General features: G+C 37.3%; 5 protein-coding genes across 55 annotated transcripts; 4 read left to right on the forward strand and 1 right to left on the reverse strand.

Annotated features, from left to right (window-relative positions):
- Positions 1-14477: 14477 nt before the first annotated feature.
- LOC139122555 (ankyrin-3-like) lies at positions 14478-207982 on the forward strand. Of its 50 annotated transcripts, XM_070688048.1 has the most exons (71): positions 14498-14705; positions 85693-85737; positions 86286-86387; positions 109931-110029; positions 119583-119681; positions 122296-122394; positions 127048-127233; positions 127955-128053; positions 130443-130541; positions 132579-132776; positions 134048-134245; positions 134714-134812; positions 135235-135531; positions 136001-136099; positions 136438-136536; positions 137567-137764; positions 139560-139757; positions 140185-140382; positions 140744-140822; positions 141368-141457; positions 144371-144492; positions 146308-148157; positions 148346-148570; positions 151981-152082; positions 153677-153837; positions 154484-154695; positions 155112-155316; positions 155774-155870; positions 156250-156478; positions 157025-157276; positions 158257-158367; positions 163468-163488; positions 165070-165087; positions 166633-166680; positions 167703-167729; positions 168472-168519; positions 170004-170082; positions 170467-170673; positions 171144-171305; positions 171838-171926; positions 172305-172397; positions 172930-172989; positions 173845-173880; positions 174356-174415; positions 176392-176436; positions 176820-176903; positions 177228-177269; positions 177419-177475; positions 177597-177632; positions 177750-177812; positions 177913-177951; positions 178203-178253; positions 179054-179107; positions 179538-179597; positions 179818-179883; positions 190179-190220; positions 190687-190749; positions 191603-191665; positions 192713-192844; positions 193456-193521; positions 194110-194436; positions 194650-194700; positions 194817-194861; positions 195104-197493; positions 197616-197666; positions 198381-198458; positions 199611-199740; positions 200220-200438; positions 203183-203453; positions 205041-205102; positions 205976-207982. In XM_070688048.1, the coding sequence occupies exons 1-64, from the start codon at positions 14676-14678 to the stop codon at positions 196718-196720; spliced, it is 10128 nt and encodes a 3375-aa protein (XP_070544149.1). In that variant the 5' UTR covers positions 14498-14675; the 3' UTR covers positions 196721-197493; positions 197616-197666; positions 198381-198458; positions 199611-199740; positions 200220-200438; positions 203183-203453; positions 205041-205102; positions 205976-207982. The 50 variants fall into 50 exon arrangements, with proteins under 50 accessions (XP_070544155.1, XP_070544172.1, XP_070544185.1 ...); XM_070688054.1 differs by lacking the exon at positions 85693-85737 and having other exon boundaries at positions 14478-14705; XM_070688047.1 differs by lacking the exons at positions 14498-14705; positions 85693-85737 and adding an exon at positions 67156-67424.
- On the forward strand, positions 179909-189590 carry LOC139122410 (fap1 adhesin-like). The gene is made up of 2 exons (XM_070687787.1): positions 179909-179917; positions 180043-189590. Exons 1-2 carry the CDS (start codon positions 179909-179911, stop codon positions 189442-189444), a joined length of 9411 nt encoding a protein of 3136 aa, XP_070543888.1. The 3' UTR covers positions 189445-189590.
- A 13279-nt stretch (positions 207983-221261) lies between the features above and the next one.
- Positions 221262-270315, forward strand: LOC139122560 (phosphoinositide 3-kinase adapter protein 1-like). Of its 2 annotated transcripts, XM_070688101.1 has the most exons (16): positions 221262-221664; positions 230662-231102; positions 245945-246084; positions 246626-246773; positions 248612-248884; positions 249474-249670; positions 250714-250858; positions 251652-251810; positions 254604-254882; positions 255803-255987; positions 258790-258985; positions 260965-260993; positions 263504-263561; positions 263968-264038; positions 265645-266099; positions 266808-270315. In XM_070688101.1, exons 1-16 carry the CDS (start codon positions 221646-221648, stop codon positions 267142-267144), a joined length of 3132 nt encoding a protein of 1043 aa, XP_070544202.1. In that variant the 5' UTR covers positions 221262-221645; the 3' UTR covers positions 267145-270315. The 2 variants fall into 2 exon arrangements, with proteins under 2 accessions (XP_070544202.1, XP_070544203.1); XM_070688102.1 differs by lacking the exons at positions 263504-263561; positions 263968-264038.
- Positions 270316-275307: 4992 nt separating this feature from the next.
- Positions 275308-405390, reverse strand: LOC139122561 (rap guanine nucleotide exchange factor 6-like). The gene is made up of 33 exons (XM_070688103.1): positions 403937-405390; positions 341278-341405; positions 339346-339429; positions 314671-314746; positions 313074-313208; positions 310442-310495; positions 307447-307488; positions 302245-302484; positions 301668-301740; positions 301057-301193; positions 299965-300050; positions 299280-299502; positions 298580-298744; positions 297686-297793; positions 297116-297187; positions 296517-296648; positions 295795-295903; positions 294194-294449; positions 293225-293438; positions 292684-292920; positions 291749-291925; positions 291261-291360; positions 290276-290491; positions 287867-288012; positions 287224-287385; positions 285824-285932; positions 284934-285098; positions 281301-281597; positions 280604-280753; positions 279354-279536; positions 278888-279004; positions 277369-277413; positions 275308-276754 (listed from the first exon to the last, which is right to left on the reverse strand). The coding sequence occupies exons 1-33, from the start codon at positions 404036-404038 to the stop codon at positions 276687-276689; spliced, it is 4608 nt and encodes a 1535-aa protein (XP_070544204.1). The 5' UTR covers positions 404039-405390; the 3' UTR covers positions 275308-276686.
- A 23345-nt stretch (positions 405391-428735) lies between these two features.
- On the forward strand, positions 428736-489048 carry LOC139123408 (RYamide receptor-like). The gene is made up of 4 exons (XM_070689551.1): positions 428736-429147; positions 445423-445821; positions 473755-473967; positions 488395-489048. Exons 1-4 carry the CDS (start codon positions 428794-428796, stop codon positions 488569-488571), a joined length of 1143 nt encoding a protein of 380 aa, XP_070545652.1. The 5' UTR covers positions 428736-428793; the 3' UTR covers positions 488572-489048.
- The last annotated feature ends 87668 nt before the right edge of the window (positions 489049-576716 follow it).

Genomic DNA, 576716 nt, shown 5'->3' on the forward strand with positions numbered 1-576716 from the left:
TACTTGTCACAAATTTAAACAGGTATTGTAGGCCTATACGAGGTTCCAAACCAATAGAAAATTCACAGAGGGTGATGCAGATCGTACTGTTGGAAATGTTCGTGAAAGTTGTATTGTTTGTCAACCCAGAGTTATTTTTATCACCCGACGACGCTGACAAACACACGTTTTGTATCTCAGTAAATCACAACACCGAAAACAAGCGAAAAATGTAGAAATCTTATTTCTGATTACAACAGTGTTATTCGCGATGGCATTCTGACGGCGAGTTCTGTCTTCAAAAGTTATTATATTGTTGCTACCTCTGCTATAGGTTTGCAAAAAACCGCCATAACTTCCCATCTCCTCTATATTTAGATCCTAGCGCCCTCAACAAATTAAAGGGCCAGTATCGTAACTTTTGTTGATTTATTTCACTATTTTTGTTTTTAATGTCAACTGCAGTTTCTTGTTCAAACAGCATGTTGAGATACACATTCTACGGCTTGACAATTCAGCCTGCATATGTGTAGACTTCACCGTTATTGTTGACAAGTGAATTCTTCACCGGACAAGAATTCATTGGCAATATTATGTGAACAGTGCATTTTACACGTAGAGATGCCGTGTAATGGCAAGCTCGATAGTGGATGTTGTGAAACACGTTTTGGTAAGTAGAACAAGAACTGGTAGTTTACATGAAAAAGAAAAAATAGTGATAAAATATTCAAGATGATTTGGGTTGCTGCAGATGTAGAGGATGACTAGTTATTTATAGTAATCTCTTACCTTATAGCAAAACGGCCATTTATGCAATGGAATGAAAAACGGGAAACGTCGTTCGCTATGTTTTTGCAACAAGATAAAAACAACTACCATCTGTATAGAATACGAAATTGTCATGGCAAAAGATAAACCAGAGATACATTGTTATAAATGTATTAAAATACTACCAACATGCAAGAACTGGCACTTGAGAACACTGTTACACCTTTCTTACAACCACTATAACCCTCCGTTACTGTTACCAATAAAAAAAAACGTATCGCAAATTATAACAGGTATATTTTAACTAGACAAACTATTGTGTATGGATACCGCGAGTGAAAAAACTTTCAAAGCATGTGGCCAAGGAGTGAGATTGGCAACTCGAATAAGGAAATCTAAGTGAAAACAACTCGCATAAAAATAACTTTTGATTTATCGTAGGTGTATGGCGCAGCCTGCAAGTCCATAGAGTTGACCTGTTCAGAAAAAAATACTCGATTAGGAAACATCCGAGCAGTTTTATTCTGATCTTGTGCCATGAATGTTCAAGTTTCACATGTACCTGCCAGTCTAATATTCATCAAGTAACAGGAGATGAACGCCGGTAATATAAAACGTTACTGTGGGTAGATAAATACAATATTAACGACCCCTTGTGGATTATTGCATTTTATTCACAGAAATGTGTGTTTACAACCGTTCTTCGTAATTGCAATTTCGTTTCCACTTAATTTTCAATGATTACGACTGTTACGACTTCCCGCATAATGCATCGAACAAAAAGTATTATAATTCATTCAACAGTATGGAATAATCGGCCTGCAATATTTTCTATTACCATTGGCACCATTTTTTTCACACCGGGCATCAATTGAATTCCCTGGAAGATTACTAATTAATTGATATATCGACACGTATCTTTCTGAATTGATTTGCCATTGTCTCTGAGGACAATTTCACCAACCTCTTCTTTCCTCTCGTTGACGTACATCCCTTTATCCCTTGCCGATTTCATCCCCGCACATGCGCAAACTATCCAACATGGTTTCTATTCATAAAACGGCCCCGGACAAGTAGCCCCGAATCTAAAGCCACTTTCTTCAATCATATGTCAGCCCTTTCGACTTTTTTTGAGAAGCATTCTTATCATAGCCTGTCAAATCGTATACTTGTACCGAAATTCCTGCAGATGAAACAGTATTGGTCGATAATGGGGCGCACAATGGCAAGATCGCGTACGCATCCGAGATTGTACGAAAGAAATTTTAGCGTGAACTTCGATTTTGAGTCCGAGGGTAGAAATCGGCAACTGCAGAACCGAAATCGGCAGCTGTAGCAGTTCTATGTTCCAAGTAAATTACATCGATTGATGCACTTCCCCAAATTTATAATACATTTTCAACTAATTTAGACACATAAAATTGACCACCGGATAGATCATTACGAAGAAATTTTAGCGTGAAGTTGGATTTTGAGTCGAGGGTCGAAATCGGCAACTGCAGAACCGAAATCGGCAGCTGTGGCAGTTCTAAGCTTATAATATGTTCCAAGTAAAGTACACCGATTGATGCACTTCCCCAAACTTATAATAAATTTTCACATAATTGAGAACCTCAAAAGTGACCAACGGGTAGATTATACGAGAGAAACTTTAGCGTGAACTTTAATTTTGCGTCGAGGGTCGAAATCGGCAACAGAACCGAAATCGGCAGCTATAGCTGCCGATCTTGTCCCAATGAAGCCCTGTTGGATAGTCAGCGCATGCGCGGGGGACGAAATCGGCAAGGGATAAAATCGGCACGGCACCGGTATACCCTGAGCTGGTCAGAAGCGCCCTCAAGAGAGAAGAACGGGTCGATTGGTACAATTTGTTTGTTATTCGGTTTGTCAAAATTTGGGGACATTGGCGATTAGAAGTTTACTTTAACTGCATGACAGTCAATGATCTCAGTAGGAATTTCAAAGCTACAATTTCCTCTGCTCATATTTACGAAAATAAGATTGTATGAGATCGCTTCGACCTTCTGGGCTTTATCGCGGTATGGTGTCACTGTGAAAAACAAAAGTTAAGCCAAAATTTTGAATTTTTCATGCCTGTCAGTTTGATTGCTGGCAGAAATTAGATTGGCATTGGTGCTTATGTGCTCTATTTTCTGCAACTTACGACGTAGTATACATCCACAGGATGACATGAATGAAGTAGATAACGAACGTGTATACTCTGCAAACAACTGAACCAAACCCCGCACTTCATCGAACAGATATAAACTTGAACCACGGTCCCGCTTGATAGAGGGACCGTGGTTAAAGGAACTAGAAAAGTGACATTTTGCCATAAATAAAACTTCGTCTTGAGAATGAACGCACACGGTCAACAGCCTATACATGCCGGGACTACATGACTGTGCAAATGCTACCGGGCTGTGACAAACTGCAGGAATTTGTCAGAAATGTTGACCATTATCGTTGTTGCCTAAACAAACCTATTCGACAACACTAGATCGTCCTCAGATTAAACTTTTCGTTGCATAGTGTTTTGTTTTGGTTGTAATCGACTGTCGCGGTCAATAAACTTTACTGGGCTAACGTTCGAGGACACGACCCCTGTTTCTTCGGATCTGATAAACTACATTGTTCGGCCGCAAAGGATGTGACTAATATTAAATGACCAAACATCAACACGTGGCTGTATTGAGTAACTTGAGAATGGACACGTGAACTTGTTGATACTTTGTTAGTCACTAAGCTACGGTGACGCCATCAACACAAATTACACTTGTCAAGCGCGATCAGACTGTCAAAGTCGTAGACTTTTTTACATATTAAAGGGCCTACAACGACGGTATACAGCAGCGTAGAACGCTCTTATAGAAAGTCATTGTCCGATTGTGCGAATTATTATCGTGGCAGGTAATGAAACATCTAAAGTAGCATTGCCTTTCTTTCTTCCATAGACACTTTGGTTTGTTCTTGTCTTTCCACGCGTTATGTATCTTGGTGATGATTCGAATGTAATCCTTTTTAACTTGTATCTACGTGCTGATGCCATTATAAACCCTCTACACAATCTTTTAGTTATTATAGTTTGTGCGATTAATTTATAATATCGTTGAATACTTGTACAGAGGTCAATTCATGAGGAAAAAATCACCCTTCTATATTTACTGTGGTTTTTATTTGATAATTTATCAGAATGTAAACTCTTAAAAGGATGCTTGTCAGAACTTGTGCCAATCAGCACGCAATCGGGCTGGCTCTTGAACGCGTACGCGCGTCCCGGATTCAGCGTGCCTCTCCTTTTTTTCCCCCTCTCCTTGCGGGTGCTTGAGTGTGTATTGCGCCTCCATCGACAATGAGTGAATATGACTTCGAAGCAGCGAATTGGACATCCAAACTTCTTAGTCTAAGTCATAATACTGAAAATATATTTTTGCTTCTTTGAAATGATCAATTAAATGGGATAGTTCTTACACATGAAGCTAATGCTTCAGCCGCAAGGACTAAACGAAATAAGAACTTTCGTTAACCTGAAGGGGTCGTGGCGCCCTTTCATTAGCGTTAACTTCATATTCCATTCGCTTCCAGTTACGCACACTTCGACCAGTTGCCTATTTTTAAGGGCTGATAGTGGTAACATTTAAAGGGATACGGTCGTCGGAACTGCCCTCAAAGGTCGTATGGGTCCCATACGACCAATGTAAACAATTTCTGTCATAATCTACATTGTATAATTTGAAATATTGCAGCTATGATGATGAGGTGTATCTAGATATCGTGCACAAAATACTAGTACATTGTTTGTAAACAAGAAACCCGCACAGGCGCAGTTCCGACAACGGTTTCTCTTTAATAACTTCACTTTCTATTCTGCAGATTCTACAAAAGAAGTGGATTTCTTACTCTTCTCTATTAAGTATATGGTAAATGCAGAGAACTAGCTCCGTCTGAGATTGTGAAAAGTATGTTAATAATATTTAAACGTTGACAAGTTAATTTTTCGTCGGGATTTAGTTGTCAACAATAATATTAGGCCTCGCACACACAAGTTTAATACTACATGTACTCGTTTCGACATTATTTGGTGACTGAAACAAGAATTTTTTTGTGAAATAGAGCAAAAACACCGGAAAAGTGCACAAAGTCACATAAGCTTACAATATTGAGTTCCAAGTGAAGAGTATGTCTAGTTTTTGTTTTATTTTATGTAGAGTAAGTTTTTTTGGTGTGTGTGTTTTCCTCTGGTTTTATGAGTATGTTCTCGCATTAAAGAATAAATAATAATATTAGATTTAAAATTTAAAATAAACCCTCGATATAAATGCTCTTTACATGCATTCGAAAAACAATAAAGTTCAAGTTTCCTAACCATAACCAGCATAATTACTCTGAGTTGTGAGCTAATATGGAAATTAAGAATAGATCTCTGATCAGCTTGATGGAATTACCAAATAAGTTCGTACATATATTGTTTTTGGTCCGTGAACCAATATTGGTTATCAGGCGAGTCAGTTCTTTGAGTTCTCAAACATAAATAACTCTCCCTCCGCGGTATTGTTACAGCCATAAGTTTTGGCTACAATACAAAGACTATGGAGAAGTTCAACACAGTGGTTGTAAATATTTTATTGTGTAAAACTCTTCATTCGCTTGTTGGTATGGAAAAAGAGTTTCACTATTTATCACGCCAAACGACAATCAAAGACGATCCCGTACGCGCCAAGATATGCTTTTGTATTGCATACATTTCACCATAGCATGACGCTAGCGCCTATACGAAAACTTTGCTCTGTCAAGCGACAAAACTAAAGATGGACTGTAATATATTCATCGATATCCTCCATCATTATAAAAAATATGGTGAATCGGTAACCAGGACAAGACCACACAAATCTAGTTATCAGATCTCTAAACTAATACCCCCGTACTTGTTTTTAATAGTCAAATGCGATACACGTATGAGATGGCATTGGTACAAGAACGCTTACTGTAAGAATATGCTCAAGGGCACCACAAGAAAAAATTCGGAAACAAAATTGATATCACACCATTGAGGGCGCTCAAACTATAGACGAAACAATCGTTGTCTGAAGCGTAGCTCATCTAAATCGCTGAACATAACGGTTTCCGTAATTTGTCTTCATCAGCGTTTCCATAACGTTTATTTTGACCCTTTCAATAACTCTCCTGATCTTCCGTTTTGATCAAATTTCACTTACATTCCTGGACACTTAAGCGTGATATAATTAATTGAAAAGTTTAACCTAATATCCTTTCGCATTACGAAAACTCATGACTTACTGATATTTTGTTTGAAAACAAAATCGATTCTTTATTCATCGAAAGTTTTACATTACCTGTATATGGAAAAGGCTTTGCTCATCGACTTCAACTCTTGTTATTGTTCCTGTACAATGTCATGGTTTTCTGACGATTATTACATACATACTCGATATTATACCGTATTACAATCTGAAAATACCAATACTTGTAACAGCTAGATGTAACTTCGGTGCAAATCACTCTCTATCGTATAAGACAGCAATTACCCTAGCTGTAGGTCCATATCTGTGATGGTTACAGTGGTTTTCTGATGTTGTGAATTTGACTTCAACGACTTCTCACCGTACCACCACACGATGTGATGGTACGCGAAAATTACAACACCCGTAGAAAACCATCTGCACATAGTATGGACCTACAGCTACAATATTAGGGACCGTTCAGTTTTTACGGCCTGGGGGGGCGGCAAAATCTTGTCGCCGGTGTTCAAAAAATATAGACCCCCTGCATTTTTCGTGAAAAAAGATGACCCCCCCCTTTGTCAGATGAAAAATTTGATGACCCCCCCCCCCCCCCCCCCCCCCCGCTGAAAAATACACAAACCCATATGTCAAATTTACCCGCATGGTTTGGATTGGAACTCCGGTACGCGACACACTTTATTCGTGTAGCAGAGATGCCAGTGCACAAACTTCTCAGCCACATCCATTGAAACGTCTGTTAATTAGGACGACTGTAAGGCAATTTTAACTTCATTTCCATAGACAACTTATGTCCATGGACATTGTATAAAGTAAACTTTATTGGAGTGGTTCGCCAAAGGCAGCCCTCCGATTAAGAGGGTCATGGGCCATTACGTAAAGTCAACTTTATTCTAGTGGGCCACCAAAGGTGGCCCGCCGGTAAAGAGGGTCGATCATGGCTATTGCATAAAGTAAACTTTACTGGACAGGGCTGCTGAAGGCGTGCGGCCATTAAGATTGCCGTGGGGTATTACATAAAGTCAATTTACTGTAGTGGGCCGCCGCACCGGCCCGCCGGTAAAGAGGGTTGATCATGGCCATCGCATGAAGTAAACCTAATTGGAGTGGGCCGCCAAAGGCGTCTGCCCGTTAAGAGGGTCATGGGTAATACATAATGTATATTATTGTAGTGGGCCGCCAAAGGCGGCCCGCGGCTAAAGAGGGTCGATCATGGCCATGGCATAAAGTGAACTTTATTGTTGGTATTATGTTTTTGAAAATGTGGTGACCCCCCTTTCCTATCAGCGAAAAAGCGATGACCCCCCTTTGCGGATTCCAAAATTACGATGACCCCCCCCCCCCTTGGATTTTGCCGGCCCCCCTCCGGCCGTAAAAACTGAACGGTCCCTTAACCCGTCCGTATATACAACTGCAATCACCAGGGTTCCGAAATCGTAAGACCAGGGATAATACATTCGTGTTTTCTAAAGTGATTATTACATTGCTGAAGAACCTCGAAAACGGAATATAAATATGATGCGAGTGATATCATTCATTTCATCGGATTCATTCTCCCTGTGTGCGTAATATCGCTTCTTTAGCCCCTAATTTGATGTGAGTCACCTGTGACGACAAAACGACTATTTTAAGATTTAATTCAATTCAAATGCATTAGAAGGCTAGGTCGCAAATAGCATTTTAGTGATATATTGTATCAGATGAACAATATTCATAGCAGAGCGAGGGATGTGCGATTGTTTAAAAAAAAACCGCTCTTAGTCCTAGCCTCGGGGTACGCCTGTAAGTGATGACGTAATGTTAACCAGCATAATCACATGCAGGATACTGCACAGAAGCCAATGCAGCGCGCAGGCGCCAGGCAGGAAACTGTTTTAGATGATCACTACCTGTCCCGGGGGCCGGGATGAGCACAGCACAGCCTTTCACTAATTTGTCTTCGGATAACAATTTTCACGTCTCTGCAGAACAGAGATGTAACATCATATCCCGACAGTTACTTTTGAAAGCAGGTTATTGATCCATTCGGCTTATCCGTCTTGCATGGCCTGTTTTTAAATCCGAGACGTTTGCAGACAAAACCTGTCAACGCACGCGAATCTACTCCCACATGATAGATCACTTTCTCTCTCACCAGCATATGATTAACCGGTCGCTAAGGGCACAGTGAAGGTTTGTCTTCGTATTGAAATATATATCCCGCTATCAAAACCACTACATCAAGTCCATTTACCTGCCCTTCAAGAACTTCAGTCACATAAAGAAAGTGTTCGGGATCATAAGTTCAATAAAGACCGGGAGACAAATTTCATGTCTCGTGTATAATAAAGCGTTTTATTTCTTTCGGCCTGCAAGCTTTCGTTTTGTATCCTGCTCGCGAGTATGCGGAAATTTAAGTGAATGAAAAACAATATCCGTTCAACTAGAGACAGGCATGATTGTTCAACTTTTGGTAGGTAGGTCGTTTTTTCCTTAATTTGTTTTTCAAAGTTCCTTTGCAAAATATCTTTTGTTCTGATACCCCCTCACATTTAGTAGTTATTTGTTCCAAATATATATATTTTAACATGTTTCTGGTTTCTTTATATGTATTTCATTTTCTTATAGAGAACCTGAAGCATCCATGAGGTTTTATTGATGTTTATCAGACGGATTCATATCTAGATAATATTGCACATAACATGTTATCTCAACCAGCAGAATGTAGTTGAAGTGGTGGCATTCGGTCAACATATGAGAGAGAGAGAGAGAGAGAGAGAGAGAGAGAGAGAGAGAGCGGACAGACAGACAGACAGACAACAGACAGACACACAGAGACAGAGAGAAGACAGACAGAGACACAGAGAGAGAGAATTCGTGAGTTGAAAAAAGGATCTATTGCTTATTAAATTTAATGAGATCATTACATGTATCCATGTTTTCTCTTTAATTTTTTATCGGATTTTCGGAGCACACTCCGACAACTGACCTTATTTCCTGGACACCTGCTAACACAAAGATGAAACGGTTGTTTAGCAACTGCTGCATAGTTTCCTTATGGAAACAAATACATTTATATGATGACGTCAATGTATGCGCGAGTCGTTTTATCATTGGTTATATTTTCCCCCTAGTTATCAATTTGATTTATGTGGAGAAAATTGAATTATTCTCAGAATTGTAAAATTTATGACACATGCAGAATTGGTTGTAAATTTTTTTCAATGCTGTCGAAAAATACCTGGAAAATTGCTTGAAGATTATTTCTTTATGAATCAGTTTTAAGGGAAACAACTTGGGCCGCAGGTGGTCAGTTCTCGATTGTTAAAATGCTTCACGTGGTGTCGATTTCAGGGGTCACTGATGAACTCGACACTTTGTAAAACGTCTATGCCAACGATGTCATGCAACCATTTAGCGTTATTTTGGAAACTGTTATACATTGACGTGATAAGATTTTATTATCGCTTTTTAAGGAGCAAATGTGTATCAGGGATGGACCATAACATGATAAGGGGTGGTCAGTTTTTAGCTATGCTGCTTTTGAAAGAAAATAAACATATCATTCGCACAACCGAAAAATAAGATACGAAATTATGAAATGAAATTATGCACTGTCTGTCCCCCAGCCAATGTATCAACTGTATGGCCAAAATATTGTGTTCAAAATGTAACCACCTCAGTGATTGGATGATGCATCCCTGACAGTAGATTGCCAATTCATTCCTTTCCTTGATTACTATTTGCTAATTAAGACTGATGTGGCGTCCAATTTCACATTTCGTCTATTCAAGGTCTTGTCTTATCATTGCGCAAATCAAGAAAGAAATGTCCCATCGGAATTATTGAATAAACTTGCTTGACTCTTGAATTTCAATTAGGCCAACTGGTTTGCTGGAAGTTGGATTCTTCGAGATAGTCCGAAAAAAAAAGGTCCCCGAAACGCATCATCAGCTCGAAGTTCATGAAATTTTGAAGTATGCTACCTGTTTATCTGTACAGTTTGTCATGTTGTTCGTTAGACGAAACCGAAACTTGAATTCCTGCACGCTCTACAGAGGTCCAAAGTGGGAAGAGAATTCCAGTCTATCTTGTTTTAGAGTAAAAGTATTCAGTGTAAGCTAAGTTCGTGCACCTCAAACTTCTATGCATTCATATTCCCTCTTGAATGTATAGGAAGACTTGTTGGCAGAGAACTCTTCGCGATCGGAAACTTGTGAGTCTCAGCAGACATCCGCGTGACAAACAGTTCATCTTAGAGAGATGTTTGCGTGTGCAAAATAAATGATCATCGAGTATTCTCGATATATTTCTATTTCAGTAACAGTGCTGATCAATAATTTAAATTCTTATCTTTAATGCATCTTAATTAGAGTTCGCCTGTGCGTGAGTGACATATAATCGTTTGAAGTTTGCCAGCGATGCTGTGATCACCGAAAGAGGGCGCTTCATTCCGACAACCACTTGTTGATTGCAGCAAGTTAAAAGTTCAAAAAAAAGATTGCAGCAAGTTAAAGTTTACATGCATCTGAATATTTCGAAGACAGAAAACTTATTGAGGGCGCTATATCTGATCTAACTTTTACAAGCTAGCTCCATTTATCATCAGAATGTGTACGTGTGAACATGTGCAATAAAAAGCTTATCTTTTCATATTGCTGCCTGTGTCAAAACATTCGTGAGCGCTTAACTCAAGCTATCTGTTTTTTAACAATCGGACACGTTGCCATACATCCGACAATGTCATCATCACTTCTTGAACCCATCCAGTGGTGTTTACAGTGAAAAGATGGCAGGATTTTCATTCTATGATCATTTCGTGGAAATGCAATCACGTGATGACTAAGGGGGTCATGGTACGCTCGAGGAGCACTAAAATCCAAGCCTAGACTGACAGACAAATATTGGAACAAGGTGAACACATGTTTGGAGTGATCATTTGAAATATCATGTTTTTACAATATGTTAGGGGCTCTCTGTCCCTCCTAAATGGAAACAGCATCTGTTAACTATCAGAACAACCGTAAGCTTATCTACTAAAAGGAAAACGTATTGAGGAACGACTATGGGGTTTCTTGACGTCACTATTCTGCATTCCTGTTTGCAAACTATGAAACGTTTCGCACTTTTATATTGGAATCAGTGTTCACCGCATCCAAGATAAAATGCTTCAGACTCGGGAGTGAAGCATGATTGAAATAAATATATGGGTACATTGGTCCTGATGCTGTATATTGTTGAGCGACACTGTATTGCTGTTCCAGCCACTATCGAATCGTGTACGGATCAATGAAATTATCAGCATGACATGTCAGGAAGAATTGACAAGAACCTGAGGCCAAACATCTTTGATAGGGTAGAATGCCATTTGTCTGACACCTTACAGTATAGTTATGTCAATCTCGACGACTGCGTCTGCGCACTAAGTCCACCGTGACTGTGCCATTACAAGAGTTAATTTGCACTGGATAATTGATAATTATAAATTCTTATATATCGTGTAGACTTTGTATAATTTGAAAGTGGTTGTATCGGAATGACATGATCTTTCCAGCATGGGCCTCAGACTGCGATGTCGCTAAAACGGTGGCACAATGTAAAGCATAAATTTAGTAGCGCCGAGAGGGAATGAACTGAAAAGGGGACCCCGCCTAAATTTTTACACTTTTCCTCAGGGATGATACGGGTGTTCTGTATTCGTTTTGAAATAAAAACAGTATGAAAAAAGATAATCGTTGTCAAAAAATGTAAATTAATTTATTTCATAGGACGTTCGTTTGAAATACAGACGTTTTCCGGGGGATAATTTCAAAATGTTTTGTAGGCTGACTGTATACAGATTTTACTTCACTTTATACATGTTTTTTATTATGTTTTCCACATTCTTTCTGGCAATTTCATAAACACAATTATTTTTTAAACTTCACCATGAATCTTTCAAAAACAATAAAGCTATATTCATCACACAGCATGGTTTGAACTTCTCAATGCTCTTTCTCTGACAATGGTCCCCGTGAAGGGGTCCCATAAATGCCTGGAATGGCTTTAAGTGGACATGTCAAGAGCCTGGTGATTTGTTCAAGCACGACTCGGAACAAGGTATGAAAATTTATCATAATTATATCGAGAAAGGGAATTATATTGTGCACAACAAAGACTGCAATATGAGTTGCAAGTCATTTATCAGGCTTAGATGAGTTCGTGCTACATCTTAATTCACGTGACCTCAATAGCCAATGAGACTATTGCTTCATATTTTACAAATGATGACCGACTGTAAGTAGCGTAAGTCATCATGTGAATTGTTGAAGATTAGCGGATCATTAGAATCAGATTTAAAGTGAAGTGCTGACGCGTTACTAGGATTTGTGAGCAATTTCCAAGAAATATAACCAGATAATGTGTATACTTTTGTGCATAATGCACCATGCAACTTTTGCGAAACATTCAACGTCTCAGCGATTGTGGTTTGAATGTATGAAAGAAGTTTGAATTTAATCTTGTAGCTATGTGTTTTCACTTCATAATTAAGTTAAATATTCATATCAAGTAAATTAAATCCTATACGCCAGCCACTGAATGATGAGGTGTCTAATAAAGTATAAAAATCATAGAAAAGATTGTTCTTGATCGCGACCGCTGAACTTACATTATTTTTTATTGTCATGGCAACTAAATAATAATTGATGAACCATTGGATCTCGGGAAGGGTAATTGGAGTGAGAACATTCAACATTTTTCTTCTTACACAATCATATTTTAAAAGGGAGGAGCATGCATATGTGACCATAATCTAACTTTCTTTCTCTGTCCAGTCACGTAACTATATTTTTTTCACAAAAGCTACAAGGGCAAGTTTTTCTCTCACAATCGTTTCACCCCATTCAGAGACCTAATGGTTGATCCCGTACATAGATAAGACCTGTGACCTCGTTTTCAAAACAAATAGCCCAAAATCTTGTATATACATCTGTATTTGCATCAATCATAGTTTGATGCAGACAAATAATTCTATATTTTAGTGTCGAACATTTGCAATAGTGTTTACATTCATACATACAGCAAGAAGACTTATTACAAAATTGATCTATTGGAAACATTTGTCGCGCTTTGACATTAGCGTGGTATATTTATATTTAATATACTGTAGACAGGAGTCCCCTGAGTCCTGCCTTGATTACCTTGTGTCGTTCATGGTCCAAAAAACCCCCAGAAATACAAGTTTGAGAAAAATAACAAATAGAGGCACAACTTGTGAGTTTATTCCATGTCACATTATCATTACACGAAAATTTCAGATGGACAGAAATTGAGGTCAGGTTTTTTGTTGCTTTTTGTAATTTGTTAATTTTTTAGAAACATGATATGATCTAATTCGATAATTAGGAGGTGACGATGATTGTATTGGAAAAGTATATCATGATAAACAGAGACAAACACATAATAAGACATAATAAGACTGCAATTTGAGGACAAGAAGGTAGCTTTGACATCAAAATTATGACTGTCGATATTATACACTAATATTTTTGATAATGGAGACAGTGGGCGTGACATACAATAAAGGTTGACAATATCCAAGTCATATTAAGATAAATATGTTGTCTAGTAAAATATTTATAAACATCCCCACTAGTCAATACAGAATTATATCGAAATAACAGACAAGTGTAAATGGAGCGCGTCAGAATAAGCTCATAAGAGGGGATAAGAGGCCGCTGTCGCGTAGCGTTGTCTCTTACAGACACTTTTGGAAAACCCAAGAGGTCTGGAAGGATCTAGAAGCTTCAGGAGGTACCGTTTGTGATGTGATGCAGTGCGCCATTAAACTAATAAAAAGACTTAAGCACCGGAATTTGATGGTGTACATGATAACTTTAAGTCAAAAGACTTCTGCAGGATGGCCGAAAGTACGTATAATAGTATTTGCAATATCTGTCAAAATACAATACTTATAAGTTAAATGCATAGGCTATGAACTCTTTCCAGACACTTGGAGTCCTTCCGACGTGCAATACTACATTCGTCGATATTATGACATGCATTGGGAATCCAAATTGACTAAAAAGATACACGTAAGGCATATAATTATCATTTTTCCCTATAAACCGTCTTTCATGTTGGGCCTCCCGCCCAGACAGACTATTACTGAATTTTATATTAAGATAGCGGAGGATAGTCATACAAATGAGAAGCTGTACTTGCAAACTTTAAAATAATCATCAACACAGCACAGTCATCAACTTGTTCATCTGAATAATGATATTTCAAACAGTACAAAGCGGGATATAATGATACGTTTTATTGAAGGAAACTTGAAGTTTCCGAGATCAAAATAATGATCACATTTTCAAGGAAACTGAGGCGCCGTAAAGTACACACTGCAGCCGCCTTTCCTCGCCTCGCCTCGGCGGCGTACGTGAGAGAAATAAAGTCCCTCTGCCCCCTGCCGCCCCTATATCAATTAAGGAGTGGTACGCTCCTCGCGTTATTCGCGCCGACACACAAAGCGTACGCGGAGATTCACATTCGGACCCTGCTTATTTCCTCGCTTTTCAGTGCCGATCGCCCGACCCGTGCATCGTCGTTGGATTCGAGGCGAAAAGTTATTCCCACGGACCCGTAGCTGCGATCAGAAGATCGATAGACAGGCCAAATTCGGAGTAGTTTCATCGGACAGGTAGAAAGATGAGTACGTCTGGTGAAGGCGGCGGCCAGGTATGTTTTCAGTCGGTCCATCAATTTTGACCCGATGACAGTGTAAAATACCGTTTTAATTATCCAGGTATCGCTAATACTAGACGGCGATCTTGGCGCCTATACGAAGGACCTTAGCGTTTGTTACCCAACCAGTAGAAGTATACCCCAGTGATAAGCCATTTTCTCTCCAAAATCAATCGAACTTGTGCAGGGAGGGGTGCAGCTTTCCCATGAATAGGTGAAAACATCATGGCGGCCATTTTGCTAAGTGAAATTAGGTATTCAATGCTCGTAGCGCACAGTCGACAAAAATAACTACCTTTATTGGAAAGGGTGATTCGTCTGCCAACTTTTTCGTCACATATCCTTACTACGAGTGCTCGAGAAATGACAGCTAAATTACCCCGCTTACGATCATTAGCAAAGGTCGAGTAACTGTCACTCATGATGACCTGAATGAAACGATTGCTGTCTGAGAACCAAGTCACGCCGGGTTTTAGGCTTGTTTCTTTTGCATCACGGCACGGTCGCACTCTTGCGACTAGCCACTCCCTAAATCGCCAAAATGATCGGGAAGGATTTGTATTGTAGATTGTTGCATCTACCAACAATCGTTAATGAGCGTGTTCTATGTTATATCCTACAACCTGCTGATACTTTCTCATCCACTGCTCACAAAGCGTTCAGTGTTGTGCAGTGTTGTACACGTATACATGGGGTTGGCCATTAGGAGTGGGATGGGCCGCGTCTCATGCACCAAAAACTCGTAACGAAAGTGGTCATGTTTTCGCTCCTTGTCAGAAATCGCTAGCGAATACAAGCACAATTTGTAGTCACAGTCAATCACCAAAACACGCTCTATAGGGGCCCTGGGTCTGTTTGTCCGGAAACTAACAAAAGGCGAGGTCAAATTATGAATGAAAATTGGCACCGCGCGACAGAGCTTCAGTTTGTGAACTTAGTCAATGATTTCTGTGTAATTTAGCACAGCCTGGTGACCTCTGCCCTGCGATAAGGGCATATTGGTGTAACCCGACCCCAACAGAGGTTGTTAATGACCTAAATATTAGGATTTGAAATGTTTCTGTTTCCTGCTGGGGTAGTTAGGGCGTAAATTACTGTCACCAACCACTAACACTTTCCTGTATTTGTGTGTGCTGTAACAATATGGAGCAATACACTGTACTCTGTACAACGTGTATTGTAGGACTTTTTTGGCACTGGACTGACTCATTGATAAATAAGTCAGTAAATCAAACCAAGCTTGTGAAATATGTTCCCCTGAAACAATATCTTATGGCCACAATCTCAGCCCAGACAAGGTATCAAGATAGCAAGATAATTGCACAGATATCATTGTCTATCGACTTGTACAGAACTACATCTATATGCTAATGGAAAAGTTGCATTAAATGTGTGTACTCTGCATGATAAATGGAAAGTTTGCCACACTGAATTACAAAACGAAAGCCAGAATGGTCATGTTCTCATAATGATATGGGTTGTACATGATGAAAGCCCAGGATTTTGTTGCTGTCTTCTATAGTCCTGTTAAGTTGAAATTCATTTGTTAATCTTGGGCAAAAATGGTGAGAAATATTGCTGGTCACTTTATTCTAGGAACAAAATTTCATAATATATGATCGCGTGTGCATAATTCATGAGGTGGGTGTTCACTGCATTAAATAGTTTTAACACAGATTTGCTTGGCAAAGTATCATACATGCTGATGTTACGTGATACAGGGTTTTGTGCAACTAAAAAGCTTGGCAAACACTTCGACAACCATCTGTGCCAGACAGGCAACCACATGCATCTATGTCATATAGTTACAAACACGTAATTTATAACCACATCTCATCTTTGCTAAATTAGAAGTTATATTTGTCATGCTCAGAAATACACCTATGTCTTGAATACATGTCTGTAGATAAATTTGACAATGCATGTATTGTTATCGGAAATTAATGTTTTTTCATTTTATACCATCTGTTGTTGATGGAATGCCGTTATTATATTAAACCATACGATATGGATAAAAATATCAAAAGTATACGGCTGACTTTTATGTTGGATGACTTATAAAAATTCGCTTTGCAGATGTAACTTGTATATTTGGAAAATTGCTGTAGTTTTGTGTCAATTATGCAGTCTTGGTAATCAGTTTGCTACTCACATTTTAATACTGCACAAACACAAATATGATTCTGAATTTTCTCAAAAGATTAATGAAAAAAAATCTTGAATCAATGTTTCACCGTTGTCAGTTAAATTGTAATCAAACTAACCAGATATTGGTAGTAATTCATAATCCTGAAGGCAGCAAAGATACGGATTCTTGTGCTGACTCATACGATTATAGAAATAAAGAATTATGGGGTCAGATATTTTTCTCTGAAAAATAATTTCGTTGTGTTTGAACAATTAATTGGATGTCTGGAAGATGTTCTTAGAGCTGTTATTTGTACATGCCTTCTCTTCCTGATTTTGAAAGCTAGCAATTTGTAAAGAGAGGAAATTTATGCTGAATTTTTGCGATGGATAATTTAAGAATGTAAATGCCACCTGAGTCATGATGAATAATTCAGTTCAAAGCAGGTTTCCGTTGGGATTTGATACCTATTGAGTTTACCTGATAGGCCCAGATGAGAACGTCATTAGAATTTGAAACAGGTCTTCCTGAAAATTCCTGCCAGTGCCCTCTGGTGTATTATAATATTTATAAGCTTGTGTAATTTTTTTTTACAGTCCGCTGGCACTGTCCCCCCTCCCATCCTCTATTCCCTGTAGGATTTGTTACATATGTGGAACGGTTGATTGTTGATTGGGTCACTGAGAGAAATATTTATAGCATTACCAATATTTAATGATTTTGTGATTGTTTTGTGTCAAAGTGAGGTTCAGTGAAGTGGTCACAGTGATTTTTGTGCGAGATGGAAAGGAGAGCCACTTTCTGCGGATACATATTTAGGTCCCATTACTGAGAGATATTTTAAACAGCAATCTGCCTTTTGGCGATGTGATGATTTCTGGTAATACGAGCATGGATAGGGAGAGCTTTCTGTTCCTGGTGCAAATGGTTTAATCCCCCTGTGGAATTTCATGAGGAAAGCTGTTTTTATGCTGGTACAATTTGTATCGAATCCTGTATGTGTATATGATAATTGTAGATGGTAATTGTAGATCCCCAAAAGTCTCTGAGATGAATCTCAAAAATTTCAGGGAAGAAATAAAAATTTATGGCGCATATGGCTTCTCGGTAATTTTCAATGGCAACAGCTGTATCTGTTGAAACCCGCTAATGTGAAAGATAGCTCACTTGGTGTTCTATCCGTCATTATAATGTTTGACATCTTTTGTTATTGTGGAATCATAATTTATAATTTTGGAACTGACATTTGTTATTGTAAAATCATAATTTATTTTGAATATGTCTTCGTGATTGTGAAATCATTGTCAATGCTGAGGGTTTACCTCATACACAGGGAGTGGCATTTGTTTACTATAATCATATAGATGTACCCGGAACAATCAACATCTCTGGTTGAGCGGCCAAGCCATCACATGAAATACTGTTACAATGCCCACCCTGGAAGTTGAATGGCCAACAGCTGCAACCTGAAATAATTCAGGCACCCGATGAATAAATCTCTTCATGCCCTGTTACATTTTTTTAACACAAAACCTTGGCAGGTTTGTCAAGGTATGCCAGTGAAATCATCTATCTTGAGAACCAAGGCAGAGTGGGTTGTATTGTTTAGCTGCAGAGGTTAGTTATCATTTTGGAAGTGATTTGTCAAGACGTTTTGTAACCGAGAGGGATTTGGAAGAGTTGTGTTGATGGCCTGTCAACTGACAATATGTCATCTTCAGAACCTGTACCATGTCATCTGCAGGCAAATTAAACTGTACACTGGAATGAGTATGGTTGTGCCATCAGTGGATAGACTAGGATAGGGATGGTGACAAGGGGTGGAGTGGAGTGTTGTTTGTTTTATGTAAACAATTCAACTATTTATGTCCTTGCCGTTTGTGAAGGTCACCTCAAAATCAGGTATGGTGAGACACGGTATGCATTATTCATAAGGTCAGACAATGGCCAAACAGTCGTCACAAAATCACCTTGATGTTCTGATTCTTTGCAATCTTCACCCAGGAATAAACACACTTCTCTGCATATTTAACTTTGAACCCATGGTTGTCAATCAAATTCCTTCTGCACGTCCACTCTTTTGATGTTTCCTAATCATGTGTTCGGTCTGGAAGTGTGATATTTGCATTGCATCTCAGATATTTGAAATAATATGTGCAAATGCTGTCCAAGTATACTCATTGAAAGCAATTGAACAAAGTTCCCATGTACAAAAAATAATTTTTTCCTCTCCATGGTGATGCTCGGGGACATTTCGTCTCTAAGACAAAAGTGAAAGCAGTGTGTGGAGTCTTTTAGTTTCCCACTGACAAGGTCAAACCATTTAACAAAATGTCAAGCATGCATGAGCTTTGAGTACACAAATATGCAATTAACTTGGTTTTTGTGTGTGCCCATTACATGTAAAAATCTAGGGTTTAACATCTGAAAGAGACAAGCCAGTAAGTTTAATATGTCATTTATTTCATACCTGTGATTTATGAGAACTGTATGCTACGTTGATTGTCACTCAGATAGTAGGATGTAGCCGAGTGGTTTTGATCATTCACTTATCTGGATGAGTAGATTTGAAGTTCAAGGAACAAAATAGAAATTTCAACATTGTAAAACCTTGCATAATTAAAGCAAACATACGCATCATAAAGCTTAATATTAATGCAAGGAAATGCTACTGAATTGATTATGCACAATGTATAGTCACTGCACAACTTGTTAAGAGTAGTCACAACTTTCTGTGAACAAATGAAGAAACGAAAAAAATTTTTTATGGACTTCACATATTTTCTTTGTTATCAAACCATCAGTTTGATGTATACTGGTACCTTGATCTTTATTTCTGCAGTTCAAAACATACAATTTGAAAATGATTGTTATCGTGAAGAAATTACTTAAGACACTTTTTCGTTCATAGGGATTAAATTATATTTCGGAATAAGAAATTTGTGTTTGGGAATAAGACTTGGAAGATTACAAAAGGGCTCCATCTTTCCTATGGAAAACAGAAGTTAGAAGTTGCCCAGATAAATGAAGTTTCCACAAGACTGAAACCTGAAAATCCATTCACTGTGTTGACCGGATCAGTATTATTGATATCTCACTAGTCTTGATCTTTGCCTGGCTACAGAAGCATGGGGGAGTGACACGAATGATAAACTCCACTGATCTTTCACCTCCATGACATGGCTACCACACTGAAGTGACGTAATTCTACGTGACATCAGGGACCTATCAGTTTTAAAAATTTCCCCCTCATATGTTTTCAGTTACTGACACTTGCTCTTCAAAATATCCCACCTGTTCTCAGACTTCCGCGGGGAAAACAAAGAACTTGTAAGCCTGTTTTGCATAGTGACTTGGTTATGAAAAACTAATGATTTCTAACATGATTTGAGTAGACCCTTATGTAGTAGGGCCGATCTGAGAGTCCTTACCAACCCTGCACACAACGCCCACACACTTGGTTTTTACTACAACCTCTTTTTAGTGCATTCAAACAGTCATATCTTACCAGAGAAGGGCTGTTATCCTTGGTGAATGTTGCTCCCACTTGCCAAAAAGTTAGCTTTTATTCATTGAATCTACAAAATAATATGGCAACTATGAAAGAACCATTGCCGAGTTATAACCTTTATACCATTAAATAAGGAACTTTCATGTTTCTCTCTTTATTTTCGGTAGCTGTTTTTTTGTGAAGAAGAATAATGCATTCGAAACTAATTCATAATAGGTAGGCCATCGATAATCCTGCCACTGCCACCAAAGGTTTCAAGTCAAGCAACTATGCTTTATCATTCTGACCCCATCACCTCTATTTCCTCATTTTGTTTGTTAAATCTTTTCCATTGAAAATAGTTGTTTTGTGAAGACATAGGTTGGATGTATCGCATTTGCAAAATGAGAAACCCTCCAATTTCTTGAACAAACTCAGAGAAAGAGTTTAAACAGAGACTAAACTTTTCACGTTTGCATGACATTCACTATAAATTTAAGAAATTTCTGAATTTGCTTTGGTTGTCTTTATGGCATGAAAAAGATTTTTCATTTATAAATTGATGAGGGAGACATAGAAAGCAAACTTGATCAACATATCTGATGTACATTGAATTTGAAGCCAACAATTTCCTAATTCAATTAAAAACCAAGACATTCAGTTAATAACAAGAGACAGTTGTGCAGATATTTTACATGAATCTGATCTCTCATTTGTCATGTGTGACTTCTCAAATACTATTTGAGGATATGATAACTTGCAGACTAGAAAATCTTACATGATATTATTAAAAATGAGAAACCAAGATTATGGTGTGAAGGCTGCATATGAAGGGTTTCAGTGCATTTCTTGCTACAGAGGTCCAAAATGGTGTTAGAAAAACCAAAATATTATAGAGTTCTATTGTAAATGATTGTAACAAGGATAAAGTGCCTGTTTTGACGAATTGTTATCCTTGGTCAGAAAATATTATATGAATAGGGCCGTTCACAGTTTACGTCACTGTTCTCTAATTAATATGCAAAAATAAATATTTGTCCGCATTTTCAGATAACACTTTTGAAAATTACGCATGCAAGAACGACGAAAATACATCTCAGTGGGTGACTGCTAGTGTAACAATGAATACTAAAAAACATATTCACGACTCTGAGTATTAGCTGCAAAAACGGCCATGTATGCAACATTGATAAAATTTGTCCGCATTTCAAGCTGCGTGTGCGATGTCGCGCGCGTACAGCTATATTTAGAAACAAAGCTGTAACCGTGAACAGCGCTATATCATTTGAAATTTTTGAATGTGTAGAAGGTTCCTTCCCCTGAATTCTTTGCGGCATGCTGGGTTGTTGATATCACTGTATTTAGATTGCATGATGTCATTGGTTAGTAGCTTTATTTTGCTGATGGCCTCTAGGTGTATGCAAGTTGATATACCTGAAAGCATTGATACCATGAACTCTGTGCACAGCCTTGATGTTTTAAAGTCATTTGCATCCATGAATAGAAATAGAGATTTGCTGGGACCAATTACTAAAAGCCAATGCTGTACAATCACGGGGATTTGCAAATAAATTGACTGGTTTAGAGAAAATGTTCGTATTAAAGTCTTTTTAAATGACAAAGGGGTTTGTTATTGGAGTGAATTTGTAGTCTTGTAAATGTGTTATAACTCAAAGCCAAATGTCATCATTTTGCAAACGTGGCTGACTGCTGTTTCATTTAATGTTTGCCAGTTGGGTCAAAAGTCACTCAGGGTTTTGACAGCTGAAAAGGAAAGAGTGTGTGAAGGGTTGTATTTATGTGCATGTTGTACAAATGTGTTTTTTCCATGAATTGTAACTTGTGTCATAGAACCAAAAATACACGATTCTGAGAATGATATACATTTTAAAAATCCGAATTTGTACTCCAATTTATAGATGATATCTGAAATCGTAGTTTATAATTAACTATGAAGGCTGTTTCAAACAAAGACTATTTCAAATAGTGTTTGGGGAAACAGGTGTACATCTGCGTTTTCCTATCATAAAATTTCAAAATTTTTCAAACAGATGTAAGTGATACAACCAGCTGAGAAGTGTTTTCAACAAATGTGTTTTTGTTATCCTCTCCTGTACTGATTATTTCATGCTTTGAAAATCCTTCATAAATATGTAAAAATTAAGTGGAATAATCGGTCAAAACCATGGGTAACTTTGTTATACGTATGTCTGCATAAATATTAAGATAGTGCGAATTCAGCCCTCCCTGGCTTGCCTAATGTGCTGTACCAACCGCATACCATGTCCTCTTTTCGCGTTGTCGTTTGCCATAGATGTAACTTGAACATTTGCCTTGGTCTTCTCAAGCTCCCTAAACGCTGTTGAACTATCCTGGGCATTGTTGTCTCTGAGGTCACGCCATTGTGGCGATGGAAATGTGGGCAAGAAATTTACATATCCTGTGATTTTCTGAAAAGGCAGAAAGACGGAATAGTGTAATTTCCTTTTAAAGGAGGGGGGTTGACATCCACGGACGCTTGCATTCACTCTCACTAAAAGCCTTTTTTACATTTAGATAGGTCACCGTCATGATAGATGTTTATTGGTTCAGGGAAAGAACTGAAGGGCTGGTTTCCGAAATTTTTGCCTACTTCAATTGCCTTTTTTTCATGGGTCTGAATTACTCAAGTGCATGCAGTCTGAGCTGTACATGAATAAACGGCCAATAGATTTATCATAGAGACAGACTGGACGAGAACATTTTTCAGAATACAGGAGACAGTAATGACAAGTTTTGTACACCATAGCTACCAATTGATGCAATTTGGAGGGTCATGAATTTTACCAGTAGATCTGTACCGATCACCTCTAAACAGTTAGCTGATGTACGTGTATGTAGGCCTAACCTTACCAGAAAATTTACAGGCGTAACCGTTGCTTTATTGAGCTAGTGGCAATTATTCTTTTGGCTTTTGACTGAAATCATGGACCACACATTGATGTATGTATTTGGAGCTAGCTACATATGTAGCTGTATACAGCAATTAACAGTGTCATATTTGCATCATATTTGTTCCATTTTTGATCAACTTATAATTGCTGATGAAATTGGGTAACTGAACATGGCCACTTAGCTCTCTGCCCAAGCTGTATAACTATGAGATAATGATAGCTCAGTCCCTCTGGGCATAGCGAAGTAAAACGGTTGATAAATGTTCTAATATAACTTAGGAATATGAGCTTTCACAAATTCATCACACCAAAACTGTCCCTTTAGTAAGTGATATGTGAATTCCTTGAAGAATCCAGACATTGTAAATAATTGAAGTGGTAAATCTGGCACCCAAACAATCCTCCCCTATCTTGTATTTGCTTATTTGGTGAATGGATCAGACACTGGCTTTTCCACAGTTTTGTATTGTAGTGCCTTGTTTGAAAAGATTATGCAATCTGGATAGGTGAGGTGTTTGATAAGTACATGTTGTAGCTTCTGCTTCAGTACACAGGCACTCCTATTGTGAATTCATTACCAGCGAGAGGTGACCCTAAATTGAGTGTGCATGTTTTGTCACAAAACAGTGGTTTTTCAAAAAAATTAATCACCCTGTTGTAATATTAAGAAAATTTTGTGAAATGTTAAACTTTTAATATTGTCTGTTGCACACCTAACTTGGAAAAGCTATTTGATCCATAAACTCCAAATGCTAAAATCTCTAAAAGCCATTTTTATTTTGCTATTTTGATTTTTGGCAGTGGATATCTATACTTTCATCTGTACACAGTCGTGTATTACAATTCCAAATCATCGAAAGCATTGCTACAGTTTTAAATCTTCAGATTGTAAAAGAAAAATGGGCAGTCTTGTCTTAGGGTATACATGTATTTACCAATGTCGATCATCAGATAAAATGTTTTGTCAAGTATCACACGATTGGCTATTGCCACGGTAATTATGTTAATTGTGAGCATTGTGATGTAAATAAGCAAAGTAGCTATTTCATACTTGTTTACATGTAGCCACTTCAGGTGAGGTTGGAGAGCAGACTTCCTTTTTAAGTCATTTATTTCCAAATAGAAATCACAGAGAGGGGACTGGCCCGATGGCCATCTTACTCCACATGAATGGGCCAGACTGAATGTTTTCCAGGTCACCTATTGGCTAGACTACAAAAAGCCCATCACACAATGCCGTGATTGTGTGTACACGGTTTAAGAGGTGCACAATTCCAAAGTTCAGGCCTTCAAGCAAACCTTACAGAATCTCAGCAGCATTGATATCGTAAGATGTGTCGTAGCTAGTTTATTGCTTGTTTGAAGTGTGTGGGTATTTTGCACTTTGTGACTTTTTTGAGTGATTTAATGGTCGTGTTTGCGTGGAAAATTCACTTGAGTTGTCGTGTGTCTTCTTCTGTCATAGGAGTGACCCCAGTTGACCTTTTAGGGAGTGACATCAATAGGTTGGAAGGCAAGACTGTAATGTGAGTGTAGTGTGAGTAGTGTGATCCTTCACACAGTAGCCGTAAAACTATAAAAATATCAGCATATCCATGCAGACAAAGATTCAAAAATTAATTATTGAAATATCATAAAATCAAAATTTCATACTAAATAAATAAGGACATTAGTCACTGTGAGTGTGAGGCTTCTATCAAATTTATCTGAGTGCATGTATTTTTCTCCTGTCATGACCTTCAGAAGCTTGTATAGTTTTGATGTCATGTGTTCAGAAATGTGATTACAATCTACCATAAAGGTCAGAAAGACACCACATGACCTATTCAAAACAGGTAACAGTTGGTCATGCATTGAATTCTAATAAATTTGAAGTGAGGTAGTCAAATTCTGTTCTTGTGTGGCCTTCAGCATGATACAGTAACATTTGAACACACACCAGTGATATTATCCTGCAGTGCCTTCAGGACAGACTTATGGAAATTGATTTGTTGTGGCATGTGGTTGTGATATGCCAACATTTTGAGATTGTTCAGAAATTGCTGGTCTAGACTTGAAATGCTCGGTGACGATATAAGAAATTTTAACACACCATGGTTTGTGGCAGATAGCAAATCACACATTTGTGTCTAAAAGGGCTGCACTGCCATATCTTAGTGTTAGCTGTCTACTACACGATTGCAATAGATTTATAATCTTCCCATTGCCATTCCACAAGTAGTTTAAAACATGAATCTGTCCTGAAAAGCGGGAAAAACAATAAAATGACTGACAAGACATCAGGTGACTGTATATATACCTATATCAAAAGCTGCTCCTGTGCACAATTTATGATACCGTTACGCAAGATTACAATATGTGAATAAATTGACCGGGGTTTCTATGGGACAGAAATTTTGCCAGCAAAATTCAAAGGAAACCAGATGGTGATATTTTGGTGTCGTATCTATAAATTACACTTGCAATATGCAGGGATCATTCTAAATAGTATGGTTTTCTCATTAGTGAGCTTTGTTGGTTAAAGAAAATTTAATTGTGTTCAGAGCAAATATTTGAAGCCCGTGATATTTTGCCCTTGAGATTTTATTATTTACAGGATAGAAGTTGGGGTTGTTTTGGGTAGTTCTGTTCAAGAATCGACCTGAGAATGATGCAATGGGAAAAGATGTCAGAATGAATATTACAGCTGGATATATTTGAAGTGAAATCCAATGGTTTTTGGATCATTGATCAGATGCATTAGCCAATTCCTGATGAGATACCTCAAATGGGCTTGTCACGGTATCCTCGATATATATTATCATAAATAATTGATCGCAAGGTTTTCCAGGTCAGGGAGTAGAACGCTAAACCATTCAACTAGAAACTGTCACACTATTTGAGTGATGTATCCATTTTAACAGGCTGCCAGGCTCCTCCATTTTCCTACGAGTGTGAACGTTCCATCTTCTTCACTGTGAGAATTTATGACAATTCAGTCGCTGTTATGGTAATATGTTAATTGTGTCATGAATATGCAAATTACCATTGCCTTATTTAGGTTCTGGCGGTTATGCCGGAGATTCTACCTACCTGCTTATTACGTTCAATAATGTATGAGAAATTAATGGGAGCAGTGTGAGGTTGCAAGATCAAACATGATGCATATTTTGCTGAAATTAACTGGTATGCTTCTTTTTGTCATACTGTGAGTTAATTAACTGATGTATAAGGTTTTAGAAAACTTAAATAATGTAAAGGGTATTGTAAATTTTTGAATATTCTTTTAATTGCAGTTTCAAGTATGCTACATGACACATTAGATTTACATATAGCTTGCCATTCCAGCATTTTTTACCTGCATTTTATACTTTAACCTTACACTTTTTTGTGTTTAAAACTGATGAGATAGATCGCATGTAAACCAGGGCGACAGGTGACGATGCGTTTTATTTTATCCTGTGTATTTTGTTTAAAAAATGCAGTCTTTTTGGCCAGTGAAATAATTTCAGAAAAAGAATTGTAATGAAGCAAGAGAGACACTTTTAAATAGGATGGCAAGTACATGTATGGTACTGACAAACTCTAGTTCTCGTGGTTTCTGTTGTTTAGGTCAAGAAGCCAGTCATCACAGTGTCTGTATTGTACAATATACACGCGGAGTGTGAACAGTATTGAATACAGGGGTGATATGCTGACGAATGCATTCTTCATAGAACATAAGCATAGTATCAGTATCTCCCACAGCATTTAATAGCCGCCAAGAATTCGAAAACAAACTAGGAATAGGGGATCGGTTATCAAAATATTTATACAAATAGTACATGAACTCCTCAAACGTTCCTTAAAGCGAAAGCTGTTGACCTACTTGGCACAATTCATTCATTTTATCAGTCATCAACAAGAATGAAAAAGGGAGTCAGTCTTAGAAATTTCCTTTCAGAAAGTGATCATTGATTTTCAATAATATGGTTATAGCTTATGGCAAAATTGAAAACGTCTCTTAAAACTACAAGGACCCATTTTATATTGTGGCTTGTCGTACATTGAAGGCATATATAAATGGAAATTATTTCAACAATAAATAATATTCAAATTATTTTCAATATGTTATTGTTTGGTTGTTGTTCAGTGATCACAAAGACCTTTAGAGAAAAGAAGGTCAGCTCAAATTTTTGTGGTTATTCTGCAAAATTTCTTCAAAAGACCATGCGTGTGTCATCAAAACCTATCCTCACAGTTTATATAATATACGCCCGTCCCATTTGTGAGAGGTGTTCAGACAGCCCTGTGAAGAAACAAACTTGTTTGTTTGCATGTGAAGGAATTTTGTCTCTTTATTCAAGGTGAGTCAATGTAAACAACAAAGATGTTTGTGCCATAACACATCCGTGTAAAATTGTAAAACCCTTCCAAGCATGTCACAAATACGTACCAATTATAACAATGATTTGTAGTTTTAATTATGGTAATTTGGTTACATAGCTTAATTAACAGTGATTGTGAAGCCAACCACTTGAATTTATTCATGCTCGTAAATTGAACAGAGTTGTATCAGTGTATACAGTGCTGGGGTTCCTTGACCAAGTCATCCTCTTTTGAAACGTGTGTGTTTTGCATTTTTTGTTTAATTATTTTTGTATGACATCACTTAATTGGCATGTAAGTTTTGCCAAACTTGCAAGTATGTTTGTTGATCTTAACTGCAGTCATTCAGCACTTGAGACATTGTAACACATTTATTGTGACAACTTCAGTAATTTGTTAGACATTGTCTGTTGAAATACTTCAGGATTTCACATTGATTATGTGAGTGGAATGAAGGATTTGTAAAAATTTATAACGTTAACGGGTATTGAATACAAAGAGATATTGAGCCAGTTTATTGACATCTCACATAACATTGCAGATTTATCTGTTGGCTGCAGTCTCACCATGGTGTGAAGCCTCATACAAAATTATAGTGACATGGAAGTACATTCATCAACTTGTCAGAATTTCTATCAGCAGATTGGCTCCCCAAATTAATGATCAGTAGAATCCTAACTTGCATCCTTATACTTTGCTGGCTGTCATTTAGGGTTGCCGAGAAGCATTTAACTTTGAAATTACATTACATTAAAACCCAGATTTTGTGTCAGATTGATTGCAAGCCAAATTAAATCAACATGATAGTGTAGCAGCTACTGGTGTAATCCATTTATCAATCAAGGAGAACATCACAACTCACACTGTTGATTTACTTGCAGTAATACGAGAGCTTTCAAATACTTTGTTAGTCATCATGTATCAATTATACTCCAATCAAAGTTATAAAAATACCCTTCAAGATTCCTGTTGATAACAAATGGTAACCAAAGTAAAATAGTTTTCCCTAGATGAGAGCAGTGCACTGCAACACAACTCCATAAAATGTATGCCTGCTTAGCCTACTGAAAGTCTTAAAAGTAATTGTCCTATAAATAATTTGTTGTAATTTTCAACATTGACAGTGTAAGTGCAACATAATATTCTAACTGAACTTAAAAAAGCTATGATATCTCTGTACAATCTTAGTTAGGTTAATCATCCTACTCATGTACAGTATGATCAAAGAGGTAATTTTCTGAGCCTGAAAGTGAATATTAATGAACACATTAGCATATTATCGCCACATACAGCATTGCCTTTGTAACATTGTGACACTTTTTTGCAGTTCATGTAAATTGTTACATTTTCTCTATTGTGATGAATAGAAGCTACAATACAATTGTGAAAAATTATTTTGTGGAGTACAATTTTGTCTTTTTTGTACCTTACAATTCATTATCTATGCAAAGACAGCATTAAATATTCTTAAATTTAGTCGACAAAAGTGCTTTGCAAGATGATATTAAAATATATAAGACTATAAAATCTGTGATGTTTAGAAATGTGAACGAATTTAAGAAGTTTAATTCTCTTTAATTGGTATGATTTTGTGATACACAAGGATTGAACATTTAATCATGGGATAGTTACGCTAGCTGTCTGGGGCTTTTCCACAGGTCGGTTGATGACCCAACCAACCGGCAGACAGGGATTCACTGGCTTCAGTTATTGCAGCTAGCTCATTGGATCACCGCTGCTGTTAATTTTGCAAATGAATACAGTGTAAATAGTTGATGTTCTCTGGGGAAAATACTTTGCCGCTAGTGTAAACAACATCAGAACAAATATAAAATGACCATGAGGTAACTCTATACCTGCATTCTTTAGTAGCTATTTTCGGCATTCTTGCATACTGATGAATACAGAAATTTTTAGTCTGAGTTTTATTTTTAGCAAACATGGCGCAGTCTTCAATTTTACCAAGTTTTAGTTACATGTAATCAGATGATGAATTGTAATATATATTGATACACTTGAGTACATGGAAATCAAATATTATTATAGAAATTATGCAAATATTTAGGTTGCAATACCTACTACAGAAGTTTACCAATGACTCAGTATAGATGACTGTGGTACGGTTGCATGAATTTGTCAATATTTCTTCTATTCTGGAGAATTGTGCATGTGGACACTGTAGCTAGCATCCGAAGAATAATAACTAGACCCTCTTCACTATGAAAACAATATTTTCTTATAGGGCATCCCTTGCATTATGGAGCAACATGGACCCCCAGGACAGTATTAACTTATAAAATTTAGTGTGGCGACAGTGTTCTTTATACGAACTGCCATACAAGGTTCCATAGTCAGAAACGGATTCAGAATCATTCTGAGTTCACGTTACTAATTTCTACATCCTAATATTTTCATGTCCCATGATACTTCATCCAGTTTTGTCTTCTGCCTGTAAAGGGTTTAAGTCAAAAAAATATTATAGAAGGAAACAGTATTTATTGCTATATATTCTTCCTTCATCCTTACTTTATATCCTGATCATGTGATTAATTTGAAATTAAAAACAATTTGTTACAAATAATTTCCAGAGACAATTCATCGTTTCTTTTATCATATTGTGTGGCACCTGCCATAGAATAATATATTTATAGGTTTTCAAGGATGAAATACTGAGTCTCACATAAGCGTCTTTCAATGTCAAATATATGTATCTTTTATTGAAGGCTTATGGTCTAGTGTACTCAAAAAAATTAATTTCTTCCGGTCAAGTTTGCTGTTTTTAACCTAAGTGAGAGTTGTATGACTCAAAGATCTCTTTTTCCTCCAAGATTTATTGCTATTAGTCACCCCAGTTGTTGAATCACTGGGCTCCGGAAAATTTTCACTTTCAAGTTGAGATGAATTGATACAGACCCATCACTTCACATGACAATGATGAAGGAGCTGTACAGCCAGGCCTTGGCCATCAGCTTATAATTGATTATAATTAGCCACTATCATCTACAAAAATAACCAGAATAACATTACCACTCAGCAATTAATCATTCAAAATTTGTTACATTCGCCCAAAAATAATTTGATTTTGACATTAAACAAATTGAAAAACAAATAGCAATTAAGTATGATTTAAGATAGGGATAAACATTTATGTTTATGTATTTCTCTTTATGTGTGTGTGTGTGTGTGTGTGTGTGTGTGTGTGTAAAGAGAGAGAGAGAGAGAGAGAGAGAGAGAGAGAGAGAGAGAGATGGATGATAGAATTATTCAACATAATGATATTTGCTATCTTAGTATTCACAATAAGACGAAGTAATTTAAAATCTAGTGGCAATTATTTCTTGTAACGCACCATTGCATAACCTCATCTATGTCTTTTACGTCATTGAGTTCATTTATCTTCATTGATTCTGAATGTTGCTAATTTGGTTTTCATGTTTATTTAAGTTGATATCCATTGCAGGGGTGGCCCTGAGAAACATGCATAATTGATTAATTGGCTGTGATGGCCCACTGTGTCTGGGTTTTCATTGGAGGTTGATGGCTCCTTAGCTTTTGTTTTGGTTCAAAATAGTCTGGCAATCTCCCCCTGTTTTGGCACTCATTCAAATTTGAAAGTGTCATCTCTATGCCCTATCATCATTCCATCAATGATTACTTTGCTCCATTCAGGGTACACTGCCCCCTGGTGCCCCTTTTACAACACTTGTTTGTTTGAAAGCTTTATTGATTGAGTGGAAGGATACAGCATGGCTATTTTGCTGCATCAGAACAGATTTTTATGATTTGAAGTGCAGCTTTGATGGTAATACTTTCAGTGGAAAAAAAAATTGTAGCTGTAACAGTACAGTTTCAAGTGTAATTTATCCTATTAAAAATATTGTTGTTTGTATATGCTTTGGAGAAATTAACTCTATGTTGTTGACTAAAATGATACATGATCATCCTTGCCTACACAATTGTAGTGAAGAAAGGAGAGCATATGAATATTTGTCACCAGATATTCTTGATGGTTGTTCGGCTTGACCTTCAGTGGAGGGATATCGCTGACCTCTACCCCGAGATATCGTAACATTGTTTACATATATATTTCGCATCAGATCTCAATAACTAGGTGAAACCCTGGTTCCCCGATAGCATCGTCTTGATGTGGTATGTGGTCTTTATGCTTGCTTTTGACCACACCCTAATCTCTGTAAGGGTCTGACATTGTACCATGGCCACCAAAGGTTCCATGTTTTGTTTTGTCACATGCATTCACCAGTCAAGTCTTGTGAAATTCAATCTGCCAGTAACATTCTAATGGTCCATTGTCATGACCATGATCAGAACTGTGTGTGACTATCAAGGACAGCTCAGTGTGAAATTTCTAATATTATTGCTAAATAACACAATGATGTAATCACTACTTATGAACTCTGAATGTGTTAATAATTCATTGTAATCATTGCTTATTTTATGCAAATCAAAGTTTCCATTTATGTAGATGAACACACAAATTGGTAATTGCTGTATTGCAAATTCAAGATTTTCGGTTCAATACTCCTATCAAGTGAAGTTTAGGTATTTTATAATTTCTCTCTTTTTCTTTATTTTAAAATAACTGAAAAAATGATGTCCAACTTTTGCAAGGAAAGCCAAGAAAATATCAGATACTTTGATGTGGCCACAAATTTTCAATATTTTTGATCTCGGATTTAATATCAGCCAATCCATCATCAATATCCTACTTTGAAATCACAGTAAAAGAACAAATTCAAATGCAAAAGGGCCTCATATCTCTCAGAAAATCAGTCAGTTATTCTCCCCTGGCAGACTTCAAAGTAGTTTTTCCTTCAATATGACACATTTTTACATTTTTTGTTGTTGTATTATTATCCACACTGTGTAATCTAGCAAATTAACAGTGAGTTAGGGATGACAGGAAGCAATATTTCATCATTCTATAAAAGGTGCCTCTGAGGTACCTGGGGGCACCTCTCTACCTTTTGTACATCTCATCAATATGGCACCCAGTATCTCTTCAAGTACTCCCCATGTCGGCAAAACAACTGATTTTCTGAGTAAACACAACCCTAAACAGCTGCTCCTGTTTTTAAGGGGGAATCTCCCATAATTCATTCGGCCTGTGCTGTTTTTTTGATATTTGTTTATTGCATGACAGAGTTTTGTCGGCAAACTAGTAAAATATTAATAAAACCTGAAAATTTGGTTTTCTATCTATAGCGATATGACCTTAGAACTCTACAGTATATTAACTTGTTTTCAAAATGCTAGATGTACCACTGTACATGTCGTTGCATTTATTGGTTGCTACAGAGGTATATTATTTGAAGTGTAAATAATTTGCTGCTTTAGTTGCACTGAAAAGATAAGAAAACCCGAACTTGCAAAACGTTACAAAACAAAAAAGCTCCAATAATTCATACTTGTTTTATTTGATGTTATCATATATTTCCAACTTTTATTTATCCTTGCTTAAATAATATTCGACAAGAATGGGTAGAACCGATTCTGAAACTTGTACTGAATCGTCTTTTACAGTACTGTTGCATAGGTATGCTTGAACATTTTAATTAAAGATGACATAACCAGGTGTATGACAAGATTTTTCTTGCATGCCTGTACATGTAGTGAGATATGCTATTAGATTGTAAATTGAAATTTGTAGACTGAATGCAGTATTTATGAAATAGTTTTAATTTACTGTGTTTCACAGGCAACAAAAACTGTATTAACCATCGCAAGAAAAATTAAACACCTTGATCTTGAAGCTCGAGACTGTTCTTAATGAAAGTTTGAAGGGTAGTTTAAAAAATTGTCAAAATGGCGTCTTCTTTGATCATATAATTTTATATGATTTGGAGAAGAAAATTGTATTGTTGTCTCAAAGAATCCATGCTACGGAAATATGGAAGATCTGAGATGGTCTACCTGGATCCATACAGAGCCACACTTAACTCTTCACACATGTTAATCTAATTCTGATTGTAACTTTGCTAGGAATTATCACTTTGTCCTCTAGACTTGTTACACACCTGTCCAATTTATCTCTAAATTATGGATATTCTTTGATAAAAGTTGATAAAGAGGTTTTGTCTGGTGCCATCTCTCAGTACAATGAAGCCTTAGTGTAGCTATTGAGTGCAATCAGAATGAAAGAACTTCATCTTGATAAAAGACTTACCATTCTTTAATGACGAGAGAGTTTGATAGTATGATGAAGATAAAATATCCAATGCCCTTCAAATAAAACCATGGGTCATGTTGGGACGACCTTGATCATGTGACTTGTAGATTATCTTTCAAGATGTTATCAATATTTAGAAGCCACAGTGAACAAAGCACAATGTGAAAATAGAGAAGGACATATTGTATTGTCATTGATACTTATGCAGGTCTGCAACACAGAAATTGGAAAAATATCAGAAAATCTGAGAATTTTTGTTCAAAAATATTGAAACATTTTTGGCAAGGGTAACATAAATGACTGTACATTTCATTGTACTGAGTAAAAATGATTCTTTCTGTCTGTATTTGTGCTGAGATTTGTAATAATGCCACAAGTCCTTTATTGTTTGAATGTTAAAAAAAGGGAAGTCGATGTAGAAGACAATAGAGACAGATAGAAGAGGAGAAGTCAAAAGCATTTTGTACAAAAGCAGAATTTTAAAAGCCTAGCACTCTACAACAACCATCTGTAAGACAGAATCACATTTTATAGTCTGATTTTATCACAGTTTTGAGAATGACATAATTTAATGCACAGTGATGGCATGTTTGTAGACATGACTCACATTGTTGCTAACTTGAATATTTATCATTTGAACAAATTTCAACTGAAGTACAATAAAAGCAGAAACATAACCAACAATCAGCTCGGCATATCATGTGGGCTGTTGTTTGCCCTGCCTTGCCTCAATATGATACTCTTTTCAACCAGAATTATCAAAATGTACTGACAGTCCTCGTAGACACCTGTATGATCAGGACAGCATACTAATTTGCTCATACCAAGCTTGACATCACAAATTGTACAAGAATAAAACTCTTTATGAGGATATCTTCTCATACAGTTTTTTGCTAAAAACACCACTCTGAAATTAAAAACCCTTTGAATATAATATAAAAATGATAGTATTATGAATTAAATTTTATGCACTTTATCAGCGTCTTTTGCCAAATTATTGTTTATTTTATTTTGCTTAAAATGTTAGTATTCAATTGTAATATTTAGCTTTTAAAATATATTAAAAAATTGGAAGTAAATTATGAAATTATTCTGTTGTGAGCTTTACAATGGTCAAAACCATGAACATGGCTACAGAGAAAGCTGTTACTTTATTCATTTGCATAATGAGTGCAAATGACCTTGACTTGATGTTGTTTGATGACAGATATTGATGAAGCATTGCTCCAGTAATTACTTCTGTATAATCATAAATGTGTCTGTAAGTGCTGTTGGGTTAGGCTATTTACAAATTGTACAAATTCCTTCATATACACATGTGAAAAATAATCGAATATTGTTTGTGTAGAATGCTGATTCGGGCTCTTATATTATGAAATATCATATTAACAGTAGAGCAATTACATGAGATCCTATCTGGTGATTTGATAAAATTTCCCGGCATTTTATCTGATGATTTTTTGATAATAGTTCCTAGGGATTGTTGGGTAGTTAAATATTTATTGACTAGAACTAGGTCATTTGCTGAGCATGAAGTCAATCGATCAGCTTTTTCTCAAAAAGCCAACTTTGCAATATGTTCTGAACTTACTCTGTATGCTGCAAGCAGCATCTGTCCCTTTTCAATTTGCTCTGCCGTCCTGCTGAGAATTAGTTTCATTAGAAATATTAATTCAGGCTTGTGATCGATTGTAAGGAGTCTCACTTCTTTTGAAATTTAATATCCATTGATGACACTTTCAAAAAGAAAATTGCTTGATGGAGAATGCGCCTCTTGTGTTATCGCTCATCCATTTGAGATGAAACTAAATTAAATTGTTGAATTTAAAAGGGTCTTTACATGTTATATTGTGTATTCATTTCACATTAATGAAGTGTGCTTGCTTTTAAGAGCTGTGTTTGCAAATTGTTTTATTTTCACTCAGACTTTTTCAAAAATATTGATGGATTTATGAAAAGTATGATGCAATGCAGATATCTAGCATGTTAAATGGAAATGCACCCTCTATATTATGATCATCATGATCATGTTTTATTGCTTTACTCTCCAATTCATGAGGGACAACAGTGTTTTTAATGAGTTGTGATATGTAACCATGGTTAACCATGGTTACAAGCAGATTCACCATGGTTACAATAAGGGTTATCCATGGTTACGTCACAACTAAGTTGCCTCAGTTCCTCTTCAAAAATGCCCCTTTGATTTGGTTAGTTGCTGTTAAGCTCAAGATTGAAAAACAAATGTTGAGAGTATCCCAGTTTGTGCTACAGCCACTTGTTAGCACTACCCTGATGAAATTGAAAGATACTATCCTGCTGTGATAGAAGTGGTCACGTCGTAAATCTATGATGAGTGGTTGACAAAACCTTGCAGGCAATTGGAAACAGCCATATTGATGAGTGGTAGGTTGTGATGATGGGTAGCACGTAATTTGTTGGTCAAATATTGATCTTTATAACTGGAAGACAAGATGTGTATTGTTGTTACATACATATTCCAAATGTCAAGTTCATCCACAAAGTCACCGCTTGGTCAATATTGCATGAACGTTAAATGCAAATAGGAAAATCTGTCAGTGTTGCATTTTTTCAGTGTTCATACATTAACATTTATTATCTTAAAACCTACAGTTGACTGAACTAATGTTTTTGCATTGAATCTCGGATTAACAAAAAAAATTGAGGTTTTGTTGCATGCTATATGTTTTGGTAATTCAGTACTTAATAAAGGGAACTTGAATCAATATAGCATTGGCTTGCAGAGGTCAGTTTGACCTGAATTTGTTCAACGACGGTATTTATTCGTTTTAATACTGAAAATCAAATCAACATTTGACAAATAATCAATCAGTGCTCGGCAGTTGTCAGGGCTGGAAGCAATTATCAGTTCAGAGTGCTAAATTGCAACTATAACTACTGGGAGCTTTCCTCGTCCTCTGAGAAACTCTCCCTTCATAGAGTGTGTGCTTTTAGTGTTTAGAATGTAACAGTCATAATGCCGCGGGTTTGATATGTAGTAATGAGGCGATTTTGACAGGGGCATTTGTACTTTCAGCAGATGTTGTTCTGTCTAGTACTGCACTTTTCATTTGGCCTCAGGGGACGGACAGGCAATTGTGGTTGCCGAGTTGTAACTGAATGCTTACACAAAGTATGTACAGTGTGATAGCTTCAAATGAGTTTTGATGGATCGTCGTTGCTGTAACTATGTGTTTTTTGAGTCGAGAGGCAATATAAAGTTCATCTTTGGTGTCTGTCGTTCAGACTTTATTTCAGTGTTTTTGAGTTGGAAGGTGATATGAAATGAATTTTCAAAATTTGAAGTTCGGTTAATGAGGATACTTGTCACCATTGAGTTTACTTGTAACAGCAACATCAAGTTAATCACACAGGTGGTTTCAAATACTAGTTTGATGTAAGTCTGCATGCAAAACTACTAGATCGGTGCAAATCTGCATATCTATCAAGCTGAAAAACAGAAATGGTCTGAAAGAGAGGTTATTTATTAGCTGAGAAGTGAGCATTGTTTGTAGTTTCTTTTCTCCAATGATTGGTTTCTTACCAGCAAGCTAAATGGTCTGTCATTTACGTTATTCAAGTAGAAAGCGTGTTATGTACAACAGCAGGAATCTAGTCTTAATAGAAGGTGTTGTCACATGACCACCACAAGATCCTGTCCGTCAGAATTGTGGAGAAATTGAATTTAGCTTCCCATCCTTGTTCCGGAGTCAACTGGTCACCTGACTCCCTTGATCAATGACCAGGCTCCGGATGCATGGAAAATGTGTGATTCATGTAATTCCAATGAGCTGTGACGGAAGATCACAGCATGGAGGGCCGGGATAGGGAGATTGAACATCACTAAATAAATACATAAAAGGACATTTTGTATCATATCATGAAAATGTCTAGACAAATTCATTATTAATATCTGTGTAGTTCACATTGTTAAGTGCACTGGATGAAATATTATGTAATTTTTATCGTAGTCTTGATACGTCCGTACACTAAAATGTATTTTTTACGTCAATAGATGTATGTCCTGTATCAGGGTGTGGACAATTGCAAGCTTTTCGTCTGCTCAGAAAAATTGCAAAGTTGGCTTTTTTCCAAAAAAATGAGCAAATTCTAGTGACTTGTTTTTTTTTTCTGTATGAGAGACATTGCAGAACACATAGGCCATCAGTTCATTCTTCTAAATCTCCAAATGTTTTTGTGATATTCCTGTTTTTTTTCTCGGAATTTTGATGAAGAAATTAAAAATAACAGTTTGTCTATCACGATGTGTTTTCTGTCCAAATATAATAAAATATTTTTATATAACTATTCTTCTATCTCTTCATCAGAATTTTGTTTAAGATACAGGCTAATCTTTTACTGATTTTATCGACACATTATTTTATACTTTATCAAATTTACCTGGCCTTGTCCATTTTTATTGAGCTCCCGAGACGCAAAACAGTCTGCAGCAATCTCTCCTCCATAATGTATGCACCAGAAGTCTGTGTCAGGAATATGAAATGAGCTAAGTTTCTTAGATAATTCATGCATGTGAGCAGAGATGTGACATATGGCCAGGGCCCATATCTTATTCCATGCTTTACTAGATGACAAATTCTTCTCAGACAACATTGAATACTTGTAACATTAAGAATACAAGTAACATTCATCATACGTACTTTCAACAATAGTTTCCAGACTAATCATGTTTTTAAATTTTGGGAAATGTTCATTTTGAATATTTTTGTTGAATTTGGCATTAAATTTTGATCGTAGTTTTCGCAGTCAGAATTAAGAAAATTTTAAAATGTCAGTCAGCTGTAATAAATTATGTAGGAGACATTTTGTTATTCAGCAAGCACACCAGTGTAGCAGGAATTCTTGATTAAATGTCACTCTGGACAAAATTTAAGTCTATAGGAAGGTGATGTGTTGTTTAGGACCTCGTCTGAGACAATGGCCCCTTTTATTTTTTTAATGAGGGAAAATTCTTGCCGTCTTATTGTTAGAATTATTAAAGACATGACTAATTATAATGTGCGTATTGATTGAGCTGGTGGAGTTTTTGTTGCAGATCTGATGGTTTATTTGTGATGAAAATTGAGGTGTTTTCATTGCGATAATTCTGCTTTCCTGGAATAGATGTACAGCGCCAGTCTTAACATGTATAATACATGGGATATAATTGCTTTGGGAATTTGAATTTATAAGTTGAAAATGAACAAGTAAAGTGAAGTTGGCATGTGGATTCGTCTTTTAGTTCTATAAAAAATTGACACTTATGATGTAGTTTGTGTACCTGGTTTGAATGTAATGTGTACAGCCTCATGCCATCCAAAAATGGCATTGGCATACAGGTACATTGTACCTAGGTCTCAAAATAGGACAGTCTGGGGCTTGTATCAATGAAGCTTTTGTACGTGCAGGGGTCCCATATGAATACCATGTTTGCCCAAAACCATCAACTCAGCCCGAAGGAAAGTCGGAATGCTGAGAGTGTCAGAAGTCAGAGTGTACTCTGGAATACTTCCCCACAATGGGGAGAGTACAAGGGTGTCCAGTGTGTAAATGACCCCTTGATGACCTTTCAGACATTCACATCAGAATCGGTTCAGTGTTCTGAGCCATGAAAGAGTGGAATAATATATAGCTGGAACAACACGGGGAGGAACAATATGCGATTGTTTACTGTTTATACGACTCCAGATAAAAAGGAATTTTGTGTGTGTTTGGCTGAAAGAAAAAATTTAGGACTGACAAATTCTTGAGTTGAAGAGGTGAAAATGCTAGTTGTTTGCCCCATTTTAGAAATGAAGAATAACATTTAATTGCACTATGTGTATCTTGTTGTTCATATTACTGCTCGTATATTTGTGGTACAATCGATAAAATTCAACTGGTATGAAAATCCTTGTCCATTTGTACCAGTACTTTTGAACAGATAGAAAGTCTAATAGTCTTTTTTTCCATGCCTTTGGATCTAAAGTCATTCCGATTTTTTTTATTCAGTAAAATATAGAATTAAGCTTATCTGTTAACACAACCTTGAAGTTGTTCCATTGTTTAGTTTGTGAAAAAAAATAAAACAATAAATGACCTTCCAGAGAACAAAAGCATAAAGCGCTGACAAAGAAGTATTCTTAAACAGGGTAAGCTGTTTTTAGTTTCAAAGAACCTCTGAAGGACTCGTATTCAATTTTGTTAACCGATTTGCTATTTTCTTTTAGAAGAAGATGTGAAGTTAGAAAGCAGCCTCAGGTTTACAATGGGTTTATTTAACCTTTTGAGCACCTTAGTCAATTTTTTCGCCTTTATAAGATTTTGCCCAGGCAACTTTTTCATCTTTTTGTCAAAATTTTGATAAAAAAAACTGTAGCCAATGAAATGTGATGTCTGTTTGGTCCAAAATTATCAAAAAGATACAGAAAAATTCATAAAAATTGGTAAAATGTTGCACAAAAATTTTTAATGGGAAAAAAATTACAGCATTCAGTGGGTTAAAAAATCATCAAAAGTTACAGCCATTGGCTCTTTAACCCTTTCACCACCATGGTTTGTCCCAAATCTATTGTTTTCTATGGTAAAGTTAGACCTGTATACAAGGAACTGGGGGTGAAAAGGGTGTCCAGGGCAGGTAGGACTCATACTGTATTGTTTGTAAACGGGATATAAGTCTCATATTTCATTAAATTACATAGATTGGCTTTATGCAATTTTATGATCGGTTTACAGTTATGATGATGCAAATGTCAGAGGTTGACAATGAAAAAGTTACAAGTTACGCACTTTATCAGGTCAAAGTCTAGTGACGTCGTGACAAATGAATAATGAACAATTTGACTGCCTGAAGCAGAAGCTCATTCAGATTCAATATGCATGGGTCAGTCGAAATCCAACCACAGTGTTACCACAAAAAATTCTGAAAGAGTGAGTGAGCATAAGGGGATTATAATCGCCTTGTTGGGTAACATATTGCATTTATGCAAAGTAGTGCAAGCTGTTGGTGCTATATATGGAATCTACCCCAGTCAATATTTGACATTGAGATTGTAATGTACATGAAATTATCAAACGTAAATGAGGGGAAGATTTCCTGTTAATGTTAAAATTTATGTCTAAGAATGATTTGATCATTGTTTATCATAATCAACAAATGTCTGAGCTTCTCATATTTTGAAATGTACTCCAGTGTACTGTTTCCATCACAAGAAAGTTTCATTGACCTCTGCGTCAACTGTCGTACGGTGCATTGGCACCTAGTAGAGGGCCATCATTACCGGTATATATTACAAACAATTGTGCCGGACAAACACCCACATATATCTCAATTTTTATGAGCAATTTTGATGAGTTCTATTCAGTGATGTCCCTGTACTCTTGCAATAGGATATCTCATATCATTTTAGATGCTAGGGAAAATGCAAAATGTTAGTGGTATTCATTACTGAAGGCGCTGACCCTAGCAGTTTACCACGAACACACAGGTGCGCATAATGTTCATTACCTTGGTAAAATTTTGCAGTAGAAGTGTGCATTGATCAAGTGCTGTCACTGGATTCAGTCTTCAAGAATAAATATGACTACCTTTACTGATAGAGGGCGCTTTCTGGTACTCAAGACTGTACTATGATATTGAGGCCTTATATTTTATGTATGCAAGATCGTATATCATATCAATGTGTGAACTCCACTTGCATTTACTTAATGCATGACCTCTACTTATGCTGATGATCTGGTCAAAGGAATCAACTAGCACTTCAAAAAATATCTGTTTTGTAAATTTGTGAATTTTCAATTCTGCCGAACTGGAAAAAGTCTGGCTTCATTATTTATAGACATGGTTGCTGATAGCGAAATAATAGCGGTATTCATTTACCAATGGTAAATTATTGTTCTTGTACGGACAAAATGGTGCCATTGTCCGAGAAAGGATGAAAATATTCTGTTTTAACTTTTGAGGAGGGTTTTATTAGAAGGGTTTGTAACAGCTTTTGTTTGTGGTCATCAATAATCAGGTCATGTAAATGTTCATATGCCAGCTTCAGGGCCTCTATCTATGTATGATATATGCAAGTTGAATGACCATCTGTGAAAGGGGTTTCTTCAGCCAAAAAGGGAGAGTACAAAAACAAAACATCTTATCCAGAAGTAACCTAAATATTATGACCTTTTCATATTAGAATGTGCAATACATGTGTGTATGTTGTATTCATCTGCATAAATGCCATCTGTACCCCTGTTTTTGTTTTTGACTACATGTATGTGGAAAGCTGTCATCAGCCAATTGTGTTGAAAAAAAGGAACGGTATGTCCTAATTATGTATGACCCAGGAATTTTAAATTCTATCTGAACCAATAACCTCCAAATGCATCAACAGCTGTTGATAAGAAAAGATCTATTTGAGTATCTGGCACAACTTCAAAATAGATCTTTTTGAGTCACATAAGAAATATTCAGATGGTATCTTTAAACAGATGGATTTTTGTTTCCACTGTGTGTCATCATTCATGCTATCTTCACAGCCAACGTGTATCGTGGATTCTTTGAATTCACCTGTTTACCTGCAGACTTTCATCATGGGCTATCTGTTATCTGCTTTTGCATCGAACATTAGCATTAACATTCCCATGCAATTCTCATTACCATGGAATGTTGCTTTGGTTTTCTTGAAACATGCTCCTAATTTCCTCATAAAACCCCTAAAGACAAAATTATTCTAATATATCTTGTGTATCCTGATTATAAAGGTGTATTTGAAGCGCCGTGTACAATTCAGGCATTTGATATGTAGAGCTAGGTGATTAATGTAGACAGTGATAGTGTTTCCTTTGTGGTGAACAGACTTTTGTGTTTGTGTTGATCGTGTTGATGTTTCTGGCCTGCAGTGTGTTTCCTTGTTGTATCATTGTTGATTGCAAAGAAGATTAACAGTCTCAAGGGCAGGAGACAGTGCATTGAAGAAATGTTGAAAACATTACAGGGATTGATTTCAGTGTTGAATTTCTGGTACAATCATTCTACTGTAGCTTTTATGTGTCTACTGTATGTCTCATTTGGATTTTGCTGATGTAGCCTTAAATGTGCCACACCCACTTTACACTACCCATGATGCATCGTATAGTATGATAGAGCCTTGCAAGGTCCAGCGCCCTCTCTGGCACAACTTCAAAATAGATCTTTTTGTGTTAGTCAACTGAGGGCAGTATTTCCAAGACATTTCTTTCCATGATTTGATTTGCATTTATACCTCAAGCAATTATTCCATAACAGACAATGTGCATGATGGATTTTCAACAAAATATTTATTTGGTAGGCACTAGCTCAAAATCACGTACTGCCACTTATGTAGATGTATACATGTAATTTTCCGTCAAAAACAGTCCTAAGTTAATTACTTCACACATTTTCAATTCTCAGTTTTTACCAGGGCAGAATATTGTCATTAATTTTGAAAACTGATCAGTCTAAACCTGTGTGATCAGATAATCATATATCACATTCCTAGAGTTCTGATAATTTCATGATGGAATCAGGGAGTTTAATTTCAGTTTAGATTCTTACATGTGTTCAGTATGTCTGCAATGAATTATTTTGTGTAACTCATACAGTTGGGTGTCTCTTCAGACGGTTCCATGTTTACACATTTGTTCTCAGACTCTGCAAATATTCAGATAAAATATTGACGTGTTATTGCACTGTTAATGCCTACAACCCACTTATCATATCAGTAATGGCTGACAACTAACCAGTAGCAGACACCTCGGGGTGCTCTCTCTTCTAAAATTAAATTATTCCACATTCACTGGTGTAAATTGTATGTTTAATGATGATGGCCCTAGAAACATCTTCAGAAACCTGAATCTGTCCATTTGTAATGTGACCCAAAGACAGTACATCATCTGGTGATGCTTTGCATGGTGTTGTCTGGCCTTACAGTGTATTGTGTGATAATGGATTCTCCATTGCAGCTTATCTGCTGCCTCAAGTATCAAGCAATGAAATAAAATTATACACGTATGGTGATGGAAAACACTGTTCCCAATAATTTTTTAACGTCATATAAAATTTACCTATTCTGCCTCAATAAAGTGTGTGCCTCAGTACAGTAATCGTACTCTTAGATAAGTACGTCAGAATAATAGATAAGGCAAGAGGCGATTATCCCAGACTGCTGCATTTGAAACGTGATGAGAGTACGTGTACTGTTGGGTGATATTAACGAATCTTGGGATGCCCCAGCCAGATGATGCAGAGGTGCTCGGAGCTTTTTATAACATTAATGCAGTTAATGTGTCTGCCAGAGGATAGTCATGCTGAACACGTTGACGTGACTGGCTGGCGCACGGAAGGGTGAAATTGCTGCTGTGAAATTTACGATGCTGACCTTAATTGTCCCCTTGTGCATGCTCAGTTCGACCTCTTGCATTTGTAATTTGCATTTTCTGAGATCATTTATATTCTGGATGTGAAGCAATCCCAATCCAGCAGTCACACTGATGACCGTCTGCATTTTTGCAATGCTAAGGAGATAATAATGATGCTGATTTAAATTTTGAAATGTTTCATATTGATGTATGAGGTATTCCTGCATGAGATATTTTTTAAATTGTGAAATTATTTGAGCTGAAGAAAAGCATGTGATGTTAGGAGAAGAAATGCTGTCGTTACCAAAAAAATTGTAATTTTTCAATTTTTCTTGTAAATTGTCGTTATATCAACAAATATGGCAAAAATTGCATCGTCAAACATGTAAATGAAAGTAGGAATTGACACAGGGTAAAGGGATCACAAAATTTTCAGGCTTGCCAGTATAAACATTCCTTGCTTGATGACTCAAGAAATGGAATTTAAGACGCAAATTGCATCTACGTAAACCTGATGGTTCATTTCAAAACCCACCAGTAAATGTTAAAGGTATTTCTATTGAATGAGAACAGTACAAAGAGCAGAGACTTTCCATCTGTGTACTTTAGACAGCCAGTACATTTGCAATATAGTCATGAACATGCAACATAATGCTGTAATCCCTCTTGTCAGATGTGGTTTTCTGTGAATGATATTCAGGTGTAACCTTTGACCCTCAGGTCAAACCAGGTCATGACAGACACGGTTTCATGCTGTACTGCTTTTCACCAATCTTGTTTGACTGTTTGCGGTTTTTGAAGTCACATTACAGCTGTCTTCATTTTGTTTAAAAAAGTGAAACACATTTCTATCTTTTCCATCAAATTAATACAATCGTTACGTTTCTATAGAAGTACCAATTTAGATATGGCATTTTTTGAACTTACTAAAATGTTTTATGATTTGAATTTTTAAAGTGCTCACTATAGAGTTCATATCTTCAGCTTTCTGCATCTAACAAGATCATTTAGAAATTTACAGCAAATTTACACTGTAGGGATACCCTAAATATTTATCCTGGGACTTACAACTGAGTTGATTTCATACCCAGTAGAAGTTGTACCATAAAATATGAAAGTGAAAGTAAATGTATGTATAGTAAAATGTTTGGTTTATGATAAAAGGTCTATAATATAATTTTGTAAGCTGTTTTTTTGTGTAACTCAATGCTGTGCAGAATTCTCCAGATGAAAATTTACAGGGAGTGGCAGATAGAAAGTGTATATGCATTATTCGTAAAGGAGGAATTATGCGATATTGTTTTAAGGTTTATTAGTACAGCACAGGACCTGTGAACCCCAGACAGCCAATCAGCATTTCTCATAATGCCACAACTGTCAAGAAATCACTCGTACACATTTTGAAAAATGTCGATGAAGGAGGACAATAATGTGGTACGGTGATTTGTTGCCGTTGGGGCTGTTGCATGCGCACCTGATCAGAATTGAATATTTCAGCCGGGTGTCGAGACGATAGAGTTGCAGCAGACATTGTTGGGCACGGAAAGTACAGTGAAATGATTCGTGTAGATTTTGATACTGATACGCACAATAGAAAAAAAAAAGATGCAGATTATGTGTAGGTGTAATTTAATTGTATATGTCGCGACGAATAGTACATTATGAGAACATGGATTGCTTGTCACTGATATTGAAATATAATGTCTCTTGTATTAGCACCGACCTGACAGACAGACCCAATTAAGTTTCATGATTACCATAGCAACTGATCAGCCTGAAATGAGCCTTTAAATTTGGCTTGAAAAGCTATAATTGTGTTGGGAAGTCGGATAATCTGCAAAGGCCTATAACCCTGGTCATGTGATGTTAATACTTAGGATGCAGAGCTGCATACTTTTTTGTGGGTTGTCATGGCAACTGTCTCTTCTGGCCGTCGGGCGAGGGGGAGTGATTTCTTTCTTGAATTAGAGCCTCGTTGCCGTCATCTTCCAGCCTGCCTCCCCCTTCAGCCTCAGAACTGTTGCCGTTTTGTGTGTACCCCTGAAGTGTTCCCATCCGCATCAGGGGCCGAGTAGTGAGTGTGGAATTGAATCTCAGGGTCGGTGGCTTCCCTGTTCCTTGTTTTGTACGGCTTACAAGTGTTGATTGTGACGGCTGGGAGTCTGATAAAAACGCCACAATGACGCATTTTCTGACCGCTTATCAGCTTGATAATGAGTCTCCACCCATGTCTTCTAAGGTGAGTTGGATAATTCTCATGTTTCACAACCAACAAGACGTCTTTCACCACCTCATCAAACATTTATATCAGATAAAAAAATAAGGGCACCTTAAACATCAAGAGTGTAGTTTTTATGCTCATAATGTTATCTGGGATTCTATTATTAGCTATATATTACAAGTTAAAGTAGAAACAGCTAAATCTCTGTGAATTTATAAAAATATCCATAACCTGCGTGAAAACAATATATTCAATCATGGATTCAGGGAATTTTCTGTTTGTAATATTTACATACTTGTGATGACAAAAACAATATTTTTTCAATAGCGACTTAGTCTAAATAGTGATATTATGATAAATATTATTTTTGATGTCAAAGTTTTTTATCGTACAATATTATGTGTATGCTTTGAAGACAAATCTGTGTTACAAATGCACACCTGTAATGCAGTGCAAGATACATTTCAGTGAGTTTTGAAATAAGACGTTGACTAGACAAGGCCTGAGGCAGATCCCCAAGGGCACTTATTTGAAATCTGAGTTCCTCCTCCCCTATGTGAGTGTTTTAGAATGATCCATCTTGTGAATTCAATCAGAATGTTCCATTCTGACTCTTCAATTAGGGGTGGGAAAAATTATACCTCATTCGAGGCCAACCTTGTGTTGCCTATGAAGATCAGGTGTCCCGGATGAAATTACAGTTACTTGTTTTGGATTTCAAGAAATCACTGGGTCTGATCAGAGTAACTATTAAGTGAAGTGTGGTATTGGTTGACCCTGTGACATCATTAGGGATGAATTGCCCTGTCGTCTATCTACATTTGCCTCGCTGATTTGCCATGGTGAAGTCCCATGGATTGAAGTGTGCAGCAAAGACGGAGAAAATCGACAAGAAGGAACAGAGTTGTCTCAGAATTTATTATAAGTGTGCGTGATTATCAGAAGCAAGCACAAAATGTCATGTTAGATGTTCCAGGATAGGCTTGATAACGAGAAAATTTCCAGAAATTCTTGAATTAGGTAGATGTGCCTCCGGGACAGATATTGGCACTCTCAAACTTTTACAATATTCTTTTGGTCTCCCATGTGTGGGGGCTCCATCTGAAGCTCATGAGGTAAATTTAACTTTCAGCGGATTTATAGTTTCGTGAAAATCAGGAATTTTATTTTCCCTAAAGAGATAACACAGGAATGGTAACAATTTTGAAATTTAAATATCGTTAAATATTGTTTACTTTAGGAAAAAAGTGAGCAAAAGTTTAATTCTTTTTAATTTTGAGGCGCAAACTTCCTCAACTTGGAGAGGTTTGAAATGTCACAGGGTCAATATATTCATTAAAGCACTACAAACAAGATGATTAAACAGTGTCTAATGATTGGCTGTAATAACTTCAGATGTTGTGCATTAGGTTCAGTTTTCAGACAGCAAAATAATGAAAATGGAAAAGTGTTAGCCTGGAGCATGGAAACAGATACATCCCAGCCAATAGCATGAAATGAAAACTCATTTCAATGATAACTTGTCTAATTAGAACCGAAAGAGACATTTTGATATTTAATTTAATTGCCAAGAAAATTCATTAAAAATCAATGAAATCTCATTTCAATGATAACTTGTCTAATTAGAACCGAAAGAGACATTCTGATATTCTGGAGTGTGTTATCTTAGTTAAAATGCGTAAATTACTTTAAATAGGATTTTTAGTTTCATGATCTACATGTCTAGCCGTGTCAAATTTATTTGGTAAGATCATTTGAATGACTTCCATGAAACATTGTAGAGTCAAGTTCATGTCAGTTTCATTGATTTGTGTGCATGTTGATTACATTAAGACAGTGGACAACCATTTCTAAAAGTTCATTTTCTAAAAGGAAAGAGATTATTGTAACAAAATGGATTACGGTATATTTTCAGTTCACATCTATATTTAGAAAGAGAGAATAGAGCGTGCTATTATGGTAAGTTCGGTAAAATGTCAGGTGTTACGTCAGCAAATAATGACAGGATTGTTGAAATCGTATGCGTGAACAGGCAACTGTCTGCCAAGGCAAAATGGTCTAAGGCTACGGTAATTTTAAATTTTACATCACAAGGAAATTGCCAAGAAAATTCATTAAAAATCAACAATTTGATATTTTTTCCGTTGCGCAAGCTGACTGGTATTGATATTATAGATATAATAATTGGCTTTCCTTGTGCAAACAGTTATTCAAGAGCTTAATAATTGAACACGTTAGCAAATTTTTTGTCTTGAATTTGATATATTAGTGCACAAAGTGTGATATCAGTGCAGTTTGCACAGAAACAGGGTTGAGCACAAAATTGAAATGGACTGTGTAATGTAATAATAATGTATTTTATTTGTTTTTCTGGGGAAAGCACTTAAGAAAATGATATTTATTGCATAGTATACTGCTCAGACCAGTAGATAACAAGATAAATCATTTAGCCATAACTACAGACAGGTATCCAAAATTACGGTGGTTACCTCTTGACAAGACCTGTTCAGTTTTCATACTGAAAAAACATGTAAAAACTGTTGAACTGTCATTCTGAATTTGTCAGGGATGGGCACACGCCAATGGTTAATTTGTGCTGTTGCAATAGACCTGTGTTCAAAACTCTACCTTACACGCCATGGCGGAAATCCCCCATCACCCAAAAAAAAAAAAAAAAAAAAAAAAAAAAAAAAAAAAAAAAAAAAAAAAAAAAAAAAAAAAAAGAGAAAACAAAAGGGGAAATATATTCTTCTTCAACTCAGGTATGCAGTATTCACACTCCAAAAATGGCATTGAATTATGTCAAAGTCACCTCTGGTATAATATTTGAAGTTTTTCTCAAAAGATGCCACGTACTGTTTTCTGTCATTGATATGTAAATATGTAATAAATATGTAAATTTGACCAAACGTGTTTTATAGATTCAGCATACTGAGTAATAGAGAGATTCCAGTCAGACATCGATCAAAGTGTCAGTAATGAATATTGGCTTTCTGCATGCATTATTGTGTGTGTTACATAAAATAAATATTTGCCACTTAGTAGTTTCCTTGGTGATGCAATATAGTTCTTGAAAAAGTCATAATCCAATACTAGCAACAATGGTAAAAGTGTCCATATGATAAGAAATTGAAGCGACTTTTACAGTACTGTATTAAATCATGGAATTATGATTGGGAAATTTTTTTGGCTTGGCTTTTGGATTCAATAGAACCTCTTATTAATGTACAAATGACTTGAGTAGCTTTCCAGATATTGATGATTATTCTCCATGGTAACACTGCCTCCTTGATTTACTAGACTTTCCAAGTGTAATCCTTACAGAAAGGGTCAAAGGTGAAAGGTTAGTGCATGATTTATTGAGTCGGTAAAATCGGGTTGCAATGAGGTTGCCGTGTTTGTCAGAATTGAAAGGCATAATTTATTCCTACAAGGGTGTACATGGCAATATCAGGGAGATCTAGATGTTACTGATAGTTTCTTTTTTTGTGCTGAAGTGATGTTTCGATCACAATTTGTATTTCTCATTACTGAAGTCGTCTGGTCTTAAATCGCGAAAAGCATGCATATGATTATTTGAAATGGCCAGGATAGCTGAGTGATTGTGCCTTGAAAGCTGATCATATTATTCGTTATTTGTGTTGACTGCAAAGCAACATGGCTCCATGCCTGTTTAATGCTACAGTCTAAGTACGACTTTATTGCTTGCTGTCTACATCTTCACATTTCTCATCTTTTCCAGCTAGCCAGTGTTTCACGTTTCCATTCTATCTTTTCCATGTCTTTCCTCCATTCTAACTATTCCAATGACCATACTTTGTCTGGTACTCTTTGACCTTTTCATCCCACAGTTCTTATCCCATTCACCCTCATCATCCCACTTCTCTTCCTTTTATCATCATCATCATCATCATCATCATCATCATCATCATCATCATCTGACATCATCATCTTCATCGTTGCCACCACCAAAATCTTTGTCACTATAATTCTACCAACAGCATCACCGCCTTCGCTGTACCATGCTTAACAATGATGACATCACCATCACTATGATCACCTTCACTATTTGATACCACTGGGGTTGTATCAATGTTTGTCTTCGGAACTGTAAAGGTCTCTCAACTGCATCAAATTTTCCATCACCACTGAAAAGAGCAAATGTTTCTGACCATTGGCACTGACCTCATTTACCTCTATTTCCAACATCACACAATCCACACAGTGCTTGCTGTCCCAGCCTTGAAGGCGTTCCAGAGTTCATTACGGAAGAAGACATGTCTAGAAGCAGACCATATCAGGGCTGTACATCCATCATGCATTAGGAAAACACAGTCCTGGAGTAATGGATCTGGCTAATAGACTCCAATCATACAGGCTGGGAGATATATGGACAATTACATCACAAGGCTGTATTTTACCCCTTTTACTAGCCAGTTGTCAAGGGTGCTTTGTGCCGAGCGTGGGCCCCGGAATCTCTTCCGAGAAATCTTAGACTTCCAGGAGGTGAAATAAGGCTTGACATTTTACTGATCAGGGAAAAGATGCATTTGGATAATTGTGTTTGTCAAGTGATGTTTCTCTGCCGCATGCTGAGTTGTGTTACGTGATATTACGCAGGTATTTTCTCTTGGTTGTTGCACAAAAGTGGTATGAGTCGTCAAACACTCAGAAAGAACTCTTTTGAGCACTGTGTTATGAGGATGATGAAAAACTTGGCTAATCGAGAGCATTTTGAAGAGGGTAAAAAAAATCAGAAGTATTCTGAATTTGTATCATCTTCAGATACTGAAAAAAGGGTTACAGATAATTGTATGGTTGTTGGCCTCAGCAGCCTTCACAGAGTAGTGATAGGGACAGGTGTTGATACATGCTCATTCATTTACATGTAATGATAGCTAGAGCTATGCCCAAAATACATGTCTTGTGACATTTTAGCACTGTGGTTCAGAATATAACCCCTGGGTTGTAGTCTCTCATTTGTCTTTTTGTGATCTCATCCTTCCTACGGTCATAATTACTGATTAGTTATCTACATCAGACATTTCCATTATCCCACCCCTGTCGTCATCAAATTTTGGGATGGTCCTATCGTTTCATGCCAAAATTGGACCCCAGTACAACATGAAAGGTAAAAGGATCAAAATTTTCATCAAGAACAATGATTTCAAACCTTAGAATTTTCACAACCTGTGCCACTCATGGAATAATCCTCAATGCAATATGGGTAATGGGCTGGCATGGTGAGAATATGAGGTCAAAGGTTAATCTCTGGCTGTCTGTATGTGTTATATGTTTTGTCATATGAAGCAATATACACGTAGCTTGTAGGCTTTGAACAAGCTACATTCTCACCTGTTTTCTGACTCCTGGCCTGCTGCTGATGTTTCCATGGTAATCACACATCCATGCCTCATAGGCAGATATGTCGTCGAAACTTTTCCATCACACAACAGCATCCTCCCTGCTATGCCACTCTCCTGCAAAACTCGTTTGCTTAGGATATGCATGCAGCCCTGTCCACTTGTCTGTTATGAATTCCCAGGAGGTCGTCTCTCAATGACGCTCAGGATTAGAAAACATGGCAGCCTGTGTTTTATGTTATCATGTAACCTCATTTATATCCAAATATCCAAATTCCCTGTTCTTCCTGTCAATTTATGGTGCAGTAACATTTTTTTGTGTCTTGTACTTTCTTACTTTTGACTTGATCAAGACATGAGTAATAATTTCAAAGGTTAATATCCTTAAGAAACTGTACAATGTGAATATATAAAATAGACAATAATTTGCACAAATGTTGTTTAAAAAGATGTTTTAGGTGTCAGTTTTATTTGGCCTTGAGGTTTCATCAGTACAGTTTCATGTGTTGCCTGTGTAGAGTTCATGAAATATTGTGCAGCGTGTCCAGAAAAAATGCCACGCCCACCCATATCATGTAAAATTATCACGTATATTATCAGTCGCCATTTTGAAGTTGTAATGCAAGACTGTTGCTTTTTTTTGCTACCTTCATGTTTTGTTTGTACCCATATTTTTAATACCTGCAGGGATTATATCAACCTGTGTTTATCATTGCTTAAAATGTTGCGTGCAGTAAAATTTCAGCTGGTCTTGAAATTAGCATGATTAATCATGAACCCCCAAAGTGCAGTGCTTTGTAGCAGTACAATCTATGGAGTCTGTACATGTATATGAACAGACCTGGCAGTGTCGGGTGTTCCAGTTGATGTGTATCTGGTACATTTTCTAGTCGCAGAGCATACTTTTGTGTTCATAGTAATATTTTATGGGGTATTTGTATAACAATGATAAAAAGAATTTGATTAAAGCTTTCGTTTCCCATTTTACTGCATTCCTAATTTCAACTCTTTCAGTCGTAATGTGATCTATCTACCACCCCTATTTCACAGTATGCAGGCCTAACCTTATCACAGAAAGCAATTGGATTAAACCAAACCTTGATATTTGAAAGGTGAAATAAAAAACGTGTTAATATTTGTTACATCATAATTAGTTGTTACTTGCAAGTTCACAGCCATAGTTAAAATCTACCAACAGGAAATAGTGTTTTAGAGCATGTAATGTTTCTTTTGCATAATTGACTGAAATGTAGAGACTGTCAAAAGAGCAGCCCAAGCCTTTATCGATTCTATATATACCTTGTAATTTGCATATTGTCATGTGACATGGAAAAGAAAATGGAATGAGTGAAAGTGATACCCAGACAAACAAAATTTGATACGATAAAAGATCACGATACGTGCAATTTCTCTTCTCTCTGCATCTCATTCAAGCAAAGGCAGCAATTTAAAAGGATTTTAGTCAGTCAGTCGGAAATTGATCTGCAGTACCCATCATTTTATCACAATCTCAGAAATGTATCTGTGCACGATAATATTCACCCTGACCTCTTTGAAATGTTTCTTGGTGCTTTTTGTCCTTTAATGACTTTTGAACTTTTGACTAATATTCCAAAGAGATTATCTGATTCAGATGAAGGAACTGCGTGCCAGTCATCTTTTATATGACCGTATTTTAATTCACATTCCAGAAAGCATGCCACAAGGCCATGAACTTAACCTTTGAACTCAAATAGTTAAGAATCAACAAACTCTTCCTTTCACTATTGCAACAGCGAAAGTAATGCTATCCTGTCAACTTTCATAATTGTTTTCAACAAAATTTCAACTATTCCTGTAGCTTTCATTCCATATCTGTGTACCTTTTCATCAGCTTTGAAAAGGGAAATAGTAGTTGTATCCAATGTCAGAGGTTATCAGAATTTTGTTGATGAGGAAGTCTTTGCTTGGAACACTCATGTATTAAATACGACATGTCACATGCCCCTCCCCTTATTGGTTACAGTGTTCTTAATGGTCAACATCCATTTCATAGTCTAAAATCCAGTAAATTTTGTCATCTTCTCAAATGACATTATATGCATAAATTTAGTTTAACTTGAACTTGAAGAGGTTATTTGTATGCCATATTGATTTTTCAAAGGCACATTTTGTTTCTGAATTTTGTATTTCTGAGTGACAGTATCATGACTTTTGACTGGATTTAATCCTTTTATTGGCCAGCTTCAACTTGGTAATGTCTTCTCAGCTGTGCAAACCTCTCACCGTGCATCCCAGATTCTGTGACCTGACTTATCACGCACGGAAAACCAGGAAAGTAGGCAGCTTAGTCAAATGAGGTGTAATAGTCATGACTGTATATCATCCTGTCTAATTTGTTACTTAACATGATGTGACGTGAATAGAGAATTCGACTGCCACTGGCACGAACTCTGTACAATTGCATTATGGGTGTGACCTTTTACCTTAGGTATGATAGCTGGTTTATTATCATGAGATACTGCTGTACAGTGATCTAATATTAAAATATTGAATTCTGGGAAATGATGTTCGATTTTTAACTTTTGATCTTATTTAGCTTTATTCTTGTATTAATGGTATTTTCCACCAAAGGTAAAGGGACTGCTCTTTCAGTAATGTCCAGTGTGTTGAAATTTAGAAAATTTTACAATATTGACACATTTTGAAATTTTACGGTGACCTTTTAGATGACTGAATGTAATAACATTTACTGTGTTGTGTATTTTTTATGCATGGTTAATAAGGATGGTTGATCTAAAAATGGAAAGGTGTGTATTTTGTAAGTTTAACCTTTCTGCCCCATTGCGTATGTGTGGGTTGGACTGTAGTCAGGAGAATATCTGCACTGAACTGAAATTTATAAGCAAATTTGGTCTACAACCCTTTTTGTTCCAAATTTTGGTAGAACTTCATTGTTTTCTATGGCAAAGTTGGACCTCTGCAAAGTGATTTAGGGGTGAGAGGGGTATACCTGACACAGCAATGCATGCAACTCGGTACATCATCAAACTGTCAGGACAAAGTCAGCCTCAGGCATGTTGTTTTCCATTTTCCGTGAATGATAAGCGTTCTGAAACACTTTTTCACCGTGAGTGTATGTTTTATCAGATAGCTCTGTTTGACATCAGACACTGAGCTGCCTTCACTCTGGTTACACTTTAACACGCATCAGTTCATTGTGTGGGTGTGTTTGTCATCTTCATTGCGTCTGTATGACTAGAGTAGTAATTTGTCAGAGGTGCTAAAGCTTGCTAAAAATTAAACATCTCTGAAGCTACTTTTCCAGTGGACATATTTCCATGGCTCATGTAGTGACTACTCTATGAAACACTTTAGTGATCCTTAATGGATGCTGGGAGCTGTGGCTGTCATGGCAACAGATGAGAAGGTTTGGCACAGAGCAACAGAGAAGAGCATCACAGTTTTCAAAGAGGAGGAAATGGGGGAGGGGGGACAGCTAATTATGGAAACCTATATATTCAAAGCTGCAGTACATTTGTGAGGTTTCTGTCTCATAGTGCCCTCTGATATTTTTCCTCATTTTCAAACTGTAGCTGATCGCACAAATCACTACCAACTCCAAATGCATTCTAGAGACTCGCCTCATTCATTCTAGAGAAAATTTATGGCTGTAAACTTCTTGAAATTGAAGACTCAAAACATACAAATACTCTGAAGTGAAGTCTCTACAATATGGATTTTATTACATCCATTTTAGTGTTCAACATTGTTCAGAATATCTAACAGGGTTACCTATGATAGAAACAAACTCACAAATTTTATATTTCTGTTGATAAATAAATTTTTAGCATCAAAATGAGGTGATGTTTTTGACAAAACAAAGTGATGGTGCTATGTTTGCTGCAAGGGAAGTGAAGGAAGGGAAGAGTAAAATAAGTATATAGTCCAGAGCCTCTTTTATTAAAAAAGAATGGAATAAAGAAAAATGCACCAAAAGGAAATATAGAAATATGATGAATTCATAAATTTCATGTTTCAGTGTGTTTCTTTTTCCATAAAATTTTATAATATGTTACAGAAGGCGTAAGGACAGCCATTCATGAAAATTGAAGAACAGCATTGTGTAGAATGTGATGTTATGTACATTTTACTGCACTTTGGTGGACATTACAGTAACTGCATTTGTTGAGTCAAAGCAAGCTATTTCTGTCCAGAATATTCCCATCAGTGCATGTATGACCCGGTTATGCATGATGTAGAAACATGTGAGTTAAGCCCAGCTGTTCAGTAAGTCAAATTCCAGATGTCCTCATAGTGTTTATTGAGATGATGGTACCATGTACTTGACCTGTTCAGAAACTTGGAATTCAACGGTGCAGCCAGGAATCCAAATGCGAAAAAATACTCTCTGTTCAATATTAATGTAAAAAGTTTTGTTTTCATTTTGAAGCTGTTTATATAGTCATGTGTCATGCCAATGTGCAAATATTTTTTGTTTTTAATTTACACGTGGGGGAGGCAATGTTTTGGAGGTGTCAAGTTTGCAAGGTTATGACACAGTTCTTGACCTTGAAATTCTTGTAAAACTAACAAAATTTGGATAGTGTTACCAATGATGGATCTGTACATTTTGCAGGGTGTAAACTTAGCAACTATGAAATCCCTGATGTGTAACTGACTTCAGACTCAACTTGATGGCTTTCAAAGTATCACCTTTCATGCTTCCATGCCTGATGACTTTGACCTTATCGAAGCAACAAGCAACTGTCACAAACAAAACTTTAGTTTATATCTGACATGCGTGGACAGCTGTTACAGAGGACTTTGTTCAAAGTACTGGATATCCTGATAAAACCATCAATTTCTTCACATCTTTTTCATGTACTTGGTCTTGGTACTGTTGTTCTTTCCTTTAACAGGTTTGATTTTGTAAGACCATTCAGTCCCCCCCCCTCCCAACCCCCACTTTAGTAGCAGTGGTAGCTTGACACATAGCCGGAAGACAGGTTAATGAGTGACAATACTTGGCAAATGTCTGATGCGTGATTTCCCAAATAAATTATACATTTATGTACACAATATCAATGAGCATTGTTTAAGTATGCAATTCATTTGCTAAAATTATGTGTTATTTGTGAAACAAACATGTATAAAATGAACATCAAGATAATTTCCTAGCTTCACCAGCATTCAGTTATACTTGTAGGAAATATTTATCAACATTTTCATTTTCAAGAGAAGTATACTTCGCATCGTGCAGTTGTTTAAAGCTTCTATCTCCCATGACATTCCTTTGTCATCTCTTGAAGTTCTCTTGTCATTTCAGAGCTTTCATATGTTACACCACCATCACTTACGATTATCAGAGTTGTGGAAAAAACAAAGTCTTGAGAGATGTTGCACATACCACAATGTGTAGTTGTTCATCCATAAAATGTTATAGATTTGGCATCGAGATTGGCATCCCCAATGTCATTCATCCATCGGCATGTAAAGTAGGTTCTCTGTCAGGATTGGGAAACCGATGTCTGTAGATCAGGAACTTCAGACGACACCATTTTATGGAAGGAGATTTAAAGAAAGATAAGACGGATTATCCATCACCTTGGGAGAAATGGAAGAGATTAGCTCAAAGCCTGGTGGTGAATGGCATGTTCGGATTTCATATCTATTTCATTGGTATCAGACTGCCTGGTTACAGCTGTGTCCAGGCTTAGATGAAATCTGAATGTACCAGTTAAGAATAGAAAAAATGTAGATTTACTAGAGTCCTCCCTCTTGATAAGATGTGTCTGAAAATCTGCGGTGTCAGATGATGTAAACCTTCATGTTTTGTCTTTGGGTAGCTGTCAGTGTTGCATTTTTGTGCTCAGGAGAATAGAAAAGATAAAATGCAAATTTTGAATCCTTGAGCTGTGTTTTACTTCACCTTGAAAAAGAAGAATAAAAACAAAATATTCGGCAAAATACAGTGTCATTAGTCTTAAAATGACAGCATTTCTGGCTTTGTATCTTTCCATTAAATCATTAAATACATATTGAATGTTTCAACAAAATTTGTTCTTGTGCACCTGAAATATTGTGAGTTAAACATTCCTTGACAGATTAAATTATTCTACCTGTGGAATCATATACAATAAGTATAGTAAAACATACCCCCTAGGATAATGTTGAATTGTAATATGGCTGAGTTGAACCCAGTAATCTTCAGTCCAGCCTCACTTCTGGCTAATGTATTGTCTATAAAGGTGTGGTCAGACCTGTCTGGTTTTGAGTGGCAAGTGGGTTTGAAGGCGATGAAAGAATAGAATTGGATACCCTGTTTACCGAATAGGAAGTAGGCTAGGCAATTAAAGGTGGCAAGCCAAGTGTTGCAAAATTCAAAAAACACATTTGTGTGTTCTAAGTTTTCATGTTTGTGTTCTAAAAATTTATGTTTATGTTCATAAAAACCATGTTTATGTTCTTAAAATGTATGTTTATATTCTTAAATTGTATGTTTATGTTCATAAAAAGCATGTTAATGTTCTTAAAATGTATGTTTATATTCTTAAATTGTATGTTCATGTTCATAAAAACCATGTTTATGTTCTTAAAATGTATGTTTATATTCTTAAATTGTATGTTTATGTTCATAAAAATCATGTTTATGTTCTTAAAATGTATATTCATGTTCATAAAAACCATATTCATGTTCTTAAAATGTATGTTTATATTCTTAAATTGTACGTTTATGTTCATAAAAACCATGTTTATGTTCTTAAATTGTATGTTCATGTTCATAAAAGCCATGTTCCTGTTCTTAAAATGTATGTTTGTATTCTTAAATTGTACATTTATGTTCATAAAAATCATGTTTATGTTCTTAAATTATATGTTCATGTTCATAAAAACCATGTTCATGTTCTTAAAATGTATGTTTATATTCTTAAATTGTACATTTATGTTCATAAAAAGCATGTTAATGTTCTTAAAATGTATGTTTATATTCTTAAATTGTATGTTTATGTTCATAAAAATCATGTTTATGTTCTTAAAATGTATATTCATGTTCATAAAAACCATGTTCATGTTCTTAAAATGTATGTTTATATTCTTAAATTGTACATTTATGTTCATAAAAACCATGTTTATGTTCTTAAATTCTATGTTTATATTCTTAAATTGTATGTTTATGTTCATTAAAACCATGCTGTTATTCAAACTTTCATGCTTATGTTCATGAAGGTCATTTGTTTGTTCATTGAACAAATTTATGTTCATTAAAACACTGCTTATGTCCATATCTCCCTGTTAACACTGAGGGCGCTCTGGAGTTAGCAGCACGGGACAGCTATGGCGGCGGACCAAACAGTTACACCGCATACAGCTGGAAAAGTGGGCTTTACGTGTGTTTAAAAGCAAAGCTTAGCACATCGTGGATCTAGACAAGTAGAGCGTGCTAGAAAATGAAGATCGATCACAAGTTTGTACTAAATATCGGCTGTTCTCGGCGGAGAAACTGCACGCTCTCATTCGGAGGCGCAACCAGCGGTTTAATTAACGTTGTAAATGTCTACGCACTTTCGAAGTCCAAAGTCAAAGACTCAGGGCTGTGTGGTTACTAAATATCAGCTGTTCTCGGCAGAGAAACTGCACGCACACCTACAGTCACCTATGGTCGGTCTATTCCGCTCAGCGTCTATGACCCCATAGACGTGTGTACATCTCCTTCTCAGGCATATGTACACACGTCTATGAGGGCATAGACGCCGAGTGGAATATTCCGACCAAAGGTGACTGTGCTGCACGCTCTCTGACTCGGGGCAAAACCAGCGGTTTGCCTATGGCATTTTGGCAGTCCAAAGTCAAAGACTTAGGGTTGTTGTGGCTGTGGGAGGCACTCTGATTAAAATCTGATGTAGAGAATGCTCCTTTACTAGTGAGAAGAGGACCGAACAAAACCAGACCTAAGGGACCGTTCAGTTTTTACGGCCGGGGGGACTGGCAAAATCCAGGGGGTGGGGTCATCATAATTTTGGAATCCGCGAAAGGGGGGGGGTCATCACTTTTTCACTGGTAGGAAAGGGGGGGTCACACATTTTCAAAAACATAATACCTACAATAAAGTTCACTTTATGCCGTGGCCATGATCGACCCTCTTTACCGGCGGGCCGCCTTCGGCGGCCCACTACAATAACTATACTTTATGTATACCCATGACCCTCTTAACGGGCAGACGCCTTTGGCGGCCCACTCCAATTAGGTTTACTTCATGCAATGGCCATGATCGACCTCTGTACTGGTGGGCCGCCGCATGCGGCCCACTACAATAAATTGACTTCATTGTAATACCCCTTGACCATCTTAACGGCCGGACGCCTTCAGCGGCCCTGTTCAGTAAAGTTTACTTCGTGCAATGGCCATGATCGACCCTCTTTTTACCAGCGGGCCACCTTTGGTGGCCCACTAGAATAAAGTTGACTTTACGTAATGGCCCATGACCCTCTTAACCGGAGGGCTGCCTTTGGCGAACCACTCCAATAAAGTGTACTTTATACAATGTCCATGGACATGAGTTGTCTATGGAAATGAAGTTAAAAATTGCCTTACAGTCGTCCTAATTAACAGACGTTTCAATGGATGTGGCTGAGAAGTTTGTGCACTGGCATCTCTGCTACACGAATAAAGTGCGCCGCGTACGGAGTTCAAATCCAAACCGTGCGGGTAAATTTGACATATGGGTTTTGGTTATTTTTTAGCGGGGGAGGGGGGGGTCATCAATTTTTTTCGTCTGACAAAGGGGGGTCATCATTTTTTTGCGAAAAATGCAGGGGGTCTATATTTTTTTGAACACCGGCGACAAGATTTTGCCGGCCCCCAGGCCGTAAAAACTGAACGGTCCCTAATTGTGATAACGTAAAAGACCGTACACAGCATGCATCGTACGCAGAGCTATAGTCATGACCGGTCTTCCCGTCTTCACGACATGCGACCAGTCCGGACCTGCGTCCTGAGAGTTTCAAAAATGAGCGACCCGCGACTTTTAGATGCAGTGAAATATGACCTGCGAGTTGTCAAATGGAAAACGTATCTTTGATAGGCTATCTGCATCGGGCAGTTGAAGGTATTTGGTCGATCTTTTACGTTAGGGGAGAACCATTTGATTTCTGGGGGGGGGTTGGAGGAAGTGGGTAAGGGAGCAAAGTTTTTTTTTCCTGTCAGAGTGACAGCAATTTTTTTTCTACTGTCAGACCCGCATCAATTTTTTTTTTCGAATGGAGTAGCAGTGCAATTTTTTTTGGTCATCAAGTTTGTAATGCGTTGTATATACAATGTAAGGGAGTCAACATTATTTACGGCCTGAAACTCCGAAATTTTGAGTGACCACCCCTCGCCACCCATGATGAATTTGAATAACCTCCCTCTCTAACTCTGAAATTTTGACTGTTAAATACCAATACATGTAATTGTAAAATTTACAAAATACAGCAACAGTAGAGACCTTTCAAATCCTGATGTACCCTGCTAGACTATCATCAGTTATCTCATGATCGTTCAAAAAAGGTGAACCCATCAAAATGAAATTCAATGTCACAATAAAATAAAGATATAAAAGCTTACGCAGTATCTAACCATATAGTATATTGTTTAATTTGGATGGTATAATGACAGGGTATCACTAGGATACCTGACCGGGCAGAATTTGAAAGTACAGGGGGAGAGCACGCGAGAGGCTTAGGGGACAGTGTCACAGGGGCTTTCCCCTATCTTGCATGAAAATTTTAAGATATTGATGTGTGCAATGGTGCAGTCTGGTGCAATCTGAGAGGTGTTTTTAATCTTTTTACTTAGTGAAACTGTTAGAATACCCCAAGGGGGAGAGCACGAGAGGGGGACCCCCTCTCGTATTGGAAATTTTGAGAAATGGATGTGTGCAATGGTGCAATCTCAGATGTGTTTCAATTTATTCGCACAAAAAAATTGAGTAACCCCGCCACATTTTGAGTAATGCCCCCTGAAGTTTTCAAGTTTTTTAGTGACCCCTGACCCCCTCACATTCCTCCGAATACATGGCGAGACACCGGTGAATCGATAGTGCTTTGACCCGGTGTGTGATCCGGTGTGTGGTGTCATATTATAATCAACATGACCAAGCATCGATTTAAGTTCTCAGGGAAGATGTTATCTTTTTGGTCAGAGAAACAAGGCTCTCACATTCTATTTCATTATATTGTTGTTCCTCAATTTTTCATTGTTAACTTGTTCATCTTTCTAACATATTTATATTGAGAGAATTAATATATTGGTTTTAACACTAGTTTATTGACTCCTGTCTTGTGTTTTAAATTTTAACAATTTACAGAAGTCAAATAGTCCCCTTTAGATAGTGCCAATGCCATTGAGATATTGCAACAGAATCCTGAAATGTGATTTCTTGGGTCAGGAAAGGGAAGGAAAACATTGAGTGCACTGAGGTGTAAAGTAGACCTATGTAGTGCATGCTTATATCATAAGTGCTGGGGAAAAAAAACATAAGCTTGTGGTAAAAACATTTGCGCCGCCGGCAAAGAATACATGAGAATAAGGTTCCCAAATTTTGCGAATTTCTGATGCATTGTGACAATTTTTTTTTTCACTTCTGTCAGTTATGACAATTTTTTTTTTCTCAGGCCATGACAGGATCAATTTTTTTTTCTTCTATCTCACCTGGTGACAAATTTTTTTCTCAAAATCCTCCATGCCCCCCCAAGAAATCAAATGGTTCTCCCCTTATCGTATTAAGGTATTTTGTTGTGCGGTCCTCCCCTCACTTGTGACAGACCCATCTCTACATCGGGTCAGAGTGCCTCCCACAGCCCTGAGTCTTTGACTTTGGACTTCGAAAGTGCGTAGACATTTATAACGTTAAACCGCTGGTTGCACCTCCGAATGAGAGCCTGCAGTTTCTCCGCCGAGAACAGCTGATATTTAGTACAAACTTGTGATCGATCTCCGTTTTCGAGCACGCTCTACTTGTCTAGATCCACGATGTGCTAAGCTTTGCTTTTAAACACACGTAAAGCCCACTTTTCCCGCTGTATGCGATGTAACTGTTTGGTCCGCCGCCATAGCTGTCCCGTGCTGCTAACTCCAGAGCGCCCTCAGTGTTAACAGGGAGATATGGACATAAGCAGTGTTTTAATGAACATAAAATTTGTTCAATGAACAAACAAATGACCTTCATGAACATAAGCATGAAAGTTTGAATAACAGCATGGTTTTAATGAACATAAACATACAATTTAAGAATATAAACATAGAATTTAAGAACATAAACATGGTTTTTATGAACATAAATGTACAATTTAAGAATATAAACATACATTTTAAGAACATGAACATGGTTTTTATGAACATGAATATACATTTTAAGAACATAAACATGATTTTTATGAACATAAACATACAATTTAAGAATATAAACATACATTTTAAGAACATAAGCATGGTTTTTATGAACATAAACATACATTTTTTGAACACAAACATGAAAACTTAGAACACAAAAATGTGTTTTTTGAATTTTGCAACATTTGGCTTGCCATAAATTAAAGGTGAAAACAGTTCACTGGCTTTCAAAAACAAACTTGTGTGTTTACTCACAGACAGTGTGCAGGGAAAAGGAGCTAAGTGATATTATAATAGAGTGGGCAGACATCAATTCTGTGGAAATTTGAGTAAGGTTAACAATTTAAAGAATGGCTGTATGGAGCCGGACATAGGTGAACACTCTACGTGTGGTGTAAGTGTTTAACTGGCTGGGATATACAAAATGGATTGTGAAGTGCACGTGTGAAGGTTGAAAAGTATAAAATTTTGAGACTGGTGCAAAATGTGTGATAATTAATCTTCATTCTTGTGGTAAAATGGTATGCCCATTATGGTGTAATATTTGATATTTGATTTGTTGTTTGAACATATTCAGCTTATTCATCTATCACCTGTTATTTCATCCCAAAGTGAGATGCTTTTCAGTACATGAGTTTTCAAAACTTTGCATAAACAAAAAAAAAACCATTATCAGAAATGAATACCTATGGAATAACAAGTTTAAAGGTCACAGCCAATATAAATATTTCATTGACTGTGGTAAATATGGTTTCCTTGAGTTAGCCTCCCACTGAGTTGCTTCCTGTACCTTCTGAGAATTTGTCGACTTTGTTTGCCCAGTAGCAAACTGGATACAAAGGTTTGTTGGACTACTGCAGTGGAACAAAATGCCCAACTTTTGATAACAATTTGGTTGCTTAAAAAAAAATTTTTTTTGCTTTCCATTCAATTGTTAAAATGATAGAAACAGTCGAGTTTGGATTAGTCTGACGAATGCAAAAATATCTTTTGTACCCAGAAACCTGTGCAATGAAATATGCAACAGGTAGATTTCTTGTTCAGAAATTCTGGCTTTCCTAAGAAAGTGAGCCAGACAATCGTAATGATATATTGCTTCTGTTTTTTCTGCAATTATTTGTCATAAGAAGGTTATTGTTTTACTGGGTTTATGTATTTTAAAGCATTGAATCCACATTTCTTTGTGAATCATTAAGTTGGTTTTTGTGTATGCCGACATTTTTGGCATGATGTAGTTCACCCATAGACACGCTTTATCCTTTTAAAGGTGTGATTTTATTAGTTTCATAAATATAAAAGAAGAATTTTGATTAAGTAAAGATTTAAATGTATTCACCTACTGTATAGAAGTCTGAAACTTGTTTAAAAGTAGACAAATTGTAATATTTTTCATGCATATTACATGTAATATTTGCTTGACAAGAATTATGCAATATGTTGACTGAAAACAGAACTAAACTTATAAATAAGGTTGTGATTGCTCTTTTGCAAGTGTCTCAAATATTACATCCTAAAGATGTTAACATTTTTAAATGCTAACATCTTCATTACATTGGAGGGATTCTATGGGTTTGTCAAAGCTTGAAGTCTATGATGGTTGAATTTTAGTCACAAAGACTGATTCTGTCATCTGACCAAAACAAGATCACTTGAATGAGAGTCAGATTCTGATTCGTGCTGTTTTTAACTTTCAGTTTCAGGAGGCAAAAACACACACTCCACTGACTTTCATGTTAATCCATCCATTCACTCACGACTCCCAGCCTTCAGGGGGCCCCCTATATCACTGATAGGAAAATTAATTCAAAAAAATTTATATCCTCAATTGTTAAACAGCTGTGATGTTTGGTCTAAGGGAAATTAACCATTAAATTACTGCATGGTTGTGTATTAAATTGGGTTAATGAATGGAATAGTAGCCTAATTTTAACCGGAAAAGCAGGCATGTTGTCATGCAACTCGTCATATTGTACAACAAAGACGATAAAACCCAAAGATGCAAGCGGCATAAATTATGCAAATTGGATGACTACTGGGAGCCACGTCCGGAAAGTTGGCTGGAATTTTCGTCTGTTATTTTCTTTCTGTATGTGCGCATTGCTATCAACTGTGTACAAGAGTAATTGAAAAGGAAGAGGTTTTTTATATTTATAGAAAATACACAGTGGTAATTGCCTTTCTCTGATTGAAAACACACTCCAAGGGGTAAAGGATTGCATGCAATTTGACGTCGCCTTTCCCTTTTCATGGTGTAATGAGAGCGATTATGTGCTCAAATAAACTACACAATATAACTGGTTCTTCCAATGTCACACGGTTTTTGTTAGGTTGTTCTTTCATGCTTTTATAGGAATCTACAGAAATCTTCTTTGTGTCACATAAAAAAAAATCAATATAGTAGATGGAAGATAAAACTTCAGTTGATCAGAAAGAATGAAATCCCTGGTTTGGCATTGAATCAGGATTGCGGGCAATTATCATGCAGTATTTTATTCTGGAGTGTTTGATGCAAACATGTTCGTTATCTCTCACGTGAGAGTTTATGAGTAAAATTTCCATCAGCTACATTTTTGCTGAGATCAGCACAAAAAAATTTTACAGAGCAAAATATTTTCCTTTCAATTTGAGAAAAGACAAATCTGTAAATTGATAATCAGTTTTGACATGTGGTGTTGCGTACATTATAACAAAAATGTATAAAAATTACATAAATATTTTGACAGAAATTGGAATATTGGCAAGAGTTGTGATAAAATGTAAAAAATGACTGCAGGCTGTGTCGATTGACTGTGATTGAACACAGACATCTAGGTAATGCACCTGGCAGGGTATCTGATGCTGCCATCTTTTAATATTCTTAATGGATGTTTCTGCAGATGTGGCAACCTTCTGTCCATCGTGCATAACCCAGCTGATCAAATTTCTAGAACATAGTGCACTGGCGTGTATAAGTATGAGAGTTAATGCACCATGACAAGTGTGATTGACGACTCTAGGACAAAAGAAATATCTGGAGTATGAGGAAAACATGAAAATATAAAAGTCTGCTTTTTTAAAGGTTTTCTCTCTGTGTTAAAGTATTGATACACGGTTACCATGGGAGACACGAGGGTTGTACCAGAATATGGCTGTGAAAAGGTGGATTGCAAAGTCAGTTTGCCCAGTGGGTTCACCCGAGGACACAATCAATATTGCTGGCTACCTCACCTCAGATGACCCTTTCCTGGTGCAGTTCCCAAAATCATTTTACAGTGTTGGTTTTTTTTTTCAAGTTGTATAAAAGCTCACGGCGTGTAAAGGCAGAATTTTTACAGGTGAAAACTTGTAGGCTTATAATGCATTGATTGTGCGTATGACTGAGTGTGTAGTGTTGGCTGCCTGCTTTTTTATTTGAGTAAATACAATTCAAGCTTTAGTTGGATGGGGTCATAGGGTCAGAGATGCCAATTTCCATAGCACAGCCTCCCACACAAATCCTAAAATACTCTGACATTTATTCACTTCTTTTGAAAAGAATCACACACCGTGCATTTGAAAGTATGGGCTGTATTTCTTGCAAAGCAAATATGTCATGCACTTCCACTCTCATATTTGTGTGGTTTAGCATGTTTATGTGGATTTGTCCGAGCTTTGACCTGTTTTGTTTGTTTGATGTGTGTTTCTACCAGTCTGCACCTGTTTATGCAGCCCTCTGAACAATGATGTAATGGTTGCACGTCAGTCCATACTGACTTGCCCTCAGAGTGACCTCAAAATAACGACAAATAGTGAAGCTGTTGCTGTCCGTGCCAGACGATTATTCTATTGATACGGTATTTATTCGTAGTAAATTGTCAATGTTATATCAGGTACTGTCGATAAAATTGTATCAGTTCACCCGGCAAAATAGATTTTTTTTCTTTTGTGGCTCCATCCAGTGAATGCTTTACAGCGATGCCTCCCTGATATTTTAATGAGGGGAACATGATTTGCTGCTCGTCAACCAATGAGAGACGATGTTACAAGTTGGCTTGGGTTTGACTGAAACACGATCTCAGCCTCTGGAATACTATGACAGTACTCACATATTTTATATGGTGCTGGCTATTTTTATGCAACCAGAAATTCTCCTCGACTACACTCAGAGTAATGGTCCCTTGCCTAGCGGAGGTCTGAACTTGGTGGTTTAATCTCCGCGGCAGCGATTACGGAATTTTAGCACGGTGCTGAGTTGTAAAAGTGGGCAAGCTACGAGCAGAAAATGACTAAAGATTCCCCCACCAAAGTGATAGCTCGAGCTCATATTGATGACTTTGATACGGAGAAGGAAATCCTTGAAGAAGATAGGGTATGAAATTTATCTTTTCTCTAATTTGTTGCACATTAACAGAGTTTCTGTAAATTCGGCATATGATGTTCGATGGATGGATTGCTTATTTTTGGTCAAAGCTGTGATTATTGTCACTGTCTGTGCCGGTGTTTGACGTCATCTGTGTCTCCAATATGCTGGAGATGATAGTACAGATATATGGTGTCTTGAAAAAACAAACTTGCCATGATGGATTCCGATGTGATGGGTTCTTCGACCACGAAGGTTAGCGTACTCAGCTGTTTCAGGCCTAAGCGTTTGCAGTGTCAAGGAGTGTGCACAGGGAGACAGCTTGATTGGTAAAATGGCAATGTGCTATTTTTGGCCAGTTGTTGTACTTTTGCTGATATTGCACACTGGACTAGCAGTTAATAGAGGCTTCACCATCCACCACACATGTTGTGGCAGACGGAATTAAAAAATGGTCTTGGCCGCATCCTCTGAAGTGTATATGATACATTTCCTGCAGGGATTTTGTCTGGTTATGGTGACGAGGTCTGCAATCATGCAACATGGTCCATTTATTGTATAGAGTTGACACACACAAAGACACACACGTACACACATGCCATACCAGATAGACAGACACTGGGGTACGACCCTCATGGTTGTACAAAAATCATAAACAAGTACAACAATCTGTCAATTTTCTCACAGGGGAATGTTGGCAACTGTCAGAGGTATTCCCTGCGGTGGCCAGACAGCCTTGGGCAATAATGTCTTTCAAAATGGAGTCAGGCTTGTCATAAATGCGGCCATTGATTCACCCACTGTCTGTTGTTTGGTCATCGTGCCAGGCTATATACTTCCAATTCCATTGGACTGATATCACATTTTATATATAGCTCATCCAGTGGGAGATTACATGCATCTTGTGATGTTGTACTTTTAGCAGACAGAGGCCATTATGAAGGTCAGGCGGGATTTGAAAGATAGCAAAGCGCAATGCTCCGATTACAACGCTTATGAAATATAACTGCACAAACGTGGACAAGTCATAAATTTTACTGTTATGGGGGAGTTTGTGACTAAGACCCCAATCAATGCTGTAATGTTGGTTTCACCTCGATGTGTACCTTAGATATTAACAGATGGCTTCACTCTAAACCAGGGCTAACAACTTTAAGATTTTGTTTCAGCTTTGTTTATTTTTCCGATGTCTGCTCAAATTGTTATTTTTTTAACTCAATCTTGGAAAAATTAAATGAGAAAATGATTTCATTGTTTTTGTAAGCTACTTTTGTATTGTCCTGTAAATGTTGACCTTTTTTTGCTCCCCAGCTTTGTGATAATAAATGCATCCTCATAATTTTCCAGATATTCACTTTTTTGCACGTAAAACAGAAAGTTTACAATGTCACCAAGAAACTTGTCAGCAAAATATCTACATCATTTCAAACTCGTGCGCATGCCAGGGCCATGAATATTTCTTGGTTTTAATGTGAAGGGGTGTCCTTCATAGGAATTAGAATTCAATGAACCCCATCTCACACTTCACAAAATTGTGTAATGTAAATTTGCATCGCCTGTCTGCATAAAACTCCTTATGCCTTTCATCCCCAATTCCATGTCCATAGAACAAACCATACCATACGAAATAATGAGCTCAAACCACATCATGGGGGTGTTATAGCTAAATTTGACATGCATGTATGGCATTGATTCAGAGTTCCTGCTGGTACGTTACTGATACACTTTCCCTGTGTGGATAAACTTTGAGGGTCAGCAATGTTATAAGGACAATTTGTGTTCACCCGTGATAAGGTGTTGTCAATGCCTCTCAAACCTCTGTGTATTTTTATCTCAAAACCAGAAAGCTGTAATGTTTGCCCAGTAAATGTTTATATAAACTAATATATATAAAGGGCGATTCGATTTTTTGATGTGAGTTTTGAGGGACTGGTTCAATGCACAATATGTCACAGTGGAACTCAAAAACTATGTGTAAATTTGTCCACCTCATTCAACATCACCTATTGGTAAATTTGTCTTTTTTTTTAAATTTCCCCACTGTCTCGGAATTGTTCCATGATTTACTATTCCCATCACAGTGCCGGGAGTATTTTCATTGCGTTATCAGTTCTCTCCGGAATGTTAATTGTTTCCTGGCTTAGAACAATTGAATATAGCTGATAATTGATCACTGTAATCTGTTATGATATATACAGGATTCTATTGCAAATTATAGAAACTTGACGTATTTCATGGTGATACATTTTCACGTAGATATATTTGATTTCAAAAGATGATGCAGTATGGGCAGAGATTTTGGAGAATGTTTCTTTGATATTATCTGTTTACAGAAAATGAGAAGACAAAATACTATGATTGATGTCTATAAATGAACATTTGAAAATGAAACAATAATATGGACCACAATGTAAAATACAGCCTTTGCTGTGATTTGCATGTGGACAAGTCAAAGCTCTCTTGATTATGGATAATGTGCAATGCAGAAATATGCTTTTTGTCAGATTTTAATGATGGGGATCTCAAGGCCACATGCACCTTGACATGTTCATACTTTGCTCATGGAAAATTTAAAAAAAGTATTATTATATTGGATGAAGGCAGCAGATTATCTAAATTCTCTGTATCAGTTCAGTAAAAGGGAAGGTGATTAATTTTCAAAAATAATCAAGATGATCGAAATTGAAATTTTATCTGTGGATTTTGCAATGAGTCCAGACAAGCTGCAGACAAGCAAAGAATTGTAGGATTTTCCAGGCCCAAGGTCTGTCAGAAAGCTAGCCTGCTTTGCATTGTTACAATGCAGCCGGACATTTTCCATGCTTAACACATTATTTATTTGTGATAACACGCAGGCGTAAGAGAAGGTCAAGTAGTTCTTGGTGTATCTTGAAGATGGACGTTGCATTCCGAGAGAAATTCCACATCATGGGTTAAAAAGAGTCTGACGTTAACCTAATTCAGTTGATGTTGAATGTGTGCCAGACAAAAGTGTTGGCACCCCTACTTGTGGTTGTCTTGAGTTGGAGACTTCCGGACTAATCTGCCCTTTTAATAGAATTGTGGGATTTGTTAATCCAGTCCAGATTGCATCATGTGGGTGGATATTTCAATCAAACAAAAAAAAAAGTAACATGTGCATGGTCTTGTGGTAGTCAAGGTACCATATGAGAATGATTTAGAGTGTAAATGTTGTTAGCAGTCAGATTCCTGAGTTGACAGACATGCTGCGGCAATTAAAGTCACTTGAATGAATACGAAGATGGAGAAATTCGGGTCATGGAAAAGTAGAAATCCTCTCAATAATAGTCAAAGCAATGGCCGCATACATCGTGTGGTAGTGTGTGACTGATCTCATCTTCAACTCTGACCATAAACAAGTTTATCTCAGCCATCTTATTCGTACTGTCACCCATCTACCAGTAGATCTTCCAAATACCTCCTATGTTTTGATTGTACCCATTCTGCCCCTCCCATTTTTTTTACACCACTATCTCCCCATATGTTTTGTCAGAATTGCATAAAGTTGAGAGTCAAATTAACCTGTAATCCCATAATACAAAACCAGAATTAATAATCAAGATGATGAGACGACTCTTTACAAATTTTTTAAAAATGTCTCAAAACCTTTCTTTTTTTAGTCCCTTGGATAACGTAGCACATGATTAGATTATAGTAGTTGTATTGCTTGTAACTCTGATGTATTTTCCAGCAGTTTCATTTTGTTTGTAAACTTCTCTTTCCTTCTTCTATTGTCCAAATCATTTCAAAATGCCTAGTGTTCAATCCAGTAACACAGCCTGTGTTTAATACATAGTCCAGTGTTATGATTGAAAGCTGAATTTTAGTCCAGACTGGAATTCATTTGCTGACAATAACATTGGAAATTGTACATAATGCGTGGGCAAGGCTAACATTTTTCAGTTCAATGTACTTTCGGGAGATGAATAAATAAATTTAAGAATGAAGATGATGATAAAAAGTGTATGGAAAGTTACAAATATTTTTGTCTCGGTCCTCTTTGGCCTGTTTTTAGGCACTCATTCCATCATAAAAGATTTCAGTCATGTCCAGACAAAGAAGACAATATATAAAGGCATCGACAATTTACCCATTTTAGTTCTCCATGATATTCCCAGGGCCTTTGTTTCTGATCTTATCTCCGTGATTCATTTGTCCAGCCATCAATCCATCTCTTCCATGTTCATAGCTGTCACTCGCACTCACAGCCATTGTTTACTGCTTTCAAACAATGCCTGTATGCTCCCATCTCATGAACGCTGATTTATTTCTAATTGTTTGACGCTTTGACGAGTTTTTGATGCATATTTCATCCTTCCAAAGCATCTGTGTGGTGCCGGACGTCATTTCATAATCATAAAGCTATATTCTTAATGGTCATTTGAAAGCAGCAACCTTCTAATTATTTTGTCATTTTGTACTGGAAACTGGGATATGTCATTTTGAAAAATGATCTGCAATACATGTATACATATGCATACATATAAAGGACATTGGTGGTAATAAGTTTACTTCCTACCATAAATGCCAGTAACTTTTTAAAACAATTTATATATTCACTTAGTTTGTGGATGTCTTAGGGGTGAATGCAGTAGCTATGTTCAGTTTTGTATATAATTTTGAAATTATACTATTTGCATTACAGAGTCTGTACGTACTTGTCTATCTCGATGCAGCTGGCATTGTGGAATTTACCCTAATGGTCAGATTTAGTGGAATTTGGTAACTTGTTCGGGAAGGATAACAACTCCCCACAATTGAAATTTTTGTTTTACCCAGATGGTCTCCTATCAGCCAGTTTTGTCACTGAAACGCTGAAAATATACACTTGCATCAGAGTTTTCAGAGCAAATTGCTGACCTTTCTTCGCAATATTTGAAAAAATTAAATCACCATAAAAATCGAACAAACCAGCAAGATGCACACCAAATGAAACTGAGACTGAAAGTTTATGACCTGCAATTTTTTATCTCAGAGACATAGTTGAAGTCGGCTTTTGACAAGTTATTTTTAGAATGTGACCTTTTAATATCTTGGGCTGTAGTAGGGATAAATGTTGAATAAATTTATTTTATATTTTTGCAGACAAGCAAAGCAGTATTTTACTTGCTAAGGAAAGAAAAAATGCAACAGAATATTTTTGTTAGAGCTGGGTTGAACAAACTTTGTGAAATTTGATAATGAATTACTGGACATGTCGTCATGGTACAATAGAAAACATGACTGGGCATAAAGTATTGTAAAATGAAGGAACATTCTTTCAATAATTAACGGCTTTGGTAATCATTGCACGGGAGATTGTTTGTTTGGAACATTCCAAGGGCTCTTAAATTGCAGTTTAATAAAGTGATCCAGAGGTGGTAGAGCCATTGGAATTTGCTCAGTGTTTCCCTTTCCGTAATTTTACATTTTGTTTCGAAAACATCGAACATATCTTCGGTTTGAAATTACATCTTGGAAGGCATGGTAATGACTGTTTTCAAATATCAGTGATACCAGTGAAATATTTTTGTTGAAATAACGGCATATCAGTTTTGTTGCTCAGGGTAAATTTATCCATATGTTAGATCAATGATGAAGTATAATGATATACTCTATCAGTAATCTAGTATAATTTTTGTTTTGCTGGGCAAATATACCTTGTAATATGAGTACACGAAGTTTTGTTAGCTTCTTCAAAAGTAATGTTTGCTGATTGTCACGGATCCTTGTTCATTGAAATGAAGTGGTGTGGTTTCAAGTACTACTGAACTCTTTGTAAGAGGGAAATTAGGTAAATATTGACTGTACATGTTCCACTGAGTTTTCAGAGTGAGATCTTTCCAGGGCAAGGGTCTGTTATGTGGTATACACTGCAGAAAGTGTAAATTCATCCGGGTTTCACTGTGTTTGAATAAACCCTCTTTTATGGAAAGTTTATTCGGAGATTGCTTGGATCTATAGAGAGACGATCGTGTTCTTGCCATAGGTTTGTAATCTGTTATCATAAAATGTGTAGCTGTGTGAATTTACTGCCCCAGTGTTTCTGGTTTAAGACGATAAAGCATTGCATCATGGGTAGAGCCAGACTCAACAAGTTTTCATGCCATTTCTTGATCATCTGTGTCCGCTGTTTAGAATGGAGAATTCCAAACAAGTGAGAAATCATCAATAAAAGTATATTCCTTGTTGAACCCTTCCTTTCCTGACATACTTCCAGGATGACATCAACGACAGTATATGGCATTGCTAAGTGAGCAGGGCATTATCCTAGTATGGGAACTGATGGTCTGGCCACACAGACAGTGCTGTCACAACGCTGATAAGAAGGGACCTAGGTTTAGGCGATGTCAAAATTCTTATGTCGTTGAGAGTTGGAAACCAGACTTGAGAGTGCAGAGTGGCATTTGCTAATATTGCTCACGTTGAGTGTGATAATGTTGATTCCTTTCCCATGTGAAAATGAACCCGAACTTGAACTCTTTCTTTCCTGACATACTTCCAAGATTAATCGCATCATTTTGCATGATAGCCCCCTTTTTTCATCCGACATGTACAGCAAGGCCTACCTTGTTTACCCAAAATACTACACTTTGTCACCAATAAAAGTAGAGAAAAATAGTTGAAATGACACTCAACATCAAACAGAGTTGATTAATGTGAGTTGAATCATGGTACACGTACTATTTTCTATGTCATCACTCAGTCTGGGAACATGTTGCACCTGAAATGAGGACAGAGTTCAAAGGTCATCTGGTTTCACATCTAACACTTTTAGTTGAATTCAAATGTTTGTTCACACAGACAAGTGTACTGAAACTGTCAGATCATCATTATTTTTGCCTTTCTTTTGTACATTTTACCGTTCTGTGCACTCATGTGATTGCCACGGTGTATAGATCTGATCTTCACTGCTTGAAGTTCTCTCTAAGGTGAATGTAGGTCAGACACAACTGAGACCAAACTTAAACCAGTCTAGCGGTGACATTTTAATCTTGGAGAAGTCGAACAGTAAAAAGCAAGCAATGATATATGACACCGGTTTGTGTGCAGTGCTTATCTCTGTCTACCATAGTAGCTGCTGCTACGTTTTATACTTCATTTTACAACGTTGTTAAGCTACTGTATTTGATAAAGCAGTTTCGATCTGGTCAGTTGTTCTCGTCAGATTCTGGACGTCGGAAAATGGCTGTTGTGTACTTCATTACTATGAATTTTGTCAGTTCATAACAACCAAAGGAAAAGTGTCTCACTCAGGGCTGAATTTCTCCAAGATTGCAATACTTCTGCATTTTGGCCATGTCGTAGAAAACTTGACTCAATTGCTGTCCTTACTTTGAAATTACGAATTCAAACAAAGCAATAATTCACTGTGCAGTGACCTGTCGGACTTTACGAGCTCTGAAAGATTGGACGAAAGATGACTTGTTTCCATCTTTGTTTTAATAACCATGCCAAGATCTGTTAGTATAGTTAATCCTAAACTTATCTCAAAAGAATGAAGGCATCTGTACTTCAACAGTATTGTGTTAACTTAGCGTCAGGCAGTTTTGATTTCCAACCACTCATATAACCCCAGTTGAACAAACATGCTTGATACAAGATATTTGAAAAGCACCTTTAACATTTATCCAGCCTTTGAAGCAGTATGCTCCCGACATTTTTCAAGTGTTAGGCTCAAGACAGTCACCTCTGAGGCCAGCGAGGGCAGAAGTTGTCACGTACATGTTGTTTTACGCTATGCTGTGCAAAAGGTCTCAAAATATGCCTCCCTGCTTAGTTTAAAGTAAAAAATGCACAGGGCAAACTAAAATGTTAGTGTAACATATTTCACAGCTGTTGTTTAACAATTCTCAGCAAATTCTAAAAAATAAAGAAGGTGAAATGTCTGACAAATTGATTTCAAATTGAACGTATTATGATGTTTTCTTTTGGTTTTTTTTGCATTCAAATATTAACAGGATAGATTGTAAGACTGCCTCTTATATTTCTAGATTTTTGTATCCAGATGAAACTGATGATAGCAGTGTTGGGAAATCTAGAAGGGCTTCTTTTTGTTACAAGAGTTCTGGATCTCCTTGTAATGTTTGGCTTGTATTAGTTTTTCCGTGTGTATGATATTTGTCCCTCTCATAACTTCTACAATAAGGACTTTTTTCACTTCTGTATGGGGGAGAAAGAAAGAAAGAAAGAAAGAAAGAAAGAGAGACAGAGAGACAGACAGAGAGACAGACAGACAGAGAGACAGAGACAGACAGACAGAGACAGAGAGATTAATTAAAGAATACAAATTAACACTATTTTAGGATTCATCTCAAGATATTTCTCTATTTGTGTTTTAAAAAATTCAAGACAGCATTTCCAATACCAGATTTTTCCACAGGGACTTTTTTGACGCCTTCGAAAACTTATTTGATTTTTGAAACTCCAAACTTGATATCTCTCGGTGACATAGATTTATGATACTTTTTACTTCAATGATATATCTGTTTTCTTGAACAAAAGACAAGCTGTGTAATGAAATTACATCTTTTTAAATTGTTTTGACTCCACCAAGGTGATATTGAATCAACTACACAACAGAGGGTGGTCAGAAAAAATGTCGTTTCCCCGACAGAAAATGAAACCATAACAGCCTGTGTAGATTACTGGCCACCATGGCAGACAAAAACACTGGTTAAATATTTAACCACAAAAATTTTTGGTAGTGCCTTCTGTGGAAGCTGAGATGGAGATAAGTGCAGGGAGTATATTTAAAGGGTTTGGAGTGGTATTTGGGCTCAAAGATTTATTTTATGCTGCGAAAGCCTTTTCTCTGAATGTTGAAGAAATTGTTATTTCCTGGTATTAAGATGAGCCAATGTGAGGGTGGATTTTGGTTTCTGTAGGACATAGTATAATAATAGCATGGAGGGTGGGTGTAAGGGTAAATTATGGTGTTTGTGGCAGAGAAGCAGCTGTTGAGAATAGGTGTGGCAAGATACACAAGATTGCTTTATAGCTCTACAGTCTTGGCTGGATTGTTCACAAGAACAAAAAGAAGAAGTTATAGCTGGAAGTATCTCTCAGTTGAATTCGAATTATCAGGTGCATAATGTTAGTCAGGTGATTTGTGAAAGAGACAAGTTTGTATTAAAAGCAAAAGCGAAAGAGTTTTGGAAATTGTAATTTTCATAAATTCTTTATTTGAATTTTCTTAGGAACAGTAAGTGTCAGGGAAAGATAAGTTGAATTACTTGAATATGTGTGCATAATGGTTGATGTTGGCTGTGTCTTTACCATAGGCTACTTATGAAGTGGGCATCTTATTGAAGTTTTGACAAAATTTCAAGAGACCACAGGAGGAGGGCGTCTATTTGCAGTGTTTGTTACAACATTGCAACGGAGCATAAACATTTTTGAATGCCATCATGTATCTGACATGGTTATAATCTGACACAGCATACATATATCGCTGTTCCAGTTTCCTCAAACTTCTCATCTTTCTGATGCATTTTTTTGATCAGTATCAACCTTTTCACCCCTATTTTGCTGTTGAGGGGCCGAAGTTGGCTCAGCAAACAAAGGGATTTTATATGGTGAAAAATATATGTGCTGTTCGCATTCCCTTGCTCTGAAGACGTGCGGAAATTTCTTACAAGCAATGTCTGGTTGATCTGCATATGCTGTGCTGTCAAATCTATACCCACACTGGATATCATCTTCTGAAAAGAATCTATCATTCATGCTTGTAGAATTATGGCTGTCTGATTACATGAATTATTGGCTTACAATATGCATTATTAATGGGATTACTGTCGTACCACAGTTCATCAACAATGTAATGATAGAATGTTTTTCTCTGAGAAGATTGTGAATGCAGTTTGGCCTGTATAGTCAATATTAAAATTGGATTTTTCACAATACTGTTATTCAGTATGAAAACATAAATGGAAAACATTCTGTATGGAAGAAAAATACATTATTGCCAAGCACAATAAGAAATAATTAACAATTTTTCTTCAATGGTTTTGGTTTTAACATTGTCTGTGCCACACCCTGCCCTGCTGTTTTATCAACATTCATAATAAACTTCAAGTACAATCCTCACATAGTTTGTTTCTCAGAGGTTAATTTGGTGTCAGCCATTGACCCCAAATGACCTCAAAAAACCAAAAACATGCCTGTGTTCAAAACATACAAACAAATATAGTGAAATGTTCTCAAAAGAAGTTTCTGTGAATGTTTTGGTTTGGGTGTCGATATTTCAACTATTATATAAAATTGCTGCCACAGGCTGTTGTAGTGATGTTGCAAAGAAATGATCAAATCTAGCTCAGGTGGATATATGTATGCGGCCCTTATAGCACATAAATTTTACCAGCTTTTAAAAAATCCATAGAAACTCATTAATTTGGTTGTAATCAAGATATTACGTACGAAATGCATTGTTTCAAGAACTTTTTTTTTCATTAAACATTGTAGATTTTTCTCACTTAAAAAAATTCCTCTTGCATACATTTCTTCAAACCCTTGACTTTACTGTCAATTGACGTATTTATAAACTGACTGATAATATTCTGTTCCAAATTGAAAAATAGATTTTTAACAAGTAATTGGATAGAGACTATTTAAAGTAAAGATATTTTCCATGCTTTATCAGTAAGTACTTGCTTGCGAGTCCTATAGGTATTTAACTTTTATGGAAAAGGTTGCAGCTTTGAGCCTGTAAAGTTTGGCTTCAGTTCAAATTAAAGCAACGGCATTCTTTGAATGCTGATAAGATTCCGCTGTAGAAGTTTGATGTCTTTGTCCATTTCTTGACTTGCACAGAAAATCAGAAAAAAGTCAGCAGTGTTATTTTATGTCCATATATACATGACTGTCTATCTCTCTTCACGATTGCCATGTGAAAGTGAATTTTAATGACATCGTGAAATGTCGCACAGCATTTTAATATCGCAGTTGTTGTGAAATTTCAAACATGTCATGAAATTCATAGAGACGTTGCACCTGGGATTTTAAGAGCCATACTGGGCATGTACAGCGTAGGAAATGAAGATTCCTGCACAGAAACAGCTCTGAATAATAGATCAGCCTGCGTGAGAGTGCAAATCAAATGTACGAACCATCAAAAGCGGTATTGATTTTTGCAGTCGTAGTGTAGTTGAGACAGACATTCACAAAGGGACTACACAATAGAACCCATGATTGTACAAATACTCTGTCTGTAGATTTGCAGGTAGTCTGGTCAATAACCTGAATGGGACAATAGCCGTCCCTTTTGACAATATTTCCATTGTTTATTATTCAAGAAAACAGGTTCATTTCGTTCTTCTTTCGATAAGCATATTGAAATAGATTATATGGAATTTTATATAAACTGGAAAATACTGCTCATTGTAAACAATATGCAATGTTCTGTTGACTAGTAAATTCAGACTAAAATACATAATATTATTATTGGATATAATACACATACACACTATATAGACCAGATAAAGACCTGACATTTCAGTACAGTTTGTAGAGTAGAACAAGAAACTATGTATTACAAACGGAACAAAATGGAGATTTAATATGTAATCTGATTGTTAAAAACACGACTGGTTCTCTTTGACTTTGGAAGCAAGATAAACTTAGTTTTTTCTACAAATATATGCATCACTTTGTATATTTACTCTTAATTATAAATAATAAAGAACGGTAGATCATTCAAAACTATCACCAAATGATGCAACAATTTATTGTTCTCAGTAAATTGCTAAATTGTTATTGTTATAAAAAGGTTATTTCATGATTATTTTGTAATATTTACAGAATTAAATATATAAATGCACTTTAATAGATAATATTAAACAATTATTTTGATGCTTTACATTATTGCTTATATGCAGAGCTGAAAAAGATATAAGAAAAACCACCTTTATGGATACAAATCAAACAGAATTGTGGGTAATTTATCATGCTGTGTAAAAAAATTGCAGTTCTTTAAACCATAAGCCATGTCTGTTGTTACGGTCATTGTCGCTGATTAGGCATTTGTGAAAATGAGCAAAACACAGCAGTGTAAAGTCACCTTGGAACCTGGAGATTGGCATGAGAGCAATGTCCCTCGGTGAAACGTGAAACCGAGACCCAGTCAAAGGGTGTTCCTTTGCCATCTTGAAATCGTAGACACCACTCATGGTGAAAATTTATCGCTGTCTTGAAAATTTAGTGGAGTTGTAAATACAGTGACAAGACTTGTGCCTGTTATGTGATTTGTGTGGTTGATACACAAGTGTCAAAAACTAAAGTTCAGAATGGAAGTGTGTAACAGTTCCAATGCTTGGTGTCAAATTTGGTGTCAATTTATTTTTATCGCAATGATTACATTTTATGTGCATGTAAACATTTGAGAAACTAGCAAAAACCGCGGGCAAAAAAATGGGTTTTTTTAAATGAAAAAGCTATGACTTCCCTTGATGCATTTGCAAGGAATAGTTATGGTGTAGATTTGTGGTGCACTACAGTACATGCTTTGGTTGGTCAAAAAAATCCAAAACTGTAAAATACTTGAGTATGTCTTAATTAGAGTATGCCCAGTATGATTGTAGACAGAGACCAGAATAACTAGAAGAGACATGTATTCTGTTTGTGTACTAAGCTAATGTTGCATCTCTGTCAAGGAATTACATGGGTTACATTCACATCAGACTTTCTGTGGTGGCGTCTCATTACTGTGACTTCCTAAGGCTTCATGACGGAACATGCCAAATCTGATAAAGGAATTAATCGGATTTCTATTCAAATGATATATCAGTGGGGACATCGTTTTAACAGTTCAACATCCTGCATACATTGTAAATTTACTTTCCTTCTCCTTCTAAAATGAATCTCCCAAAATAATTATTCATTCAAATTATATTAACAAGTATTGTCTGAGAATGCAAATCAGGGGAAGCTTTAACGAGCTATTATCAATTGAAAGTGTTCATTGGCCTAAATTATGCATTGCAGATTTTCTCCTGAAAATTTAAAATAATTTGGTCTTTTTTCTGAGACACTGAAGAACTGTAATAAGTACTTTTACCAACTGAGGCATTGTTGTAAACTATGTTTGTGGTGTGGAAAAGAGTTCAAAATTAGTTATACGTGTCAAATCTTGACAGTGTCTACGTGTCAAAAACTGTATTGACGTAAGTCTCCAGACAACCAACCAATACATGGTAGAGTTTCAATGGAACAGTCTCTAGTGAGAATAACCTAAAATGTATTTGTGATAAAATGTCAGAGATTTTACATTGGTTTCCACTCTCCCTGTCCTTATGGACGTTTATCATTATTTTTTATCTGTGTAAATACTGTGGTTTATACAAAGGATGAACTGCAATTACTGGAAGTGTCCAGACAAACAAAGTAGACAAATTTATAATCCAATAATTATCTTGGGAAAAATGTTTACTAGACTTTGAGTGGCTGCTTCGATAAGCTACTGTGCGTAGCAGACGCCAAGGTTGCAGACAAGTCTGGGTTCTTCCTGCAAACATAATGCGTTATTGAAGGACTAGGAACTTATTGGTCATTGACACACAGTGGGAAATACTATACTGTACAGGGCAGCCTTCCAGCTGTGTAAAACAACAAAATTAAGGTGAATTTGTGATAAAAATGGAGAGGGAGGAAAAAGATAATAAACAGGAGAAAAGATGTTATATTATTGAATGCATAAAGAGTAATTTCAGAGGGCATGCAAGGTGACTGAGTTGAAGAGGAAACTCGGAGAGCGGGAAGGGTTTTACTGTTCGCTATCTTCAGAACCACAGTGTATTGAGTACAGCTGCATGAATATTGTATGGGCTGACTTGTAAGATAAGAATTTTACATATGTTGTGGATGAACCTTGAGTGTTTGACAACATAGAAATCAAGCATTTTTTTTGATAACATAGAAAAAATGTAGTAAATATCAGAATATCACACACTAGACTAAACAAAAGGGTTCTTATCGTTTATTACAGCATGTGCTGTTTGCATATCTTGTTTAAATCCCAGCAACTAGGTGAGACTTATCTAGCAAAGAGGCCTTTCCCAGGTATTTCTTGTGGACAGAAATGTGTGAGTCAGTGAGTGATATGTCTCCAGTGAGATGATATTTTGCTTGAAAAGGCCTTGGTTTTGATATAAGAGAACCACTATGGTATTGAACTTTGAACATGGTAAATGCATTCTGGTTAAATGCAGTATGGGGGAGGGATGGGGGGGGGGGGGGGGGGGGGGGGGGGGGGGGGCAGGGGAGGAGCAGAGGGAACATTCCTTGCTCAGCACTAACGCTGCACCTTTTCCATACCTATGTGTATATTGGCTTCATTCCAGGGACGCACAGTTGGATTGGGATTTCTCAAGTCAGCATATCAGATTTGTTTGACAGTGAGCTATCGAACATTCAATGCTCAGTGACATTGGGTGATCCAGGAACATGGAACAGTATAATACACCTTACATATTGACTCTGGATAACAGGGTCACACTGAAAAAGTCAAATCCAAAAGAGCCTTTGAAATTTTGTTCCTAATAGTATGCAAAGCATTTCAATACCCAAGCATCTATGTGTATTGCAAATATTCACTCCTAGCATCAGCATTACTTGGATATCAGTGTTCAAAAGTGACCCTTCCCATGTTTCAAAAATAACATGGTTTATCATCAGTGACTGACATTTAGGTCTATTTTGTACTTTGATGTATTGTAGCACGTTGGCCATCAGTCTGTCTCATAAAATTTCACTCAGCATTTCAAAAATTTTTAATTTTCAATATAACATCAAGATTAATGATCAAAGCTAGAAAAACAATTTTACAGAAATAAATAGTTTTGTTTAATCTGCATAAATTTAAATATATCAGGATAAACTTTGCTATTTTTTGGAGCTATTTTTATCCAGAGGAAATTCTGTGGAATGTTGTAATGCGGGTAACAGGGAAATAAAATGTGTGACTTTAGCACTTCTGTATCAGAAGAGTGAGAAAGAGCAGGTTATTTAAAAGGTCAAAAGTCATGTTGCCTCATGGGAGGAACCCCTTGAATAATAGTACGCTAATTTCCAAGTGATACTCTCAAAAGTCTATATTCATGTACATTTTGGCATTTGCTCGTATAGAAATTGCTTAGAGGCCATATCAAGGTATGACTGCTTGATTATTCGCAGCCGTGCATATGACGACACTCAAAACGGTAGTGGTCTTCCCTATGTTTGATATTTGCATGCAAGGTATGAAGATGGCAATAAAACAGATGATGCCAACTAAGATGATTGCTTTTGTTTCTCCCAGAAAATTATTTATGGCTCATATTGAAGCAGTTCATGGCTCATCCATCTTTGACGTTCATTGTAGATGATTCCTTTCATAACACCTTTTAGATTTGCAAACGTGTGCCTCGAAAAACACCTGTATTGAAAGGACATTGGTTATGAACCCTGCTTCAATAAAATATCTTTTCATGAATATCTTTAATTGATCATTCATCATCTATCTCTCTGTCATGTCATTTATTGCTTTTTCTGTTGGAATTCACATGGGCGAGGCTGTTGTCGTTTAATGTGTGGAGATGATTGTGATGCTGTTTTCAATAACGTTGGTGAAGCATGTATTTAGTGTTTGAGAAACAGTCTAACCACCCACCCCCTTATATTGCATGTAATATTATTAGAAATAGCATTGGGCTTACCATCACATTTGCCATATTTCATGCTTCTTCAATTTAATATGAACAACATATTGGTGTAATTTATCCATGAAAAGTGCAATGTCCTAATTTTAAGCTACCCCCTCCTTTTGAGGAAACGAAACTTGAACCTACTGTCCTACAAACTGATGAAAAGGTGCCCTCAAACAATATTGTCCATGTGACTGTTCGTCAGTCACACCCACCCACATTGTACAATAAATTTTGATTACAGTAGATGTATTTGTCTGTAGGAGATTTTATGACTCTTGGTATTGTTGTATATTTTGCTTTTCAAAGTCAGACACATCAGCATTGTTTAACATTCAGCCAGTGACATGTCGTCTTCATCATTGCAAGTCAAGACTGTCAGATTTTTGGGAAAATGTACGGCAATACTTTTTTGTAAATTTGGTTATTGAGAAAATTCGGGCAACTGTTTTGTGTGTTAGCTGAGCTGCTCCCAGGATCTGGTCAGCATGTCAGAAAACATGCCAAATTTACGGCTGGGCAAAATGACTTTAATGTATGTACTGCCAGAGTACATGTGAGCAGGTGTTGAAGAATTGAAATAACCGTAATTGTTATATCAAACAGGTAGTAGTATTCATTGAAGTAAGTAAAGTGGGCACCACTCGGTGACCCCTACTGCTTAAAAAATAATTGATGAAGATGATCAGTGTTGTATAACTGTGAGACCAATGGTTAATTATACAAATGTCACCTCACAAAGTTTCCCAAGGAGATGAAAAGCAGTGGAATAGACCCACTCAACAAATGTTGATTTTGTAAGATTGAACACACACAAAATGGAGTAACCCTGGTGTCTCAAGTTTCACTGAATGTTGATAGTGATTAAAAACTACATTAGGAAATTAATCTGCTTTCTTTAGGTCTGAGTGTTCAAGTAATCACGGTTTTAACTCCAGATGGTTTAGCTGTAACTCGGCTGTCTGGGCAGGACTGTGCTGAAACTGAAAGGATTTTTCAGTTGAGCTCTTTTAATTTAGTGTGTGGGTAGTCAGGGCAACAAGGTGTGAAATCAGTCACTGTGTGCCGCCAGGGAAATAACGTTTTCACCTCAAATTGACTTCAGTAGTCGTGAACAACTTATCAGATGTTTGAACCGGTTTTTCGGTAAAAGGCATTAATTTAAAGCCCAGGTTTTGACATGAAACGGTTGGTTTAACATTTCAGAAAATGATTTAAAAAGTCAGGGAAGAACTGCTGATGAATGGTCATGTTCTGCTTTGCTCAGAGGATGTAAATTTTTTGTTGGTTCCTGACAGTTCACTTTAATAGGAGAAGTTTAATGAATAAATTTACATATAACCTTTGACCCTTTGCCTGCTGGCTCCATTTGATGGCTCAGATGAGTTTTGTTGTTGCTGCAGATATTTCCACTGTATGTTCCATATGCCCTGATATATGAATTCATTTTCAAACGTACTCTGTTTGACCTCAGTTTTCATGAAAACATTACAGAAGTAATGTTGAAAACAGGTGCACTATTTCAGTGCAGCTCAGGAGGGAGTAATGATGCGTGTACTTACATGTAGCAATGTGGTAAGAGAACACCAAAAAGTACATGATTGCCTGCCCCACCTAGTACACCAGGGGAGGGGTCGTTGAGGTCACAAAGGTCGTGACCCAGGCAATAATGTCTGCTGCAGTCAGTGCAATGACAGGGCAGGGCAAGACCATGTCATACAGTTGTTATGCCAAGAAGTTCCATGACACAATTGTTACATTTAAACGTAGTTATTTTTTCTCACACAATCCTTTCCCCATCTTGGGTTAAGTGTACTTTAATATTTATCCGGAAATTCTTTTGCGTTCCACTGCCTTGCAAATACCAGCCAAGCAAAGTGAGTTATTGAAGGAGGAGAGAGAATGGCTTAGAAATGAATAGCAAAGTTCTGCAAACATGTTGAATCACTGACATGTAATCATGTATACCATGTGCATGTCGGAATTCAAAAGTACGTACATGTATATATGTCTTAATGCCCAACGGCTGTAATCTTTGATGGTTTTCAGAATTTTAATCAAACTGAGTAAAAATAAGGAAGAATTTAGGAAGAATTTCTTCTGTCAGGACTGTATGTATGAACTTAGCTTGTATTTGATGCGGTTGTTCCAGAATGTAATTTATACTCATAGATTAGTTCATTTGTCAATACAGTAGATTTCATAAGTGAACATTTTTTGTGTACAGGCAGATTACTATGTATTTTTCTGTTATTATTTATTACATAAATATGGTGTATGAGTTGGACTATACAGTAGCCAATACACTGAACAACCATAACAAAAATACTGAAAATTGTCCAAATTTACAGTTTCAAAGGTTGAAAACCTGTAAAAATATCAAGTTTCACAATACAATATATATAAATTCATACCAAGTTTAAAGATTTTTGTCCAAAATTATTTGTGCATATTAAGCAAGAAGATTAAGTCAGCAAAAGTTTGATTTTCTTGCATTCCATTTCTTGTACATTCCTTTTTTTGGGGGTAGAAAGAGATAATGTGGCAAACTAAAACATGATAGGTGTCTTTATCGGAAACGTATTCCCATTTCTCTTTAGAATGAGCCTTATACCGACCCCAATGCAGACCAACCCAGCGTTCTTGTAAGTCCAATACTTCAAAACAAGCATGGTGGTAAAAACATATCCCTTCAAGTGACTCCCTGAACTCAAAGTCTCAACACCCATTCCCTTAAGGAAAAATGCATACACTCTCGCATGAAACGTGTACTTTCCCCCTTTTTTTATGTACAGCATGCCTCAACTTAAACTGACAGTTTCTCTTTGAGTGCAGTGTGACTTATTTCACTTTCAGGGTGGTGTAAAATCAAATTGCACATAGTGCACATCTTGTGTTTTAAGTATATCACAATATTTTTTCAAAACTTGGTACAAAAGTGTTGTAATGGATGTATAGTTTCTGGTGTATTTTACAGACTGATTTTTTGGTCAGTAGATAATTGGGTCAAACAGTGTGATATATTTTATTTTTATAGTAAATAATAATAAAACTATTCTTTTCCTTGAGAGCAATGTACTTGTAATTTCACTTTGACAATTGAAACACCTCACTCACCAAACTGGAATGCTTGCACACTGTCATCTGTTTTCATTTATCTTACTGTGTTTTTTTCTGTTTTCTGTATTTGCAGACGGATGGAAATGCTAGTTTCCTGCGAGCTGCTAGAGCTGGCAACCTGGAGAAGGTTCTGGATTACTTGAAAGGAAGTACCGACATCAATACCAGTAATGCTGTAAGTATTCCATGGCAGGCGTCTTTTACTTACATCTTTTACTCATCGTTGTAGGCTCCACAAACCTGTCTATTCCAACAGCAGTATGCATTCCCTTGAGATGGCTTTGATGAGTTATAATAATGCAGACTTATGCGGGAATATTTTGACTCGTTCATTGGCAAAACACCAATTGTTACAAAACTTTCTTGTGGTACAATGAACTTCTTGGACAATTTCTGAAAAACTAATGTTTTAAATATCTTTTTTATGTGTGCAAGCTCTTGTGAAACCATTGTCAAAAATTAAAAACAAAATATGATGGTTCAACAAGAAATGTTTCACCTTTTAGAATTTAAATTAGAAAGGCAGCCATTCTAAATTTCAACTACGGTAAATTTCCAGCAACTTTGCGTCATAAATCTTGTAATAAAATTTGCTCAGTGTCCACAAAATGGTTTCTCTTGATTTGATCAAAGTTTCTAACAGCGTACCATTACCCTGAGCACTAGTTGAAGAATTTAATTTTCAATGCACGGGTCTTTTTCAAAAGCCAGACAGTCTATCAAATGGAATCTAGTTTGGCCGTTTGCCAGTTCAGATCCAGTCTGTGTCGTCAGTGGATAATTTAAAGTCTGGTATTAGACAAGCCTTGTTGGGAATACAAAAATACCAACGTTCTATGTCGCATTTTGCATATATTCTGCTGCAGGAAATTTTGAATGTTAAAATAAAAAAATTTGGGAGAAAAGTATATTTTTCAGCTTAAATTTTAAGTAACCAGTTTCGTGTAAAATTATATGATCTTAGAAATTCATAATAGCCATTGCAGTCTATGATCACCATGTTTGAAAATATAAATTGTGCAAATTTTTCTGGTTATTAAATAATTTCTTATAAACTACAAGTAGCCCAACAAGCCCATAGAATTTAGCATGTAAAGTATTGTGTGGTTGGTGGTATGAAGGAAGTATATTGCAGTCAACTGTTTGTTATTAGGGCAGCTTGATACAGCTGGATATCAATGTCACTGATTTCTTACAAATGCCTGTGTGTTAATTTCAACTTGGGATTTCTGCAATAAGTGGCAATTCAGTTTTAATATCCTGTGTATTTCAATGGGCCGCTCTCTGGCAACACGACACCATAGCAATGGGAGAATGAGGCCATCACACTAATTGTCTGGGCGCTCATGTGTGTGAGAGATGCGCTTTTGAAACTTCATCCGCAGATGTATGTCTCGCATGATATTTGTCTGTCAGTTCTGCACAGTCCCGGTACAGTGCCCTCTTGTGACTTCTTTGTGTGATATTCCTAGGTTATGATTGTCATTAAAAAGAGCTAATCTTGCATCCATCAATATCTCTTGAGAAGGGATTGGCTATGATTATGAAACAACAAGTACATGGGAAAACCGTGCACCTGTCTGCCAGAACAGGAAATTGTAATGTGTTTGGACTATGATTAATAAAACTATGTGATTCCTTATTAAAAATACATAACGTATTTGCCATAAGTATTGCCGATTCACCTTCATTGCAATGACATCTTTCTACAAGTTTTTCACAATATTCTCACAAGTCAACCAGTAATGTTTCCTCATTACAACTTTTGTGCTTTTTCCAAACCACACCCTAATATTACATAAATATGTCCCTTCAAATTTCAATTGAATCAATCAATCAATCAATCAATCAATCAATCAATCAAAATTCTAATCAAATTCAAATCCAGAATGCTTCAAAAATCATCTTCAAATAACTTGCTATCAATTTTGTCTGTAGTTCCTGTCACCAAGGCTATCAGAGCTGAAAGTTTGGTCCTTTTTCATTTCTTTCTCATGACCTTTGACTTTTGAGTCTGCTAGGGAGTCCTTACACTGTATAAACCTGTCATCAGCCGGTTAGATAGCTGCAGATTCCTCGAAATTTCCACATGAATCCACTTTTGCTATCTTTCGTATGGCCAATCTTATCCCTATGGATGTTAATCACAACGTGTGTTCAGAGCCCCTCCCAACCTCCCACAAGCATCTGTGGTCTGTTACAGTTGTTGTGCGTGACCCAGATTGACCCATCAGCTGTTTAATCTGTAATGGTCTGTATTGGGTGTTAAATAACATCTGACCCAGTTTTGGAGGAGCTGTTTACGCATTTTTTATCTTTAATTGTTTACACTTTATTGGCCTGAATTGTGACGAATTTGTAAATATTTTCCTCTGCTGACAAACACTATGAGGGAATATAGGCTGTTATCATCTTTAGCTCGGCCGTTTCTCCCCACCCTATGCTTTATCTTTCCAGCGCATGGTAGACAAATGCTTGGTTTTGATAGGATTGTGTGTGGGTGGTTCGATGTTCTGCAAGTTGAAATTGATGGCATAGAGTGGAAGAAAGTGAAATGAAATGTGCCTCTGTTGATTTAAGAGTATTAGAGATGTTGACCCAGATTTGCACACACCCTCAAAGCTGACACGATCAGAAAGCATGTGGGTTTGATGGCCTAATACACCTCACATGAACCAAATGGTATATTCCATAATATCCTGTCCACCCCCAAATCCCTGTAAACAGGTCCAAACTTACCATGGATGACAATGGCCATGGGCCACACCATGGTGATGAAAGGGTAATAGCCTACAAATTATTTCAACAACACAGTTCATGCACATCCTCAAATAATGTTTTTTGTTGTGGTGTGAGAAAAACCTGGCAAAAGAATTTATGAATTATTACAATCCAATTTTTCATTAGAAAAGCGTAATTATTAATTTTCTGTATTTAGCTTGACTATGTCCAATATAGTATATGTCATCTAACCCACTTTGATCAATGGCAAAGACATTGGTTTTCTCTTGAATTTAGGATTTTATCTTTCACATGAATGTACACGGCTGATAAAGAAATTTCAATAAATTCCTTTATTGACTTAAGAAGTCAGAGATTGTAGGATTTTTACATATAATTGGTGCTGAGCAGACTCAAAGAAACTTCAAGGCATTCCTGAATTGACTCTGAATATACAAGGAACTCTTGGCAATTAACTGTCTACACAGAGAATCATTTCCACATTTTTGGTCAAGAGTAGTCATACAATTCCAGGAGAGACAAAATTGTTAAGAATGACAAGACAGAGGTTATCCTGTTTGTTGATTAATGGAATTTGTTCTATGTGCAGCCAGATAGATATCAAAATGTCTGTGATTCACTCCGTCATGTGAAAACACTGATGAGACAGTCTTTTAAGTCAGTCAAGATGTAATGATATCATCACTTCCGACTAGGTCAGTAAGTGAAAGATGGATGAACTCATTTTCTTCCAAACATGTGACAGAATTCAGTACTGGAAATTAAAAAGTGATCTTTCTGAAATACCAAGGATTTCTGTGTGATTGGAAACTGATGTGTCAGAGGGAAAGGATGGAGTCTCTAGGAGGAAAAAAGAAAAACAATTAAAGAAGCAGAGGTTTTGATTTTATGATAGAGTGGTAACGGTGAGCCCTCTAACTTCAGTTAGAATTTCTGAACTCTTGGTCAATTGATGGATTTCTGTTTTTAGTCAGCCCTGTATCAATGCATGCCATATGTTGATATTTTCTCAGTCACAGAGATTTTTTTGACTTTATGACATGTCATTTTGGCTTTCAAGAGCATTTTTTGGCATATGTCGGCTTTGTCATGCTGAGTGAAAGAGAGAGACAAACTATATCAGATACCAAAATCAGGGGTAGAGATATGGAAATAAATGCCAGTAGGAATGAGAGAAACAGTTGCCGACAAATGGGAAAAAAAAGGAGAGTTTGAAGACAGGCTTGCACAGAATTTATAAAGAAAATAAACTTGAACTTCCGAGAGAAATATCTAATACTATGAAAGCATTTAGTGAATACATAGCAACCTAGCATTAAACATTGCTCCGTGGTGACTATAATAGCGTGGATGAGCAGCACTTCTTGTCCAAAGCTGATGGTTGATGAAAAAAAGAAAGTATCTCATGTTATCAAAGGGAACTGTGAGGGCAGTATATCACAAAATCAAAAGAACCCTGGCCAACTCTTATTACCTGGGTTTATGCATGCTGCAAGTTATGCAAAGTGTAACGTCATCCCACACACATGAATGACGTTAATAATTACTTTGTTTTTCGAAGTGTAAGATTCCTGCATGTAAATTAAGCTATCACCTGTGATGTGGTAATTGCAACAGTAGAGACAAACGGAACAACTAGGATGTTAAGTGTGTAAGGAGGTATGTAAGAGTACCTCAAACCTCAAACTGGGACCAGGAACTGGGACTCCCAGATGTTGCAAAATGCAATCTCGGACCGGTCCCAGATTAAGTCTGGGACCGGTCCCAGATTACGTCTGGGACCGGTCCCAGATCTAATCTGGGACCGGTCCCAGACTCAATCTGGGACTGAACTGCCAATCACCATATAAGGGCAAAGTGAAAAACCCAGGCCTAGTCGGGCCTAGCCGGGCCCTCTGGGTTGGCAATCTAAAATTTAGCGCGAATTCAAACACGTTGGAAATTCCCGCAGAGACTGAGTCTCACAAAGCTACATTGTGCCTCAGTTGACCCTGTCGCAAGCATTTTGCGTACCCTCGATTGATGATTACTTTTTTGCAACCGAACACACAATATATTTTGTGCAGGTTCGATTTTGCCTCTTGCTATTATTTGTCTTATTGAAATTCGTGCGGCGAAATAGCCACTTGTAATTTACATCGATCACAGCCTGCCATGCCTCTGCAAGCGCGGGGTTGATTACCGTAAAAACCCTATCAATTCGACCAGAAAAAAATAATTACGATTTGAAATCGTCGAATATGACATCGTGTGCCGGCCCTTGAAATATATTGCAACCCCGTGACAGGCAGATTAGATAATGTAAGAGCGTTTAATGCATTAACATTTTGTAAAAATAATAAAAATTGACATCACCGATCATAAGAAACGTGGTGTTGCAGATAGTATTTTTTAAGAGAAGTCTCTGACGGCCATTGTCTGTAAGTATGGTCTGACTTCGCAAAGTTGGGAAACCAACATTTGAAGATTTAGGCCTACTTCAACCAATACTTTTGGATTTGTTCTACTCTTATTATAATTTCTTGAAAGTAGATGTTCATTTTCGATGTCTGTGTAGCGTCTATATTGAAGTCATATCCAAAAGACTATAATCAGTTCGCGACAGCGTAAACCAACGCCCCCCCTCTCTCTCTCTCTCTGTCTCTCTCTCTCTCTCTCTTCCCCTGGCATTTCGATGTTTTATTTTGTCGACATTTAAATATCAGTTTGAAGTTTCAGGTCACTGCTCAATGCAATAGTTGACGTCAATTTCACGTGTCGGGCATGGTCTCTGTCGTCACTCTAATCGTTAGTTTTTTCCTGTTATATTCGATATCAGACTCAAAACAACGTGAACAACGCTGATAATATATTGCATCTTTCGTATCGAAAACCGGTTAAGTTCGTAACTGGTGACATGTCACGGCCTGGAGAAAGTTAATCACCATCGATCGAATGTCCGTGACGCTTTTGCTTTTCGCTTTTGCTTTTGAAATGCACAGGGAACTTCGCGGTATGGCAATTATATGAATTTTACCGCGAAGAAAGTCTGTGACTTTTAAACTGGCCGTACAACCAACAATAAACATGGCGGAGCAATGATACCGACTTCAGAGACTTTGCAATTTTTTTTCATTGCGAGCGCAGGTGAGACCAAGTCGTCGAATTTTTTTCCCGCTATTTGGCTTTGAATTTTCAATTGCTCTCATGTGATAATTACAGCTACATGTAAAATCAAGAAAGGGTTTCTCTGTAAATTATGGAAGACCGGTCACGACATGCGACATGCGAGTTTTTTTTTTAACTGCGACCTGGGAGTTCTTAAACTGCGACATGCGAGTTGCAAAAGCGATATGGCGTTTGCATACATGTCATTTCGTTCTCCTCCTAACGATGGATTACAGAGGTAGAGACCAGCTTATTTCTGCATACTTCTACAATGGATACACCCTGGGAGAAATAGCGGCCACGTTAGGACTCCGACATGTAGGGAAGACCGGTCACGACCTGCGACATACGACCTGCGTCTTTAAGCTGTGATCTGCGACCTAACCCTAACCCTAACCCCTAACGCTAACTAACCCTTAATAAGTTATGCCGTTACAATTTTTCCCTCCCTTGGCCTAATCTCCAGGGTTGAGAGCGAAGTAAGGCTTTTTACAAGAGAAAACGTAACCCCTAACCCTAACCCCTACCCTAACCCTAACCCTAACCCTAGCCGCAGATCACAGTTTTAAAAACTCGCATGTCGCATGTCGTGACCGGTCTTCCATAGTAAATCAATAAGCCTTTTGAATATGAAAAAATTGGACATCTGAACCTCAACACGCAGTTTGAAATTGCTCTCCGAATCAGGACAGGGACATCAGTGAGGCCGGATTTCACGTAGTAGCTATGGAAACCGATGGTTCATTCATTGTAAGAAAGCATGCGATGTACTGCTCCTGCTCGAGCTCCCTTGGCCCGTCACGGTGGACTTTCGCCGTCTCGCCCTAACACCGTCTATTACCTAACAATGCCAACAACGTAATAGTGTTCAGTCTTCAAATTTGGATATATTAATCTACCAATCATGAGCTATGGCCAGTAGTTGGTAAAAATGCACGTTTCACATTGTTGAAGCTATCGTGCTATGGGGAGTTGTATGCCATTGTACATTATAGAACCCAAACGTGTAAGGCAAACCTGCATGACTAAACACTGTAAAAGTCTGCACGTTAGACATTTTAGACACGTTAGGTGTGTACACGTTAGGTTTGCACGATACACAATAGGTCAGCATGATTGGCATGGTGGATTTTGACCGATGTTGAAAACCTAAAATGACATACACGTTAGACATTTTAGACACGTTAGGTCCGTACACGTTAGGTTTGCACGATACACGATAGGTTTGCACGATTGGCATGATAAATTTTGACTCATGTGGAGAACCTAAAATGACATGCACGTTAGACATTTTAGACACGTTAGGTGTGTACACGTTAGGTTTGCACGATACACGATAGGTTTGCACGATTGGCATGATAGATTTTGACCCATGTTTAGAACCTAAAATGACATGCACGTTTGACATTTTAGACACGTTAGGTCCGTACACGTAAGGTCTGCACGATACAGGATAGGTTTGCACGATTGGCATGATAGATTTTGAATCATGTGGAGAACCTAAAATGACATGCACGTTACACATTTTAGACACGTTAGGTGTGTACACGTTAGGTTTGCACGATACACGATAGGTTTGCACGATTGGCATGATAGATTTTGACCCATGTTTAGAACCTAAAATGACATGCACGTTAGACATTTTAGACACGTTAGGTCCGTACACGTAAGGTCTGCACGATACACGATAGGTTTGCATGATTGGCATGATAGAAATTGGAGTCATGTGGAGAACCTAAAATGACATGCACGTTAGACATTTTAGACACGTTAGGTCAGTACAGGTTAGGTTTGCACGATACACGATAGGTTTGCATGATTGGCATGATAGATTTTGACTCGTGTGGAGAACCTAAAATGACATGCACGTTAGACATTTTGGACACGTTAGGTGCGTACACATTAGGTCTGCACGATACAAGATAGGTTTGCACGATTGGCATGATAGAGGTAGACCTTACCGTGTTTGTAGGCCATCACGTGAATCTTGAGAAATATCGTATAACGTGCCGACCTAAGATTCACGAAGCTAACGTGTCTAAAATGTCTAACGTGTATGTCATTTTAGGTTGTCCACGAGTCAAAATCTATCATGGCAATCATGCAAAGCTATCGTGTATCGTGCAAACCTAACGAGTACGGATCTAACGTGTCTAAAATGTCTAACAAGTATGTCATTTTAGGGTCTCCAGATAAGTTGAATGGTACAGTCATGATATACACGTTAGACATTTTAGACACGTTAGGTCCGTACACGATAGGTTTGCACGATACACGATAGGTTTGCACGATTGGCATGATAGATTTTGACCCATGTCGAGAACCTAAAATGACATGCACGTTAGACATTTTAGACACGTTAGGTCCGTACACGTTAGGTTTGCACGATACACGATAGGTTTGCACGATTGGCATGATAGATTTTGACCCATGTCGAGAACCTAAAATGACATACACGTTAGACATTTTAGACACGTTAGGTGCGTACACGTTAGGTTTGCACGATACAGGATAGGTTTGCACGATTGGCATGATAGATTTTGACCCATTTCGAGAACCTAAAATGACATACACGTTAGACATTTTAGACACGTTAGGTGCGTACACGTTAGGTTTGCACGATACAGGATAGGTTTGCATGATTGGCATGATAGATTTTGACCCATGTCGAGAACCTAAAATGACATGCAGGTTAGACATTTTAGACACGTTAGGTGCGTACACGTTAGGTCGGCATGTTACACGATAGGTTTGCACGATTGGCATGATAGGTTTGCACGATACACGATAGGTTTGCAGGCCATCACGTGAATCTTGAGACATATCGTATAACGTGCCGACCTAAGATTTACCACAGTCCCTCCTTGTGGAGGGACCGTGGATTTACGGAGCTAACGTGTCCAAAATGTCTAACGTGTATGTCATTTTAGGTTGTCAAAGAGTCAAAATCTATCATGCCAATCGTGCAAATTTATCGTGTAACGTGCTGACCCAACGTGTACGGACCTAACGTGTCTAAAATGTCTAATGTGTATGTCCAGATAAGTCGAATGGTACCATATGTCAATCGTGCAGACATGATATACACGTTAGACACTTTAGACACCATAGGTGCATCCATGTTTGGCGTGCACGATACACGATAGGTTTGCATGATTGGCATGATAGAATAGGACTTATTTGTACGCCCTAAAATGCAATACATGTTAGACATAGGTTCTTTAACGTTAGGTCTGCACGATACACGATAGGTTTGCACGTTTGGCATTTTAGGCATGTTAGTTCCAACCTGGCATACACGTTAGACATTTTAGAAACGATTGGTGCGGATATGTTGGGTCTGCACGATACACGATAGGTTTGCAAGTTTGGCTTTTTTGGTCACGTTAGTTCAGCTGTTAGTTCCGACCTAACATGTCAAACATGCACTACTAAAATGTAAAAATGTCTAAAATGAAAAAATCCCGACTTCTGGCCATGGATGCCAATCATCAACCGTCGAACACATGAAAAACAATGGTCGCGGCCACGGATTCAAGGACGTTCACACAAGGAGACACTGTCAATGAGTGGCGCGCAGAATCGTTTTTACTACTTTTGAGAACTTCTAAATTAACTTGTAATCTGTATACCTTCGCACATGGAACCGATATTGTATGCCTATCACCGTTGAAGTTTATGTCTTTATTGTAAGAGTTGTTTTTTATCCAAAACACATTTCCAGAAGAGTCCCACAGAGCAGTCAAACGAAAGGATAATTGCTTCAAACGAATGAAATTGCACAACGAAAGAATAAAAATCAACAGCACATCGTGGACAATAGCGCTCGGGAATGGGACTATTCTATTCTAGTGACGGGGACGGAAAGCACAGAACTATAAAGCTATTGGAAAAACGTTCTGTTTTTCTCGCGATTTTAGCTACTGTAACGACCCTTTATTCTTAAAGTTACTTACCTTTCCATAATAGAATTAAACTAGGTCTAGGGGCTTATGCACACAGTGTACACGGATGTACAGCATAATGTTTTAAAAAGTCCTCTGCTGGGGACAAACAGGGGTTTACACTCTAACGGATACAGTAAAACAATGGTCACAGCCATAGGTTCAAGGACATTCACGGGTTGACACGATGACAAAGACAGTCGTAAAATGGCTTAGACTAGTTTTAAGAACATACAATATCTTGGCTTAGACTAGTTTTAAAAACATACAATATCTGGTCATCTTTGTACCGCTGTGCATCGAAACGACAAGTGTAGGACTATAGCTTCAAACTTTTATGGGAGAGATATCACGACTGAGATCGACAGTAGCGGCACAACAAACTATTCCGAATTGTGCGTACGTGTTTAATGCTACATCTCTGTAGGTGATTCCGGTTTCTCAATCAAATCCAAAGTCCGACATCGACAAAATTGACATAAAAATGTGATGTCCGAAAAGTTTTGTTTTATTCAACTAACTGATCATCTCCTTTGACATCCCCTAAGCTAAATGTAAACAGTAGTCCGGAAAGACAGTGACATCGATGTCTCCCGGGCCCCCACGCATATATGGCCATGCTCAAATATTTCTTCACCATTTCGCAGAACATCTTGTCAACTGGGCGCATATGCCACGTCTTTGTACGTTGGTCAAAACTAATGGCAGTAAAGGTCAGAATATAACATTGTTCAAAGTAAGATTGAATACGGAAGACGAAAATGCTTTCATCGATTGACAAAAATGAGAAGGAACGAGTCAGTAAATATCGAACTATAAAGGGGAGAACGAGACTTCCACGATTTAACAACTGGGAACAGTATTTCGATTGACAGACTTCACAACCAGAGAGAGCATTTTATCCAGCTTCAAAAATAAGTCACCGCCTTTCCTTTAATAACACCCCATTTGCGTTTCCATCTACTCTGTCCGCAATTGGTATGATTGGCCTCCGGGTTTCGCCTGCCGCACTGACTGATACATGGTTATTTCTTCAGCTATTTTTTCATTGTTTCGCATAAGATACAGCATCTCTTTTCGTGCACAAGGCAAGTTAACGTTTAGAAGGAACCAGTCACAGGAGGTTAGGATATTATATAGGTGAAATTTTAATGGAATATTGAAGATGAAAAGACTTATTGGTCGACAAAAATTGCCATATACCGAGAATCGAGATTGTCTATGATTGGGAACAAAAATATTCGATTGATTCATTAACACAACCAGAAAGAGCATTTCCTTCAGCTTGAAAAAAATAAGTCGTCGTCTTTCCTTGACACTGTCCCCATTTGCGTTTGAAAATATTAGTCTGTTCCCAGTCGGTAAGAACGCACGGGGAAGCGTCGGCAGTACTTGCCGACATGTAACATAACGATTTTTCTTCAGCAATTTTTTTAGCGTTTCGCAAACTTGTCCTTTTAGTGCACGGGGCACATCTGTCTACGCGTTTTAGGAACAAGCAACATATTGTTTAGAACATAATATCTGTCAAATTAGGAAGGAATATTGATTCACACACAGAAAGAGTCTATATTCGTAACGCTGTTGTTTTCGATGTCTTGAAATGTCGTTCATTCAACTGAAGGAATTTTTTGAAAGCTATGTCATTCAGTCGAATTAATAGGGATTGAGAAAGTCAGTTTCCGTCGGATAGGGGCAAAATAAAATTATGTTTTGAGAAAAACATTTGGTGGTCATACAAGGGTGGTCAAATTGATACGGTTTTAACGGTAATTCTTGTACAAACAGACTTCGCATCGCGACGATTCACGTGTGCTCGACCACAGTCGTTCGAGAGCTATTCAGCTCTGGGACTCTTCGCCCCATAGACGAATGTACATAAGCGAGAAACAACCCAAGTCTGGAAACAGAATGGCTATAAGGGAGCCGTCATTATTTACGGCCTGGGGGGGGTGGGTGGAGGAATTGCTTTCGAAACTCCAAAATTTTGAGTAACCCCCCCTGCTAACCATGACGTGTTTGAGTAACCCCCCCCCCCCTCTCTGCTACAGTTCATCTATCATGTAACCGTCGATCGTTCCCTAGCATTCTCAAAATTCATACCTGGTACTTAATTTGCTTCAAAAACGCTCGTTTTGTGTGATTTTCGGCCGAATTCGACGGGCACATCGCCAAAACATAAGCGTGAGCAACATTCCGGTCACCTCACAGTGAACCTTGGGCACCTCCACTTTACTGACGTTAGCGCCGCGTACCCATGAGGGGTGACTGGAAGGTTGTTCACGCCTTATGTTTTGGCGAGGTGTCTTCTGAACTCGGCCTAAAATCACACAAATATTCATACCTGATACTTTATCTGCTTACAAAATGCTTATTTTCAAGTGATTTTCGGCTGAGGTCGAGAGACACCTCGCCAAAACATAAGCGTGAGTAACATTCCAGTCACCCCTCATGGGTTGGCGGCGCCAACGTCAGTAAAGTGGAGGTGCCCAAGAGGTGACCGGAATGTTGCTCACGCTTATGCGAAACGATGTGCGAAAGAGAATACCTTGTTAACTTCGATTTCCCAGCTGATTTCCCCTAAGCTGAAGAGTATTCCCCTTTTTTGTTCGTTTTATTCACAATGGTTTCCGCATCTTGTATGGTGGAAGCCAACATGCCTTTCCCCCCACATTACACTAACTGAAGCTAAAGAGAAATTTCAAACTTGCGTATGATTCCGTTGATATCCGTGTATTGCTAGCAGGTAACTTCGAAATTTTCAGGAAGTACGTCCAAACATAAGACTAATTAAGATACTAGTAACTAAAACCCGGTAACCCAGACTTTCCCAGTACACATTTTCTTTACATTAAAAATATGTCTTTTTTCTCCTTTCTGACTTTCTGGAAACAACGACACTGCCCTATCCTTTCACCTCTCACATATTGTCTGCGTTGACACCTGTCAACTTTGCTAGGCCAAAGAAAAGTTCTGTGATTTTAAATAAAACCTATATCTTATGTTGCAAAAAATGACTTCACCCTGATAACACGTCCAGTCATCAACATTTATCTAATCGTATCAAAACGGACGAACTACGAGCAGAAGTGCGAGCAAAGTACGAGTGACGTTTGAAATGTAGGAGTGATGTAATATCAGTATTTTTCGATAACTGCCTGTGTTCAGCATGTTCTGTCGTACTTTTGTACTGTGTATATTTCTGCAAAAAAACCCAAACAACGCAATAGTTAGTTTCGTATGTTGCATTACAACCAGTCGAGGTCGACCGGCATCAACAAAATGCTCCCAAACTTATTGTATCCAAAGCCCCGTGAGGTCTGCCGCCGGTCATTTCGCTTGAATACAATCTCATAAAGCGAGCCGACGTCAGATATTCGATATGTGTCAATTCTTTGCTCTCGTTTTGACTGTTTGAGTTTCTAATCAGAGTGATATCGGCATGTTATCACAGAGCGGCACAAAGGCTAACACCCTTCCTATTGTTTTGACACGCCGAAAAACAGCTGTAAGAAAATTTTTGACACCTCTTTGATTGATCATTATTCACGATGGGTCCTGTAATGAGGATGTTACTTTTGTTTTCACCGCTGGACATATTTGGAACAGGTTAAATCGTACTATATTCGAAAAAGAACAGTTTCAACCGTCTGATTTCATTTGATTTTAACATAGGCCTAATCGTAGACATACGTCAGAATCGGGCCTTATATTATTGTTTTCGGTCGTACTTCGGAAGAGAAACTGTCCCGATATTCAGATTTCCTGTGTTCGTAGGAGTGTAGCACACCCATGAACAGTGGAAGATAGGTAAAACAACTCCAATAAACTTAATTGGAAACGTACGTAAATTGACATAATTTTCGACCGTCTTCACATCAAAATCGAAAAGGGTTTGAATGTCGGGCTATGGGGCTTTGTCAAACATATGTTGTAAACTTTATTGGAAAAGTACGTAAATTACATCATTTTCGTCTGCATGTCTTGACCTCAAAACAGAAAAAAAATGAGAAATATATTTCTAAAAAAAAATTTAAATCCTTTCGATCGTGCGGGGGAAAAGAAATTGTGTGGCTGCAATCATTAGTATCATAAATTAATGTGTGGTCGTAAATATAAATAATTCGAAAATGAACAAATACGTTTTTTTTCAACATTCCGATCGACTGCGACCGTACCATGGTAGGTCCATGACCGTACCAACTCTTCCTCACGTCTTTTACCATCTTTGGCGACAAATGGTGTTTCTTTCCTCCAAGGAATTCAACATGATCCTATGCGTTAGGCCAAAGGCAAGTGTAGTTGGTTAGTTTTGAGACGGTTACTTACCTCGTGTACAAAAAGATACCGGTTTTTCAACATTTTTTATAATTCTATGGGTGCTCATACAAGTTGCGGAGATCAAAAATTTTACCTCTTTCGGTGACGACAAACTTCGACGCACTGTTAATGTTCATATCATGTTCATATTTAAAAGAACATATTAACATAGTTTACGATTGCGTGCAAGACGATATCATGTTACTTGTCGTTCGGCAATCATTTTCAACGCGAAAGTGGTCGTTTTTACGTAAATTGCCTCCGAAAGCAGTTTTAGAGCTACATCTCAACACGTGTTAGCAGGTCCATCCAAACTTAACTGTTCAAAAACGAACGCGGACAAAATTATTTCAGAGAAAGGTTTATTCACCCCCGCCATACAAAATTGTTTCAGAGAAAGCATTCTCGCAAGCCAGAGCCTACATGTATTTCCGCTCCAAGAAGCTGCACAAAAATAGCGCAAGTATCAGTAACCGTAAACAGGCTTGTGGTTTACGACGACGAGAGAAAGCGGTTTGTTCACCCCCGCCATACAAAATTATTTCAGAGAAAGGATTGTTCACCCCCGCCATACAATGGACAATTCGGTACGTTGATTGGTTCTTTTACGCAACGCTACTGATGACGTACTGATATTGTATTGTTATTATGGTGATAAGCGGTTGCGTATCACGTTCACGGTGAATGAAGTCCGATGTTGTCGTTTGGATTTACAATCAGTTGACATATGTGTAATAAAGATCTTAGAGTGTAATTAATTAAAAAAAAGAGACTGATCAGACGATATGCGGTACTAGTTTCACCAAGGGCCCGACCAGTGTCCCCCACAGTCTAAGCCTACCATACCGTACAACGTTCTAATTTTACGTCAATGGGTAACTAGTGATATCGCGGTACGTTAGGCTTGCCGCTGGGCTGCTGGTGCCGGGGCTGGTGCATATTCACCATATAGAATTTCGATATCACACAAGCTTTTAGATAACTAGCATTAATAAATCAAACAGTAAATGAAACATCGGCCGCTGGTACATACTGCTGAGAGCCTTCGGCATGAAATTGACTCTTCCCTGAAAATACGCCCCGTTGCATGCTGTTATTTCACGGTGCTGCTAATATCGCGGATTAAAATTAGAAAGGGACAGGTCCAAGTTTACGTATGAGACAAGGCTTTCTCCAAGTCTGTGGGATTGACTATGTCATGATAAAAATGAGATAAAAATGAGTAATTTTCAATGAATTTTGTCCCGTGTTTATGTGTGCGTAGAGTCGCTGCGTCTATGATATCACTACTAATAGCCCATAGGGCAAACATACGGACGACACACAAAGATCGAACGCAAACAGGTTTTATCAAGAATCTTTATTGAGTAAAAGAAAAGCCAAGCTACTAGTCTATAGTGGGCTAGCCCAGTCCCAGATTGAGTCTGGGACCGGTCCCAGATTAGATCTGGGACCGGTCCCAGATTACGTCTGGGACCGGTCCCAGACTTAATCTGGGACCGGTCCCAGACTTAATCTGGGACCGGTCCCAGATTGCATTTTGCGACATCTGGGAGTCCCAGTTTCCGGTCCCAGTTTGAGGTTTGAGGTACTCTTACATACCTGGTGTAAGGGGTCCATTGACAAAAAATTATTAGCTATGTCTCAGGAAATTTAGAAGTATTAGAATGCAGGTTTGGTTGAGAATCTGTATTTGAAATGGACATGTCAATACTGGATTCACCACAGTTGTAGAAATACATTATTTTTAAAATAATAATTCTCTAAAATGTTTCTTTCAGTTGGCAAGTTGAGAATGTATTAATCAACATTGTAGTTGCAGTTTTGTACTAAGGTTTTATATCTGGCCATTTTTTTAGTTTTGTCGGTGTAACTTTTCAGGGTGGTGGGTGAGCTTGAAAATGTTACGCTAATTTTTGTGTCATTTTACCAGTGTCCCATGTTACAACCAACTGCAGGAAGAAACCACAGCAGTAATACCTAAGTTTCAAAACAGTTGTTGAAGTTCCGACTTCTCATATCGGCTACAGAGTGATGTAATGCTAGATAGCCATTCTAAAAACTTCTGTATTCTCATTACTGGATCCGCGTTGGGTAATAAATCTATTGACTGATACGATTACTACAGAAAGACACATTTTATTGATGAGAAAGAGACAATTAACTTGACATTATAGTGTTATGTATTTCATGATCTGAAATAAATGATAAGCAGTACAAGTATTTAATGTTGTAAATTCACAGGAGTTATTGAAACTTTTTTGATTTGCAACTACTGTGTAGCTATGACTAGTGTGATGTGCAATATTGTTTGGCTTGGAAAGTTAGGCAGATCATCCTTATCCAAAGCCTGCATATCCATGCATTGCAGACAGCTGAGTTAGGCAAATCGATAGTAGTATTCTGTAACAGGGTTCTCCAGAAGAGGATTTTGATGCGTGGGCCACAACTCATTTTCCTTTAGCAATCTATTCATATGTTAATGACTGCACTCAAGAATATATATTTACAACAAAAGAATATACAAATTATATGCTGTTATGTTGAATTGGTCTACTTCTATTTTTCCAAGCTATGGAGAACACCGTGCTTTTAGATTTTAAGGTTATTGGAACAGGTAGGCTGTGTTAGAACCACCAGGTCACAGCAGGTGGCTGTTTAGAAATCAGGCCTGGATTCAGAGTTATTAGAGTTAGGTGGATATTGATCAGCCCTGCCAGGCACTGTGTACATAGATCTGGGAACAAATGATATATACTCAGGTGTTATCAGCTGTCATAGCATTTACAGATGAGGAATAGCAGACAATTCCCTTTTGGGTAGAGTTTGATGTCGATGAGTTGTGAGGTATGAGATCAGGAAATTGCCTGCTCAGTTAATCGTATTTAATGTTCCAAGCACATGCCAGGTGCCTTGAAAAGACGGAGTGTGAATAATAATGTTGATGATTAAAAAGATAGATGTTTATTCTCAAGGAAAATTTCAAATGAAATGCGTTTATGATTTGTTTGCAGAATTTTACAGAGCACCTGAGAGAAATTTATCATGTTGTAATATGTCTTTTGTTAATAAGAATGATGGCTGCAATGAAGGTAGACAGATAACATTAATCAGTGTTCTCCGTGGTATGGTAAAATACAAGCGTGGTAATTTACATAACAATACACAATTTGCATATTTTTTATGTGTGAAAATGTATTCAATTGTATGCTATAAAAACATGAGAATAGATTGCTGAAAAAAGAGGGGTGGCCCACCTGTCAGAATTCCCTTGTGGAGAACCCTTATTCATAGAAAGGAAAAAAACGATGACAAAGGACATGAAGGAGGAGGTAGTAGTTATGATGATCACAAGAAATGATAGAAATTGTGCAATGAACGTAGAAGACAGTGGTTGAAAGACAGAGAACAGCTGGATGGTGGTTATCAAAATGTTGGAAAACGGAAAATATGTTGAACTACAGGGTATTGTTATATAGAAAAGATGAAAGGTGTGATAAAGGTATGATGAAGAAAAATTAGTATTGAAGATGCATCAGACTTGTCATAGAATATTATAATTAATGCAAATAAGTGACAAATTAAATTTGTGTGAGGGTGTTGAGTGTAATGTAACTGACAATATTTGGTATAGGACTGACAGGAGTCCAGAAAATTGCATGAAACCATTTCCTTGCTTGATATTTACTCTACTTGTAAAGGAAAAGGAAAATGGCAGATGGAGAATGCTTCCCCAGAGCTGACCTGAGAGATATATGTTCCTCAAGATTTGATACTCCCACTGGGTTGTCAGCCTGTTCATTGCAAACCCTGTGTATCAAAGTGGTGTTCCTTAGGCATGATGGGAGTCCTGCCCTGGAACAGAAATGCAGAGTCGTCGTGGAATGTTAATTTGAATGGGTCAGAAGGTCAACTTAGGAATAAACCATTCCTTTAGAGGTGACGTTGACTGAAGATAGGGAGTGAGCAATTCTGGATATAATAAGAAATAGTGTTTAAAAACACTTTTTATGCTGTGAATGGAAATAAATGAACGTAGTGTCATTTTTGTTGAGTAGTCTTTAATCAGTTTATTTCCATTTTAATAGAACATTCCTCACCAAATCCAACGTAGCTCAACCCATCATAACATGTTTTGAGTCAGAGTGAAGTATTGCTGTCCAGTGGTTTTGCTAATTGGAAATTCCATGAGCCCCTAGTACACAAACTAATCTAATGATAGCCTTGTGTGAGTGTGATACCGCCCTCCTATTAATCTTGGCAAATGTCTGCAACCAGAGAACACCGCATATCAAGATTCAAATGTTATTGTCTTCTTCCTGATATGTGGGCAAATATTGTGGAGAGTGTGTTTTCCATCAGCCAGACAAAGGCACCTTGTGTCTTTGATTTATTAATCAAGGTTATTTCAGGAGAAAATATAATAAATATGTTGTATTATGGAACAAAGTTACCATTTGTAATGCTGTAAGTCGTCAATTTAGCACTGTAGCATTTCTTTAGGTATTAAGGTATTCGAATTATGACAGTTAAAAGCATGTTTCCGTTTTAGATATTTTTCATTATGATATCATCACAGGAAATATATAATTAATTTGCCATTAAAAGTGTAGACAGGGGGCAATGTCATTGTACAGTTCTTTTATACTCACATTTAAGATGGAAAATTCGTTTTTGCAAACTGTAAGAGAGGTAGAAAATTGTCCAGAGGTACTAGGTAGCTAGAATTATTACCTTCAGGTGTATGGTATAGAAGAGTACAGACAAGTGAAGTCATGAGTTAAAATTGATATGCACATTCTAGCTCTTTATCTATTACAAAGACACTAAACTTGTTGTGTAATTTTATATGGTAATGTTCTGTGAAGTGAATTTCAATTTTCAAAATAAAAACAATCAACGTAGAAAAGATAAATAATACCATGATTAAGGTAGTATGCTCCTCGAAAGTGAAAGCCTTAAACATTCGCTCAAAATTTCCTCGAGGAATATTTCGACCAGTGTCTTTCAAAGTCAAGAATAAAAATCAGGGGTCACAATGCATATTTTGATGCTAGAGAAACGAGTTACCCAAGATTTACCGATATATGAAATTCAGAATGGCCGCCTTCCCTGTGTTAACTCTATGGAGCATGATAAAATTTTGGATTTTTCGAAAAACTAAGACGGAAAATGTTTTCTTACACCAAGAGCTTAAAATGAACCCCGATAAGTGGTAGATCTGAAAAAATTTGTAAAAATTTGAGAGTCCAAATGTTTGTCCCTGAGGCACATTCTACCTGAAGTATTAATTGAACTGTATACCTTCGCCAGGGTTACATTTTCAATCAAATTTTGCGGGCTTTGTGAAAGCAGGTAAAAGAAAATAATTGATACTTTAATTTCTATAAAATATAAAATTTCAATGGTAGTGCATTTCTTGAACAAATAATAAGTTCTAAAATGTTAAGAGATATCTGTGTCAGAACACATGAACTGTCAGGCCACATTAAAACAACCCTTTCTTTGCTATGCTTTGGCCCAAATCCATTGTTGTAAATGGTGAGTGTGGACCTATTTACAGAGAATTGGGGTGAACAGGTTTAAAAAGTTGTGCTACATTATCAAAGGAAAAAACCCTCCTGAACTTTCACAGTTACAAGGCTTGTGCTAATGTATTTGTGTAAGGAAATCTCTTATGGTGTTCAGTTTCAGTAATTTCAAATTTCGTATTTTGTTGCACCAAGACAGAGGCTGCAGGCAAGACTCTTCAATAATCAGTTGAATAACTTGTAAGTGTTCTCCCACCGTCGCGTCCAGCCAGAAACCTGTAATGAACTGTCTTTGACAAAACTTGTGTGGGTGTGAATGCATGTTTGGTGATTTTGCACAATTTTGCATAAATGATAGAAAATTTATGAACTTTGGTATCAAATGTAGATCATAGTTAGGTAACGATAAAATTCTAGTGATGATAAATGCACAAATATTCGTTGGAAGAGCTGGAATTTTAATGTCATGTACAGGTGAAGTTGTTGACGAATTGTGCTGAAGTCGAAATATCTAGCCTGGGGTATGAAAGTCCTAGGTACGTGTGCCTAGATGACAGGAAATTGGAAGAGTTTGAAACACTGATTTGCGAATTAATTCCTCAGAAATGTGTATCAAACTACAGACAGATGCTCCAGGGATAGTCCTCTTCTAATATCTCTGTCCCTGGTCAGCTGATGTCTTCTCTCACTGTTCAGTTTTTTCAGCCTCACACAGCTTCCCAATTTTACCTTTTCTTGTTCTGTTAGTCAAGACTGACCCAACAAAATGTTCGTATTTTCATTGACACATTATTTCCTAGACATCTACAGTAAATTTAGTGTAACCTGGATTCTTATTGTGACATTTTTACCCTGCAAAACTACCAAATTCCTCAATACAGTCACACCCCCTGGTAGTGAAGTATTCATCCAAGCTCCAGAAAGTGTGACTTTTGTCAAAATTTTCAGTCTGTGTGTCAGCTACATTTTTCTGGGAGTATGTTGAAATACCCAGTATTTTGCTTTTCGACATGATGCAAGCATGTGAAATGCATCCTTATTGTTGAAGCCTGAATTAGTGACCGGCCTGAAAATCTGTCATCAACAGTTTGAAAAGAATACCTAACACTGACAGATGTGAAGGCTGTGTTGGCAAGCTGAATACTGTATACATTTCCACATGCTGTAGAGAGCAGAGCAAGAAACTGATATATATAAAAGGCATCAAAAATGGACAACTATTGTTATAAGGCTCTAGTTACTGAGTGTTCAAGCCTAACATACACCTCAAGACCCTGTTTCTCTCTCTGAACAGGTTCATCATTGCTATTGAAAACAATGAAATTGAACCACAGTGCTGAAAGGCTTTAATATATCGAAATTTTGTAAAATGATCGATAAACCATGACTTAAAATAATAATATCTGTAACTTTTTTAAATATATTTATATTTATCATTTTTGTTCCATAATGCTAGGAATTTTCTTTGTCTTCTCACTAACATGTTTTGAAATACAAGTGCAGTGTATTACATTTTCCAACCCCGTGCATTTTGTTCAACATTCAACAATATTGTTGACAAATTTATTTTCATCCTGGACTTAAATTCAGTTTTCAACAATAAAATTTGACATGATACACGTAAATTTGTGGTGACAAGGTCAATGCTAGCCATTTCCAATGAGTTTTGAATCAGAAGAAAATACTCTCTTAAATAACACAACAAGAAAGCTTCAGCTATTGAGGCTATCAAGTCTGCAGATATCAAAATTTTCATTCATATGCCTGTCACTCATTCAGGAAACCTGATTGACATTGGCAGAGAACGAACAGCAAGCAATGTTACCAATCAGTGTACCTCATTAACCGCTGTGAAAAATAAATAAACTCGGACCTTCAATCATGGAGTGATCCATTCACAGTTTTGTACAAGCGCAATGCTCATTTTCGTTTTAGCATTGAGGGTAATTAATAACATTAAGGGACTGCAAATGCAATTAAGATGTCGTTTGTCTCAGTGCACTTTATGAAATATTGTATCAATTATTGAATTACAGATAAAATCAATGACATGATTTTTGTCCAGTTTAAACAGGCAGGTCTGGAATGAAATTGTACACAGATGTAGGACACAAGTCTGGGTGTACATTTTCATTTGCATAATGGAATTTATCTGGCTATGCTTTTTTTTCACTAATTAGCATAATTAATTCACCTTTTGCAGAAGGGTTATAAATAATCATGTGACCTGAATGCACTCTTTTTGGATTTCATGACTCTTGTCTGTCATAACTTGTGCTGTGGCTGTGGCTTTCAGAACACTGGGTATCTTTGTCAATCCTGAAATGGTACCCCAAAGCAGGATGGGTAAATTGGCAGAGGGAATGAGCAAACCCCTGAATTTGCCTTTGAATTTTTAATAGCGCCTATCAGAGTGGGTCGGTCCATTCTCAGGGAAGGGGGGATGCAACTCCTGATATTATTGCAGATGGGCCTCCTACACTCATAGTGGTGGCGTGTGAGTACTGCATGTGTACATAAAAACCTGAATCGTGTACTGTGTACGTATCGGAGATGGAACGGTAGTGTAGGCTGGATTGTGTTTATCAGTGCAGGCAGCGGTGAAACTCCCAGCAGTGGTACTTCCTGGACAGTCTTTTGTTAAACTGAGGATATCGCATTTAGAAGACAACTTTTTTCTCCTCCAAACAAAACTTGGAATATATATTGCAGAAGAAAAGCATGGGTGTTACCTGGCACCCAAGCAAACAAGTAGGGGATAAAACATGATCAGCGAAGTCCGAGGGAGGTCGTAAAAATTTACAGAGAAGCCACATAGATGGTGATCTTGGGAATGCCCGAGCAGGAAAGTGAAATTGGCTGAAATATACATAAGACTACAACCTGGGGATTGGACTATTTGTATATGTTAGCGCCAACTAATTTTAGATTTCCACATGGATTTGTAGCAGTATATGCCATGATATGATGGAGAAGGATAATGCCTCGGTGTCTAGTTTTGTCCTTGATGATATCTTCATGTGTTTGGATGCATCCTTTAAGCTCCTTGAAGAAATCAGCATGGATGATTTTTCAGAAGACGTCAATGAAACACAGGTCCTAGAGTTCTCTGTTACTATATGTGTGTGTGTGTTATAGTATGCGTGCAAGATGTGGGTGTGTGTATGTGTTTCCCGTTTAATTGGGTCAGATATCTACTTTCCAGTTCTGCAGAGGTGAAGTGCGTTGTATCACAGTGGTGTGAAGTTGACACAAAAGTATAGCATTGCCCTGAAATGTTTGCTTAATTCCCATGCATTATGACAAGCAGCCTTGACAACTGCAGGAGTCGGCCACCTCATCCCAGGTCCTCAACCAACCATTCCAGTTTTTACTCACAATCTTCTATAAGCACCACCCAATCGCACTAGCCAGCCCATGTCATCCACATTTCACAGGCTTGAAGGGTCATCCCACAGTAGTTCAAGAACAACAGCTCACGGTGTTTTTCTGAAAAGGATGGAAATTGATTGCCAAGGAGTTTCCGAGACCCCCATCAGCTAGAGGTCACAGTCAAGCATGCAATTGAGGTCATGTTACCAATATATGACTTAGATCTGATAAAATAAACACCGCTCCATGTTTTCAGCAGGAATTTTTTTAATGGTCCACAGGGACAGTGGTTTTAAGTATGAAACCCCTGTCTTTTGATTCATTTGTCATATCATTGATTTTATGATTGTAATTTTAAAAATTGGAGCAGGATACTTCAATTCCTATTGTTGGCATAGAATCCTTGGTACGTGGTTTCCCTCCACTGATTTTAAACTTGGATCAAAATAACAAAGACACACCGCATCTGAGCTGTAAATTTGTTATTGATCTGTGAGTTTTTAACAGTCATTATGAAATTGTTGCAGTATAACAATCACCAAACATTGATTTTCTTATGTCAGCTGTTTGCGTACATGTAAGTGCACTTTTTTGTGTATTGAAAATGGAATATTCCTTCAAAGAAATAAAAAGTCGTTTGTCTTTATTTTGTTCCTTCACAGAATGGACTCAATGCATTGCATCTTAGTTCCAAGGAAGGCCATATCAATATCGTTGCAGAGTTATTGAAACGAGGTGCAAATGTGGATGCCGCAACAAAGGTAGGGAAATGTGAAGTTTTTGTCGTTCTGCCTGCACTGAATTTTATCAGTGCAGTACAGCAATATGGTAACATAAAGATGTACGGAAGTGTAAAACAACTTTCTATGCTGTCACCATTTCTAACATTCTGAATGGCAAAGACCATCAGACACAGCATGTTGTATGTGATGGAATTTTTACTTTGAAAGTTTGTATTTTTTCACGTTTTTCAAGAAATAATATCTGACTTGTTCTTGCAAAATGTGAATAATGTGTGAAACAAAATATTGCCTTCAGGAAATAACAAACAAAGGTTGAAATCTGGATCATCTTGAAATATTTATCACATCAAAATAAGGGTAGTAGGTTGCGTATGTTTGAGCTGTGTTTTGTTTGTGTGGATGAATTTTTTGCCAAGAATTACTGACTTGTTGTCAATATTTGAACCAGAAATTTTCATGGTTCTCTGTATTTGCCTCTTATAATCTTATCAAGATTTACTGGTATAAAAAAACTTTCATGTAATTGGATTGCCTTCGTAGCTGCATTCAGATTGACATTAAGAAAACGGGTAATATTTACAAAAATTTGTTTAGGCAGATTTTTGACATTCTTCACGCAAACAACACCAAATCTGTTCAAATTATGTCTTTAAGAAGCATTGATATTAAGGCTGACTTCAAAACACTTCAATTATAATCATGTTAAAAAAGCTTAATATCAAGCATATTGGCTGTCTTGTCGTGCTGTAGGTAACTATTTTATCATTGTAAACTTAGTACCTACAGCCTCTCTTTAATGTCAAGTTTTATAGTCAGCACTTCAATATATGAAAAGTGATACCTTTCTTACTGGATAGGCATTGGCTTGAAGTCACTGATTTTTAGTTCACATAACATTTTATCATAATGTGTCATCACCAATGAGCCATGCTTAAGCACTGTGATATTTAAGGTTAGGATACTTTCCACTCAAGAAAACATCCTGTGGTTTCTTTCATAGTCAGAATTATTTCAGGAAAAATGATCAAGAAGTGATATTTGTGTAATTTTGAAAAAAGGAATGAGAATGAAAAAAACATCAGTGTTTGTCTCAATGTGCCACATTAAGGTGTTAAATAAAAATATGCAGGGTTAGCAGTCCTTTGTGAAGCGACATTTAGGTTTAATTAGCTCTCAACAAATACAGGGTTGTTCCTCACCTGACCTGTGGGTCATGTTCTCTTCAAGTGACGGTATGTTGAAAATTTGGCATGCAGAATTTCGCTTTGACATCAGTAGAGGCTATGCAACAGTCTATATTCAGAGAAGCAAATTCTAAAGCATTGCATAATCTGCAATACATGATTGGCTGTTGCCATGGTAAATAACTTTAATATATGTTAATTTTATGCAAATAATAAATATATGCAAAGCTATTGGAACATGTACACATTTCAGGCCAGTAATAAACTATAAAGATAGACTGATTTCAGAATATTCCCAACTCTCACAAATAAATCTTCAATAATTTCTTGATGATGCACTTTATGCAGGAAAAAGTTAGATGAAAAAGGCTGGTTATTAATTGGCATCAGAATGAGCCCCAAGATGGACAGGTGTTGGGCAGGTGTTATGCATTAAATATATGGACATACTTTTCACATGACAGGAGAGACGATTAACAGATGAGAATGCAGTAATTCATAGCTTCCAGTCTGTGATATTAAGGGAAGTCTTGTTCCGAAACAACCAGGCGTCTGTCTTCAAATGGCATTGCTTATTTAGAGTGTTTGATGTTGATGGCTGTCATAAAATGCTCTTGCTATTTTTAACTTCTCATGAAATAATGTCCATACTGTCGTCACCTTGGTAACATGGCAACGAAAGTTGAAGTAGTGAGTGTTTCTTTTGGAAATATAAAACCTTGAACTTTTTCTGTACACAATTTGTGATGATTATCCAATTTCTGAGCAGTAAGGTCTGCACAATTGTCCAAAGTCTCCAGGAGTAGTGTAGTACTTTGGGCAGGGTCATTTGAATAATACATTTTCAAATTTTAAAATAAAGGAACATTTATTGAATAATGGTGACTGCTTTACAGTCTGTTTGAATGATGACACTGCAAAAAGTTCTCACCAAATTCCTTCACCAATCGAAGTGACATCTCTCATCTGGCAACAAATAGCAAAACTCCATTTATGTGGCTATTATTCAAAATATTCTCACGTAAACTATTTCACTAAAGACAGTCGTTTGCAGCTGTGGTGAATGGTACATTTTAAAGAAAATGAATTCCACAAAAAGTCATGTGCACAACACAAACCAACCGTGACTTGTCAGCTGTATCGTGAATTTATAATATCAAAATATTAAATTATCCAAAATGCTGCCACTTCAGAAAAGCAGAAAGATGTGGTTAATATTTAATTAATACTTTTTATTATAAACTCTACCATATTTTGAATGCCCTGGTAAGTTTCTGTGGGCGAAGTTAGACCTCTGTAATCAGAATGGGGGGATAGGTGAAAGGATGAAATGGTTGTAAAAGCTGTACTTGATAAAAATGAGATCTCTGTATTCAAAATTAGGGGTGAAAGGATGAAATTGGTAAAAAGGCATACTTGATAAGAGATGGACCTCTGTATTCTGAGCACAAAAGATGCAGTTGATAAAAATTAGGTCAAATATAGCTTAGGTTTACTACACATACTGCTGCACTCTGAGCTCTGGATGAACTTTGGAAGTCAGTACCTGAAAATGTCATGCTGTTCTTTCAAAATATTCATTAGCGTTTCATTTGAAATAATGTTTACATTCAACCTCAGTTCAGAACATGTATTCTCAGCCTGCCGCAAGTAAAAATTTTAGACCCTCTATCTTCTTGGAAAAAATGGTCTGCATCAAGGGAGGTTTTATAAGATATCTGAAAATTGATGGCACTTATACATTGTCACGCAGGATTTGTTGTGTTGAAAGTGATAATGTCAGAGCTTTACGAAGGATTTGAGTAACCTGACTGGGCATACGATTCGCATTGTTTATGGGTGATATTTTGTGATTTTCTTCAACCCCAAAGGACAGAGCCCCGATCGGGTTGCGGCTTCCAGATGGAGAAAAGGCAGAATAATACCCTTGAGATTGAAACCTAGTACAGACATAAAGCAGATTTTCAATTTTGTAAAAGGTTCCAATTGTTCACAAAATTTATGCAATTATTCACGGTGAACTCACATGGTCTGTTGTGTTTACTTTTACATTCAATGGAGCCTGAGGACTTTGATACTCATGGAAATATAGAAGTGTTGTTTAGGGTCATCAAGTTTGAATTTTAAAGCTTGAAAATGAAGGAACTTAGAAAAAATCTCCGTGAATGTTGTTGAGGAAGCCTGCTAGACTGTAAACAGTGTTTTTAAGAGGCACTTCTAGTCTGAATGTTGGAATATTTCCTCTGTATTGCTTGAAACCAATGTTGAATCATCGTGTCTTTCAAATTATGGAATTGGCAACTTTTTTGTCTTGATGAGTCCAAGGACGGATTGTTTTTAAAACATATTCTCCTACTGTGAAGTGACTCAAGCTTGGAATTTTCTGCCTTTTATTTATTTAAAGTATTATTTATAAAAGTTGTCACAAGTTCAAGAGGAAGGATATAATTTTGTGTGATTAATATTGCAAAGAATACAAACCATTTACCCAGAACCCTGAAAGCAGCAGTTGCAGTTGCAATTGCATGTCTTTCAGAGAAAACAAGTGGAAAGAATAAAATTCAGCCAATAAACTGAAATTGAATTGAGGGAGATCGTAATGTACACCGTCAACCCCTAATTTTTGGTGTCCACCCCTAATTTTTGCCATAGAAAACAATAGGTAATGCCAAAATTTAGATGTGTGGTTTTGCCATTGATGGTAAAAAATGACCCTAATCCTAAAAAAACCATTTCCATTGAAATAAATCACAAGCTGTCTGAATAGCTAGCCATGGATATTGCATGTTAATTTTAACTCGTGTATTAAAAAATAAAAAGAAAGAATCAATAACTTCTCAACATCTTTTGGTTAATGTGTTCTGTGTTCTGAATATGCGATGTGAAATTGTAAAAGAAGTTTACATTATAGTTTTATTTTATTGATTGTATTGTAGCAGTTTTGTAATAGACTTCATGTGCAAATATCTACTGTAATCTTCACTGTACGTTTATCGTAATATAAAGCTGATAATGCAATGGATATCATCAATGAACCAGTGTTTTCACATTGAAATGTAGCTTGAATAGATCTCGACATTGACCTTTCAGTATATCTAATCGTCGAAATTTGTTCTCTGCTGGCTGCTTAAATCATTTCCCAATCCCTTCGGTAAATATTTGTTACCATGGTAACGTTGATGTTAAATTTCATTGACGGCAGAAATGGAATTACTGACTCTGAACACAAAGCCATTACCATAATGTGTCTTTCTAGAGAATTGCCCCTTTTGTGTTGTGATGAGTATATTGTGATCCCAAGCCAAGCAGATGTGTCAGTCTTTTCAATCTTATGCAGTCAGACCCAGCTAGCTTTGACGTAACTGTGAACTTTGACCTCATCATTGGATATTTGGTCAGACATTTTACCTCAATAAATTGCTTATACATTTTATATATATATATATATATATATATATATATATTATATATATATATATATATATATATATATATATATATATATTATATATATATATATATATGTATATATACATATATATATATATAGAGAGAGAGAGAGAGAGAGAGAGAGAGAGAGAGAGAGAGAGAGAGAGAGAGAGAGAGAGAGGTGGGGAGAGAAAGAGACCAAAGTATACATTTCCAAATGTTGTTGTTGGAAATTACAATGCTCAATGCCAAAAGCAGAGCATTACATATAATAGCACAAATAACTTCAAGTACAAAGTAGTAATATTTGTTACAGATATTGTTACTTTGTACCTGAACTTATTTTTGTTATAATTTTGTTGAACCTTGTTGACTTTTGCATTTGATTGTAAGTTTACGAAACGATTGAGGACAAAATTTTTTTTTGGTTTTTTGTCATGCAAAAGTATATAAAACAATTTTAATAGCAACTTTATCCAAAGTTAATGAAGGTTTGATGACATTATAACTTTGACAAAAATGAATAAATAGTGTAAAACAATTACAGCTTTAATCATCATCTTTGTATCAAATATTTCATTTTCACTACAATCTTTGTATCAAATATTTCATTTTCACTACAATATCACATGAATGTAACTGTTTCTGTAAATACAAGCAGTTGATGTATGTGGTTGTAAGCATGGAAGGGCTTCGTGTTTTCTTTGCATTACTGAGGGTCAAAGGTCATAAGTTGCGGTCTACCACGTGTGACCTTAAGCAGCCCAGGTCATGAAACAGGCTTGTTCACACAGGATAAAATAAATAACTGGATTTCCGTTACTTGAAATTTTGAGCTTTTTAAGAGTTGGATAAGGTTGATAAGTGTTGATGTCTTCAGGAAAATTAGGTGCAAGTCAGTGATAAAGAATCTGGTGTAAACAAAAAGGTTTCAAAGGATATGCTAAGTTCAAAAACAGGGTATTAAAATCACTGTAATATATTTGGGTCAAGTTCAGTACAGTAGAGTGTACACCACAATTTGTGTTCAAAACTGACAATAGCGGGTGAAATAGTCTGACAAAGTCCCAGGACTTGCCGCGTTCTCTGCCGGGATTGTTCAATGTGGAATCATAATTGATTACATGGCACTAATCCAGCTGAGTGAGAATTAAACTTCAGAAGAAAGTACAAACATTGACCTGTCAGAGAAGTTTGAATTCCGGGAAAAGTGCTTTTCTGGATGACTGCCATTAAAACTCGTCTGTGCTCTCATGGTCCTGAGTTCAAACCTTGCCAAGAAAGTTTGAATCTAAATGTGCTTTTAACGGATGCATTAGTTGTATTAGTAAATCATTGAAGTGGATGGGTACATCAGACTGGTGCTTGGTTAATGTAAAAGTCATGTCAGTGTGTATTTTATCAACACCTGCCATGATGTTGGCAAGAATTTTGGAAAATATTTCCTCTGGTGTGATCCTGAAAATTGTAACTCAGTAAAACTACAGTTGGAGAAAAAAGTTCAAAGTCTTGAAATTCTGTCACTGCATAGTTGTGAACAGATTCTGTACAGAACTGTCAACATTTCACTTCAGCTGACATTAATTTCATTTGTGGCTTTTGGAGGTTTTCTGAATTTTCTAGGTTTGTTTTGTTAAGTGATGTTCATGAATACTTTTCTTAGTGGCAGTGTTTCTTGGAAATGTTTGAGACATGGCTAGATTTTGAGGTGACAATTTTGTCAAGCAAGATGTGTATTAGGTCCTGGAGTTCAGACTTTCGAAAACAATTCTAAATCGATTCTTTTTTCTCAAGACCACAACCAGTTTTACCTTGGAGAAAATCTCATCCACTGAACCAAGTATATCTTGTGTCACACACGAGTGTTTCTCTGCCTGTAATTCTGAAACCAATTGGTGTACAAGATAGCTAAATAGTGAGATGTAGACGTTTTACCACCATACCCTGTTTTACTCTTGACAAGGGGTGTACGAGTGTTTAGGGGCTTCATGTCAGTAATGTTGTGAAAAGATCAATAGCTTTAAAAAGCGTGACAATATGACAAAAATGACTTTTGAAAATTACATTTTTAGGGATTCAAAAAGCCCAATCATGATAAGCCTGTGTGGTTTGGACAAAGACTCTAGTTTGGAGAAGTTGTAGAGGTTTAAGCCAAATCTCTCAAAAAAACTTTTTTCCCCTCAACAATGAAGTTATGATTCTGTCATTGCATACATCTGGATCCCGTGTGACCTCTCTGAACTCATTACCTTTTTAGATCCATGTTGTTTTTGGTTTGTAACGGTTTTTGCGGACATACAAAGTGAAATATAGGTAACAGTACCAAGGAGACATAGACTGCAAACTTGGCATTGAATTATCTTATTATTTCAGTTTGGTAAAACTTGAAAAAGTTCAGGATCTCTGATCATTGACAAGTAGGCTACGTTTATAAATGAGGTAAACGGTGGAGCCCAAGGCCAGCACAAATGAGACGTATACTGCTTTCATTTGCCCATGGACACAGCTGCCGTCCAGAGCATGCTTGGAATTATTATTAACTTAGAATGGACGTACAATCATGTGTAAATATCTTAGACATTTAAAGGGACAAAGTCTGCCATTTTTCACGAATTTTATTTGATGCAAGATACTACTTATATTGCTTGACATGTTGAAAGATACTGAATGAATGGGTGACCATGCATTGTTCGACCCCTGTTTTAGACACGATACATGAAACCATCACGAAAATGAATTAATGGTCATGACCATTAATTCATTTTCGCCATGGTTTCATTTAATTTGTCTAAAACCGGGGTGGAATATATGCATGGTCACCCATTCATTCAGTATCTTTCAACATGTCAAGCAATATAAGTAGTATCTCGTATCAAACAAAATTCATGAAAAATGGCAAACTTTGTCCCTTTAAAGGTAGTATGCGCCTTGAAAGTGAAATACTTAAACTTTTGCTCAAACTTTCCTGAATGAACTGTCAACCATTCTCTGACCAAATTGAGAAGGAAAATCAGTGGTCAATATGCAAAATTTGGAACTAGAGAAATAAATTAGAAACATTTACCAATATTTGAAATCCAAAATGGCCATAATCCCTCTGTTAACTCTGTAGAGAAAAATACAATATTCGATTTTCCAAAATACTAAGACAATGAAAATTTTTCTCACTCCAAGAGGTTTAAAATGAGCCCCCACAAGTTGTCAACCAGAAAAGTATTGTGAAAATTTGAGAGTATGAATATCTGTCCCTGAGGCAGTACAACCTTAAATGATTTTACATGGCACTCCAGAGTTTTGACATTATCAGACTTATGAGCAGTGAACTACTGGTATGTCCACGTACAGTTGAAACTCTACAGACTGTTGCTTCCTCATATGGAATTCATTTGCATGCCGTCTTCCAGGGATGTTTTTACGAGATCTGGCTGCGCCAACGCCAACCTAGTCAGTAACAGTCAGACAGGATTTATGACCAAATCCTGTTTAACCATGATTTATTTCCCTTGGTCTTCTAGACATTAAACACAAATGTTTTCAATGCTTTCTTCCGACTTACCCTGATATAAACCTGCATTATCATAAAATATTGTGTCACACAGGGATATATCTCTGTAATTCTGCTGTTTTTGACCGGTACAAGAAGGGTTGAATTAACTGCTCAGTGCTGTCTCTTGTAACCGACAAACAAACGAGCTTCAGTGCCTATTTTAAGGAATTTACTGATATAAACGGAATCTTTGAAGAAATGCTTTTGTCTTTACAAACAGTCATTACAGTCGTAGCTAGGCGTACGTCTGATTGGAGTGTACTTTATCCTCTATGTGTAGATATGATAGATACCATTCAGTTTTGCTGGTGTTACTTTTCAGAAGTTTAGAAATTTCTTATGTCATGTGTTATGTGTGGTAGTGATGATGAGGATGATATGTGTGTGTGTCTGTGTGTGTGTGTGTGAGAGAGAGAGAGAGAGAGAGAGAGAGAGAGAGAGAGAGAGAGAGAGAGAGAGAGAGAGAGAGAGAGAGAGAGAGAGAGAGAGAGAACACAAAAGTAAGCATTTATATCATGATCAATGAATATACCCAAGTTTTAAATTTCAATTTCAAATAAGACTGCAAGTTTTCACAGCTACAGCATTTTATAATAAAGATCACACTGCCATTTAAATGAAGTATATCATTTCCTTACAAAACTGAGGAATAATTTGAAAAGCCTAATACCAATACTACCGGTAGTTTCTTCTTTCTTGTAATTGCATCTATATCTCAAAATTTTCAAAATGACTTTTTATCTCCAAATCTGAGTGGTATATTAGTGATACCATCAGATTAAACTATAATAATACATGCATTACTGGCAATCATATGGCTGGCTAGCTATGTGCATATCGATGTTGATACAAGGCTGTATCGATAGTTTTTATCTTCAATATTACTCAAAGGAACAAAAAAAGGGATTGTACATGCATGCATACAATGACTTGTATACAATTATACAAATTGTATCTAATCATTGAATCCATTTTGCTTCTATTATAAGAAAACTTAAGAAATGGATAATGAATGTGTAATTTGTAATGATGTTGATCCATTTGATGATTTTAGAATGTTTTATAACATATGTCTATATAATTAGCCTGATGGAAAAACGTCTGATAAAAGCCTTGCTGAATGTTGACCCAGCAGATTATGCATTAATTGATGTGTATAATGTATAATTCCTGACTGGGTATACTGGTATTTTGTGTGAAAAGTGTAAATATAGGTAAATTATTATGCTAAAATTCTATGTAAGAATTTCAGTTTTATCACATGAATGACTGATAAGGCAGATAATGTGTAAATCCTTGGTTATTGTTTGTATTTAATTTCCAAAAAAGACAATCTATTTGTAACTAATGTCACATGTAATTATCTAGGTATAATATCTAAATGTAGAATCCATTTCTCATTGAATTACAGAAAGGCAACACAGCTCTGCATATTGCATCTCTGGCTGGTCAGAAAGACATCGTCAAGATATTGGTAGAACATGGAGCCAATGTCAACGTTCAATCACTGGTAAGCTAATTAACTCCTACTTTCTTTACCCCCTTCCCCTCCCCATCCTCCTCTAATAAAACAAAAAGATGAGGACACCGCCTCCTCTTACCATTTTTGTCATTTCTTCATATAAATAATTCATCTATCCTGTAAATTAATAACAATGTACTGAAGTCTGATGATAAAAGTTAAGCTGCTCACCCCAATCTCCATGTCGACAGGTCCATACTTACCTGTTGAAAACAATAGGTTTGGACCAAACCATGGTTGTGAATAGACTCTGTCACAGCCCCTCAGAGGCTATACACTAGTGTGGATGGCCTGGCTCAGTGCAAGCCAGCATAGCTGGCTCAACGAGCTGGCACCAGCTGACTGAACCAGGCGATACCAGCCTCAGTGTAAAGCCAGCAAGGGCTTTGACGGAGTCTAGGTTTTGAAAGGATTACAGTAAAATCCATCAATATGTCCATGTTACTTTAAGATGCTAAAGCAATAATTTTGCAGTGCATTGTGGGTGTGCAAAATCTCCCCCACCTCAAAAAAGGGGATTATACTACAATTAATCAGTCATGGATAAAGTATTATGTCATTATTGTGCAACCAAAGGATTGTTTCACTCGTGATGCCTGAATGGCAATACAAGAAATGAATTGAATTATATCTTTAAGCATTTCACTGATAGATACTGCGAAATTTGAAACCTCGATACTATATAACAAAAAATCCTGATTCTGTACAAGGGTTGCATTTTGGACCGATTACCATGTTACATGTTTGCAACAGACTGTCAGAATAATTGAAACCAAATGTCGTAAGGCGGTAGTTGAAAAAAGATAAACAAACGATGCTTGTACAGTTTGTATGCATACTTTATAATTGATATAAAGTTTTATCGCACAGGAATGCTCGCTGTCAGCCCGGGGCGAGATATTATATCGGGAACATTTAGGGCTTGATGAGAACATTTTGCGTGCTGTTTAGATATTTGAGAGGCTACAGTAAGGCGAATGCAATCAATTGAGAAATGTTACTTTCCAATTTATTGTCTGTGCTACTACTGAAGTGAATTTCATTTTCTAATTTCACTGGATGATGACAAAGCATAATACCAATCATTTTAAAATGTGCTCACCATGCACACTTGTACGCTTACCCAGCAAAATTCAATAAAGACATACGAACTGATTAGCGTCAGCCTCTGTAGATTCAATTTGAACATGGGTTATACTGGCCCCATTACTGATTATCGTTGCATCGTTTTCTCCGCTCTGAATGATCATCTGATGTTCAAGAAACCATGTGGTTTGGAGATAAAACTTGTACATATATCAGATCTGATATATCCTAGTACCTCTTGGGAGCTTTTGTCACCTCTGGAATTTCCAAGATCTGTTTCAATTTCCAGAGTTGAATTGAGCTCATAATGTATTTCTGCAACAATTTCTTGGACTTGGCAAATCCTAGGCATGTCTTTAACCTTGACAACACCAGTTAGGTGGCACTACTAGGAGAAAACTCACGCTTGTGGAAAGAAAATAAATTGCGTTTTTTGAAAAAGTGGGAAATGTGCTGGAGGAACTTCCTTCCTTTTACGTCATCAACTTGATGAAATCGACACGGTGAATTAATGACAATTCATACTTTTTTTGCTTGCCCATTTTTCAAGCGCTGTTGGACCATGTAGTGGTTATTTCTAGAATGATCCTATACATATACAGTACATGAACGCTGGAACTTTGAGACAAACAAACCTGACTCAAAAATTGATTTACTCAGAATGACTGAGATATGTTGTTTGTGTACGTTCCCAGCAAAAGAGTCTTGACTTTGTCTTTCTCTTCCTTGTAGATATTTTTCTTGTAATTTATTTATAAATAAATACTATTTTTGTAATGATTTGTGATTTCCAAATTTACCAAAGTTTACAGCAGTAGACATTATCATTTGAACTTAATGACAAAGGACTCGTTAGCAGACAGAAATTGAAAAAACTGTCAGGGATAGAAAAATAAACTAACTTTATCTCTATTTTTGAGTTCTTTTTCAAAGAATTTGTGATGTTTGAGTCAGTTGAATTAGATATATTCACTGACAGATATTTTTCTGTAACACCATGCATTCCACTGTTTAGCTAAATGTTCCACTAGTATCGTTGTACTTGCAGTGATCTCAAAAGTTTGGCGGTATAGTATAGGGCAACTAGGAACACAGGAATATACGGTTGCCCCAAATCCATCTCTAGACTCAAATACAAACACTGATTTAGTGTTAATAAAATACACGGAACTAAAATGACATTTGCAGGAAAGTGGTCTGGTTTTTGTTAACCTACAACGTTGAAAATAAACTGTGAGTTAAAACTCTTCCAATAGGTGATGAACAGCACCAACACTTTCCTGAAATTTAACTCCACTGGTTAACCTCATCTTACCATAACCCTTTCCACCCCATTCCCTAATGTAGTGGTCCAACTATAATTGAGAAAATGTTCAGGACCAAACCAAACAAAAGTAGTAGGAAGACGGGGTGGAAGAGGTGCCTCTGCTCATATTAAAGACAGTATGGAATTTTTCATCAGTCTTCGAAAGTGATGATTGTTTAATAACAATATCTATTTTCTTTTCATTTTCAGAATGGTTTTACCCCATTGTATATGGCCGCTCAAGAAAACCATGAGTCTGTTGTTAGATTTCTGCTTGCCAATGGAGCCAACCAGACCCTAGCTACTGAGGTGAGAAATTAAGAAGTATTTTGCTTCATGAAGGTCCAAATTTTACAGATGCTTGGAACAAGAATGTTTCTTAGGATTTTTTGGCGTTTCATACAAATTCTCAAAATCCTGAAATTGGGCTTTGGAGACTCTTGAATATAGAGAAGTTCTAGACAAAAAAACTGCTGGAAATAACCGAGTTTTGTTGAAAAAATGTACGAAAATGGTGTAGTTATGGGTCTGATCATTTTGTTTTCTCGTTCTGTGTGATCGTGTTTTCCAATGACTCTCCAACTTGCCCAGGAAACCCTGATATATGATACAAAAATATGGTTCCCCTCATTGCCTGTAGTGAATAAAGTGGAATTTTACGTTGAGTATTTACAGTAAGCTGCGGCACTTCTTGATTCACTTTAACACAAAGATATCAGACTGCCGGTGCCTACTGAAAATTCCATCAAAATTTGAACACGCTGCACGGTATCCGTCAACTTCCACGTCAACACTCCAGGGATAAAAGTTACTTTGCTGAAAAAAACACGCAGGCTTGAACTGACTTAACTCCCCTCTGGCGACTGCGGCCTACTTTAAAATCAATTGTATATTGCAAGGGGCCTCTACAAATATACAGTGTTAAACTAGAGTTTTGAAGAGAAAGTCTTTCTCATTCTGTATCAGTGCGTGGGAATCTTTCAGTAGTGGGCGTATAACCCTTGAAATGTAATCATCCGTGATGAGATGATAATGTGTGTAAACAGCTAAGGTGCAAATGCTCTCATTTTGACATCTCTTAACAGCGTCTTTTGAATTTGTAATGCTGTTATAAATGATGCCAAGTCCTTTAATTATTCATATCAAGAGGAGTAAAACATTTGATCCAGTCATTTTTTGTTGCACCATACATGATCAGTAACATGCAGAATGTATATGCACAGATACATGTACAGTATGTAAGAACACTGAATTCATCTTCAATCTGCAATGTGGCAGTGTGAGTCCACACTGGAGAATTCTTGTCGGCAACGTATGTTATCCATGTACGGGCTATAATAATAAGTTGAATGCTTGGCATGTATGGGTGATTAACAAATTGTGCCTGATACATAGATAGTATATAACTTTTAAATTAAATATTGACATTACTCATCAAACCGTCTTGTTGTCTCAAGAAAATTTAAACGGTACGATTAGTATAAAGGGTACAGTGACAGTGAGGGCTTAACTCTGAAAATAAAGTTTTATGAAATTCCTAAATTTACTCAGAGTTAAAGGCAGGGGGAGCCTATAAATACCCCCTATCTCCCTGAGCATTCATAATCCAACATGAGTGGCACATGGTAGCAGCGTCAACGAATGCTCCCGAAAATTTTGATCCTTCAAGAACCATGGTGTAAATTAAAGCACTGTCCCAACATATTACGTTTTATGAATACTTGTGGAATCACCTTGTTGGCGAAATTCTCTCATTTTTTCCATTTTAAGTTGCTTTTTGATGCCAAAACTGCTTCGATGCTGTGTTGAAGCGTCCAAAGAACAATTGATGAAAGCGTTCAAACAGCTGCCAATCACGAGGGGACGCGCAAAGGTGCAAACGATCAAACATTTGTTGTGTACATCGGATCGATTACGATGTCAACAATGAATAAACGATTCTTACTATCTACTGAGCAAAATGCTCGACCAACGGTTGTATGGACAAAACCGGCGACATGCGGACCCATTTTGGACCGAGCACGAAAAACTACTTTTCTGACTACTTTCAGCCGAAATCAACTCGATTCCGATATGTGCCTACACAAAAAACTAAACCGCTCACAGAAGGCGAAAAATTGCTCTCGTGACTTCCAAAACCATTGTTTGCTGGCGATGCACGGTCAAAGGCAAATGCAGTGGCCGGCCATTGGATACCTTCATGCACCGTCCCTCCACCCACGTGGGTGGAGGGACGGTGGTTCATGCAACGATTATACAGGTGCCCATAAGCTACATTATTTCCTGTCGGGTCGGGGCGATGAAACTAAATCGCGATCCATTCATATCAGTTGGAGTTGTCCAAAAAGAGACACTTGCCATAGACTATAGCATCAAATGTTGACCGTTCAGACTGAAACACGATGAAAGGTCTGAAGATCGCCGTGATGTCGTTCTTCTCTGTACGTTTTTCTGAGCTTGTTTTTTACTAAATTGCTCTAATATTATCTGACGTTTGTTTGAAATCTTTATCAACTTTTCTTTCCCAACCAGGGCACAACATTACCTTTTTTACTTTCATAGTAACCTAGGATTCATTTAATTCGCTGATTAATAGACTCTTCTGTTCTTCCTCGATTGTCTGTAACTGACTTTTCTATCCCGATATCGATATTGCGTTCGCACTCACGTGTCTTGAAACTTACGTCATTCCCTGAAATAGTTTTCGGACAAACTCAAGACATTTGACAAGTCCTAACGAATAGTCGGCAAAATTTACAGAAATTAGCAACAATAATTACATGTATGGTAATTTTACTGTCTTTAGCCTAAGCGGTTCGCTTGGCAGAAGCAGTATATAACGATCTGAGTTCCCATTTTTACCCTACAGTGTGAGTGTAGTATTCGAACAACTCAGATCATAATCTTACGCTGTTCCGAGTAGCCTGGGCATTTTTTATAATAAACAATAAATTTAGCCTATCAAAATTACTCGTTTTTACATTGCTTGGATATCGATATTTTTTCTATATTTTTTGACTTTTGATTTGAAGTCTTTTGATTCTCCATTGGCGGCAGCACATGTACGGTTACAACCGTCATGTGATCACCGGAGTGTGCTTGTAAAGTTGTCGGGAAGTTGTTCGGAAGAAAAGGCATTTTGTAGTTAGCGGCTGCATCTCGGGATTTTTGAAGATAACAACCCATTATACATTTCCTACATCTTTGAAAGGGGGATTACGGTAATCTTTCCTGTGATGAAAATTTTGTGAACGTCTTTGCAATGTGTTTCCACGATGAGTGTAAACTGATTCTCTGTTAGTAATAAATAAAATAAATTTTTTACTATAACCCAAACGGTAAAATCGTCAGAAATGGTCCAGTGGCCGTGATAAAATAGACTCGGGAGCAAAAATCATTGCGAGGAAGATAGTAAGAAATTCACATTGCGATATTTGCTGTCGTATTTCTCAACAGGAATAACGCATTTTTACGCATTGTGAATAAGAAGAGCAAGGTGTTCGGCAGTCAATTGCTTCTATCATAATAATCTTGATCGCAGCTATTAGGCGAGAAGACAGCGGGCTCTTATAATCTTGCAAAATTATTGATATTAGGCCTATGTCTTTGTGTTGAAAATTTTCGATCGAAGGCAGCAACAACTCAACTTCAACAGCCGTGGTATATTGGGAATCGTGTTTATCACTGGACGCAGAACTACCTTGATATCAACATTACGTTCTGTACCAATGTACGCCCCTGAAAGTTATAGAGTCAGCTGTGGCATCGGCAGTTACACATTGGTCGTAATCTTTTCTTATTCTGCCCGTCTTTTGTACCGTCTAGAAATTTCAAAGCTAGAAATTTTTACCGTGACATATAACACAGTGACCTTGCACACTAATGATCATTCCACTGTTTCTGTTGGGGTTTGTTGGTTGCCCCGTGGCCCCGGTAAAATCTTTTCCATAAGATACACAGTTGAATTTTTTAAAGGTAAATTTAGTACATTCCCAGTTTGTTGGGTAAGTTTGTCTAGAGTGAAAGGTTGAGTTGACACTGATAGAGAAGACGTCGGGCCGGCACAGTTGACTGAGTGAGGTCCGGTCGGTTTGGCGTTCAGTCCAGAAACCTGCAAAGTTCTGTATCATGATCGTTCGGCATTTGGGTGTTTTAACTCAATTTTTTTTTGGACAAAGTAATTCAGTAATAATGTACGCCAGATTCCTTGTGTTGTTTTGCCACCGTCATACGCGTATACGGACGGCTTGAGATTAAAAACGGTAAAAATATTCAGTGCTCGTAAATGCGTGCAAAGTTTATTTAGTGACTGTTTACGCAGTATAGTCATCAATACGACTAGGATTTGCCACCACGTAACGACTGTAATCCTGCATCAATAGTCCATACGAAAATTTTGTGCTGAATCGAAGGAGGTAAAAATTACGGTAGGAAACGTCGGTCCATTTTCCGTCAAAGTTGTTGATCTGCAACATCTTCAATGTGCACAAACTACATGAGTGGCTGTTATAGGTCTACACGTCCCACGTGCTTTCCACTGTTCCTTGTTACGAGCTATGTTCAAAGTGCGGAGTTATAGACATTGTTGAAGTACCGGGTACATTGATTGTGTTCGAAACCTCTACCTGTTTGCTCCTCGTGTTTTTTGTGTGTCCTGAAGTCGACTGGCTCTATGCTCTCTGTTGCGTACACACATAGCTGTCAGGATTAAGATTTTCTGGGTAAATAGATACACTCAATAGTTTATTCCGCCTCTGATGCAAAGATACACACTGTTTTACATGTGCCACTCCTAGGCCCTGGGATCGATTGCCATACCTTTAAGGCTACTGAAAATTTTAGATGCGCACTTCGCACGGAACAAATGCTGAAACTAAGATTCATAATCACAGCTGATATCCCTTAGAAATTGAATTATTTTCTCAAAATCTTACTTGGATATATTTTTCTACTTCTCTACAGGATGGCTTCACACCACTAGCTGTAGCTCTTCAGCAAGGACATGACAAAGTAGTAGCGCTGCTGTTAGAGAACGACCGCGCCGGCAAAGTCCGACTTCCCGCACTGCACATCGCTGCACGCAAGGACGACACAAAGGCAGCTGCCTTGTTGCTTCAGAATGACCATAACCCTGATGTCAATTCCAAGGTAAAACTTTCAGGTTCTTGTCTTTTTTGAATTTTACAATTTTCAAAAACATAGGATCTTCATCAAAGTTTAGAAGCAGAGGAGCAGGTAATCTGATACTATTTTTGCTTCAAATATACAGGTACCATTTAGGTTTTCACATATTCTTTTAGCTTTACGTCATCTGTTTTTGTGGTAAAATAATATCAACATATTTATCCACGTAAGTGCCATGTCAAATTTAATAAGTGTTGCACATTGTCAATTTGCAAAAGGTTTTGAATTTCTCCATGGATTGGCTTTGCCATGCATGGCACTGATATTCCAATAGACACGATCAAATCTTAACTGAAAGTCCAAAATCTCAGAACCAAAAGTCAGTATGTTCAGAAACGTCTTGTCAGTTGCTGCAAGTTTTTTGTCATGTGTTTTGTGCAAAAGGCAGCGTTATATGTAACACATAATTGTTTGCCTTTCACGTTGTAAAAAATTCTTTTTGAACCAAAAGCCATGAATTTATTGTCTTATTGATAGCAAAGGATTGTACCATTCAACTTTGAATATTTGTGCAGTGAATCTGCTGGGTATGAAAGCTAAAATTCTTGAGTATTGTGCACAGAAAAGAGTCACATGTCCATAGGACAACTGTGAAATTAGAACACTCAAATGATATACTTTAGTTTCACAAAGTGAGTTGTAACTGAACCCTGATTTGTTTGGTTTCAACACTTTCTATTCACAGAGTGGATTCACACCTTTACACATTGCTGCACACTATGGAAACACCAATGTAGCTACACTGCTGCTGCAAAGAGGAGCCGCCGCAGACTTCTCTGCCAGGGTAAGGTCACGTCCCCTCTTTGGGTCAAGGGTCATAGGTCATGCAAGGCCATGCAAGTTGCCCAGTGTGTCCTGTTTAATTAGAGTGGACAATGAACTTGGAATCTTGAAAGCTAAACAAGTATGATGTTTGTGATGTGAATCTTGTTGATAATTTACAACATAAAATGGCAGTGTAGCGCGAAGACTAGTTCAAATATGACCACAGTGCAATATGGTTGTAAAAGGTTCAGTTTTTATGAGGCAGGGTATATATTATTTATTATAAGTAATGATGGCAGGTGTGTCAATATTTAATGTAGTTTGTTAATCATTGAGTATTACAAGACATTAGTGACCTCAGCACTAATGCTAAATTCTAGGGATGTCATATATCACACAACAGTGAAAGCCAACAGCTGAACTTGACACATGAAATGTGACACCAAACGATTACTTTGGCATTGCAGTTATGTGTGTTAGATTCCTTTTGGTATTGTGAGGAAAAAACTCTACATCGATGTACACTTTGATTATGTTGTGTTTCCTAATCAAATTTGATGATGAAATTTCTAGCAAATGGTTTTTTGTCTAATTGAATGAAACACGTGAAGCATTCACTTTAATATTGCCATCTGCAAACTTTCAACTTTGTCTCAGTATGCAATGGGAATTTACCAAACTTTACACATTGAAGAGTTACCAAATCCCCTAGAACTTTCAAGTTAAATACAAATTAAAACTTTTGCACATTTTTTCTCGATCACTTGTATGGAATAGTTGCCGATCAAGCAAAAGAAATTCAACAGCGTAAAGCTTTAAAAATCAATGTTAGATCTTTCATCCTTGGATGGGTTAGGGGAGAACCATTTGATTTCTGGGGGGGATATGGAGGATTTTGAGAAAAAAAAATTGTCACCAGGTGCAGTAGAAGAAAAAAAAAATTGATCCTGTCATGGCCTGAGAAAAAAAAAATTGTCATAACAGACAGAAGTGAAAAAAAAATTGTCACAATGCACCAGAAATGAGCAAAATTTGGAAACCTTATTCTCATGTATTCTTTGCCGGCGCGCCGCCATAGGCGGCGCAAATGTTTTTACCACAAGCAATTCTTATGTTTTTTTCCCAGCACTTATGATATAAGCATTTACTACATAGGTCTACTTTACACCTCAGTGCACTCAATGTTTTCCTTCCCTTTTCTGACCCAAGAAATCATATTTCAGGATTTCTGTTGCAATATCTCAATGGCATAGGCACTATCTAAAGGGGACTATTTGACTTCTGTAAATTGTGAAAATTTAAAACACAAGACAGGAGTCAATAAACTAGTGTTAAAACTAATATATTATTCTCTCAATATAAATATTGAGGAACAACAAATATAATGAAATACAATGTATGAGCCTAGTTTCTCTGACCACAAAAGATAACATATCATATTCAGGCCTTTCATTAGAAGCTGGCAGCTGGAGAAATGACAGAAGAAGGGGACAGATTTTCCGTTCCTGTATATTCATTTCTCTTCAGTCTCTGGCAAACAGAACTGTTTTTCACAAAATGTATTGTCATTGTTTGGTTGTTGAATGTTGTGACTCAAACACTGATCATGCAAATGTAAAAAAATATCAGTGTTCAATGTCATTTTCAAACAGTTTTATCGAGTGCAAAATAAACTGAAACTCCTCTCAGATTGCACCATTAAACACATCAATTTGTCAAATTTCCAATACGAGAGGGGGAACCCCCCTCTCGTGCTCTCCCCCTTGGGGTGTTCTAAGAGTTTCACTTATTAAAAAAAATTAAAAACACCTCTCAGATTGCTCCAGACTGTACCATTGCACACATCAATATCTTAAAAATTTCGGAGTTTCAGGCCGTAAATAATCACGACTCCCTTATATACAACGCATTACAAACTTGATGACCAATGAAAAAAAAATTTGCACTGCCACTCCATTTGAAAAAAAAAAATTGATGCAGGTCTGACAGTGGAAAAAAAAATTGCTGTCACTCTGACAGGAAAAAAAAATTTGCTCCCATACCCACTTCCTCCATACCCCCCCCCCAAAATCAAATGGTTCTCCCTATAGGAATCAGCATTGATTCAGACAATACTGCATATGCCCATTTCATTATTTGATAACATCATTCCCACTGATCAAATGGTTTGACCCATACCTGTGGTGTCTCAAGTTGACCGAGGTTTGCCCCATTCTTCTGTGAGGTAGGAGTCAAGGGTGACCATCTTCACCGTGGAAACATTCATTGAAATGTTTCAGTTATATCAGGTAGAGTCATTATTGATGAAAAAATAATTGATTAGCAAAATGAATAAATACACATGTGAATTATTTTCTAGATAAACAGAATTCTTATTGATAATTTTGTAATGGTTTGGTATTTCACAGAGTGGAATCACACCCCTGCATGTGTCCGCTAAATGGGGTCGTGTCAATATGGTGACCCTGCTGCTTGATAGAGGAGCCAAGATAGATGGAAGAACCCGAGTAAGTATTACAGAGTCATCCTGGTCTGGAATCTTACAGGGTCAACTACAGTGGAGTTACTAAACTGTTTGTGAAGATCCTAAAACACTGACACAGAGTGCTAATGGACATAAACAGAGAGATTTTGACTGATTTGAGCTTATAGTGGTGTGTGGTGTCTCAGACTTTGTGCTCCTTCTTGCAATGACGCAGTGGGGTCCAACGCTTGCATTGATGATGTGTGTGCCAAAAGAGGCATAAATCTGATGAGATTGTACAGAAAGTAGATCATTTCAACGATTCAAAATTCAATGAAATGAAAGGACACAAAGTGTTAATAATATAGGTACACACTTGGAAGATTGCGTTCATAAGTTCCTTGTCCTTACATTTGTGAGAATTTCATGTGGGTATGAAATATCTCATAGTACCAAGTGAGATGTTTTGTCCTTGGAAATGTTTGAAAACTAGGTGCAATTATAGTTGCTATATCATGCAACAAGTGAAGTCAGTTGGTGACATTTGGTTATTGTGTGAAGTTAATGGCAGATTTGGAAATTCACGGTAGGTTTTTGAACGGAAGGTAGGGTGTTAATCTTCAGTTATGTCATTATGAAATGTGTCCTAGTTTATCAAGGTCTGATTTTCAGAGCACTGTCACGACCCATATACAAAAATGCTTCAGTTTGCCATGGTGAGAAAGATGAATATTGCCATATTGCAAAATACACATGTACATGTAATTTGCTGATAAAACTGTTTGAGGAAGTTCTTTTGCTTGTTTATAGTGAAGTTACACAGCAATAAAAAAGGCTAAAGACTGCCTGTGGTTTTACAGTTATGTACATAGTGACTCAGGTCATGGATTTTATGGTCAGAAATACCCAACCATAGTGACCCAGTGGGTAAGAGAAGTGAAATATAGACTCAGCTGTGAAATGAAATGGATACATTTGACTTCTGAAACGAATCACATTACTGTAATTTACGAAGTAATATCGAGCTATTAATGAGAGGAAAGACTGTAATGGTGCGTGTAGGCGGCCAAGTAATTCTATAGCAGCATAGCTAGTTTACTTGTAATAGGTTGCCAAGGGGAAAATGCATTTTCTACAGCCATGAACCTGGCCTTTCATTGTAACACTAACACTATGTGTCAAGTGTATATCAGCTCAGTAAGGCTACTGTAATGGGTTATTTATGTCTACGTGGGCTGTTACAGTATTACAGTAAGAGTGCAGTATTCAAGATTGGAGGTTAAAAGGACAGTTTTGAAGGACACAACTTACATGTAGTCATCGACTCCATCAAGTCCCATGCCTTTTATTTCACATTTTGTAATCCAGTTCATCCTTAGGATTCAACAAAGAGAATTAAGGCAGTCTTTATCAGACAGCGAAACTGGAATTTATAGGCTTTCCGAAAGTTGGAGAAATCGCAAAAACAAATCATGTTCTGTTTATTGTTGTGTGCCATTATTTCATAATTGATGATGACTTTGGGTCAAACTTCAATGGACTGTTTTGAGCAGGCAGGGATCATATCAGTAAAAATAGTGAATTCTTTGAATAAATATCATGGAAGTTCATGATCCGAGCGGGAAAAAATGGGTGACACACAAGTAATATTCATGATGTCAGTCCGACCAGCAGTTTTATGTTTGGTTTGCAAGTTGTTGTGAAATGAGAGATCCCCACATACCAATGACAGGTGCAGTGCAGTGACTTCAGTGACCATTGAAGTAGGTTAAATACTCTTTACCCTGACACAGACACTGCCATCGCTGACAGACTGATGAAATTTCACTCTTTGAGTAAAAAAAAATCTCTGCACTATTTTGCCTGAATCTGAAGATATTTAAAAAGAGTGGTAGTTGTGAACTCAAAGTTATAAAGTTATGAAATCCCTTGTATTGATTATTTTTGATACAGCATGCATCAATTTCATTGTAGAAAAACCCATAATATGTCAAAGTTCCATTTCCACTCAAAAAATATAAAAAATTTCTATTTTTTCCCATTCTCAAAAATACTTTTTGCTCCTTCTCAACCATTACAGGATGGACTGACTCCTCTGCACTGTGCAGCAAGAAGTGGCCATGACCAAGTAGTGGATCTGCTACTTGAGAGAGGGGCACCGATCCTGGCAAAGACCAAGAATGGCCTGGCTCCATTGCACATGGCCGCACAAGGTGATCATGTGGACAGCGCCCGCCTGCTATTGTATCATAAAGCACCCGTTGATGATGTAACTGTGGTAAGTGAGAGCAACATATCATTTAATTAGGGCTTGTAGCTGTAACTTGAGATGAATTTTTTCACTATTTTTTGTATGTCATTCGCAAAGTCTTGTTCTTCTCCTCAAAGCACATTGGAATACCAGCTATTGAGCTTGTCAAGACAGCGTCTGTATGTGTAAAAAGCACTGCTATGGTTTACATTTGAATTTCAGTCCGGACCAGAATTCACTTGTCAACAATAACAATGCAGTCTACACATGTACAGGCTGAGTTGCCAAGCTGAATACTGTGTATATCAACATGATTTGAGGAGTAGAACAGACGTTGTGGATGTTATACCGTAGCACAGAATCAATGATGGCTATGAGAAGCTTTAGGCATTCAACAGAGAACATGCAAAGTCTATATCAAAAGAAATTATTTGGTTCAAACATCTGTAAGTTAGTAACCTTTTCAGGAGTTTTATGTTCACAAACTTTGTTGGATCAATCTTGTCCAAGAAGTGCGATATATAGTTCCCTGTAAAACTGCTTGATTGCCATGTCCATAGATGGCAAAGCATGGTACCAGAACATCCGGACAGTCAAATTTTGTATGGTACATTGAGTCTTTGTATAGACAGGGTACATCTCCTTGACCTCAACACTTAAAATATGGATAAGAAGGGATTACTGTTTTGTAGGAGAAAAAGTGATAGGAAGCTACCTACTTTAATACGGTGATTCAGTGTTCCGTCAATCAGTATAGCTCTGAGTGGGCTTCATCCTTGGTCAATCCAGGGTTGTATTTGGAAACCTGCTGGTTACCAGGAGTGTGATTGCTTTGTTTATCTGCATCACTTCCAGGATTAGCAAACTAAAGAAAGCAGTTTTTTCAAGGGGATAAATGCCAAAACACTTGTCCATCTTTCTGTCCTACATACGTACAAACATTTTAAAATACAGTCTTCAATCCCTCATTCGTGCATTGACATTTTAATCTGTTATTTTCCATCTTAAAGTTGCATAAAGTTGATAGATTTGTGTAAGATTGATCTGATAAAGAGGCCAAACCTTTGATATAAACTGCAATTTAAAATTTTCTTACATCAGATAATTTGTCCATCAGATTGTTCTTCTAGCAGAAATGAACAGTCTAGAATTGACATAAATGACTAACATTATCTTAATCTTTAGAAATTAGTCGTAAAATGGTGGACACAATTCCCACCATCTGCTGACCAACGTCAGACAGATAGCACTTTTGCTTCTCAGAGACCAATCATAGCCACTGCCATTTATTCTTTCAGGACTATTTGACTGCACTTCATGTCGCTGCACATTGCGGCCATCACCGAGTGGCCAAACTGTTACTGGATAGAAAAGCCAACCCTGATGCCAGGGCACTGAATGGCTTCACACCGCTTCATGTTGCATGCAAAAAGAACCGCATCAAGGTTATTGAACTCCTACTCAAATATGGCGCATCCATTCACACCGTGACTGAGGTAAGCAAGTTGGTCATCTCTCCAAAATTCCTCCCTCATTGCTTTCCGTAATTATCAATAAACCTTGGTATTTGAAGGAAAGAAAATGCTGTTCAATCAGAGTGTGTCGTCTGTGAAACAGTTGCAGTGTAAAATATGTTAAGTACAATAAGTAATATTTAACCTTTTCTTGGCCAAATTTTGGTATAATCTTTACTTTTTCTTTGGAAAGTTGAAGTTCTGCAGAGGGAAATGAGATGAAAAGGCCCAAGTATTCTTCAGGTTTTCATAACTTGTACAATAAATTGAACAAAATGATAGTACCCTCAAGAAAGAAATAACAAAAAGAGAAAACAGTTGTAAAGGTTATCACGGTTAGTTTCTGTTTGATGCTGTTATCATCATCTGAACAAGAGATAGTCCAGGGTATTGCTCATCCCTCACCTCTGCAGTACACATTTTTATGACTCATTTGTCATTCTCTTGCAGTCTGGCCTGACACCATTGCACGTTGCAGCATTCATGGGCCACGTACAGATCGTATTGCAGCTACTGCAACATGGAGCATCCCCAGATACTGCTAATGTGGTAAGTAATAGTCTCAATTATTCAAAATGTCACCTTTGACCCTTGACATACCACTTAGGGAAATTAAGAAAGGTTGAGTTTGTTTTACATTGTTCTTTGATCAAAATATCAAACTTCAAAGACTTTTAGTTAGTAATCTATACTGACTTTAAGTTTTGGGCACAGTTTTCTCAATTCATGTCACTCCCTGTACACTTCACCCTTTTACCTGTGAACTTCGACCTCATATTGTCCAATGACATAATTTAGAGACAAATATTCCTGCACAGGCTCCAAGTGTTAAGTGAATTGTTTTGATGGTGCATTTCATTAGTTTGTCACCAGAGGGAGCTGTTAATCATGAGAGTGAAAATGGGATTTCACTTACTCTCCAAAAAGAAAGTGATGCCATTTCATTAAAATATATGCTTTATAATTCACAGCGTGGTGAGACTGCACTACATCTTGCAGCCAGAGCCAATCAGATCGACATCATCCGTATCCTGCTGCGTAATGGTGCTGCAGTTGACGCCAGAGCCCGCGAGAACCAAACCCCGTTGCACATTGCCTCGCGTCTTGGCAACGTTGAGATTGTCCTGTTGTTGTTGCAACATGGCGCATCACCAGACGCCCAGACCAAGGACATGTACACGGCCCTTCACATCGCTGCTAAGGAGGGACAAGAAGACGTAGCCTCCGTGCTCTTGGAACATGGAGCGTCCCTCTCAACAACCACCAAGGTCAGAACCCACACACCCCTTTCATACAAGTTAATGTAAATGGACTAATCCGCCCGAGAGCTCTCTGGCAAAAGTGACCATTAGCATGTTGGCTGTTGAACCATTAAATGAATTAGAATCTTGCAAACTATGAATTCAAACTGGACTATGAAATTGTCTCAATGACAGGAAGATATACTTATCAACAACATGAAATTAGCCAGAGATATCAAAATTCCTCTCAAATTTAAAATAACTCATGTTGATTTAGGATGTATTTCTTTCCCTGCTGCTTTACTAATTCTTCAGGGTTAGCATCCAGGCATCTGTGAAAGTTTATGAGTTTCCTTATCTCTATGAAAGAGTGGATGTGTTGTCTTATCCTTTACATTGATAAATGCATAAATTATTATGCATGAACCAAGATTAGACAGATATCTGCTGTAAAGAATTGACTCATACCTGATGTTTCTATGTTTGCAATTTACAGAAAGGATTCACTCCTCTTCATGTGGCAGCCAAGTATGGAAGCTTGGAAGTGGCGTCTCTCTTGCTCAAGAAGTACGCATCTCCTGATGCAGCTGGCCACGTAAGTGACAAATTCATCCCTTTGCATACTGGAAGTCTCCAGGTTTCTGTTTTCTATCAAAAACTCTTTAGGAATCCTTCGTTACCTTTGAAATGGGAAAACGTCTTTGTCATTACCTTGTTCAACTTCAGAAAATGAATGATGAAACGTTGGAGATGAAGACTGAGTCAGATAACTGATGTGTGTTACATTTTTTTTCAGGAAAAAATTGACCACAGTGTTGCTGTGAATATCATCATCTTGAAAAAGCGCCCTCAATAGTTCAAGTTTGTGATTTGTTGTTGTAGGTCACTCATTACTGACTTGGTTTGTTTTGTGTTTCTGTTTGCTTGATACAGAATGGTTTGACACCACTGCATGTTGCAGCCCACTATGACAACGTGAATGTTGCAATGTTGCTGTTGGAACAAGGAGCATCGCCACACTCCGCAGCCAAGGTAAAAATCTCTGCCTCAGTGAAAACCTCCCTCATTTCACAAGCCTCTGACATCTCCTTATTTCCTCTGTAGACAGGCCCTATCGTGAAATCCAATGGGATTGTCCATTCTACAAGAACAAAGGGTTGACACTTTGATTAAGTATCCATTAATCAGCTCTGTGAAACATTGTTTGTATTTTTCTCGCCGATGATTTCTTTAATCATTGATTGATTAAATTTACTTTCTCTGAATGGGATACTTTTAAATTACTACATGTATACTGTTTCTGTGGAAGTTTGTTTTAGTCATACAACCAAAAGTAAAAGGCTGGTTTTCATAAATTTCAAATATTCACAGCGAATAAACTTCACACTTTAGAAATCAAAAATTTCATCATAATGCTGGTGCACTCATCTGCCAATAATTTATTTCCTGCCAAATTTTGAACCTTTGCCACGAAACATGATCCTTGTGAGAAGAAACTATGAGCTTGTCACATTAAGGACATCATATTTCCTGTATGGTTTTACGCGAACATATTGAGAAAGCAAGAAAATTGAAACTGTCAACTGTCATGTTAAAGCCATATCACTTTCCAATTCCATGAAGACATCAGCAGGAGATGTCATCTATGATAACAACCAGTCACTGATACTTAGCTGATTTCCTTGTTTCAGTGAGAAAATTTTTAAAAAATGTTGTATGTTTGCATCTTGCCAACTCCTTTTTAAAAGGGAGGGTGAATACTACTTGCAACTGAAGACTATTTTCAGTGAGATGTGATTACCAGTAATTAGTATTCTGATGAAGAAATGAAAGAGGACATCCTTTTATCTTCTGTTGAAAAATCCATTGAATTTTAACACCCTTGCAGTCTTTGTTTGACTTCCTGCCATCCCTCTCAACAAATGATAATGGTTTAGCCCAGCATAATTCAGAACTTTCGTTTCCATAAAACTTTCAAGAAAGATTCTCCATTTCCATCTTTTAAGTTGCTTGTTCCACTGACATTTGTAAATTCACCTCCTCTCCCCCTCGTCCCTTGCAGAACGGATTCACCCCACTGCACATTGCAGCCAAGAAGAACCAGATGGAGATTGCCACCACCTTACTGGAGTATGGTGCTGAACCCAACGCAACAACCAAACATGGCATCAGTCCTGTTCATCTGGCTGCCCAAGAAGGACACACAGACATGTTGACATTGTTGCTCGCACGAGGTGCTAAATCAGACATTACAGCCAAGGTAAACTGAGCTCTGAAATTCATTAAAAAAGAATATTTTTGTTCCATTTGCTGTTCATTTGATTTTCAGTCGTGACAAGCATTTCCACTCCACTCATAATAAATGAAATACATCTGATAAAGCGACTAATGATATCCATTAATAAGATATTTTTATACACAAGATTATGTATGTCATAAGCAAAAGCCTTGTGACGTATGAAGTACAACTTGTATCCAATGTACTGTCTTGCAACCCACAGAAGCCGTATTTCTAGATATGCACCTTAATCAAGAAAACCAGTGGTTCATATATGTAGTTACAAATGCAGCAACAGCAGACAATTTCAAAAACACAAACAGAGAAAACACATTAATTGAACTTAAAAAAGAAGCATATATTGCACGATCAGCTTCCTGCTATTTGGTTACTGCCATTTTGGCAAGGGAAGAAAACACTGTACGATGTTGTAAAGTTTTATGTTTTTGTAAAAGATCTTTCTGACGCTGCATAGAATGGCGATTTATTCATCATCAGAGATGCTGAAGACAGAATTTTTCATTTTAATGTCACACTGTTGCATCAATGGAATGTGAATGAGTTTGAAAATTGATTCCCAACTGAATGATTTTGAAAACATTTATAATGACATCCACTCTCATCTCACAAGAAACTGTTCCAACGAGGGTTGAGGAGATATCCTATTTTATAGTTTCAGTTCATGCCAGAAGTGAAAGTGCTCACTGGATTTTTATTGAAAAAACCATAAATATTTCATTGCACAAGATCAGCTGTCACTGGCATCGTCTTTTAATAACTAGATCATCATCTCCGTGGACATATCTAGAGTTACTGAGTTTGTCTTTCCATTTAAGCAGTAATTGTCTTTACCATGGTGTGCATGGGCAAAGATTGCACCTCATAAAAATGGATATGATCCCCAGCAGTTGAGTTACATGTGCTCAATATGTATCATGTTGTTTGTCATTGTAGCAAGAATTGATCAAAATGTTCCACAATGTTACGCAACTTTAAACAAACTCTAAATTGTTATGTCAAGGATTGCAATGCTCTCTTGATCAGATGTTTCAGAGCTACTAGCAACAATTATTTTTATTGAAACAGATAACAACAAATTTTGACATTGTCACAAAAATTGACTTCAGTGTGATACATTTAAAACAAAAAATCTGATCCAAATGTTCAATATTTAAAAAGGAGCTTTGTGTTGCATTTATCAACTGACTAATGCCACTTGCTGACCTACCAGTCACCTTCTCATGCAAATGTTACCAAACTTTTTCTTGATAATCGATGAAACTTAAACCATCAGCAGCCCATCAAAATTACAGTGAGAAATTAATTGCAGAAATTATTGAACTTCCTCAAAGTATTGAATAATCTCAGAGTCAGCTGATCTTCATCTTTTATGCCTGATTTCAAAAGTGTTAGGAACAGGAAATATTTCTTTGAGGGGTATAAGTAAACGTTAACAAATACACATTTGGAAATCATGCCTTGGTGCCCATGATAACTTTCATGCAAATTTCTTGAACATAAATCTTGGAAAAAAGGTCGTAAAATGGAAGGGGAATGGATTATGTTTGTGGAAGTGTCTGTTTTTAGCTGGAGCTTTGTGAGGTTTCAGGAATGCATGCCAAGTGGTGCTCATTTTGACTTCCATCTTTTTACATGAAGCTGTATGCTGGAAAAGTATCAAATTTGATACATCTCTAATAAGGAGAATACAAAAGAAAGATTCAAGAATTAAGAATAAATAATAACTCACTGTTTTGTCTTTTGTTTGTAATTTCAGAATGGCCTGACACCCTTGCATCTGGCCGCCCAAGAGGATCGCGTCAACTGCGCCGCCATCCTACTGAACAATGGCGCCTACATAGATGCCCCCACCAAGGCCGGATACACTCCGTTACATGTTGCATGTCACTATGGCAACATCAAGACCGCCACCTTCCTTCTCCAACAAGGTGCCAAGGTGGACGCCAAGACAAAGGTATGTAACAATCAATCGTCTCTCCAGTAGTTTTAATTCAATTATGCCCTCGTACCAAAAAGTGTGATCACGTAAGAAAACCAAAGTCAATGAAAGTGTCAAATATAATATTTTACCCATGCCCAGAGTTTCATACTTGCCAAAAATATTGAGCAAATTAGAAATTTTGCTAAACTAAAAATGTTGATCATGTATGTTTTATGTAGCTTACTTGTATAAAGTTCACAGCACAATAATTGTATGGTGGGATTGGGGAAATTTGTGTTTTCTACATCGTATATACTAGATATTGGATATTTGAGCACAATTGTAAATCTGTCATGTTGTTTCACTTCCCGATCTCCAATAGTGCAAAATTGGATTACAAAATATCTCTGGTTGTAGTTTAATGATGTACTTACAAGAAAAAAATTGTTTCTTGACCTAGGCTGGGTTGACACCATTGCACCAAGCAGCTCAGCAGGGACACGTAGCACTGATCAATCTGCTGTTACAAAACGGTGCTGATCCCAACGAAGTCACCAACAATGGATACACAGCCCTGGCCATCGCCAAGAGACTGGGCTACATCTCGGTTGTCAACACACTTGTCACCGTGACAACCGTTACCACAGTTACCACACAGGTATGTAAAGTAATGTGGGTTCAGAGCAAGCAAGTTCATGGAAAGAGGGGTGTTGAAAAGAAGAATGTTGAGTTGGAGGTGATGGTCACCCTCACAGTGGTGGTCACAGAAATTTATCAAACTACCTACCTTGGAAACTTCAATGAAATAAACTCAACTGTCCTATCCATACATGAAATAAACGTTTTACTCATAATGTTCATTGCAACAGAAATCTTGTTACGATATGAAAACGTCCAGTTTGAACACTTTTTATCATGATCAGCCCAGTATGCTCATGTCATCAATATTTCAATCTGTTCTACAAATGTTTCACATCTTTTAACAACCCACCTTGGTTGTATCATTGGATCATTTGCAGGTTGAGAAGGACGAGAAACTGAAAGTGCTGGTTCCCGAGACCATGCAAGAAACATTCATGTCCGATTCTGAAGATGAAGGTGTGTATTCTGAGTCTGTACAATAACATGACATTTTGAAAAAAGTCTGATTTTGCCCCCGCTGCAATGTATTTGTTTTGACATCCTCACACCGATATACCTATAGCAGACTGACCAGTTCATTTTCACTATTCAAACAAAAATTTCAGTCAAATTTTTGAATTTGGCCGTGTGTGAACCAAAACATATCCATTTGTCCAAACCTTCACTATTCTGATTTTTAAGTTCCTCTTTTAATTTTCATATTTAATAATCATAGTATTCACTTAGAGGTTTATTGCACAATGTTAACATTTATGATAAAAATACACTATATCCCCATTAACATTTCAAAACTTTTCTGTTTTAGTAGTCATAAATGCATGATTGATTATTTTTTAAGATTAATATCTGAAGGTCAACTTACATCTATGAATTTAATTTACTCTTTTCACGGTTTAATTGGTTTCTGTTTGCATGTGCACAGTAATATTAATAACATAATTATTTTATTATTTTTATTATGTTTTACCTGCCACTCAACCTTACAATTGTGTCATACAAAGAAATGGATTCGATCATCTTCCTGCCCACCTCCCCAATATGGTTGCCCTCCTTTAGGGGCTATGACACAGCTGAAACCACACAGACGTTTCGTAAGTGCTCTGCCATATTGGCCAGGGTCCCCCCCTGAAACATGCACAGGCTGTTCCACATTTCAATTGTTGACTTCCTATGATTTCTCAAATTACCTGTAAATCATACCAGTAACACATCTTCTCTCACAAAACAACTTTCATATATAATTTATGCTCTTTAACCTGTTCACCCCAATTCCCTGTGAACCGTTCCACAATCACCAATGATAATAATGGGTTGGGCCAAACCATGGCAGTTAGGTAGCGGTAAAGGCTATTTTTGCACCAATTCTTTTCTCAGAGTTAATGTCAAGTTTCAAGTGTTAGAATCAAGATATTTAGTTCAAATTTTCAGGATAACTCCCTTAGTTAATACTTTCTCCAAAGAATATAAAAATTGTATATTTGTAGCCATGATTTTGAAATATGACACCAATCAATATTAAAATTTAATTTTTCATATTTTTTACATATTTGAATTTAATAATAATTGGATAGTATTAATATTACCAAATTAGTTATAAATATGTTGACACTTTTAATTGTAAGATTTGTATAGCAGGGTTTATAAATAAAATTTGTTTTTATGATTTTACATGGGTTTACATATCAAAAAATTATTAAAAATTCTTTCAAATTTCAAAATGTGATTTTTCAAAAAGTACTTCAAATACAGGAAAATTGTGCCATACAAATCTTATCTGTAACCTTGTTAATAGGCTGTAAAAATTCCATGTCCATATCTCATTTCAAAGGTTGGATTAAATTGGTATAAAATTATGTAAGAAAACTGTTATTCTGTCAAAAATGTTGAAAACAAGCCATATTTGCACCCCTCTTTTGAAGTCACAGAGCAGTCTTTTTGGTTAATCTCACTTTTGACACCTCTTTGACACTCAAAGAATCTAAAAATGCATTTACAATAGCAGTCACGCATTCTGAATGCAAGCACTGCCTTGTCAAACTTTCCTGAAAAACAGTTAAAAATGACTTTCCCTTTTCAAACTTTTTTTTAAAAGCAAGTTAATACACTAGGACTCCCCAACTTCCTTTTATTTGGTCAGTTTTACAGAAGTTTCAACGGCTATAACTCTGCAATGCCTTTGACCCCAAATGTCTAGTTTTTTTATTCCACAGAGAATGTTGACTACTTTTATGTTTTAATAGTTTTATTGAAGTTTATAACTCACGCTCTAGCCTTTACCGCTACCTTAAGGGGTTTAGGTAACTCAACCTGAGGGTCCTTTCTTAACATGAGACAGTTGCATGATGTCATAACCCACCCCTCGTACGAGAGAGTTCCATCCAAGATACCACTTTTAATACCCAATAGGTCAAACCCGGTAATTCAAATAGACCGCGGTACAAAACAAACCCACATGCACAAACGTGCATAGAAGTACATGTATTTCCATACGCATTTAAGCATGTGTTGGTTTATTTGTACCGCCATCACGTGATCTCTCGGGTGTACTGAGTCTGTAGAATACATCATGTCTTTTTATTCTGGAGTAGAACCATTGGGATTTGAATTCATACTCAAAAGTAAAGCTTATTTGAAAATGCCAAATTACAAGGTCAAAGTGCAAAGTCATGGCTAGCCTCAGAATGGCCAGTATCTTCATTTGCCATAACAAATAGTTAAGTTTATAACTACCACTGTGTTTGAAATTCTTAGTTGATCACAATAGTTTCAAATGCCAATGTGGACAAGCTTTACCTTTGACCATAATTGAAGAGATTTGAACAGTAGCTAAGCACAGTAATCAAATTTCAAACTTTTTTGAAATTTTAGTGACAGGATGCTTGGTCTGGACTCTTCAAACTCATCAAATTTTATGTGGTTGCCACCTTGTCTCCTTCCCTTGCACCCTACACGCTTTTGGTCTAACCCCAATTGTTGTCCGTAGTTTGGCATGACATATTTATCATGAATGGCTGTTAAAAGGTCAGCGTTGGAATTAAAACACAGAGAATGGGTCAATTTCAAGTACAGCTATGTCCGATAGTAAATTGGGAACAGCCCATCAAGTGTGCCTGTTTTGTAAAGGAGGACCCTGGCTAAAGTAAACACTTTGGAGAGCTAGTTTTGGAGAATTCACAAAGTGCGTTGTAAAGACCCTCCATTGTAGCTAGGCTGCATTTGATACAGCTTGGAGATTGCCCACCATTTCATATGAAGACATTTTCCACCGTTACTAACAATGAAACACGTTACATGACTGACATGACTCACCCCCATTTATCAATACATAGGTCCAACCATATCCCTGTGAAACAATGGGGTTGTACCAAAAGCTTGGTGGTGGTAGGGGGCAAACAAAAAATAATCACAACATGTCACTTGCTGGGGAGTTTCTGCTGGACAGTAGAACTGACCCAGAATACTAACCTGATCAGTCTTCACATTCACATCATCAAAATGATCATGGATAGTTTGTTGCTCCCATGTCAGCGGTCACATTCACCTGGAGCAAAGTTCAAAGTAGTGGCTGCAAACATTTCAGTGTGTTTGAGAATTCACCAAATACATGTGCAAAAAAGCTGAGAGATTTAGATATCCACCAAAATGTCTTTCTGTGTGTATTTGCCATTGGTTATTTTTATTTTGGTGCATGATAACTTCATGTTTGTTGTAGTTGATTTTATTTCATCTTTATATCATACTTGCACTTGTAATAGTTTTAAATAGTTCTAGCGTCATCATTGCCTCATTATTGGCAACATGCTGCAACAGCTGTTTTTGCAAAGCAGCGCAAGTTCAGCTAGATGTCAACATGCCAGTTTTCTGTCACCATCCAAGACAACTCCACATCATCATTGGCAACCTGAACATCCAAGCTTGGTTGTAGTAGAAACCCTGGACCTCATTTCTGTGTTTTGGATCCTGATGTCTCTTCACTTCTGTTGTTTACTTTCTACCATGTCTAGGTGAGGACACTATGACCGGAGATATGCCTAGTCTGACTGTCGACGAAATGAAAAACATGGCCGACGACTCTATGCCCGTGCTTCATTCAATGACCATTGATGAAATCTGGCTGAAAGACCAGGTATGGTTCACAGTGTTAGATAGCCCTTCATTAAAGGTCTGGTGAAATGGTCCCGTTCGTGTGACTGAATATCTTCCAGGGGGTCAATACTATTACACTCGCAACAGAATTGCAACCTAAAAGTACGCGCAAGTGTTAATTTTTTTGATATTTCTATGCGCGGCTTTCATGGGGTCATTTTGCAACACTCAGGTCACGCCCATAGCGGGGATAATGGTTGGCCGTCTGTGACATCACTGGTGTGTTCATTTACATCGAATAGCGGTCCAACGCCGCCTTATCTCTGCCTGGTATCCGTTAACAAAACACTGTTCGCGCTGCCCATTTGCCACGTTCGCCAATGCGAATCGAAATCCGAAGTGGCGAAAAAAAAATCGATCTAATTCGCCACAGCGACGACACTGATTTTTGTTTAAAAAATATGGTAAAATAAAGAAAAACACGTGGGTTTTTTAGTCTTTGTTTTGTTAATCTGCGCTTCTCTCTCGGCGATTCCCAAAACTGTGTCTACTTCCGTATATCATTGCGTTCTTTCCGTCGTACGTATTTGCAATCGAGCCAAGTCTCGCGAGAGATTTGACGTCATTTAGTCTAGTGGTGTACAGCATGCATAAATAGCTCTCGCGAGAAGTGAAACTTACACACACGCAATCGAGCCCTCGCGATAAATTTGATGTCATTTTGTCTAGTATACAGCGGGCATAGGAACGCTCGCTCGCGAGAATTAAAACTTTTGCTATACATAGCAGACATACGCATTTTAATCGAGGCAACAAGGTTCGAGTGTTGCAGTGATTTACATTGCGGTCTAGATGTTCTGTGTTGTGCATTTTAATCACGGTCTTCAACATTCCATGTTGCGGTCGATTTGCATCGCGGTCCTCGTGGTCCGGTATTCCCGTTGTTCTTCAATTTAATTGCCGTCCCAACGACGCGTTCCGTGTTGCTGTCGATTTGTATCATGGAGGACTCTACCTCCACGATTTGTATCGCGATCTCAATGTTCCGTGTTGTTGTTGTTCGTTTTAATGGTAGTCTCAACATTCAGTGTTGCTGTTCATGCTGTTGATTTGCATTGCGGTCCCAACCTTCTGTGTAGCAAGTAGCGAGGCAGGCTCAGCCGAGGGACCGTGGCCGATCGTACGAACCAGCAGAGACAAGCACATTATGGTTCAAACACTCAACACTTGACGGGAACTTGAAAAAGTTTACAGTTGAGCCGTTCATGTTCTTGCCGCTGTGACAGCCACCCATAGTGAAGGAGGACACTGTCCTGATCATGTAAGCGGAAACTCTAGAAGTTACCCCCCGTAGGGAGCTTACGTAGGTGTGGATTACTTTTCTTCCCGTTATGGGATACGGCGTCAGGCAAACTTCGGAAAGCCGAAAAAAGTCGACTGGAGAGGCTCGGGGGACACGCCCACATTGCATTTTTCTTTTGCCATATTTCATAATCACGCGCGCTAAACGAAAAAAGAAATGAATGTAACTGTTTATAGACCATCAACTGTATTTCTGTGATTTTGCAACATGGGCATTTCACCAGACCTTAAACCCCTTCACTACCTTGAACTCCGGAAATCTCAAGTTCCAAATTGAATTACTACATACTTGAAGTGTAGGAAAATTCTTGATTGTACTTTTGTATTTGATCACACTATCTAAAGGTAAATAAATAACATTGGCGTTAATATTCAAGAGGTTAATAAATTAAAGGGAAAAAGTTCGGCCTAACAGAAAGCTTTTGCTAGTGTGTAGAAAGTTAAATTGCACGTGCATTTGATGAATAATTATATGATGGGATTGTCTTCACAGACACGTCTCACAGTGTACTCAAACCGTGATGAGTCACCGTCCTCCTCACAAAAGGGATCCATGCCAAGTTACTACCGATCTGCAGCCTACACTTCATACTCCAAGACAGGCAGTGTGGAACCAGAAATCATCAAGGCAGAGAAAGCTGCTACTCAGCAGAGTGCTGCTCCCAGCATGGCCGAGAAAGACATGGTCACTAGAACCACGGAGGTGACGATCATCGTCAGTCTTAGGAGGGTCGTCTATGATCAGGATGGCGAACCCATGAAGAAGCCAGATGGCTCCATTGTACATGTCGGAGACCCCTACATGGATGAAGATGGCAAGGAAGTCGAGGGTATGGTGTACGGCCCTGACGGCAAGCCAATTGAATACACAGTATACATAACCATGACCAAAGTTACCAGGATCCTGATCCGAGACAACTACGGTGAGCCAAAGGAAACTCCCGACGGAAGACCAATGTACGCCGGCGATCCTGTCGTTGATGAGGAAGGGAAAGTGACTGAAGGAATGGTGTATAGTGCAGATGGTGAAGAAGTAACATATGATGATTATCTTGCCAGCTCGGTTGAGACAAGAGAACCTCTGGAAGGTCCTGATGGCGAACCACTGAAGACTGCTGATGGCAGACATATTCGCCCCGGTGATCCATTAATCGATGAAGACGGCAAAGTCGTCAAGGAAATGGTGTATGGGCTCGATGGCAAACCTGTGAAATACACCGTCTTCTACACAACTGTCATCGTAACCAGATATATCGTCAGAGACCAGGATGGCCTGCCAGTTCACCACGCTGACGGCAGACCAATCGTAGCAGGCAACCCTGTCGAGGAGGCGGGCGTGATCAGCGAAAAGTTGGTTTACAACCTAGAAGGTAAACCCGTACCCGTTGATGAATTCTATACAGCGACTACTGTGGCCAGACCTACCATCAATGGACCCGATGGTGAACCCATGAAGACAGCTGATGGGCGGGTCATCCACCCTGGCGACCCGGTTACTGATGAAGATGGCAAAATCGTTGATGGCATGGTGTATGGGCGTGATGGCAGACCAGTCAAGTATACAGAGTATTACATCACTGTAACCATAACAAGAAAAGTCATCATTGGTCCGGATGGCAAGCCAGCCAAGACCCCAGATGGCCGACCAATGTACGCAGGAGACCCTGTCGTTGAAAAAGACGGCACTGTTGTGAAAGGAATGGTGTATGGAGAAGACGGCAAACCAGTGACATATGAAGTTTACTACTCCATTCACGGTGTGTCAAGAACCCCTGTCTTGGGTCAGGATGGTGAACCCAAGATGACTCCAGATGGTAGGATTATGTATGCTGGCGATCCGGTCGTTGACGAAAATGGGAAAGTCCTTTCAGGTCTTGTGTATGGTTATGATGGCCGCCCAGTTCCGTATAGCGAGTTCTATTCTAGGAGGACGACAACGACCACCACAACCACAACAACAACGACCATTCTGAGGCAGTCGGTGAAGGACCGAGAGGGACTCCCGATGAAAACGCCCAACGGACAGTACATCTACGCAGGCGATCCGTACATGGATGATGACTGCCAGTACGTACCTGGCATGGTGTACGGCTACGACGGCAGACCAGTCACTTATAGTACATTCTACGCTGAGACCATGACCACCAGAACAATCGTAGAACCGGTGATAGGACCTGATGGAAAGCCTATGAGAAGGCCAGATGGGAAGGTCATCTATGTTGGAGACTCTGTGGTCGACGAAAATGGAACGATTGTTCCAGGAATGATCTATGGTGCAGATGGCAGACCCATACCCTACACACAAGATAATGTCGCTCTTACATCCATTCCAGTTCATGCAGGGTGAGTACTTTATTGTAACTATTACTGGGTCATAGTTAACATCTTCTACCCCTCTTTTCAGTGCATAGTTTCATCCACAACCTTAGAAAAAAGTAGGACAAAACAAAATTGTAAAAGAAATTAGCACATGCAACCGTTACATTCGCCATATTTCTAAATCTTTTTTTATCTCCATGTCATTTCCACAGCTTCCTCATTAGTTTCATGGTTGATGCCCGGGGTGGTGCTATGCGGGGTTGCCGTCTTCCTGGACTACGTATCATCGTCCCGCCAGGGAAGGCAACCGGGCCCACTCGCATCACCTGCCGACTCATCAAGAGGCAGAAACTGATCAACCCACCTCCGCTGATGGAAGGCGAAGCTCTTGCCAGCCGTGTCCTCGAGGTCGGACCCTCTGGTGCACAGTTCCTAGGGTATGTGGTGTCCCCTCGTGCTAATTTTTCACATATGCCATGCTGCAATTGTGATCACATGACCAGGTAGCTGAGTCGCATATCTGACACTGGTAGCAGAATGAATATCGTCATTTGAGGAGTTTTGCCACCTCTGTTGGAAAAAATTTACACTTATTAGTTCTTCGGTACCATTGCTAATCATCAAGGTGCATCCTCCTGCAGTGAATAAAATATATGGAATACATGATATGAAACCAATGAAACCAGACCAATGTCATGAGGTGGATCATTGTATTGAGATCGTCCTCACAGTGCTGCCTATGTCAAGTGCATCGCAGTGTCACAACAAATACATTCATCTATATGATGTTACATTTCCCAATATTTTATGCATCATTCCAACTTCCGAGAATAACAGAAAATTTCATCCGTCCTCAGGGCCTCTCACTGTGGTGGCATGTTTGTGAAGCATGACTTAATATTTCTGTCTTTCATCCTTCCATAACTAATGTGCAAACCTAATTTCAATTTCAGAAAGACTGCATATCTCTCCCAGCAGACGATTCTAATTATATCCCCCCTCGACCCTTACAATCCCGCCCAACATCCACTACAGTCCCCGTTGAACTAAACTTCACTATTTTCATTAATTTTGTGCCTGTTAGACTCACGTTATCAACAGCTTTTGATAACTTGAAGTCTGGTATCTTGCTATATCTCATAAATTTCATATATACTGTGTTTATATCCTCTCATTAAATTTAAGTGTTCATTCAATTCCCATTTATCTAAGCTATCTTTAATATTTAATGATAGGTGTTTTTATGAAATTGTTTTCAATAAGCAAACCATGATATGCCATCACTTGAATACTATCATTTTCATTATACAAAACTGAAAAAACATATTATTCCTTCAAATACAATACACACACACAGTTCTTCATAAAGACATATCCGGCCATGTTCCCACAGATACGCCTGCTAGTTTCATATTTCCTTTCATGCATGTCACATATACAGATAAATGTTACAGCTGAGGTGAGGGTAATGTGGATAAATGGATCAAGAGCTGTGTTAACATTGCTGCTCTATCATGTATCACTGCGTTGGGAGACCAAGGGCAATTTACGCAAAAAAATCGGGTACCCTAGTAACATCGCTTGGTGAAATGTCCTAAACGATACATTACATGACATACCTACAGAACTATGTATTCATACGTGCATACTCCTCTCACTACATACATACCAACCTTAATCCACAATAACATGCACATTGTCATGTAGACATACATGACTCTATCATTCATCAACAGTTTCATCAAAAGTTTGTAAAAGCCGTAAATGATACTGTACTCTAGTTCACAAACCATGTGTCTGCATTGCCCAGCTTTAGCAAAAATTCTGAATAAACATGCACATACACCTTTCCTGCAATTCATATTGCATGCATGCATACACACAATACACACACATATATGAATACATACATTTATTGATGACACACCAAGTCATAATCAGAACTACGTTTTCATAATCCTGTCAAATTACAACTTCAAATGCACCAGCACATTAAAACACCATAAACTGTCATTCTAACTACACTACATAGTAAATAAAACTTTCTGATTAATCCTTATAAATCACTGATTCTCATAAGCATTTCTCTCCTAACAATTAACTTCTTACAGCTTGGAAAGTCTGGATGCGTATCGTAACATTACTATTTCTTAATGATATTTTCATCATTGCTGTTATTTCTTGCTTGCATCCTGTTCTCACCCTTTCACCTCTTGGCTATGATCGGTGCTTCCAAGATAAAACTAAATCATCCAATGTAAGGGTATCCTCCTACAAATGTAATTTGCTCATCAAAAAACAAAGTGCGCATCGTAGAATCTATGTGTTCTTTACAAAGTTCCCTTTTCATGATCGTAACATTTCATTGAATTTTGTGTGCTGTAATGGGAATCTCTTTGCATAGTTTGGTGCTGTTATCTCAGTAGAAAGCTAGTTCAAAAGCTGTTCATGCGCATACCGCTATGCAGAGATCCAGCTTTGCTCTGGGAAGCATAAGGCTGTACTAAAATCTATTAGAGAAATAATGATTAAACTCCCATGAGAACTTGAAAAAATATCCCAGCAACACCTTCAGAAATCTACCAAGGTTGTGATACCAATTTCCTCTCCAAAAAGGTAAAGAAGTTTGAAATCGTCATAATGCCCACAATAATATTAATTAGTGACAATATTGCACTTCTATAATAAAAACACTTATGATAGTGGTAAACATATATGTCTTTTATCACAATCTATTTTTTTATCATCGATTTCAAGCATTTCATCAAAATCTTTCACGTGTATGTGATGTCTTAGTTAAAGACTGTAAGTCAGTAAAAGTTAATTATTGCTGTTCAGTTATTTACAGCTTACCTAGTTCCTCATGAGCGCAGAATTGTTTCAAAGTTCCCGTACTGTTCACTAATATTTCAGAATTGTTGCAAAAACTTTTGTACAGTGTTCTAGTGTGTTAAAATAAAATGCTAATCCAGGTATAATACTTGAAAGAGAAAGTGCTATGTTCCCCCATCAATATTGCTGTTGATAAAAAAATTATCAGGAGTTGTCCTCAATACAAAAAAAACCGTCAGAACACGCAAGTTTTCCCTTGCCTCAAAAGTTAGTTAAGAGATTTTGAATGAACATGTTCGTATTAAATGAAAAATGTGGACAATTTGCAAAAAATGTTGCCACAGCCAATGTGAATGACCACTCCTAAACAAAGCAGTAAAGATCACACTACAAGTTCAGGTAAAACTGTTGGCATCAAAGTCTACAAATAAAACAAGACTAATATCTCTCAATGAAATGTTTGGTACTATTACCGTTAAAAAGCAAACATGATCATAGCCGTATACTTTTGAAATCTTTTAACAAAATTTAGCATTGGACAGCCAAGTGTTGATGTAGCTCATTTGATGTAAGTGGAAGTTCTGCTTGAACCGACTGAGTCTTTCTGTTTCCTTCTCTACTTTGAGTCAACTATACTACCATATTACTTAAAATGTACCACAATTACAGTATATGTAATGGGTATACAATTTTTATACAAAAATACCATAATGGTATTAGAAGTTGTATGTAAATACTGCTACATTTGTAGGCAAACTGTGAACATTGTACATAAAATGTACAACTATTGTATCCAAAATATGCAACAATGTAAATAAAGCATTTAATCAAAGGGTCATTTTCAGTCTTAGTTTCGTGATCAAAATTTTTGCCTACATCAGTCTAACTTGTTCAGTGCTTGGCTGTCCAATCATTAATGTAAAGGATGAGAACAGGGTAATATACGCTGCCTAACATATTCTAAATAACTCATCCCACATTCTGTCTGTCTGTCCACCTCACTGACTTGCAATAGGGGGTTAGGCAACAAGATTTATTACTATCCCCCTCTCAATGAAGGAGAGGCCCTGGTCAGCAGGATTGTTGAACTTGGCCCAGCACAAGAAAAATTCTTGGGGTATGTAAGCGTATCTTGCTCCGTGCAAGACATCACCCCTTGCCCTTATGCAAGTGCAAAGGTCGTTGCTGTGTTGTGTAAGCCAATGCCAGGTCATTTTTTCCTGAGAAAGTATCATTATTTTGCTATCAGCATTGTTACTATTATTATTTCCTTCAAATCTGACCTTCCCTTTGAGCCTTTCCACCCCTGACTGCCTCACCGATTGGTATGACCCAATAATATTTATGTGTGGGTCGTTCTACATTACTTGAGATGCGGGTGAGGAAAGGTTGCAAAGTGGGTGCGGATTGCTTATTTGGAAGTCAATATTATATATTTAGGTGTTGTTTTTGAGTTATTTCAGTTCAAGTTTTTCAAGTTACATTTATGAGTCATCGCTGTCATCTGCACTAATGTTATTGTTAAAGGTGCACTCACTTTGCTAAGCATGGGGGAAATGTACATGTACCTTTCACTACCCGTTTTCCTGTAAATGGAACTGACCAGTCATGTGAGAATGTGAGGTCTTTCCACATTTTCCGGAGAAAGTGTGGATAGCGGGTTTAACGGTGTATAACTTCTAACAAGCGTATTATTTTTTTTTTCGGTGTTGTGTGTTTTATGCAAATGGCTGTGAATGCATGAAGTGAATGCCTGCACTTTGTATCTGAACATCTTGGTAAAATTGAAATGTTTGCAATTTGTGATAACATTTAATTTAACCTTTGCATTCCTGTTGCATTTGTCTAGGGTTTTTTGTACACGTCTTGCAGAAGCTGGCCGTTGGCTGTTGTTTGTTCATATGTACTTTAAAATTTCTTGCAAAGCTTATTGCGAGGGTAAAGGGGACTCTGATGTGATATGAGAATGTTTGTTTAATGTGATATGTTTTGTGTCCTATCTTTCATAATATCAATTTGAGAGGGAAGTTGTAACTTTTTTGGTGTTAATTTGGTTGTTTGAATAAAAGGTGGTGCCTGCGGTACATGAAATGTTTATTCAATATTTTTCTCCCCACAGAGTGAGATCAGTCATTTAAAAACGATAGCCCAATATGTAGAATGTCTTGATTAATTTGTTTCTTGTAAATACAATGAGTAGAACAACATCTGGAGTGATTTTTTACTGTATCATCTAATGACCAAAATAACATCACAATGTGTCAACTTTGCCATTTTCATATTTGATCAAGTTCAGTGACAGGCAGTCCCAGCTATCGTGCCCTTTCAATATAGACAAGCAAAAACTTGAGATGTGCATGTCTTGTTCTGAGAAAATGATCAATTGTTATTATATTCAGACACTTTGTTGAGCAAGTTTCAAGATTTATATGTCTAAAAACACATGATGTTTCAAGTTTGGGTTCAAGAACTCTGCAAAAGATAAAGTTGATCAGTCTAAAAAAGTTAAAGTTTAATATTGTTAAAAAGCTGATCACACCTCCAATGTTATAATATAGCAAGCAATGGTTTTTAGACATTTTCAAAATACATTTGCAACAGAATGCTTATAGTTGTGAATATTGTGTGTAAGCTTGAAAATCACCAATTGGCATGATAAGTTTTTTCTGTCTCCTCACTCAACACACTTGCCTTTGTTTTTCCACCAACAGTCCAGTCATCATAGAAATTCCACACTTTGCCGCGCTGCGCGATAAAGAAAGAGAAATCGTGGTCCTGCGCAGTGACACTGGCGAGACTTGGAAGGAACATGCAATTGAAACAACCGATGATTTAGTTCATGATGCCCTGAACGGTACTCTGGATGGTGACGGTAAGTCATACCAAAATTACAACCAAGAAATTGTAGCTTGGATACAGAGATATGTGTCTTGTACAATTTTTTAGCAGTATTCTTGAATTCACCATTATACTTCTTTACACAGAAACGAATACATGAACCTACCTTAAAGGTATACAGTCACCTGTAATCTAAATATGCCCATATATGGTCAAAGGGGTGTTCCTTGGTATTCAAAATGCCTGTGTGAGGGCGCTGTTTTTAAAAAGTGACCACCCGCTTAAAATCTGTGATTAGTTAGATTTTCTCTTTCCATGGTAACTGTGGCGAAATTTGAACAGGTGACAGTATACCTTTAAATCTAAGTATAAACAAATATTAAAAAGCACTTGGTTAAGGTAAGCCATGACACAATCAAGGGTATGTTCAGGAATCTGTTACTAATTATTTCTTTCAGTATATGCATACTAACGCAAGCAATTCTCTGGACTGGATTTTTGAGCTTTCTTTTACCATAGTTCCTCTGAAATCTGTCATCATCCCTACGTCTTCGGTTTTACAGTGCTCTAGAAAAGACCCACAAGACAGTGAGACGCCCTTCCCATTGCAATAGATTCATTGCAAACAGTGCAAGAATGTACATTTTATTCGATTTTGAAATTTACTTTTTTCCAAACAGAAATTGAATCTTGCGATGATCTGATGGAGAAGCGTATCTGCAGGATATTAACTAAGGATTTCCCACAATACCTTGCAATCATTTCCCGTGTCCGACAAGAGACAAACACAATTGGACCATCAGGAGGCATGCTGAGCTCCACAGTAGTGCCTCAGGTCCAGGCAGTATTCCCCGAAGGAACTCTGACCAAGAAAATTAAAGTAGGCCTTCAGGTAAGTCAGTGTCCACATCACCGATGTAGTTTGATTTTGTCAGTCAGTGTGGTTGTCAATAGAACAGCCACTTCTAGTAAACCTGTGTTTCTTTTAGACTGATATTCATTTGTATACACAAGAGACTCAAGATGGGGTTTTCCTGATTTGTATGCAGTCCAAAACCGATGGCTCCGTAGCTTTTTAATATAAAACTTTTGATACAAAATCTGTTCACTGTAGCACCAGTTCATGAATTCAGGGAAACTCTTTCACAGACAATGTTGGTACAACTTCATGGATTTCTTTGACGAAGTCAAACTGACACCGCAGGAAGTTATTTGGCAAATGGAAGAATTTCTCTGACATCTTCATTTGAGCGTCTGTTTCAGCCAGCCTTATAAACTAATCTCTGTCTTCATATCTTGTTGTGACAGGCACAACCAGTGCCACATGACCTGGTCAAGAGAATCCTGGGCAACCGTGTGATGGTAAGTCCCATCGTGACGATTGAACCCAGACGGCGGAAGTTCCACAAGGCTATCACAGTGACCATTCCAGTACCTTCAGCCAACACACAGGGTGTGATGAACGGCTATGGTGGCGATACGCCAACCCTCAGATTACTCTGCAGTATCACAGGTATGAGGTAGCACTTTGTGATGTGTACTCCTGTTTATGCATCTGCTGCAGAAGTAGAACATGTATGTAACTATGGATAGTTGTATCAATCAGGCTTATTTTACATAAGGTATGGCCCAATTTGTTTTCCAGATCACAAGTTGTAAGAAACTTTACATTTCGTTTGTATCACAATATAGTGTATGCTATTGAGGAGAGCTCCAAAATTTGTGCTGATAAAACATAACAGTAGATAGATCCAACAACTGTAACCTTGAACTTGTCAAAGTGGTAGTCATGATGTGTCACTCAAATTTTATCACATTCTGTAGAATCAGTCAATGTCATATCTAGAAATGGTTACGTTTGCTGCATTGAGTTCAAACTTGTAAATACTTTGACAGAACATCTGTCTAAACATGATAACCCAAGATAACACTTTCTGATAAAATGGTTTTGTTTATTTGTTTGTTGACAGGTGGCACAGCACCTGCACAGTGGGAAGACATCACCGGAACCACACCACTGACATTTGTCAACGATTGTGTATCTTTCACAACAACAGTTTCAGCAAGGTATGTACAACAAACACCTGTAATGAACATAAACACCTGTAGGAATGCTTTTATATTCTGTAAAAATATTATTTGCCAGTCATTCTTCAGAATGTACAGCGTGTGATTGATGAATATTTACCATTCGTAATTGTATGATTTGCATATTTGTTACCCATATATGAACTTAAACATCAATGAATCTATGAATCTGACATATGCTTGGAAATATACTAGTCATATATATATATATATATATATATATATATATATATATATATATATATATATATATATATATATATATATATATATATATATATTATATATATATATATATATATATATATATATATATATATATTCAAGATGGTAACTATTCTCTCCCCTCTGCCCCAAGGTTTTGGCTAATGGATTGTCGGGAAATCAACCAAGCAAGTAACTTTGCCAGGGAGCTCTACCAAGAAGTCATTGCTGTACCGTTCATGGCCAAGTTTGTTGTCTTTGCAAAAACACACGACCCCATCGAAGCCAGACTACGCGTCTTCTGCATGACAGACGACAAGATGGACAAAACTCTAGAAGTTCAGGAACACTTTAATGAAATCGCACGCAGTCGTGATGTTGAAGTAAGCAGTTTACTACAGTACTATTGATACACACACATGCATGGACACACATGTATACAAACCCACATTCTATGTAAAGCTGCCACTAAACAGAATCCTTGTGAGGTACAGGTATAAAGCTTCAATGTAAAGAGATGTATACGTACAGACAGAGAGAGTTTCTGTCTTTTATCTAGTAGTGTTTACCATTGTATGCAAATAATTCTCATGCTCTCAAAGTTCTTGCTCGCTACAGTTTTATTTGCTGACCCAATCCCTTTGTTCATTGAATTTTATTAAAAAGGTATGTGTAAGATCAAGATACAAGATTGTTTTGCTGTGATTTCTCTGCATTACTCAAAGGTTTGAAACATGCAACTATATTTGACAAACTTCTAATCCAGCAAATTAATGAAAAAAGTCATGTGACTGTATTCTGTAAATGTGACATTGAAATGTGAGAACCATGACCAGAAAAGAAATAAAATGGTTTTGAAGTTGATAAACATAAAATAAGGCATCTTTCCATAAGTGCGTACTAATGCCAAACTTTCACATTGTCTTTAGGTTTTAGACGGCAAACCACAATACATAGAACTGGCTGGCAACCTAGTGCCGGTGCAGAAGTCTGGAGAACAGCTCCACCTCAATTTCCACGCCTTCCGCGAAAACCGCTTGCCATTCTTTGTACGAGTGCGGGACCAGACGCAGGAACCGTGCGGTCGGCTGTCATTCATGAGAGAACCAAAAGTCCAACGGGGGTTACCACCGCAGAAGGCAATGTGTAATTTAAACATAACAATTCCAGAGTATGTCAAGGTAAGGATCATTTGCCAAGAAGTGAAGCAGTTGCTTCAAGATTGTGAACATGTACTTGAAGACGTTAAAGTACATCATTCAAAACTATTATGCAACATACTGTCAAATCACCTCTAAGGTTGTAAAAACAGTTTCACATCAACGGAAGCAAAATAACCAATCACGAGTGATCACTTTAGATTCAAAGTGAGCAGTCCAGTTTGAGAAAAACTGCCTTTGGTGGCAATTATTTTGAAACAAAACAGCAAATTAATTAATTTGTTCACCTTATATTTGAAAAGATAATTTCAATACATGGAGAAGTGGATATGAAACAAGCAACTATATGCAAGACAAAGAAAAATTCAAACCAACATACGTAACTGGAAAGAGAGTTTGTGACAAAGATGCTTTGTAATGGACTTCATAGTCCAAACAACCAATGCCTGTCACCTTTATCTTTATTATTTGTGTTCATATTTGTATTTTTTAATCATGTACATGGCCATCATATTCTGTAAATTTTAAATTCTTTTTTCTATCCACTGGTTACTAATGTATATAAAATTCATGTGGTTATCATGGGTTTTCATGGATATTTTCTTTTTCCATCCTACAAAACATTGGTTGATTATAATTACTTGTGTCTGTGGTCATATTCGCTTTAAAAGTTCAGAATAGTTTTAAAATGTGCATTTTTATTTCAGTTTGTGTTTGTCTATGGTAAATGATTCTGTTTTGAGCTTTGCAGCTTAGCATGGCAACAAAGCTAAGCACTGGAAAGCTAATTTAGAGCTTATTTTGTAAACTATCCTATTTAAAGATATCTGTCACTTTTAAATTAAGAAACATGCTTTGCTTTTTCTTTTTTTTCCCCCCTCCTCAATTTTCTGTTCTCGCTGTCCACTCGGCGTGCTATGTTGTAAATTCTTGAATCTTTGATGTGTGCTCCTACTGCACTACTGTGCCGTACTGTGCTGTGTGCTGTGCTGTGACCGTAGTACTACTGTTTGGTCGGCCGGCCTAACAGTCCCAATGATTTTTCTCTCCTAACCACCTATCATTTGACGGAAAAGGTCAAAAAAGAAGACGAAACCAGTAGCGACGACGAGGTAACTTCTGAACGCTTTGTGCTAACTTGGTTGGCGGCGAGGGGCTTCACAACTCTGTTTTGGTTTGAGACAGGCATTTTTCTGTGTAGTTTTTCACCACCCACACTGGCTAGTGGTATACAATAAGCACTGTTAGAGGTCATTGCCTTTAGACAATCCACTCCACTGAGAACAGAAAAATATGTTCATCAGGCCAATTGTTATTCACAGCCCCACCACCAACTGAGAAACAATCTGAAAAAAAAATATGACAACCTCACTAATAGGAGTTAACCTTTTCACTGTAAAGGGTTTTGGTCCCTTCCATTATTCACTGGACCCACATAATTGAAAATATAAATTAGCAATAGGATTGTGGTTGATTTGTTAGTTGTAGGATGCAACATACAGAGTAATAGGGTTATAGGTTTGAAGACTAAAAAGGTGTTGATGTAAGTAAAGAACAACTGAGCCACATTGTCAGCTGGGAGCCATCTCTTTAGTTCTGATATCAAAATTGAAGTGAAGTGAAAGCTCTTCTGTCTGGTTAATTTTTCTCTTCCTCAACTGCATATAAGACCAGACTCTTTGATTTGTACATAAAATAATTCAAGTTAGTGTTAGCTTGATTCTTGTCACGTCAAGCCGCATCATTGCCATGTAAAGAAAGTCAACATTTCTGAGATAAATCTAGCTGCCCACTATACCAAACTACCATCTTTTTGTTCCAAAATGAGATCAGAATATATCTACCATTCAGTGTCCTCAACATAAAACTGACACAAGGAAGTTGTCTCTAAAATAATAACATTTTATGATTCTACGGCGATGACGTAAAACATATTTTCCTAAAGTTTGAAATTGACTCGGAGATTGAGACGCCATACAGCTACAGAATTTCCTCAAAAAGTGATTTCTTTACCTTCCTGTGTTACTGTGACCAAATTTATAGGGTGTTTGTTTCCCGATAAACTATGCAAATCTATATCTACCTCTATTTGTTTGGAAATCTGGTTTGTACAGGCATTAAGAATACACTCCATTGTGAGGAATGGTGTTGGTTGAGTCCCCCTTGAACACACATGCATTAAGTTGTATGATAACCCTGATTTGCCACTAGCCAGTGTTGTGAAGATTTGCCTGTTGGAATCAAAACAGAGCACAGTGAAGAGATCCAAGCTGAGGACCAGTGCCGCCCTAATATTGCAAATGTACCATAGCAGTTTTGGAGAAGTCTACTCATTGCTGACAATCTGTCTGTTGCATGAAAAAAAAAACCACACAATAAATGACAAATGTCCAATGTGCCAAAAGTTTCATAAATTACACATTTGCATGAGGTATGGAAATTAATGGTTGCACATTGTGGGTTGGGGAGGAAAAGGGATTTTGGTTCCCCCAGCACAAAAGTGAACAGGTGCTAGCTTATTAAGTACTAAGGATTGACAAACCATGGTGTATTTTAACAAAATCAAAACTAATTCGAATCCAAAATTATTGTTTGTTAGTCCCCGCGGACGAAGTCCGGCGGGGACTTATAGATTGGGTCCCGTCCGTGCGTCCGTCCGTCCGTCCGTCCGTCCGTCCGTCCGTCGTCATCACAGTTTCTCAGACACTGCTGAACCAATTTCGTTCAAACTTGGCACAAAGGCATAGCACTATGACCTACAGATGCACGTAGATTTATTTTGTGATACGATCCAATATGGCCGCGAGGCGGCCATTTTGTTGCGATTTTTCATGTCTTTGGACCATAACTCAAACATCTTGAACAGATTCTGTTCAAACTTGGCACAAAGGCATAAAACTATGGCTTTTATATCCATGTAAAATATATCACGATACGATCCAATATGGGCGCGAGGCGGCCATTTTGTTGCGATTTTTCGTCTTTGGACCATAACTCAGACATCCTTGAACATATTCTGTTCAACCTTGGCACAAAGGCATAACACTATGGCCTACATGTGCATGTCAAATTATTTTGCGATACGATCCAACATGGCCGCGAGGCGGCCATTTTGTTTGCGATTTTTTCATGTCTTTGAACCATAACTCAAATATCCTTGAACCGATTCTGTTCAACTTTGCACAAAGGCATAACACTATGGCCTACATATGCTTGTCAAATTATATTGCGATACGATCCAATATGGGCGTGAGGCGGCCATTTTGTTGGGATCTTTCATGTTTTTGGATCATAACTCAGACATCCTTGAACAGATTCTGTTAAAACTTGGCACAAAGGCATAACACTATGGCCTTCATGTGCATGTAAAATTATTTTGCGATACGATCCAATATGGGCGTGAGGCAGCCATTTTGTTGCGATTTTTCATGTCTTTGGACCATAACTCAGACATCCTTGAACCGATTCTGTTCAAATTTGGCACAAAAGCAAAACATTATGCCCTTCATATGAACGCCACTTTATTTCATGATATGATCCAATATGGCCGACAGGCGTCCATTTTTTTGCGATTTTCTCATGTGAACCATAACTCAAACATCCTTGAACTGATTTTGTTCAAACTTGGCACAAAGGCAAAGCACTATGGCATACATATGCATGTATCAATTAACCTTGCGATAGGATCCAATATGGCTGCAGAACTGCCATTTTGTTGGAATTTTGCATGTCTTTGAAGCATAATTCAAAGGTCATTAAACCCATTTTGTCCAAACTTGGCACAAAGATCAAGCACTATGGCACACATACATGTATACATGTCAATTTACTTCGTGACATGTTCCAATATGGCTGCCAGATTGTCATTTTTGGATTTTTTCATGTCTTTGAGGCTTAATCATATGCAAATATTCCTTATCCAATGTTGTTGAGACTTGGTACAAAGATAAAGTACTATGGCATACTTATGCATGTCTACTAATTTTGTGCTACGATCCAAATGGTCAATAGACAGCCATTTGATTTCAATTTTATAAACATAGGTCACTGTCCTTCAATGGACTGATTTTGTTTAAAAACGTGATATGGCTGCATTCTTGTGCACATTAATTTGTTTCATTATATGATCCAAAATGGCTGATTACAACAACATACCCGATCCCATACCATTTCGAAAATTCCACCAAACCATGTGTATAGTATGTGCTGTCATGACACTAGAGGCAGTGAGGGCATCGTTATGTGTGATGTAATCAAAAGTTCCTTTAGTGGTCAACACCGGCAGAGATGAGTCTTTTATTGAACGTTCCTCAGATTACTTTATTATGCAAGTCACAGGCCTGATGCACCCGTTGCATCAATGTCATTCCACAGCTACCTAGACACCAAAGATTATAACAAAATGGACAAGCGGGGACTGTGTCATCACCGATGACTTGTTCAAATTATACTTGGCAAATTAACTGACTGATCTACTATAATCTCAAATTTAAAGATGAAAACATTTTCTTAGAAAACATTTTGGCAGGTATTTGATGTATTATTTTGAACATCTAGTACATTTCAAGGAATATGCATGAAAGAATACAATTATGCATGACAGGAATCTTAGCTTAGTAGCTTCTGCACAGTTTAATCCATTTCACACCAGAAATCAGTCAAGGTCAATAGTTACATGGAGAAAAGGGGAAAAATCACTTGCAAGGCCGAGTAGATGGAAAAAGACAAAGAGACAAACATTTACAGATAGAAATAGGGACACATTGAGGAAGAATGCTCACGTTAGTTACACATTACAGTTTGAGCTTGAACACAACTATATCGAGTCACCAAGAAAAAATTGACACGTATGAAAAATTGACAAAAGCCTGAAGTTTTGGCTACCACGAAGGTATATTCTGTCACTGAATAGAACACACATTCACTTGTCACTAGTCTAGATGCACTTTTGACAAATTCTTTTTCCCATCACATTAAAAAAAAGTAAATCTGAATAATAAGCTACAGTTCATTCTGGAAGGGGCACTCTGTGCATTTTACTGTTATGGCTGCATATTAAAGTGAGTAAGAGTCCTGAATATTCATGACCGTGCTGCTTGCATGTTGTAGACTATACTACGGTGTCACCAATCAGAAGGCTTCTCCCAAAGTGCTATGGAAACAAGTAGTCCACAAATCATAGCGTATTAATTCTCAATAACAATTTATTAACAAGTCTGCAGTGTAGAATTGTAGAATTACGTTTACACCATCAGTTTACAAATTTTGCCATCTTACCACATCATTTCCCACCAACTACTAATTTGTAACATCATCCAATAGAAATAGTCATTATCAGGGTATTGGCACTTCCAATATTCATATATTCACTCGCGGTTCTAGCTTTACGCAATTAAAATTTGTGCTTAAACATATGAGGGATCACCTTCTAATAATATGTCAATGTGTGTCCTCCATCGTTCAATCCACCAATGATACCACAGATATTGTATCCCACCTACCCAACAAATAAATATGATAAACCTCATTTATTGCCCAGTCAATATATGCTATCACTCAATTCTATTGGCTGCAAATGCAAGTAGGTTGCAAATGCCTCTAACCACATGCCAATATGTGAAATGCTGACCACATGGCTTGCCATGCCCCATGCCATCTGCTCTTTTGTTCATTTTAACAAGTCTCGCCATTTTGACCTGTGTTTTGTTTTCATATCAAAAAAAGAAAATCGAAAAAAAGACATGCTTTAGAAACATGAGACATTGCCTTTTAGCGTGTGCGACTGCTGGTTGTGTGCTGCGAATTTGCAAAATTTGTGTCGTAGTCTTTGCTGTGATTTGCACACTAGTGAAGTATTTTCATACTCAACGCACACAAACTTGTATTTTTATCCATGTGTGGTACAACCATTGTGTGTGCAATTGAGTGTATTATAGTTGTACACGTCATGTGCTCTTGCCATGCATAAATACATAAGAGCAACAAAAACTAGACGTATGTATACACAATGTTCAACACACATGCAGATACAAAACCTCACACTTTACCCTTAGACGTGCAGTGATTTCATAAGACATGTGAGTCAATTTCTGTTTGACGCTTTGTTGGTTTGTTTTGTCTACGGCTATACTGATTTTGCTCATTTTCGCTGCGCTGGTTTGCTTTTTGTCTGTCTCACGAGCGTTCTTGTTTCTTTGCCATGGCTACTGCAGGAGGAGATGGAGAAGGGAGAGGTAGGGATGGAAAATAGTAGTTGACCGTCATCTGTACTTCTTAATTCATTTTCCCAGTCAGTCTTTCACAATTTCACCCTCTTCATCCCCATCCATCTGAAAATGGATCATTCCATTCACATTATTTGGGCATCACAGTCTTCCAAAAGGAGGTGCTTTGAGCAAGCTTGTAATGTATTGAAAAGTATTCACTAGCTCTGAAGATGTCGGCTATCAAAAACTAACATTGTTTGTCTTAAAAAATAGAGTGGCAGCCTTTTTCCCAGGGATAAGTTTCAGACAAAGCCCTCATGAAGTGTTATTGTGTGAAGAAGCAAACAGACATTGTAATGAAAGACATGTAGAGATCTGAACTGTCAGACATTTGACACATCAAAATTTTACTTCCTAATTAAAGTTTACTAAAGATATCTCACTATGAAAGTAAAACCACTCCCTTAGCCATCCAGGGCATTGCTGTTTTACCATGTTGTCCTACATTTTTCAGTATATTGATGTTAAACATAGCAAGGTATTGTGCATTGGTTTAGAATGCAGAGTGCATATGTCGGGATGTTGTGTTAAAAGTTTACTGTGTAATGTTCACATGTGAGTCAGTGAGTCAGGTTGAGTGATTCTGTTCGTGGCATTTGTGTTGAGTTGCACCATAGAGAACCAGCTTCAGAATTATGCCGTAGATATCAAGCTCCACTAAACAACCGAGTTGTTCAACCAAGCCTCGGCAACCCAAATAGTAACCTCAGAATACCATCAAAATTATCATGAAACTTACAATATTAGACGCCTATACTGGGCTTGAAACTTGAAAAATTGAATATTCTATTTTGCAGATTTAATGTTAGTTGTCTGTTTAACGTTATTAAAAGTAATCTACTTGTAGTTTTAGAGCTTCGAATCTGATAGTTCCTTTTCCACCAACTGTCTAGATACTATAGATGTGAGTAGGGTAGCTCCTATCTAAAGTAAAGGGACACATACTATGTGGGACACTTTTAAGTCTTAAAATTTTTCCAAATGCATGAAATGTATCAGGCATTTTCTTTCAAAACTGTTAACATGTATTGTATCATTAGAAGTGCATCCCAATTTTAGATGTCCATTGCAGAGGTGAACTTATGTATAAGATATGCAATATTTTGTGCATGAGAAGTGACTCACAGTAGTCAGGGATGTCCTTGTTCCTCTTCATGAGCTGTCAAGAGTGCTTTATGAACTATCAAGTCAGAGAGCTATGGAAGAGAAAGTTTTCTCTTCCGTGAATGGTCTGTCTCTGAAAATGTAAGCATTATTGAATTATAAATAGATTATGAAAAATTTGTCATACAGATGATAACAAGTTTGAATAATTAAATATTTCATTTTTTAGGGGAAACATTTGAAGATATTTTACCTATTGTGAGTCACCTCAACTGACAAAATATATAGAAACTCTGAAGTTCTGAAACTGAATCAGTTTAATACCCTAGGATAGAAGTATAGAAAACAATCCCCATCTTCCTTCTAGTTCTTCACACTTTCCTCCTCTTTCAAACTAACATCTTGTCTTTTCTTTTCTGTCTTGCTATGCTTTCCCATTCCCAGAGGGAAGTGCTGGAGCAGGTATAACAAAGCTATAGTAACAAAACTCTTTTACTGTAATTGATATTTTACATGCTATCAGCTGGATTCACTGAAGTAGCATTCTGCCCTGTAGATCAACTTTTGATGCAGATAGCGACAGAAATAGAATTGATAAAGGAGTAAAGTTTGTACAAAGAAAATTAGTCAATAATTCTTACTAAGAGATACATGTAGTAAACTTGCAAACAAAATTCCTACCTGAAAGGCGGCATGATATTTCTTCTTGTTTTTGATGACAGGAGACCAATAACCTCCTCATGCCGGTATGCTTACTACTTTTAGCAATCCACAGACAGTGCATGAAAGCAGCTTTCCAAGATGTACCATACTCTATTCAGCCCTTGCAGTAAACCAATGCTGGTTCACTTGTCCTTCTTTCCCATTGTGTAGTAGTTTTCACCACATACATTTTCTTGTCCAATTTTGACACTTCTGTGTGAATAAACATTGTCTTCCAGGTTGTATTTGATGGGTTTAATGAATATGCGTTGTGTTTCAAGATTGCTTTCTTGAAAAGCTACCCTTTTGGAAAAAGAAAGAATTATTAAATACTAAAATATCATTACAGTAATTTTTGCTGAGTTTGAAACTTCAAGTTGCAGGGAGGGTGAACCAGACATTGTGCCAGGGATCCCCTGAACTCTGCAAGCTCCATTATCACATACTAAATCCAGGAATTATCCCTTGTTGTACAGCAGTGAAATCCCTAACCCTAATCATGAAAATGTATCATACATAAAACATCTCTAATATAGCTTATCAATTACCATATCAAAACTTATATTTGTCCATCATGGTCAATCACAAGATTATAAGCATATTTATATTTTGTGTTAAAATGATGTTGTGGTTATGAACATGCATGTCAGTCGGTACAATGAATGTGTCTCATGTGGTAATTTTCATGTCATTGTGATGTCCAAGTACATTGTTCGCATTCCATGTCACATCAATGCCCTGCATGCAGGTTAGTATAGTACACACACTCACATTTGCTCACAAACAAACATAAACGAGTTATGCATAAGTCAGTCTTATAGATATCCTACCAGCTGCCACGTCTCTGCTTTTCACATCTATAATTAGAGTTTTTGGTAAGAAATAGGAAGAGAGGTACACTGTGGAAATTTACAGAAAGATTTATCAGTTCACCTGTTGATGGCAAAATAGGCTTGAATGAAAACCAAACGTAGAGAAAGGATTTTGTCTAAATTCACCAATTTTGCTTGCATATTCTTTCATCTTATTTTACTGCAAAATTTTTTTTGAAATAATTTATAATCTTCCAATTATTATCCTGGATTGGATTTGTAGCTAAGTAGTCATTTTCGTGTTTGCTTGATGTCTAACAAAAATGTATACAAATGGCAGCATAGATGAAGTTAAAATGAATTCGTCCCACCAGTGCAATATTGTTTGCTTGCAAAATCATGTGTATTGCCCTGATGTGATGAAATGTAATGTCTTTCATTCTGTCTATCTGTCTATTCTGTCTATCCATTCTGTTTGTCTACAACTTTGTAGACTGACATGTATATACTCACTCCAATTGATGAGGATATGGTCATAGAGGTAAGCATCACGCGCAGTCAACGTCTTCGTAAACTTTTTGTGATAAAATTCATTGTGTCCAGAAGGTCTGTTCAATACTGTGTACTTGTGTTATTTTTGTATTGGTGGTGATCAAGTTGAACGCAAGGAATCTGATACATACAACTAAAATCTGATTTTTCCAAATCTTTTTGTTGACCCTCTAAGGATGAGAAATTATGGCTGGAGGTTTGTTACAAAGAATTATAGTACTTTTGTTGTAGCGTTAACGTAAAAGAATTTCGTTCCTTTGATCAAGATTTAGTTTCTTTAGGTACAGCAATGGCATGTTTTGTATGGACATTCAAATATCAGTAGTGCTAAAAGCTATAACCCAAATTATTTTTAAAGGAGGAATGTTTGTATTTTAACAAATTATAGGGGAAAAAAATGCAATTTTAATGCCCGTTAAATTTTTTTTATTCATATGCCAGCAAGCAAGAAGCAGCCATATTATCAGTTTTCGATGGAGAACCTTTTTAAGAATCCAGTGCCTGCAAATTGATTTTGCTGCAAAGGACTCCTTGTTGCCATTTTATCTAAATTACTGATCATGTGTGAACAGACTTCCAATCTGCCGGCTAATTTCGTTAACAGTATCAGAGTAAAGTCTGCGGACATACCTGATTAACTCCCTGCATGAATTTAATGGATCATGCTTTCTGCAATTTGTCAACATGAAAAAAAAGTCTACAAAATTGAAATATTTGCAGTTTTTCTCCCACCCAAAACCATTCAAGTTAGATTTTGATGCGGCAGAGTATGAACTTTTCTTTGTTGACAGTCATTCTATGTATCAATGAAAGGCTTGACTTTTTTGGTTTTATGCAAATTGCTTTTGCCATATATTAATCAGCAACATGCCCGTATCAATTTGTGAAATGACAGCAGCACTTAAAATCATCTCAGAAGTCCATTACGGATATTACAAAAGAGATAGAAAGATAAATTCTAGTTACTAAAAATGTAGTATTGTCTCTTGTACATCGTCTGCGGTTCTACAGAAGGAATTTCAAAAGTTCAGAGACGAGGTGAGAAAGATGTGCCTGTGGTTGCCCATCCCTTTAATCCTTCAATATTCTCGGATATTCTTTTAGTCATCTTCACAGTTCATTTTGCATGGGCCTTTTAGCATAGTACTTAGTCACAGCTTATCCAAAGTGTGTAAAAAGACACTTGATCCATTGTGAACCCTTTCCCAGGTAAGCGAGAAATTTTCAGTTTATTTTCACATCACTGACAAAGCAGTGGCAGTCAGTATGCCGTGGCGATAATCCATACGAAGACAAAACATGTTTGCAGAAAGTGAGTGGGTTTTTGGTGCATTGCAAGATGCTCTTAGTATTAAATTGAAAATGAGGAAAAAATATTTTCGTATTTGTGCAATTCAGACATTTTGAAGAAACGCCATTTTGGTCCTGGTTACTTTTCACAATTCATGCTAAATGTGTCCGAGTAAGCATGATAACCATCTTTTTGTCAAAAATAACAAAATTCAGAAAATGCAAATGGCTCACTGCATATTGACTGTCATTGAATTTCACCCTGGTCGATCACACATCTACCCTACCGACCGCATGCCAACAGGTTTGTATATTCATACATGTCGATAGGTGTCAATCTTAACAATCCTTACCCTTTACTCTAATTCCAGCGCTTTTTTCCAGATTTGCTGTAATTTCAATTAACATGCTGCCATTTCCTAAATTGGCCTTTCTGTTTCTATCTTTCTTTTCTTCCCCAATATTTCTATGCTGCCCTGCTATCCGACAGGAAAAGAAACAGGACATTCAAAAAATAGATATAAAAATTGTGGATAAGGTATGAATGGAAAGAGCTTTTCAGAAATAGAACATACCGAAAATGTTTATGTAGCAACTGTATATCAGTTATTGATAAAAAATTGTCAGTCATCTGTACTGTGATAAGCATGTCTGTAATGTAACAGTGTATCTCGTGTAAATTTCTGCTGGTACTATGTAACCCCACCCCCACCCATGAGTTATAAAAATAGCTTAGGATTAAATCTCCAAACATTTTAGCAATGTAGGTGATACGTATTCTCAGGAATATCATGTTCACTGTCTCCTGCAGTATTTTTCTGCAAGTCTTTACTGAGAAAAACAGGAATGTCAGGTGACAATCCCGCTGTCCCTACAGACAAGATACGACTTTGACATATCAAGAGTAAATGGGACCCTACAAAAACATTCAAGTAGTTGCTGAGGATGGAGATGTGTGTGATGACGTGAGAAATCACAAGGAATAAACTCCATATTTTCACTTGGTGGTGGTCTGGGTTATCTGCTTGTACTATACAAGTGTGCATGGCTGGATTTCATATGCTGGTTGTATCATGAGTGTTGCTTCAATACTGTGACATTGCAGTTGTCTTTGCTTCATGGAGGTCAGTTCTAAAAGCATTGCAGTGGATAGAATAGACTACAGGTGTATCTTCATCCGTATCTGATTTTGTCATGGAATATAACATATCACTTGAAGGAATTGGTTTCAGTATGGCTTAATGCAACATGACAAAGACTAGACTTCTTTCATGTGGAGTCTCTTCTTCTGCGACTATTTCCTTAGATCTTCATAACATGTGAAGATGGTGTAGCTTCCTGTAATGGCGACTTCTCATAGCTCCCTATGTAATAAGCCAATAACTCTGGCGTGTGGAGCCTCTCTTCATGCGGTGAAATCATTGAATAAAGAGTCTAAGCTCTGTTGTGTCAGCAACTAGGATTATCACAATGCAATGGTGGATCTACCCACATTTTTCCCCGAAAGTCTACTCAACAACTGACATAAGTCAGCATAAATAGAGTCACACCTTTGAGTAACTCTTCCGTTCATTGAAACAACCTTTGTTTTATTCACAACCAAGACATAAACATAACATATATCATGCACAGAACATCATCGCACAGTAACACACTAACAAAAAGTAGTCTGCATTTGGAATCATGACTTCTGAACATACATATAAAGTGTTCCATTGTTAATGTCATAATACTTATATGTAGATATAAACCTTGTGACATTGTTTGTAAGAGTATATGCAGATGTTGTGTGTAGATTAGTGAAACGTTTTCTGTGGTTGTGCAAGTGTTTTTTTTCAAATGTCATATTTATGTATGTGAATTGCATCTTAATATCTCAGGTCAGGTAAGTTCTGCTCATTCTTTCATCTCATGGAGGCGGAAGAGAAATTTCTATCACATCACATTGCCATTATTTAGGTGGGAGAGCTACACCAGAAGATATAATTTGAGTCTTATTGCATTTTTCTACATCATTCACAGACCAGCCATATCCACAAAATGAACTTTGCCTCCATTAGACTTCGACAAAAGTACACCTTCTTACAAGACCCAGTTCTCAGTAAGTTACCTTCACATTCTTCATGAATGTTGTCAAGTGAAGCAAAATTAGGTATTTAAGAAGAGTTATACTTGCATTAGATACTTGCATTATGACATGTATTATCGTTACAAACTCTACAACCATCAAAGTCTGACCAAATCGTTCAAGAGGGAAACTTCAGTGTCTATTTACTTACAGGTTATGAAAAGTTGTACCTGTATTTTATGCAGAGCAAACTAAAGTGAAAAGTTATTTCCATTCAACTTCTGTGCCATGGGAGCTTGTTCTGTTCTTGTCATGTGAATAAAATTAGGTTCCTGCAGGTTCCTGTTTGCTCCCTTTTTAACTTTACATACATGGAATATAGAACAGCGCTGATACTATTTGTCCTCATTTGTCCAGGCCCTACAAGTGCCCATGAGCGAGCTGAAATCCGCCTGTGGCACCTCGCGGAGAAACTTGACAAGGACTGGCCGAAACTAGGCAGGGAGCTGGGACTGAATAACAGAGAAATTGAAATCATCAAGAGCGAAAATGACGAAAGTGAAACTGAGCAAGCATTTGTAGCCCTGCACCTGTGGGCTGAAAGAGCTGGCAAGAACGCAACAGGTGAGAAAAATGCACTTTTCACACCAGCTGTACACTCAGCTGTACATGAAAAGGAATTCAGAGAGGCAAGCAAAGGTTTATTATAAAACAGTATTTAAGTAACATCTTCTGCAGTATCATAGCATATCAAAAAAATTACATTTACATTTTAAATTTTCAGCAGTGAACAGAAGGCAATTTGAAAATGAAACTCATGTTAATCCTTGCATTGTTAAACCACTGAATACTCTTTATCAGTCTTCAAAATATAACAGGCGTCAATTTTATGCCATAAGCAGGGATAAAGAAATATACTGACCTGTATGTTAAAAGTTGCTTCTTTTTAAGACAGTGTCTCTCTAACCATTGATATATTTTGTCTTTATTAAGTCTTTCAATTCACTGATGGGACTGACAGTCACAGCTTTTGAATTATATGATCACATGTGTTTCATTCGGTAATCCTCTCAAATTTCCAATGTTTATTACAGGAGAAAAGCTCGAAGAAGCCCTCATCAAGGCAGGAAAAGATGACCTTGCAAGGGAGTTGCTCGGAAAATCATACACCATTGAAGTTGAAGATGAAGAACACTCACTTGATTATTACAAAGACATAGAAAAGGCTATGCACAAGGCACGCATGGACCATTCAGGTAACAGCCTTTGTGATTGCAAAACAAGCAATTTATGACTAGATCAGAAAGTAGTGAAATGCAAATGATTTCATTCAAGATATTGATGACAGAAGTCATTCAGGGGTGTGGTCACTTTTGAAGAGGCTTATAACTGCAAATCCATAAAGCATATTTAGATATTAGTGTTATGCTTTTTACACATATCATACCGTATTTACGTGCTTTTGCTTGTATGCATAAGCTACACATCTGAAGCCAGCATTTCTGCATTTGAAAATGGAAAGTCGGCACTGCCGTCAAGAAAGTTGTAAGTGCAAACAATGCAGGTGACATGTGTGGGTATTTCATAATGTTGGGTGGAGTGGATCAAGAAACTGAAAAAAGAAATTGGTTCAAGGAACAAATTAAATGATTAACTTTCTAAAAGCTCAAATTTTTTGCCTTATAAGTGTCACATCAACTTGAATTAATTAACTTGGTTCGTAAATGATTACAAGAATCTCTTCCCCATTCACTATTAATTCATGACCTTTATGAACTTGTTCTGCAGCTGACGATGAAGATTTCTCCTATGTCAAGTCACCTAAGAAACCGCCTAGGGCAACCCATGATGAAACCCTTGATGGTACCCTGGATGGGGTAGGTATTGGATGTGAGCACTGAAGGAGAGTGGTGGGCAGGATGAGTGTACTTGTGGAAAACAGTGCAGGATGATGATGTATTTGCTGGCTTTAACGTTCAATGTTGTATACAATGTGTATTGTGTATTCAGTGGCGTGTGTACTGTCTTTGCTTCGCTGTCTTATATGTCTGTGCAAAGTTCTTGTCTTTGCTCTCGGACTGAATTCACAGAAATCACCCTCTCTGCACCATCTAATAAAACAAAAAAAACCGGCATCAGCTTCTTGGAATAATCCTCTTGTTTCTGTCCATTGCCATCTTCATCATGGACTCTCTCCCTTTTTCTTGTTGTCCATTCCATTTCCCCCCACCTTCCATATGTCAACTAACAACCAGGAACCTGCCCTTGACCAGCTGGAAAAACTGGACAGCGGTGAATTTGAAGATAACATGGATTTTAGAGGTCAAAGTGTCACCATTGCCAAAGAGGTAAAATGAAATTCTGAGATCGTCAAACAGATGAACTTGTTGATGCCATTTCTTCAAACAGTATTTTTTTTGCAAGTTCATCCCATATCTAAATATGTTATTTTGTATATCCTATCTGCATGACAAAGATCAACTTTGTTTGCCAATGAAATTGTAAGTTTTATGTTGTCCAGTTCAAATAGTTTCACCGTTTATTTTGCCCAAATAGTACCATGAATACTAAATTTTATTTCAGTTTTCCAGCAAATGCCTACTACCAAAGCCACTGCCTTCAGCCAATCCATCTGTAACTTTTAATTTCATACAGGCATGAAAATGTACTTTTTTTTTATTAACATTTATTTTAATAATTGGCATAGCAGGATAAACCTTTTTATAGCTAAGCTCATTAACTAACTTTACCATGCATTTGCATAATTGTAATGAACAAGGAAGAACACTAATAATTCCTTCATCAGCAGGAATATTCCGAGTATCCCATGAGACCCTCTCTCCTCAACTTTTTCTCTATTAACCTTGCTTGCATGTATAGGAACATGTTGAACTTCAAGAGGAGAGCAGAGAAGTAACTCAACAGGAAAGACGAACTGAGGTATCTCGCGTAAAACGCCATTCTTCCTTGCCACAAAATCTCTGCATGACATATTTATCTGTTACATAAACGTGCCCACCTGTATATACTGTTATGGAATATTCATTTTGTTCTATGAATTGGCAACTAAATATCCAATTATGTCTGTACTTGTTTAGTGGATTCTAAGTTTACAGTCACATGTCCACAATAGTCCTTTTATAATTTCCTATTTTATTTGTAGCATTACTCAGTCAGCACCTTTTTGCTCCACAGCAAAACTGGTGTAGTGTTTATCTACATCAGCCAACAGCCGTGCACCTATCTGTTTTGTTGTAGAGATAGTGTTAGCATGTGATGAGAACTTTGAATTCCACTAGTCCTCCTTTATGTGTAACATAGACCAGCTGTTTATGTCATGCTTTAGTGTCAGTAGTTGTCTGCATAATTGGCACTGTCACACCACAATGTTAATGTTTCTTTGTATGACATTATGTCCAACCCACCCACACAAGAAGTGCATCTTATTACTGTGGCCTTGATAGATTGGTAAACCACAAAGCAATATAATCACTGTATGGTCGCAGGATGGATGGTTCCTCATTTGATGGTGCACAGGATCCTGGCATCTATCATTTTATGATTTTCTGTCAAAAAAGGCAACCGCTACCTTGCTGGTGAAGTTTAAGTCTCAATCTTCCCTTCGATCTTTTGAAGTGTTCCAACTAAAATCTATGGTCACAACACATTATGCATTATGCATAAATTTCTCTTCAAGACGTGAACTATTCGTTGCCTTTTGCAGCCCAGACAAAAAAGAATTTCCTTAATTCCAGCAAGGCAACATCATTGATCCCTCACGTTTCTTGTTTTCAGGTGCATAAGGAAGTAATTACAAAAGAAGTCACACAGGTATTGCCCCTCCCTCTCCCCCTCCCCAGCTACAGTATTGTCATTTTGAGTAGCTTGTCATAGAGGTGTCCACACCATATACATTTGAAGCCATTTCATTAGGGTTCCTGACAATTTTTTTCTGTCATGCCATCACCAAAGAAAAGCATCTTGTCAAATTCAAAAGTGTAAATGGTGCGCATTATGATACCCAGTTACTTTTGTTTTTTTTGTTGAGTGTACCCTAAAATGAAAAAGAAATTTTGCTGGTATCTCTTTCTTCCTGCAAGCACAATTGTTTGAATCATTTCTCTGTTGCAAGTCAAATGTGCTGTCTTCAGAAACCTTCAGTCCATCATCCTGAATATTACCGTATAACTCTATGTGTCTTTTTCATGAGCCCGTATCCCACTTTAGGATCTACTTTTCTCTTCAGTTTCCTTGCCTGACACACACAATGTCCTCTCCTCTCTTTTTTTTCAATGTCACTGTCTAGATTGTTCGAACGCACTATCAAACGACAGAGGAAAGTCCACTTCCAGAGACTAAAGTAGAGGTACAATATGCATTGCATGGGGGAAAAATTCCCTGTCACAGCCGTGGTGCATGAAAAAGTATTGTTCTGTGCAAGGAGACCTTACCCTGTTCCCTGGCTGCCCTTTGTTCCCATAGTTCTGTTGTTATGATCCTTTTGTGATACCTTTTCAATCTTTCCTGTTGTTCCCCTGAGACCAACTTCTGCAATACCGTGTAAACAAATCCTGTGTGATGTAGAATTGCTCAGCTTGAGAATATTACAGTCGTACTTTTCAGATCATTACTGAGACCAGCACATCTGTTTCTCCTCAAGAATGCAACAGTTAATCCATAACTGTTTCCTATTAAAGTAGACAAGAACTTTCCAAAGTAAAGATCTGAAAAGTGAAAACAAAAACAAGAAATTTAAAATTTTTACCATGGAGACACGGAGTGAATAAAAGTTTTCTTGAAACACTACAAGTGCTGTAAATGTTGGAACTGATAACGAGAACCTGAATTTATGTTACACTAAAACATGAAGGTGGAAACCTAGGGCAGAACAGCATGTTTGTGTTTGCTGATATCTACAGCCGTCATTCTTCACAAGCCAGTTGTTTTGATGAAATCTTACAATGATGGTACTTATCAGTATTAAACTTCCTAAATGGTTTTGTGTACTCAGAAATGTGTCCTAAGCAATATGTGTGAAGTGCCATTAAATCAGTGTTTTTACCAGAGAGTGTCTTTGAAATTAACCACTTTTGCTAAGGCATGTCTGTGTGCCTGTTTCAAGTTTCTTCTTATCGGACATATGTCCCTCTCGGAACCACTGATAGTATTCCTCAAGTATTCCATCCTTACAACATTTCTGCAAAATGTTCTCTGAGCTGTTCTCTGGGACATGCTAATGAATGAACAATCTTGGAACTAGGCCATTTTGTAATTTTTTACAGCAGTTTTCTTTCAACATGAAGCACTACATCACTGCAGGCAGCTCCATACTGTTGCTTGTAAATTTTGAGTTTTAATGCTAATTAAGCCATGTGCCTTTGTGTATGGTTTTGTATTCATGCTGGCTGTTATGAACCATAAATGTGTATGTGAAAGTGTCGCAGTATTTCCCTTGCGAGATATCCTTTGTTATATTTGAGAAGATAATGTATGGGCTTATTATTAAAATTTTCTTTTTAAAGAAAAAATCCACATTATCAGGACACTGAATCACGTTATGTTACCAAAAGTATATGTAAGACTTAACTGTGCAATCAATGTCATTGTTGATTATTGATAACCATGTAGCTCAAACAACTTTTTCTAGTTGTATGCCACAGACAGTGTTTACTGTTACACACTATAGCTTTCTTGGAGTAGTCAAAATGCCTCACTGTCTGTGACCTTTACCCTTGAATTCTTTGTATATTCTGGAACAAACCCTCCGGGAGATTTAGGGTAGATACAAAGTTACTTTATGTGGCTTGATATCTGTTTTATAATAAATGCCAGTTTTAATGGCATGTGCATTCATTCACATGTTCCAAATATGCCAGGAAAGTACTAAAGTCAAGTCAGATTCCTTCTGATTAATTATCCATTTCCTATAGCGTGTGTTCACAAATTGAGTTTATCTTGGAAGTGGCAGGGAAAACAAGTTTCAGAAAAGAAATATTTACCCAAAAGAAAGATATTAGATAATAATCATCATTCTGGCCACTTTTGACTTAATGCTTAAAAAAATATATGAGTTAACTACTAGTTGGTAATCTATATGTTCTATTTAATCACTTTGATGACACACAAATAATAGATAAGTGTGTCATATGCCCAAAACCTTCCAGTCTGATGTTGATGCTAAGTAGGCTTGGATCCCTAAGTACCTGGTAACACTGGACGGCTGTTTCACTCTAATCATCAAGAAATGCACAACTGCCTTCAGTTGTTGTTGGCTTAAGTTGCAAGGATGCAATATTGCCAGTTACATTCAAGCCTGACAAATAACAATTTTGAACTTCACAGGTGTCGGAATCTGTCACTGAACCTGGGGATGCAGCTCCAGAAGAGGTACATGAATTCTGTACTACCATCATCTGTTTTGCAACCATTTTACGTGTGTAGTTTTCTTTCTTCGTACATAGTTGTGACCCACCAAGGCATACAGTGAGGGAAGGTTCATGTGATATTGTTGCAATGGGAACACAATTAAATCACTTGAAAGCTTGATTTTTGCCTGTCATAAAGGCAGATATGAAAGAAACAGCAGGCATTTGTCTCTATTATTAACAACATGTATTTAGTGACTTCTGGATTTAAGAATGTTTCAAAAATTTAGTTGATCCATTTTTTCCGTGACTGTAACACAGATGTCACAAACTTGTTTTCAAGTGACTTAATATCAGTTCAAATGGTAAAGACTCTATATTTGATGGAAAAAGATTACCTTACAGGAACCACAAGAAAAAGAACAAGAAGAAGAAGAACATGATGAACGTCGATTAACAGAGTCATGGGAAGTAGTTCAAGGATCTGAGGTAATTGGCAAACCTCAAACCGTTGGTTCTACTCTGGGGCTGTCTTTTATAGCTCCTTTTTAAATTAAAAGGGGCAGCCAACCATGTGAACACAGATGAATTTTGACATTTCTTCATGAATACAGTCAAAAATCAAATAGGGTAATTTTTCTTTAAAGGCTGTTTCACACTTTACTATCAAGCATTCAATTTGTTAAGATGCTTGAGTATTTCAAGAAGAGACAGAAAGAATGAACTTGATGATGTCCAGATTTGTTTTGTTTGGCACATTTGACCATTTGCATCCATCATCCTACCTGACGTTTCCCTGTCGGTCATCCCTAGGAACCTAAGGAAGAGATTCTTGGAGCCATGGCAGCTCCACAGGTAATGACTTCCTGCCACTTTCCATGATTACTTCCACAGTTTTTATTTCTTTCCTTCTTTCTCCCTGGTTTTGACTTTTTGATTTCCTTTGAAGTTGTTTCTAGATGCATGATCTGACATCCTCTTTAAACTGTCACCTTTTTATCTAGGAGGTAGAAGAACAGGAGGATGAAGAATGGGAAATAGTTGATGCAGCAGGGGCAGAGGTAATAATTGTTAAAGCATAATGTTGTGACATTGTATGATTCTAGCAGTCAGTGCCAGCTTCCTAGAGACCCGCCTCCTCTTCTGCTTACTCTTACCTGTGCTATTCTCAACTTTTCTTAGGAAATGGATGTAGACATCATGGAAAAAATGGAAGAGGTAAATGTAACTCCCTTGCTCATCAGTCTTTACTGCAGCAATTCCCCCTTTTCTTGCTTCAGCTTTAATCCCTTTTCAATGCTCACTTCTCTTCACTCTTCTTCAACCTCACCATAGGAAACCCCAGAAAAAGAAAAAGTAGTCAGCTTTGAAGACCAACATATTGAAACTAGACAACAGGTACATGGCAAATAATTGTCTGTTGCTTCCTTTTTTGTTTTTAGGATCTCTGTCAACATCAATAAACATTACTTTTCCCACCTTTTTTATTCCTAATCAGGTTCGTCAAGAAATAGTTATAACTGAAAGTTACCATAAGGTACATATATTTGAGTACTTACTAAATGTAAAGCTGTCATTGATGTTACTTTGCTTGTTTGTAAGTAGTTACTCTGTTGAACTTTGTACAGTGAAAAGGTTTTGTAATATCTAACCTGTTCCAGATGCTTTGTCAGTGATATAGATGGTCTTTGTTGTTGTACATGAATGTTACTTACCATATAACATGTAGTTCACATCTTTTAAAACATTCTCAGCTTAATTCATAGCACTTAAATTCATGTTATTCAGGAATACAGAGAGGAAGTAGAAACACCAGGCGAGCCAGATATAACATCTGAGGTACCAAAACCTGAAGTTACTTCTGTCTGTTAATGTCATATTTTTATTTTTAGTCCTTTGTGCAGGTGTCTCGTGTGTTTATGATGTACCTCTGAAATAATGCATGGCTTTTGTAAATTTTAGATTTATTTTGTATTGTAAAGTTAGCGAGATTGATGGAAATATTTTATTTTCATATGCTCGATAATTTTCCCTTTTTTTCCTCTGCAGTCTGCCAACCAGCATAATAATCGCTTTTTTATTTAGTACATATTGGCTATTGCATTGACAGCGAATGCCAAAGCTTATTAAGATGTATGTTTGCACAATATTACCAAGTTGTAGGGTTTTATTAATGTGGTCCATGCTTGTAAAGGTAGATTTGGTTTTTTTTCAAGTATTTTATTCGCCAAAAATATATTAGTGCACTTCAGACAAGTGTATAAGTGTATTTTGCATGTTTTTCTGCTGGTATTTCTTTCGTGTTTGCATAATGCAACTGCACGTATCTACAAGTCATCAGTAAATATTGCATGGCTATTAATCTTTGGAAGAGGCAGTAGAGATTATGCTCTCAATTGCTGATGGCAGGTTGCTTAGCTATTTTTTTGGCCAGTGCAGATAGATTTCTCTACCTTGCGTTTGCCCTTTACCATACTTGTTTAGCAGTATGCCTGAAATAGTGGTATTAGTAAGATGAGCATTTTGTTGTGTGTTACAAATGTATATCCATATTCACTGTAGTTCTACTCCGGACCACAATGCAATTGGATGCAGGCTCATTCTTAGTGTGATTTTTATGTGCAATAATCTCTCTACAGGATGTAACACCAGAAAAAGAACAAGCAGCAGATGATTTTCTTGGACCTTCAGAGGTATTTTTCAACAGCTGTAGTTGTCATGTTTGGGTTCATTCATACTTTTATTTCAGCTTTTGGTTGGAATGTTTACACTACTGTCATATTTTTATACACACGGTTTGTACATCAAGCATGTCAAAAAAATCTGAACCTCAAACAAGGAAAGTTCTACAGTTTGTTAACCAGGAGTTACCTCCTTAAACATTAATTATACAAAAAATTACTTTTTTTCCAGGATATTTCAGAAATTCTTTTAAATACTTTTGTTACATCCTTCCACCTCATAACAGTATGCCAATGTACACCATGTCATATGCACAAAAACATCATTGCTTTTAGTCTTAGGCATGTAGCAACCATAGTAATTTTCAGAGCTGAATACATTTATGTTGAGCACATTTTCCTTTACAAAAGTGAGCACATTTTACTAACTCTAATTATGTAGGTTCCTGTGGAGATTGCTATCAGTAAAGAGAGTCCAACCACTCCTGAAGCAGTCAGCGAGGTATGCTTCAGCTTTAACTTGCATAACTGATCAATTTACTTATCAGCATACTACAAATACATGTAAAAAACCGAAGAGCATGCTAGCATCTGGCCTTAATTGCTATAATGTATTTTCATGCCATTTTCATCTTTTGAAGTACATCAAAATAAGTTATGCTGCTTGCTAAGCACATTTCGACATCTTTCAAAGCATATTGTTTACCCATTTGAATTTCCAGGGACGAGCTGAAATTGCCATTGGACCATATGCAACAACTTCACGAGCGGCAGATTATTCTCCAGAGGTATGATTTCTAGCTAATATTTGTAATGTGCTTGGTAAGTTTTGTGAAATTTGTGGATTTGTTTCCTATGTATTTGAATTTTTCCCCTTTCTCTACAGGAATAATTTAGTGACGTTCCCCTTTAAAATGGCTAACACTCATTCTCCCTGCTATATATAGGTTGAAATTTCTCCAGAGCAAGAATTGTCACCACCTGGGCCTGGAGACAAGTCTGTAGAGCATGACACTCTAGTTGAATCTCATCTTCTTTCAGAGGAAAGCAAAGTCTCTGAGCAAACCATTGCAATCACACAAACTCAGTCAGTCAAAACAACTGTGATTGACAGTATTAGCTTTGAGAAAGCCAAAGAGCCAGTCAAAGAAACAATTTCAATAGAGTACAAGATACAAACTGATAGTCTTGAATCTCCAATTGAATTTGACAAAACATCAGATCTAATACACGAACAACCAACAACCCAAACAATAGAATTAGATAAATATGAAACATTAGAACAACCTACAGCACAACCACTTGAATCCGATCAATATGAAGGTGACTTTACCATTGAGCATAAACATGAACCTGCTCATCTGCCAGAACCAGAAATCTACCAAGCTGTGACCACTACTGCCAAAAAGACAACTGATGTGCAAGTATCTCCGTTTGTAGAAGTTACTGGGGAAGAGAATGAACATCTTCAAATCAGTGCTGCAATGACTGAGGAGCCTAAGTTGCAGATCATAGATGATGAAAGAGACATTGATAAAGAATTTGTCTGTGTTACTGAAACATCTGAGCCAGCTGATTTTGTAAGTCCAGTAATCATCACTGAAGAAGATGAGAGCAAATACTTAGTCAGTGATACAACATTAGTTGAGTCAGTGGAAACTGCTCACATTGAAGAGCAAGCTCTTGGTCCACTTGAATTGAAAGCAGATAAAACAGAAGAAATTATAGTAAGTCATAAGCAGATTATGGATCAAGATACACAGATTAGAACTGAGCGAACAACCACAGAATATGTACTAGTATCTAAAACTGAACAAATAGGTGAAGATGTCATCAAAGAAATTCCTCCTGAATCATTAGAAACAGAGAGAGAAGCTAAAATGGAATCTCAAGAAGAAGAACAAATGGTATGTAGGGATGCATCTGTCATGAAGATATCAGAAGCTATATTTATTCAGGAGAAACCAGCCACATTTGATCAAAGGACAGAAATTCTTTTCAAAGAACAAAGTGAAGTATCTGATGATTATGTTGGGAAGTCCTTAGAGTACCAATATACTGATATATCCAAATTAGATGAACCATGTATGTCAGCTGAAAGTGAAAAACCTGTTGCAGAGGTGTTCCCTTCAGATGACACACAAGAAGAATCGACTGAACTCAAAGCAGATGATTTTATGATTGTTGACAAACAAGATCCAGAAGACAAAGAGGCTCTACCAACAGAACTTACTGAAGTTCATGAACAAACACAAGAACATGTACAAGAAAAAACTCTAGAAACTGTGATATCTGAAAGTGAACAGTCTCTTGAAGAGCTGCAACAAAAGGTCTCTGCTGAGGAGAGACCCACAGAATCTGAACAAGAGGCCGAATCAGAACAAGCTGAAATGTATGAGGATATTTCTGAGAAGGCTATTGAAATTCCTGACACTGATATGAAGAAGTCTCCAGATACAGAAGTATCAGCTTCTCCTGAAATAAGACAAGAAACAGAGATATGCGAGAGTGAAATTCCTGATGCAGAGATCTCTGAAGAGGATGCCAGACAATATACACCAACAGAATCTGAGCAAACGGCTGACACTGAAGAATTAGAACAAAAAGACATTTCTGAAGAAATCACTGACAAACAGACAGAAACTGTAGAAATTGACATACCAGAAGAAAAGCATGCTGACATTGAAGAGGTCTCCCAACAAGTGATCATTCAACAAAAACAACAAGAACCTCGGCCAGAGATAACAACTCAAGCTGTAGAACAAACAGATGTATCAGTCACAGAAAAGGCTCAAGAAGCAGAGGCTGATATACCAGATGAAAAAGATGAATCTGTATCTTCTGATATTGGAGAAGCTGTTATATCCTCTCCACATGAAGAGATCTTTGAAGAAGAACCATCAGGGTTTAAGCCTATTGATGAAGTACAAGAGGTAACAGAAGAATCACCAAAGGAATCTCCTGTTTCTGAAGTACAAACTCTTCCAGAAATAACACAAGATGTAGATATATGCGAAAGTGAAGTGCCTATCACAGAGATCTCTGAAGAGGTAACTGATCAAGATAGACCAACAGAACTTGAGGAAAAGGTTGATATTTCACCTTTAGAAGAAAAAATGACTGAAGAAACAGAAAAAGCAGAGACTGACGAACAAGTAGACCAGGAGACCCCTCTAGCTTCACCAATTGAGGAGCTCTCCCAAGAAATGGTTGCTGGAGAAAAACTACTAGAGACTGACCTAGAAATGACTACCCCATTGTTAGAACAACAAGAGGTTTTTGAGGAAACCCCAGACAAAACAAAAGAAACAGCAGAGAGTGAGTCAATGGAATGTACTGACGAAATAATATCAGAACCTGAGCAACTATTTTCCCCAACATTAGAACAACGAGATATTTCAGACAAGCCAGTAGAAACAGTAGAGGATGCAATTGGAAAATCTGTCGATGTAGTTTTATCATCAGAACTTGAAGGAGTGCTCTCAGATGTAAAAACAGATGTTGAAATGCAAAAGCTAACTGAAGAATCACACGATACAGAACTAGAGACTTCTGAAGTTATGCAACAAATACAGGTCTGTGACAGTGAAAAGACTGCTGAAGACATGGTCCAAGAGATTGAAACAGATGAGAGACTGATGGAAACCACACCAGGGGCAGACTCTGGAATGTTAGAGCAACAAGAAGTTTCTGAAGAAATAGTTGGTGAACCTATTGACAGCTCAGAGACTGATAAAATGACAAGGTCAGAAGTCTCTAAGCTGGACAGGATCTCCCAAGAAAAGATTACTGAAGAAAAGCCACAAGAGCCTGAAGTAACTACTCTAAATGTAGAACAACAGGATACTTCTGAGGAATACACCACAGAAACAGAACAGAAAGATACATCAGTAGAAAGAGAGCAAGCTATTTCTGTTGCCATTGAAGAACCTGTTGATATTTTATCTGAAAAGGTTCAAGAGACAGTTCCCTCCGACAGAAAATCAGATGTTGAATCCCAAGATGCGACAGAACCTATAGAGAAAGAAGAACCAATTTCACCTGAATTTTCACCAGAGACAGCAATTTGTGACCTTGAAATTCCTTTCGAAAAGACCGAAGAGGTTACAGCAGAGGAGAGACAACAAGAACCTGATGAAGATATTGAAACTCAGTCTTTTGAACAATACCCCTCTGGGGTAATTACTGAAAGACCAGTTGAAAAAGCTGAGACTGAGTCACTAGAAGAGAAAGAGCCTTCTGATCTTGATGAAATCTCCCAAGACATTGTTTCAGAAGAAACCTTACAACAACCAAAACCTGAACAGGAGGCTGACACCACATCTTTGGAACAGAAAGTTATTTTAGAGGATATCACTGACATACCAGCCGATCCTACTTTCAAAGAAGAACCCACTGTGTCTAGTGAAACTGATGAGATGTCTGATAAAGTCATAACTGAAGAAAAACAAAAGAAATTGCAACCAGAGGTTACTACCTTAGCATTAGAACAGCAAGATCTTTCTGAGGAAGTTGCAGAAAAACCAGCAGAAGCATTTGCAACTGAGCCTGTTGATGCTGTTTTAGCTGATAAAATATTTGAGGAAGGTCTGTCAGATGTACAACCAGATGTCAAGGTGCAACAAGTGACGGATGAATCTGCAGATAAACCTTTGGTTACTGAAGGACAAGATATTCCTAAGGTTGCACAGGAGGCACAGATTTGTGTTAGTGAAGTGCCTATGGAAGACATTTCTGAAAAGATTACTACAGAAGACAAATTATCTGAAGAAGCCACTGATGAGCTATCAGTAACAATCACGACTGACTCAGCAGCAGAGAAAGAACCCTTACTATCTGCTGATGTTGATGAGGTCTCCCAAGAATTGGGTACAAAACCACAAGAACTGCAGCCAGAGATAAGCACTTCAGAATTAGGAAAATCAGAAATTACTGAGGTAGCCATTCACAAACAAGATGAAACAGCTGAGCCTGAAGCCTTTGAATCTGCTCATGCTGATGAGATTTCCCAAGTATTGGTTACAGAAGAAAAACCTCAAGAACCTGATCAAGATTTAACTACTTCACCTTTGGAAGAACTGGAAACTTCTTTAGAGGTCACAGACAAACCAGCAGACCCTGATTTCAAAGAAGAGGAATCTGTTGCAGTTGCCTTGTCTGCTGATATAGGTGAGGCCCCTGAAGATGCATTTACTGAGGAAAAACCACATGAACTACAACCAGAGATGACATGTACCACTTCAGAACAACAAGATATTTCTAAGGAAGTCGAACCAGTAGAGACTGAGATGGAAGAGGCTGCAGAAGAAAAAACTCGAGAATATGAGTCAGACATAGTTACTTCATCTTCAGAAAAAGCAACAGAATCTGACATCAGAGAAGAACCTTCAGTGTCTGCTGAAGCTGCTATGTCTATGGAAACACAAAAAGAATTGCCACAAGATATGACTACTGCAACTTCAGAACAACAAGACATTTCAGAGAATGTCATCGACAAACCAACAGAAATGGTTGATACTGACATTACATTAGATGTTGAATCAGTTGAATCTGCTCATGATGATGAAATTTCCCAAGAAGTGGTTACAGAAGAAAAAACTCAAGAATCTGAGCAAGACATAACTACTTCATCTTTGGACAAACTTGACATTTCTGAAGAGGCAGACAAACCAGCAGAATCTGAAATCAAAGAAGAAGAACCTGCTGTGTCTGCTGAAGCTGCTGTCTCTATGGAAACACCAAAAAAATTGCCACAAGATATGACTACTGCAACTTCAGAACAACAAGACATTTCAGAGAATGTCATTGACAAACCAACAGAAATGGTTGATACTGACATTACATTAGATGTTGAATCAGTTGAATCTGCTCATGATGATGAAATTTCCCAAGAAGTGGTTACAGAAGAAAAAACTCAAGAATCTGAGCAAGACATAACTACTTCATCTTTGGACAAACTTGACATTTCTGAAGAGGCAGACAAACCAGCAGAATCTGAAATCAAAGAAGAAGAACCTGCTGTGTCTGCTGAAGCTGCTGTCTCTATGGAAACACCAAAAAAAATGCCACAAGATATGACTTCTGCAACTTCAGAACAACAAGACATCTCAGAGGATGTCATCGACAAACCAACAGAAATGGTTGATACTGACATTACATTAGATGTTGAATCAGTTGAATCTGCTCATGATGATGAAATTTCTCAAGAAGTGGTTACAGAAGAAAAACCTCAAGAATCTGAGCAAGACATGAATACTTCATCTTTACAAAAACTTGACATTTCTGAAGAGGCAGACCAATCAACAGAATCTGAAATCAAAGAAGAAGAACCTGCTGTGTCTGCTGAAGCTGCTGTCTGTATAGAAACACCTAAAGAATTGCCACAAGATATGACTACTGCAACTTCAGAACAACAAGACATTTTTGAGGATGTTATTGACAAACCAACAGAAAACGTTGATACTGACATTACATTAGATGTTGAATCAGTTGAATCGGCTCATGATGATGAAATTTCCCAAGAATTGGCTACAGAAGAAAAACCTCAAGAATCTGAACAAGACATGAGTACTTCATCTTTGGATAAACTTGAAATTTCTGAAGAGGCAGACAAACCAGCACAATCTGACATCAAAGAAGAAGAAGCTGCTGTGTCTGCTCATATTGATGAAGGGGGACCTACTGAGGAAAAAACACAGGAACTGCAACCAGAGATGACTATTGTATCTTCAGAAGAACAAGACATTTCAGAGGATGTCATCGACAAACCACCAGAAGAGGTTGATACTGACATTACATTAGATGTTGAACCAGTTGAATCTGCCCATGATGTTGAAATTTCCCAAGAAATGGCTACAGAAGAAAAACCTCAAGAATCTGAGCAAGACATAACTTCTTCATCTTTACAAAAACTTGACATTTCTGAAGAGGCAGACCAATCAACAGAATCTGAGATCAAAGAAGAAGAACCTGATGTTGACATTGCTTCTGTAGAAGCCACCCATAAACCCATAGAAAAAGCAGAGACTGATTCAGTAGCACTGAAACAGCCCTCTGTATCTACTGATGTTGGAGAGATGACCCAGGCAGTGGTTTCTGAAGAAACAGTAGATGAACCTGGAAGGGAACCAACTACTTCAGTGTCAGAACATGTAGAAATTCGAGAGGAAGTTATTGATGAACAAGTTGAAATGGATAAGAGTGATGCCACATTAGCACAAGAGGCCTTTGTCTCTGCTCATGTTGATGAAATGTCAAGAGGGACAGTTACTGAAGAAAAGTCAGAAGGAGCTGAGCTGCAGGTAACTACTATACCTTTAGATGAACTGGAAATTTCTGAAGAAGACACTGACCTTACAGAAGAAAAACCCTGTACGTATGCTGATATTGATGTGGTCTGCCAAGATGAGGATAGTGAGGGGAAAACACAAGAATCTGAGCTTCAGATAACCACTCTATCTTCAGAAGAACATGAAATTTCTGAGGAAGTTACTGACAAACCAACAGATACTGACTTCAAACTAGAACAGGAACCCTCTCTTTCTGCAGATATTGATCAAGTCTCCCAAGAACTTGCTATTACAGCTTCGCAACCTTTTTCTGAGGAAAGCTCAGAAATCACAGAAAAAGCAACAGAAGTAGCAGAGAAGGATACACAAGAAATAGAACCATCTCTATCTACTGCTGTTGGAGAACCTATTGATGCTGTTTTATCTAAAGAGTGCTTAGAGGAAGGTCCCACAGATGTTGATTTCGAAACACAAAAATTGATAGAAGAATCTGTAGAAGAATCTCCAGACACAGAAGAACAAGATATTATTGAGGTGACACAAGAAACAAAAGAGAGTTCTGTAAACATTTTAGAAGAACAAGCAAAAGAACTTCAGCAAGAAACAGTAGAGCCTGGCAAACCAGTGGATGAAGAACTATTTATATCCTCTGATGTCACAGAAATGTCCCATGAAGTTACCGCTGAAGAAAAAACAATAGAACCTGAGCAAGAAGCTGATACAGTATCATTAGAGGAAGATTTGTCAGTGGACATTTCTGACAAAGCAACAGACCCATTTGAAGGCGAGGTTTCCGATGAAAGGAAAACAACACCATCGTCTGATATTGCACAAATAGATGGTGAAGTTGTCGTTGAAGGTAAAGCAACAAAACCGGAGCAAGAGGCTGACACTTCAGCTTTTGTCGTAGAGGTGTCTGAGGAATATACTCTCAAAACAAAAGAGACATCTGAGATTGATGTAGAAGTTGAAAAAGAACAATCTTTAGACGCTGATTTTGAAGAGGAATTCATTCTAAAATCAGAAGAGATATCTGAGACTGATGTGCAGGTTAAAAAAGAACAATCTTTAGAAGTTGATGTTAAAGACATTTGTAGTGCAGCTATGACTGAAGAAAAATTGAAAGTGTTGGATCAAGACACTTCTGATGAGATTGCAGACATACCAGTAGTAACTGCTGAGACTTATGTAGCTGCAGATGATGAAGACATAAGTCTTGAAGTTGTAAGTGAAAAACTTGCAAAAGAACCTGAACAAGAACAAGCAACAGAAACTGAAAAAGAGGATGATACTGCAACATTAGAAGGTGACGTTTTGGAGGAAGTTGCTGACAAACCAACAAAAGCCACAGAAACTGACATACTAGTGGAAGAAGAGCTTCCTGTTTCTGCTGATGTTGAAAAGACTGGACAAGATTTCCCTGATGAAGATGCTAAAGAACCATCACAAGAGGCTGAAACTGAAGCTGTTGAACAAGCTATTTCTGAAGAAGTTTCTTACACAGGACCAGCGACATTGCAGATGGATATAGCAAGTGAAAAGGAACCATCTATTTCTTCTGATGTTAAAGAGATTACAGAAGATGTTGCAACTGAAGAGGCAAAAGAGTGTGATAAGGAGTTTGATTCTGCAGTTTTAGAACAAGATATTTCTCAGAAAGTGGCTGACAAAGTAGTTGAAACAGAGGACATTGATGTAACACTTGAGGAAAAACCATTTGTATCTCCTGTTGTAGAAGTGATCACTTCAGAAGTTGTGCCTGAAGAAGTGGCAAAAATCGCTGAACAAGAGGCTGAGAGTGTAGCATTACAAACAGAGATTATGGATCAAGATGCTGTCAAATTGCAAGAAACAGTAGAGCCTGACATAGCTGAAGGAAATGAGTTGTCAGCATCCCTTGATATGGAAGAGTTCACGCAAGATTTACACACTGAATACAAAGATTCACAACCTGAGAAAGAGGTTGACACTCCTGTTAAAGATGAAGTGTCTGAAGCAACATGTGATCAACCCACAGAGTCTGTAGAGACTGACATACCACTTGAAGAAGATTTATCTGTATCTGTAGATATTAAAGAAATTTCCCGAGAAGTTCTTACTGAAGAGAGATCAGCAGAACATGAACATGAGGCTGATGAAGAGAGATCAGCAGAACATGAACATGAGGCTGATACTGGAGATTCAGAACCAAGAGATATCTCTGATAAAATCACCAAGGAATCTGCTCAATTAATTGTTGAAGCAGACAAGTGTTCTGAAAAGGAACAAGAGGGTCAAGAGAAAGAGGCACTACAGGAAGAACCTCAAAGTGCTGCAGTTGTTGAAACCCTAACGCCTGTTGATAGTGGTCCAGATACAGTAAAAGTTGCTGCATCTGAGGAAAAAGTAGTGACTGAATCACAGCCCTGTGGTGAGCTGGAACAGTCGATTGAAAGACAGAGACAGGAAACAGACTTTGAGGTTAAAAAGCTTGAGGTTACTGTTGCTGTAGCACAGCAACCTGTAATCAAGAATGAATTTGAAGATGGGGATGACATTGAAATTGCCGAATCTGCTGACGAAACCCTTCATGTCCAATCAACTGATGAAATTGTAGAAGTTGAATTACCAGAAACAGATGGTGGCCTTCATATTGATTCATCAACTGTTAAAGAAAAACCTGAAGTGTTTGAACTTGAAGATGTCATGGATATTCTGGAAAATGGTTCTGGAGATGAGCAGGAAGAAGACGTTGTAGAGACACTAGTAAGAGAAATGGAGTATGAAAGGGTGCCTAAAACAAAAGAAATTGACACATTAGAGCAGCATCCTTCAATTGAACAAAGTGATGAGCATCCAGAAAAAGAACAAAGTCCTTCAGAAATACAGAAATATTCTTTCATAAGGGCTGACCTTGAGTCAGGAGATATGACAAAAGAGCAAGTTGATCATGATCTTGATGTGAGACATGAATTAGTTTGCAGTTGTCAGAGTAAAAAAGTTGTAGAGGATGAGATCACAAAGAGTGTGTTGCCTACAGAGGACAGTGATGAAGAGGTAAAGTACCTTGGAGTGTGTTGACATTTAGAACTTCTGCTCTTTCCCCCCGCAGATGAATGATGCATGGTGAGAGTGACCAAAGGATAGCGCATCACCTATTCTTTTTTATTTTCTACAGGGAAATTATCTCCCATGTCCTTTGTTAACAAACAAATCACCCGCTCATTGAAATGATGCTGTTGGTTTCCTGCATATTATGCACCCCAGCATGGTTAGAAAATATTTCTGTTAACAACTTTGCGACTAACAACAGGTAAAGCTGGGTGCTTTTATGAACCATAGAACCACTTTAATTTAGTCATTTTTTTCACAATAAGCCACTAGGACTTTGAAGTGTGTCTTTCTCTGGCAGAGAAATGACACAAACTCAATATGATTTCTATACCAGAGAGTATCTCTGTTTTGCTTGTCTTATGGGCAATATTGTAATAATACAAATTTTCTTCAACAGGAGTGGCAATCATGCAGTATTTTCATTTCTACCTTGCTAGATTTATGTAAGAAAAAATGCACTTTTCAAATTTATTTCCTCGTGCTTTTAGCATTTCCGTTTGTTGATGTCATGACTTGTGGATCACAGTCCACAAGTGCTTGCACCCATCTGCAGGTTATAACAGCCAGTGTGGGTTGAAACCCTTCCATGAAGGCGCATGGCTTAAAAATGTTCCCGTACTCTCGTTTTTTCTGCTGTGTGGTGTTATTTCAGTATTGAGAAATGTAGTTTTGTCAAGTCATCCTTTATTTTTCATTCACAGACTATCGAATCACCATTCAAGAAACGTATTGTTCATCGTGAGGTACATTATACTGAAAAGCATTCCTTGCAATATACAAATGATTGATATGTATTTGTGTTTAATCACTGCCAGTGAAGTATCTTTTCTGATAATGTCTGCCCATCTTACTGTAGGGATCCATCAAAATATACAGATAAACATATTCCTAAATAAGAGTTAGGCATTGACTTGGAAACTCTACCAATTTAGCAGTGCTGAATGTCTTCTAATATATAGTTATAAATGTGCACTTTCACAAGTTAGCAACAGGGAAAGATGGACTAAAACTTGTATTAGTTCCAAACATCAGGCATTTATACAGATATGATCTCTCACAACAGCAAGACTCTCTTCATGAAGGAATTTTATTCTCCTACTCACAGTTGTGTGGTAAAGAATATTCTTAATTGATGCAACAGCCTCATAACTTTAAACATTTCATGTTACATATAGCATTTTGTCTTTTCTGAATGAAAACACTCTACAGGTTGTATGTCCAGTTCACTGTCATGATCATGGAAGTCCTAAACTTTCTGCAGCACATAAAAAGGTATAATGTCAGTATCATGTGCATGTTCTTCTTGACTTTTGCCTTCTTTCACCATGTATCCTGCTTATATCAGCTTTAAACTTGGAATGCTTCAGAAATACAAAAAGACCAAAATTGCATGTCTAGAGGGCATTTTCTGCCCATATTTGTGCGGCATTTTCTGCATGATATTGACTTTTTTGTCAACATATCGAGAATTCCAACATTCCCATCATTTTTTGTCATCGTCCACCCATGAATTTTTCATTCTCTGCACACATTTGTAAGAACTTTAATCTGCGCACTTGTACTTTCGCGCCTGGACTATTGTAACTCTCTTTTAGCTGGTTGTCCCAAATATTTACTCCAAAAGTTGCAGAGAGTGCAAAATGCTGCTGCACGACTAGTGTATAAGGTCAAGAAATCGGACTCCGTCCAACCTCTTTTGTGTTCGCTACATTGGTTACCAATTACATCTCGCATACAATACAAACTTTCAGTAATCTGTTTCAATTCATTTATTGGATCTGGGCCGCAATACCTTACAGACCTTCTTCAACAGTACTGTCCCTCAAGACAGTTGCGTTCTTCCTTTGATACTCGTGTACTCAAAGTACCTCGTGCTGTCACGAAAAGCTTCGGCGAAAGATCATTTTCCTATACTGGTCCTACAACTTGGAATAGTTTACCTGCAAATCTCCGTCATACTCAATCTTTAGCATCATTTCGTTCTACTCTTAAAACACACCTTTTTAAATCTCACACCTGATGAGAGTTCTTTTGTAGCCATGCGCCTAGAGCTCTGCGAGATTAGGCGCACAATAAATATCCTTTATTAAAATTATTATTAACTGTGAGTACTTGCGGTTTTCAGGCGAATCAGCACTCGCCTTCAGTTACTTGTGAGGTCTGCGAGGAGTTAGAACGACAGATCAAGGTAATTCAAGCACGGAAAACTGAAAATGTGTTAAACAACTTTCAAATACATCGTATCATTTCATAATTACAATCATGGCTTGAATTTTTTTTTGATTAACTACATTGCATCCTCATGCTTGTGAGCTTGTTAAAATTTTTTAAAACTAAAACCATGTTCCATTTTCCCCTTGAATCCATAACGTTAATGCCCTTAGTATATTAGTTATGCGAAAATAGATTGTAAATGTAATTGATTCCAACCTATGTATTGTAATACTTCTAAGTTTGATACTGTAATATTGAATAACACTGTGAATAGGATATGACTTTTAATAATGTCGAATGCCTTGAATGTGACTTTTTTGACAGCTTGTATGAATCATGAATCTTGTCGATAATTATACAGTAATAAACTGGTGATTGGAATCCCTATGACTTAGGTTGCCATCAACCCCTTAACATTACAGAATGTTACATAATTCTAACATGTTTGCATTCCCTTTCAGGTAGTTATTTATACTAATGTGATAAGACAGTGCAAGTTGTTTTTTCCAAATCATGTAGGGATCATGTTTTCATGCAGATTACCGTCAATCAAAACTCATCTTTTCTCTAAGCCTTGTTGCGTACTCACTTTCCATTGTAGCGTCACCCTTGTGCTTTGCAACTGAATGCTATATGCTGTTTTCTTAGCTTAATACAGAATGATAGTGTTGATGTGTGATTTAAACAATGTGAAGTTTATGTATGATAATATGGCTTGACCATATATTGATTGATGTCATCAAATACTGTTTGAGTGAAATGGACTGAACTTGTTCTCAGTGTATCCAGAATTTGCACTCAATTCACTGGAGCAAGTAATCATTCAAGGAAATTCATATTTTGGAATGTCTGTGATGAAGTTTTGCAGTGAACTTCACAAAAGTGGGGAAAATGTGCAAATAACACTGAAACATCAATGGAGCAAGTTATGTGATATCTTTTACAAGCCTGATGTGCTGCCATTCCAGAAAGAAAAACAGGTAGTTTTCATTGCTGTTCTCCTCACTAATTTTAATGATAGGATCTGCTTGAGGAACTGGTCAAAGGATTAAATATTGACCAACCAGGAGAGGAACAGACCACAGGCCTCGAAGGAGAACAGATAGCTGCTGTTGAGGCATACAACACTTCACCTTTGCTTCAAGAAGTGGAGGTATACCTTTTCTTAACATGGATTCAGTTAACACTAGCAAAATCACTTTACAGCTATGAACATATGCAAATTAAACCGCTGTCAAAGTAATGTGTGTGTTGGTGGCTGGCTAGCAAATCACAGGATGAAGTGTGTACACAAGCGAAAATGACACTTAATTTAAAAAGGAATAGATGTCCTTGGATGGCAGTGGGGAGTTTAACATTTAATAATTAACTTAACATTCCATCAGCTTTTTCATTTTTACCAGGTTGACACAAGCTTAATAATAAATAAAAATAATATATTGCAAACATAAGTTTGTTAGTAATTTGTGCTTTTGATTTTCTGCCTCAATCTTATTTGAGAAATACAACGCATCATTGTTTTTGCTTTTATCATATGCACTTGTGTCAGATGAAGGTCTACAGATGAGACCATGTCTTAACAGTATATTGTTATTAAAAGCTTCATAAATGCAACTCACTAGTGTGCTTTTGCAACTTCAGGTATGTTCACTTGATAGGGCTTTCATGGTTAATAGCAAGGGGATTCAAATGACTTAAGCCATTACATACACATGGTACTAACACAAAATGTAGAAAATCTATCATGACACTTCTGTCTTTCAGGAACCTCTCTATGAAGCTACTGTTGTCCCTGAACCACCAACTAGTGCTTACATATTCTCAGATGAGGTATCAATAGTTCCGTATTCAGTATCTGTGCACGAGTGTCAGACATGCACGCGTGTATGTGGTTCACAAAATATCAGCCTGCCTCTCCCTCCCCGCCTTGGCTCTATTTCTGAAGTTGACATGGTATCATTTATCAGAACATGTCAATAGCTAACTCACATTTCGCCATTCTGCCACAGATTCGTATTTTCCACTAACTAAGAGTACTCCCTTTAAGATTCTCATTTCAACATATACATTTATTCCTCAAAGGAGACTTCAGGACGAGCATTTATTTCATCAAAATTATCATTACAGATCATCCAGAAGTAAGGAACCAATGCAAGAGTCACCATTTCATGTGGATATTTTTGTAATTGAATTTCATGTCAAAATATTGCCATGTTAGCAATCATTACATTAACCTCTGATGCATTCACAGGTTTTGTCATCGCAACAACTAATATTTCACTCTTCATGTTTCCTCCCCATGTTGTGCTGTATTGTAGTTTTGTAAAGTGTAAGTACACAATATTGTTATTATATATCTCATTCTCTTTGAATGTGGAGGATGTGCTTGCGTATCTCAAAGATGTATTTGTTCAATAGGAGCCAAGGGAAGAGCTACAAGAACCAGAACCAGAACTGCAAGCTGAACCTGAAGCAGAGCTTGAGAAAGAACCAGAACAAGAAGTTGAACCTGAACCAGAACAGGAAGTAGAAGCACAACCAGAGGAGGAAGTGGAAGTAGAACTTGAAAAGGAGCCAGAACCTGAACCACTGGAAGCAGAGCCTGCGCCAGAAGTAGAGCCTGAACCAGAACGAGAGCCTACGCCAGAACCAGAACCAGAACGGGAACCAACACCGGAGCCAGAACCAGAAGTTGAAGCAGAGCCAGAGCAGGAACCAACACCAGAGCCAGTACCTGATGTTGAGGTATTTTCTTCCATTCACAGGAACAGTAGTTTGTGTACAGCCCATCAGTAGAGTATGGTAACCTTATATTATCAGTAATATTTTTCATTTATGTATTTTTCTAGATGTTCATCACATTAAGCCTTAAAGTCAGAACAGTTTTTAAGTGTTTTATAATTTGTTCCCATGTTTTAATGTTGCGAAGATGATATATGAAACAACATTTTTCTGCAGGAACATGAAGACGCTCCAGTGGAACAACAAATGGAGACCGAAGGTGCAGAGGTATGAGTAAATATAGTCTGGTTGGTTTTTTCCATTTCCTTTCAGTAGTGTTTTCAAATGACTAAACCCTTGATATGTTTTGTTGCATTGTATCTCATTCCCTTGTTCCTTAACAGGAAAGCAAGGAGGAGGCTGTTGAGCCAGAACTTGTTGCATTGGAGGTATGCTCACTTGTGTAGTATCACAAAAATTACATTAAATCAGCCCTACTTTATTCACCCATCTTCTGTCATCACTGAGTCAAAACAACCTCATTTCATTCAATTCTATAACTTGGATTTTGCATGGAAGATAGCTTTTATCTTAGGTCCATGTATTTTTAAACATAACGTAGTCTTTCTCTTCCAAGCTGTACTTTTATTCTGTCCTCTTTGACTTTCTTTGCTTCCAAACATCTTGTCAGGAACAAGTTGAGGAAGTGTCCATTGAACCCCAAGAAGAAAGACCTCCCAGTCCAGAGCCTCCTGAGGAACCGGAAATCATTGATGATCAAAAAGATATGAAAGCTGATGATGCTACAGCAGAAGAGGAAACTCATGAAGAAGAGGAACCTGAGAGAGCTGCTGAAAGCCCTGAGCCTGTTGTAGTTATTGAGCAGTCAAGGGAAGAGCATGTACAGGTTTCTGAGACGATAGTGGAAAAACCAACAGAGGAAGTGCCTGTACAAACTTCTACATACACAGAAAGGACAGAAGTAACACAAGTTGTTACAGAAAGAAGGGTAGAAACACATGTGCTAAGCACGCCAACTATAGAAGTAGACAAAGCCTCTGATATTGTTCTTTCTGAAGAAGAGAGGGAGGCAACAACACCAGAAGTTGTCGAGGAACCAGTTGATGATGAAGTTGAGGTAAGTAAGGATTCAATATCAGCTGAAGATGAAGTGTCTGTTGGAATTGAAGAGCCACCAGCATTAGAACCTTCTCCTGAGGTGCCACAAATGCCTGAAACCCAGGAAGATACTGAAACTAGCAAAGATGAAGAGACTGTTGTACAGGTTGATGGACCAGTCGAGGTAGATGAGCCTGAAGTTGAGCAGTATGAGGAAACAAAACCAGAAGTGGTAGAACCAGAACTTGCCGCCGAGTCTGTTGCACCTGTTGAGGCAAAAGTACCAGAAGATCGAGAACCTGATGCACCAACAGAAGAAGAGGCTGCAATTGAACCACCATCCGAACAGGATAAAGCACAGTATGTCTCAGTCGAGCCCATAATTGCGTCAACATCCATCTCTGCTGTTGAGGCGGTCCTTCCAGAACCAGGTGAGCCAGAAGCTCCTACAGAAGAAGAAGCTGCCATTGAAGCACCTGTAGCAGAACCAGCCTTTTCAGCAGAACCTCTCATAGCATTTGAAACTTCAAGAACACTTGAAGCATCAGCTCCTGAACCCTCTGAGCCAGAGGCTCCAACTGAAGAAGAAATGGCTATTGAACAACCAGTAACATCAGAGCCTCTGTTAACATTTGAATCAGCTACTGCTGTGGAAGCAGTAGCACCAGAGCCTTCAGAAGAACCGGATGCCCCTACTCAAGAAGAGGTGTCCATAGAACAACCTGTTCCAGAACCTGAAATGGAAGAAGCAGTAGAACCTCTCATATCTGTGGAAAGAGCTGGTGTCATTGAGGCATCTGTTCCAGAACCAAGTGATGAACCTGATCAACCAACTGAAGCAGAAATTGCTATTGAATCACCTGTTGTTCAACATGAACAAATGTTCGAGATGACAACAGAGCCTTTAATTTCTGTTGAGGCCGATATGCCAGCTGAGGCAGAAATACCCAAACCAGAAGAACCAGATATACCTACACATGAAGAAGATTTGGTTCAAGAATCTCATGAGGAACATGTGGTTTCTGAGGAAGTTGTTGAAGTTAAAACAGAATTGCATGAAGAGGGTGAAATTGTTGTAGAGAGCTCTTCTAGGGAAGAAGTAATTACAGTTGAATCAGTTACTGTTGTCAAAAGTGTTTCTGTTATTGAATCTGATTCACTTAGGAGGAAGAAGTGGCAGTTGAATTAGAAGGGGAAAAGGAAATTTCAGCTGAACCTGTTGAAATTGAGGACACAGAACCAGAGCAAGAAGAACAAACAAATGAGATACTCCCTGAAGAAGTTCAAGAGGAGCTTGTGCAAGAAGATGCAGAGCCAAAAGAAGAACTGTCGGCAGAATCGTCACAAATACTAGTTGAACCTCTCATTGCTGTTGAAGCTGTTTCAGCTGTAGAAGCTTCAGTGCCAGACCGCACTGAAGAACCTGATTCCCCAACTGAAGAAGAAATAGCCATTGAACCACCTGTGTCACAACATATTGTTCATGAAGAACCAATCATTGCATTTGAAACTAAGGGTATTGTAGAAGCATCTGTCCCTGAACCATCAGATGAACCAGAGCCACCAACTCAAGAGGAAGCAGCCATTCCTGAGCCAGAGAAAGAGGCTGGTTTGTCTGCAGAGCCTGTAGCTGCATTTGAAGAGCAGCCGCCTGAAGAAATAATCAAAGATGATGTTGATGGAAGAACTCCTGAGGCATCAGCTGAGCCAGAGGGGCCATCAGAGGAAGAAGCAGGCATTGAGGAGCCTGTTGTTGGAGTTGATGATGTGGTAGATGCCCCAGAAGAACCAGAACATGTTGAAGGTACTGAAACACCAGAAACTATTGAAGATAAAAAGAGCCTGTCAGAGGAAGAACCTGGCGAACAAGCTGAACCAGAGGAAGAGGTTCCTCAGGAGGCTCAAGTACCAGCAGATGAACCCAACATGCCAGAGGAAGGGGAAACAACAAGTGCCCAAGAGGTACTTGGTTTACCTGTCATTTGTTGAATTTCTGCAATTTTGTTTTGCCCTTTCCTTGGTTTTTCATCAAGATTTCCCTAAGCTGGAAACTAACCACATGACCTCTTATCACACACTTACAGGAGGCAGAATCTACTGATGTTCCTGCTGAGCATGAGGTTTCTTCCTCAGAGGTACAAAAGGCAGTTTTGCACTTTGTGCTGAACCAAAGCAAATTCTTACTTCGTGTGCTCTACAGCATGAATGTAGGCTCTGTATCTGTTCCTGTCCCCTTTCTTTGCAGTTACTGCACTTTTCTTTTGAGTTGGCATTGTCTTTTATGGTAAATGCATGTCAAACCTAACACAATTGGCTGTTTGAAGTTTATGCATTGTAGTGTAGAGCTTTGGAGGCAAAGATAATAATAATAATTATGAGTGTCTTTCTTTTCTTGACAAATCTTTTCAGTTCACATGATTTCCTATCTTCTACATTTCTTTTAAAACTTTTGCCAATGTGTGCTCTTTAATTGTCTTGTAGGATTCCAGTAAACAAATTGGTTGTACTGCTGCATGTGTTTAATTATTTATCACATTTACTCTGTTTATCTTATGCATCTCATGCTTTCCTTATTATATGCAATCTGAATGAGCATGTAATTATGTTTCCAGAACTTCAAGCACTAATTTATTTTCATTTGCATCTCATGTAACTCCTGCAGGAAGCGCAGTCTGAAATAACAGACATGCATGAAGTACTTTATCTCACAACCCATTGACACTTGTTGCTAAGATATTCCATAATGTAATTTTGGTATTTAGTTTTTCCCCTTGGCGTAACCTTTTTTGGAAGTGATAAAACAGGAATATGGCCTCACCCCACCTAATTAATGATGTATTTCTTTATAGGGCTTTACAGAAACTATAGTTAGAAGAGAGATAAAGTACAGTCAGAAAATTCACTTTGTTTCTGCAGAAGGCGAAGAGGTCAGGAACTGGAACTATGTGGGCACACTGTTGTCCAAACTTTTGCTGTGCAATCTGTTGTTGTTGTTATTATTACAGGAAAAGCTATCGCTGATTGAAATTTGATTTTTTTTTTGAAAATAAATGGTTGCCATCTCATAGATAATAATACTCATATCTTCAGCCATTTTTTATTTTACTTATCTCTGTGTTGAAAACATGTTCATGCACTGCCATTGCCATTTCATTGCCATCTTCAAAATCACTTGTTTTATTTTCAGGACAGTCTTATAAACAAATGCTGTTTTTTTTCATTTGTAACCTTGTGAACAATCCCTTCCTGGGTGTTCCACATTTCTCCTGTGTATTGCATGACTTAAAAATGTAACATTTTGCGAAAGCGCTAAAGCTGCTTTTGCCATCTTTCCCCCAAATCTTTCTGCCGAAGCCTATCTCCTAACACCTTGCTGTACACTGTTAATATTGTATCAGTGTTTGAATGTCAGTAGTGTTTTGTACATTTTTGTGTGTTGTCCAGTGTTACATTGTAAGTGTTCTTACCCACTAGCCAGCGTTCTTATCACGTTGAAAGTGAAGAGTGAAGTTGTGTGTGAGTGAGAAGCTGCGATGTAGCTCATGTGAAATCCTGCACTGTTGAAACCTTGAATAACTGTATTTGTAGATTAATGTTGCCACCGAGATGACAATAATCAATGGTAATCGAAATGTTTGGAGAATTTTTTGACCTACAAAATGTCCTGCTGCCATGACAATTTTTCATTCTGAAAAAATCACAAGAAAGGGAATCTAGCATTCTCCAATGAAAAAATATTGCACAAACCTCCTCATTAACAAATTGTGCCCCAATTACAAAATTTCTTCCCTCCTGAATTCAAACCCTTTGGTTTTCTGTAAGCTCACTGCATATCTCTCACATTTTTTTCGGACAAAAATAAATGTTTGTTATTTGCAAATTTATTTTCCATAAAACTAGTAAGAAATTATGACAAGATAAATTGCAAATGACCAGTTTTAAAGGTATTTATGAATTTAAAAGTCAAAGTGCTTTAAAGACTTGAAAGCAAAAACCTTACCTTGTGAAATTCATCAATACTAGGGCAATTTGCATGTGACAGTATGTCTAAGTTTTAGCACTGAAATGTGTGTTTTCAGGTCGAGCCAGCATTGGAAGAAAGAGACATTGTCAAGACATCAGAATCATTTGAAGATGATGTAGAAACAGAAAGGACGCAGGAGGATTTTGACAACTTAGCTGCCTTGATGAATGAAATGCAAGATGATGGTAAGACTCGAAACCGTATGGTTGTCAGTTCAGGCTTCTGAGTTTTGCAGAATCTTTCAAATTGAAGATTGCACAAAATCTACCCACCTGTATCTTTCTGTTAATAAGATCTAGGTTACAAACTTTTAAGGCTATGGCAACCGGTATCCAACATCATACTTAAATTTCAACTGGCAATCAGATTTTTTGAATAAACTTTTTTTTTTGTATCTTAATCAGTCACAAGTATCTTGCCATCATGGAATCATTTGAAGCAATGTGTAACCTAAATCAGGCAAAGAAATTGATACTGTAAAAAATCACCTTTTCGCAGTATCAATTGTCATATTTCACCTTTTTCCTTACACCTTTACACCAGATTTGGGTCCAATTTCTTGGTCAGATACAGAAAAAAGTTCAAATACAGCAATGAAAAGTTTTTCAATTTTGTAAAAATCGATGAAATGTCTTGTTTATAATTATTGTTTATTTTTGAACAGACACAGAACCACAACAATCTGATGAATTTGCCGGAAGTCCAGTACACGAAGCTATTGACCATGAAACAATTGACTATGATCGCCCAGAAGAGGAAGATGACCAAATCAGCCCTGAAGACGAAAGAGAAATGGAAGACTTACTTAACAGAGATTTCACTGTTGCGACTGAAGCTGCTCCTCCAGAAGAAAGCCAGGAGCCAGAAACAAGTGAATATACAGGTATGGCAATGAAGACCAAGGGTCTCAGTTTGTCATTGTTTGACGATATTAGCCCAGTTCATTGACACAACTTTCAGCTGGACCACTAGCTATATAATAAAACAATTGCCTCCCTGTCCCTGACTACATCTCTGATTTTATATCTCAAATAGGAAATGATTACATTTAAGTGACTGTATTTATGAAAAATAATGTCACAAATATAACAATATTAAAATTATTCTATCTATCAAAGAGAGTGAAACAATAAATTTTCATACATTTTATGTCAATCAACCAACGCATCTTATTTTGTAGTGGTTCAAATTTCCTTCTTTGTACAATTGATAAACAGTCAAACTTTCACTCCAGTGAAATACACCATTCATCTTTTACAGAGTATGTCAATGATTTCAAGCTGCTTTCATAATTGTTTTGCACCTTCAATATACAGCCTATATGTTCTTGGTATATAGATTAAATAAGACTAGCATCCAATTGGATGTCATGAGTTAAAAATAAGATTATCAATAATAGACGTACATGAATAAATATGTAAGACACTCTGCTTATGAACAGGAGAAAAACAGCAAGTTACAAACAGAGTGCAAATCCAGATGTGTCTGAATTAAGTCAAGAGGGTATCCCCTGGAACTCTGTGATTTTCTACATATTCTTTCTCCATTATTCTTTTCTGTTGGTTTACCACAATTAAGTAAAGCACTGACATGAATCACATTGAATAAGTAGCTGAGCAGTTTATCTAATGCAACTCACTGACCATCCTTCAAAGACACACTTGACTCATGAACACTGCATCCCAGTCTAAATGTACTATTCATTCTTCAGTACCACAATGCACCTTCCTATAGTCATATTACCATACTGTAAGCTGTTCAGATTTATTTTGCACGACCTTGTTCTCTAGTTATCCTGAAACACTCTGTAGAACTTTAGACCATACTATGATTTGTCACCTACACAACAGTATTCATTTCACTGTGAGGCTACTACACTGTGAGGTCACGAGAAGGAGGGATTCTGTTTTCAAAGTAAAATATTGTGCAACAAAAAATACTTTTTGAATACAGTTCACAGTGTCAAATGACAATGATATACTTTGTCTACAGAATCCTTATCTCTCACCATTTACTTAAATCTGTGCTGCACCATTTTATTTTATGTTTTCTTATCACAATAACTAACATTACTATTCACAGAGGGAGTATATTCCACTCAAACTACAGCAGTAAAGTCAAGTTCATGGGGAGACCCCCCAGATGGAGTCGATTCCTTTGATCCATTTGAGAAATATTTAAAAGGTGACCATATCTTCAGGCAGAGCCAACTCTCACAATAGTGTAACCCCCGCCCGGCCACCCGCACGCAACACTCTCTAACTTTCGATTCTCTACCTCCAGGACAGTCTCTGTTGCTCAATGTTTGTGTCGTTTAATCTTCATGTATTTTCATATTATCAGCTGTTGATTACACAATGAAACTGTTACAATCTCACTCAGTGCACTTATGTTCTGACAAGAAAGAAACGAAAAAACAATAGTTTATTTATATCTCAAGAAATTATACATAATAATTGTGTCGTTTAATCTTCATGTATTTTCATATTATCAGCTGTTGATTGCATGATGAAACTGTTACAATCTCACTCAGTGCACTTATCTTCTGACAAAGAAGAAAAGAAAAAACAATAGTTAATTTATATCTCAAGAAATTATACATTAATAATTTTGTGTAATTAGAAATCATCAATTTCTGAACATTTTGTTGAGCTTTTCTTAAATTTGTAGCATGAGGCTAATTTAAATAAAATGTACCGTGAAATCACCTTTTCTTCCCCCTTGAACTTTGACCCAACATCAAGAGAATCCATCGTATGCTCAATTTCCTAAATGCATTCATTTATCCAAAGTGTATATATGGGAATTCATTGAATATGCAAATTAAGCAATTATCAATGAGGAATACTTGATCGCGCATTTTCTGAAGGAATCATAACATTTTACAGCAGCTTTTGACTACCTATGTAGCTCAACTTTCGTAGATGTCTTCTGGCATGGCAATTATAACAACAAATCTTCATACATCTACAGAATTCCCTATCTGTCAAACAAATGTCAGTCCTATCACACAAGTAGAACTTCCCTGAATGCGCGACTCTGCATGAAAAATGTTGATGCATGATTCTAGTAGTTTTCCATCATTGTTATTACTATTTTGATGATTAATTATATTTTTCCAAGGATAAGTAAAGCTACTAGATTTCACTTCAATGAACAGCCTTAGTAAATATTGAAACAGCCTTACATGAATACTTGTTGGTGCCACTTATCTCAATGATATCGCCTTATGATTGTTTCCATTTGACCTATGATAAAAAGATACAAACTATTATATCAAGAAGTGTCTTTATAATAGATTGATTCTTCCTGATTTGTTCTCCCCTTGTCTTTAGTAAATGTTTTCTGTACAAAATACAAAAGCACCTTCAAGTTTTGTTTGCTTGAATTTGTAAACATCTTTACATTTTTTGTGGAAACAAGATTATTGTGTTTCACAAAATCTTTCTCACTTTCTTCCCGCAAGAAAACAAATATACAGATTTCTCTTCATGTGGAGAATTTGAAACATCAGAGAAATCTACCAAATAAATTTTTAAAGACCTTACAATTATACACCAGTGTTGGGTCAGAAAAGTTTCAACTGCAAGTTTATTAACATGCAGGAATATTAAATGTTAATTCCAGAGGAGCATGTTGACATCACTGAAGAACCAGGCAAAAGGACCACGACGACAGTGATCAAGAAGACAACTGTAATGTCAGGCAGTGGTGACATTGACTTTGGTGAACTTGGCAGTGATGACGAAGTCGAGGAACGTGTCAATGAAGATGGAACAGTCACAAAAGTAATCCGACGTGTACGCCAGATCAGTGGTGGAGACAGTGACCAAGACTTGATGGCCGCTGGTTATGGTGGCGACGAAGATGGCATGGAGTTTGAAGACTCCAGTAGACGGTAAGAAAGCAGTGGATAAAATAATCAAAGCACAGAAAAAGTATGTAAAGAGAAGAGTAAAATCGACAGAAGAGTTTATTCAAAAACTTCTTCCTGTAAAAGCAGACATCCTTAATGTTCAAAATTGCTTACTGGATTGTCAAAAGGACATATGAGATAAACATTTATCTACATAACATTTCCATCATCATAAAAAATATTATGTCTGTAAAAACCAATTGACAATACCAAGTCACTTCATTCACTACAAGTGTATATCAAATTTCAATGTATAGTTTTTGAAAGGAAAGGAAAATGCTGTCATAGATTTTATAGATTTTCAATCAAAATATCTGAAAACATTATTGGCTGTTATCATGGTAGGAGTATGGTTGGTGTCAGAAATCTTTGAAATTTCCATACTTATCAAATTCAAACCTGTGACAATTAAGATACAAAGATATTAATCAGAGTCCTGCACATTGATTAGATATTTGTCAGTCTCATGAATTTTATGTTCGTATCATTTCAATTCTGTCATACTCTCGTGTCTTAGTTCATGTAACTCATATCAGTCATTTTAGATGTACCTAACACAGACTCTGTAAATACCCCAGAGCTCCCCTATACCCACTTCATCCATACTGTCCAATAAGGTGGCATTAAGTCCTTATATGACAATCTTATACATATGCAAATTTATGCAAATTCAGATATTATGCAAAACAGGAAAACAAGCAAGACTTGCAAGTCACTTGGCTTAAAAAATGTCATGTTGATGTATTCACAAAGCCATCATATATAACACAAATGCAAAAACTTAAAATCTGTAAACAAGCATAAAGCAGTATCAAGATGAAATATTGGGTTCCCGGACTTGGTGACTGAAGATAAAGGAACCAGTAAACTTCTACTTTACATGAAGTTCTTCTAGCCCCTTGCTTTCTTTACTCTTGTTTAATACACTATTTCATAGTCCTTTTGTATAAGCATCCTTTTCAATTTCAACAGTATATTGACTAACAAAAAGCACTTCTCCTTGCATGTATTATCTCATTTATTTGCTTATCTTACTTCATTTTCAATAATTTTGTAATGTTGGGGTAACTCACAACAGTGTACATATGAAAATGGTAAAATTTTTCAAGACTCTATCAGCCTCACCTATAGAATGATGTTACTTATAAACTCCCTTTTCTTTATTAGACCAGTTTGTAACAGCACACAACATCAAACTAGGTTATGTGTTTAGCATGTATCATTGAAGCATTTAAATTTGTTGACAATATCCCTTGAAAGCAGCTCAAACCAGCTATAGGGGCTCATATTTCAAAGTCACTCTCCATTACATAAGAAAATTACAGACTTTGTTCAGGAAATTGCATAAGGATCTTGTCCCATACTAAGAGCACCCATAACAGTGTTGTGAGTTGCCCAAGAATTCTGTCTTACTTTGCACTAATTTCCCTTTTTGAAAAGTCATTTAACTGCCACAAATTCTAGATTTTTGTTCTTGTTAACACGTGAATGTTTTATTTCTCACCTTTAAAGCAAACTTATTTTGTTTTGTAATTTTTTTCCCATATTAACCCCAATCTGTTGCTGCAGTCCACAAGAGACCGATGTCTAGTCTAGTTAAACACGGATGCTACCTTGGTTCTTTAGTAATTGTAAGTCACCAAACACAGTGTCAAACATATGATTGCCAACAGGTTTTTCTTCTGATATGTAATTGATAACGCATATTGATGCTTGTGTGTGGTTTTCCATCCAATGTCAAACACATTATCACAATCTTTTCAGAAGGCACATAATGAATGGTGTGTTAGCTTATTATTGGGTGCATGAATATACCTTTCACTGTATGATACCAATAAATTAATACTCAAAGTAAACTCTTAGGAACGATTCTGTAAAATGATAAAGACAACAATACTCACTTTTGGTATCGGCTTTGTTTTTAAATTTGTCTATCAAGGTACTAGGTGAAGGTATGAAAATTTAATTGTGATGTATGTTTTGCAGTGTGTGTATCTGTTGAACATTCCATATCACTGTTGGTAATTGGTCCTTATTTGGTGTAATTTTAATCTTTTTGATAGCAAACACCGTATGTACTTTTTATTTTGTGTGTGTGTGTGTGTGTGTATTGATGTGCCACGGTCAAGTACCCATAGTGGTGCAAGATTGATGTGACAATAGTCAAAATTTCTACATGCCATTTGCCTGAAAAGGCAGAAACCGATTGAGAAGTTTTGCCTATCACCAGTCCCTAGCAGTGTACAGCATCTTGGAAACTTGTAGCCCATTAGTTGGCTGAATATCATTGAAATTGATGAATCGTGTCAAAACAGCAAATCGATCACACAATCACCTGATTTCAGACTCCTTAAGTTGCTGAGAATAATTGTAATGGGCTATGACCTTCCAAGCAGCTGTACATGGCCCTCTCCAGTTGTGATTTGTGCAAAGAGATTAGTCATCAACATCAAACTTACAATTGCCCAACCCATTTCTCTCTCTCTCTCTCCCAACGCCAACAGAGTTGTAGTACACAAAAGGGTTACCAAGAAAACTATAATCAAAGATGGAGAAGAAGTTGAAGTCGAAGAAACCACAGACACAAAAGTTGAAGAAGATGGAAAAGAAGTGGAAGATACCAGCGAACTAAGGGAAGATTTGCAGCAAATGATTGACAAATTTTTGGATGAAGAAAAGCCCTCGTCTGAAGCACAGGACTAAAAAATGACCAATTTTCATTACTTGTTGCAAACTAACCTTGTTACTGCAGATCAATCACATGAACTGGTATGTTTGGAAGTTGTCACTAAGTTTATTTACTCCAGTTATTAAAATTCATTGTAGTCTGTCAAGTCCGGTGTATTTTTAGTACATGCGTACTGATATCGTTCAAACTGATATTGTGCATAAAAAGCTAAGATTTTGGTAAATTTTATATAGACATTGCATCTTTGACTGTTTTCAGGACAGCCAATATTGCACCTGCTTGACACTTTGTTTTAATGGAGTGGATGAGTTAAACCTGTACAATGTACAATTTGACTAGTGTACGTTAGTGTTATCTTCAATGTCAAACTTCTAGAGTGTTTGAGCACTGCCTTAGTATTATAGAATTAGCAAGTTTTATCATGTACGTAGCAGAACATTTATTAAAGGAGAGCCTATCCAGACACATTTAGGTAAAAATTACACACTTTTTACTAGGCTAGCTTTTTGTTATTTGAATTGAGGCTGACGAGAAATCAATGTAGGGGTCTGTGTTTTCTGTCAGCTTCCAAAACAAACCATGATCTTTTTAATACAATTGGTTATCCCCGAGATTTTCTTTCTTACGGAGTATTCCAGTATTTTTAATCAAGTTCAAATCAATATTTGTTCGATTTTTTGACAACTTATATAAGGACAACCAGCTTCCAAGGGTCAGACATTTTGAATGATGCCAGATTAAGATTTTGGCAACAAATCTGACCAAAGATTTAACTGACTGAACATCTTATGAACAGATGCAACAAATTTTGTCCGTTTTGACCAATAGTCAGGACTCAACATGTACCGTGTATCATTATAATCTTGTGTTCTGAACAGTGAAATTTCAAAAGATTGTGTGTTTACCAAGCACCTCCTTTAAAGAAAGTTGCTGCACTGATGTGTCTCTATGCTAATGTTAAATTAATGTCCCCAGCGATTGGGTGTAAAATTTCGTAATTTGTTCTTTCCTTCATTTTGAAAGTGTGACTGAAAAATCAATAAAGTAGCTGATAGTAAGATATGTTTCTTAAACAGTGATAGTTCTAGTCAAGTGAGAATGTTATCCTGGGTGACAGCTTCAGACAATTATATATCTCATGGATAGTTGATTTTTAATGGTTAAATATTAAAAAAGTCAATAACCAAGCTTTCTTCTGATCCATAAACAGAATCTGTAGTCTAAGTGTCGAATCTCTGAAACATTAGTATGTTAATCCTTGCCAGCAGAAGTAATTAGTTCTTTGTGAATTTTGTGTGTTGGCTTTTGTTTATTACTTTTTGTTTTAATATCACCAACATATGGGATATATGTAAACCTTTTCAGTGGCCTAGCTACTGAAGTTATTAACAGTATGTATATCAGCTATGTTTTTTGTTTTCTGTTATGTAGTCACAATTCGCCAGACAAAAGTTTTCCCAAGTGTATTTGATTTTATAACAAGGACTGTCAAAACATGGGAAGGTTTCAAAAACCCCACCAGATTAATAACAAAACAATAACATCCTCTGTAAATCCCCTTTACAAAAAAAAAAGCTAATTAAAATGAGAAATTTTCTTGAATTTCAAAATCTTGAGCTTGTATGTGTAGAGAAATGAATTTCCCAGCTTACGATCAGTCCTTTTTTGTAAGAGCTTTCATCCATTAGGATAGGTCAGCCTTAGTGTTAGTTTCCAATTGAGTATCATCTTGTATGTGTAGATTTTTACGTGTTTTAATGTTTCATCATACAATAACTGGCTTGGAAAAGGTTCAAATAAAGCTGTGCTACAATAAATATCACACACAGGGCTCCGTGTTGTCTGTTTAAAGTCATTAAAAGGTACGCATGAAGAACACTGAGTGTGGTCTCCAATGTACAGCAGTTCAGGTTTGCAGCTGATTGTAGACTAATTATTCGCAGCAACTTAAGGAGTCTGAAACTAAGGCCATGGTGTGACTGATTGGCTGTTTGGAAATTATTCGTCAGTGTCAATGATAGTCAGCCAACCAATAAGCTACAAGCTTCTGAGACGCTGCACATTGCTAGACCTGTTTTCTGATACCTTCATGGACAATAAAGAGAAAAATGGGCTCTTCTAGGATAATGTTGCATTGCAATATGGCATACTGTGATCCCAGTATTGAACTCATTCAGTTTATTGTCCGATTGCAATTATTCTACCAGGCAATCACACTCAACAGGACTTCTGTAGATCAATGTGATTTTCAAAAGATGTCAAATTGGCAGCTTGATTTTGTTTATTGTTTGTAAAGGCTGTAGAATCCTTAAATTGCACTGAACCTGACAATTCAAAATTATCCTTTTGCTGTGCTACTGTTCAGTTCAATCTGTGAATTCTGGTAAAATAGTTGCATGCTGTCCGAACTCCTTAAAAAAATGTCAAACATTTGAACAAAAAAAATTATCTGTATATCTCATTTACATAAGATGATATGCACCTTGAAATTTAAAGACTTAAAGGTTTGTTCAAATTTTCCACAGTGAAACCTTTAACTATTCTCTATCAAAATAGAGAATCAAAGTCAAAGGTCATAGTGCAAAATTTTGAACTGGAGGAACAAAAAACCCAATGTTCACACAATAGATTCAAGATGGCTGACATCTCTATGGGGAAAAATTAAATTTTCTATTTTCACAAAAAGTAAGCCCGTGAAAACTTTATTTACTCTATGGCAAAATGAACCCTCACAAATGGTAGACACAAATATGTATTGTAAAAGCTTGAGAGTCAAAATGTCTGTCCCTAGGTGCACTCTACCTTAAAATCTTGAGGGTAAAATTGATATAAGTTGTATCATTTCCAACCAAATTTCTTCCATTCTTGTGTCTAATGATGGATGCTTATAATGTTGATAAATGAAATTAATTTATGCAAAGTATATAGATGAGCATTGTCTAAGTATGTAAACCAACTGACAATCATTATCAAAGGAGAATTTTATCTTCTTAGCAGACATGGATACACCCGTTGTGAAACAAAGGGGAAGTTCTCAATACCAGGTTCTTGTGTTTGTTGTAGTTGACATTGCATATTTACATGGTGGTAGCCCATTGTTTTCCTTTGATTTTTTTATCATATGGGCCGATTTGCTTTTAGATAAAGCTGATAAATAACCTACCGCTTTACAGTGATGATCATCTCGAATTTTTCAAGCAGAGTTATCCATGAAATTAGCTCGTAAAAAATCTTTAAATGTTTTAACATTCATCCAAAATATCGACTCGATTCCAGCATTTTTTTACCCCCACAATTCCACGTATTCGAGGTGTCAGCCGGCCAAATACGTCAAGTGCAAAGTCCACAATACTGATGTACCAAAATGCAAACAAGCAAGTTTCAAAACCGTCGAGTGTATTGATCAGCGCAAAATTTTCAAACCACGGTTTCTGAACCAAATAAATCTTGGTTAGTCATGTTGTTTTGTTAACCATTGGCCAAAAGTAAGAGAGATGGTATGTACTGGTGACCGGTTAATGTACAAAAGTATCCCACAAACATACAACAACAGCTAACAAAACGCAATAAACAAAAAGGAAATCATCGGAAACAATCTACTTAAAACAACAAAACCAACAACGAGAAGAGATAAAAACTAGCAATATCAAAAGGTATGAATAGTTTGAAAGTGACAGTTACACCAAATATCAAACAAGTCTACACCTTGTGAAGTGGCACTTCCCCCACCCTGATACATGTGTTTTCTGAAGGACATCGTTTGGACGATCGTGTAGTTTGGCCCTACAGAATGTTACACAAGCTAGTGTTTTACCTGTAAATTAAATAGCATAACAGCACGATTGGAACTATGTGGACCTAATACTTTTGATAAATTCGAACAATTACAAGATCCCATTACATGCATGCACTAAAGCTGAAAGTTGCAATATTACAAATTTACCAAAAGACAAGTGAATTGCTTAAAAGAGAAAAATAGATGAACTTAAATTTACTGATTAAATCAACATTACAGTCTACAATATTCAATTCTCCCAGTTCCAATGGGTCGGGTAAAAGTTCCTGTTGAAAAATGAATGATGAAAGTTTTCAGCTCTGAAGCAGGCACCGTCATAGAGGCGTCATCAAATCGGTTAGTGTTCAAGTCATTATTCCAAGTGAGCTATTATATCAACTATATCCAGTAAAGATCCAACAGCTAACACCAAACATATTTGTCTGTCAATTTTCATTTTACAATTGATTGTCGTTATACAGCATGAGTTACTTTAATGTTCGTTTTTGCACAAAGTTGTAAATATACAAGAAGCACGAATTTGACTTCCACGCAACGCAGAAAGAGACAAGATAGTAAGGATAAGGTTCAGTTGCGAAATAGACTGTCTCAATGGCAACAAAGATCAGATTTGACACGTTCGAAGATAATCTGTAAAATAAATGGGCGATCAAGTACGTGAATTTAAGATATTCATTGCGACCTGTGACTATACAATGTCAAATCCCCTTTGCTGTTACATTTCACGTAATCTTTATTTCTTCTATCCTGTATAGTACAGTTTCTTTTTCTACTGAAAACCTTTACAAAATCCGTGTGTTAAAGGTGCTATGACGTCATATATGTTTGTAATGATACGCAGTACTGCAGACGCGGTAAAATTTGGTCCGGTTTTGTTCGTCATAGATAAATTTGTATAGTGTGAAGAGGAGAGTCAATCAAACTACAACTATTGAAGTCTTCCGTGGAATAAGGGAGCACACAAAGAACACGATAAAATGGTAGGGATAGTGATCTTTATTCAACCAACGTTTCGGCAGTGCACAGACTGCCTTCTTCAGGGTTAAAATAATGAAAATAAAGAAGACACAACGAAGATGTTACAGCAAGTAAAATCGATGTGGGGAAATACAGGGGAAAATGATAAAACAAAATTACTGGCACAGAACTTCGACTTTACCTTGATTTGTAGTCCTATCGGTGTGATGTCATTGTTGAGGCAGGCAATAATATTCTTTACATGGATTTCACTTTCGATCTTCTTTCTGTGATATGTTTAGTTTGTTGAAGTAGTTCCGTTGTGTTTTTGAGAATTCCATTAGTTTAGTTGTAGGATATCCATCTGTATGGATGCCTGGAACTTAGTCAACAATTTTAAATTGTATGATTCGAAGAAGTGAGTGAGTCCCACTACAGATAAATTTGCACACTATATTGTATACCAAAGACCCTCGATTTGTACTCGAGGGTCTGTGATTTACACACTGTGTTCTGTCTGCAAGGACAATAGTTTGTATTTCATAATAATTAGGGGGAAAGAGTAATAATTTCACTTTTCATGGTACAAGTAGTCTACAGGTAACTGTTAAATAATTTCCCTGACAAACCTTGCTGTATCTCTAATACGTAAGTAATAGGAATTGTTCATTGCCCTCAGTGAGCTCGATTTACAATAAGACAAGCCTCAGAATTGTCAAGCAAGATGTTCATGTGACAGATAATTATACTTTTGTTCAGATTTAGTTAAATGACTTCAGGGAATGAAATCATACTCCGAATCATTTTTATCTCCCAGAATATTTCTGAACGCTGAAACTGCTTTTTGACGGGACGGATACTTATGAAAATTAAGTGACGGCCCTCTGAGCTGTTTGAAAAATACATGACCCCTTTGCAGTTTTCAAATTTAAGCTGACCCCCCTGGATTTTGCCGGCCCACCCCCCGGCCGTAATAACTGAACGCTCCCTTTGGCCCAATAAAATATATGTATGTTTCCGGTAACCCAAAACTACCCTGATTAAAAGAACTTCTATAACTATGAAAATTAGATGTATTAAAAATACATCATAAGGTTGTGTTGTAACTACATCGTAAAAAACGGATATTAAGAGGACATATTACTAATCATTATGAAATACAAACTCCACGGTGTTCTGATTAACATTCAAAGCGATATGAAACTTGGAGCACATTTTTACAGTCGTTTTTACACTTATCGTTCCACCAGACACAGTCGGGAATAATTGGATCTGACGCATCATCCTCATCCTCATTTTCGCGTGATCCCTGAGGCTGAGGATAAGGATGACACAGAGTTTAGGCTCGTTCGACCCTAAACCTTTTATATTCTCATTTTAAATATTAACGGCAACGCATGATTTTGCTGAATTGTTTTTGATGGGTCACGCTGAATGAAAAAATATAAAAATTAAAGTCACCGGCCGACCTTCCCTATTTTCCGAGGGTTTGTTAACGGAAACACATTTTTTCTGACGCTCAGTGTAACCGTAAAAAACACAAATAAAATAATAGAATCAGAATCTAAATTTCTTAGAGAGTAACCTGTTGCCCCTGAGTGCATATATGAGGAGGGCTCACAAATTTAAACGAAGACCGCAGATAACTTTGATGTGGTGAACGTCATCTACAAAACGTAAACCTTGCCATATCTTCCGTCTAAATCGGTCGATTCTTGTCGGGTTTGCTTAATCAATCAATCAATCAATCAATCAATCAATCAATCAAATTATTTATAAACACCAGTATCCTATGTAACCATAGTTCAGTGGCGCTGAACAGTTAATAAGTAAATAAATAAGTTTTAAGATTCCTTCTAAAGCTAGTGGCTGAGGGCTTCTGTCTTAATTAACTAGTGTAGAGCACAGTTGAAAGTTCATTACTCGAGAAAAAACGAAATTTTGATGTCAAACGTAGATTGTGTAATTATATCATACCAACATATAAGCTTATTGATGGCGCAGTTGGAACAGGCATGAGCCCAAAGGTATAGAACGTCATGCCAGAATTTCAATGTACTGTTATGATATAATAGCAACAAATCACCTCCGCAACAGGTCGGTTTAGACCAGTTCACTATATATATAATGCACTATCGCTCTATAAAACTGACCCTCCTCCCTCCCTTAAGGAAAAAAAAATTCGTGTCGCCGCACCATTTTTTAAAGAAAGGCCTGACCAGAAACATTTCTTTTTTTTTGGCCTAAGTCGTGATCTTGTCAAAAGCTCGTGGTACACCGTCGCTGGGTATGGTTTATCGCTCAAACGTAAATATAATACGTCCGGTGACAATTTATTTATTGCTGCCGGTGGTGGGCGATCTTGCGATCTTAATGGACACTATCCGTTTCCTTTCCCCAGTGTATCTTCACGGCTATGCAAGATTTGCTGTCACGACTTCAACCTTAAGCCCCACACACTCCGCCCCCAAATCCTCGGGGCTATTTTGCGGACAAAGCGACACGTGCGGAAGGTGGGGACAAAGCTATTAAACGAGGATCTGTGACGTAGAGGGACTTGCACTTTGCGCCATAGCACGCACTCAAAGCAAATAGTAAAACGTCAATGTATGACGTCAGTGTCTTTTAAAGTAACTGCAATGCAACCATGCAGATCTTGTGACATGCAGTTGTGAATTTGTCCAATGTGTGAGTGAGTACTCAAGGACCTTTCCCCGGTCACGATGTGTGCTTCGCTCGCACTGCGAAGCGTAGAGAGTAATCGAGGAAAGGTCCTAGGCTGAGTTGGCGTTGGATTGGAAAACTTTTACTTTTGATCTTCAAATGAAGCTGTTTGTCTTGTTGTTTGTGGTTTTGAAAAAAATAAACTTAGGCCTAATTTGGACGGAGAAATATAAAGTGAGTGCGATACATAGAATTAAATTTATCTGATTGGAAGAGAAATCACGAGAGAGAGAGAGAGAGAGAGAGAGAGAGAGAGAGAGAGAGAGAGAGAGAGAGAGAGAGAGATGGGGGAGGTTATAGGGGTAGGTACAACCATATATAGACATCAGAGAAACCCTATACTGTGTATGGTACGACATACATAACAGTTAGCAAGTAGGAGGAATTGCGGCTGATCGTTACCTTTTGGCGATCCCTGGAATCACCTTTGTTCTAGTCTGTAAGAGGATTATAGCCTTTCGTTTTCCATAGAAATTGTAATTTAGTGGGTGTAATTGCTGATGAGAAAATCTGGCACCAACGCAGGTCTTTAAAGGGATACAGTAGTGTGTGTTACCGGCGTTACCTCCTGTGGTGGGAGGCCGTATAACGCCGGTAACACACAGCCCTGCCATGCAGAGCTAGGTGGGACCCATACACCAATGTAACCACTGTATCCAAGGTACGATGGTGATTGATAAATGTTAAAAGATGAAAGTGTAATGTTTTTATACTTGTTTGTTTATAGTTTATATTTTGTTTTCATTGTTCATTTTTGTCTTTCATCTTTTCTGTATGAAATGAACCTGTAATAACCTTCCACTGTAGGGGTGATTATGACATCTGGAATTATCCTGGATCCAAATTTCTCATTAATTCTTGTGTGTCTTACATGGAAAAGTTGCAAAAATCGGTCCGCAATGAAAAAATTAACCTCAGCTTTGTTTTCTGGATCAAATTTTACTACAAATTGATATTAAATATGACAAAATTATGTTCACTGCCTTTTTAAACTGTCTCACAACATATCCTGGGTTGGTGTAGGTCATTTAAGGTCACAAACAGAGAAAATTACCTAAGATATACAAATTTGGGTGTTTCCTAACACTTTGAGCAGAAAATTTATCTAATAACATCCCTCATGACTTTTAGGCCAACACTAAATTACAAAGCTATCAGACAAGTAATTTTGAGAACACGTTTTCTTGACCAACAATGACAAAATTTTCTTTAAAAAAATACAAATTTGTATACTTCAGGACGATTTCCATATATCTAACTATTGTCATCCCTGAACATCTGTATACCAAATATAAAAGCTGTCTGTCCAGCGGTTTTAAAAAGAAAATATCTCTTAAGGTTTTTTGACCAAAAATGACAAAAATTAATCCCAAAACAGTACTTTTTCAAATTTTGTCGTAATTTCAACAAATAAGAAGAGTACTACCCTTGCAAATGTCCAACCTAAATTTGAGAGCAATTGGGCTGGCGGTTTCAGAGAAGAAGAATTTATACTTAAAATGAGAAAAAAAGCCAAAATTTCAACAAAAATACAAAATTCAAGATATCTTCACGAAATTCATAAAACTGTATAAGGTTTACCTAAGAAACTTGCAAACAAATTTTCAAAGCAATCAAAACAACAGTTCTTGCGTTATTAATTCTTGACCAGTTTCACATTTTTAAGTTCATTTGCATAATTTTGGCAATGCAAACTTCATTTGAACAAAATCCCATCTATAGCCCAGGATGCATCCACACACCAAATACCAAGCTAAAGAGTGCAGTGGTTCGTGAGTTTTTGATGTTGACGGACATACTATACTACATACATACATACATACATACATACATACATACATACATACATACATACATACATACATACATACATACATACATACATACATACATACATACATACATACATACATACATACAGACGCCACTGACTTCAGCCTATACGATAACCTCACATTTTATACCAAATGTGAGCTAAAAAGCAGAAATGAAGTGAAAAAATAATGCAGCGATAGTTACCGTCAGTCATAACTTTCATTTTCAGCGCTTCTAGCCACCAATTTTCATGACAATTTTCGTTACATTTTAGACAGACCCTTACTACTACAATTAATATCATAGTTCATGCTTTTACTATTGTTTAACGTGTACCCAACAGTTTTTTTAAATTGTATAATACTTACGCGTTGTGCTGAATATCATTGTTGTTCCCAACTTCCTAAAGCATGCCTGACTACTCCCTGTCCTGCCTGTCCACATAGCCTGCATCGGATGTCTGATGCCCACCTGTTGTTCTTGACAATTATGGGCATGGACCAGGCTTATCATAACTTATCAAAAGACTTTGCTATAGATCAAGGGGTTCCTTCACCGATCCCTTATATTGAATATTGCCATGACGTTTATATATTCAATTTCAAACAACTTCAACACATAGCACATCGTTTACCACACAATTAGACAAGGGTTAGACAAAGGTACAATAATTTGCCATCAAGTGGTTCGAATTAACAGTCTTTACAATGTATTCATTCAAATTTGTCTTCAAAGCATATTATGGGATACAAACGTTAATTTCCAAATAGTAGTACGCAATGGTCGTACACCGACTTAGATCCAATTTATCACATAATCCCAAACATTTCTGTAGCATATACATAAACAGAAGCTGCACTGCCAGCTGGGTGTGTTCTTTGAATCAACTTCGCTGACCAAGGGTGTTTATTCGGGCAGGGATCCTCCCTCAAAACAAGAGACTATTGCAACACCGACCTAATCTTTGGCAACAAATTTACACGAAATTTATCTTATTTTGAGCGCGATTATGGATTTATCACAACGTCGACAATCTGAATATATTTTTGAATGTTTTTAGAACACGATTTCTGAATTTGATTTTATCGTGATGGGAACTTAACACATTAGTTTGTCAGTAGGAGTCGTATATACATTCGAAAATTAGCACTGATTAAAAAATATATCAGATTTACAGATTGCCCAAATTCGTTTTCTTTCGCTTTCTATTGCTTTGGTATTCAGTTAAGTTGGTTATCGTTTTTGAGTCAGGCGAGGACAGTGAAACGTGAAAGTCATACTCGTCGACAGATTACAACACAACACAACATCGGAGTGTTGATTTGGGAAAACTGGGTTCACTCACATTCCTTACAAGAACAGGCTGCAAAAGAATACCAGTGGGATAGAGCAACCATGACATGAACAATAAAGCATTTAAACAATCTCGACCGTACATGTGTATCATTATTGATTTTACAAGCAGTTTCATCCAAAATTCATATCTTTGTTTTATGTGTGTATGTGTTTGTGTGTGTTGCTATTACTTTTGCGGTGAAAGTAAGGTTTCGTAACACCAACACATAGTTTAGAATATATTATATATACTTCGATATCTTGATTTCAAGGAAATCATAATTATATCACAGGCTCGTACCCGGAAACACCCCCTTCCCCAAAACGGACAGGAACCAGCTAGAGAAAGCTACAGTACAATTGTCTGTATACGTAATGAGAATTCATAATAACCCGGGTTGGTTTGTCGATTAATCATAGACCAGCGGCATGTTAGATGGAATTTTGATAAAATATTTTACAAATGATAATGCATAATACAATTTATGGCGTTGATATGATCAGATATCGGGCATAGCCGTATACAGACAACAGGAAAGCAAGATTTCCTTGTTGCTCCCAAGTTTGATTAAAGATTCGATGTAGAAATAGCAACGTTCCCATCTTTGCTTGTTCCTTGCTATTCTCGTTAGATTTGAGGCAAGTCTCCACACGCGCGTACTCCCCCTATCCAAGTCTCCGCTGTTAACGAGAACAGAAAGGAACAAGCAAACTTGGAAATGTCGCCATCTTTAAATGTGATTTTCGTGCGAACCTGTTCCGTCTTTGATCAGAATTCAAAAGTTCCTCTAGAAAGGCAATTGTTATCGAATACATGTAGGCGTACGTATTTAAATAACAAAAAGATTCAGCAATTAATGTTTTAATTTGGATAAAGCTTAAGGTCAGTCTTACAGAGAGAATGTGATCAACCCACAGGCGCGTGGTATGTTCAGTGTAATGTAAAGTCCTTTCTGCGTATATCACATTGGCAACGCTAAACGCCTTTGGGTCAAATAGATTTTACAACCTCCGTATTCGCCCTGCAATGCCAGTTGAACGCGGGGGGGGGGGGACGATTTGTCTTGCAAAGCGACGGTGATGTTAGACATCTTTCCAATGTTGGACAGGTTTAATGGTGTACAAACATTAAAATTATCAGAATCTTTGGTAACTTTCAAATCGTCAGAAACATATTTGAACATTTGAGGAACTTCGTACTTCTAAACCCTATGTTGAGAATTTTATGCAAAAACTTTTTTCCCAGTCACCATTGTTTGTATACTAGTAATAGAGAGTTCTTCGTACCACCGCGTAAACCATAGGTTCTCGATTTTTCCTGCTCTCGTGGGCGTTATTCTTATTGCAACATCAAGGCTAATGTAGATAGAGTGGACCCAACGCCTGTGCCTTGTATGGAGTAGCTATAAATACGCCGTTGCTCATTTGTTCTTGAACGCCAACTCTGTCCCAAGTTTATTAGCCGCCACTCCTTTTGGCCGCGTTCTTGGTACACCCCTACAGGAAACAGAGGAAAGGGTGCGAGTTTTAACTGCACTCACGCACAAGTCTACATCAGGCACGTGCACGAAGTTTACTTAGAGACAAATTGATGATCTCATAAGATTAAACAGTATTGGTACTATATACAATTATCTCCATCACATCTACCCAACATCTAAGGGAAATTAGGTCCTAGACTGAGCACCGTGCCCAGACACATTTTTCGATTTCAGACAAAATAAATTGTATACAAAGCTATAGGCCTATGACCAAAAAAAAAAGATTTTAATTTTGAAATCATAAACGTTCCTTTTTGGAAGAATGGTATACCATCTGCCCCAGAATACGGCGTATAGATTCCACAACTCACTAGATATGTTAGAGCTTGTAAACCCATAGGATCAAAGAACACTTTCGAGTGAAACACTGCCTATTTGCACAAAAGCTGGTGAGGCAAGGATTCTCGGAAAAAGTAGATTGGTGAAATCATTTTTAGGGATACCGTCATCGGAACTGTGCTCAAAGGTCGTATAGGACCCACGGTACGATGTTGATTTATGAAAGTTAAAACATGTCTGTCATAATCTACATCATATAATTTAAGTGTACGTTGCAGCTATGGTGATGAGGTGCATTTAGATATTGTGCACGAAGTACATTGTTTGTACACAAGAAACTCGCACAGGCGCAGTTCCAACAACCGTTTCCCTCTAAGGAGTTCTATGGTAGATATGATGTGGTATCGAAATTTAAACATGATAGATCTGTTTCTCAAATGATGAATGACGTCATACCTGGCTTTGACCCACGACAATCATTTGGTGGCTTTACCCGATTACACATCAAATTTCTCACTTTTGGCCAATCTTGACATGTGTACCCACAGGGACAGGGGTCGATCCCTTGGGGTGGTGGAGGAGTGGCGATCTTTGTGTAACGGTTTATTTTATTATATTTTACTTTATTAATTATTACTGTAGTATTTAAAATAAAGATTTCGACTCCAAACCGTCTGACTGCTTTCTTTATTAACCCTCGTCCTTGAATCTTTCCTCCTTGCAACCTGTGTACACACCACTTTAATTGCTACGCCGCAAATATTGCCAACTTGCTAATCGACTGTCCGTATCAGCCGATTAACTGACACCACATGTAGCCGTTCCACTGTAGTAAAATAAGACTTAGGGCCATAGAAGCCTATCTGGCGTACCACATTGCTAACTAGCTCCTAAACTAGCTCCTTATGTCTCCCCGAAAATGAAAACATGACAGAAATAGTACGGAAAGCATACCATACCGTAAACACGCTGTTATTATTTAGATTTCTTCAATCAGCTACATTAGTTACCATTATAAAATTTTCTCCTTTTACTATGCAGAAATTACTAGCATTGACACGAAGCATGGTGGAGTCGTCTTTGTGTTCTGTCATACGATTATGCATATATATATATATATATATATATATATATATATATATATATATATATATATATATATATATATATATATATATATATATATGTATATATGTCTCGCGGGAAATTACAGTGCTCGATGCTAAAAGCAGTGCGTTATCAAATGACATGAATTACTTCAAGTACGAAGTAATAATATATCAGATATTACTTTGTACTTGAAGTAATTGTAATTTGTGTTATTATGTGTGTGTGTGTGTGTGTGTGTGTGTGTGTATGTGTGTGTGTGCATATATTATCAGACAGTAGTTTTGACACAAGGTTAGACGAATGAATGTTTTAGCGGGTGATGGAATCTCAATGTTTTAAATAGAGTGAATGCTTGTCCATTTCGTTTAAAGCTTTCAAAAAGACTAAGACAACGATGTTGGGAAGAGGTCGGCTCGCCTCCTGATCAACATTCGGTAATCGTCGAAAATCGGAATACAATGAGCTGATGTCTGCTACCCAAACGCATTCTCGCGAGATACATGTATCTGAAACTCATTTCCTCGCTTTGAAAGTTGCACAGATCAGGGCACGGGGCATTCCACAGCTGTATGCTAGATGTTTTCGTGTGTATCGCTATTGGGTGACAGTTCCGCAGATTATGATAAATTTAATTTTCTCCCGCTCACCACTTCTGACTTCTATTTCTATGAGAAAGACTTAAGTTATGAAAAGTATCGAGGAGCTTTCGGTACTGACAAAAAGATCGAAAACAGTCAACAAAACAGTCGGCGGTGGGGTGGTGTAAACACGCGAGGCACTAGAAAGACGGGTATATTAAAGTCACAAGTTCCTTCAATTTAGTTAAAACCTGGATTTTTTTTCTTATTAGTCTGTCCTCGGACGCTACGTGTAACAGAGGATAGTGTGACAGAGTATTTAATGAATGCATCGTGCTCGAAAAGATTCTGATCACTTCTTTGGGAAAAATTCTGGACGCCGCACTGTTCTTTGTAATGAAAATTGAAATAACATTTTTAGCCTAGGTTTTCCTGCTTAAGGTAGGGTTTGTCACAATTGTTGTTATGAAAGCATCAATCCAGACAGCTTACAGACAGCTAAGGCTTAGCTTGTAAATTTGTAACGGGCAAGACTGACAAAGTAGGCTGTTATTTCTCTGTATGTTTTCCATTTTAAAAGAGACTTAGGGTGTGGTCAGCACGAAATACGACGTTTCCTCGTGTTTTTATTGAGGCAATCGATTGAAGCTTTAAGGCCTATTGTAACCGCATCGACAATCAAAGGCAAACTTAGAGTCTAGCTCTCAAACTGTTTCCCTGAATGTAAATTACCGTCACCTACATACTCTGCTAATGTGATTCTTTTGTATGAATGTTTGGTGAAAGACATGGAAAATAATATACGAACGGAGAATTGCTGCTTTGTATGCACGGTCCCTTGGTGGAGGGACTGTGTTTGTATGGTAAGGTGCTTCAGAGTCAAGACTTCGGAGCCGCTCCGAAGATACCCGAACCGCTCGTGCTCTGATTGCAGACTGAAGTTCTGGCATATATCCCATAAGCCTCAGCGAAGAGCCCAACTCGACCTGAGTGCTGAACCCGGAAACTGGCTGCAAATCGCGAGTTCAACTGCCTGTTACTTCCTCATCGTCCTACATGTACGCCGACTTTTGCGAACACGATGAATGATGACAGGTATTACTTATTTTAACAATTTCAAGGACGCCTCCGTAAAGACGGAAAGCAGAAGGACAGACTGAGGACCAGTCAAAGTTTAGCACTTCAATAAGTTCAATACCAGCAGACGCACAAGTGACCACCGACTACGAAGACCCTACTGTCTGTGTCTTTACCCCGCCCATTTGTGCATTGCATTGCTATCTAGCTACCAGTTTACAAGCGGAAGGAAATTTTCTGTTGTCGACGTTTTACGTCTTACACCGCCGAAAGATGGACCTCAAAACAGCAGGTTAGTAAGGGAATATGTACTGAAAATTTCTCATCGTAGTTTTTTTAACCCATCGCTGCAGAACGCTTTAGTTCATACCCCATATCCGAAGTAAAGTAACAGACGACACAACAACAGTACTCGTACGGGGGGTTGCTTTATACGACTGTGGAATTGGACGTTTGCTTGCTTCCCAAGAACCAGGAGTTACACTTGGAATGCATTACATGCAGAGTGCACGGTTTGGAGAGAGTAAATTAGTCACTAACAACAAGGCCAGGTAGGGACCTATACACCAATAGAGAATGTTGTCAGACGCGTGCCGAGCGATTCACTGGCTCACGGTAACCAAGATATGATCAGTGTTTGTCCGCGTCAAAATCGTGAATAAAAAAAAATTTTATGCCTCGTCATGAGTATAGAATCAACAATTAGCCGAATTAATTGCTTAGTTTCTCTGACAGCATTACTTTTGGTAGGAAACTCTGCCTGGACGTTTCATAAAGTGCCAGTTCCACTTGTCTTGATTTTAGGGTAATTAGACGAGAGCAGCTCCAAAGATCGCAGACCTGTAATTATTAACCGAACGTGTTGATATAGGTGCACTTGTTTCTCCATTTAAACATTTCAACTCTGGGGGTGCAGTTACGTTACAAAGGGGCTTCGGTCTCTTCTGCGGAACTTAGTAAAGAAATGCAGCTAAACACATAATATATAGTTGAGACTGATCTACAAGTGATCAACTTCTCACTCTACCACATGTTGTTTTTCTCGGTTTTAGCATACTAGTCATGCTAAACGTCCAGCTATGGACTTCTTACCACAGTCCCCTGGCCACAGTCTGACCACTATGTTGAAAAGAACCAGTTTTCAAGGTATCTGACAAATTCAGTGACCACATACTAATGAAAAACAAACAAATAAACAACAAACAAAAACCAAAACACCTGCCAAAAGCAAAACAAAACAAAAAACCCAAACAAACAAACAAACAAAAGTATATTCCTAGTTTGTTTCATCCATGATTAATGACTTCATTTCACTACTACCTTGTTGACCTGGGAGACCAGCCTGTCATTTGCCAATTCAAACCAGTCTTTTGCTAAATGTAAACTTATCAATCAATGTCCATCCACTCTCTTCACAACATTTAGATTTGGGTAGTGAATTTGGTTGTGGTTGTAAGTGGCTGAGGTGGTAGATTGGGTGGGTGGATGATGTTCCTCAGTACCTGTTCAGACGTGTAGGTGTTGCTCCCATTTTACACTCATGTAGGTCCATCCACTCCATCAAAATGAATGGAATTTACCAAAGTCTTGTGATGAAAGTGTGCAGAACACTTGTAGACAGATTTAAGTTTTTTAAGTTTTCAACTGCTGAAAAATATTAAGTTTCCATACTTCTAATGTCATAAAAATCTACAGATTGACTTCAAAGTTTGTTTCAAAGTTTCCATGCAGAAAGACCAAACATAATTTAAACCTTTCATTCAAGGTACATATTATTTACTTTTCGGTGAATCTAGGACAATAATTGGTCATTTAAAGTCTCTTAATACATCAAGAAAACCCTGATATTTTCATGTTAATTATTGAGATTATTTAAAATCTTGTCATAAAATAAATAGAAGGGGGGGAGTTGGGAGATTATGTTTTTCTTGGAAGTAGAGCATATTTAAAGTGAAAATAAAAAACAAAAAACGAGGATAACGAAGATGTACATTTCCTTTTTCAAACCATTCTACCTCAATACAAGGAAGTAACATTGAGCTGTGATGTAACCTGTGATGTCTGTGATTAGTCAGATCTTTAGATAGACAAGCAAGAAGACTGCACTGTACCAATATTTGGCAGTGGAAAGGCAATAGTCAGTATAAAAATGGGAAAATATGTAATTTTATATTATTCAGATTTGTATACCTATTTCCTTGGAAGTTTGACCTAGTACTAATAATTATTAATCTTAGTTTACATAAGAATGCTTGGCCCTTCCTCTGTACCTGTATCTGGGCTGTAAAAGTTTTATTGTATACCTTATGGAAAGGTAAATATTATGGTGTCAAGTTTTGAACATAAAAAATTACTACCATTAGTGTCACTTTTTCGCAGAAAAGCAAATAAAAACCACCCCCAAACACATAAATAGATAGAGAACTGGACGTGTTTATCCCAATACTGGCGTGATATGTTAAAAAAGTACACAAATGTGAGGGTGCTGTTTTCGATATATGTAATATTTATACAGATTATACTTATTTATATATATGAAATACATGAAGAAACAACATACAGGTATATAGTGTGATAGACTTTGAGGATACATAAATACTCAATTATTTTTATATATACAATATGCATCTTTTTTAAACAACATTTATAATTCAGAGATATGAGATCAACACAAACTTACTTTCATGTTTAGTCTGAAAGTGACCACACTATGAAGAAGTGACAGTCTGTATACTTGAATGACCATTAAGATATATTTGACAGAAATCCTAAAACTAATTGTGGATCTCAAATTTGCCATCATAGTAATTGGGTGTATCATCTTTAAAAATATAGCTATCTGTACTTTTCGGTTTTTCAGTGTAATTTTTGAAGCTGGATGTCGGGATCAGCTCCTGTGCATGTAGATTACCATTATTTTGGGTTCTGTATACTGAATTGAAGATTTTGTTACCCTTTGAGTGCCAAAGTCGATTTCTGTCACTGTCGATTTCTGTTTCTATATGGCTTTGCCTTTCCATTGTATACCCCAGGCAAGTTTTTTCAGATTTTTGACAAAATTTTGATAAAAAATGTTAGCCAATGAGATGTGATCCACTTATCCCAAAATTACCAAAAAAATACAGCAAAATTAAAAAAAAAGTGGTAAAATGTTGTACTAAAATTTTGGCGGGAAAAAGGGTTAATGAGCGCCCATTTGATATCTTAATTGCTTTGGGTACCAATTCAATGTAGCTGGCTGTTCAGACCACTGAACAGCAGTGCAATGGTAATTTGCTCAATTAAAACGCATCGCAAAGCTGGTTGTTTGTTTGTGTGTGTTTTATATCCACTTAATTTGTAGTGGTTCAACCATAGACCCCAAAAAACGGATTTTTAGGGTCTATGGTTCAAAAGGACAATCTGCACCCAGCTTTATTGAATGAGGGTAAAGGTCACCGTTTTGTATGTAGAATTATTGGCTTTGCCTTTCCTTAATTCACGAACTCAGGAAACTTTACAAGAGTGTGTACTAGGTTCTCAGACAGTGATGTTTGACAAAACCAATAAGGTATTAATCTACCTTGCATGAATCAATTAAGGAGGAGGTGGAATCCATAATAAAAGGATTAAAGACTCCTTTACACAATTGTTGGCATTTTACTGTGTAATTATTGGACTGATTTACATCCAAACAAATGTCGACTGAATGCAAGAATTCAGACCAGCTGTGGTTCAAGAAAGAAGAATGGGTATTTCCAGAATTTGTGGGGATTGAGTGAATACACTTTATATATTGCCATGTTGTTTGAAGCTTACATTTAATTTGCAGTCCAATGATAACCATAGCTCAGCATACTTTTAGTTTGCAACCATAGTAGACACCGGGAGTAGACACTGGCTGATGAATTATGTCACCCCATTTCTCAGTTCAATGCTATAGGCCTGATAACAATTTGGTATACCTTACAAGTGACCACCCTGGAATTCAAATCATGTGTAATATAAGACAGCCATTGTTTGTACATGGCGGAAGTATTGTTTAGAAAACACACAATTATTGTTTCAGTGAAAAGTGGAAGACTGCTTAATTTGACATTATATGATTATTTCTGTACAACTTCAGTGTTTCTTAGCCCAATCATGAACCCAGTCCCATGCACTTGTATTCTGGTCTTTCAAAGTATATGAAATTTTTTATCGGAGACCTGATTTTTGGTAGGGACATGTAAACATTTCTGAATTCTGAAAACAGGAAGTGTGCACTGCCCGTATATCTTTCAGTTATTTCAGTGTATTGTACATAGAAATTATATTTTACTCTTCAGTGAAGTCATGTTTTGCATTTAGCCCATCTGTTGTCTAGCTCTCTATATCCAAATATCAACCATCCTGTTGCATTGTTTATAATATTTGTTACTACTTCTCAAAATTGCTGATCAGCTGGGCTGTAAAACGTGTTTTGAGTACTTTTCCAGCTTCTTTTCCAGGAAAAAAAGCAACTACTTCCAATTTCTCCAGAAATTTACTCCTAAAAATAGTTTGCCTCGGCAAATATGCAGTTGGCAGAGCTGAATATCTGAAACCAAAATCAAATTTTAACTCTTTTAGTGCCAAAGTCAATTTTTTTCACATTTCTAAAATATAACGAAGAGAATTTTTTTCATGTCTGGACATTTTTTTTTCAGAATTTCCCCAAAATTTTGATCAAAAACTGAAGCCAATGGAAAGTTATGTCCATTTGATCCAAAATTATCTAAAAATTTACAGAAAAATTCACACAATTTGGAATCTGATACACAACAATTTTGGTGGGAAAAAATACAGCACTCAAAGGGGTTAATAGGAGGCTATGAAACAATGACAAAAACTATCACTATTTAAAAGTGACTGCACAAAAGTATCTGTTTTTAAAAGAAAGTACCTAGAATATTTGAAACTACAACGTTTTTATCAATCCTACCCCATGTACAATATTGCTATATCAATGTCAGGAATTGTATCTCAAGGAGATCAGCAAGAAACAATCTAGAGTTTTGAAATAAAATTGCTACAATTGTTGAATTTTTTTGGCCAATAATACATTCTGAAAACCCTGTATATCAAAGTTTACCTAACACTTCCGAATTCCTTGTAAACATATATCAAACTTGGCCATAGACATAGGCATAGAGATGCATCAACCCCCTATACTTCCATGGTTTAGTCCGGTCCCAATGCTTTCTATGGACAAGGTGGACTTCTAAACAGGGAAATGGGGGTAAAAGGCATATAAATCTGAAACATCATAAATGCTAGTATTGCAGAATATTTTAGTGTACAAATGTTGTAAAAAGTCATTGAATAGCTAGTTTGATGGATCTTTCATGACTTTAATTCAGAACAATGAGCAATAAATCATGTCTGTTTGTCATTTATTTCCCCGTTTGTGTAGACTAAAACTTCTTTTCTAAATTCAGCTCTGAAGTCTATTTCCTTCAAACTTTGAAAAAATTATAAAAAAGAAAAGACAATCGTTTCATACTTCTTTCTGCAAGTTTTCCTCAGTTTAATCAGTTTGCCACCCGACTTTTAGTTTTAAACAGATTTCTCATCTCAGCAAGTCAAAGAATTTCTTGGGATTTCTTCAAGTTATCCCTGTGCTGATGCATAGTACATGTACAGTTTTCTTGAGCAAATACAACAACATAGTTTAGTCAGCCATGAGCTGAATTGGTTGAGATGAGACTCCATTTTCATGAATCATGAAAATAGCATTGTACTTGAAGCTCCACACCTTGAAGGAAATTGCTATACAAGTAGACAGGAATCTGGTGGAGAATTAACCCTTTCACCACCATGGTTTGTCCCAAATCCATTGTTTTCTATGGTAAAGTTGGACCTGTACACAGGGAACTAGGGGTGAAAGGGTTAAAGGGCCAGTAGCTGTAATTTTTGATAACTTTTTTCACTATTTTACAGGACCAGTAATGCTAACTTTTGATGACTTTTTTCACAAATTTTGTTTTTAATATTAACCATAATTTCTTGTTCCACTCTCAAAGCGTGTTGAGATACACAGTATTCAGCTTGTCAACTCAGCCTGTACTCGTGTGGACAGCATTGTTATTCAAATTGACAATTGAATTCTAGTCTAGACGAGAATTCAAATATAAACAATAACAATGCATTTTACAATTGTGAATGCTATGTTGACAAGCTAAATAGTGGGTGTTTTAACATTCTTATGGGAGTAGAATAAGAAATTACAATTGACATACGAAGTAAAAATGATAAAAAGATCATTAAAAGTTAGCATTTCTGGCCCTTTGATATTGAATGTCAATTGCAAGTTCTTGTTCTAAAATGCCCTAAGGCACGCTGCAACACCTACTACTGTATGTAGCCTGTCAATAGAGCATTTGTATGTGTACAATGCAAACTGTTTTATTTTTATGTTTGAATTCTCTGACCAGAATTCACTTCATCATCATCATATTTATTCAGTACTATAGGCCACCGGCCTTAATGTACAATTTTCATATTGAAAAGTTACAGTCACTTGAGGTTTCAGACAAAGTTACATTTCTAGTTTCCATTGCCAAGCAGACGCTGACATTGTTTAGAAGCATGGAATACATATTTTGCTAGATTTTCCAAGATGCTCTCATTTTCTGATTGTAATAATCGACTAAATTTCCATTTTATAGCAGGTGTGTAGTAAAATTGAGGAATGAAACGGGCTCTGAGATTTTCATATTGAGTACAGACCAAGACAAAGTGAAATTCGTCTTCTATACAATTACAATTAAATGGACACAATCTATCATGAAGTGGAATTCCAAGTTCTCTTCCTTTTTGAACTAGAAGATTATGGGATGATACCCGAAGACGGGCTAAAGCCTTGCGATATACAGTAGTCTGAATACATTTAAGATATTTCTCACATTTAAAAGCATTTTTAAAATTTACATATGTACGGAGACTACAGCTACTCTCTATCTCTGATTGCCATTCTTGCATTGCGATATCACAACACCTTTCTTTAAACTGTTGAAGTAAATAAGTACAATCGATTGTTTACTGATTTATCCAGAAGTCACCAAAACCATATTTATACAACAAATGTTTTACATATAAAGCCCAACAGTTTACACTTTTTTCTGCTCGATCATACTGGTACTTGTAACAATCATAGACAATTTCAGGGCATTCAGGGTGAAGACATCTTATCCAATAACGTAAAATTTCCATATCAAGGTAAGTTTTAATGGGATATCTTCCCAATTCTCCTCTTACAGCAGAGTTTGTTGTGTTCACATTTACACCTAACAGAAATTTGCAGAATTTATGCTGGATTTTTTCAACATCGACACAATCTCGTGTCCCCCAAATAGCACCACCATAAAGAAGGATAGGAAGTATCTTACAATCAAATATGTGAAATGCAATGTTGGGATGAAGCCCATCAAATCTGTATAAAGTGCTCTCAAGATTGTACAAAGCCTTCCTGGCTTGATCTGCAATGTATTTTTGTGCCTGATACCAGACACCTGAACTTGAAAGAATGACCCCTAATAGTTATACTTTGAAACTACTTCAATTTCTTTACATCCCCAGTACCATTTCTCGGTCTTTTTTAGGCGACCTCCTTTTCGAAACACAATTATTTTGCTTTTACCAAGGTTTAATGTCAATCTCCAACGTTTACAATAATCATAAAGACGGTTAAGGAGTCGCTGCAAACCATTAGGGGTGCTACTAAAAAAAAATTTTGTTAAATTTTGTTAAATTTGTTCTGCTAGACTATCTTGAAGTGTGTTGGCCGGCAACTGGTGGTTTCTTTTGCCGAAATACGATAACATGCTCGTTAAAATGGCATGTAAAGATCACGATGCTCGTTCGTCTCAGTCCTCTGCTCAAGATGGCTTCCTAACGTGTGCGTATACGTGTACAGTGATGACTCTGGTGGTACGTGTTGAGCGCGAGCTTCGAAGTTGGAAAGTTGTGGGTATACTACTCCTCCTTTTGTTGTTATCCGGTGACGTTGAGTTAAACCCCGGTCCAAGGAAGTCGACGAGAGGGGCCCAACAGAGAAGCATCACCGAAGCCCTGAAAATAAATCAAGTGACGTTACTAGTACACCAGTCTCCGGTGAGTTGAGCGATGATAGTGACGGCAGCCATGTTGCGTCCGACAACACTGCAAACGGTAGTACTGCCTGTACACTGAGCGATGTAATGGCTGAAATAAGAGGTTTGAGGAAAGAAATATCTACTCAAATAAAAACAGTAGATGACAGAGTACGAAAGTTAACAGGTGAAGTTATAGAATTGCGTGGTGGAGTGCGAGAAAATAGCGAAGCCATGGCTAAATTGTCAGAAGAAAACGAAGGGTTACGTAACAGGCTTGGTAAAATGGAATATGAATTGGATAAAACTCAGGCACAAATGAAACGAAACAATTTGATTATTTACGGAGTTGAGCAAGCTGGGGAAGAACCTTGGTCGCTTACTGAGCAGATTTTGACAGACTTTATTAAAGAAAAGCTGCAAATCGAAGAGGCTCCGGACTTTGAACGTGTACATCGCCTCATATACGCCCGCAGCCACCCGCAACCAATTATAGCGAAGTTTTCCAGCTTCAAGCAGCGAGAGAAAATTCTACGAGCGGCATACAGACTTAAAGGATCTGATTATCGCATTGGAGAAGATTACACTCCACGGGTGAGGGAAATACGAAGGAAACTAAGCAAGTACGCAGAAGAAGCTCGTACAGAAGGGAAATCAGTAAAATTTGTATATGATAAACTGAAAGTAAATGGTGTAATATATGTATACGATGAGTTTACCAAAAAGGTCCGTCCTTTACACCCTGTTGACGAAACACAAAGCAGAGCCGACTAGGGTTTTGGCCACGGCCAGAGTAATGTATCCAGGGTTTTCAGTAGCACAACTTCAGAAGAAAGTATTAAAGCTGACTTTGCTAATTTGAAATTTCTAGTTTGGAATGTAAATGGCTTGCTGGAAAAACTTGGTAATGCTGATTTTCGTGAATATATCCAACAATTAGATTTCATATGTCTGACAGAAACATGGCTTTCAAAGCAAGATAAGATTTCTTTCGATGGTTATAAAAATATTCAGGCTCCTGGAGTAAAGAAAAGAATTCACTTGTCAACAAAAGGGAACTTTGGGTTCATTATTCTGCAGGTGAATTAATGAACCTTTACAACCAAAATAATGAAAATTGTTTATTGATTATCAGAGTATATTGGATTATTTTTCCCTTTGATATGAACGTTTTTTTTCTCTCTCTCATCACTTTACAGTGCGGCGGTATCATCTGAGCATAATGTACGTGGATGATGGTGGTCCTTGGTGTGAATTTCTATGTGAGCAGTTTAAATCAGCCTATGATATTGACTTGTTTTGGGAAAACATTAAAGATCTCCCTCTCCCAGATAGTCCAGCCAGGAATGTTGAGAACTCAAAAGCGCAGATGATCATCGTCACTCCAGGGTACATCGACGTGGCCAATCCAATAATAGATGATCTTCTCAGCAATCCTATCGCGTTTTTATGCGGGGTTGAGGAAGACTCGCCGGAGGCGGAGGAACTTCAGCGCAAAGTTGAGTCATTTAAAACATGGGAGGCAATATCGGCCACCAATGACATGAGGGATATCGTATCCCAAACATTTATGATTATTGATGGAATAGCTGATGTAGATGATCAACCAAATTATGTGACCATCAATGATGAAGATGAAGGTGAGTACTGATAACAGCCATCTTTGATTAAAATTTTGATTTTATTACAGCAAGAATTAGTGTCTATGATACATTTTATCAACTGTACCCTCCTTCCCTGTTGACATGTAGATGCCCATATTGCCCAAGAAAACACTACCATGTTAAAACTAAATTTTCAAAGTGCAAGGGCTTTGGGTTTGTGACATGCAGCTAGCAGCCTACTGCTACAAAATGTACAATCCAAGTTCAGAATGAGATGTATTCATAGAAAAAAATGTTAAAGTCTGTCCATCAGAAGATCTCCAGTGCATTCCAGTGCATATGTATACATATCAAATCTCCCAGTATTCTGAATGAGTTTGCATCAATGAAGACAAGATTTTTCCCAACATAGCGGCGGTACATATAGCTATGTTTGGGTAAATATATGTCTTTGATGATGTCATATTAGTGAGGAATATTAGGAAATTATATGTTTATCACGTACGATGTATTTTCATTCTGAATAAAAAAGCACTTTTCTCTCAATATAATGTGGACCTTTGTTGTGTAAGTGCAGCGTAGAAGTTCAAGCAGATTCTTGTCACGGATTCACACTTCCAATCAAAATGCAGAAGTGGCATTACCAACACTATAACGAAAACGGCATTAACCCACCAGTAGAAAATAGTTCCAACCATATTACCCTTCTGATGTCAGAATTAAGGGAATATGGAAATCCTGTAAACTACCAGGTATACTATTGTGTGATTTCACACTGATTTCACACGGGGGAATAACAGGGTCTGTGTATGTAGAGGGGGGGGGAAAAAAAAAAAAAAAAAAAAAAAAAAAAAAATATATATATATATATATATATATATATATATATATATATATATATATATATATATATATATATATATATATATATATATATATATATATATATAATTACTAGAAGATTGCAAGATGTGTGAAACCTAAGAAACAATTACCATATAATAATTACTTTGTACTTGAAACTGGTAATTGATAAATTTGGTATTTTTCCCCATCTATCATCTTAAAAACTTGAAAATTAAAAATGTTTAAGTACATGTAGATATTGTTAAAGATAATAATATTATTGCTAAAACAAGAAAAGCGATGGTCATATATCCTGGTAAAAGATAATTCTAGCAGCTCTGGTAAAAGAGTCAGCTGGGATCATATCACTGGACAATGATGATAAAGAAAATTTACATTTTTCAGTTGATGTTAAGGTAGTATGCACCTCGAAAGTGAAAGACTTAAACTTTTGCTCAAAATTTTGTGAATATGAAACCTAACAAATGAACAATAGTGAAACAAATTACCCAACAGTTAGCAGTTAGCAATATTTGAAATTCAAAATAGCTGCCATTCCTGTGTTAACTGTATGGGGAAAAATGAAATTTTGGGTTTTTGAAAAACAGTAAAAGTTTTTCTTTCTCCAAGAGCTTTAAAATTAGCCCCACTAGTAGTAGATCAGAAATGAATTGTAGAAAATTTGAGAGTCCGACCATTTGTCCCTGAGGGACATTGTACCTTTAAATTGGTGTTGGAATTACAACATTGCAGAGATCACTTGAATAGTTGGTCGAAGGTATATTGTGATTATGGTTTGTATCTGAATTGAATAATGTATAACTGAAATTACAAGCTGATGCATATGCGCACTTACAGCACTAGTTCTAAATAATATCAAAATTCTATCATTATTATGTAAAAAATAAATATTTGTCCTAAATATTTGTCTCAAATTTTTGCCAGATATCAGAAATTTTGAAATTCAAAATGACTGCCAACGTTGTGTTAACTTTGAGAGTCCAAATATCTGCCCCCAGCATGCATTCTAATTAATCCACAAGTACAAAGTTGACTTCCCTATATTGAAATTTCAGGAACTGATACAATGATACATTTTTTGATATTTAATTTTGCAATTTACAACATATTTTAATCTTTTCACCAACATGATATGGCCCAAAGCCATGATTATCAATCGTGATTGATATGGACCTGTTTACAGGGACTGTAGTGAAATTTTTGCCTGACAGACGAAAAGCTACCACATATATCTCTCAATGCAGTCATTCACTCGCAAAGTCCAATTTCACTGCGCTCCAATACATTGCCTTCAGCTTACATCCGAGACCCTATAATAGTCAAACAGATATATCAAGTGTCAGGCTTAAACATGTTAAATGGTTACATAGGAAAATAAACATGACCTTTTATTGTCAACAAATTGTACTGGTGCCTCAGACTCAATCATGCAGTGCATGCAGAGATAGCTTTACTGAGGATTTTCACTAGGTTTCAGGAATGGAGTTTTTAAGAAATATTTAATGTTCACGGAAACAACTGCAAGCTAACGACGTAATTTTTAGCTCACATTTGGTTTAACCAATGTGAGTTTATCATATAGGCTGAAGTCGATGGCGTCTGTATGTATGTGTGTATGTATGTATGTATGTATGTATGTATGTATGTACAGTATGTCCGTCAACATCAAAAACACGCAAACCGCTGCACGTTTCAGCTTGGTATTTGGTGTGTGGATGCATCCTGGGCTATAGATGGGATTTTGTTCAAATGAAGTCTGCATTGCCAAAATTATGCAAATGAGCTTACAAAATGTGAAAATGGTTAAGAATTAATAACTCAAGAACCGCTTTTTTGATTGCTTTGAAAATTTGTGTGCAAGTACCTTAGGTGAACCTTATACAGTTTTATGAATATTGTGAAGATATCCTTAATTTTGTATTTTTGCTGAATTTTTTGGTGATTTTTCTCATTTTCAGTAAAAATTCTTCTTCTCTGAAACCGCCAGCCCAATCGCTCTCAAATTTGGGTTGTCTCTTTGCAAGGGTGTTACTCTTCTAATTTGTTGAAATTATGACAAAATTGGGAAATTACTATTTTTGTGCAATTTTGTCATTTTTGGTCAAAAAATCTTAGACAGTATTTCCTTTTTAAAACCCCTGGACAGACAGCTTTTATATTTGGTACCCAGACATACAGAGATGACAATAGTTAGATATGTGGAAATTGTCCTGAAATATAAAAAATTGTATTTTTAAGACAATATTATCATTTTTGGTCAAGAAAACTTTGTCTCAACATTATTTGTTTGATAGCTTTGTAATTTGGTGTAAAGTCCCTTGTTTGATAGCCTTGTAATCTGGTATAAAGTCCCTAAAGTGGTTATTAGATAAATTTTCTGCTCAAAGTGTTGGGAAACCCCAAAATTTGTATATTTTTTGTACTTTTCCCAGTTTGTGACCTTAAATGACCTACACCAACCCAGGATATGTTGTGAGACAATTTTGAAGGCTGTGAACATAATTTTGTCATATTTGGTACCAATTTGTAGGAAAATTTGATCCAGAAAGCAAAGCTGAGGTGATTTTTTTCATTTTGGAACAATTTTTGCAACTTTTCTATGTAAGACATACAAGAACTGATGAGAAATTTGGATCCAGGATAATTCCAGATGTTGTAATCACTGCCCACAGTGGAAGGCATTTCACTATCTGTAACTAACTTAAGTGCTGTTTACATTAGACTGATAACACTCATGGCATTAATTAAAAATCTCCAAGGTTGTAAATGTACTTCCTGTCATTTGGTCTTATGTAATACCAAGGGGTGGAACATTTGATATTCAGGAGGGGGTAGGGTCTAGAAGATCGATGATACAGCATTACTTTTTTACCAGATCCCTTGTGCATTTTTTGCCCACTCCCACCTTTTCTTTTTATCAAGCCTTCTCTGTTTTTTGTTGTTGACATTTGCTTATTTAGGATCTGCTTCTCCCATTGCTATAGAAGTTGATATGCATGTTCCTAAAGATGACCTCCAGTACCTAAGTTGGAGACCTTATTTGCTTTTGTCATTCTTGTTTTTCCTGGTTTAAATATTTCTCGAATGGACCAATTCAAACCGAATGTGAGCACATAGTGTCCTTGACGGTATTTTTGGTTTATCAAATTATGTTTTAAGCAACTACAATAGAGGTTGTAAATGTGAAATTTTTATTCAGAGCCATAATCTTTCTATTAAAGCCGCAATTGCCAATCCCAGGTTCTCGCATTAGTGGAATTCTCCTCCCAGTCAAAGACTTGGCCAGTACGGTGTTTGATTTCTATAACATCAATTAGACAAACCGATCTCAACCTTTTGTCACCTTTTGCTAATCCTGCAAACAGAGTTTATACAAGAGTTTGATTGACGGTCGGTTCAAATCGCCAATGATCATTGATTCCCCACCACCAATGCTCAAATTTCTTAAAAAATTGTCTTCAAGCGGTGTTAGAATTTGAATATAACCACAGAGTTCAATCAGCAGCAACTTCGCGCTGACCGCTAGGCAGTCTATCTGCAATTTTGCGGCTGGAAAAACTAAAAAGTGGCATTATCTTAGGCTTGTGCCAACGTGTTGCCGCGTTTGGTGTGCACTTACACAGTGAACACCGCCATAGCCGCGCTTTTAAAGGGAGGCTGACCATCTTTAAGAAAACAGGCATTTTAATTCCTAGTTTGTTTTCAAACATGTACATAGTTGCGAATAGAAACATCATTACTACTTGTTTAATAAGTGTTATCTCTGATTATATTACCATGCCCTGCCCATCGCATTTTGATTGGTCGAGCTGAACAACGTGACTGACCACAAATACACAGTAATGGTTCGTTTACATGCCCGTAAATATGAATAATAAGATTAACAACTCAAAGTATCGTAACTTTACAGATCAAACATAAATCATAATCAATCACAAAATAAAATGGAGCACTTGTAGGTCAAGTTGAGATACTTTTTTTTTGAAAACATTTCCGGATTTGCCAATTTTTTACAGCGCACGTGACAGTGCGTCGCGTATTGCTCAGTTTCTGGGGCCCAGTTGTCGTTCGCTCCTGAAATTTTTGGAAATTTTGACGGTTTTCTGGGGTTCGCTGATAATATAATGGAAATAACAGACTCCGCTCTGACCATTAACGTTTATTTATCAGTGGGCGCGGGCTCGAGGAAAGCCAAATTAACGGGCTCGGCAAGCCTCGCCCGTTAATTTTTGGCTTTCCTCTCGCCCTTGCCCACAAATAAACGTTAATGGTCAGTGCGTTGCCTGTTATCTCTATAATCTTTCTCACCTAAGGAGAGGTTAGGTCAAACCAAGGCACCACCAAGTCACTTTCACGATTTGTGAAACTCACATATTTTGTTAAGGTTACGATGTCACTGCCTGATGACTGATTTCCATGTCAGCTATCAAACTCACTCACATAAAATTCATCAACCGGCAAAGAGTTGAGAAATACTGTATATAATGATATTTTGGGATGCTATTAAATTTGACCCCAGTACGATATGTTTGTATCCATATAAGTGAGTATCAGTGACTCTATTTCCTTCCTATTCAAAACTTGATACGAACGGTCTGATGGTTGTCCCTGAATATATGATGTATTTTGGAGGTCTGCCAAAATCATCAAATTTGCACACACTACTTTTCATCCTCTTTTAAAGGGACAAAGTCGGCTATATTTCATGAATTTTGTTTGACACGAGATACTACTTATATTGTTTGACATGTTGAAAGATACTGAATGAATTGGTGACCATGCAAATATTCGACCACGGTTTTAGACATGATACATAAAACCATGGCGAAAATGAATTAATGGTCATCCATTATTTTCTGTGTATGTACAATTTTGTATTCGAAAAGCTTTGAGGAGGGGAGTCATACAATAAGAGCCTCATCTCTCTTGAATTTCTGATAAACAATTGCATAATCACCAGGAAGTGTCTATCTTAATTATCAAGTGAAAAGCATGAATCACAAAACCGTGCAAGTCTCTCTTCTAAGAATTTTTGAGAGGTCCATAATTATGACATCAGTGACTTATAAATAGACCCCATCATTATACCATATATTTTCTACAGATGTCAAAAGCAGTAACTTCTCTATTTTGTTTTGCAAACTGGAAGAAAAATGAAAATTAGATTGTCCATGATTTTAGGTCAATGAATGTACAGAACTCGATATCAGTTGCTTGTAAGCTAATACAACGTGACATAATTATTATTATTTTTTAAGATGGTTGATGTGTATCAAGTACCTACTATGCATCACTTTCATCAACGTTTCAGTATGTTCAGCTTGGTTGTTAACAATATGAAGCGTGTGTAAAATATACATTGCATATGTCAGCAGGATATTTCTTTCCCCTCATTCAGTTTCTTAGTATTTATCGTGTAAAGCAAAGTGTTCTAAAAAATTCTGTGGTATATTGTTTCATCCAAATGAAAATTTTCAGGATGGTTTTGTGTCAAATTGTCTTTTATTCTGAAGCCGTCAGCTTTGACCATCACATGTCCTTGGTACATGCATTGTTGTCTTATTAGAGAGATACCGGTATGCTATCAGTAATGCGGAGCCTATTAAATCAATATTGATATCTGTTGTTCATCAACTGTTTTGACATTGGGAACATCTTTTATACCACTCAGGCTGGGTTGCGTTGACCATTGATGCAATCATCAATTAGGATGCCGTTTCTTCAAATTAGCAAAAGAATTTGTAGAATGAGAACTCATTTCTCATTTTCAGTGAAAACATTGAGCGTCAAAATGCTGGTTGCATTGAAATTTCATACGCACATTCCAAAGGATGACCTTTTTCAGATTTGAACAATGGATAATGAAATTTGCATTACTTTGGGCAGTGTCCTCTGTCTTCCTCATCTGTCCTATTTCACCATCTTCTGAATAATCAAGAGCAGTGCCCTTTCCACCTGAACGTTTTATCACCTGTCTATCACAGTTTAACCCTTTTGCCACCGTGGTTTGAACCAATCTCATTGTTTTCTATGAAAAATTTGGACCTCTAGACAGGGAAATTGGGGTGAAGGGGCTAAACTATCGATAAGTGTAGATTTAAATGTGAATCCAACATTTGATAATCTGTCGCTTTTGTGATATGCTATACTGTATAGGAACATATTATTTGAACTTTGACCTAAGACTTTGTACTGACCTATTATGATCACTCTGGGGTCTATGATATTGTATTTTTCAATTCACACGTGTACAGGGGTGACATGCAGATTTGATATTCTGATTAGCATGAAAATGAATTTCCCTTAAAGGCAATAGCCATAACAAAGCAGGGTTTGAGAAGGGAAATCCCCGACAGAATCCCGTGTAAAATATGACATCACCGATTCTGTGCTAAATCATGCAGACCTGCAGTCCTTTGGTTGCAAATGTGACTAGATGTTATAAGCTTCCTGGTTTTTATTTCCTGATTTCCAGCTTTGTGTTATAAAATTCAGCCCCATTTTCACAAGTCTGCCGACTGTAAACAGGAAAGTTACCTGTTTTTTTCCTAAGTACGGTAATTGTAAAATTACCCAGTAATTGAGATTGCCCTCGAGAAACATCTTCAATGCTACTTTGACAATTGTCGACATACATTGTATCTTGATTGTGGTTTAATCTCTCGCAATTAGAAGACAGAACTTTCAAGCATGCTGAATTTATGAGGAAGCTGCAAGTCAAACTATGTGGTACTTGTATATTGTCCATAAGTTTTAGAAATTAGAGTATACAGAATGTAGCCAGTTCAGTGAGTGATCTAAATTCAGTCTCTTTTTGAAATGGCTTGAAATGGCTGATTTTTTGAGATATAATATCATGGACTTAAAAAAGACTTTTGACTTAAAATCCAATTCATATAATGACAAGAGTATTATACTGCTATACATATGAGATCTATGACTAGTATGAGTGTTGACCGAGAAACACTGCTTTCCTCAATTCTGTTGTATTGTTATTTTCCACTCAGTAAGTGAAAAGTTTTATCAGTCTTTGATGCGAAGCTTTAAGCAACCTGCCTACCTGGATGGTATGTAAACATTTCAAGATCTGATTGGTCGATACCTGAATTGCATGATTGACAATAGTCTGAATGTTTGCAGTGTTGTAGCCATGACGAGCCCTTTATGTCCACAAATAGGAACCTGTTGTCCATCAGTCTCACATTCTGTGGGTCCCCTCACACGCACTTAAAATTGTGAGTTGAATGTGTTTGGTGTTGTCTGCAAGCACTGATGATGTCTTTTGTTTTGCATTGTTATTTTGAGGCTTACACATTTACATACTTTTGGAGCTGTGATTAGAAGTAATTAAAATGTTACACTTGGTATTATAACTGTTTGTAGTAGGACTGAGCTCTGATTATTGGCAGCTACGGTACACTGCTACAATTAATGAAATTCAAGCATAATGGTCCCGGTAACTAGAATTTTGTTTCTTGGAACTAACGAATTTGTTACAAACATGATACAAAATGTGAATGCCATCTAATGCATATAGTCCACAAAATGTGCAAAATGTCCCCAAATTAACGGTAGTCAGACACAGTGTCCCAATAAGGTTTAAAGCATCCTGGCTGTAATGCTGTATTTGTTGAGCATAATTGGCTAAATATGTGTGTTTTTCAAACATGTATGACTCCAAAAATCGAGTCCCTTCTGCTGTATATTCTTACCTGTTAAATTGTCGCATGATATATTCACATCATTTAATATGAAAATGAAAAAAAGTTTGTTAGGGGGCATAAAATAGAGACAGAGACATATTACATAACATTTATTCACAGAAAAAGTAACTGCACAGAGTGGAGAAGTGAATTTAAGAATGAATGCATAAGCAGTGCATATTTAAATTTCAAAATCCATGAATGCAACCGTGCACTGTATCTCAAAAATGACAGACTTGAACTTCCTGGAGCAAACTTTGAACCATTCTTCTTCAAATCAAGCGGGGTCACCGTACAAATGTTGGGTCCAGAACACCAGTTAAGTTACCCAATATTGAGTTTAAATTATAAATGACCACCATTCCTGTGTTATCTCTATCCAGAGAAATAACATTCCTGATTTTCACAAAACTATTAAAGTCGGTAAAAACTCTATTTACTCCAGGAGGTTAAAAATAAGCTCCCACAAGCGGTAGGCCAAAAGAATATTGTAAAAGTTTTAGAGTCCAAATATCTGTCCTCGAGGTGCATAAACCGCTTGCGTGGCTGTGATCACTGACAAAATAACTCAGTATTCAACGTGTCTCAGATTTACATGTAGCCATTTTTTGTGCTCTGCCAAACCATGTATACGTGCAGTATTTTCCATGTGATTATGGGAAGAACTTGACTGAAATTTTGAGAGCCACTCCTGTGTACCTGTCCTGCATATACATGTACACTAAATCACTGTAAGCCATATAGACGATATGTAATCTGGTTTTGTTTGCATAAAACATTCAGAATTGCCTGTTTTCCAGAAGTGAAACAGAGATATACTTGTATGTAACTCATTAGCAATAGGATACAAAAATAATTTTTTTTAATCACTAGGATGCACATCTATCAAGTTACGTAGAACAATTCAATGTTTTTGCATACTGTGGAAATTTAGAAAGTAGTCAGAATTTTACTTGTAATATTTTCCTTTGGATTTTGGATGAACTTCTTTCTAGATAATTTTAAGACAACTCACAAATAACCTTCAGGGCCTGTTGGGAAAACTTATATGTCTCAGTACTGTTCATGATTTTAAGCCGTATGTCCTAATGGTTTTTGTGATCTGCAGCAGAAATAGTTCTTGTTTTAAAATGTGCACAAGTAGCTTAAAATATTCAGGGGCAGCCAATCAGCCTATTTCAAGAAATGGTGACCAATTGAAGGTGTGTGTCAGTATGTTTAAGAGTCAATACAGAGGGGAGAATACAAAAAGCCTTTCGCAACGGTCCTCTCATCATGATTTGAAAAGCCTCCCCTCCTGCCTACATATTTCCCCTTCCCCTCTCCTCAGTGCTCCAAACTCGCCAGTGCCCCTCCCCCACTACAAGTACTCCCCAATACTTTCTTCCCATAGTGCTAGTGAAAGTTTCCCTGCCCTCTTACTAACACATATAAATTTTGTCCTTCCTGCTGGAGTGTGTGTAAAATAAAAAAAATTCCAGCACCTGGCATAAAAGAGATGCCCGCTTCCTCAACCACTGGTAGAATGAAATAAATGCCCTCCAGTGACCATGGCCACTTTGGAACACCTTTTTACATGAACAACCCCTGAGTATGGCCTACACAGTTGCAGACTAAGTCAATGATATAATCCAGACTCTGGGTTACGAGATTAATATACTCATTTTACAGTTCAAAGCCACCAGTATTCATTTTTGACCACCAAATAAAATATTGATAGCCTTTCCTGACAACTGAGGTATATCTACTCTGTACGATTGGAAATTTTCTTGAGTATTGATTGTCTTTGGAAGTAGATAGAGTTTAAGTCAATCAAAGAATGTTATTGTGTTTAAATAATGTTATTTCAGACAGCAGTTTTGAAAATTGACAATCTATGAACCGTATATTGATAGCCATCCACCTAGTAAAATTAATGGTTTGAACAACACATTACATCCAACTATAGTAACTCTGTGACATTTCCCAATTCACAAGGAGGAAAGTTTAATAAAAAATTATTTGATAACAGTCCCAGGACACGTTCATTTTGGCAACCAATACACATGTAGAACCTGCCAACCTGCGTGACCACTACACTACACTTTTTATTTTGAATACTGCGCTTTGTGTTTGTCTGTCATGATGATATTGGCCCCATAAATAATAGGATTTCAGACAACAATGTCGGCCAAGCTAGCATGTCAAATTTGTCACAAACATTTCACTATATGCACGTGCACACACACGCAGACACACACACACACACACACACACACACACACACACACACACACACACACACACACACACACACACACATATATATATATATATATATATATATATATATATATATATATATATATATATACGGTAAAAATGATAACAAGTAGAACACAGGACTTAGGCGTTACTGAGAGTTTCACGCTACAAGTGCTCTCTGTAGCGATCATCAGACGAATGGTTGAACTTATCTTATCTTCGAATGTTTCCGTTGCTTTGCTTCTGTTGTTCCGCGCGTGGTTCTGAAAGTTATATATATATATATATATATATATATATATATATATATATATATATATATATATATATAATATATATATATATATATATATATATATATATATATATATATATATATATATATATATATATATATATATTTTTTTTTTTTTTTTTTTTTTTTTTTTCCCTGAGGAGAACACTTTCAAAGTGAAAGGGCTAGTTTGTGAAGAGATGATTGCTTTAGCTTTTCTGTAATATTCAATGACACTGCCCTGCTTTTATGTTGACCATATGACCATGCTGATTACTTTCACTAAGCATACACTTATTGTCAGAAATTCATGCTCAAATGATCATTTGTGTTCAAAGTCAGGTAGCTTTTTAATGTTGATACATTTGTGATAAACAATGATTGCGTTCTTACACAACCAAACTTGTGTTTTGAACACTCAAAATCAAACATTACACAGGAGAAATCTACAGAGATTACAGGCAAAAATAAAATTTTAAAGGGAGGCAGTCATCGGAACTGTGCTTATAGGTTGCTAGGGACCCCTACGACCGATGTAAACACTGTATCCAAGGTACATTGATGACTGATAAAAGTTAAAACATGTTTGTCATAATGTACGTCATAAAATTTAAATGTTGCTGCTATATCTTGACATGATGTATCTATATATAGTGCATGAAATACATTGTTTGTAAACAAGAAAGTCACACACGCACAGTTCTGACGACCGCTTCCTTTTAATAGTAGTAGACACATATTCTGTTACTTTAAGGGGAAATCAGCATTTTATATAATAAGAGATGGTCAGTAACTGAATGCATACATAATCCAAATGCATGAATATTGAAAAATACATTGTACTACTGGAAATATATACTCTGCTTTCTATTTTTTCATGTCAGACTCAATCAAAAGCACAGGTGAGGTAGATGTGGTTTACTAATATCAAAATTATTAAAGGCGTAGATTTCTAACTTAGAAAATTCAGTAAATTTTCGATCGAATACTTTATATCCATATTTCAAGACACTTACTATGAAGTACTGTTAGAATTTGTCTGTTAAAAAAGTATGAAACTATGAAGTTTGGTGAATAAATAGGTGCAACAGTGTACAGAAAGCAATGTTATTCTCAAGAACGTGCGATTAGTTGTTATACTAAAGATAGTGAACATGGCACCAGAGTTGTATTTCCAGCACCATTATAAATTGAAACTCTGGTTGCAAGACACCATTCTGGATGCAGTACATACCTGTGTTGAGTTGGTGGCTAGAATCAATACTCATAGTAAATCATACTGTCACTAGCTTTTGATAGTTTTTGTCATTGCAAGGACATTTATGTATAACTTAAGTGCTTGAAAAATTTGCTTTTTGAGGTATTGACAGATACGTCTGATTTTGCAGATAAAGTGGTGAATGTGAGTATATATGTTCATATAATGTCACTACATAACAGTGTTAAGTGTTTTTGAAACTCCTGTACTTACACTTATCATAGGTTTGATGGGTTTACTGTAAACATAACAGAATTGAGTGTTTATTTAGCCAATCATATGAGCTGAAATGAAATCTTTCAAGCAGCACTTCAGGTTTTTGCCATTATTGTGTCATTCGGTAATTTACTTCATCTATGTTTTCATGTGGCAAACTGCATTTTCTGTCCTCTGTGGTGGAGATAGGGTATCAGACTAAAATTGTACTGTGCATGCATACATTGTGTGTCAAATTAGCAGTCTGCTGAGGAAGTGGTTGGACATAAATGTGAAATGAGTGGGCGTCCAGCCCCCGCAAATTGAAATTGACGAGTGTTTAGGAGAACTGATGAAAAACACTGAAGTGGAACTCATTGTCTGGGATGATGCGCTGTTTTGATAAAATATTATTTGATGAGTGCCTCAGCATCTGATAACCCATGCAAACGTTTCTGTGACTTTACCTGTAGTTATCAGTGTATAAGTCCCTATGCTGCTGTATGTATTGATTGAAGTGAGTGGTGTCAGCTTTAGTGAGTTAATTGGCTGTCAAACATCATGACATCTATCGATGAATCATGACATCACCGTCTAGGTTGGGTTAAACTTTTAAGTTAGAGATGAGGATGTAAGTTTTGAACACCTGCAGTATATAATTTCTCAAAAAATAAAGAAATCTTATTTTTCACAGCTACTTTATTAAGACAACTTTAAAAATTTTAATGTAAGTCTGTAGAGATGACATTTTGTGATTATACCTGAGTGTGTGTAAGATTTGTGGAGGACTTGCAAATTTGGATTTTAGCCTTGTAACCATTTTCACACATTTTAAGCTTGTGTTTTAAACTATACGGGAGCAACCGTGTCATTGATGCGATTTTTGTATTCGGTTTAGAGTTTTAAAAGATCATATATACTCAGCCAGTACATCAATATATATGTGTGGTTACACTGTACAAATTGTGGTTACTAATCTTTGACGAGCAACACTGGGCTGTAGTTTGCTGCTTTGATGTCTGAATGCCAAATAACACCACGAGGAAATAAGTACATGCAAACAGACAGTGAAGAGTATCGATTGTGTTGATTTCCTGAATGTACAAATTGACTCTGGGCGGAAAAAGTACAACAACCCAAGAGGTCGCTAAAGATGGTGACAAGTGGGACAAAAGTGAAACAAACATTCCATCATGTTGATTAGCTCCTGAGGTGTGATTGAAATCACAAATATCAGGGTGCAAATAAATTGGCATAATGAAAATGGAATACTGAAAATTGCTTGTATACGTACAAGAAATGTGTTCACAAGTCTAATACATGTAGAGTCACTGCAGACTTGATATGGCGCTTTACCATTAATTTGTACAAAAGGGGGTAAAGAAAGAAAGAGAATTCCAATTCTTTGCAATATAGGTTCTCAGATTATACTTTTTGAGTTTTTTTTCAAATCAGTTGTACGATATAGGAGCCATATGCCAGTTCATGTATGTACGGCTGTGAAATAACTGGACAAACAATAAAAATGCTGAGTCAGCATGTATCATAGCTTTTTCTGACGGGCGCAAATGTTTCTTTGAAAAGAAAGGTTAAAATAAATAATTGAAACGAATTTCTTTTGAGGGTTTGTTGGCAATTCTCAGTGTAACCTGATATGAACAGTCAATATTGCTTGTCTTCTGGGATTCATACGATGTACACCCTTAGGGCGAAAAAAGAACAGGAACTGTGTTTCTTGTCCTTGTGTGTGACAATCTAGACTATTAAACTGCTTCAGCTTTTTTTTTCATGTTCACTTTGAAAACTTGTATGGGACAAATGAGAGTTTGTCATGCATGGCAGAAAATGTAACATTTGTTGTCTGTAAGATCTATAATGCACACAATTTATAGTTCTAAACAGTAAAATTATCACTTTCATCACGCAAGATATCATAAATACCATTGCATATAAACATTTCATTGGGTTTGTGTGTCATGTTTATAGGATCTTCTGAGCTGAAAATAGTTAATGAAAAAATAAATAAATGGATAATAGATAAATGAATGAATGAATGAATGAATAAATGAATGAATAAATGAATGAATGAATGAATGAATGAATAAAAGAATGAATAAATGAATGAATGAATGAATGAATGAATGAATTTGAATGCATAAATACACAAATAGAGAAAATAAAAAAATCTAACTCCCTATATCACTTTAGTAAGAGACTAGGGATGAGAAATAAACCTATAATATGATGATGTTTTAAAGATACTGAATGTACCCTGATCTTGAGTAAAATTCCAACTGACCTTAAATTTTTTTGCGTTTGTTTGTTGAAATTGATCAGAAGACTCAGGTCCAGAAGGCCAAGATACATACATGGTGATGAAAGAAACTGGATTGAAGCAAAGCAGCAAACCGAACGATCTGGTGAAACAACTGGAGAAAAATGGCATGGTTATACAGCCAAACAAAGCTGTGTGTGGGGTATGCATTGCTACTTCTCTACAACAAAATACCAACTTTGCAAACGAATGACAGATTTTTACAGGAATTCCCATCACTCATCCTCTCAAAATTTTTTTGGTGAATTAACTTCCATTTAACATGTTTTTCAGTACAAAATGTTAGCTGCACAAGCCTTTCGCAGTGTTTACAATAATGCAGTATTATTGTTAAAATACAAGTTCAAGTCTGGATTGCAATTCAGTTGCCAAAAGTAATACCAGACATTATACACATACAGGCTTGTTAATTGACAAGGTAAAAACAAGGCATTTCAAAATGATTTTTGGAGAACAAAGAAAAACTGTAATTTTCACAAACAGAACACAAACCGGAAAATACACAAAAATTACGGTTGATGGTACTATAATTGATAAATACAGTATATACTAATATATTTTTGTGAATCAGCACTGACAAACATATACGAGAAATATACTTGAAGGTATGTTTTGTGTTCTGAGTGAATTTTTCTTCATGTACAATTTTTAATGATAATTGTGTTTTTCAATGTTTCATTTAGTCCCCAGAGATGGTGCTCATCATTTTCAAGGCTGCAAATTTCACAGACCAATCATCGAGGTACATTGTCAAATTCAAAGGCACCAGGGAAGTCGATATCGACGGAATCCGGCTAAATGACTATGCGCTCACTGTGCGGTTGCCCCAAGGTAAAGTGATGGCTTGTGATTTTGGAACCTCCTATACTTTTCAAATAAACATTCTGGTTATCTGTAAACTGAACTGGTAAGCTGACTCCAGTGAGCATTTGCAAACCTAGTATTCAGCTGTGAAAAACACTTGTTCTGCACTCTGATGTTAAGAATTCCCCTAGTTCATTTGTCTATAATGGCATATGAACATGACACATAAATATTGCGCTGACTTGCAGAAAATTGCGTATTTCAATATTTAATGAGAAGCAGACAAGTAAAAAAATATCAAAAGCCAGTCAAAATGTCAATGTTTGATTGGCATATTAACACAGAACAATAGTATTACATCAAAATGTCGGAGCAGATATTTTTAGTCTGTGTGTCATGAAAAAAATTTAACATTGATATATTTGTTGTTTTGGTTGTCAGTTTGAACTTCCTGTTTTGAAATCAATAAATTATGTTGCAATCTAGTGGCTTTTTTGAGGATTTTGATAATGATTGTTAAGATACAATGCGTTACATTGTCTGTTTTGTGATAGCCTATTGTTTTCATGAGTACATTATTTATCACCAAAAATGTACATGTCAGCCGAAAATTCTTTCTGTCATGAATCAACAAATTTTGTAATACCACAATAGGGCTGAGCACACATACCTTCATAGAGTAAGATGGAGTATGCTGTTTTAATTGAACACATTTTCAAGACAGCTGCTGTTGATCTCTATCATACATCTCAAATGAAATTTTGATGGCTTTGTAATTTGAAAATTTTAAAATGATTTTATTAACTTAATAACTTGATCGTTTGGAAAGTAAAAAAAATATTGAAGCTGGGACCCGGATGTGTGATGACGCACTTGTAACCATACAGGAATGCAATGGCCAGTACATGTGTGTCACAGAAAAGTCTCATCTTCATGTAGAATTGACACATATGTGTCAGTGAGCACTTTATAGCTGCCTTCAGCAGCTGACTGTGTAAACTATAAAATTTGAATTGCTTGTGTAATTGGAATTATTATAAGAAAGATCAAATTTCAAAAATTGCTGCATTATTAACTTATAGTGTGAAATTAGCCATTCCAAACCTGTATTCATGTTATACTGTTAAAACATTTGTTACAGAGTTTTGAAACAGTATTTTTGATCAATTAATTGGTGTAATGAATGAGTGTTACATTTTTCAGTTACTAAATGCGATTGAGGCCAAAACTTAGTTTTAGACCATCTTTTTAATATGCAATAATTTGGCGTCAACTTCCTGTTTTGTCAACCTTTACGCATTTTAATTTAACAGAAATGTGATGCAAACAAGCGTAGAAAGTACTGATTAAATATTGGAACTTGCAAATCATACATTTTGAAAGATGAATATTACAATGGACAATCTACCTTACGCACATCAGAAAGTACTGGAAAGTTATTTTGTCAATTTAGAATTGACAGTGTCCCTGCAAATATAGCCTGATCCCCTTGGAGAGAAGTTGAATATCTCAATTCCTGGAAATCACACATGTAGAATGATATTCTAGTTTTGGTTGTGTTTCATACTCAATATGATTTTTTTATTGCACAGTGCATGTTTACTTTCCTCAGCATTTGTCATCATACAGTCATTTGAAGGCTACACTCTTGTGGTTCCATAACTTCCGTTTCTGGAAGAGTAAAAGTGTGATACCCGAACAGTCTTGGCAACATAGCCCCACTGAGTGCCATAGATATTCCCTTGTTTTCAGGTTGCCCTCTAGCGTAATTGCAGTAATTGCTTTTGTTTTTATCACAATTTTCCTTCCACATATGATATCAACTTTTACCAGCGTTAGGCTTCCTGTATTTTTACCCCATCTAGACTTGCCTTCAGGTGAGGTGACTGTCAGTGTCTTTAAAGCTGGTTCACTCAGTATTCTTGGAGAGTGCAAATTTGAATTCCAAGACCAACTTGATGTTATAGTAAATCTGCTGACGGAGGCACTCAACCCAAAAGAGCTACTTTGTCAAGCGCTACAGGTCTCATCGGGTAACATCGCAGAACTTGATGCCATCTTGACCGCAAATTATAAGAAACAGACTGCAATCAACGACATGGATAGATTATCTCCAATAAGACATGAAGTGGAGGCGGGTATGTGTGAAATTAAGTACCTTGTTTTAAAACACAATTCATGTCGGAATGCCAGATGAATTTGTGTTCATTACAATTCTGTCTTGGTCATCAAGTTGTTCAGATACATTTTAAAAAAATCATCATGCAGAAGCAAAATTTCTTCATAGAATCTGTACAGAAGGAGATGCAATACCAGATAAGATGTAAAAGAAAATGTAGAAAGGAATACACCAGGCTTCAGCGTAGCTGCATGATATATATATATATATATAATATATATATATATATATATATATATATATATATATATATATATATATATATATATATATATATATATATATATATATATATATATATATATATATATATATACAGATGTCCTCATGGGAAATTACAGTGCTCGATGCTAAAGCAGAGTGTTATAAAATAATACAAATTACTTCAAATACAAAGTAATGATATCTGTTACTTAAGTTTCATGAATCCTACAATTATCAGACTTCTGTCTGAAGATTGCTGGATTCATTTTCTCATTTTTGGTCTAAGTATCTTCCTCTGCGAAAGTAGTTGACTGATAGTGTACAACTTCATTTCTCATACTCAGCGGCTACAACCAGGGAAACTCCGACGCTGATCCATTTCGCCGCCAAATTCGGTCTTGAAGAGTTGACCTCATTGCTGGTCAATTCCCCCGGCTCCCTAATGGCCTTTGAAATTGTCAACTGCAATGGAGATTATCCTAATGACATCGCCAGGAATGAAGGTTATCATGGCCTTGCTGATTTCCTGGAAAATTTTGTGGTGAGTAAAGTCACTTTTTCAAGGGATGAAGTTTTAAGCTTGTAATAAAATGTTTCCTATCATGAAATGTAGTGACAATACATTTACCTCAAACAACAAACAATTTTAGGTACCAATTTCCTGCCATAAAGCTCTTTTTGAATTAATATGTCATAAGTTACCACCAGAGGGATGCTGCAAGTAGCCTTTATACTGATATCAGTGTTTCATATCATTTTTTTATGTTGAATATTTTGAAAGGCATCCAGTATTATTTTTTTTTAAATATTGCAAATTATGTTGACCTTTAAAAGTGCAAATGAAATCCATAATAGTAAATTTCAACTTGTGTTGACTGCTATAGTAGTAGATTTTACTTGAAGAACAAAGGTGAATATTGATCAAGAATTCCTTACAAACATAATGTTTTATCAGTGCTAAGCTGCAGGCAAAATGTTATAACATTATTTGTTTATTTGGTTGGACCATAAGAGGTACATTCACATGTATTAATAGCACATGTGGAAGCTGCCACAGACAGCCCCAAATGGTTTTTTTAGCGTGTATCAAGTCTGTACTGTAAATTTTTCCTGCCATATACAACCATAGACCCTCAAGGGTCTATGGTTGTGCCCATTGCCGGTGCTATGCTTGAAAAAGTAATGCTTTTCGCCCATCCAGTGCATTGCACCTGCTTTATGTATTGTTGCACTGCTCTGACTGCAGAATTACCAGTGATAGTATTTGTAAAAGAAATAGAAATTTATCAAGATAAATGCAAAATCATAATGTGTGCCTCGGAATGCAAATTGCAACATTGTTAGAAGTAGCCAAAAGGTTAAAATACTTGTGCAATGTACCCAGCAGTGATGTTTGAGGCATATCCTGGGATCGCTTTCAATACTATGTAATATAGGATCAGTGTAGATTTTAAAAAGATAACCAACAAGAGTATCTTAAAACATTACAAATAGTACACAATTATTGACAATGAAATGCATAGCAGCACTACTATTGGTATGTGCACATCTCAAGAGTACTGGTTTGTTGCTTGTTTCCTCCAGGAATGTGGCGCTCTGATGGAAGACATCAACTCCAGTATGATGTTATACCGTGAAGTGTATGACCAGATCAATCCAGAAGGCAGGGAAGAAGCCGAGGCAGGTGATGATGAGCTGTACATGGTCATGACGGCAGGTGCCCCATACTGTGAGTGCATGTTCATATCAAAAGTGAATCAATACACTTTAAAGGGCCAGTATGTTTTGTTTCGCGCGTCTTTTTATGTCAATAGCAAATTATTGTTCTAATCCCCAAAGCATGTTGAAACACCTACAATTACATGTAAGCCTGTCAACACAGTGTCTACTCATGTAAAATGCACTGTTATTGTTTACATGTGAATTCTAATCCGGACCAGAATTGAAACTTTTTAACAATGCAGTCTACACATGTGGCTGAGTTGACAAGCTGAATAGTGTGTATCTCAGCAAGCTTTGGGGAGTGCATATCAAACAAGAAACTGTAGTTAGCATAAAAAAACCCCAAATTTATCAAAAGTTATAGCAACTGGCCCTTATAAAGTGATCAAAATGTTACTTTGTACATATTTACATATAGATAGAAAAATACTTAGTTTGTTCTGGCATAGCAAATAAGGTGTGAGCCAAATTTGACATCTTGGTGTAATATGTGAAAGTTGCAACATGAAGAAAGCCTACTCAGTGTTAACGTATTCATGTTGTGCTGATTTTAAAGGTATACAGTCACCGGTAATCTAAATATGCCCATATATGGTCAAAGGGGTATTCCTTGGTATTCAAAATGCCCATGTGAGGGCGCTGTTTTTAAAAAGCGGCCACCTGCTTAAAATCTGTGATTGGTTAGATTTTCTCTTTCCATGGTAACTGTGGCAAAATTGGAGCAGGTGACAGTATACCTTTAAGTGAACATTTCAGAAGAATTTAACTGAATGTCACTTTCTTTATTATTTATTTGACAGATAACATCATGCATCAGTTCAAACACTACAAAGAAGGTATGTACGACATGCCGTTCCCGGTGCCCATCTCAGCAGATCTGACTGGTCGGTTGTTTGCCATGCCCCAGGATGACCCAATTTACACCATTAACGATGACAAACTTAAAGAAGTAATTCAAGGTGAGAGACATTGAACCTGAGACAACAATGCTTTGCTAAAAATGATTGACAGGTAGATACTAGCACTTTCCAAGTGTTGGCTCAAATACATATGATACTGTCGGTCACTTTTCACCCAAGTTTTGTTAGTCCCCATGGACACCGTCCGGGGGACTTATAGGTTTGGTCATGTCCGTGCGTGCGTGCGTGCGTGCGTGCGTGCGTGCGTCCGTCCGTGCGTGCGTCCGTCCGTCCGTTCACGCAGATATCTCAGAGATACCTGGAGCGATTTCATTCAAACTTGGTACAAGGATTATCACCTATGCCATACATATGCACGTTGATTTGTTTTACGATCCGATTCAATTTCGCCGTCTGGCAGCCATTTTGTTTCCTGTATTTGATGTCGATGCGTATGTTCATGCAAATTTTTCAGTGATGCTAAGAGCAATTCCATTCAAACTTAGTACATAGATTACTCTATATGTTATACATGTGCACATCAATTTTTGTTTTGATCTGGTCTAAAATGGCTGCATGGCGGCCATTTTGTTTCCTATATTTTACGACTGTGCGTTCGTTCACGTAAATTTCTCAGCGATGCCGGGCGCGATTGCATTGAAAGTTGGTACCTATATTAATCCTTATCACATATATATGCACGCTAATTTTTGTAATGATTCGATCATAAATGGCTGTGTGACGGCCGTTTTCTTTCCTGTATTTGATATCCATCCACAGGGTCCCCAGGTATGATCCACAGGCATTCCAGGATGAAATTAATATTAATGCTGTGTCCATGCACAGGGGCTCATGAATGCAGATATCTGAGATATTCCTGTGCCAATTCTTTTTAAACTTGGTACAAGGATACTACACTGTGGCATACATATGCAGGTCCATTTATATTGGTGTGGCATGCATAATTAGGTCTAATTTGCATAATTCGAGATTAGAGCGCTGTTTCTGGTACAACTGTACCAAATCTGATGAAACTTTGTGCAGATGGTTTAAGTTCACACGGACACCATCTGGGGGACTTATAAGTTTGGTCATTTCCGTACGTGGGTCCGTGCGTGCGTGTGTGCATACGTGTGTCCATCCGTTCACGCAGATATCTCAGGGATGCCTGGAGCGATTTCATTCAAACGTGTTACAAGGATTACTTCATATGTCATACAGATGCATGTTGATTTGTTTTGTGATACGATCCAATATGGCTGCCGTGTGGCCATTTTATTACGATTTTTTCATGTATATAGCCATTACTCAGGCATGTTTCAACCGATTTTATTCAAAGTTGGTACAAGGACATTGACCAATGACATAGATATGCACACCAATTTGTTTTGTGATACAATCCAATATGGCCGCCTGGCGGCCATTTTGTTTTGATTTTTTTTCATGTACAGAGCCATAACTCAGGCATATCTCAACTGATTGTATTCAAACTTGTTACAAGGACATTGACCTATGTCTTACATATGCACGTCAATTTGTTTTGTGATACGATCCAATATGGCCGCTAGGCAGCCATTTTATTACGATTTTTTCATGTACAGAGCTATAACTCAGACATGTTTCAACAGATTTTATTCAAAGTTGGTACAAGGACATTGACCAATGTCATAGCTATGCACATCAATTTGTTTTGTGATACGATCCAATATGGCCACCGTGCGGCCATTTTGTTACGATTTTTTCATGTACAGAGCCATAACTCAGACATATACTCAACCGATATATTGAAAGTTGGTACAAGGACATTGACCTATGTCATATATATGCACATTGATTTGTTTTGTGATACGATCCAATAAGGCCACCATGTGGCCATTTCATTATGATTTTTTCATGTCCTGAACTACAGCTCAGACATGTATCAAGCGAATTTATTCAGAAATATTTTTATCACTGACCTTATGAAGAAGACTCTATCCTCTCTGAGGACCTGCAATCAAAGTACCCATTAACAAGTGGGGACTGTGTCATCAACGATGACTTGTTTATATGTAGGTCACCCCAACTTATTTAAATGAAGAATGTATCAAGGATAAATAGTGAAATGATGTGAATCTCATTGAACTGTTGCTATGAGCCTTGAATAATTTTGTCCCTCAAATATGTACAAAATGAATATAAAGCGATTTTTGTTTGGTTTTGTAAGTAATCAAAATGTGCATCTTCTATTTTGTCAGCGGAAGAATTTTTACAACAGTCAATTTTTGGTTATTTTCATTGTTACAAGTACTAGTGGTTTTACTCAGTACTGCCAGGCTTAGAATATTGCATTTCTTTCAATCTTCCAATGTAAATTGCTTGTCTCAGTAATAAAAACCAAGGTTGTAGACGTACAATTACAGATTGCGAAGTACAGATATCGATTGAATATTTGACACATTTGATGTCAAAATTTAACAGATGTTATAACATTTCAAATTAAGGAAGTATGTGCCAAGAAAGTGAAGTTTTGCTCTAACTTTCTTCAATGAAACTTTCAACTAATTCTCTTTTAAACTAAATCAAGACTAAAAATCAGGAGGCACTGTGCAGTTTGGTACAAGAGAAACAATTACCTAACATTTACCGATATTTGAAATTCAAAATGGCCGTCATCCCTATGTAATAACTCTATGGGGAAAAGTAAAATTTTTGATTTCGAAGAATGTGAAAATTTTTCTTATTCCGAGAGTTTTAAAATGAACCCTCACAAGCAGTAGATTAGAAAAGAATGGAAAAAGATTGTGAGTCCAGATATCTTTTCCAGAGGCGCATAATTAACATAATGTAATCGATCAACTTTATTCACAACAGAGGGGACAGTAGAGACAATCTACGATGACTTGCCTGCGCCACGACTTGCCAAGTCATCCACAGCCTTCGAGGGTTATCATCCTAGCTTTGACGACGAAGAGGTTTATCAGAATCCAGACGCTATACTTCCCTTGCCCTTTGCTCCATCTTCAGTTACTCAGAGAATACCATCTCATCCGCGACCAGAACGCCAGCGACCAGGATCACTCAAGGATGATCACAGTCAATCTCCTGCAGAGGCAGCTACGCCAAGCACCATGCCAGCAGCAAGACCTCTTGGTAAGTGTGTTGACCCTTGAAAATTGAAATTTCTACTCAATTTTTCCCTTACATGTCAATAATGAAGTCCAATCCTTACATAAAAACATGTTCTACACCACTTTGTCGTACTTAAAAACATATTCCAGACATCAATTATTTGAATCCCTCATTGTCAAAATCCAAAGAAAGCTTTTGTGTGATTGGATTTCAAATTTCAGCACACATATAGCCACCCCTCCCATCGCAATGTTGACATGAAAACTCCATTTAACATTTCATTGCAATGTAGTGCCTTTTTAATAGATATGTAAAATAGTCAAGGAAATTATCTTAATGATGTTTATAATGATGTTTATATAATTTGTTTAATGTTAATGCTGTGACTAGATACACAATCTTTGTTCTTCTATAATTTGTAATATTGTGTCTTCAATCGGGTTTAAACTCACAACCTACAGTATCCGGTCACCTCGTGGAGAAGCAACAGACAGAACCGCTCAGCCAAATCCCAACTCTCAAAAAAGAATGGTTCAATAACTGAGCTAAGGTGTTACATTTTTTTGACTGCGACCCCTTCATATACATATCCATATACATCATATGCATGTAAATATGTATATGGAACAATTTCACAAATTGCTGTTTTGAGTCTTGTGTGTTGATTTATATTGTATGTGCATATGTTAATTAGGTGATATTGGGACTCATAGCTGCCCGCCCTGATCCACCAGCTGGCATTAGTGCTGCCCAGATAGACCTGATTAACATTCAAACTGTAGAATATTGATTTGAATATATTTGCATATGTTTATTAGGTGATGGGACACATATAGCTGCTCGTGCTGGTCCACCAGCTGGCATTAGTGCTGCCCAGTTGGAGCTGATTAACATTCAAACTGTAGAATATTGATTTGAATATATTTGCATATGTTTATTAGGTGATGGGACACATATAGCTGCTCGTGCTGGTCCACCAGCTGGCATTAGTGCTGCCCAGTTGGAGCTGATTAACATTCAAACTCAAGTGAAGGAAGGAAAATTGACAATAGATGAAGCTTTGAAGCTGTTTAATGAATTCAAACTTGACAAGCAAGAGAATTTCTACTCGTATCAAACACAGACAGTAAGTATTTACAAGAGTTTCATTGGCTTTCAGAATTCCTTTAGGCTAACTGGTAATCTTTGATACAGTCAGAGTATTCCTCATGATGAATTTCAGGGATTGGCTACAAGTTTGCGTTTTCAAACAAGCTAGTCATGTACAGTAAACCCAACAAAAAATGCATTTTCACAACAAAAGGTGTGCAAATCATATTGTTTTGTTTTGTAAATTGACCAGCCCTTTGTTTTTCCCAGCTGTTGAGAAGACTGAGTTGATATCAACTCAATTTTTGCAAGAATCTTTTCAAAGTGTTGATAGTTTATACATTGCACTTCAGCCCCTAGTTGTATAATGCTTTTTGGAGTGTCGACCCTTATCCTGCCAAGTTCATATGTCACCGTAAGGTCAAGTTGACTACAACCAGTGAGACATAACATGTACCATAATCTTCCATTTTAAGATAGACTTGAACATATGAGGGCCTGAAACATAGGTTCTGAAAATATGATTTTTATTGATAAACCTGCTTCAACATACATGTATCAAGCCAAGTGAGTGAAAATACTTCAGATTTTTGCTCAATACAACTTTTTACTGACTTGGTAGATATAGACAGGTAAGTGATATTATGTGGCAGGAAAAGGGTTAAAACAGTCAACTACCCATTGATTGTTAATGGTAACCTAAGGGTCTGCTTCTACTCACTAACACCCCTCATAATCATTGAAATTGGCAAATTTTGTTGATATATGTTTTTCACAACTCCATGCCTCACACAGTGGATAACAATTATCATGGAGACGATCCAGTTTGTACATGTCTACATAGAGACAGACTTATCCTTGCAAGCTTTCTGCTGTGACGCCACACAAAATACTTGCCCTGCCATTCTGATATATTAAATAGAGCTTATGATCTGGCTCGTATCCTTCACACTTTTGCTTTTAAAGGGGAGATACATTTGGCAGTTGGGAATCTTGATTTCTTATAAATTGAAAATAACAAATTTACCCTGAGCTGTTTGATTTGTTAAATGATAAATGACATGACATAAATCATTATCACACATAATTTTGAAGGAAAGAACTCCATGTGTACGTAATTTAAGTTCCATTGGTGTTTTGAATAACCACCAATACCATCTCACTCATTGACCGCTTCAAACTTGTAATTTGCTTAAAAAAAATTTGTGTTCATTTCCTACCGACATTAAAATTTCTCTTCTCTTGAACTTAACATCTTCCCTCTCTATGGGCAAGGGTCTCACTAACGTAAGTTTTTTATCTACTGTAGTTATAACCTTTCCATTAATTCCACTAAATTCACATCATCACAAACGTACATGTACATTGTATAATGATAATATTCTGTTATAGTTGGCGGTTTATCGCATAAGCAGTGATAAATTAGCATGAAAATTCAGGCAACACAAGAAAAGTGTCTTGTTTTACATGCTGCTAGCCTGGATTGTACTTTATTTTTCATTTTTTTCATAAAGTGGACCCTATGTAAGTTGTACTGCAATCAAAAGTTGACGCAAAATTTTTAAAATAATTTTAGCTTCACAGAAATCATTTAATCATTTGCCCATGGATTGCAAAATAATTTTTTTTTTTTATATCTTTGATGACATTATCAGGGTCCACTGATCTTTTGTCACTGTATGTTGAGTTCAAATCTTTGAACCAAACATAAAAGCAAGCTATTTAAGCGATAAAGCACACCCAGCGATGGCATACCATGAGATTTGACCAGTTCACGACATATATGCACGAGCGATAGTGAGCGCATATTTGAAGTGAACTGGATAAAATGGAGTTGTATACCGTCACTTGGTGTGATTTATTGCTATTATATCATAACAGTATATTGAAATTCTGACTTGGAACATCAAAAACAGATTTGTGCTCAAGCTTAGGGCTCGCATGTATGCCAGCCGTGGTATATCACCATATCTCTTTGAGTCTTGACCAATCAGATCGCTGAATTTACGCCATCAATATACTGGTATGATATAATGCATGTTATATCAGTAATTATATCATACCAGTATATTGATAGCACATATACAGCAATCTAATTGGTTGAGAATTGAACATAACTATGTTATATTTATGATATAGCACAGTTGGGACACACATTAGCTCTCAGCTAGAGAAAAGTCCTTTTTTAACTTTTTTACAACGGAATTCAAATACTGGTATACTGTTATGATATAATAGCGATGAACCAGTTTTGCCCATGCATATACCGTATGTCATGAACTGGCTTGGTGTGATTTTTGCTTAAACATACACTGCAAGCGTCTTCTCTTGGCTTTAAAGACCAGCATGCAAATTTTTTCCAGACCTGTTACTGGGAGGCTTATCCTGCAAACTAGAATGTTTGCTGTATACCAAATTGAAGACAATGATTTTATAGTCCTATTTTTTTCACCTTTCAGCTTGCATGGAACCTTATCAATACATAATCATATACAGCACTATTGCAAACCACTTTACATATATGGCCATTTCCATGATTAATTTCTATACAGCAGCATACTTCATCTGCTTATCAGCACTTCCACATATGGACATACCTATCCACTATACACTACAGATATCATATGAAAAAAATTATCAACATAAAATCTATACACGGAATAGCTGCATAAGGCTGGAATATTCATGTTTTTAGCTGATGTATACACTGAAACTTTAAAAAGCAATTTGCAAGCATGTTCTTATAAAAGTACTACTTGATATTGCCAAAACAATGAAAGTGCTACAGAGGAATGAGAATTTGTCTTGGATTGACACTCTTTGTTTTTCCCGTCTCCAGGAGTTCATCTATGCTGCCAAGACAAGCTTGAAGAAAAAGAAAGAAGAGATTGAGTCCCTGACTGCAGCAGCTACAGCACGGCCTCTACCCTCACCTCCGGAGGATCAAGTGGAGAAGAAAGCAAGCTGGAATAATCTTCACCGGAAGATGACCTGCAAGCCGGGACAGCATGGAAAACAAGGCAGGGGAAGAGCAGGTAAATATGCTGTAACCATGGCAGCAATTTGTTTATTTCCATTACTTCCCCAAAGTTTGTTCCCGGTACTTTAAAGGGCCTGACAGTAGCTGTTGGTGATTTTTTCACCACCAGTATTTTCGTTTTTCATGTCAACTGCAGTTTCTTGTTCTGCTCCCTAAAGTATGTTGAGATACACAGTATTCAGTTTGTCAACTCTGTACTCTGTACATATGTATAAACTGCCTTATTATTGTTGACATGTGAATTCTGTTTTTAGCCCCCACACCGTCCGGGGGGACTTATAGGTTTGGTCATGTCCGTGCGTGCGTGCGTGCGTGCGTGCGTCCGTCCGTGCGTCCGTCCGTTGACGCAGATATCTCAGAGATGCCTGGAGCGATTTCATTCAAACTTGGTACAAGGATTACTTCATATGTCATACAGATGCACGTCAATTTGTTTTGTGATACGATCCAATATGGCCGCCAGGCGGCCATTTTATTACGATTTTTTCATGTACAGAGCCATAACTCAGGCATGTTCCAACCGATTTTATTCAAAGTTGGTACAAGGACATTGACCAATGTCATAGATATGCACGTCAATTTGTTTTGTGATACGATCCAAAATGGCCGCTGTGCGGCCATTTTATTACGATTTTTTCATGTACAGAGCCATAACTCAGGCATATCTCAACCGATTTTATTCAAAGTTGGTACAAGGACATTGACCTATGTCATACATATGCATGTCAATCTGTTTTGTGATACGATCCAATATGGCCGCCAGGCGGCCATTTTATTACGGTTTTTTTCATGTACAGAGCCATTACTCATGCATGTTCCAACCGATTTTATTCAAAGTTGGTACAAGGATATTGACCTATGTCGTACATATGCACGTCAATTTGTTTTGTGATACGAGCCAATATGGCCGCCAGGCGGCCATTTTATTACGATTTTTTCATGTACAGAGCCATAACTCAGGCATATCTCAACCGATTTTATTCTAAGTTGGTACAAGGACATTGACCTATGTCATACATATGCACGTCAATCTGTTTTGTGATACGATCCAATATGGCCGCCAGGTGGCCATTTTATTATGATTTTTTCATGTACAGAGCCATTTCTCAGGCATATCCGCATGTTTAAATCGATTTTATTCAAAGTTGGTACAAGGACATCGACCAATGTCATAGCTATGCACATCAATTTGTTTTGTGATGCGATCCAATATGGCCACTGTGCGACCATTTTGTTACGATTTTTTCATGTCCTGAACCATAACTCAGACATGTATCATGCGAATTCATTCAAAAGTATTTTTATCACAGACCAATGTAGAGGACTCTATCCTCTCTGAGGACCTGTAATCAAAATACCCATTAACAAGTGGGGACTGTGTCATCAACGATGACTTGTTTTCTGAATTTCTGGTCAGTATTTGTCATTGCTAACACTGACCATCACCGCCTGAAATATATACGTAGGACTATCTCTCTGATCAAGTTGACAGTTTATGTACCCTGTAGAATTCATCACAAATCCAGTATGATCAGAATTAGCGGAATAGATTTCTTTCATTTTACTTCAAAAGTAATTTGTGTAAATTTAGTGAAAGGCTATTTTGTGAATGTTGTTCAACCCTTTCACCATCATGGTTTCATCCAAAACCCATTGTAATCAATCATGAGTGTGGATCTGTTCATCAGGAATTAGGTGTGAGCAGGATCAATATCAAGTAAACAGTTTATTGAAAGTAAACATTGTCCAGTCTGCATTAAATATTATCATATATTTCATATTTTCCTAATTAATTTATCACGAGAGGATATCGTGCAATCTTCTAATACACATATGAGACAACAGCATACCAAGAGACTAGTATATGAATGCAACTTTGATTATAATGTAAGGTTTTGAATAACAACAAAATTTACTATCATAATCGTAATATGATTTTTGTTGAATTAATTGATTTCATTTCTTGTGTTGTAGCACCAGCACCCAGGCCGCCATCTGTTGAGGTATGCAAATTTTCTCTCTCTCTTTAACGGATCTGTCTTACTGGGGAACTCATAAGAATGTAAATTTTCAAGTCAATGTCCAGTGATGTTGGGTGTCTTGGATCATAAATTATCGTCATTCTTGAAATTTAGAACCAAGTTTGATTAATTCTCTTGGAGAGTGAGAGGTGAATGTTGATAGACAAGGTAGCTGTTGATGATACTCATACGGGCAGGAGTTCCTTTAGGCCCCATCCCTGGAAATCACTTTAATAGCTGACTTTCCTTGGAAAAAGCACATCAAATACAACTTTTGAAGGGGTTTAGAATTAGAGTTAGGGTTAGTTTTGGGGTTAGCATGCTTAAAAATGTTGTATATCCTACCTAAGAAAAAAATTTGGGATGGGAGCCTTAACAAACTCTTTCCATGATGTGTAAGAGATACGACTTTTCAACTTCGAATGTACTGTTTATATTAATATTAATATTAATATTAATATTTGTATTATACCTGAGTAAACTTCATTTTTAGGCAAAACTGCTGGGCTACTGTATGACAATGCAACACTATCCTAGGGGGTTCATTTTGTCACGAAAGGTACCCGCAGACAAGTAATAATGATTAACACCACGAGAAAGATACGCCTATTATTGTTTAGCAATACCTATACTCTTGCCAGTAGTTACAGTATCAATTTGCTGTTCCAAGAACAAAGAAATAAAGGATATGTATAATATTATTTATACAGTTTGCAATTTGTATACATTTCCTTGGGATGTTTATAGTCATTTTATTCATGTTTTGTTCGTATATACACCAGTTAAATGTGACCATCAGAGCATCTTGGGCTTCGTGTGTCATCTTGTATCATGAACCGCCAAAGCTGTAGGCTACTAGATGGGTGTGGCAATTGCAGATGCTGCGTAGTTTAGAAAAATGTCTCCAAGGCTTTTAAATTAGCTAGCAAACTTGGTACATGCCAATACCAACCTTGTCACAAGTTCTGAAGTGGTCCAAACTATTAAACTTTGGAAGAATCATGCCGTGTAAGAGCTCCCTCTACAGGTTGAACCCCCTCAGTTGGAAGGGGTTGTCTAGCTCAAGTCTTTTCAGAATTCAGATAATCGGATATGGCTGGAGTGGTTCAGTGTTGATAAGCAGACCTAGGTTTCAGTTCTTGAAAGTGCTAACTATCAGGTGCAGCCGACTAGTAAATTTGGTCAATTTTACAAAATTATCACAAACTCTGTTTCATAAAGCTGATATATATACTGTATTACATATTTTTAACCTTGACAGGATAGTGTGGAGGGGAAGCTCTCCGTAGCTGCCCTCCCACCAGCATATCACATGCCCTCCCACTGAATCATAATGCCCACTGCCCTCCAGTGTCTGTGGTGTACCTGCTCCCCAGTCTCCATAACAGTTCAAATTCCTCACTGTGCTCTCCCCATTACTTACAACCACTTTATCTTCCATGTACCGGTAGTTCTAACAACCACAGCATTCCTTTCCTTTACTGATTATCCGGTACCCACTTAACTAAAATTTCTTTCCTTCCTACAGTAGAAATTGGCTTTTATCCCTGCCCACTGATTAATTTTAAATTGCCCACCTGCTGAAAAATTTGCATGAACACGTTTTTGCACAAACTGCTTTATTGGCTGCACCTGATCTTTTGTGCAGTGTGGTCAACAAACATTATTTTATACAAATAAAAAACCCTGCTGGGATGTTGTCAAACGTATGTCACATATTATAATTTCAAAGCTACTATATTAAGGACTGTTGAAATGGCTGAGCAATTCCTGTGATATCCTCAATAATATGCTAGTTCTAAGCTACTTGGGGTATATTTTTAAGAATTTGATGGAATAGGGAGTACTGGTAGTGTGTACAAATTGAGTGCAATGTTCTGGCGTTATTGATGCAGATCTAATTTCTAAAAATTATCAAGTAGATTATGTCAGCTTAGAGACTTTAATCTGCAAGTGTCTATCAAGTTTTGTCCGTGAAAACAGAGTTCTTGTCTGTTGTCTAGATTAGCCTGGATGCTTTGTTTTAAAAGTTTGTACATGTCCCTTTCTTTGTAGTGTTACCTATGTATGATGTTTAACCCTTACCCCACCGTCGTTTGGCCCAAACCCATTGTTATCAGTGGTGATTGTAGACCAGTTTACAGGTAGCTGGGGGTGAACAGGTTTCAGTGAACTTCTACTTGATCTAAAATGAGGTCTTGAAAACATGCATTGCAGTCCTCAGCAACGTCTTCATGTGCAGACCCATTTTGACAAACACTATAATGTGTGACCAGTCACATGTACATATCAGATCTACAATCAATTTTCAAACCAGCGTGAATAATATAGGGAATTAAAAATTTAAGTTGTAAGTGAAGTTCAGGGTTATAGCTTCCTTGAAAGTAATGTTACCACACAGTCCCGCCACCCACCATGTGCGGAGGACAGTGTGGAGGGACTGTGGTTGTCAGAAGTAAAAATGAACTTTTGCTGATGTTTTCATGTCTCAGATTCCGCCGAGGCCATTTATTAGAGCTGACAGACTCAGTACAAGCAGCACTACTAGCAGTGAGTATCAAAATAATATTGAAGTCAGTTCTCTTCAACCAAACAACGACATTCTCCTCTACATTTTTCTTCTTATTTTTTACGAAAACATGTGCCTGGTTTTAGAAGTTATAAACTTAGGCTGTTCTTCCAAGTTCTGAAAATGTTCTGTTTTTCCTGTAATAGCTGTTCATTTTACAAACAGAAAAGAGCGGGAGCTGTCAGCAATCATGATTGATGACTATTTAAAGACAGTTCAGATGATGAGGTAAAGCTTATTGCAGTGGATATTGCTAGCTCATTGACATCAGAAACTAAAGTTTGCCGATTGATTTAAAGGATATGAAAGCAAAACAGTCATGACAGACAAGAGTTGTTATAAAAGTTTACCGATCCTTGAAGAGTCTTTACGTCTCTTCTGTCACAGGTATCTCATCACGGCATAGTCGTGGTTCCAGCATCAGAAGTGTGGACAGTAGCTATTTCAGCCTTGGTGAGGTGGGTAGACATTGCCCCTCTTGTTTATCCACATAGGTGTTGCGGTGGGTATGTATGTGGCCCCCCCCTCTTTGTCATGCAGCTTTGGTCAAGTGTGTAATTTTTCCCTGCCCTGAATATCAGCTCTTGTGAGGTGGCTAACTTTATACCCCCTGGTTTGAATTGTCGGTAATTTCTGAAAATTACCCCCTCCCCAGGTTTCATTTTGAGTGAAAGAAATCCATTCTGATAGCAAATCGTTGTCTCGTCCGTGTGGTTGCAAGCTTTGATAAAGTCTGAGATTTCATGCCTTGTTTACCACAGTGGTTTGGCCCAAAGCCATTGTTATCAATATTGAGTATGAACTTGGGGAATGGAAGGAGGGGGGGGGGGTTGGATTGATGAGGTTAAATATCATATACATTATGTGTATGAATTAATACTAGCTGTCTGTCAATGTTACTAACACATGACTTAACATGGTCGAGATAAGTGCTTGTGGCTATCTAGCTCTCATATGCTGTGCTATGGATCTTACTCACAATCATGCTATGTGAGTATTTAAGGTAAAACATTACCTCCAAGCAGAAAGCTTTAAACTTTTGCTCAAACTTTTCTCAAGGAAACTTTAAACTATCTTTTTTCTTCATCAAAATAAAGATCAGGAGTCACTGAGCAAAGTTGTCTTTAAAAAAACCAAGTACATCTAAAATTTACTGCTGCAGCTGTTTGATTCTTAAAGGTATACAGTCACCTGGTGTCTAAATATGCCCATATATGGTCAAGGGGGCGTTCCTTGTTATTCAAAATGTCCATATGAGGGCGCTGTTTTTAAAAAGTGGCCACAACAGGTGACAATATACCTTTAAAATGGCCGCTATCCCTGTGTAAATTTTTGATTTTCACAGAGAAAAGATAGTGCAAACTTGATCTGCTTCACATTCTTTAAAATGAGTTGACACTGAGCACTAACCAGATCTGACAGTGTTGTAAAAATCCCATATACACTGTACATTCAGTTCAAATCCTAGCCTATGGGTATGGTTGAGATGGCCCAAAAGTAATAAGAAAAACATCATTTTCAATTTTGCAGGCCAGCGCCAGTTTTCTTAATCAAAGCACAGCTAAATCAAATTTTATTAATACACTCTATTAATACATTCTATTAATACACTCAATGTCAATATACCTTACAGCTAGCCTATTACTCTGTCTTTCTTCACATCATTCTGTATTGGCATAATAGTGAAACATTGAAATAGGAATTACCTTGTAGGTTATGTGTGGCAGTGGCCATGAGTAATTAGTATTTAGTGACTTGCATAATTAAGATAATTTTGCACAATTCAAGAAACTGAGAAACCAGCGTAGCTAGCAAATGAAAAAATTCTTTAATGGATACATGCTGTCTTGCATGATTGCTGTTTGTTCTAACTGTCGCAAGAGTGGCTTGCAAGATTTACATGGCATAATTCATAATTCATAATGGGGAGCTGTGTTTCGTGAAAAGCATGCACCAACTTTAACAGAGCTTGGTAGTAATACATGCAATGATTCTGTGAGGATATTGCCACCAGTAACATGCAGGAATAAGGGCTTGAAATCACTGTGTTTTCACATTTTCCAGGAAGAACAGCCAAGAAATAAACCTAGGGGTCAAATGAAAGGAAGACGTCGGAAAAGACACGATCCAGATGCTCAGGTGAATCAGGAGAACAGGCTGTCTCAGCATCTGAACTTTGCGGAAGACTACATGCAGAAGGAGATACCCCCAATTCCAGATAGGACCAGAGCTGGTTTCACTCACATCTATGATGCAAAGTCTGGTGTGAGAATTGTAAGGGAACCTCCGCCGCCACCACCGGAAGTACCAGAGGAAGCTGAGGACACCAGTCTACCGCCGTTCTCACCACCACCAGTGCCATCAAGAGTACCCTCACATCCTGGGTTTGCTGATGGCCCCCTTCCTCCCCCTCCTCAGAGTGAGACTGAACATGAGTTTGATATTGAGTACGATCTGCAAGGGGCACTAGATCCAGGTTTTGAACCGGATCTTGGAACAGCAACACATCATAAAACAAGGCAAGTGTAGAACATTATTGTAGATTGCAGCCGGCCACATACCGGTAGTTGAATAGGTCTCTTTCATTAGTTTATGACATTGCCATTCCTATAATTATCAACTGTCTCATAGCTACTCTGAAGACCAGGGTCCGTATGCTCCTGGAAAGTCCTTGAATTTTATTGCCTGGAAAGTCCTGGAAAAGTCCTTGAAAATGAAATCAATTCCTTGAAAATGAAATCAATTCATTGAAAATGCTGGAAAATTGATAATCACCCACAATTTTCAAGAAAGACAAGATGATCAGTTGTGATATCGTAATGTATAAAACTGATTTCTTGTGAAAATGACATCTGGAAAATGGTTGTTTGGACCCTCAAAAATCGTTGAAAATTGCCGAAAAAGTCCTTAAAAGTCCTTGAATTTTTGATGACTTTGATGATGTGTGTATGGACCTTTGGAAGTCATCTGGATCAACTATCAATACTAAATTCTTACCTTTCATCCTATTACTACTATTTAGATGGGTGAATATTTTGTCTCTTTGAAGATCTGAAAGTAAACATGCCTCAGTATAGAAGCATTAATTGTCCCATCCATTTCTCATGACATATTGCCAACATGCGTAGCTGTCGCAGTACACATACATGAACATAGATATATTTAACCCTATATTGACATACAATTTAGCCATTAAAAGCATTTCATGGTTGTTTCTATTCCTACAGGCCACCTGGACCTCCAATGCTTGCGGTCAATCAAGAACTTGCTAATATGTTTAAAGGAAACAAACCTCCAATCAAGGAAGATAGCTCTCCGCAACTGGACACTGCATCACAACCTACATCAGTAGATCAGGGAGACGCAATGCAACCGTATCAAGATGTCGCATTTCCAACAATGACCAGTTCGTCCAGACCAGATCAGTTCCAACAAAGACCAGTTCGTCAAAAACCTGATGTGAAACCCCAACAACAACCAAAACCCCAACAACAATCGAAACCCCAACAACAACCAAAACCCCAACCAAGACCAAGGAGACCACCTCGACAGCCTCAATATTAAGAGTAACAAGAAACATGCATAGAAACTTTTGAGACTGGAAAACATTTTGTACTGTGAAAGTGACAGCATACATTACAGTATGAGCACAAGTTATGCTCTTTTTTGCAATATTTGTTGGGGTGATTACAGGTAACTTTACTGTGATAGGCCAAAACATAAGAGCTCACAAAAACCTAGTGTATAAAGGTAGTAATTGCTGAAATGCTAGCAACAAGGGTCCAGAATAAGCAGTGTAATCTTAACATAATAAATTATCTAATGTAAGAAATTGTTTACTCAATAATTGCTTTCAATTTTCCTGGAATGAGAATGGTTGCTTTTATCATTTTCAATCTCTAGGTTGGAGTCTGATACGGATTGTTACTCTTTCAGTGACTCAAGTAATCATGCCTTGCATAAATTTTGAATAGTAATGACATTGAGATATCACCTGACTGTTTTCAGCCAATCACTGATCGTCCTGTATAACCCGTTACCTGGTAGTGATGAATTTTAGGCAGTCAGTTTCCACTTTTATACCCCTGTTTCACAGATTCTAATATACTAAATTGTAACCTGTATGAAAGGAATTCTGCTGCAGACATGAAATATATCAGATTGTGCATCTAAATGTTATTCTTGTATCTCTGCAAAAATCAGACATTGTCATGTACAACAGTGGATCCAGTTAAATCAAGCAATTTTGTGATTCAAGTAAATTTAATAACCATTTTGGGAGATTATATATCCCAGATATGTAGTCCAGATGTTTTTTTTAGCATTGCATCTTTGTGGACTGGTCAAATCCTTGGTCCATGTACAGTCACATCAGTTCCTTTTCCTCTTGGAGGACAGTTCACTCATTTTTTAGCCTCACATTTAATTTATTCTGTTCACACGTATCTCTGTAAATCTATGAAAGATACATTAGATAGACCAAGATAGTGTGACTCTTCGGATGAAACTGTTTATAATGTTGTTCAATGTTAAGGTTTTTTATAATGAAGGGTTTCAATGAGTCTAATTCTTGCCAGGAAGAAATTTAATAATTTTACTCTTTTTTTAAAGATCAGAGTGTTGGTAAGTCAAAGTTTATTAATTTCTACAAGGGCAAAATGGAAGCCAATGTAATACATTAGAATCTAATGTCTGCATCGTCCTGAAACAACTTTTTGCCATGAATCAAAATAGATGGTGTGAAAAAGTTTCAAAATTCATTGATTTTTATTTAGACTGTTCGGAAAAATTTGTAAGCAAGCTAATTTACAACAATATTTAAGTAGACTGTTTTAACACTGGTTACGGATTAACATTTTTCCCCTTTCTTCATCTGTTTACCATTTGTTCAGCTTTTCTATTTTTAAACAAAAATGTTGGGTATAATCTAAGAATGGATCTTCAAACACTGGTCAGATCTGATATATAATCCACTGACAAGATAAACCGTTCTTTAAAAGTAGTTGTATAATCCAGTCTGTATTCAAATATGTCTTCAGATATCAGACAATCCTCATGTGCAAATGTACGCCGCCATTGACACCATATTAACCAATCAGAAATTGCAACTCTTGTCATGTGACATGAGGAGTCCAATCAAATTTAATTCTGGTAATGTGACCACAGGGAAATTCAACCAGTGGACCATGTAATAGGTACTTTGACTTGTTTTCCAATATGCAACTTGCAGATTAAAAGTTTTGAAAGCATTTACCAACCAAAAACCAGTTTTGGAAATATTTACTAACAAGTAAGCAGGATTATCTGATGATAAGTATGAGTTTTTACCCAAAAAAAAAGAGCAATTGAATCAGACTTATAATGGTAATGATCATCAAAACCAGGGAACAGTAGCATAATTTCTCAGTCTGATAATTCACTAACTATGTTACGTAGCATGCTAACCAAAAAAAACCTTGCACATTGTACAGGATTTGTATTTTTTTCACGCTGAAAAAGAATTATGCCTCTGGAAGTAACATTTCAGAAAATATACCCCTCCATACCGGTATTTGTTAAGAGCTCAATTCATGTACGTTTTAACCCTTTCATTGCCAGTTTCCCCCAAAACTATTGTTATCAATGATGATTGAGGACCTGTTTACCGGGACTTTGGGGTGAAAAGGTTAAGATCTTTGAAAGTACATGTTAGCTACAGTTAACTGTAGTTGGGCATAATAATTTACACATTTTGTGCTCTCCATTTTTTAGTAATGTTGCACACTTGTACCTGTACACACTTGTGGAATTCAGACTAGATGTCTAGCCATTCCAGGGCCTTTGCCAACCATTTACACAAATGTACAAAAAAGTCACTGGCAAAGTTGTCTAGTAGTGCCTTTTTAAGCGGTTGAGTGATTGTTAGTGAGTTACAAGAAATGAAAGTATTGAGGGAAATGAAAGAGAAAGAAAGTACACTGTATAATCTGCTACACCATGAGGGAGGCCGCCAAATGAGTTGTATAGGTAAACGTGTACCTTAAACTTGAGTTGGTTTAGACAGTTTAAAAAATAATAGAAAAGATTGCTCTGTATTTTTCCTAATTCCTAGAGGAATTAAAATTTTGTAAATAACAGTGCAGCTTTGTATGTAGTAAAACGAAACTGTATTGTTGTTACGAATGCAGGCCAGCAGTGGGAAGAAACTCAGAACAGACCCATTCCTTAATAATGTGTAGAAGGATAAATCTATCAAACTGTAGTTTTTAAAGTGATGTCATCAACCAATGATGTATGAGAATTATTTTACTTGAACTAGAGTACGATTGTCCCCATATTCGGGTTTTTAATGGCTTAGATATTTGAAGAAAGGCAAGGATTTCCATGTGATGTCTCGTGATTAATTTTGCACAACTCTTGCACGTGGCTGCATTGTCAAATTGACACGTCAAAAAACAAAGGCAGAGGTGCCTAATAGCTCTTTCCTCTAGAGGGCGCTCTACACTTAACATAGTCGTGGGGTGATTGCAGGAAATGTTAAGCCCTAAACCAGATTATGAGTTAAGTTTCGTATCCATTCCAAATATGTGATCAGTTTTGAGAAAATATGATCAAGAGATAGGGAGAACTTGAATTGTGAGTTGCTAAGAAGATACACATTGTGGTATCAGTATATTGCTATGATTTTTAAGGTACAATTTTGACATTGTATAAATTTTTCTCTTGTACCCAAGAATAAAATGATCAGAAATTCCAGGATGGCTGTCTGTGGTTTCATATCAGGACTATATACTCTTCTAGACATTAGCTGCATGTCTACTGTTAAGGAAGACCGTTGCTTAATTCTGTTGGTAGCTACACTACATATATAATAAGATGGTCTTTAGGCCAGGAAGAAAAAATAAATTGTTCATCGGAATCGCCGCTTCTACTTTGGCATATTTGGAATTTTTTTTTTTTGATCGCGGCAAATTCTTACTTCCGCATTACAAATATGTTTAGTACTGCCGCTGGTGGCGCCCTACACTTTGTCGGGTTTTCGCAGGCACGGGATTTTTAATGAGACTTCCTACGTGTTTGTACGGACTTAGTTGACCGCCAACACGTTGTTGTGACGTCTGAATTTGGCGAATCACGACGCAAAGTGGGTCGATTTGGTTAGGTTAGTACATGTCACATCATGAGTATTAATTTGATCGCCAACATTCGACGTGATGGCCAACAGTTAGTTCTAAAGATGCTATTCAGTGTTTGTCCTGATATTACGTTCGGCGATTTGTTCAACAAGATCGTGACAGCAGATGGACGGAGCATCCGATTGAATGAAGATTGCATCGAAAGTATAAAAAATTACGGCAATGACAAAACACATGGTTGCGTCGATGTTAAAGTACGATCTGAATGATGACTATATAACTTCACTCCGATCACAGTACAGTGTTGTTAGACCATTGTGTTAACTCTGTAGAGACAGTGCAGACTGTGGTAAAGAGGTCAAAACATGGGGCCAAATTAAAATGAAAAAACTCAGATGCTAGGTCCCACCAGGACAATATTAAAGGACAATACTGAATTGTTGGATTTCAGTGATTTGCTGTACATTTCAGTTTTATTCTGAGAGAATGTTGAAATATTCAGAATATGTTGTGCAAACACTAACTGTGAATGTAATGGCCTATGTTATTGTTGGGAAATATAGTCTTGAATTCAGTTACCAGTATCAGTGTTTCTTGTCTGAGATATTTCTGGTAAAAAGGGAAACAATTATCTTGCCTTTTCTTCATCTGTGCAAAAATGCCAGAGAACCGCGTTTACCTTAGGCCTAAAAAAAATAAAAAAAATTTTTTCGCTCGCCGCTCCTGGAACTTGGTCCAAAAAATCCGACAAACAAGATTTTTTTTTTCTCTGGCCTTAAGGTAGTATGCACTTTGAAAGTGAAAGACTGAAACTTTTGCTTAAACTTTCCTAAATGAATCTGTCAACCATTCTCAGGGGTCACCATGCAAAGTTTGGAACTAGCGAAACAAATTACTCAACATTTTGCGATATTTGAAATTCAAAATGGCCGCAATCCCTGTGTTTATCTATTCGGGAAAAATAAAATTTTTGATATTTGAAATACTGTGATGGTGAAAGTTTGTTTCTTCAACAGCTTTAAAATGAGCCCCAACAAGTGGTAGATTAGGAAAGAATTGTAGAAATTTCATACTCAGAATATTTGTCCCTGAGGTACGTTTCTACCTGACAGGAAAACGGTTGTTGGAACTGCACCTGTGCAAGTTTCTTGTTTACAAACAATGCATTTCATTATCATAGCTACAACATTTACATTATACGATGTAGATTATAACAGACATGTTTCAACTTTTATCAATCAACATAATACCATACTATATAGATACAGTGTTTACATTAGTTCTATTAGTCCCATACAACCTTTGAGTCAGTTCTGACGACTGTGTCCCTTTCAGGAAGGATGCAGTTTGGGCCTAAACATAGATATTTGCTTTCTCTCTCACAACACTTTGCTTGTCTGCTGCTTCCATGGACTTATTTTGCAGCAGTCAGTGTGAGTGAAATATTCACCATCTTGTTAATAAAGCTGGTTGGATTGTGGGCAAATAGAGAAGTTTTTAATGGATACAAAACTGAACATTTGAGAATTCAAGGATTTTTGTGAAGCCTCTGACATGTATATCCAGAACTGCTGATCACATTGGCCTGAAAGCAGACAAATGATACAGAAGAGTAATGGCTGCATGTGATTGGATGACATGATTTGCATAATCAATGATTATTTGCATATTGAATTATGTCATTCAATGATACAAAATGACTAAGAAATGAAACAATCAAATTTGAGGAAATTTTCACAAAAAGTCACATATTGTATCATGCTGTCAAAAGATAGCAGTTTCATTTTCATTATTTGGTCACTTTTTTGCAATTTGGTGAATATCAACTTTGTTCCTTCTCGTTTCATTCTATTTGTTGGACTATCATGCATACATGCATGCATGTGTCTTGTGTGTGGTAAAGGATTGGGTAACATGGAAGAGAAAAATTGAGTTGACACAAATACTATGTCACTTATAACCAGTAATAGTCCTAAAGAGGGAGGGATTGCTCAGCTTGAGGTCCCTCAAGAAAAACCCTTTCAACACCATTGTTTGATCCAATCCAACTATTATTCAATGCTAATTGGGACCCTGTCTACAGTGAATTGGGGTGAACAGGCTCATTTTTATCCGAAGAGTTTTTTTTAATTCCTAGAGGAATTAAGATTTTAATAATAATGCATCTTTGTATGTATTGAAATGAACTGTATTGTTGTTTTGATGGCATGCCAGCAGTGGGAAGAAACTCGGAACAGACCCATTCGTTAATAATGTCTAGAAGGATAAATTTATCAAACTAGTTTTTAAGTGATGTCATCAACCAATGATGTATGAGAATTATTTTACTTGACCTAAAGTACGATTGTCCGCATATTGGGGTTTTTAATTGCTTAGATATTTGAAGAAATGCAAGAATTTTATTTCCATGTGATGTCTCATGATTAATTTTGCACAACTCTTGTACATCCCTGCATTGTCAAATTGACAGTTGAAAAACAAAGGCAGAGGTGCCTAATAGCTCTTCCCTCTAGACGGCGCTCTACACTTCACATAGTCATGGGGCGATTGCAGGAAATTTTAAGCACTAAAACCAGATGAGTTAAGTTTTGTACCCATTCCGAATATGTGATCAGTTTTGAGAAAATATGATCAAGAGATAGGGAGAACTTGAATTGTGAGTTGCTAAGAAGATACACATTGTGGTATCATATGTTGCTATGATTTTTAAGGTACAATTTTGACATTGTATAAATTTTTCTCTCTTGTACCCAAGAATAAAATGATCAAAAATTCCAGGATGGCTGTCTGTGGTTTCATATTAGGACTATATTCTCTTCTAGATAGGGTGAGAGTCAATTCCAGATATGTCAGCTAATCTACTGTTACGGAGACCTTTGCTTAATTCTGTTTGTAGCTACACTACATATAATAATAAGATGGTCTTTAAGGCCTAAGGTACTATGCACTTTCAAGTGAAAGATTTAAATTTTTGCTAAAACATTTCTAAATGAAACTTTAAACCATTCTCAGGGGTCATCATGCAAGTTTGGAACTAGCAAAACAAATTACTCAACATTTTGCGATATTTGAAATTCAAAATGGCTGCAATCCCTGTGCTTATCTATGGGGTAAAAATAAAATTTTTGATATTCGAAAAACTTAGATGGTGAAAGTTTGTCTTTCTTCAGGAGCTTTAAAATGAGCCCCCACAAGTGGTAGATTAGAAAAGAATTGTAGAAATTTCAGAGTCAGAATATTTGTCCCTGAGGCATGTTGCTACCTGAAAGGGAACGGTTGTTTGAACTGCACCTGTGTGAGTTTCTTGTTTACAAACAGTGTATTTCATGCACATTATCTAGATGAACCTCATTATCGTAGCTGAAACATTAACATCATATGATGTAGATTATGACAGACATGTTTCAACTTTCATCAATCACCATGGTACCTTGGATACAGTGTTTACATTAGTCCTATGAGTCAAATAGGACCTTTGAGCGAGTTCCGATGAATAGCTTGGGGATAGATAGTTGCTCTCTGTAACAAGTCTTGTCTGCTGCTTGAATGGACTTATTTTGCAGCATGCAGTGTGAGTGAAATATTCACCATCTTGTTAATATAGATGGTTGTATTGTGGGCAAATAGAGAAGTTTTTAGTGGATACAAAACTGAACATTTGAGAATTCAATGATTTTTGTGAGGCCTCTGACATGTATACCCAGAACTGCTGATCAAATTGGTCTGAATGAAACAAATGAAACAGAAGAGTAACAGCTGCATGTGATTGGTTGATATGATTTGCATAATCAATGATTATTTGCATAATCAATTATGTCATTCAATGATACAAAGTGACAAAGAAGTGAAACAAATTTGAGGACATTTCACAAAAAGTTACATATTGTATCATGCTGTCAAAATATAGCAGTTTATTATTTGGTCACTTTTTTGCAATTTGGTAAAAATCAACTTTGTTTCTTCTCGTTTCATTCTATTTGCTGGACTATCAAGGCATACATGTATCTTGTGTGTGGTAAAGGGTTGGGTAAAATGGAAGAGAAAGATTGACAGTTGACTACGATAATACGTTGACACAAATACTATTTCACTTATAACTGGTAATAGTCCTATAGAGGGAGGGAGTGCTTAGCTTGAGGCCCCTCAAGGAAAACCCTTTCAACCCTTTTAACACCATGGTTTGGTCCAATCCTAATATTATCAGTGCTAAATGTGGCCTTGTTTACAGGGAATTGGGGGTAAACTGGTTCATTTTTATCCAAAGGGTTTGTGTCCACTTACTCGTCCCTCATCTAGTTAGCATTGTAACTATTGACAATTTTGTAGGCTTTTTCTGTGTAGCATATCAACACTTCCTAGTCTTACATCTTAAAGCTTGTTGAATAATCAGATTTTGGCTTGTAAATAAGACGAATTCATTTTAACCACTCAGGTATGTCTACAGTAAATGCATCAACAATGCTTTTATATCCCATGTGAACATGATATGTTTGGCAACAGATGATTAGGTATTTCAACATGCTTCAAGTTGATACACAGAACAAACACCAAACAACAGTATCAATAGTAAAAAAATCACCCAGTATTTCACAACATCAAACAATACAAATTTCATCGTGAAGAGACCTGTTGTTTTATTCATTATTTAACGAGCATGCAGACAACAGAATCTAGGAGTTATGTACATAAAAAGCAACACATGAATACACCTAGGATAAACACATCAATGGTCTGTCTCCACAATAATTACTAAAATATATAAATTACAATATTCCGTGAAAAAATACATCAGAATGATAAACTTATGTCAATTAAATATGCCCCATACTAAAAATGAAAAAAAAAAATTCAAATTTAGACCTCAGCTATTATCTCCTTCCAATGGGGAATCTACATCGGTCCATAATTACATTGATGAATAAATTTATGGAGACAGAAACGGAAAACACAAAATGAATATTTTTGAAAAAATATTGCTTTTGACGCTGAATATGGCAGTAACGTTGGTTTGAAAAAATAACTTACAAAATTTCAGTTGAAAAAAAAATTCTATTGACCTGGTTTTATACAGTTAAGTTCATTGACAGTGAATTTTAGGGTGATTAGGTTATCGCAAAAATTTTCCTTTAAAACTTTGAACATGATTCCAGTACATTACTTTACGGGAATTGTACAGTCACAAAATTTTTATTTACATTTATAATACAAGTCTTGATGACAAAGCCCCCTTTTTTAGTTTTCAAATTGTGGAGATTGGTACTTCGCAGGATTTAGAAGTGTAAAATCGAAGAGTCTGAAGTTGAGTCAGGCACCCCCTGATACAGTCAAGAGGTCATTCCGAGGGCATGTATATTGTATATCACATAAAGATATTGATTTACGAACCAGTTTTACAAACTGAAGAAAGTCTATACAAAGAAAGTCAAAGGAATACAAAGTTGTCTTGCTCCAAGACATGAAATACAACCTTTAAAAGACATTTTCTTGGTAGTTAAATACTGTACTCCACTCGTCTGTATAACATCTGAACACTCAAAACATCTCTTAGCACATAAATAACAAATTATCAGGAATAGCGTAGAAGGCCATTGTGAAGGAATTGTCCAATGACATTTTTGTTTGCATACGCAGAACAAAAGCACCCTATGTTGGTTTGACATTATGATAATTTATGAGTAACCAATCACAGTCCAGGATGTTGGTCATCTGACACATCAAAAAGGATCTGGGACAGCACAAATATCCAGAACCTTTCTGTTCAGCCAAAGGCAGAGCTCAGGAGTTCTCACACTGATCATGTGATGAAGACATCCAATCAATAAATACCAAATATGAGCTAAAAAGCGGGAACATATATGCCAGTTGATTTTCCCGCCAAAGTTGACTTTATACAGCTTTTCCAAATCTGAAGCAATCACAGAGGACCAATAACAAGGTTTCTTTCATCTTGTAGATGACATCAAAAGACCATTAGATATTCCAATGGATACATTATTTACAATTTTTACAAGTAAGTCCCACCGGATGCTGGCTGTTAACCACCGATACCTGTTCACCATCTGAAAAAGACAGGAAATACAACAAATATATGTGAATTTGTGTTCATCATTTCGACATCTCCTTCCAAATCATTTTGGAATATTTGTTCTGAAAATCAACTTTAGATTCTTGGCCTTCTTCTTTGTGAGTGTTGAAAATATAGCATGTGCATGGTAGTTTACATGGTGAACAATACTCAATGTGTTTGCCCTCAAACACCCTCCACTGAATGAATGTAAGGTTGTAAAACTTGACAAACTGCTTTAACACGTTGTTTGATGTTCAAGCTGTTGAAAAGTTTTTGGATAACACACATTTCTGAATGAAATGTAGAAAGTAATCAAGTAGCATTTATGTAAAAAGTTCTACAGAGTAACTTGGATGTCAAGCTGATGTAATCAGATAATATGTTGAACTCCATGAAATAAAACTAATTGACAAGGTCTAGGGTTGCCAATATTATGCCGTACTACACAAGTTGGTTTCCCGGGTCCCCTTTGGTTCAGATACAAGACAACTACTGTAAACTGAAATATCGTCTCTGTTTCATGAAAACAAATTCCTTGCCTGTTTGAAGGCCACAACATCGGTACTTGAAGCTTTGAATGCAGAAAAGTGAAGCGTTGAAGCTTACCTTCATCCAAGTAATCTTGAGGCTGATTATTATCATCTGTTGAACCTAAAGAGATCAAATAATAGCCTTAAGTGTCAGCACCTTTTCAGGAGAAGTAAACATTCATCTACAAAAAATGTTCCGCGACAAAATGAGTTGAAAAATGCTTGATATTATGATTTGCTGTATCAATTTAGTAATTTTGAATTGAGGTCTGTGTGTGATGATTTGAAGGAACAGTGGCACCATTAATAATGGAGATGTAATTATCAAGGGTGACTGGTAACTGGTCTGTTTCTGAAAGAATTGGTTGATCCGAACAAGGCAAACTTGATTTTCCTTTTTTCCCAGACATTGAACCACATACATGAAACAGTTTGAATGTGAAAACCCTTTGTCGATGACAAAATTTAATGCTACTTTTATATCTATCAGTACTGTGCTTCACACATTTTGTTCATATCTTGTGCAAGTCTGGCTACTGTTCATGAAAATTTCAAGGACATATTTTCTGTAAATTTTTATCAAGTGCTATCACCAATTGAATTCTATGTTCTGTACTCAGAACATAACTTTACACTTAAATGGCCATTTGAATGCTGTTTCCAAATAATTTTGCTTTTACATTATTTTTTCCTGTTTTTGAAAATATGATGATACAGTATAAGGCAAAAACATAGCTGAGCAGCTTTGATTTGATTTGTTTACAAAATATGATTTGTAAATTTTTGAGTAGGGACAACTTTTAAAATGATATAAAGTAAAAGTGACACGCCACTTTAACAGTTTGTTTGTTTTTATTTTCTTTTGCTGTTCATGTTCTGGATACAGTGATCGGTCATTGCGTACCTTGTTCATCAGTTCAACAAACACAGGTTCAAATACAGAAATGAAAAATACGATCACTTCAGCCAATAAAAGATGACGAAACAGGAAAAAGAAAACAAAAACAAACAAACACCAGTCACATGACAAACACATAGAGAGAATTTGATGGAGATGCCTCTATGGTTTTCAAGAACACAATTGATTCTACTACATGAGGTAATATAATTTTTTACGATTTGTGCAAAATAAAAATTTTACATGTTCGGGATATGGTTGGGGAAAGTAATCAGTGAGGTGGATAAATGAATTCATGCTTGATAAACAATAAAATAATAACAAGCAATGCAAAAACTGATTTCGTATATAATGTCATATCCAATTACGCTTAATATCCTAAATTGATTATTATATGGTTTTAGTAGTTCATCCACAGCCATAATATATTTACCATCGTTGTTAGATCTTTATTTGATTCCACTTTTGTCAAATTTCCAAAATTTATGAATTTCCATTCAGTTTGACCTCAAAACTGTTCTCAGTGAATACTTAATGTTGTTGAGTACAACTGTCAGACGCTAATGTTGCTATTTTGTGAAGATTTGTTGGGGTTGGAGAAGATGGTAGGTGGTCAAGGAAACCTGGGGCGCCCTCTAGTGTTGATAAAAAGTAGAATAAGACAAGTGGGTTAGTGAACCTGATAACCCTGACGCACCTCCTACATAATGCATGATATTCTTACGTGATCGGGCTGCAGTGGCCACGTGGTAGTCAGGCGGCTTTGGAGGCCGTCTATCTTGAACTGATTGTTGTGATTTGTATGGACTGTTGGCTGTAATTGGGAGAAACGGATTACAAGTTTGTGAGTGACCAAGACTGGACGTTGCTGTATCACAAAGGATGACATGCCTGCCGATGTGAGTGGATTAGTGACTGACCATTTAACCTTACAAGTGATGACCTATGAACTTTGACCTTGACCCTTCACCCTAACCAAAGTGTGCTGTTTTTTTTTCTCAAACTGAAAAGTGAGGCATCATGCATAGCAAAATAATTGAACATTCACATACTCTACGAGCAAAACGTAAAAACAAAACAAACCAAGAGAAAAGTGAGAAAGCAAGCTGATGACAAACGACATGCAATGGCGCAACAGAACGACACAAATGAAGCCCACCTACCTAGGCTGGCAGTAGCGGTATTGTAATCTGGGGGAGTCTGAGGATTCCCGGCAGGAGGTGTCGGAGGGGTTATCTTGTTACTTTGGTGGTGTTGCTGGTGGTAGTGAGGAAGGGGCCTTGGCGGAAGATTGGCCACCACTGGTTTGTTGTGATTAAAAGCTGGCGGGGGTGACAAATGGCGAGCTGTGGAGGAAAAATATGACAAGCGCCCTCTATACAATTGCCACAAATGACACAAAAAGCGAAAGCTCTATTGACTACGAAAGCATTTCTATTTGGCGAATGAGTCTTTTTTATGAAAATGATAGTAACGCTGGATGTACAATGCTTCAATGAGATGATTTCCAAAATATTCAACAAGTTTCCTGGCTTTGTTTAATGATGATGCAATGATTAATACACATTTTTGCCAAGTATTCACCAGGAAAGTAGGATAAGCTTGAATGAGCCACCAAACCCAAATACTAACTTTAAGAGCTATTGACTGGACAATATCATATTTTTTTTATGTAACTCGTTTCACAGTACTGAAACAAATAACTGACAACATAAACCTTTTCACTGCTGAAATTTGATATGGCCCCATTGTCTTATGTGACAAATGTGGGTCTCCACATTAATGAAAGGGGTGAAAGGATGAAATTCTGTCACCTGTTGATCTATTGTCAGTCAAATGGTCAGTATCGGTTGGCAATCATCCATAATTCAGTGTCTGATACACACACATGACAGTTACTTTCACATATAGACACCAAAGTGTTATTTATAACTGACCTTTGCAATTTAAAAATTTAGAAGTTTTCAATGGTAGCAATTTAAATTTTGGAAATTTTCAGTTGTGTACACAGTAAATTTTTTTTTTCAGTAACAAAAACATGCAAAAACAAACACATTTCATGGAAATTCTATTGTGGTTTCCTTGTTTCTTTGCATACAACTTTCAGCAAATGTGAGCCACAAACGTGCCAGGTTCAGTTTGGATTTAACAATAACAAAATCAGTCAGTATAAGATCAGCACAAAATCTGCTCGTTGGGTGTCGCTTTTTCAGGAATTGTAGACTTTCAGTTTTTGAAAACAAATAACTGGAAAATGGTGAAAGAACACAGGCATACACTATATGACAAAACATAGTAAAGGTCACAGCTGAGTCACTATTTTCATCAGCATTCAAAACAAAATACCAATCTACTGGGACTACACCAAACTTACAGTAGGCGGAGTTTTGGGGGTTGAGATTGTCGCCCTTACCTCGTAGGAGATGATGTCTACTTTCTCTGATTGGAGGAGACGCTGATCCAACCGATGAAATACTTTTGCTGTCATAGCTTGACGCTGCACTGTGTGCCGAGTCCAGACTTGTCGTGTCATATGAACTTGTGTATGACGACCTGGCTGAGCCTGTAAAACAAGAAAATTCATCATTGTATCACCTATATGACCATGAGAAATATCAGGACATTTTCTCTGGAAGTAGGTTTTACAAGCTACAAGTGACCTTGCGAAACATTCTTCAAATCTGATTTCACAACTGTTTAGTTTCATTTCACATCTTCAAATACAACAAATTTGACAAAAAAATATGTGAAGTGTGGTTATTGGTCACTGGAAGATCACATGACTGACTGTTTGATTAATTTGATTTTCTTGATGATCAGTGAAATTAACTAGGTGGTTTTTGTATATTAATCAATCCATTGTGATTTCATGCAAACATTAGATTTGTGATGGAAAGAGGTAATTTAAATGGACGCCGTGTTAAATCCGATGTAATGTTGGAGTGGATAGTGCCCGCATTTTCTGCACAGATACAAAATAGATAGGCTCGTCTGGTAATATTAAAATGTACATGAACTTGGGCATTTGTCAAAATATAATATGAGTCATCTGTAGATGAAATAGTTCAAACAAGTTGGGTTGGGTGCTTTTAGTCTGAAGGTCTACCAACCTCCTGGAATGTGTGCTTTGATGCGGTCTGCTGAGTGTGTATCTGAACTTCCAATACTACTACCAGCACTGCCCACTCCACTTTCGCTGGTATCCGTGTGCGACCGTTGTAAGCTGGGTGGCCTGCGTAGGTGATGTCGCCTGACCTCGGGTGGGGAGTTGGTTGGTGATGAGGAGGGCGAAGTGTTGGCACTTTTGGAGGGTCGGAAGATGTTCAGGCTTCCCTTGCTTTTCATCCGCTTTTGTCCTTCCTCGGAGAGGGCGAGCAGTTTCCTGAGATGTTTGGGTGAGGTGGCGCCTATGGAGTGGAAATCATAGCATGTCACTTGATGACACTACCAGTACAACCATTTGCATCCAAACAGTGACAAAGGACTGATTTGAAAAGCAATGAAATCAATGTTTCATGTTGGTTTTACTCTCTTACACTTTGTCATGAGAGTCTGTATGGTTACACTCATAATGATCGACATGGTGAGAGAGATACACTGTATCTTGTAACTGTATACAATGTACGGTGACAGAGAAACATTGTATCCAGTAACAGTATACACTGTATGGTGATGGTGATACATTGTATCTAGAAACAGCATGCAATATACTTGTGATGGAGTGTATCTGGTAACAGTATACAATGTATGGTGATGGAGATACACTGTATCTAGTAACAGTATACATTTATAGTGATGGTGACACATTGTAACTAAAAACATCATACAATATATAGTGATGGAGATACTCTGTATTTGGTAGCAGTTTACAATAGGGTACACTGTATAAGTAACAGTTAACAATGTGTACTTGACCCTGGCATCACTCAAAGTGTAACAACTTGCAGATTTTTATGACACACTGATCAGTACTTTTTGCATTGTTTGGGTAAACATGGTTACAGAAACATTAGAAATGAGGAAATTTCTGGTATACATTATCAACCCTATGAACCCTGACCCACTGGTGATCTAAGATATAAATGGGGGATTTATATCCAATGAGTAGTCAAAGAGTAAATCCAGAGTGATACAGATTCACCAGTCTCTCTTTTTCACATTGTACTAGCTAGAATTGCTGCAGGTGCATTGTTACGTTTGAGTGGACCGAGTACAAACATGCATTGTAGTTATTATGGTATACAAACATGCATTGTGGGTACTTCTACCTGTGTATTTAAGGAAGAATGCGCCTCCTATAGATACTATAGAAAGATATTCGGACTATCAATTTTATACAGTAGTTTTCTGGTCTACCACTTGCTGTGGGCTCATTTTGAAGCTACTAGAGTAAATGATTTTCTCTTTTCATATTTTTGTGAAAATCAAAAAGTATATTTTTGCCGCATAGAGTTATCACAGGAATTGTGGCCATTTTGAATTTCAACTGTCAGTAAATTTTCGGTAGTTCGTTTCCTTGGTATAAAATTTGTATGTTGACCCAGAATTTTTACTCTCAACTTTGAAAGATGGATGGTTTACAGAATCCTTCAAGAATGTTTGAGGTAAATGTAGAAATCTTTCAATTTCAAGGGGCATACTACCTTAAATCCCATCTGTTACGGGAATTATGTTATGGAAGGTGCTCTTTGTGGAAAATCATGCATGGGATGTAACAATAATACTACATTTGGCATATCCCAGGAATTATTATACTGGTTTGGCAAAAGTCAGTAACCATTTACTTGTATTATATATCACAAAATCTATTTTGACAAGCATTCTAAAGATATATTGTATAAGATATAGGAGAGATTTTAAGTTTTTCTCCCTAGATCAGATTTTAATCATTATAGTTAGGTATTGCTGTGAACAAGGCATTAATTGCTGCTTTGATAACACACAGGTAATGCTGTACATGGATGAAGCACAAATACATGGGGTAATACGTTCAATGGCAAACATAAGCACTGCTATGAAGACACTGGAACATTTGTCATTTATGTTATTGTGTGTCACTCGTTTTCTTCAAATTTGTGTGATGTGATAGTGTGAGGGAGCGTTGTTGTAGCGTTGTGTTTTTGTAAATGTGTATTGCAGAAGTGTTATTGTTATAACCAAATCATTATATGGTAAAAATCATGACACAGCATGGACCCTTCTTCATTTATACAAGCCATTCTGTAGCTCTGTAACTTTTTGGTTTTATTTCCTACAACCCATCTCAACCAAACAGTGTACAAACATTAAAACAGCAATGAAATTATTAACATCGATCAACATTATCTTAGGTACAGTGTGTCATAAAAGACTTCATTTGGTTACACTTCGAGTGAGCCAAAGCCAAGTACACAATGTACACACTGTTAGTATGCACAGTGCATCTGTATTGCTATAGTGATCACTGTCAATGCAACCAGATCAAGAATTTTAAGATACAATGTAACAAAGATATTGACCAAGTTTAACTTCATTGCTGTTCTCTTCAGTGCTTTTCCACTATTTAGATGAAAAGTATTTTATTTGTGACAAGGTCCGAATAAACAATTACGAATAGGTTTTGGATCATTGATATCAAAAATACCCTTCTGTCTTTTATCAAATATTAATGTTTGTTTAAATTGTCTTGTCTACAGTTCACAAGTGTGTCTCTTCAGTTGTTCATTGCTGTATGGTGTTGTGATGTTGTTATGTGGTGTGGTACGGGAGATGGTGGCGGACATGGCATTAAGTGGTCATTGGAAGATAGTGGTTAAATGTAGTTGGTAAATCCCGGGAGTTGACATAAGATAGGTTCATAAGTGGATCGATAGAAACAGTGACAGACAGATAGACAGACACAGGCAGTGACAGACAAACAGATGTAGTCCTGCACACAGTGAGACACCATTAGACAGACAGGCTGAGACAACTCATGTGAGACGGAAACAAAGGTATAATAATGTCAGTGAGTAAGGCACCAAACGTGAGACACTGAAGCAGAAGTATGAACATTGAAAATGACAAGTATCTTGGCATTACAGTACACACTAATAAATGAGAGACACACTTTTTGAACACAGCAATATGATACACATAGACACAGTTGTTTTGTATGCAGCAGACAGGCTGACTGTAGACAAATGAATGATGAGTCAAGATACGCACAGAAACAATGGGCTGAGACATTTGAAAAAAAAGATATGAATTGTAGCTTGTAGAGATGGAATGAAAAAATGACAAAAACTGGTGACAGGCATGATGACACAGTAAGGGGCAATGGAAAATTAAAACAAATGCATGGCAAATGAAAGTATCTGTGTTGGGGGGAGGGGGTTTGGCTCTATTTTGATTTTTGTACATGGACTTCTCTCCAAAACTTTTGTTTGGGGGAAGGGGTGGGTAGTTTGAGATCAACACAACGTTTCATGCGCCATGCACACGTTTCCGTCATCCATGGTCCCTTAGCAGTAAAAAAATTACAAGCTACTCATGGACAAGAGCATGATATACAGAGATGACACACATTGACAAACAAACACAAACACCACACACAAAAAAAGCTACAATACATTGACAAACAAAGATGAAAACGCGCATAAAGGCCCAAATAATATCACCAGGGAAAGATTGTGCATTTATCAAAGACAAGAACAGAGAAAGCAGTGCCTATACATCGGAGAGATTACGGAAAACAAGGGAGAAAGAGTCAGGAGAAACCTCACCAAATCTTGTTTTAGGTTCATCCGGAAACACCATTCTCTTTGTCTGTGTGACGGTACTGCTGGGTTTTGTTTGTGTTAGTGATGTTGTACTTTCAGTTAAATTTGGCAGCGTGTTTCTCCTAAGGGAGGCAGTTGACATGTTTGATGAACTTGGCTGAGGTTTATCTGTATCAGAAAAATATTAATGTGGAAGACATAAATATTAATTTATGATGTTGTGATTTTTCGGTTACAGCGACACCTCTCCCAGTGGGCAAGCTCTGTTGCATATTACGCATTCCAAACTATTTCTTTGCAAAATCTTCATACTTGTTTTTAATGACAGTCTTTGAAAAATTGACGGCAAACACTGAATACTTTTGACTCTCTTTTCATTCACATGAATGGACCGATAATTTTGTTAAAGGCTTGTGTATGGATCTTTTTTTTAATTCAAAAGAGTTTTGGCTCGCTTAGTTTGAACACACGAAAAATTGCAGCGGCCCTATGAAATATTTCTGTTCACACATTTAGAATGAGATCTTGCAAGACACATAATTTGAATTTTTTTTTTCAATTTTCAACTTTTGTGACATGAGACACCACTTTCTTGTTTAGCTATTTTTATCTATGTCAACAGAACTTGCCCATCGGAAGAAATGTTGCAGTTGCTAGGGTGCAAACTTCAAAGAGCAACAGAATCTTACTGTGTGTCCTCCGTACACGATCTGACCGTACTGCCACTTTCTCTCCAACTCTGATCGTCTTTCCATCATTTCTGGTTAAAGTAAGTCTACCATCTACATAGAAAAAGTCCAGGATATTTAGCTTTTCTACAAATAATACAAAAACAACAGACAGTTCTAAGCGCTACTAAGAAAAATAATTTTTGATATCCCGAACAAACAAACCTGATGTGGCAGTGCCTTCACAGTTCACAGAGAGTTTCATCAGTTCCTTCTCATCTTTTATGACTTGGGCATTTTTGATATACTCTCTGACCTTTCTCACCATTTGACCCTTAAAATGGAAGAAACAGGAAAAATAAGTTTAATTGAATTACCAGACTGCACCACATCTGTATTACCTCATTATGTGATTTTTATTCTCTAGGAAATACTCTTGTCATGATTCCATTTTAAAGTGTGCTTGTCTCAAATGATATTTGACATCACTAGCCTGGTTGACCTTTACCCTTCACTCATTTCCTTCTGAGATGAACTCTGATCTCTAACATTTAACCTTTGAACCCTGTTATAGTGAGTATGGAACTTGAAATGGGTTAATACTAATAGTGCAAAAAGGTGTAATACAGTCACATTTACATATGACTTATGAGGTGTAAAATGTGAGAAAAATTGAAAGGCTTCCTTCTGGAGTTTTTTGTAGGTAATGACTGCCATAACTCAATCCTTTGACAATCAAAACCTACTGCAGGGACTTGGGAGACCCTGTAAAACAATGGAAGGTATTCTATCATTTGAATCTCTTTAATTTTCATTGGAAACACCATGGACCTTTCCAATCTATTTGCTATCACTCATTTTATTCCTGTAATTATCTCATCTTTGTAGCTTACATTTATTTGTATTGTAATACTTAGTGTAACCCCTTTGTACATGGGCGGGTGGCCTTGGAACGCAATAAAACTATTCATATTCTTATTCTATCACTCATTTTGGTGTGATCTCACTTTGTACAATGATAAGATCTCCTAAAGAACATTCAGGGTGATAGAGTGGAGCCTACTGTTGATTGCTATTTCTCACATTCCTGGCCGCTGGGAGTGCGGGATCGACAGTGTGGGAAAAATCGATCCCACACTCTCAGAAACCGTCCCACACTCTGCAGTAAATATAACACGAGCTCTGATTGGATGATAAACAGTCTGTTTTGTTCCACGCGCAAAATGTTATCCAATGGCACGACGAGTAACACACAGACCAGAACTACAAAGTAAGCAGGTCAAAGTACAGTGGCAGACGACAGACTTGTCACGATTTTGGATAATGTTGTACATGTCCAATGTGAATTTACCGCATTTTGTGGTCATGTGAGAAAAAGAATCTCACACACCAAGGACCTGGGATCAGATTTCTCACACTCGTTGGGGATATTTTGTCTCACACTCGCCTGCGGCTATTAATCTCATCATGCCAGCTATAGATACAGTTACTGCTACTGGGACATCCTATGACTAGATATAGCAAGGAACAAATTTGAATAATATTTCTACAAATGTAACGGTTTGCATCACAAGGATAACCCAACACATAGACTCTATGTAGCATTTAATGTTTTGAAAGATTACCTCTTCCCATATTTTCTTTGGATTTGGCAGCGTTGAGTTTCTCCTCCCATAATTCTTCTTCCGCTGTGCGGCAACTGTGGGTCCAGCCACAGCCCCCAGAACTGCAAATGCTACACTTGGCCCACCGACTGTCGACGTATGGTCAAACATGTTTTTCGGATCCTGGGCAATAGAAATTTGGGGAAGAGAGAGAGAGTTGTCAGGTTTAATGATAAATGTTAAAATCATTTGAGAAAGCCAAGTCTAAGTCAGTAATTAAAAGAATGTTATATATATATGCATATTAGCTGCATATAATTTCTTTTATTGAGACCATCTTGATGTTAAGGTAGTAAGCTCTTAGAAAGTGAAAGACTGAAACTTTTGCTCCAACTTTCCTCAATGAAACTTTCAATCATTCTCTTACCAAATCAACAATAAAAATCAGGGGTCACCTGAACTGGAGAAAATAATAGCCTAACTTATACCAATACTCTATTTAAAATTCAAAATGGCCCCATTGGTTTGAATTGGTTTAAATGTTTGGTTTGGAGTCCTCGAAATACTTCTTTTTGACCGCCAAACCACACAAACTGCATGATTGTCCCCAGTGAACACTGTTAAATCCACACAAAATTCATGTTTCACAAGTGTTATCACTTACAAAGTATGATGATCCCATTCTACAGATGTAGCGCACTTCCTTTGCGATCATCCGAAGTTTTTCAAAGTTGATAAGGCCTTCGACGACAGAGTCATTGCCTAGATGTATAAATGTTAAATCTTTCTTGACTACTGGAAAAATGGAATCTGAAGAAAAGATGGAGAAAAACATAAGTCAGTTGTAAATTAAAATGGAATGTGGTAGTTGCTATTTTGAATTTCAAACTTCAATATACATAAGCTACTTGTTTTTAAATAAAACATTTAGCATTTTTCTTTCGGTGTAAAATGCTTAGGTTTCTTTGCACAAGGTAGGGTTTCACCCTTCCACCCCTTTCCCTGCATATGGGTTAGCCCCCACATTGAAGACAATGAGAATGTACCAAAGTCTGGTGGTGCATGGGTTATAACACAACACTATGGCAGGGCTCGAAAATTCTCGCCGCCCGACGCCCGTGACAAGTGAATTTTGAGTCCGGGCAAGTGAAAATAACATTCTCCCAGCCCGACGGACAAGTGAATTTCAATGAGGCCACTGTACGTACGCGCTGCCACTCTCTCTCTAGTTCTTTGAGTGTACCGCTTTCGATATGGCCGGCCGATAAAATAGCTCTGTTTTGCTTGGTTACAAAATGGCAAAATATTGACGACGTCTTTGCACGCTTATGTTTTTTCTTCTCATGAAATCATGTCACGATGCCTCCTCAACAGAAAACTATAGCTTACAATAGAATGTTGTAAGGTGTTGAAACAATTTACCCTCCTTCCTACAAAGTTACAATGTGTTGAAACACTTTACTCTCCTTTCTACAAAGTTACAAATTCCCTGGTACGTGAAGCAAACATTGTTGCTGTTCGATACTGCAATCACGGTCCCTCTCAGTCCCTCATGGACGGACCGTGCTACAATACAATATGCATGGACGACACTGAGGCTGGGTTTTGCTTTGCCCCTGTGAGTCCCGCGTACCATCGTCCTTTTTAGTCCAAGTTTTACCTACTTTGCTTGAATCAAAATTTGGTCTGCAATTACTCAGTTTGATAGTAAAAACCATTATTTCAAAAGAAACTTTCACAAACAGAGTCAGAATACAAGGGAAAAGGAGAAAAACTTGAGGTTTTCTGAAAGGTCAAATCTGGGTCATCTTATGTGATGTCACGAATAAAGACCCCTTAAGTACACAATTATGGTTCAAAAGAAACCACCTAGGGAGGTCTAATAGGTACAATCTTATAAAAAGTAATTTCTTGGTGCTTTCCAAACTTAATGGCATTTAGCTTGACTGTCAGTTGTGAATTAAATTTTATTAACAGTTATGGCAAAGGGAAATTGTCAACAGTAGTTGCAGTAAGCATATCCATTTCAAATCATCACATTAATATTTCTGCAGATTCCTCCAGTTTAATGATGTAATAGTGAACATCACCAGACATTTCTTGATGATATCAAAATATCAAATGAAAATGTTCCTGGGCTACAATGTTATCATTATCACTAAAACTATTTTTACTGTTTAAAACATTGGGAAATGAATTGAACAATATCATTGTGTCTTATTTTAAAGGATTTTGACCTGACTCTTTTTGTCTCATTAAGACCTACTATGGGTCACTGTGTCCCCATGCTAGCAAAAGCTGGCTGAAACACTGTGCATGTATACGTTACATAAGATATTATTTTTGATACACAGAATAAGGACACAAATTTATCAGTAAGTTACAGCTACTGTTTCTTTACAATGACATGAATAAAACCATACACATTTACTCCTTAAATCATCTGAAATTCAGGGCAAGTGAATTTTTCTTCCGGACAAGTGAAATTGAAAATTCACTTGCCCTATGGCAAGTGAATTTTAAAAAAATTTTTCGAGCCCTGCTATGGTTTGGTCAAAACCCATTGTTATCATTGGTGACTGTGGATGTATTTACAGGGAATTAATGGTGAACAGGTTAATACCAAAATGACTAAACTGATATTGACATTAACCCTTTCACCCCCAGTTCCCTGTGTACAGGTCCAATTTTACCATGGAAAACAATGGATTTGGGACAAACCATGGTGGTGAAAGGGTTAAAACCAACCTATATAAACTTTGAAAATTCTAATAGAATCATAGGGTTGTTCTCAATTGACATAATTTTTTGCTCATTAATATGCAAAGCTAAATATTTGTCTGTATTTTTGAATACACTATTGGAAATTATACATGCAAGAATGATACGAATACAACATATCAAGCGACTACTGATGTTATAATGATTACTGAGAGACAAATAATGGCTCAGACTACAAGCCGCAACCAAAGCCATACAATACATGCAACACTGACAACATTTGTCCACATTTCAAGCAGCAGTTTCTTATGTCGCCCACTAACCAACCAGTTACCATGACAATGCTATTCACTCACCACCGGTGGCTGTACATTTTCTGAGTTGACGAGATTTCTGTACTTGGACATATTCCTTGACGGATCCATGAAATCCTGGAGATCCGCAAACATCTTGGAATACTTGCTGGGAAGCTTATCCCATGAGGTTCGCAACCTAGCAACAGCACAGTGAGATAAGCCACTGAGGATTGCAAACATTGAGTTAAAGTTCTTACAATCCTTACAGTGTCCTGCAGAAAACAAAGAAGATAAGTAATGTTTTGAGTAGAGTAAATTTTAGCTTTCCTTGGTGCTTGATACATCGGTCCAGATTTGTTATGACATGGAGTGTTTGGTGTCTTTTGACTCTGAAAAGCCTTTGAAACTACACTTGTGTACAGCTAAAATTTGATTTTTCTCATAATAATATATAAAATTATCATTCGGCATTCTGTGATTTTCAAAATCATTTCACTATTCGTATAATAAACAACAATAAATTTCCCTTTTTTTCAGTGCGGTAAATATTCGACTAAAAGCTAGTGACTTCAGGATGCATCAGTCCTTTTAAAATATTAGCTAGGTGTATACTTTGGAACGCATATCAGAAACCTAATCAAACTGTTTGTTTGGGCCACTGGATAATTAAAATGTGCGCGTAACAAAGAAAACTCACTGTTTCTAGGGGGAGGGGTTCTAGCTCTATTTTGATAATCATGCACAGAATTGCACTACGAGCCACAGTTTATGCCATAGTGACAGCGTACATTCGTTATACTAAATCACTGTTCAGATTTTGTCTTGAAATTCTTCTTGTAAAAAAAATCTGTCAGCAGTTTAAACTTTCAACAATCTCTCTCAGTGAGATTCAAATGATAATTTCATCATTTGATCTTCGCAGTGCTAAACTTTTGTTCAGGTCTTTGATATTGAACACAATGAGTTTATTTTTTCAACGTGCATGTTTTAAAAATCCACAGTCTCTTGGCAAGGTTGACATGATGCAAACAATGCACTTACTGGCAATTTTGATGAATTGTTTTATAATTCTCATTCTTTTCACTATATTTGGTTCACTGGTGATCTCCGTGACGACCCAAAACATCTCTTGATCCACAAGCTGAAAACAGAAGCGAGTAAACAGTTTGAAGAGGACAGCAATGTGATGGTACACTGACATAATCACTGCTTTTGATTAAATTATCACAGGTTCACATGTTCTTATGCTCCACTGCAGGGAGTTGTAGAAACTTTCTGATAAGCCTATCTAATTAGGTTTTTCAGTTCTTTTAGTCCAATTCTATCATATCAAACTGCTTTAAACGAGTCCCCTTCTAATTATATTAGAAGACAGACAAGTTCGCATACATGTAACTACCTAAAAATATTTGTTCACACATTCATATCAATCCAACTATACAACACCATATCTTCCACAAGCAACAGCAAAATACATATCACCAAACTTTGTTTTAAAAAAAAAGAGAAACAATAGCATTGTAATGTACCTCTTCAAATTCTTTAAGTTTTTGTGTTCCATATTTTGACCTAATCTTCCAGAGATCTTCTACGTACTCGGTTGGTTCAATGGCTTGGAAAAGTTCAAAATCTCTTAAAGTTAAATGTATTGCAACTTCCACACTGTTGAGTTGTAAGAAACTCACTTGGCCTTCTTTTAAAAGTTCCTGAAAACAAAGAAACAATTTGTGGCAAAAAAACTAGTCAGGGAAAACCATGATAACAAGAATGGTGAACAATGGAGTGACTACAATATCGGTTTTGGCAGAATTGCAGAATTCTGATATCATGACGAGCTGCATTACAACTGAACATTAATATTTTTCTCTGCCCAGATTTTTCTTCTGAAAGCCTGTGTAATGATAAAATACTTGGATTATGGTATGGGTGTATTACAATCAAATGCTATCTTAGGGGGTATGTGTCCATTTATTTATATTCAAAAGCCCCCTAAAGACAAGTAGATTAATACTATATTGACAGCTTGGCCAATTTTTTAGCTAGATTCTTTATTTGGATGAAATTCTTGAATAAAGAAGGGCCTCACTTTAAGAACTCTGAAACAAGCACAGGAAACAAGTATTCAATACAATTTAAAATTTACTTGTCTATAGAATCTTGCCGTTTTATTTCCTTGATTTGACTTCAATAAAACATCCCAAACTTTTGCCTTAAATACAAATTGTCTATCTCTGGACCTTTGAAAGGGATTTATATTCAAATCCTCATACCTTGTAAACTCAACAAAAATATCTGAAGTCAATATGGCTATACAGATAAACTGATATTCACCTACTGAGTAAAATTTTACCATCATGCATTGGGTAAAATAAAAGAGTTATTGACCTGATTGTAAAATAAAACATTTATTGACCTGTTTGTAAAATAAAACAATTATTGACCTGCTTAGCATATCAATACTCACCACAGCAATTTCATCGGTAACCAGCTGCTCTGTTGTCATGTTATTTTTCAAGTAATACCTCCCGTGGAGACTGATTCTTTCAGCGAGGTTATTGAGATGATCCGGCAGCCTCTTCTGTTTGACCAAACTTTCCAACGCCACCGAGACCTCGCAAAGGGAATATTTTCCATAATCTTGATTATCGGTCAAACCAAATTCCCTCATTGCTAGCATTACCACTTCCCTCGCCGTGGTTTCCTGAGTAAAAGTCATTAAGATAATTAATTATTACATATTATAATTTGAAATGAAGTTAGTAAGATTTCTTATATAAATGTTTATCTACTTTTGGCTTTGTGTTGATAAAACGTGTTCTTCCTTACCAGTAGTATTGATAAAATTTTCCTGTTTCTATTGCAGTAACTTTCGATATATTTTCTAGTGTCTGTAAAATGATAGTTCTTGTCCTAATCTCAATATTTTGTGATGTACTGGTATACTACTTTACTAACAACGAAATATACTAACATACACACACACACATAAATAAGACAAGTCCTACCTTATGTACAAGAAAATATTTACAAGTTTGATCAGATTTGTAAACTTTGATGACACTGTCCGGGAAGTCAGGACGACCATTGTACGACTCATAGTTCTGTGGAGCAGTGAGGTCAGGATTACTGTTACTAAGGAAACTGCTTGGCAGACTGGAGACGCTTGTCCTCTTTCCTGGCATGTTGGAATCATCCTGAGTTCTGTTCAGCTGTGAGTCACTGTTGATAGCATGAGAAAACAAAGGGAATTACTATTAGTTATCTGACCTGTGGTGGCGCAAATATATATCAAACATACATCTGTTCTATAACTACTGAAAACACTTTGATTTTTTTTGTATGTTTAATCACAGTCCCTCTATCCACTGTGGTTTAATTGATTGTCCGTCGCATGTTGTGCCCAGAGCAAGGACAATTAATATGGCAGTAAACTGTACACATTTGACATATCTATCTTGTAAGAGACTGCAATGACAGGGTTCTTCGGGAATTGCAAAATAGAAAGAACAAGGGTAGGCTGTATCTTGTGTGCAGTCATGTACACTGTTTTTGTCAACATCTAAGTTGCCTTATGTTAGACAGGGCAGCTGATAAAACAACCGTGTGAAAGCATTGACAAGGGTTGGTGCATATGCTGTCTGTGAAATTTTCCGGTTATAGTGTTCTTAAATGTTGTCTTTGAGCATTTACTCCTGGCAGTCAGTATTTGAAAGAGACATATTTGGAAACACAGTGAGGTTTGTATTATGCATATGATCATCAAAGTTATGCTAATATACGCTGTAAATGTTAGTAAATTTATGAAGATTGGCAAAAACAGAGAATGGTACATAAGTCAATAGTTACCTAGGGAGTCTTGAGGGCAAAGTATAGATACCCAGAGGGTCTTGGAAACCCTCTAAGTTCTCAATGTTTGTGTGCAGGATACCTCACTCGTGTCACTTTAGTTGAAAAATACTAAATATATGGCTTACCTGCCATGCATGTTTTTGTTTGGCAGAATACTGAGCTTGGCCATAGCTCTGCGTATCCTTGCCTTGTGACCCAGGGTTGCAAAGCCCTTCTTGTCTTTTTCTTTCCCTTTAATTGTCGGCGATGCCGGTGGTACGCTTAGCGTGGCTGCTATGTCCGGAATGGAAAGGCGACCCCTGGGATTGGACTGCAACCTGGCAAGTTCTCGGCTCATCCTCCGGTCTGGGTTCTCAGGTGTGCTCAACATTTCTTTGAATGCTGCAAAATTGACAGAAAACAATAAATGAGAATTTCGGCTGGGAATTCTCTCTATAACTTCACTTGGAATACTATCCGAAAGCACAAAAAAATCAGGGGTCACTAAGCAAATTTTGATACCAGTATTACTAATTACCATAAATCTACCAATATTTGAAATTAAACTCTATATTTGAAATTCAATTCTATAAAGTAATCTTAAATTTCCAATTTTCAGAAAACTAAGTCGATGAAACTTTTATTTACTCCAAGAGCTTTAAAGGGATCCCTTGTAAGTGGTAGTCTAAAAGAGTTTTGTAAAAGTTTGAAACTTTGAATATCTGTCGCAAAGCCATATTCTACCTTTGGCATGTAGTTTACCACTTATAATAATGACATTGTATTTTAATATTATGCAAAATTTAAGAACCATTTTTCATGCACATTTTCTGATATTGTATCTGTTTTTTTTCTGTTGATTGACATTAGACTATCTACAGCATCATTTCTTAGGTTCATAGTTTTGAAGTTTTCTCCTAAAATATCAACAGGTTTCGGAGACGATTGACTGCAGGATGAATACCTCAAAGGGGCATAGGTATGAAGGACTTGCTAACTAACCCTTGAACTCTTGATTCAATCAAAAATCTAGTATGGAATATCTCTATATTTGCTGAAAACACTCATTTTCTGTGTTAAAATCTTGTCCTTTATTACATGCCTCAAGAGTAAACTTTTTTTTAGGTCAAATTTTACCTGTTGCCCTTGCGATTTTCGTTATCTCAATATTTGTTTTAGGGGCATCAGTCCCACGCCATGGTTCAAATCAAACCAGAATGAACTAAAAACCCTGAGATGTAAAATGTTAATAATAATTTGCTAAATGAGGCAATTTGCAGCACACAGGAATACCATACAACTTCAAGGACAGTTCTCTATATTAAAACTGATTAGCTTCAATTATCACTAGTTCTAAAGTTAAACACTTTGACATTTACTTGATGGAACTAATGGAATACTTTAATGATGTATAATTGAGGGAATCACTCTAACAGTTTGCAGACTCTTTTTTTCACCTCCATCTCAAGAGAAACTAGACCTCCCAGAAAGAGATAAATTTAAATACTGTATTCCTTTAAGGACTAACTCATTAGAAGTAGCTATTGTACATCATCGCCAGCAACTAAAATAGAACTTAAGCTGTAGGCAGCATTTTCAGGGGCCAAGCAGTTGCTATGGTTACAAGAATCAGCTAGGGGAAAATACTGTGGTATTTAAGCTGTAAGTGATATTCAAGCTGTGGTAATAAAAATGTTGCTAGATGTTTTGTAAAACTACTTTCTTTTTGAGGAAAACTGGCACTTACCTAACATATTTGTTTTCAGGGTGATACTGAGGTGAGTTGTACCTCTGAGTATTTCCAGAGCTTTGGCGTGAGACATTCTCTCAAAATTGTGACCATTGACTTCTAAAATCTGAAATAGAAAAAAGCCAAAAACCTGAGCAATATACAGCATTAAAGGCCTTTCTATGCATTCACAGGATTTTTAGTTACACTTAGTAGAAGAGTTGGTAGAAAATCTATTGGAAGGTAACGTTGTCTGGAACATCTATATTTTAATGGTAAAATGTCACTTTTGCAGACACCTTCAAATAGATCATTTTGTCAAATATTTTGAATTGTTGGTATGATTTTGTTATTTGTTAAAACTAAATATGCATCTGTCATCATGTATGTACATATTGTACAATTCTTTCTCACTCTTCACTTTTCTATTGACTTGGAGTTTTATACAGTCTGCCAAACTGTCTATTAAATTAACTCCATGGTCTTCACAGAATGTGTTGCTTGTACAAATGGACACATGATAGGGACTCTCCTATTTTTAATAGAGGAATACCGTGATTTTCTTTAGGGTGGTGGCTTAACACAGTCCCATGCATCCCTAGTATTTTACTGTAGTCCCAAGAAACCTATCACTGCAGCCGGATTAGGGAAAGCAGAAATGTTACAATGGTTCAAAACTCATGGATCTAAGTTCCAAACCCTTGGGATGCACACTGGGGGCGGTGACCTTCACAACTTACTTGATCTCCCCTTCTGAGCCCAACTTCTTGTGCTTTGGATCCTTTTTCTACTTTGGAGATAAAAATACCACAACCTCTTTCACGCCCTCCTAATACTGAGAAATGAAGTACTGAGTCTCTGGTAGACCTTGCCTGTGAAACAAAATGAAGGGATATGTTATGAAAGGCAAGGTTATTTATGAAGGCCAGGTCATAGGTTAAAGGTGGATACAAATTGCAGAGCATGATTCTGAAACATCCTTGCTTTTGAAGAGAATTTAAGGCAAGTGGGGAGAATGTTGAGAAACCAATTTCTGGTATAAGCTGCAGTCCTAAGTTAATTGACGAACACACTCAAAAGTCACATAAAATAATCTTGCTGGACTTGTATTAAAATTTATTTCCATGATTTCAAGTGATACATTGCCAAAACCTGCTGTTGCAATGATGTACACTGCAGCAAAAGCACTTGTTCAGGAGCAGAGGTGGCACTGCAAACCAGTGAGGATACATCACCAAACTCTGTGATTACATCATCAATAAATGTGGTGAAATCTTCACCAAAAAGTGGTGACATCACCAGCACATGCACAAGTATACAGTGTGACACAGCAACTTACCAATGTGAGGGTCCTCTGCTTTGCTTTGGCAGCACATGCTATGTGAAGTAACCTGAGTTGTCCTGTCATACTCTGTAAACCAAAACAAAGAAATTTTTTAGTTGAATGCAAAGCAAAAGGAGAAAAGATCATGCAGGCAGTAACACAGTCTCCCACTACTACTTCAATGAGAAAGTCAAACGTCTCATGTTGTTTTGCTTCTCTACTTTTGTACCAGTGATTATGACATATCTTGACCCTAGATATGACTATCAAATCACCAATACTTTTTTGTAAATTGGCATGTTTGGCTTGGCCACACGCAGAAACTGTATAATGTGTGTCTCATCATTTTATACCTTAGATTGGTTATGTACAACTAAGCATTTGGATGCAGCAAGTTACAGCAATATGCTGGTTTTTGTGACCACGTGCATTAAATCTCACAGGGTTTGCTTGGAGCAAGTTATAGCATGACCTGTTTGTGCTATACTGGGTTATAGTCTGGGGATTGGGACCAGGTTACATCATGTGCTGTCTTGCTGACTGACGGACATTTTGCAATGAAAATTACTTTTTCTTCAACCTCACCTGTTTGTCCAGCAGGTCTTCAAACTGTTCTAAAAACTCCACCATGGCTGGGTCGCTCTCAAAATCATTGTAATGATTGTTGACCCAGAGCAACACTACCCTCGTTACCTGAAAGCAGAATAGGGTTTTGTTAGAGCAGAATGTGCTGAGGGGAAAGATATGAAGGCTTTAAAACATTGATAACACTCTGATGGTCAGTTGCTTGTGTGGACAAAACTGTGTAACAAATGAAATTTTTATGTATTTATTTTGTTGTAAAAGCTGAAATTTTAAATTTCAGATTTTGAGAGATTTTAAGTAATTTGTTTTTTTCAGTACCAAAATTTACCCCAGTGACTTTTATTATTAATTATGGAAGAGAATGGTTTAATGTTTCTTGCTGGAAAGCTTGCAATGAGCAAAAATCTAAGATTTTTAGTTTTTGAGGCATGTATTAAACCTTTGGTTGAGATGACAGCTAAAGGAGAAAACAGTCTTGTAACTTCAACTCAATACTCCCTTGCTCATTATGTGTAACCACAGACAAAGTGCCTGTCATCATGGTATGAGGTATCTATTATCTATAATACTGTTTTGAGAAATTTCTACTAGCCATGATATTCTGCACTAAAAAGTACTACAGACATTTCAATAAATGTTCACATACTTATTCAACTTGGAATTTACCTAAGACAATTCTTCAATGCTGAAAAGCGGAATATTACCGAAGCCAGCAATTATTTCTCTGATGGAACCTTTGAACCAGAGTACAGATATTGAAGGACAAACTTCTCATTAAACTGTTATTATCAGCCAGTACAGAAGACCACCATGAGCAGTCCACAGCATAATTAAACAATATCGCACAGACAAGAAAAGTTATTTATGAATGTCTAAATACACTGTTTGTCTTACCCTATCTCTAACACTAGAATTTCTGAACCACTTCAGCAAGTTTGACGTGAGTTCTGTGGAGTTTCTCAGGAATGTTCTACATGTCATGATGAAATCTTCGACGTACGTTGGGTCAACTGTGGAGTGGTCTTCTACTAAATGTTGCATAAGTCTCACTGGAGTGCCCTGTGAAAATCAGAAACTGAATCTAATAAGCAACTTCAAATCACTTCAAAGTTTTCAAATCTGTACCGTGCATTCGCAGTTGCGTACATGTCTGAACCAAGATGCAAATTTGAGCAAAAATGAGTTGGAATGGTGCAGCACCACTCTTCTACAAACAGACAGACAGACAGATAGACAAACAGATACACAAACAAACAAACATAAAATAGAAAGAAAGAAAAACCAGTGATAGAGTAACTTGCAAGAGATGTTGATATCACAATTTAATTTTGGATATGTTGATCTCGCTTTCTACTTCTTAATAATTTCTTTACAGACACAATGGCATCATATCCCAGCTTATGCTTAGGCTGAACATGAAGGAAAAAACTATAACCCCGCTGTTTTTTATTTCTCACTTTTGGATTGAACCATGTTAAAACAGACACACACAGACAAGACATGTTGCTGTTACTTTGTAGACAAGTGCAGAAAATTTCAAAATTCTTTACAAAATTTAATATCTCCTCTCTGGAGAAAGTTCGGCATCACACACCTTTATCACAACGTGTCCTTTTCGATTGCCACCATCCAGCACCCGGTGCTCTGTTATCAAGACGACCTCTCCTTCCTCCTTAATTTTCCGCGTGTTCTCCTCGCCTTGGTGGAGGATCTTGTAGTAGTCGCTCTGTGCGATGCAGACAAATTGGCAGTCGTCCACCTTCGTCTTCATGGTCCCCCGGTGGGTTTGCTTGGTCAGGCTTGGAGCACACCCAAAACTGTACATGTTCAAGTTTTAGAAAGCTTCAGTGTTTCAGAAAAGGCACATGTACCATGAAACTCCAGCACATGGTTTTTTCTGATGCATTTTGAAAAAATGTCCACAGGCTTGGTATGTTCTTACTTATGTTTACAACAATCAAAATGGTCTCTCGATCTCTTTGTTTTTGAAAATAGGACACAACACTGCATGCAAGGACAAAACTGCAATAAAAAAATGCTATCTTCTGATACCTCTGGTTGAGGACTTGATGTCTTCATTTGCAGCAACAGTCTGTTTTGTTAAGGGGTAATATATTTCCCACACTGACAAAATAGGGAACAAAAGACCCGACTTCAACAATTGAAGTTTTATGACAGAAAAACAGACAAAGCAATCAAATGGTTGATAAATCTTATCAGCGACAACGTGAGCTGAAGCAAGGTTACACATAGGAAAGGCTGCACGCTTTCACACTTACCTGTCACCCAAGTGTAAATGTTCAATTGTGCTGTCTGGTCTGACAACCTCCACGTGTCCGTTCAGAATGACCGACCACGAGTCAAGCTGTTGTGATTGCACAAAAGAAACACACAAATATATAATATGACGTCTTCCATACCCGCTTTCTCATTAACATGTCCAATTCATGACGTTCAAACAAAATACCAATGAGGTTAGACCAGGAAGCGTTGATCATGTAAGTTATCAGTGGAAATAGCAAAATACATCAGGTTTCATCTTAATGATACATCTCTGAGCTGAAGGTAACTTAAAAATGTAAAAAGATTTTAATCACACCAATCAAAACTCCTAGGTATGTGTAGTTTGACATGGAAACTCAAAGGTATGTTACGCAGCCTTAAGCAGTCCTAAAAATGTCTCCTCAAGATAATCACACTTTCCCTTATAAATCAAAGTCCCTTTCTCTTAGCGAGTCCTGTATAAGATATTAGCACATGGAAAATGTTCAGAGATTCATAACTTTTGTAACCCCACTTCCCTGCAATAATCAGTCTATTACTATATAAACCCGATTAGTAAAGTTGGGAATGTATAAAACATGGTGGTATAAGGTTCAACATCTTCACCCCTAATTCCCAATCAACAGGTCCACAATAACCATTGATGAGAACAGGTTTGGGCAAAACTATGATGATGACGGGGTTAAACTAAGAGTTACTCAAAGAGTTAAGGAAATTTGTTCATAAGCACACAATAAACCCAAATAAATCATAGAGAGTAGAGAAATAATAAATGCATGTACTAGTGTTTCTCCTAAAGTGCTTCAAAATAACGTCATAAACAGTCAGGCATGCAACTAATATTCCTGCGTTGAATTTAATTTGTTAACAATAAAAAAACCAAACTGATTTGAGCAGTTTTGCCTATGTGGAGCTTATCAAGACATTTTGCATTTATACATGTCTTTCTGTTTGTTTCATCTGTGACAGTTGAAAGAAAATACTTGATAAACCAATATTATTTGATGATATGTAAGTAATCTGGTCATAGACAGAATAGAGAGAAAATTAACTAATATCATATCAGAGATTGGTGCAATTTGACGTACCTCCTCGTTGTCTTTCATGACCACTGTACCAGCCTTTTCGACAACAGCAAAGACCATGACGGCGCACAGCGCCCTCCTGACTGCCAGCGTCATGTTGGCAAATGCCGGTAAATGGCGAATAAAATCAAGCAGAATTTCTACAAGAGACAGAGACAGACAGAAGTGAGAAAAACACAAAAAATACAAAGTAATCAATTGTGACACTGTACAAAGATTGCAGACAGTATATTAAAATGATTGTACATGTTACAAGTCAGAGTAACTTCAAAGCAGATGGGTTCAAAATGGTTCTGTTCCTAACTAAAAAGGACGTGCAGTGTCCTACACACTCAGTACACCTAAGAGATTACATGTTGCCAGTTCAAACAAACCAATCTGTACAAAGGTGTGTGGAAAAACATGGATTTTGGTGCATGTTTGTGCAAATGAGTTTGTTTGTAGTGTGGTCCATTTGAATTCTGGGTTTAGCCTATTGAAGTAGTCTGGTTTAGATAGAGATGAGCTGAGATGACAGAGTTGATGTGTATGGGGAGGAGAGTTTGGAAGAGGAGGGTGGGGAGAAAGGAGGGAGGGACGGAGGGTGAATTAATTCTTTTAAAATATAAACTTACCAATGTCATCTTCTGTACGATCTACTGGATCCTTTTCTAAACAGTCTCTAACGATATCGCGGACAGAAAGGGACTGAAATTACAACAGCAAAAGCATATCATTAGTATGTAACATATGTAAGTTAAAAAGTTTATGAGATTCAAAATGTATGAAACTTAAAGGCATGGTTCAGGTGTCAGATTGTCTTGCCAGGAAATTTACTTACTAGCTTACAATTTCAATGGAAAACAAAAGGCTATGACACCTTCATAATCCTCTTACAGACTAGAACAAACTTGATCCCTGGGATCGATTCCCCTACCTTTAACACTTGGAGATGTGCTAAACACAACCAGTTTGAACTCCAAAAGACAATAGAAAACTTTGGCGTCTACTTTTGAGTTGTGCAAAATACCTTCTTCAAAATACCTTCTTCAGACAGATGCGTTTATGAATCAACAATAGCCAATAATATTGCATCATACATACACAAATTATAAGATTACTACATTTGTGCACCACTGACTGTGATTGGCACAGTGAACGATGGCACTGACAAATCAACATGACTGACCAATACCAGCTCTTCTTACATACCTCTGATGACTCTTGATCCTGGTCTTCCTCATCGGAGTCCACTGTGCTCTCTACAAGTCCTGTCAAGTCTACATCTATACTATCTATTGGTTGGAATAGGTCAGAATAACTGCTGGAATCACTACTGGGACGAGAGCTTTTATCACTAATACTGGCTGCACTCGGCACGCGTATGTGCAATCCATGTTCTTGTTCAGCTCTCTTGATAAGGCTCTGGACGTTTTGAAGTTCCAAAGGAACCTGGTGGATCAACAGATGCAAATGTTACGTCCCGCAAGTCTGTTATTTGAACAATAAACATATTTTAACAATAGATATTAACATAATAATATGATGAAGAACTGATATAAAATTAATGGGATGCATGAGTAATCAAGGTGATTACGTTGTGTAATGCTGTGCAGTACAAGGATATAATTCTGAAGAGCACTGGGTCCATGATAAGCTGTGTAACCATTCAACAGTATCCTAGGGGTATGTTTCTAGTTACAGTAGTATTCAAAGCCCCCTAAGTCAAGCAGGTTGATAGACTAAGGAAGAATGGACCCAGTTTTCTCCATGTACATCTATGAGGATGTATTGATGTACTAGTATCTTGTGATCTATGCTGACATGTATGGAAGTGTGCTGGTGTTGAATCAGGCTGTTACTGTAAGGCATAATGTGCTGGGTGTTTTTTCTGACTTGTTGTCCATGCTGCGCTGAAACCATGCTGCAGTCATGCAAATATTTCTACAATGACCCATAAAACATTATATCAGACATCTAATGAATCTTGATAAGCAGGGAAATCTACTTCATTGAGAAGTGCAGTTTTATGTTGAGATGGTGCTTAAGACTAAAAAGACGTTATTTTGTATCTCAAGTGCACAGTGTTGCATAAAGATGGCTTGTTACATAGTCAACCAGAGAGGGCGCTGTGATGCAGTAGTACATTGTATAACACTGTCACGGCCTTGTATTTCATGCAACATCCAACAAGATTCACTGCTGTGATGTGTCATGTTCTGTTATGTTACTGCATGTTCTGTATGAAACACCTCATTGTAGAGGCAGAGATGTATATTTCAAATCTGGATTAAGTTATCACACATACTCAAGAAAAAAGAGTTTCATATATCACAGTGATACTTTATATCATGTACTAATAACATATCTAATCATGGTGCAAGTCACTCATTATAGTATTTAATGATAGTGCTGACATCTGGAAGTGCTACTCAAGTTTTTAAGATGCTGATTTCTAAAATTCTGTGATGCAATTTGTTGATGAACTTTTCTCACTCAGGTGTAGTGTTATGTAAGATGACTGTGAAAAACATTCTCCTATGAAATGTGCAGTGTTCCAGTAGTACGTGTCTTGGAACTGGTGGTTTTAACCCTTTCACCCCCAGTTCCCTGTATACAGGTCCAACTTTACCATAGAAAACAATGGATTTGGGACAAACCATGGTGGTGAAAGGGTTAAACTTCTGTTCATGTTTCAGACGTGAAAACTTGATGATAAAGAATAAGAATCAGGAGTCATCGTGCAAATGCGGGTACTATGGAAACAAATTACCCACAATTTATCAAAATTTAGAAATTCAAAATGGCTGCTATCCCTGCACTGACTGTACCGGGAAAAATTGAATTTTGGATTTTCACAAAACAAGATGGTGAGAACTTTGTTCACTCTACAAACTTGAAATAAGGTCAATACAAGCATACCTGTGGAGTATTATAAATTATTAACTATTTGAGAGTCTGAATATTTGTCCTAGAGGAGAAATCAACCTTAATGGCAAGACTCTTCCAACCTAGATACAGTATATGTAACTTTATCAAGTATACACTGCTGACACTGAAACAGCTTAAGGTCTCAGGAAAGAGTTGTTTCTGGTCAACATGTGCATCACCTGAAAGCCTTTGTGTCAACTTTTTTTCCCATTTCTATGTGGTACGCAGAGTTCGACAATGAAGAAATGGAAAAGTTAAAGTCGCAAGATGCTATGCTTTTTTACTCAAATTACCTCGTTGCCAAAGATTGAAACGACAACTTAGAATTCAATACAACACATGAAAATTACTAGCTACATGTAACTGTATGTTTGGAAAGCAGACTGACTGACTGGAACAATATATTAAACTTGAAAATTAAAAAAATTTGAATTTGAGGAAGAAATGATCAGAAATAATACTTTTTTGGCCTAATAGTCAGAACTAGCACAATTTGTACAATCAACAAGCTGCACACAGTGCATGAGGTTCTTTTATACCACCTGCTATTTCAAGAAACTGATTACACATAAATTACAAAGTCAGAAACACACTGGTTTCTGCATGAACTCTGGATTTTTTTGAGCTACAAATTGTTTTCTTTAATAGAGCGTTGCAGTAACCTTGGAGACGGCGTGAATCAAATGTACCAGATTAAAACGGCATTGTCTGAGCTGAAAGTTTACATCATTTCATGTGTGCCTGCAGCCAGGGTACTGAAGAGACTAAGAATTTAGCCACCGCGGGAGGCAGACTTCATGCAGTACCCTGAGTCAATGGCTGAAATGTCAACTCAGCAACGCTGAGTGAATTACCTTGAGAAGAGACGTAATAAAGCAGGGATTTGTTTTTTAAACTCTGCACTTGAATACAGAATACAACAATACTATCACTGTCAGCACTATGTTTGATGGCTTTTTCAAACACCAGGGGGCAGTGATATCACACAGAGCGTCCATTATTTTGTTGAATATGCCCATAATTTGATAATTTTAGATCTTTAATTATCTAATTGGAGAGGTTTTGGATTGGAGAGGTTTTGGCAAGGCAGACTGCAATTTTTAGATACATGGATTCCTCAATAAATGACGCAGATAATTATGTTTTGGCATGATTTTCTTTCAGTTCTACATTTCAATTCCCAGAACTGAAAAGACAAACTTCTATAAATACATTTTTACTTCCCTTTTAAACAACTGTCACAATCAGTACATTTAAGTAAACAATCTCCACAGTGTATCATGTGAGGCTGTTGAAATTTCGACACACCTGAGTGATAAGAAAGTTGTTCATTTGTGAAGCGATTATACCAGAGTCAAACAGGTGTTTTGGACAGTAATGACCACAATGATGTCAAATTATAATTTTGTCAGGAAGTGAATGCCATACAAAACCAATCCATGAGATCACTCAAAGTTATTACTATTCTGTGTTTTCTTTGTACAATGTTCACCACCAAAATAAAACAACAGAAAAACAAACACAGGTGTCGAACTTAATGTTGACAAATGCATATATGAGATTGAATCTTGATATTTCAAAACTTGTTTTGGAATCACAATCCTGTAATAGACATTCACGTTTTCAGTTGATGGCTGTCCAATAAATTTTCTCGCCACTAAAATTTTTCACCATTTTTCAAATCTCACAATTTCAAACACCTGAGTTGACCTGTTCACCCCCATTACTTGTGAACAGCTCCACTATCACAATGATAACTATTCATTTGGGCCAAACCACGGTGGTGAAAGGGTTAAACAACAGCAAAGGTAAGAAAGAAAGAGAAAGACTACCAAAGTATTTTTTCATTTTAGAAAGATGGATAGAATAGAGAGTGCAATAAACTTTTACTTTTTACAAAAATGTGGATAGAGCATGGACAATATCATGCAGAAATTCAAACCGTGCACCTAGAAATGACTGTTTGTAACGCATATATAGGTAAGGAGGGAAAGATTATGAGAATCACACAAGATACTTACACAATATACATTTCATTCCACAGAACAATAGATGTGAGACAAAAGAACATTTTAATAACAAATATTATTAAAGTAGAAATGGTTCAGTATTTTTTCCTTGTGAAGGGTAAAACACAAACTTTGAAAGAGTCACGGTACTTGTCATTTGCCTGAAAGAACAGAATTGTTGCCTTTGATAACTTGTTGTATTGATGGAAAAAAATTTTTTTTTTTTTTTAATACAGCCAGTAGGTGGGGGTGAGTTGGGGTTTTTGCATGGATTTTGCGCCAGGTTTTTATCTCAGATGGAATTCTTTTGAACTGCTGAGAACTGTATATATATATATATATATATATATATATATATATATATATATATATATATATATATATATATATATATATATATATATATATATATATATATATATATATATATATATATATATATATATATATATATACACACATATGTATCATTGAAACCGTAGGACAGTATTTGTCAGATATCTGGCTTGTTTCTAATGAGATGTAATTTCAACAGACTAATGGACAAGTAACATGACTGCCTCAGGGATAGGAAAACTTTTACAGACTAGACAGAGGGGAATTCAACAATGTCAGAATTTATTGTGTATGAATTAAACAAGTAGAAAGAAAAGTAGTGTTGAGAAGCACATACATAAATACCTAGATGAAAAAGATAGGAAAACTGACAAAGAAGTTAAAATTGAAAGTACACCTGTAACAGTATAGCTATACTTAAAACCAGTATTCTAGAGATCAGATGCAGATTGCTTGCAGGGTTGGGTAAAAAATCTTATCTCATAATTTGAACGTATCGATATTTATGTTTGAAATATACAATCTCTGACATTGTACATATAGTGAGTTCTTTGGAGCTTTGTACACAGGTATTGTTCATTTCATTAAGTCAATAACTTGAATTAGTTTTTGTTTTTTCTTGTGTAATGGTTAAGTTGAAAATTTACATGTTGTTAATGATGTAATAGTATTATTTCTCAGAAGTTATAGGTACAAGGATGTAATTTTTAGATAGTATGGCTGTAAAACAAAAGGTACACATACCGGTAATTGATTTGTTGTATATTAATCTTTCAGACCATTGTGTGAATATGTGAGTGTCAAAAGTAATTTAATCTGGCAGACATAATAATCAAGATTAAGAGAATTCCAGGCACTGTGTTGTTATGAAATATCCCTGTTGTTAAGAGAATGTGTAGTTATACGGTTGCATACTTTATTGTGATGATTTACCGCTTTCTTAAAATATACTCCAATCTTGTACTATCAGTGCAGCCAACGTTACCTTAGCAAATGCAGGGGAATAATAAACCATGCTGGATTCTATGGGTGGAGCGTTTTCAAAAGCAAACGGGGTTCCATAAAAGGCTTATATGCAAAAATTTAAAGCTTCTAATTCAGTGAAGACACCGATGTTTGTGGAGGTTACAAAACTTACAAGTTTCAGCTTGTTTGCTCTCCTCCTGTAAGGTGACAGGATCTGTTGTGACAAAGCAGGGGGTGTTTTGATGAGAATTCCTTGTGGCCCAGGGTAAACATGAGTGAAGTTAGGCAAGATGGCTATGAGGATAGGGGGGTGGGGCCTAATGTGTTGAATAGTTAGGCAAAAAGTGCTGTATGTGTTCTACTGTGCCTGGAAGGTAACAACAGATCAAAAATACTGGGGTAGAGAGAGAATGGTTTGATGGAATAGCTTGCAAAAAATGCTGTTGTCAGGGGAGAATGTGGCAGATTCTAAAGTGATTGTTGGGCAATAAATTTTGAAATGGGATTTGTTTTGATATGTTGAGAAACACCACCTGAACTTTCACATTTGAATTGCAAGAACTATTCTAAATTATGAAAGCAAGAATTATTCCAAATTAGGATTTAGAAAACACCAGTTGACTGGTATGATATCTGGAAGGACACTTCTTTGAATAGACAGAAGTTTCATTTGGGCATAATTTTTTTATTACATGGATGAACAATTGATAATTGAAAATTTCATCTAGCTGTTCACAGAAAAGGGGAGAAAATATATGTTTCCATTAGTAAATATATAGTATTATTGATTTGAAGACAGTAAAATCCATAAAAAATCCTATGATCAATGATCAGTAACACTGTAGTCCATTTGTAATCGATAACAAAATGTAGAGTTGCTCAAGTAGTGATTTGTCTGTGCTGTGTGATACAATATTTGTCAAGGAATTATGTCCTATTTGTTGTTTATTTAGTTTATCTTTAACAAAACAGGGTAAAAAAAGAGAAGAATGGCAACTTCAGGAAAAAATGTTTCTATGGCAATTTTCATGTCCAAGATTGCTTAATCAAGACACACTGGAGAGGTCTTCAAAAGAGAACAGATATGATTTTCCTTCTGGTGATTTTTCGATGTTAATATCCTTGGTAAATAACCAGTCATTCATTTCTGTTGGAAGTCTTAAATACCCAACATAGAAAGAAGTAATTAAACAGAAAATATATTACTATCTTACAGTGATTAACTACGACAAGCAGAGAAGATGAATGAAGCCGTAATATATCAGATTTATGATCTGTGATGACATCAGTGTTGTGTCTTGTCTATCTATATGTTGCTACACTTGCTCTTGAATACAAAGATGTATTTCTCACTGTACAAAGAATATGAACAAATATAATATACAGTGTGAGAATGTTTGCTTAAGGTTGGGATGTGCACATGATTTGGGAACTGAGGTAGCACTTCCATAGGTTTAAAATTCATGAAATGACGGGGAACTCCTGTGGTATCGTCTCGCTTCCTATTCTCCATACTATAAACTCTAGTCAACAAAGTTGAATGGAAGTCCATGGTAGAAATGTGATGTGTATGCTTTGCTGAGATAACGCACGTTTGAAAATTTCAAATCTCTATCGATGCAACTGTATAAGACAAGCAAGACAAACTTCCACACGTTGTTATAATCCATGCACTGCTTTCTTAAAGATGCAACATTTTTGACAAGGTGCATCTATTTCTCTAACTCTAGAAGAGTTACTGTACTGAAGTAATTCACACTGACAAAATTTTTAGCTTTCCTTTTCAATTTGAAATTTGTTGACAAAAATTTGTCTCTGTGTGATTTGATCATGAATATGTCTTGTTTACAGTTCATTAAAATTGGGACTATAGGTGTATTGAGGTTTTCTGGAAATGTCACATTTAGTTTACGTCTATATCATATCCTGAAAACCGACACAGTCAAAACATCTTAAATTGCAAAACTGTGAAAAGGACACCTTTTAACGCACAACTTCTACCCCACTTGTGGTATAGTTTATAGAAAATGCAACTGATATGTTACACGGTATTGTGGATGAATGCTTTTGAGAAATTTCTCTTGAGACGGTCAAAGACTCTTCCTATCATAGGCTTTGTTCAGCCATGCAACATGTAAACTTATGTCCCCTGCTAGGGGGACAAACTACATGATATAGAAATGCATTGTGGGTAAAAAGTTGACTTCTCACCACAGCAACAGTTTGAGACAGTTTGAGACAGTGATCTGACAGATACTCTTAATACTATTGTAATTGCTCTCATGGAAAAAAGTTCTGTTTGTTCATGAAAGTAGCTAAACTCAATCATCATTTCGCCTTTTTAGACATTTCTGGCATTAACCCTTTGAGTGCAAAAGTCAATTTTGTCGCCTTTATAAAGTATACTCCAGTCAATTTTTTTCAGATTTTTTCCAAAATTTTGATAAAAAACTGTAGCCAACAAAACATGATATCTATTTGGTCCAAAATTATCAAAAAAATTACAGAAATATTCATAATAATTGCTAAAATGTTGCACTAAAATGTTGATTGCAAAAATTACAGCACTCAAAACTTGGGTTAAATTCCTGTATGACATAAAAACCTTACTTTTGCTCCTGTAATCTTATATTTTACCTGTAGGATGGTGTCTAAGACTTTTATGACTTACTTAGGTGGCACAATCGTATGTAAGGTACCGACAATTGGAGGAGACAGATTGTCCTCAATGGTAGGAAATATCAGATCCCTCTTGAGATTGAACATATCAATTCCTTTATTCCCACGACATTAGATCTATCAGAAGTATTGTACATGTTTGGTGAGGGTATATATGGTTTTGTTGTGTGTGTGTATGAATGAACACAGCATCCACTTCAAGTCATGGGTAGAAACAGATACTGTTCTCACCAATTTCACTGAACAAAAGACATGCCGGGTTTCACATTTTCTCTCTCATTGAGGGGGAGGGGAGTGAACTTGAAGATAACGATATGAAGCAGCGTGAATGGCTGAAGGTGAAGTTGGTATACACACATGCCACCACACCACAAAGATATTTAACATAACACTCAAAGACTACTCGACTTAAAAACAGATGACTTGCACATAGAACCCGGACAAATTCCACAATGACCATAAATTCGAATTTTGAAAGTTGCAGTTACCTTCTCGTCTCCGAGAGACTGGGTACGTTCCAGTCGGATGACAGGGCGTCTCTGCTAATGAATATTCATGAACCAAAAGTCAGCGCTACAACACTGATAATACAAACTGAGGTCACTCTGACTAACCTTAAGAAAAGCTATACATTGTTCTCATCTTGACAATATTTATGTCTGTTTTTTGACTTCTAACTTCCAATTTCTGAGATAAATGAAATGGACCCACATTTGTTTTTGTACGTACAAAGTTTCACAAATATTGGTGGCAAGAATATTACTGCTAAGTACTGGCAAAGGCTTTGGATTCTTTCACTTCTTTATGGTCAGTCACTTGACTTCCAAAGATATCACTTTTCTCAAAGGGCATCATTTTGAAACGGCACTATATTAATCAAAATATTTACATCAAAGACAGGAAAGGGTACTGATTATTTTTGAAGCAAAACAAACAAACCATGATGGCTGTTTCATGGAAAATGATTGACACCACAGCCCTGAGGGACCGTGGAGGGACTGTAGTGACACATCATAGAGAGTACACATTTTGCAAAATCGGAAGAGTTACTTGAATTGAAAAAATATTATCATTATTATTAAATTATTTTATTATTAGAAAGAGCTGATTGAAAGGTCTTTGCCAATTTTCTTCAGACATAAATATTTTCAAGTGAGAAAAACTTCTATTTTGTGATGGGCACTACCATTAACATGTGGAATAAATGTTTACCATACAAATTACCCATGATTCCTGATAAAATTACCCATGATTCCTACTGACTGTGAAATTGCTGCAAACATGTATGACTGGTGTTGGTACATATCGTGTCTTTTATTGTGAGAATCTAGTTCCTCAACCATTTGCAAAAGGCACACTTTTGAACACTGAGGTGTGCTGTCTGTAGAAAATGTAGTGAGTGTGATTTTTTATCATCCCAATAATGCACTGCTTAACATGTTTTTATTTATGATGATAAACCTGTGAAATACTATGAATGAGTGCTTAATCTAACATGAAACTGATTTGCTTTAAAAAATGTTCAATATATAAATCTTCTTTCCCCAACCTGAGATAAAATATACATCCTAAACATGTTGTACTAATGCCAATTATATCAACCAGTCTAAGTGCATGGCTTTCTGGAAGTGACAAGGTTATTAATAACACAGATACAGCAAAACAACCTTTAGAGGGCAAATTGATTGAGTTCTATGCATGGGCAGCTGTCAGCAATGGCCAGTCATTGAGTATTATCTCAGAGTGGGATTCCATTAATATGGTGAGCAATCTTGAGCAAATAGTATTCATCGTGACATTCTAATGATGTACACAGTCAAAACCATGAAGTAATTATCTTTTAATTTTGCTTTGAAGGAAAATTTGCTCAAAGCTAGATTGAGATGAGAAAGGCATTGATTGAATTAAGTAAAAGACGCTCATAAACGGAGATTGGAATTGGCCAAAAAGAGCCTTGGTTACGACTTCCATGATTATGAAGCTTTGCAAAGCTGAGATCCACGGCATCAGCAGGTTGAGACACAATTATGTCAATGTTGAATTTGTAAATACTACCGCAACATGTGCCGCCTTAAACTGAAAGAAATTTTGCTCAAACTTTCTTCAAGGAAACTTAAAACCACCCTTTCAAAATCAAGAATGAAAATCATGGTTTTACCATGCAAATTTGGTACTACACACACAAACAAATCGCCTAAAAATTTACTGATACATGAAATTCAAAATGGCTGCTATCGCTTTGTCCACTCTATGGGGAAAAATTAAATTTTTCATTACATGAAAACAAGACAGTATACTTCATTTACTCCACAAAAGCAGCAGATAAGTAAAGAACTGTAAATATTTGACTCTCTGAATATCTGTCCCTGAGGCACATTCTAGCTAAATTTGATGACTCGGTTGGGAAAACACCGGCTAACATATAATATACACACATTACCTATATGACCTGTATGGACACAAATCTTAGACAAACATATATTTATTTATTTAGAAGTTTGAATTTCAGAAATGTCACCTTGTTACCCTATAAGTGATATATGAAGGTAAAAATGAATCTGACAAATAAATGTGGGTGTGATACCGGGTATTATAAAATGTGGGATAGTTGACCCATGACCTTTGAACTATTATTAAAGTTATTAGTAGGGTGAGCGTGACCTTTCATTGATGTGATGTGTTGAGGATTTTACACAGTTGTATATCTGATGGCTTGACTGAATGTTGTTTGTTCAACCATGAAAACCCAATATTTTATGATATGCAAATAAAACTTGGACAAAAATCCCCTTGATGTACAAGACAAGCTGTGATTACATGTTTGTGTTTACACTCAACCAGCTCTTCTTTCAAATCTCAAATTTGTGTTTTGCAGAATTGTCAGACATAATCAACTCCATACTGTTTTCATATGTGGTTTTTCTTTATGTGATTTGTGATGCAAAAAATTTTGTTTGAAATTATACAAAAGAGCATCTGTGGAATTCTGTGAAGCACAACTAGGGATACTGTCTTAACATTGTAAACTGTACATTGATACAAAACCACTATGAGTTCCTTTCAGAAATGTTGGTAGTGGGCAAATATTGTATGCCGCATATCTGCTGCAAGTCAACCTACCTCGTCATCGCCTAATGACTGCGTCCGGGCTATTTTCACTTCTTCCTGTTCGAGGGCGAGAAGTTTTTCGAGGTTCATTGTCGTACAAGATTGCCTCTGACCGGGTCTCATCAATTGCACATCAGGATAATCAATCTGCAACAAAATGAAAATGGCCAAAATTATCGACACAAATAACAGAATCGTTGACAAAAAGTCCATAACTAAGGGCCAAATGTTGCCAACTTAAACTTGTCCTTTGATCTAGTGATGTATCTGATATTAGTTCTGTTAAACCTGGAGAGGTAATGTAATTGTAAATATTCTAAATAAATATAAGAATTCCGGTTGAATCAAAGGGATGTATGCATATTTTACGGCAAAATTCCTCACTGCAAAGGCCTGTCTATGCTTCACGTTGTATGATCTATATGAAGTTTGTTTAGATCTTCAAACGAAAAGCCTGAGACACCTCTTTCTCATCTTGTGAAGATTATGAGTACATCAGTTGACTGTTACCATGGCTACATCTTACCCTAGAGCAAAACTGCTGGGAGCATCTGTAATTCTGTAACATGATCATCTGTTTATCCTTTGGGATCGCATGTACCTTACAATGCCAAACGAAGCCAATACACACACACACACTCTCTCTCACTCTCTCTCTCACACTCTCTCTCTCTCTCCCCCCTTCGCTTCCTTCCCCCCCCCCAACATCTCTCTCCCTTGCAGCTTCATGTAGTTGCTTTAAACACATGTAACACATTAAAGAGGCTATTTACATATACTAGAATGAACATCTCAGATGTACTCGAATAAAATTGGATAGCTACTGTACATGTATGCTATGAACATGAACAACAACACTGAAGTGCTAACAAGTCCAGTGTACCACTTCTCTATTTCAAATGCACTCACAATTGTTCACCCCTCCTAAATGATCGGGAAGTATCTCTCTCTCTCTCTCTCTCTCTCTCTCTCTCTCTCTCTCTCTCTCTCTCTCTCTCTCTCTCTCTCTCTCTCTCCCTCCCTCCCTCCCTCCCTCCCTCTCGTGTAAACGTGTGTTGTTATCATCAAGAACGACTACATGATTTCCTCATGATGCCAAAAAAAATAAATTGTGCTGTTCCGATAACATGGTTTTCAAAAATGGGTAGGTAGGTCGGCAGGAATTTATGTTTTACCAAAATATTTTTATTTTTAAATATGCATTTTTCAGGGGTTCTGGGCAGTCAAACACTGGCCACAACATTTCAAGAAAAATGTATCATACATATAAAAGGAAAATGAAAACAAAAAGACATCCTCGTTCAAGCAAAAATCAAATGCCAAGTAACGAACACTTGATTTTACGGGTTTTTCTTTCTTTTTTTATTTCCCTCTTTAAATAGCTCTAAAAAGTTTACGGTTGGCAGGTAAAAGATAGGGCACTATCAGAAACTTGTCATAGTCATCATCATCTTCATATTACACATCATTGACACATAACACAAATCTAAGCGATGTCTCCTTGTCAGTACACATCCCACATGGTTGTTAATGATACACTGATGATCCATGTTGGAATCAAAACAAACAAACAACACCTCAATCAGTCAACAAGGCATTGTGTACTTACCACTAACATTTCAGAGGGCTCCAGAATCAAGCATTCACTTCCTCTTCTGCCGCTTCCTGAAGTGCGTTTTCCAAAACTGCAAACGGAGAGAGAGTAAACAGAAAGCTGTCAAAATTGAGAAAGTTGATATTTTAAAGCATGACACACAGTTAACTGACTGATCAGAAGCATTAGTTGCCACCGATCCATTTCCCTAAAGACCGAATGTCCTGGACGAAGAAACACGGCGTCGTATCTCTTATGATCTTGAGATGCATAGCTAAAGTGTATCTAAAATACCGTACTCCATTTGAAAATGCCACCACTAAGTGTGTATATAACATCAGCAAGTAGAACCACGCAACGATTCAAGAAGTCCTTCCATGCTCGCTTCATTCTGCGTACTTAAATAATTGATGGTTTGAGCAATGCCGCTGAAAATAGTGTGTTAAACCAAGTGTATTGATAGAAGATTCTGACTGAACATTGTCTTTAGATATGATTACCAGATATCAGTTTTACAATCCATGTTTACTGCTGTACAACAGCAAAACTGAACACTACGATGATGAGCCGAAAAGCGAAAATACCCCAAAATACCCAAGATATATTTAGAAGTACCCATCGATGGAAGGGCATTCTGTTGTTAATGAAGTGAGCATAGAGCCTCTTGAGAAAGGTTGCCTAGTTTCCTGAAAAAAAAAATTGAGTATTACAGAGTCTATTTTTAACGACTAGGTTTATCTCTCTGATCTGACAGTAGGTTCCGCTCATGGTCTAGAGGAGTGCTTAAAACGGCAACGAGTGCAACAACATCTGCTTTTGACAGCCATAGAGAATGGACTGAAACTAGTAAAGAGGCTTCAACCCAGTTCTGATATATACCTGTATGTGCACTTGGAGCAGGGATTTTCAACAATGAAAATACTTGCGTCTGTCGCTGTGACTGATTGCAAAATATTTTAACAACATCAACTGTGACTTTTAATGTTTTCATTACTTTTGTTATAGCAAAAAAGAAAATTTTATTTTTCTTCTCCTCCCTAGAGAAAATTGTTTTTATGTACATGTACTTATATCCTTCCCAATACAATGAGTTATGTACAATAAGATATAATGCATGATTCCACACAAAGGGATTTTTGAGGGGTGTTTTTCGAGCAACCGATTTATAAGTTATTAATAACCACACAAAAGAATACATTTTCACGACAACAGAATATGTAAATCATACATTGTTATGTAAATTAGTCACCCCATTGATTTTAGAGGAAGTGGTGAGCACTGGTTATGGTTGTATTGTAATCTGAAAATCAGCTTCAGCGATTGCATACGATATTAAACGCATACAGGCTGTACTGGGAAGTTGAAAACAATGACTGCCACATCGGGAGTAGACAGAAAAACCATTAACAGAACAAAAATACTGGAGTGTACACAAAAAGTTGTACTGTATGTCATGGAGATTTAAAGAATATCCTAGGGTCAGTGTAGAAAAATCGTACATTACGCTAAATCATCAGAAAGCAAACTTACCTGATGAATATCCTGCAAATTTTGAGATGAAACTTTCAAATTGCTTACTGATTTTTGAAATATTACAGAAAAAATGTGATTGGAACTATCTATGGATCAACTTATAGCTTTACTGTTTTATAGTCCTAACATTACGTCTGCTTCTGATTATACATCTTACATTTTATAAATCTACTGACGCAACACAACTGTGTTTTATATCTTGTGAGTCAGAAGAGCTCATTTATTCTTCTCACCGTGAAAACTTTGCTGGGCATGAAAGATGCAATCTTTTGATAGGTCTGCAGAGCACGGTTAACAAATAGCTCAATTGTGCAACACCACAGTGTTTTTTTTTTCTCATGATATCTTTATAATGTTTTGAATTTTCGTCTTTTCCCTGGAGTTTCTATTATTAAAGTTTTTTGGGCACATGTGCAGTAAGATATTTTACAATCCTATTCAGTGTCCTTCAATATCTAGAAAAGGAAAAACTAATTTGATGAATAAAATTCAGTGACCTTTGACCTAAAATATTTACAAAAAGATAAACAGAATTCAGCGTTGTTGTGAAGTCATTTACAAGAGCACGCAAGTTTTTCGAAAATATATTTGTGTTGATATTACCCATAATCAATAACAGAGACTTGCATCTATCTTCAATATATCATGTACATCAAGCGAAGCTATCTTTACAATTCATGTTGTTTTAACTGCAGAAATGTAATGTCGATCTTGCCTAAAACGCTTGTATTTTACAATATTTTCCCTCCTTTTATACTTTGACTTGAAAATGGGTAGTTTTCTTGAGTGATAAAAGTAGGAAAATATGTATAAATTATGATTACCGGTATTACGCTATCAGATACATTTATGAATTGGAAATGCCAAAAGCAACTTGTTAAAATTTGTAAGGAAAGAAATGTGGCCTGAATGAACTGTAGAAAGTTATACATGCATTATGCAGATTATTTCATGGCATAAAGAGAATTACCTACCGAGTCACAGTGCCTTTTCTATCCAAACAAAGCTTTTTGCATCTCAACGTGAATTCCATGAAAAATTTTGACAGAAAATGATGAAGTGCCATGCAAAAATGGCCTGAATCATAGAAATTGCTGCAAGTACCGGTCGTGGAAATTTATCACAAATCTGCCAGGGGGATCAAACCCCCCCTCCTCTCCCAAATCAGTACTGAGGCCAATTACTATCAGAGCACTGACGTAAACAAGCAGGCTATTTTGGCTCTGTATGTACAAAAATACAGAAACCCTCCAGCGAAAAATTACACCCAAACGTCATACAGAGATCCATGCTGTCTCTTGGCAAATGTAAACCTTGCCTGTGTAATTTGCAGAGCACACATGACAGATCAAATAATAGCTCACAATGGAGAAACGAGAAGGTAATTTCCCTGAAGGAACGAAGTCAAACAATTATCATCACTGATTGAGCCTGTTCTCTAATCCCAGATGGAGGAATACTCAGTATCTCCCTTGTTTACGTAAATTGAAGATAAAACTCAATACATCGAGCAAGGAACTTTAATACTGAATTATCTTTACACAAGGAAAGTAAAAGAAATAGCGAGGTACAGAATTGCAGTGTTTGACAGTTACAAGACCCTGTATTTTCAAGACCCTGTATCTTCTATTGTATCTACACACGCATGCAGTTTGCCTTTTTGAGTTCTTTTCAAGAACGTGCATGCTCAATTCTAATTATTAAAGCACTTTATAAGATATGTCACTGAATTTTGTCTCATTGCATTTGTGAATAAATCACTGAAACATTTTTGTTTGAAGTCAGCTTCAAATGCATCTTAAAAATCCCAAAATAAATCAAAATCACATAAAACTGTCTTGTCAGGAGATAAACAAGTATACAAAGAAAATTAGATATATTAATAATAAACAAGCCAACAGCTATTATTATTTTGCCACAAGCAATTTTTCAATGGTCGAAATCATAGGTCTTTTTTATTTCCTTTAGACAACACCTTTAATATGATGATGATTGATTCAAGATCCAAAATGATGAGAATAAAGTATCAAACAGCACAAAGGATGACCTCTAAAATTGTAAGTATTGTCACATTACTCAAGCTCATTATATAATCATGCTTACATTTTTGTTAGTTATATGGGTAAGAAGGAATGAAAGATCATCAATATCATTATCATCATCACCATCATCATTATCATCACTACCCTCATCATCATTATAGTTATCACCATCATCATCATCATCATCATCATCACCACCACCACCATCGCCATCACGAAGTAGGCACGTTTCAAATAAATACACTTATTCTCATCACTGGAATGATCTAAAGCTATCCATTCACATTATCACAGTTATATAAGAGTTGCAAAGCTTCTAAATTGTTTTCTCAACAATACAACTCACATCAATCTAGCAGTCTCCTGTCAAGAACAAGTGGAATATTGTTCCCTGCAAAAATTGGAATATGCCTTGTATCCTTAGCACTATGATGCCACTTGGTAAATATCAGTTGTAGTGATCTATGCACAGAGTGTATGTCTGGTTCATAGTTTTTATCTAGCATTGTAGGAATCATTTTGATGGGGCATTTTATGTAAATGCGAGAAGATACCTTGTATTGTGAGCACTCTGATGCTACCTGGTTAAGATAGGTTGCAGTGATCTATGCATGGAGTGTATGTTTTGTTCATGTGGCCTTAAAGGAGTCATTTTGGTCAGACATTTCATGCGAAGACAGTAGATATCTTGTTGTAATAATTGTAATATTCTATGCATAAAGAGTATGTCTGGTTCATATTTTGTACCTAATCCTTTTTTATCGATGGCAGTCAGTTGTTGATGTACAAAAGAGCATGTATATTACATGTTGTGTTATGTGTACACTAAATGTATGCAGATTTTAGGGTTGCTATATTTTCTTTTTGTAAATCCTGCTAGACTTTATACCATAAAAATAAATTTCATCTGGAAGCTCCCTATTGTTACTACAGCCTCAATACTATAAAACGGTATCTACAGCTATGTGCAAACACGCTGCACCTGTGAATAGTACACTCTATAAGTATTTCAGGTTGGCTTTGCATTAATATAGCTGGATTCTATTGTAAACACCACAGGTATGTCTGCAATGTCTCCTGCAACTTGGCTTGAATTGTGAAATATGAGGGAAGGCTGAAGACTGATGAAACTGAAGGAAACTGGACCATCCTTCCTTACGAAAAATAAAAATAGGTTTTCATGGACAGCCATTCCGTAGATGATAAATATAGGAACACCTAGGATCATGTTTACATGTGACAGTGTTGTGTGTGGGCAAAGTATTCATCCATATAGCCATATTAACCTTTTTAGTTCAACATTCACCAGTTTTTCCTAATTCTTATGTAATCTTTTTGATAGTTTTGGACCAAATGGCTATAATTTTTCATTGGCTACATACAGCTTTCAATCCAAATTTTTTACAAAATCTGAAAAATCAAATTGTCTAAAAACAAATTCTCTGGGTTGTTCTTATACAGGCAGTGAGGCAATGAAAATCGGCTTTGGCATTTAAAGGGTTAATTGTGGTGTATTTTGTAATAAAAAAGAGAGAGAGAGAGAGAGAGAGAGAGAGAGAGAGAGAGAGAGAGAGAGAGAGAGGGGGGAGCAAAGAGATAGGCAAAGAGACAAAACAGATGGGTATATGGACATACACACAGGCATATACATAATGTAATTTTAAAAGGATAAAATTGAAAGGCTGGGATAGATTCTTGTACAATCTTTTCTGTGAAGCTGACCTCTTAACTTGAGCGACTTTTAAATATTTGCATGAGTAATTTCAAAAAGAAACAGCCACTTTAAAATGCTTAATGGACAAATTATTCAAAAGGTCTGATTGATGAGCAGGAATTGTACCTTGAAGCAAGTCAATGTTACTATGGTAATAGCTTTTTTTTTATGTCCAGACCTGTCACTCTATCACTCTACAAAAACAATGTTTGCATATAAAATTAATTCATTTCCTAACAAATTTAAACAATGTATGTTCTAAAACAAAATGAAACATTTTTTGTACAATTCAGGGTAAAAATAAACCAGTTGTATGAAAATCTGGGTAATTATTGTGTATAGTCTTGTAGGTCACTTATTTTGGCATGCATGTCTTTATTCTGGACCATTCTACTACAGATTTGTGAATTCTCAGGAAAAAACAAATCCACAAGAACCAGTATGCATTAGGAAAACTCAACATGTAATATAACACTATACGAGTTACATGAATCGTCATACTTTCATTCTTTGTGATTTGAGTAGTTTGTCTATGATGTGAAATATCAATAGTCTGTTGTGCAAAAAGCTTGGACAGGAAGATTTCGTAAGACTGAAGGATTTCCTTTTTTTAGGGAAAATTCTTAACCTTTTGCAGGAATACTTAACATTCAAATGTCAGGAGACAAGAGGTGTAAAAACAGCTGACTGTAGAATATCAAAGTTGAACTGAAATAAAAAGTGTTGAAACGATGAGTAACTACCCAAGGGGATTCGTGGCTGTGTGGTGTGATGGGAGTTGGGACAAACACTAGCCAATGTATTCAAGACCACATAGAAACGATATATCCGTAATATATGTTGTTAGGAGTACTTTACCCCTGTAGCAGATGTTTTCCCTTGGTGGCGTCACAAAACTAATCGTTAAAGTGATGAAAGAACACCTCCGGTATGAAAAAGAATTCACAGCATATTTGTTTTCAAAGGTAACGTTTACAAAATATACAGTTCAGCATTGAGCTATTCAAAAGTACGCCATAAATCTTTCCTTTTCCGAAAAAAAAATTCAAAGGCTCCTTTTTTTTCTTCTGCCACCTTAAAACAAACAGGTTCAACGACCTCTCTTGAGTTTTACTCTGTGGTTACTTTTTTTGAGACTGCCAAGGTCATGGGTTAAAGGTTAAGGGTGAGGGAAGCAGCATCAATAAATCTGACAAAAGTGTGAGGTCAGGTGAGCCAAGGTGAGTTCCGTATTCAAGCCGACAACCGGAAAAGGGTTGGGTCCGTCACAGGATGGGTTTTATGTATGTTGTAATGTAGACAGGGTACTATACACTGTGATCTGGCAAACTTAAAGCAACTCAGAAGAATACAATGACACCAAACAAAATTGAAGAAATCAACAAGAGACTTATTCTTGGGCTTTCTGTGCTGCTGTGTTTAGGTTTTATAGCACCCTGACCTGTACTTTGGTAACAATGATAAAATGTTTGGTGTCTCGTAACTCATTTTTATGTCAGACCCAAAGGTGCACATTGTCACTAACTTCCACCTAGAGACTCTTTGGTTAATTTGGTTTCAATTTATTTCGTGCAAAAATGGGACAGATTTCTGGAAAAAATGATTACAAGTTTCCATGGCCATACCTATAAGCAGAATGATATGGCAACTTTTCATGATTGACTATTGATGCTTTGAAACCAATGGCAGACTAGGAGACATATGAGTTGTTTCCTGGTGAGTGACGACGGAATGTCCTGACTAGTAATTGAATTATTGTAATGTTGACTGTAGGTCTCTACAAGTGTAATACATATAGGCAAGCCTTACTCAAGTAGGTGAACAGCTTGTATGCTAGACTGCACTGTAAAAGACTATAACATTGTCACTACATATACACAGGGGATATGTATAGCCGATTGGTTTATACGAGTGGCGGACCCTTGGACTATCATTATGGGGAACATAACAACAACCATCACTATCACCTGAGTCTCAGAAAAAAAACATGATTCGTCATTTCTATGCTGTCCTGAAACCTGAGGTATGACTGTATGTGTGTCATTGTCAAAACTGGATCTGGTGAACAAATTCACACTTGTTCCCTATGTTGGCATTTCACACCTGTTTGCGCAGTCATGGGCCGACACACTTTTTTAGTTAAAAGATTTTTGGCAAACAGGCATAAGCCATACTTTGCAATATTTTGAGTATATTTATGGGCAATTTGGTTTGCCAGTAAAAAATATATTGAGTTATAAACTTGTAAATATAAGAACCTGAAGTAAAACATCTAACTAAATGCATGACAAAATGCTTTGTCATTTGCTTTGTTTTGTCTTACCTGTCCGTAAACAGTGTACTCATGGACTTGGACCGATAGAACATGCCTGTCATGTTGAACCGCGGCCGCAGCAGTGGAGGTGGTTTACGAATATACCGAAAAGTTGGCTCCATTCTCATGGTTGCCGCTGGACTTCCCAGCACAACTGAGGATGACTTTCAACACTAGGAACACAACACAGACATTTCGCTTGACATACGTAGCTAGCCAACGCAGAAAAAAAAAGAAGTAGATCTCCTAGACTGTTGTTTTGCCAAGACTAGGCAGGTTGGCATGACCCTATCCCATTGTTGTCACTCACACCCATAGCCATTGATATTCAATAGGGTATCTCCACCTCTTGTTGGACCAATTGTAAACAGTTTTCAAAGGCAGCGCATAATACAAAAAGACGGGTCTTCCTCTCAGGGCCACAATGCACGCTTTGCTCCGTGCCGTGACGTCACCTTCACCCAAAAACAATGCACCCACACACGTCAAGAAATAACTCACTTATTCAACCTGGTCTACCCATGAGATTATGGTACTGCCTATAACAGTTGTCAAACAAGAAAGTTTTTCAGCAGGACGGTGCATACAACAAAGAACACAGGGATAATATTATGCAAGTTGACAGTGGTATGTGGGGCAAAGAAAAATACGTTCTAATTTTGTTCACCCTTGAGTAATTTGTTCAGCAGTGGTTACTTAGCCAGAAATACCAACACAGTCACACAATTGGTCGGTTGTATCTCGAATTCTCTGAACAAAAAAGTACACGGTATGACGTATGTGATTTACAACCTATTGCCTTTTCTTAAACCTAAAAGCTGCTGTTTAAGCCTTGAACAACTTCAAATAATCTTTAGATGTACGCACATGGACAGCAGAACTCAACACAGAAAGCCAAACCAATCCTGTAAAAGACCGAAGAACATAGATTTTGACAGCTTCATCACTCATTTAAACCTTACATTTCAGTCTGCAGATTGGACTTGGCATTTATATTAGAGTGGTAAATTGTGATGTTTAACCAAATCTAATTTTGCAAGGCGGTATAAAAACGACAGATTCCATTACAATTTTGCATTTATGAGGAAATGTTTCTTTTTCTCTCTTAGTAAAACAGAAGGCCCCTAAAGACTTTGAGAGACACAGCAGCTGACAACAGATGGTGTTTTAACACTGAAGTGAGAATAGAGAAGTCAGAACTTTCTACACCTTTTGCATGGCATTCAATTGTATATTGATTGGTTTTGCAGCTGTTGCGTTAGCTTCAGCATCTGCCAAAGTTGCTTAAAACCTTGCACTCATTGCGATGCTATGCTGACTGAGTTGCCATGGCAATTCTTTCAAAGCTGCCACAAGGCATTACGAGTTATACCATAAGATAATTACAGAGAAGCTGGGGCTCTTAAAAAGCTTGTTGAATTCTTGGAATGTTTTGCATGTCTCTGGTGGCAATAGTGTTGTTCTCTGATGACGACAATTCAGCTATGTTTTGAGTCAGCTAGAAAACACTCGCTCTTTAAATCTCCATGCTCCCACAAGCAATAAAAAACACTAAATGATTATTATCTTGTCTCTTAAACGCCATCCTCCCTAATCCTTGGATACAGCTCCATCTTTATCAAAGAAAACAACAGGATTATTCCATAATACGACGGGAAAAGAGGATAGCACTGCCTTGTTTTCATTTCCCCTGGAGTCGTCTTTCCTGTAACTATCACATCAGTAACTTTTCGGATGCTCTGAAACCTCAAATTGACCGGGTAACTTTTCAACATAGGTAACAGCACATAAACCCTTTGAAAATTATCACAAAACTCTGCTGTGTATCAAGCACTTGTGTTTCTTTGAGAATGCCAAGGAAATCCAAACCTACAATCTTCCGCGCAAAGACCTTTTGCATTTTCTTTGAAAAACAAATTTTACCACATAATACATAACTAACTATGCATCACTATTTTTATTCACAGACCGAATTACTGATGTATATCTGAAGCAGTTTCACTTTTTTCAAATTTCTAAGAAAAAAGAACTTGACACTGATAAGTTTCTATTATTGTGTATAACCACTGGTGAAGATGTATGTGAAATTTCATTACTTTGTAGTGTTTTCACAAAAGACATCCTGATAATAAAGCCTTCGCTTTTCACTGTGAATTTTACGCTCTCTATAGAGAGCAAGAACTGGCTAAAATGGCTGAAATGGCCCATTGTATATGCCGCGGAGTATGTTCTATGGTAACTGAAGATTCAATTTGTTTAGAATATTACAACATAAAGAAGAACAAACAAACAAACAAACATCTAAAAAATACACAGTTATAGATAACCATTCTTCTCAATTTGTTGTAGGGTACTAGGATTGATCATGATTTCAGGTTTGTTTATATACCTGCATGCACGCAACATTGGACAACACTGCCTAAAATTCGGACAAATTTTGTTGTTGTATGTGCAGCTGTTGTTGCAGCTTGTAGTCTGAGCTATAAAATCATATGAATTAGTGTGATTTAGTGGCCTTTGTAAAACTAGCAGGTTTCAATTTTGTCGTGTATGCGGACAAATATTATTTATGAATATCAACGAGACAAAAAATGACGTCATTTGCGATCAGCGTTATTCTGGCATCGTCTACACAAATGCTGCTAAGCAGTACCAGCTGTCTTCAACAGATGACCTTCCTACTTTCGTTTTTCACTCTTCTTTTAGAAAGAGATTTGTTGGACAACTAAACACATATGGTAATTGGTCAATTGTGATTGTGAAGACTTTGACATGGTGATAAAGTTTGTGAATGCCAGGAGTATTTCTATTTGTTTATTTAATCGTCACAACATTCACTGTTTAGACAATAAAAAGGCTGTAGTAGATGTTCACAACAGCACCTGGTGAATTGGTTGAGCAATGAGTCATGCGGATGAGGGATTTACAGGCGCCATTGACAACCAACAAATGTCTATGGCAATGTTTTGGCCAGATGTATCCTGGGATACTTGGCAATGGAAAGTCAACAGCCCTGGAGGCCGTGTGTGTTTTTGTCTTCCAATTGTTCACTGACAAAAACTTGCTCTTGTTCAACTTAAGTCTTCAAAATTCCTTGAGGTGTTTGTGTCATCGCTGTGTTTCCAGCGTAACAATCACTTGCACTGGCCACATTGCTGCCACGTACAGTGGGCATGTCCTATAGTGAGGAGGGAGTCTTTATGTGAAAATGCGCCGGGGGGGGGGGGGGGGGGGGGGGGGGGAGTTAATTGGTACGGCTGCAAAGTATCTTTGCAAATGCCAATTATCTTTCCACTGAAAAATATTAGATTCAGAGATAAATATACAGTAGAAATTGAACCATACAAACTCCGCAAGTTTCATGATTGTCCACACCTCTAAGAATCACAACCCAAAAGCCCTTTCTACTGCATATTTCAAATTTACAGATATCAGTAAATCAATGAGGATCTATCACAAAGGCAAAGCAGGTGACCTTGGTGATTTGTTCCAAGAATACCTCCCGCATGTGTTTCGTTTCAAAAGGTAAGAGAATGGATAATGATTCCTACAAATGTAGCAAGGTGAACAATGTAATTAGGCTTTGTAAGGAATCTGACAGTTGGCAACAACATAAAATACAATGCCCCTGAGCAAATTAATTAATTTGTACTTCACATTACTCAAATTACCAAAGAAGAGCGAACGAAAGCGTGTGGATGATAGGCTTAAAAGTCAACAGATCTTTCTAAATTCTATGTTTGACTAAAAAAACAATAAATTATTCTAAAATGCACTGTTGGTAATTTCATCATAATTTGAACATATCTAAGGGAGATCATCCTAAAAGATCTACAAACAGAGCATCTCTTTCACATCATATTTTTCTTCCTTTTAAGTGGAGTAAAAAGTTCGATCACTAGCTATCAGTATCAGAAAAGGATGCTCAGAATTTTTTCAACCGCTAAGATTTGACGTTTCAGGTGGGCGGGTTGACGAACTGTGCATATTTTCCCCATAATGCCACAATTTCTACACTTTCTAGCGATGTGAATATTTTTTGCAAGGGCAGCACAGCTGGCAAAGTGTATCAGTGTTCAATTGGCTGTTTTCTCCACCAATTTTTGCCCGACATACTTTTGACAATTCAATGGTGCATCCCTACATGCGAAAATGAGATGAAGCTTTCACAATAACATTTTGAAATTGGAAGCTGCATGTTGACATCACAAAGTGAATTTATCTATGACTGCCACACTTGAAAATTCATGATGTGGGATGCTCTGTGAAAATACCACTTCAGGAGTTTTAAATTAACAAACCAGGGCAAATGTAGGCATGAAATTATAATTACCACAATCTTTCAAAGAGTATTCATCAAAATGTCATAATATAATTGGATCATAATATTATCTAGCAAGATAAAGAAGGGTATGCACACACAGTATACTTTGACAAACAAAGCTTTCTCATCCAATTTGAAACAAATAATAGCAGAGATAAATTATGAAATAGTATGGAAGACTACATTGAGTTATTGCATTTTACTTTAAAATCAATTGTCATTAGATATAAATGAACAGATTACATTAGAGGATCATTAATATGATATGAACTAATTTCAATTAATCCCAGCTTCTCATCTGATGCTGACTTTATTACCAGATCTCCCATTAATCAGACAAATCCTGCAAAGTGATGTTGGCCTTTGCATACAGCAACAATGACGTGAAGGTGGGTATAGCATTCTCAGAACAAGATTGATGAAGATTAAAAGAGCTAGCACTGATCAACTCTGAATTACCCTTGCTCACTTGCCCAAGTTCAAGATGATGTCTGGTAATACTTGGCTGGAAATAGTGATTTTATTGCCGGGTCAACTGTACCCTGTATCAATCAATGTTGGGAATCTCTGACATTGATGCAAATTGTCGGTTATTATGTTAGCCTTTTAACCCAAGCGTCCACATGCAGTGAACATTAGTCACTGTAGCACATAAAGCTGTCTTCAAAGGCTCTTCTTTTAAACTCTCAACGTTTAATTCAGGAAATTGATGGTGCACATGAGAAAAACTGAGCAAAATCTTTATTTTAAGAACAGTTCGGTTTAAGGTTGTCCAGCACCTCAATGTCATCTTTCGGCTTTTATCCATCAAAGGCCGAAAGATGATATTGAGGTGCTAGACAAGGTTTAGGGTCTTCTATAGCTTTCGTAAGCAACTGGGCCCCCCTAAGAATTTGTTGATTTGAAAAATTGTTCAGTGTTTACTGCTGAAATTCAAGTAATCGTGAAAACGTAAAAAGAAACTAATTTGTGACTTTTGTGATCCTCAAGGTAAAATGCATGTTACAGACAGATATTCTTTAATTATATTATTTTGATGTACCACTTGTGGAGGCTAATCTTGAAGCTTATGGAGCAAATAACATTTTTGCCTGCTCAATTTTGAGAAGATTTGGAATTTTATCCCCTTAGAGATTATTATCCCCCTAGATATAACACAAGGACAGCCATTTTTAGTTCCAAATATTAGTATATATCGGGTTATTTGTTTCTCTGATACCAAAATTTGCAAGGTGACCCCAGATTTTTATTTTTGATTTTGAAAGAGAATGGTTGAAGCGTTGCTGAGGAAAGCTTGAGCAAAAATTTTGATCCAGTTCTACGCCACTTTTCCTTGGAAAAGATGCTATATCCATTGACATCCACAATCAATAGAAAATAAATTTTGATCTGAAATATCCTACGTACACGGGTGCTTTAAAAAACCAGAAATTAATACAGGAATTGATATGCAAGACTGCATAACCAGACGAGGGTTTCTGCATAGATCACCTCTTCAGATACCGTGAAAAAATATATAACCAGCAGGCTATACATCAATTAAGCACATGACAGATTGTCTGCTGAGAGATCTCCTGGGTCAAGTTACCGGCAAAGGAGAGCAAATCTAGGAAATAGAGTTATGTTGACAGTATTGACAGCAGTGGTTGATAGATGGCTGGCTTTGCCCTCACTCTGTCATCATTTAGGGTTCTCCTTAAACAATTTCATAACCTGCGACAAGATTTCATCTGCCTCCTGTTGTTTCAATCAATTTTCCTCTGAGTTAATTATGATAGCCGTTCAGAATCGTTTTTACTTCCAGTGTGAAGACTTAAATTTCAACAAAAAAGTAACAGCTCTAAGCTATAGGTATGTGTGGACGATCGCAAATCTTGTCACTTCTGTGAAACGGATGCAATGCACACATACTTGAAAGAGATTGTACGGGAGTTTTGTGCATTTAGTCTGCTGTCAGAAACTCAAATTGAAGAGTAACGGGCACGGAAATTTATTTCGCTGTTTAAACATGGACATGACCAAAGAAAATCACATATAGGTCTATTGCAAATAAATGCCGAGGTGAAAACGTCAATGGCGCAGAATAGTGCATTGAAATTGTTAGGTTTAATTTCACAGATGCCTTCGGCCAGGCATACATGCAACAAAAATAAGATGGTTCCTCAAATACAGACAGATTTACTTTCACAGAATAACAATTTCATAATACAAGCTTGTATGGATCAAATTCCTTCATGTCATGGAAATATTGTGTGTTACTTTTAAAAGTTTAAAAAATCCATCATACATTTGCTTTAGTAAATATTTCTTACATGTTGTGAAAAAGGCAGTTTGTGATTTCCACAAAAATTTAAACCAGTATCTGCATGTTTACCGTGATCGATTGCACCCGATTGTGCTGAAAATCCTCATGCGGCAAATCCTGAAACAGTATTGATTTTCTCTCAGGACAAGTATTACATCGTTTGCCACAGATAATGGCTTACTGCTAAAGGATCTTAGCAGTAAAAGGTTGGACTTTAAAAACATGTTTATGACATAACAGCTGAGCAGACATTTCATTCATTGTTCAGAATATTACGTCACCAACAAACCGTTAAATTCACATCTACAATCTTTTCTTACCTGGCACTATAAGAAGTAGATAAACAAAACTACATCTTTTAAAGGACACAAATAAATATATTCATATAAAAAATAAAGTCATAAATTCTGATAATGATTCAACCTTGTACACAATTTTGCCTTATCAGAAATAAAACTGTTGATATTGATAATGCTTGACTGTTAAAATTTTGTACAATATAATTTTATAGACTGGTGGCAGACAATAGTACATACATTTGTCCCAATATCATACACTTATAAATGCTGAAAATCACAATATGCCACTGAATGATTTGAGAATGATGAGTATCATGTTTCACTTACCCTTGACTGAGCAAGTTCAGAACTGTTACATGCTTCCCTCATTTGGCAGAGTGAAATTCAATGTCAAATGCAGGCATGTCAAAGGAGAAACTATCAGACTTCAATGTTCATAAAGTGGGGCAATACATTTTCTCAGAAAATGTGACTTCAAAAGAATGCCCCTTGGGTGAAAATAAAGTATGATACAAACTGAATTCATAACATTTGACCTCTTTTTCTGATGAACTGAGTATGACTCTTCAATGTACGCGGATCTAAAGATGACTACTGAAAAATTGGAGCAGATGTAATACTCTAAGATATACAAACCATCATTGACATTGAATGATACAAGATATGCACTTACTTAAAATTTCTAAATCCTAGCCTCTGGCAACATTCTGTTTATACACGTTGAAATTTGTAAGAGTGAACCTGAACGAACCTGGGTTGTCAATTATGCTATTATTGAAGGAAACTTACAGATGGCCATAGCTCTGATTGCTTCATCCATCACTCATCCGAGCCGCAATCCAGGGAGATATAAATCCAGGCGATTTAACCAACCAATATAGCAAAATAGGAGTGCTCACTCTACGCACGTAATTCAACATTGGGATTTGTCATCTTACGAACGCACTTCAGAACAGCTTTCAGTGACGACTGCGATTAATAAGCATGTGCCGCCTCCTCAAAAGGTTATGTTCTCAACTTCTAGTCCTACCGTACCTCAACATATTCATGGCCGAAACGTTTTACAGGCTATTTCTCCCCTGGGAGCCATGATCATACCGTGCTGTCTGCTCGGGCTGACGCTGCCATTCAACTGCACATGATCTTTATTTGTCTGATCGGACACCTGTGGTTTGTGAAACTGACACAGTTCTCTTAATATGCAAATTAACAAGATTGTTAACAAATGTCCATCAGGTGTGTCGCGGCCGTTATTACTTGACAGAGAAATGACTAATGATTGCGATGTGGCAGTATTCATCAAAGCCATCAAATGTATCAATTTTTTTTTCCTTTTGAGAGGCACTACCTAATTTACTTGTAAATTGGATGTTGGAGACGGGTCTAGGTGCCGTATGAGATTGCATGATTTTTTGATAAACTCGATGATGAATCTGATGTCTTTAACTGTTATCTAACTCAACCTATTTGAGCTTCACTTCCGACCGAACAAACTGCAGTGGCTGGCAACAGATTCAGATAGTGTAAGTGACATCTTGTGGCTAAAACCCATTTATGCAAACAAACATTTGAAAAACCATTTATGCAAACAGGCATTGCAGGGGAGGGGAAACAAGAATACATATTTGATATGAGGTAATTGATACTAATTGGATACAAAGTAATTCTATTTTTCAGCCATAAAACAAATACAAATACAGTCTGTTATTTTATGTGACCTTTTCATTGGACAACTCTTTGTTTAAAATTTACAGCTGAAACACTGCAGGTTGAAACAGTGTCTCAGTGCTCACCCTACAAAGCTATCAATCTACATATCTCTGCCACTTCTGAAAAAGTATAAAACAGCTACTCCAAACAGAGGATTTGTGAATACGTTATGATATCTACTTGAATGCGGTAAATGTTTTAATGCCATCATACTAAATAGGTTGTAATTTTGCAGCTGGCATCATATTCATTTTGGAAAAGTGTCTGCCACATGTAAATATAAATTAGTATACATTTAGACATCAAAGCAAAAAAGGTCTAGGGCTACATCATGTACACTCTTGTAACTTGATAATTTCCCAGTTGACGTACCATACAATCTGATTATTAATGTTGTACAGAAATGAAGAACTAATCAAAGACTCATACAAATGCAAACCTCTGGAGAATCAATGTGACACGCATTGGACATGGAAAGACAATCTGATAAGAATCCACAAGCACACATTTTTAAAAATTTCTAGTCAGATAAAAATAATAATTTTAGTTAAAATTGATTGATGATGAGCAAAAATTAGAATTTTGATACCATTATGTATAAACAATCAATCAAATACTTCTGTTAGATTTTAAATAAAAAATTCAAAAGTGAACATCAGTAATGACTATGAATGTTTTAATGACTCATGACGGCACTGACAAAACATTTGCAAAAATGATAAGGTTTATTTATTTATAATAAATTTGATGACTGTCCTTAGTCAGGTGTAAAACAAACATGACATTATGGATTGCGATGTCATCTGTACTATGTAACTAATGCACAGTGAATCAACACTGAGTTGGTAAAATTTCTGTCATTGGTTGACAACATTTAATGAAGCTGAATGATAAACTCTGAGGCAATTTATCACTTGGTAAGTAAAATAAACATAGGGCCAAAGTCCCTGAAGCTACTATAGACATGGATACAAACTTAAGTATTTCCTGACTGTATGAAATTATCTCACTAAGGTCATCCTAGGGACCTGTAAACCAAATATTAAAACTGTCTGACCAGCGGTTTTGAAAAAACAAGCGACTCAACAGTTGACAGAGCTCTGCTGTGTTATGTAGAGAACAACCTTTTCTGACACATGTATTGATGAAGAAGGTGGATATCTTTGATAGCTCATTTCAGGATGGCCTGACCAAAATTGGAAAAAAAATTCCGTAAAAATACAGATTTGCATATTTCATCACAATTTTAACAAATCTAACTTGGGTTATCCCTAGGGACCTGTATGCCAAATAACAAAGCTGTCTGACCAGTGGTTATGAAGAAGAAGATTTTTTACCAAAAACGCCTTTTTTTGAGCTAATTTGCATATTTTCAACAATATCAAAAATTATAATAAAAAGAGTTTCTCAAAATCATACATTTTATCCACACAACAAATATCAAATAAGTAAGTACTGCAGTTCTCAAGATATTTGAGTAGACGGACACCTCACAAACGGACATACATACATACATATACATACATACATACATACATACATACATACATACATACATACATACATACATATTGACAGTGCACACCGGACAGATTGTGACCCCATCCCAATAGCTTCTACAGACTATATTAGTCTATAGTAGCTAATAAACGAGAGTTAATTACATTCTAATTAAAGTAAACAAGACTTGCTTAAATCAAGATTTTTATCATAAAAAAACAGCATATCTGTCAGGTTATAAAGAATCTTAAGCTGGTTATCTTTTTATCAGTATTTTCATCCTATTAACCAAGCACATTTCAACTTTCAAATTAACATTGTAAGTAAGTTCTGTTGAATAAGTAGAGACTGTAGTACTCAGAGAAAGCACACTGAAGAGACAAATGTTTGAAACTTAAGAAGTTCAAGGTCATCAAAAGCATCATGTAGCACTTTCATTGCACTGTTTACATAGATTGCATAATTGCTATAAATAGCACATGAGGAATCTTACAGCCCACCTTTACCATAAAAACCCTATCACTTTGACCACTCTTTTAATTGACCACTCTATTTTGTTCCTCAAAAAGTAATTTTATTTTATCCTTACCAAGTCAACCATAAATGGAAATTAGAACTTTCTTTATCTCTATTTATTTGACCACCCTATCATGACAAACTATTTTGAGCAATTTCTTTTAGATAACATACAGGGCACAATAAATGACGGTTCAGAATATGTCAAAGTTGGGATTCAGGAGATGGTAAGCATTTCACTATGAACTGTCAAAAAAAATTGAACTTTCTGATAATTCTACACTAAAATTATTTTGGCTTTGATGATTTCCTAATTAATTCAATTATTTAAAATCATATTAATAATTTTTTTCTGGGTGAATTGATAGGGTTTATACAGTACAAGAATTACACACAATGTAAGTCAAGTTTTGATCAAAAATGACAAAAAAATTCCTTAAAAATACAGATTTGCATATTTCATCACAATTTGAACAAATCTAAGTTTGGTGGTCCCTAGGGACCTGTATACCAAATAACAAAGCTGTCTGCCCAGCGGTTATGAAGAAGAAGATTTTTTACCAAAAACGCCTTTTTTGGCATTAATTTGCCTATTTTCAACAATATCAAAAAATTAAAAAAAATAGTTTCTCAAAATCATATTTTTCATCTACACAACAAATATCAAATCAGTAAGTACTGCGGTTCTCAAGATATTTGAGTGGACGGACGCCTCACAAACGGACATACATACATACATACATACATACATACATACATACATACAGACTGACGACGGACGCCGGACGGATACCCATCCCAATAGCTTCTATAGACTATAGTCTATAGTAGCTAAAAACGTTTTCTGATTTGAAGATGAGCAGCCGTTTTGGTTTTTTTTTGGTTTTTTTTTTGTTTTTTGTTTTTGTTTTTTTATTTTTTTTATTTTATTTTATTTTTTTTAAACAATTCTCCATTGTGGATTGGAAAGTGGATGAACATAGAACAAATCAATATCCTGTAAACCCTTTCACGGATATTCCTTATCCAGGATATATCTTAGTTGAGAGCATTCTTTGACAATGGTGACCATATTTCCTGTCATTTTATGAGATACAGGAAGGAAGGATTCAGAAAAAAAAAATTATTCAAACTTTTTGTCGTTTCGACTTTTTACCATGTATTGATATATCGAAGCGATCTTATTAGTAGACAACTGCAAAGGTCCACAGGTCACCAGTTAATTTACCTACCTATACGCTCCCAAACCCAAGCAAAAATACAGCTTGGTATTGAAAAGTTGAACAATACCATCTATGACCATTGACACTCTTAAGAAAATGTTGCTAAACATCAGATGCAGAAAAACAAAATGTTTGCAATATCGAAGCAATATTTGATGATGGTTGTCACTTGTAAATCATCACTAATTCGATAAATTTACTTTCACTTTGCTATTCCAAGATAAAACTAATTGTTGAGGAAAAGAACCTAGAACTAATTAGCATGCTGATGGAAAAATGCTTGCTTGTGATTAGGATAAATGGTCCAGTTTGGATGATATAATGTTATACATGCTTCTCAATCAATCTTGCACATTATCAAAACCTTCTTACAACATTAGGGCAATTTTTGGGCTGGGGTTTGGAATGACATGAAATCAGAAACAAAGCAATGCAAAATTGAAAGGAAACTATTTTAATCATCATCAAATTTTCCATATGAAAAGTTTTCTGTAAAAATTGGTACATTTTTTATGATAATCAACTTTTATAAAAATTTTGACTGAAGGAGAGAAGTGCTCTTGCTTGTATAGAAGATTAAAATTTTATACATGATCAAAATTCATTTGATTTTAAATCATGATCAAATTTCATTAGATTTCACATCACAATCAAATTTCATTGTATGTTACATCATAATCCGTTTCATTTAATTTTACGTTGTTCATATTCACTGTAAACTTGTATACTTCAGAAAAGTACAAATTCTCTTGAAGGCAGTGGTACTGGTACACAATTGCTAAAACTTGCCACAAGGAAACTTTTAACCATTTCCTTTCACAATCAGGAATAAATATCAGGGATCACCATGGAAACTTTGGTACTAGAGAAACAAATAACAAAACATAACAGACATTTAAAATTAAAAATGGCCGCCATGTCTGTGTTAACTCTAATGAGAAATATGAAATTTTTGATTATCACAAAAATTTTTGTTCACGCCACAAGCTTCGAAATGAGCCCCAACGATTGGTAGATCAAAAGGTGTTGTAAAAGTTTTAGAGTCCGAACATCTCTCCCAGAGGCGTATTCTACCTTAAAATGAGAGAGAAACTGAAAAAAAAGAAAGTATCCAGGTACTTGTTTCATACCTGCTGTCTGAAATTCTGCTCACAAAATGTCCTTGAAACTCACTTATTCCATTGTCATTCCATGAAAGTGGGAAAGACTTATTCTCTAATGCAGACCATGTCATTGGTATGTGGCATGCGCAAGGAAGACTACCTTGTCCATTTTAAATATGGGATCTCAGTTGTACATGGAACTAACCCCAATCACTAATATTTCATACAGATCTCCGTTTCATTAATCTACGAGCACCGTCACATTGCGATTCATCCTTAATGATATATTATGATCATTAACATGCAGAGAACCTGAGAAACGCTTCTGACATTTCATTACACGATAGAGAATGCAAACAGCCGTGGGCCTCAATGCAATTACTGCACTGATGATATTTTTGCCATAAATGAAGTATTTAATTTTCCATTCTTTCAAGGGGACCATCTGTACGGTTCAAACTGATTGGATGTCTCTGTGGATGTAACATTGTGTCTACGGAAAGAAATAGCTCTACAAATAGTCTCCACTGTTCAAACCTACAAGTTTCCTCAGAAGGAAAATACCCACGCAAGGAACAAATGCAACAGATACAATGTAACGATTAAGTTGGACAATTTGGGTTGTTGTAAAATTAAGTTCAAACAGTATTTCATGTAAAAGATAAAAAGCCAATTTGAAAAATATATCTTCAGAAGTCTTTTGAAATTTGATTTCTTTGCTTTCCACCATTGTCAATTTTTCAACCTCGTATGCACTATTTTACTATAAATGAAAAATAGTTGGGAGATTGTAATTGCTTGAGAATAGAAGAATTATGACAGACGACTCTTGCAAAAGTCATTAATCATCTCGTGAAAGTGCTTGAGCATTTCAATTGTTGCAGCTGTGGAAAGCGTTTTACTTGTTTGCAGAGCAAAAATTTTAATTTCATGAACTTTGGAATTTAAAGTGTGTAGCCCATGTCTTCGTCATTGGACATACCAACAATATTCTATTACCAAAAAAAATATTAAACACATTTCTTCAATGCTGTGCAAGATTTCAGTACACCGCTCAATAGAAATGTCTGAAATGACAGAGGTGACATCCCTTCGCATTATTTATGATATTATTGTCTCAATCTAATTTCTTTGAAAGGCAGTAACTGATATTCAATAATATTGTAACACAATTATTTTATACCATGAGCTGATAAAAGTTCACCGCATACAATACCATAATAATCCACAATTACCTTGGAGCTTCTTGTCCTCATGTCAAAAAAGGCCATCAATTATGATGCACAGATCAAAAAATGTTATCAATTATGGCAGACTATCCAGGTCAAAGGTCAGGAATAATTTGTCAACTAGCGGCAAATTCACACAATGAAATATTACACTGCCGTTCACCCATGAGAATAAGGCATTGAATATGTGAAATGCGATAAACCTGAATACAACACTTAACTGTCACATGCTGAAATGAATTCGTGCTTTGAAAAAAAATGAATGGAAAAGCCTGCGTAATTACCTGCATTTGTTATCGTACAGTGTCAGCAGAAAGAAAATGCTGGTCCTTCATGATTCCCTTTTTGATTCCCAAGGAATGAGAATTCAAATTATCAATTCCGTGATGCCCATCACACCGTACTTATATTAGCATCGTCCCCTGCATGCAGTTTCTCCTTGGATGCACTTAATGTGAAATTTCACGGCCGTGAAAGACACACTGTCGTTTCATTGACGCAGGCAGGAAGTGTGCAGAATAAGAAACAAGTGTGTTCAAGGAACACGTGGAGTGTGTCCAAAGTCATTTCCATGGAAACAACAAATTTACATTTCAGTTATGTCACTGTTTGTACAATCAATTTTGAGATCTAGCAGGGCAAAAACTAAACAATGCCATGAGAATTGCATTTCTGCAACTTCATTCCTAGAGAAAGAGAAAATTCAACTTTCATACCTCATGTAAAAAGTGTGATTTATGAGCATCATTTTCTACCATGTGAAAACAGAGACAGACAAAATTTTACAAGTCCGATTCTGTCTGAATTTAAGGTATAATGCGCCTCAGGGACAGATATCTGGACTCTAAAACTTTTACATTACCTTTTAGGTGCACCACTTGTGGGGTAATTTTTAAGCTCATGGAGTACATAAATATTTACTGGGTATTTTTGTGAAAATTGAAAATGTAATTTTTCATTCATAGAGTTAACACAGAGTACAGCCATTTTGGACTTCAAACCTCTGTAAATCTTATGTGATTTGTTTCCCTGTACAAAAATTTGCATAGTGACCCCCCCTGATTTTTATTCCTGATTTTGAAGAGAATGGTTTAAAGTTTGTGCAAAAGTTGATGTCTCCTAGGTTCAAGGCATGTACCACCTTAATAAGTGCCAGACTATTCATCAAAAGTTTGAACTTGCAGGTCAGAAAGATAAGAAATTTTGCAGATTTGCTTGAAGATGGGTATCTATAGGGAGGTACTCAAAGACAAGCCTTTCTTTCTCATATAATATGAACCAAACAGTTTGAGGACCTTAATCTTGTGATCTCAAAATGATTATGTGGTTGAAATATCAGTTTGCTTTGCACTTAGATTTAAGTCCTGTGCTTAGAAAATTCCCCTTAGCATGAAACATGCCAGTCCAATGCAAGAAAATAGTATAGCAGTCGCTCTTCAAAATGTTTATTAAAATCTTCCCCAATGCCTCCTCCACACACAGATGATGAACAAAGGAATAAGACTTTGCAGAGATATATGTATAAAGAAACCTTTCATTTCATTTTTGACTTTAGATTGCTGGTTTACTTCTGAAAAAATTCAGTGCATTTTTTCTAGGTAAATTTTGGACATTTTTCTATAAAATAGCAGATCTCAGACTTTGTTACAAACACTGTAGTTTACTCCGTCAGTTTTGAATGGCTCTAAAAATAACATATGTCATAATAAAGCACTAAATTTTACACTTTGTGCGGCTTGAATATTTCTACAAACATCAGATCTCATCTGAGACTATAAATACATGTACAGTTTGCACAAACAACCCTCAATGATGACACACTCAATGATGTCTTATCACCTTATGTGTGAACGAAAACAATAATTATAGATCCAAAATCCTGCAATCACGGGGTACTACACTAAGACATTCAGGAAGCACTAGGTGTCACAAAAACAAAACACTCGTACAACACAGAATAATAAGTACAGCAAAAACACACACAGCTTTAAACGAAGCGTATAAATCCTGTATCAAATCCACCACTGTATATTTCCACATGTTTTCACTTGAATATAGCTTCTTAAAATCACACACACTGCTTCAAGGGTTCTGAGCTACTAGTTCTTCAACTCAAAACACAAGTATTGCCATTTCTGCTCAACTCTCCCAGTCAATATTCAATGTGTGTGGGATGATGGGAAAAACATGGGCACAATCCATTAATATTTTAATTCTTTAGTATTAAATATTTTACGACATTTATAAATACGTAACTCTTTCACAGATTTGACAGATTCAGATCACTGCTGTGGCTAAACCTTCATGTACGTGGTTTGCAAGCAGGAGTAATACCACAAGTTTATGTGCAAAAAAAATTTGCAACAGTTAATCAAATGTTTCGCAATAATCTTACAAATATGGGACTACATATATACAAACCAACTCTGTGTATGTTTTTGTACACATTGCATATGTCAGTATGTCAGGTTTTTTTCTTATATGAAACTTTTCCTTTTTCTGAGAATATGAGAAAAACTGAAATTTAATATTGGCATGCTTTTATAACTAAGCTCCCCGAGTGTTCTGCGTGTCTGGTGGAATATTCTTGATCATACGTCAGAACAAAAGAAAAAACGTCGAAAGTGCACAGGCAAACGAAAGCATGTTTGCAAAGATTTCTGAGAAAATGAAGCCACAGAGTAATTTACAGGGTATTCTCAGAAGATGTTTTAAAATCGGAGGACAACAGCCCATCACTTTATCTTTTGAAATCAAGAATACGAAAACTGCATCGTTCATTTTTTTTCTCGGTCACTATGGAAACATTACACCAGGAACTTCACACTACTTTTGTTACCATAGAAACCAGCTATTATCGATCTATTTCTTTCCTTACCTGCTCCTCGGTAAGTACATAGATCCATCGATGAAGACTGATCCTGTCAGCAGAATAAACCAGGAGGAACTCAGATCGTCACGACTGAAAAATCACAGGGGGTTAAAAAACATGAGTATTTGTCAGTCGATGCAGGATATGAAGAATCATTCGCTTCAATGAAGAACTGATTTTTCTGGTTAGCTACAATCCAAATTCACTAATTTGAGACCATCCATCAGGGAAACAGTCAAGATAGTTGTACTGATTGCAGAACAAAACTACTTTTTCAGCGATGGAAATTTCTAATCAAGTATTTATGTATTTGCATACCAAATGAGGCAGATGACACTATGACATTTCTGAAATTGAGACAGACAGCGCCCCCTAGTGTCTCACTATGAAAATTTAACCTGAGAAGGTGCAGTTTGCCGCGTGCAGTGTCTGTGAGTGATGGCGTTTTGCTACAGTGAGCTTTTGAAATATAGGTATGTCAGAGTTTGTCAGCTGGAACAGAGTGGACTTGCCAAGATGAATTGGCTGACTTTTGTGCCTTTTTAACTGAAGATTGTCTACACATCCACTTTGATACAGTTCTGTGAACAGTGACATACAGCTAATATGCATATATCCCTGATTTCCACTAAGTCTCCTATGCAGGTTAATTACAGCTTTTGAACTTTAACAGTTTATTTATATACCCTTTTGCAGCTAAAACCTTCTCCAACATATTTAATTTTTCAATAGTTTTTTCACTGAATCTCATAATTAATTTTAGCTAAGTTAATGACGAAAAAGTGTACTTGGTCTGATTTTTGAGAAGATTAGAGAAATTTGATCAAATTTTACAGCTCTTGCCCTAAAGGACGTTGAAATATTTCAATACTAGGCATACATTTGAACAAACAAATGAAATTTCAACCCTGTAAGATGATTACGGGAACTTTGAGACAAACAAATTCACTTTATTTTTTTTTCATTAAAAAAATGGCACAAACTGCTAAATCGTATGTGAAAACACCATAGTCCATACACGTGTATAGAGGGACTGCGGAAAAAACCAGTGCATAACATAGCATTTAACCCCAGTCGCCATCTTACAGTCGTACATCTATGAATCTATGAATGTGGAAGATTTGAGGAAAGCAACAGCACACTACACATGAAACAGCCATGAAATACATGTATATGTTTAGGAAAAAAACAGTTATGAGAAATGACTTAATATTACGAAGAAGTTTGCATCAAACAGCTCTTGCACATCACAAACAAAAGATTTACTGAGAACATTAATAACGGTGGACTGAGGAGGCATAACAGTAAACTTGACGAGTAGAAGGATGTACTTGCTAAACGTCATTTACCTAAAGGGCCCTAGTTAAGGGTTATCTAAGAAACTATGAATGATACCAAATATGGACAACCGAAGTTGAGGACATTTGATAACGTTTATTAAAGGTTGAATTCACCTCGGGGATAGATAGTCAGACTCTCAAACTTTTAAAATATTCTTTTGGACTGCCACTTGTGGGGGATCATTTTGAAGCAAACAGAGTAAATAAAGTTTCCATCGATTTAGTTTTGTGAAAATCAGGAATTTTATTTTCCACCACATAAGGAACTCAGAAATGGCAACCATATTGAATATCACAAATCTGTAAACGTTGGGTAATTTATTTCTCTCGTATCAACATTGCATGATAACATCTGATTTTTGATTTTGGAAGAGAATGGTTGAAAGCTTGATGGAGGAAAGTTTGAGCAAGTGTTTAAGTCTTTCATTTTTGAGGTGTGCACTACCTTAACTGGGTTTACTGTCCCTATTGCACTGGGAACACAAAATCATTGCTACTGCAAAATATGTTCCTGAAACCAACATATACTGGCAAAGCCCCACTATTGGACTGGTGTCAATACTGCCCTCATGAGGTGGAATCGGGTAAGGCAACTTACCAGTAGAGAATATCGTTGGCATCATGGAATTCGTATCGTATACTTTTACATATCGCCCTCAGTGCCGGCTCTCTCAGTGAATTCAATGCTTCCATGCCATGCAGCTGAGAATAGATATACTGCAAGTCCTATGGGAAGAACAAAAAGGAAAATTTGAAGAAACGCATTTCATGACTGCCTCCTGTCAAAACTCTTGCTTTCACTTCTTCTTCCAATGTGAGCAAAGATACCAACAGTATGGTCTAAGCAACTGTAGTTTTTATATCTTCCAATATTTTTTCAGGACAAGGCCAAATAAAAACATGTGTTTCCGGTAGCCTGACCTGCCCTATTAAAAACCCACTGACCTTTAAACTTTTTTCATGAAAAATAATGCATGATTTAGAAAAATTGTTTTCCCAACTGATCTACTCTGTTTCCTGGGGACATCCTTACTGAAAATGAAATACACAAAATTATTTTACACCTGACAATGATTTGCTGTACATAACTAAAAATATTTATTTACTGGCCATCAGCAAACTTAATAATCTAATATTAAAATGGTATATCATTGCAAAGGCATCTGATGAGTCACTGGCCTGAATATATCTCTCCTAGACTCCTACAAGAGAATATTAATTTGGCCAGTAAAATACTCAAATCTGTATATCAATCTGTTTTATACCAACATGGGAAAGAGCACGTGAATGTAGAACAAAGATAAACAGACAAAATGAAAAGATTTCTTGTTTATTCCTCATTTAGATAACTGCAGCAATGTACATATGTGTATGTGTCTGTGATGCAATGTAAAAAAAAGTCACCGTCATGCTACTTTGAGAGAAGGAATCTACTCAAGAATTTGACAAAGTGAATAACGCCTTGTCTATCAAAGTCACAGATAAGTGAATGGGTGTCTTGAAAGCACAATGTATATACAACAATGGAAGCAGACAATGAAAAGAAAGTAGCTTCATTCCAAGAATAATTTGTATTATTTTCAGGCACTGTCATCTTTTACTGGTAGTTTGAAAACTTGATCTACTTGAGATCTATTATAAAGTTTCTGAAAAAAATAAGAACGAAAACATTGGTTTGAGCCATTTTAAGGCCTGGGAAAAATTTTAACACTACATGTAAATGGTTTGAGAAGAAAAGAAAGTCAAATACATGTGTGAAAGTTTGGCCTTAACTCTTTGAGCGCCAAAGTCAATTTTTGTCACCTTTATAAAATATACTCTAGTAAATTTTTTAAGATTTTGCCAAAATTTTGATTAAAAAACTGTAGCAAATAAAATATGTCTATTTAGTCCAAAATTATCAAAAAAATACAGAAAAATTCGCAAAAACTGATAAAATGTTGTACTGAAATTTTGGTGGGAAAAAATTACGGCACTCAAAGGGTTAATTTTAGGATAAAATTAGTCGTGATCTGAACCTGGTACACTAGCCTAGACTGGAAGATACCCTGTTTAAAAGGCCTTTCAGTCTATATTGATATAAAAAATTTTATCAAGAAATACTGGCAGATAGACAGTCTCTGCAGGAAATGAGGTTTCACTGGCAGAAAAATGAAAACAGACCTACTTCACAGCTTGTGAAGTTGTTATTGCAAGCGAAATATATGAAGTATACACTCCCTCTGCTGCCCTGAACTTTATGACATCGGGGAATGGTGTGCAGATGTTTCATACATCAAACATATGCTCCACAGCAATGGCAATTATCCTCCATAATTGATACATACGGCTACTCAATGAATTGTTACAAATTTCCATCAAAGTCAAATGAGGAGGAACTTGAATAGAATTTACTATTCCCACATTCCTATTTTAAAAAAGCAGGTGAGATTAAAGAAGTCTGTTCAACTCCTCAGATGGGGTATATTTTTTCATAATAACAGATGTAATTATGCCAGCATTACATCGTAAATCACAGAAACTCTAATTTACGTTAAGGTTTCCAGGGTACTGGGCCCACACACTCAAAGTCACACACTCAAAGTCACACACTCAAAGTCACATAAAATTCACAGATTTTCCATGGACTATTTCAGAAATTTTCCAGGATCTTTTTAAGTCCTAAAAGATCATTTTCCAAATATCTATTTCAACATATATCCTTTTTTATATCGTTTTACATATCATTTGTACAATATCATGACTGATTATCTTGTTTTTTGGAAAATTGTGGGTTAATTATCAATTTTCCAGGAATTTCCAGGACTCTTTTTTGTTTTCCAGGACTTTTCCATGAGGATTTAAAATTCAAGGACTTTCCAGGAGCATAGTTTGATATTTGAGTTTGAATTTTTGACAATGTCATTCTAAAATAATATTTGCCAAAAAAGGGCAATATCAAAGCAATCATTTTCTGAGACGATTACGATATAAAATGTACGTCAATAGCACTCACTCAAAAAGTTTAACTACGTATGGTTCCATCAGTCAATTAAAAAGTTAATACATCATTATTGTACACATAGATTTAAGAGGCTGCTTTAATTAGAAGCAATGGCCACTAAGTGGACTGGTTTATTGAATTTGTTAACTTGCTAATTGGCTTGCATAAGTCTTTTTTCGAGTAAATTTCAAAGATGAGCAGATTGACATGAACGGGAAAGTGCAGACTGACTTTTCAGAACCCAATTTACGACTGTGATTGTGGTAGTCCTATTATTCTCAAAGAGCCCAATAGAAGAAACCCGGAATTCAAATGGACCACAGTACAAACAACTCATGTGTGCAAACCAGCACAGAAGTACCAGTATGTGTATTGCGAATGTACCCATGTGGGTTTGTTTGTACCGCTACCATGTGATCTCTTGGGTGAACTGAGTCTGTAGAACACATTGTGTCCTTTTTATTCCGGAGTAGAACCATTTACACGTACCATGGGTGTAGATATGGCAATAGGGTAAATGATATGATCATCTTTCCAATTCTAATTCAACAACACTGGCAATAGTAACAATGGAAGATATTGTGGTGTAAAAAATAAAGTATTGACTTTCTCATCAGATATTGTCATTTTTCCTATGAGAAGACTTGAATGCATTCACAAACTTCAAGACAGTATTGCTCTGTGTTCAGCAGGCTTTCCCTATTTCAACAATACACAGCGCCCTCAGTGGTCACAACCACAAGAAGGCCACCATGCAGTCCGAGTTGGAAAATGTATTAATTACATACTAATCACCAGGCCTGTGAAAAGAGGATAACTCCTGGTAACAAAAAGAGTATGAAGGCAAAAAGGGAGTTCTCCCTTGTTAGTGCACCTCAAAAATCCTCTTCTCTCATTATATAACAAAAAAGTCTGCGGCTTATTGGAATATTAACGATGGCAAAATGGAATAAGATGTTGAAGAAAATAACATTCTGGCCCTTGACAAAGAAGCTGAACAATGCAAAGATTATGTCGTGAAAATAGCTTCACATTTAAGACAGCTTACATGATTTTCTCCCCTTTTCATACCGATGTAAGTGGATTTTTCTCGGCAAAGAAGATTTCCACGAATACCGATAGATCTTGCCATCTCATTTCTTGTGCTGATTAAGTTTCCAATTCCCAGGCTGATGAACTGCATATCGAGGGACGTGATCTGCCTCGAGGTGAAATTGCACTTTCCAAGTTCCAGGATTTGAAACGTGCGTGTAAAGAGGATGTGCGTGGGTTTTGTTTTTCAACGAAAGAAGCAAACATAACACTGCATGGTGGAAAATGGTAAAATGGATCGTTGTGACCATAATTGTGTTTTTACACCGTGCCTGTTTTACCATTTTGATTGATAGTTCACACCTCACACTAATGGAACAAAACACTGGAGGTTGATGGGAGTTTTCTTGTTATGTGAGAGCTTCACATCACACATAGTAATGACGGCAAGAACGGTTGAAATATCGCAGTGTATGTAACAAACTGTCTCTCTCAACAAGAAATGTTCTGACATTCATGACATTTTGGGATCATTCAATTTTATCATGCACTGAACTTGCACATCTAAATACGAAAATGAGGTTGTTTAGGGTTATAATTGACTTTACATTTCCATAATCAATCTTGATAGGATGTGTACATATGGCCTGAATTGCAGACTCAGACGAATGGCATGTCTGGAACAAATGTGAAATTTCCACTTACGCTAATAGCTAGCCATCATTTTTCACGGTTGACTTGTCTTTGGAAATGAATAATGCTCTAAATATAATTTGCAGAGCACTGTTACCACGACAAAGAGGCTCTTAACTGATTAGGCTTCTCTTCACAAAACCCTTAAAAGACCTTTTAATTTTTTTTCCATGATGTGTTGGAAAGAAAACTGTACCTGACCAAAATGTAATATATTTCAGCATGCACTACCAGGGGTGTTACGAGTTTGGATTTTAACGAGAAATTATCAAAACCAGAGTCCCCCCAAATTAGTCCCCCCTCCCGTGTCTGGAGGGACTGTGTCAAAAAAAAAAAAAAAAAGCCTTTTGCAGGACGATAAGGTTTCAATGTGTGGATAGAGGAAGCACGGTTTACAGTAAAAGACAAGATGACCATGTTTATTATTCCAAGGAAATACATTATTGTCTGCATGTGTGGAATATGAAACTTAAGAAACCACTGACTGATAATGAAATGATAATGATAATGATAATGATAGTGAAATTCAGGTTTCATAAAGCATGGAGTATAATATACTTTATGAAATCAAAATTAATTTAATCTTGTTAAGTTAAAATCTGAACGAATATGATGAACAAAAGGAAAAAGATCATTTTTAAGAGCTGGCTATTCTCCAAAGCATACACTCCTCAACTTCCTAGTTTTCCGGACCTGCATGTCAGAGGTCACTGCCAGGGAAATTGGTTTTCATATAATGAGACACTATAACTGTAGTGCCGGAAAACCTAATTACCCTATGCACTTTGGGATCATGACCTTTGACATTAACGAATTCATACCCCTTTGGGTACTGTTTATAGAATGATCATTGCTAGGGTAGTTACAATCAGGTACGCAAAACTTCAACGTCTTCATATTCTAGTAGTGTTTACAGTGCGATACTCGCTTTCATCATTGTGGCTGTTTTTCATTCTTTATTCTCAGTCATGGATCAACCAAAAAATAACAATTCCAAGTACCTTCATTGCTCCTATCTCAATAAGTAGCTATAAATAATAATAGATCAACCGAATATCTCCACAGAACATCTTAGATATTGTTATGTGTACATGCTCATATTTAGACAATTGGAATACGTTCCTTGATACAGAGTACATCAGAAGATATGAAATTGTCAGACGTACACTTGCAAAATTTCCTAATTGTATTTTTCCATTGAACAGGACATAAAATTGTGCTGGTTTTTTTGTGATACCTGGTGACCTCTCTTGCAGGGTGTATTTCAAAATTCGTCACCGCAAGTCAGTAGTTACAGTGTTCACCCAGTGATCTGAAACCTTGAACACATAATTTATTGACAGGATGCCGAGTACTGCACAACCAGGGATATTCTTGGACATAAAACATGGCTATAAAATTGAATCTATCCTTTACGGACCTAGATTAAGAGCTTTGCAGATGTCCTCCTTCCATAAAACAAGAAATATTGATCAGTAAAATTAAAACGACAGAACTGTATGTAGGTGTACCGTGCATATAAATTAGAAATTAAAATATGTTAACTAGGTATTATCAATGGTGAATTTCAATGTGTAAATCTGGCATGCTTGTGATGAATTTCCTTTTCTGTTGTGAGTGGAGACTGGCTCAACTGGGAGAGAAAACTACTTTGCTAAGTTTCCAGTCAATGCAAAACTTCAAATGGATAGCATTTGGAAAAAATCAGATCTTTGTGAAGCCGGCTAGTTGGCTACCATGGAGACATGCTGCCTTCTGAAAATGCTGAACTTCAAAAAAGGTCGAGCTGCTTGTTCTGGGAAAAAAGTCTTAATGATGTAAGCAGGACACAGATAGGTGAACGGATTAGAGATGAGAGCCTTGGCGATTACACCCTGGAATATCCCGTCCAATCCCAGCCTCAGTGGAAATTTCCCAGTCTTGATTATTTTATTCCTTTGACATTTTCAAACTGATGGAATCGGCAAACATCAACAGCGGGTTCTGATGAACGAGAGGCTCAAATAATGACAATTTCTCCTTAAGTAAATTTTCAATGTGGACAAGCAAAATATCAATTGGAATTTAAACAGGTATGGCCTGATTGCTGTCACACAGAAGAATGTCTTTAAACATATTTACCTCGCGTCCCTGAGGAAGGTATATGGAACTTGGTAATCACACTGTAAATTGGTGAGATTTTAGAACATATCTGGGATTTCAACTTGACTGCCCATCATTCAGTATTTCCAGGGATTGCACAGGTTTACACAGATGTGTAACTCTGTCATTTTGTGTGAGTATGATCCCATGGGATATGACGGTTCGTTGACATTGCAGGCTTCCAGAATGTCCATGTATACGAGACATTTCTGCATGTCATGAAAACTTACAGAGAGAAATCTTCTTCCAGAATGTTTTTGAGAGCCTTTTATAACAGATGACCCTAATGAGAGCACGGATTGTTAAATCCAAATTACCTGAGAGGATTGTTGATCAGTGACCTTGTTTGACCTTCAGCTGGGTCTTCCAGCATAATAATTTTAATGACTCCATTCCACTGGCCTGCATACCTTTCCTTTAATTGAAGCAGCCAGCCAGCTAAAACATTCCCATCAATTCTTAATCTTAAGACGTTCTGTCTCTCTCCTGGCAACCTTAATTTGCAAGTGCGTGTGAAGGACGTGGGAATACAATACTGATAGTTAGAACCAAGGATAAGTTGCAGAGTACGACATAGTTTGGCTTTAACAATGGAGACAAGACGTTTCTGTGTTTCTCCTGTTCTTTTCAAACTATGCAAAAACAGAGTCACAAATTTCGACAAATACAATGTCACCGGAAAATTGTTGTCGACCTTTGTTGTCTGATATTTTTCAAGACAATTTTTTGTCAATCTCTATTTCAAATCAAAGCAAAGATCAAAATTGTTAAATGTTGTTTCTTTTGGTCTCTTTTGGTGAGACCAGTCCCTATGCTCACATACTCACTGAATTTCAAGACAAGTGGAAGAACAAATACTAGGTGTCAGCAAAAAACAATTGGTTCAAAAGTTCAAGACTTTCAAATCACATGATTTTAAAAAATGAAACCTTGCTATTGACATCCCTGTAAGAAATGATTTACAGTAACTGAGAGAAACCTGTCGTCAAAGATTTCAAACGCAAAGAATAGCACCTGTTGCTTTAGTGTATAGCATGTATTTCAGTGAGACAGATTATTGGAAATTAAGATCAAATGGTGTGAAGGGACAACCTAGGTGAAGAGACAGTTGTTTAAAATGGTAACGCTTTTCAAGGTCTGCCATTGAAGTAAGTGAACTGTAACAGGTCAGGTTAATTTGTAGAAATTGGAGACGGTAAAGAGTGTAATTCAGTCATGTTCTCAATTAGCAAAGTGATTGATTATGTGTGGTGACCGCAAATCTTAATACATGCTGCCTTTCGTAAATGTTGGAATTTTGTTTCCATTTAAATCATTTTTTGTTTGTCAGGAAAGCGTTTATCCAGTGAAACCTGGGCAACTTGTTATGGGAGTATATCTACCCTCTTGTCAAGGTCAATACAGCTGGCAGTTGACCTGGACGGATGACTGGGTCAGGTCCAACATCACCACTCCCCGTGCCCGCAAACAATATAAATGGGTTGTCTGTCTGTGGAAAGGATGGCCATCAGGAAAGTCGTAAATAAATTGTGGATTCTTTCCTCAGTTGACCGAACAGCTCCAGTTAAAAAGGGAGGGAAGCGCCATGAAAAGTGACAATGGAGATGCCATTTTAACAATGGTCACTGCATACCATTGGCTTTCCTTTTCTACTTTGCAAAACAAACACATCACGGACGGTAATATTTTACCATCCTTCTCACATCTTTTTGACATTCCAGACGAATACATGAACCAAATCACACCATCTCATCAGTCTGTCTTGCAAGCTTTATGCTTAATCCAGACACTATACTCTAGGGTGCAGATTCTCCAATACAGACCTCCGGAGTCCAAGATGAAAATTAAATATTGATGGAGAGAAAAAGATGACGGTGATGATGCAATGCTGGAGCGCATATTAATCACAGCCCTTCAACAGAATATCAGCTTTCTTTCCAGAGTTGGCATATTTTGTGAATGCTGGTGTCGCCTCATTACTGTCAGATATTCATCTTTCTGGTATTGTCACCAAGAAAGAAAAACAGACTGAAGGAGCTAACATAGAAATTTTAATCTTAACAACTGGAGAAATTGAAACTCAAGGAGATGATTGGGAGGACGAGATTTATATACTAGCTGACAGCAGCCCCACCAATTTGAGGTGCTTCAGTTTGGTGACAAAAAGTCATTCAAGTTTTGCTTTGTGTTTGTTTCCAGATTGTACTACTGAAGTGATTTCACTGGGAACATACAGTACAAAAGAATACTTTGAATATACTGAGGTATACTCAAAGTATGAACGACCAAAACCGCTTCATCGCCATTCTTGTGAATGGTTAGATGTACTCAGGTACTGAGAATGCGCAGATAAAACAGTCTCATTAAGCAACACATTCCTGCCATGAGCTGGCATATCCTGAGTTTCCGGGAACATGCCAGTTAAGGAATGCTTCGAAGCACTGCAAACACATGACAGAACGCTAGTTTCACTGCCTGGTTTATCAATCAAATATTTTCAGATTTCAGATCAGCCAGAAAAACATGCTCTGAAATACTAACATACTTGCAATGATAGAAGTATTCTGTGTTCGCTACTTTCATGACACAGAAGTGCTACCATTCTTACTGAGTAACCGATTCCAAATGAGGAGATCATATCAAACTGAACTTCCCGGAATCACAGCCTTGTTCTAATCCACAATAATGAGGCCTGATCCCTTAGATTCCTTCGGAATGGTACGGATATCTCCCGCTGGATTCCATCCAAAGCTCATTGATGAATCATTTTCTTGATAACAACACACAAACACACCAATTTCCTCTTTGTACCTTGATATTGCCAGACATCTAAACTATACACACATACACAGCCAGATTTTATCTTGCATTTCACATTTGTGGGGGTTTAATCTCACAACTTTTTTTCTCAAATTGTCAGCATATGTAGAAGGTACTGTAAATGTCATTGCCTTCAGCATGCTGACATTTACAGCCAGGAATTCAGCCATCGCTATCTTAGATATAATTTCTAACTCCTTCCTGAAAGCTGGAAAACAGATCTGCTGTATCCTGCATTAAGAGGAGATGGGTTACATCTTGTATATCTGTATAATGTTGTTGGAAAATTGCCTTTGTCCGTTGAATTTAAAATGGAGGATGGGAGGTTTGAACTTGGATTTACAAATCAAAGCTGTACTTGTTCAGAGGCAAGGATTTGGCAAATAAATACAGATTTTATTGTTTCATCCAAATCTTTTTCTTCAAAATTGTTTGGCTAACATGCATGTACCTGTATACTTTCTCAATGGTGAAGCCAAATTGGTATAAAGGCAATACGGTAGATAATAAAGCTTCAGCTTTCAGTTTAAAAAGTGTATATACTGTCTGAAATAAAATTTTACATGTATTATTAACCCCTTTACTATCAGACAGTATCACTTCCTAATCTGCCAAGTCGGTAAAAAGTGGTATTGAGATAAAACCATATGTATTTTCACCTATTTCAGTATTTGGCTTACTATGTTATAGCAGCTTTAGTCTGCGAAAAAGAAATGTTTACAGTATCTCTGTTTTCAGAAACGACCTACAAATGTTCAATTTTTTGTTGAAATGCAACATACTGTATGCTTGAAAAGTTTACTTCTATAGTGTCTTGGTAGTATAATGGTCAGAAATATAATTATGGAAATGATAATAAAGACATCACAAAAATTAATTCACAGATACTTTACATGTACACAGGGCATGTATTCATTATCCTACAAGTACAAGCTGAGGAATTTTCTCTGTTTTAAACCATGTGCTCACTTGAGCACTAGCAAAAAAACATGTGGGCATATGCTTTGACCTACTAGTTTTGGGTTATGAGGTCATTAAGGTCATGTTGATCCAAAGTGGAACATCTCCCAGAAACTGACATGTGGCCGGCTACACAGCTGTGCCCAGGAATCCGTCTGCCTCCAGGGCATAGCTATCAATAATGAACTCGATTACTACAAACATCCATTCCATCCAAGAATTTTAATGAAATGATAGCCTCCCTCTTTGCAGATGAAGAATCGGAGGAAATTATTTCAGTTATGCCATTTAACTGACATTAAAAACATCCTAAGCTTTTTTCTTTATGCATACAGTATGTGTGCGATCAATGTTTGTTTATCAATGGTAATAACTAGTACACCACAGATAGAGTTTCAGTCACTTTTGCCCAGGGGGTTTGTTGCTGAACACACTTTTAGGTCATTTTGAGTTAAATTTCATAGGAATGATCAAATTGATCAGTAACCACTAAAGTGCTGCCAGAAAAAGTTGACATAACTTTCCTGACAGTGACGTCTCGTTTCCGGAGGATTTTCACTTCAAAGGAGTATGATATTGATTCAGAAATGAAATAATCACTTTCATCTTCAATATTACTGCAAGTAATAGCAAAGCAGTACCAAATATCTATATCGGGCTGTATATTGCTTTTGCAATTATGTCTCTGCAAGCAGATTATTAGGGAATAAAGTTTGCCGTATAAGACTAGATTAAGCTGTGCTCTTACAACTAGGTACGTGATGAACAAGGGGGTATTTTCCACCACAGTCTAAGCTTGGCTTTTGTACATGGTTTCATTGTAAACTATTGACTACATATTTCACCAAATCATTTACGCATATTTATCAACACTAAGAGGCACGAACTACCAAAGAACTGCTCTCATTGATGATATTGATGGCTGGTCTAAACATTTTAACCGAGTATTTGAACCCTGGTGCACTTCATTGGAATGTTAGAGTTTTTAGTTTTTCACTGTTTTCATGGCCGCAGCAAAGATAACTCATTTTTCTGCTGGTGGAATTATTAGATCCTCACAAAAAGTTCACCGACACGCATTCAGGATATTGCGTTAGAAGTTTAAATGGAGGTAGCTTTAGGCTTGCTTTACAGGTCTTTGGATAAGCATAAGCTTTGAACATAAGACTAAACCTATAATCCTGAAAAGCCAGTATTTCAACATCCTTGAATTCTGGCTACCGTCATATTCCCTGCCTGATAGACTTTTACCACTCCCTTTAAATCTCCTCAGCTCTGATTTAGTCTGGTTGTGCATGCATGATGGCTTACATATGCCACGTAAAAGCCAGTGACCTTGTATCCCTGTAAATATACCTACATGTACAAGAAGGGAGTAGTTTTTTTTCTTCAAGAATTACCTCATAAGTCTCCAGTACAAGTGCGATAACATGTTCACCATTTGTCAGCGATCTGATAACATGTGTGACTCTTTTTAAAGTATCAGCTTTCAGTGGCCAGTGACTACTGTAGTCCTTGTTATACACGGAAGGAACCACGAAACAAAACCCGACTACAATGGATGCACTTGTTGTAAAACGCTTTCACTGATGTCCCGTTGTCCAATGACAAGAAAAACGACTTGATTTTTTTTTTAAATCTTAAAACTTGAGCAAAATGTTTCTAGAGTGTGCTGTCACACAACACTTAAAATAGTTCTTCCCTCTTGTCGAGTCCAATGGTACTCTTATAGTCAACAACTGGACTGTGGAATGGGGACGATGGATATAAAAGGCATTGTTTGGGTGCCGGGCTAATGTGAAACTCCAGCTTTTGTGAAAACTCTATTCCGTAATCAGTGCTTAGTATCCAGGCTGTGTTATTACAGAGTGCACAAATACCAGAACATGTACGGCTTCTAGCTTTCTGAGTGATGCTTGACAAGTTAAATGAAAACGATTTTACAAATCAAGAAGAAAGGGACTCACCGTTCCATGATATCAGAGTTGAACTTGAATACAGCAAAAAATATTTCCTCAGATTCAAATATAGATCAACAGCAGATAGCAATGATGGATATGATAGTTCCGTTTACAGTCCGCCTGCTTATGCAGACTTTGACTCCGATGAGCTACCAGCTGAATGTTGATCCTGCTTTGTAATGCGACTTTTGTGCAGCACTACATAAGCTGTACACGCATGGCTTCTACCAATATGAGGCTGTCCATCTGCCTACCAGGCATGGCTATGCCCACATTAAACAAAGCACTCCCAGGGGGGCCCACAGAAGCCTGTCATACAACATTCCAACTACACAACTCACGCCACCAGTTCAATACCACTTTCTATTTTAACTGCCAACAATAATGGACAATGATGAAAAAACCTTACAAACCCCGAGTCTATTTGTTTTATGAAGGACTATGGGCAGTGGTGTGAAAACAAAGCCAATTTATTTACTATTGTTTAACACTGTTTTGTTTACAGTACAGGTACAATACTACTGTCCCCCTTCACTAACTAGACATCCCTCCCAAAATGGTTCATCCCAATCTACCGGGGTACTCTCTCTTGCTGTAAATCTCTGTGCCCATTGCTTTCCATTGTAATGTTGTATACAATAGGAATCAACATTTTTTCCAACTTTTTTTTTTTTTCAGAGGAGACATTATAGACTGCCTCTTTTCAAAGATCACCAAAATCCATCGTAATCAAAGTTTTGAAAATTCAGTCCTACTGCCCTGGATGATCAGTGAACCCTATTAAACAAGGCAGTGTTTACTACCGTAACACTAATTGGCGCCACACGGATTACGTAAGAACAGTTTTGGCTGTACACTTCATGCTCAAAAAAGTTCTCCTTATTTGCATCAGAATGGTTTTCCTTTTGTTCAATACACTTTTTTCTGTTGTTCACTGGCGCTCACAAGGCATGGTGACTATTGTTTTGTCAGAGTTGTTTACATTTCCACATCAGTCATGACCTAATTTACAGTTAACTTTCCCTGGACACATAAACAACGCATAAATCATAGATGGTCATTCTCAGATTCCATTGTTTAACTTTGACCAGCATGCCCAATAACAACAGTACCGCCAGCTATTAAAATCACTGCACAAGCTAAACATATGTTTACAAACACTTCAGAATATGGTTATCCAAATCAGTGACAGGTGGTACCGTGATCAAGCCTGCAGTAAGGCAAGCACTGGCATTTCTATTCAAAAATGCACTGATATTTTTAGTGGCAGTCACACATGTTTATAACTGGTGGCCGTCCCTCGGCAATCATACTCTACTCAATACTGTACAACAATGCCACTGGTCATATATCATAATTTTTATGACAGTAAAACCAGCTACCATTTTAAAACAACTGTTTGCATTCCAATTATTTGCCCTGAACCGGCCACCATCGTAAACCGCGGGCTTCACAGCAACAGCTACATGCGTTGATTTTTGCGTAGGTTCATGGAGCGGAAATAAACTCTGGCTAATGAAAATGTGAACAGGTATGCCTTCTGGGCCCATGTGACTTACCATTAATGCAAATCATTTTATTTAACCTAGGAAATTTTTACATTTTACAGGTAGCGTGTGTATTTCCAAAGCCACCTGACATGAACTGAAAGATTAAAAAAAATTCAAAAACCAAAAAGTCTTCATTGAACAGAAGTTACTGCCATTCCTGTCAATAAGTACTACAATGATCACTTACAGTACCGGTATGTAAGGTATTATGGTGACTTTCCAGTTCAGAGTTGGCCATAACACAAAATATTTCAAAGTATTTATATTTGGCAATCTTTGTGGTGGCATGGTGCAGACTTTTTTGTAGGCTTCATCTTTTTCTTGCACGACAGATTTGAATCATCTTACACAAGCAAGAAGTGAGCATATAAAAATTCTTTCCATCAACTCTGAAGCATTAAAGGTGCAACTGAGAGCTGCCATGCCATTTATTATATTGGGTGTTGCCATGGCAACATCCTATGCTGTTGCCACAGCAACAGGCTATATTGTCACCATGGAGACAAGCGATATATGTTGCTGACTTGCATTTGAAATAAATGATTTGCTACAAGGGCAATGATGGCGAGCTGACAGTCAATTTGTTTTTATTCTGTAGATCAATTGGAGTCTATAAAGCTGAGACTAGTCACTGATAGCCCTCTGTATTACCAGTATAAGTTGATATATATGCATGAAACCCTACAGGGATCTTTTGATATTGTATGTACCACATACATTCTCATGGAAGGTACATATGTGCATACTTAGATATACCAATTAGCCACTTAAAATTAGTAGAAAATGATGTCTTAACAATAATAGTGACAGAATGCTGCTAATATTATTGGTTGGAAATCACTGGGACAAATATGCTGTCAACCTCAATAATGGTGAAGTGGTTATCATCATACACCACTCTTTAACTTCAGCCAAAGTACTGATGTAGTCAGAGAGTAAACATTATGATTTTTCTCTGTAGATCAATGATAGTGATATTGTGTATCACAGTAGTGTGTGTCACACAAATCTTCTGGGTACCCTGATATTTTATGCTGATTTGAAGTCTTGACACATACATACATACATACATACATACATACATACATACATACATACATACATACATACATACATATACATACATACATACATACATACATACATACATACTAGTACATACATACATACATACATACATACACATACATACATACATACATATATACATACATACATACTAGTGCATACATACATACATACATACATACATACATACATACATACATACATACATACATACATGTACATACATACACGTACATACACAACATACATACATACATACCTAGATAGATACTTACATACAGACATACAGACAGACACATACAAACACACAAACATACATACATAATAGTACATACATACATACATACATACATACATACATGTACATACACAACACACATACATACATATATAGATAGATACATACATACAGACATACAGACAGACATACATACAAACATACATACATACATAATAGTACATACATACAGACATACAGACAGACATACAAACAGACATACCTACATACATACAGACACAGACAGACAGACGTATACAATGGAAACTGGACAGCTACTACTCCTACAGCTTTATTTGCCATATTGATACCGGTATACAGCTAATGGAAGTTAAAAAGATCAGAGATGTGTGACCTTTGTTTTACTCCTGACTGGTCAAACATCCTACATCAAAATATTGTAGGAACTAAACTACGACATTCATAAGGTGACACATTCCCTACTAATTGCAGACATATGACAAGGCTGTCATTACTCAGAAGACATGTATTTTCTGTGATGACTCCCCTTGGACTAGCAATGTCATGGCTGATAAATCTCTCCTGAGGGCTCTCAATTAATTTTTCAATTATCTTCAGTACTTCACAGCATTTCCGTGAGTTAAAACCTCTGTGACATTTTTTTTCTTGTTATTTCCCCTCTTGGATCAAACTGATGGAACTTTCTGTAAATCCTTCCTTAGGTAATCCATCAATTAATGAAATTGAGTCACGGATATTCTACAAGTAAATGTCAGAATCTGCAAAAACTGTACTTTGATCAGGTTGTAGCAGTTCTTTCTCTTTGGATTGGTTTACAGACAAGATGCGACTCAGAATTACACATCCCAAAACTTACGTTTTATACTACAGTTAAAGACCTTGTGAGATGCATTGAGTTTCCTCTCCATGGATTACCATACAGACAAGATGCCATTTGGAGAATTACACATCCAAACCACACTACAGTTAAAGTCGTTTTGAGATGCTTTTAGTTGATTGGGCAAGTCAGTTTGGTGGATTTGCAAAACGACTGACATCAGGGACAACTATTTCTTGGCTAATTACGTCTCTGACCAGACAATAAAATTGCTGATCACATACTGCAGCTGTGATTGATTAGTAATGGATTGCTAGATGGTTAGCTATGCATTATGCTTGATTTACTACTGAGTTGACCGCAGAATGTAGGTGACTGGCAGACTACTAGAACTGAAGTGTTGATTACTGGTTGGAGACCAACTGCAAAGAAAGGCTGCACAGGATAGGACTCCGGCGAAGATAAAATAGCAAAAGCTTTGAGCTAGGTGCCACCTTAGACTGTAAAAGTGTGTTTTCATTTTCTCAGAAAACTGTTGATGAATACCAGTTCTGATAATGTTCTGATAGTATGCACCTCAAAAGCAAAAGACAAACTTTTATTGAAACTTTCCTCAATGAAACTTTAAACCATTCTCTAACCAAATCAAGAAAAAAAAACAAAACCAGCAGTCGCTTAGCAAATTTGATACTTTATAGAGACACAAATTACCTGACATATAATGATATACCGACATATTTGAAATTCAAAAGGTATACTGACATATTTGACATATATGTTAACTCTTAGTATCGAGAACAGTAAAATTTTTGATTTTCGAAAAACTAAGATGGTGTTTCTTACACCAAGAGCTTTAAAATGAATCCCCACAAGGGTAGATTAGAAAGGAGTTATAAAACTTCGAGTCCAAATATCAGTCCCCAAGGCACATTTTACCTTTTGGAGGCGATAGTCTTGGATTATTGAATGCTTTCAACATTTTACTGTATATTTCAACTGAATCTGCTGAACAAGGTTCATCACACACTTTACCAATATTCCCATGATGCCATGCATCTGGCTACTCAGCAGCCTGGTCTTACAGTGAAGGAAGATGGCATGGTGGAAGAATGAATGAATGAATGGATACATGCAGTTGTGTGTATGTGGCTGCATGAATATGTAATATGAAGGGCTGATTGACTGCATGGAAGGATGGATGGATGTCAAGGTGTGTGGAGGAAAGACAGTCAAATGAAAATAAGATAGTTGGTTGGACATATGAACTGATTGTGGGGTCGGTATAAATGGAAATTACGTTAGTTGATCACAAATATCATGATCATTTAGCTCTCACAAGCCAGCTGAGCTTCATTCCTGTCAAGGGTGGTACTCAATAACGAGACGCCTCACATTGTTGCTGCCAAGAGGCTAGTGGTTTACGACCTGACGTCATTTCAGAGCCAGGCAAGTTGAAGCAACGTGGTTGCATCCTCATAGGACTGTTGGGCACTGTTGACTTTTTTTTTAAGGAACCAAACACATAGACGGACATTGATGGTGTGAGCAACATACAATAACTGCAAGTAAGGTTCTGTTGGCTGGTTGTAGGCTGCATGAATACAATGATACAATGTGTTATTGCTGATAAAGAAAATACATATTTTACAAACAGGAGCATGTGATGGATGCATGGATGGTATCTGATAGATAGGTGTTTTACAAACATGAGCATGTGATAGATGCATGGGATATCACCAGATATATGGAATGACAATGAGTTGAAACTTTTCCCCACAGAGAAAAACACTTCTCTTTTTCAAGGTATGTGCTTATCTGGAATTACAGTTCAAGAACATTGTCCATGAAGAGAAGACAGAGATTACAGCCCGGCAAGGGCAAACGGGAAAACCAAAGTACAGTGTCTGAAGGACAGATTCCAAATCAACACCATAATCACATCAAAGCAGGCAGTTGGAATTTCCTTTTTTCCATTCCATGTTTTTTGAACATTCCGATTTGCAATTTTAAGAATATATATACACACAGTGGTAGATGAAGTACAAGAACAAAGCTTCCGATAATCTGTTCATGAGCAGACACACTTGAAGGATTTATGTTGAGTCACGTTGTTTCAGCTTGAAATATCCGCACAAACATTCCCGACATACTTCCGTAGGACACGTAAAAATATGGAAGATGGCATGGGCACAGAATGTACACACACAGAAAGTGGGCTCACCCGCTGAGGACACGATGTCAACCATCTGACCTACTTCACTTCCATAAAGCTTTGCCAACGACAACACTCATTTTCAACAAAGTTTAATATATAATCTGTCCCTAACAACTACTTCTGAGGTAAATCTACTCTTTGTATCAAACAAACTAATAACTTTCACTCTCACTGAACAGCTATTGAAAAAGTACATATTTGATTACAATTCAATATTTGATAAAAAAAGTTAATAAAAGATGTGAACAGGATTACCGGTAGTTGCTGTTTTATAATCAGCTCCAGATGTATATACAAAATACGGGCACAACGCAGCTATTCATAATTCCACTGAAATTCGTGAGAATGGGATTAGCTCTATTGAAAATGGATATCCATATCATATCCATATGTGGCATATTATGACCCAGGAAACTCTGTATGATGTTATCCGGGAGCATGCAGAATGAATCCACTATTATGTTCATTTGACTAAAAACACGGAAATATCATGTCACCGGAGAATATTGGGTCTTCTAGATTTTCATCCTTTATTCCTACTGCACGAAAACAAACTGTTCATTCATTTATTTTTAAAGCTCTGTCTTTGAAATGGTGTTCAAATTTCTATTCTAAAGAAGATAGTTTGAACATAACTCTAACACCATTAGTTCCCTGCACTGTACATACATGTATACCGGTGGGTATATTTGCTTTGACTCCCTACAACAAAACTTTCACATAAACTGGAGTTTTTGTGATACCAACGTTGGACTGCGGCAATGATACAGGAACAGAGGGGAGCAACAAAAGAAGGTTGAAGTTTGAAACACATGGCGCCTCAGACTTCATCCACTGAAGTGGAGTGTGTCCAGAAGTCCACCCTAGAAATCCCATGGTTCACCCCTTTGCTATGATACTACGAGGCAGGCCAAGAGCGACTTTCCCTAAAACAAGACCACAGGGCTCAGTCTCTTTACCCACCTGTTGAATTTTTAATTAATGAAAATTGAGGACTGTCATTATCACTGCCCATACGTATGATGTCACGTCATGAATGCAAAGTTGGTTGAAAACAGCAAAATGAGACACATATCTCTGGAGTGTTCCTGTTTTGTAGTTTGCGCCAGTCAAGGCAAGCCATGGTATTATCCTGATCCTATGACTCTTTTAATTAGTGTCATACACTTTTTATAGTCAGCTTTACATGTCAGCTTTACTATGGCATAAGCGTGGCACTTTGAGACTGATGGAGTGTAACACGCCCCATTTCATTTTGAACGGTCCTCGTATATTCCATCTTGGGGGATGATGTTTCCATCCAGTGGTAACATAACTACATCACCGCATGAAATTCCTGTACTGACTTATTTGGTATTCATGTCCAAACCCTCCACATGTACCTATATTGTTTCAAGAAATTAGTTTCTCTCTAAATTGGGAATACTTGTACTTTGAACATGTCCATGGTATTACCAGATTATCAGCCTTTTATCACAAGTCTCACTAGTATAAGTAACGCTGCAGCCATGAATCAAGATCAACTTTGTCTCTGTTCTCAGAGATTGAAAGGACACTACGAATTCCATGTAAATTGACCCAAATTTGTCACTTTTGATGTGATAATCTCCTTAGCGGGGATCTGGTTTCAACACTGCGGCATATGTGATGACATCTTATCAATTTAAACTGGATGACGACAATGAAAGAAATGAAAGGAAACTCTGTCCTATTACTGTACGTCATGAGATTACATGTGCACAACTCAATCATGATGTGCCTGTGATTGTGGTATACTCACACTTCTAAAACAACGGCCATCTTTCTCACCTGTTTTGAACTTTATTAATCTACACTCCTAACCCTTTCCCCATCCATCCCCACTTCCTACCCATCAATCCAAGTTCCACTTTTTCTCTCATTCCCTCTCTGACCATCCCCAAACCAGTTAATGTTGTACATGTTATAGCTTCAGTTCAACATTCCCATGTACATCCTGGCAAAGTTGAAAATATGAACTTATTTTTTATCCTCTTTCAGGTCAGAGTCCATACAAATGAGGAGTAATAGGTTAAGGAAAAGAGAGTCTGCAGGCCTAAGAGTGTTAAAAATGTTGTACTTTGGAGCAGAAAATTTAAAACTTTTGCTCAAACTTTAAGCAAGGAAAATCTAAACTAGATTGCTATTATAATCAACAGTATAAATCTGGGGGCCACCATGCAAATTTTTATTAGGAAAAAATTTATGAAATTTATCGGTATTTGAAATTCAAAATAACTGCTATACACTCCATTAACTCTATCACGAGAATATCAAATTTTCATTTTTCACAAAAAACAAGATGGGGGAACCTTCATTTGCTTCAAAGGATCACACAAGTAGCAGATCTTCCAAGAAGTGTATTTGAAAAAATCTAATCGTCCAAAACCTGACCCTGAGGTGTGCTAAACCATAAACTGATTCAAAAAGTTGACCAGAACGAACAAATATATTGAAAAAGAACGTGTGTTGAAGAGATAATCTGACCAACAAGTCATCAATATTTCTCATCAGTACGCATCAGATGTTGTATGTAGTGTTTCAACTTTAATGCCTTTAGCTTCAATAATTCACATACAGCTGTAGGTATATTAAAGTCTTAAAAGGTATAACATATATGCACTACATGTTGCAATTATTTAGATGTCTGTATGTCGCATGGGAGACTGTCCTGCTTTGATCGAAGCATATCAGGGCTATTTAAGAATTAGAACTTCAGTCAAAGCTGTCTCACAACTGTTCTCCAGTGAGTGTATTTTAAATTGACAGCGGCGACATAAGAAGATATTATCAAACATGCCTTTAAAAGGGACTGAAACATTTCCCACAGAAATACAGCAAGTTACCTAACACTTCAGCCAAATCTCAGAGCATGTACCGGTAGGTACTCCTGATCTGAAGTATACAATTCTAGAACATCTATGAAGTTTCGATATACACTTCCCCCAAAACTCAGTTTGGGAGTAGTGTATATCATAAACCTGGAGAGGTTTTAGACCGTGAAACATACAGGAATATTAAATAAACATGATGCAATACGCCACACTTGGATTTCCTGGCATTTTCACATTTTGTACGACAGTTGCTCAGAGAGACAAAGTTTTTCACTAAAATATTCGCATTGAATAAACTGATCCCATACACTGTAGATGGCGTGCACTTGTTTTTTGAAAACATCGACAGGTAGTGCATTAGAAATTTGATAGCAAACCTGTCAGTACAACATTGAACAACTACCTTAACTGACAGCACTGATGTCAAAAGTACAGCACAGAAACTCTTAAAAAGAGCAGATGTGAAAGTAACATGAACTATATGAACTTGACCTTTGTATCTAATCAACATCTGACAAAAACCCGAGATTTGAAAATTCACTTCTCATGTATTCAAATGACATTCCCCCCCGACTTGACTTTTCACCGGCCTAAATATTACATTAGCCAGTCAAACATGTTGTTTAATAATTTAGGCTGAGTTGCTTTTCACAATCTAGTTTTTATATAGTACTTCCAACATCTGTGAATTATTAACGGTGACCTTTCATCTTGTTGACCTTGAAGATCACTTCACTGTTGGATAATCTGAATCAACTAGGCTATACCTGACCTACTTTAATATGTCCTTGTAGTAGAACTTACATAGTTCTAAAAGCTGTGTAACTTTAAATGTATTTTTCATTCACTTTGTAAGTATTTTTCCTGTTTGTCGATGCTATTGATGTATTTCTCTGTTTGTAAAATGCAATTTCTTGATCTCCCGAATTCATGTCCAACTGCATAGTGTTCAACTTATCAGCATGATCTGTGCATGACAAAATTTCATTGTTGACAAAAGAATTTCTTCCTGACCATAATTCATCTAATGTCAACGATAACACTGCATCTTGTACTCAATACATGAACATAGTGTTTGTATAAGCCTCATATTGTCTATATCAGTATACTTGAGGGATAAGAAAAAGCAAATTTAAGGTTTCTTTTGAACAAATATGATAAAATTTTTCTACTGTCTCTTTAGTAAGACACTTGTGAAATGCAGCAACTAGACATCCTCATCAAATTTTTTGTTATACAATGCAGTTTCATCTGCTATTTGATGAAAACGACACAGGAACTCTTGACATTTTACCTAAACGTGAAGAGAGATTTGATGATAAATTGTTACAGCCATGGACAAGTGAACAACACCTGGTCAAATTCATGAATTCAAATGCAAATATCTGCTCTGGTTTCTGATACCTCATGGAAGTAAAGTTCTCTGAAGCTGGTTTTCACAGGTCTTACGATCTACTGGCATTTGAATGAACTAGGTTGATCTCCATCAACATTATACCTCCTTCAGCATCTAACATTCATTTTTCAACTCATTTCATAGAATGAGTGTTCAAATTCACTGCACAAAACAATGAGATTCAACCAATCTCTGATGGTGCAAGTGGTTGACATTAGTACTGTAATTCTTTCTTCAATTCCTTCATTATGAAATGTAAAAATATCAGGGTATTGTTACAAAATACTGGGCGTGTGGCAACTGTGTGCTCCATGAACATATTACATTCTAAAATTAACCCCCGCAGATTTTGAAATAAAAAAGCTTACTCATGCTGGCTGCTGTGTCTCAGTGTACCTGTATAGCTGTCTGTGTCAGCTATACTTTGGAAGAAAATATCACTCAAAATTTGCGAGATACATGTACATTGTACAGTATAAAAGATTCAGCCCAACCACACAGACATGTACAAATGCTCTTTTCTAATGGTTTTGCAGTCAACATTCCCGACGAGACAAGCGAAAAAAAGTACCCCAGGGCTACACTCTCATAAACCTTAGCAAAATCTCTCATTAAGATTACGATACAAGTATTGTGACATTTCAAAGTAACGATACCGGAGGGGTATTAGCATCATCAGCAAAATGTCACAGGGAAATTTCCAAAATTTATTACTCGGATGGAAATTTTTGTTTTGTTAAAGTACAACTACGGATGTTATATCTTTCTCTTCCCTACAATCTGATCAGATCTGAAGGACTGTGGGCAAGGCTTCCTTGCAAAGTATATGTTTAGTTCGCTGGTGTGAAGTATTCGGGTTTTATGAAACACATCTTTAATACTAATAGAAGACATTTGACTGGGACAGTCCATTTCATTATTTACCTGGACACATGCATCCTCTATACCCAGAATGCATCTCTTCTGCGCACTTGATTCCCATGACAGCTATGTTTAGTTCAATCGATGATTGGTCCTTTAACCCTTTTCCCACCGTGGTTTGGCTTAAAATCCATTGTTATCAATGGTTGTTGTGGGTCTGTTTGCATGGAATTAGGGGTGAACAGGTATGTCAGATACTTTCCAAAGAAACTGAGTGAGTGAATTTGAAGGGTTGATGGAGGAACTGACAATGATAACGACAAAGGCTTCTGCTCTACAATGTAGAAGATGATAATCCATTGTGTACAGATGCCATGGGCAAAAAATTTATGGACAAAGGAACAAGATCAACTTTGTCAATTTTGTATTGGTAGAGAAGTGAGGTATACTGCTTATCATTTTGGAAAATGTGGTTGATTCCAAAGATGAGCTTACAGACAGTACTTATAAGATAATGCTGTATTCCACCATTCAATAGTTGTGCCTTGGTTCTTGGAGAATCAGATGATTTTTGAATCTTATCTGTTGCATTTCTGGAGGGAATCAGAATAGGAAAGTTGCCACACCACAGAGCCCTAGAACAGCTTCAATGCTGTCTCTAGTGGTTACCAGAAAATCAGCCCAGATTACATATAGCTTTCTTTCCTTTCCATGTTACAATATGACAGAAAGTAAAAAGATCCAAGAAATTTACGACAACATTTCTGTGATACCCCCTGGGAGATTTCTCTGACATTTCCTCCACATTTTCCCTCTATATCAATTGAATTCATCTCATTTTCATAAGAGCTTTCAGAAACTTTTGACAAAATCGCCAAAGTCAGTGGGCACAAATGTCTAAAAAAGTTCCATGTATATTTTGTGACATATATGATTCAAGAAGGATATATCTGAAAAATAAAAATAATAGTACTGTCAACTGAATCTGAGTGCTCATACGATAATTATGATATGTCCAGGTTTTATATTGCATTAAGTGGCAGATTACAGCATATCAGTTGAAACAGATTTTCACATTTGCAAGCAATGGCAACGCACAGTCATCAAACAAAGGACTGTAGAAATATTTTTTTATCGGAGAGCTTTACTATACATTATTGAAAGCAAATTTTTGCAAGCTTTTCAAGATAAGCTTCTATGATTTGTCAAATTTAAAAGATACCATTTTTCAGCCTTTGAGTTAATATCTGAAAGGGTTTTTATTCTGTCTCAGCGTAATAGTGACTGATGACGTCAAGGAACACAGATGGAAATACCATAGTGGCTTGTTGTGGTGTACTTTGCTTTGACAGCATGCGATATGAACTGCATATGTTCATACAGATGTTTGAAAACACACACATGTACTCACAGAGAGTGTAGTTATTAAAACCACAGGGCATCTAAAAACATGGCTGGTATACATGTACATGTGAAATCACAAAAACCAATACATTGTGAAAATTGTGCAAAATTGTTGTTCAGATAAGTATTTTACTTGGTATATTGGACAGGCTGGATAAAGTACTGTAAAAAGCTCTATCAAAAATTAATGAACACCCCTCAAAGGAAAATTTGTTGCATGTGAATGAAAGATCTTACATGTTGTTTGAGTTGATACAGACCTATGTTGTTGGACCACATACCTGGTAATTTGTAACATTATCTCAACTACATTACCTGATGTTTTTACTTTTGACAATGAAAGAATCAAAGAAAGAATGATTAAGTCAAACATAACAAAACTCAACCCTTTACAGACTTTACTTGTTTCTGCAACATTGAGACTACCAAAGTATAGCTCAATCACACATACTTTCACTCTCACTGCAAAGGGTTGTGGATATGATTTCTATTCAGTATAATTATGTGGTTTACTAGTAATACACCCACAATCAGAGGGAGCTTTGAGTGATGTGCAAGAAATTTCGTCTTCACAAAGCTATTATTCAAGCTGGCATGAATTTCTCCATTGAGACTGATTTTAAGGTAGAATACGCCTTGGGGACAGATATTTGGACTCTCAAACTTTTCAAATTCTTTTCTGACCTACCACTTATTAGGGCTAATTTTGAAGGTGTTGGAGAAAGAAAAACTTTCACAGTCTTAGTTTTTTGAAAATCAAAATTTTACTTTTCTCCGTAGAGTTACTGTAACACTTGGATGGTGGCCATTTCAAATTTGAAATATCAGTAAATCTTGTGTAATTTGTTTCTCTAGTACCAAAATTTGCACGGTGACCCCCGATTTTTATTCTTGATTTTGAAAGCGAATGGTTGAAAGATTCATTGAGGAAAGTTTGAGCAAAAGTTTAAGTCTTTCACTTTCGAGGTGCATACTACCTTAAATTTGATGACTCTTTCAAAAGTAGCAGTTTCAGAACACTGGAGTAAAGGATGAATGGATAATGACAACAAATTGACTGTGAGCCATAGAGGGCGACCTTTAACCCCTGAATAAGAGCGCCACTGTAATTTGTACAGTCTTTGCTGTACATGTGCTCTTTGAAAAAAACTTCCTGGTAAATGCCATAAGCAACAATTTGTCACAGAATTGTAATTTTCAAAAAACACACAGAGCACGGACCATTTCATGTACAAAATTGAAAGATTTAATTACTTCAATAGAAAAATCCAATCTATTTCATGTAAGCTATGAGTTGGGGTTACACTTGAGTGAAACTTTCAGTTCTTGAAAAGGCAAATCTTATTTACAGGGGTAGCATGCCATGCTAGGATGGTTTTAAAATTGACAACATGGTTATAAAATAGACTGCTAAATTACAGTGTACAACCGAAACACTCCTTCTTTCTATGTAAACAGTACAGATTGTGTATAATATATCTGTTGGCAGTTTTGATGAACTGTAACCTTTGCGAAGAGCTGTCTCCTACAGGTAAAAACTGTAAAGCTTTAATACAGAGACAGATACTGTATGAAAGCAGAAAATTCCACTGGGACACGCTTCCACTGCCTTGTGACTGATGAAGTGTCGGAACATCATCTTTTCACTCAGCAAGACACCAACGAAAGTCAGAAGGACAGCGGAAATTATTTATTTGCCATCTTTGATTTTTAAATGTCATTTAACATTTTTGTTATGAAATGTTATGATTCACATGGGACATTGCATATTCTGGCAACACAGGAAATGGTCAAACAAATGAAATATTTAATGTCTTCAAGGTTAATATTCCCTTGGGAGAACAGATTTCAGACAAATTAAATGAATTATTCAATAGTCAGTCGCCTATTTTTCCTTTTCAATCTTTGTTCGATTCTTGGCTAATAACACTTTTTCTTTCCACCCAGAATTTTACCGTAAGTGCATGGCGTCCTTCTTTTAGATTTTGCCGACTTCAAAGAATTATGTGAGAAAAAGCACTTAAAAATACAATAGATCAAACAAAATGTGACAGTATCGATTTCTTTTTATTCAAATGCTTGTTGCAATTCTGATAACATGTATGCACCCAATGGAATTATGCTGGGATACCATAGCTGTCATTTCAAATGGAGTTTGAAATCCAGCAAGAATTACTAACATTAAATTGCAAAGATCTGGTCTCCCATTCACACAAATAAAATCTACAAGTAACAGTTTTAATTAATTCTATCTTTGTGAACATGATAATCACAGCTAGAGCGGCTTCATTTATAAATACCGGAATTGTTGTGGTTTGGACCAATCACAGGTCCTGTTACATCCAGCATCTAGGGAAGGCAGGCTCATGATGAATGCATCATGGGAATTCAAAACGCTCTCATTCATCACTGCTACAAAGTTGCATTTTTTTACATTGCGATCTTCACCATTTTGTACCGCATCAAAATTCATGAAGTACAAGCCCCCTGTGTGTTGGAGAACATGGGCATTAAAAGCACCCTCAAGAACAATTTCCCAGCAATTAGTCAAAAAGGCGGATATTTTCTGACAGCACTGCACAGACATAAATATGTAAGACTTGCAATAGAGTGAAAGCACTGAAGAAAGTTCACATATGTTGTGAAAGATATCCACAAATTTGATAAAGCGTTGAAGTTTTTCACAGTCCTTCCTTGATACCCAAGTCACGTAAAGTTCACTATGTCAGCGGTAATGGCCTTATCATGTAGCTTTCTGACAAGACGACCACAGTATGTCTAAGATCTGCCTGGTATCTCTATTTACAAAACCTGCTTGTTCAAAAGCCAATCATGCACGTCACGGAAACACAGTAACAGTTCATTTGCTACACTTCAGTTTACTGTGTTTAAACTGATGACAAAACCTCTTAAAACTGTCTCTTTTCTACTGCAAATCAGTATTTTAGTCTCTACAGGAACAGTCAACTTGGAAAATCTAATCCCTTCCTGCCAAAGATGTATATCGTTGAAACACTAGCCTAGAATCCTATTAGTCCGCTTGCCTCCGTACCTCCGCCCCACGGGAGTGGGGCGGAGGTGCGGAGGCAAGCGGACGAATAGGATTCTAGGCTATTGAAACACTCGCCTTTGCTCAAGACACCAACAGAGAAACTTCAGAATTTCAAGTTCAAAATTCATGTAAAGTTTAATTACAAATTGCAAAATCAGATAATATAGAGGTACACTGTTAATGGACTCTGGATTGATGACACAACAAATCATAGTTAACTTGTTGTTTAGGCATTATAAAGATTCTTTATCATGAACTGAACAATAGCTTTCACTTTTGATAGTATTTTCATTATCTCTGTTTAGTTAAACCTGTATTTCCATATTATCCTCTGTTACGTTGTAAAATGTGGTACAACACATACAGGACCATATCAGTATTGCCAACAATATGCTTGTTATTATTGACAAGTAAATTTTAGTTGGGTCTAAAATTTAACTGCCGACAATGTATGCAATATTGGATATTACATATGCATGATAAAGCCTGCGTTGACAAGTTGAGCACAATAGGTATTTTGACAATATTTCAGGAAAACAACAAGAAACTATATTTCACAAACAACAAATATGCTTGAAAATGAGTCAAAAGTTACAGCTGAGGCCGCACAGTATCTGGACAGCTTTTGACGTCTCACTTGGACATTTATTAATTCTGAAGTATAGAACTCCATGACCTTGGTGAAAAGAAGCAGGGGTGAAGCCAACTGCAAGAATTATTCCCTCCTGTACCTGGATTTTTTTTAACATTTCAAATGGACATTCCGTAGTTCTGAAAAAATGAAGACCACCAATGATAAGAAAATGGGTAGGTTAACCTACGGCCTGAGCAAATGTTATTTTGAAAAAAATGAATTTTAAAAATTGTCTTCTGTGTAACCCCTCTCTTTTAATATTCAAAAATGTGGTTGAAAGTTGATGTTTCTCTCTACACTTTACCACCAAAAGTATAATTACTGGTATACTTTTTGTGACTGAATAGACTGTTTCAATGACACACTATTAAACTCTATGTGTCCATCACAGAAGTGTCAGGCATTCAAACGTGACTGTCTTGTCAAACACATAAAATACACTCTTTCTGAATTGAAAAGAGACCGCATGATGTCAAACGATAAACTGCAAGGATTAATTTGTCTTCAACTTTGATGGCTTCTTGTAAATCGATTCCTTTGGTCCGCCTTCCATGTAGCCTTAGGAATTAAAAGCCCTTTAAAAACTGACCATCAATAATGTGTGTGATCTCAGGGTCAGGATGGTACTTAATGTTGTGTCTGACTGATCTTTTTATAAAACAATCAATCTTTTATTTGGGCAACCATTATGCCAGTACGTGCCTCGAAATTAAGAGTCTCAAAGAGAGTCTATGGTTTCCTTATTGTCATATCTACTTGGCATAGATCCTACAGTGGTATTAGACTTTCAACATGATAAAGAACCTCAAACAAAAACCTGAAAGTTATACATTTAACACACAAATAATTTTAAAAGGTTTTACAGGTAGCCCATTCTGTTATTGATTAGTACTGTGAATGTATCTACAAGGAAGTATCAAAGATTTGAAGTGTCAGCGATGATTTTAAATCATACCAAGAAAATTTGCAAAGGCAGCCTGACGGTCATCTAAACAACTGATAATGATTTCTACACAACAACACATCTGTTCTTGTTTAGCATGTGTCCTAGCCACAATGATAGAAGGACTGGACAGATACATCATGCGTTTGAAAAATCCATGAACTGCTATAATGCATTTTTGATACAGAGTTTTTTTTACCATTTAAATCTTGGTTTGTAAAATTTGTAAAATTCTAGTCATATTAACCCCCTTCAAAAAAAAAACCCAAATGTGAGAAGTCTAATTTAAAATGAAAACAGCCAGATTGACACTGCCAGCAGTGGCGGCACATTTGAAGTAAATGGTTTCAGTGAGATTTTCAGTATTCATGCTTTTCTTCCCTCATATGTTCATGCAATCAACTGGTACCGATTAAAATGCACAAAAAAACAAGTAATGCAAAATCCTGGCTCTTGACCGGGGTACATTCAAGGCATTATTAAGATTAATATCGGGTGAAATTAAGTACTGAGAGCTAAAGGCATTTGCTGTTGACCTTTGACCCACCATGTCATGTTAAAACCTCTAGAGGGCAGATGCCCCTGTAGCTGAGTACACCAACTGAATTACGTAGACGCTGGACGATGATCAGCCCGCACAGATGCAAATACACAGTGATTTATATGTTTTTCCAGAGGATGAATTTAGCCACAGATTCTTTTTATTGCTTCCCTGGGGTTTGCCTCTCTGGTCGATTAGATTTTCTTTGCTTTTTTTGCCCTCTTGGTTAAACTCTGCGTGCATTAGCAGAACCATTTGGGTAGAATGCCGTGAAAATCAACTGTCACATTTACGGCATGTGTGCGTCTCGGCTAATGATTTAAAAATATATTTGAATTGCTATGCACATACAATAAATCATTCAAGTTGTGATATAGTATCACTGCTGCTTACGCAAAACCTACACTTTCCCCGATTCAAAAGCAAGCCACTGAAAATTGTCCCAGCACACAGTGATGAATAAGAGCATACTGTATATTGATCATTATCATGGTTTGTAAGTAGGTTCCTCCCCAGTCTTCGTTACATGCTTGGGGAATAATAAGTAGAATTCCTAACGACCCATATCACATTAAAAAAAACATTCAAATAAGCTTGATAGTTTGTTATTTACAAGATTACATTCTGTGTTTAATACTGGCAGTAAATTCCTAGATATTCCCACATAATTCACATATTTTAAGAGAAATAGCCAACATATTAAACTTCTCTGAGTGGCGTGAAATTATCATACCTACATCTCTCCTGAACAGCCTAGGAGGATCAAGTGCAACATGCGCATTACAAATTCATAGCACTACAAACTGTAACCCAATCACCTCATTGAATTTTCAGGCAATATGCCACAAATCTTATCTACCTCACATAACTTTCTGTGTGTAATTTTTTTTTACTGAAATCCAGTTTCTTCATATGATCTTCCTTGCAATCAGCTGCTGTCTACAAAATCACCTACTGGATGTCTTCCCTCCGGAATATATGTCCCGTGTGACCGTGCAAGTTGATGAAATCTGGGTTAACAAGATTAAGGTAGCTCTTACAAACGGAAATTGCTCAAACTCCCCTATGAATTTGATCTGCAGTGGCGCTTCGCAAGTCATGGCAAAAAGTACGGCTAATTACATGAGCAAGAAAATAACAAAACAAAATTAACTGGAAATTCTCAGTGTCCTTTTGGTTTTTGCAGATTCACATTTAATAACAGTTGATACAGTAATAACATGAACTCTACAGTGAAAGCTACAGATGTATTGTACTTGCTGATAATTTTTTTCTCTGTCAGCAAGCGACATGTACCGCACACCAGTGGATTTGAGGTATATCCTCACGAACATGTAAGAAAGACCTTACGGAATACCGGTGTCCCAAATGGACAGGTACATACAGGTGTCCCTGATACAGTATACAACATGGGTAAAATTCTATGAAACGGATGTTTGGGCCTGAAACGGGGTATAAGTAATAGACGGCTATTCTGATAAGGAAAGGTATCTGCAAGGGACATGTTTTGGTGTAACATTTTGCAGCATATTTCCTACAAGCCTTTGCAGTTGCTGGCACTGCTAGGTGGCCTGGGCATGCTGTACAGGTATGCCAGAGAAACCTTTTAGACGATGAAATATAATTCCACTGCATCGAAGAAAGTGACCAACTTTCACGAATCCCTTGTGTTATTCTCCTTAACTTCCAATTAAGTCAAATAACTTGAACATGATAATCTATGGACTTGGCTCTCTGAGTCTTAAGTCCATTTCATGGGGGAATTAAGTAAAAGGTAGAAAAATCCATCAACACGGGGTATTTTGTCTCCATAGAAACTACTTGTATTTCTTTCAATTGGTTTTTGCTGATTGGCATGCACACAGAAGAGAGTTAACCTTGGCACAAATTTCAGCTAATCCTCACATTTTATTTTGCACGCAATTTCAGTACAGAGAAATAAACCTATGCTCACCGCGCGATCACCTTCACTGTGCGAGTCAATCGCGACGTACATCATCAAATAAAACCCCATCATTTCCCAGTCTGTAAACATCATGTCACTTTTTAATTACAAAGATTCCAAACAGTGCCTATGCATCGCGCTGGATGTAATAAAGTTTCTGTTTGTCATCTGACGGGAATTCCATGGTCTCTTCCGCAAACAGAATGGAACGCAGAGTCACGTACTCCCGGCTATCACTGAAACACCTTTACCAACTTCATTCACCCTCAAAACAAACTAATAACAGACTGGTCATGTATCATCAAACATACCCCAGATGACAATAACACATATTTACAGAGGAATATCAGTGTAATAGGCAATATATATTTTCAACCAATGACAATTTAATGTTAACTCGGCTGTATCGATTGCAATACCTTGGATATTAGGCACATACGCGACCAGAGCAACGAATACCCAAAGCAGTTCAGTGAGGTTATCAATCTTCACTTCGAAATTGCCTGCAATAATATCTTTGGTTTCCGTCCATAAATTATAATCTAAATCTTCTCGACTTTCAAGTTTTTTTCCCAAAGATTCTCCTTCAGGACGTTATGTATGCACGGCCCCTGACATAATTTCAAGCTATTTGAACCTGTCGGTATGCCAGACTCATAAAACTTACAAATTACTCTACTTAAAAGAAAAATTTTAACAACACTGTTTCAGAAAGGAATTTTGTTGGCTGGCTGATTACATTTTTTCTGAATTTCATTTTAACTCACAATTCTCTGAAAAGACAACAACTGTTGATCTCAGCTTGTATGAGAACTAAGTTTAATATTTTTCATCAGTTTTTTCAAAAAAAAAGTGATTCATATAATTTGAGTATACTGCAGCTCAGAGTCAAACCGATATGTCATTGGGAAATTACAAAAGTACTTTCAGACCATACATAAAAGATTCATAGATACAGACCTCTCCAAATTAGTCTCTGTAAATTTGTTTTCAATACTTCTCAAATGAAAGAAGGAAAGCTACGCACGTTGTATTGTCTATATCTGTCAATCATTGCAGTCTTACAATATAATTTTCTACAATTTGCATGTAAGTAGGGGAGCCCTCTATTTACAATAACTGCAATATTTAGACATGATTCAACGAACTCTTTTTCAAGCTGACAGAATGGATTGAGGTGATGGGGGTTCTACATGAATTATCCAGTGTATCCAGGGCAAGGTTAGAGAGGTCAGAGAGCTTTGATTCCACTGAGATGTCCAATAAAACTACATTATCAAGATCTCATTTCAGTCAGGAAAACCACAAGAGAGAACACCACAGTGCTTATTTTTTCCTTCTGTTATAAATTTACAAGCAACTAGTGGCTGATTTCACATTATAGATATGAAACTTGAATATGAAGAACAAACACTAACAAATTTTATCGCAGAAATCATTTTAATTGTTATCATAAATCTTATGAAAACACTGCTTCAAATTTGTATGATATTTCTGACACCAAAGATGGAAAAATCAGATTGTGAATTGGATTACTGAATCAAGATAACCATATCAAAATTGAAATCGGATTTTGTATTTATGAAAAACACATTTCATTAAAATGGTTTGAACAGAATAGTATTGCCACATCACACCATACAATCAATTTGGTTACCATAGAAACATTTAAATACATTATATGTGTTTTGAAAATGGTAATTTCTCCTATATCCATACTTTTGTGCAAAATAAACCGATTTTACAGTGCAATACATACCATCCGTAAATTTCTGTTTCTTGATGTGTACTGTCTAATAACTCTATTGATAACAGCAATGCCGTTCCGAGGTCTGCCAGAAGTGACGTTTGAAGTCACAAAACTGATTATGTGAGCAATACTCAGAACTTAATTTCTCACCTCCTACATCAAAACATTAATAAAACTCCTATGTTCTACGGTAGTCATCTTTCTATTTCTAGTATTACATGATCCGTTGCTTTTCATTCTTGTCACGGAATTTACCGCCATGGCACAAGAATGCCAAACACTTGCAAACAGTTAGATACCTGCACAACATTTAACTACCATCTTAATTCAACTTAAATGCCTGCAGGTTGTGTGTCACATCGCTAGGAATTACATTTGACCCCATTACCTACCTGACCCTCCCCGTACTTCTTTGTACAAGTGTCCATAGACCCCTGGAGTTCCAGGGTTTATGATATGTCCAACCACCCCTTTTGACAATAATGGATGGTCCCAAAGTCTCTATGTTGGAACCTGAAGGGTAACTTAACAAATCCAATTACTCAGGGAGACATGAACTGACAACTAATTTTGGTGAAAACAGCTTCTTTTCCTCCGATAAAACTGTTTGCCGTCTGTCTTACACGTTCCATATTGACCAATACTGCTACAAGGCACCGGCTCAAGAAAACCAAACTTGGGCATGAGTATCTGATAAATTCTCAGCCAGATCAAGTTCCTTGCAACCATACTTAGCAAATCTTATCACTCAATTACATTGGCATTGTGTTACCATCTCAAATTCACACCTACAGTATGACAGAACTGAGACCTTTGATAATAGTGGATGTTTTACACGTATCTTTCAATAGACGTGGTGTATTGATATTGTAGAGGTACTGTACATAGCAAATCTCTCAATCGCATAAGACAGTAATCAGTTTACATGATGATGTCACATGATGTCACATTTATGAACCATACATCATCATGATCCTACAGATGTGTATATTCTTCACACAAGTGTGGATACTGAAAGTCAAATGTTCATTGGTTGATGCTGACCAATCACATCACATGTACTCTAGCTATAACCAATGCAAAAGTCCCTGAAAAATAATTTGACCTTTGACCTTTCAAGATGCTGCAATTCCAGAATAAATTTTTAATCCTTTCATTTTAAATTCTTTTTTTCTGACAGACTTCTGCTGTTTACTAAAATATAATATGGACATAATTATGAATTGCATTTTTGGGCACGAATGTTAACAACCTGAAAATATTGATTTGAGAGTACTCCCAAAGAACGATCGGTCAAAAAGTTGATAAATTTTTTTTCAGAAGAGGCATTATGCTGATGCCAGTGTTATTTCAAACACGAAAGAATCAAAATTCCCCAGGGTATTTCTCTGTATAAGCTGATTGAAAGCGAAAAATTGAAAAAAAATCACTTCAAATAAGGGATTTCTATTTGTACAGCTGGTATTATCAAATCCGATATCATGAAATTCCTAAGCTCAGAAAAGACATTCCTCCCAGGGGATGGATGGCAAAATATGATTATGGAAATTACACAATAACTTAATACAATATGAGTAATTGCTATTTCACATAACGTGGTACTTCAAAAGCCTGAATCTAAAAATAGCCCTGAAGAACGAGAAGATTTGCCTGTATGAATACAAAATCTTCTGCACCAGCTTTTTATGATAATCAGAGCTAGGAAAATTACCTGGTTGTTCATAGCCCATGCTGTTAGTATTAAAAGTTACGATTTTTTTGTAATATGCTACATGCTGTCATGAATTACTGCTGGAAGGAATAATCATATTACAAGTATTACAATTCCAGCTGCCAATCCTTTCATTTTATATTCTTTTTTTCTGACAGATTTCTGCTGTCAGATAAAACCTTAGTTATGTCTGTCAATTTCAGTCTAAAATATTCCCAACTATATTGTTTTGTCCTAACGTCCAATGTCTCCTTTTGTTTACGTTCAAGTTTTTGTTGTAACACAAACAAAGAGGCCAGGTTAAATTTATTCAGCGGCTGCCTGGCGAAAAGTGAGCATGTAAAGAACATTTTCCAATTTGAACGACAACATGATTCATAAATACAAATTTCACATTTCCTTCAAAAAATCAATACAGATACATAAAAGTCAGACGCTTTTATTGATTATTGCTGTATCACAGATTCAAATAAACATTTCATTTTGGAATATCCAGATATCATTAAAACACTGCAGGATACTCAGTTCAGATGTTTTTCGATGACGGTGAATAAATTGAAAGATTCAGATACTCAGAGCTCAAACCTTACATGTAAAAGGCGAGTCATTGTTACAGAAGTACTCCAGCAAAACAATTCATTTCCACAGGGTATGGAAAGTGAGCTGGGTGTAAATTCCTCTTCAGCTGAAAATGTACAGTAAATGGTTTCTTCTGAATTCAGTGCACGGGTGGTTTGAAGACACCTGACACTCTCACTTTGAGGGTGGCAACCACGTACACACGGTGTCTAATTTCCACGACGACGGTTTTTCGAGAGGCTGGTTACATGCAAGGTGAAGTGGGCTTGAGAGAGCCGCGCTACCATAACAACTCATCTTTCGCAGCAAAAGCAACCATGGCAACGCTAAAGGGTGGTTACCTCGCCCCTGGCGCATAGCACCCAGCATATGCAAATTGCCTTTAAGTGCATCATGGTTGCAGCCAAAAGAGTGTAGGGCAATCAACAGCAAAACACAAACACATCTTTTGAAAATTGAGATTTGACAAGTAAACTGTTTTTATTTAAGTGCCTACATTAGATTCTGCTGTTACTAAGTGTTAGCATAGACAGTAGTTTCTCTGCTGTATTTTATCAGTTTACTTATATATAGACATGCCCTTTGACCTCAACCAAATTTCTAGTCGACTGACCAGGTGAGTTGTTTGTTTGAGAAACCATTTCTCTGATGCATATTACACAACTAGATTACGAGAACAAGATTTGACAAACAATGTGTCTGTGGTTAAAAACAGCAAAGGTCACAAACGAATGGTAAAGAAAAAAAATGGGAACTTGAAGTCACCGCTGATAATCTCAGCTTCAGCCAGTATTTGAACATTGGAATTCACAACTTGTCACTGTCAGTGTGATACAGAGACTTGCATAGAGAATCGGGGACATCCATCACTTTTACAAATCTATTCCCCCAACATCAAATCATCAGTCAGCGCATATTCAAAGATGGATGCAGAAAGAGACGAACAATTTCCAGAAAATATTTTCACGGCAAAGACTTTGTTTGTGTGGAGAATTGCTCTTTTTCATAGGCTCCTAAATACCAACCGTGTATCACATACCACTGCATTATTACAAGGAATATTTCCGATGCATGGTTTCATTAATTTTTTTTTCCTGGCTAGGGATGGATTTGTGATTCTGCTCACGTCTGCTGCTTGTGTGCCACGATCAACACAGTTTATTAACTCTGCAAAACCACGGGAATGTTGAATTATCAGCGTATCTAGAGACTGTATAGGGCATTTAAGAGGCGAGCTTAAGCCTTTGGTATCACAGACACACATACGCACATGTATGCAGAGGGATATCTTGAATACTAACTTCACAAGGCAATGTTACAGTTTGTATGCTGTCACGTCACGTAATGGGTTGGAAACTTTTTTGTCCTATGACAGTCTGCTGAAAAGTTAGTTTTCATTCTCTGGCGGAAGTAAGCAACCACTTCTGACTGCTGATATTGTCTAACATCTTGTCATTTTGTAACTTCAAAATCTATTTCTGACATTCACACAGTCTGAATAAATTTGTCAACTGCAAAAGTTTTCTGAAAATGTCACTTTGTGTTGTGAAATTTTGTTCCAGCCTGTGACCAGTACATGTTCATTAGAATTAAGAAACCTATGACTGCCAAACGCATACATGTTTTAAAGACACAATTTAAAAACAATATTTTCTTTACAAAATAAAATGCCGAATCATCTGATTTTAAAAATTTCATTTGGATATTGACATACTACCAACATGGCTGCATATTATTTCAGCCCGAAGACTTCTTTTGAAGTCAAAGTAATTTCCCTGATTTCGTTTCCTGAACCAAACTATTTTATTGCAGAAGGATGGCGCATTGTGCCACTGTTTTCAAACTGTTTGTCGGCAGAACATACCAAAATATGGCAAAATGATGCACTCCCAGAATGCACCTCTCAGTATAAATTCATGTCCTTTCATTGCATTGCAAGAACAACCACTACTTATGCAGGCATGAATTGAAACCAGTAAACAGCAGTAGCTGCTGACTGAAAAACCTCACTACATATCTGTAAGTACAGCTAATATGTACATGTAGCTCTACCCACAGTTTTGATCTAATCCTATCATTTTTGAACAGTGTTGAAAAACTGAAACATGAATGGAAATGAGGATTAATTTTTTTTTAAATTTAACTTGAGGATACGCCACAAGAGACAGCCAAACTCTAAATGGCTCAGACAATTTTCTATTAACATCTTAGATTCATGCGATTGTTTTCCTTAATGCACCCTTTTCAAGATGAACATCGGTAGTAGATTTCCATTTCAGATAATTATCTGGAGAACTGATCTGATATTTTGTAGACAGCAGGGGTGAGGTATGGCCAATGTGAGTGTGATCATCACAAGTGGATATAAACAACCTTTTCTAACACTGTGTGAAAATCAAAATGTCATGTGGGTAATAAATATACATACAGAATATCACTGAAAACACCCACTGACTAATTCACTCCGGGTGAATTCTTCTAGTTTGACGTCAGATGAAGTAACAGCAATCATTAGAAATGAACCGAGGTAATTTTAACAATTTGCAGCCCACACTCCTTACCTATTTTGACAATACAGATACCATCCAACTTATCTGTCTATTTAACTCCTTTTTCACCGTCAATTACATGTACATCCAATCAACACTGATTAATTAATTGAAGCTAAATTTCAAAAAGCAAAAATTTAGCGTTTGTTCAATGAAGTGGGAAATGAACAAACAAAAATAATTTTTTACATTTTTACGACTTTTCATATGCAAACACTGCAATTTCTTACTGTATTCCAAAAGCTTACTGATATAGCCTGTTTTTTTGGCATTTTTTTGGCTTCTAAAAATACAACCTACAGTATCCATATCGTTGCTGAGTATGCATATTATACAGGATGGGTTGATGAACCACATAATTAATATTCATACATCTACCTCACATTTTATGGATGAAAACACAAACTGATGGAATTTTATAGACACAAATTTTCTGCAGTTTTTGTTTTTAACTCGGAAATGCCAACAGAAATGGTAATTAAGCCAAAAAATATAAAAAGCCAACATACAATTAACATTATTGTGTGTCCCAGTGGTGCATTTTGACAAAGAGAAAAGTGACACTGCTTCGAAGTTGGGGATAATGTCCACTTCAAGAATTCCTTCATCTTGCTAGGCAAAAGCTTTCAATAAAACACAATTACTTTTCCAGCCCTTCTCATCAGCTTGATGGAGTGGCTTAGTCCCTGGCCTCGATATCGTGATGTAGAATGACGCAGCAGTGTAGTGACAGGCACGCAATAACCAGCACCCGATTAAACGGCCATCTGACTTCATACATTTAATGTGACATTTGCCGGTGAATTGGGCGGTAAATCCTTTGGTGCTGACAAGCTTTCAAGGATTAGATTGCTAGGTTGCACTAGATGTGTGTACATGACATTTAAATATCCATGTACGATGTGTACGTATGGTGTGCTTATATACATGTATGTATAAATGTAAACAAACAAATAAATATATGAAAAAAAATACAAGCATTACATACAAACATTGCATTAAGCAAATATCGATTATGTATCCTATATTTGTGTACAAATGTAATATATATATATATATATATATATATATATATATATATATATATATATATACATATATATATATATATATGCATTAAGCAAATATCGATTATGTATCCTATATTTGTGTACAAATGTAATATATATATATATATATATATATATATATATATATATATATTACACATAACAATATACATGTAGATGTGTTAATTTTATAATATACATACATGGCATTTAAACATCTATGTATGATATTGTGTATCCTGTATTTGTGTTCACATATAAGTAGACAAATAAATAAATAAATAAATAAATAAACAAATATACCACATAATGTCATTATTTTAGCAATTCCCTACTACATGTATTTGTACATTTTACGTGCTTATACATCTGGTTTGGACCTATATAAATAACCATTCCACCATCATCTCTGTACTCAAGGGATTAAAACTGCGGTGGCATTTTGTGGTTTGGTACATGTATGACCTGTGATCTGAGTAAATACAATTGAAAGACTGATGTCATAGGATGCTCCAGCAGGGCACAGAGCACTTGCATGTACGTCACTGAATACCTTGGAAATTAGTTCAGAATACACATGCCTGCACTTCTGGCGTAGGATTAAACCCTTCTGGTGCATTTTGTTTTGTAGTATTTGTTATCTCAATATGACTCTAATTTGATTAAAAACATCTTTTCTGCAGAGACTGCATGCATTAACCTGTAATTTCTTTACATGCTGAACCTGCTAGGCTTTACAGTTCATGGCTACGCGAGTGGACTACCCTACCCCCTAAAATGTCTCTGACGCCATTTACGTGTGTTCTAAATATGGCCCTGCCATCTGTTGCAGGCAGGCAGAATAGATTATGATGGAAATGAAAATCGTATGGATGGCTTTGTGTGCACGACGTGACATGACAGCTCTCAAACTCCGAAGAGCCTCATCATCAAATCGGACTTCAGAAAGGTCATCCAGCCGCCTTTCAGTGTGGCAAACACCATCCTTCAGTGCAACTTTCCGATAAACAAGACAGAATGAGACAGCTGGTTAATGCATAGAAAGTAAAGACACACCAGAGAAACCTATGATATATGCTCTGAGTATTTTTAAGTATAATACTGATGCATTTTATGTATTTTCTTTTATCAATCTACCAATTGATGATTGCCAAGTTATGAACAGCAAAAGTAATATAGCCATTCACCATAGCAGCTACAGTATGGCATCACATTATAAGATCATGTATCATAGTATGCTACATTTTGCAAAACGCTGTGACACTCCATTTTTTCATTTTCATTTACGGTGTATTTACTCATTATTTTTTGTGTTACATTTTATATATTTGTTTGTTTATTTATCTATCTATTTATTTTTTATTGCATGACCCTTTTACGCATTTCACTTGTCAGCATCATTCCACTGAATGGTTAAACTTTACATTTGACAACAACAGGAATTCATAAACAAGGAGTGAAAACAGAATACACACTATACAATAGGACAGAATTTGTGTCTATGCACAGATGTCAATCTCTCAGTGTGCAAGACAAACTATTTGTAGGTCAGGATTGTGAATATTCAACATTTTGTGTCATCGTTGAGCAGTTCTTAATCTCATACAACAACCTGCACATTCAAGTTCATGGGCAACTCTCTCATGAACGAAAAACAAAATTCTAACATTTCTTTTTACAAACAAATAAACAAACAAACAACCAACCAACCAAGGATGGTTTAAAGCCATCAAAATGCTGATCGACACCAATTTCAATTCCATGTACTTATCAGTGAAAGGTTACAAACTACAGATTACTGCCATTTCGATCACAAAATATTCATAACGTATTTCAGTTCAAGGAGGACATTAACCTTTTTTGTACTTTCACTTCTTCAGAAATTGTGTGTAGTTTGCCGAAGTAAGAGAAATAGCTCTGTCAGACAATATACGATTCAAGCATTACCTTGGACGCACTTTATGAGAAATAATAAATATTCACAAAAAAATTAAATAGCTTGAAATTTTATCAGCTCAGGTTGGGTGTATCCAGGCATCTCTTGGGGGCATAGATAATTTATTCCTGTGGTGTACATGTAAATCTCTTCTATCGTGCAACTGAAGAAGCAGATAGAATCTATGTACTGGAAAGTTTATCAAGAAACGCATCAGTTGATGTATTGGTGAGACCATAGACTCTCGAGAGTCTATGGTGAGACAGGATAATAAATGTAGGGTTCAGTGAACTGAGCGTGTGGTATCAGTGTAGCTATGAATTGAACATAGATCAACTAAACGCAAACATCACTTCTATCTGTTTGCTAAAGTCCTGGCTCACCCTTATCTGACACCCCCTTTTTTCAAAACCACTGCCTTGTGCACTAGACCAGTTGTAAACTTGAGAAAACAATGTGGTGAAACTACTGTCCAGAAAAGTGAAAGAGAGTTCACAAACTACTTATCTAACAGCTGCTTGAATTTAGAAAATGAATGCAAATGAGTAAAATTATTAACTGGATAAGAACTACCATGAGAGTAAGATACACGTACCTCTAGCTTTTTTATTTGAAGAACACTTCCTAAACTTTGTTGTGTATTGAGAAAGGCGTTGTTAACAATTACAAAAACGGCAAAGTTTTTTTTAATATAAACAGTAAACAATACCTACATAGAATTAATTAGCATAAACCATAAAGGACCAAGATGGTCATATTTAATAGTAAATGACATTTAAATATAACAGTCTTGTAAAACTCATTCTTTCATTCCATACCTGGTTATAAAGTTATTTTCCAGTAAACACTCTGAATTAAGGTGATTTTTTATAAAAATAGATGTTTTTGTTCTGTATTCATTAGTCATTCTATTGCTAAATTTAAATACAGATACAAAATTGCTGGTAGATACACATGTACTTGCTCCTAGAAATGACAATAAACATAACAGTGAATGGTCATAGTCATGTGCATAGACACTGAAGTTCAATCCCAAGTGCCTACTTCAACTGTGTGTACATGGTGACCGAGCCCCTTAAAACCTTCCACATTAGTGCAGGTATCCATGGAAACACCTGATTTATTTCAGGAAAAGTAGCCTTGCAGTGCGTAATAATTGTGTTCAATTCATCCTCCGTAGCTTTCAGTGCCAAAGAAAGTTTGTAGTCTTCATTGAAATTTACTGAGCATATACACACCCGCAATATCATAAAATTTATATGAAGTTAGTGCACACAGTGGGTTTGACTGTGTTGAATGTCAAAATTGCATTTATAGCATTGTTGTACAGATATACACATCTGGGTCCTGTACTTCACCATGTACAGAGCTATGAAACGTACCATACATGAATAATGAACATAATATTTACATTGTATTTTTCTCATGTTTGTCTGATAAAGGAGCAGCACGCTAATTCATCTCTTTGCGTTTTGCCCTCTACTTACTCACTCTCTCCCTCTCTCTCTCTCCGTTTTAAGTGATGAAATTTTCGGCATAAACTTCCCCTATTCTGCCTCTGAAATCCACAGTACTGAGATCCGTTTGCCATCCATCACTCTCTACGCTAATATTCTTTTATGTGTCATCATTCTACCCATGACTCCGCCCACTTCTCTACAAACCTGCATCCTACATGCAGGTGTTTTTTTTGAGAAAACGAATTCAGCTCGACAGTGTTTCCGCTTCTCTTGCCATTCTTTCACAATGTTCGTGTACGAAAGGAAAAATTTAGTATGTAAAGTAGTGAAGGTCTGCAGTCCCTAGTTAAAAAGATACGAGCAAACCTACCTCAGGGGTGTGGCCGAGGCGTGTCTGACTCATCTTTGTTGATGGCACATAGGACTACACAATGCATTCACGTACTGTATCTACCTTGTTGTGGGCATCAAAATCTTGATATTTGATGGTCTTTAAGCCCTGTTAGCTTGCACTTTACTTATGAAAGAAATTACATCCCATGTTTGAAGACATGTTTTTGATTCCTGTTATAAGAGCAAAATTGTCTTTGAAAATGTCACCTTTTTAATTGACTTGCAAGTCGAAAATTACTGTAACAATTGTTAATATGTTTTACATTTGTCGGCGATGTTTGAAAAATGTTCTCTGGCCACCCTTTGGTGATAAAGCATTTTTACAACTTGCTTTTGATTTCAAATAATCTCATCGAAAAAATGCGAAAAGATACAGATTACGGGCCCATAAAATAAGTATGACAGTACAAGGCTGAATAAAGAAAAGGTGCAACACAAGGATAAAGATGAAAATATGTAGTCCACTTTTGTCATTGACTGTGCGAGATCAGTCACATCTAGTTTTGGGTCAATCAATATTTGTCGGTCATATCCATTGTTAGTACAATAACTACCCACAGGTTGCATGCAATGGGATGTATGCAATGGATACTCTCTCTCAATTGTATACATGAATATGTGAAATCGAATTGATTTGGTCCGTTACATAACACAAATTCATCTGAACGACTGCATCTTTGCATATATTAAGCATTCAGGGAAGGGGGTGATTGTATCATACTATTTCATAGCGTCATTGTACCGTGACATTGTCAACAAAGAATAGAATCATCGATTACATTCCACTGTAATTTAATTGGGCCATTCATCACACACTGACAACACTGGCAAAATGCAATTTAATTCATCATGGCAGACCCAATCTGTCTGCCTAAAACTCTTTCTCTATCCATATGTCAATAATTAGTCTTTCTGTTTTCAGGGCCAATACGACTGACTGTATTCAATACTATAATTATTATGCGTCTGCTGGCAAGATACTATTTCGAGATCTATTTCAAAAATTACTTTTGCTGCACTTATGATCGATTTACAGAATATGCATTCCCCTAAGCTACATTGTAGATTATCAGAATACACTGTGCATTGCTTTTTATGAAATTACATTCTCAGAAGCACAGTCCCTCGTGATAGAGACACTGTATTGGAAATAACACAGCGTGTGCTATAGTAATGTATATGTACATCAAGAATTTATTGATCTGGTAACTTCCTGTGAATTATTATTGCTTGTCTACTTTCAAAGCAGTCAAAAATTACAAGACAAGAAACTAGAAATATCTTCGTGTTTGACTACATCTCAATGAGTTAAATATTTAATTGACAAAAAAGGTGTTGATGTCGAAAACTGCTTGTGATGTCAGAACAATTGCCTCAATATTTGGCTAAATATTTAAAAAACATTTTAAAAGTATATGAAAATATGATATGACATTTATGATCTGTGAGTATCGGCATATTTCATATTTATAATAATTTTCCAGTTCACAGTCATTTTCAGTGAAATCCTTTAGCATGGTTCTCTCTCAGCAAAGATTTATTCGTATTAAAATTAATTTTCAAATTACACATATTTGACTAGCTCACTTTTATCGTATAAGTAAATCAGCAAACAGCGCACATTCTTTTAGGTCTGTCAATTCTGCCAATGGAAATAGTCTCCAAATTGGGGCTGTCTGTATGTGTGTATGTGTGGGCATGCATCCTCCCACCTACCACAGCAAGTTTATACGTGCATGCAGATGAGTTTTGAGTATATTATTAAGCAGTTTTCTTGGCTGTATGACCTGCGCATGGTTGGAATGTCTAGATACTATTTCCAATATTGGAATGTTTGATTCAACAGCTTACGTTTCAAAGCACCCTTTCAGATCCTCCCTGCTGACTGCCGGTAGCTTTTGTGACTGGAAAAAAATTTCATGGTTCATAGTCTCCAATTACGAGATGGGAGTACGAATGAAAAAATATACAGCCCATTCATCCATTAGGCCAAGTCTCACAAATAACCTAATGATGTGAACCTAGCTTGTGGACGTGGTTTCATGCAATATGTGGATATTGCCCGGAGCTCAATGCATTTTGTCCTATCATTTCTGATGAGTTGCAGGGTCCACAGGCTTTTTTCATAAGGACTACTGCAAACATTAAATGGCTGCCCTTGGGTATTATCTTTTTTGCTGAGATCTTTTATTTGATAAAGTTTCCATTTATATTGTCAATAAAGCCAGTGAGCCCAATAACGAAATAAGTGATAATGATCGTGGAAGAAAGAGACTGGGTTTTGAGACTGTTTGGTTTGTAACAAATACATTCTTAGCAACAATGGTATGACCAAAAACCATTATGTGACCTTATTTGAGGATAACGGGGATGGAGAAATTCTGAAAAAAATGTTCTTTTCTCTCATGAAATGAAAATCTGCAACCAAATAAAAAATACATTCCACGGGAATCAGCTCAGCTTTTCCAATGTCCTCTTGACACACAAATTCCACAGACTCCAAGTATGTTTTTATCTCATTTGATCGACATGAAAAATCATTGTCAGAAGAAAAAACATGCATACTTATGATATTGTATCTGTTCCTGATAAACAAGCCTTAAAAAGACCTGTGTTATCTCTTCAGAGACTGCTATCTGTTGTACATGGATGAGTGAAATGTGGAATTTATACATTCTGTGTATGAATGAATGGCTCAGCACTGAGATAAATATTCAGTAAGGGGCTCATCGAATATCATATACATAGTGATAAGAGAATCCAGCCTTAAGACAGACTCGTGCCGGGCTCACCATGACGTCCTGCTAGTAACATTGAATAGTTCAGGGTCTATGCACTCAGTCAATGAGCTTCAAAAATTGTATTGTTGTAAAGTGCTGGTTTCAATCAAAGTCTATACATTTTAGAAGTTTGTATTGATTTGTTTTGACTCCCCACACACAGCTGATGAAGACAGACTAGTATTTTGATTTGCCAGTGTTTTGACTATTAAGGGCTTAGTAAGCAAGTAAACGTTACCACAATTCCTCAGTCATTTTAAGGTGGTTGGAAAGGCTATTTTTTGCATGAATTCTTTTCTCAGAGTTAATGTCAAGTTTCAAGTGTTAGAATCAAGATATTTAGTTCAAATTTTCAGGATAACTCCCTTAGTTAATATTTCTCCAAAGAATATAAAAATTGTATATTTGCAGCCATGATTTTGAAATATGACACCATTAAATATTAAAATTTAATTTTTCATATTTTTTTCACATATGTGAATTTAATAATAATTGGATGGTATTAATATTACCAAATTAGTTATAAATATGTTGACACTATTTATTGTAAGATTTGTACGGCAGGATTTGTAAATAAAATTTGTTTTTATGATTTTACATGGGTTTATATATCAAAAAATTATTAAAAATTCTTTCAAATTTCAAAATGTGATTTTTCAAAAGTACTTCAAATACAGGAAAATTGTGCCGTACAAATCTTATCTGTAACCTTGTTAATAGGCTGTAAAAATTCCATGTCCATATCTCATTTCAAAGTTGGATTAAATTGGTATACAATTATGTAGGAAAACTGTTATTCTGTCAAAAATGTTGAAAACAAGCCATATTTGCACCCCTCTTTTGAAGTCATAGAGCAGTTTTTTGGTTAATCTCACTTTTGACACCTCTTGACACTCAAAGAATCTAAAAATGCATTTACAATAGCAGTCACTCACTCTGAATGCCAGCACCGCCTTGTCAAACTTTCCTGAAAAACAGCAAATAATGACTTTCCCTTTTCAAACATTTTATTAAAAGCTAGGGGACCTCTACCATAGTTAATGCACTAAGGACTCCCCAACTTCTTCTTATTTGGTCAGTTTTTCAGAAGTTTTAACAGGCTATAACTCTGCAATGCCTTTGTGCCCAAATGTCTAGTTTTTTTTATTCCACAGAGAATGTTGACTACTTTTATATTTTAATAGTTTTGTTGAAATTTATAACTGACGCTCTAGCCTTTCCAACCACCTTAAGGTGTTCCCTTTGTATATCAATGAGATTGGATAGGGGATAGCAGGTGTGTTGCCGGGGCTCCCCTTGTTGTATCAATGCAATCAGACTAGGGGACAGCAGAAATTTTACTGGGGTTCCCTTTGTTGTATCAGTGCAACCAGGACAGGGCACAGCCAGAAATGTTACTGGGGTTCCCCGTGTTGTATCAATGCAATCAGAACTGGGGACAGCAGAAATGTCAGTTGGGTTCCCAAATCATTTACCAACCTTCGCCATCTTTTACAAAAAAACACTGTTTTGCCGTTTACCATAGCTATGCAGCACACGTATACTGCTGGCTATTCATGCAAACTCATGATGTACAATATTCCATGGAGAAATATAGGGCACAGGAACACAGCACTGCAAACTGATTTATATACAAATGCTAATTCCTACATTGAAAGGGATGTAGACACACATATTGCAAATACACTCGGCTATACATATTAGTGGGGAAATGGCAATTCGTTTTATGCATACATGTACAAGTACTATTAAAAATATGAATCATTCTGTACACATGTATCGTATTAAGATAAATGACATTAAAATAAACTATAAAGTTCAATAAAACTTTGTAAGGACCGAAAGCAATATTGTTACCACTTTGAAAGGACACTGACTGTAATAACAATCTAGGAAGTTTTATTGTCCAATATTTTACAATAAAATATCTCATTGCCAATAAATTTGATTGTCTTCTGGTCCAATGAAGTAAAATGATACCACATTATGGATGAAAGTCTTCAATAAATTTTACACTATAAAATGTTATGTTTCATATCTACATGTGCAGTTGGAAGTCCTCACTGAATTTAGGCTATAAAATACTATGTTTTTATATCTGTAGTCAATGGGAAAACCCATGATGCATAATTGTAGAGATATAAGTAATAACTATCGATGCTTTTTTTACATGCGGCCTTTATGCCTGAGGCAGATGCAGAAACATTATTAATATTTTCATCATAAAACAATTTCCACAGTTTCAGCAAACAACAGGGTTTTTTCATTTAAAAAAAATTATTCAGGGAGCCATTTACTATGTCTCATTATGATTTCTATCTGAGAGTAAACTTTGATCAAATGACTGATATTACAGATGCATTTCACAAAAAATATTCTTATAGTGACAGAGACAATATTCATAGCTGCATAGCAGAACAGAAACCATCTATAGGAATCTTCATTTTAGCAAATATCCCTTTTTTGCTGGATTTAATATTGCATGGCATTTTTGCCTGGAAGCAAGAAACTCCAATATCAAATTTATCTAGATAATCTGTAAACAGTGAACACTTGTTCCAGGTTCAACTGACCATACTGTTTTTACTTGGCTTTATATTTCATAACACTGATATTTCCAACTATTTCAACATGAATGTTTTTCAAACAACTTTATCAGTAGACTAAGAGTCTACATGTACACAATCTTTCACTGACAGCATATTTGTGGAACAGTTTTTACATCCCTGTTATACACATATCAAGCTTACAGTTTAAAATCTACACCGAAAAAGTCAAGGACAAACATGCTAAAATCCAGCTCAGTGTTCGTTGGAAAACGTATGCATATAATCTATTTTTAATGATAATCTCGAAAACTGTCTGAGTATCTCCACATGTTCATGTATGTGTGTTAATTGTCAGAAATGTGCATGGCTAATGATGGCTGGTGTGATGTGTCTTATTAAAAGCAAAAACAACAGATTATAGACACAATTTTGGTAATAACAATGGTAAAATTGTAGGTTGCATAAATGATAAGAGGGATACAACCATAGAAATGATTAGCATGTTGAGTAGTCTCTACGTAATGCCTCAATGTTTGATCAAGCTGGGATCATACTGGCAAATTTCATCTTTCATCATACTGAACAAATCTGAATGGGACTTGGGAGTCATTTCTAGGACACCAATGAAGGAAATATATGAATTATGGCATTTGTATTACATTTGTGTAGCTCAAAGAAGTTGCAAAGCTGATGTATGTTAGTGGATGACCACCTCCATAGTACACTTTAAGTCATCATAAACAAGAGCTGAACATCATGCCCCTGCCCCAAATACTTATAATACATGTAGGTCAGGAATAATGCCAAGCTGTGTAGATCTCTGATTAACACTCAGTACCCTGGGTTGAGCTATCAGTAACATAAAGAGACTTGTACAGGATCCTAAACAATACCTTGTACTATGACAGAACGTCAAAATAAATCAAAGATTATCTAAGACATGCCACAATAGTTTGTTAGTTCTGTAGGGCCCCACTACTTCAAAAGGTCAACTTAAAATTTCATCATATGTCCTCTGCATTGGTGTTTGGTTGACCTTTGTAATGATACAGCCTTTACTAGATACTATAGATGTTACATCTAAAAAGAACTATACTGATTGAAAAGAATTATATTGATCTAACAGAGACAGCAGTAAGATAAAAGCATTACAAAATCTGTGTACCACAGTCAAATGACTCACAGTGATATACAGATACACTTTGATACGGAAGTTTACATTTGTAGGTTTGAACTTGCCAGAAGGGTTTACCCATTCCTGAAGTGAGGGGGACCCATGCATTATCACCATGGAGACATGTTGACATTTGTGGAGGTTTAGTCACCGGGGCAACCACCTCTGCAGAATGTGCTACAACAAACACAGAAATCTGATCGGGCAATCATTAATGCAAACAAATTCGGGCAGAGATAGCACATGATTTGACACTGGTAATCATAACAAACTAACAGTTGCTTCATTGGTTTATTGAATATACAGTTAATAAATCTAGTGATCTGAAACAGTTGAGAAGTGGCTGAACATTTGTGTTCACAGAAATTACTAAAGAGCTGTACATACGGTATTTAAATATCCTACTGCAACATACCGTAACTTCAACCCAAATAGGCTAGAAAAAGTATCAATGTGTTGAATTGTGTCCATAACAACGTAAGACTCCTCACATAATGATTTTTCACTGGTTGAAATGAAGTGCCTACTTTTAAAAACAATTTTGGAAAACAAAAAAGGTCAAAATCTTATCATGGAGACCTAAAAATGTAATCTGACCCGTTGAATATTGTAAACAAAGTACAGTACATTGCACGTGACAGTTTATTCCCTTCTGCATCTGTTGATCATCCAAAAAGTTTAGCTGTAACCTAAATAAGTTTTTTTGCCTGGTAAATAACCTTATGTATTACTTACTTAGACGGCATCATTATTCTGACTCTGCAATTATCGCAAGTGCAGTATTGTCAAAATCAAGGAAAACCAAATTGTTTCTTTTGCAACCTTATTGAGCTGATGTTCAATGATTTACGATTTTGAAAAGGTATGTATACATACTGAAGAAACACAAGAGTCCAAGAGATGAGGAAAATGCCATGACTTGCTCTATCCTCACTAGATTTCAAAATTGTCTGTACTTCCTTGTTCAGTTTATGCATCGAAACACCTCCAAAGCTATGAAACGTGACATTTTACTGGGCCATCAATTTGCAATCTTTTCAGCGAATACCACTCATTTTTACTGATTTCACAGGTAATGGTAAGTTCAAAAAAGCATTAAAATGACACATTTACATTTTGAAACAGGCAGAGCCACTTTGAGAGAACTTTTTCAGAAGAATGTCTCTGTACATATCACATTTGTATTGATTTGAAAAAGTGTTGAATGATTGAAAGTCCTGACACACCGTTGGATGTTAGACACTGTGTCTTTCCAGAGACACAGAACACAGACAAAGTGTCTGAAAGATGGATCAATGAATATCGGAACATGACACAATCAATTACTAGGAGATCTTATCGCTAATGGGACAAGCCTCCCAGGACCAGACATAAAATAGTTATCAAAGTCGGATGTCTGCATGCAAGAAGCTGAAATAGTTATGAGAGATGGGAGTGTGCGTGCGTGAGTTCGATGCACCAGAACTCAAGTTGGGCATGGATGTTGATAGCTTTATTTAGTCAGGAAGTCTAGACTTTTCTTTTGCAATCTTCAGACAGTTCCAGTCAATATAAAATAGACTAGCCCAGTATGATGGCATTTGCTGCCAATAAAAACAATGTGTATCTCTCTGTCTGATTTGACAAAGCAAAAGCAGAATATTATCCTCCATATGATTGGATGATTACATGTACATTGAAATTTGGTCCCTAATACAATGATACACAACTATTACCTGTGCAGTAATTAGTTACTGAGAAAAAAAATGCCAATGAATGGTGATTCGCGTCTATCATTGGACTCCAAAGGGCAGACGGGACCCAATCACATGGCTTTCTCGGTGTCCAATCGCTCACTAATCAACATGTAACAAAGTAACTGTAGGCTGACACTGCTCAATGAAAAGCCTATAGACCAATTACAGCAAGCGTTGTTTTACCTCATCTGAAGGTTATCTGAAATTGCTTCACTTTCCCTTTTCCTGCCAGACGGTATCACTTTCCCATCAGCAAACTTGGTGAAAAGTGTTATTGAGCCAAAACCAGATGTATTTCAACCCATTTGGCTCGGTCTGTTCCACCAGTGTTAGTCCATAAGAATCATGTTTACGGTATCTATGATTTCAGGGGCCTTCAAATGGTCAATTTTTTTGTTAAAATGCACCAAATGGGACACATTGTGCTTCACTAGTTTTAACCAACTTGACCTGATCGGGAAATATGAACTTGGCAGGTAGAGAGAAATATTGCATAATGTATGTCACGTGATTGGCAACCAATTTCGACCTCACTTGCCCTTTCCATGTACAACTGCATTTAAACATGTCAATGTCATCATATACAGACTTTAGCTTTCATGTCAAAGGATGTGTCTACTTGTGGAAATTTAAAAATAGACACTGATTGGCTTGTGAAAATAGGAAACGGCTGGGTCAATGACATCTCTCACCGTTGTAGAAATTTAATTCAAATGATCTAAAATAACTATAAATGTATTTCGACTGCATATCTAAAAATGCATCTAATAATTCTTTCTGAAATATGACATAAAAGTCAAATGAAAAATGTCCCCATCATCCAAACAGCTTCAAAGGTTTTAAAATACATGTAAATAGGTATGTACAGTGAATCCTACTTAAATCCCTGTCTCTTGGGGCAGTCAAGCTAACAACTACCAGACCAAACTGAGCAGTTGACAGTTTGCTCAATTGTCAATGATCTGCAGGTTAAAGTGGCACTCCCACTTGGTAACATTTTTAAAGCAAATTTTTTAATGCCAACGGTCAATATTTCACGTGGCGACTGCGCGCGGATCACGAGATATCGATAAAAACATGTCCTCAAAAAAGTAAAAGTTTGAATTCCGGTGGCCCACCTAAATTCAGCTTCCGAACATCGAACGTTCGGCACTGGGGCCATTGTCAACTAAGCTATGGAGTACAAGTCTGCGCTTTATAACGCTGCTGTACGCCACAGTACCACTCGCGTCGGTGATCGGTCATGCTCCCCGGGGAAAGCCGAGTCTTACTGACTCTGAGAAAAACGGAAAACAAAGTTTGATTCTACCAGAATTCGCATAGGTGACTAGCACAGTTACGTGCAGTTGATACATAGCAGCCGCCAAGTGGTATGCATACCACGCACGCAGCGTACTGTGTGGCAGACGACAAAATGTAGTCATCAGAGGCGGCTAATATTTGACACGTAAAAACTGATGTTTATGTGGTATGGTTAAAAATATAGTACAACTGATTTAGAACAATAAAAACGACAAAAACTAAGAAGAAGTTTTTTCAAAACTTACCTGAGGTAATGGCATAATGCTGAATATAAAGTCTTTGCAGTGGGAAGTAAATTAATTGCGTCGCTCGAACTTATTATGGACTCCCTAGAATATCGTCAATCAGCACAACAACAAACCTTCGGGGGATTTCGGGTCAAAATCAGAAACGATCGTAAAATTTCGGGATGTGAAAAATACGTTCGGGAAATGACACGTTTTTATCGATATCTCGCGATCCGCGCGCAGTCGCCACGTCAAATATCGACCGTTGGCATTAAAAAAATATGTTTTAAAAATGTTACCAAGTGGGAGTGCCTCTTTAACAAAAATCTATCACTAGTTCCATCTGACTTGATAAATCACCTGTTCCATGTCCATCTAGAGTTGGACTAATGATGTTTACTTCTGAAATGTCAAAACTAAACTTACTATTTATTCACAATGGCTTTATTCTGAATCTTTGTCATATATTTGTGAGACCTCATCAGCAGAAAAGACTACATGTGTACATCTACCAGAAGAAAGCATGGATTTTATCAAATGCTTCCATCTGCAGCTAAACTGTTCACCAAAGTGTCTCCATCCTAAGAATTGAGTAACACAATGCGTCTAAATATTTTCCATTCTGGTCTCAATACAGCAGTAAACTAAGCAACCGTTCAGCCTAAATATTTGAGTGCACTTGAAAAAAAATGAGGTTGGTGTCAAGTGGCTGGAGTCTTCAGAAAAAAGCAATATTTTTACAACAGGAATTGTTGAGTGAGCTGGCTACCATAGACTTCTCTCATGGCCGGCAGATACTTTAAAGTGCTAGTGTAAAAACATTAAGTGGACGGAAAGTAAAGCTGGACCAATAGAGCAAGCTTAACGGTTTATTTGTACTCATTGTAAGGGTTTACTGACCTTTGCAAAAAACCGTCATTTATTTCTGTGCACTTTCACTCTTTATTGGAGTACTGCACCTGCTCGCTTTCTCATAAATTCTGACCAAAGTTTGCGGTTTAATGTGAATTCCTGCCATTTCTTTTTACTTTAGAAGAATGGGAGCGGGGATGGAATATGATACGCACTGATTTCTGTGCCAAAGTATCATTCTGTTGGACAGGGGAAGAGATGTTAAGATGCAGTGAATGCATCGATTCAGCAGTTTTGTCAAGACATATGATAGGATGATGTGCATCTGAAGAGCAGACGTCGGCCAATCACATTACAGTTTGTAGATCTGCGTTAGCATGTTTTCTGTTGGTTGCCGACTGAAGAAAATTAATCCATTAAAATGACCACATACTGTACTGGCAATCATCTTTGACTTGATTTCCCTCATATTATCATAATTGATGAGTTTAACACATGTGTAACTTGTCACACACTGTTAGACAGAAAATCAACGATTATCCATTGCCTGATTCCTTTGCTAAACTGAGAAGAAAGGGATTGTGTGTGTGTGTTAGGGTGGGAGTGGGGGGGGGGGGTGTAGTCAAAGAGGGAGGGGCTAAAGCAGTCTCATCAGTGATGGTCCATTCGCTCAAATCATTTCTTCCTTTTACTAATGTATGAATTTATTCCGAAATGGATAAACTCTGCTATCAGTTATAATCTTCTGACAAGTTGAAGGTAACCCCAGTTGAGGTACCGGTTTCAGTATAATCATTATGCATTCAAATTTGTAAGTTCAAAGGTTATATGCAAATACAGCATTTTGTTGGCTGAACATGCAGTCTATACTCAAATATATTTTTAAGGATATCAACATTTTTCTGATGATGACCTTCCAAAGAGTTAGCCCACTCAACTAAAGTGGTGTGCCACAAACTTTGGCAGGTTCTCTTTGAGGTTGACTGGATGCTCTAAAATGCTAGGGTGAAAATGAAGTGAACTGTTTAATGAGAACAATGTTACCAAATGCCACTCATTTGAATTAGGCGCAACAGCAAAACATCCGATGAACATATCAAATGTTTTTCTGTTATTGAACACTCACACGATATTACACCATTTTCATTTCCTGCCATTTCAAATCTTGCCAATCCTTTAAACATGCACGTCAATGAAACCACAGAGTACTGCAGTTGGCAAAACATGCAGGAAAAATATTCCCGTAGTTACATATAGCCTATTGACAATAACCGTTTCAATTTTTGAATCAGAATTGAATTGGACATGATAGACAAACACACGGTACAATATATACACGGTGTCATTCTTGTCAGTGCTGATGCCTAGTGTATGCGTGTGTTTTTCTTTGATATCTGCCACCTTACACCAACACGGTATAAATAATTCATTTAAAATAGGAGATTGCAATACCTTATACAGAAGGTGTTTCCATCAGCCAGTGTCAATATTATTCCATCGTCGTACTAAAAAGTAAATTTATTGCTTCTGAGCAGAGTTTTGCTGCAGTAAAACGTTGATGTGTTGGAATAAATTACCATCTTAGATTGAATGTCTCAAGTCTGTATCATATGAAGTATACTTTTCAAGAAAATAACAACTGTGCATGTGTATAAAAGGATTTCAATGGACAGACGAATGAAACTGATATTGCTTTCATAAATCTGCATAAATCAATTGCGCTTGTGTTTTGATATTGTGATAGCGCCTACAGCTGAAACAGGTGGGTGGACAGCGTTGCCATTGCAGTGATTTACTTTGGTGCTGGATTGAACAGCCATTTTTCAAAGTCATATTTTGTCAATTTTCAAGGAGACAAATTGCCAAGCGCAACTTTAATGCGTCAGAAAAGGAATGGTATGAAAAATAACAAAGTGGACATTAATTTCCTGATCCTTGAATGAAGAATTGATACAAATACATCAATTATGCATTTTAGCCAGGGGCCAATCAATTGAAAGAAAAACAAGGGTTACCCTTGTTTTCTGTAAAGATGAACGCTGACTTTCATTTGTTTTGAAACAGCATGTCAGTGTTTACATGTGTTAACGAGGGCAAGATTTTGAGTCACGCCTTCCATGATGAATATGCGCCCTAACGCCTCAGAGTTGCAATACATTACATGTATGGAGTTAATGCAGACAATTTGTGTAGGAGATCTCATTTTCAAATGTTCCATTCATCCTCTTTTACAAATTTAATCACATTTTTAGTTTCAGAGGCAAAACGCACCTATAGGACAGATATTCAGACTCATAATTTTACAATTCTTTTCTGATTTACAACTTGTAGGGACTCATTTTAAAGCTCTTAAGAGTAAGAAAAATTTTCACAGCCTTAGTTTTTAGAATTTGAGAAATTTCATTTGCTCTATAGAGTTATTAACATGGGGATGGTGGCCATTTTGAATTTCAAATATCCGAACTAAAATGTTGGGAAATTTGTTTCTCTTGTACCAAATTTCGCAAGGTGACCCAAAAATTTTATTCATGATTTTGCAAGAGCATGCTTGAAAGATTCATCAAGGTAAATTTGAGCTAATTTATGTTTTTCACTTTTGAGCTGCCTACTACCTTTAAGTATACAGTTTCTTCCATTGAGATGCCAGAAAATATTGAAAATTCAAGTTGCAGATAGCTGATTATAATTCATGCAAATTTTGATATTTTAAAACGGAATATGTATATTCAGACAATTGATGGTAAAGCATAGATCATTAGACATTAAATCAAATGTTTGTTGGAGACACAGCACTTGGGAGCACAAGTTTATAGTTCATCAAAAATTGGCAAAGTTTCAATAAACCAGACAACTGCGAACTGTAGCCTTCTGAAGAGTGATGTATAAATCCCCAATCTGTCATTGCAAACACAATGCATCATTGCATTAAAGCTATCAGTACACCATGTTGAACACTTTTAAATGAAATAATTTTCACTGAACATTTTTCAGGATATTTTTTATGTGACACTGAGACAGGTCAAACTACAGCCACTGATGACAACAAGTGGAGTAAGCTATAACATAGTAATCAGGACCTAGATGTAAACAAAAGACATAAATAACGAATTCAAGAGACCTTTTGTTCCTCTGCTGATTCTTTTGTCAGGTTCAGCTTTGTGTGCACTGATGCACAGCCTTGACACTTGTATAACAATAGCCAAAAGCATCAGAGATATCATGCTATGGATCTGTTTTTGTTTTAGAAATCTTTGTCTGGGGGACAATTGTTCATCGGGTAATTGAACTGATTGTGGTAAAAACAATGGTTTCTGCCTGTGTCTGAAAGAATTCAGGCTTTGTGCGGTTTCATCCACAGTATCTGTGATGTAAGTGCTTGCCACCGTGATTTCTAAATGTCAAAACATAGTTTGTGCAACTGTAGGCCGGTGGCCATTGGCTACGTGCACAGTTTAGGTGTACACGAGTCATTCCGTGTTTACTTATTTCAATCGCATGTTCCGGCATTATTGATCTTGGAGTGAGTTACTGCTTGGCTTCATTTCCTGACGCAGTCCCGCAACGCTTTCCCTAATTTCCAAGCTAATGGCAGAATTGAATCAAGGGCCCGTTGCCATGGAAACCGTTCATTTCCTTCTGGAAAAACACAATAAAAAAGTCATTGAATTCCGATTCGAACGAGAAAGGCAACATTTCTCTCTTGCTCTCTGGAGCAGCTTGCATGGAAAATTCCACAATGGGCACAGCAGCGGAAGAAAATACTTCTCACAGCATATTCTCTTGTGAACGTGTCAATGATAGAATGTGAATTCCTTAAGAAATATTCTGAGCTCTGTCAATTCACAAATCAGTAGCTTTTTAACATCTTCGAAGATTTTCCAGTATTAGAGTTCAACTTATTCACCCTATTGTACAATGAAATGGATCTTCAACATGGTTTGGTTACATATGATGTGGTGTATTGTGTATGTGTTTTACAAGATGGGAATGTTATATACAGTAGTCTATAGGCATTTTATGTGGTGAGGTATAAACTGAGTACTGTGTGCTATTTAAAGGCCTCTAAATTCGCGGAGACAAATTCCAGCATCACATGAAATCACTGGGAAGTGAAAACCAGTAGCAGGTCAGACCAGTCTTTCATTTCATGAAAATCTGGAGAAGTAGTCAGACACATACACAAGAAGCTGACTAGCTTGACCTTTGACATTTGAGTCCCTCAATAACAAGATCAAATTGTCACATAACTGTCAACGCTCTGTGGCTTTGGATAGCGGCTTTTTATCAAAGCTCCCATTAGACTTCAGAATTATAGGGAGCACATGGTGGGCGTGTTGCGTGTGCGTGCATGCTACTAACCATATCAATCCACGATTTTGTGTCTTGTCCAACTGACACATAAAATAATATTATTACAATCAAAACCTCTTTAGCAGTATTGTTAAAACTTTACAAATTCACTTATGTCTTCAGTACTTCCTGCACGTCTACTCATTTTGTATTCCCTGAATTCAGATACGTACTTGTCTGTGATAAAATATCATCTTCAATAAGTTTTGAAATTCATTCAGTACATTACTGCATATGTATTCATCAAACGTAATACAAACATGTCAGATTCCAAGAGTTGGCAGGATGTCATTTAAAAGTTGCAGGCAGTTCAAAGGTCAAAGGTCACATGATGACATCAAGCTGTGATTTTAAACAAAAGTAAATTAAGGCCACACAATGTTTCCTTGGGGTTTTCAATAAACAAGATTTCTGCAAGAGCAGATTTTTCAATGGTACAGTTCTGCCTGTCATTGGAGTTGAAGTAGAATCTGTCACCTGAGTGGTTTAACTTGTAGAATAACAATTACATTAGCAGGCTTTTGTACTTTGTACAAATTCAGAAACACTAAGCGGTACAGGTTCAAGGGCAGGCGTGTATAGCATGTGTATGAATCACCAATTGAGAGCTCTGTCATGCATGAAATGGACGACATGTTCCAATTACAACAATACTATCGCTTTGCTCGATGACAACATGCAGTCATTTTGCTCCTTTTGAGCAAATCAGACCTACATTGTACGAAAGAATTTTATATACCGTTACGAAAGAATGTAAAGAATATTGTCCTTTTCATTCTTGATCCACATTATGAATTATCATAATTGCACATGTTAATAACATTGCAAATTTTTCTACACTGGATTTCTTTATTTGTAGACAAAATTACTAAATTAGACGTTGAATTGTCACAGTTTCTTTGATTCTGAACTAACAGAAAACAATATTTAACGGCTCGCCAAATATTCAAATAAATGATACATGTATTTTGACGATTCTGTCAATAATTTCAAAATATCGCTGAATCCCTACTGGTGTTATGAATTTGCTTATCAGCATGGAAACTCCACAGGGTACCCCATAAATCCTAATCTCAATCGAGAATGAAATATTCATGTAAAAAAATCATGCATGATCTGAAAAACTCTGATAATGATGCGATAAAGTTCGATTCCGTGGAATAGAGAAGGGAGCAGAGGTTATCAGGGAAGTGCCGGATCCTGTTTGAACAGTAGGATTAATAGTTGCAGATAGTGAATAGAGAAACGTACACTCCATGAAGTCTCTGAAATTTACTGTAAATTCACAGCAACAGATAAGTCTACGTTTTTGGTCACCCTGTCCTGAACAGACTGAATTTTTCATTCATTTTATGTCTGAGGTCCAGCACCTCTCTGTTTTCATCTCAATATTAAACCGAAGTGTTTTTGTTCTCACGGTTCGTACATACAAAGTGATACATGGCTATATAGTGTGCACACTGGAAAACATATTTGACATTTGCGAACTCTATCAAAGAATTTTAAATTAGTGAGAGAAGAGGGGCCACCTTCAGAAGCCCTTTGCAATCCTCTCCTTGAAGTGAATATCGGTGACTGTCAAAGTAAAGGCATAAGCTACATGTACATGTATTAAGATTTCCTTGCTTGTTTGTGGAGGGGCTGTTTGTTTGCGTGATCATTTCTCCTGACGTCTCTTTCACCTTGGTCAGACGAACTATCTGAAAACAACAGGATTTGCTCGAAGCAAAATGACGTAATCCAGTAGAAATTTGAATAACTTGCACTGCATCAAATTCCAACATTTTCCCTTCGATATTTCAATTTATTCATATTTACTTCACCACATTAATTACGTCAGCAATTTATGTAGCCTTTTTAATTGCTTTCAATTAAGTTTAAGAGCTTTATAATTAGGTGATTACACATTAGGTTTCATCGGCAATTTTAGAGAAAACAACAAGAATAAGGAAGAAATTTTATATACAAACAGGCTCTTACGTATTCCATATATTCCTACGTACTCAAAACAAGCCATGAGTCACAATTAATTGAAAGGATAGCAGTACATCAGTTGAGAATTTCTTTCTACTTTTTAATCAACTTGGAAGACCTTTTACTTAGGAAAACATGAAGTCTCCTCCTCAACATTTTGATGCTCTGTAGGGAGATGTTTGAAAGTTCGCAATAAGTTACTATTCTTGACTGATAGTAAAACCTTAGTATATTATGTATGCATAATGATGCAAATATGTGTCATTTCTCTTTTGAACAATGATCGATTCACATACAGGTTTAAACATGAACATGTGCTCAACTCCTGGTTCCACTATCTCATTATTTTTTATAACCTTGAAAACATGTTTTTGGATCACGGTGTGCATACCCTAAAAATACCAAAATAGTTGCTGCCTTTCTAATAAAACAACTATACTGCAATAAATGACACGATTCAAGGATGGATTAACTGAGAAAATACTGCTTACTATTGTATACAAGTATTTAATCTCTTCTGATGAAAAATTCGTCTAGAAAACTGACAACCCAAAATAACATCTACACATTGAGTTAGCAAAATGGAACTTTGCTCTCCAGATGTCAAAATCCAATTTTGCAAATTTGTCAACCTACGAATCATTTTCGTTGACAATATTTTTTTGAGAAAGAAACACGGGCTCTCTCCAATGACCTTGCTGCTGCCAAAGAATGTCGCTTTCTGAGAGCGAGATATGATTGACACACCTGAACTCACAATAACTCCCTCAGCATATTAGATTTTAATGGTGGGTAATTGGTACAATTTGTTGAAGAGCACAGATTATGTCAATCTCTGAGAATAAATATCACCAATATGGTTTCTGGATAACAGTATAGTTTACCCAATTTGACGTTGTTAGAACTGAATACTTATCTTTCTCATTTTTAAATATATAATTTTTTTTCACTTTTTTTTTCATACTTGAACTTCTAAAGCATACATGACCAAATGTAAGTGACACCTTTGTAGTATTTAAAGATCAAGCTTTTGTGTGCTAGTTAATATACCATAAGATTTTACAGAAAATAGCTATGCATTTGCCTAATTTGAGTTATGTAAAGACTAGCGGTGACAGCTATAATTAAATGAGAGTGAGTCAATAGCTGCATAGATTTATTTGGACTGTAGGGGGATTTACATGTACCTCAGCTAAGATCTGAATGGCATGCATGAATTGCAGAGCCAAGCACAGAGTAGGGGTGACAGTGGCACTGCAAAATGCAGCTGTGGTTTATGAAGTAATAGCGCTGATTGCGATTTCAGCTCACACGCGGGCAACATTGGACATCACTGCCTGAAATTCGGACAAAAGTTTGTTATTGCAACTGGCAGTCTGAGCCATAAGTTCATATGAATGAGTGTAACTTTTAGTATCCATTGTAACACTAGCAGGTTTTATTTTAGTTGTTCTTGCAGAAAATGCTGACAAACATTTATTTTTGCATATTAATGAGAGAAAAATGATGTCATTTGTGATCAGCACTATTATGAACTGCTCCATGCATGATTTGAGCAGCTTAGATGGCAAAGAGTCTGGCTGCTTGGTACATGTTACCAGCAGTCAATGATGATGACCAGTCATGTACACAGTGCATTGAACTGCACAATCATCATAGGGACCACTGATATTTAAAACATACATGTACCAATGGCAAGTGAAACTCACTTCATTTGACCTAAACCCCCCCCACACTCCCTCCCTAAAGGGCAGTTTGGAAGAGCTTAATTCCAACAGCAAAATTATGATTTCAACAGCTCTTAAACTGCTCATGTTATCGGGCGACAAAATACTTACCAGTAAAATTAACACAAAATACGAACAATGACTGAAGACAATGCATAATTTCATAATAAAACTGTTAAAAACAGTGGAAATAAAGCTAAACTTCTGCTGCCAAATAAAATATATGTTGATTTTATGAGACGGATTTAATAATCCACTGTCCCTTAGCAGCCCTGAAAATATACTGGACCTAGAGTGACACTGTGACGGTGTATGGAACTTTTCAACATCAGTGAGTACCATACATGAACCACCGTTACCATGTATGAACAAAGTTCTATTGATAGGTCACTGGTCACAGAGGTGAACCCAATTCACGGAATTGGACTCTGTGATACTTTTTATACTCTGGAGGTCTTATTGTCTGAAATTTATTCCAGTGGATGCTGCACATCTTCTGTTCTCATGTTGGGATCATGCATTTCTCCACGCAATGCACAGCTTTTCTTCTAAATTCTGTGTTACTCGTGTAACATGTTGTGTGAAATGTTATGTTGATATGAATACTGGTAGGGTCAAAGAGTTTTTAGACTCTTGACATCAGTAATCTTTACGTCCACAAAATCAGTGCACACACAAAGATATGAATTTTGAATTTTCTGAAACTGTATGCTAATAATGCAAGTATTGTGTGTATCTCTCTATCAGGTGTTCCATGATTTATTGACACATAATAAAATCCTTTCATGGAACGCTCTATGAATACTTAATGCTTGCAATGCATAGAGCATAAGTGTATGCACTGGGGGAGGACGACTGTGACCCTGCTGAGCAATCAACAAACTTTGCTTGGGTGGACACAAGCTTGCTGGGCACACTCTTGATGTTCCGTGCCAAGCAAACCGTATCCACCGTTGGAAAGGTCTCCACCCCTGAATATAAAATTTATATGCTGTTTGAGACATAGGTGAAAATGACAATGAAGAGCTTACCTGTGGCGTGCGTTCCTCTGGACGCTTTTGAAGAAGGATGATAAACTGTCTATCCGGATACGCTGCTAATGACATTATGAACTTTTTCATAATTTCAGACATTCCTTTCCTATTTAGAGTTATTCAGTGTTTCAGGCACTGCGATTTTTTTAGGTCCTTCAGAGTTCACTCATTGTGAGTTAAGGCCCTGGGGGCCCTTTGATAAGGTCAAATTCTGTCAAACTGTTTGATACAGAGGTACAGGTTTCCTCTAAGACTAGGTTCAAAAATCTTACACTCCAATCTCTGCAGATAATCGAATGACAATGGTTTCACAGGTACTTGTCAATGTCACATAGTTGTCCTGAGGACGGCCTCCCGTGAGTTGGCGGCCGGGGAGATTTTCTTGGAACCGGTGAAGCGGGCGATTTCATGGAGTGACGAAGCTGTCATACTGAGCTGATTGCCGCAAAAAGTAATGGCAGGGTGGGATTCAAACATAAACGCGTGCCAGGCTATGTGTACTTTCCGCTTTGTCAATAATTATATAGTAAACAGTGAGTTGCAGCGTGTGAAATCCGACACTCCCTCGATGACAAGTTATCCTCATTTGAAAATTACCGGGACGCCTCCGGCCGAGAAAATGTTGCTGCGACCTCGCCGGACTTCAGTCTACAGACAGATGTCTGGATCGGGAACATGTACGCAGATGGAAATACCTGCACGTCCTCAATTTCAGGCAAAATCGAATATTCCTGACCCGAGCGCGCCTATGGAATGGACGGTGCAACGTCGTACGGCGGACCAGCTATCAGGCACACACTTTACGATTTATGGCCTTTGAAATTTGGTCTCTTACGGCCAATTAACTAGTAGTCTGGATGGAGTGACAGATAGCATAAACTGTTACAGTAGTACCTAACCTTCCAGTACGGGAGCAATCCAAACGGGTGGCTTTAATTCGTGTAGTTTAACAACTTCCCACTCAGCACCGAAATGACCTTACACAACTTCCGGCCGGATTCCCAACAAACTTCTGAGCTCTGTCCTGAATAGAAGTTCCTTTTGAAGTTGTAAATATTGAATATACAGAAGCCGACCAGTTGTAGTGCAACACGCAATATTTCCCAGTGGCAAAGTATCGGTACCGGTGGCAGTCCACAAGCTTGACAGACGATCCGCGCAATAGGACCGACCACTGATTTCACTGTCACGGCAGAACTGTCTGCTGCCAGCGTTCAAACGCCAGAGTAACGAACGTGAATGTTGGCAAGGGCCAACGACGAAGATGGTGATCACACGGCGCTTACGTAACTCTTCCGGGTGTGAATGTATTGCCTCACCTGGACCTGACAGTATCCTACACACTTCCACCGCGGGCGACTCTTGTTGATATATATTGTATTGTAAGCCTGTCGTTGAATTATACAGCCGCAGTAGTACACTGACGGACGACGTATCAGGTGACCAAAATGGCGAAGATTGATTAGCAGCTTCAGAAAAAAGCCCCGGATATAGCCTTGAACAGTCATCTGGGGGCGCTCTCACTTGTCAACATATAATCAGCCAGTAACCCCCTCATGCAACAACATCGTCTGGTATAGTGATAGCAACATGAACCAGGAATTCTATGTACCTTTTGTACGGAATAATCACTATTTTTGGCAATACAACGTATTCCATGTATGTAATGAATAAGTGCATTCCAAGATAAGTGCATTCAAATGATGCGGCAAACAGTGTCATTATACTTCAAACACTGACATTGGAATTGTCTTATTTTCTACAAAAAATGCACCAATGGTACAGATATTCGGAATCTTAAACTTTTCCAATATTTTTCTGGTCTACCACTTGACGAGGCTCCTTTCTAAAGCTCTTCAGTGGATTGAGAAAAAATTTTATCACTCTTAGTTTTTTTTAAAATGGAAAATTTTATTTGTTCTCATTGAGTTAACACGTAGATGCCGACCATTTTGAATTTCATATATCAGTAAATGGTAGGTAATGGGTTTCTCTAGAACCAAAATTTGCACCGTGACCCCTGATTTTCATTCTTGATTTGGTAAGAGAATGGTTGAAAGTTTCATTGAGGAATGTTTGAGCAGTAAATGTTAGGTAATGGGTTTCTCTAGAACCAAAATTTGCACCGTGACCCCTGATTTTCATTCTTGATTTGGTAAGAGAATGGTTGAAAGTTTCATTGAGGAATGTTTGAGCAAAGTCATTCACTTTCGAGGCGCATACTAAACGACAACCTTCCTTTTTTCAATTCTTTATTGACAGTCATGCTGATAAGTAACTGCCTTAGCTGATGACAAGCTTTTCTAAGCATCAATGGTGAATTTGAAAATAATCTATTTAAAAAGTTTATCACATAAGTGACCGTTTTTCTCAGTATATTGTGTTTCTCGACAAGTTCTGGTACTGAGTTGGTGAGTCCTGCTTTAGTCTATCGTTGAGACAGAGAAAAATAAATGAAAAAGAAAAAGGGAACAAAAACATGCAATAGAGACAAAGTGGTTTACATTTTTGAATAATAGACAAGATTTAATTAAATGACTATGGACATAAACATGTCAGTCTGCAACGTGATGCTATAATTATGACACGTTATTCATAAACTCCTGCGGTAAAAGTTAAGATATAGCAGTCTCTAAAGTGGAGTTTCCTGGAAATAAACACGATTGCACCTCACATATTCTAATTCTGTAAATTGTAGAAAGAATGTGCAGATTCAAAGTGTCAAGTGTCATTCTTGAGATTGTCCTTGCGAGGATTCTTTGATTACATCATTTGAGACATGATATTGGAGTTCGACATTTCTGCTTTCAGTAAATTAATCAGAAAACATCCAATCAAAACAAGAATATCTATTTTAGAGGCGGGTTATAACAGAATCACTGTCAACGCCAAGAAAAACAGAAAAAACAAAGGATCTACACATTGTCACAAGAGGGCGTACTCCGTAAACGCTCTCAAATTGGTTTCCAACGAAAGCTGTTTTTCAGAAATGTACATATCGCAGGCGCAGCTTTAACTGTTTCATTTTGAGAAGTTTAAAAAAAATGCGTTTTAAGTGTTTTTAGGAGTAGATACAGCATTTAAAAGCATCTTGGGCAAATTCAAATTGTGGAGGGCATAGTGAAAACTGTTCCCAACTGCCCTCCACCATGATTTCAAAAAGCTTCCCCTCTCACCAAATGCTTTCCGCTCTCCCTCCCTCCGGTCTTTATACGTTCTCGAATATTTAGGTATATTAACGTATAAGGATCATCTTATCAGTGGTATACGTAGAGTGTATTCCATATACGTAAATATGCCTAAATATACAAGAACTTACATCACACATTTTACCTAGATCCCCACCACAAGAACTCCTCACTCCCTCTCCCCATAACAAAAGTTCCTCACTGCCCTTTCATCATACTGTTGTTTTCCTTCCTACTGTGCAGTGCTATCTTTCACACGATCGTAAAGTCTTCTTTTCGTACTTTGACACGAAAATCTTGTTGTCCGCAGGGCGATGTATTTTCAAAAGAGCATTTTTATTAACTATATAGGAGGGTAAGTGTAAAGCAAGTGAAGATTTAAAAGCGTCACATGTACAACGAACGATCCATTCGCACTGGCTAGACTCTCGACAGCTGCTCGTGCCATTGTGGCCTGCAGGTCATACTTGCCCTCGCCCTTGAGCCAGCGGCTCTAGGTTGAGGGAACAGGCACACTTCACAGCAACTGCCATAGTGATACTATAGTGCCTACGTCGATATTTTACACAGTCACTCGTGAGCTATTCAGCTCTGGGACTATTCGCCCCATAGACGTGTGTACGTAAGCGAGAAAAATTACAAATGACCTCAAAAGAGGGATAAAACTGCAGCAAGTGTGAAGGAATACAGTAAAATATTGGCCGACTAGCGGGAAATACAGTACTCGTTAAAATAAAGAGCAAATGATGTGTTCTCTCTCATGCTCCATAGAGTTAACACAGCGCATATTCGAATTTTAAATGTAGGTAATCATGATCTTTGAGGGTTTTCTGAGAATACATGAAAGCAGCTTGGATAGAGATTTACAGCTTTGCACCCCTGGTGCTTCCGCCCAACTTTAAATAGTATGGTTGACTTGTGCTTACAACGGCAGCAGACGATCCTCGGAGCCTCCAGTACTTTACATGTGAGCTTTGCTCTTTATTTTAACGAGTACTGTATTTCCCGCTAGTCGGCCAATTTTTTACTACATATAAGCGAGAAGCTATTCAGCTCTGGGACTATTCGCCCCATAGACGTGTGTACATAAGCTTATGTCTCAAGCATATGCACATACGTCTATGGGGCGCATAGTCCAAGAGCGGAACAGATCACAAGGGACTGTGCAGTGGTATTTTAGGCAAAGAAGACACGAGGGACGTCTACAGTCTAGCACAGGCGAGAAGGCCAATAGAGGAGTGGGAACAAGTTTTGAGAGGTGATTTTCTTCTTACATTGAAAAAACATTGAAAAGGCTTTTTAATGTTAGGTGACAATGTGTTTGACATAATATATAGACCAGTCAATGAGACTGCGTTCAATTATTGTAAGATAAGATATAACACATTGAGTAACTTATGAAAATACGGTTACCTAAATGGCGTTCGGAAATTGATTTTTAAACATTTGTTGAAACTTTCTTCAAAAAAAACTTCTTCATTACCATTCTCTTTTCTGATAAGGCGCTTTAAATAAAATTCTTTGTTTGCCGTCTGTGTGCTCATAGGTTTTCAGGGAAAGTTAAGAGAAAACCCTCAAAGATATACCTACATTTAAAATTGGAGCATGAGAGAGAACACATCATTTACAAAACCAGGTTCACTGAGAATACATGAAAGCAGCTAGGATAGAGATTTACAGCTTTGCACCTCTAGCGCTTCCGCCAACTTTAAATAGTATGGTTGACTTGTGCTTACAACGGCAGCAGACGGTCCTCGGAGCCTCCTGCACTCTACATGTGAGCTTTCAGGGACCAAAAATCCCTTTGAGTATATCGACAGTTGAATCGTCACATCACCACACACACACACACAGACACACACACACACACACACACATATATATATATATATATATATATATATATATATATATATATATATATATATATATATATATATATATATATATAATCAAAATCAGGAAATATCGATGCTATCGTCTGGTATCAAAATAGGGCTTGAAATTTATGCGATACTAAACGATAGTATCGGATATTTTTGGCATGCAACATTTTGGGGAACCGGCCAAAGTTGCATTAAAACTATGACTTAGATTACTACTGATAGTATCCAATAATGTGTGATATTTCTAAAGCATGACGTTGCCTAAAACCAGCGGAAGTTGTGAGAAAATATCATACTCACCAGACGACACCATCGATCTCGTATTCGATGGTGTCGGATACTTCTAACTCGTGACATTGTCGGAAATGAGAAAACTGTATTAAATATGGTTTGGTTTTTAAAAGTAAGACGATAGCAGACAATACGATTTATAGTTTGGGTTATTTCTGATCTGTGACATTGTCTATTAACCAGCAAATGTTGTATTTTAACATGATCTTGCTTAAAATTTTAGCTGGTACTGCCATCGACATTGATTTGTACACCCAATTAATTTAATGTTTGTTGTAAAATTTGGACAAACCCCAATGTCAACAGTGGAATTATGATTTAACAATTAATATTTTTCATGAAATCCGTTCCAGGGAAAAGTAAACTAAAGTGATGCTTTTGTCAGACATGAGTATCTATCAGCTCACCAGCTTAGTCAGTTTCTTTAAGGTAATATGCACCTCGGAAAGTGAAAGACTTAAACTTTTGCTGAAACTTTCAACCATTCTCTTACCAAAGCAAGAATAAAAATCTGGGGTCACCGTGCAAACTTTGGTACTAGAGAGACAAATAACTTGCGATTTCTCGATATTTGAAATTCGAAATGGCCGCCATCCCTGTGTTAACTCTATGAGAAAAAATACAATTTTCGATTATCGAAAAACTAAGACGGTGAAAACTTTTCTTTCGCCAAGAGCTTCAAAATGAACCCCCACAAGTGGTAGGTCAGAAGAAAATTGATAAAATTTCAAGGCCTGAATTTCTGTCCCCGAGGCGCGTTCTACCTTAAACCAAAGACTGTCTTAATGTAGTGTGCGCCGCAAAAGTGGAAGCGTTAAACATTTGTCTAAACTTTCCTCAATGAAACTTTCAACCATTCTCTTACAAAACCAAGAAAGCATCAAGGGTCACCGTGCAAAATTTGGTATTAACCAACAGTTGACAAACAAAATTCAACAAAACTATCGAAATTTCTAGGGCGCCACCACTTTTTAGATTAGAGAAGCAAGCATTAATGTAAGAATTGATATTCTTCCCGTACGATGCCCTGGTATGATTGGACTCACAGAGAATGAGGGACTTTGATAGAATGCACAAAGACAACCAAACATTTCACGAGGGGGAAAGATTTATAAACTACCCATTGAACTTGATTTTTTAAAACCAAAGTTTCCGACGATCTTTTTGATTTTTTCAGAGTTATGACGACAAAATGATAGCAGGAACATGAATATGGAGTCAGTACGTCCTTGCCTTATTTCACTGATGAAAAGTGACGCGATCTTATTCAGTAAATGCTTATTTTAATTCTTCTGGAGTATCATTAGCGTTGGGCCTGCGGGTAACGATCCTGTTCATTGGTTCAGATCTGATTTAACCGGCAGACAGCAGGTGGATAACGTCACGGTGCATTAGTGGTCGTATGTCATCTATTCATCGAATTAATTGTGGGGTGCCTCAAGTGCACGATAGTGGGCCCCCTTCTGTTTTCTATATATGTAAATGACATGTAACATAAGGAAAGTAGATTCTACTGACAATTTTGAACAAAAGGATAAAACGCATTTGCAAGATGCCTTTGTGAATAGTCACGAGACAGATTTTATTTAAATCTCGATGATGTGAATTTTCGGATCGAGTGTTTGAGTCTTTTTATTGATTCTTTGGAAGTGTTAGTTCATCTATTTACTGTTTGTTGATCAATATTGGCTATATTATAATTGTTTTCTTTTGTTTGTAAATTTTGTTTTGTAAATTTGGACCATGGTGGAAATAGGTCTTTGGACTTTGCTGTGTAATCCATACACGACATTGTTGTTTTTTTGTTGTATTACGTATTCTGTTGTGCAAAATAATATATAAATAAATAAATGAATAAATAAATAAATAAATAAATACCGGTAATACCAATTCAGAGCAGCCAATTTTATTGCCCGGTTCTACTTTTATAAAGAGATCAAAGGAAGCTTGGCTGTTTTGTAATCTTCAATAGGAACAACACGAAATGAAAGGCCAGGGTGAAGACACGAAGGTATGATGTTGAATTTAGTTAGTATGCGCCTCGAAAGTGAAATACTTAAACTTTTGCCCAAGCTTTCCTCAAGGAATGTTTTGATTCTTTCTCTTTCAAAATCAAGAATAAAAATCGGAGGTCACTGTGCAAATTTTGTTACTAGAGAAACAAATTACTCAAGATTTACCGATATTTGAAATTCAAAGTGGCCGCCATCCCTGTGTTAACTCTATGGGGAAAATATAATTTTTGATTTTCAAAAAACAAAGCCGGTGTAAAGTTTTCTTACACCAAGAGCTTTAAAATGAACCCCCACAAGGGATAGATCAGAAAAGAACTGAAAAAGTTTGAGCGTCCGACTACATGTCTCCGAAGCGCCGAAGTATACACTCTTTGCCCGAACGGCATAAACGATGAAATTCCAGTAGCGAGTCATGAAAGTAAATTCGGAAGAATTTCAATCCACTCACAACAGTGTCTCAACTCTCACTGCCTTTTCTTATCTCGATGCGCTTTCATACTCAATCTGAGAGTTGTGTTTAACCTGAAGGGAAACTTTTCCTTTGTTCAATTTCGCCTTCACTGCATAGATGCATCCTTTTACCAGACACAGACGATTTCGCTGAGGAGGTAAACAGTCGTATAAAACCCACACGGAATAAATTTGTAGGGAATACGGTGGTTTCAATCGGGTTCGAACTCACAACGTACGGCAGTCACTCTCAAACTCCGCTGGAGTGTCGATCAAACCTATGTGATGCAGTCTGAAATTCTGCTCGTACCAAGACAAAACCGACTTTTTTCAGAATAATGTAAATGACACCTAAAGATTGCCACCCTGTGTTCAAGATTAACATCCTTGAAAATTTGAACTACAAGGCACAAACTCTGCAGTTTTCTGTCACTTGGGGAGGGGGCGGGTAAAAGTATCAATTTTCACAAAACCTACTGGTCAAATTTCAACATTTTCTACCAAAACTTATAGAAAAAGTGTAGTACAGCAACAAAAAGGTTTCCTCCTGAGGTTCAACGAAAACTCTCTTGCTGCGGTTCATTCGACCGACTTTGCTAGCAATTGACGTACTATTTTAGCTTCAGCGGTCTATTGATCTGCCGCCTACGCGTGCCTACGCAAATTTGCCTGAAAAGGTACAATTTTTCAGTCCCTGCTAAGCTCATACAGACAATGTCTAGTTTGCTATTGTCCTCTGTATCGTGTTGATTGATTCCTTTGTTTTCATTAAAAACTTTAAAGGCACTTTTGGCGATCCCTAGGGTCGCCTTTGTTCTAGTCTGTATGAGGATTATGGAGGTGTGATAGTCTTTTGTTTTCTACTGAAATTGTAATGTAGTGGGTAAATTTTCTGATGAGACAATCTGGTGCCAACGCTTGCCTTTAATCAGTTTGCTTTTATAGTGAAACGCAACAACAACCTCCTTTGAGAGAATTCATTCATAATATATCCGAAATAAAATTTAGAAAAAATTGTGTTTTTACTGTGTGTCGTTTTGAAAATATATTTCCAGCATAGAACTTCAAGTGATGTATTAGGTGATATACAGCAACAATCGTACACAGCATGATGATCGTTAGACGAGCTATTTGAACACTCTCATCTCTCCTTACAAGAGTAAGGGTATTGTTAGTCAATATTAAGAATAAAAAGGCGAGGGCAGCTAAAAAACGAACAGAAGATAACTACCAAGTATTGCCATGTATAATTTAAGTCAGTTCATCAAACGCGCACCAAACCTTCCTTTCATATTTAAAGGCACGCGACAGCGCCACACAAGACACTTATCTCGCGGTAGGTCAATTCAACCTAGATCTGGAACAAATGAATGCTGGTTTTAAAAATATAAATGTCCACTTCTTGACTAGGTTTATGCTAGGTCCATGTTTTTCCTGGCGTTGATTGGAAGGGTGGCCAACAACCGTTGTCCAATTGATGTTTCCCTCAACTTAGCTACTGGATCCATTTCGACCGTCGCATGTATGAAGATCACGTTCACGGTTCATAGTCACTCACCTAGATATGTTGATAACCTTTTGAGTACTAGTATCTCCAAATTCATAACGTCACATCAGCTGTTCAGCCAATTGTTGGAACAATTTTTATCAATATGTAATACGAACAAAAAAATACACACAAAACAAGAAGGGTTTCAAGTGTGGTGCTCGTCTTAAGATGGGGTGGTAGACTTGCCTACAAGCCGCTTGGCATTTCTCGGCTATAGGCGGTAGTTATGAGGCCTTTGCGTTCACCCCGACATCAACGCGGCAGTCTGCTTATTCGATATTTATACAGCTTCAATTCGCGACAATCTACTGAAGCTTATTCATCCAATATTGACTCTGTTATAAGCCCGCGGGTTTGGGGCAAGTCGATATACAGATAACAAGAGTTCTAGTTCTTTTTTTAGGTTTGTTAATTTACTGATTCCTCGATATTTTGTGCTTTCACCGTACCGTATAGCTTACTTGCCCAAGAAGTAAGTGGGGCCTTCATACCACGCTGAGATCAAATACTACCGAACAATAGATGTCTTATACTGATACACACATAATATGTTTGTATGAGTACAAGCTGTCTCACACCAGACATACATTGACATAACCAGAAAAACAAATGTTACAGACAAACACTGCGAACATATACACACAGAGAGTGAGGAGACAGACAGACAGACAGAAAGAGAGACAGACAGACTCAGACAGAAAGAACAATGACAATAACTTTATATTATAATTTTGAATAGACCCCCACCATAAGTTGGGGGACACACTTTTCTAGGTTAGGTTGCGGGGATTCGAAGATAAGTTGATAGTGTCCGAAATTAGGTTTTAGATTTCGTCCTTGGGTGAGCAGAATCTTACTATTGTTAGGGAACAAGCATTATTAACGGAAGGGGGAAAAGAGAAAATATTTCATTAACTAATTGTCGCCAGCTCACGATGTTAGCAAAAGTTTTAAGAGAACCCTTTGTTAGCAAGAACATTTTAGGTGGTCCCTCCTGCCGATACAAGAATGTAGAGCCCACCGGTTCAAACTTGTCTCGTAAGCTCTTATTGTCAGGGTGAGTAGATATCGTTCTATCTGAATGTATGATATATATGTATATATATATATATACATATATATATATATATATATATATATATATATATATATATATATATATATATATATATATATATATATATGTATATATTGACAGGATAGGTCAAGCAGCACCAACTCTAGCACACAGTGTTCTTCACTACAAACTAAATTTTATTGTCCGACGTTTCGTTGGCTTAATCCCACTTCATCAGGGATAAAAACTAAAATAAACGGATAACAGATAATAAAAGCATTAAAAGAAAGTAAAGGAAAGCTAATATTATTGAAACGAACTTGAGTAATTTCAGTGATAACTGGACCTCGGGCTCAACACTATGATCTATATTACACAAAGAGTTGTAGAACAACGCAAGACTGTACTCACTTGTTGACTGTCAAGATGGAAATGACACTGAACCAATCAGGGCAGCGGTTGAAATGCATTGACACCTACAAGCTGATTTGCATATATTGAATGCGATGTACATCACGTGCAAACGTAAGAAATGTGCAATATGGCGTACAATACAAATAGACAAACAATTTCTTCGAAAGTGGAGAGACAGCTGCAGGAAAACCAACCAGTACTGAAATATTTAGGCAGGAGAAAATAGAACTACACTGAAGTGAAAATTTCACCATCAAAATAACAAAGTAGTAAAAGTACAGGGTAAAATTCAATGTCAATTCTTAAAAGATGTAAATGTGTTAATTATATATATTATATATATTATATATATTATTACGATATCTAGATAAATAAAGATATGTATGTATGTATGTATGTATGTATGTATGTATGTATGTATGTATGTATGTATGTATGTATGTATGTATGTATGTATGTATAGACGGATGTATTTATGTACCACACAAAGCGGAAGCTTATAAAAACTATATACTCAAACATGAAATTAGTGACTATATATATCTTATTTTACAAGATAAAGAGAAATATATTTACAAGAGTATTGTGGTTTAAAGCGCATTTGTGTACAAGAAATTTAATCACTGAATTTCAGCTGAAAGAGTAATTTCACTGCATGTGATCGTGTATGGTGCAAAGTATGAACAATGTATTCCTCGTACAAAACTGGATATATCTGATATCTGTGCATTTATATATTTTTGGCAATTGATATGTATGTACTTAATAATGTCAGGCGCTCTATCATCATGTTTTGCGTCGTGATCGCCATATGTAAAATAGCGATCATAGAGCGGTATACAAAGTGACCCGAGTGCGTCATACGCGAGATGCTGTCATTGATTTTCAACACGTGGTTATGGTTTGAACCGGCGAAGTACTATCACTGAGAGTTCCTGCTTTACAGTAGCTCTAAGTTTTGCCCGGGGTTGTGGCTTTGACGACAAAACCACAGCCCAAGACAAAAAACCTTAGAACTGTTGTACCAATCTGATAAACGAAACCACAAAAAGACGATATAGGAAGCATCGAGGTTGCTGGATGCGCAGAAACCCAAAAAGTTCAACTTTCTTGTCATCATCTCTAGTCAACAACACATCACTCTCAGATGCTATTGGAATCTCGGTCGCCCTGTCGTCCGCCCTCTGACCCCTATACTGATACTGGTGTACTCTTACGGGATTTTGTTATCCTTGACAATCATCCGTCCCACCATCACCATGAAGATCCGATGTCCCTATTCAGATACATGTCGATGTCTCTACTGGCATTCGCTCTTACTCCAGACTGTGTGTGGTTACAATGTCATGGAGAGATTCTTTGATTCGTCTTAAGTCCGTATTCAGATCATAAAAATACTCCCACTGGACGGGAAGTTAATATATTGGTGTTAATTTACGAGAGAAAAAATAGTAGACTGCTTTCTGAGTTGACTATTTTCTATTGTCATTTCTCCCTGACAGTTTCACTAGTTCTCATTTCATCCAAGTTTTCAAGCAATTGTCTATATGGTCAGAAACGTGAGTTTCCCTTGCATTATCGACTGCCCTCTATATTTATGTCACTAGAGCTCGTCGAACTGATGGTTTGGCAACTTTGAAAAAAAACCGGCCCAGGCAGGGTGAAAAAGATTTTTACGAGTTTGCTTTTTCGTTTCCTCCATTCAAAATCTCTTTCGAGTGATTGGTCGAAAGTTGTGCACTCACTTCGCGGCTCTCACCCGGCCGCCCTTACACAGTCAGTAGTCTCGAAGTGCAGTCTGGGTAACCTAGACTACGAATGGTACGTCTTGATCACTGATTCTTATGATATACGCTCCCACAGTCGCCTGTTTTCGAAATTTTTGCACTGCACCTACGTGCCCCATAGAAGTGTGAACATATGCTTGAGAAGAAGAAAGTCAGGAAATCAAATAGCAATAACTGAGTATAGGGACTAATAGAATCTCACACCCCCAAGGACCTGGGATCAGATTTCTCACACGAGTTGGGGATATTTTGTCTCACACGAGCCTCAGGCGAGTGTGAGACTATGCCATGTCATCTTCGGTGTTCGATTTTACTGTGAAAATTAGCAAGTTGATTTATCACGTAACCGTCTAACTTTCTCTTTCATTCTCAGGCGTATGTACACACGTCTGTGGGGCGCGTAGGCGCAGAGCGGAATTTAAGAAAACAGGCAACTGTGCTCACAGGATGCACATACTTTCGGCTCACTCTGGGCATGACCCTGTGATTATTGCTATTTTATGTTGCAGTCACAGTGTCGAACACGATGGTAGAACGCTTGTGTTTAACAGTGTCACCTATAATAAAACTTCGAAATCATCCGGGGCAATGATCATTAAAACTTCGAAATCTACGGGGGCAACAAACCGAAGACTCTGTCAACCTCACTACGGAACCTAACAACCTAAACTTCGAATCCTAAAACGTATCTTTGAATCTTTGCGTCCTAGCTTCGGATTCACGTAGGCTCACTTCGGATCCCATCTGAACTTAAAAACACTCAGCAATCTGCCAATTAAGGTCGAACGTTGTGAATAAATATTTATCCGTACACAGTTTCTCTCTAAACGACGTCGTTAAAAAAGTTTGCAAACATTAGTAATTCAAAGAAAAATGCAGTCATTTTCAAATTTGTACCGATAATTTTCTCTCAATACCGCCTTGATTCATTCCCTTAAGATCCATTCCTACTTACCTAGAAGTGGACAGACCTTGAAATTATACTGTTGCCTGGAAATGTGACGCCACCCTGCGTCCCAGATGTGGGTTCTGGGAATTGTATGCTCTGAGACCATTATTACTGCATTTAAACAATTGTAAATGGCCCTAGAGTGTCATTATTTTGAGTGTACAAGCCAAGCTTAATAACTTGTTTCTCTCTCTTGCGCCGTAAATTGCATTATTGACAGACAAGACGTGAAAACATTTTCCCCATTTCGTATTGGGCGTCAAATTAATTCGACTATACGTACAAAGTTCAGACCCGTAAAAAACATTTCTGATATTTCTACAACCTTGCCACTATATCAAGCTCGTACTCATCGCGCCATTGTGGCGGAGGGATGTGGTAATACCTCCCGGACATACAATATGACAGACATCTGCACCTAACCATTGTCTCGAGTTTACGAGAAAGTTTGGAGACAAACATTTCTGTTCTGATGGCAAGGCCATTTGGGTATATTTTGCCTTGGGGTTGGGTTTAGTTGAGTTTTCCCTAATGTGAACGCTCCAGATCAATCGTATGAAGCTATCGTCCAATTCTTCTCCAGAAAGTACACCTGATTCGAAAATACAGGCGAATGCATTGGGGATGGGGAAGGGGAGTGGGGGAAGCAGAGCACTGGAAGTACGCAAGCGCAGATCGATTTTTCCGTCGAAGAATATATCAGATATATCTGATATATGATATCTAATCGTGAGACAGTCTGCATATGCAAGAGGGATTTTAGCGTTTCTCTCACCAATCTACAAAAACACAGCTCATGTCACTGGCACTTGAAACCTGTGTATAGATAAAGCTCGTCCGACCGCCGATGAATCACGTTTCTTGTACAAAAACTCCACCCATAGCAAACTTCAGACTTCTTGTTTTCTTAACGCCGTTAGCATTGCATCGGTGCCAAAACAATTGCTTTCACGCAGTTTCAGTCGGCGAGGACACTGCGCTGATGGAATGACTAGGAACATCTTGGTGTTTCCAGTGAAGACCCACGATTACATCAAAAGAATTATTATTTGCAGAGAAGATTTTATTAGAATACTCGTCCACACGAAAATCGTTCACCAATTCGAAGATTCTTCTCTGAGAATACAGAGCCAGGTGCTTTGTTTATAAAAATAGGAAAGAAACAGGCTGAGTTAAAATTTCTGTCACAAGACAGACCTAGATGTCATTCCATCTACGGTTCTGATAAGAATATCCAATTATTTGCAATTGGCAAGCGACGGAAGTCCAAAAGTTTGTTTCATTAAACTTGTATTGTTTTGGTTGGAACATTCGTTTCTAGCCGTTTCTAGACCAAGAGAAGAAACGAATTGCTCCTCCTCGATGAAACGGTGGAAACACCCTGAGGGATGTGTTTGGTTGGAGAAATACATAAACAGAATAATATATTACTTAATAATTGCAAAACGAAAGTAACAATTGAACGGCAACATTCAAAGAAGAAAGCGGTTTTTCCAGAGCGCCGTCAAATATCGTTATGAGTGTTTGCCTGATTAGTCTGTTTTGTTTTTTTCAGCCTAAAGGATTTATGGTACAGTTTAGAGCATAAAAATGCGTAAAAAGTGCAAGCAAGACCTTAGTTTCTGAATAAATAATGACAACTGATGGAAATTTCGTCGTAAAAGGAAAATTTGCCGCGGCATTTCAAAGATGGGGTCTTCTCAGTGGCAATCACGACGTCTGTGCATGTGTGTCCGTCCATTGCGTATCCAGGGTCTGTTGACTTTCAATTTCCACAATCTCTGTAATTTGTTCCGAGTGTGAGAAAATCATTTCTCGTACTTATGGAATGAGTTGGCCGGAAATTACTTCAGGGTCACCGTCAAGCGGCGGCGTCGACAGACACCCTTCATCTCGCTCTGATCTAATTCAATTAGAATATGGGAAAGGTGAGCTTCAAACCAGCGTCATTATCATGTGTGTCTATACCTCGGAAAGCTCAAGACAGCCCACTGCCTCATGGGAAAGCAAAAAATCTGGACCAAAGCATCGTCTTCGGATTCACTGTAAACTTATTATTCTACACCAAATATCTCCTTGAGCAAAACCACATCAGTGCTTCCGAATCCAACGATTGCCATTTGTTGGGTTTTAATTACGGTTGACAGGCAAACACAAAATTTTTGAGTACCCACTTGTCTTGATTTTATATTCGGTTTCACTTGATAACTTGTAATTCTTGGAGAAAACATACCAGGCATGTCTACAGCATCTTATATAGCCCGAATACCCAATCAGAGAGAACCCTACAAAGTTTTTTATCAAAGAAATTGCCAAACGCACAGAAAAATACGATTTGCCCGCAGCATTTCTGGGATTGGTAAATATTTAAAGAAAGAGTTGGTTAATACTAAAGCAGGGCGCGTCATTCCAGAGAAATCTGAATCACGAATTTTGATGTAGAGGGGCGAAAGTCAATCTTAACTCCGAAGAAATAAGATAGTAAAGCCAAGGAGAGTGCTGGTTTCCTTAACCAGGAACAGCATGTACGTAGAAGGTCAAGTCAGTTGATGTTTTCATGGTGAAATTTACCTTTCAATGAAGAAGGAAAGGACGCAGTGCGTTGTCATTTTAGTAATTGATTTCTTAGTCACGTGAACGGAAACAAATCATATATCAGCCTTAATTTAGAACTTCAAGACCACACATCATGCCCCACTTTCACTTAAAAGTTATCAATCCGACTGGCTTCCGTGTTTTCATTTTAATGAAGCCATTTCAGTGTAGTACATCTTAGCTAATGAAAGTATAACTTAAATGAAACACTGACTGAACTCTGTAGACTTAACTAATCTACGATACTTCCGACAAATACACACAGATTGTCGCCACTGAAAGTATAATTGCTAGCCTGTTTGAAAAACAACAAAAAACAAACAAACAAACAAGAAAACAACTGTCTTGTTGTGTATTTGCTTGCTGCATATTAACTTAGGCTGTGTTCATAAATAATCGTGAGTAGGGCTGGAGGAATCGCCATTGATGTCCTTTTTTTTAGCTGCCTCTCAATACCGTCAAAAAATTTTCAAGTCCCGCCATCTACATGATCAAAATTTTTCAAGTCCCCCCAATTATCATACAGCCGCATATTTATTTGGAATGTACGCACAGAAAAAATAAACATGATTGCGCAATTCTGCTTGCAGATGTTCAACAATGCCTGTTATTAGCAGTTTGTAGAGCAATATTCCTAAGGCAAGTTCTTAAAATTGATTCATTTTTAAATGCATCAGTAGACTTTTGGGCTTTATAAGCCGACTCGAGATAATCCAAATCTGGCTGGGTAAATGGCGCCTGCTGAAGAGCACAGAAAATGATGATCATGAGAGAGTATGCAAATTGTGAATTCCTGGCTACATTTTGCCAAATTGTGAAAAACTGAGCACATTAACTTAGCGAAAAAGATAATTTTCAAAAGCGCAAGACATATATGACTTAGATACTGCCAAAATAGTTTTACAAAACTGATAATACTGGAAGGTTAAAATATTTTATCAAATAAACGTTTTAATCTCTTAAACTGTGTGAGTAAAATGACAAATCTTGTAAAAAAATAAATGATTTAATTTAATCACATATTTTCCCATTCAGAGTCTTTACTACTGTTCAAAGTTTTACTTTTGTGTTATTGTACGATGAGATTATGAAAATTTCATTCACTGCATGGACTTGAAATGAATGGTTTTGTGTATTGATTTTCAGTGATTTTCGTGAAAAAACTATGTACATTTGTAGAAAATCGAGCATGGCGACACCATCCTTTTTCTTTAATATTTGATTATTCTAATACGCCAGAATTCAAAAATCCCTGATAAATGTCAACTCTCCTGGTCTTCCATTTGTTGCTCTCTGGCCTGATCTTATGTACAAGTACTATGTTTCACTTGGGCTGACATGAGCGTCATGTGACATAAAATCTTAAATCACATCAGTCAGAGCTACATGTATCTCTGTCGCTGCCCGTATGAAGTAGCAGGGCAGTAGCTGTATTAAGTTTGATAATTTTGATAATATTATTGTTCAGTTTATACAGCTGCGTTCTTGTTCTACTTCCTACAGCATGTTGCACTGACCATGCACAGTACACAGTCATTATTTGCATAATAGTCACGTGACGAGCGTTTTGCTTTACTTTCCAAAATAGGGTTTTCCTCCCTTTAGCGAACACGCTGCAAGATTTCCGATTGAACTTTGTGCATTCACAAGCTTTGGTAATATCCTTCAAATCCGTGCCTGCGATTTCCTTTATATGCCTTTGTATTTCTGTTATGCACTATTGAAGGTGTTATACTAAGGTGCTTTTCTAAGAATTATAATTGTCGCGCCATATACATTGAATGGAGATTCGGAGAAAAAATCGCAGACGCACATTTGAAGGGTATATCTAAGGCTTATAAATGCATAAATTTCAATCGGAAATTTTAGTGTGTTTCACTAAACGAAGGAAAAACCAATTTTGGAACGTTCAGCAAACGCATGTCACATTACTATTATGCAAATAATGACTGTATTGTGCACGATCGAATTTCCCAATATCAGGGCTTTTAGAAAATATATACTATATCGGGGTTCGGAACTTCTATAACAAAGAAAAAAATAAAAATCTAAAAGTTTCTATTTGATATGTCGCTATACCTAAATAAAGCAATATCACCTACTTCCTTCGTGCTAGGTTCGTCTAGGCTTGCTTCAGTTATAGTGTCGTCATGGTACCAGCAGCAGAATGCGGACGGGTTGACGCACTATCATAAATAAAATAGATTCCACGTGAAATTATTTGTAGACCAATCTAGGAATCTTATGAAAGAAGCGAAGCAATCAGCGTACGCATTTACAATCAAGTGAAACTCAAGGGTACAAATACTTTCTGTTGAGATATTTTTCAGATAACTCGATTTATTTCCATATATGGTGATGTATACACCACTTTGCAACCATCACCATGGGTTCTTCGAGAGATAATTGAGAATTATCATTGATTTTTCACGGTTCTAAAGAAGAATCAATATTGTTTATACTGTAATCGTCTTATGAGCCGCAAGTATCATTCTGAAGTCCTTAAAAAGAAATTTTAAAAGAACAGGCAAAATTGCGACTCTCTGCGTCTAAATATGAGCACACAGTCCTACCCGTGTAAAGAAATTACCCATAATGCAGTACTTGCCACATAGTGCTGTGATTAATGAGGGTCACTGGGAAAGTTTTCATGCTCTAGGGCACATAACGATGACAGATGTTTTTCATTTTCGCTAGTTACATGAAATTACATCAAATTTATGTGCAGCCATAATTCTAGCAGAAGACATTGATCGCAGTATTCTTCTAAATTCGTATCAAGTGGTTAGATCATCCTTAAGTGAATGAAAACTCACATTTGCACAGGAAAAACTACATTTGAATCGTTAGAGTGATATTCGAATTAGTTAAAGTTACATTCGAATTACAAAACGTACAAGCGGTTTTGAACTTTCACATAGATTGATGAACTCATATTTGCTCTTGACTTTGTAACATTTGCATCAACATACTGATTCATAATAAGTGCGAAAGCATATGTGACGCAGAAGGTTTTAATTTCCTTCGTTCCACTGATGATATAAATTCAGAATCTCAGTTAATTTTTTTAATAAGAATAGAAGGCGCCTATTTTACCGATAAATCAGACAAATAAAATCCAAGTGGAATTGTCTGAAACATCAAAATAGTGAAATTAGGCCAAGAAAAATAAAAAGCTTGTTTCTCATCCTCGCGCACGTCAATTAAGACCCGCCGAGTCAACCTTTTTGCTCAGTAGGAAATAAAATGAAAAAACCCGCAAAAATACGTGACGATAGTGCACAACACAGTGCTGTATAAAACAGAACTGTAAACAAAATAACTGACACTAACAATCCATTCAGAACTGTACACACATGTCACTGTTATTATATTAAGCTGTCAAAACTGTGCATTGCTACACTAAAAGTCAAACCACAGATCTGTTGCGGTACAAAAATACAAAAGCAACGCTGCTGTTCACTTCTCTCTGCGTTCATTTCTATGTTGTCATATTTTTCGCGCGTTCTCGTTGGTTGAAAAATAAAAAAATGAGAAGAAAAAAACCCGCGCCACTGCATCATTTTTGCAATATGTCTGGGGATGAGAAAAAACTTTTTATATTTCTTGGCCTTAAGTGTCAGCGTAACTGAATGATTTGACAACGTTATTATTTACACGGCCTTGACTTGGTTGCCTAGGTATTACACGTAGCTTTTTGGTTACGCTGTTGACAATAAAAAGCTACTGTTGATGATAGTTACCCATGAATATTCTTACAGGTAGCGTAGCTCATATGGGAGAAAATATTCGTAATCTGTCAAGCATTATTACGAATAAAAACACCTATTTATTTTTTTTTCATGGCATTTGTCTATCGGTTATGACTTTCCAGTTTTGAGGTTACTGTGAAATTCTAAAATTTTTCCCTTATGACTCCCTTAAAAGGCAGTGGGAAATAGAGATTCTGTGGGGAAATTATTTCCTTATGACTGCCTTAAGGAAGTTATAAGGGAATAATTAAGACAAAATTCAAGTCGATAAATAATTGTTGTGTTTTGGTATTAATAGTTTACAAAATAGGAATAATTTTGCTCCGATAATATTTTAACGTACTTATGTATCATTATTGACTATCATATATACGTGTTGAGACACAATAACGAGAAAGTACAGACGTCAGAACCATACAAATTTGTCATATAAATTGCGCTGATTTATTATCGGAAGTAGAATTTTAGTCTTACATAGAATGGCGTGGATCAAAAGAGGTCGAAATAGTGTCAAAGAGGCGACGTTAAACATTTTCTGAGTGGTAAACTTCTTATGTGGCTGATTCCTAATGAGAATTAAACAACAGGAGCGATCGTGAAACAGATAGTCCAGGAGATTGTATATAGTTGTTAGGCATTCGTCTGTCCCGTTGGTAGGGTACCATTTCACGATATATTTAAACACCAGTTTACAGACGATCTTCCTTTGTTAGTGCACGCATACATGGCACTCAAATATGCTTAGAACGTGTCACAACTTCTAATAAAGACATTGCTACTTGATTATTTGTCAAAAAATCGAAGCTGAACTGAAAATAGTAACCACATCGCAAGACATCATCCTGGGATAATAGACTGTTGAGGTGTACAAGTAAACTGTTAAATGAGACTTAGCATTTGATAAGAAATGGTGTTTTAAATTAAGCTTGAAGCAATGTGCGTGATTAGACGAGCTTAGGAAGCCTCGTTTAAATAGTACCTCTCTCTGTACCTCCTTGCGTGTGAACAGTATTGTGAATGTCACGTGATGGTGAAGAATCCGGAGACACTCAATTCTAAATTCTCAATTGTAAAATAATCAACAGAAATAACTTGCCTGCGCCAGCTTTGCCGAAAGATTTTCAATAAAAGTCAACATTCACCCTAGGTGACACAGCGTTTACACCGGGTACATGGGGTTTGCAATATTTTACCGCTTAACATTGTGGAAGAGGGCGCATTATTCGAAATGGATTTTTTCACTTTATTCACACAGAAACCCTAGTAATAAAATTGTGTAAACTAGGGTAATTTTAGAGTCAACTTAACATCATTATTGTTTATGATGTAGGGATATCTGGGATCTCAATAAAGGATAAGATAATACAGAAATAATTTGTGTAGTAGTAGGTCTAATTAGTCGAATGTTGACCTTTGTTTTCAATTTATGGGATGATACAATTTAATTAGTATATTTATCATCTCACACTAAAGAGTGTCGTCTCATCTAATTTAATGTTTCAATCGTTCATTATCCTCAAAGCGACTATGATTCATGCTTAGTTTCAAGCAAATAGTCGTTATTTTTGTATATTTACTCAGTGCATTCAGTCAGTATACAACAGATGGACAGCGCATACACACTGGTAGCTGACATTGTAAATACTTGCTTCTTACATACGCCAATCTGATACAAAAGTTTCAATGACTGCAATTATATCGCATACATACAGAGATTCTGTGGAGAGATAGAAATATCTGTGGAGAAAAAGAAAAACCTACTCTTACTCATATTAAGGGTTACCATTCGTTTCTCTATCTGTTCTACAGTCGTTCTAAAATTCGCAATTTTATTACTATAAATGCAAGTATTCCTACAGTAATCGCTCGTTGGGAAAATGTATTTTAGAGAAAGCACTCGTTTGGATTTTCAAATATCAAAGCCAAATAAAATATTAATAATAATAAGTGCACGAGCCAAGACCTCAATCGGAGCTGAGCTATTGGAATATAAGTAGATTATTGCAATACAAGTAGATTAAAATTGCCACTGATTAAAACTGACAGTTGGTTTATTGAACAAATAAAATTTCCCATTGAAAAATTATGAACATATGTCATGACAGTGTACCACGTGATCGAGACAAACAAAGCCCCTTCTACTAAAATAGTCCTCGCACAACTTGTTAAGGTTACCGTCGGCAAATTTCTGGTATGGAACTGATCTGCTCGGACTGGGTTCGTGTGCTACCTTCCGTCAGATTATCTGAAGAATCCGCCCAACGTTAATTATCACATTGAATTTCCCATGTCAATCTTAACATGTTTGTTTTCCACTTTATTGATCCTGTTTTCTGTTTTCGGACCCAAAAAGTGAAACGAGCTTACTTTTGGTCGATAAGGATTTCCCTCCTACTTACCTTAACCATATATAATCTATCTGCATGCGTTTTGACCAAACGGAGACGGAACGGGCTCGCTATGGATAGATACCTGACCCACATTATAACACAAAAGCATAAATGCTTTTGAAATTTAAGTTTTTTGTATCGACTTTTGCATAACTTTGTGTGTAAGATATCAAGGACGTCTACGAAAGTAAAAATCGCATCTCTTGCAATATATTAGAGTTATTTTGAGTCTTGAAAATAATTGACCATGACACATCAAATGCCTGGTAATTTTAATGCTCTTCACAGTCCTATAACGTTTGATAATTTAGTTCTATTTTAGGATTGCGTTGTTACGTCAAGGTTGTGTGTGATCAGCGAAACGTGTCCTGAAAGCGTAATAAGCGAGGCCCACGAAAATCCTCTTTATATCAACACCTGTTTAGACTCGGGCCTCGAGAACAAAACCTCCATATTGATAGTCTTCTTTTAGCAGGCAAATGGCATACCAGAGTAGCATTCTGATGATGCCAAACAGTCCTAAAATTTTGTCCATCAAGGTCGTGTCTACCCGTACCGTGTGTGTATGAGCATCAGTCATACTGCCGTCTTTCTCCCTGTAAATATGCATATTCAGAGGGATACAAACAACATTTCGAGTGATTTTCACTATCTTATATGGTCCTTCAACACTGCCACGAGCAATATTCAAAGCAGCGAACAGAGCTACCGTACCTCAACCATCTATCACTGTGATGCCTGGGATGCCTTTGAAAATCCGTATGTACCGTGACGGACCATGTGTATGTTGTCCAACTCGTTTTGGTAGCGTGACAATCCACGACAAGATTAATTGTAATGCTGTCTGTCTGTCTGTCTGTCTGTCTGTCTGTCTGTCTGTCTGTCTGTCTGTCTGTCTGCTTGTCTGCCTGCCTGTCTGTCTGTCAAACTATGATATGACAATAGGAACTGAAACTTAAGGAAGAAATTTGCCTTCCGATGTTGTGGTGAAATGTTTTGCTTCATAAAATATGTTCATCAATAACAAAGTATCATCGGACACAGCCCTAGATGACATACAAACCTAGTTTATAAGCATATTATTACATCTCAGGCCTTTACTCAGGCTTCCGCTCTTGTCGTTACTCTTATGAAAATGAAATTGCATGCAATAGCGTAACATGCGCTTTGATTTCATTGCCACTTACATAGCTTTTATTGTCACTGGAATGTTCAAAAATAGTGCCAAAAGTATAAAATGGGCCTCCCAAACACATCAATACAACGCGTTACCCTCGTAAATTATGGTAAAATGTTTTCAAGGCTAATTCAAAACTAACCACGTGAATGGAATTAATATGGTAGATGTAACATGTTCCCATTTGGTTACGGATACTAGAATTTACGTTTTCACTACGTGACGGTCGGATACATGCTGGTTCAGCAGAATGGAATCAGTTGAGTGAAATTCTGCCCTTTCCATGAAACTATATCTTTTATTGTGCAATGTATTAGCGTGAAAACATATCAATAAATTCAGGTCTTGCTCTGTCTGTCTGTTTCCCTTTCTGTCTCTGCCTTTCGCTGTCTCTGTCTGTCAAAATTCTCAGTCAGTAAGCCAGAAATAAGTCTATTTGGACTGATCATACATTTTCATTACAACTAATTGAGTAATTAAATGCGCTTATTATGAGCTTACCGAGGTTAATGATATTTAATTTTATCTTCACTGTTATCTTACTCTGCCTCATCGTGGCCACTTTCTCTTGGTCCCATGTGTGACAACTATACCAAATGAAATACTCCATATTCAATTGTGAAATTTCTGCATATCGTTTTACAGTGCGGAGGTGTGTGTGCGTATTCATCGGTTATAATGAACCGTCGATTATTTCATTGATATATAGTCACTTTGTTTTGATAAGACTTTTCATCTTCGTAACAAAAACATTTATGCAGAGAAACAATGCCGTGTAGCTGTGAAGCCATTACCTTAAAAATGTGTTCTAATTAGAGTGATGATTAATTTAGCGAAAGACAATCAGGCCAAGATAAAATAGAAGTTTGTTTCTCATCCTACATCTCGTATAGAAATGATGCAGCTGCGCGGGCTGAAATAAAACAAATCTGGAATGTTTAGATGCCATGGTTATTCTTACACCCGGCTTGACGACGGTGATAATATACATCTTCAAAAGTGTAAATCGCGTGCATATGATCATATTATAACATTTCAGCGTTGACATTTTTCTCGTATTTGAGTTTTTCAAGTGAACATGAAAAAAAGAATGACGTGCGAGGATGAGAAACAAATAATTCAATTTTTGGCCACATTGCTGATTATTTTATTTTTTGGTTGGATTTTTAGTCCAGGGCAGCGTGCTTGCCAAGTTGTTCCAGTAACACTCACTCCTGGGGGCGCTCTTTGTTGTTCAGATAGTATATAGCTGAGGTTTGTCAGTCTAGTGTTTACATTTCGGTCGGGGACATTCAGGTAGACTGGTTGATCCTCGGGCGCCACAATCTCAAAAGAAAAAAAAACCTGACCAACGATGGAAAAGGCCGCAATATTACAGTATTTGGAGAGTTTAGCTGCCTTACAAAATTCAAGTGAACCTGGTAACGCAACCCAAGGGTTCGAACAAGAAGATTACCTGCGTCACGTATTACTTCTTGTCATCTATACACTAACGTTCATAATGGTGATGATCGGGAACGGAATTGTTCTCTTGGTGGCAGCTAGGACCAATGTACTTTCTGCTGATTTGAAACCGTACCTTTGCAGTCTTGCCCTAGCTGATATCTGCATTGCCATTTTCTGCGTACCGTTCATTTCGGCTGAAACGATTCTACAGGAGTGGCGGTTCGGAAATGCCATGTGCCCCATAGTGAAATACGTTCAACAGGTAAGATCTCATGCTCGTTTGAAACCCATTCGTAGTTCCATTAATCTGTCGTGATATGATTAATTCATCCCGTGTTTGCATCAATACGGGTTTCACCTGTTTGGGCGTCCCACAGTCTCAACCGTAACGTTCGCCGAAATGCCGCGAGCGATGGCATATCTCAATCGGTTGACTAGACTTTACAACGCACGTGTAACGTATCTTGCGTGATTATACACTGGTCTGTCTATCCGCCTATCAAGTCAATTAAAACGACACTGGAAGATTTATTCATATGTTCGTGTGCATAGAAAGCACTGCGGTAATTTCATGAAGTAAAACATTAAATATATGAAATAAGAATACCCATCGAAAATCATGGCTAGTTACACTGAGGTTAAGATGCTATCGCTGTCGTTGCATCATATTTTCAAAACAACGCCAGTTTCTGTAGTCTAGCATAACAGTAGCTGTCAAGTTAGAGTTTCACGTGTTGAGTGCTTTTTTCACCATGCCAGTGGTTTATGTATACCGCGAATACAGTCTGTATATTGAACAATGTGAGCTGTAAGAGCCAATCTGTAATACATACAGTTTTTGCAGAAAGCTGCTCGTAAACGATGTCTTTGAGGGCAACTTTTTCCAGCATCAGGGGGCGGGGAACATGTTTATTGGCGTTCATTTATCTGCATCAAAGGGCTGGGAACGGGTGGATAGGCGGTTTTTACTTAACATCCAAACAGGAAATTTCACTCTACTGCTGGGCGGGCAACTTGAGAAAAGGCCAAATTGGCGGCCACGGGGTATGATTCGATGGTATATGGGAGTTTGAGATCAAATAGTAATCGAGACAAAAGAGAAAATAGTGAGAACTTTTGTAGTTAGGAGAGGGCTGTTAGAAGTTTTGTTGGGAGTGGGGAAAGACGGAAAATTTCCTGGCGAGGGGAGTGGGGAGAGCGCAAATTTTCTAATCGTAGGGGAGAGCAGAGACGTACACCCCTTAATTTTCTCTCCAAAATTCTCCTTTCGAAATACGTAAGAATATGTTAAACACCTATGGCTACAATGTCTCAACAAGCTTTGTTGTCTGCTTCTGTTTTTCAATTTCAAATTTACATCACTCAAATAACATGGTGGAATACACTGATATATAAAACATAGTAAGGCATATTTTAAGTAACTTGCATACATTGAGATATTAGATAAATTCTAACGTTGCTACTGGCAATCAAGTTGCTTGTTTTTCTTTTTCCACGAGGGAATCAGCCACTTTTTGTTATGCACCGACAGCAATCGGCCTAGAAAAAAAAACTGACCCGTCTTTAGGGCTCGTTGGCCCTTCATAATTTTGGCCAACTCGCCTTGCGGCCTTGGCCAAAGAACGGCCGTATCCGAGAAAGGTGAAAGTTAACTTCAAGATCTTGTGTCGATGTGCACTGACTTGGAGACGGTGGGTGGACCGACACCCCAGACACACAGAAACATTCACGCCCATCACGTACTGTAAGGCTGCATTCAAAAATAATTTGGGGGGGGGGGAAGGGTCTGGAGGCATCACTATTTAAATCTTATTTTTTCAGATCCCCCTTCAACACAAACAATGATATTTAAATAACCCCCTCCGATGGTCAATATTTTTTCAAGTCCGCCGGGTCAATATTTTTTCAAGTCCGCCGGCTCAAACTATCATATAGTCGAATACTTATAAGGGATGAATGCGTAGTAAAAAGAAACATGTATTTTGCAGTTCTTACTTGGCATGTTTCACTGTCATGAGCGTCATATGACCCAAATTCTCCAAGCCATTTCTGCCACTGCCAGTAGGCAGTAGCAGGGCAGTAGTTTTTATTAACTTTGATAATTTTGACAATATTTTTGTATCATTGACAAATTACTTTCAGTCCTGACTCTAATTCAGTTATCACGAACAGTGTTTACATATACAGGCTTTGTCAACAAACTGAATAGTGTGTTTCAGCATGCTGTAGGGAGACAGAAGAAACTGTATTTGATGCATTGCATAGGAATATTGAAATAAAATTATCAACGATCGCAGCTTCCGCTCCGTAGCAAAGCCCACTTGTTTTTCCTATTGAAATTTAATGGGATTCATTTATTGTTAGATATTTCAAAATAAAAATCATAAGATGCGTCATGGTTTAAATTTTTTAATTATCACTAACATTAGGAACTTTGGATGACAAAAATGTTATTTATAGGGAACCAAAAGATTTTCAGACCCCTCTATACGCAGAGCAAAACTTTCAAGTCCCCCTACTACTCCCAGAATTTTCAAATCCGGCCTGAATTCCTCCAGCACCCCTCACCAGTATTTGTAAATGCGGACTGATGCACGCACTTAAATGTGATAGCAGTATTCTGCAGAAGACAGTTGGGTTTTCATGAAATCATTTGCGACATTTATTGATTCTGAGCTGAAAATCATCACACACTAAGCTGCGCTGCATACACAAAGACCTCTGGAGGGCGAAATCCCACAACACTTCTGATTTTATCAAAACCCTTCTCTACCAAACTCAAAATACGTTGAAATGCCACCACTCTGACTTGCCATAGTTTTGAAATCCCCCCTCAAAATAAAAATTGGCTTGGTTTTGGAATGTACTGAATTTTTCGATGTGTGTGTGTGTGTGAGAGAGAGAGAGAGAGAGAGAGAGAGAGAGAGTGTGTGTCTGTGTATTTCTCTTCCACTGGAGGAGGGCACTGCGTTAACCTGTTTTATTTTACAACTTCATCTTGTAAAACAGAAACAAAACACTCCTTCAGCTGTCAGGAAAACTGAACATTATGAACACAATTGTATAAAAGGGATAGCTGTACTACCAGGCGCCAAATGTAAAATAATTATTTTACACATTAGAAGAACATATTCATACGAAAAGGGTGTATTTGCATGCATTTATCAATAAAAAACTACTATAGCATAAGTATAAATAAATCAATACAGACATAAGTAAATACATATATGAGTGAAAATACATACATATATGTGAACCAATTCACACAAGACATATGAAGACAGACACATACATACATACGTGCATACGTACGTGCATACTTACATACATACGTACGTGCATTACATACATACATACATACATACATACATACATACATACATACATACATACATACATACATGCACTCACGCACGCACGCACATACATACATACATACATACATACATACATACATACATACATACATACATACATACATACATACATACATACATACATACACAAGCCCATATGCACTCATGCACGCACGCACGCACATACATACATACATACATACATAAGCCCATATGCACTCATGCACGCACGCACATACACACATACCCACACATACATATACATACATACTACATACATACATATCATACATACATACATACATACATACATACTACATACATACATACATACACACAACATATACACACATACAGGATCGAAAAGTTTACATGAGGGGAACGAAGTACGCATGCGTATATCCAGTCGCACACACACACACACTCACACACACACACACACTGCTACTCGGAAAAGTTTACATGAGGGGAACGAAATACGCATGCGTATATCTACTCGCACACACACACTGCTCTGAAAAGTTTACATGAGGGGGAACGAAGTACGCATGCGTATATCCACTCGCACACACACACTTACACACACACACACACACACACACACAACAAACACAGACACACATTGCTACTCTCTCTGAGATACACACACTGACGCGACGATCTGCAGGCCCGGAAGTGCCACACCGGGGAGCTCACTCCTAACTCGGACTCTACGTACCTCGCGGCGTCGAAGGCTAGTGACGATGACAAAGATGTGCGACACTTTTTCTCTTTCTTGCCTTTGTGTCGTGAGTCGGGTTCGTACAGGGCTTTACACAGTGGTAAAGTGGTAGCCGGCCTGAGTAATACTACACTGCTTAGAGGCCCCGTAAGGGTTTCTGACTTAATGGTACCTGCCATGCCGGCGAAGTTCTGCTGGGGTTAACGGCCCAACCCAGGCCAATAAACACTGGGAGTCGTGTATTACAGCTCTCTGCCATTCGGCTTATATTCTTTAATGGTTAAATACAGCATTCAACAGGAACAACAGCAACAGCTTACTGGAACTAAAGCAACAGCTTTACTGCTAAACTCTCTGCTCTCTAAACTCTCTGCACAGGGTGTTGTCTAAATGTCCGTCCCCAGGGGTGAGTAGGTGTTTCGTTGTATTGCTAATAAAGATATATTCTACCAACCTTTGGTGTTTTGGCACTGCCCTTGACAATCTTGCGTTAACGTTTTATCAACATGCTGTATCTATTATCTGATGAGTTTGAGTGCCTAATTGGCCAAAGTAATCAAGGGTAAATTACTAAGCTGTGGACGCTGTCACCAGATTATCACCGGATTAAATTTGACAAAGTCAACAACAAACGCGCCAGTAAGGTCTTCAGTTATACCTTACTGGCGCGTTCGTTGTTGACTTTGTCAAATTAATCCGGTGATAATCTGGTGACAGCGTCCACAGCTTAGTAATTTACCCTTGCTTACCTTGGCCAATTAGGCACTCAAACTCATCAGATAATAGATACAGCATGTTGATAAAACGTTAACGCAAGATTGTCAAGGGCAGTGTAAGTTTAAGACCAAAACACCAAAGGTTGGTAGAATATATCTTTATTAGCAATACAACGAAACACCTACTCACCCCTGGGGACGGACATTTAGACAACACCCTGTGCTCTCTGCTTACTTTACTCAGGATCGTACGTAGTTCCACTCAGCAGGGAATGAATGTCTGGAATGCCAAGTATGCCCACTGGAACTAGACAGCAACGGAGTACGGAGAACTGGAATTTTCAAACTAATATTAATAAACTCATTTTTAGTGCCTGATGTACAAGGCAGTGGTATTTTTTTACGAATTTTCATTAGTTCTACGCGTGAATTTTTTGATCGAAAAATTGATGCTTTGTAAAGTTTGGTCAAACATCAAATGTATTCACTTTTCCCCGGACGTTTTTGATGAAAGTCATATGGTCAACCCGGTCAATGTAGTATCATTCGACTCTTAATGGTACGAAATGTGTCAAACTGTCATCCGACCCCTATCGACCCCTAGCGTTTTCACGTAATGGGGGCTTTCTTTCTGCCTACTTTTAGTGATTTTCTAAATGTGGACGCCTTATGTAAACATAGCCAGGCCGTCAGGCCTGCAGTTGAGGACCGGGGCAGCAGGTCACCTCGACCCCTGTCCGTTTCGACCCAAGTAATTCACACCCCTTGTCGTTGTTTGTGGTCAAATCAATCCCGGTGCTTAGTCACTTCGACCTCAGTCAGTTTTCATGTTACATGTACCTGACAACGTTTTACTGAGTACATTATGCAACTTGTTTCTGTGAGAAAAACTGCTGGCTTCGCTACAACAATCCACGGGTAGCTGTGATATCGCAGCGGTACTTGTGGCGTGTCGAACGCGCTCGGGTCATTGGTTTGGGGTCATCGCCACAGTCCCTGTGGCGATGACCCCAATGACTCGATCGCGTTCGCCACGAGTACCGCTGCGATATCACAGCTATCCACGGGGCTGTGAACACTCTGATACTTGTGGGAGGCCTGGGGTACCCGGCCCCATTGTCATTTACTGACTGGGGAACGTGTCTCACTGAAGTACGGATGGATAAAGCATGTCATTTACTGATTTTTGGAAATAAAGCATTCGTCATTATCGCAATTGCTTGCCATATGCGGCAAGATTGGATGAGCGAGGCCGGTCCGCTCGCCTTGGTGTCTTGACGCCAAATGAGCCTATTTCCGGTTTAGGCGTTGGGCTTACAGCAATGCATTATAGGATATCTTCCAGGGCGGCGTGGATCATCAGTGTGTGTGTGTGTGTGTGCGAGTAGATATACGCATGCGTATTTCGTTCCCCCTCATGTAAACTTTTCAGAGCAGTGTGTGTGTGTGTGTGTGTGTGCGAGTAGATATACGCATGCGTATTCGTTCCCCTCATGTAAACTTTCCGAGTAGCAGTGTGTGTGTGTGTGCGAGTGGATATACGCAAGCGTACTTCGTTCCCCTCATGTAAACTTTTCGATCCTGTATGTGTGTATATGTATGTATGTATATATGTATGCATGTATGTATATGTATGTATGTATGTATGTATGTATGTATGTATGTATGTATATGAGTGTGTGGGTTTGTGTGTATGTGCGTGCGTGCGTGCATGAGTGCATATGGGCTATGTATGTATGTATGTGCGTGCGTGCGTGCATGAGTGCATATGGGCTTGTGTATGTATGTATGTATGTATGTATGTATGTATGTATGTATGTATGTATGTATGTATGTGCGTGTGTGTGTGTGTGTATGTATGTATGTATGTATGAATGTATGTATGTATGTATGTATGTATGTATGTATGTATGTATGTATGTATGTATGTATGTATGTATGTATGTATGTATGTATGTATGTATGTATGTATGCACGTACGTATGTATGTATGTATGTATGCACGTACGTATGCACGTATGTATGTATATGTCTGTCTTCATAGGTCTTGTGTGAATTGGTTCACATATATGTATGTTTTTTCACTCATATATGTATTTACTTATGTCTGTATTGATTTATTTATACTTATGCTATAGTAGTTTTTTATTGATAAATGCATGCAAATACACCCTTTTCGTATGAATATGTTCTTCTAATGTGTAAAATAATTATTTTACATTTGGCGCCTGGTAGCTGTACCCGCCCGGGAATTTTTCAGTATGTTTTGTTTTGTGCATCGACTGCAATTTCTTTCTCTACTCCTCACACTACGCTAGAATGAACATATATTCTGTTGTGCAACATACTAGTAAAGTCTTTAATCATTGTCATTGACGAAAAATAAAATCTAGTCTTGACTTGAACTCAATCTTAAGCAATGCTGACTGTACCCGTATAGCTGCGTTGATAAGCTAGAAACTGGACTTTTCATCACGCGTCAGGGAGTAGAACAAGAAACTGCAGTAAACACACAAAACAACATGTCACACCAGCACAGATTAGCCAAAAGTTACTGCTACAAATGGAGTAAGGTCGCTCTTGGGTCAAGTAATTGGCCTATTCTACCCATAAATCTGAGTTGTTACTGAAAGGCCATGTCAGATTATGTGTATACAGTTCCATTTGTATTCCAGATCTATTGTAAGTTGACCGAGTGTGACTTTCAATGTTCTAGTGCCAATTTACGGGATGGGGTCTCACAATCTGTTTTCGGTAAGGTTATCAACAGCTGGCATTCATTCTTAAGGACTGGACAGAAATTACAGGGAGGGGGAAGCCGGTGTTTTTGGATGGGTCGTTATTTTTTCGCGCAAGCATTTTAAAAAGGGTCATGAAATTTCAGGCGTGCCTTTTGGGGAGGGTCATACGTGTACAAGTACATACATGTACAAGAAATTTGATTTACGAATTTCACCGAAATGTTGACAGAAAGCACTTCATCCGATACATATTAAACCCCTTGTGAAAACGCTTGACTTATAAATTTGTTTATGGAAATGCCATCACTGTAACTCACTACATTGTAAGCAATCGTGTTTTTAGCTACCCAACATCTTTTAATGTGAGTTTACTTTGCATTTGGAACCTACTTTCGAGGTTATAAATTCGGTAAATTATCGGATTCGAACTCATAACGAACGGCAGTGAGTCACCTACCGAAGACATCGCATTCAAAACCGCTCGGATAAATCCCTACCCTTAAAAAGAGTGGTTCAATAATCGAGCTAAGTCGTTACAATTTTCTGACACACGCTGTAAAGTTCACTCGCACACACACACACACACACACACACACACACACACACACACACACACACATATTCGCTATCATGCATCGGACACAAACCTAATCAAAGCAATAAATACATTGCTACATTAGACTTCAGACCGAGTTGGTAGACAGACGATAGACAGCTCGCCAACTGAGAAATTCAACCTTCGAGATTTAGCTCGTTTGCGTCAAGAATTTGATGGTCCGAGCTTGTACATTGCAACGACACTATTGAAATCAATGACAAAACTTCACAATGCCACCCCGTCGTTATAAATTTGTTTCGTGAACGTCAGAATTGCCTGGGGCAAAGTGTACTCATTTGTAGAATTGCTAAGATACTGGCATATTTATAGCTCCATTATAGTGTCTTTTGATGTATTTTCCATCATTTATAAAACATTTGTAAAACAATGTATTTTTATACGCTCAAAATAATATCGAAATGCCTCGTGGTCAACTTGTCAACAGAGTGCGTGTGTACAATGCCCGGTATTGTATTACAGCCTTGTAAATACCAGCGAAATTTGTGACGTCTTCCTCATCATTATTACTGATAATGTATACAATTATCAAGCTGTATGGCCCCAAATAATTCTACTTCGACAAAGTCACTGGCATTGCCAAAACTATATAATAACAGCAATAATGTACTCCTTCCCGACCCATAATGAACTCAAGCTACTGTTTTAAGAGCACTAAGAGAGATTATGCTTATCTTTTCGTCAAAAATCGGAACAATTACAAAACATGGAATACTATCAATGATTTACTTTGTACTGGTAATAAAAAACCAAGCGTATATTCACGACTAGACCATCTCACTATTGATGTAGACGATGGCATGTCTGTAACTTACAATATTTCTCAAGACATTGTAAATGTGTTTAATGAGTTTTCATTAGTATTGGACCTAGATTAGCTAGCAAAATTAAAACGTCTCGTACATCGTATGTAGATTTTCTGTCACAGTCCTCCAACTCTTTTTTCTTTCTCTATCCAACAACTGATTTTGAAGTTCCCAATCTCTTAAGAGGTCTAAATATGCAAAACAGCTGGGTATGACAACATTTCTGCGAAGCTTTTAGTCAATGCTGCTGAATATATTGAAGCGCCACTTTGTCATATTTTTAATCTTTCTTTTGCAAATTGTAAATTTCTAGATGCTCTTAAAGTGGCTAGAGTAGTACCCAAGGTCCAAAAGAGAATCCTGCAAATTATTGCCCTATTTCAGTGTTACCTCTTATTAGCAAAAATTTTGGAGAACGCTGTCAATAATCGGCTGGTAAATTATTCTAACAAGCATGACTTTTTTATAAGCATCAATATGCAGGGCTCGAAATTAATTTTTTTCCCTGGTAGTCCACTTGGGCTACCATTTTTTGAAGTTGGTAGCCTAGTGACAATGGCTGGTAGCCCATGCATATTTTAATGTAGGGAATTTTTTTTTCAATAACAAGAGAAGAAAAAGCTATTTTTCAAGATTCTGCCCATGAAGTGAATTTGTTAGTCATTTGATGTGAGTACCTCGCACATTTATTACCCAAAGGAAACTTGTATAACGGACGACAGTGATACTAAAACGTTTGGTGACCAATCATTATATTGACAACCCGTTTCATTCTTAGAGTTGCATGTTAATTTTGATAGCCGTCATGGCAATGTCCACCACCTTCTGACCAGGGCTAAAAACAGAAAACAGACCGTTGGCTTTCTGTAGTAGGGAGGAGTTTGTGATTGATACATTTGGATCAAAATGCAATGAGAACACATTTTCATTGGCCATCATTTTCTTTGCCTGTCATCCAACTACATCAGTTGAGATATTGAAACTTTGTAATGCAAAGTTCCATCGCAAGATCGTCTTTGCAATTTGCAGAACAAAGTCATAATCTGGCTTTACTGTGTTCAGCATTTAGCTCGTCCAAAAGTGAAAGACCAGACAAGTACTGACTAAATTTCATTGTGCCAGACTTAGGTAGTCCATATAGTCTACCATTTCATGGACTTTGGTAGCCCCAGAGAAAAGTTGGTAGTCTGTGGACGCGGGACTAATTTCGAGCCCTGATATGGTTTTCGTAAGAAACATAGTGCAAAGTTGCTTCTTATAAATTTACTGAGTCACTGACACCACAAATTGACCAAGGAAATAGTACAATAGGAATCTTCTTAGATTTTTCCAAGGCTTTTGATAACATTGATCGCAAAATCCTCTTGGCAAAGCTCTTACATTATGGTGTGAAAGGAAATCCTTTACTATGGTTTGCAGACTATCTGAATCAGAGATATCAGTATGTGTACATATGTAGATTGTATTAATTCTGTTCAATTACCTGTCACGTGTGGGGTCCCTCAGGAGGTCAATACTTGGTCCTACACATTTTCTGATTTACATTAATGATCTTCCAAATTCAAGTGATTATTTCGACTTTCGTCTATTTCCAGACGACTCGAACCTTTTTCATACATATTTTAATAACATCAACTGTATTGATCTTTCACTAGTAGAAAATCACTTGAGAAATGTAACACGTTGGTGTGACGCTAATAGGCTCACCTTAACCATAAGTAAGACAAACTATGTATTTTTCCATAAAAATGTAGAGCAGTGTATTTACATGGTAATCTGTGTGAGAAAAATCAATCTCTAGTTCAGCGGCACCAAGCGTCATTTGTCGGAGTAATTATTTATGCGCACCTTACGTGGAAACCACACATTTCAGAGGTAAACGCGATGATAAGAAAGAAGGCCGGAATATTATTTAGATTCAGACACGTTGTACCACAAAGTATTCTCATTTTGCACTATATATCATTTATTCAACCCCATGTAACATATGGCTTAGAAGTATAGGGGAATACATTTTCATCGTATCTTAATCCAATTTATGCCACTCAGAAAATGTGTATGCGCAGTACAACATTCTCTAAATTTAGAGAGCCATCTTCACCTTCATTCTACATTCTACGTATTCTGGATCTTCATCAGTTCTACAAGTTGCTAGTCTGTACTTTTATGTTTGATTTACTCCATCAAAATGTTCCTCACGACTTATCATATTATTTTCGTATTGTAGACCATTGCTACGATACCCGCCAAAAGGTGGACATGAATTTAGTATTGCCTAGAACTTATAAATCTGCAGGTCAACAATCTCTTACACAGTTGCAAAACTATGGAACACATTGCCGAATTCTATTAAAAATCAAACATCTAGGTATAAGTTCACAAAAGTCCTGAAAGACTATGAGGCTCTTACGAGAATGTCTTGCTATGTATTAATGTGCCTACGTATTTGGTCGAATTCGAAGGTAAAACGAATTCTAACTGTAATAACCTAAATTTGTGTATTTTTTTAACTGTCACAGATATCTTCTCTCCACAAAAGTACATGTATCATTTATTGACAGCAGCCCATGATAGCTTTTGATAATGCGATGTACATATGAGTTAACGGGGCTAGGCTCGACTAGCGCATGGATAGCTACATGTTGTCAATGTATTCTGCAGAATTTGAATTGTATTATGTTACTTTAAGCATAAAAATGACAATAAAATGATGATGATGATGATGATGATGATGATGATGATGAAGTAAACTTTACACTTAGTCTACATAATTTGCTCGGCGTTGCCTCGAACACTATATTATGTATTTTAGAATTTGCTTTCGTCCAATTTTTTGCCTGGAGGGGGTACATTATTGCTTCAACCATAATGCATAAACATTTATAACTGTGACAGATGCCTTATTGTATCGCTCGAGTATCATTGATACTGTAAATCTTGCGTATCACTTATACTGCTATCTCATAACCGTTCTTAAAACAAACAAGCATAAAAACAAACAAACAAACAAACAAACAAACAAACAAAATACTTGACAATCCTTACCATTGTAAAATAAACCATTTCGTTTCATGTAGACACAAAAGATAGAAAAAATGTTACGAGCTTGTGTTTTTCACGTGTTTTCTGGTTGCGAATATAACTTTGGGACCTGAAACGCCACGAGTTGATGCTAATTTTCCGCAACAGCATTAATCATAACGAGAGGAGAAGATAAACATTTAACATAAAAAGTAATCTCGAGGGGATATTCATATCTCTCTGTAAAGTTTCATAATTAATTTTGAACGAAGGTCTTTCTATTTTATGAGAGCAAATAGGCCAGTCTGTTAGGAGGTATTCCCACCATATTTTCAGAACAGAGGACAGTTGAACTCAATTGTACTTTCGTAGGGTCCGATACGGACATTTGTGCAATGACGCACGTCTCCATCGAAATATAATGAACAAAAGAGTCAGACTAGCTGTCTATCTATTTGTCAGTGTATATAGTTTATCAAAGCGATTTACCAATCAAATAGTCAATCAATATACAAATCAACTGAAAGACAGTCAGTTTTAAATTCCTGTGGGTCAATATTTCTATCTATCTGTTTGTCCATTTCTTTATGCGGATAATTACATGCGCAACAGTGTTTGGTGACAAACATCAAACATGGGAAACAAAATGAACAAAACTATCTTATTTTAGCAAATGAATCAATAAATAGCCAATCAGTCGACCAATTAATAATCAACTACCCCATTACATTATAGATAAATGAAACCAACCATCCGATCAGTAAGACATGTCTCTCAGTGTAAGTTCATTTGTCTGTCTACTGCTATCTATTTATCTATCTACTTATACCTACCTACTATCTGTCTGTCTGCCTGTCTACGTCTATTCATTTAACTATTACACCAGTTGAATTATTTTCGCGACAGCACACACAGACCAGAGTCTCTATTTTATTAAAAGCGATAAGAAAATCCATCAAATAATGCTCTTTAAATAGAAATGATTGGCAACCAGACTTATAATGCTGATTTTCACATGTTGCTTTGTAGACAGTGACGTTTAGGTTACATGGATACATTCATCGTTGCGGGTCATTTAAAAAATCCCACATTCACGTAAAAACCTATCCTGTGGAAATCAATCTGTAGCCTCTATGGAACGGCCAAGAGATCATAGCGCACTTAATTGATTGACATGTATCCGACACAGATTTGCCCAGAAGGGTTACTGACAGGACCCGTTCCTTGACAACTATTTTGTGCCAATTTACGCCTACCGTAACCTTGGCCGCAGTAGACGAAAGTAACGACCAATACAGACAGACTGTATGACTACATATGACGGACTGACTGGCTGACTGACTGACCGACTGTTTGCCTGTCTGTCTGTCTGTCTGTCTGTCTGTCTGTCTGTCTGTCTGTCTGTCTCTATGTATGTGTGTGTGTGTATGTATGTATGTATGTATGTATGTATGTATGTATGTATGTATGTATGTATGTATGTATGTATGTATGTATGTATGTATGTATGTATGTATGTATGTATGTACGTATGGTATCTTCCTTAAAATACATGCGAAGAATGTTAGTTCAACGAACATTACTATGGGGAAAATACAGCAAGAGCTACATCTGATGACGCCACAACTTTAATTGTGATGGGTTTTCTTAGAAAATACGAGCGGAAGATTACCTATTATTGGGAAAGTAACCGATTGATGGTGACAGTTCGCATTACAAGGATATTTCTTTTAAAGTACGCTGCCTCACAATTGTACACTTTGCGGTTTTGCTTTTCCATATGTCAAGAGCGAAGATTGATGAACAGAGATAAATTTCGCTTTAATCGCCGTTTAGCTATGGTGTCGTTAGATTCGGATTTTGTAGCATAAGCTGCGAGGTCAGCTAACCACCTGTGCCCAGCAGCATCTAACTTTGATGTGGTGAGGACTTAAGTGAGCGGGTTGTTGTCAATAACAAGTCTGACCTGATCCTCACCACAGTAAAGTGAGATGCTGCAGGACACAGGTGGTTAGCTGCCCTGGCAGGGTATGACTTAACACTACACAATAGTGTTGTGGATCAAATGCATAGCTAGAGGCGCTAGAAAATCCGTTTAGCTTGTATCCTTGGGAGCAAGTAGTTTGCAGTTGTGCCTTGGAATATTATCGATGTCTGTTTGGTTTTATTAAGCCCATCGATAGGTGATTTAGTCAATCTGTGCCTATTTTCTTCGAAACTTTGGCACCATATATGATAGCATACCTGGCCCAGTACCAATAACCAACGAGTTTCAACCCTTTGAGCGATAACTGATGTTTTGAGGTATTCATATAAAGATGACGGCTAATCTATGATACTAGTATGTCCTTCAGAAAGTTTGCTCAGATGCCTACAAAGTCCATATTTAGAGGGAGGGGGTCGTTGGAACTGCGGCTGTGCGACTTTCTCGATTATAAACAATGTTAGTATTCCATGCACGATATCTGGATGCATCAGATCAATGTAGTTGCGACTTTTAAATTTAAATTATGAAAAACATGTTTCAATTTTCACCAATCGCAGGCGTACCATGGATACAGTGTTTACATTGGTCCCATAGGTCCCATACAACCTTTGATTGCAGTTCCAACGACCCCCATTTAAATTCCTGCCAGCATATGGTTCAATCCAACGACCCCCATTTAAATTCCTGCCAGCATATGGTTACTCACATGAAATACGTGTCAGGAGTCTGTCTGATTGCTACTACAGTTGAGTAGATTGTGTTCAAAAAGAGATATGTCTTACAATTTTTATCCAAAAAGTACAATTTTAACTCTCGGTGCTTGTTTTGGTACGGTTTGTTGGTATAGCTCTTTTGTCGCAGAAGAATATGAGATGTACAAAGGAGATAATATCATTATGAAACCCGCAGATCGTACATAAATATTGGTTTAAAGTGCCCATTAGCGGAGGTCGATGTTAGTGTTGATGTTTATTAATTATTTTAATTATAATATTGGATAAACATTTTTTCATATGGAAAATGTATGTAAAAGACATATCTAAACATACGGACGAAAAATAGTACATTTAAAATATTTATGATAAGGTTCAATTGTTTTAATCCCACTTTGGATCTTTTAATTTTAATTATATTACCATGCCCTGACCGCAGCATTTTAATAGGTCGAGCTGAACCTTATGGCCGACCACAAATATGCAATAAAGGTTTGTTTATGTGCCCGTGAATATGAATAATGTCGTAAACATCGTAACTTTTCAGCTAAAACGTAAATTGTAATTTGCACAAAGATCATAATCAATCTTAAAATAAAATGGAACAATTGTGGGCCAAGTTTAGACCCTGTTTTGAAAAAAACTCCGGATTTGCAAAAGTTTTACAGGGCGCGCACTACTCACTGACAAGTTCTGGGGCCCCGTTGTCGTTCGCGTGGGAAATTTTCGTAAATTTTGACCGTTTTGGGGGCTCTTTGATAATATAATGGAAATAACACACTCCGCGCTGACCATTTACGTTTATTTATGGGCAAGAGCAAGAGGAAAGCCAAAATTAACGGGCTCAGTAAGCCTCACCCGTTAATTTTTGGCTTTCCTCTCGCCCTTGCTCATAAATAAACGTTAACGGTAAGCGTGTAGCCCGTTATTTCTATATTTTTGTATTCGGAGAGGGCATTAAAGGTATATAATCTTCAGAGTGTAATTGTCTTCATAACTACTATTAAATGTCAAGGCTTCAATCAGCATTGGCCAGGTTCGTTGAAATCATGATGGTGCGACAGTTTGTGAACAGAAAATCACAAGTATCATTGCGATCCGTAGAAGTGACATTAATAATATTAATATTTAGCAAACGTGTCTTTTGGCGTCAACGAAATTTCTCCTCGGTGAGACATTTTGTGATATAAGCAAAGCCTTAAGAGTGGGAAGCAAATGTACCAAAATAATTCCTTGTGTCCTTTGTTACAGTCAGCGTATTTTTGTTTTGTGAAACGCAAAATTACAACTACGTTGCACAGCAGTCGTTCAATGCTTTACTGAGTCACGCAGTGCAAATTGTAGGAAGGCGGAAGAGCACTGCAAAATCTCCAAATGGTATCCAAAAACGTTACTGTTTAAGGTATTATTCCCCCACACACAGCGCCACTGTACGCTAACCATTGCTTCACAACCACTATTAAATGTCAAGGCTTCGATCATGGGTCAGGTTCGTTGAAACATCATGGTGCGACCGTTTGTGAACAGAAAATCACAAGTATTGTGTTCTAATTGCGATCCGTAAAAGTGACGTCAGATTAACATTTAGCAAACGTGTCTTTCGACGTCAACGAAATCTCTCCTCCGTGAGGCATTTTGTGATATAATTGCTTTTCTTCGGCTTTGTTGGTAAGCTTAATAGTTTGGATAAGCATGTTGTTGGCGAGATAGTTATGAATGAAACTTTTAAAAATCTGAACTCGGTATATTTCTCCCTGATCTGAACAAAAGTTAGAAAGTATCGAAATTCTGACGAACTCCTTTTTCTATATTACGCAGACTCTGATACATGTATTATTTCTTTTGGATAACTGATTACAGGTTTCCGTCATGGTCAGCATCTTCACATTGACGGCTGTCAGCATTGACAGATTCCGGGCAGTCGTACATCCTCTGCAGATAAGAACGTCGATATCACGCAAGAAGGTTGTCGTAACGGCCATCTGGTTCATCGCTATGTCTCTCGGCATCACCCAACTGGTTGCCTACCGTGTGGAAGTTCACTTTCTGAACTTCCGTCCCAGGCCCGTCTGCAAGAACATATTGACGGACAGTGCACAACTCATTCAACGGTTTTGCGTCTTTCTGGGCCTGTTTGTCATACCGTTCACCGTGCTAGTCATCACCTACAGTCTTACCGCCTGCAAGTTGTGGCGCCACAGCCTGCCTGGCGAGCGAGACAGGCAACAATTCAGGCGGAACCAGCGTGGAAAGAAGAAGGTATGAAGCAGAACATTAATTACCTTTATTCAAAATGTTTCATCTCCAATTGAAAAAAGTAAGCTTCACTAAAAATGTGTCGTGAGTTGGAATATCAGAACGTGACTTGTACATACTTTCCCCTTTGGCAAACAAAACTTAATCAATCTTACTTGTTGAATTTACAGCATTGTGTTGGACATTTTATGGTCCTTCAAGTGTAAAGAACGTGATACTAGGAAATTACAATTTAAATTTTTCCGTCACATGCTGAGGACTGAGCGATTCTAGTCGTCGGTCAGATACTGCCGTTTACCGAATGCTCCATTGTGTATCCCGTGGAATAGCGATTTCTGTTGAAATGATAACATCGTCATGTCGGAAAGCCTTTGAGTAATACACAGTAAGCCATAATGTACACACAATTAGCCCGATTATATTACAATTTTGGCAGATCTCATCGAAAGTAGCTATCTTCACTGATATTTGACGCTTCCATTATTCCAAGTCTCGCGTCTGTCTCCACCTCGTCTGTCTCGATAGACAGGACAGTTCCGTGCCTCATTTACTTTACGCGCAAACTCTATTACGAAATGATCTGTGTTAGTTTGTTTGGGGCGTCAGGAAAAGGTGCCGAACATATGGCATCAACGTTATTACCTAGGCAACAAAAATAACACCCTTAATATAACAATTCATCGTAGATGACACAGTCCCAGCCTTTATCTTAGGATATTTAATTACCTGTAACTGAAGTCAGTATAATGTTGGAATTAGAATGTATACGTAGCTTTATGTTATTGCATCTTGTCTTCGTGCACAGTTTAAGGTGGAGAAGCACGTTGCCATCACATTTTTTTCAAAGGAATATTTCTCATCAAAATTGCAAGGAAAACTCTCGTACTATATATTTTCAAAAAGCAGAGGATCTAAAGTTTAGTATGGAAGCAATAATTTACGGATGAAGGGATGTATATTTGGGGTAATAAACCTCGATTTTTGTATAAATGATAACAATTAATTTAAGTCAAAAACTTGACACTCTTCTGAAATGTAATATTTCACATCAAAGAAGAGTATATGTCGAAAAAAACGACTATTTTAGTTTGCGTTATCTATCCCCATTCTAAAATAGCAGAGGTTGAAGGACTGCCACTCAAAAAAGTGATTAATACATGATTAGCATATTTAAATGCTGTTATTCAAAATGTGCTGACTTTATTGCCAAACGAAATAATCGTCTTGATATATAGCATTTAAAGAACATTATATGAAAATGTCAGAAAATTTGACTCAGGCAAAGTGGAGTTAAATTCTTTGGAAATATTGAAATTTGGAGAAAAGAGAAGCCATGAAATCGGGTGATGTTCATACATTTGAATAAGTTAGCAAGTGTTTATTACTCAACTTACGACTGTTTGGCAAGCTAAAAGGTGAACAATACCAATATTTTAATCTTAGGTTAAAAGAATAATTATAATGGAATGAAAATTTGCAAAAATACTGACATTTGAGCAAAATACCCTGTGTTGGGTGCAGCGCCCCTTAAATGAAAATGGTCTCGGTACTCTTGTATACTGGTTCCAGTTTGACAAAATTAAACGAAAATTAATTGGTTCTTGTTGGCAATATTGGATCATATCAGATAAAATAATTGATATTCATTTGTACTTCCTGGTACAGTGCCCTTGTGTAAAGTTTTATTTCAATAAGTCCTAAAATTTCTGAGCATGTCTCTGGAGAGACAACAGAGAAGATGACCGCCAAATGTAGATACAGTGGAATTTGATTGAGTATCCGGTTTGCCTTGCAGAGCTCGACGAGTCTACATGTTGCTTATCATTAGAAAAGTAAACATTTGCAACAAATTGAGTCTTCGTCTTTGGTTGGTGTTAGATTACAGTTCGCGGCAAACTTTTCCCATACACTGTCTCGTCACTAGACTTGGTTCAAGTCTGTGATTTGTGAATGTTTGAGTGGAGTGAACGCAATGATTTGTATTCTGCTTTCATGTGAAACGCGCGCGTGAGTGGACGCGATGAGTAGGGTGAACGCGATGAGTGGAGTGAACGCTATACAGCGGAGTTTCACCCGGAACCACAGGGGGGAATCCGGCAGAAACTAACTCACTACTGCGCAGACTCAAACGCAACGCATTCAATCGCTGGAAAAACCTGGCGTGAGCTGCCAAATTCCGGATAGGTTTGTATGAAATAGGAGAGACACGAGAGAAACTATTATAAATGATTTTATTTTTTTTAAATTCACCGACTTGAACCAAGTCTATCTCGTCACGATCACTGCAGTCGTTTCAGTATGTCACTCACAACAAGCATTTCACTGCACTACATGCACATCACCAGTTTTCTTTAAGGTGTTTACTTTTAAATTGGGAACTTTATGAAGAATCAAGTACTTTTCTTCTCCTCTCGATGTCAGCAATCACGACAACAGTTCCTTCAGCATGCAGTCTGTAGCATTGCCAGTGAAGTCTACTCTATCGACAAGTTTGACACGATACAACTCTGAATATTGTCAACCAGAAAATGCTAAACACTCCTGCATGAAACTTTAATCCCGCTTTCTCTTTTCTCAATTGACACTTCTCTGAGCTACAAAATAGACTTGAAGAAAAGTGTTGATTTTGCACATGCAAGTGCAATTCGATCAACACGGTACATTTTGTGCCATTGAATAACACATCCAGTGTTTCTGAAATAATTCACTGTATTTTGGCACTTAATTTCCCGGACGGCATCATACACAACGGGTTTAGCATGGAGGGGACGGTGCTATCTCTCTGCCTTCAGAATATTCTTTACCTTTCTGAAGAAATACGATGTTCTACTATGATAAAACGCCCAGAGTTAGTCCGCCGGGTTGATGTTGAGAACTTTTCTCGAGATATAGATCCGACACTCGAAAAATATGCCAGTGAGTTTTGTCTGGGTTGTATTTCCAAAATCAAAGTACACAAATAGCTGACAGAAAAGTTTGATGATGTGCTATAGCTATAGTGCGGTGTCAAGCTTGTTATGCATGAGTGGCATGCTGAAACGACTGTCATGATTGTAGACTAGACATGGGTAACGTTCGCCGAGCGCGCTGTATAATCTAACATCAAAGACTGAATTTGTTGCAAATGTTTACTTTTCCAATGATAAGCAACATGTAGACTTGTCGAGCTCTGCAAGGCAAAACGGACACTCGATCAAATTCCACTGTATTAGATCAGAAAACAAAGAGATGTACAGCTGCATATCTTTGCAAAAGGATAGAATGAGAATTGAGACATGGAACAGCAAGACACTGCTATCTTGTTAAAAAGATCTAAAGTGGTGTTTTAATACAGCCGACCACTTGATAAAAATCAGTTTCAGGTATTGAAAGCCATACGATCCAGACTGATACCGCAACTCATATTCCTAAAGGTATATGCCTAGGCATGTCAGGGCAATGGTTAATGTATGGCCGACATATATTAGTTCATTTACTTGACCTATGTATGACCAACACAGTTTTGAGGTCTGATGAAGTTGAGTGCATTTGAATTTTGATGTAAAACGATTCATTAAAGCTGCGAATGAGCTTATATTCTGCAAACTATGCCAACAAAACTTTTAAAACGGTAAGATCATAGAACAGTTTGAGTGCGCACTCTGCACAGCTACATCAAATCTTGAGACACACTAAAACACACCAAAAATCATTCATTATTCAAAAGACTCTGAATTACTCACACAGCAGCAACCTTAATACATCTTTACATGATCTTGCTATGTGTCAGTTTAAGACAATCTGAACGACAGTTTTCAATTTTCAAGTAAATTATATATTTTCGTAATATATGAAAGCATGGAGGCCATAGTAGATCGGATGACGGCATATTTCATTTTGCATATCGACATGAATATGCAAAATCGACATGCATATGTATATGGCATAATGTGTTGTGCTTATACTAAGTTTGACACAAATAGGTCCAGTCACGCTAGTGAAATAACTGCGGACTGATGGACGCACGCACATATCCATGGACGGACGTATGGGCGGACACAACCAAATCCATAAGTTCCCGCTTCGGAATTTGTTTGGCGAAGACTAATAATAAATTAAATTTAATGATGTTATTTAACATGATTTGCGCCAAAAGTCTAAATGGTGTCCCCATCTTTCGTTTCCGACATTAAGTTTTACATTGTTGGTACTTGAAAATGGCTCAAAATAACATCCACAAAGGATAAACAAGGGATCTGTCATTATTTATAGCCTTGAGGGTCGGGTGAATTTCATCGAAAACTTCGAAGTTTCGATCCCCCTGCCAACCATGATGAATTTGAGTAACTCCTCTCTCTAACACAGAAATTTTGACTGACCCCCATTTAAAAAAGTTAAATATCGATACATATATTTTTAAAATTTACGAAAAGACAACAAATGTTGTCATAAATCCTGTTGTACTCTGCTAGACGATCATCTATCATATCTGCTAGATTATCATCGGTTATCTCATGACAGTTGTAAAAGGTGAAACCAACAAAATGAAATTCAAAGTCACAACAAAAGATAGATATAAAAGCTCACGCAATACCCGGTATCCAACAATATGATTTTGATGGTATATATATATATATATATATATATATATATATATATATATATATATATATATATATATATATATATATATATATATATATAGGGACCTACTTTCATTCGCGTGCTCCTTTAATTTATTTTTCAATAAGTGATATTCTATTGATATATTCACTACCCACACTTTCATTTCAAGCTGTTCCACCAGTAGTGATATATTTACTATAGGTACCCATCTAGTGGTACCCAACATCATGTCAGTTGCAAATGACCTTAGGAATGAGCTCGAGGAGATTTTCAGATTGTATAAACTTTGGCACTTACTCGATGAACCTATCCCACAAGACATTGAAAGATGCTTCCCTGGCTGGTTATGTCAGAGCAGATCCGAAACCCAGTGAGGATCCCAGTCTAAAGAGGGTTGAGGACTGACCTAGATAGCCTGACCTCCTCACTCAGTGGTGTCTTTGACGATGCAAAAGCTCAGTTTGAGGTCGATGGTACTATCATGGTCTTTGCTACCTGGTCGGTGGTCAAAGAGGACCAGGACCGCATTGACTATAAAATGAAAGGTATGTCATATGCCATAGTGGAACTGAACAGACAATGAAAGATCAAAAGGCAGCACAGTTACTTGCCACCATTCCAGAGAGTGAGTTTATTCTGAAAATCAAATTTCTGGGCGAGGTAAACCAAGGCAACTGGTCTGTCGAAGACAAATTTGACCCGGTCCATGCTGAGAGAAAGAAGTCGCAGGCTGTCATTGTCATCACTCAGGGCACAAAGCCTGGTTTACTGACTGGGATCGATAAAGTGTACTATCAGCAAGCCTACCCAGTCACCTTGGTCATATATGGGCTCTACCCCCTAAGAGACTCAGACCCTGCCAACCTGGCCTGACTAAGAAAGGGTGACTTCAACTGTGTGGGCCAGCGAGTCAGGGAGCACTTTGAAGGTGCTCTGCGGGACAAGGGGCTCATACCCCCATGGTGCTAGAAAATATGGGAGTGGGAGGAGAGAGTTCATGTGACTGGCGCCACTGTCGGTGATGTGGCCAGACTGGAAAATATCCTCAAAAGGGCAATCATTCTGCAGGATATTGTTGGTGAGGACATTTACAACAGTAGGCAGTATGATAGTGTAAACTATCGCCCCATGAGGCTCATCTACCACAATGGCCACGCCTGGTCAAAACAACTGCACTTTCCTCAAATCAGACATCTAAGAGGGCGATGCCTGGTAGGCCATCCGAGAAGCTACCCACGGTAAGCCTTTAGCGGACTGGCTCTTGGGAAGTGGTTGAGATAGACGACTTACATTCGACCAGTTCGTACTCAAAAACAGCCACGTCTACAGGACACAGGAAGCCCAAACTTAGGCTCAAGGAGGTTGATGAAGGCGATGGTGACCCAACAATTGCAAAGAAAGCTTTTGGCAAGAATCATGCGGCCAGTATTGTGGCAAAGGAAAAGAACAGCTGGAAGCCTACCCAATCCAGCTTTCTTCCAGACTTTGGAGCATGGCCACGGTGAGCTCTGGAATTCTATGGACTACAACAAGAGGGATGTTGCTAGCATCGACATAAAGATCTGCTAACCTGCTTCCTTTCAGGGCTTGGTCGAAGCCAAGCCCTATTTCAAGCATTTCAGACACCCAACCCACCGCATGACCTGTGTAGCCATCAACAGTCCTCTTCCCAAAGACATTGGCACTGGTTTTGTGGAGGTACTAGAAGTGGAGTTACTAAAGACGCCAACCCTGTCATTCGTGTGTGGTGTGGAAAGCCCTTTGCCAAAAATGGCTTGACCCCAACACAGCTTCTTGTCTTCCTTACAGAGTCTGGCCTTCTAATTTCTCTCAAAGTCTGTGAAGCCATCGTCGCCTTTGAGAAACAACCGATACCAGGCTCTCAGAAGACTGCAACCGGGATGCAAGAGCATCATTGGCAAATTTATGCTGGGCAACATGGTCAGTGGAAAAATACTGACCTAATAGCTGGAGACTGGTGACTGAAGAAGGAGAGCTCAATTTCCTGGTCAGAGACACCTGCCAATGTGGCACCCTGGTTGGAGCACTTGCAAGATGACCCCGGGCCACATCCTCGCGTACTAGGATGGCTCACAGCTAAAGTACCCAATGCTTGCCTATGCTGGACTACGCCCACATCAACCTCCTCCCCATGCTTCCGAGGTTTGAACCAAACAAGGCTTTTTTGGTGGCCATCGATACTATCTACGTTCGGAAAACTGCGTTCTACAAGCTCAAAGAGGTCAAGGCATACTACAAGCCCCCACATGTGTCTGCAGTAAACCAGAGGGATTGTGTGAGTTCTACTGCATGCAAAGATTCAACTGCTTATTTGTCCCAAAACACAAAAGGCAACAAAAGAACCTCCCTCGAAACACTTCACCATGCCATGATGACCCACAGACCTGATGCCAATTGAGCTACCTGAACAGAGGAAGGGCAGTAGAAAAAAACATAAGAGCAATTGAGCTGTTCCGCCAGAGAGACCCCCTTGTGTTCACACTGACCCCTTGTCTGGCCGAAGAGATGCTGGCCAGAGGGGTCAAGGCCCAGACCTATCATACCATCTTCCGCTGGAGTGGTCGGACCGAGTGGACCCTGAAAAGGATTGCCAGAATTACATCCCCATTGATCATCTGAGAAGAGGTCTGCACTAAGCCCTTGCCTATTCTGTAGACCTTCCTGGACTGGCACAACCACAGGAGTGTCCAAGTCGTCAGCTATGGCGACCAGAGTTAGCCAATGTCTATTTCTGGTGAGATGCAACACGAGTGGCTGCATTGAAAGGCTGACTACTACAAGGAGGTTGAGGTCTACCATCAAGCCAAGGACTTGGTCGTCAAGGCCCTTAAAGGGAGTATCCGCCTCAAGCCTGACAAAGTCCAGTGCTGAGAGATGTGAAAGGCAATCCCCCCCTGCTGTCAGGTTAGGATCGGTTTGTTGAGGCCAGGAAGCCTGGTGACTTTATCTTGACCTCAAGACTGAAAGTTCGTGACCAAGAACAGGGGCTGCTATTCCTGCACCACAAGGACTGCTTTCAAGACACCCCTGTGCCCCTCCTGTACCACCCCAAGAAAAGTAGGCAGCAAAACATTAAAGTCATCATCCCAGGCACTAACCACAGAGAAGAGCTTGTTCTTAACGGCATCATGAATGTCAGCATAGGGGCAGTTGAAGTGGCCATCCGAACTAGTGACTGGCTCCTGATCAGTTACGCCCCTACGGTCCTCTCCAGCAGGGGCCTTACCATTCACGACCCCAAAAGGTCTGGTTTGTCGACGACTATCTCGAGTGGTTGAACCTTGCCTATCTGGCCATGTCCTATGTGGAGCACGTGTACCACCTCGAATGGGTAGTATGTCCCCCAGAGCAAGGTTCCCAGGTCAGACCCCTAACCAAGCAGCAGCTCTGCAAGGCTATCACAAAAAGAAGCTCATGGCTTCTGCATCAGGACCAAGCAAAGGGGCGAAATTTCACCTGAAGGTCGATCACATTCTGCATCACAAGGTGGCCCAAAATAACCGTTGTGCTGCCTGCAGTATTGAGCTCCTCTTGGCTACTTGCCCAAGGATACCCAGCAGTTCAGTGTCAACTGGCTAGACACAACCAGGGGGCACAACAGTGACAACATACGGTTGACCTACCTTGAGTGTAACAGGAGCAGAGGGGCAGCAGCTCTTAATGCCTGAGGACCCCATCAGGTGGCAGTTGGGTGTCCACACGGACAAACCCCCTTGGCGACCCAACCTTGCAAATAGTGCAGCATAGACTCATCAGGCTTGGTCACCAAGTGCCCAAGTCAGTGAGTGTTCAAGATCCATTGCCTGGTGACCTCTGCCCTCCAGCACACCAGGGATGTACAGGTAACGGACGCCAACTGAGGAAGGGAGCTTTTACTCACAAAGGCTGATGCAATGGTATGTGGAAACAGAGGGTTTTTATCTTATCGTTCTAGCCTTACGGCCTCAGAAGGCTTTTCGCCGGTCAACCAAGGCCAAAACGACAGTGGGAAGCCAGGCTACCCATGAGGATAACTGCACTACAGAAGGAAGCCACATCTCTTGAGCATACTGGTGCCCAAAGACCTGCTCAGCTAAGGTATGATTGAACTGCTGTGCGATCCCTTGGTCCTGATGGAAATTCACACGCTAACGTCAGACTGAGACATCCTGCTTTGTGAGCAGCTGAGTCAATGCACCCATGAACTTACGCCCAGGGTCAACCTGAGGCAGTTTTGGCCACTTTAATGGTGAGCTGCGTTTATAAATACGACTGAGGGCCAAGGCGACCTCTTCCACCTCTTTGGTGGTCAGGGGTTGAGCGGCCTTGAAGCGAGAAGCGACGTCCATAATGGTGAGAGCATAATTGTCGATACGCTTGCCCAACTTATTGTGTGGTAGAAACAGGAGGTGGGCTTGGTGGACGTCATTTAACACGCATGAATATTGGCTGCGGAGTGTGCCCTGGAGCTGGCAAATAGATCTGATGGATGGCTTGCCAAAGTAACCATGCCCAGGCCACATCTTCAGGGACCTTAGCGGCTGAAGCCAGTTTCTTAATAGCCGTAAAACCTTTCCAGTAGCTGCGTGGGGACTGTAGTAGATGTTGCTGTCCGTTTACTGTCAGCCATTCTGAGACTTAATTGCGAGATATTCAGGGAGGTAAACTTGCTGCCAAGCACTGGTGGCTACCAAAAAAAGAGGGCCAGACATCTCACACAACCATCTGTAAGTGCCTTACTCTTGAAAGTCATAGAGAAATATGGCAAGTCCAACAGCAAGTGGCCTGAAGATAACCTTTCCAAATACAGCCACTTGAGGCGAATGTCTTAAAAGACAACAAGCCAGCCACTGTCTCACACGCAACTGACTGCAAAGGTCTCTCACTTGAGAGACATAGAGAAATACCGCATGTCAAGCAGCAAGTCAATTGCACCAATCAAAGGAGAAACATCACAGGGCTACTGACAAGGCCTGTTGTGACATAGATCAATTCCCATTTTTTCTGTCCAGTGCTCGGTGTGTAGTACTCTTTAAACTTGGGCTCGTCAGTCATAAGAGGGGCTGCAACCCCATCTCTTACAAACAGGGCTGCAAGTCCTCATCCGTCAAAGACAACCTCTCTCGGCCTCAAGTGCTTGGCTCTGTCTTTTCCAGTTTTAGATCTACTGCGTCTGCTCTATGTACGCCTCTCTGTCTTGATTGAATTTCTCCAATGCCCTGTTGTGCCTTTCTCTCTCTGCTTCAAAGGTTTGCCCCTGGCCTGACTGTTTCTGTTGCCACCAGTGAAGACAGTCGCATTGAGAATCGCCCTGTCAACTGTCATCCCATCGCTGCTGCCATGCTTTGCGCTCAAAGAGCAGGGGCTTATGGAATGTTTTTTTTTCTGTTCAAGCACGTCTTTGGTTGCAAGGGCTGCTGCTACAGATGCCCTAAGCTTGGGGACTCTGTTCAAGGTGGGTTTACCAAGGTTGCCTATCGAGAAAATAATTGTCAATCCTACCAGCAAAGCCCCTTTATTAAAAGTAGTAACAAGGATCTTGGTATCCACTGCGCCATAGATATGTAAATATAAAAATTGGAAGGCAGCATCCATAAATTATCCCATTTTGCAAAGAGAATGTAGCGTAGTAGGAGCAACAGGATGAGGACCGCTGTGGCCTATTACCTGAGGACCACTGTCAGCAGGCGGGCAGCAGGACAAGCTTGCTTACGTTTTGAGTAGTACAAACCTAGGGCTGTCAAAGCGACCTCAGCCACCCAAGAAGAACGTAGCAATCATTGTACAAAGTCTGAGCGCCTGTGGCCTCCATGCCTAGAACCGCTGTCCAGAGGAGCCACACCAGCCCTCTTTGCTTTCTCTTGCTTTTTCTGCCGGCCAATCCTGGTCATATTCTTTCCCAATTCAACTCGACCAGGGCACTTGTGTACAATGGTGCAATCTGAGAGGTGTTTAAATTTATTTTGCACCAAAAATTGATTAACCGTCGTTTCCACATTTTGAGCAACCCCGTTGTAGCTTTCAATTTTTTGAACGATCCCCTCAGATTCCTCCGAATCCCCCCAAGGCCATAAATAATAGCAACTACCTATCTACCTACCGAATGCAGATGCTGCCATTAATGGAGCTCTTGTATCGAGTTGTGACAATTTACAGTGGTTTGCGTTGACCTGTTGGCATTAGACAAACCAGACATATTGTCTAACTTGAGTTGTTGCCAACACTGCCATGTATAATTATATCACTGTATGAGGTATTTTTCAGGCTGCGGGTTGTGGCCTACGGTTCGCAATAAATTTTCTGTTGGTCAAGATATCGCCGTTTGGCTGTCAAACATCCATGAAACTCAGTTTTCTTGCTTATCATTTCCGAGACAATGTTTTTCGCACTTATTTTAAGAAAGCTGTATAATAATAGCGGGGCAATAGCACTGTAATTTATTATCATCGGCCGTCTTCCTTTCAGTATAAGCCTAAGCCTACAGTTCGGGATTTAGACAATTTTTGCGACAAAAATATTACAGAATACAAGGTCATACTGGACAAAGGAGACGAGACTTTAGCTGTGGAATAACAGCAAGGCCAAGCGCTGTATGCCAGTTTCTCGAATAAAGGGAAAGCAACTCCACCATCATTCATATCTTTGTAGTTTGTGTTTAATTTATGTTTGCTGTCTTGTGTATGGACCAATCAGTCACGGCGAGACACAGCTGTAATCTGCATGTCACCGCAGTCTTTACTTCGGAGTTGAGAGACTACGATCCTTTAACGCTATGTTTCGAAAATTTGCCAGATTTTCCTTAGCAGTCGCTTCAAGTTACAAAACAATTCCATATAATAGTTCTGTACGCTACTAGTGTAAAATCATGGTCGCAGCTACTATATATTATAATAAAAACGAAAGATTTAAGAGGTCGCCGCTGGTGGTGTTCATCTATGTTGCTATACTTCTTTTTCATCCTTGATTTATATGTTCAAATGAAGTGTTTGCAAGTCCAGGATGTGGAATTAGCCTATAAGATTTGCTAATTTTCTCCTCGTAACGGACATTCCACATTGCTATATGTGATGTCATGGTAGCATCTCAGTTCTTGTTTTGATTTAACAGGCTTATGCAATATTTCTAAAAGCACACATTCAGATAGGGATTTCTCATTGTTAAACAATCGTTTTTTTTGCGCGACATTGTCCATAATTTATAAAAACTGTAGCCTGCAGCCTACAACCCACAACCTGTAACCCGCAAAATACCCACTTTGATACACACTGATACACATTCTTCCCTATATATTGGAAGGAGTGCGTATACAGGGAAGAGTGTGCATATAGGGAAGAGTACTTTACGTAAGAGTTGGCGAACCTTACTTTGAAATTTTGCTGCATGATGATGATGATATAAATAATGTCCATATTTTATTAAGTTAATAATAAGATTAGAACTGCTGAAATATTTATCTTGTTGATGATATCTAAACAGATTGTTGCCGGTCAACAAACGGGTAGGCAAAACATGATACAATAAATGCAGCCGGATGCTGATCAGTTTTTCTCGTTAGACACATGGATAAACTGTGAGTGGAATGAATGAAGCAGCAAAAACGACGGTTGTGTCAGACAGAAGTCTCTATCGAATACTAGTTTTTCTTTTGCCATATGCAAGTATTAATGAAAAGACTATTAATGAAACACCTTGCCGTGGATACCACACAATATATTGACTTTCATGCCATGATTAAAAATAACACTATCAAAATTGTCAGAAAAGCAAACAACATCTCTCTGCTTAGACTGTTGTATGTTTGCAGGAAACTGGGACTAATTAACTCCATCCTAATTAAGTTCAGTCTCTACATCAACTCAAAAAGTAATTTCACACCTCCCTTTTGTGTTCTATCCAAATACTCAAATGAGTCGGTTCTTCTAATCTACAATGGTATCTTCAAAAGTAAACACAACTGTCCACCTTCGTGACTGATGCTATAGGTGGTGATATGAGTCGATCATAAAGGAATTAACTCTGGAAAAGTTGAAACATTGTCTAGCAGTAGGTAAGACCAAGTGATCAGTCCTGGACAGTTAGCAGGCTATTCGTGTGTGTGTTTTGTTGTTTTGACTACGTCTGATCTCCTGTTAGACAATGTTTCGACTTTTGCAGAGTTGATTTCTGCGTAATTGAATTGCCTAGCTAGAAGTTACGCCTGACAGTGTTGACAGCATCTATATTAAGACAATATGTCTGGTTCGTCCGATGCCAGCGGTTTAACGCAAACCACTGTAATGTGTTATTATTATCACATCTTATCATAACGGCATTGAATCACCTGGCAACAAAGCCAGTCCTTAACACTCGGCCAAACCCTCGCCGATATTACTACAACATTCTGACAATGGATAACTCTGTTAAAGGCAGAAATACCGCATGCACATCATCACTACATTTCTTAATCCAGTGATACACATATTCATCAAATTCAAACAGAATGAGTTAAACTATCGAATGAACCCATTGTATACAATGAAAAATTCGTGCTGCAAAAGTGTGCCGTTGTGAAGTACTTGGAAGATATACCTTTTTAGGGTATATCTCACCTAGAAGACATTGTTTTTTGACAATAAATTATAATTAGATATTATTCCCCAATATTTTTCTTTGTTCGGCGAAGGAAAATACGAGTGACGTAATGATCATGTCACCACAAGTAGAATATGACATTAAACTGGTCCAATTATCATTTCCATTCAAGTTGATAGATTACCAGGTCCATGGGACATTTGTCATTTACAAATTTAAGTAGAACCATCCTGAACCACTGATAGTTAGTGGTGGTACAAGGTGTCCGGAATGGGTAAGAGTATCCTGCTAGCATGCTACACCCGTCAGGATTAGTCCCAAAATTGTCTAAATATTGTATGAAATGATACAGGATATGAATCACTGTAATAAGTCAAAGCCGGGAATGCTGTTGCTTAGACGAGCGGTGACACGGTCATCACGTCACTTGTTTTTTCCAAGCCGAATTCGGAATGAAGAAAAAGACCAGGGAATAATATACTTATCACATGCACAAGCTAGGAATTCATTATTTTTTGTAAAGTAAAAGGAGCTTTCTACGATAATTTTGCGTTTAAACTTCTGAAATACTTTTGGAATAATATCAATTCGCCGTGGGTGAGTTACCAATCATTTAGTCGTCGGTCGCGTTCAGCGAGGAATACGTTTGTGTATGGAGGTAAGGCCAGATAACCTCATACAACACATTCCTTCCGCGAGATAATTCGCGATTTCAGGTAGCATAGGCCTAGAAATTCAACTTGGACAGAGTTACGTTATTTTTCGAGAACAAAAATCGGCTGAGTCTCAACTGCGCGAACACTGTGTGACAGTGTGCGCGACAGTATATGTACTCTGTGCGTCAAATGTTCGGGCGGAGGTAGGGTCTAGACGAATACGAATCCCCATGTTGGTAACAAAACTAAAACGGAAGGACTCAAAATTTTCTGAGTGGATGTAATTTGTCAGACTCGAAATATCATGGCTGATGAAGACATGGCAAGATGAAGACATTTTACGAATTTTCACATCAGACAAATTTTGATCGCGGGAGAAATACAGACCGCCGTGTTGTTTACATTGACGAGCACATCGAAGATCGACGCAGAAAAGTTTCGACGCATCCAAAATTGATGACATAAGACGCCGGTTGTCGTGACGTAAACGACCAGAGAATAAATCCCGGTATTTTCTGTTCAGAGACGACAAACTTGGCCTGTGCATGTGCTAATACTATTTATGCGCTAAATGGCAGTGTTATTTTACTTTTCCCCGTTAGAGTGGAAAATATTCAAGGCTTCAAGAAAAACCTCTGTAAAGGACATTGTCTGTTGGATGCCTTTTTTGCGGGTTACGGGCTACGGGTTGCAATAAATTTTCTCTTCTTCGTTTGGCTGTCAAACGTACGTGGACATCCATAACTCCGTTTTCTCGTATATGGTTTCCGAAACAATGTTTTTCGCGCTCACTTTAATAAAGCTGCATATTAATAGCGGGATTCCATTGTAATTTAATATCGTCGGACATGTCTTCATTTCAGGCCTAAAGCCTACTTTTTGGGATTCTGACACACTTGTTTATCATAAGCTTTCTTAATTACACTAATAAAGACTTCTACGGCCGATCTGTGTGATCTCGCAACTGCTTCTCCGTTTTACACATGAATTTACTGGTCGCGCTTCTTCGTCTAATTTGTACCTTTGTACAATCATTGGTGTTCTCCGGGATTAGTAGCTGTTAATAGACTGGGCAATAAACATTGCCAATTCCCATGTACACTTTTATCTTTTGATTCAATTCTACCACCGTCACTCTGGAGGGGCCGTGATGCTACCCTTCGGTAATAACTTAAAAGACAATAAAAATACTTACCATGATCGCCATTTCCTATGTAAGGCCTGGCCCGACATGTACAGTGTAATACACAAAGCAATTAGATATTTCTAAAGCCATCTGACATTTGCTATAACTTTCTCCGTTCTACCCACTTTCTCGCCAAAACGCTTGTTTAACTTCCTATGTATTAAGTACACAGTCCCTACATGGAGAGACTGGAGGGACTGTGGTAAGTATCAGTGTCAGTTGTGGTAAGTCTTTTACGAACTGTTTTTTTTTTGTTCAGCCACCGAAAGACATGCATATTTGCATATTTACATCTCTGAACAAAAGACAATGCAAAACCCGTCACAAGTATTCACAATCAAACCTCTGCGTGAATATCCTCACATGTAATCCAATGAAACCTTTTAAACAGAGACTAACTACAGGACTGATCAACCAGCCCTGTGACTTTATATTATTTTCTTTGTTCTACCGCGCCACGGATGTAAAAATAGTTTGTTTCTACCAATCGCAAATTTCTCCTGATCATTTCATTTACAACAGTCCTTCTCAGAAATAACCTCTGGTTAGCTGGTAGCCAGCTACTAGCTACCAAAAAAGGCAAAACGTTCAAAATGGCTAATAGCTTGAATAGCTCAATAGCCAGCCCTTCTCAGAAGTCACCACTGGTTAGCTGGTAGCCAGCTAATAGCTAACTAAATCGGCTAATAACAGCTAAAAACGGCTAATAGCTTGAATAGCTGAATAGCAAGCTCTTCTCAGAAGTCGTCACTGGTTAGCTGGTAGCCAGCTAATAGCTATCTAAAACGGCTAATACGTCCTGTAGAAAGTCAGAATAGCTTGAATAGCCAAGAAGAGCTAAAAGAAAGCCATGCTGATGGCTAACCTAGCTATTAGCCAACTAGCTATTAAGGGAGATATTCAGCAAGACAGCAATACCGCAGCCAACTGAGGCACGGCAAGACACAGCTGTAATCTGTTTGTCACTGCAGTCTGTAACCCGGAGTTGAGAGACTACGTACAACGATACGATCCTTTAACGCTATATCTCGAAATTTGCCAGACTCTTCATCAGTCGCCTCAAGTTACAATACGATTTCTCATAATAGCCTAATAATGTAGCCGATACGCCACACGTGTAAAGTCAGTGAATCGTGGACAACAAAACGCAGCTACCGCAGATGATAAAATGCCCTAACGGACATTCTACATGGCTATCTGTGATGCCATGGCAGCATCTCGATTCTCGTTTTGATTTCAATACAGGCCTATGCGATATTTTAAAAACTCACATTCAGAAAGGGATTTCTTATTGTTAAACAATCGTTTCATTATGCAATATTGACCATAATTTATAAACATTATAGCCTGCAACTACGGCGCGCCAAATGTTTCAAAAATATTTATCGATTCAGTGCAAAAATAAACTGTCTTTCTCGATTGAAATAAAAATTAGGTGTCATTACGGAAGGAAATAAGTAAGAAAAGTATAATTAAAAACCAAAAGACAGAAATGTCATTTTATACTTCATTTTAACTTGAGAATATTCTTTAAAGCGTAATTAGGAAATAAACAATTTTCAACGATTTGAAAAAGTCATACATCCATACCTATCGACATAAATACACGTATAATAGTTCGCGTAAAAGGTGCAATTAGTGCTGATTTTACGAAAAAAGAATAAGATGTTTACAGTGGTACGTACACAAAAATCACGGGAAAATCACTAAAAAACCACTAGTACCACTCGGAAAAAAATTACAAAAAATTAAAATGTGAACCACATACAGAAAATCATTATAAAAGAATCAGACAAAAAAGCCATGCATACATAAAAAAATTATTTATGTACCTAAGAAAATTAAAAAGCAGTACGTCTCATAAAAAACGTATTGAAGATAATCAAAAATATAATATGAACCACCAGCCGCTTTTAACAGTAAAGAGAGAAAATCACAGAAAAAATTCGGCAGTGATGGCTCTAGACAAAAGTGGACATCATCGACTAAAAAATAAATAAATAAATAAATAAAATAAAATAAAAATAAAAAAATAAAAAATGCCATGGACACAGCGAATACAAAAAAAAAAGCGTGGGCCTGTGGAAAGAAAAAACAAATGAGTACTCGCCACAGCAAAAAAAAAAAGAACAAACGGAAAAAAAAAGAAAAAAAAAAACCAAAAAAAAAAAACCCCGAGCATTCGCCACACAAAAAAAACCCAAACGCGCGAAATTACAATTAATTTATTCAAAAAACTCATGGTTCACGTTTCCTTCGATCGATGACTCCCAAACAGCCGGGAATTCGATCACCACATACTCAAATGTTTGACGAAATATTAATTGAGCATTTCAGTGATAACTTTGACATCTTGAATCCTAGCTCTGTTTGGCTAGGCCCAGCCAAGCAGAGCTACTTGAAACCGTACTTGATGAAGTGAAGTGCAATATCACCTAAAGAACGTCCAGGTTAACAGTGAATAGTTCCAGAGAGTCAAGTTAACTGAGCCAATTTGAGACAGTCCACAGTTCAGATCACGAGCGAGACGTACAACCCTTGTACCTTCATAGCAACACTGCGAACATATGGATGCCTTAGGTGCGGTACGGCAGGGGGCTCACATGCAGGCCTTGCACCGAGCCGCTCTGTCATCGCCGTTATATGAATTCTACACGGTTACGTGTGGTTCGATACATAGCGGCCGGCGTGTTGAGAGAACGTCCATCGTTTTCCGTGTTCGACAAGACGAGCGACGCAACTATAAACACGCACTATGATGCAAACGCGATCCCTCAGGACCGGCACAAGCCTAACGAGTATGGCGAGAGTGTCCGGCCTTCGCAACGCCAGACACTCTCATTATACTCGCAGGGCTAGACCGGCACATACACGACATGTCGATCCCCACTGCAGAAAGCTTTATTTCCAAACAGTCCAATATATGGAGCTACGATATTTGTGCAGTAGCTTATACATAGCTCTGGGTGCCAGGGCGGTGAGTTACCAGAGTTATACGGTCTGGCCGTGTAACGCCGGTAACTCACAGCCCTGCCACCCACAGCTACATTAATCAGTTATACAGAGAAATAGCGGCTGCTTGATCAGTGTTTGTCAAGTCGGGCGCGATCGCGTTCTACATGTACTACTGAAAACGTTGCCTCGAATCTAAACGGAGTGTTTTAGCCTGAGTATTTTTTCCTTTGCCACACTCCGTTTAGAGGCTAAACCCACGGTTACACGTGGTTCGATACATAGCGGCCGCCGCGTGCAATTTTACTATGCAACTATGCATACCCACACGGCGGCCGCTATGTATCGAATCACACACGTAACCGTGGGCAAGCGGCTAGCCATCGTTTTATTGGGGTAGGACTCCATGGCTTTGGCACAGACTGTCTTTGGTTTGGGAGAGGCGGCCCTACACTGTACAGCGAGGGGATCGCTGGTCGCCGGCGCGGCGTGTACTGTACTAGCGACGGGAACGCCGGCCGCTGGCTTACCATCTCAAGGGGGTACATTGACGCACGCCATGAGCGAGGGGACCGCTGGCAGCCGACGAACCACCACGAATGTTTTGTCCACTTGTAACTGTTTAATATAGAATGGGACGTGTCGGTAACTTGGACGTCCATGAGATGATATTGAAGACTAGAAGCTGAGAGTCATCGCTGAAATACCCAAAATATCTTGTCCAACATCCGAGTGTGATGATCCAAAACCCTCAGGCACTAAAGTCTAACAATCAGATTAGGAATTATTCAATTTACATGTTTAGCTTTTTCTGCAGGGTGTCCCACTCTAAATTCTTTTCTCGAACGGGCCTCTTTTTTTTCTACTGTTTTTTTTTTTGTTTTTCTTTTTTTTTTTTGGTAACCTCGTTTTCGTTTTTTTTTTTGTTTTTTTTTGGTAACCTCGTTTTGGTTTTTTTCAAGCTGACCTCGTTTTGGTTTCTTTTCAGCCTCAACGCCAGCGCGATCTCGGTCGACTTTTCAGTTGTGATTTTCTTTCTTTTTTTAGTCAGACCTGATGGTGGTTCGCTTTGTTTTTTTGTAGTAGTGAAAGTACTATTTTTGGTCTTGTTTTTAAGCTTTTCAATATTTTTTTTGTGTGTGCTTGATTTTTTTTTTTACTTTTTTCCTTTATAATCAGCATTCATTGCACCTTTATATCAAATACACGTGTATGTACGTCAATAAGTATGGGATTGTGGTATTTTCAAATTTTTGCAAACAGTTTATCTTCTCATTACGGTTTAAAGGGTATTTTACAATTAAGTATTACATAACATTCTCCCCGTTTTTGCAATAATACTTTTCTCGTTTATTTTCTTCCGTAATTCCATCGAATTTTTATTTCAATCGAGAACAACGGTTGCACGTCATCTTTATCTGTACAGACACATTCAAATATTTATTGACATATTTTCAAATGAATGTTATTTTTGTGAAAAAGTACATTAATAAAATAAAATGATATGGACGAAAGAAATTTTTTCTTTATTATTCATACACATTTTTACTCTATGACGATAAATATTTTTGAAACGTTTGGCGCGCCGTACTGCAACCCTCAAAGTACCCACTTTGATACACGCTGATGAACACTTTTCTATGGGAGGAATGTATTTTTACGGAAGAGTACTTTACGTAAGGGTTGGCGAACCTTGGTTTGAAATTTAGCTGCATAATGATGATGATGATGATGATGATGATGATGATGATGATGATGATTTTCATATTTATATTAAAATTAACAAAAACAACAACAATAATAATGATTTTCATATTTTTATTAAAATTAATAACTTGTAGACTTGATTTCTGTGAGAGAAGTGCCCGCTAAAACAATTCGGAATTATTACTACGAAAGTCAAGCCAATCGAGAGTGACTTATTGTATCATTAATTATACCATAAAAATCGCCCGTACTTTTTTTCTATGACGACGAGTCTTCGAAGCCAAACCAGTATTATTTTCGACCCGTCTTTTATGGAGACCAAAACAATTTCACGCCCTTACACTAACATGAAAACTTTGAGGGAGAAAATCAGCTTGTCATGAAACGTGTCGAAAAGATCGTACGACATTGCGTTTTTGCTACATTTCAGTCAACTACAAATACGTGATGGCACTGTGAATGTTTCATTGCGGACAAAGAAAGGGCACAACGCGCCGCATTTTCGAGGAGACGGTTCGTCTTTTTTTACAGATTTCGCCCAAAAACCTGGCGGCCCGTGGACGGCAAACACAGAGTTCTATTTAAGGCGCCTAACGGTGTAGATATGACGAACCGACTCATTTGAGTGCTTGAATTGAACACACACTAGAGGTGCCGAAATACTTATCATGTTGATGATATCTAAACAGATAGCTGCCGATAATATTTCAACACACACGTAGACAAAACATGATTCATTGAATGCAGTCAGATACTGATCAGTTGTTCTGATAGACACATGGATAACCAGTGAGTGAAATAAAGACACATGGATACACAGTAAGTGAAATAAATGAAGCAGCCACATCGACAGAAGTGTCTATCGAATACTAGTTTTTTATTCTGCCATATGCAAGTATTAATGAAAAAACTCTTAATGAAACACCGATCCATGGATACCACGCATGATATTGGTTTTCATGTCATGATTAAGAATACCAGTATAAAAATTGTACAGAAAAGTAAATATGTCACTGCTTAGCCTGCTGTGTGTGTGCAGGAAGCTTGGACTAATTATTAACTCCATTCTAATTAACTTCAGTCTCTACAATCAACTCAATAAGTAATTTCAAACTTTCCTTTTGTGTTCTATCCAAACACTCGAATGAGTTGATTCTTCTTATCTACAATCGTATCTACAAAACTTGTGGGCGACGCACAAAAAAGTAATCAGAGAGAGTTGTGGACACACATTAATGCTTACTCATAGCAAAGGCGGGGTATGGTTTATTTCATATGTGGGATTGTATTAGAAACTTTTTAAAGTATCATTTATTGACCATATTTGTAAACAAACAAACAAACAAACAAACAAACAAACAAACAAACAAACAAACAAACGCCGTTCTTTATTGACAAATATGAACACAACTACAACTCTTTATTGGTTCTTTGTTGTGTATTGAAATAATCATGCGTAACAAATAAACAAATACGCATACACAAACAAACAAACAAACAAGAAGCCCGAGTCCCCCGTGGCCCTAGGGTCAAATGAGAAGTTATATGTCACTATTTTTCACCCAAGGGCCTTAGAGAGCAACGGGTTAATGAATCAAATCGGATGAAAAATTTTGTTTCCGCGTAGGGTGGGGTCACATATTACAATTGATGAATAAAGGGGGGGGGGGTCAAATTTTAGAAAGTTATTTTGAATTTTTGCTTTTAGCGTTTCATTTGTTGCTTAAGTTCCATCGACATCCCTCCCCATAAAAAACGAATGCTCCCTAAAACCATACAGATTGGTTTTGTTTCAGCCCTTAACGGCGCATCTTTCCATGATAGCGGACTACCTGAGATCTTCACGAAGTTGGCACCTCTAAAACGGGATGGATTTTTGGAAAAAGTAAATTTTGTTTTAGGCGATTCAAATAAATTCAGATAAACAAAAAGTAGGTTAGATATACACTTTAACAATAAATCTACGATGTAGGTACATCTTTTTGAAATGCAAACATCGTTTTGACCGCGAAATGTCACGGATTTATCCTACACTAATGATGTTTGGACACTTGCCGCGTGACATGACGTTTTGAAAGTGGCATTTATTAAGAATTGACGAACCAAGTCGTCGAGTTATTCTACTCATCATGTGAGTAGTGACATGTGGAAAAAAGATGCTTACCAATGAAGTCTATTGTGTGTATCGATTACGGGTTTAGTGATCCAAACTAAAGGTACAATTCTGCAGCTTTACTTCATCCCCGAAGCCCTCACCCACGGGGACAATTATTTATGTAGCTCTTTCTATCTTTTTCATACAATGTTAATAGACTCGTATCGCAAAACCACTGAAAATAAAATTACTCATCCCTGTGCGTTTATTTTCTTTCTTACATTCTGAGACTTTGTCTATCTTGGCCTTCGCTACATCTCAGGCGCATACTCACCTACTGAAAGTGTTTCAAACAATATGTCCTGTCAACCGTTCGCTATAGCATCGCTCTCGAATGCGAATTACCGACAGTCTCCTAGAAGGAAGTGCATCCTCTGAAGCCTAAAACCTAACTTATAACATCTCGACATTGTTATTCCGTTAATAATAATCAACTACAATTCTCGGTATACCCTAGAAACCATCTTTGTGCGTGCATTTGGCTCATCAACTTACATTTTATGATCGTGTTTTCTTATTGTTGGCAGTGGAATACTTTTCCGACATTGACGTATTTGCCATCTGTACATCTACTTTCCTGTGACTATAACTTGCTCCTGCAAATACCAACTATTACATCCGAGAGTAGAATATTAAACTATATTTTAAGAGCAGAACAAAAATCTGACAAGAATACGTCAAAGGTTACATATATATAATATATATATATATATATATATATATATATATATATATATATATATATATATATATATATATATATATATATATATATATATCGCTCTCCCCACATGTTTTCTTTGTAAAGGAAGGTTTAGAGGACTGAAGTTACATTTCTCCTTAGGATAAACATTTCATAAACAGTTTAGAGAATGTATTTATGTGATTACTGGAAAAATGTTTCGCGAGCTTTTCATTTGACGGTACAACAGTGACTGCATCCATAAATAGTGATCAAATATCACTATACAATCTGCAATAAATCTACAATCAAGGACAAAATGAACTTCATCTTCAATAACGCTTTCCTCGCAAAAGTAAATTTCCTTTCTTCAACCTGAAAGCCAGAGTATCGACCAGTTTCGATCTAAAAGGTAATGCTCCATCGCCAGTCTCGCAACCACTGACCCAAACTTATGTGGAATGTTAGACAGTGAATAAGGTTCGGCAATGTAGCTGACAGGTGTTTGAAAGCACAGAAATTCCCCAGTTTTGGTGTGTTTAAGCAGTTAAATTTCAAATTTACAAATTCATTTGCTTCTAATTTCCGTTTCGTTTGCTCAGGAATAACATTGATGCTAACATTTTGATCTTCATTTCCAGTCTCAAACAAATGTGCGAGTCCAACTTCTCTGAAGACACATTTTGCTCCTTGTTTCCATATTTTGATCATTTAAAATACTTGTTTTGCCAGTCTAATATTTGGTAATCTCTGTAGACTAGTCTAGCCAATAATCGTACAACCTCTTTCTTACGTCTATATTCAATAGACACCCATCCCATGTCACCATAAAGTGATGCAATGAGACTGGAAATTCCTACTCCGCGGAATGGACGTATTGCACCTTGTTAAACTTTGTCAATACTATCGATTGCAATTGTGCCAAACATCCGATGCATCATCAAGAATCGGGATTATCAGTGTATCAAACAGCTTTGTGAACACTTTACACATTGCAGTTGCACTACAAATAGCTTTTGACACTGATTCAGTAAAGAGGGTCGCTGTAACATTGGGATGCATATGCTCACTAAACAAGATATTTGCAAATGTTTATATTTGTCGTAACACTAACACACATATAAGACCGCAATTAAACTGAATTTATTTTCGTACGTTGTGTACCATTTTTTTGCTCAAATGAACAATTGAAGCTTTGTCTTGGCTTAATTTGGGTCTCAACCTTACACAGTATTTGTGAACTCTGTCAAGTAGTCGATGTAAGTTTTCTTCCAAATCAGCCAACGGAACTAGATCATCACGGTAAATGCATCTTCACCAGTTTGTATAGAAAAATCAGATTGCTTCAACTCTCTTGCTAGATCATTCATATGCATTATTATTATCTTCTTGCTTTGACACAACCTGATGCTTAATGGTTTACTACAGACGAATAGAGAGACAGACTGGCAACGAGTATTGTTCAAGGTGTGAAGCAGTTACGTAAGCCCTCCATGTACGCCTCGCCTCAGGTAGCTCTCGTCTCTCTTTTTCGAAGAGTGCCGACCATGCACCCTTCGGTAGTTTCCGGATGTTCGCCAATTTTTAAGCTAAAGTATGTTCGGCAAAGTTTATATTATTGTTGTCGTGTGGCGCTGAGCGAAATTGACGTGCTGGCGAAAACGGGAAAGTTTTGAGCTTAGGGAAAGTGATTTTTACCATTTTAAAAATTCATCTCACATTTTCATGAATATATAATGAGTGTGTTTGAACCAAATTTGAAAATTCTTTTGTCGATACTGTCTAGTTTTACTCAATAGTTTATGGTTAGTCATACAGTCTTTTACAAGTTGGTCATGGAAGGACGTGTTTATGAAACTGCTGGCGTGTTATGTTTTGATTGGCGTGAACCAGTGTTTCTGCCATGACAGCTCACAAATTAACTCTGGTTGCTACGCGACTGGCAGCACGATGCCATCTCGTCGTACTTTTCACATAATCTCGTGCAATTATCAACCACGAACAGTCTCCAAAAAGTCTAACACATGTGAAGCTCATTTTAATATGAAAAGGCCATAGTCTACCGAGACGACCATGGAACAGAAGGCATGCCGCCTTGCTAGTCTGTCTTTCTATTTGTCTGTGGGTTTACCTAACATCAGTGTGAGATGAACTTCCCGATATTCCACATTTGTAAAGTGTATTTCATAAATAATTTCTCACCTGACGATTAAAAGTCTCTCTCATATCGACAAAACAAGCAAATATCGGTAAATTCTTTCTAAATCATTGTTCAGTAACTTGAAAGAGAACAAAAATGTGATCAAAACGAGACTTAGGTCTTCTAAATTCAATTTGCCATAGTTCTCTTATCAATTATTGCGTACTCACACATCCGCCATCTCGAAACGCTCACAAACGTTTATAAAAGCAATGATTGCAAAAGACAGCCCGGGGAAAATCAAGTCTACCAGCAGAGCTATCAGCCCAGTGTAATTCCCCTGTAGTTCAATGAAACACGTTTATCCTAATTGTTATAGTCAGTGTAGCCCAAATTAAAATCAGTTCCCTTTTCGGTGACTAAAGTACACCGCCTCGCCCGTGCCTCATGTATTTTCACCGACAAATGCATGGGAACTCTCTTAAAAAACATATATGCCTCTTTGCTGTGTTGTCAGTCTGCTCACATTTATTGAACTGAAAAAAGAATTTTTATTCTGGCGAACGCAGATGCTGCCATCAACAGAGCTCCGGATCGATTCGCTTCACTTCGACAATTTAATGACCTTCTCACAACAGTACCAAATCACCTAGCAACGAAGTCAGACCTGAACAACCCTCAGCCAAACCGTCGCCGATATTCTGATAATAAATATATGAATTACGCTACAAAACCGGAATACCAAATGGACATTATCACTATACTTCTTAGTCTAGTGATATTTGCATGCATCAAATTCAAACAGAATGAATGAAATAATCGAACATGTACAGTGACAAATAAATTGAATGTTTTAAGCGTGAAGTAATTTGAAGATCAGAACACACCCACCAAATGTGAACTGAACATGTGTTCCAGTTGTCTTTAAGGTAGTTTGCGCCTCGAAAGTAAAAGGCTTAAACTTTTGCTCAAACTTTCCTCAAGGAATATTTCTACCATTATCTTTCAAAATCAAGAATGGAAGTCGGGGGTCACCGTGCAAATTTTGATACTAGAGAAACAAACTATCCAAGATTTACAGATATTTTAAATTCAAATGGTCGCCATCTCCGTGTTAAACTCTATGGAGAAATAAAAAAAATTAATTCTCGGAAAGCTAAGACGGTGAACACATTTCTTACACCAAGAGCTTTAAAATGAACCCCTACAAGCGGTAGATCGGAAAAGAATTTAAAAAGTCTAAGAGTCCGAATATCTGTCCCCGAGGCGCTCTCTACCTTAAATTAATACTTTTATCTGGCATTATGGCTATGACTTTGAAATTCAATCTAAATTGTTTTGATCAACATCATGATCAGCAATATTCATCTTGTGTAGCTTCAATGGAAAAATATCCTTAATTATACAAATAAGTAATTAGCCGAAATGAAATAGCTGTATGTTGACATATCATTGTATCATCATTGTGTGTACCAAGATTAATTGCCTTTGGTCAAGTTCGTCCAATTTCATATTCCAAGCTGTGAAAGCTCATTAAATCCACAAATTGCCAATAAGCTGACATGAAAATGCAAAATGTCTTTCACTACTATTATATGATTACAGGCCACTTTAATCAACTTTCGTGTAGTCCTTTAAGTTAAATATAACTACTTGAGAAAGGTCATTAAATATGCAAATTAACAAAAAGGTTACAGGAAAATAATTTTAATGTATTTTCCTCCGTTTTGTCATTACAAGATCAGTATACCTAGCAAGTTTTAGCAAAGTTGGCCAAGTCTCTCCAGTTTGGTATACCTAATTTGATTGTTCATTTAATATGCAAATTACCAATTAGCTGAGTTTAAAATGAAAACCATCTTTCTTAACTGTTCTGATATTAGAGAAATAATTCCCCATGGACGCTTTGACAGTTTTTCTAACCGTGGTTCATCACGACTTTAGTACTGTTCTTTTCGCGTGACAAGAAACTCGAATTGGATCCCTATATTTAATCATCATTACACGGGCACGATATGAAGTACTTTATTGAGTGTGATTAACGAGGAGTTTGGCATATAAATATCATCTACACAATGTCAACCATCGAGTGACTTGACAGCCGCAGATTATGTTTGTATAGTAACCATAGCATAGTACATGTGCATGTGTACAAGTATTTAAAACTTTACAACACGCACGAAGGTGACCTTGCAACAGAAACTGCCCGAGGAAGTGAAATATGTTATAATGGGAAATTGATCTTAGGAAATAGCCTTTTTAACGCTTCTGACACTTTTGACACGCAAACGGTCTATGCATCTTGCGAGATCGTTATCGGCAAGCGCTTAGCGTCAGAGCAGTGTTGCATCAGTGCAGCGTGACACTAAAGAAATAGGAGTGTATACGTGGTACATGTATGACCAATTTTCATGATCATATTTTGAAAACCGTGTCGATGAAAGCTGTCACACGTTTCCATCTCTTATGTTTGCCTTTAATAATCCAATAACGCAAAACTACACCCACGCTTGCCAATATAGGCGTCAATTATCAGAGATTATCGTTCTATAGAAACCAGACGATTCCAATCAGCTCACCATCCAAGAAATGTAACCAGCGCCTTTAGAGTGGCAAGCGCCTTCGTCTTACCGAACTTACCGAGATAGTGCTTGTTGTAACACAAGTTACGCAATTTCTCGCCAGTGTGCATGATTTTGATTCTGCTGCAAATGACGCTGAGAGTGAAAAGTTGTCACGCCCGGTGTAGGTTCGGGCATGGATGTGCAAAAAAGATGGTTTGGGAGACTGTATCATGCCGACCAAGTCAAGTCCTTGTAAAAATTTGCCCCTAAGCAATTTATTGTTAAATTTAGATCACTGATGTTTTTCTTGTTAATACAGAGAATGTGGATAATACAGCTGCAGACGCAGTATTTCAAAATAAATTTGCGATTTCTATAATTTGAAAGGCGATGAGATGAAAAAAGCTGCAACTGACGTCGATGGAATACTTTGGTTACCTTTGAGTTCCCCACCGCGTGATGTGTTCAAATCACAGCAAGGTGTAAAACATTAGATGCTCATTGCAATAAACTGTTTTATGTGTTTTGTGTCTTTGTACAGTAATATCTCGATGTTTTCCAAATTTCATCAGTGGGTGATTGGGCGACCCTAGGTAACAGTAGAGATAGTAGTGAGAGACCTAGCTTTCCTTTTACAAGCAAAATATATACAATAACAATTACTTTCGTCGGAATATTTTACTTTTTGTGACCAAGATTTATTTCTCTTTGCTTTCAGGTAGTGACTATGCTTTTCGTCACAGTGTTGGCATTCTTTATGTGTTGGCTGCCCTCGCAAATTTTCAGCATTCTGGTCATGACGTATCGACCCATACATAACTACGGCAATGAAGTCTTGGTGTCCTATATTCACATCTTCGTCGTATGGTTGTCGATGGCGCACGGATTTTTCAATCCTTTTATATATACTTTTATGAATATGAATTTCAGGGTAGGTGAAGTTACTTCAGTTTAAATCGTGCACTATTCTACCCATATACACACCCTCTCTCCCTCCCCACTGTCTGTGTGCCCTTGTGTTTGTCTGACTGACTAGCTGAGTGACTGACTGAATGTCTGTCTGCTTCTCGTTATTTCTTAATTTGCATGTAGCAGACGAGAAGTTCCTTGTTGATTATTTGTAGTGATCAGCATTGCAGTCTAAATCTTAAAAGGCTGTTTTTCTTGCTCTCTATTTATTTGTATTGTAAGTATGTATGTATATATGTATGGCTGGCTGGTTGGATAGATAGATGGATGGATGGGTGGATGGATGGATGAATGTGGCACAGCACTGCAGTATTATTTTAGTTGACAGAATAATCATATACCCTCACTAATTGGTTGTATGATTATTGTCATGTACACTATCGATCATTCAAATGTTGATTAAGCCGAGTGGAAGGACGAGGGAATCGTCTTTGTAGGAAATCAATTAAGATATTCACTGATATTTAGTTTAAAATCGTCCACGCAGGGCAAACAACCAGGGACCAAAATTACTGATTTTTGTAAATCCTGTTTCTAAGAGGAGGGAAATGGTATAAGATGTGTTAATAGTTACAAGCATCGGGGACTTATATTTATTGTAGTGCATGTAGTTATTCCTGCCATAGATAGTAGCTACAGTCTATGTCCCTGCTAACATCAGCAAAGCTTAATTAACGAATCTGGAAGCAGTCTGCCTGTAAGGTTGGGTGACTACATTTGTTTCATTTCATTTGTTGCGCTACATTTAACAGAACGCACAGTTTGAATCCTTTATTAACTCTTAGCCACCAGCCGATGTTTAATCTCGACTCCCCCGAGATGATTTATTCTTTTCATTCAAGTCAACACGATCGCGATTAACGTCCCGCTTCTCTTAAAATAAGAGCGAAGCGCGCTATCAGCCTAATTAATCGAAGTGCGGTCTTTTTTTAGTGGCTGACCACACCCTAGAAACACTAGCTCCTTAATGAGACATGGTGCACAAACCGAATCTCCCGAATGTTTGCTCGTATCCTTTCATGCAGCCCACTTTTATAAACTCATTTTTAAAGAAACGCACATGTCTTGTGAAATTGATTTATTGTGTGGTCATTTAAAACAGCGCCCTCGCCTGTCATTTCCTAACCTCATATTGATTAAATTTTAAGTGAGACAGCGCGAATCATACAAGGATCAAGAAAACTTTTCTTTTGTCCCTATGATCTATTTGGGTTCTAAAATAAATAAATAATAAATAAATAAATAAATAAATAAATAAATAATAAATAAACAACAACAACAACAACAACAACAATAATAATAATAATAATAATAATAATAATAATAATAATAATAATAATAATAATAATAATAACATTCATTTTTAAAAAACGCCTTCCGTGTAAAATGACATCTCAAGACCATGTAAAACACTGACAAATATATAAAATAACGACAGCACATGTAACAATTACATTATAAAACTTTCTCTAACAAAACGTGTTTTTACACGAGAGTTTAAGTATTAGATTATTAAAACACCGGATTTCTGACGAAAGCCTATGCTATAGCCGTGGGAAACGTATGAAAACGAAATCTGCAAGCATAAAACCACGTACTTATTTGCTAGTGTAAACTGAGCGCACCCTATGAAATAAACCTAAGGCTCCAACCAGGATTGCGAAAGTTTAAGTGGTTCAATAGCGTGGTGAAATATTACCTTAAACTTAGAAAGTTCGACATAAAATTTTGAACTCACTCATGATCATCGGGAAGCCAATGCACGTTACGCAAGGTCTGTTAAATATGAGTTGTTGTTGCATGAATAACTTCCGATACAATGACAAGAGTAGTACGCATCTGGAAACTGAAAGATTTAAACTTTAACAAACTTTCCAGATGAAACTTAATACCACCTATTTTCAAAATCAAGAGGCCCGTAAACATTGCGTACTGCAGAAACAAAAATAATTTAAATTCACTAAAACATGTACTTGACCTTCAAGGTGGCTGTTATCCGTATGATAATTCTGCCGGGGAAAATTAAAAACTGGTTTCGTAGTACAAAAAAAAACGAGATGGTGAAACTTTCATTTTCCCACAAAGCTTCGAAAATAGTCGTAGTTTACCAGCGAAGTGTTATAAAAATTTGTGTCATAACATCATTCCTAAGGGATGCATCCTCCCGTAAACAATTGATGAGGTTCGAAACGTGTTTCAAGAAGCACTGCTACACAACATACAATAGATGGCGTGTTTTTATGTCAAAAAGAAAATTGAGTCATTTTCATGTTATTGTACATAATTATTGATAATATTTACTCTCTTTAAAACTCAAATCTTAGTGCTTCTTTTTATTGATGTGCCCACGCTTTTTCCGGCCTATATTTAATCCCATTGTGGGAGAACATTTGATATGAGAATTTCCTAAATCAGGCGATGCCGCTAAATTCCAATAAACAGACAAGCATATTCCATATAAAAAGAAATTGGGAAGACGTAAAAAACTTTACATATTGCACGATTAATAACAAAGTAGGCCTAACTCGGCTACTAGCTTTGTTCCCTTAATTCCATTCTGAGAGTAAATTGGATAATAAGACAATTTCCTACATCAGACGATTTCATTAAATTGCAATAAACAGACAAGAATAACCCGTATAAATGGAAACCGGAAAGACATAAGAAACTTTTCAAATGGCACGGGTAGCTTCACGGATGCTGCTAACATTGGTATGCTAAAGTTAGGTTATTTTTGTAAATCTCTGTGGTCATATGTAGAATGCTATGCATATTTGTACAAGGTAAACTGGATAAACGGGTTGTCAGCCATAGCACCAAGCAGTAAGAAACCATAAACACGTTCAGTAATAATATCGCTCCGTGTATTAACATCTGTAACGCTTTATACTTCCCAATTATACGAGAATATGAACCATGCGACCTACATATATAGTATGTCTGTTACATGCACGGCCTATTTTAGCTCAGGTCTGTGAACATTGTGAGCTACTGTCATACTTGATGTCTCACCAGTCCTGTTTCTAAATGACCTATGATTTATGTCCTAGACACATGTACCGGTCACAGTGATTGGTATTTGCGGTCCTATAAGGTCTGCTTACAGCTCACTGATTGAATGGACCCTTTCTCTTAGGTCTCATTACCATGTAGTGATCACCTCACGGCACTATGATTGGTTACCTTGTGTCCTTGTGTTAGCCTCGTTCTGTAGTGTTCGCTATCTCGTAATAGAGTGTCCCATGTACTTCCTGGAAACCGTATTGATAACCAGTTATTTAAAGTGTTTGCACCTGGTATCTAATTCGATCAAAACTAACAAGCGACATAGCGGCCGATATAGCTCCGCTGTGTTTATGTAGAGAATAACTATTTTTGACACATGTTGATGAAGAAGGTGGAAATCTTTGATAGCTCAATGCAGTGGCCAGAAAAAAGTGGCTAAAATAGCTGCAAAAATACACAATTGAAGATTTCATCATACTTTGAATATATCACATCGGATCATCCCTGAGAACATATCAACCAAAACTATCTGAGCAGTATTTTTTTTGGAGAATAAAATTTTCTGACCAAAATGGCAACAATTGCCCGAAAAAACAAAATTTGCAGATTTCATCATAATTTCAAAAGATCAAATTTAGTACATCTATAGAAACCTGTATACCAAATTTCAAAGCTGTTAAACCAGTACTTTTTGAGAAACACATTTTTTAACCAAAATGGAAAAAATTGACCAAAAAATTCAAAATTGTAGATTTCATCATAATTTCAATAATATGTAGTTCATCTATAGAAACCTATATACCAAACTTCAAAGCTATCAGATGAGTAATTCTGGAAATACACATTTTTTGACAAAAAATTGCAAAAATTGCCCCAAAATACAAAATTATAGATTTCATCAGAAATTCTATATATATAATACTAATTCATTTCAAGAAACCTGTATACCAAATTTCAAAGCTATCAGACCAGTACTTTTGAGAAACACATTTTTGACCAAAAATGGCAAAAATTGCCCCAAAAATTCAAAATTGCAGATTTCATCATAATTTCAATAAATATCATTAAGGTGATGAGATCTGTAGGAACCTGTATATCAAATTGCAAAGCTATCAGATGGGTAGTTTTGGAAATACACATTTTTTGACCAAAAGTGGCAAAAATTGCCCCAAAAATACAAAATTGCAGATTTCATCATAATTTCAATAAATATCATTTAGTTTATCTGTAGGAACCTGTATACCAAGTTTCAAAGCTATCAGATTAGTACTTTTGGAAATACACATTTTTTTGACCAAAAATGGCTAAAATTGCCCCAAAAATACAAAATTACAGATTTCATCAGACATTCAATATATATTACTTAGTTCATCTATAGAAACCTGTATACCAAATTTCAAAACTATCAGACCAGTACTTTTAGAGAAATACATTTTTTGACCAAAAATGGCAAAAATTGCCTTAAAAATGCAAATTTGCATATTTCTGCACAATTTGAACGAATCTGAAATAGATCATCCCTAGGGACATATGTACCAAATATCAAAGCTATCTGACTAAAAGTTTTGAAGAAGAAGATGTTTAAAGATTTGTTTACCAAATATGACAAATATTGCTTTAAAAATACAAATATGCAAATTTCACCACGATTTGAACAAATGAACAATCTGACTGAAGTCACCCTAAGTAAACTGCATATCAAATTTCAAAGCAATCGGACAAGCGGTTTCAGAGAAGAAGATTTTTTTACCAAACACACCAAAAAATGCCCCAAAAATACAAATATGCAAATTTCACCACGATTTGAACAAACTTAAGTGAGGTCACCCCAAGTGAGCTGCATATAAAATTTCAAAGCAATTGGACTTGCGGTTTCATAGGAGAAGGCAATTGTTGACGGACGACGACGGACGACGACGGACGGACGACGACGGAAAATCAACCTATTTGATAAGCTCTGCGTCGCTGACAGCGGAGCTAAAAAGACAGACAGAAGGCCGAGGTCGCCCGAGAAACTACTTCATCACTACTTCAGACATTGCGTGTCTATTCTGCTTCGAATGCCGGTTTGTAACGATTCAGTTTTCAGATGATAGGAGGTCGCTGGTGTGAACTAAAGTCTCTTCTACAGTAAATTTGTTCTGAACACAAACATCGGAACAAAATAGAAAATACCGTCTGTTCACCAATAGTTTGTGAAACATGTAAGACTTTATATGCAATCCGAGCACACACAGCATACACAAAGTTTTACTATATACCAGCTCGCGCGTGCAAATCCAGCACTCTGATTGGTCCAGATGCGAAAAGACCCGTTGTATTATTCGTGATGTACAATGGTTGGTACATCATAGTTGGTTCGCTGCAAGCTGGCCTTAGACCCATTGCTGCAGTGTCGGGTGGTCGGACAGTCGTTTAACATTCGTTCGCTTTTGTTTGGGAAAGCGACAATTAAAGGTATACTGTCACCTGTTCCAATTTTGCCACAGTTACCATGGAAAGAGAAAATCTAACCAATCACAGATTTTAAGCGGGTGGCCGCTTTTTAAAAACAGCGCCCTTACATGGGCATTTTGAATACCAAGGAACGCCCCTTTGACCATATATGGGCATATTTAGATTACAGGTGACTGTATACCTTTAATGTCAAATATGTGTTCTACCGATCACATCTAAATATTACAATAAAAAGGTGGAATCGCTATACATCAAACGTGCAGTGCAAATAACAACACCAAATTGAATGGCTTCATGTTTCGTAGTGGATTTGGGGCCCTTGTATTTGTCTTCACGTCGTGGCAGAACCAGGTGCTGGCATCAGGGATATCTTGGTACTATAATGGTCTGCAGGAAGTACATAGGACACTCTATTACGAGGCAGCGAACACGACAGAACGAGGCTAACACAAGGACGCAAGGCAACCAATCACATTGCCTTGAGGTGATCACTCACTACATGATGATGAGACCCAGGGGAAAGGGGCCAGCCAATCAGGGAGTTGTACGCGGACCTTATAGGACCGTAAACACCAATCACTGTGGCCGGAACCTTACTGATGAGACAGGATGACTAGGACTTATGACACTCCAAAACGTCACTGATAATTATGGTCAAAATTGTGTTATTTGCAGTCAGTTCATGGGCATTGCACTTGGGTACAAATACAGTTGTACCAAAAACATACAAACGAAAGCATCGGAAATATGTATGTTTTGCCGACACCTGTCATCGTTCACGACCTGTCGCAGACGGTACGTCGGAGTGTTTTCGTGTTATCTACACTGCTGAAGATTACGGGCCGGGTCGATAGTGTATCATGATAGAACCGCTATGCGACAAGTTTCCTATCGACGATTTTGACTTGTGAATCTCACTGTACAGATCGGAAATATAATACGTGCACCTTCTCGGTCACGAGCCACAAAAAATCCAACCGCAATGAAAATACTCGTGACAGAGAAGGTGCACGTATTATATTTCCGATCTGTACAGTGAGATTCACAAGTCAAGATCGTGTCCGGTGCGGGTTTCGGATACAATGTAAGATACTGTAGGGAAAGTCAAACTTTCGCACGCCATTAACGAAAATATACGAGCAGACGATGTAAATACCTTTGAAATGTTTTATTCATACACTTACAGCAACAAAGTGTACATGAACGAGTCACGACGCTATACAACTACAGCGTACTCACTTCACGTTTTCTCTAATCCGCTCACAAATTCCTTTCTAAGATGGTAAATTCGGCTTATTTGACCTCTAAGGACATGTATAATTCTAGGAGATAAAACTGACTGGTGCGGCTGCTTTATCACTTAGCATTCATAGGACCCGATTTTTGGCGGGCCTCATAACTTTCGCGAAGGGGCGAAATTATGTTTCAAAACACGATAACACACTCATTTTACACACTCCAGCTTATTTTTTACATCCACCGCCATTCTAAACTAAAAAACCTTCTTCAAATTGTGAAAACCATGTCGACATCTTAATATTTACAAATAGTATTTGTAACTTTTAACAATTTTTTTCATATTTTTGATTAAAATGACATCCTCAGTACGTGAAAGTAGACCATAATTAATACTGAATCACATGGTTTGCATGCCCAGCCCGCCTCACGATTAACAGTACAAGGAGTGAAAAATGACTTCTTGTCCGGACCAGAAGTCAGCTTTGTTGACACACGAAATGAAACGTAATCACACCACGCGCATGCTCAACCACATCTACGCAAGTTTTACTGTGGCGTCCGTAGAAACTATACGCTCTTCGAAAAGGTCTGGTCCATTGAAACTGGAGACTCAGCTAAAAACGCGCGAAAGTTGGGTAAAATACCGGAAAGATATAAATATGTAAGTGTTTACAGATTGTTCCGACTATAATGAGCCGTGCAAACAAACGTCTTGAACAGCTAAACTAACGACGGAGGCAGTCGATTGTAAGCTTCATGCAAGGCATTGTGACCGACGGTACGGAGTTCAAGTTTGCTGAATGAATTGAGAGAGAAACACATATATGAATAAAAATTCAACACTTCACCATTGTAATCATTGAACTAGTCGTTTCTTCCATTATGGAGTATAATGAAATTTCGTTTAAAACAATGACGGGACTGATTCTGCTCCGTCTCCTCAAACGAAGTTTTGTGTACGGCCAGGCTACGCTGCAGGCAACACAGCCTATCAACTTCGCATATCGTTGCCGTAATTGAAAACGCTCAGAAAGGAAAAATTGTATCTTGAATGCAGTACAAAAGTCTTACTTATTAAATTTAAAAGTATTTCCAAATAATATTGAACATAACGGGTATCTAATCCCCACAAGGACTACAGTAGTACAATTATCGCTAGCTGCGAATGTGCGATGCGATGGAGCTCCAGGCATGGTAGAAGAGAGATCCCGGCCTCACTGCAAAGTCGTCCCCTGCGCACCCGGCCCGACAGCAAACTAACCTCTTGGTTTGATTCTGTTGTTTACATATTTTTGTATAAAATTCATGATACATATATCTGACTTGCACAACTGTACAATTTGCTTAGGACTGTGATTTTGGCTGTAGTCTACAGACGATCGGAGGGAGCTAAGGCAGGCCCCAAATTTGCATGGACAATGCCCGGGACAGACGCAGCTCGATGAGAAAGTCATTCACATAAACCTAAATGAAGTGATCAATACAAAACTTTTAAACATCACTGGTTCTGAAAATTTATGATCAATGGTTCTGAGCTACGGATTTTGTTTGGCCGGCTACTTGTCCTGTAAGGCTGTACTACATGGAGGTAGTAGACTGTACAAGTGCAGCGGGGCCGGGCCGAAGTTAGTGTTGGGCATGCAGCAAGGTAAAGTTGACAGCGTCCATTGCAGAATGCCCGCGTGTTATCCTTTCGCGTTTGGGAGGAAATTTACCGCTGTATTCAGAATGCCTTTTTATCAGTATAAAAGCTCAAAAACTGATGCATCAAGAGCCAAGAGTCTGTAAATTTCTTAGCAGTAGCTCCATTGTTTTTTTCTAAATTTTCGCTGAGATACAGCCGTGCGTATACTGGTCCCGATCGTTCTGACTCAGGCGTTCACAGCTGTTTAGGGAGCCGTCATTATTTACGACCTGGGGGTCGGAGGAATTACATTAGAAACTCCGAAATTTTGAGTCACACCCCAGCCAACCATGATGACTTTGAGTAACCCCCTCTCTAACAGAAATTTTGTCTTACCTGAGCCCATGTAACAATATGTAGATATAAAAGCTCACCTAATAACCAGTCTCCGACCATATAGTATTGTTAAATTTGGATGGGTAGCATGTCATTATGGTATGGTTAAATGTCCAAATGGTTGTTGAACTCAAGTCAATTAAAATATACATTTCTATGATAATGTAAAGGATGAATTCACAACAGTTCAGTTTTGTCCTAGATCCTGTGCACTTATAGTGATATCTGTCGAGAACATTTCTCCATGACTCAGCCTCTCCTTCCACCTCTGGTAACGACTGCAGAAAACTACTGTGTGACATCATCATCACCACTGTCGATCCTCATCTTTACTGTCGCTGGTGCCATTGAGTACATGAACAATGATATCATTCTCATTGTCACTATCTTCTCTTTCATAATAAGTATTGCTAGTAGTAGCAGCTACTTGTAGTTTTTTGCCTTGCTTAATCTAGTTGATATTTATTTGTTCTGTTAAAGTATTTATTTTCTCTTTATTTAATATGTATCAGAGTAAAATATCTATTGTCAACTAATCATGTCATTGAGGACAGAGTAAGACAAAGGAAAAACATTTTGAGCACCCCTTTATAGCTTTCAATTTTTGAATGACCCCCAGGTCGTAAATACTGACGGTTCCCTTACTTGCTGCCAAAGGCCATCGCGTTCACTGCATTCGACAGCCTACCATACATTGCCAAACTATGTTGCTTCGATTTCGCAATCACCTTGCCGCTAAAGCAACAATCAGCTGAAATTTATTACTTCAAGTTACTCAATTTTGATAGCTATTTGCCTACAGAAGTGAGCCAAGTGTATATAGTGTCGTCTTGATTTTACATCGGTACCCGGAGTTCTGAGTGACCAACTGCAGGGTGCGCATCGGTGGACTGCCGACTGCAGTTTGAATAATCCGTATACGCACACTGTACCAGAATAGAATGTCAGCCTCCTCTGCCAAAGTTCTGTATCCTCTGAAACACAGTAGCAGTACGTATTTGAACAGAGAAGAACAAATAAAACCATTCGCAGGTCATTCAGCCGGCGACCATGTATTACCAAGGCAGTGTGGCGTGAAATGGCAAGGCCCGAGGAATGTTGCAGGCTCGATGATGTCATCAGTATCGGCGTTCTCGGTCACGTGCACAGCCTATAAGTTGTCAACAAACCCGCGCGCAATTCAACTCGATCGGGCAATATTTAGCGTTTGTATGTCACTACAGCAGCACAAATTTGGCTTATTTCTTCACTGAACAACATTTCACGATGAATGTAAGAGAATAACATGTAATTTCGAACATAAAAGGTTACAAGTTACAAATACTCGGGCTTTAACAGTGTACGAAAACCCTGCCTTGAAGTGGAATGGCCCAACAGCGTAATAATATCTAGAAGTGATACGATTGTCATCACTCCTTAGCAACCAACTTTTTATGAGTAAAGGGCGAGCAAGTAAGGTCGATTTCAGTTGATTTCGTCGCTATTAATTCGGAACGTCCGTAGGAAAACAGTTATAACCAAAGCATGCATGTATGTAGTCCACGACATATATGCACTCGCTATCGCATGCGTGAAGTGAACTGGCCAGAACCTCCTGGTATACCGTCGCTGGGTGTGGTTATTGCTATTATATCATAACAGTATATTGAAATTCTGCGAGGAAAGTCAAAAAACTGTTTTCGTTCTTGCCGAGAGCTGGCTTGTGTGCCTACATACTAGTTCGCAAATATAGGACGGTTATTTTCACATCTCGACCAATCAGATCGCTGCATTTCCGCCATCAAAATACTGGTATGGTAAGATTATAATAATCAGCAGACCATATTACAGGTTTATAGGTCATGTAGAAGTTTAATGACGGCGGCATTGCTCATTTGCACATTCAATGAACTTTCCTGAACAGGGATGTATATCTGAATGTACTTGTCAGACCAAAAATGACAAAACCACATTCGAAAATACTATGATCTTACAGTAATGAAACACCTTTTTACAAAGAAATTTGGCATAATTAACGCGTAGCAAACCAAACTTGATGACATTAGAAAAGTATATTGAAGAGAGTATGATATAATATAGATGAAAGTCATTTAGCTTGTAAAAGCAACTGAAAGCTTATTTGCATATTTAACGAACTTTCTCATTAGGGATACATGTCTTGATAGACCTTACCAAAGTTACTGAAACATGCTATTTACATTAAATATATTATAACATAACATCAATGAAAATCATTTAGTATTTTGACATAATTACTCTTGCTTGTTTTATGTTAATGACCCAACCCAATTATGAACATATGACTGAAAGGACATCCACAAAGTTTAAGAAACCTGCCTTTTTTGATGATATAGTGCGGTGTAACAGTTGTGAAAGATATTTAGCATTTTAACCTCAGCTAATTGCTAATTTGCACATTTCATTACCTTTACCAATCAGTGAAATTTAACTAGAAGGGCTTTGCCAAAGTTAAGAACATTTACTATGTATATATATGAGACGATATTATTGTAATTGTAAGTGGAAGACATATTGGATTTTCAGCTAGTTTGTAGCTAGCACATTTTTTGAGCTTCATGACATTGCTTGCTAAACTTGAAGGACTTACCCAGAAACAGACACATTTGCAACGCAAAGTGACAATGTAATGTTTTTGCTGCTATTGCATACTAAAAAGAACACGATTGGAACTAATGTGGGATAATTGGATGGTGAAGTAGTGTCGATTTCATCTACAAATGTAATCTCATCTACTTTTCTTTTTACGTTACACACTTGTTTTTACGAGTAATTTGTAATATTGCGACATTCAACTATAGAGCACCTAACATTTTTGAGAAATTTAAAAAATATTAAAATCCAATTATCCCAAATTAGTTCCAATCGCGTTAAAGAATTCGGTTAAAATTAAACAGGATTTATATTCCTAGTGTTGATTGGTATAACCTAAAACAATGATTTGATAGCTAATATTGAATGGTTACCAAATATCTAGTTTACCAAACAAAATAGAAAGACAGTCTCTCAAATTTGTAATTCTTTGACAATGCGGAAAAAATGCACAAACTTCTCAGAAACCTTACAGAGAGAACACTTGTCAGTGTCGCTGTTTTTCTAGTTGGAAATCTTCACACCATTGCAAGATTTGTGAACAATCTTGAAATTGAATTCAGCTAGTTTCCTATCAGTTGAGAGAGAAACCATTTGATTTATCCAAATAGATTTCCATTGAAGCGGAGTGCAAGTCTTAAACTAATGATTCCACATGTCGTCACAATAGGGGCGTATGGAATGTTTGGCAACAAAAATGTCATTAAAACGTTGGCTGTTAAAGTAATCAGTCCTTGTGAAAGAAAAAAGCGCTTTCCGTTGACACATACAAAATCATACTTTCTAAGCATCTGATCAAGATGGGTGTCTTTCAGAATACGTTGTTTCGGAATGAGATTTAATAAAAGTTTTTTTCCATTCCATTATCCAATTAGTCTTGATATTCAGTTTTTCTAACAACATTATAGGCGAAAGAAAGTTCCCCTTGGTCATCGAAAATGTCATCAAAGTAGATGTTATTCGAACTTATCTAGTGTGGATAAAAATAGTTTGACCATTGTTAGAGATGTTGATATTGCCCCAAAAGATTTGACTGTGGATACCTAGATGTCACCGCCACCTGCTTTGTACCAAGTGTAAGTAATTAAATAGTAAAAGCGTTATATCGCATCTAAATATAGAAAATCAGAAGAGTTTCTGAAGTTTAAATGGAAATTAGACAATCAGCTCCGAGTCTGTAAGTATAGGTTTAGCCATCTCAGTGACAAAGTTTTCCAGCGAGGGGTCGTTGAATCGAACAGTGAAATCCATGAAGCACAGAATGCATCATTCAGGGCAAAGATGATCGGACACGTTTGAAAAGACCAATCAGTGAGAGTCTTTTTATTCCGTCAGCAAACTCGTTCCAACATGAGCTAATATCACGCGGATGTCTGTCTGTCTGTCTGTCTGTCTGTCTGTCTGTCTGTCTGTCTGTCTGTCTGTCTGTTTGAGTGATAGCTAAAGATTAGCTGATAGGATTTGAATGGATGTATATGAATCTAGACTTTTTTATGAGTGGCATGAGCTGATTAGTTTTAGCGGGTGTGGCTTGGATATTTATACTTATTTGCATAAATATTATGATCTTAGATAAAACGGAAATGCATTGGGACGGCTGCACAAATTTTAATGAGATTTGCCACAAAAGTTGATTACAAAAGAATGTATCAGCCTTGAAAGATATTAAGCGGTGACATTAGGGGTAAATTTTAATTTGCATATTTGATGAAATTTCCTAATCATAGATATACACCTGAATTAACCCGACCCAAGTTGACAAAACTTGCTATGTGTATTTAAGATACTACGCTTTAACACAAATGAAAGTTGTTGAGCATTTTCAGATCACCTGATTACAAATTTGCCTATTTAGCAAACTTTCCTAATTCGGGATACATGTCTGAATAAACTTGATCAAAGTAGACAAAACTTGCTATGTACATCGAAGATACTATGATAAAATGTAAATGAAAGCCGTTCAGCACTGTCACATCAGCTAGTTACTAGTTTCGAAACAACTGACATCACTTTTTGGTTGTTTTACCGGAGTTCAATATATCGTTCTTTCAAGATTTTAACTGTATTATGTGAACCGGCACTTTTTTCATAGTCTTTCACTGCTGTGTTTGGCCTATAGAACAACTGTGTAATACAACACTATACCTATGAATTTTGGAAAACGGATGTGTCTGATTGTCAGTAAATTCCTATTAAACGCACGTTTCCAATTAGGAAGATAAGACTAGAAGGACTTGACCAAATTTAATGAAATTTACTGTGGATGTTGATGAGACAATTATATTGTATAACTGAAAACACGGTGTTTCCAATCGGGTTAAAAATTACAACATTATGCATTTTCATGTCAGCTATCGATAATTTGCATTTTCTAATAAAGCACATTTAACTGGAAGGATTTGACCCATGCTGTGAAAGTTGCTATGTCAACGTACTGGTAATTTGTATATTCAATGAACTTTTCAAAGTTAGTGATATCTGGAGGGACTTGGACAAACTTGATGATAGTGCCAAGTAAATGGTTGATAAAATTATATAATGCCAGAGTGACGCATTTTACATTTTTCGCGTCGGCTCATTTATGATTTGCATCTTTAATTAGCTATTGGGACATAAAGCCTGAAGGACTTAACCAAAGGCAATTACACCATAGACCCTTGAGCGAGATTACACTTGCTATTCAAAGTGATGATAAATTTGCAGTATTGTTCGTGATACGATTTCAATAAAGTTGGAAACTTGTGTCAAAAGATTCAATTTACAGACAACCGCAATATGTACTGAAAAAAGGGAGCATGTTCGTTCATATCGGGCTGATAAATAAATCTGGGCCGAACTAAACTTATTCTCTGTTTTTAAGTTCAAACTTTTCAACGTCCAGACTCAAGGTTTATTGTTCCATTCACCATGACATCAAACTATACCATCAGTACGCGGAATAAAAGTACTGTGACCTGCTAAAATTTAAGAAACAATAATTCTGAAAGACAATATTTATCACAGACAGATGTTGTTTGCATGGTTAATCATATTGATTCTTTCCCATTCCATTTCCAGGAAGAAGTGAAGAAGATCTTTATCTGTCTTTGTCGTCAGAAATGCTACAGCGATGTCGTAGCCAATGGAATCACAGGCCGAATTCGAATGAGAAGATATGAAACCACAGTTATCAACACAACCATGCAATCACTGAGCAGCTTCAGGTCATCGGTTATGTCCAACTCAAAGAAGTGAACAATTTTAATATTACGTGCGAGAAAATCTAGCTATGACGGAATTCCCGCCAAGACACCACAGTTATCGACGCAACCGTGCAGTCGCTACGCTAAGCACTTCAGGTCATCGGTAACGTCCAACTCAAAGAAGTGAACAATTTTAATATTACGTGCGAGAAAATCTAGCTATGACGGAATTCCCGCCAAGACACCACAGTTATCGACGCAACCGTGCAGTCGCTACGCTAAGCAGGTTCAGGTCATTGGTAACGTCTAACTCAAGGAAGTGAACAATTTTAACTTTTCGTGCGCGAAAATTTAGCTATATGACGGAATTCCCACAAATACACCACAGTTATCAACACAGGCATGCAGTCGCTGAGCAGTGGTTAGATTTGTCCAACTTAAGGAAGTGAACAGTTTTAATTTTTCGTGCGAGAAAATTTAGTTGTGACGGAATTCCTGCCCAGAAGTACATCTAAGCTTAATCGCCATAGATACCACATATTCCATGCTTCAGGTCATCGGTAACGTCCAACTCAAAGAAGTGAACAATTTTAATATTACGTGCGAGAAAATCTAGCTATGACGGAATTCCCGCCAAGACACTACAGTTATCGACGCAAGTCAACTCCAGTTGCACTATGTTAAATGCAAAAACCACATATTCCAATGTTACTTTTCACTGAATATTAATATTTATCGTCACTGCACATAAAGATCCACTTACCGTTTTTGCCGGTTTGTGCATTAGGGTTGTAAATTAAAAAAAATGTTTATATTCAATATTACTAAATATTTCAAGAAGTTTAAGTGTTAAAGAATTATTAGTTAGCTGCCAAAATCAGTTCATTGACAACCCCTTCTGTTGGTGAACTGAACGTTATTGCTTGTAACACAGTTGGAACCAATTTGATATATTGCGCCAGTAGGGAGAATGCAACACAGATGGTGTAGTGAATCCGTGTCAAATTGCGGCAAACCTGTCCAGTACAGCGAGATTTACAAAAATCAACATAATTCCTCTATTGAAATCGACTTTAATGATGACAAGTCAACTCCAGTTGCACTATGTTAAATGCAAATACCACATATTCCAATGTTACTTTTCACTGAATATTAATATTTATCGTCACTGCACATAAAGATCCACTTACCGTTTTTGCCGGTTTGTGCATTAGGGTTGTAAATTAAAAAAAATGTTTATATTCAATATTACTAAATATTTCAAGAAGTTTAAGTGTTAAAGAATTATTAGTTAGCTGCCAAAATCAGTTCATTGACAACCCCTTCTGTTGGTGAACTGAACGTTATTGCTTGTAACACAGTTGGAACCAATTTGAGAGATAAGGATCCTGTAATTGTTCAAATTTATCAAAAGTGTTAGGTGAATGCCCTATAGCTATAGCTGAAATTTGCAATTTAACAAATAACCCATAAAAACAAGTGAATTGCAAACAGAAAAGTAGGTGAACTTAAGTTTGCTCATTAAACCAGCATTACTACAATTTCCTATTCTCCCAAATTAGTTCCGATCGCGTTTTGTAGAACATTTTCATTTTTCACATGATTGGAACTAATTTCGGATAATTGGCTTAACCTGTAAATGTAAGCTCATCTGCTTGTCTTTTTTTGCGATACACTTACTTCTATAGGAAATTTGTGATACTGCAACTTTCAGCTATAGGGCAACTAACACTTTTGATAAATTTGAAGAATATTAAAAGATCTGATTCTCTCAAATAGTTCGTGGTTTGTAGAACATTTTGATTTTTGAGCTTGAAATTAGAAGTGACTTTCTTCAAAACGATTACTTATTCTGGAAAGCCACACTGTCGTACAGCTTCATCAACATTGTTGAACAAAATGAACTCTGTCAGATGCAAGTATCAGAAAAGTACAAAATATCTACACACAGCATTTAGCACGCAGTATGAGGCTAGATGGTGATAATAGAGAGCTTAATATTGCGCCAGTAGGGAGAATGCAACACAGATGGTGCAGTGAATCCGTGTCAAATTGCGGCAAACCTGTCCAGTACAGCGAGATTTACAAAAATCAACATAATTCCTCTATTGAAATCGACTTTAATGATGACAAGTCAACTCCAGTTGCACTATGTTAAATGCAAAAAGAAACTAGAAAGTGGCACCACGTGACTCCGACCCGAGGAGCTTTCATTTTGGACTGGGGTGTCGGTCATTGAAAGTCAGGGAATTTCTTTTTACAACCCTGTTTTTAGGGGCAGATTTTACTAGAGATTTTAGGAGAGTCGTTATTTACATAAGCCGTTCGTGGAACTATGACAATTAAAGTAAAATTGGACGTGACGTGTACACAACTATGAATCAATGTAGTTTAGAAAGATAGGATATGAGTACAACCTTAGCAGTTGACGATCTCTATATTAAATCAGCTGGTATGGAATGCCATTTAGATATAAGTGCAGCGGTTCTCTACATCAATAAAAAGTGTAGCAGTTGCGAATTTTCAGCTGATCTACAGACAAACAAGAACAGTACCATTGTACTATTCTTCTTCATTTTAAAACTAGTGATATTCACAGAAACTCCGTTAACTGCAGTAAAATAGCTGTATTGATATTGACAACTATTGCAGTAATATGAATATGAATATTTATGACATTTTAATACAGAGATGGTAAACTTCCCAGGTCCTACCCATATCCTATCATTTGAAAGTACATTGATTCATGTCACTGTGACACAAATTGCTAATATTTCACAATCCTGTCAAGTATGCTAAAATCTGGCATTTGGATGGTTCGCTGCTTGCTTACCGTTACAACTAGCTCTGCTCTTTGTAGAATCCTGTTTGTATTGCCAGTAGACGTTCATGTACGTAGACGTTCGGTCTCATAAACGTTTCATTTAATGTTGTTAGTGTTGATACAGCTCCACATAAATCTTATGTCAATCTTTATGACTCTAACCTCATCAAACATTCTCATTCAAAATTGAAACCCCTTTTTAATATCGTGTACTAAAACTTGAATTCCTTACTTCCGTCACCACCCCCGTAAAAATGAAGGCTCCTTAAGTTCAAGTCATATGGTGCCAATTTATTTCGATTTGCTGTTAACATTGCACAACAGAAGATTTCGTCATTAACGTTCCTACTAGTATTTATGAACGCCTGGACCAAATGAGCATTTTACCGAATTCGAAATGCCTCTTTGCATTTATTTATTACAAATAAGGTTGGCTTATACAAAATACAGCGGAGAACGTGTTATTCTCAATATCAAGAAGAACAGCGCTAAGACAGAAAATCCAAGATCAAAATTTCGTCCAATTTTGACGTAAACCGATGAAATGATGAAATTTGCGATTGTTTTGACTGCTGTTCTGTGATTTCAGGGTGAAAAAATGGTTGGACTAATGTAATAAAAACGTGAAATTTTAAAATTTTAATTTGTAGTTGAACGATCGTACAAATCCGTGTTTGGTCAAACTAACGACAATGTCGATTTTAGAAGCTGCATTTTGTCAGCACACCAGCGCGTATGCCACCTCTGTCGTCGATTTAAGGTAGTATGCGCCTCGAAAATAAAATGCCAAAACCTTTGCTCAATTTTTGCTGAAGGAATCCTTCAGCCATTCTTTTTAAAATTCAAGAATAAAAATAAGAGATTACTATTCAAATTTTGGAACTACAGAAACAAATGCCTGGAGATTTACCGATAGCTGAGGTTGAAAAGGGCTGCCATCCCCGAATTAACTCTGAGGGAAAAATACAATTTTTAATGATCGGAAAACTAAGACGGTAAAAATATTTCTTACACTCGTCTGAGAGCTTCAAAACGAGCCCCAACAAGTGATAAATCAGAAAAGAATTGTAAAGGTGTAAGAGTCCAAATATCTGTCCCCGAGGCGCATTCTACCTCAAGTTAAAAGCTACACTGATTCGCAATGAAAACAAATGCCAAACGACAAGAGAACGCGTGGCATGATCAGAGCATGATAAATGTGAGAGCCCACAAAAAAGTGACGGCGCATTCCGTTCACGTATTCAATCTTAATCTCTCTATTAAGTGAGACGAATCTTTACAACGTCGCCTGACTTCTCACGTGAAAGCTTCTTTGACAGCTGCGAGAAGAAACGAACGAGACACGGTACGATTACACATTGTAGATCATATAATATCACCGACGATTTTCAGTCATGGAGACTGTAATGAATAGCCAACAATTGACAAAATATGCCATCATGTTGCCGTTCATTACTATTATAGGAATTTGCGGAAATAGCAACCCTTGCAATTATCTTGAACTTTTCCTGCCTAATTAAGTACTAAGCTTACGTTAACAAACACCTCTGAAGCAAAGGGAGAATCGAGAACATTTCTCAGTCTTTCTCCTCAAGTATCTCCCAACAAAGTAACTAAACAATTCAGGTACTCCCTTCAAACTAATAATAACGTTGAACAGCCTCCCAAATGTAAATGATATCTTCAGTGCGCAAAGGCGGTTGCTGGATATAATTTTTCCATATGGCAGAACACGTTTGAAAGCAAACCTATCACAAGGTGACACCCCTCATCTGCTTGAAAAACCCCAAACTTTTTAAAAACTGTGGATGAAAAACATATCAAAAGATATACATGTATTTAGCGTGGTATTTTAATGCAGGGTTCTCTATTATGTATAGGTAGCAAAGAGTGTCACAAATGAGGTGGGCGGCAGGGAGGGCGGGAGAAAAGCTTTGAAATTGAAAATTTGGCTCATGTTGAGCAATTTATGCATTCTTTTATACCTTGTAAAATGGAAAGACGCTTTCCGTGTATGCGATGATGGATATGGCTGTAGAGGCACCACAGGCGATGATAATAAACTGAATACACCAATTTCAGAAAGGGCGAGGTAATATAAAACCAAGGAGACTGAAAATGGACCGTCACATGTACTTAATCTAAGTTTGGTTAAAGTGGTTTGTAGAACCTGAAAAAACCGGCTATATTCAAAACAAGATATTACACCAAGAATATTTAAAACAAGTGAAACGGCTCTGATATAGAATTGAATTATTTGTACGTGTGTACAGTAAGTACGCAGCTGCGAATTTTATTTAATTGTGAAACGTTTTTTGTGAAACGTTATTTTTTTATTATATTGTGTTTAATATTAGTCTAATATAACACTTCTAGTCAGCAGCATTTTTCAAATACCTCTTATAGTCCCATAGTAGTTTTTAATGCTCGCTTTAAATTATCCTCAATTTTCAAGCGCCCTCAAATCACCACCACTAGGTGTTTGTGAGCGAAGCTTAACTGCCCTGATTACGTTACGAATAATAACCCGTTCTGATATTAGCACACACACACAAATCGGAAAACTTTTGTTTTCAACATGACTATCGGACAAGGTGTAAAATTTCACTTGGTTAGGCAGGGCAGGCAAGTTTTCAACACTTTTTTGTCCACCACGCCTCTTACCTATGATGCTGTGAAATATTATGCATTTTAGCGCTTAGTTTCGTAGAAAAATTCTATCATTTAGCATCTATCTTTAAATATTACATATGATATCCAAATTATCGAATTTGTGCACCTTGATCATAAATATGTAACGCACAGTTTACATTCTGAAATTTTTCTAAGTGTTTTCGACGTATTTTGGGGCAAATTAATGGCCTTATATTTTCCATACAAATTGTCAATCTTTGAAACATGTTGACGTGACTTATACTAGTATCATAAAAAATCAGCACATATTTAATAAAGTTGTAAACGCCATGGTTGTCATGGCATTATTTAACACGTAAAAAACATTTGTATTTTTTCCTTATTAAAACTTACAGAATGCTCCCCTTAGCTGTATCCGCAATTAAGGTTATGGTATGTCGCGCTTCGAAAGTTAAAGACTAAATATCTGCTCAAATTTTTCCTCAAGCAACCTTTCATCCATTTTTTTTTTCAAATTACGAATAATCATGTCACCATGCAAAGTTTGGCACTAGAGAAACAAATTACCCAAATTCAAAATGGCCGTCATCCCTGTGTATTCTGTCAGTTTAGTGTCTATTTGAAGGGGACTCATTGACCTTTGAGCCACTCACTACTCTGACCCCCAAGGTTACACATTTGATGTAATGCAGGCTTTGAATCATAGCTGTGCACGATTTGTTTAGTTACGCAAAGGGATAAACCATGATATATTTGGTTAATTAGTATGGTGACACTGTTTTTTTAATTTTGCTAAGACAAGAATACGGTTATATTGTATTCTTGAGTTTCAAGAATTTGGCATTTTCAGGGGGTGGGATGGGGTAAGAATAAAATATTTCCTTCCCCACTATACTTAATCCCTATATCATATTATTTTTAACAATGCAGTTGGCATATAAATATCTGAAAAGCAATTCTTTTTAAACAAGAAATATAATTGATTGCAATATCTTAAGTCACAAAAGACTGTCCGTACTTTACAATGTTAAAATCAAGTGTATTTTGAAATTGACATTTGTTGCGTAAAGTGACGTTTTCTGGGAATTCCAATTTCCGAAACAAGACGCCATATAAGGATATGTAAGTAAACAGTCAGGAGAGAGAGAGAGAGAGAGAGAGAGAGAGAGAGAGAGAGAGAGAGAGAGAGTACGGTTTTGAGACGAGAGTTGTCAGACTTATGCCACCCATTTGAGACTGAACACCCAATGCGCTTCAAGTATATGAATGATTGTGTAAATTTTTCACTTATCACTTAATTTCGTAGAAAACGTATGATATCAGTAAAATATTTTTAAATATATTGTGCATTATCGAAATTATTTAATTCACTCATCGAAACATATATAGGTAACACAGAATTTACATTTTTAAAGTTTTGAATTGGTCTACTAGTCTTGTTGGGGCAATCATGTGGCCCTTAACTTTTCACACTAATATGTATGTATTGCTCTTTATTCAGTACATTAGGCCATCGACCCAGTGTACTTTACGATATTTAATGGTCTATAATAAATGACAGGATATTATTTTACTACAATTCTTTTCTAATAGTAATTTCACACCAATAATCATTTAGTCATTCTTGTTATATTTTCAAAATGTCTTGGAAGTCTCTCAACATAATTTGTTATTGAAAAATTTCAGTGCACTGCTGCGAATGGTATACAAATATTATCACGATGGTTGGCATGGCAATATTAAAACATCAAAAATGATTTGTATTTTTTGTTTGCACTTATTAAATATTTCTGCAAATGTGCACTTTGTATGTACCGATATTTATATCGTCCGACAAAGTAGAATAAATAAAGTCTACTCCTTATATGTTCTTTTTGACTTGACTTTCCTATTTTAAGTGCTTGTTACTTTTATTGTTGGTCCTCTAAATTGCGATCGCCATATCACTTGTCTTCATCTACAATATGTGCGCAGAAGGTGATTTTTTGTCTCGTTGTGTTGTACTCTATCAACCAATATCGGCGACCAGCCATGGTGCAATGCATTTGGGTGACTACCCATGGTGCAATGCATCGTCTAACCAACGCAGTTGATGCTGGTGTTGGACGTCAGGTGTTATCAATTAATTTAAAATTGACGGCATCCCTTCCCATAAAGACCAACGGTCTGACCCCAAGCCCTTTCCCTTACGGATGGTTGGCTCATGATATTTCTAAGTATTTAGTTGAACATTCATCAACCAAGCAAATACGGTAGGCATGGAGATCCACGATCATATATTTATGGAAGGCAATATTGACTCTCATTGACTCATAATGGCTTCTCTGATCGCGTCTTTTGTGAAAGCTGAAAGACAGTTGAAATATTGAATAGGTATTCACTTTCATATGCGGGCCTACGAAATTAGCTAACAGTCTACTACCCATTAATAGTCCTCTACTATACCTTAATTTGGCAAAGTAATAACAAAATATACCAATGGCTTATATGCGCAGATTTGATTACAGGTCTACCTAAATCCAGTATTTATACGATGGCGGTCAACTTAATGTCCTAATCTTATTGTCCTCCTTGGTTACTTTATCTAACTTTTAACTGTTTCATGTTGTGAGTTGCGTGTCATAATTTAGCTAAGTTATTAAACCATTCTTTTTAAAGATTGGGGATTTAACCGAGCAGTGTCGACTATATGACGCCTTACATGCACCTACACTGGCTACAGGCGATTTGGTGCCCTATGTTGTGAGTTCCAATCCGATCGAGAATTTACTGAAATGTTTTGTGTGCTCACCGAACTTTGAATCACCATATCGCTTGTTTTCATCTCCCATTTGTGCGCGGAAGCTAATTTCCTCGTCTCGCTAGGTTGTATTGTTCCACAAATAGTGCAGCGACGACCCACAATGCAATGCTCTGTCTTACCTATACGGTCTATTCCAGTGTTGGACATCAGGCGTTATTAATAAACGTCAGCGGTGGAGTTCCTCCCCAAGGTGCCATCAATCTGGTCCCAAGCCCTACCCTACTGCCGGTTGCCTCATGAATTTAGGTACGAGTATCAAACTGTTGAACATTCGAGAACCAGAATAAATACGGTTGTAATGCGTTGCCAAAAGATGCATTTCTGTCGATCCATAACCTCAGTTCATTTGATTATAAAGAAAACTGAAGCCGTAAAAATTACGACGAGCGATAAGCTAACGCGCATTTAATTAAGAAAATACTCGATCCCTTAGAAATGCATTTTTGATTATATGTAGGATTAAGTGGGTTGCCGACTGGTAATGAAGATAAACAATAGGTTTATCAAAGGCAATATCAAAACTCATCTTGTCTTTCGTAAAAGTTCAAAGACAGTTGCAATTTTGAAATGGCATCTTCCTTCATATGCATGCAGGCCCATGAAATTGGCCAACAGTGTACTATCCATATATGTCTCCCGACCTTAAGTTGACAAAGCGATTACCTGTTCCTCAGTCCGATATACGAAAAAGTTGGGTACAGAACTACCGGAATCTAGTATGTATCTTGGCACAGAGATTTGTTATAATTTGTTATAAAGGTCTATGGTTCAACAAAGACGACAGCAACGACCGAATTCTTGATTATATGTAGAGATACGTGGGTTGCCGACTTGTAATGTAGATGCAGAATGATATATTTATTAAAAACAGTCACTCTATTAAAATATATCTTCAGCAATGGCTTCTCTGACCGAGTCTTTTGTGAATTTTAAAGACATCTGCAATATTAAAATGATATTTTTTTCATATGCAACGCTGAAATAGAAACGTAGCTCGGCACGGGAGGGGCATTCTATCGAAAACACTTTTTTATTGAAGACACTTTTATTAATCTTCAATTATTAAAGCCCCACGTTTTTCTTATTGCCTAAATGCTCTGTTCGTAATTAGTTGGAATCGTTTCGTGGATTATTCACGTACACCATATTCATACAAGGAGCAATCTAACATCTTTTCATGTGAAAAATTGCGATCACACGAAACACCGTTTGGCGGCCATCTAATTTATGATGAAACAGTAAAAGGTCTAAAATTATTATTTTATATATATTTTTTTTGTTTGCACTTATTAAATATTTCTGCAAATGTGCACTTTGTATGTACCGATATTTATATCGTCTGACAAAGTAGAATAAATAAAGTCTACTCCCTATATACTCTTTTTGACTTGACTTTCCTATTTTAAGTGCGTGTTACTTTTGTTGTTGGTCCTCTAAATTGCGATCGCCATATCACTTTTCTTCATCTTCAATATGTGCGCAGAAGGTGTTTTTGTCTCGTTTTGTTGTACTCTATCAACCAATATCGGCGACCAGCCATGGTGCAATGCATTGGGGTGACTACCCATTGTGCAATGCATCGTCTAACCAACGCAGTTGATGCTGTGTTGGACGTCAGGTGTTATCAATTAATTTAAAATTGACGGCATCCCTTCCTATAATGACCAAGGGTCTGCTCCCAGCCCTATCCCCTACGAATGGTTGGCTCATGATATTTCTAAGTATTTAGTTGAACATTCATCAACCAAGCAAATACGGTAGGCATGGAGATACCCGATGATATATTTATGGAAGGCATGACTTTTCTGATCGCGTCTTTTGTGAAAGCTGAAAGACAGTTCAAATATTGAATAGGTATTTACTTTCATATGCGGGCCTACGGAATTAGCTAACAGTGTACAACCCAATAATAGTCCTCTACTATACCTTAATTTGGCAAAGTAAGAACAAAATATGCCAATGGCCTATATGCGCAGATTTGATTACAGGTCTACCTAAATCCAGTACCTGTACGATTGCGGTCAACATAATGTCCTAATCTTATTGTCCTCCTTGGTTACTTTATCTAACTTTTAACTGTTTTATGTTGTGAGTTACGTGTCATAATTTAGCTAAGTTATTAAACCATTCTTTTGAAAGATTTGGGATTTAACCGAGTAGTGTCGACTATATGACGCCTTACATGCAGCAGCAGCCGATTTGGTGCCCTACGTTGTGAGTTCCAATTCGATCGAGAATTTACTGAAATGTTTTGTGTGCTCACCGAACTTTGAATCACCATATCGCTTGTTTTCATCTCCCATTTGTGCGCGGAAGCTAATTTCCTCGTCTCGCTAGGTTGTATTGTTCCACAAATAGTGCAGCGACGACCTACAATGCAATGCTTTGTCTTACCTATACGGTCTATTCCGAGTGTTCGGACATCAGGCGTTATTAATAAACGTCAGCGGTGGAGTTCCTCCCCAAGGTGCCATCAATCTGGTCCCAAGCCCTACCCTACTGCCGGTTGCCTCATGAATTTAGGTACGAGTATCTAACTGTTGAACATTCGACTACCAGAATAAATACTGTTGTAATGTATTGCCAACAAATGCATTTCTGTCGATCTATAGCCGCAGTTCATTTGGTTATAAAAAAAACTGAAGCCGAAAAATTACGACGAGCGATAAGCTAACACGCCTTTAATTAAGATAATACTCGATCCCTTAGAAATGCATTTTTGATTATATGTAGGATTAAGTGGGTTGCCGACTGGTAATGAAGATAAACAATAGGTTTATCAAAGGCAATATCAAAACTCATCTTGTCTTTCGTAAAAGTTCAAAGACAGTTGCAATTTTGAAATGGCATCTTCCTTCATATGCATGCAGGCCCATGAAATTGGCCAACAGTGTACTATCCATATATGTCTCCCGATTACCTGTTCCTCAGTCCGATATACGCAAAAGTTGGGTACAGAACTACCGGAATCTAGTATTATCTTGGCACAGAGATTTGTTATAATTTGTTATAAAGGTCTATGGTTCAACAAAGACAACAGCAACGACCGAATTCTTGATTACATGTAGAGATACGTGGTTGCCGACTTGTAATGTAGATGCAGAATGATATATTTATTAAAAACAGTCACTCTATTAAAATATATCTTCAGCAATGGCTTCTCTGACCGAGTCTTTTGTGAATTTTAAAGACATTTGCAATATTAAAATGATATTTTTTTCATATGCAATGCTGAAATAGAAACGTAGCTCGGCACGGGAGGGGCATTCTATCGAAAACAGCTTTTTATTAATCTTCAATTATTAAAGCCCCACGTTTTTCTTATTGCCTAAATGCTCTGTTCGTAATTATAGTTGGAATCGTTTCGTGGATTATTCAGGTACACCATATTCATACAAGGAGCAATCTAACATCTTTTCATGTGAAAAATTGCGATCACACGAAACACCGTTTGGCGGCCATCTAATTTATGATGAAACAGTAAAGAGTCTAAAATTATATTATATATATATATATATATATATATATATATATATATATATATATATATATATATATATATATATATAATGTATATATATATATATAATGCCTATTCTCTAGTAACATGTATTCATATATGACTATTTTGTCTGAGTTTCTACGCAAAGCCCTGCTTGTTACACTTTTGTCAGGTGATATCACTCCTCGTCCGGTGACCTTGTAAAGCGAATATTGAGGGAAGAACTTTTGACAGTTTTGGAAAGACCTCGTCAGACATGCTTTACTCTTCGAAGCTTTTAAGAGATTGTTGATATCAACAGAAATGCAGTAGCGACGACTTGAAATACGGTGGTGCCAATAGATGATCATCACTGCTGAGAAGCCATGGAAATCTGTCTATATTGATTTTAAATTTCCGAAATAGTCTTCCTTGATAAAAACTAATGAACCACTTACTTTTCAAGATGCGTCCTTCCAGCAATATGTCTTGCTGTTTCTTATCATCTCTTATACCACATATTCTGATTTTTCCTACAAATTATTCTGCCTAGTTCTACTGGGGTTCACACTGACACGGTTCGCATCAGACATATTTAGTTGACTGTGGTAGAACGTCTATACATCTCTCTCTCTCTCTCTCTCTCTCTCTCTCTCTCTCTCTCTCTCTCTCGTTTTTTGAAATGTTGAAAACTGAAGAAGCCGGGAGATCGGAATCCACGCAAAAATATGATTTTGAGCAAAATTCTCTGTGTCACGTTTAACGCCACTTCAAGGTAGAATGCGCCTCGCGGACACATATACGGACTCTCCAACTTTAACAATTCTCTTGGGTTCATTTAAAGCTCTTGGTGTAAGAATTTTTTTAGTCTTATTTTTTCGAAAATCTAAAATTTCATTTTTTCCATAGAGTTAACACAGGGACGGCGGTCTTTTTGAATTTCAAATATTGGTAAATTTTGGGTAACTTGTTTCTCTAGCACCAGAATTTGCACTGTGACCCCCGATTTTTATTTTTGATTTTGAAAGAGAATGGGTGAGAAAGGTTTGAGCAAATGTTTCTCTTCCGAGGCGCATACTGCCTTAATCAGCAAGAACGGGTGCAGTGGACGAGGCGTGTAAGGATGCTTTTTTCTATTCAATGTAAAAAAGAAACGGAGATGGATCACAACCACGATTAATTATAATTTAAGACTACTGTTGTCTGTGGATATTAAATTAGAAAGCGTCACATCAAAGCCGCCATAGAATGTTAGATATTCATACTAAGTACCAGCATGAACATTTCAAGACTGGAGAAACTCCGTCAGTTTCCAAACAAAAATGTCTGATCACGAAATGATTTCCTGAATCATATGCATGACACATTGCAATATGGCCCAGTTCAGATATTCTTCTCTGACCTCTTGTCTTTGTCCAACTTCACTGGCTTCCCGTACCTCATCGTATTTTGTTCAAACTTCTCTGACTTCATCACTTACAAGGCCCTAAATGGACTCCCTCAGCGAAATTCCAACAGCCTAATTAGACCACGTTCTTCATCACCTACTCTTTGTTCATCAGATAAATACCTTCCGCCCACGCCCAGATGGAATCTAATTTCGTACGGTCGCCGACTATTGTCCTTGTCAACTCCTGTCCTTTGGATATCTATATACCCTGGGACATAAAGACCTCTATAAATGTCAACACTTTCAAAAGACGTTTCAAAAATGTTGTCTTTTAGAGAGTATTTGAATTATCACTGAAAGTGCAACCGAGCATTCTTTCACTTTGATAATTAGGTGCTGTATAAATTAGATAGACCTTATGTGTTTCAGAGAGAGCTTCAGCACTGGTACTTTCTATTTGCTACAGCCGGTGCAGCTCCTCGTTCAATCAAACGCCGACCGATTCTCGTAATGAACGTATTGATATAGACTTCTGTTCTTCCCTTCATAACCAACTCACATAGTCACGAGTCTTATCATTTACTTGTACAATCTCTACACCTTATTTAGCCTGTACACTATTTTAAGCTATCCCTTGAGTTCCTACACTTAAATTTTGACTGAATAAATAAATATTTGATTTTTGATTTCCTTTCTATGGACCAAGTGGAATAATCACAGTCCCATGGTCTTTCAGCGCTGAAAGACGATCATTCTTGAAAAACAGTTAATGGTAAATGCATTTTCCGTTCTTTGAATATGTCAATAAACAGGGGCAGCTGTCGTGATTTTATGCCAATGGAAGTATTTTATAAGAACCATTTGCCAATAAATCTAAATTTTGACATAAATTGCTACACCATAGAGTTACACGTTCTAATTGTCAGTTTTAAATTAACAATATTAGGCATTTCCGATAATTTTTTACGCATCATATTTGTTCTATAAACATTTATATTTTATTTCTCATAGTAAGTCTGGGAACATTGACATTGAAAGCATTAGATATCAAGCACAAGGCATGGCGAACCAAATACTGCGCCATTGTTATGAATGAATTCTAATCCAGACTATCGATGCACATGCGTGCCATACTCTGGGACATTATACATATGCATGTCGTGTTGACCAAGTGAAAACCAGGCATTTCAAAATGATTTGGGTGGTAGATATGGAAACCGTAATTCACAAAAGTAACGATGGTACAAGAAAGCAACTAAAAATTAAATACCATTGAAATCAAAATCTGTTTATGGAATTGTATTCATACAGGATGTATTACATATCTCTTGGAGTTTTGTTATACATCAGGATATATGGTACTGTCCTTATAAACTTGTATTTGCACACATTTACCGTTTATTTTTAAATCTGCATGATTTTTTTCGCGTTCAGAAATTTGACAATTGGTTTAGCTGCGGACATAACGTTGCAAACAGACTTATTTTCGAAATATCAACATTCTTTAGTCGGCAGACCTTCATGTTTGTATATTTGACAAAATTGTTACGGCAGCATTACTTTGGCAAATGTCGACTTTTTTCAATTCTGTATCAGTATTTTTGACCATCTCGGTCCTAAGATCCATAGTCGATTCCGACTGGATATTTGAATTTCTTTCACATGTACTTATTTGCATAATTTATGATATCAAAGCGTGAACGGTATAATGAGTAGGATTGATAAAAGATGGCGATAGCGCATAAACCGAGTATTTTCCAAACAATGAAGTCATCTAGATATTAGTTTTGTCGTTCAGTGATCGATTGAGCGAGTCTCTTTCCGATAGTTTGCAGTGCGTGGGCGGTTAAATTTGTTACTGTAGAGAAACTGTCAACACAACCGTCTTCTGACAAAGAGATCTGAATGATAGACAAATTGCGAGAGACATCCTGAACTGGCATCACTGCTTTTTAGCTCACGTGTTTTACACACGTGAGCTAATGTTGCAGTGATGCGATGACTGTGTGTCTGTCTGTGTGTCTGTCTGTGTGTCTGTTTGGGTGTCTGTCTGTTGGCGCGATATCGCAAGAACGGTTCATTGGATCAGAATCAAAATTAGTACAGAGATTTTCTTTGAAAACGGCAAGATCTGATAAGTTTGTGGTGGGTGAAGCTTGCATATTTCATGCTCACTTACATAATTCACGATTTTAGTAAAAATATACATACAACGAGAACGGTTGTACAGAATGGGATGACATTTGCTACAAATGTTGATCACACAAGGATTTATCAGCCATGAAAGACATAAAGATGTCGCACAAAAGTTAATTACTAATTTGCATATTTGATGAACTTTCCTAATTAGGGATAAATATCTTGATTGACATGACCAAAGTTGATGAAAGTTGCTATGTACATGAAAGATACTATAATACAACATTATTGAAAGTCATTAAGCATAATTACATCATTAAATTCCTAATTTCCACATTTAATGAATTTTCCTAATGAGGGTTATGTATCTTTATTGATTTTACCAAAGTTGATGAAACTTGTACATTGAAGATAATCTTTCGCCTTTTTAGGCCAACCATATTTGCATATGGAAATAAAATAATTTTTTTCAAAAAGCGCTGAGAATTTGCAAACGAATACGAAAATTAAAATTACGAGAGATGTACGATACCTTTTACGACCAGGCATTTTTCTAGTTTGAAAAGAGTACACATTTATGTGTAATCGGCTTTAAAATGATGTTACGAGTGTTGAATGGCCTGAAAAGACCATGTCAATACAGCAAACTAAACACTAAGCTTACAATGTTCCCCGGTGCGTTACGCGCTGGGTGTAAGTTCTGAGTAAGGGAAGCCCTAGCCACACACCCTTATGGACATGAGATTGCGAAGGTATGAAAGACTGTTTGCCCGTATTAAGATAAGTCGTCGGCTAAACTTCGAAAAGCCGAAAAAAGTCGAAGAAGTAGGGCAAGGGATATATGCCCACCCGTAACTTTTACTTGCGTTTTATGTGGACAAGGGGGCGATACGCAATGCAAGGCTGTGACGTGAGCTAACTTCAAGACCCAAAGAGTGAATTCACGTTTGGTTGTTATGGGCATGTCATAGGCCCTTTAAGCATGAAGTAGTTGCTCTTTTGGGATGTGTTCTGTCTTATGCGCGCAACAATATCGAATATTGCAATTTGCTATGCAGCCCTTTATTTCGGATATGCAATTTTCACTATTGGTTTTGACCCTAATTGCCCAGTAGAGCTCGCTGTGTAATGTAGAGATTAACTGTTTTTAAATTTGTTTTGATGGAAATCTTTCACAACCTTTGATATGTTTGAGGTGAAGAAAGACACGGGACTCATTAGGATGAAAGGCCAAGAAACTCTGCTCAGGCTGAGTGGCAGGAAGGATAATATTTTCCCGGCTGACCTTGTCTTTGATAAAGATGATCCCTACGAACATATCTACAAAGTGTTACAGCTATCAGATAAGAAGTGTTTTGAAAACATTTTTTTTTGACCAAAATGGCAAAACTTGTCCTAAAAATACAAAATTGCAGATTTCATCATAATTGAAATATATCATATTAAAGGGCGGTGGTCGTCGGAACGGTGCTCAAAGGTCGCTAGGGACCCCTACGACCGATATAAGCACTGTATCCAAGCTACGTTGGCGATTGATGAAAGTTAAAACATGTTTGTCTTCATGTACATTGTAAAATTTAAATGTTGCAGCTATTTTGATATGATGCATCTATATAGAGTGCATGAAATACATTGTTTGTAAACAAGAAAGTTGCGGATGCGCAGCTCCGACGACCACTTCCCTTTAAGATAAACCTTAGGAACCTGTATACCAAATTTTAAAGCTATCAGACAAGTAGTTTTGAAAAAAAAGTATTTTTACCAAAAGTGACAAAAATTCCCAAAAATACAAAATTGCAGATTCATTATGATTTAAATATATTGCAGATTCATTATGATTTAAATATATATTTAAATAATCCTCAGCAACAAATATACAAAATATCAAAGCTCACAGACGTTTACTTTTTTAGAAACTTTTTTTGCCAAAAATACTCCATTTAGCAAGTTACTTATTTGCATATTTAACTTATTTTCCCTATTGTTGATATGAGACTGAAAGGACTCTAATAAAAAGTTTATGAAACATGCTATGTATATTGATGAGACAATTATGTGGTATAAGTGAAAGAGATTTTGCATTTTCATGTCAGCTAATTTATAATTTGTTTATGTAATGAGCTTTCGCGGTTTGGCCTTTATCTCCTAAAGGTATTGACCAAAGACAACTACACGTGCTATGTAATGTGGTGATACGATGACAGTAGTCAAAACATTTAGTACTTTTATTTCAGCTAATAGAATATTTATATACTAAATGATCTTTGGAATTCATATGTCTTGAATATTGTTCATGATGTTGATCATAGCACTTTCAGTGAAGTTGAAAACATGTGGCAAAAGTTAAAATTCACATACAACTGCAATATTATATTGAAAAACGTGAGCATTTTTAGTTCATGTCTGGTTGAGAAATTTCTCACAGCTGTCGACTTTCTAGGCTGAGTACTCCTACTTGTTCAACGACATTGGTTATTCAAGACATGTTCATGTTATCTAGCTATTTTTTAAAATTACACTCTTTATTGATATCGTGACCATGTAGTTTTCAGTGCTTTACGCCTTACGCACGTCAATGAATTCTTACTTTCAGAATAGTTGCCGCAGCCATTAAACAAATGTGACGAGTTTAAAGGCAGGAAGGCCATCACTTTAAAGTGGAAAAGAAGTCAAAATTATGCAAACATATTTTTCCGCTATTTTTCGAGAGGAGTCTGAAAAATCGGAAATGTGACTGCGTTATGTAGTCACGCTTAGGGATCGTATACATGATTTAGCACTGTTTTCTACGTACATGGAAAAATAATGATTTGCAGTGTCAAGTTCTTTATGGTCGATCTCCTGAAGCAATCACGATTCCATGATACAAAGAATGTACAAGGTGTCAAAATGAAAAGGCTAGTTACAATGGTTATTGGAAACCAGCAAATCGTCCATTACCTCGGCCAACCAATTTAAACCTAGACACGGCGAATAATTCAGAATGCTGTAACCGATGCTCAATTTCTTCATCTGCGATCACGAACCTTCATACGAAGAAAACATTCCAAAGGGTGTAGTATCAGATAATAACCTCTAAAAATGTACATTTCTGTTGCTTATTGGTGGTCTCCAGTCACATTCAATGATGTTGGAACTCGTTCTGCTTTCTTTGACTTTAAGTCGCCTGATGGATTCCCACGCCCCCATGATGCCCATGAATAATTTTTTTTCCAATACCTGCAAATATATTTCTCCAAGCTAAAATAGCTTCAGTTAGAATGCGCCGTGGGGACAGATGTTCTTTTCAAGTGTACTTTCTGATGGCTCATTTTACAGCTCTTGGAGTGAAAAAGATTTCACCTTCTTGGTTTTTACCAAAAATCGCAAATTTATTTCTCGCCATTCAGTTAACGCAGGGATAGCAGCCATTTCGAATTTCAAATATCGGTTAATGTTGGATAATTTGTTTCTCTTTCACTCGACTTTGCAAGGTAGCCTCTGATTTTTATTCGTAATGTGGTAATTGAATGGTTGAAAGTTTCAGTAAGGAACATTTGAGCATAAGTTTAACTCTTTTGCTTTCTAAGCACGAACTGCTTTGAAGACTGACAAATGGGCATTTTTTCATGCCGTGCAATTGGTTGATAGAAAATTACCTTTACGTTATATGAACAACACCGGGTTGGAAACTTACGTGATCAACCTTCTGTATCTATCGAGCACTTTCACTTTCAAGAATCTAAACGCATTGTTAACTTCACGACAGATACGTCCATGTGTAATATTCCGCATCCAGAGAGCCATAGCAGAATCAATTTTTGACGAACTCTTACAATATAGAGCATAGCAAATCCAGCACTTAACACGATGGATTCCCTCAGTATCAAGCAAGACTGCTAAATATTCTAGTATAATTCAAAATAAAATCCAGTAAAATTGTTTGTAGATTCAGCTATTTTGGCATAGTGATAAGGTTAAAGAGAGAGCTTGGAGAAGTCGAACAGATGGCCTTGAAAGACACGTATCAGTTGTTTCGAAGAGTGCTATACATTTCAATGAACGTGAAAATAAAGCAATCTTCGAAACTCACTGTGATTGTCATCATAAATCGAAAATAATTCAGAAATCTTCGATACGTTCATTTCATTCTCGATGTTCCCTGTTTATTGAAGAAACGACAATCTTTCATAATAGTCATGGCTATCTCCCCGTTGTTTGAGAACACTGCAGCAAAACAAATAATATTGGCAAGGGGCAGCAGAAATCCCCCTCCCAGGTTACCATGACAGATGTATAACATTAACAGGAAAATACAGTTCAGGACATGTTGTAAACAACTTAGTCTGCCAATCGTTTGTAAAATAATATCGTAGAAGCCTGTTTGAAAACGAGAATAGTTCTGTCGATAAATTTTAAGCATTTTATTATCGGTATTTTTCCTAAAGCTACCTTAACTTCTGAAGATTTATTGATGACATAAAAAAATCCAGTAAATTATAACGAGCCGCTATGTGATGTGATCGGCATTCTGAGCGATGACACGAAAATTGGAAAGTTTTGATTATCCTCCAGATAGCATCACAATGACATCTTCATTATTTTATGACTTAAAATTGATGCACCATCATATCTTGAAGTCAATAGGGACATGACGGAGAATATTTGGGCTTATTCCCAAGGCTGCTGACCCCATTGTCGGTCCAATAAAAACTGTTCTGTCGTAAGCCAATTATGTTGAGTGCACAACTGTACATTCATTGAAGCTATATTTCTTGTAATAAAATACTCATTCAACGGTAGCAAGAAGAAATCGCACGCTGTCATTTTCATGACATAATTAGCCAAGGAATCAAGATAGTTACTTCTGATTTAATTGAATCGTATTATGAATTTCGAATAGTTGTTTTGAAGTCCCTAATGTTGCATCTTGCTGGTTTCTTATTCAGGTTTCTTATTCACAGCCTTTTGATTCTATGCTTGTAGGGCCGTATTTCAGTAAAGTATACAAGAGACTGAGATAGATGCATATTAAAAGGTCTTACAGCACCCTCCTTCCAACTTTGCTCTGACACTAGTAGTAAGAAATATTTGGCCTTTGGGATGAATCTTGTTTTTCCTACAAAACATCTTGTTTTTCCTACAAAACATCTTGTTTTTAACACAGGGAACTCCCTCTTACGCACATGCGCGTAAAGAGGGAGTTCCTGAGTCAGCGCTAGCTATGACTGCACCTAACATCAATATATACTAAAAATAATTCCCAGAACTGCTCCAATATGCAGTAACCCCCGGAGACGGAACGGGGCTTGTTATTGATATGGCTAACAGATGGTTATCTAAATTAATCCAGTGGGCAGAACATGTCACTACATGTCAGTACAGTAACCACAGATGCTGGTAGTGATCCGTGACATGTAGAAACTCATTCTGTCTGACCTATTTATAAACACACAACATGTTTATACATGTACGGGAAATTCCGTGTGAGTCATCACCATCAAACTAGCCTATATAAAGGGACTTTTACCCGTGTTGTCAGTCAGTCGCGGAGTCTAGCTGATGTGAATTTTTTCCTACTGCATGACTGAGGTCTGAATTTCCGGTAGGTTTTTTTTTCTGAACTCGGAGTTCCTATCGGTGCGAACTTGTTCACCTGATAGATAAAATTTTAGTAATTTCCTCTGAACTTAAAATGTGACGGAAGACCATTACTTCAAACAAAATGAGACGTTTCAGATGAATGGTACTGATATCTAAAGTGTTCACTCTTTTATCTCTACGTACAAATGTAGTTCCTAAGTCGTTCTCTACTCTATTCCCACCAACAAAACATTCAATACTCATTTCATTGCGATCTTTATCAATACTTATGATAATATCACAAGTTGTTCTGTTATCTGTTTTCATAGCATAATATCCAACCAAATCGTCAAATTCATCTCCAGTAGCTAACTTTACACATCTAATGAGAACTGTACCATGTTGAAGTATTTTCATATATCAGTCATCTGTTGATTTACTGTCTGTAAAGTTAATTCAGCTGCCTCATCACCGACACTTTTAAGACCCAGTTTCTTTAAAGTTGTGTCCCAAAATAATCTTACTGGAACTCCGCTAGCTGTATACGAGCAATATTCTCCCCCTCGTTTATCCACCTTCTTAGTGTATTATCTGCCTTCATTATTGTATTAAGAGGACTAATTTTAAGGTGAATCGGTATACCAAGAAGTGCAATGTATGGATTCGTAGGAGTAAGCCAACTACGAAAATCTAGCAACTTGTACTTGTTAACATTGCTATCGAAATAAATAACATTTGGAGTTCCTGGCAGTTCAGCAACTCCACCCGCAATTTCACTATCCAATATATCTAAGATGTTACGTGGTACGTTATAAGGTCTGAATTTCTGACTAACCGAATCCCACGTCAGAGCAAAAGGAGTTGGATCATTTGAAGCCTTTGTAGCGTCAATTACAGTTTCATCAATGTCTGTAAGTTAGAAAATTCTACAGCATGCTCGTGGGAGGTGGCACCGCAGCATTGGCTAAAACGAAATATTTTTCGCGGTCCTTGTAACGAAGGACGTAATCCTTATTATGATTAGCAGCCATCTTAGTATTATTGTTAACTTTAACATCACTCAGATCTTCAAGCTCAAGATTTGCATACGAATTGTACCTAGACCGAAGCCACTTGGATCAGACATAATTATACTATATACAGTGAAAATTAAAATAATACCTTGTAATATACACAACCATGGCTTCAGCTATAGGAATGACAGTTCTCGGTGCTGTATTAATGCAACGGCATTCACAGGAGGAAATATTATCGGACAAAAGCTTTCTGGTAATGGTGACGCTCTTATTGAAGAGAAGGTCCGACATGATAAAGCATTAGAAAAATTTGAACATGATCGCAACGTCTGGTCAGAAAAAAGATTACTACAGGCTGACTGGGAAAGAGAAAATCAAGCAAAGGACGCACATGCTGCAGCTGAGTTAAGAGATACAGATGCAGAAATCCTTGAAGAAGCAGCGGCGCAAGCCAACTATGCATCAGGCGAAGGGGCAGTTCAATTCTCAGATTATTATCAACCCAGTCCTGAGCAAAAGAAATATGAAATGATTTATATTGCTGGAGGATTGGTCGTGGGATGGTTTATCTTCCGATAGGGTTACACCGGTAGGCGGAACGCACCGGCCCCGCTTCGGGACTACAATAATTCAATACAAAAGCTAATTGGCCAGTTATTGAAATCGATCATGTTTCCATCCTGATCAGTTATCCAGATACGAATTGAATTCATCCAATCTCCCCCTTTTCTCAATGGCATAGAAATTGCTCCGTTTTTAAAATCGTAAGTAACCTTTTCACTTTTTTCTTTTGTATCCCGAACGGGAAGTATTTGTAAACAGTCCGATAATTTTCCCTGTATGTATTCACCAGAGCCAAATGAAACATAATTTCCAGTAACATCAACGACATCTGAATGAACTATATATTTAGTGACTGTTAAGAAATCTGCTCGACCTGGACTAATAGTACTTTTTATAACTGGGTTGTCCTCAGGTTTATCTGAAAAACCGACTACGTTGGCGAAGCTACCTGTGGCATTGAAATAGACTTTAACATCTTCAGCCAGTGTTAGATAAACATGGCCTGTCGGTAGATTTTTTCAAAATTAATTTTCTCTTCAACCCGATTGCTTTGTTTAACGTATCGATATTGTAGTTACCCGGACGTATTGATTTTGTCGTCTTATTTTTTGGGTCGTTTCCTTCCTGATATTTTAGTACATTATTCGCCCTCGTCACGTTATGCCATGAATTATATAGTCCGCACTCTAGCAGTCGTATCTTCGTAAACTGTGCCATCCCAATGCTAGGGTTAAAATTAACAGTAACTGGTCCACCTGTTTTGCTTACAATCCAAATGATCATCGTTGTACGTTGTATGTATATATTACTAAGTATAAGTGTTCGATGAATAATATTATTATTCCGAAGGTTCTCATTACTAAGTATAATTTTTTGATGAATAATATTCCGAAGGTGCCCATTACAAATTATAAGGTTCTGCAGGAATAATATTTTTCTGTTCAAGGAGATCTTTGGTCGCAACTGCGGCAGCAGTCGCACCGCCTAATTTTGCTAATCGAATTAAATTTGGTCGACTTGGATCGCCCATATCCATCTTCAAAAATTTGCTGGAGATCATAAGATATCCCATCGCAAGTCCTGCGATTACAATACCATCGTACATTGTGTTTACAACTGTTTTAGTATCCATGATTGCTGACTAGTATATAAAATAAAAAATAAAATAATTACGGAGTTAATCCATCTCATACAATGTAGAGGAGCTGGGTCCCCCCTCCCCCTCCCCTGTCGGAACTGTTCCGGAGGGAGCCGCTACGGGCTCTGTTTTTTTCGCTTTCTGGGGAGGATCTTTCCGGAGGGGACAGGAGTATGTCGAGCACGCCCCCAATATAGCCCTAATGCAGTCAATGAAACTCCCACAATTCCTAAAACAAGATAACATTTATTATACCATTTATTATCGCTTGAGCTATCACACTGTTCTTTCATTGTAGGCGGTAGGCTTATACAGTTTGTCGCTACCGCATCGCTATCATTCCCCTTCATTGCTTTTAGTTTCTTCTCCTTGTTTTGCCTGTTCCATTCCGCTAATTTCTTGCCCGCAGCAACTCTCCCTGGATGCTTCGGCGGTAACGTCACTTTCTCTATGTTGCGCTGTGGCGTAGGGAAGGTCGTCGTTTCCGTTTGCGGTGTGGGCTCCGTCGTCGTTTCCGTTTGCTGAGTCGGAACCGTTTGCGAAGTTGAATCCATTTATTTCAGGTACTATATTAAACCCGATTTTTTTAAAATTTAAATGTTTACCCGTAATTAAACCGGTGGAAATTAGAGCAATCAGGGGCCCCCATGTGTAGCCTATCCGTCCTGATAATCGTTTTATTTCACTGTTTAGAATAAAATCCTTTTTAAGATCAGTGGCATAGTTATCTCGATCATCGATTGGAACTACCTGACTGATTGCACGGGCTCCTAGATCTATGAAACTTTGAGTGATGGTATCACTTATAAGAGAACTGTATTTCGCTTCATAGACTTTAAAGGCTCGTGTTATGAATTCATCTTTCCACGTTTCCACTTCTCTAACTGAAATCTCCTTACCAAAAAATAACTTACTTTGACCACTTGCGATGACACAGAGTATTTTTTCACGTTTAGTCTCTATTATGGATCGTGCGTCCGACGCTGCGGTTGGTCCTTCGGAACCGTTCCGGTAGGGCGCTGTCGTATTTGCCGCTGCCGATGACTTTATTAAATTCTCCATTGTTTGCAGTATGTTATCTATTCTTAGTAAAAAATAAAAAATTCGTTTAAACCTGAATCCGAAATAAAGTATTAACATAGTCTGGAATGTTAGTACCCCTAACGTACCGACAGGGATTCCGGAAAATTCTCCTCCATTTAAATCTATATGTATATAGAAACACAATAATGAGTACAGACCTATTCCCAGTTGCTTTTCAATTGAATAAGACGAGCGTACCGACAGTACAGCATGCTGATATTCCTACCAAACCGAACGGGGGAATAAAACCTATTCTCATGGACTTAGAAATATATGTAACGCCGACAGATAAATTTACTTTTCATCCTCGGGATGTGTTCAAAGATAACGTAATCACTCATCGATCAGCTAAAGAAAGTAATGTCTGGCTTGGCGGACCAAACATGAAATACTGGGACCAGCAACTGAATTTCGCTGTATGGTGCAGCACTACTGGTTGTGGTATATCATTCGCCCATCTCTTTGGTTCCGAAGGGAAATTTCCGCCCCAAATACGATCATTCTGCCGTTTCCATGTATATTTTACAATACGTAGGATCCTTCACGAAATGGGCGTTGCACTTCCAGACGATACCCCACCTTCAAAGCGGGCGACAATCCGTACAATCTCGTCCAATATGAACTTCTATGTACAGAATTTGGAAATATAAGTCCAACGAAGTCCGACTTTCGTTATCGAAAAGGTCAAAATAAGGGTCTTGGTTATGGTTATGAATATTATACTAATCGTGGGCCCGTTCGACAGCCTGCTGCTGTATACAATGGTCATGACTTTTTCCTCTCCGCCGACGGAGGCGTTTTCTATACACATACAATTTTTGGAAAGAAAAAACATGTACTGTCCGACAAAGAACGACCGCACTACTATTTCTTCCGAAATGATGGATCGGAGGGACAATATAATAGTTTCATTCCTCTGAAGGGAGACTCGGGACTAACAAAGGCTGGCCTAGCCCGCCTCAATGAAAGTCTTGAAGCCTACGTATATTGCATACTCGGCGCACAAGCAAATATTCGTAGTACCATTGTGGGCGATACTGGCAGTGCAGAGCAAGTCCGAAAAGAATTCGGCGTTCTCCTCGAAGATGAAATTCGCAATACCGACAAAGTAATCAGTTATAGGCGATATCAAGACACAATAATGAATACTGGTGTCAAACTTGATATGGCAGTCTCACCCAATTTACTTCTCTTACCGTCTGAGATGGTCATTCTTTCAGGCCCTTTAATCTCGGGTTATAATAATGAATTGCAATACGCAACAGAATCTATGGTCTTCGGGGTGAATGGTGATATAAACACGGAAGTTCGAGAAAGTGCTGTACATGAGATGGAAGGAGGGGAGGAGGCGGATCCCGTGAAGTGGCAGGACGAGCCCGAAGCGTTCCGAAGGGGAGCGACTGATACGAGTCGGGGGATCCCCCTCCCCTCCCCTCCCCTCCCCCGGAACGGGCAGCATCTGCAGACCCTATTCACGAATTCGGCAAAATTGGTTTGTTATCTTTAGCAATATTCATTACTATTGTAGGTACTGGAATAAAGTCACTAACTATATAGTTCATTCAGATGCTGTCGATGTGACTGGGTTTCATCTAACTCGAACCAGTAACTTAAAAGAACTAGAAGAGATTCATTAATTTACAGTATATAGATCCAGAGGAAATGTCAATATACGTAACCCCACCATTCAACATGATTATAACTGGACCGACATATTCTGGCAAAACAGAATTTATGTTGGACCTCCTAACCGGTCCGTACTTAAGGAAATTCGAATATATAGTTTTCATTTGTCCGACATTCATGAACAATGAAACGTACAATAAAAGATTCATTTTCACGATGACAACGTATTTGTGTTTCCGGTCGGACACGATGCTGTGGATGATACACTACCTTCGTACATAAGGAATGGGCCGGTACAAACACTTTAATAGTACTCGACGACTGCGCCGCGTGCAAAGATATGAAGAAGCGCAGTGACATTTAGTCAAAATTGCTTTCAGCTCAAGACACGACAGATTATCTGTCTGGGTTTTGACTCAACAATATACTAGTATTAGTAAACCATTCAGGGAAAACATACAGATGTTAGTACTATTTTTCACACCGAGCGAGATAGACAACAACACTATATAAAAGAATATGGAATGAGGATGTCAAAACGAAGGCAGTTCACTAATCAGTCGATTGCAAAATACACAATTCAGTAAACTAGTATTTCGTTTACAGCATCCGTACGGCATAATTTTTCGTATAATATAGCAATTATGGAAGCTGAAGGAACTCTTAGAGAATTATATTACAACCCGAAAACTGGTTTGGAGGTGTACAAAAATTATATGACGCAGCACGGCCAGCGGACTCCACGTCACTAAGAAAGAGGTGCAGGACTGGTTAAAAACTCAGCTAACTTATAATCTACATAAACCGGTACCTCGTACTCGTGGGGGTTCGGGCGGGAGGCGCGTTTTTGTAACATCGATAGACGCCCAGTGGAAGCGGATCTTGTGGAATTCCCTCACCATTCGCAAAAGAGAACCGTAACATTCGATACATGCTAACAGTAATCGATGTCTCAGTAAATACGCATGGGCCAGGCCGATACAGTCAAAAACGGCTGATGATACGTTACAGGCGCTACAAGACGTGATTAAGAAATCCGGGAGAAGGCCCGACAAACTTCAGACAGATGAGGGGCGGGAATTTACTAACCGAAAAATGCAGGGGTGGCTCCAGGAGGTGGGAATTCACTGGTTTCACACCTACAGTGATAAAAAAGCTAGCGTTGTTGAACGTTTTAATCGGACCCTCAAGACGATGATGTGGAAATACTTTACATATAAACAGACACGATACTGGCTCCCCATTCTACCAGAACTTCTTGAGAATTACAATAACACCGTTCACGGAAGTATCAAAATGAAACCCAGGGACGTAACAGAGGAGAACGATTGGCAGGCATTTTATCACTATTCGGTCCTGAGTTGGCAGCCGGGGAGTTAACCCTGAATTCAAGCCGGGAGAACGGGTTCGAATTACAAAATACAAGACCACTTTTAAGAAAGGATATTTACCAAATTGGACAGAGGAGATTTTCGTAGTTTCAAAAGTGGTGTATGCTGGCTGGACCACGTTTACAAAATAAAAGATCTGAATGGAGAGGAAATACTTGGCACTTTCTACTCCGATGAACTTCAGAGCGCCCTTTCGGAACGGGGAGCCGACGAGCTGTACAGAGTAGAACGAATTTTGAAGACGAAAAAAATTAGAGGAAAGAAATATTATCTGATAAAATGGAAAGGTTATCCAGAAAGTTTCAATAGTTGGGAGCCGGAGGAAAATGTTATTAGTACTACGTAAGTACTTCGTAAGTTCCTGTGCTGGTACTTGTCAAGTACTACGTAAGTACTAACGTAAGTATTTACGAAAGTTATTCAGTAAGTACCATGGAAAAAGTCTTAATTTCTTGAAAGCTGAAAGTGACAGCTTACCATTATTCTTCCAACCACCTGGCCAAGTATTTATCATGTACTGTCGTAAGTAATGTTCACTTATTGCATCTTTTTCGGCAGTATGTGGATGAGGTGGTACCTCGGTTCCTGAACATATTAAGTTTGCAAGATCTTCAAAACGACTTCTCATGTTACCACAGTCCGTTCTTCGAGTCCCCCTTTTTCAGCTTTATCTATAAGTTCTGGTTGAAGTATAATGTACACAACTGACATGAGCCATAGACAAGTAACTTCAAAGTCCCCCCTTTTCATAATGTCAAGTGCTCGTAGGTCAAACGGAGCATTATAAGCACCACAGATTCACAAGCGTTAAGAAGTTTGTGTAGGTTCTTTAGTGAGACTCGAGGTTGTTCTAGTTGTTCTTACCAGGTGGGAAGTACGCTTTTTCAAGTTCCTCCTCCTTGAAACCGTCTATTAAAAATCCCTGGCTGCCGCCGCTCCATGCAATTCCAAAGTCAAAAGCTCGTGGATATTCTACTGGCCCGACTGTCTCGGTATCAATTGTTGGATTAAGTATATTCTTGAGAACGAGGGGCGTAAGAGCGTTCCGAATTACCAAACATGGAAGCCTGTAGTCGTGGCAAATTTCTAAGAAAGTCTGTTTGAACTTGTTGTGAATCTCTTCTAGTTCTTTTAAGGCGCCTATTTCGTACGACCTGGCTCGAGTCAACACATTCCGCCTGCAATAATCCCAGGGCATATCTTTGAATATGATAATGAAACTATGTAAATGGTCAAATGCTCTAGAAACAATCTTTTTTTCTTCCGCTGCCACGCCCCGGATTCTAGAAAAAGTTAGATGTTGAATTATGGAAGAGTCACAAATAATGTAGCGTTCCGAAGGAGTACCCCCCTCCCCCCTCCAAGCCTGATATTGTAAACTAAGAGTATGTTCTATAAACTGTTTCTGAAAATCGGCAATCGAAACGTGGCGCCCATTATAAAAGTCGGCAATGTTGCTGGAAAAACTAGTGTCAAATTCTGGTACGTGAGTCCCGGAGACTCCCTCTCTTCAAATTTATTGCATCGTAACTCTTACCACTTCCAGTTGGTCCATTTATGAATATGTATGACATTTTGGGATACTATATCATAGAAAAATTTTTTTAAATTATTTTTATTAAGATATATACGATAAGACAATGACAATCCTTTCTATTTCAACTGCAATAAAAATACTTGAAACCGGAGAAGAGAATATTCAAATCAGTGACGGCAAACTCATATTTGGTGAATCATTGGTAGATCCTTTCATATACGTAGACAGTGAGCTAGAAGTAGTTTTCCCCATCGGACCTAAGTACGGTTCTAAAGATCCTGCTACATGCGATGGGGTGTGTGTCCGTTGGCAACCGAGTCTTCAAAAGTTTACCGATTTAATAATATTCCGTACCCTAGGTGAAAGTTTCGATGCATCTACTGCTAAAAGTTATGCTGCAAGCCTGGCCGCTCACTCCAAGAATACTATCGGAACCGTCACTGAAGGGAATCCTATCGGAACGACCTGCGGATTTTACAATCCATCTAAAGTGTATCAGAAGCGAGGGAGCGGGGCGCAGCCAGTTGCGTATTTTAAATTTCAGTTTAAAAGAGGAGGAAACACTTCCGATTTCGCTACATGTATTGATATGGTTCAAGAAATTGACTGTGCTTTTAAAACAGTGAGCCCATTGCCAGTCCGAGAAAATCCTGCTATTGTACCTCGTAATATCCGGAAGGTAGTAAGATAGAATTCTTAGCATTTAAACCGCGCTTAAGTAAGCGTGCTCTTTCTTTCACTGTTGAGAGGTTATTTTGTGCTGCGCCTAATAAACCAGAAATTCAAGATGCGGAAGAACTAGTCGACTTAGAAAGATTAGGTGAGATATATAAACAATAAATGCTGACAAAAATATTATAGTGGATTTTGATGAGCTATCATAGAATAATTATTTTTTCATTTTAAAATTTTTAGATAGTATATATCATAAAGATTATTATGGCCCGTCGATTACATACAGCATTCAAGGGAGCAGTTTTACGAAAAGAATTTCCTGAAGTCAAGCGAGTCAAGGATATCGGGGAGCTGGTGGATATTGAAGGTATGGTCAAAGGGGGAAAGATGTACTCTGTTTATACCGAAATGGAAGTCAAATTATCGGATCCGAAAACTGGTAATACACAAAATCGTACATTGCCTGTTAAATTAAAAGATACATACACAAAAGATGTAAGAGGGGCGGATGTGGGGCAACAATTAATAGATCGCTACGATCGTATGCTTGATACATTGAAAATGTTGAGGGTTCTGGTCTCGTTCTCGAGGAGATACTTAATTTTGAAGTAATTTCTAGTAGAAGTTTTACTCGGGGCTGGCGCAGTCCAACTTCCCAGATGGTTAAAAAATAAGCATTGTGTTAGCGATCTGGTGCTACCTTCGGGCAGCGAGAACTGTTTTCAATACGCCATCGTAGCAAGTTTAAAGTTGGCCGACCCCGAGTTTCGTGAAAAGAAATGTGGTCAGGTAAGGAGAAACTGGAAGACGTATGACAAATTTATGGTCGACTACTGTTGGGAGAGCATTCCATTTCCCACGCCCGCCGATCTGACTGTATTCAGGCGCTTCGAGCAGCAAAATCCGGGAGTCCAACTTCAAGTGTTTCAGATCCACGAGTCCGATCACGCCCCGTCCGACATAACTGTGTTATATAGCGGAGCGGGACCCCCTGACGGAACGGTTCTGGGAGCGGATCGGGTAGCAAATATATTACTGATAGTTGGTGGGGAGGGAAGAACCCGGGGTCACTTCGTGCCAATTACTTCGTTAAATCGTCTTCTTAATTCTCATACTAATAGAAAGAATGAGCACAGACGGAAGTGTATTTGCCCGGTTTGTAAAAGAGGTTTTAAGTCAACAGAAGAATTAGAAGAACATCAGGTATACTGTGGAACAGACGATGCCCAGCCAGTTTTTCCTAAGGAAGTATGTCAATTCGAAGGACATCAGAAGAAGGTGCCCGCCCCCTACGTCGTCTATGCAGATACTGAGGCAATTATTGAGAAGGGGACCGGTCGACATATTCCAATTTGTCTTTCGTATGTTATGGTGGAACGGGGGTGGGGGGCTCCTTCGGAACGGCGGCCCACCGTTTATGGTAAAAGAACATTCACAGGTCTCTCCTGTGTTACAGAATTTCTAAAGGATATGAAAGAACGGGCCGAGTATTATTCTAAATCGTATTATTGGAAAATAATACCGATGAAAGATCCTTCTAATTACGACAATCCAGTCTGTATTGCATGTGGAGAGACGGCAGGATATCGAGTAGTGAAGGATGAGGCGACTTTTTATTGCGAGGGATGCCGGCCGTCGAGAACCATTCCTATCTACTTTCACAACCTCAAGGGATACGATGGTTCTTTTATTTTGAAAGAATTACATGAAATAGATGATGGTCCCGGACAAGAGCCAAATATAATAGCTAAGACGAGCAATGGTGGAATTATGGGCCTCTCGAAAACATTTATTTTTCACGCCTCAATTGTTGTTGCCGGAGGGAAGAGGGAGATAAAGAAACGTTTCTTTTCTATAAAGTTTATGGATAGTGCTCAGTTGATGATGGGGTCATTGGCGAAGTTGGCAAAAACTGTGCCGGAGGATGGGTGGACGGTACCACTTTCGTACCCGGACATTCAAAGGGCGAAAGGTTTCTCCCGTACGAATATTTAGACTCGGTTGACAGACTAGAAGAGGGTGAGCTCCCGGAGAGGGGGAAATTTTATAGCGAATTGACGGAAGAGGGGATTTCTGAGTCTGATTACGAACATGCTTTGCGAGTATGGGACGAAGTTGAGTGTAAGACGATTCGTGATTATATGGAATTCTATTGCGAGACTGACGTTCTACTTCTTGCAAATATATTCGAAAATTTCCGCGACACATGTTTAAGAGCATATAAGTTAGATCCGGCCCATTACATGTCAGCGCCCGGCTTGACATGGGATGCTATGTTACTTTACACGGGTAATAAATTTGGGCTCATTCAAGATGCTGAGCAGATGAATTTCGTACAGAGGGGGAATTCGAGGCGGTATCAGCCAGTGTAATATTCATTATTTACAGACAAATCATCCTGCTTACGTTGACGGAGCTGGCGGGAACTGGGATCCAGAGAAGCCAGTGACCGAAATAAAATATCTCGATGCAAACAATCTCTACGGCTGGGCAATGAGTCAGGCAATGCCTACGGGCGGACTTCATTGGATGACGATGGAAGAGTGGGACGAATGGGAAGAAGGGGGCCGAGGCGGAGCCGGCGGAGCGGGTTCCGGAGGGTGGGGACCTGGTTCCACCTTTCCACCAAGTTTTCTAGAAGTAGACTTAGAATATCCGGCTGAATTACATGAAGAACACAGCGATTTGCCATTAGCACCGCATCACTATGAATTTCCGAGGCAGGGTACTCGACTGATTACAAGTGTGATGGATAGAGAGAGATACGTCTTACACTACAAGTTGCTGGAATTCTATCTTCGGATGGGAATGAGATTGAAAAAAGTGTATCGGGCGCTTGCCTTCGATGAGAGGGCATGTCTCGCGGAATATATTGACTTTAACACTAAAATGAGGACAAAGGGGAGGACAGATTTCGAAAAGAATTTCTATAAGCTGATGAATAATGCAATGTTCGGTAAGACAATAGAGGATGTTCGAAAGTACAGAGACTTTAAATTTGTTTCGGACTGGAACGGCACGGATAGTGGACGTAAAAAGATTCAGAAGTATAATCCAAAGATGAAACATATAACTTTCATAACTTCCGAAGAGGATGGCGATTCCTGCGACAGTGCCCTACTGGAACTGAAAACGGATGAGCATAGATATGTAAAACCAGTTTTCATCGGCGCCGCAGTACTGGAACTTTCTAAGCTGCTAATGTATGAGACGCATTACAATTACTTTCGGGTCCAGTTCCCTGGAATACGATTAGCCTACATGGATACTGACAGTTTTGTTTACAGTGTGCCGATCCCGGACCCGGACGTAACTTTCAATGATATAGTTCGGGAAGATGTGGAAAAGAATGGTAAGGAGTCGATCTACGATACTAGTGGGATGAGTGGGCCACTTTCCGAAGATTAATAAAAAAGTGATAGGTAAATTTAAAGATGAGTTGAATGGTGTAACCTATTCTTGATTTTGTCGGCATACGCTCGAAAGTGTATGCTTTTCGAACTCCAACTTCCGAGACGAAAAAAAATAAAGGGTAAAAGATGTTTGTGTTAGAAAACATTTGAACTTTGAAGACTATAAGGATCTGTTTAAAACTAGGAAGGAGCCCGAGCGGGCACAATTTGTACAGTTTGTACGGAAAAAGGCTGGAGAAATCCGTAGTGAAAAGCGTAGTAAAATCATGATGGCGCCAAATGATATCAAGCGTGTGCAGTTATACAATCCGGACACGGGCGAATGGTTGGCAGAAACACGGCCGATAGGAATGAGTTACGGTTTAAAATTGTAAAGACTTTAATCTACTATTTTCAACAGATACCTGGGCATCGCTAATAACATAAACGTGGGCAAATATATTATCATCTTGAAGCTCGTTGTTAATCATAGTATCTGCGGTGTCTTTCTTCAGTATTTCAAGTTGAATTCCATCCTTTGTGTTCATTACTTTAAGACCATTTCCATGAAACTCAATATCTTTAAAACTACGCAGATCGATAAACAGACAGAATTTATTCTTCAATAATCGACCTCATCTATATCAATTTCACACCAATCTTTATCTTCAGCAAAATACCGTCGTGCCTCTCGCCAAAATTGTCTTGGTATCATCTTCTGAGCGTACACTTTATTTGCAATGCCTTCGATTGATACAGACACAGATTCAATGGATGGGTTAAAGAAAAGTTCACTGTTCAGTTCTGTCTGATTCTGATTTTTAGTGAAGAGTATAGCGATACCTCTAATGCTACGTCGTGGTACATTTATATTTTCATTGATAACCGTGGTTGATTCTTTGAATGGGATCATTCTAGAATAATGTATATGCTCGTAGAGAAAACTTTTCCCACTGTTGTAATAACCAGCAGTATCTCTCGCGAGTACGGAATCAGAAATTGTTTCGTATTCCATTTGAATGTTTTTTAATTTATAATTGGCTGTAACAACATTATTACTGACAAGTAATTGGGAGGCAGGTGCAAGCGTAATTTCCCATTCGATATGACTCCCTAACGCTGATGGATATGCAACTCCATGGCCTGTTATGAGGGGGTGAGTGAGACGAATAGCATATTTTGTTTTATATGTGTTGGAAAGTAAAATATCGTCATAAACGGTACTGTCTGCATCTTTCACGCCACTTCTCAATTTTCTTAGATTTTCGTTCTGAATTCCGTACAGTGTCATGTTCGTTCTCTCCTTTTTATGTTTGAAGAGATCGCGATAACATTCAATAAGGTTATATTTATTCAAATTGAAAAGTGTCTGACCCTCAAATGTGAGAACCATACGCTCCACCAAATTTTTTGCAACATTTTGTACTACTCGGTTATCTTCATGTCCCGTTACTTCGAGATCAAAAACCAGGTCGAAAGTATCTGGAACTAGTACTACTCCGCTTTCTAACTTCGGACATCGTATGATAAGTGTCTGACCTGGATCTGCCACACTTGGATTATGAGCAATCACATGATGAGTTCTTTCTGACTTCGTTCCCTTCGGTATTCGGTTGCTGAAAGTCGGTAATAATGATCTATCGTACCCCATTTTTGTGTAATGTATATAGTAGAAGAAAAAAAGAAATTACAGTTGAAAAGAAAATTAATCACATCTTAAGTTTCACTTCGTGTATATAATGACTTAGAAGAAAAAATTCAAATCACATCTTTACGTAAATATTTCCGTCTGCCTGAAAGATAAATCGATTGCCTGTGTCGCGAATCAATCGAAGAACCCAATATTCTTGGAGATGATGAGCCTCTTGGTCATCCTCAGTATCCTGGAATACAGCTATGAATTCTAGTCGCTTAAAGAAGTTAGTCTTTTGACATTCCTTCACGAAAGCTAAAATGTTATGATACAGATTATCATCTTTGAGTCGGACACCTGGATTTGCTCGAAGGATATGGCGATTTACCCGCCGAAGTTTGCACCATTCCAATTCGACAGAGAAACCAAACAGGTCTTTATTTTTAGAAAGAAACTTTGCAATATTCTTTTCACCAAACATGTCGATTCCGTAGGGGGGGGTGATATATTAATACATAATTTTATTTATAATGACTAATGTTAATCCAGTTAAAAATATCCATAGCTGTTCTCCAACAAATCCAACCACCGATCCTGCTGTTTTTAATAGAAAACTGACAAGGGAACCGATTAAACCTGGTATTGCAGCAGCACTTTTTGCAGCCAATGTTTTTAACCATTCGCCAAATTGCTTTACAATTTCTTTCGCTTTTGTATATACTTTGGCGGACCTGAACCACCTGTGTTTGCTCCCGCTCCTCCTCCTCCTCCTCTTTAGTCACAGCCAGGGCAATTGTTGATATTGTCATTCCAAGGGCAGTCAGTATTGCAGCGATTGTAATACCATTTCGTTTAAATACTCTGTCAGCTTCAGCCTGAGTGAAATTCTGGATCGAAATTACATCACGAAGAGACCTAGTCGTAGCCAGACTTTCACGTGCCCTGCTAATCTTACCATTTTCGTATTCAATTCGATTGTCAATTTTAGCTTCTCTTGTTATGAGTTCAGCTAGTAGTTTCTCGGCTTTTTCTTTTCTTGGGTGTGATCTTCAGGAATTTCCTTTAACTGTTTTTCAACTTCTCTTTTCTCTAGCCTTATTTTAACTTTTTCATTGTTAAGGTCGCTAATACGCATATTCGCAATCCTTAATTCATCATTAATAGCTCTATATTCAGGGTTTAGATTGTTCCATTGTTCGATTTATTTTCAAAAGCTTGTATTTTGTCTGCATTACCGAAGCATCTTGTCGTAAGAATGTCAGTTCATCTTGTATACACCCATGTCTTCTGGCGTCATCTTCTCAGCCGGTATTTTATCATTTTTCACATCTTCAGAATACAATGTTGAACTAACAAATTCGGGCTCTGCGCTGCTCCCCCTCAAACTGTATACTTTACTTACAAATTCATATCCTCCTTCTTCTCTTTTTACTGTCTCGAGTGATCTAAATCCACGTCCTGTAGTTTTTGATAGCCTGAGGTTTTATAATACAGCTTTCATCCCTAATCTTTGCATTACAAAATCAATTCATTTCGTGCTGCTTCATCAGTAATATTATTCTCATCTAAGAATTGTTCAGCCATTGTATTTCAATGTTACTCTATATCTAGTCGAAGGATCTACCTGCGGGCTCCGCGCGCTTGAGCTAGCAAGGAAAGGATCAGCTTCTGCAAGGCATTATCGTCTATATAAGAATGTTTCAGCATAGCGTCATCATCATTTAAATTTGCATCATCGAAATCCTGGAGTGGTATATCTTCTCCTCCTTCTGCCATATTGTATTTCTATATTACTACAATTATTTTTTATCATCCCTTACATATACAGTAAAAATGCACATCTCAGTTGTTGAAAGCGTTGAACAATTGGCTGATTACATAGAAAGAACAAGTGCTGCATATCGACGAAGTTATAAATTAATGGGTCGAATTGATATGGCTCTTAATATTACTAAAGGAATTCTTGTAAGTTCTGCTGTAATAGCGGCAATTCCGACAGTTCCAGTTCTTTTAGCTCTAACTCCTATACCAGGTGTTATTATTGATGTGATACAAGGAAAAACGGGTGTAGCAAAGAGACGAGAGAAATATAAACATTATTATGTGCAATATAAACAGCTGCTTACACAAATACAAGAAAAAGGTGCAACAACAGAAAACGGGTCAGAACTTATTCAGGACATATTTCATCAGGCGCTAGAAATTCAAAAACAAGAAGGATTTAGTCCACCTCTGGAAAGATACCTAAGACATTATGGATTGAATGGATATGAAAGTTAGTTAACTTCGTGTTCAACATCAGCTAGACTCCGCGACTGACTGACAACACGGGTAAAAGTCCCTTTATATAGGCTAGTTTGATGGTGATGACTCACACGGAATTTCCCGTACATGTATAAACATGTTGTGTGTTTAGGTCAGACAGAACGAGTTTCTACATGTCACGGATCACTACCAGCATCTGTGGTTACTGTACTGACATGTAGTGACATGTTCTGCCCACTGGATTAATTTAGATAACCATCTGTTAGCCATATCAATAACAAGCCCCGTTCCGTCTCCGGGGGTTACTGCATATTGGAGCAGTTCTGGGAATTATTTTTAGTATATATTGATGTTAGGTGCAGTCATAGCTAGCGCTGACTCAGGAACTCCCTCTTTACGCGCATGTGCGTAAGAGGGAGTTCCCTGTGTTAAAAACAAATGTTTTGTAGGAAAAACAAGATGTTTTGTAGGAAAAACAAGATTCATCCCAAAGGCCAAATATTTCTTACTACTTGACACTCCTTCGTTTCCGAGGTTGCAGCTCGAAAGTAAACAGCGTAACGTAAACAAACAAAAAGGTTGCCCCGCTTTGCCTACGATGTGGTGTTGCTGACAGTATAACTTGAAGGGCTTTCAGATATACAAGGATTTTTTGTAGCTATCATAATCCTTAAAATGGGGGGGGGCAGAAAGATGCTAAGATTTCGCCATTTTCTTTAATTTTCATGCAGCAATCTTTTAAAAATTCTCAAAAGTCGATATCAAGCCAGACGCGAAAGATTCAATACATTCTCACATATGCGTCAAGAAGAAATATTCCAACTTGGCGCTAACATCCGATATTAGGTTTCACTGCTTTAATTTCAATGACGATGCCGCATAGGTACCTGTATAGTTTGGAAAGTCATTAAGGAAATATTGTAATTTTTCTGATTTTTTCGCGTGTTGTGCCCTGATCAATTATATCAATAAAATAAGCGGAAAAATGGGGTCCCTGTCCTACTTTTTGAGTTAAGGGTCCGAAAAGTACCCCTAGCTATACCCTGTTCTTTTTAAAGTACAAATCGGGCATTCTTTGTCATTTGGCATGCCCAAAACTTATTTATTTATTTATTTATTTATTTAACTTTATTTACTGTCGATAACACGTTCGGCCAATAGGGCCGATCTTCCACAAGGTCGACATTAAAATTTACAGAATGACAGAAGAAAAAAAATACAAGTACATGTCAAATACAAGCAACAAACCAGTAAAAAATCAGGTCAAAAAGATAACAGCAATTAAGACAATGAGGCAACTAACATACAATAAAAACTATAGGCAGGAACAAATCACATCCGATCCATGAAAAATTTATACAATTGCAACTTGAAAGATCTCAGATTTGGGCTGTTTTTTCAAAGACGAGGGAGTTCATTCCGAAGGACAGCACCAGAATATGAAAGACTTTTTTTCATTATTTCCGTTCTAACTTTTGGCAAGTACAAATTGTTTGTTGAAGTTGAGCGCAGAGACCTGGATGAATGAGCGTTAGCAGGCTGGAAAAGATTAAACAAATAATTTTGACACAAGCCATTGACAATTTGGAACATCTGGACTCCTTTTAGATAAATCAAGCGACTGCCAAGTGGAAGCAGGCCCAAAGTTTTAAACAATGGACCAGTTGGTTGGTCCCATTTAGCCCCACAAACTAAACGAATAGCTTGCTCTTGCAACTGAAAAAGTTTGTTACAGTAGGATTGATCAAAATTTTTCCCAAACAACCGAACAGTAGTCGAAGGTTGATTCAATATAACATTTATAGAACAATCTCCGTGCCCGAAAGGCAAGAGATGTTGTATACGTCGTAACAAAGCTAATTGCAGATAGTTTACCACACAAGGAATTCACATGAGCGCTCCGTGAAAGATTACAATTCAGAATTACTCCTAGGAGTTTTTCGTCGCTAACATTTGACAATGGTTCATTATTTAAAGATAAATCCAGTAGGCCGTGGGCTAGAGGGGGGTCTACGTGCACCCCCCACAGGATAACAAACCTGTATTTTTCAGAACCCTTGGATCCCTAGAATACGAAATGGAATTTTAACAGAAAAAATATAGGGATGGAAAAGCTGTTATGGTCATGTTTTGAAGGGTACCGCAAAATCACGATTTTTCCAAGCCAAATGCATTTTCGTCAAATCTGTCTTCTTGTAAGTCATGTGCTGAGCTTATTTTTTAACATAACCTCACTTGTTTGGTATCATTAGAAAGGGAATTTATTCCTCTTTAAGATGACATATTGCACTATGCAATATCTTCTACAGTTTTTGTCAAATATAACCAAAACTTACCCCTTACCCCAAAATTTAACATTGAAAATTACAGTAAATCTCAAATTCTACCAATTTTTTAGCTAGGCATAATAAAAAATGCAATGTTTTGTCTGAAATCTGTTTTATTTGATACAGGGACATGTCAGAAATATCAAATAGACTTTTAACAGAAAAAATATTGGGAATCTACAGCTGTAACAGTCATATTTTGAAGGGTACCGCAAAATAACAGTGTTGCAGATTTGCATGCATTTTTGTTAAAACTGTCTTCTATAAGTTATCTGCTGAGCTTGTTTTTGAATATAACCTGGTTTGTTAGGTATCATTAGAAAGATAATTAACTAATCTTCAGAATGACATATTGTAACATGCAATATCTTGTATAGTTTTATGATATATAACCAAAACTTACCCCTTACCCTAAAGTTTACATTAAAATTGCAGTCAAAGCTAAAATCAAATTCTACAATTTTTTTAACTTGACACAAAAAATCTGGTCGTTTTTGCTATTAAATCTATTTTATTTGGTACAGGAACATGTCAGAAATATCAAATAGACTTTTAACAGAAAAAATATTAGGAATCTACAGCTGTAACAGTCATATTTTGAAGGGTACCGCAAAATAACAGTGTTGCAGATTTGCATGCATTTTTGTTAAAACTGTCTTCCTATAAGTTATCTGCTGAGCTTGTTTTTGAATATAACCTGGCTTGTTAGGTATCATTAGAAAGATAATTTACTAATCTTCAGAATGACATATTGTAACATGCAATATCTTGTATAGTTTTTATGATATATAACCAAAACTTACCCCATACCCCAAAGTTTACATTGAAAATTGCAGTCAAAGCTAAAACCAAATTCTACAATCTTTTTAGCTTGACACAAAAAATCTGGCCGTTTTTGCTATTAAATCTATTTTATTTGGTACAGGGACATGTCAGAAATATGAAATAGACTTTTAACAGAAAAAATATTAGGAATCTACAGCTGTAACAGTCATATTTTTAAGGGTACCGCAAAATAACAGTGTTGCAGATTTGCATGCATTTTTGTTAAAACTGTCTTCCTATAAGTTATCTGCTGAGCTTGTTTGTGAATATAACCTGATTTATTAGGTATCATTAGAAAGATGATTTACTATTCTTTAGAATGACATATTGTAACATGCAATATCTTGTCTAGTTTTATGATATATAACCAAAACTTACCCCTTACCCCAAAGTTTACATTGAAAATTGCAGTCAAAGCTAAAACCAAATTCTACAATTTTTTTAACTTGACACAAAAAATCTGGCCGTTTTTGCTATTAAATCTATTTTATTTGGTACAGGGACATGTCAGAAATATCAAATAGACTTTTAACAGAAAAAATATTAGGAATCTACAGCTGTAACAGTCATATTTTGAAGGGTACCGCAAAATAACTGTGTTGCAGATTTGCATGCATTTTTGTTAAAACTGTCTTCCTATAAGTTATCTGCTGAGCTTGTTTTTGAATATAACCTGGTTTGTTAGGTATCATTAGAAAGATAATTTACTAATCTTTAGAATGACATATTGTAACATGCAATATCTTGTATAGTTTTCATGATATATAACCAAAACTTACCCCATACCCCAAAGTTTACATTGAAAATTTCAGTCATAGCTAAAACCAAATTCTACCATTTTTTAACGTAGACATATAAAATCTGGCCGTTTTTGCTATTAAATCTGTTTTATTTGGTACAGGAACATGTCAGAAATATGAAATAGACTTTTAACAGAAAGAATATTGGGATTCTATGGCTGTAACAGGCATATTCTGTGGAGTACTGCAAAATCACAGCAGTGCAGACTCATATGTGTTTTTGTTAACTTTGTCCCATTGTAGGTCATCTGCTGCGCTTATTTTATAACATAACCATGTTTATTTGGTACCATTGATAAGCTATTTACTACTTTTTAAAATGACATATTGTTATATGCCATATCTTATATAGTTTTCAATGAATATGACGAAAACTTACCCATACGACAAAGTTTATATCGAAAATTACTTTCGTAGCTATCGTCAAATTCTACCAATTTTCTAGCTAGACATAACAAATAAGCAATGCTTTATATAAAATCTTTTTATTTGGTACTGGGAATGTCAAAATATGAAATAGACTTTTAACAGAAAATATATTGGGACTCTACAGCTGTAACAGTCATATTTTGAAGGGTCTCGCAAAATCACAGTATTGAAAACTCGCTTGCTTTTTTGTTAAATTTGTCTTCTTATAAGTCATCTGCTGAGCTTGATTTTCGACATAGCCTGGCTTGTTAGGTATCAATAAAAAGGTAATTTACTAGTCTTTAAAATGACATATTGTAATATGGAATGTTTTGTTTAGGTTTCATGAAATAGGACCAAAGCTTACCCCATACCCCAAGGTTTACACAGCAAATTACTGCAAATCTGAAACTCTACCTTTTTTACAATTTATTAACTTTACATACCAAAGGCAATGCTTGTATGAATCTATGAAATCTGTGTTTTTGTTAAAAGAGTATGTTACAAATATGAAATTAACTTTTCACAGGAACATAATATGATTTTGTAGCCTTTTGGATCATATTTGGAAGGGTACCCAGGTATCAGGGCAATTTTGCCGAAACACATACATTTGCAATGTATGGGTTCCCCCTCCAAAAATGATCCAGTGGCTACTAAATTGTATTATCTTTCCGTTAAAAGTTAATTTTATACTTGTGACATACTTTTGTAACAAATAAATCAGATTTTATAAGAATTGCCTTTTGTATTATGTGCAGCAAAAAATGGTAGAATTTAAGATGAGCAGTAATTTGCGATTTGAACTTTTTGGGTATGGGGTAAAGTTTGACCATATTCCAGGAAAAGTATGAATGACATTGTATATTACAATATGTCATCTTAGAGAAGAATAAATTGCCCTACTAATGATACCTCACAAGCCAGGTTGTGTCACAAAATAAGTTCAGCAGATGACTTACAAGAAGAAGAATTTAACAAAAAAGGTGCCAGTTTGCGGTACTGCGACTTTGCATTTCCCTTCAAAATATGGCTGTTACAACTATACAGTCCAAATATTTTTTTCTGTTAAAAGTCTATTTCACATTTCTGACATGACCCAGTACCATATACAACAGATTTAATACCGAAACAGAGCTATTTTTATTATGTCTAGCTAAAAATTCACGGAATTGATCACGTTATCTATGACAGTACTTTCAATATAAACCTTGGGGTATGGGGTACGTTTCTGTCATATTCCATGACAAGTATACAAGATATTGCCTGTTACAATATTTCATTGTAAATACCAGTTAATTACCTTTCAAATGATACTAAACAAACCCGGTTATAATCAATAACAAGCTCAGTAGATGACTTATAAGATGACAGATTTAACAAAAACGCATGCGAATCAGGAATACTGAGATTTTGCTGTACCCTTCAAATCTGACTGTTACAACCACAGAATTCCAATCATTTTTGTGTTAAAAGTCTATTTGATATTTTTGACATGTCCCTGTACCAAATAAAATAGATTTAATAGCAAAAACGGCCAGATTTTTTGTGTCAGCTAAAAAGATTGATAAAAAATAGAATTTGGTTTTAGCTATGACTGAAATTTTCAATGTAAACTTTGGGGTAGGGGTAAGTTTTGGTTATATATCATAAAAACTATACAGGATATTGCATGTTACAATATGTCATTCTAAAGATTAGTAAATTATCTTTCTAATGACACCTAACAAGCCAGGTTATATTCAAAAACAAGCTCAGCAGATAACTTATAGGAAGACAGTTTTAACAAAATGCATGCAAATCTGCAACACTGTTATTTTGCGGTACCCTCAAAATATGACTGTTACAGCTGTAGATTCCTAATATTTTTTCTGTTAAAAGTCTATTTGATATTTCTGACATGTCCCTGTACCAAATAAAATAGATTTAATAGCAAAAACGGCCAGATTGTTTGTGTCAAGCCGAAAAAATGGTAGAATTTTGTTTCTAGCTATGACTGAAATTTTCAATGTAAACTTTGGGTAAGGGGTAAGTTTTGGTTATATATCATGAAAACTATACAAGATATTGCATGTTACAATATGTCATTCTGAAAGATTAGTTAATTATCTTTCTAATGATACCTAACAACCAGGTTATATTCAAAAACAAGCTCAGCAGATAACTTATAGGAAGACAGTTTTAACAAAAATGCATGCAAATCTGCAACACAGTTATTTTGCGGTACCCTTCAAAATATGACTGTTACAGCTGTAGATTCCTAATATTTTTTCTATTAAAAGTCTATTTCATATTTCTGACATGTCCCTGTACCAAATAAAATAGATTTAATAGCAAAAACGGCCAGATTTTTTGTGTCAAGCTAAAAAAATTGTAGAATTTTGTTTTAGCTATGACTGAAATTTTCAATGTAAACTTTGGGGTAAGGGGTAAGTTTTGGTTATATATCATGAAAACTATACAAGATATTGCATGTTACAATATGTCATTCTAAAGATTAGTAAATTATCTTTCTAATGATACCTAACAAACCAGGTTATATTCAAAAACAAGCTCAGCAGATAACTTATAGGAAGACAGTTTTAACAAAAATGCATGCAAATCTGCAACACTGTTATTTTGCGGTACCCTTAAAAATATGACTGTTACAGCTGTAGATTCCCAAAATTTTTTCTGTTAAAAGTCTATTTGCATATTTCTGACATGTCCCTGTATCAAATAAAATAGATTTCAGACAAAACATTGCATTTTTTATTATGCCTAGCTAAAAATTGGTAGAATTTGAGATTTACTGTAATTTGCAATGTTAAATTTTGGGGTAAGGGTAAGTTTTGGTTATATTTGACAAAAACTGTAGAAGATATTGCATAGTGCAATATGTCATCTTAAAGAGGAATAAATTCCCTTTCTAATGATACCAAACAAGTGAGGTTATGTTAAAAAATGAGCTCAGCACATGACTTACAAGAAGACAGATTTGACGAAAATGCATTTGGCTTGAAAAATCGTGATTTTGCGGTACCCTTCAAAACATGACCATAACAGCTATTCCATCCCTATATTTTTTCTGTTAAAATTCCATTTCGTATTCTAGGGATCCCAAGGGTTCTGAAAATACAGGTTTGTTATCCTGGGGGGGGTGGGGGGTGGGTGCACGTAGACCCCCTCTAGCCCACGGACTACAGGTGTGATTTTGGTAAACGCGATTGTTTCTGATGAGAAGTAATCAACATAGTTTTTGTTTTTGCTGAGTTAGCATCCTGTTTGAATTACACCAAGATGACAAATGATCGAGGTCGTCTCAAGCTCGATGATTGTTTCCCTTGACGTGTGCAAGGTCGAGTCATCTGCATACATGTCAATATTGTTCTGCAAATATAACGGCAAGTCGTTAACAAAGATAAGAAAGAACAAGGGCCCTAATATGGAACCCTGTGGTATCCCGCATAGAACAGACTGGGATCTGCTGATCGTTCCATGGACATTTACGGTTTGTTTTCGGCCATTGAGATACGATGTGAGAAAAGACATGGTTTCCTCAGAACAGCGATAATAGTTTAATTTGCGCAGAAGAACACCATGATCTACTAGGTCGAAGACCTTCTGTAGATCAATAAATACTGAACCTACTAATTTGCCATTATCAATGGCTGAACGCCATTGGTCAAGCAATTTGAGTAAAGAGCTCTGACATGAATGCCCATGGGAAACCGGACTGTCCGGGAAACAGCAGGGAACTTGTCAGGGAATATTGTCATTTTTCTGATTTTTGCTTATATTGTGCTCTGATCGATTTTGTAAACGAAAAGAAACAGAAAAAGAGGAGTTCCCGTCCTACTTTGCGAGTTAGGAGTCCCAAGTAACACTAACCTCATTCATTTTTTTAAATACAAACTCAGGCCTTTTTCTGTCATTTCGGACGATTTCAGCAAAGAACATGCCCAAAACATATCAGGGAATACTGTCATTTTTCTGATTTTTACTCATGTTGTGCTCTGATCAATTATAGCAACGAAAATAAACAGAGAAAATGGGGTCACCGTCCTACATTTTGAGTTAGGAGATCTCAAAGTACCTCCATCCTATGCTTTTTCAACTACAAATGGACGTTCACTGTCATTTTCAATGATTTCAGCGAAAGGGCACACCTTAGATTGTCAGGGAATATTAAGTCATTTTTCTGATTTTTGCATATGTTGTGCTTTTGTGTATTTTTACGACAAAAATAAAACAGAAAATGGGGGTCAATATCACACTTATTGAGTTAGGGGCCTCAAAGTACCCCTACCCCGTGCTTTTTCAACATGCTTACTGTTCCAGCATTTTCTTCCTAATTATATATTTCGATATTTCCTTTCCGATCTATAGCGCTCGTGTCTGGGGTCATCGCCGCAGAACCGCTTCGAGTCAACACGAAGGCTGTAATTTCTCTGTACTTTATTACGACACTGATAGGTGTAGCTGATTTAGCTCGCATAATAATGAAATATGTCCGTCTTTGAAGAAATCATCCCGTGCCGACTTTATCACGGATTATCTACGACTCGTTTATTTTTGTTAACCTCCTTGACTTTAAAAATGTATATTTTCAACCATTTTCCCATAAGCCATCGATGCTTTGTGCTCAAGTTGTGAACTTATGCCCTAAAGGCATACGATAGAGGTCAAAAGTTCACTATTCGAGCAGAGAAGGAATAATATTTGAAAATACTGTTGTCAAAGTCAAGGTAGTTCGCAGGAATTAGAGATTTGTCGCAGATAATCAGTGATAAAGCATGTATTGTACAGATTGATTTATTCAAAAGCCAACACATTTCATTATTATGCGAGCTAAAGCAGCGACAGCGATCAGTTTCGTTTTAAACTACTGAGAAAGCCTATTTGACAAATCGCAGCTTACCTATTTCCCGCAACGAGATTTCAAGAAAGGAATTTGGAGATAGATTTTTTGTTGATTTTTTGGATATGCTAAAATCGATAGCATATCGAAATATACTCCTATTTCTACTTCCTATATTCAATATCAATGTATGATTTAGAAATAAGAAGCATAATGGTACTTTTGGATAGCAGATAGGTCCGTGGCTAATGACGGCCCAGTAAAGTTGTATCATTTCCTGAAATCGACGAATTCATTATTTCAGCGTAATTTCAATTTGTAGGTTTCATGTAATTCAGATATTGCATTTTTATGTCCCCGTCATTCAGAATTTGACGCAATTTTCGTACATGTACATGGTTCTGTGATTATGAAGTTGAATTTCAAAATTCGCTTTTGAAAATTCAGATATTAAAATAGAAAAACAGAAACAACGTAAACTTTTACACGGATGCTTGGGAGTCTCTCAATAGACTGTCACATTTCAACATTAACAGTGCAGCGAAGATCAGAGAAAGGCGATACTACGGTAATTAATGTTTAATACTAGGCCCGTCTGTCGTATTGTCACGTTGATAATCTTCATAGTATCCTCACCAAACATATATTTAGACACTGTCTTTATGACCAGTTGTACACGTTTTTAATCTGTATACACCACATATGGTGAGTGAGCAATTATCTTGACTATTACCAGTCCAAGAGGCTTTGAAAAAGTAAATTGAAAGACATTTTATTTTTCTTATTTGTTATGTAATGCACATTGTTATGTGGATCATTCTCCTCCATGACCCTGAATTTAGTTTAGATTTCAGGTAGCCAAGGTTAGAACTTTCTAGAAGGTCATGTTTACTGTAAGTGAAGATATTTTTACAACAGTTATTAGCATATCAATAGAAATTCTAAATTGTTCCTATATTCTCTAGATAGAATCATTATAGTATAAATACGGGACGGTACAAAGTTTTGTTACACTGTTAGGGATCACTCCAGTGTTTACTTCAAAAACGCATTTGCAATAGACTGTAGAAGCGGAAAGAAGCTCGTCCATGCTGTCTATAATAATGTGCAGTTTTCAATACAGGAGACAGAAATAAACTCACTCTATTTTAAATATACACCAGCCAAAACTTTTGGCAATTTTCAGTATTTGAAAGTTATAAATGGGAATAGTTGGATGTTCATGTGAATAGAGCAGTATCTCCACACGCATCTTTCAAACCTCATATTTGGATGTCTGGCTGCCAATAAACTGCTGATCTCGGCGTGAGAGGTCCTTGGCAGCGTAGACTACCTCTCCAAGCTTTATAATCAAGAACGGTGTCGTCAACTGCAAACCTTTTCCGACAAGAAGTTCAAAAGTTAGAAGAGAGGGTCACAAGGGAAAGAAGTCTGAAAATAAAGAGTGTCAGAGACCGGTCAGGAAACTTCCTGCCATGACAACTCAGCAACATTTTTATCGTTCACCTTTGATCTTTGCTACATTGTAGTTATATTGTACCATCCACATTAAGTTATTATAAGATTGTTTGTTTATGTTTTCTCGATTTTGTTTTCTGATTTTCTAAAACGAATTTTGAAATTCGAGACCGATACTAAGAAACAAATTCGAAAATCATAGTAAAGTCCAAATGATGAGTACAAATGCACAATATCTGAGTTAAAAGTAACCCCAAAAACTGAAAGTACGCCAAAAAACCGAATTCGTAGATTTCAGGATATATTAGAATTGTACCTGGCAAGTATGCACACTGGCATATGCACACTGGCATGCTGCGCCGCCAACGCTAACATCATAAACGGTGTGTAGCTCAGTATTGTTGTACTTGGGCCCTCAGCCCAAGTACATTTGTTTTCATTCCGTGGGAAAAAACTCTGTAAGGTATAACCATTTCTGGCTGAGACCAGGGAGGGCAAAATGTCTTGGCTTCATCTTTCTTGGCATAATAAATGGCGTAATGATGCTAACTTAATGGAAGTGCTGCTCTCAGCCAGTCATGAATAAGTGAGATGTGAATATAAATGCTTCTCTATCTGAGTTTTTGCCACAAAATCTTCTGAATATAATCAAAATGTGCATCGAAATGCAACAATTAATGCACCCTCCGTTTCCTAAGCGATGGCACGACCCTTGCTACACCCCACTGGACGAGCCAAAGTGGGAGGGGTAATTTCAGTTTGGTCGAGGGCTCGAGACCAGAATTTAACATTTAAACTTGAAACATGTTTAATCACTGACAAGATGTGGACTAGTGTTAATCAAAGTGAAAGTTTGAAAAGGAAAGGTTTATATCCCGGACACAATGAAAAACATTACGACTGGAAACTGTACCCCCAGTTGAGAATAGTAATGCCCACAGCGATGGAGAACACTTATCCTTGAGCTGAGAAAACCAGACCATCATTTCGAAATAGAGCTGCAGATTCGAGAAGCTCGTTCAAAATAGCTAGGTACACCCCATAAAGGGGTGGTTTCGAGTTTTGAGGGCAAATTTCGCCTCCTTCATATAGAAATCGTACGTTTGTTTTTCCAGGAGAACACACCATTTGACACAAAATTTGCATGTAAAGGGGTCGCCAGTAAGCACGTGGTCAAATCTGGCATAAGAAACAATATGAAATGTTGGGTAAAGCCAGTCCAAAATAAACTGATTTGAACTTTTGTGTTTTGTAATTTATACCACTGCAGTAACATTACATTTTTTTTTCAACATCACACAATGTAATACGTTTTGAAACTGAATACTCCGACGTATTCTGTGTCTCCTTTGCTAAAAAATACGGTATGCCGATTACCATGTAAGGAGATGATGACGTCAAGACAGATTTGTAGTGCGTTTGGTCCTGGATGGTGCACGAAGTTTTGTCGAGGTAGCTTGTGTATTTATTTCCTAAATGGGAGAGATTAGGATCGATCTAAACGAAGGCCGAAGAATGTTTATGATACTCTAAGCGAGCTGAACTCTAACGCGAATGGTTGGATAATTTGGAGGATGTCTAGAACCGGGGTCTAGAATGATCTCGTCTCATTAAGATTATTTGGCGGTCAGTATTGAATTTCAACTGCGTCACAAGTTTGCGAAATGAGTATTCCGTCGAACGGTCAACGAACGATGTTTTAGAAATCTGGAGACATGGCACATCGCATTTTTATTTTAGTATTTTATATTTTACAAAAGATTTAAGAAGCAATGATTTTGTCGAAAATTCTGAAAAAAATATAGGAAGATTTGATCGCGAACACATTTTCACTTGGGGTCAACTAGCCCTGCGTACGATGCTGTGTGTTCCGCTACAGCTAATCGCCCCGCTCACCACAGCCCTGCAAAGACCCGTACGTAGGTCGGTGACTTCAAAAAGCCAAATTACTGCCGAAATTCAGCGTTCTTGGGCCCAAGTCGTATCCCAGCCTACCTCAGCTACTCAATCGCTTCCAAAAATGACAGTCTTTTATTCACTTCTCGTAAATAACCGTCGATGTCGGCAACTCTCTCGCTAGCCCTGTGTACGATGCTGTGTGTTAGCTGTAGCACATAGCATCGTACGCAGGGCTAGGGGTCAACCGGATGCGCTATTTTGCGGGTTGCGGGTTGCCGGCTGCGCTGCGGGTTGCGGGCATGAAAAAATGTGTGTTTTTTGATATCATTTTCGCCCTTCTCACACTTCAGATTAGTTCAACCGCCGATAAAAGCACAATTTTCAAAATCGTTTTCAATGCCGTTTCAAATAATTTTATTGTGGTGAACACGATTATAGTCCTAGGAAACTTTTCAAAGTCACGCTTGATCAAATGCTTGAAGGGGCATACCGGCATGGAGCGACTATCATACTGCAGGTGCAAGTCATACGTTCATGATATTAGGAGATAAATTATTGAGAGCTGCAGAACACAAACTCATCCAAAAATATCCTATTAGATCGATTCCTGAAAATAAGGCAACGCACCGGCGTGTTTTTCCCACTGAAATTCTCGCGTAAAATGTTAGCAGAATGTCGTTCTCTGAGGTCGCGACCTCGCTTGAACCGAAACGGCAAAGCAAACTTAGTCCTTTGTTGTACGTCTTTTTCTTTTAAAGATTTCATGAAAAATACACGGCATTTACAATACACATCACTTCTACGCTTTTTTAAGTCAAATCTTTGCTTATGCATTGCATTTAACTAGGCATTGTTTAATTTTCTGTATGAGTTGCCCTGGAACCGAATTGTGAATGGATGCATTACAAAGAATTTACTTCCTATGGCCTGATACTAGAAATGTAACAATTTTCATTCCGCGATAAGTGGCGACATTTCCGAGGCGCGATTTTTTTTTGTCAGTCTGGTATTACGTATATTTCTCACTCACATCCATGGCAAGAAAGAAAAGTGATTCAGATCCCTAATTATTTGTAATGGCCAGGCAGCTCGGAATAAATAAATTGGTCCTCGGAATCGCCGCTTTTAGTTTAGCAGATTTTGATTTTTTCAGAAACATGACGTATTTTCACCCATTTGGTTTGGTCTGTTATAGCATCTGTAGTCCAAAAAATCAAGTTTACAGCATTGATGTTTTCAACAGCCTTCAAATATACAGTTTTACGTTAAAATACACCATATAGGCCTAGTAGTGTTTCATTAATTTTAACCATCTTGACCTGATGGTGAAATATGGACTTCGCAGGAAAAGGGATACTGTACGATAGACCTGATCATCATTATTGATAATAGACACATTCTAAAGGTTTTATTTCTTATATACTGAATGCCATATTACATATATTAGAAATCTAGCCATAATTCTAAAAACCCGCAGCCCGCGCCCGCAACCCGCACTTTAGCAGATACCGGGGTCAACATGGGGTCGCAGCCATGTTGCCTCAAAACTTATTTCTGTCTGCACTCAAAACTCAAAATGTCGGATATGAACCTGAAAAATCGATGCAATTTCGTCAAAATTCGGCGAAATTTCAGCCTATAGACAAAATTTCATCTAGGTAAGGTAAATTTACTGAAATTTGATCGACAAATAATCCTGAGCTTGAACGTGACAGCTCGCCTTCTCCGGGAAGTCAAGTATCCAGCTGCCCATACACAGTTGCCCATATGGCCAGGTTTATGAGATTGTTTTCAAGCGACGGCGGCAGACCGTACGGGGCTCTGGATATGAATCTACCGCCGGTGTAGCTGTAATAACTGTTGCGTTGTTTTTAGTGCCCACGGACGAAGTCCTGGGGGAGTTATAGGTTTGGTCATGTCAGTCCGTACGTCCGTCCGTTCACGCAGATATCTCAAGCATGCCCTGGTCAATTTCTTTCAAACCTTGCACAAGAATAGTACCCAACCCCATACAGATGCACGTCGATTTGTTTCACAATGCGATCAATTTGGCCGTGTTAGAGGACTTTTTAGTTTACACCTCCATAGACTCCCATGTATAAGGCAGTTCTCCATAGACTCCCATGTATAAGGCCAAGAAAAATAAAATTTAGTTTCTCATCGTATTCATATTGCCTAAAGGATGCAGTGACACAGTTTTTTGTCCCCATGGATAAAGTCCAGGGGCTTATAGATTTGATCATATCCGTCTGTGAGTCCATCAGTGAGTCCATCGGTTCACGCAGATATCTCAGACATTTTGACAAAATATCATGTGACCTTGGTGACCTTTGACCTCAAATATATATATTTGTCCACAACTCAGTAACCACAAGTGCTACATCCTTCATATTTGGTATGATAAGACACCTTATGACACCACATATTGTACCTCATTAATTATGCGCATATCTAATTTTGAGCGAGCCAATAGAGCTAGAGGTCTGATTTTGGTATATAGGAATAACTTAGCAATACAATTATTTTGACAAAATGTCACGTGACCTCAATGACCTTTGACCTCAAATAGATATATTTGTCCACAACTCAGTAACCACAAGTGCTACACCCTTCATATTTGGTATGATGGGACACCTTATGACACCACATATTGTACCTCATTAATTATGCGCATATCTAATTCTGAGCAGCCAATAGAGCTGGATGTCCGATTTTTGGTATATAGGGATAACTATAGGGTAGAAATCTAAATATGCCCATCTAAATATTAGACATCTACCATCGAGAACAAAAGAAATTGCTGTAATTTGAATATTTAAGGAGTTTAAGCAATTTTCACTATAAATAAAGAACCCCTGCCTCAAACTCCACAAAAGTTGCTAGACATATTTTGCCGTTGTCATACCATTGCTTCGTTTAATAACTAGTTAATCAAATGCCTAATTGACAGGAGGAAATTCAAGACCATATTTGAATAGTAGTATATATTGTCCTCAAAATTACTCTATCACGGCCCAAGTACTCATTGCCTTCAGCAATACTGCCTTGTTACATATTAAGTTACATTCATCTATCGAATAATCAGCCAGCAAATGGACACTTATTTTGTGCAAGATTTGTTCTTGACAAAGGGGTTATAAACACGGTGTTGGCACTCCCAGGGGATAAAGATACCTATCCATGTTCCCAAAATCACGGAAAAGGGAAGTTTTATCATATTAGTCCGTAAAAACACCAAGATGAGTTACTTTTTTCCAAGTACATATTGATCCAATAAAGGATCAGAACACTAGTGGAATACCCCTTTAAAATCTGATAAATAATATTCTCAGATATACAGTACAGCCATGTCAGCGCTGACGTTGAAGATGTGATTGTTTTAATAACGACGTTATCATCTACGCTCTTTTCACCAACAGTTATCGTGTTGCTCAAGACTTATAAGTGGTCAGTTGATTAAAAACAACAAGGACTACATTTAGAAAATCTCATTGCTCTAGACAACATTGACATGATTGTAACAGTATTGGCAATTATCTCACCCACTCCCAGATTTAATGAATTAGGGGGGTTTTTTCCTGGTTTATATGTATTTCTCGTAAGAAAGGCGGTTTTGTTGAAAATCCCACGAGAAAGGGTTGAAAATGTGTGGAACAAACATTGGTTCCTTTCCTGTGAGTGCAATCGCAGGGGTTATAAAAATGCTCGATAAATTTATCAAACCAAATGAATGCCTTGAAGAAGAGTTTCGCTTCTTGAAACGATACAAATTAAAGCCCACCTATTGTCAAGGCCTGATAGGGACGGGGGAAAACCAATTTGGTTATCAAGAGTGCCAAATTTTTGGTTTTTGATTTGGTCTTTGATCCCGTTAAATAAAAATGATAAAAGATTTAATATTTTTATATAGCGGGATCATTACTTTTTTGCATGCCATGCCCAGTACCAAATTTCGTGTTGGTTGGCGATAGAGGGGCCAAGATTACGTGCGCCACCCGCGCAAGTTAGAATAGGGTAACGTGTTTTCTGTGTCTTCGCTCGTTTCGACTGAGCCTACGCATATAAAACAATGGTCAGTGTATCTTGACGCCAAATTCAGGTACACCCAAGCGGGAGAATTTTTTCATAAGGACTATCTTTGACGTCTGGGTTTGCGGCACTACATGACAATAGGAAATAGACTGTTTTCCTATTGTCAATTTAGGTAAGCCTGATTAATAAATTGGACAGAGCGTTTGGTTACTATCTGCCTACATGGTATTTTTCTTTGATTATCTAATTTCCGTTGCGTATTTTCATCTTGTTTACTTGTACCCTCAGTCATCCAATTCAACCTTTGTGTGAACTCAGTTTTACTTTTGCTGAAACCCAAATCGATAAACCCTCACTTTTGCTGCGCTGAAAGCCTTTTTGAGTAAAACATGCATCGTCATACACAGATACATACAATTTCACGCACTCTAAACCAAAGTGTCACGTTTTTCTTACAAATCAAGATCGATTCGGTAGCAATTTTTCGCGAAGATTTTTGGAACATTAATGTTTGGTCCATATTTTCCTTTTTTATGCTACAGTCGGTGTTCTTTCTTTATAACTAATTATACAACTGACGTCAGAAAAAGCAATGGTCCAAGAAAAGACGCCATAGTCCACCATCCATACGCCTACATGCTAATTTATCAATTATATCACGTCATAGCAGCCACATTTTTACCCGCAAAAGACGTGAGGGTTAGGCGAACAGTGCTCGATCATGCAGTATATGATTTCAAATCGCACGATGCGTTTCAAACTTTCTTCTAGAGAAGTGTACTTTTGTCTAAATTCTCAGACACAGTGGACAACCGTATTATTGAATTTTTCAAAGCCTCTTGGACCAGTAATAATTAAAATAATTGCTCACTCAGCATATGTGGTGTCTACAGATTAAACCATGTACAACTGGTCATAAACACAGTGTCTAAATATATGTTTGGTGAGGATACTATGAAGATTATCACCGTGACAACACGACAGACGTGCCTAGTATTAAACAGTAATTAGTATCGCCTTTCTCTGATCTTCGCTGCACTGTTAATGTTGAAATGTGACAGTCTATTGAGAGACTCCCAAGCATCCGTGTAAAAGTTTACGTTGTTTCTATTTTCCGATTTTAATATCTGAATTTTCAAAAGCGAACTTTGAAATTCGACTTCATAATCACAGAACCATGTACATGTTCGAAAATTCTGACTGACGGGAACAGAAAGTGGCAAGATTCCGCCATTCTCTTAAGTCGATAACCATGCCTCGATATTTATCGAATTACGTCTGCAGAACTTGTTCTGTGAGCCCGAGTCTGGCGCTGTCGACTAAACTCCTGATACATTCATCTTATCCATGTCGCGTATTTTCTCTCTCTTTTCTAGTTAGTGGGAGATATGACATAGCAATTACAGTATATAATATCGTTATCACAAAGTAGTTCATGAAGTTGTTGTTATTTTCACAGTTCCAACAAAAAATTGACCGTCGCAGAGTGCTCAGCACGGGCTACTTTCTAACAGTCATTGAATGTGTGGCGTACTTTACAGTGACACCAGTTGACATGGCAACTCTCCGGAGGCAACTCCCAGCGTAAACGAACAAAATGGCCGTCCATTTCAACTCGGTGCGGTAATCTTGCTCAATCGAAATCGGAAGGATTTTGAAGCAGAGAAGAGAGTTTCGGATAGATAACGATTGTCATCACATATTGTATCATACAAATCTCTTCTGGTTCGACTGTTTTTGAGTTACATTATTTTTCTTATGGTGCATATTGAGATTATCTTGTGGGATTTTCGCTCATGGGTAGTGGCTTATGTTGAAACGTATTGTGTCTGAAACATATTTTGATTAGTGTTTCATATTTATACACGTTGCAGAATACAAATAAGACCAAAGATTTTTAGTCACTGTATATGATTAATCTGTTATTTAAGCAATAAAGCACACCCTATGACGGTATAGTACGGGATGTTGGGGTAAGCCTCATTCAAGAGTCATGATTCTCACGTCCATGATTCAAGATTCACGATTCACGCTCTGCAGTTTTAGCTAGAAACATGTATTTTCACACCATTTAACTTAAAAAATCATGTACACTGATAAATTACGGTAAGGACTTCAACGGCGCCTTCTATATGCATGAAGTGGTGGCCTGCGATAAGTGTGTTTATACGAATTCTTCACGTAAGGGCCTAGGTTATTACAGTAAGAGACTGGACAGAAATTATAGGGGGTTGGCCGATGTTTTACAAAATAGTGGCCCTTCAAAAATATTTGCAGGAAAAAGTAACATTCCCCAATTTTCATGAGCTACAAACAGTGACTGGACCCGCCCCTATGTGTCACAATCCACATCAATAAATTATTTAGACCCTTTCTCTTGCGGCCATCTCGGATTTTAACTTTAAAATTGATCTCATTCGCATCAAAATTTGTCAATCAAATTTCTCGACTAATTATATGTAGACCATAGGGGCCAAGTTCCTATGTGCCAAGTTTCAAGGTCACAAACCCTGTCAATTATGAGAAGAAGATTTTTAAAAATTTTATTTTTCAGAATTTTCTATGACCTTTGAACCTCCCCACACCTCTGCATCTAAGCTATGGCTTCATCTTATCCTATATAAGAGTCCAAGACGGATAGTGCCTGTTGAAGAATGACCAGTATGGAACCAAATTGCAAACCCAAATTTTAGGATTGCCCTGACCTTTGACCCTAACATATTTTCAACCTCATTAATTATGCACATATATAATTCTAGGCTAGCCAATAGAGGTAGAAGTCTGATTTTTGAGACAGGGATAAGTATTACAGTAGTTTTCTAAATAAAATGTCACGTGACCTGAGTGACCTTAGCCTAGATTTTACTACTGGGCCTATAAATCAGTAACCAGTTTCAATTGAAAATTGGGGGAGGGTCACATTTTTCATGAAAAGTGTCTTGAAGGATCACTATTTTACGCACTGCGTCATTTTTAAAAACACCGGCCCTCCGGCCCTCCCTCCCTGTAATTTCTATTCAGTCCCTTACTGTAATGACCTCGGCTCTCTCCATGTAGAATTCGTAGAAACTTGATTGCAGGCCACCACTTCATGCATATAGAAGGTGCCACAGGTACTCGACAAAATATCAGCGAAACTGTCACTGATGCAACCAATAATACTGGTTGTATCAGAAATGACGCTCGTACTGATACGGTAATGAAATAGGCTTTTTGTTTTTTTTAAATCGCGCCTTTAGGGAAATGCACCATTTGCAACTCGATTTATATTTGGTATTTGTCCAATTCATATATTGTGTACTAGGTGTGATGTTATCCGATGAGTAATACGGAGTGTTATTTTCCCTTTAGATCTCGGGCCGATCTTATATATTGCAGGAACAGGAGTTTGAAAGGACGAGGTGTCTATTGAAAATGTCAGCGGAGCCCTCTACCATTTTTGACGTAAGTTAATTTTGACTTAAGTTAATTACGAAGTTAATTTCGCCAACCTAGACATTATAATTCAGAGCGACCAAGCACTCTAAGATGTGAAAATTTATAACGTACTGAGGAACAGTCGACAGTAAATGTATGGGATACCTGGTAGACTATGAGGTTAAAACACAGTCAAAGTTATTTTTGAATCTTCATTCAAACTTATCTCGTTATTATTGTTCCATTATTTTGTGATTTGATCAATATTATGTTATTATTTATTGATACCAATGTCTAAATACTGGTAAAAAATATAGGTATAATAATGGCCAGATAATGACATAATTATGACCAAATCACCAAATATTGGCATACATAATAATTTAATAATAATTAATTGTTTAAAGACCACTACACATCCTGTCTCAGCAGTCTATACATTACAGAAAATTACAGGTAGAAATTAAAACATTCGAAAATAATACAAATAACTCAGTGGAAAGAGTGTCCGATCGATAGAAACAAGCAAGCTTAAAAGCGAGAAAAAAAGAATCCGACATAAAGACGGCAAAGAAATTGTTTTAAGAAATCTCACTAAAATGATAAAAAATAAAAAATGCAGGTAAAATTATATGCAAGTCAGCAGTAGCATTGACGAAAAATAACGGGTTTAAGAGACTTCTTGAAAAGAATGAATTTCTTTATCATCCGAAGCTAGGGCGGCAAACTATTCCACAGTTTAGGGGCATACACACTAAAAGCTCTGTCAACATACGCTCTAGAAAGTTGTTTCCCTTGATCTTTGACAAAAAAGGATGCAATCTTACACCGACACCCATTCTCGTATTATGTACTGGACGATCAATTGTTACTAGTTCTTATAAGTAATTTAGGACTAATTCACGTTGTTGGACAATTTTAAAAACCAGAAGAAGAATTTTAAAACGGATTCGTTCTTCTACTGGTAGCCAATGGAACTCCTTGAGTATGGGTGTCATATCAATGTGACGGCCCATCTTCCGTCCAGTTACCAAACGAGCAGCAGAGTTCTGAATGTGTTGAAGCTTACTCAATTTATATGCAGGTAGGCCAAAAAGGTCAAATATAATGAGATAAGTTTGAATAAAGATTTCGAAATAATTTTGGCGATGTTATCACCCCGTAGTAGACTGCGCGTATATATTATGGGATTAAACCTCTGGGCATATTTCTAATAATGAAAAATAATACGCCTGTACCATCTTTTATCTGCACTTCAGCTCTCCGATCTGGTAACAAGTAAACTAAAAGACAACCGCAGTATACGTGGGGTTGAACATTTTCAAGCTAGCCTAGAGCAGACTTTTCCCCTGAAACGCATGAAGAGTCATTTCATTATTTTTGATCGGCATTTTCCTGTTATATTATAAAACCAATTATGATGGTTGCATGGAAATTGTAAAGAAAAACTCGCTCAACTGTTCTTAAACTACACAATCCCAAGAGTCAATGCAGTTTAGCGGTGCACCCTTTGACATGCAATGTTGCAGTCTCTGCGACGCCTCATGCATCAATTTAAACTGAGACGAATGATTTCTGCCATTTTCAATCAGGAAATGTAAAAATAATATTCATTTGCGAATCTGGTCTTCGAGGCTTTTGACACTAGTCATTTGAATCACGTGAACCCCATGAGCAGTCGGTCACTCAGTCACTCTCTGACTTGATCGCTCTTTTACAAACTCACTGGATGATTACAAACTCAACAATTCAATCACTCACTCACTAATTCACTTATTTATTCAATCAAATAATCAATCAACCAATCAACCTACCAACCAACCAACAAATCAATCAATCAATCAATCAATCAATCAATCAATCAATCAATCAATCAATCAATCAATCACTCACTCATTCACTTACTTATTCAATCAATCAATCAATCAATTAATCAATCAATCAACCAATCAATCAATGAATCAATCAACCAATCAATCAATCAATCAATCGATTAATCAATCGATCGAATCAATTGAAAAGACAGGAGGAATGATCAGTGATAAAAAGTTGACCGGACAATCCTACTCCTCCTATAAAGGTACTATAGATAGTGTTTAGTTTTTCTTGTTACACAGACTACATTCCTACATTCCTGTACTGGGCTGCCCAGGTTTGAAATACGTTTTGGGAATACAGCACAGCATGCGTTTTGATACCTGACGTGTATAGGTACTAATGGGTGTATCACATTTGTGACTTGAGACGTCCAATCAAATGAATAACGTTGTTACACGTGGCCTATTTTACATTTCACTATTAGAGAATTTCATTGAGGTTCAGAAAACACTCGCTTTTCAGATCATACTTCAGAACTTTTGCCAATGAATTCGGAACAACCGACACGTTGCGTGATTACATCTATGAAACATCGTTTTGAGACTTTAATCCTCTGAAGTTGAGTAGACATTATCCCAAGAGCTTAAACGAGAGCCTGAGAGGTTTAGTTACATATATATGTACTTGTGTGCACGGCTTACGACAACGTATAGTACCTATATAGACGTGGGACCTTTTCGGTTTAGTTGTTCATTTCAGATGGAGGTTAAGCAAACAATCGAAATTTAAGTAATTTTACGTGCCATACTAAATTTTACTAAAAACTTAGCTATCAAGTATGCTGGCAACTATACTATGACTATTTACGAGTCTGTAGCCCAATTAACCGAAAACCTTGAGAAATTCCCATTTTCAGATTTTAAAAGACCGGATAGAACCGTGAAACAGTTTAATTAATAATGTTAGAGCGCTCCGCATACTGCACTTATATATAAATGATCACGACGTTAGTCTAATAAGCATTGGTGACGAATAGAAACTGTATGAAAGCGCATAAGGGACCGCGTGCACGAGACAATATTTATTTTCTTCTTCAAAAATGTATCTTATGGGCTTTATAAGATTGCAATTTTAGAAAAATCACTTTATTAGTAAAATGGTTGTATAAATTGTTAAGACAAATCGGCGATTCCGTCGATTTTGTTGAATGTTTCTTTGAAACTACCACAGAATCAGCTTCAAATTCTAATACAGAACGCCTGCCTGAACTAGTCGCAACTTCTTGGCGACAGACTAATAATGGAAAATATCCCTATGGGACATCATCATCACTCCAAAACGAAGCTTTAACCCATTCTCTTTCAAAATAAAGAAAAAAAAATGGTACTATACAAACAAATTGTATGTACCGTAAATTCATTTGGAGTGACTACCATCTCTGTGTTAACTCCATGGAGAAAAATCGAATTTTTGATTTTCACAAAAATAAAAAGATGAAAAGTTGAATCCCTCCACGAGGAGTCCATAGAAGTGGCAAATCACAAAAGTGTTGTAAAATTCTTAGAGTCCGAATATCTGTCTCAGAGGCGCATTCAACCTTAAAAAAACAAAAAAACAAACAAACTAAGTATTCAGTTCTCTTTGTCCTTTCATAGCATACACCTCGTTCGTCGATTTCGGCGTTCGTCCACACTCCGTCTAGCCTCGAGGTCCACTTTTAGCGCCGTAGCATAAAAACAGCTCTTTTGAAAGTGAATGGTCTCCTGGAGAGATGATGACATCACTGGCGTCCCTTGTAAAGTCAATCAGTCCAAAAATGTTTCTCTCATGATTGGCCAATTATTAAATGGGTTGTGCTTATAAACTTGCGAGAGAACGTTTAGTTTATGAGCTTGTTTATGAGCAACACCCATTTAATCATTGGTAAATCATGAGAGGAACATCTGGATTGATTAACTTTCAAATGGACCTGGAGACCATACACTTACACTTTCAAAAGAGCTGTTTTTTATGCTACGGCGCTAAAAGCGGACCTCGAGGCTAGACGGAGTGTGGACGAAGGCCGAAAGTGACGAATAGGGTTAAGGCTAGTCCTTACAATGCGCAGATATCTTTTCGTCAACGGGCTCAGAGCTCATGAAAAGCACCCCGCACACAAGGCCTGTGCATCCTCTTGTACAAACGTGTGGTACTTGACTGTGTCAGGGAAGACCTCACAGGAACTCGATAGTTCTGTGAGAAAATTGTTGTACACGATGCAGTGAAATTTGTGAGATGGTCTGAACTTTCTTTTTATGTCAGTACATGTACAGGATTTTTACTAGATTTTTTTCAGGAGGAGAAATGTATACTATTGGCAGAGAAAATATGGAAAAGGGGTGAGATGAGAGTGCGAGATGGGAGTATCCCCTGTCGCATGGTAGTTTTTAGAAAAATTTCGTATGCCCACAGGTGCAATCTTGGTCCATGCAGAGGGCAAAGACAAAAGACTAGAGTGCTTACTGGGGGAGAGTACGAGAGGGGATGCCACCTTTTGTAAAACAATTTTGAGAAATTTCTGTCAATTTGGATGCCCATATGTGCAGTCTGAGAAAGGTCATTCTGTGTGTTCTCTTTCCAGAGTCAAAGACAAGAAAATAGAGAACTTAGTACTTGGGGAGAGTGCAACAGAGGACAAATGGCAAAGTTTGAATGAATATTAACCTATTTCGACGCCTGTGGGTGCAATTTGAGAAAGATATGAGCTAACAAATACGATTCATTCATACAAGCTTGCCATGTTGAGGAGCACAAAACATCCACCCTGTATGTTAACCGCTTGACATGTTTTGACAATCTGAGAAGTCCTTAGAGATGTGTGTCCTTTGTAACAATAATTCTCCTAAATCCTCCTACTTACCTGTCACTGTTACTTTTGGGTTATCTCATTTGCTGCCTTCCAGAACGAGGCAAAAATTTAAATACACGTGATCTCATCCCAGGCGGAAACCGCCATGAGATTCCATATTCAAACAGTTCTCATTTGCCTCGGTGTGTGAAACACACCGTGTTTCAGCCTTATATCGTAAGGCTGAAATGGTTTATATGGTTTATATGTTATATGGTTTTTTGACGTCCGTTTTTGCTCTACTGTTCCTTCATGGGAGCGTGAGTTACGGTATCGTCTATTATTTCCTGTTTATTTATTCTTTTTTAGCAGTCAGTTTGGTTTGACGGTAGTTTTTCAGGCCGTTTGAAGTACTGCTTTGACTTTATGTAGCAAGCGTGTGTTGCTACTGTTTGCTTTCCACGCTTTTGAATGTAGTGACGTGTTTGGTCAGTCTGCAGCTGTGCGAGCCAGTGCATTGTGTATTGTACTTTATGGTATTTATCGCGCTGGTTTTTGTGTACTGTAGGTTTACCGGTTCTGCTTGTATCATGGATCTATGCGATGTTCCTGCGAGTGACGGTTCTAAGGTTTGCGCTGCAGCTAGATGTAGGAAGATTATTCCTGCTGATGACAGCCATGACAAGTGTCTTGCATGTCGCAAGTGTTCAAAGGCTATATAAGCCTTGTGATATTTGCAAGGATTGGTCGGATGAACTATGGCGCATTTTTACTAATCCTGAATTGCTGCAGGGTAGGCGAACTTCAAAAGGTAAGTCTCAGAAGGACAAGTCCAGGAAGTCGGCTAGTAGTGCAGCTGTTAGTTTGCCCTCTGACGAGTCGTATGTTTCCAAGGACGAGATTGAGGGTATTCTGGACACTAGATTTGAGCAATTTTCGGAGAAGGTTTCTTCTTTGTTGGCTGGTTTTCTTGCTCAATCTCAGAGTGCTGGTGTAACAGAGGGCAATCACGTGGAGCCCCAACACCAAAGGCACAGTCTGAATAGGGATTTATAGTGGACCCTACAGAGGTGATAGGTAATCAAAAGACGGCAGCTGTGTCGGGAGTTGTTCCACAGCCGTCTTACAAGTATAGAGATCCTGATTCTGTTTCTTTGTTTGCTCCGAGTGATCTTGATGAGAGTGCAGATGAAGACAGTCATTCTATGTCTAGGTCACAGGATTGTGTGTGAAGTGACTTTGCTCATTCTGATACTCAATTCAGAAATTTCTACTACTGATGCTGACATGTCAGAAGCTTTGTCTGGGAAATGGCATGACATTATTAACATTATTGGCAATGTGCTTGGCTGTACAAAAGATGATAGCAATCATGGTCAACGTCAGTCTTTTTTACTTGGTGGAGATAGTACAGTTTCAGGTGCTCCTCGTTTGCCGATTGAGGGATTGATTGCACAAAGATGCAGCTATTGAGAAGAGTTTGCCCAAAGTGTCTAAGTACACAAAGTCTGTAGACAAGAATTTCAGGTTCCTTGCAAAAGACTTTGAGGAGTTTGCCAGAGCGCCCAGTGTAGAAAGTTTTGTCCACACTAAATTGGCAGCTGATAAGAAACATTTTTCAGCTAAAAAATAAGGATTTGAGAAGTTTTACCAATAAGGCTGATCTTATGGTAGATAAAGCTCTGAGAGTTTTACTGAGATGCATTTCACATTCATTGTTGGCAACCACTTTTGTACATACGGCAGTTTCGCCAGGCTCTAATATTCCTGATGACCAATTGTCTAAGGGTTTGGAATCTTTGCAGTTTTTCTCTAACTTCAGCAGATCAACTCTTGCGTGCCATTGCTTTGTGATTTTCTGCCAGAAGGGAATTATTCCTTGATCAGATGGATTTTCCTACAAGATCAAATCAAAATCGTTTGACAAAGCTTCCTATTCGGGTGATAAACTCTTCCATGGAGAAGTCTCAGATATTTTTCACCAGGAAGCTGAAGCAGCTAGAGATGTTAGGGAAATAGTCTCCCTTTCTAGACCACGTCAGGGAGTTAACCGACCTGCTTCTTTTCAGCCAAAGTCGCAGCCTTCTGCTAAACTTAACAGACTTTCTGTAAAGAGTTCTGTTTCTGCTACACCTAGTAATTACTTTAAGGGTAAAAGGGATAAGAAGAGCTTTAGACCACCAGTGCCGCCCTTTCCGGATAAGCCCAGAGACCATTCTTTTAAACAATGACGGTTTGCCAGGGGCTCAGTGTGTAAATCTAGCACAGTTAAATATTCAAATTCCTTTTCCGGAGGTGCCAGTAGGGGGAAGATTATCTCTTTTCAGTCAGCACTGGGCTAAGATAACCACGACCCGTGGGTTTTTAGGGGTAGTTTCGGAAGGTTATCGATTGGAATTTCTTCAAGTTCCCCCTCTTACAAGCAAGGTTACATGCAATCCTTCAGGAAATAGAATCATTAATCTCAAGAGGGCTATCGAGCCTGTCACAGACAGATCAAAAGGTTTTTACAGCTCAATGTTTCTAATTCCAAAGAGATCAGGGGTTGGAGACCAATTTTAAATCTCCGCCCATTAAACCATTTTCTCAAAAAGAAACACTTCAAGATGGAAACTCTACGTTCAGTTTTATCAGATCTGTCAAAAGGGGATTATGCAGTTTCAATCGATCTATCAGACGCTTATCAACATGTCCTTATTCACCCAGACTGCAGACATTTTCTCAGGTTTGCAGTGCAGGACAAGGTTTTTCAGTTTCGGACACTGCCTTTCGGTCTGTCGTCAGCACCCCATGTAATTACCAAGGTCACAGCAGTTTTGGGTGCCTTTCTTCGAAAGCAACAAATTTATGTCCACATGTATCTGGACGATTGGCTAGCCAGGCAGACGCAGATCAGGTTATTGCAGCGGGATACAGCACGTATTTTAAAGACAGCTGTCAGTCTTGGCTGGCTGCCAAACGAAAAGAAGTCAGAACTTTGCCCCAGTCAGAGCATTCATTATATAGCGGCGAAAATAGATTTGGAGGAAGGGATTGCTACTCCAGTGCCAGAGCGTTTTCAAGTTATTTGCGAAATGGTAAGTCATCTCTTGCCCGGCAGTTTTCAGACGCCACGGCATGTTCTTCGCCTCCTAGGTCGTATGGCATCTTGTGTTCAGCTCATACCTTTGGCAAGGTTGAACATGAGGCCACTTCAAATTTTCCTTCTGTCTCAATGGAGACCGCATCAGAATCCTCTCAGTCATCCTATAAGGGTAGACGCCCTGTTAACACAGCATCTTCATTGGTGGACCAACAGAGTCAATTTTTTAAAGGGAGTTTCACTGTCCCTGGAGCCCCCAGAGGTTACAATAACCACGGATGCGTCAATGCAATGTGGGGCTCATATGGGAGATTGGACCATTTCAGGAGTCTGGTCAGTAGCCCAGAGACAAGAGCACATAAACTTTCTCGAGCTTCAGGCAGTATGGGAAAGTTTAAAGGCCTTCGTCCCTCATATCTTAGGGAGATTGGTTCTTGTAAGGTCAGACAATTCAACTGTAGTATCATATTTGAACAGGCAAGGGGGAACACAGTCTCCATCTCTCTGCATCCTCACTTGGCATCTAATGAATTGGTGCATTATCAGAAATGTCAGGATCAGGGCAGCTAACATACCAGGCAGGTGCAATCTAATAGCAGATGCTCTGTCCAGAAGACGACCTATCCCGACAGAGTGGATGTTAAAACATCAGGTGGTAGAGTCACTTCAAGGTGTTAGACAGGCCTCACATAGATCTGTTTGCAACCGCACACAATGCCCATCTGCAGGTGTATTGTTCTCCAGTTCCAGACCAAAGAGCAGAGGCAGCGGATGCCTTTTCAGTTCCTTTGACAAACTTGTTTGCATACGCATTTCCTCCAGTGTCTCTGATTCCCAGAGTACTAAGCAAGATAAGACACGAGGAGTGTGTTGTCATTCTGATAGCGCCGAATTGGCCAAGACAACCGTGGTTTCCTCGATCGCTGGAGTTGCTAATAGAGATTCCAATAAAGCTACCAGGGACCCCAGATATTCTGAGCCAACCGTTGTCGGCTTTACTTCACCCAGATCCATCAGTCCTCCAGTTGACTGCTTGGAAACTGTCAAGAAACGTTTTTGCTCAGAGGGATTTTCAACGAGAACTGCAGAATATGCAGCAAACTCTCGTAGATCATCAACCATTAAATCATACAATTACAGGTTCAGAGTATTCAGTGATTGGTGCAAAGATGTCGATCCCGTGCATCCACCTCTAAGTTATGTGGGTGATTTTCTGGTTTTTCTTTTTGAGGCTAGAGGTCTAAAGCCCCAACTATTTCAACAATCGTTCAGCGTTGAGTTCTTTCCTTCCGAGTTATGGTGAACATAGTGTAGGTCAGCATCCTCTTTTGGATAGTCTGATTAAAGGGTTTTTTGTTAAGCGTCCTCCTCAGAGGAGACTTTTGCCTTCTTGGAGTCTTCCATTAGTGTTAGACTCATTAAAGCCAGCTCCTTACGAGCCTATTAGTGAATCTGGTTTGAAGTATTTAACTATGAAGACTGTTTTTCTCATAGCTGTGGCATCTGGGCGTAGACGTAGTGAGATTCATGCTTTGTCTATCAACAGTGCTTATCTCAGATGGGAGCCTACAGGTGTTAGATTGTTGCCTAGGGCAGGTTTTCTGTCAAAGAATGAATCTGTATCTCGTGTTGGTACAGATATATTCATTCCGAGTCTTGAAAATATTTCAAGTGATCCTCAGGATAAACTTATTTGTCCTTGTAGGGCTCTTCGTTAGTTACTACATTAAGATGACTGCACAACTTCGTGGTAATACAGAACAGTTGTTCATTAAGGTGTCTCCGGGTCAACATGGTCCAGCGTCCAAGGACACTATTTCTAGATGGTTAAGGGATACAATCCAACTTGCCTATGATTCTTCCGATGGCCATTGTAGACTTGTACATTCCATCAGAGCACATGATACACGAGCTATGGCTGCCTCGTGGGCTTTGTTTAAAGGAGTGTCAGTGGATGACATTTGTAAAGCTGGTTTTTGGGCTTCTCCAAATACCTTTATTAACTTTTACCTCAAGGATGTGCCTATGGAAGCTAGTTTTGCTTTAGGTTCTTTGAGGTGTGGCTCTACCTAGGTTGGGAGTATTTGTTTGACATACCCTCCTCCATTAAGCTTTGGATTCTGTGTAACCCAAAAGTAACAGTGACAGGTAAGTAGGAGGATGAAGCAGAATGAAAGTTTCCCCCAGGAAACATCTTTCTGCGAGAACTCCTACTTACCTGTCACTCCTCCCTCCCTCCTCCCCACTATTTTGATAGTCTATTATGGAGGTTGAGAACTGTTTGAATATGGAATCTCATGGCGGTTTCCGCCTGGGATAAGATCACGTGTATTTAAATTTTTGCCTCGTTCTGGAAGGCAGCAAATGAGATAACCCAAAAGTAACAGTGACAGGTAAGTAGGAGTTCTCGCAGAAAGATGTTTCCTTTGTAACAATAATTCTCCTAAATGCCAGCAGGTGAAAGCACTGTTGTAGCCATTCAATTTCGCCGGCTACCGTCTTCTAATGGAAACACTGATGTAACACGCTTTACTTAAATCACTTAAGTGCACACAAAATATCTGAAGAAATCTGAAGTTATTTCTCTTAGAAATATCGTCAGATCCAATAGAATGAAGAATTATGAGCGTTTCGAAGATTAGCATACAATTACTATCTATTCGTTACGGTTACATAAGAGAATTCTTTTGATTGACATTTGCATCGCCAGGTCTTGAATGCGTGTATATTGGTGCAAATGTCTTTTGTCTTTAGTCTCGGTCGAAACTCCTCGACGTCAACACAAGCTGTTTTTTTCCAAATTATTATGTTATTATTGTAATGCAGTTTCATAGTACTTGTATTTCAGTGTCTTTTCGATAATTCGATGTAAGGGAGAATTATGTAATAAACGTGGTGAGTTTTTCGAGGGTACACAGTACGTTCGTGGGGTGTGACGACCACTACATACCGCATATTATCTCTGTTGTGTATTATTTATTCTCATTTCTCGAAGTTTAGTGTAGACCTCTGATTTAACTTTGATTTAAATATTAATATCCTTTATTTCAAGAGGGTAGTTGTAATATAAACCTGAACCCATAAGCAGGACGAGAAAATTAATGTAGTACAGCTGAGTAAATATAATAACTGGGAAACACTGATAGCACACTAACACAATTCAACAACCGAACAGAAAAAGCATATTAAATGAAAACATTCAGTCCTATGAAGAACTTTCATTCATAAATTTGTTGTTGAGAAAGGTTTTAAAGTATGGCAAACTCCAAATGTTTCTATCAGAATGGGGAATATCATTCCAAGTGATAGTTGCACGATAACAAAATAAGCTTTGTCTAATCCTTGTCTTGCATGAAGGGGCATACAGATTACGGTTACTTGAACCACGAGTATTTAAAACATATATATCAGATACATAGTCGATCTGGTTTACACGGATCTGGTGCAACACTTATAATGATAAACGCTTTATCTGTACATCTGTTATGTATTGGTCAGACCACTGACCACGGCAATGGAGTAGGGAGACATTACATGGTTGTGCTTAGTCCCCCTCCCTCTCCGATACACGGAATAAAGGCCTGTTAGAGCGCCCCTGAAAGCTCAATGAAATTCCAGTTCCTCTGGGACAGGCATTATTATGCACACTCCATAACATAGGCTTATCGGGCCATACTACAGTAATCGATCGCCTGTGATCTGTACGTAGGATTTCTCGCCACCTTTGTCTGCAATCATTGATGTAGAGTGCAATTTTGATCAATTATCCATGCAGATCTTGTTCCAACCAAAATATCGTAAATCATATGAGAAACTAATTAAACGTCTTCAATTGTGTTACTTCATCAATTCTACGACTTGGTGATGTTTCCTGTTTTGTATCCGACGTGATAAAATGAATAATCGTCGGTCTTGATTCATTTGAATTTATCGCTCCCATTGGTCATGGTACTGTAGTCTCATGCGTCCGTAACTTGCCAGTGCATAAGCGTGTAAAATTGTCCCAAGCGTTTACAACCGTGGTAAAATAACTTGTAGTGCAGAAAGAGAATTAGACATGCAATATACATGAGATTGTAGTGCAATGACTTACCCAAGAAGTAGACACTTCTGAAATGAACTCAAGTCGAAACTGCTAACCATGCCCGATTAAAATCTTACTTCAATAAATGATGTAAACACACATGTATAGATATTAATTTGAATGATATAAAACATGACTGCGTGAGAGTTGAAGAGGTGATTTATGAAGATTCATTATGTTTCATAAATCATCGGTATGTCTTCAAATCTTCAGAATATTAATAAAACAAATGCTTCATATCCTGATGTGAAATTCATGAATTTTCAGAGCGCATAGTATGTATTGACGCGCATGAGAGATTTCTTCACTATGACAATGACTGATGATATCATTAGAATACGTTTCGAATGGAAAAAGACTAGGACAACATGGCAATATTGATTTCGACAATTATCAATTCTCGAGAGTCCATGTTTGTTTTTTACCAATTACAGGAATGACAGAATGTACAGGAACATCTTGTCGGAGACGCAACGATCTTGATGAAGTGCGACACAAGATGACGTCCGCTCATGTGAGAATAGTCCCATGTGCATCATTTGACTCATTATTTCCCCTCAACTACTTCAGTAATTAAAATGATGAAATTGGTATATTTTTCGTGTAGGCGGAATAAGAAGAAAGAGATTCAAGTATCTCCGAAGCCTCCTCAAACGATTGATCTCTGTCGCTTCATGACTTCTGCTGACTACAGCAAATGCGATTCTTGAATCTTTTAATAGGGTCATAAAATATGAGTTTGTTTCTGATCCGCGCGTTGTCTACCTTGACAAACTGCTCCGGCGTTTTTTCGTATTCGCTTAAAAAAACTGAAGATGCGCTAGGGATGGCAGAAAATGTTTATATCTTTAGGAGTACATGTACGAACCGTGCAGTTCTTAAAAGCGAAATGAACATTGTCATCTTGCTGAGTGTCAGAATTACGTTAAACGTTTCTATTCGGCAGGACAGTGTGGCTAAAAAAGAAAACGCACAAAATTAAACCAAACAAGAATTACAACCAGATATGAACTGAATATGCTCACGTGTTTCATGATATAGCCTATTGCAGTTATGCGTAAATTTGAACCTTTGCCACATGTCTTCGACTTTATTGAAAGTGTTATGATCAACATAATGATAAATATTGACCACCGATTAATTCTATATCCAAGTATATATCCCCAATTAGGAAAGTTCATTTAATATGCAAATTAGAAATTGATGAAATGTTCACATTAAATATGCAAATAAGGAATTAACTGAAGTGAAAATGTTAAATTACTTTCAATAATGTCGTATCATAGTATCTTTAATGTACAAAGTAAGTTTCGTCAACTTTGGTCGAGTCACTAGAGATAAATATCCTTAATTAGGAAAGTTCATTAAATATGCTAATTAGGAACATAGACAAAACCAATTAACACATCACGTGTAAGATTGAATACATTCTTATTCAGTACTAAGAACACCGTATCATCAATACTTCGAATTCTTTTAACGTGTGATGATAAATGTGATTTAACAAAGACACTTACGCCACCTGGAATTTGCCTACATTTGATAGCCGTTCTCGGCATGTTGAGAAAGCGACATAGGCTGTTAAAAATGAATCAAATTCAGAAACAGATTTTGCAAATGTTTCGCAAATTCCAATCACTTAACAGAAATTCTTTACTTCGGTGTTAAAAAGGTACTTTTAAGGCCATTTGCATTCCATGACACTATTGACAAGGTTTCTGTCTTTTGCTCATCTTCTTGAATTTGACGTCCTACACGCCGAGCCTGGCCAGTTCCCTATAGTTTAATAATGGTCTGTTTAAAGTCTTCAAACTTATATCTTTCGCCGTCTATCAGCAGAGTGTCGTAAATCAAAGTAGCCTTCTTTCCCTCGCTGATAGCTTCCTGTAGACGTGTATTAACTTACGGCGTTTGGCACGAACCAGAGGTGAACAGTCTTCTTTTATTTTGAAACTTGAATTTTTGAGCAACCTTCTACCTTTCTGTAGCATGGACGAACGGGCCTTGTACGGCATAAATTTGGCAATGACACGTCGCGGGTTATTTGCGTCAGTACGGTCGGGCAGCCTGTGGGCTCTTCAGATTCCAATTTCAGTTTCGTCGAAGGCGTTCTCAATATTAAGTTCATCTCTTTGCATGTAACGAACCTTTTCTCCGCATTCTTTCCATGTCTCATGACCACTTACACTTTCGGGTATACCTTGGAAGATTAAGTTATTTCTACTGCTCTGGCCTCTTAACTTATCGCAACTTTCTTCCAATTGTTCTATTTTACTCGTTAAATGTTAATTTTCTTCAACCAGTTTCTGATGACTTTCACGGAGTGCTGAGACAGAGTCAATAATGTTGTATATAGTATCTTTAATGTACATAGCAAGTTCGATCGAATTTGGTCAAGTCAATAAGGATAAATATCCCAAATTAGGAAACTTCATTAAAGATGCTAATTAGGAATCGGCTGAAGTAAACAAGTTTAATGACTTTCAATAGTGTTGTTTTATAGTATCTTCAATATATGTAGCAAGATTCATCAACTTTAGTCATCTCCATTCAGATATATATCCCTAATTAGGAAAGTTTATTAAATATGCAAATAATGAATTGGCTTAAGTAAAAATGCTTAATGACTTTCAACAATGTTATATCATAGTATCGTTAATGTACATAGCAAGTTTCATCAATTTTGGTCAAGTCAATTCAAATAAATATCCCTAACTTTAAAAGTTCATTAAATATACAAATTAAGAGTTGGATGAAGTAAAAATGCTTAATGACTTTTTCAAAAATGTTAAATCATAGTATCTTCAATATACATACCAGGCTTTGTTAATTTTGATCGAGTCAATTCAGATATATCCCTAATTGGAAAAGTTCATTAAATATGCAAATTATCCATTATCTTTCATGTCGTTCCTTAATATCTGTCACAGCTGATATATCTTGGTGTGATCAACATTTGTAGCAAATCTCATCAAATTGTGTGAAGTCGTCCTCAGTGTATATATCTATTCTTTCGTAGATCATTAATTATGCAAATAAGCAAAAAGTTAGCAAGCCACACCCACCAAAAACTAATCAGTTCTTGCCATTTGCACACTGAATCTATGTACCAGATTTGGTTCTGATCTGATGAGCCGATTTTGAGATATCGAGCACACAGACAGACATAACGACAGACACACAGACGCACAGACACATAGACGCAGACACACAGACATCGCTGCGACATTAGGCTAAAAGAAAAGATAATGAAAATAAACAACAACAGCCTAAGCAAAGAACGCTTCTATTCATCATTTTGTGACCTAGACTGAGAAAGAAACCTGTAAATTGCATTGTTGACCAAAAACCCTTGAAGTATTGATATTTAACCCTTCAATCATATCTAATTTCGTCAGATGATTAGCACTGCGTAAAGATATTCGAGCATTTGGTTTAATTAAGAGTTATAATAACAAAGCGATAAACAACAAGAAAAACACTGTCAAAGGAAGACAATTTAGAGGAAATAGGCTGTAATGAATTTATCTATGATATACCTTTTGACACGTATACCTTCCACTCACTCAACTTTTATTGGTAACATACATAGCGCCAGATTTGTTATATTTTATTTACTAGAACCCCTCTATCTGAGAAAGATAACTGTAAACATTGAAGTTATCACGTTTTCTTCCTGACACACGTATATGAAGTCATAGACTGGCGTTCAGGAATTACAGAGTAATAAAAACAATCATAATGTTTATTGCTAAAAAGCGCATTACGCTGCGTTTCAGTGCTCTTTACATTACAATAAAATTACCAATAGATATGACATCAAATTAATTCCAGCAATATAAATCACAGAAAAGTACTATAACACTGCCTAAAAAACGAGTGTTAAGACAACGTTTAAAAAAGTTACAAGACCAACGAATACAGTGTGCATCAAAAGAAAGCTCATTCCACAACAATGGAGCAACAACGGAGCAGCAATTGAAAATGCACGATAACCATAATTAACTGAAGTGCCCCCTGGCGCCACGCCATGTAAGAAGTATTCTGTTAGATGAACAGAGAGCACGCCCAGAAATATTTATATCACCAATGATTGCAAATAATGTGGACATTCTCTACGAAGAATTTTGAATACAAAATCGCACAATTTTTGAACTTGATTCTCGCTTTCATTGGCAACCAATGAAGTTGGAATAAAAAAAGGTGAGATGTGTTCACATTTCTTAGTGCGTGCACATACTAATAGAAAGACAGATTAGCAAAGCGGCACGACGTTTGATTCATAGTCTTCTCGATAAACTATGGCCTTTTCATATTAAAATGAGCTTCACTGGTGTCAAACAGAACAGTTTTCATCCTGTGAACGCTGTGTGAACACCGCAGTTGGTCTTGCTGGTGTGTTTCTTGGCTTGTTCTTCGCTCATCGACTCTCTCTCAAGATGGTCTCATTAATCCCGCATATATATGGTGGATAGATGTGTGAGTCATCATCTTTTAATAAATTAATATCCTTACATAAGTCCAAAATTTCTTAACTGATGTCGCACACTTTGACGTAACCACCTCTCCTCTTTATTTTTTTTCGATCCACACACTCTACAAAGAGTTTTCGGCTTCTTATGATAACTTATGGCCATGGTACTTCTGTGTCAGATATCCTACACCTATGGCCATGGTACTTCTGTGTCAGATACCCTACAATACACATTATTAAAGAGAAAATATTAAAAGGCTATTAAAGAATTCATTTACATGCAATTTACCAGCATGATAGGGGACACGGTTGGACATCATCGCTCCCATGTGAGGTTTGTCACACACCATTGGTTTTATTCCGAGTTAAATGTCGATTGTGATTTTACTTTCCAGACAATGCATTGCGGCACGCGTCGATTTGTAAAGTACCTTACGCGCAAACAAAAAAGATGAAAGTTTACTATTGCCGGCCGTCCCACAGTTGTATACAATACACATACTCGGTAGGTATGTATGGTATATGATGATAGATATATAAACTAATATCGAAGCAATCGAAAGTGTGTACATAATTTAAAAAACAAAAATGCATGTTCTTTTGGTAGGCTAGCTGCGAGAATAGTACGTTCACTTTCATTTTGAGACGTGTATAAAATAGTTTTGACTCGCAAGCAAACATACGATGTGCCCGGGGCAAGGAGGTAACACAACCAATCCGTACGTACGCAACGCAACGGGCGTGTCCTTGAGATTTTGTTGACCACATTTTTTTACCTCGTCTTTGGTTTTGACAACACGAAAAGTCGATAGCGTCGTGCTGCCTGTCACGTAGCAACCATGTTTCAGATATTTACTTTGTGTGCTCTCAGGGCAGAAACACAGCTTCACGCCAATGAAAACATAACACGCCGGCTGTTTCATAAACACTTCCTCCCATGAGGAACTTGTAAAAGACGATATGAGTGACCGTAAACCATTGTGTAACATCTGACAGCATCGATAAAAGACCTTCAAATTTAGTTCAAACACACTCATTATATATTCATAAAAATGTGAGAGGAACGTTTAAAATGATAAAATTCACCTCCCAGAAGCTCAAAACTTTCCCGTTTACGCCAGCACGCCAATTCCGCACAGCACCACACGAAAATAACAACACGAACTTTGACGAACATACTTTCACTTAAAAATTGGCGAAAATCCGGAAACTACCGAAGGGTACAAGGTCGGCACTCTTCGGAAAAGAGAGTCGAGAGCTGCCTGAGGCGCGGCGTACATGGAGGGGTTACGTAACTGCTTCACATCTTGAACAATACCCGTTACTAGTCTGTCTTCCATTTGTCTGTGGTGCGTGTTACGAGACGTGCGGCCGCATTCTGAACTGAGTGAAGCCTTTTAGCTGATAGTCAGGAATCCCACGCATCAGGCTATTACAATAGTTAGTTTTGAGGTGACAAAAGCATGTACTGATATCTATTTGGCCGGCGAATCTATCGAAGAACGAATTTTACCGATTTTGTACAGGGCAAAAAAGGCAGATTTACAAGTGTTATTTATTTGACTTGTCATAGAACCATTCGAATCGGGCAGAACACCAAGATCTTTTACTGTGGTGGACGGGATGACATCGAACGTACCGATCTTGAGACTGTCAAGTTTAGTCCTATCTCTTTTGAAGTGCGACGAAAAGTGAACTACCTCAGTCTTTTCATTGTTAAGGATTAACATGTTTTGACCTCATCCATTGACGCACATTATCAATGCAAAATTCACTTGATGTCATCTGGACTATTACAAACAACATAAATCTGAGAATCGTCAGCGTAAAGCATGTAATCAAGGCCGTGGCAAGAAATAAAATCATCAAGAGGAGCTGTGTAAAGAGTAAAAAGTAAAGGTTCTAGGACAGAACCTTGTGGGACACCAAATCGTAGAACAGCATCTTGTGATTTTGTGGAATTGATATGAACACATTGAACACGGCCTGTTAAATGTCATGGTCAAGGGTATCAAAAGCAGCTGATAAATCCAATAACCAATAACCAAAATGACATCCTTTCGTGAATCTAATGCTGTCATAACTTCATGTCATATACATTGTGAACCCTAAGCAAAGCAGTTTCAGTACTGTGATTTGCGTAAGCTGACTGGCATTTTGCATATAATTTATTTTCTGATAAATAGATTTTCAATTGATCCGCAACAATACGCTCTAAATATTGGACAGAAAACATAAATTTGAAACTGGCCTGTAATTTTTAAGAATATTGTTATCAAGACTAGATTTCTTTATCAAAGGCTTAATAAATGCAGTTTTAAAAACGTGCGGAACAGTATTTAGTAAAATTATGAAGGTTAAAAAGGTGAGTTAAAAACGGAGCAATTTCACAAATACAATCGTTAAACACTTCAGTTGGTAAACTAACTTTAAAACATCATTTTCACTGACAGGACTAAAAGATCACAACGAACAGTTGAGAAACGGATAAATCGCATCGTCAATAACTGGTGTCAGGTTGTCTCTGTATTTTTCTACCTTCTGATGGAAGAATTTCAAAAATATGTCACTTAGTTCAATAGGAGGGTCATTAGTAGCCTGAATCTTTGCACTTGTCTTCTTCGAACCAGTCAGCTCATCAACGATCGCGAAAAAAACCTTTAGAGTCCTCAGTATTTATTTGATCCCGATAGTAATCAGACTTTACTTCATCCGCTCGTCGATTATAGAAATAACGGACGACGCGCTGACCATTAACGTTTATTTATGGGCAAGGGCGAGAGAAAAGCCAAAAATTTATATTGTAACCGCCGCAGAAACGAATATTTCACGATGAACGAGGAGACGAGAACACAATCACTTTCACTCATGTTGACGGACCTTCCTCCTCATAGTCATCAATTCTTCATTTACACCGCGTTGCCCTCGACTTGTAAGTATGTCCGAAACACTAACGTCGTCCAATAATCGATCAGATTAGCGTGTTATCAGCAGACATGATGGAAAATGCCAAGAGGGTTTGACCGGTTAAGAAGGGCTTGACTACGCAGTTTCTGCGTAGTGAAGCTTCATTATGTATTCATGGTGACCCCTGGCCAGCTGTCAATAACTTTGGGGGCTTTTGTCTTTTGGCCTGCTTTGCATATGCGTCGTTGGACACGACCTGCCAATCACCCAGGTAGTCAATTAAACTATTAAGTGACTGTTTACCGACCCAATTAACACTATCCAGCAGTATCGTCATATTTTAATCGCGTGGTCCGGTGGGCACAACGTAGGAACGCGTGTATTTCTATGTGTACGTTTCACTTGTGGTGTTGTTTGTACCATCGTGCGTTTGAAGTCCTTGTTTCACCTACAGCATTACCTTCAAGGTGACAGGCTTACTATTAATGTTCAGTATCATTGCACCGAGTTCTGCCCACGGTGAAAACACCTGTTTTGCCTACTAATTACTGCCCGTCGCTGCCCGTCCTGAATGTAGCCTATCTATAGCTACAGTAATCACATAAATCATTTATCAGTTTTGATATATACTCCTAAATTGTAAGTTTGATCAAAATCGAGACCACATTCAAGGGCTATGCAGACTGTCCATGTACGCACACACAGTGACAAGAAGGCGGCAAACACCTACTCACCAAGCACATCGAATCGGCGAAAAGAGCATAAAAAAGCTAGGCTCATCGCCAAAACAAACGCGCCAAGCGCTAACAAAAACCCATACCAAGCGGCCTTTTCAGGGCCACCAATACTCCAAAAAGAGAACTACCAAAAAATACGATAAAACACTTAAAAGAAATAACAAAAACAGTACACATAACAACAAGTGAAACACAACATTAAATACAAAATAAACAATCACAGTAACGTAACAGAAAAATGGCCGTGTGGAAATAAATCAGCTATTTCTAAAGAAAAGCCGACAACAACATGAAATTCAACAACAACCTATCATCGCTCAAACTATGAAACTCCGAAAAATAGTACTAGGCAAAAGCCTTAAAATTCATTCGGACACCAACAAAACCAAAAAGAATAAAACCACCTCAGGATTTCAACAAATAAAGTCGTATAATGTGACTACGCTACATCGTGAGACACAAACAATCGCAACACCAATTCAAAGAAAAGTCAAATTGGACTCCATGAACAACAAAAAAACAAAAACTTGAAAGCTATCTGAAGCTTCTAAACTCGCACTTCTAGAGATACCCTTTCAAACAGGAAACAAACATGTCGCGTGCCAAAGAATCGCGATAAACCAGCTTGCAAACATTGGACAAATTTTGGGAAAATACCCATTCGACAAGGGTCGGTTTTTCGTTATTGTCAACACAAACGATTACGTACTCGAATGCGAAAGGCAACTACGTAACACTCAGTATTATACACAACAAGCCAGAACAAACAGTAAACAAAAGTAACGGACTATTAATTAAAATGTACGAGAACAAGCACATCAACCAGGATACTTGTAAGTATCTTGATCCAATAAACATAAAATCCGTTCCCCGCAATGGTACTTATTGCCTAAAAATTCACAAACCTCCGCAAAAATCTAAAAGACACACCAGTCAAAACAAAATTTACCGAAGTAAAGAAATGTAGAACAAACAAACCGAACCACCAACGGACTCACAACGTGACCAAAATTAATATACTTGCCTCGCTAATCGGAAAGCAAGACCACTAAAATGCATTAAAATAAATTTTCACAAACACAAACTAAGGAAAGAATCTACACTGCGACTGATGAGAAACCACACTCGGGTTTCGAAACGCAAGCGTCAAAGGGCGACTCTATCAACTTTTGTAACAACATAGGTCCGGCTGCGTCTCGCCATAAGCTTTCCCCACACAAACAAAACATTACCGTACACACTAATCCAAACTTCTCTACAAATATCCAAAGCGAAACAAACATTTCATTAACACAAACAATCGGATAAGAATGTAGGAACACATTTTCGAAACGAATCAAACACAAACTCGACACAAAACATTTAGGATAGTTAGGTGGGGAGCCTGTTTCACATTTTTTACATCTCGCTATACTGTCTATGATTCTAAAAATAAAGTCATCTGCCACTTTTTCTGTATACGCGGTTGGCAAAACTCATCTCTTCAATCGAAAGTCGGGCGATTTCATAGTTCTTTGGGGCACTTAAGTGTACGTCGAGCTTAATGAATGTAGTTACATTCGCGATGTTTTATTCCAAAATTATTTATTTCTTCAAGGGCAAATGCACATAATTTATGCTGTTGGAAATACTGGCCGCTCATAAACAAGACAATAAACTCAATATATGTGCATCTTTACTTATATTGTCAAAGTACCACCGACACCCACAAAAAACCAAATGGTTCAGTCCAGGTATTTGCAACTCTGCCATCCGACTGGTCAACAGGAAATCAACCATAGGTGTCTTTTGGCACGCGTATACGCCAGTCACCTAGGCGACGGTAATCTGCACCACTGATCACCATCGGGAAGGTACTCCTCCCCATATACCACTGGCGATCCCACCCTCAAGGCACTGCGTCATTCGACCAAGCATTGTTATTGTAATTTCCTGCATAAAATTAACAGCGAGGTCAACGGTCCAAATGTCTTGGCATTTTCTGGCATGATGAAGAATGTGTCCCAGACACGTGGGTCGGTTGATTACATGCTGCCGAAGATTCTTTGAATTCATGTGATCAATGAATTTACCGGTGTCTGATGACTATGGATCATTCATATGGAAATTGAAATCTCCGGCAATCAGTAAGTGTCCAGGTGATGGAACAACGATTTCCAGTAGAGTTGTTAATCCTGATAGAAATTGTGTCTTTGAATTCACATTTTTCTTGAATGCACGTTTTTCTTGGATTTCGGTGGACGATAGATTTTGAGCAGACGTAAGCATGTACAACCAGATCGTAGACAGATATGGAATGATTCAAAGGAATTAAAGGCATGCGTTGTTTTGTCAGTTACTGTCAAGATAGAACGTAAAAGAAGCGCAACTCCTCCGCCTCTGCGATTAGATCGTGGCTGTTGGTGGACAGAACAGCCACTAACGGAGATAAAATTTCTGCAATAACAGGGTCTTCCTTGTTCTTGAGCCATGTTTCAGTCACCATGGGAAAATCAAGTTTTCTTCTATCAATTATGTAGCAATGCTACCAATCTTACCGGTCAATGAGCGCGCATTCCATAGTGCACCTGTAATCTCAGTTTGGTTTCATTTGAAGAATTTCGGGGGATATTCACCAAATTGGAGATTTTTTCCTGGTCGGCTGATGATTTCTGTCCAAGTTTTAGATACTATAGTTTCAATGGGCCATTGTGTACGATGACGAACTCCGGCTTTGGTTCCTCGAGGATGAATTGCATGTTGAATTTTTCGTGAGACTTCGGCAGCCTGCCTGGCGCCTGTTGCATCACTGTAGTATTGTTCCATCTCATTGACAGTAAAGCACTACGTGGCATCTTCAACACGCTGGAAGACTTGGCCTACTCAATGATGACCGACAATTAACACTAGGTGCGGAAACATAGTCAAAACAATAAACAACCATCACCAAGCTCGACATAGACAGCACAGATAGAGATGTAAACGATATAGACGCAGTATGAAACAATACGGTAACTAAAACTGCTAAAAAACGCAAAATTGAAGAGCGGCAACAAAACATGTCTTTGCAATCCGGATCAGAGGCATAATATAATTCACACACATATACGAAACAAAGCTGACGCTAAACGCAATTGCGTGTTCTCAAATCTGCAATAAACAAGGGGCAATACGCAATGATATTGTCCGCAACAACAAGGGACAATATACGCAATGCTATTGACTTATTGTCAGGGCAACTCACAAGAATTATTACAGTCACGTAGATCTCTGCCTGGTGTGTTGGCAATATTATCAAATATACGTTACTAATTAGCACATAGAATATGCTTTGTTTATCATTGATCCCGATCTGGTTTAGGCCTTTACTACAAAATAGATATGTTTTTGTATTCCGGCTTCCTAGAAAATGGCCCGGGATGCCGCAAGTGTCTGAACGACCCCTTTAGAAATCATTGTCATTTAAAGATTATTAGAAGTGATGGCCGGAATCTTAAAACTTGTTTGTCAATTATCGAATATAGGATCGCATATATGTGGGCTGTTACGTTTGATCAGAGATTGTAGTCGGAAAGACGTCAAAACAGACAAAGAAACGCAAACACAAAACAGAGACGAAGACTGAGGTCTTTTGGGAAACATTTCAGAGCAAAATAAATATAGATGAATCGTCACAAGTTGGAACGATAAAGGAGTTTGTCACTGGAAAATGGCCGTTGCCAGACCTAATTGCAGGGTTGAAGAGGAAGTATAACTTCCTCTTAAGAGCAATGATGCCTTGAACATTTAGGAAAAGTGGCAAATTTTCTATAATTTGCGTGCAATTTACATCTTTTTCATAGAGTGAAATAACAGTTACTTTTTTCTCTCTTTGCAAAAGTACTTGTATCATTTATCGGACAGTAATCCATAATAGGTTTACGTAATGCAATGTCCATATTGGTTAACGGGACTGGGCTATGCTACGCTATATTTCTACCTGCATATTGTCATCGTACTCTGCGGGATTTGAATGAATTCTATTATATTACTGTAAGTTCTCAAATATTACAATAGAATGATAATGATGAACTATAAATTATATGTACTCAGGATGCCGTATCAGTTTATAGAAGTAGTTGCCGGAAAGATGTTACATTCAAAGTGATATATCTAAGTGCGCATGTCACGCCCGACACAACTGCCCACAAATCACTCTTCGGGTCTTGACGTAGGTTTGCTTTCACTGTCTAGCATTGCTGATGGCTCCTTATGGCAAAAGAACAAAATAACCCACTTTTTATCCAACTGTTGCCATGCAGTCTGCGCTGGGTGCTATGCAAAGTAGAACTACCATTTTGGTAATTTTTTTCCTTTGCTATTCCCAAACCTGTATGGCCCTAGGTGAAGTCAGTTGATTCTCCTTGTCACAATCATTGTAATGAAAATTGTAATTTACGTTTGTGAACTCTGTGAGGTACTGCTCTATTTACAAATTCAGGGCCAATCTTTTCGAAGGACATGGTCCCTTCAAATTGAATTGCGATGTAATCGCTAGTGTCAGTGCGATGAGATAATTATACAATACTTCAACCGAAGACAACGTTAATGTTCCATGAGTGGATCTGCATACCAAGTTAAACTTTTACCCAGTTCGTTTATCCTTGAATACACTTCCCCTGGTGTTGGTATGTATTTCATACACTAAGAGCATCCCAATCGCAAAGGTGATTTTTGCCAGATTTGCTCTTGTCCAAAGTTTCAGATGGTGCCAATGCCAAGGAGATTTCACAAGAAACACTACCAACTGATGTTGTAAGAAACATTACCAGAATGCTGTTGATCACTGGGAAACTTTCCGACCACAGCTAAAACAGGCCACAGAGATATGTGGTATTGACCTTATTTGAACTTTATTTTGAAATGTGATTCACTTTTCGATCTTCATATCTAACGGGTCCCGTTTTTGGAGAAAAACGCTCCATAGTATTCATTAATGGCTTCTTCGCGTGTTCACTGGGTAAGCATACCGATTAGGCAAAGAAAAAAGTCGGTTTCTTTTTTCCTATGACGTGATAACAATGGGATCTTTACCCTCTCTACTCCTAATGTCAAAATAGACATTGCTGTATTTAAATCCAGTGTCAAGTTAGAGAGCTAGAGGCTATGTGTGTTAGTATGGTTCATAAAAAAAGCAGACGATCGCACGTTGGCGCCACTAATTCGATGTACAGCAATCTATACCTCAAAGGAGCCATTTGAGATGGAAGGGAAGCACTGACCAGCCCTGCGCGTAATTGAGATGAACTTATCATTGAATTTCATGAAACGGTGCACCCATTCGTCTCCACAAGGCCGCTTCTTTCTGAAATAATTAAAATTTTAAAATCCTTCCTTAAAAATATACCAAAGGCAATGAAGGTTTCTTGACTGAACTGGGCACAAAAAGATAGTTTTTGACCGACTAATGGAATTAGTTATAAACCCCTTGTGTTGATGGTATCCGGTGTGTAAATGTAGACGAATGCCCCCGCCATTGGCGACAGCAACTAATAAAATATCATAATGCGTACATTTGTATATTAGTGAACGTACAGACATACTGTTTAAACATTTTAAATTTTCAGTGATGAAAAACCTTCAAGTAAGATAAAATCATCTTACAGGATGACATTTCCGGCAAATCGGCAATATATGGGGTTCACCCCTCCCAAGGTGCATGGAAATCAGGAGAAACAGATTAAAACATCAACCGCAATTACAAGAAAGGCACCTTTGGAACGCTTTGGCCAATTGACTTTCGATTCAAACATTATTCCATTACTTACAAACTTGTGGAGTGTTTTCCATTGACTTTTGACATATATCACTGTTAACTTGGAGTTTACACGGTCACGTTTTTTCAGAATTACTTGTCCATTTATCACTTAAGTAAACACAACTTTCCTACCCGCTGTAAAGTAAAGAAGAATGAGTATATACGTGTACGCATTATATCACTGTCACTGTCTTCTTCAGTAACCAAGGATACATTGCCTTCCTGCCCACAGCTCTTGTTATCTTCAACGTCGAGTAGGAAGACGAACATTATAAGCGATTAGATAAATTAGTATCTCGATAAACTAGTAGTAGTATGATGTGGCACTAAAAGGTTCGTGGTGGCGCCAAGTCTACGTTTTTGCCATCAACGGTAGAGTATGATAAAATCCAGATGAGGGTATTTTATGGCATATAAGTTTCGCCTATAGCATGCATAAAGGTTTCTAAAAGTTAGATCTATGCACTCATGTAGCAACACTCAATAGTACTTTGAAAGCTGTCGTGTTATTCACATCTTCCAATACAAGTTATGAATGGATGAAAGCCCCTGCACTGAAGGAGACGACATTGCTTCAGTCTTAATCAGCTCTTAACGTTTTCTTAGAGTAACAGAGCGGTGTGAGCCGTAGCCAATCCAAAGAATGATATTTCTGCAGGCTATACATGAATAAAAAAGATGGAAACAACAACAGTTCCCTTCTAATTTCTTCTCTTCTCACTACAACCTACAGAATCTGTAATAATAACGACCAAATTTGAACTGAAAAGGATCCTAGGACCTATGTTTCAGTACATATCGCCTTTGTCCTGAAATTGAAATCGTTGCCCCAATTTTGCAGCTTTATGGAAATATATGATCAACAAAATGTTCAATACGTAAATAGCTTAAAAGAAAGTACGAAAGTTTCTTTGACTGTGGTCAGTGTATCAGGACTTTACATAGAATGTGTAATTGCCTTTGGTCACTTTCTTCAAGTTTTATATTCCATATTTGACAAGGATACATGTCAAATCATATTTGAATAGTACAACAACAGTTGCATATTTAAATCGTACGGGAGATGTGAAATTTCCTGAATGTAATGATATTACAAGAACTGTACGGCTTGTTTGCAGAGAAAAAAATTAATAGGTTGACCGCTGTTCATATTCTTGGTGTATCTAATGTGGAGGCAGACCATGAAATCAATCAAGACAGTTTCATGATGAAACTGAACGGAAACCAGACATATGATGCTCCAGAAGATAGTCCTGCCATTTGGTATGGCAAAGCTGGATTAGTTTACATCTTGACTTAAAGAGGCACTCCCATTTGGTAACATTTTTAAAACACAGTTTTTTAATGCCAACGGTCGATATTTGACGTGGCGACTGCGCGCGGATCGCGAGATATCGATAAAAACATGTCATTTCCCGAGCGTATTTTTCACATCCCGAAGTTTTACGATCGTTTCTGATTATGACGCGAAATCCCCCGAAGGTTTGTTGTTGTGCTGATTGACGATATTCTAGGGAGTCCATAATAAGTTCGAACGACGCAATTTTACCTCCCACTGCGAAGACTTTTATACAGCATTATGCCTTTACCACAGGTCAGTTTTTGAAAATTTCTTCTTAGCTTTTGTCGTTTTCATTATTCTAAATCAGTTGTATTATATTTTCAACCAATACCAAACAAACATCAGTTTTTACGTGTAAAATATTAGCCGCCTCGATGACTACATTTTGTCGTCTGCCACACAGTACGTGTGGTTCGCCGCGCGCGTGGTATGCGTCTATGCATACCACGCGGTGGCCACTATGTGTCAACCGCACGTAACTGGGCTAGTCACCTATGCGAATTCTGGTGGAATCAGCAAAAATTGTTTTTCGTTTTATCACCAAGTCAGTAAGACTCAGCTTTCTCCCAGGGGGCATGACCGATCACCTACGCAAGTGGTACTGTGGCGTACAGCAGCGTCAGTGTAGACTCGTACTCCATAGCTTAGTTGACAATGGCCCCAGTGCCGAACGTTCGATGTTCGGAAGCTGAATTTAGGTGGGCCACCGGAATTCAAACTTTTACTTTTTTGAAGACATGTTTTTATCGATATCTCGCGATCCGCGCGCAGTCGCCACGTCAAATATCGACCGTTGGCACTAAAAAAATGTGTTTTAAAAATGTTACCAAGTGGGAGTGCCACTTTAATATTCAATTTGAGAAATGTGTCTCCTGATGGTCAGATCCCAGTACTATATAGATGGATGCATTCACAGCTGACCGGGGAAATGAATAGTTCTATGTCTTTATGTCAGCTCGACTAGAAGATGCTTATCAAAGGTTATAGAGGACATGGCAGACGGAATTAATAAGATTGCGCCGATATGGCCAACCTAGCTTTGGTTTTAAAAACTACTGAAGGTGATAGTAGCGATATCTCTGATACTTCAACTTTTTTTCCAAACAAGAACGAATCACTTCCGTTATAGAGGAAACTGCCGCTGATGACATGCGAGGTATCAAAGTGTCACTCCAAAAAACCCAGACTTTCTGTAGCAACAGTTAAGATCGTGTGACTATCCTGGCGATCAAGCATACAGCAAAATACTCTAAGTATACCTGAATGTTGATATATTTCTGTGGTAAGGTAAAGAAAGATCCGTTTCGCTCAAACATTACAACAGTTCTAGATTTTCTGACAAGGTATTATGAGGTGGGACTGGGCTACAGAGAGACCAGTATTATCTGCAATGTGTGTAACCGAATCGCTACCACTGTTGATGCTTGCCCATGCCTTGATTGTTAGATTCGCCAAAGGTGCGTATGATATGATTCCTACTCTAAGATGAAAGGAAACATGGGATGCCGATATTATGATATCATACCTACCCTACCAAGGTGTAAAAGAACATTGGATGTTTCTCAAGTGCTTTTTTATTTTGAAAAGTCTGACCCTAGGTTGATAGCCAACTTTAAAGATAGTTTGGAATTAGTTATGTTGATTGCTTTAGTAAGTGCCTGGAGTAAATGTCGCTGGAGGGCAGTCGTTACACGTCTTAGATACCTCATATATGCTCAAACATGTAGACCAAAGCAGACCACATATTCATCACCACTAATTCAGTCAAGATAATATCCCCTGGACAAGGCAGGTTGATCATCGACAAGTACATTTTTATGACAAGTTAATGACAAGCCTGTCATGGCAGATAATTCATTTTATTCAGCTGTGTTGACATTACTGTATTTGTTTTATTCTGTATTGTATATTTTCTTGCAAAAATTGATTGAGGCAGAGTAACTTCTTGTGGACATTGCTTTAAAGTCTCATGTGATACTAAGTGGAATGATGACGTAATAGATTCTTAAAATGTTAAATGAAACTCACCTAGTTGAAGTTGGATTGTAATTCTGTGTAGTCATCCCGAGTCGGTGGGATCACATGCCCTCTCAGCTTCTCGCCCATGAAGTATGGTAATGTGTTTGCAGGGATTGACACTTTTATCACGGGTGGTATGGTAGAGTAAGCTGCTTGTGTATATTAAGGTAGAATACGCCTTGGGAACAGGTATTCGGACTTTCAATTCTTTACAGTTCTTTTCTCGTGTATCACTTGTGGGGCTCATTTTGAAGCTGTCGGATTAAGTGCAGTTTTCACTTGCTTATTTTTTTTTGGCGGGGGGGAATCAAAAAGTTTCTCCCCATTGTGTTAACACAGGGAAGGCGGCCTTTTTGAATATAAAGTATCGATGACTATGATATAATTTGTTTCTCTGGTACCAAAATTTGCACGGTGATCCCTGATGGTTACTCTTAATTTGTTGGACATTCTCCAAAGCTTCGAAGGGGAAAGTTTGAGCAAAAGTTTAAGTTTTTCAATTGAATAACTTAGACTTGGTTTTTGTAACTTGGTTGTTGGTATCGTAGAGTGGCACTTTTAGGATGTCACAACTGTATGTTGAGGCTTCACAAAGTGTGAATGTGGACATTCGGTGCGTTCAAGCCTGATTTCTACTGACAACACGCAGGCATAGCCTACATCTCATGTAATCCCTTTGCTTCATGATGACTATATTGAATTACGATCAAACTTCAATTCGTTAAGTTTGGTTTAAATCTTTAGTTTTCCAAACTATGGGGAAGTAGAAAAATGCTAAGAGTATCTCAAAGAACCCATGTAATATGTATTAATTTAGGAAACATACAGCCCAATACACGACTTTTGCTGGAGACTGGCATACCTGACGGTGCAGCCAGCATTACATTTCAGTAAAAGGGTGGTAGCCTGAAATACAACACATACATCTCCGTGAAAATGATAGATGCCAGATGCAAATAATAGGATTGTTGATTGTTGTTGCTGGATAGACGCATTGTCACGGTGATTTCCATTGTAATTATAAGTTTCCTGTCAATTTTTCGCAAATTCATGTTTCGATACGCATGTAGCGTTGAAAGTTCATAAGTTGGACAAATTTAGTCACGATATTATCTTATTATAAACTATCAGCGTCCATAAGCAGTGCGTCAGAGTATGACTTTAAACTGTAGTCTCATGGCAGCAGCCTACGCTTTGGAAATCAGGTAGTGGTCTTAAAGGTATCGAGTCCCCTACCTTTAATCTAAAAATCTAGTAACATATTTATATAACGATTGCAATTTCAAAGGAGAACGAAGGACAGAAACATCCCATAATATAATCTTCTTAACACCTTAGTTAAACCCGATCCCGGGCCTTTTCGAGCTTGGGTTTAAGTAGCAGTTCGAAAGGTTACAGGAGGAAGTAAATCGTACGTTGATTAAGATATAACCACAGGACATTGCAAGCAATAGTCATCTGGGAGTTATGATCAATAAATGTCCTGCATTAAAATTTCTTTATTATGCAAGCCTTCTCTGTGTCGCGTGTGTGCCTATTACTTCCCTGAAAACAGTCCATATCCGTTCATTGTCCTCCCTAATCCCCGTTCATTAATTTGTTCTACCGCTCACCAAAGCGGAGGCTTATCCCCATAACCAAATATCTGGGTAGCAGCTCATAAAGTAAAAGACGGACGTCTTTGATCTACTACAAGATAAACGTTTACAATTTAGCAGAAAGGACATTATTTTTAATGTCACACAGGGGATCTTTGAAACCGTTGTTAACATTTCATTCTACTACTGTTCAGATCTAGTGGGGCGTAACACGTCTAAATTTCATCTTTTGATCGGAAAACGCTGAAGAATTCTTGTTTACGCGATGTTCACAGGTTCGACAATAACGCCAAAGTTAATGTGTCCCTGTCTTGGTAGTGGTATTTGTTAATGGCGTGATGAGACTAATTCTGCGTAAATTTCTCACCGGCTTA

The sequence above is a fragment of the Ptychodera flava genome, chromosome 22, assembly GCF_041260155.1.
Source record: "Ptychodera flava strain L36383 chromosome 22, AS_Pfla_20210202, whole genome shotgun sequence".
Classification (NCBI taxonomy): domain Eukaryota; kingdom Metazoa; phylum Hemichordata; class Enteropneusta; family Ptychoderidae; genus Ptychodera; species Ptychodera flava.

Coding starts and splice junctions, on each gene's coding strand:
- LOC139122561 (XM_070688103.1), bottom strand. CDS start 404,038: ATGTCTGAAATTATGAAAAAGTTCATAATGTCATTAGCAGCGTATCCG. Junction 295,904..296,516: donor GGCTCAGAAGGGGAGATCAA/GTAAGTTGTGAA, acceptor TTTCTATTTCAG/ATTTTAGAAGTCAATGGTCA. Junction 287,386..287,866: donor GAATGGGATCATCATACTTT/GTAAGTGATAAC, acceptor TCTATTGCCCAG/GATCCGAAAAACATGTTTGA.
- LOC139122555 (XM_070688047.1), top strand. CDS start 67,338: ATGACTAAAGATTCCCCCACCAAAGTGATAGCTCGAGCTCATATTGAT. Junction 167,730..168,471: donor TTCAAAAGTTCAGAGACGAG/GTGAGAAAGATG, acceptor GCTATCCGACAG/GAAAAGAAACAGGACATTCA. Junction 177,270..177,418: donor GAGCCATGGCAGCTCCACAG/GTAATGACTTCC, acceptor CTTTTTATCTAG/GAGGTAGAAGAACAGGAGGA.
- LOC139122560 (XM_070688101.1), top strand. Junction 254,883..255,802: donor GCCAGCAGCAAGACCTCTTG/GTAAGTGTGTTG, acceptor TATGTTTATTAG/GTGATGGGACACATATAGCT. Junction 258,986..260,964: donor ACAAGGCAGGGGAAGAGCAG/GTAAATATGCTG, acceptor CTTGTGTTGTAG/CACCAGCACCCAGGCCGCCA.
- LOC139123408 (XM_070689551.1), top strand. CDS start 428,794: ATGGAAAAGGCCGCAATATTACAGTATTTGGAGAGTTTAGCTGCCTTA. Junction 429,148..445,422: donor TAGTGAAATACGTTCAACAG/GTAAGATCTCAT, acceptor AACTGATTACAG/GTTTCCGTCATGGTCAGCAT. Junction 445,822..473,754: donor ACCAGCGTGGAAAGAAGAAG/GTATGAAGCAGA, acceptor CTTTGCTTTCAG/GTAGTGACTATGCTTTTCGT.